The following is a 448,128-nucleotide window of genomic DNA, read 5'->3' as shown; positions in this document are numbered from 1 at the left end:
TTTATGCCACAGTGACAACGCCACGTTAAATGCCTGGCAAGTGCATGGAGCTTTGGTAAGCAGCCCGGTTGGGACCTGACCCGATGACTTGGGTGATCCAGGAGTGGCAGAAAGATGCAGCAGACATGAGAGACCTTGATGGCTGCCAGCTCAGGTAGCAAGTGCCACTAACAGAAAGAAGCCGTGTCTACCAGTCAAGCTTTGAGACCACTCCTTCCGCAGAAGTTATTTCCGGTAGTCTGGGGGACCCGACTCGGCCTGACAAAGCTCCGGGATCGGGCGCGCGAGGCGAGTCGCGAGGTGAGCGGCGAGGTGAGCTCAAGGTAAGTCCATGATCCCGCTATCGGCAGCACGCGTCGTTGCGTACAATCGAGGTCCTCCGTATTTGGCCACCCCACGCAGGTTTATCTTTCTTGAGATTTCCTTTCGACAGCACCATCATTGCCGCCTGTTTTTCCCTTCGAGAGAAACTGTTACTTTTCGTACTGCCTTCTCGCTCAATTAATCTCACCCAAGCATACTCCCCATTCCCTTTCGGTTGCTTATCGGCGAAGCAAACCCTCAAAATACCCCCGACCATGGTGCGCGCCCTCGTAGGGTGGCTACCCAATGATGCGCCCTGGAGTGAACTCAGCCAGGAAGTACTGCAGAAGCAATGCGCGATGCGCGACCTTACGACTACCGGCGATACTCTCGAACTATACCAGCGTCTGCTAACCTACAAGAACGACAACATATCCGACAGGAGACGCTCTTCCAGATGTCATGCGCTTTGTGCTCAACAGCCCCGATCCCTATTGTTGGCAAGACGCGTTCCTCTCCTCTGAACTGGAGTCCATCTATCGGCACAGCCACGCCGTGCAAACTCTCCTCACAACAGGCTGGTGAGATCCGAACGACTTGTGCATTCTTTGCTTTCGGGACCTTGGACACTCAATCGATACGTCGTCCGTCACATGCAGTCATTGCGGAAGAGCAATACACACCGCCTGCGTTGGCGCCGTCAAGCGAGTAAGAGAACCGATCCAAGACGGCCAGTGCTATGTCTGCGAGGATCAAGCTCAGTGGGGGATCGAAAAATACTGTAAGCAGAGTAAAGGTCGGTCAGCTGTTCCTGTCAGCACAGTCATTACTCCGGCAGTAACTCCACCAGCAAGGCTAGTTGACCAACCCTTCTTTGAGGATACCCTGAGAAATGACAGCCGGATATCCTTAACAAATGCAGACTTTATCAATGAGTAACTGGACATAATTGTCCGGGGTACCAGTAGTTCTTGAGTAAACCTACCCGCACCCCATGAAAACCTAGAGGCACCCCATGGGCTAAGTAGGGGGGTAAAAAACCGAAGTGTCCAAAATCCATGGGGTGCCTCTAGGTTTTCGTGGGGTGCGGGTAGGTTTACTCTTGTTCTTCCCCCGGTCGCTCTTTATTACCCCCCTTATCCGACCCTTCATATCCTCGCCAGCCCCTCAGAAAACAAGAAGCAGCCTCCATCTCTGATTATCGGCCGTCTGGATCTCAAAAAATACCTCCAAAGCGATCGGTAGACAACACCAGTCTGTCAATTCGGGGAGTTGGGCCCCTCCCTCTGTTCCGAAGCTCAGGGCATTTCTCCCTCGTCCCATTCCAAAACCCAGAGAGATTGAAACAAATGTTGCACAGAGTAACACGCCTGTTCCTCTTCCGGCTATAGCTTTTGCTTGGAAGGGACACAAGAAGAAAGAACAACAGCAACAACAACAACAGCAACAACAACAACAGCAACAACAACAACAGCAACAACAACAACAGCAACAACAACAACAGCAACAACAACAACAGCAACAACAACAACAGCAACAACAACAACAGCAACAAATTCCTATTCGGAAAGCCATTCCTGCTGCTTTTGATGCTGGTACTGCTGGCTCTCCTGCCTATCGAATGATTCCTGAGGCCGATACATCCTCTTCTTCAGTCAAAACCAGTCTTCAAATCCATGACTGCAAAGTGGCCAAGCTGGAGCGGAACTTTGGGCATCTGGTAAACGAGGTAAAGCGGGCATGACGGGAGTTGAAGGCTATCGAGAAGCAGCGCAAACAGGAGCTGAAGAAGATAAGGAAGAAGATAAGGAAAACCAAGAAAAAGGCAAACGAGAGCTTAAGAAGCTCAAAAGGAAGGGGGAAAAATTGAGGAAAGTTGAAGCGGAGGCGGGACATAGTGACGAGAATTTTGCTAATGATGGGCTGTGAGCCTGCGGGATTTGCAGAAGCTTCGAAAAGGGACTTTGAAAGCATGGCAAAAGTCGGGTCACATGAGACTATCTCTTCCTGCTAATCGTGCCTAAAGTTGTGGTTTACATGCACATCGACTGACCGATATTATGAGCTTTTGTTGCACTGGGAAAGAATCTCAATTTCATTGGTGTGACGAACCGTTACAAGCACAGGAGTATTATCGCTGGGATAGAACAATAGAGTGACGGAGTAGTAGCCGAAAGGTACTGGTAGATTGTGATAGCTATTGCTTGCTGAAGAGCCCAGTATTCAGAAGGCCTGGAAGGCCTTCTTTCTTTATATACCGGTCCTTCAGTATGCGCCGTTGCGCCGTTGCGCCGGTGATGCCAACGGTACCACGCCATCGCCTACCCTGGTCGTCCGTCGTACACGCGGATGAAGTCTACAAAACCCTTTGCGGCTCTGGCAATACCTCCCCAGGCACCGACGGCATTACGGTCCGCATGTTGAAAGCATCCTGGGAATCTATTAAAGACTCTGTCCTACGGCTCTATCAGGGCTGCGTCGCTACCGGCTACCACCCCCAAGTCTTCCGACAGGCGGAAGTGGTTATGATACCGAAACCTGGGAAAGACCAAACGACGGCCAAGGGATGGCGACCCATCTCACTCCTGTCCTGCCTTGGAAAAGGCATTGAACGCCTCATCGGTAGGCGGAGCGCTTGGACGGCTATTTCTAATGGGGTCTTAAATCCCCAGCAGGCGGGTGCCCTTCCACGACGTTCGACCGTGGACATTGTGGAAGCTCTGTTTCACGACATCGAAGCTGCACTCGACAAGGGACTCGTTGCTGCACTAGTAGCTATGGATGTCAAAGGCGCCTTTGATGCCGTCCTAGTGAATAGGCTGGTCTTACGTTTGCGGGAGCAAGGGTGGCCGGACTGCGTGGTCCGCTGGGTTGAGTCTTTTATGACGGACCGCATGGCCTGCGTGCAATACCCAGGGGTGACCACTCCTATGCGCCGTCTCAGATGCGGGCTCCCTCAGGGCTCACCTGCATTGCCAATCATCTACCTGCTCTACACAGAGCCGGTCCACCGCCTCGGGGAGAGCGAAGCGCAGCATTTTGTATATGCAGACGACTGTGCAGTCCTTGTCACTGGCTCCTCGAACGAAGAGGTTGCTGAGAAGGCTCAACGAGAGCTGGACACCATGGTCCGGTGGGGAGTAGACAACGCTGTTGAGTTCTCCCCGGACAAGACCGAAATTCAGTTTTTCTCCAGGAAGAGACAAACTGCGCCTTTCCCGACCATTACGCACAGAGGAGTCGAGGTGGCTGCACAGCCAGCAATGCGATGGCTGGGGATTTGGCTCCACACTGCCTCCTATTTAACCCAAGGCTACCACTGAGCTGCTCCTTACTGACGCTGCTTTACAGATGTCCTCCGCTGTGTCCTCAACTGCCCTGAGCCTCTCCGTTGGCAACGCTCCTTCCTCTCCCCCGAGCTCGAAGATATCTACCGCCACAGCTACGCCGCTAGCACCATGCTCCTCACTACCCATTGAAGAGGTCACGATCCTATCTGCGCTCTGTGCTTCAAGTTTGTTCCGTTCTTAGGAACTGCTTGCTCTACCTGCGGAAGACTGATGCACACCGAATGCGTGGATGTTGCAAGAAAAGTGAGAAGACCGGCCAAGGAAGAACAATGCTGGAGATGCGAAGACGAGACTGAATGGGGTATTGAGAAATATTGTGAGCCTGGACGAGTTCAGTATCCCTTGGTTACAACTCTCAAAAACGCTCTAGCTCTGGGTTCTGGTCCTGCTTCTGTAGAAGATACCGTTCCAGCCACCACCCACACCCAGGTCAACGACGACGACGACGACTCACCAAATCCTCTCAACAACAGCGCTCACACTACCAGCGCTGGTCCTGTCGCTAATGCCGATACCTCTTCGGCTTTTAGTGCAACTACCAATGTCGCTCTAGCTCCAGCTTCCGTCAAAGATACTCCCTCGACCACTATGAACCTTCAAGTTGACGACTCAGTCAAGCAGGGACGGGATCGCGCCCGTATTGCAAAGAAGTCAGCCGAGGTGCGAAAGCGGGCAAAGCGCGAATATAGGAAACTCAACAAGAAGCAGAAGAAGGAGCTGAAGAAGAAGCTCGAGAGGGATCTGAAGAAGCTCATGAGAGCACGCAAGAAGCTTGAGAAGAGGGTTAAAGGCTTGGGAGGAGGCAGGAAAGCGCGCGATAATGTTTGAGTATTGCGAAGAGTGCGGACTACCGCACGAGGTAACGCAATCTTTTGAGAAGTTGAGGCGGCCATTATTTCCTTGTTTGAGACAATACGAGCACAGATCAGGAGTTGTGCGCGTATTAATACCGAGGGCTCCACTGCTTGATGCTTCCAAGTGGGGTTGTTATACAATTGCTGATGTCGAAAGAGATTTGGAGGAGGACAACACATGGAATTGGCACATGGTTGAGATAGACTGTAAATTTCTGCGGTACAAGTTTTACTAGAGACGAGTTGGAATGTTCAGCAAGATGTTGAGTCTCCTCCCTATGGCTGAGGCATCCGAAAGCACGGAGCTGGAGGTTTGGCAAGGAGATGTATAGAGCGGAAAGCGCCTCACACAAGGAGACAATGAAGAAAACTCCCGCTCTGCTCGTAGATTCCAGTTCATCTGCAAGAGCACCCCGGCGCTAATGTGCTTGCCCAGTTCAAAGTTGCACCTTCTCATGGTTTTGTTAACATGTAGGTGCTGGCTTCCAAACGTCGCCCTTTCCCCGTCACCCTTCCACACTTCATCTCACATGTCACTCGGATCTACTCCCAACACCCTTCCGCATTGGTCCCTCTGCGACAGTAACTTTCTTTCCCTCGCTCTCTTTCAAGATGTTTGGTTGATTTCCTTTTGGATCCTTCAACAGAGTACATGCTTGAATGCCAACTTTATCTTTTCAAATTTATCGCATTCCCACTTACTACCCGCCTATATCTTCCAGAGCAGATCCCTATCGAATATCACACATCCTTCAATCATACCCAAAGCACGAATGCCGCCTCACAACCCTCTGGACCAAGCAGGAATGCCGCCTCACAACCCCGGGGCCAGGAAATGATGCAGTATAACAATCCACTAAACCAAGCAACGTTTCTGCCTTTCAACGTAACAGAAGCTCCGGGACCTCATCGCTCTATCACGGATCCTACCAGAAAGATTGTTTATTGCCCCCATGACACGCCGTGGAAAGAAATTCGAGATCTCAAAGCTCTCATAACCCAGTGCCGGATGCGCTCGCTCTCGGACGACGGGGACGTGTCAACGCTTCAGCAACGTCTGGAGGAATACCAAAAAGCACACAAACATGAGAACAAAGCTCGGGCTGGATTATGGCGACCTGTTCCTGATTATAACTGGAAGCTCGCGAATGAGACCATTACCAACTGTCAGTTAATCCAGGTCAGGGACACCAGCGATGTAAGCTCGCGATGGTTCGAGAAGCATTTCACCCTTCACCACAGCAAAAGCGCGGGTATCTTTACCGTTGTCATCTCCAAAGACCTCATCTGCGATTGCAAAACGAAGGTTAGCATTCCATTTCTTGACTCCTTGAGTTTAATCGCCGGGACCAAGTCTAAGACCTAACCAACCTCCCAGACCATTAGCGTCAACGGGAAATACACCTGCGAGCACATTCTCTACGTTCTCCGCTACATCCTTCGTTGCCCGGAGCCGCTACTGTACCAAACAGCGTTTCTGTCAGTGGAACTGGAATACATCTTCGCAGCGAACCCCTTCTTCTCGTACTTTCCCAATAAGACGCCCGTGAGACTACTCCAAGATTTCGTCGACCCATACCCAGCATGTGCCATCTGCTTCCGTTCGATCCCTATCTATTCCAACCAGAGCGCGCTACTGTCATGCGAGAGATGCGATCACTTCGCTCATAGCGGCTGTTTTGAGATCTTCCACAACATCAGGAGGCCGGGACCGTACCCCCTGTTCCTGTTTATCAGGACAAGCGGGTAGCGATGCTTTACTACGAGACGAGGGGGAAGAAGAAGACTTGATCATTGAAAGAAACACAGGATTGGCGAGACGAAGAAATTCCGAAAAGCTGCTCTGGAAACCAAGTCACAAAGAAAAACCGGGGGAGATATCGTAAAGAAAAACGAGAAACTCGTGAACATTGAGCAGAAATGACATGGAGTCACAGCGCAAAGTCATGCATTGACGAGGTGATGAAGTGGACTAAAGGGAATGGGATGGTAACAGAGCGAGCTGTTGGTTTGGACCGAAAGAATTATAAGGCTGTACGGATTGGCCGAGACTCTTCTCTAGCGTGTTGCTTGGATAGAGAGGACTGGAGCGGGGTTATTATGTCGATGGAGATGGCAAAAAGCAGTATATGTTGAAAGCATATGTTGAATCAACACAGCATGAGGGTTAAGATTATAAAGCTCGATGCTGGGACTAGATTCTGTATGGTTAGAAGCTTAGCCTCAAGGCGAGGGGATGTTGAAATGATAGCGGCAAGTGTTGTATCGGAAGGGGCCAGGAGCGCAGACTTACCAACTAGCATTGCTTGGAAAATACGTTTTTTCCGTTCTGAGAACTACTTTTCAGCATTTTGTCATGGCCTTGAGCAATATCTTGTCAACAGTCTAATGTCAAGCGCCAAGTCTGAGCCTCCTAAAGATCTGACATCGTAGACGGCGGTTGGATTCGTCGAACTTGGCCGGGCTCTCACTCGATCATACAGACCCGGAATCCAGCTTTTCGGGCAAATATCATGTCCTGGAAAGGAAAGTGCGAAGAGGAAGGTGGAAAGGAAATTATTCCATCTCGACACCTGATCCAATCCAATACATGCATTACGGTAAAGGCCCACCTGATGCGTCGCCCCTACACCTCAACTTTCGTCCCCCGCCCAAACCGCCCACTTTCTTCATGTAGCTTTTCCATCCTGCATCTTCATTCGAGTTCCAACCTACCAACCTTTTTCTTTTGTGCTTTGTGTTTTATCCAGTATCTTTACAACGAGCCCATTTCCATCTACTTCGCGCACAGCAATAAGACCCTTGTTGTCTCTGCACATCAAAACTATTTGTCGCTCGCCTGCTGGTTTGATCATCGCAATTATATCCATCACTCTATCGTCCCCTGTGTTGCTGAGGGTGCTCTACGCAGCTGTTTTTGAGAGGGTAGGTTGGAGCAGCAGTTCGATCTTGTTGGGACTCGCGGGCAGTGATACATGCTTAACGGGGTCTGACAATGTCACTGCAGGGAGGAATCCAATCTGCATTTGCGCTTTCAAGGTATGCGGTCTGGCCAATCTTCTCCGTCGACTTTTGGTATAGACTTGGCGAACGGAGATGCTAACATTTGTACTTTTATCTTGCAGAACACGAGAACAGAGAATGATTGCCTCGACTGGCCATGTCCGCACATCATCTACGTGCTGAAGTACCTCCTCAACTGCCGGAACCCTCTGCACTTCCATTTCAACTGGCCTTTGTTTTGACGAACTGGTCCCGACCCTCAAGCAAAGCACCGTCTCTAACTTATTCGACCGCTAGGACGTTTCTAGCCCTCGCCAGATACAGGAGCGCAGAGTGGATAGTCTTGATACATGTACGGAAGACGCTTGCGACAAAGACCCTTGGAAATAGCGTACCGAGCTTGAGTCTGATGATAGCTATAATTTCGAGAACGGCGAAGACTGCCAACCGGCTGTAGATGGCGTTAACGAGCAAGACGATAACATCGACCGAGTATTCACTTCTACTAGTGTTGCTACCGACAATGTCACCAGTGACGGACAGCGCGAGATGGTACCCGGCATCAAGCTCGGCCGAGGTGCCAAGGGCCAAGAGTAACTTGCTCGAGTGATCAAGTTTCTGGTGGCTTGCGAGAAGAAGTCTAGTGGCATCAGGATTAACCGGGAAGAAGATTGATGTCTAGTGGTATCGCAAATTTGGGATTGGTGATCAAACGACATTCCCCAATCCTTTCTCTTTTTGCTGTGACAAGGAACAGTACTTCTGCAGGTTTTAGTCGACACTACAATCTTCTCCGTAAATATCAGAACCACTGCTGCGTCTTGCTCAATTAGGTATGACATTTAACTGAAGCACATTTATTCCCACTATTCCGGGTCTCAGAATGTCTTATTCCGAGGGAAGTTCTCCGCGTCGAGGGTGACTGCGACGGCGGTCCTCACGGCGTCATTTGAGCAGGTTGACAGCCACTGAGAAATTCGGCTGGGTGTCGCATGCGCATAGCGTTTTGTCGGCGTTCTTGTCGGCGCAGAAGACTACGATTGGGTTGTTGCCTAGCAGCGTGGGGTTCAGGGTCTTAAAGGGCCTGTTGGTCGTGTTTGAGCTCGTTGGTCAGGTCGTGGTTGAGCTGGGTTGGGTCGGGCATCCATCGGCGGAGTGCCAAGACCGATTTTTGCTCCAACCGCATCTTCCTCGTTAAGGACACTCGGGTTTTTGAAGCCGAAGACCTCACTTGAACAAAACAAAGGCTTTTGATTTCTAACCTTGGGTCATTGGACCCTCCCCATTATGCTTTCTATTCCCAACAGTTAACGTGGTCGCAAAAATATTAGCGAGTTCCCTCCAACTATCAGAAGTTGGCGATGGAGTGCAGCCTGAGCATGTCATCAGCTGAGTACTTAATATCTTGGGATATGATTGTCTACGCAGAAAGTGAAGTAATAAATCTACTCCAAAAGGGTGTCAGTTGATTTTTTTTCTCGCACTATCGCTATAGTTCTTGTCGTATCTGATGGAAAGGAGTGTATCAGCATTTAAGCGGCCGCAAATTGCTATCATCGTAAATGAAGGCCATGATCCGGCAGACACATTCAACGATGGCTAACACAAGACAATAGTAACTGAATAAGATGCAAGGTCAATGAGTACCATAATAGGTTTACACGTTGTTGTCTCAGGTGTATTTAACTCTGCGTCAGAAATCATCCGAACATCGATCTCGCAAATGTCATTGCCCGGAGACCTTCCGGGCCGGCACCGGACACTCCTACTTTCCTGCTCCTCCCTATCTGACTGCCCATTGATTTCAAACTTACCCGACAGCTGGGCTCTGAAAGTTGTTGACGCGTTTGGTTTCGCACAATAGTTCCCGTCGTTTTTCAATTGTTGCCTGCTTGCGTGCCCTGTATCTCTTCTCCGTGCGTTTAGTTTGCCTTTTCTGCTTCTTTCCCTTGTCCTCGTCTGTCACACGGACATTCGACAATACCACTAATCTCCCCAAGAGCCGCACGGCTGAACCCCAAGCCTTGCCACACGGCTGGATGTCTCAAGCAACTATGCTACACTCACCTTCGGGAAGTCTGTTCCTCCAACGGCACGACTTACCCGGAATCCCCTCAGTACCCTTAGCGCCTTCGGCGTATTCCAGCCAACGACACAACTGCCGCCTGCACTGCCTCCACGCTAGGCCGCGCTAGCCAGGCCATGAAGGAAGAACACTGAAGGAAGCTATTTAGGAAGACCCACATGTAGGCACAATAGTGCACACTAGATAGATGCATTGTGGCTTTGCGGCCAGATTAGGCCGATAGGGAGATGTACGTACCTATTAGAAGGAAGGAAGGCTTTGGCATAAGAAGGCCAGGAAGTCCAGCCTGGATGAAAGGCTTGAGAGGATTCAACAAGGCCTTCGGGACCAAAGTAGTTTATCAGCGGAATTGAACTACTGTTCCAAGCCCAGAACACTGCCCTTGTCACATCGTCGCAATCCACGTCTGCCAGAATAAACGCGCTTTTGATAAACCGAAACTTACGAACGATAACTTCATCGCCTCGCGGCTCTTTACGCTCGCAACAAACAGTAATCTCACCGACGAATTTCCTCTCTCTCTTCAAGAACAAAAGCAAGCGCAGCCTTCACGCGTCAATCACCATAGCAAACCCTCTTTCCTTTCGCCGTCGTCATTTTCATCTTTCACCCCTCGCGCGTCTTTGCTCTTATCCTCCTCCAAAATATTTTACTTTACTAACTACTACCTCGCCTGCCTTCTCCCTACCTTCTTTACCCCGGCCGGCCTAACCTACCCTTGGAATGGCAAATTTGTCGCCGCTATCCCCCATTCGCACTTCTCGGTCGAGTATAACGTCCGTAGTTTTGATACTACCGGTACGAGGTTCGACCTGTTCGTCCGCCTCCGGGACCGTTTGGGCCTAGAGGTCCGCGCTGTGCCCTGGCGGCTCCAGGAGCCGGTCAATTACGCCGCGAAACTACCGCGAGGTCTTTACGGTCATTGAGGTCGTTGAGTTTAGTAGGCTTAAGAGGGGCCATAGAAAGACGACGGGAATGTTCACCGTCCTGGACCGTTTTGCGCGACCGTGGGAGATGTAGGTAGGCACGAAGGGAAACACATTTACTTGTTTCGACAAGGTAAGTATGTTCTAGGTCTCTCTGGCAACTTAGCGCGACTATACAATTATTCTTTCGTAGAACAATTGACTTACTTTTCTTTTCGTTTTTCTTGCAGCCGCTTGCTCGAACCGACGGCGTTGTTTTGACGTGTGAGCACTTGCTGTGTGAGTCCGGCCTGTCTTCAATCCCTTGTATCTGTGACGAACCGTTACAAGCACAGGAGTATTATCGCTGGGATAGAACAATAGAGTAACAGTGTAGTAGCCAAAAGGTACTGGTAGATTGTGATAGCTATTGCTTGCTGAAGAACCGGTAACAAGAGGCCGGGGAAGGCCTTCTTTTATACCGGTCTTCATGGACCCGATATACTGGACCCGTGGACCCGGGCTTAGAACCCGGGACTTCGGGTCCTCCCTTCGGGTCCGATCTGATTGGTCGGCTAGTCTAGTCTCCATGATTGGATCGTAACACGATGCCCCTCTCTGTGGCTTTGTCCTCAACGCCACAATGTAACCTAAATAATAATACTTATCCGCTTCCGTTGCTTGGGTGCCAACGAGTTTTTGTTAGTCGCTACCTTATTGCCTGCCGTGCCCCAGTTCTCTCCCTTCCCGACCATCGTTCTTCTTTAACAATCCTGTGTCACCCTGTCCCTTTTGTTCCTGGTAAGTTCTCCATTAACAACCTTCATTATGAATCCTTCTCGTGTCTCTCGTCCTCGCAGGTCCGCTCAAAAGGGGGCTACCACTAAAGCTTTGGCAGTTTTGATTGAGAGCGCTGGCGAACCATCCGGAATGCCGTGCAGCAGCTGTCATCGTCATGGCCGTACATGTGTTGTTGATCCTTTGAAGTTGAACTCGTGTAGCGAGTGTGTTCGTCGCAAAACTTCTTGTGACGGCCAGGACGTTACTCGTCGTTGTGAGTGTTGTCTTCCAGCTCTTGCTTTCATTGTATTGATTGTTTCAGTGTATCAATCCATGAAGGATGCGAAGCGTCTTGAGGAGGAGGAAGATAAGTTGTTGCGTAGCTCGGTGGAAATTCAGTCTCGGTTGTTGCGTGTGCGGGAGCAGAAACGTCATCTTCAGAAACGTCAGAAGGAAATGTTTGATCGCGGGATGGCTGATTTGGCGGAGGAGCTTGGTGACAATAATCCTCTGGGTGTCGGCAACCCTCTGGGGGAGCCTGCTAATTCTTCCGACGACCCTGTCCCCGTCGATTTGACCGGGGAGGGGTTGGATTTTGACCAGTGGGCTCGGGAGAATGGGTTGGAGATGCCTGAATTCGGGGCGGCGGTTGTGGCCGGTCAGGATTCTGGCGATGCCAATCCTCAATCTCTTTCTTAAAGTTGCGGAGGTATTCTGAGGGTTCCCATGTATTGCTTTCGTGTCCGTAACCTTCCCATTTGACAAGGTACTTGATATTACCGTCTTCGATCATGGAGTCCAATATGTCTTCTGCCATGAACTCGTCACCCTCGTTCCAGGTTTCGACCTTCTTGTCGAGTCTGGCGTTCTTGGGCGCTGGTTCCAGTAGTGAGATGTGGAAGGTAGGCCATTGTCGCATGCCTTTGGGTAGTTCAAGACGGTAGTTGCTAGTGCTGACTTTCTCGAGAACCTTGAAGGGTCCCAGTTTCTTGTAGTCAAGCTTGTCACTAGGTCGTTTTGTTTTGATATTACGACGAAGGAGGTAAACTTTGTCTCCCCTCTTGAAGATCGGCGCCGTCGATCTAGTGCGGTCGTAATATCTGCTCATTCTGTCGCGGACGAATGTGAGTTCGTCGCGCAGTGTTTCGTGCATTTCAATGAGCCTTTCTGCGCGGATGTGTGCTCTGGGCACGAGTGATTCTGAGTCCCATCCCCTACGGGAGCTCATTTCATAGCCGAAGTTGGCAAAGAAGGGTGTTACCTTCGTTGTCTCCGTCTTCGAGCTATTGTAGGACATTTGCGCTGTCGGAAGAAGTTCTGACCAGTTATCTTGTTCGTAGTTGACATATGCTCGCAGATATGCTTCCAAGACTTGGTTCATTCTTTCCGTCTGACCGTCGGTCCTTGCGTGGTACGCTGTTGACATCTTGTGTTTGACACCTAATTTGTTCATGAAGGCTTGCCAGAATCGTGATGAGAATAGTTTGTCTCGGTCAGTCACCAGTTCCTTTGGCCATCCGTGATTGGAGGTGATGTGTCGTATGAGGATGTGGCCAAGTTGTTCTGCGCCAGTGTCTTCTCTGAATGGTAGGAAGTAGGCGAACTTGGTAAAGCGGTCAACGACCACTAAGATGCTGTCGTATTCAATGCCGGTGGCTGGGTCTCTTGATACGGGCAGCTTTGTGATGAAATCCATAGTAACGCATTGCCAGGGTCCTTCGGAGACTGGCAGGGGTTCTAGCAGTCCATAGGGTTTGTGTCGGTTCGCTTTTGTCTTGTGACAAATCTCACATTCATGTAGGACTTCTGTGATGACGTCTTTCATGCCGGCGAATCCGAATGTCTCTTGTACCCTTGCGATTGTGTGTGCCATGCCAGCATGGCCGCCTTCTTCCGGAGACTCGTGGATGTCCTTTACGAGTTCTTTCTGAAGTGTTGGCGGGACCCATAGCTTTCCTTTGTGCAGCCATGGTTTGGATGATAGGTGCGTCCTGATTTCTTCGTCATCTACTTCGTGTTGTGCGTCTGTGATTCGTTGGATCCAGTCGTCAGGTTCTCCCTTTGAGATGTTGTAGACCTTAAGATCATCGTCGATGTCGTCTAGCTGTACCGGTTGATGTCGTAGCGACCCATCCTTGTTTGATTGGAATAGTGTAGCTGACATCGTGACTTCTTTGTTGAATTTGAGGTCCTCTCGTCGGCTTAGGGCGTCAGCCCTGGCGTTTTCGGAGCCTTTGCGGTAGTAGATGTTGAAGTTAAATTGGGACAGGAATTCTGACCATCGAGTCTGTCGTTGGTTGAGTTCCTTTGTCGAAGTGAAGTATGTCAAGTTCTTGTGATTGGAGTAGACCTTAACTGGTTCCTTGGTTCCGCTGAGCCACGGTCGCCATTCCTTGAAGGCCCACATGATGGACATGAGCTCTTTATCATGAATTGGGTAGTTGAGCTCTGGTCCTCGGAATGCCTTCGAGAAGAATGCGATTGGGTGAAGACGATTCTGACCATCTCGTTGTCCTAATTGTCCACCCATAGCCCAGTCGGAAGCGTCGGTTTCGACCTCGAATTCTTTATCAGGGTCTGGTAGCATGAGGATTGGGTCGTCCAGTATTATTTGCTTGAGCTTATTGAAGGCGTCATCGCATTCCTTGGTCCAGTTGAAGGCAGTGTCCTTCTTGGCCAGGTCATTTAATGGTTTAGCGATGCCTCCGAATCCCTTAATGAAGCGTCGGTAGAAGTTGACGAATCCCAGGAATCCTCGTACACCTGTGACGGTGGTTGGTTCTGGCCATTCAGCGATATCCTTGATCTTGGTTAGGTCCATGCGGATTTGACCCGGAGAGATGCGATAGCCCAGGAAGTCTACTTGTTCCTTGTGGAACTCGCTCTTCTTTGGGTTGACGGATAGTCCTGCCTTTTCGAGGGCAGCCAACACCTTGTGGACGTGTTTCCGATGTTGTTCTTCGTTTTCAGAGAACACGATGATATCGTCGATGTAGGCCATCACGAATTCTCCTGCAAACTGCTTGAGTACTGCGTCGATCTGCGCTTGGAACAATGCAGGTGCGTTCGTGAGACCTTACGGCATGATGCGATACTCGTAGTGTCCCAACGGGGTACGGAATGCCGTCTTGATTTCCTCGCCTTTCTTCATGCGAATCTGTGAGAAGGCTGAGGTTAGGTCGAACTTGGAAAATATGGTCGCTTTTCCGAGTCGATCTCTCATCTCTTGGATCAGCGGCAGTGGGTATCGATTCTTGATTGTGTCGCTGTTGAGATGTCGATAGTCGATGACGAGACGGAGTTCTCCATCTTTCTTAGGTACGAAAAGGATGGGGGAGCCCCAGGGAGATTGAGATTCCCTGATGTGGCCCAATTTGAGCCTCTCATCAATATACTCCTTGAGCGCCTTCATCTGTGCAGCGTTGAGCTGGTAGATCTTCTGGTATTTGGGTTTGGCGCCTTTTTTCAAGGGTATCTCATGATCCCATGGACCATGTGCTGGCAATGTGCATTCAGAAGACGACCGGAATATCTTATATCCTCGGTATTGCAGTGGGACGTCTTTGAGTCGCTCATCGGCAGTCTTGGGTGGTGGTTCAGGAGGTGGTCCCTCCTCGGGGTAATTGTTGATGAACATGACCATTCTTGATGGTTCTAATGGTGGCTTTGTCTCGTGTGACGAAGGATGCCAACCCTTTCTATCAGTGACTGAGACTTCTTTCTCCTCGATTGGGTTCTTGTCGACGGGGGGTTTGCGTTGTTTGATGGTCCCGTTGACCCAATCGATGTCCGGGTTATACTTTCTGAGCCAGGGTCTTCCCAAGATGGCATCGTGTTTGCCAATGGGTGTGATGTCGAAGACGATTTCTTGTTCGTCTCCGTTGATGGTGACTTTCAGAGGTACCGTTTCCCTTAGTACCTGTCCCTGCTCATAGCTCGGACTTTTTCCTTCGAATGTGTACACTCGGTAGGGTTTCTTCTTAAGTACCCATGGAATTTTCCAATCATTCACCGTCTGTGGTGTAATGAGGTTGATTGACGATCCTGAATCGATCATCGCCATTGCTTGTCCCTTGAATGGCTGTGTCCAAGCCATCTGGATTTCGTAAATCGAGTCCTCGTCTCGACTTACTTCGAGGATCTGGGGCGGTGCAGCTACTCGCGGTCCTCTCGCGAGGAGCTGACGCCATTTCCCTGTCTTCTGCGGCCACCACGGCGTTTCCTCTGGGACCCGGACTTTGACGGGGATCTACAGACCGTGCTGGTGCCTGAATATGATGCTGCTGCGGTTTCTTTTTCCTTCTGGGAACGTTGGAAATCCCTCTCTTCACGTAGTGCCTGACGTGCGTGCCACTGGCGTGCTTTATCTGCCATGTGAACTGCACAGTTGATTTTGCAGCACTCCTGATAGCGTGAATACGGGGATTCCATACATTCCCTGCTGTATCCGTCCTTGAGGGGAAGCTTTAGTAGCTTTCCTCCTCCTTCCCGGTTGCGCGATCGGCCAATGTCCCACATTCCGATAGAGTCTTTGTGATAGGTGCCTCGTACCGGGATGGGTACGCTGTTTTCCCATACTCGTTGAGGGAAGTGGTCCCGTTCCATTTTGTACGATAGATGCCAGGGGCATGCGTCGTAGAGGCAATGGATCCATGCGATTTTCTTGTGTGACGGGTGTCCTGGATGGACTTGAGGATGGTCACCTGCTTGGGGTGTCCAAGGGAGGTTACAAACGGTGTGGACGTTGGCTTCGTATGCTGAGACCCCAATGGTCTGCAGCATAGGCCTAGGTGGGTAGGTTTCGATGAAGGAGTCATCGTCGTTGATCGGACCAGCGTAGTACTCAGTGTTAAGTTGCCGGTCGTATTTTTCGTCCAAGTCGAAGGTCCTTTTCTTGCGTTCTTCTTGGGCGACCTTCTTCTTGAGTCCTTTGAGTGAAGACTGGATAAGAGAGATGAGTTCTTCGGGTCGTTTGGTTGACCTGACGAATGTATCCTCATATCGTTGACAGTCTTCCCGATGGAGTTGTCGGCGTGTGCGATTGTAGGCGAGTTGCTGGATCTTGAGTTCAGTGACTTTCGCCCGTTCAATGTCGACGAGCTGGTTGAGACGGTCCAATTCAGACTGGAGTTGTTCGTTGCGGTCCATTTGGTCGTCGGTATCCGTATCTGATTCTCTCATCGCATCGGACAAGTCTGTGTGGACTTCTGATTCGTTATGAACAATGGTGGCGAGTGGCCATTCGTCGCGTTCGTCAATGTCTGACAATGGCATGCGCGGCGCAGGCGGCACGGAGTGGCTGCGTGACCGGTTGGGAAGCGGGGTGTGGTCGTGAGGTTGTTCGTTTTCTTTGTCGAAGTCGGCATGATAGGCATTGCTCCTTCGGATGTATTCCTCGATGTCGCTCTCGTAATCGCCTGGCTCGAGCTGGGTTTGTTCGTGAAGGACACGGTCGTAGTCTTCGTACTGATCGTATTCTTCCATAGTTATGTAATCGTCGGTAGGTTCATTTTCGAAGTCGATTACACAGATGGTACGGGGTGGCTCATCATTGGTAAGGGCGGCTAGAGCGTTAGCGAAATCGTGGTCGATCTCGATGTTATCGACCTCTTTGCCTTTACCCTTGCCCTTGCTGACGGAGTTGGTTGAGTGAGTGGGGACTGGCTTCCAGCCTCCTCCTTGACGGCGATTGTTGTTGCCTCCGCTGCGGCACTCCCGAGCAAAGTGTCCTGGCTTGTCGCACTCGAAGCACTTCTTATCCTTGCTAGGACCTCCTTTGCGGTCACGGTTATCGCGGTTGTCAACGGCGTCAACGTCCATGGGACCAGGGTGAGTGCCATACGCGGTGCTACGTGATCTGTTGTTGTAGCTGTTGCCTCCACGCTGGTACTTGTACCCTGTGTTAGCGGGTGCGCGAGGGCGACTGTCTCCAGCGCCTTTCTCTCTCTTTCGCTCGAAAAGGCGGTTATCGATGACGATGGCCTCGTTCATATATTCGTCGAGGCTCTTGGTCTTGCGGTCAATTTTGATGAGCTCGTCCTTGACGTCACTCTTCAAGCCGCGGTAAAACTGGTACTTGAGGCCTTCGTCGTTCCAGTCAACGCGGAAGGCGAGCTGTCTGAACTCGGCGGAATAGGATGCGGCTGACTTGGTCTGGCGGAGCTCGTTCAGTTTGGTCTCGGCCTGGCGAACCTTGTCGGCGAGTCCAAAGACCTGGTTGATGGAACTCTCGAAGTACTCGAAGTCGGTGAATGTCTTCTGGGTCTCGATGTGCATCTCGTTCCAGGGGTTGTTGAGGTAGTCCGCTTGATTGGGTTGGAACCACTCGAGGGCTTTGCCGGTGAGGAATGAGGAGGCGTACAAGACCTGCTGGACAGAGTCCACGGTGTTGGTAAAGCGAGGGTTGGCGCGGACCTGGGTGAGGAAGCCTTGGAGGTCCTCTTCCTTAGTGCCGTCGAACTTGGGCGGGGCGTTGAGCTTGATGGTGCTCTTGGAAACGACCGTGGCCGTGGGAGTGATGGCCTCGAGGTCGTTGATCTTGTTGCGGAGCATGTTGATGATGTTGCGCAGTTCGACGTCGCCGGTGTCTTTGGTTATGGCAGGGACGAGGGTAGCCCTGCGGGTGTGAGCTTCTTCTCTGGCGAGAAGCTCGGCGGCTTTGACTTCATCGCCATTATCGTCCACAATGCCGGTCATGGCGTCAGTGCCAGGGCCAGGGTCTCTGGCCGCGGTACCCGGGGTGCCAGCCCCAACGGGTCCTCCAGCCTGCTTGCCAGTCGGGATTCCGGACATGATGATGGTGAATGGTCAAAGAGTCTGAGGAAACTTGATAATTTTGAGGAAACTTCGGGTGCAGCAGCAAATCCCAGAATACTGGTGTGCAAATTGATGAGCAAGCAACGTGTGACGAACCGTTACAGGCACAGGAGTATTATCGCTGGGATAGAACAATAGAGTAACAGAGTAGTAGCCGAAAGGTACTGGTAGATTGTGATAGCTATTGCTTGCTGAAGAACCCCTATAACGAAGGCCGGGAGGCCTTCTTATATACTGGTCTTCAGCCCCGTCCCGTAGTCTCGTTAACTCGGGACTCGGGACCGTCCCGTGGACCCGTAAATCCGGGACACCGGGTCCTACCTAATTGATCAATCTATCTAGGTTCGTTGATTGGATCGTAACAGAGGGAGAGATTGTCGAGGTTGAGCCGGGACAGAAAGTCAAGTCTGAGCCTGTGATGATAAGTTTACTCTGAAACGCGAGGGACAAGAAGTGTCGCAGGACTTGGTTGTCTTTTCAGTGACAGAGGGCAGTGGTGGTTTTCGTCGGTCGTGTCTCTGGTGTAGAATGTAGAGATGGGGGATGGGTAGGTAACTAAAGTATTGCCGTCGGGTTGCAGCGGAACAAAGTAGATAAAAAGGGGTATCATGTGACGACTCGGGAGGCTTTTGTGTGTATGTACAATATTGTTCAAGACTGAATCGACTCTTTCCGACATCCCATCGTTAATATGTGCAGTGCACGATGGTAACCGGTATCAGTGTAACCCCAGGAAAAGGGGTACCTTCTCTCTCATGCAATCCCACCACCACTTCCTCCGCTCAACCCCTCAACAAGCCAAGCAGCGCACCAGCACCGAAAGCCGCTCCAATGGTCAAGAAGCTCGACGTCGACAGGAGCGAGATACCGCTGATACCATGCCCAGAAGTGCATCCGCCCGCCATCCTCGAACCGATGATCATCAAGAAACCACCCAAGCCCGCCGCAACAGGCGAGACCGCAACCTCAGTAACCTGGCCAAGAGCAGGATACGCAACCGTCAACAGCTTCGCACCAAGGACTGCGCCGCTGACAAACAACAAGTTGTTATACCTCTGCGGCAGCGTCTTTCCCTTGAAGATTCCCCAGAACCAATCCCCGACCTCCTCAAAGCTCGTCGAAGTGCCCACCAAGTTCTTCCTCAACAACAAACTCAACAGCTGCGCACCAGCAATGCACAACCCACCCATCCAAGGGGCAATCCTGGCCTCCGGCCCAACACTGGTCCAAAGCGCAGTGCTCACCACCACGCTCGCACAAATAGCCTCAAAAGCCACCAAAACGCTGGACTTGGGCACGCCCAAGTTCTCGTAAACAGTCTTGGTAACTTCCCTATCTTCGCCGCGAGCCTTGGCCTCAGCCTTGGCGGCGGCGTTACGGCGCGCGATCCAAGGACCGAGAAAGCCCGTGAAGACGATTCCGCCGAGGATACCGCCTTCTAAAGCGTAGAAACCGGAGCGCACGCCGGCGCCGAGTTGGGCGAGGACGGTACCGGGGCAGGCGCCCGAGAGCATCATGCCTGTGCCGAGAAGCAGGCCGCCGAGGAGGTTGCCGTCGTAGCGCGAGAAGAGGGAGAGGGTGGAGAAGGAGCGGGGGGAAGGGGGGAAGGTTGTGGGAGAAAGGGTTTGGAGGAGGTGGACTAGGGCTCTGTTTTTTGTGGAAGGGGGTTGTTAGTCGTTGCTTATGTGGAAGTGGAATGATGGCTTGGTGGATGTGAAGCTTGGGGGAAATTGGGGGAGTTTGGGAGTGGGAGAGGGTGAGGCGAACTGCGCGAACAAAAACTCAGACTCCGGGAAGAAAGAACTTACGCAGAGCTGGCGGCAGCAGTAAGGAATGCTTGCATCATATGCCAGTTCTCAAACTTGAGTTGAGAGACGATGACGGAGGGCTGATAAACGCCCGAAGCCGTGAGGGCCGCGCCGAAAGCGGCGCCTGTGACGAGTGTGTTCATGTTTGTGTGTTGTGTTGTGTGTTTTGTCGTTTGTGTCGGTATGTGACACTCGAATGTGTGTATGGGTATTAGTGTAAGATGGTTAGTTGGTCGATTAGAGATTCACAACCTCTTTTTCGTTGGATAAGGATATGGCGAAGCAACACTGATGAATGAGCTTGACCAGAAACGAAACTGGGAAGGGGAAAAAGAAGAGCCCAGGCGACAGATATTATTATACAGTCCTGCAAAGTGGAATGAAAGGGCTCCGTATCGGCGTCCACGTAGCGCCATGCTAACAATGGAGGCGGCAAGCGGGAATGCGATGATCAGAAGTTCCACCTCTTTTGCTTCGCCGGGATATGCTCGGCGATGAGGGCATTGCGGGCACCACGGGCGCTACGGGCACTAAAACAGGGTGTGGATCTCCATGGTCTGTGAGTGCCGGCAATCGTTTTGCGTTCGTTTTTTTTTGGTCTGGGAGGCGGTTTTCCAGCGAGGTTCAGATTGTTTTTTTGTTCGATTTCGCTGCGAACGAATCGCTGGGCCACCGGGCGGGTTCAAGCCCGAGATGGGTCACAAGGGGTTTTGTGACATTTGGGACCAAAATTAGGCGATTTGACCCAGCACCGAGATCCAGCTAGACCGATCGGAGACTTACCGAGCACTAACGCAGACCCGGCAGCTCGGATCGTTCACTCTGTTAGCGCCTGTTAGTCCCCGAATCCCGACATCCGCCCTGGCCCGCCATCCCGCTACAAATGTAAGGTCGCCGGCCGTGCTCATCCCTTGTCACCTCACTCTGGACTGGCGAACGAAAAGCTTGTCCGAACGTTAGCGAACAGAGAACATTTCTCATTGTCTTGGAACACATTCCTTGAAGCGTCCTTTGGTTCCAGCGTGGCTGGCTTGGTGTCTTGGATGAGCACTTGAACATCCAACGCCATTTTCCACAATGTCTTGGATATGTGATAGAAGCCATGGAGATGCATGTCCAACGTGATGTGGTGATGCCAAGGTAAGCACGGTTTTTTGCTTCTTCTTGTCGTGGTGTCTCCCTCTGACGCTTCGCACACCTCCTTGCGTCAAAATGTCATGACCTTGATCTGTCGTTGATACCGAAACCGGCAAAGTGTGGCATTGCATCACCCGCACCTTTCACGCAAAGGGAGACACTGGAGGTGACCATGGGCACGAGGGCTGGAGGGCCAAGATGCTGTATGTCTCTGACAGCAACGTGCTTCGCACGCGAGACGCACGTGTGAGTGGTTGATGGTGATGGTGATTAGAGGAGACTCAGCCAATTGCCGGCGTCCTGGATTTTGAGAGGTTGGGGCTGAGACATTGGAATATTGGTCACGAACAGAAGGGTGAGAGAACATTGGAATGAGGCATCAATGGAACCACGGTCACACTTGTGGGCAGCAATGCGCTGAGTGGTAATGGGCGGCAATGATGGGAATGGCAGCGGCAAGCGTGAAATCCGCTGAAAGAAACGCGATCATAATGGTGGTCGGCGATCTCGTTTGGAGGTTGTTGTGTTGTTGAAATTTGAAACAGGACCCCGGAACCCCGACGTTGTCCGCAGTCCGCAATGCCCGGGTCGGCGTCCCGGTGGAGCCCCTGGAATTAGATTCGCTGAGAAATCAAAAATCCCCGGGAAATGTTCTGGACGGCGACCCCACTTTTTCCCGCGTGTCACCTTTCAATCCCCGTTCGCCGCCCGCTATCTTTCGGGAACCTCCACAACACAACTAACGACACCTCCTCGGCTTTCTTTCCAGAGCATCGCCTAAAAACCCCTTGTCCCCGGACCAACCCCAATATCGAAACGAAGTGAGGACGACCCCAAACCCACAACGCAACCAACAACAACCACCATACATCGTCGTTCTCCTCACGGCTCTCTCTGTCGGGCTGCACAAGAAGCTAGAAGAACCGTGCCGGAACAGTGCATCGGCGGCGCAATCACAAATCAGCCGCATGGACCACCTACCACTCCCTACACTATTGAATCAAACCCCCTTCCCCTCGCTTATTGGATCGTTCGGTATTCCCATCAGCCCATTATGACCTACGTGGTATCTGGCCAACCCTGATATCTACATACATAACCCTGAGGTCGCCGGAGCCATGGGTCGATTTCTACGCAATTGCTCACCAACACTCACAATTCTCACGAATCGGTTGAGTGTTGGTACGTATCGGGGATCTCGTTTGTTTGTTGGTGTTTACATGTGAAATTCGGGGACCTCGTCGACCTCAAAATGGGTGAGACGAGTGACGACAAGATGTCGGGCACCTCGTAGGGCTACGGGCATCTTACACCGCCCGCAATTGGTGACGGCGACCTCATTTTGATGCTATTCGGGGATTTGAGTCGGTACGGAGGTACTTCGAATCCTCTTCGGGCACCTCGTCTGTGGCGACGGCGACCTGTCGGCAATCTACTTGACGCTATTCGGGGATCTGGAGAAGGTACGAAGGTACTCTTCGGGGACCCCAGGGGACCTCAAGCTTACACATGGTGTCGACGTCGGGGACCTCGAATCGACTACACAACTCCAATGGTTTGATTTCACGATGCTTTTGAACTGCCCATTCTGTCGTCATCAAAAGCTTCATGAGGGGTTGAGGGAGTCGTTGGTGGCGCTGTGGTGAGAGATGAGAGGCACTTGGCACTTACTCAGAGGTTTGTTAGTCAGTCGCGACGAAGTCATTCACAGGAGGACGACGAGGAGCTGGCAGTGGGTTTGACAAGCGAAGGCAAGTGTGGTGACTGACTAAGTTCCCTAGACGATGTTTGAGCTCGGGCGCCCTGATGTGATGGACCGGGCACCAACTGCTGACCATAGCTTTGACAGGTTTGACAGGTCCGGGGAAGATCTACGCGGTTGCCGTACGTCAAGGAGGTCCCCGGTTCGCCTACGAGAACCCCGGACAGACGCATTCGAGCCTGGAAGAGGGCATCCGCACCAGGCATCAAATGAGCGATTGCTTGCCGTGACTTTGGACAGCTCCGGGGAAATCTCATGGCATCAACCTATCACAGGAGGATTTTTGGTCGCCGATGAGGTCGGCCATCAGCATGAACGGATTTATACAACCTCACAGGGTGTATCCTCGCGGAGTGACAGTCGGGGTCCATGCTAAAACTGCTCCCCGTAGCTACCCCGGCCTTGACAGTGTTGTCGAGCCGTCAATACAAACCTTCCACGGCGACCTGTTCAATCGGTGTTATGGAACCGTTTATTTTCCGTTGTGGACATCCACGTGTTGACCCCGATGGGCCGCTAGTGGAAGCCGGGTTTCAGATGAACACCGGCAAAGTCTTTTACCTTATGCGGTCAATTATTGATATGGTACAGTCGGCGACCACTTTCTGTGCTTTCTCCTTCCTCTCTTGTCCTTACGAGCTTGCCCATCACAAAGGAGACCCCGATAAGTATCTTGAAATCCGGCCAAGCACGCTGGTAGTGTACATCCTCGCCGAATGGCACTTACGGCTCATATGGACTGGTCCCTACCGCCCCTGCCAGGACAGCCTGGACGGCGACCTGTTAGGCGAAGTGTCACGCAAGATGGCCGTTCCAATAGGCACCCACATGAATATCCAGTCTGTTATTCCTCCAGAGGACCCCCGAGTTCCAGATGTACACCGGCACGTCTACTGCAGGGTACTCTAGATCTGGTTATCCTGATCTACCCTACTGCCTTATGCCGCCAATCATAGACAAGGTCTTGGTCAGCGACCACTTTGGATACGTACTCTTACCATGTCTCTTGTACCTGCCTCCATTAAGAAAAGAGGTCCCCGACTCGGCGATGAGTTCGGCGTTCAATATAAGGTAACTATGTACACAGGAACGCCGACAACGTGCATCCTCGCCGAGTGTCTTGCTCTGTGTACTTGCGGTCGATGCCATGCTGGAGTGGTCCCCGGCACTACCCCGTATTGGACGGCATAGGCAGCGTGAACGGCGACCTCTTTTCAACGGGTTTCAGAAACGTTATTTCTGTTGTGGATTCACACGTGCTGACCCAGCCTGTCACAACTGTCAGTCTAACGGGGAAGTCTCAGATGAACACCGAATGATCCATGTCATGGCCGATCCCCTTATGCCGTCTATTTATTGGCATGGTACAGGTCGGCGACCACTTTGTTGACATCCCTTACAGCGTCGTCCAATCACCGATGAGACCCCTTGCTGACCAAGGGAGCCTCAGCCAAGGGGCATTGGGGATCAGCATAAGGATGCCATGCCCGACGTATTTAACGAGGTTCCCGCCGGAGCAACGGTCTTAGCCCGACTTCCGGAAAGGGGGATGGTCGAGTGGCCGACTACCGACGACCATGCCTTCCGCTTCCGAACCCGAGTTCCGGGCCGGACCGCCATGCATGGAGTCTATCTAGCGATTGTGCCTGGACACGAGTTCGGTGATCTCGGCTCAGTGGACACAAGGTGTTTGTCCGATCTAAGTTTGACATCACACTTGGGATGAACCTCGTCTCAACTTGTTTTGTTCTCGAGTTTGGCATGAACATCCCTCCTTGGAATGCCTTCTGTGCGAACAGATCACCCAGTCGGCGACCATTTCTCCGCTATGGATTCGCCGTCAACAGGCTGACGTCGACGACTGAGGTTGAAGGACGAGTAATGCCCGGAAACTGATCTTCACAGCAAGGTCACCACCGCTACCGAGTGCTATAAAACATATGCCAAAGTTCCTTTCGATGCACTCCACCATCATCGACGCTCCAACACCAAACACTAGATTCAACCATGACACCACCAACACCATTACCACCAGCCAACATGTCTTCATCTCCCACAGAACCCATCATCCACCACAACTTCGACCCCCAAACCTCAACATTCACCTACCTCGTCGCCTGCCCTTCCACCCTCCACGCCATCGTAATCGACTCCGTCCTCGACTTCGACCCCTCAACCTCTCGCATCTCCACCACAACCGCCGACTCCCTCCTCTCCCTCATCCGCTCCAAGAACTACACCATCGTCAAAATCCTCGAGACCCACGTGCACGCCGACCACCTTACTGCTTCCCGATATCTGCAAACTCAACTCACCACTTCTACCTCTAGCAACGACGGGGAGGAGGTAAATGGCGGAATAAAGCCCGAGATTTGCATCGGCAAAAGAATCGTTGAAGTTCAACAAGTGTTTGCGGACAAATATGGCATCCCGAGGGAGGAATGGGAGGGAGCGTTTGATAAAGTTTTTGAAGACGAGGAGGAGTTTAGTGTTGGAAACCTAAAAGGGACGGTGAAACATTTACCGGGACATACGCCTGATCATGTTGGGTATTTGGTTGGTTGTAAGTTTTTTTGCCTTCTCTTTTTTTTTTCCCCTTCCTTTCCTGCCTGCCTGCCTGCCTGCCTGTTTGCCTGCTTGGGGTTTGCGAAGCCGGGACTGGAACAGCACATTCAATCGCATGCCCTTTGTGTTGTTTCAACGTCCATGACTGGAAGTGCTGACGGGATTTACGAAACAGCAAACATCTTCTGCGGCGATTCCCTCTTTGATCCCGAAGTTGGGTCCGCACGATGTGACTTTCCAGGCGGTGATGCGCACGCATTGTAAGTTTCTTCATTCCCCTCTTTTTCTCTGTCATTTGCCAATCTAACAACCTTATCTTCCCAGATACAACTCAGTCCAAACCCTCTTCTCTCTCCCCGCCCACTATAAGGTCTACACAGGCCACGACTACCCCTCGGCCGACTCCCGCTCTCCCCAGCCCTACACCACAGTCGCCGACCAGAAGCGGCTGAACAAGCACCTGAAGGACGGCACGACAAAGGAGCAGTTCGTCAACTGGAGACAGGAGCGCGACTCCGGACTGGCGGAGCCGAAACTCTTGCACCAGGCGTTGCAGGTTAACGTGCGGGCGGGGCGGATGCCGAGGGATGGGATGCTGAAGGTGCCTTTGAAGATGCCGGGAGAGTGGAAACTGTGAGACGCTGAAGCTCTTTGGTTTATTGCCCGCACTTCTGCGGCGTCACGGGAATGAGATCAAATTTGAGGGAGGCGGAAGTGCTTATTGCATCAGTTAACTTCCCCACACGTACCAAAAACTTTCAGGTATGCACCACTCTAAGCTAAATACACCGTTACACAACGCCAACGCCTCATTTTGAATGAAAGAAATTATAAATCCGCATCTTAAACCCGAGGCCTATATAGCGCATATTTGGTTTTCTTTTCAAAATGTTAATTTGGGAAGATGTAACGACTCACCCCCCGACGTCGCTATATTCACTTCTGTCAAATTCTTCCTCAATCAAAACCCCTTTTTTATCCAAAATGAAAGGTATAGGGAGACTCTGTACTTCCAAAAGCCTAGGGGTCCAAGTTAATAGCCTTGAAATCATAATGCAGCGTTTACTTGTTACGATCCAATAAGGGATCGCCTATGTAAGCAGTTAGATAGACCAATCAGAGCCGCGCCGGGCGCCGGCGCCGTAGACTAACGGCGCAACGGCGCATACTGAAGGACCAGTAAATAAGGAAGGAAGGCCTCCCAGGCCTTCTGAATACTGGGCTCTTCAGCAAGCAATAGCTATCACAATCTACCAGTACCTTTCGGCTACTACTCTGTTACTCTATGGTTCTATCCCAGCCATAATACTCCTGTGCTTGTAACGGTTCGTCACATTACTGTAGACGTTGGGTCGAAAATTTGGTGCGTACCTCTAAGTTTTTGGTGCGGGTGGGGAAGTTAACTCTATTGCATACCGGCGACGGCGTGCCTGGGGAGGTTTGCCGTCTTCGATCAGAAGCTGTTTACGCTAGTCAAGCGGTGACAGGAAATGAAAATGCCCAAAGACCAAAAGCCAATCCCATATCGATGATCGCTATCCCTATCCCTTTTCGCTGTTGTTGATGTTCCCAAACTATTCAATCAGTGTCCCACTACCTCTGTACATAATATTTCCCATCCTCCTGTACTTGATCCTTCCCAGTTTCGACTCGAGAGGCTCTTCCTTCATCTGCTCTTCGCATGACTGGTAGTCCCCTGACAGTGGCGGTGCACGCGAGCGTGTCCATGCCTCCCACTCCAGTTTATCTCTACACACGGCGCAATTCCTCGACTTAGGTCTAGGATGATGCAAAAGCACGATGTTGGACTTGATTGTAGGCATATCCTTTTGACAGCCGCTGGTGTGGACCAAGTTCCCACACCCATGGCAGGGCCGGGCGGAATGGCCGTAACATATGGACCGGAAGCAGTTGAGGCAGACCAGCAGTTCGTCTTCTTGGAGGAAATAGTAGATTGCTTCGACGCCGTCGTGTGGGATCCGATCTAGTACTTTGCGCCAGTCTTCGTTCGGAGATTTGGCGTTCTTGAGGGCCTGAGCTGGGTAAGAATGGGCGAAGACATCATGGTATTCCTGTAGATTGAAGGCATCGCGGAATGGAAGTTCTGGAGGACAGTTGAGAATGAAGCGTAAGACATCTGTACATCAAGACGTGTGAGTGCCAAGTTCTCGCACCAGACGGGGATTTCAGCCGGGGAAAGGCTCACAAAGAATATGTTTGCAGTATCCATGCATACGCTCGCCCTAGATATGGTTGGTTGACACTTCCGGTCAGAAGGCCTGTCACGGTTATCTAGGTAGGTAGTGAGGCAGGGAGATGGAAAGACATACCGAGAAATACTTGCAGAGGCAGTTACAGCCCTTCGGTCCAACACGCACCAGGTTTTCCTGTTTAGCTTGACGATGCTTGAGGTGGAAAATCGTGGTCAAGTTTAACGGATCGTGATCCCGATCACGTCTTTTTGGGTATCTTCCTGCCCTTACGAGATTGTAGCGGGATTTTTCTGCCTCGCTCAGGAACTCATTGTAAACCTTCTCGTCTTGCATATCGTGCACCGCACACGAACCCGCATCCCGGTTCGGCAGACCGTAGTGTTCCATCAAGCTGTTCAGGCACCCGACACCATCCATGGAGAAACCTTCATCATCGTCAACGCGAATACCGAGCTCCTCACATGCAATCCTCAGGCCGTCTTCGGTCTCGAACGGCCAGTGTTCAATGTCATCCAGAGGACGCCAACCTGGTGGGAACGAGCGCTCCTTGAACGGCATGACTGATTGTGTTCGCGTTGGGAACGGTACGATGTGTGAGAATAGCTGCTGGCTGGAGGACTCAAGGGATGATATAAGTCGGGATGTTGATGTTGGCGTCAAGAATGTTGGGAGAACGTGGTCGAGAGGAACGACTGGTTTTCGGGTAGCAAGGAAAATGTGAACAACTTTGCAGATGTTGGAGTGGTAGACCAAGAAATCGTGGAGAAGACAGCAAATGATGAGATCAGATGGAAGAAGACAGATGGTGAAAGCCGGTCATGATCAAGGAGAGTTCCATTCCTATTGAAAACCAAAGCCCGCTGCGTCATACTTGCCATGTTCCTCAATCGACAACATAAATACCAGTGCCTGGAAGGTTCGCACCAGCATCACAGGGGCACGGAATACATTGCATAGATACCCTCCTCTTCTTGCTTGACCACCATCCTTGCGGCTGGCCGGTAACGCACCTTCCCAGGACAAATACGAAGAAGAAGGGTGTCATCAAAATTGACCTCAGCTTGTTAAGGTCCCTGCCGAACCAGCCCAGGACGGGCACCTTCCCCTTCCACAAACATCAAATCTTGCATCCTCTCTCACCTTCAACCCCGCAAAGTGGCAAGGCTGCCCCAAAGACCAATCTCAAAAACACCGCAGTGCAGTGACCATCTGTCCCAACCCTTCTCGGGAACAAACCGATGCAAGCCTCCTCACCAACACAACCTGCAACCACCAGCTGCGCTTCCTGGACACTCACAATTTTCTCAATTATCAACTTTCCAAAATGCATCAAACTTGCCATTTCCACAATTCCACCTATTTCACCATCCAGTACACGTGCTTCCTCATTTTCATTCACTCACAATAACTCCAAACCCCATCCTCAAAAACCCCTCTCCAATATCTCCCGTCTCCATCCATGCATCCCACAACCACACCCCAACCCCAACATCTTCCCCATTTGCGCTCATAAGGCCTCAACCTGGCGCCGATTTCCAACAAAGATCAATACGGGCGTGTGGCTCAGTTGGTAGAGCGTTCGCTTAGCATACCTTACGGATATGCGAAAGGTCCTGGGTTCGATTCCCAGCTCGTCCACTTCTCATCTCCATTTCTCCTTAGGGCGTGTGGCTCAGTTGGTAGAGCGTTCGCTTAGCATGTTTCCGAGCATGCGAAAGGTCCTGGGTTCGATTCCCAGCTCGTCCAAAAGAAGCAGGCAGCTGTGGTGGTAAGATGGGATTCTCTTTTTGGCTTTTTCGATGTTAATCTCTTTTTGCTATGTTGCAGAGGATACCGTTCGGGAGTTCTCTTTTTGAACCACGGGTATCAAAATTGGATGGAAGATATCGCTCTCTTGGTATTCATTGCTCTACTGAGACTATCATCAGCTCTGGTCTACAGCAACACCACCTCCCATCATTTCTCCCCTTTCTCAAATGCAGACAGAGTTCACAACTTACTCTCCTTCCCCTCCTCCTTCCCATCAATCAAAACGACCAGCTTCCCAAACTGTCTCCCCTCTTTCATCTCTTCAAACAATTCATCAATCCCCTTCAAATTATCCAACCCCTTCACCACCTTACTAACCACCGGTCTGATCCCCTTCTCCCTTACAAACCTCACCATCTCCTCAAACTCCTTCCTGCTCCCCATCGTGCTCCCCTTCAACTCCACATTCTTCAGCACAGCCTGCATCAACCAATCCATCTTCGGGCTAACCGTCATTCCATAACTCGAAATGATCCCTCCGCTCTTCAACAGCTTGACGCTCCTAGCCACGACATCCCCACCGGCACCATCCACCACCGCATCCAAGAACGGCCTATCCTTCGGCAGCTGTTTCAAAAGCTGTTTATCCCAGTCCTTCTCCTTATAAATGACTCCCCCCCGCGCACCCATCTTCTTCGCCTTTTCAATTTTCTCGGCATTACCGGACGTAACAAAAACGTTACACCCCAAGGCAACAGCAAACTGCAACACCTGAAGCGCCACACCACCGCCGATCCCCGTCACCAAGATATTCTGCCCGGCTTTGGCCTGCGCCTTACTAACCAGCGCTCGCCACCCGGTCAATCCAACCAAAGGCAGTGCCGCGCCCTCAGCAGCGCTAAGGTGTTCCGGCGCCAGCACGGCCTCCGCTTCCGGCACCACAGTGTATTCTTGCGCTGTGCCAGCGGGAGTCAGCTGCGCAGAGCCGATTACCGTCCATGGCTGGTTCGGGTCGTCGGGCCCATCAGGGGACGATATCCAGCCGCGCGAGGGGGTGATAAGCACCGGTTTTCCGATCAGTTGGGCGGAAGCGGAGGAGACGGCAGGGCCGGCGGCTTCGACGACGCCATAGCCGTCGGCGAGAAAGGGGTGCTCGAAGGAGATGCCCGGGTACAAGTGTTGGCGGATGAAGAGGTCGCGGTGGTTGAGGGCGCAAGAGCGCAGGCGGACGAGGAGTTCGCCGGGCCCGGGAGTGGGCTTGGGGATGGTGTTTAGTTGGAGGCTGTGGAAGGGGTGTGGTTAGTGATATGTTGATGATGTGATAAGACAAAGTTTTGGGGGTATAAGGAGAAAGGGAGAAAGGGAGAAAGAAAGGAAGGTAAGATGAACATGAGGGGAAGGAGACAACAAAAAACTTACGGGTAGTAAACCTGGCCGGGTTTACCGTCGATTTTCTTGACGGTTAATTGGAGAGGCATCTTGGCGTAGTTGTCCAATTCAATGAATGAATGAATGTCGAGGATCAACAAGTGAAAGAGTGAGATAATCAAACGGACATAAGAAATATTAAATGAATCGTAACACCACAGACATTATTAATCGACGGACCCTAGGAAGCGGCTAACCGGGCGTTGTCACTTTGTCATTCATCATTGAGCCTCCCCGGCCCTGACATCGTCGCCCCCACTTTCCCCCGCATTCGTTGCCGGACCCAACCCGATGATGCAACTGCCTCGGCCCGCGTGTGATGGCACCCCTTGTTCGAATCCGCCGGGGTGGAGCAGCCAAAGTTGTGGTTGCGGATCTGCTCCGCATCGGGCTTATCGCCGATCGTTCAAAGTGTCAACCGGGTTTGTGAATTGTTGGGGACTTTGGAAACTTGACTTTGAGGGTTCGAATTATCCACAAATTTCAAGAGCCGACAACATTTCTCGACCAAGACATGAGTTTCCACTGGCAGGTGTTTTCCGACAACTGTCCTGGACAGAGAAAATCGAATAACGAAATGACAATCGCTAGGCAGGTGCTTTTCGATAACCAGAATTTGACAAATGCTTTGTGTGAATTAGCAACCAGATGATTACCCTTGGATCCCGAAGAAGCAGGGAAAATCCGAAAATCGTCTGCTGAAGTATGGGTATCATGGGATTCCAGGATCCTTTCTCTTTCTCATCTTCTCCACCTCCATCCCCGGTTCTTTTTAATCGCTTCCACCACCAGCTCATTCGCTGCTCTTCTCCGTCTTCCTCTTCTTCACCTTCTTGTCCCCCGCCTCCTCGGGCGGCACGTACTCCTTCTCCCTCTCGCGCTTCTTCTCCTCCTTCTTCGCCTTGGCCTTCTCGGCGCGCTCCTGTTCGGCGACGCGCTGCTTGGCCTCCTTGCCGAGGAAGTACTCGCCGGACTCGATCTGGAGATCCACCTTGCTCTTCTCGGGTGCGGGCGGGAAGGGTGTGTAGTTCTTCTTGGCCTTGTCGCTGACGACGTGGGGGACGCGACGCTTGGAGAGCGTGCGCTTCTTGAAGTTGGGGAGGTAGCGGGACCAGTCTTCGTGGGCGAGGGCGGGATCCTTTGCGAGTTCGCGCTTGATCCTATTTGAGACGTTTGTTAGTACGTGTTGGCTGTCGCAAGTGGGTATGGTATGCAGGCGCAAAACTTACATCAACTCCTTAATCATGTAAATAGGGTGAACGTTGTTCATGGTGTCCTCGACAACCCTCCTGACCTCCTTGAGACCCTTGAAAGGACCCATTACCGACACTGTGTTGCCGTGTACGAGAATGTATGTTTGTGTGAGAAGCTCGAGAGCTTTGAGTGTTGTGCCGTTCTGTCCGAGAATTCTTTGGCGTCTCTTGACGAATCGCTCCTTGTTCCGTACCATGCTGCGGATCTTGATGATGTCGCAGGCCATGCCGTCTTCGAGAATCTTGATCGCTTGGGGGGCTGGTACTGAACGGGCCAGCAACTTGATGAGATCGCGGGCGTTGAGGATGGCTGCGGGGTCGAATGTCTGGTGACATGAAGTTAGCAAAACGACCAGAGGCAAACGAGCGCATCATCATCACTGTACCTTTCTTGTTGTCTTTACTGTCATGGAACCCTCCACCAAATCGAGAACTGCGGTGATGCCTTGCTTGTCGAGGGCCTTGGTGATGAGAGGCCACGAGTCTCGTAGGTAACGCTCTCGGTACTTGGGGAAAAGGGTCATGAAAGAAGACTCCTCGAGGAAGGGGCCGGATGATTCATCCTTGGTGAAGGGGTCGACCTTCCACTTGTCGATATCGTCGGTATCCCACGGCTTGTCCTTGTTGTGTATGGACGGCATTTTGGGCGTTAAATGTGTCTTTTTCGGTCTTCTAGGATTGTCGATGTTCTGGAATAGTTCGAGGTTTCAGTCGATTGTGCAGCGACAGTTCACAATGTCGAGGCGAGTGCAGTTTGGTGGTGGTTGGATTTGATGGGTGGTTTGATGAATGGAATGGATGGCAAACATGGCCAGCCAGAATGGAATCGCGCTGCATGGATGGAAATTTTTGGAACGCAAGCCTGCCGCAGCTGGCAAGAGTGGGGCCCAGGGCTTCTTGCAGGTTGAGTTTCGGCTGCAGAAGCGCGACAGGATCAGCGGCCAGTTGGCAAATGCAGGGGCAGCTCCTTATCAGATAACGTTGTCTTGGTAACTTCACTTGCAAGTTGCGACTTTGAGGAAACTAGACTTTCCAGTTGGGTTAGACGACGATATCAAGGTTCAAAGAGCAAGACAGAAAACTGAGGAAAAAGATGAGACGGAAATTTTATTCTGCTAAGAGCATTCTTCCATTAACCAATCTGCGACTGCAACAAGCTCATGTTTTTTGCCATTTGCTTCTTTCAACTTTTTGTTGATGTTATCTTATCCGTACGCTATCTTATCATGACAGGGGACTGCAGTGCACTTCCCGTCTTCAAGCGCAATCCCCAGCACTCGCCAACAACACCACAGAAATCACATGTGTTAATGAAAAGTCTTGATAGAGGTAGGTATCGATAACTGGCGTCAAAAGCTTTTCGATATCATTGGGGCACAAGAAGACCTTCAGATCCCCAGCAAGACCATTGCGAAGACAGGGGTACAATAAACATCACCAGGAAATTGAAATTCATAGTACATGAGCTGAGGTAGTGGTGAAGAACCGAACACCGGGGCAAAGCTGAAGAAACGAACTCAATCCCGCCTTGATAAACATTGTAGTAAGGCTGGAGAGGCAACCACCAGATACAAACTGTAGAACCAGGAAATCATCGCACATTTGAAGAGTTATTGTCCAATTGAAAGCTAGCAAGGTTTGACGACCCTGGCGCGCTGTGGTCATCATAATCGGGCAAGTACAACCTGCACTGTGATACGCCACGGATTATGGTACGGCATTCCGTGCACGAAGTTTTGAAATCCTTCACTTTCAGCGTTCCGTCGGAAAGGGAAAGGGGTAGGTTCGGTTTTGTGTCGCCAAGGTGGAGGGCTCCTTCCTTGCAACTTTTTTAAACTTCTTTTCCTCTTTAACCCCGCGACGTTTTTCTCTCTTCACTTTCCCCTTCTCAGCCCTGTCTCAAACTCAAGATTTGAACTTCCAAGTGTCGGTACTCGGTACATCCAAACAAGCTCGGACATTGGCTTGCCTCGTTTCGAAACCTCGACCCGACGTAGTCAGTCAATTGTGTTCCTCACCTTTCGCGACGTTGCCGATATTTGTGATCTATCCTTGGGAAGGAGAGAAAAGGAAAAGGAACAAGTCGGACAATCACAAGCACGGACGTCATTTTCTTGGACGTTGACTATCGACTACACGGCCGCCCTTCACTCCGCCTTGCGCAGTCTCGATCCCGAAGTTGGCAATCCCGGTCACGGGCCCACGGTCTCTCTCGAATCCACCACGAGTGGGTCAATTGGCACCGACGCCGCCTTCAACCGCCGTCAAGCTGGCTTCCACTGCTTCGACTCGGTCTCCGGGTCTTCCCCTTATTCATCCGCAATACCCAACCTCAACCTCATATACACCGCGCACCGATTTGGAGCTGCCTCCGGTCCGAGCCGTTATGATGGAGGAACCCACGACGCAACAACAACAACAACAACAACAACAACAGCCCGCGGCGGCATCCCCATCTTTGCCAATGCCGACCACTCTTGAACCCGAACCCATATCCCGACCGAGCTCGACGTCGACCCAAGGCTCAGCCCCGGGGCCTCAACACATGTCGCAGATGTTGCCCGGTATCGCATCCATTGCCACCAGCAACAACAATACCCCAGCGGCTACAACATCACCACAGCCCAGGTCAGTTCCCAGTCAATTGGACTCACAGATGGAGAGGAAAAGGAAGCAGTGGTACAAGGCGCATTGCATTGGTGGCTCTGTTGCTCGTTTCCCCCTTCACCTTGACATCTACATATAATCGCGATGCGCCAACTTTACTGACATTGCAATTGGTAGACCCGTTACCATGGCTGCTCCTCCCATGATTCCTCCAGGCACCTCTCCAGCTGCTAGCTCGCACCCGGGTCCAGGAGGCAATCTGGTAAGTTTTCTGTTCTTGTTTTGTTGGTGGTGTTGGGGTGTCTACATCATGTCCTGTTCGGCTTCCCTCCCCCCTTATCGCGTATCGCATATCCCCAATCGCGTCTTGCGACACAATCGGGCGTTTGGCAATGGATCAACGTCACGAAAAGCCATGACCACCGGTTTGCTGAGAATGGCAACGATTCCCATTGGCCAAGACGCCAGGTTCTGGTGGAATCGCTTATCTAAGCCCCTCCAAAGCCCGACCGGGTTGTTATCGCAACAGCCCACTTTTTCGTCGCCCGCCTGCCCAGTGCAGCGCCCCAAATGCGCCCCGTCAAAAAATTTCCTTATCATTCCGTGCTTCGTTCTTATCATCATCCCTCCACCTCCACGTCTATCAATCATACTTCCCGCATTTATTTATCAAGGTTGCCTTATCGCCAGCATCTAATCTTCTATCTCTCCCTCGATTACATACCCTCTATCATTCCCATCTCTTATCCGTCGTTAGCCCAACATTCCCGTCGCGATAGCCTCTACTCGTACTACGCCGTAGCCACACTCGCTGCCCAGCGCAACACCAACACCAACAAACACTAAACATGGCGACAATGGCTAATCATGATCGCGAAACCACACAGCCCACCTGCCAGAACTGTGCGACCTCGACAACGCCATTATGGCGCCGCGACGAGATGGGCCAGGTCCTCTGCAATGCCTGTGGTCTGTTCCTCAAGCTGCACGGCCGTCCTCGCCCAATTTCCCTAAAGACCGATGTTATCAAGAGCCGTAACCGTGTCAAGACCATGCGTCCCGATTTGGCCAAGCAGAAGAAGGTGAGTCGTTTATATCCGACCTGACAAGCTTCATTCAGCAGCTAACTAAAATGTCTTTGCCCAGCAACAGCAACAGCAGCAGCAGAACCTCGCTGCCACCGCCGACATGAACGGAGGAGTGGGCATGATGGATCCCAACAACCCTGCCGCCCAAGCTGCCCGGAGAGCATCCCAGAAGTCCATCAATGGCCATCCCGTCGACGATAACTCGCCCGTTTCCCGCACCGGCACCCCCAACGTATACAACCCGCACATTCCCATTGATCACAACCTCGAGTACCAATTCCAAGCCCAACAGATTTCCGGATTTGGCGTCCCGACTGCATCCCCCGGCCGAGCCCCGTCACCCATGAACGGCGAGCATATGCCACAAACCCACGAGCAGCTCCTTGCTGCCAATGCCAGCCTGAAGACCCGAGTCAGCGAATTGGAGGTCATCCAAGAACTCTACCGCGGTCGTCTTCACCAACTCGAGACGGAGGAAAACATTCGACAAGCTTCAGAGCCCGGCAAGCTTGAAGCTCAACTTCGCGCCCAGATTGATGCTATGGGTGAAGCCCACCAGCAATTGCAGAAGGAACTGGAGGAAAGCCACAGGAGGGAGAACATGCTCAAAAGACGCCTCGATGAGCTCGAGGTTGAGCTCAAGGACGTCAAGGAAGCTCTCGAATCTCACGACAATGGACGCCACAAGAAGATTCGTCTGGACGAAAACGTTAAGAGCGAGCCCCATGCCGAAGTTGTTGATCAGCACCAACAGCAGCAGCAACAGCAGCCAGCACCTGTAGAGCAGCCGGCCCCTACTCCTATGGTCATCGACGAACCTGTGTCTGTCCCTGCGCCAGAACCCGAGACAGTACCTGAACAGGTTCCAGCTCCCGCGCCTGAACCTGTCCAAGAACAAGTCCAAGAACAAGCCCAAGAGCCCGAGGCTGGACCCGTTAGCGAACCGACTGAAGCTCCAGCCCCTGTGCCAGAAACCGAATCTGTTCCCGAGCCGACCCCCGCCGCCCCAGAGTCTGCTCCCGCCGAGGAGCCTGCCGCGCCAGAGGTTGTGCCCACAGAGGTGCCCACCGCTCCTGCCGCCACGGAAGAAGCACCCAAAGCGGAGGCATAGCGCTGTCACTGCCGCCAGTGCTTTGGCTCTTTTCCGGTGGACTGATGGACACTATTGCCCGAGATTTCCCTGTAACATATTTGGCTTGGATGGATGGGTGGGAAGCGTGTTGTGTTAATGATTTTTATACTGTCTGATCAGTCGACTGATAAATGGTTATGTGTTCGGTCAACAAAAAGGGGTACGGATGGTCGGAACAGGGTGACTTTGTTGGGATTGCGTTGATTGATTAATTACGCCAATGATCGCCACTTTGGTTGACTGGTTGGTCGGACGGGGTTAGGGAGCTATGGAGCTTTTGATTGAGCTTTTTCTTTTTCTGACGGTGGATGGATGGGCTTTACTCGAAATTTCTCCCTTTCCTGGTTCGAAATGTTTCTTATAATATACCTCTTGCTGGTCCATTTTGATGACCAGATGAGGTTGCCTTTTACGGTATCCCGACTTCTCTATATCCGTTTTCTGTGGTGTTTGTTTACCGTGGGTGGAGCTTCGAAAAGGGGTTAGGAACGAAAGATAAGAAGGCGTGTCTCAACCGATAAGAGGCACAGTTACAGTGGAGGGGAGGGAACCCGGAAATGTCGCTTCACTTCACTTTGAGTTTGCTTTTTCGGGTCTACGAAAGACAACAAAAGGAATGGAAAAGAGAGGGTGAATTGGAGTTCAAAAAAGCAGGGTTATTAAGGAAGGAAAACCAAAGATTACGAAAAAGATCAGCGGACAGTCAACGGGCAAAGACAAAGAAGCAACGGTATGATAGACAGTTTCAACCATGGTTTAGGTGCCATAGTTCGAAAATTTTCTTGTATCTAACATCCACGGGCAACATGACAACGACCATCATCTTCTCTCCTGCAGTTCCTATGTTTCTTTCGCCTTCGCTCCGGCTTTCCTCTCGCTACCTCTTCTCCTGTCACACGGGCATTTGCCCACAGTTCTGGGTTAGATGTTCCGAGGCTTAACAGAACCTCAACACTTTGCATTAGCCTTAACTGCCAATGGCGCTGAGCATCATCCTGAGGTTCCCCTTGCATCACGGGGCGAGAGGGCCCCGTTAGGGGCAGGGTGAGATATGCATTGTTATACAATGTGCATGAAAGACAGGTCAGCCCTTGCATGCGTACGTGCAGCTCCAGTGACTGCTGGGCCACAATGACGACCGGAAAGAGGCCGATGCTAGAGGAAAGAAGGAGAATGGGTGAAAAGCACTCAGGAAGATCCACATGAAGACCGCTAGATAGATACCTCGAGGCATTAGGCAACAAGGCTCGGTACGCACCTCAGTACGTACCACACCTATTTGGCATAAGAAGGCCTTGAAACCCAGCCTTTGGTTGAAGGTTGAAAGGATCAACAAGGCCTTCGAGACCAAAGTAGTTTATCAGCTGAATTGAACCCTTTGTTCCAAGCCCAGAACTCTGCCCTTGTCACATCTCCAACCACCCGACTCCATATAGCGCAACAAGATGGCGCAGGATATCTTACTGCCGACGGTCGATGGTAGGTTTATCCCGAATTCCCCGATGCTGCTGCTGCTGCTGCCTGGGAATGCCGTGACCTAGACTAGTCGCCGCTGAAGTTGTCTATGGGCAGGCAGAGGCAGACTGGACACCAGGGAGGGAGGTTGTAAAAGAAAAAGCCTGGTTAGGTACTCAAATGTGCGTGCTGGGAGAGGGGCAGAGGGGGTATCAACTCGGCTTTTTAACTTCTTGAAGAATCTACCCAGCGAGCCAGCTCACGGGGAAGTATGGGGGGCTTGTTATGTTTCCGACACGAATGGAACATGCTCGCATGCTCTGCAAGCCAACGCAGAAAGGGGCTTCTCTCCTTTTTTTTTTAGGGTTTTCCGAATGAGGGTCGGGTGTGTCGAGATGGACGCGTTAATCTGCCGTTGTTGTCGTTTGGTGGCTGATCAATACCCATTGTTATGTGGGAAACACCGAATCATTTCGTGGTTGTTCTGAAATCCGAATGCATCAACCAAGCCACATGGTGTTTATGTTCGTCCATGATTCAGTCAGACATTGGATGCTAAGGTACGTAGGTAAGGTAAGGTACCTCTTCTGGTGTAATGATGCTTGGTTGTACACAGCCTTTGGCGCCGACATTTTCCATTGGCGAGAGGACATTATGCTCTTCTCGGGTGACCATGTGGCCGTGTATGCCATGATGTAGCATAGTAGAGGCTGTGAGTAGTGCAAAATTCTTGGTTAGTAGGTTATTTTGATTATGTAGTGGTTGTTGATGAGAGAGAGCTCATATCTGCTACTGACCTCGCCCTTGAAGAAAGCGGCATGCATCTTGTACTCCGCGTCCAGTCCCCGTGGAGAAAACTTACCAGAAAGGTTCCCAGTCGAGGTGGTCATTGTTGTCTTCACGGTCGGTGTGGTCGGCCTTTCGATCGGATCTGCCGCGTCTCTTTTCGGCGGATGAGGATTTTGACTTCTTTGCCTTCTTGACAGCGGTACCGGTAGAGGGTAGAGGTAGGCTCTGCTTCTGCTTCTGCTTGAAGGTGACTCTGGAGAGTGCCGAAGTGATGGTATCGGCCAAATGGCGGAGTAGGGCAATTCTTGAAGGGCGCGGCATGGTTGCGATTTTCGATAAGAGATTTGATGATGTTTTTGAAGAAGAACCGAAGATGATGATGATCTGGATAGAGAAGGCCCAACTCGGCAGCCCAAGTGGGCGGGGAAGGTTGGATACCTATTTCTACCCTTGGGAACGAACCATTCCAAAAACCCATCGCAAATTCCCCAGGATGCATGCCGGAACAGGCCATTCTTCTGCCTGCATATGCACACATACCAGACATCAACGTGTACTTTCAAATCGGTCAATGATGTCTATGGTTTCAGCGACGGGCTGGAGTCTGGGAATCGAGAAAACCGTACCATTCTACCTTGTGCATGTGAAAAGAAACGTGTTCATGCGTGAGTCGGAGTTTGACAAACCAGACTCCCGTTCAAAGCTCCGGGCTCCTTGAGTGTCTGCCACTGTAACTACTGTCACCAAAATCCACATGCACAAAGAAAAGAAACCTGATCATAATAAGAACTGTCAAATCAAGTGCGGGCTTACGTCAACGGAAAAAGGAGAAAAAAAACCAACGACTCAAAGTACAAAGTCAAATCTCAGCGGGTACCTGTAAGGTACCTACCGTAGAAACTCGAGTAATCCGCCGAAGCCCCCCCATATTAATGGGCGGGCAGAGAGCAGACCTGTGCAAGTAGCTGGCAGGATTAGGCCGGTCTTGTATTTACAAATGTGTGCAAATTAACGTTGAGAGCAATTGCCCTCAATTTTCACTATCTGGACAGCGACATACGCTGGCATATGCGGACAGCAGCTGCCGGATTTCTGCCTCCTGGGGTTCGGCGGATTACTCAAGTTCCTACGGTACCTCTATGTACCTGGTAACCATTCCCACTTCCAGTGCCTAGGTTGCACGGGAACAACTTGCAGCTACGGAATCACAACAGACCAAGGACGAGAAGTGGCTTAGATCAAAGCCGGGGGTTTTCAAGATGGACGTATTAAGAAGATACCTATGTAGGAACGGCGCAGGCAAACTGACAAAGCATCACCAATGTTTCCCTTCTGTGCCTTCCTTCCCAGTTCTCATCAACGCCCAAAACTGTCCCCTCCGCCTTCCACCTTCCACTTGCATCAAATTTATCCTGAAATTGCCTAAATCGGCAATCATTCAAATGTCACGGGAATGACTGAGTTCCTCGTAATTCAAATTAATGAACGTGTATCAAGTATCTGCGTTTCGTTCGTTCTTGCAGTTGGGTGACCGGATAGTTCGAGGTAGGAACTCTGTATGTGTACTAGGAACAGAAAGCATTAAAAATAAAGAGAGCACGGACTTGCGTTGTAATTTAAGGGTAACAAGACCTCGCCTCCCAGTTTGTCCACTTCCAATTTTCAATTGTGATGCCTTGATTAGAGAGCAGTGACAGCCGTCGCCAGGAATGTACCTATCTATTCCAACTACCACGTCGCTTCTATCACCACGTATAGTGTTGTGGCTACTACCTATACCTAGGTAGATAGGTACTGTACACTACTGCTCTCACTTCTCCCTTTGCCTTTCCTATTTCCTTCACTTCCATGCCTTCACCTCGTACATCTCTTCCTGATTGCTAATTCCCGACTCTCTCTTTACCAGTTTCCCTTTCCAGGTTCTCGTTCTCCATCTCACAACACAAACAATATTCTATATCTCCCATCAAACGTTGCAACAGCTAGACCATACATACATGTACATGCCAACCAAACCTAAACCTGCCCGTTCAGAAAAAAAGTGGTTGTGCAACATGAAGAAGGTTCCATTGTTACAGTAGGAAGGGCATGAGCGTTGTATGCCTCGAATACCGGAGGCGTGTTTGTCGAGGTCGGGTATGTCGAAGCCGTGTATTTCGGAGTTCGAGAAAGTGATCGACGTCTTCTGGGGCGCTCGTGCACCTTCTTCAACGCCTCCCATGCTCCTCGTTTCTCCTCCTTGCACGTCTCCTTAAAGGCCGCAAGACATTCTTCGAGTGCGTGGGGAATGGGTGAGACGATGGCTCGGAGCTTGTTCCTGTGCTTGTGATCTTTGTGGTTGTTCTCGTGGTTGTCCTGTGCCCGCTCTTGGCTCGTCTACACCTTGCCTTCGAGCACGAAGATGATTCCCACGCTGGAAAGTGTGGGAATACGGGGTGTATGAACGAGCCGAACAGCTTTCGTTCTGCTTGTTGCAGGTGGAACAGGTATTGGACTTGGAAATACCACTGGTGACGTTGGAGATTGAAGGGTAGATGTTCTTTTTTGCGTCTGTGTCTCTGGTATAGACTGCCGCAATATGTGACAGGGTCTCAGTGTTGGAGTTTGTGGGTGTTGTGGGCTCTTGAGACTCAAGAGACATAGCGGTAACACAGCGTTCGAGTGGAAGCTCGCCGTTATCTGAGGCTTCTTCTACGGCGGCGTAGAAACGACGTGGATCATTCTCAGGCGTGTTCTGACAATCTTGTGTCAATAGTATTGTCCTAATATTTTTTGGAAGCTGCCACTGGTAAACTGGGATTGGTCGTACCTTCTTGTGTCTTACCTGTAGCTCTTCGTCCCTCCCCCATGTCTCCTTAAGGCTGGAGTTTTGACCCTTCCGAGAACGGGCTGCTTTGGTAGGTAAATCGCAAGGCATGACAAATGATTCGTGTGTAAAGTGGGTAGGTAGTAACGATCGGTGCGTGTAGGAGTTGTTGGATGAGTCTTGCTACCGGAAGTACCAGTGAAAACAGGTGTTTGGAGAAGTTGTTCGTTGAGACTTGCTATCGGATTGGAAGGAGAGTGTGGAAAAGTGGAAGAACAGGCAAGGACACTCAAGTTGCAATCATTTAATACCAACCCAAAAAGTCAAAAGGACAGTTGTCCGTGGGGACATTAAAGTCACGCATGCAGGAATCAAAGAAGGCATCATCGAGCTCTTTGATCGGAGAGGCAAAATGCCAGAAAAAAAAGTAATGCAGGTACGGACCTCGATAAAATACCAGGAATTCGGGACTTGCATAGCTTTATGCCGGCAGCACCACCACCACTGACACTGCGCTCACACAGGTGCATACCTCTACGGAATTAACCTAGGAAATGGTTTCGGAGACGAAAAAGTGGAATGGATTGACCAAGATTTTGGAGGGGGGTAGGTAACGTACCTACCGTAGAAACTCGCGAAACTTAGAAAAGGCCTTTCCTCTTTCAGCGCCGGCATATGGCAGAAATCTGCTAGAAACCTGCCAGAAACCTGCCCCGAGGGCACGCATACACCAGCACATGTACCTTTCCAGTTATTGAATTGAAAAGGGAGGGACATTATCCTCTAAACTAACTTGCACACATTCGAAGGCACAGTGACTAGCCTGATCCTGCCAGCTTCCTGTACATATGCCGGCGCTCAAAGAGGGAAGGCCTTTTCTAAGGTTCGCGAGTTTCTACGGTAGTCGTACCTCTGATACACAGCCCCGGAGAAGGTCTCCAACCGACTGGAAGTCAGAGGACACTCCAAGAATTCCGGCTACGCATCTTGACTTGGACAATGCAAAATAAGTTTACTTCTAGAACGCAAGATTGAGTGTCCAGGTGCTCGGTCAACTGGAAAAGTAAACGTCATATTGTTAAGTTCAACTTGGGCCATCCTGCATCGGATCACGTTCAATCTGCCGCCCACAACTGGCCTGCAACCTCCAGCACCCCCTTTCCCCCCTATCAATGCCTTTTGTTGTGGTGACTCCAACAGTCCACTTCTTCTAGAAACTATCAAATGCGTCGGAAACGTCAGCGTCTTTCGAGTTCGGGGGATAGGGGTCATAGTCGTCGTACTCATCGTAGTCATCATATCCGAGCATTTCCCGTTCCCTTGCCTCCATCTGGTCCTCTTCGTATTTCTCAAGCCATTCATCCATCGTCAACATCTTTTTGCCCGACTCTGACCCCCAAGGTCCGAACCTCTTATTCTCAGACTGGGGTTGGTACGCAGGGCCGCAAGCTTCGACCACGCGACGCGCGCTCTCATCCATTGCCTTTGCCAGCCATTCTTTACTGGTGCGCTTGGCATAGATGTTGTGGAGCGCAGGTAGGCAAAGAACATCGTTGACGCAGTACTGCATCGTTTTGGTGTCCAAAGGGCGGCAGGCGAAGACGTCGTTGTTGGTCATCAAAGCCCGCACCTCCCTCTTTGTTCTTATCCAGCGTTCCTTCTCCGTCCATTTCAGTACCAGATCGCTCTGAACACTTTTGTCGAGCCCGTGGAGGTATGTCTTATCCCCGACGCGGGATGCGTTTTCGAGGAGCTGGATGTCTGTGACGCCCGCGAGACGGACCTTGTGGTGCGCCCAAAGGGCGTCCGCGTCGTTGCGTACGTCCCAGAAGCACTTGGAAGTTTGAGGGTCCTCAAGAATGGCTTTGAGGGTTTTGCCGTCTGTGCCGGGAGTGGTGAACGCAGAGTCACCAAGGATTTGGACATCGATAACGCTTGCTGCTTTCGAGGGAAGGACGTGTACCGTCAAGAGGGTAAGCGTCCCGTTGCGGCTGAGACTTTTGCCCTCAAGATCCAGATAAAACGTGCTGGACGGGGGGATGGAGGAGAGGAAGACCTGAAGGTCTGGAAGGGATGAGATCAAGGTTGGGGTCGCCATTCTTGACTTGGGAAGGGTGCGTCTTGCGGATGGTTTAATAAGTCGAGGGGAGCCTGCTGCTGTCCCAGAACGCAACTTAGTGTGGAGTTGGTGTATCTTGATCTGTCTGACGGGCAAGTTTGTTGCCAAATTTTTATTCAGACAGAAATGCATGATGTAGAAATTGAACTGGTCTGGGTCATCTCATCTACTTATGGAAGTCAAGTGGAAGGCAGACAAGTACGAAGTCGGGCTCCTGGATAGGGCACATGTGGATACTCCGAGCCTGATTCTTAGAGCTGTGGTTGGATTGTCGCTTTCAACGCCGCCATCACCATGTCTCGCGTGCTGTGGGCCTCTGGCATAAAGCTCTTTCGGCCAATTGACTCATCTACAAACGAAGGTCTTAGGTGCTGGGCCAACAGTGTGTTGCAAGCCAACCACCATGTTTACACCGTATGTTCCCGAGCTCAAACGTCTTGACGAGTTCAGCTGCAACTTCCCGATTTGAGCTTCCCTTCCGACAACTTGGTGACAAACGGACCCCCGAGACGCTGACTATGTACGAACAAGACTTCGTCAGCCCGTATCTCTACCATATGAGCAGAAAGAAGAAAGCTGATTGTGGATTTGAAACCAGCGTACTTAACACTGTCATAAAGAAGTTCATCATATTAGTATAAAATGGTTCTTTTCAATTGTCGTCTGTGGTTTCGAAGGTCCGTTTGTCCAAAGTTGTGGTCAACTCGATTCGCGGGAAGTTACAGCGATCGTTAAGACGTTGCAAAGCGGAAGAGACTCAATTGCAAAACGAGCCATTGCAGCCACTTTGGTCACCAGGTGGACACTCGGCATTTTTTTCCCTAACTTGGACGGCGCAGGCTGAGCGGAATTCAGGAGACCGACTGGAACCAAACGCATAAATATTGAAGGGATCCGGTACATTCAACTTTCTCTTCAACGGTTGCCAGTCATGACGGATGTTGCAAAACATGCCGGCTCAACATCTTAGGAGCAGTGCTGCACACAAGGCAAGCCTCCTCAAGGCAAAGACGAGTCAATTCTAGCCAAGTCAAGGGAAGTCTGGAGGTTGGCTTGCCTTGTATGCCTTGTTAGGCTTATGAATTTATAACCTTAATTTTTATACTAAAAGATTGCTTTCCGGCGGACCGAGTATCGGTTTTGAGCTTCGTAACCTGGGGGATAATATACGTATGCAGCATATAGGTATACAAGCCAACAAGGCAAGTCAGAAGGCAAGTCAGAAGGCAAGTCAGAAGGCAAGTCAGAAGGCAAGTCAGAAGGCAATTCGTAAGGCAAGGCAAGTCTGACCCCCGACTTGCCTTGTGTGCAGCACTGGTGGCCGAGAATTCCTTAACCTGTGAGGAGATTGCCGAGTACAATTGGATCACCGGCGGTATGATAGATTTCGCCGGCAGCGATATTCGGCTACTTGGGGTCCTTGGAACTTGAAGTGAACACCCGACGCCAGGTCTACCTAGATGCAGATAACTGGCCGCCTTTGGAGGCCTTTGGAAGGATCACTGACTGAGTTGAGCCAAGGTACATACTTCGAGTCTGGTCTGTCTCCCTTTTAGGAAACTTTCATACAGTGTATGACCCTCAGCTGAATGCTCTTCACTCTTCAAATCATCTAACCCAAAACTAGGTACATACCCCAGATTCGATGATGGAGGTTGGCTCGTTTCGCATTCCATTGGCTGTTCAAACGGATCATTACCTTTTCTTGATAACAATGAGACACACCGTGGGTCTTGGATATGGTGGCATCTCTTTTGTTGCCCAGCCATTCGTAGCCGGATCCCCGCTTGCTGAAGTTGATGTTGAGGGATGTTTTCTGTTCTATTGTTACTTTCTTCTCTTCTTCTTCTCTCCCTAGAGGTATTAGCAGGGTTCACGGTGGAAAAAGTGCGGTTATGCTTGTTGTTAGTGCTGTTCGCGGGCGGTCCCCATTCATACAAGACTCCGCACGCGCTACACTACAAATCATAACGCACGGCCCCAAAACTGCACTTTTTCTCTCGCAAAATAATCGTTAGTGCTAACAGAGTGTTCTACATGGAATTTTAGTGCTTCCATTTGCACGACGTCCATTTCAGCATTAAGGACTTCACTTACCTTTATTCCCTTCCTTTCAGTTACGTTGGCGTGCACGTTTTCCTGCCCAAAGCAAGCGTGGTCCAGTCCAATGTGACCCCCGGAGATAGTATGAATCTAGATCACCATATTATGCCAATAGATCCAAATAGCCGCACCGGGAGCGCTAGCCGTTCTGGGCAGACGTGGCCACTCAAAACCTCAAAACGGCGACCGGTTCTCAGCTGAAGCGAGGGTTTTGGAGGCGAGGGTATCATCGACCGTTCAAGCTGAAAGCTGTCAAGCCCCGAAACACCAATCGGCCATATCGAGGCTGAAGGCCATGTGCCCCATTATGGCTGGCTGATGATCTGATATCTCGAGACATGGCTTAGGATGATCTCGAAGGGTCATGGTTTGGTCTTGCAGGCACAGGTTTTGTTGATATAATGGTGTAAGGACGCTGAGTCCAAGACTCAAGTTGCTGTGTTGGATCTGGATCTGGAGCACAACAACAGCCACCTCAGTGAAAAAAATAATCCAACGACGGTAAGCTGGCAAATCGAACTCACGTACCTCTACCTCAGCCAAGCGGTCGCTAGCCCATATCCAGGACTTCACCAACGAGTTCAATTGGACAAAAATGGCAGACAACATCAACACCAAGCAGACGGACGAAGTCAACAACATCAACAAAAAGATGGCCGAAACAACCATCATCGCCGACCTCCTCACCCACCTTGACGGTTCTGGAATCCCCACCTTCACGCCTTCGGGCCCCAACGCCGCCGGCATCAGGGAATACGAACGTTCCGTCGCGACCGCCAACCTGCTCTACCGCTTCACTCGCCCCGCCTGCGTCGTCCAGCCCGAGACCCGCGAGCAAGTCTCTCACGTCATCAAACTCGCAAAGAACCTCGACGTGTCCGCCACCATCAAATGCGGCGGCCACTCCTACGCCGGCTTCTCCACCACCAACGAAGGGATCCTGCTCGACCTGGTGCGGATGAACAGAGTCGATCTGGACGTAGAACAAAACCTCGTTACGCTGCAGGGCGGTGCGCTATGGGGCCATGCTTACAAGGCGTTGGTCAACGGCCGGCATAATGGTGTTATTATTAACGGTGGACGGTGTCCCACCGTTGGCGTCGGCGGGTTTTTGTTGGGGGGAGGATTGGGTCCGTTTACGAGGAGTTTTGGGATGGGGTGTGATACCCTGAGGGAGGTGACGCTTGTTACTGCCGACGGGCGGATCGTAACCGTTGGCGATAAAGACGAGCCAAGTTCGGACGAGGGCATGCTCTTCTGGGCGCTGCGTGGTGCCGGCGGAGGCAATTTTGGTGTGGTTGTTGAGTTCAAGATGGCCCTCTGCAAGCTGAAGAACGAAGAAGGGCTGGTGGTGGCGGGACGGTACACCTGGTTTCCTAAGCCGGAGGCAGAGGCGATGGATGAGTTCATGAGTACCATGGAGAGATTCTACACAACCGATTGGCCGGATAGTCTCACGATCGATAGCTCATGGCTTTGCGACCTCAAGCAGAGCGGCGGCAGCGAGCTCGGCGTGCGGTTTCTCGTCTACTACGACGGCAGCGAGAAGGAGTTCGACGCGCTTATTGATAACAAGATCAAGGAGACGAACCTCGCAAAGCAGCTCAAGCGCCGCACCCTGCAGGAAAAATCGACCCGTTTTCTGCATGAGACATTGGCGTCGCAGTGGTCCGAGGAAACCATCAAGGCGTTTCCCTCTGGTCCCGAGATCTCGTACAAGCTCTATACCTCATTCGTGTTCAGGATCAGGAAGGACGACGCCGACGACTCCCAAAAACTCATCAGCTGCGTGATCGCCATCATCAGACAAGAAATGGCCGCCTTCCGGCGCGAATTCAACGGCGAAGCAGGTCTGCTGCAAGTCACCTTCATCCACGCGGGCGGGGAGGCCAACGCAAAGAAGCGGTCGGAGACTGCATTCCGCTGGCGTGACTGCACGTACCACGCATACATCATGATTGAGTGGCAGGAGAAGTGGTTGGAGATGGACATGCGGGAATTCATGCAGAAGTTCAAGGAGAAGCTGAGACCATTCTCCGTGATGGGGTGTGCCGCCTTCATCAACTTCCCCGACGCTGCGGTCCAGTCGGATGCTAGTGAGAGGGTGTACTATGGCAACAACCGCCAGAGGTTGCGGCGCATCAAACAGATTTGGGATAAGGACAATTTCTTTAAGTGGAATCAGGGGATTCGCCTTCCAACTATCTCTTCTACACAGTCGGAAGGCAGGACTGCCACCAATTCTTCAAAGGCCAAGGCAGCCCCAAAATCTCATCCAGATGAAGGGGTGATTAAGGCATCTACTTTCCAGTTGATGTCGGAGTCTAATTCAGCATCGCCACCTTCTTTGCTTGCCGATGATGGCAGGTATCAGTTGTTGAGTGATGAGGGCGAGATCGTGGAGATCGAGGAGCAAAAGCTCACGGACGTATATGCGACAGAACAGTGGGACAGCTTTGATCACCCAGAGGCGAGCGGGGAGATCAACTACAGTGTGCTTGGCAAAGGTATCATTGACTTGAGCGCCTTGGGATTCTAGTCTGGTCTGACTAAAGAAGGATTAGTACTTGTGAACTTGAAGGGGCTGTGTGGGAGAAAGTATATGGAGATAAGCTAATAGCAATATACTGATTTTTCTTTTACCCCATCAGAGCACCTGTCGTGAAGCTTATTCGAGCAGCACACAATATCCGATATAGTTGACCAGTCCTCCATGGAAACACCGTGCTTGTCTGCTCTTTCCCGTGTGATCAACATATTGGAGATGAAGCCAGTCAGCGATTTCTGTTTGCGATGTCTCGGAGCAGCCTTTCCACCCTCCCCATATTCCCGTCACGGTCGCTTTGGCCCCCAAGGTCGCGTTGACCCTTAAGATCCTATTGGCTCTCAAGGTAACTTTGGCTGTGAACGTTTGGAGGGTCGTCCTCTGGAACTAAGCCTTGTCGCACGTTCTCGCAACGCAAAATAACCCTGAATCTCGAGGAAACCATCGACGGCGAAGCCGACCCTGGACCTGTTTCTTTTTAATTAAGACCCGAATCTCAGTCTCTTCCGAGGGACCTGGGACCACGTTCGAGTGTAGCCCCTCGATGTTATTGAAAAACCCGGGCGCAGGCCTAAGATGCTTGTTTTCAGATGGTACGATACTGCAAGTCAAGGCTATTCCGCTCCACTTGAGAATCAGAATGTAGCTTGCACATTCGAGCTCAATGGGTGGACTCTTTTCGACAACAGCCAGCCTGAAGATAAGAGCTTCACCCTCGTTCAGCACGTATTGTCTGTGTGTGTCGTCCCCATCACCATGGATGCCACGATATACATCCAAGGGTACTGGGAACTTGGTGCGGGCTGCCACTCCAAGAATATACCTCAACTTGGCGCCGCTGTTAATTTGTGCGCTCGCCCTTATAGCTGACATCCTCGCAACATAGGCTTCAGAGATTATGTAGTCGTAGTAATTTTGACGACCGCCCAAGCAAAACAAGCAAGGGTCCAACTCCATGTCTCCCAACGAGACAAGTATAAGTATTTGTATGGGTCTTGCCAAGCCACAGCTGGGACTAGACAAGTGTGATGACGGTCCTGCTACTTCATCCAGAACAAGAATGTCGTGGCGGCCCAAGCTGACCCAGACGTCGGGATTTACGCTCTGCCAGTCGAGGCATCGATAACCAATCTTTCTGAAAACGGCGGGAACAGACTTGCCATAAGCCCACTGGTCGGGAGTTCCAACTGAGTCGAAACGGACACCTCGCAGGAGGAGCACCTTTGGTATGGCTGCTGGGTGTGTCATGTGAGTTGGCGGCGCCTGTGCGCAATTCAATCGTATCAGATAGACCACCCCAGTATCTCTGGAGGATATCACTCTTTTGAATAACTCAGCATTGAGGCTGAGTCCCGCGTTCGTCATTTCAAAGCGGAATCGGGCGTCATGACGACAAGTTTGGAGCCCGGTTGATTCCGCAAAGCAATTTGGTGAAGGGGCTAAAACGGGAGCCTCGCTATCTTGCAGTACCGATGTCAGTTCCCAGCCTGCAAAAAAAAAGTGTCAGTCACACGTGTGTTGGATCATCAAGGAAGCTGGACCATATTTGTACCTGGGGTAAGAGTCAGGCGCCGCATGAGCCACGGCGTCCCGGCCAATCGGGCCAACTGTGTACTGCTCCCCAAAGATCGAAGCCCGGGGATCGTCTCTCGAGGCCGTATGGAGCCTTGTCGGGTGTTCCAAACGAAAATTGACTCGTCGTTATAAGTTCGTATGAGCTCGTGCTGAAGCCTAATTAACGCATGTTCCCCTTCACCGTATATCAGGGGCATATGAACACCCAGAAAGCCCAACAGACTGTAGGACTGATCCTCAATGCGAGTTGTTTGCCTGTTTGCAGCCCATGAGAGTTTGGTGGCTAAGCAACAGTGGCGAAAGCTGGTCAGATGCTCGCGTCAGATGTGTGTAGCTCTTTCAATCTCCACGTCCCATTCGTTCCGTGATCCGATATAACTCCAACCACCGTCGAAAAACTCCAGAAGATTTGGGGCCAAGAGCTCTTGAAGAGTCCATCCCCTGGTGAACCACCGGCTTTTTTCAAAGGCTTCTTCAAGCTTTCTCGGGTTCTGCCCTTTGGGAATTGACACATCGGCCAGATGGACATAGCAGATTATGGATGACTGGTACCAGCAGAACATCCCCGGATGAATGTCTCCAACTCGAAAGAAGTAGTGTTGAGGAGTCTCATCTCGACGTGCAATTTGGTACCGATTGGGAATCTGAGCCTTGGCTTATGGACGATGAAGGAATGAACCGCGAATGAGATTCGGAAATTTGAGCGAAGAACAGCTCGGCCTGGCCTGACGCGTTTTTGACTGCTCGCAGACGTGTCTTTTGCTGCTAGCAAGATTTTCAGAACTGTTTTCTGCAATGGTTGGACAGAAAAGCAACGGTTGAGGTGGCTGAAGCAGAAGACTTTGGTGAGTACTTACCAAATGAACCGCATTTGCGGCCTACCATCCCGACACATATGCATCTCAAGCGGTGCTTCAGCCACATCTGCGCCCAACGGTCAAGAAACAAGGTCATCACAAGGCAAAACCGAGGACATTAAGGGGAGGTATCTGGACGACTGGTTGTAGGCTTATTCCTGCTGCAGCCTCAAGAGGGTGCTGAGACGGACCATCTACAGACAGGCCGTGAGGTATGACCGATGAGACAGATGAAACACAACTGAAGTGAGTAGAGAAACCTGATGACTTGGTTTTCTGGTTGGAAAGGAACAAACTCAGAAGAAGTGAACCTGGGGTCCTGGACTTCCTGACAAACCCGCCTCAGATGTCCTAGAGAAAAACTGGGGTGGGCGGCGACTTCCCGATAACATGTTAGCAGATCGTGCGCCTAATTCGTCATCAACTGAACAGGAAGACGGGAGCAAACCAAAGAACTTCATTGAGCCAATACTAACCAGAAGGAAAGAAACATCCAGACAAGAACCGCTCGTCAGAATGATCATGCCGGAAAAAGCCACTCAGCAAAAAAGCCCGAGAAGATCAGAGGCATTGGACGTGAGCATCGAAGACACGAGCTCTCTTCCGAGCTTCACAAATTATTTATGCCGGATTCCAGGAGATAATTTGGTAGGCAGGCCATCTACGGGCATGTCACGAGGAGGTCTGAGAGGGATGAAAACTCATTGAGTTCATAGTTGATGAGCTGGTTGTTTGTTTAAAGAGAAATGAGAAGAAGTGACCTTGCAAATCCAACGTCAAATGTTCCCCAGAAGAAAACGCGCGGCGGGTAACGACTTCCAAATGGTAACAACCGGTTGTATACCTACCTACTGAGGACGACGCGAGTGAAATGCAATGGAGACGGGAGCTTGAGCCTATGCTTACTTCTAGTACCGCGAGGAAGGCAGGACCTGTTACCTAAACGTTAACTGTCAGAATTCTGTCGTCACGGAAAGTGCGGCCCAGTAGATCGATCGTGAAGAAACACACACTGCCGGTGGACAGGAGTGAAGATGCGAACGCAGTAGGCGTGACAGGCAGAACAAGACACGGTCATTTGAACAAAATCCAAAAACGCTTGAGCTTGCTATATTCAACCATCCATCCAACCACTTCCTTATACAACACTCCCAGCGAGTCATCTATTTATCCCAAACCTCCCTTGCCTTCGCCGCCTCTTCAGCAGCCACTATAACCGCGGGTGACTGAAGCGGTGATGGTGATGGCGATCGGGACCTGGACCGTGACCTTGATCTCTCCTTTTGTGTCGCTGTAGCCTCTTCTGTCGTCTTGGTGATCGTTAACGGTGCTAGAGCCGGTACTGGAACTGATGTGGCAGTCGCTTCCGTCTTATCATCCACTGAAGCTGCTGTTGTTACCGCTGTCGTTGCCGGTACTGGGGGATCCTCAAGTGAAACTTCTTCCATACCCTTATCATCCTGCTTCGTCGTCGTAGTCGTAGTCGTCGCCGTAGTCTTCATCGCCTCCGGGCTCGCCACATTCATCAAATTCACCGTCCCCGCTGGGCTCGCGACATTCATCAAATTCACGCTCCCTACCGTCCCAGCTGTACCAGGCCGTGATCCCGCTCCCGCACCACTACCAACCGGCTTCCTCGCAATCCCGCCCCTCACCCTCTCAGGACTTCCAAACTCACTCCCGCTAAACCCATCCTCACTCCCCGCCGCATCCAACATGCTCTCCCCACTCAACGCCCGTCTCCTAAACTGTCTCGACTGCCCACCGCCACCACCACCACCGCTACCACCAGTAACACTACTATTTCCCGTCCTAGTAGTTCTCGTCGACTCCGGACTACCCGTCGCTAGCGGTAGAGCCGCATAAGCCCCGTTGCGGGTAGGAGATTGGGGCATGAACGTTTCTCTTTCCTCCGATGAGCCCCCGCCACCGCCGCTGAGGAGGACCGAGGTGCGGTTCTTGAGGGCTTTGGACCAACCCCATCCTCCTTTCTTTTCCTGTTCTTTTTCCTTTTCTTGTGATTGTGATTGGGTTGATCCAGTCTGCGAAGCGGTGTCGGATGATGTCGTTTCTGTGGTGCCGGTAGTACCGGCGGTACCAGAGGAGGTAGAACGGATAGGCGTAGTCTCGGTAATCGGTGTCGTTGGCGCCGAGCGGCCCCATCCTTTCCTCTTCTCGCCTGCCCACGCAGTCCAGCTGCTCACAAAGGCGCCGGCTTTGCTGCCTACTGTTGACACGGCTGGCGCCAATCCTCCTTGTCCTTGTCCTTGTCCTTGGCCGTTGCCATTCCCGTTCTCACTGCCACCCTTTTCGCTACTACCCTGCTGTTGTTGTCCATTCCCATTCCCACCAGCTGCCAGATCAGCCTGCCGCTGCTTCTCCGCCTCCTCCGCCGCCCGTCGCCTCTGCTCCCTCAAAGCCTCCATGTCCGCATACAGCTTATTGAACATCGTGCTCGCCTTCTCCTTGCCCGCCTGCAAATTCCTTCCCAGCACCTCCTTCCCGACCGCAAACCTTTCGTCAAGATGCAAATCCTGCACCTGCTGCGCTATGCGCCTCTGCACATCATCGATCGTCAGCCCGCCGGCGCAGGGGTGTTTAGGCTCCACGATGTCGAACAGGTGGGAGTCCGTATGTCCGTCCCAGATCCGGTAATTCTCCGTGCGCTTCCAGGCCTCGATGAAGTCGGCGTTGAAGTCGAGCGAGGGGTCCCCTTCGATGTGCGGGAGTAGCATGCGCGGGTTTTGGGCGTGGATGGCGAGGTGGTTGTGGTATTTGACCGAGGAGATTAGTGAGAGCAGGTATTCTTCGAACTGCAAGCGGATGAACTCCTCGGAGCCGACGTAGCCCATTGTTTTCGGCATGCCAGGGTTGGCGTCGTCCCATGTGTCGTTGACGTTTTGCGTGATGAAGTCGATCCAGCGGCGGTCGGGGGTCGACAGGGCCAGGGCAGACTTGAGGCTGGTGGAAGTAATGTTAATCGAGTCTTCGTCGAGGTTGATCAGAATATCAGAATATCGGTCCTTTTGTTGTAAAAGCAGCGAGTTGGTGCTGCCGACGATGTAAGACTTCGTCCCAAAGTCCGCTAGGACATCAAGCTGCTGAAGGGGGGTATACGGCCCGAACAAGCTTCCCTTGCCGAAGATCTGAAGCGGCAAGCCCATGTACGCCAGCAGCGAGTTGCGATCACTAGTCCGCAAGCTCGTCGGCCGCTGCAGTTTTCTTTCGTAGTTATCCAGCTCCGGACCAGCCGAGTCTTGCAAGTTCCTCAACAGCCCCGGAATCAGGCTGATCAGCGAGAACTGCATCATGCAGAGCCTCTCGCACCGCGACCCGAAGAACAACATCTTGGGCTGGAGCAGACAGCACTTGAGCAGCACGAGCGTCTGCCACCGGAACTCGCGCACCAGCTCCCGCAGGCTCATGCCGAGATATAGATCCCTGTCCTCCTCCTTCTCGCCCAGCAGCGTACCGCGCGCCTTCTCGTCCGCCAGGCTCTCCTGGAAGCGCCGGAGGATCTCGACGTCGGTGAACTCGCGCTGGGCGAACCAGGCCTTTGTGACGACGCTCAGACGCTCGCGCAGCATGCCAAAGTACTGCGGCGAGTCGGCGATGATGACGACGGCTTTTTGCACGGTCGAGCGGGTGACTTCGGCGGGGCGGTTGAGCAGCTGGGAGGCGTCCATCTGGCGGGTGCACGAGATACCGAAGAGGGAGGTGGCTTCGGGGTCGGAGGCGGTGGCGGGGCGGAGAAGGGTGAAGTAGGAGAAGTCTTCTGTTGCGCTGTGTCGTTGTCCGATGTGTCAGTCGTCATGTCTGCCCTGAAGAGGAGAAAGGGAAATGGAAGAAACCTACGCGTGAGCACCATCGCTCAAAGCCATGAACGGCAACAGTCCCCAGTCATACTCGGCAGCTGGGTCGCTACCCTCGGGCACGCCGAACCACGTCTCGACTTCGGGGCCGCGCGCATGGTGGAAGTCGACGACGGCGACGAGCGGGGTGAAGCCCGGCTTTCTCTCTGTTGTCGGTGTAGGCGGGACAGACATTGTCTAGGCTGGGTATCCGGAATCCGGAATCCGGGGAGTTACGACGGGTATGTATGTATGGGATTGGGCTGCAGGATGGGGGCAGAAGAGGTGAATCCAATGCTTTCCACCAAAAGCTACCGCGCGCTTCGCTATGTGGCTCGAATCTGTCTCTCTCGTGGTCGCTAATTCAAGATATCTCCATGTGATAGGTGTATATAAGAGTGGCGACAAAGAGAATGGGGGAACTATTGTTGTTTAGTCGGGTTGTTATGATCTTGGATTGAGGTCAGAAATGGCGGCGTGATAGGTAGGCGGGCCAAGCAAATGCCAATGCCAATGCCTCGATGTCGTCGTTCACTGATCAGGGGGTATGTGTCGGGTGCATAAACAAATATCCTGACAATAATGTGCTGTTTCTATAAACATCGAAACATTTCCATACAGTCCTCGGCCTGGTCTTTCGAAGAACCAAGGAAGTTTGTGTTGAAGAGGATGGGAGGATTGGAGCTTCTCTCCGACAATTCGACGAGTTCGCGTTCGTGACAATGGGCTGGGCGGCTCGTGCTTCGTTCCCACCGCCTGGAGACGGGAACCCACAGCGCTGAACAACACCTCAAACCCTACGTGATGAGAGATCCTGCGGGGTGGCAGCCTCCAATTGGTTGACCTTCCATGGGTTTGCATCGCCGAGTCCAACAACACATCGTTTTAATCTATCCATCTATCTGTACAGTATCTCGATGCTGATGATGGAAACCAAAGTTCATGATGTTTCCTGCTTTATCCAGTCCTTGTCCCTTTTCTTTCCTCAAGTCAATGCTTCATGCAACTAAATACAAGGAGTCAACCGCAAGATGCGGGCGGCATAGTATGTGTGCATCGGAATAGGCATCCATCAAACCGCCTAACCGTGAGGCTTGGCGCTAACGAGAAAGACGGGATGTCGACGGCAACGGTGGTGATAATGAACACAAACACCCGAATTTCCCTTCCTATCCGCCGACCAGGGCTATGGGTTCTACACTAGGTCAACGGTCATCAAGGGCACAAATACATTTGCATCTCACCTATCCCTCCCCATCTGGCCCCGACTTCGACATCCCCGCGACCCCTTCACCCCCTCTTCACCCCCTTTTCACAGCCCCTGAGCTAAAACAGTGATCCTGGCGATCTCCGACTAAGAATGTATAATGCGAGCCCATTAATACTCCGAGGGGAGCTGCTGATACTGGAAAGTCTATTATGTACTCGAATTGCTGTAGAATTCCAACTCTATCCGGCCGCCTTCCCGGTCGACACAGCTACTTTCTCTCCATATCAATAGAGTCCGTTTGTCCAACATCAACTCCCGCGGAGAGATCGAAAAGCAGCCGTCTTCAAGTAACACATCCGTCCCTATCCCCAAACGCTATGCATGCCTAAGCTTTCCACCATTGGCAGAAATCGGTCGCGGTTCGACAGTCAACAAGCGCAAGCACCCTCTTTCGCATCCTGATTTCTTTCACTTCTTTGTCTTATTTGATCCTAACCCCAAATATCGCCTGTGCCTGTGTACGTGTATTCGCCATGCATGCGTCCCTCTCTCTAGGACATACTCAATTGCAATGCCCTTTCTTTGAAACCTCCCAAGTACCCGGGACCTGGATACAATGTTTTGATGTGTATCCGCTTCCCCGCTCTTCAAACATTGTAGACAAAAACAGACTCGGTAAACACCCAAAAAGTCGACCGAAGAAAAGCGGATTATGACGGTAAGAAAACATGTTGCATGATGTCGTGGTATCATGAAGCCAGGGGGACTTCTACCCCTGTATCGAACATTCGGGGTCATATTTCGACCCTGTCGTTGCCGTGTTTTATTGCACAATGTCCTCGGAGTACTCCATTTGCCCGGAGGCTTCGACATTGTGGTAGTCAAGGATCTCGGAGTACCTGTGGCTCGGTTAGTTGTTGGTTCTCAGCCCATAACATGAATAGGTGAACTCACATCATGATCTTCCATGTGTCCACCGGGAGATCGGCGTCGTTGAAACTCCAATCGAACTTCTCCTCGGAAACAGGCTCGTCGGTGGGATCGTGGTAGGGGGCAAGGTACTCGTGGGACAGGGCCTCGGTGGCAGTTATCCGCTTCTTGGGGTCAAAGACAAGCATGCGCTCGAGGAGGTCGACAGCTAAGACAAGTCAGTATGTTGTGTAGCCTACGATGGCCAGCGACCGAGACATACCTGAGGGATCGGCGTTCTTAAACTTATTCTTCAGGGGCTGACGCTCGCGCTTGGGGAGGGACTTGACGAATCTCAGGGTCTGATAGAGAGTTAGCAACGTTGTCGATGGGCCTTCGCTAGAGTGGGGGTACACACGTTTTCACTGGCGATGGTGTTGATGACATCGTCTGGTGGAGTGCCGAGAAGCTCGGTAATGATGGAGAACTGGTTGACGTGGTCCTTTCCGGGGAAGATGGGCTTGCCCTCGAGCATCTCGGCGAAAATGCAGCCGGCACTCCAGATATCGACCTCGACGTCGTACTTCTGCCAAGTGAGCATGATCTCGGGGGCGCGGTAGTAACGAGTAGAGACATAGCCAGTCATCTGAGGATCCTGGATGCGCGCGAGGCCGAAATCGCAAATCTTCAAGTCGCAGTTCTCGTTGACCAGGATGTTGCTGGGCTTCAAGTCACGATGAACAACACCTGCGGAGTGGACGTATTTGAGGCCGCGCTAAGCCTAAAGTTAGTGCTTCCGGTTATTATCGTGCGACACGTGGATGACATACCATGATCTGGTACAGGAAGTACTGAATGAATTGCTTCTCAAGAGGCCTAGAAGTGAGAAGTCTATGCAGATCAGTTCCGAGAAGCTCGGTAACGAAGTAGATATCCTCAAGAGGAGAGATGAAGATATCGCTCAGAGAGATGACCTGTGGCGCAGCAGGTTAGTCGCAAAGTTCCCTCAGCGTTTCTACGATCGATCACGGGGAACCAACGTTTTCATGCCTCAAGTGCTTGAGAAGCTTCAGCTCACGGTATGTACGCTTGGCGAGAACCGGTGTGCTGAAGGGCTTCATGATCTTCTTGATGGCGACATTCTGGTTGGTGAGCTGGTCTTTCGCGGAGCTGCGCGACAGATATCGTTAGCACGGTGTGTCTGGCGATATATCGAAATGGCGGGGCAAAACGTACCAGACGAGACCAAAAGCTCCCATACCAACGGGCTGGAGATCAGAGTACCTATCGCGGGATCAGACTATGAGCGCATAAAAGAGAATGGTTCGTCGCGGGAAGGCCAACCTCGAGGTGATCTCAAAGGTAGTTCCGAAGATCTGGGCGCGGATGAATTCGGCCATTGTGACGTGTGGTGTTTTATGACTTGGAGGTGTCGAGTTTGCGGATTACAGAACAAAGGATGGAGAGAGGATTGCCGGAAGACTAAGTAGCCCGGTGTCTGGTGGGAGCGCGGGGCAAGCTTGGCCGAGAGTCGAAAACGCAGGTCAAACGCGGTGTCTGATTCAGTGGCGACAATGAAGGGATCCGGTGATCGGGCGCTTCGTGTTTTGTGTAAGGAAGAAGAGACGAGACGTCGGCTGGTGGTCGGATGTTGGCTGCGTGGTGCGCACAACGAGGGAATCGGGCAAAGGCTGAGAATTCCTGAACGCGAACCCAAAACTGTGGTGTTGTCTTTGGAAAGAAAATAGAGTTTAGCTTGGGCACCGAGAGCAAAGTGGAAAGCTAAGTTGAAGGAGACCGAGAGCGAATGGGAGCCGAATGCAAGTGAGTGGGAAACAAGTGGACGCAATGGACAGAAAAAGGAATCCATCCCACTCCCACTTTCCCAGCGCGACCTGGGCAGCTCACTGGCAGCGGGCAATGTAGTGTGCGCCAGTCAGTTGCCAGGGCGGGGAAGTGCGGAGGGAATTGGCCTTTAGTGGTGGACCTTGTTCTGGTGGGGATCCGCCCGCTTACCTGCAGTAGTTCACTAACAGAACTGGGGCTTTTACCCAAAACTGAATTCGGATAGGAGGGGCAGCGACAAGTGGTTGGCAGGTGCGTTGCTTCGGCTCGGATCTCGATCGATGATTGGGATGCTGGCGCCGCAACAACTTGTTGTGTGCTACTCGATATGGAATGATTATCGCCGTGTCGTGTATGTTACGATTCTGGGTCGTCGGACGGTTGGTGAGATGTTGTTATTGTGTTGTTATAAAAAAAAGTCTTTTTGCTTTGCGATCGGAACGCAATTTGAAGTTAGAACCGATAGCCCCGCACTTTCCGATGATGGACTGCTTTTTCTGTAGTTGCACCTACCCGCACACTTGGCGAGTCTAAGTCAAGCTGAGGTCGAAGTCGGGACCCCTTTTAACCGAGGAATATTGTGATGAGGGTTTGGTTGGTGGGTTGAGGTTTATATAGGCCGACGACAACAACAACAGGTCCAAGACTGAGGGAGAACACGCAAAGCGAAGACGGTATCGCAAATGTGGCAGGAGCACAATGTAGGTTTGAAGAGGAGAGAAGCGGAGGAAGGACTTGCGAGGAAGAGGAGGAGCGAAAGCGCAGGTGATAAAGAGCGAGGAGGAAAAAAAAGAAGGATCTACGATCGGTATGGAAATACCTACCAAGTCAAGTCTCAGCTGCACCTGAACCTGAACCTGAACACCCGATGAGCCAGGCAAGGGTGGGTGGGTGAAGATGCAGCCAGCGAGGATTGAACGGGAGGCCGGGCTCACGGGCAAGGAAGTGGGAGAAACAGCTCGAAATGGTTAAGGCGCTACTTGCTTGTAGCAGCAGGGGCCGGCAACTTCCAATAGGGTTGAGTGAAAGATGAGCTGGCACCACCCTACCCTTACTCGAGACAAAGACCGGGAACACGACGCCGGGACTGGAGAACAGGATATGCTGAATTCGACCCGTCTTGTTCAAATTCCATGCTTTGGTTCATCCATTTTCCGCTTTTCTTTTTATCGTTGGTTGGGTACCTGTACCAGCCCCCTCCCCCTTGAGGTGCCCCCCTTCCACTTGAACTGCATAGGTACCCCTAGTGTGTCTCGTGTTTTGCATGTATATCACCATCCTCCATTTACTGCCGGTACTATATTCAACTGGATGCTTGGTCTGATATGTTGTTGTTGATTGTCTCTTTTTACTGCAGGGCCGTCTGAGAAGGCTGAGATGAGATAACCTCAATGGATGTCATGTTGATGTCTCTGTTTTGATATGCAGCTTTTATATGTAAGGTATGGATGTACAAGTCGAGCAATCATGCCTTCCATCTGCTTGCTTATTGCAAGGAGGTGTCTTTTCTTCTATGCACATACTGGATTCAGCTGTCTTTATAGCCCCGCAACTTGGACATAGGTAGCTTCTCGGTTTCCCATAATGTTGGGGTTTTGTCGTGTTACCATCAACCCTCAGTCAATGGGATACTTTTTAGAAAACACCCAACGGACCATATTCGGCCTCATCAACAGAAACTCATCTGATAGTGCATACATGTGGAAGCGACAGGAATGGTGTGTGCGGTAGGGTTTTGCTTTTGGTAGGGAAAACCGCAACGACACCTCATGGTGCCAAGACTGCTTGACTGGCCAGACGAGGGGAGCGAGGGGAGCAAGGGGAACGACGAGGGGGATGCCCGCTCTAACAAGGGGGTTATGACGTAGTTGAGAGGTGGGGCTCACCAGCATTAAAAGCAAGCGCTAACCACGACCCCTTGTCGCCGAGACATGCCAAAAGGCCCACTCCCGCTCGGCCTGGCAGGCAATCGCAAACCGCAAAGCCATCGCAAACTGGCAAAAGGGCCAATCCGGGGGGTTGCTTTGCTGAGCCCCTCCATTCCTCTGTTCCCTCCACATCGCGAATTTGGGCACAATCGGACTTTGATCGAGCTTTTCAGCCAATTGTCAATCTGGCGGTGACCCGTTCCTACTGTGGTACACCCATTCTCTCCCTTGTCTTGTGAGTGAACCGGCCGTTCCTCCGACTGCTGTCAACGAACCGAACATGGAACCGCAGTCACGCGCGGCTTTCCCCCTCCCGAAGTAGGTACCACTCGAACTTTGACTGACTTAATGAAAAAGAAAGCCATGATCATTGTCACATCGACAAGAAGGGCAATAAACAGGTTGTCAGGAAACGTGTCTGGAAGAAAAGCTCCGGCTTGTGGAACACGAAGGGGCTGGCGATTTACAATGCATACACCACATTTGCCATGAGGTTAGAGAGTATTCAACCGACAAGGTGAATGTCAACGGAGACACCTTGGATACTCTGGATTCAGGAAGCTATTTCTAACCAAGGAGACCAAGTCATTATCAAGCTCACTGCCAGTAGAAAACAAGATGAAACCGCTAACGACATGCCTTGCAGACGGTCCAAAGCTTGGACCACCCTCCACATATCGCACCAGCATGGCCTTTCCCCCAGCGCTTGGACTCAGCACTCAGGCACGCACGCAATTCTCATCCCCGGATGTCTTTTGACCATTTTTCAGCCTCCATGAGTCGGCTCGAAACATCAACCAGTGCACACAATGGCCACTCCACCATTTTACAATAGGCGCGTCATTGACCACGCTTCTCCTTCCTGGCAGTTGCCATACTCTCAATCTTGACATTCTTACTCTTGGGCTTTTCAAGTTGCCTCGTTTGGGTATCAACGCAAATGGCACGTATTATATGGTGCCGTCGTGGTTGTGTACAAGTAGAAGTCATTCAAACCACTACCAAAGAGACATGCACCTAGTACTCAACATGTTAGCCATCTCGATGATACCCCAAGACCCCCCAAGAGCCTCCAAAGATCCTAGTAGTTGGGTCTCAGACCACACACCACTCACAGCCTCCCAAGTCAAGTCTGACAAGGCCCCATATCAGAACCCCCCTCGGCGGCCCTCTCTTTTCCCATTCTGCCCCTCCATGATCGGAAATCGGGAATTTGCCTCTCAAGTCATTCCCAAGAAGAGACATCCGGTCATCACGCAACCTTCGACAACCCTCCTTGTCAGGGTCCTCGCCAAGACTCCCACTTTACACGCTTTAAGGGCCCCAACCTCCATCCATCCACTCATCCACATGAAGCCCATTACAATCAACTCAACTCACCTCTTTCCCCTCGATAGCATGTGTCGGCTGCCCTGGCGAATATTGGTTGATATTCACCTGCCACGCCTGCTTCCAGAGTAACACGTGTCGCACACAGTCTCACCGTTGTGTACCGTACAAGTTGCACGGATCACGGATTTCATTCCCGTGATCATCAGGGACCGAGACTGTCGGGGTGAGGTATACCGTCCGGTTCCTACCCACGGATACTGTTCTGGTTTTCCATCTCATCTTTCTTTTCGTTCCCATCGCTGTCCGACCTGTTGGGATCACGACCTTCAGATGATCTGCGTGCTACACCAAATCCCAGATCAAATCATGTTATCTTCACCCAGACCCCAAGTCAGACGACAGACCCCCATATCAGTCACCATACACACTCATTCTCTCTCACCTTCCCTCGCACGCCTCGGTGCTGAAGCTATAAACCTCAGCTTCCGCACATACAAAACCACCACCACCAACAATTGTAAACTACGTACCGAGAAAGTGCGGAATCAGAATGCCGTCATAACCAAGAGACCCCTGGTCCATTGTTCCGCTGTCCCTGCTGTCCCTGTTATCCCCAGCCGAGGGAAATTCAAGCAGAGAAAAAAAAAACCCTGTGCTGGACATCGACCGGTACCCTGCATGTTGAAACGGCGTTATTCATGAGCAGCCCCATCGCGAATACCACGCAACAATTCCGAATCTGTCCTAGCCTTGTCAATACCAGTGGGGTCAGGACGGGGAAGCTTCCAGGCCCATTTCATGCATGATGACGTCGTCAGGATATGGCGCAGCTAGTGTACAGTTAGCTACCCGCGAACTCGTTCAGGTCCAAGACGTCTTCCCTCCTTCCCGCTTGTCGAGAGTGTCCTTAACACTATTGGCGGTTTGACCCCCATGGGCCCCGTCGAAAACCCTGGATCAGTCACACGAGAGCTCAGAACCGGGAGGAGGATAGTCCCCTCAATTTATGATAGGGTCCACAACACGAGACTCTGCGAATGCTGCTAGGTGCTGCTAGTTTGCAGATGCGCAGGAAAAGCACGTTTTTCAAGGCAGAAAGCATGTCAAAATAATGACCACTATGCGTTGGCTTAGTTCAATCTTTTAATATCGACCAATGGTCAAGGACCTGCAAGTGTCTTGTCATCGATTTCACTCACTGCACTCACTGCCCATCCATAGTACACTATATCTCTGCATCGCAGCCAGGGTCCTTCATGCATAATGCAGCAGGCCCAGCAGCCGGAGATGCATACAACTCACATTTCCAACATGGGACAATTCCTCCCTGCCAGCCCATCGACAGCTGAACTTGGGTAGGGATAGAAGCGTCTAAATTCTTACGGAATGCATCTCGCATCCTGTATCTTGCAACGCTAACGGTGAGCTATGGGCTGTGAGCCATAGATACTTTAGCACAGAAATGATGCATATCGACGAGGTGACCCGTCAGAAAGAGAAAGTGAAGTTGTCAACACCCATGCTGCTGCCGGTAGTGTTACAACCCTGTGCTGACAGCTCCAGCTCATAGCTTCCGTCCTAGACGTCAACTCCAGGAGCTACACGACATACTGTATGCTGGATGTGGTCGATCACTTCCAGCTTCCCCCCAGGGCAGGGCCAGTACATATCCTCGGCTGGAACAGGAACCAACCAGCTGCTCAAGGCAAGTGTGGGATATGCAACTATTCCCACCCTTGTTGCCCCCTGACCTCCACGTCTGCCCCCTCGTTTCCCGTTTTGAGCCTCCACGCCTCCATCCCACCACTCCTTGTCTCTCTCCTTATCAATCACCGGTCTGTCCGGTCTAAACTAACGGCAGCAGGGATACCACGGGAAACAGATCATCCTTTCCTGCCATCGACTTTCCATACTGTATCCATCCCGTCCCCATCGGGGAGCCGGGCAAGCGACCACCAAGCCATGTCCATGCCCCTGGAGCAAGTCCCGTCCGTCCATGATCGCCATCAATCAACCAAAGACACACATTTGTGTGACAAATAGTTCCCTGCCAAGATGTTGTACGACTCGACATGCTTGACACAGATGGGGTGCAACTGTGCAACAAAGGAAATGTGAAGCTATCGTCGACTCCGAATGGCACCTCCCGGCACGCCGTCACTCTGACACGCTCGCTCACTACATGTAGCTAGCACGCTGGCTGGTGGATCGAATGGAGGCTCAAATGGGCAGGAGGCTCAGTGGCTGGCCAGTCAACGGGTTCTCGGCGATCCGCAACGGTGATCTGCAAACTTCAATCGAGACGTCTCTTGCTCAACAATATGGGATCGCCGGCTCGGGCCCCTCCGAGGACTGGACCCCTTTCGGGTGAGACCCCTTAATCCGGTTCGACAAGGTATCTGTTTCTGAAATCCCCATCATACTTACCTAACTTTCCGTGTCAGAGTGCTTACCGGATCCATTATCAATGCATCCACACACCCGGCACATCAGCTACCGACATAAGAACCAGACTGAAAAGAATATTCGATGAGGAGGCTCTACCCCAAGCTCTCAGAACCCTGCCGGCCCCGAGTGGCAAAAGCCCTACTGACACTGCACATACTAACCACATTCAAGTGACACAGCAGAAGTCAAGATGGCCTAGAAGGTCCCTTGTACTTCCATCTTTTACTCTCTCAGCTGTCACAGAGCTGTGGCCACCCATATCATCCTTCGCTCTCGGGTACCTCAATAGTAAATGGATACAGGAATACATTTACCCATAATGATGCTGCACAAGCTATGGGGTACAGTCCATGTGAGTCATGTGTTGAAGTTCTACGGCAAAGGTAACTGAGTGTTTATGGACACTTTGACGCCGTCAATCCCAGCATCAACCTGCGCACAAAAGAGTCCAGTCTTGAGCAACCGACGATCACCCAGGTCTAGAACATTCGCCAACTGGTCTCTCTACATACACCATAAAACCATTTATACCTCACCCATAGCTACCCAGCCAATCATGAGGGCCGGTATTACCTTTGTGACGCCTAGGACATCTCGTCCTCCCTTGCAATTCCTAGAACAGCAACAGTTCGATGACAAGTCACACAAACAGGCTTCTAGAAGCCATTTCCCCCGTTCCACGAGTTAGGCTAACTAAGCCTTATCGTTTCCGACAACCGACATGCTTCGAACGCCAAGGGGTGCGCGGGATTGTAGCAAAATAGCAGCGGGAGATATTCCGGGATCATGACACCGAAATCACAAGCTTGTATGGAACGAGCAGAAAATTTGTAACCCGCCGCTGGTGACCGATGCATAAGCCGTTAACGGGGATACCGATATTGAGTCCCGTGTGCTAAACCAGCTTGTTGCGTCGAGCTTATTGGTTGTATGAAATATGTGCGACATCAAGACACTATAGTTAGTAACCAACCCATATGAGAAGATGGTTTGAACCAAAAACAGTGCAGGCACTCCGCGACATTAGGAATTCACCCAAACAGAATGAGCATGATACAACAAAAGGCATATATATATACATAGAATATGATGAAACCAAAGAGAGCAACAGGAGTAGAAAAGAAAAAGAAAAGGAAAAGAAAAGCAAACCCCGTAAATGATATTTAAGAAGAAACTATCAAGACATGACAAGGCAACAAGGAAATCATCAAGGCTGTACTACATCACTGAAACGGCCTACAGCACTCACAACCCACACCCACGGTCACACTCGCTACAGGTACAGTTACACTAAGTAGTCCCTACAGAAAACAAAACATCCTATAGGTATTCTTCACATCTTGCTAGCACAGGCCCCATTCCATGCACCATACTATCTCTACCCAAGTACCTCTAAGGACTACCATAGAAGTTGACTCGACCAACCACAAAGAAGACATCGGTTGAATTGACCCACTGGTAGATCGGCATGTGCGCGGCACATGCGGGGGATGGACAACTCATGGAGATCTGACAGCATGTCGTCGCACCTGGAAAGGATAAATAATTGATCAACATTAGGTAGTAGAGAGCTAGGCAGAGTTAATTGGAACAAGAAAAGGGGGGAAGTGAACGAAAATGAAACAGCAAAAGGGCTTAAATAGACAGGCGGGGGGCAAGAATGTAGCAGTTGTTGAGCAGAGACTGAAGGTGACTGAAGGAGGCTGAAGGAGGCTGGGGAGAGTGAAGAGAGTGAAGAGAGTGAAGAGAGTGAAGAGAGTGAAGAGAGTGAAGAGAGTGAAGAGAGTGAAGAGAGTGAAGAGGGTGAAGAGATTAAAGAAACCAAAGGTGAGAGGTTAAGGAATTTTTGACTAGAGTGAGCAAAGTAAGGAGACATAATAGAGGAAAACACAACAGGACAATGTTGTTCGTATTTACTTACCTATACCATACTCCAGGCCAACCAAGTCATGAATCCAATATTCTCACCCATCGATCGCCAAGTGACGTTTGCCGGGATCCTAGATAGTTAATGAAACTGGCGCTGTTCGGACTTTGGAGCATGAACCCCATCGAAATTCCTTGTTCCTCCTGTTCTTGTTCTGACAATTCAGTCATGTCCTTCTGTGAAACGCGTCGTCGAAGGTCGGAAGTGTCTCGCACTCAGCTCCATTCTCACCAAACATGCAAAACAGCGAGTGATACGGACAACTGTAAAAGTCATAAAAAGTCTGTATTCAAATAGTGCCATTACTCATAGGTTCATGAATCGTAACGGCGTAATCAAGAAGGTAAGTCATCAACCCCATCCTCCCCGTTCCACTCTTCACTCAAAAGATTATCCAAGAATCTTATAGGTATCCTACTTCCCCCTTTTCATCTTCTGTCTCCCCTTTCCTGCTGGGGTTTCCGCCCCCTTATTTGTCCTTCACATTCAAAGGCTCAATGTTCCAGATACCCTCCGCATACTCATTGATACAACGGTCCGAGCTGAAGAAGCCCATTCTCGCCACACTCTCAATGCACTTGGTGACCCAGCCCTCCTGGTCGCGGTAGGCCTTGTCAACAAGCTCTTGCGTCTCAATGTAGCTGTGGAAGTCATCGGACACGAGGTAGAAGTCACCGTGGTCGCGGACAGCAGAAATCATGCCCATGAAGTCGTTGGGCTCGCCGAAGGTGCCCTTCTCGATAGCCTCAAACACCTTGGCAAGGTCGGGATCGACAGTGTGCGAGCCATAAGTGTGGTTGTGACGGATGTCCTCGACGTCCTCGGCGAGGTTGCCAAAGAGGAAGATGTTCTGTTCGCCGATTTCGCGGGTGATTTCAATCTGAGATAGGTTAGCAAAAGATCATATGGCATGGAGAGGGTTTTGCTTACGTTGGCACCATCGCATGTACCGATGATGAGACCACCGTTGAGGACGAACTTCATGTTACTGGTACCAGAGGCCCTGTTTCTAGTTAGCTTCTACTTGCTCCAACCTGTTCAATGGAAAACTTACTCGGTACCGGCAGTCGAGATGTGCTCGCTGATATCGGAAGCGGGAATGATCATCTCGGCCTTGCTGACGTTGTAGTCCTCGAGGAAGATGACCTTGAGCAGGTCACCAATATCCTTGTCGTTGTTGACTACGGCGCCGACAGCGTTGATCAAGTGAATAATCTGCTTGGCCATCCAGTAGCCAGGAGCAGCCTTTCCACCAAAGATGGAGACTCTGGGCTGGAACTTCTTCCTCTCCTCAGGTGAGGCTGCCTTAAGGGTAAGATAGCGGTGGATGACACCGAAGATGTTCATCTGTTGGCGCTTGTACTCATGGATACGCTTGACCTGGACGTCAAAGAGAGCAGAGGGGTTGACATCGACGCCGGTGGTCTTTTTGATATGCTTGGCCAGGCGGACCTTGTTGGCGTACTTGATCTCGGCCCACTCCTTGCGGAAGTCCTTGTCGTCCTTGTAGTGCTCAATCTTGGCCAGCTCATTCAGATACTTGAGGTAGTTCTCGCTGCCGGTCTTGCTAGCAATGAGCTCGGAGAGGCGAGGGTTGGCCTGGTGGAGCCATCTGCGAGGAGTGATACCGTTGGTGACGTTGGTGAACTTGTCGGGGCCAAAGACCTCGACAAAGTCCTTGAAGATGGTGGTCTTGATGAGATCGGAGTGCAACTCGGCAACACCGTTGACCTTGTGAGAACCAACAATAGCCAAGTGAGCCATGCGGACCATCTTGGGCTGGGACTCCTCGATGATGGAAACGCGGGCAAGCATGTCGCGATTCTTGGGGAACTTGCGCTCGACGGTCTGGAGGAAGAACAGGTTGATGTCGTAGATGAGCTGGAGGTGGCGGGGCAGGAGATGTTGGAACAAGGGGACGGACCATTTCTCGAGAGCCTCGGGAAGGACGGTGTGGTTGGTATAACCGAAAGTGCTGGTGACAATGTTCCATGCCTCCTCCCAGTCAAGGCCCTCGAGATCCACAAGGATACGCTGGAGCTCGACAACAGCCAGAGTCGGGTGGGTGTCGTTGAGCTGGATGGCGACCTGGTCGGGGAACTCCTTCCATGCGCGCTTGGACTTCTTGAAACGACGGACAATGTCGTAGAGGGAAGCGGCAACCCAGAAGTATTGCTGCTTGAGACGAAGTTCCTTTCCGCGGTCGAGGTTGTCGTTGGGGTAGAGCACGGCGCTGATGGTCTCGGCACGTTGCTGGTCAGCGACCGAGTTCTCGTAGTCGCCGCTATTGAACTTTTGGAAGTCGAACTCTCCGCTGGCAGCCTTGCTGGACCACAGTCTCAAGTTGTTGGTCGAAGGGGTGGCATAGCCGGGAATGGGGACATCGTATGCGACAGCCTTGACGATCTCGCCGCCCTCCCAGGTAGCGATGGTCTTGCCGTTGTCATCAGTGCGCTTGGTGACATGGCCATAGAACTGGATATCGACGGTGACATCGTGACGAGGGAACTCCCAGGGGTTGAAGTCGAGCCAGTAGTCTGGCACCTCGACCTGGTAGCCGTCGATGATTTCCTGCTTGAAGATACCGTAGCGGTACCTGAGGCCGTAACCCCAGGCCGAGTAGTTGAGGGAAGCCAGACTGTCGAGGAAGCAGGCAGCGAGACGGCCGAGACCGCCGTTTCCGAGAGCAGCATCGTGTTCCTGGTCGATGACATCCTCGATTCTGAAGCCGAGGTCGGCGAGACCGGCCTTGGCCACGTCCTTTTGTCCGATGTTGAGCATGGCATTGTCGAGGGCACGGCCCATGAGGAACTCTAGGGAGAGATAGTAGACACGCTTGCTGTCGGCGAAGGTCTGGCGCTGCTGAGTGCGGTTCCACTCGAGAATGAGACGGTCACGGAAGGCCAGACTGCAGGCAGAGTAGGCGGCCTGTTCGTCGCAGTTGTACAAGCTGCGGGCAAGGGTGGTCTCGACATGGCGAACAACCTCCTTTTCGAAGCCGTCCTTGTCCTTGAAGCCGCTGGTCTGGTGTTCAAGCCAAGCCTTGCGCTGGGGCTCGGGGATGGAAGCTGGTTGAAGGCAGATGTTAGAGGTGGTCTATACATCGTGGAAACACTTGGGGGCGTCCTGTCATCCATACCTTCGACGGTCTTGATATCTCCAGCACCGAAGCCGGTAAGGGTTCTCTTGTGCTTGGGGCGAGAGACACCGGCAGGGGCAACACCTCCCTGGATATCGACGAGGGGAGCGCCAACGGATGGCCTCCTTTCTCTGAGGGGCACACGCTGTGTGGTAGTGGAGGCCATTGTGGGCGATGGGATGGAGGGGGTTGCTGGATAGGAGGATCAGAACGTCAGGAAAGCGTTCGTAGATGGAGAGAAAGAGAAGGGAGACCCAGTCCCTTGGGGACCGGGAGGTGATATAGCTATCAGAGCCATGATTGACATGCCATGCCATGCCATGACATCCGAAACGTATGATCCTATTCCTGGTCTGGTCCCTTGTCCGAGGTTGGGCTGACAGTGGTTCCCTCCAGCGGAAACATGGTTGGAAACAGACGACCAAGTGGGGCAGCACCACGTACCTTGATGGGCTAGATGCGCTTAGCGGCACTACCAAGTAAATCGACCCCGCGCAAAGCTACTGGAGCTTCCCGTACCTCTGCAGCTCTGCTGGCCAGCTGTTGGGCCCAGTGGAATGCTGCACCGTGACTGGTGCAGACCTGTTAGAGGATACGCGGGTTGTGTGAGTTTTTGGGTCTAGAATCGAGATCCTTTGATTCCTTTGTTCTTGTTGGCAAGAGGGTAAAGAAGTGGGGCGGATGGGATGAGAATTGTTTTCTGGTATTGTAAAAGGTCATGTGATGGTGTGATGAGAAAAGAATACAATGGACGGGATGACCGGGGCCAACAAGATGAGAGAGGAGGAGTGGGAAAAGAGATGGAGATATGGGATGTGATATCACTTATAAGGAGGCAGACGCCTCGAGGAGAACGAGAAAGGATCCCGAAGTACTCTCGAGTCGGGAGCGGGGGATGCCAGATTCAGCAGCACTTGCTTCCGTGGATTACCTCAACCCCCTCACACCGCAATGCTGTGATCTGTCAGTGTCAAAGCTGCCCGAGCTCTCGAGATGGATGGGTTGTAATGGATTGTCAAGCTCAATGGGTGGTGAAGAAGGGCGATGGACGGCAACCACCACTGCCCTGATGAGCTGCCCCTCTTCTCTTGCTGCAGCTTTCGTCAGTCTTGCTCTACCAGGCAACCTTTCTCATTGCTCTTTCCCTCTTTTCTGTCAACTGGTGTTTTCCGAGTTCTCATTGGTCTCTCCATCTTTCTTCTTTTCACTCTCTGCATGCATTTCTTTCTCTCCGCGGATGGGGACACGCTTCAACCCAGATTCATGGACGTATCAAAGTCGAACCCGTTCCCGCTTCCGAGTTAGGTAGCCCTGGGAACTGGAGCCCAACCGTCCTACCTACAGAGAATTGACCTTCAAGCCAACAATATGTCTTGATTTTGGCGTACCATCTGTCTGTCGGAATGGTTACTGCCCAAACACTTGGACAGTGCAGCTTGTCATGGACTGTCTTGGACGTTGAGTGATTGTGATTCGAGGTGCCCCCCTCCGAGTTGTGACCTGGCACGGCACGGCAGAGGTCTACTACCTTAGTAATGAGTCCCATCCGGGTCGGCGTGGATGGAATTGTTTGGAGTCGTGGTTCTCTCTTTCGATATGCGACTCGAAGAAAGAACGAGAAAGCCCCCGCCACCGTGAATCGTGACAGCCTCAGCGGGAGCAGAGGAGCCGCCTTCACGATGGCTTCGTCGTTTTGTCAAGGTTCAGCTCACCCCTGTCTAGCGCCTTCCCCGAGAAACTCCAACACCGACCCCACTTTCCACAACTGATAGTGGGGCTCTAGCTTGCCAAAGGAGGGGTTCCTTGTCCAATAGCTGTTTACCCCAATGATTGACATCATCGCCTTTGCAGCTCCTCGCAGCTCCAACGGTGCTTTGTGAAACCTCACCTCAACAACCTGGAAGGGGCAGTGCAGGAACGTTCACTGGCGACCGTGAGCAGTCATCTGCCAACCCTTCCTGATTCTGCAAGTCATTTTGCTGGCCTGAAACGACAAGAGCACGCCATTGCCGAATACTTCCCTTATGCGGACGCGTCGGAAACAGCTTTCCTCAAAACACTCCGTCTTGCGCCCGTCACCAACCTCCCGCTTCTTCCACTTCGTACTTGTACTGCACTCGGCCCCGGACCCGACCGCAACATGGTGAGCTCATGTTCTCGGGTGAACACAATCGGCCTGCAACGGCGAGCGCTCTCCACGTGGCTTTTGCGGTCACCTGGTGTCATTAAGCCACTAAGCTCCTTCAACGTGGTTTCGGAATACTATCAATGCGAGCCTCTTCCATACCCTACCATCCACCCGCGACTACATTCCAAATATCAAGTCAACTTCCACCGTAACCCCAAGCGCCAACCAGCGTTGTCTACAAGATGCTGTGATTCCACAGCTCTGCCGTCCCTGAAGGAGGCCAGTCAGGGCCAGTTAGCCATCAAGGTTTCATCCAACAACCAGCGCAACTCCGAGTGGGGGTCACGACATGAGAAGATCAAGATCTTGGATATCATCCAGTTTCTTAGGTTCTCCCCAAGGTCACCAGCTTTTTTTCACGCCAGTGGCCGGCCACGTTGATGTCGTGGGGAATTTACTGACTACCATAGTTCACAGGTTTCTCAACTGCTTGCCTGCTCACCATCACGGCTGGGGCTTCTCCAAGAAACGAATCTGTCCATGATTGTCATTTCTCTGGTTAATCTACCCTCTCTGCAACGCACTAGTTTCCCCTGGCAGTTTGTCACAGGTTCTTTCAAACCCCTCTTCCCCGTTCTACCATTTGTGAATCTTCAGCTAGTATTCACCTCGTATCCTCCTTCAAAGCACCATTCAGGACAACGCTTCACCCACACGCCTCCGTCGCATCGGGATAATGGTTCAAGTACATCTAGGCAAGTTCAGGGTACGGTTCCTGGAGTCACATAACGGGGCTTACAAAATTACATCAGGGGATGAGTTGATGGTATTTCAGTATGGTAACGTACAGCCATGGCTCCAAGTGTCCCTTAGCTGTCGTTGCAGCCATCAGGGCGGTTAGACAGACACTGAGTGGTGCAGGTCCTGCCAATCAAGGTGTCATAAGACTTGCCTGACACCAGTCCATCACTTCCACCGCATGCCTCGAGGATAGCCTCCGCGCCACCACGGAGATGAAACCATTCGGCGTCCCATAAGTTGTCGGACCAGCTGTTGCAGCACTGCTTGCTACTAGTTTCGCGCTTGGGCCAGGCGCACACAGAGCGAGGGGACGTCGGGATCTTGCTGCCACTGACAAGCGCGCCGTCGAGCAAACCCATGCAGGAGGCAACACTCGCCAGGTGGTCACCCCAGCACTTGGTCCTGTTGGAACTGCAACGACGAGAAAGCCAGGGCGTCTCCAAGTCGGTAGTTGAGTTGGCTGTGCTGGCGGAGTCGGCATCACCGTACCTAGAGAGTTCATTTCTTAGAGACAGCCTTTTGGTTCAGCACAATCGAGTTAGACCCACCAGACCAACTGCATGCCGGCAGACTCAGTGATCTCAATGATCTTGAGTGCCCCAGGAATGTTAATCTCAGTGGCGCTGTAGCTGGAGGGAGCAGCGGGGGGGAGGGCGGCAAGGAAGGCCCCCGCGATGAGGGTCAGCTTGGCCAACATTTTGAGTTTGTTGTGTCCAAGGTAGGCGAGGTCAATATAAGAGAAGGAAGAAAAGATAAGGTAGGAGGAGGGATAAGGCCCTCCCTGCATGGAAACAAGAGTTGAGGACACATGTTTGGATTGATATGCAATGCAGGAATACTGTCCGCAAGGACTTGGGGGCGTTGATTTTTGGGATCCAAGGAAAGTGGGCATAATCTGCACACTTGAGGCGGCTTTGTACAAGAGCCCAAACCCTAATGCATCTGATACAGGATGTGGGCCATGTCTTGGATCGATCCTAAAAATCAATGCCCCAGGGCTTTGCGGTACAGTCAATGTTCAAGAGATGGACCGATGCTAACAATGCTTTGTTTTCAGAACACCTTGATGGGGATGCCTCTCGCCTCTGTATACTCTCCATCCCGCCACGGTCTTCCACTCGAGACTCCTTGCATAAATGCTGCTTCGGTCCTTCGGCTCACTAAGTCTTCCAACACCGGCCATGTTGAAATATCGCCAGTCTATAGTAATTGCACCTGGGTTGCGGCTTCTGTTGGCATCCAAGGTCCTATCCCGCGCCTTCCAAGTTCCTGACATGCAGGGAGCTTGACAATTGCCCCTGGTGTAGAACCTGGAGGAGTAAACAACTCCGAGGCGTCTCGGCCTTGTGCCTCTCCATACCTTCCTTTTCTCTCACCTCCCCCAGACTATGCCCTGCCTTTCTACCAACACGGCCATCACTAACATTTTCATCCGTAGTGTCCCCAGATCATCCGCCCGCCTCTCTTCCCGACTTCCCATCTCCGTTACCATTAACCTACGGACATTCCATACCTCCCAAAAACCCACAAACATAACCCCTCCAAACGGCGCCAATTTCCAACAACAACAAGATCAATTAATAAAGGGCGTGTGGCTCAGTTGGTAGAGCGTTCGCTTAGCATACCTCACGGATATGCGAAAGGTCCTGGGTTCGATTCCCAGCTCGTCCAAATTTTCTCGATCATCACCACCATCTTTGATGTTATCATTTCCACTTTTCTTTCTAGGGGCGTGTGGCTCAGTTGGTAGAGCGTTCGCTTAGCATACTTACCTACAGGTGTATGCGAAAGGTCCTGGGTTCGATTCCCAGCTCGTCCAAAACAAACTTTGGGAATGATGAGATGAGATGAGATAGTTCAGGATTCACTTTTTTTTGCTACCGTTTCCTTTTTGCTCGTTATGGGCTTTGGGGTTTTGTTTCGGCTTTTGCTATCGGTGATTCGGTGTCGGTGTCGGTCCGCCTAGTTCGGACGAGAAAAGCAAGCCACAAGGTAATGAAGTGGTCCGTGACATGTGTAAGTGGTGGGGGCGTTGAAGTTATTTTTGGCTATTAGAACCTCTATGCTTGTTTTGTCCGCGATACAGATGGGCTATATGTCGCGCTGGTGCATAACAGGATCGTTTCATGACTGATATTGATATGAATGCCCGTGTAGTGTATCAGCTTGCATATCTCTTGGATCTCCTCCACAAGTCAGCGCAGCTCTCCGAACTTTGCCAATCGCAACAAGCTAGGTAGCTTCGCGGTCCGTGGCGAGTCAGATAGTCAACTTGCTCCTTCCATGACCAGTTCCGTCAGGCGCCAGCGCTAGTGCTAGTGACAGGGCGGCAAAAGAATAAGGAAAAAGATGATAAAACGATGCAATATACGAAAGACGAAAAAAGAAGTAAGAACACATACGGAGAAGATTCAAACACGCACCGCAAAAAAAAAAAAAAAAAAAAAAAAAAAAAAAAAAAAAGACCTACAGCACCTGGGTGTAAGGGGTACAGCATAGTTGACCCAGATGCTGGCCAAAAGAATCGATAAGGTTCTACGAAGAGAGAAGGGGAGAAAAGGACACCCTCTGGGCAGTTTGGCCGGCTGTCCTAAAGAAGAGACGTGCGCGCGCATAGGCCAATGTTGCCTGCCGCGAGAGTAGAGCAACAAGACAAAAGAGCACAGTGGACATCCGGAAACAGATATCTCGCAGAGGGCGAGCAGGTATAAAGGGACTACGGGAGAACTCAGATTGTCAGATAGTTCGACAGTAGTCAATTGATCATTATCACCGAGACTAGTTGTTGTTGTTGTTGTTGTTGTTGTTGTTGTTGTTATTTTTAACGTCTACTTCCGCCTCCCGTAGGGCATGAGACGTGCCGCACCGGTGAGTCTAGCATACAAAATTAAGAGCAGTGCTTTAATTGTCCACCAAAACCATTAATCCGAGGGCAAACCGAGGCCTATTGCCAATGTAAATCATGTGTTGCCCATAGCGTAAACGCGGCCCAACACTTGTAATCGAATCGCCCAGTGGGCGACACCGAGACTAGTATCAACACGCGCATACTTGTTGTGAACTATTTAGCTTCACCGAACGTCTTTTGATAGTGTTTACCTTTAGCTATCCCACTTAGGCAGATCAGACTGCCGTTCGTCACACGTCACACTGAACAAGTTAAAGAATCCCAGAATACAGTAGCAAAACCTCTGTATTACAGTACTAGTCACACGTTAACAAGCCCAGTAGAAACTATTAGCGTGTGACTAGTACTGTGCTTTGTAACTGCCTTGTACTACCTTGTAGTATAGAAGGCTGATTGAACTATTCCTTCTATGAAATCAGTCCACTCAGCCTCCACAGAACGTACTAGAATACAGAGGTTTTGCCACTGTATTCTGGGATTCTCTAACTTCAGCATTTCTTCCTCGTCTAGGTGCTTATAGAACCATTCTTGTGCCAATATTGCTGCACGCCCCGTTCCAATTCACACATATCATCACCCACATCTGATAACCCCCCTCGTCTGTCGGGATGTCATGGAGTACGTTCATCCATCCTTTTTTTTTCTTTTTCGTTTTCTCACTATACCCCTACTCAAGCTGCTAGGTTGTGTGAATAATGGGAGTGACCATTTTTTATTTTTTATTTTTTGGTGGGTTCACTGCCTGTAAAAGTCGCTCCCACCTGGCTCCGTCCTTACGATCCTCTAGACTCCGTAGGACGCATCTGGCGTATAAGGTTAAATACAACGTCATATCTGTCCTATCTTGGTCATCCATCTCCTTTCTTCAGTTTATAGAGCTTGTTTCCCCACAGATTCTTCAACTACTCAGCTCCTCCGCGATCAGCACCATTACCACCAATTCATCCACCAACAAAATACCAATATCAGTCAAGATGTGCGACTACACTCAACGGGAATACTCGTGCGGCCACTTCTGCTGGATCGCGTCCCAGTGGTGCACAAAGTACAAGATCACCCACAAGCGCTGCCGACCCGACATCACCCACTTTGTGTACAGGCAGGGAGCTTTGGTCCCAGTCGGCGGTGTTGGGGCCGTGGATGATGATGGGGCCCAGCAGGCCCTCGCTGTACTGGATGGAGTAGTGAGAGTGGTACCAGCTGGACCCGTGCTGGGTCGCCTTCCACTTGTAGGTGTGGCAGTCTCCGGAGCGATGGGACACTCGGTCTGAGAGGTGGCGCCGTCGGCATAGTTGGTGTAGAACTGGCGGATGCCGTGCCAGTGGATGCTGGTGCCGTTGTCGGGAAGGTGGTTGCAGACTTTGACCTCGACGTCGTCACCCCAGTTGGCTTCGAGAAGGGGGCCTGGGTACTGGCCGTTGACGGTGATCAGCCGCTTCTCAACGCCGTCTGGAGCGAGAGTGGTGTATCCGACATCAAAAGTTATACTGCAGTTGGCTTGTGTCAGCATCAGACCTCGAGTAAGTACCTCTGAACCCTGAGATCGAACTTACATAACGAGTCACTCCGGTGTTGGGCCATTCGTAGGCGACATCGGTGTCGATGTCGTAGTTTCCCCAGCACTTTCGAGACTTGGGACTGTTCCCACAGTATCCCCTCTTCTCCGACGGCTGCTCGGAAGGTCCAGTAAAGGGGACGGCAGATACGAGGGAAGTCACACCGGCGAGGAGGACAGCGAGAGAGCCTGAAAGCCTCATCGTGTCGACTGTTGCAGACGATCAAGCAGAGCCTGGGGACGAAGAAGAACTATATGATCGACATAACCACCATCATTGCGATGACTTCAAGGCGGTGGTTCGTTGCCACCCTTCCAAGTCTGGGGACGGTCAAGCAACTTTCCGGGATGGCTGACACCCAAAATCCGCGGGACTTCCAGGCACACAGGCACGAACAACTTACTTGACCCAAACGATCCACGATCTTCTGATGGATTAGATCCCAGGATCGTCTCCAGCTTCCAGACACTCCCAGGGTTGGTTCAACTTCGTAACTTCCATGATCTGTGGCCCTGTGGTAGAGACGTGTGTTGTGGATATCTGCGTGGGTCGTTTGTCCCATCCCGAGGGGCGGTTCAGCCAATGGTGGAATAACGTTTCTGGATCCGCTCGCGCGAAACTTCTCCATGATCCATCAGGTTTGTACGCTTGGGGATAAGTCTGAATATCGGTTTCCAAGTTTCCCATCTTCTTCTATTCAGGAAATGCACACGCCGATGACGGGGTCAACCCAGCTTTTGTGCATTTGTCGGTTTTCCCGGTGCGAGCTGTGCCTGGCTAAGGATGATTGGAATACAAAGCGAAACGACATACACACCGAAGAATTTATTCATATTTGCATGTTTTGATGCTGTTGGTTGTTGATATTCAGGAGGCTCATCTATCTAAGTCTATGACGTAGTTTTCTCCAGATCTACAACGTTTTTTACACTAAATTTTCAGGTTGTGGGTAGATAACTCGGAGGTTATCTCCCTCGAGTCTTTGCTATTTCTGTCCGCTCACCTCTCCTGTCTTTCTCTTGTCGTTCAAAAACTTCCACACTTCCGCTCTGTCATTTGTCGTTGGGTTGTCTCCAAATTCCCATGTTTTCTCAGGGTCGCATTGCCACAGCCCCCAATCCCAAATTCACTGACAAAGTTGCATTCCCCCATCTTAGCCCAGTGCTCGTCTAGGGCTAGTGGTGACATCGTCACATCTCTAAATAAGACAAGTTCATAAACCCTGGCACACACCAATTCACGCCCTAAACCACTACCAACCAGGCAAGTGATTAGCAAAATGACGGGCATTTCGACCGAAAACTTCGAGAGACATGGAAAACGACTGCCAAAAAGAAAGAGGCGCTAAACCTTGTCTTTAATTCATCAGCTGATTGGTTCCGTTGTTGTCTGTTGTCTTGAGATTCTTGCAGCTCTATACCCCAGGTCATCCAACATCACCAACTTTGGTTCTCAAAAAGTCTTCGTTTTGGGATACCGTCAGACCACCGCTTTCTTGTTGTGGTATGGTGTTAAATGCAATGACAGTTGTCTACCTCTACTTACAGGTATCCACGAGCGTGGTTTATTAGGCTTCCATCCGATCTTTGAAGAATATCAAGTCCCAGATTTAAAAGCACATCATGAACAACATCAAGATTTTACGTTCATGACAACCTTTTAAAGGTCACGCCCAGCCAGTCCACTCAACCTACTATCCAATCCTCAGAAACGGACTTCGCTTCCAAGTTCCCGTTTAGTGCCCTCAGCCAACACTCACAGTTGTCAGTTGCAACCCACCGCCCATCATCATTGCCACGGTTACATACATATCTACCTACCACACTCCGTACAGTCCCATCCGGGGCCATCCATCCGCGGAGTAGCCGCCGACCCAAAAAGTTTGATCTTGAAATGGATGATCTTCTTATGAGGATCAGTTATATGATCGCCGACTAAGTTTAGTGCGGGACGCGGGCGGGTGAGGCGGGTGAGGCGGGTCGGGTCTTTTGTTCCGGGTTTGAAGGTTTACATGACCGTAACGATCCAAATAGGCCGAGCGGACGGGTGATGTTCGAACCGAACATACATCGACTGGGGACAATGATGTGAATGCCACAGATCGAATGCGTGACAGGGACATTCGTTGTTCGTGTCTTTATCTCTTGCGGGTCGGTGCATTGGGAGGCGTCTTGGTCATTTCTTGTAGGGGTTGACTCGAAGTGTCCTCTTCCTTGAGGCTAGGTGATTGACGCTTGAGATGATTTTGGCCCTGACGATCCGGTCTTGACTCTTGACTTGGTCCACTGATCGAGGTAGATTCGTCTTCTCAATTGTATCTCCGTTCCCGGTGTACATGCCCAGCGGCTGCCACTTGAGTGTCTGGGCCGCATGAATAGGTGCACACATCTTTAGCCACTCTCTATGAGCCGACTTGCAATCCATTCTCCCTCCCCAGTCACTTACGTCTAGCCAGTTCAAAATGACAGTTCAGCAACTGCAAGGAATCAATAGTGGATAGTTGAGCTATTACCATCTACTGCTACCCATTATTAGCAACACTCACCCAAGGAAAATCGTAGTAGCTGACGAGAATGCTAGGAACCTTAAACCTGTTTTCTGCCTCCACTTTCGAATTTATGCAACCCAAGAGTTGTGTTTTATGGACGGACATTCTTCACCTCGACCATCATGAGATATGTATGTGTTTGACCGACGCACTTGAAGAAAACCAACGTTAGTGCTTTTGTGGTTTCATGCTACCCCATTTCCCTTCAATTCGGTGTATGCCGGGCTAGCTATAGTGTTCAACTAGTCAGCGGTACTGCTCAGGCAGGTAGTAGGAAATCATCTTCCCTAGGTTATGATCCGTGTCAATAGACAAGATGCTGGACAGGTGCTGCGCTGCAACGGCCGGGTAGTAGCTTAAGTGGAGGGATAAATGGCTTGTAATGAAGGTGAACATGGAGAAGAGATAGATTGAAGAGAATCAGGTTTTGCTGAGAACATTGTGTGTAGAGGTGTGCAAATGCAGGTAGAAAGGGAGGTAGCAACTATGGGTAGAAGGGGAGGGGCAATTGAAAGTAGGAAGGGGAGGTGCGAGTGGAAGTAAAATGGGAGGTTCAAGTGCAAACAAAATTTACTCTGGAGGCGCAGTGTTAGTGCGCGGGCAGGTTTATATGGGAGTGGCCTGCGGAATGCGCTAACGCACTAACAGACTTCTTTGGTCCAAGTTCGTGAATGAGAAGTTGTGGTTCATCTTCCTCCTGCAACACAAAATCTTGGCGCCAAGTGTTAACGCTTTGTTTCCCGCAAAATACCTAACACCACCAAAATCGCTGTTTCCACGGTCGATATCTCAATAACCATAACGACAAAATGTCTACGCCTCCGCCCTCCGGGGCCCCCAAACCACCGCCGCCGGCCATAACACCGGTTACCCCCCTGCCGGACTCCATTTGCGTCCCGCCTCCGCCCTCCACGACGGCGCAGTCGGCCAAGAGAGCCTGGACTGCAAACGAGGAAGCCCGTCCTGCCCACGCCACCACCGCCACCCCTAATGCTTCTGGTTCCATTACGACCTTCGCTGAGACCCTCGTCTCTGAAGCTCTCGCTAAAGCGGAGATCTATCGCTCTTTCGCCGCCTACCTCGACACCGAACTCCCCCGTTTCTCCGCCGTCTCCCCAGCCCACGCCCGCGAAGCTGACCGCCTCGCACGAACCATCACCGCCGCCTTGCAGAAAAGCTCTGCTTCACCTCCTTCGCCTGCTCCGGACCACACTGCCCCAGCAAGCAAGAAGGCCTCCGCTTCCCCTACTAGCAAGGGAAAGGGGAGGCAATAGCCGCCGACAGAATGCCTGAAGGGTTGCGAATCAAATGAGGAAGGGGGACATTTCTTGCGGGATTCTGTTTCAGCTGGAAGTCGGGCTCACAGAAGAAAAGGGAGACCCAAGCCTCCGAACGACCTACCTAATCATTGACGTACCTTCAGCACCCATGTCGGTGGTACAAAGCCGCATGTTAAACCACGATCCCCCGCATCTAGCCTAGGGAGGACCATGTAGCTGTGACAACGCCACTACAAGTGTGTTGGCTCACCTAAGCACCATCAAAGAAGAGACTACTTATCCGGTCGAGGAGAATCGAGGCCTCTACCACTGTACCAAGCATAGTCAGGACTGGTATCACGGGGCGAGAGGGCAGCGTTGGGGGTGTGGTAAGATATGTGTTGTTGTGCGAAGGAGAGAAAAGGAGGATGTGCATGGAGGACTGGCTATATGGGCAAGAGCCCAGACAAGTCCAGTCCGTGTGCGCGGACGTGCAGTGCGACAATGTCAAAGGCTAACCTGGTGACAACTGGGCAGTCACGGGTTAATCCCGTAGCATCTGGACCGCACAGGCACCTGCAAAAGGAGAGTGAAAGGATGGAATAGCCTTGATTCTTCAAAATGAAGTACGTCATCTTGACAACAGCAGAAGATACCAGAATCTACAAAATTCCTATAAATTTACCTGTCATCCCAAACCCTTCTCGTGGCACGTTAGAAAAAGGAAATAAAGAGGAGGAAATTAAGAACGGCATGAAATACATTATATGTCTTGCAGGACGCTAATAAACCAAATTAGTCCCGATTCGCAAATGAAAGATATCATCTGCCCCTGGACATGACACCTATCCGGTCGGTAATTTGGTGGCAGCCAAAGTACGTTCTGGCCGTTGCAAGTAATCCAAGACCTATCCTCTCCCAAGCCATAACCATGGCTCTCTGGAATTTTTAGTACAACTTGGCTTTTGGTAGTTTCTGTAACTATGTTAATGCGTCCAATATTGGTAAGTAGGTAGCGACTGGTAGGGTCAAACGAGATATCGGTTATCAGAGTACTAGTAGAAATCGTTTGGAGGCAGCTTCCCGATGCCGGATCCCAGATCTTGATCGTGTTGTCATATGAACCGGACGCCAGCCGCTGGCCATCCGGCGAGAAGGCCATGGAGTTAACGGAGCGGTAATGGCCTTCTAGGGTCTGGAGGCAGCTCCCCGATGCCGGATCCCAGATCTTGATCGTGTTGTCCCCCGAACCGGACGCCAGCCGCTGGCCATCCGGCGAGAAGGCCACGGATCCAACGGAGCGGTAATGGCCTTCTAGGGTCTGGAGGCAGCTCCCCGATGCCAGATCCCAGATCTTGATCGTGTTGTCATATGAACCGGACGCCAGCCGCTGGCCATCCGGCGAGAAGGCCACGGATCCAACGTAGCCGTCATGGCCTTCTAGGGTCTGGAGGCAGCTCCCCGATGCCGGATCCCAGATCTTGATCGCGCTGTCCCCCGAACCGGACGCCAGCCGCTGGCCATCCGGCGAGAAGGCCACGGAGTTAACGGAGCCGTGATGGCCTTCTAGGGTCTGGAGGCAGCTCCCCGATGCCGGATCCCAGATCTTGATCGCGCTGTCCCCCGAACCGGACGCCAGCCGCTGGCCATCCGGCGAGAAGGCCACGGAGTTAACGGAGCCGTGATGGCCTTCTAGGGTCTGGAGGCAGCTCCCCGATGCCGGATCCCAGATCTTGATCGCGTTGTCCCCTGAACCGGACGCCAGCCGCTGGCCATCCGGCGAGAAGGCCACGGATCCAACGAAGTAGCCATGGCCTTCTAGGGTCTGGAGGCAGCTCCCCGATGCCGGATCCCAGATCTTGATCGCGTTGTCCCCCGAACCGGACGCCAGCCGCTGGCCATCCGGCGAGAAGGCCACGGATCCGACGGAGCCGTCATGGCCTTCTAGGGTCTGGAGGCAGCTCCCCGATGCCGGATCCCAGATCTTGATCGCGCTGTCCCCCGAACCGGACGCCAGCCGCTGGCCATCCGGCGAGAAGGCCACGGATTCAACGGAGCCGTGATGGCCTTCTAGGGTCTGGAGGCAGCTCCCCGATGCCGGATCCCAGATCTTGATCGCGTTGTCCCCCGAACCGGACGCCAGCCGCTGGCCATCCGGCGAGAAGGCCACGGAGGTAACGAAGTAGCCATGGCCTTCTAGGGTCTGGAGGCAGCTCCCCGATGCCGGATCCCAGATCTTGATCGTGTTGTCATATGAACCGGACGCCAGCCGCTGGCCATCCGGCGAGAAGGCCACGGATCCAACGTAGCCGTGATGGCCTTCTAGGGTCTGGAGGCAGCTCCCCGATGCCGGATCCCAGATCTTGATCGTGTTGTCCCATGAACCGGACGCCAGCCGCTGGCCATCCGGCGAGAAGGCCACGGAGGTAACGAAGTAGCCATGGCCTTCTAAGGTCTGGAGGCAGCTCCCCGATGCCGGATCCCAGATCTTGATCGCGTTGTCCCCCGAACCGGACGCCAGCCGCTGGCCATCCGGCGAGAAGGCCACGGAGGTAACGAAGTAGCCATGGCCTTCTAGGGTCTGGAGGCATGCATTCCAATCTACTTCCACAGCCGGCTTAGTTCCAATCCATTCAGGTTCTTCTGTCTTGAAATTCCTCTTTATCAAGCTACCGCTTGGAGCAAATACAAGCGCTGAGATGTATGCTTGAAGTGGAGCTTGCTCTATTATTGACTTATAAGATAGAGCAAACCGGTAAGCATCCCAAACAAGCTTTGATAACTGCGACTGATGATTACCTCCCTACATCTTTAGTTAGACCAAGTTCCTTGTGTGGAGTTAGACTTATACTTACTAGCAGGCCCTCGAGCTTTCTAATAGCAACAACCCCCGTAGACATAGATTGGAGTAGACTTAGAGCTTCCAGCCAGTAAAGGTACTTCATCTTGAGGAATGTATAGACAACCCCGTTGTGCTGTAAAATATCATTCCGGTATGTGTTCATGGTGGAAACTAAGTCGTACAGGTGATCAACCCAGTAGACGCACGAGTACCGCACCGTCGCTAGCGGGTCCGGATCCGGTACTTGGACCTTGTCGCTCTGAAATCCCGGTGCGCTTAAGTCGTATATATCGCGTCGCAATACTGTAGACATGGCTTCAAGTGACCTCGAGAAGATGGTATAACTCACATCTTCTTTCCCAGAAGGAAAAATCCACTTGAATGTCTTCAGAGACGCTTGGTTACCAGCTTTATCAGAAGCACTGCCCAATAGAAAGTCCTTGGCGGATTGGTGGACAAAATAAACAGTCTGGTCTCGAAGAGTTAAAAACGAGCCGCAAAGCCCTATAATCTCTTCCAAGGACTGCGGATCGTCTGAGATATCGTCTGATATTTCGATGAGAGTGGTCAGTTCTTGAAGACTGATGGGTCGACGAACAATAGAGGAGACGGCAAGAATTTGCCTGCACAGATCCACATAATCGGACTGAATAATCTGCTTCATCATCCGCGCATATAGGGAATCCAATCCAGTGGGGAATGCCCGTAACTTTGTTATTGTCTGCCACCTTCGAACGCTTGGGTCCGCAAGTACTTGGCAGACCAAGGCCACCCAGAGAAAAGTCCCATTCGCGTTAGAAGAGAGATAGTCATATACAGCCGCCTCCAATTTGCTGTCGTACCGTTTCAGCTGCGACAAGTGAAAAGTTTTGTAGCGGATATATGCACTGACGGCAGTGGTGACGGATTCGGCGTTTAGCTCGAGGCTGAGTCTGGACTGCTGCGCGACGATCGCCAACTGTTCTTCGATCTGCACCCAGTTGCGACTAGATACAAGCCACTTGACACGAGTAGACACAGATGATATCTGAACGATCAACTGAAGAAGCTGCGGTTGGTCTGTCACACATTCATCCAGAGCATCAATCACCAGATAGGTGACCTTCAAGTTCGGGTCTTCTAGCATCTCGCATAAAACCTTGGACAGGACGATCCATGCCATTGAGTCATCGGAGGGGTATGTATTCTCCGGTAGATGTGAGAGCAGGCGTGGTTGCCGGTGGGCAAGTAGGTAGATTAAGCCTCGTAGCACGGCAGTTGCGTTGTTGATGCGCGAGTCGGTAGCTTGGCAGAAGAAATACGCCAAGTTGCCGCCATCAGCGATAACACGCCGCTCTAGTTCGTCGATGATACCACATAGCAACATGGTCTTGCCTTTGCCTGGATCTCCCTTGATCCAGAGCAGGCGACTCTCCCGCAGCTGGCGCCATCGGTTGAAGTCGGGGTTATCGAAGACCCAGCGGTAAGCATCAGCCAGCAGACCACCCTTCGCCAACTCAATCCGCTTCTTTTCGACGTGCGGGTCACGCGGGTCTGTGGTCCACAATTTTGCCAGACATAGGTAATCCTCGTGAACCTTGTCCTGCAGCCGCTTCAATGCTTTCTGCCTTCCTTCGCCGTAGAGAACCGGCATGTGCACATCGAAGATGCCGAATAGAGAGTACACCTTGTCTTCCTCGTATTTTGTGTCACGCTTCTCGATCCATCGCATCCGTTCGGCGATACTGAAATCAGATAGAGGGACACCTTGGAAGGCTTTTCGCGGAATTCCGGTTATATCTTGGATTTCTTGTTCCAGAGACTCCTTATCCCCCAGTCGCTCGCCCTCTTTAGAGAAGAATTCGACAATCGGTGGGGCAATGAGTTCTTGGAGGGTCCATCCTCGGGAAAACCATCTGCTTTCTCGAAAGGTCGGTTGCCAACCGGGGCCTTTGCCGTGCTGATGGGTTGAGACGTCTGCTAGGTACACATAACATTTCACCGCGCTGCGGTACCAATGGAACATGGAGTTGAGAGCATGCTGAAGCTCGGCGCTATCAGACTTGTCGATGCAGCATGTGTCGACCCAGAAGAATTTCAATCCATCGCGCCAGGCTTGGTCTCCGCAAAAACGAATCTTAGCGTAGCTTGCTTTGTTCTTGCCTGTACCATCCGTCATGTCTCTGAAGAGGACCTCTTCAGGACCCCATGTGTGTGAAAGTATCGCATACGGTGGAATCTTATCGTTGGGTAGGTCCTCCGTCAGACCGACCCCGCCGGTATCGTCACGCTCCAGGAGTCGCATTGCAGAGTCCGCCAACCTCAGCTTCCTTGGCAGCTAATCATACAAATGTTCGATAGAGGAAAAAGCTCGCAGGCTTTGCGAGCGGATGGCTTATGTTGGCGGGACTGTAGGTATAGTAAATCAGCAGTTGAAACTAGGGAAATTGCTCGAAAGACGAGAAATACTTACTATAAGTCAATGACAAAATTTGTAGCGTATATCTCGGTGGGTTTGATTGGGAGCCTTGAAGGTGGTTGCTGTTATTGTCTTTGTTTAAAGGCGCTGCCTTTGCCTGGATCAACAATCCGGCAGGACTCAGACTTCCACTATGCCCGACGCGAGCTGAGTAGAGGTATCGGGCACAGCCTCTTTGGCACAACCTCTTCGACACAGCTGTCTTGCAAGCAAAAGACTCGTCAATATCGCGTTGGGTACATCGTTGGGCATAGATGATTGAGAGGCCCAGGGCGCCAAGCCCGGAAAGCAAAGGCATTGGTCAGCCTTTACTGTAATGGAAAACTGCTTTGAGTGGATGGGTAAAGAGGAGAAGGCATTAAATTGGGAAGATGATCTTGATTGGATGCTTGCTCGCTCTGATGCCCTCCACATCACATGATTGAAAGTCACGGTGAGCTTCAGGGAAGAAGGTACATTTAGGAACAGTGAGGTGAGGAAAGGAAGGTGTGAGTGCAGACGAACTTTTCAAATGTGAAGCCTCAAAACGAAATCCCAAGATTACCACAGTTGGTTAGGGTTACCGTTGAGCACTGAGAGGAAGTTTTGCCTAAGAATGTAGAAGGGCCGGGCGGCGCGTCATTCTATTAAGATAGTATCGATTGTAGCCGTGGCTAGAATTCCCAAAAGAGGCTCTCCATCGCATTTGATCCTCGCCATCTATTGCTAAAAGATTGAGCGTCTCTTAAGTATCTCAAAGACTGTCCAAAACGCGATTTTACTGTAAGCGGCATCAAGCGCGGCCGCGGCCGCCCACGCAAGATGCTGACAAGGAATAGAACAGTACGTCCTCTCGACGATGGGCCAATCACCAGCTGGGCCTACAGGTCCCGAAAGGAAACGAAAAGTAAGGCATCAACGCATTGTCCGCTTAAGAACACACCTTATCGCAGCGGCTCGGTTGTGGGACAGCACTGACAGCCTAGGTTCCCCTGTGATTTGCAGATTCCACTCGGATTTGCAGCCCTACCCGTGCCCCCCACCCCCCATAAGTGGTGCAAGCTACCAGGCCGCTGCTGTACACTATTGCCAACCCTGTAGACGCCCTGAAGCCTCCGGGTCCATGAATGCCCGGCCTCTCAAAAGAAACGTCCTTTGGGTAATTGGCGTGTAGTGGGAGTTTAATGGGAATTTGTGAACAGGGTGAACGACCCCGAACGAATCAATGATTTATGTATTGAGTTTTGTGAGGTCAGACTGTTAAAGTCTGGAGGTCTAAAAGTATAGCAAGGAGGACCCTGTGCGGAGATGCCCTTTTCTTTACAGACTGATTCGAACAAAGCATGGAAGGCATCTAGGCCTGTGCTGATGGGACGTTCTCGGATGACCTCTGACTGATGTTGATCCATTATGGCGATGGTGATAATATTCTTGAGGCGCGGCGGTGATGATGTTCTTGAGACGCGACTATAGAAGGGGGCGAAGGTCGCGTTTCGTGAAATGTCGGGTCTAGTCATCACGTGGTCAACTGTCAGGTTGACGGACGGTTGAGACGTTTGGAACAATAGGTTAGGAAAATAATTGATTGGCGGCTTGGTCGGAGAAAGTAACATGGAATGATAACTGCATTCGCCAAAAGTAGTTTGAAGGGGAGAAGAAGACAAGAGTGGGTCACAAACGAAAGAGTGGCTCGGGTGGCCAGGTAACGGCCCAGATTCAGAGGAGAGTGGGGCCCACATACGGATGAACCTATGGGTTGTGCGGATCACATTCCTATGTACCCTGGACGCCAGATTCGGACCAGCAGACTTGAAGACGGCCAGCCACTGTGTTGCCAACAGCCAGCTGAAAACCCTCCGCTTCTCTTGTTACGACGACGCCGTGTCGGCGCCGTGCCTTTGGTGTTTATCTTCCTCTCGCTATGACCTCACCGTCATTTCCGAGGCCCGATCTTTGATTCCGCTGCGTGGTTCCCCGACCGTGCTCCCGCTCTCCAGAATCAAAGATCAATCTGAATTCCCTAGTAGCTCTTCTGCTTCCTTCGCTTGTTCGATCTTCACTGCCAGCTTGTACTCCTGCAGCCGTCCCAGTCGCAAAGCCCAGCGAAGGATTCGTTTATAATTTGAAGAAGAAATTAAAGCAGCTTTACAAAATGGTTAGAGGAAGAGATTGTATTTCACATGGACATTTGCCCACAGTTCTAGGTTAGATGTTCCGAGGCTTAACAGAACCTCAACACTTTACATTAGTCTTGACTACCGATAGCGCTGAGCATTATCCTAAGGTTCCTCTTTCATCATGGGGCGAGAGGGCACCATTAGGGACATAGTGAGATATGCACTGTTATGCAATGTGCATGAAAGACAGGTCAGCCCGTGCATGCGTACGTGCAGCTTCAGTGACTGCTGGGCCACAATGACGACCAGACAGAGGCTGATGCTAGAGGAAAGAAGAAGAATGGGTGAAAAGCACTCAGGAAGATTCACATGAAGACCGCTAGATAGATACCTCGAGGCATTAGGCAACAAGGCTCGGTACTGTTACGAACTTAAGCGAGTTACACAGGCCAACCAAGCCACTGGGACACAACAGCCACAGAACGGTGCAACCATAGGAGCCAGTAGGGCGCAGAACCAAAAGGGCTCACACCCCATGAGGGCTCACACGGCGAGCCAGCTCACAAGGTGAGCCAACACCATCAGTGAGCCACCACTATCAGATAGACTTATGGGCTCAGAAGAGCATCAGAAAACAGATATCTCGCAGAGGGCGAGGAGGTATAAAGGGACGACTGGAGAACTCAGATTGTCAGATAGTTCGACAGTAGTCAATAGATCATTATCACCGAGACCAGTATTGCAGACATACTTGTTGTGAACTCTTTAGCTTCACCGAACAGCACTGATAGTCTTTACCTTCAACTATCACACTTAGGCAGATCAGACTGCCGTTCGTCACAGGTACGCACCTCAGTACGTACCACATCTCTTTGGCATAAGAAGGCTATTACGATCCAATTGTTGAGCCTCATGTATCTAGATAGAATTGACCAATCAGATAGAACCCAAGGTTCTGAGTTTACGGGACTACGGGACGGGACTAAAGGCTAGTATATAAGAAGGCCTTCCGGCCTTTGTTATTATGGTTCTTCAGCAAACAATAGCTTTTACAATCTATCAGTACCTTTTGGCTACTACTACCGTTGTCCTACATCCCAGCTATATACTCCTATATTTGTAACGGTTTGTCACAAAGTGTCACACGGACATCCAACAACATCACTAATCTTCCCAAGAGCCGCACGGCTGAACCCCAAGCCTTGCTACACGCCTGGATTCCTTGGGCAACCAAGCCACACTCACCTTCGGGAAGTCTATTCTCTCAACGGCATGACTTACCCGGAATCCTCTTAGCACCCTCAGCGCCTTTGGCGTATTCTAGCTAACAACACAACTGCCGCCTGCACTGCCTCCATGCTAGGCCGCGCTAGCCAAAGTAGGAAAGAAGAGCATTAGAGGAAACTATTTAGGAAGATTCATATGTAAGCACAATAGTGTGTACTAGATAGATGCCTTGTGGCCTTGCGGCCAGATTAGGCCGATAGGAAGATGTACGTACCTATCCAAAGGAAGGAAAGCTTTGGCATAAGAAGGCTAGGAAGCCCAGCCTGGATGAAAGACTTAAAAAGATTCAACAAGGCCTTCGAGACCAAAGTAGTTTAATAGCTGAATTGAACTACTGTTCCAAGCCCAGAACACTGCCCTTGTCATACAAAGGCCTTAAAACCCAGCCTTTGGTTGAAGCTTGAAAGAATCAACAAATCCTTCGAGACCAAAATAGTTTATTAGCCAAATTGAACTACTGTATCAGTGAGGCAGTAGTAGAAATCCGTCAGGCAATGGTAGTAATGTGGGCGTGACGGACTTCCTCGTCCGCAGTCTGGGCTCTTTTGGCCGACTGCGCCGTTGTGGAAGGCGGAGACGGGACGCAAAATATGTCCGGCAAAGGAGTAACCGGTATTATGGCCGGCGGCGGTAGTCTGGGGGCCCCAGAGGACGAAGGCGTAGACATTTCATCGCTGCGGTTGTTGAGATATCGACCGTAAAAACGGCGATTTAGGTAGTGTTAAGAATTCTGCTAGCAACTGGGCGTTAAGGCTAATACTTGGCGCCAAAACTTTTAGTTATAGGAGGATGGCGCAAAAGGAGGGGTTTCACAATATAGGGAGCAAATGCACAGACTACTTTAATGCCTTCTGACCACTGAGCGAAGGCAACTAGAGCGAAAAAGTGTACCACTAGACCCCTAGTATACGGGTATAAATGCCGCGCCTACCCAAATCAGACCCTTTCTTTTGCAAATCCGGCCTTAAGCGGTTGCAATTTGTAGAATATTTAGCAAAAGGGGCAGATTTTTGCAAAAGGAGGGGTTTGCAACTGCAGGGGTCTTTACTGTACATAGTAAGCGAAGTGTGCTGTAGGTTGCAGGTGATACTGTGCCTGAAAAAGCTTGTTCGGCACGGCCCGTATGCAACCAAAACGGCTGGCTCCGCGTTCTGCCCGCTGTCCCGCCCGCTGTCCCTGGTTCCACTTAACGGGGCCGAAGCAGCCACCGCCAAAACACAAATACCACCATCCTCCTACATCATCTGGACAGCGTGCCTTCCAGTCGAACGTCGGAGACCTAGGGTACATGTCCACTCGTTACACTTCCCGGGCCCGATGTCCCTGGACCCGTGGACCCCTTCTTGTTGGTCAAGTAGACTAGCTGACATGAGGATCTCTGATTGGATCATAACAGTGCAGGGTTGTAAAAGTATGGCCAGCGAGGCAAATAGAGCAGGAAGCGTGAGCGGTAGAAGAGCACCAGAAGCAAGAACCCATATACAAAGCCAAATCAAGGCACCAATGTAGAGCGCTTTGTCTTTATATTTTCTAGGACTTTTTGGTGAGGATAATTATATGATGTTCACTACGGCGAACTTTGGCAGGCACGAACATAACTCTATCATTGGCTATATCCAATCCACATAGTCGATTCACAACGCTACGCAGTCGATTTATCCGGCCCAGCCACCGCGTAAGCTAGCAGCTTCCACATATTCCCCAGTGCCTTTTTGGCCAGACACTGTGGTTATATCAAGTAGCCTAGTATCAATTTCTGAGCGGTAAAGGGCAGTTGATATCCGCTTTCATATTTGAACACTGTGTCACATTTGAACACTGTAATGAACCGAACCGGGTGCCTGTCATTTTGGCACAGGCAGAATTCTATAAATCAGACGGTTTTGGCACCCGAATCAGTTCTTGGCCGTTCCATCTTCTTCACCCGAACTTGAATTTTAGGTAGAAGATAAGATATCCAAGATTCGACCATGAGTTCTCCGGCAAAAAAGGCTCAGTCGCCAGCACCCCAATCACCCACGCCCGGTCCTGCATCTCCCGCTGCTGAAACGACTGGCCCTCTTCCTGGATCTCACTGGGCGGAACAGGTACGGCCCTCTCACGTTCCCCGTCGCCCGGTCACAAGCCCAGTCATAATTGGAATTGATCACTGACATACTTCTGCCTTACTTACGCACTATAGGGACTTCCGGAGGAGGAAAATGATAGGGATTCAACCATTGGAAGTGATATCGAGAGTTCGACTGCTTCGATTAGTTCGAGTATCCTCAACTACCGTACCATGAACGGCCGAACTTACCATAGCGATAGCGTAACGGATGGAGAGTATTGGTAAGTCTGTTTGGGATTACTCGTCAGGGCTCGAAGCGCCCAGTCTAGCCACCGCACTGGGTCTGTGAGGTGTCGTTTCTAGCCCAGAGTCCAGACGAATATGGATGAAAGAAGCTCTGCGCATGTAAGAGGAAACACCCAACGCTAACGAGCATTTTGAACTTTCATGCAGGGGCCCCAATGACGCTAAGCAGAATGAAATGCTGGATATTTTGTAAGTGAAACATGCTTCCCACCATTGGTTTGATCTCTCAAGGACCTATCATGGATACCTTTATCCGAGCCACTCAATCTGTCTCTCCGCCTCCAAGGCCCCATGAGGCTGCTAAACAGCTGTCAGGTTGCGCTACCATTGTTGTCGCCCTGTCATCGAATCTCATAGCATCCAGGATCGAAGTCTTCCCTTCGACCGTCTGGATTTGGGACGTAAAAGCTGCAGTAGCTCTCCTTTTTCACGGGAGCGTCAGCACCCTGTTGTGGCATCCCCATGTCCGCGAGACTTTGAGTTCTTGTAGCTAACCAAATATTGCCTACCTCTAGCCATCATGTGATGACCATTTGTCTGGATGGCAGGCTTTATGATGCCCCTCTTCCCAAAAATCTTGAGAATGCAATTGATCTTGGCACAGGCACAGGTACGCCGACTTTCTTCACTACCTTGTGGTTGTTCCTCGAATACTAACTCGACATTAGGGCTGTGGGCAATCGATTTTGCCGATAAATTCCCTAACTGCAACGTCATAGGTACTGACATCTCGCCCATCCAGCCCGGTTGGGTACCCCCCAATGTCCGTTTTGAAATCGACGACTACAATAAGGAGTGGACCTATAACTCTAATTTCTTCGACTTCGTCCACCTCCGGTGGCTTACCGGCACCGTTAAAGACTGGCCTGCTTTTTATAAGGAGGCTTACCGGTGCTGCAAGCCAGGCGGTTACATCGAGCATATGGATGGTTCCAGCGGTACTGTTTTCTCAGACGATGGTTCCGTGAAGACTGAGGTTCATGCCCTGGGCCAATGGGGCCCCCTGTGGGAGGAGGGTTGCAGGAAGATTGGGCAGCAACTACTCAGCAACGGCATGATGGAGAACGGAATGAAGGAGGCCGGTTTCGTGAACATAGTAGTGAAGGATTACAAGGTAAGTTTTCTGCTTCCAACGGCGTCTTTTTATTCCAGAGACTCTAACTACAGGATACTTGCAGATCCCTCTCTCCCCATGGTCTAAGGACAAGAAGTTGAACGAAGTTGGTCTGTACTTCTATGTCGCTATGAACCAGGACCTTGATGGTATGCTTCAGTTTATGTTTGGTAAGGTAATGGGATGGACCACGGAGGAGATCAACATCTACATCAAACATTTGCAGAAGGAGTTGAAGGACACTACTCTTCATCCGTACTTCAACTACCGCATGGTGTATGCCCAGAAGCCATTGGATGGTTAATGTACGGCTGGTCAACAACACCGACCGGGGCTGGTTACCTACCGTCACACGGACATTCACCGGCGACATTCATCAGTCAAACTGCCAACCGGAATTACCGACAGAATGCCACAGGGACTTTCGCCAGCAACATTCATCAATTAAACCACTGACCGGAATTACTGACGGGCAATTGGACGAAAGCTGGCATCCAGAAGATCTACTTGTAGGTAGATGAACTAGATGGACTCGCGCCGATGCCTGTTACACCGGGCTCGGTACGTACCAACCTTCTTTGGTATAAGAAGGCTTTAGGACCCAACCTTCTCATGAAGGTTGAAAGGATCAACAAGGCCTTCGAGACCAAAGAAGATTATTAACTAAATTGAACTATTGGTCCAAGCCCAGAACACTGCCCTTGTCACATCAGATCCCTATCCTAAGTTGTGTTGACGCTAATGCAACTTGTTCAGCCCAAAACGAGGTGATTAGTACCAATAATCTTGATAGAGGATGGCCAGAAGTGCCAGACTCTACCTTTTGAAATCTAACAGGTTGCGGAGGCAGCGAAGGAATGGCAAGGTTGATGCAGATCTTAAGGATGAGCATGGAGTGACAGCGCTGCATATGGCGGCAGAAAATGGGCATGAAGCGGTTGTTAAGCTGCTTCTCGATACTGGCAAGGTTGACGCAGATCCTAAGACCAGGGTTTATTACGCTCCAAAAGCCTCTTTTCTGTCTCTCTCCGTCTATTCTTGTGCCTCTATCTGCACCCCCTATCTTCTTCCTCCCTCTTCCTCCCTCTTCCTCCCTCTTCCTCTCTCTATCTTCCCTCATCTATTATCATAGCACCTCGTCAGCTAGCGGAAGGCGGAAGTAGACGTTAAAAATAACAACAACAACAACAACAACAACAACAACAACAACAACAACAATGTTACGATCCAATCAGAGAATCCTATGTAGGCTAGACTAGATGACCAATCAGGCAGGACCCGAAGGGAGGACCCGAAGTCCCGGGTCCAGTATATCGGGTCCAGGAAGGCCGGTATAAAAGAAGGCCTCCCCAGGCCTCTTGTTACCGGTTCTTCAGCAAGCAATAGCTATCACAATCTACCAGTACCTTTCGGCTACTACTCCGTTACTCTATTGTTTTATCCCAGCGAAATACTCCTGTGCTTGTAACGGTTCGTCACAGTTACTTACTTACTGATCCAAGCTTGTACAATCCAGAGTCAAGCACTAAACGCAACAATAAAACCGCCGAGTGATCCATTCAGTAGTGTTCCAATTGAGTTAAATCCAAGCATAATTAAATACACGCACAGCAACAACAACCCATCTGCTCATATACAGCATTCACCTACACAAGCCAAAAACCGAAAACTTCACACAAAGTTCATTACGGTAAGTCCATCTTTCCAGGTCACAGCCCATTAGAGTACACCGAAACCAGAAATCTCGACGAGTGATCAAGTATCTCAAGGGATGGACTCAGCTACATACCTATCTCGCAAGTACACAACCATCATGGGCACCCTCTACAGATCCAGGGAATATATGTCACTATTCTAAGCTAAACAGACACATACGACCATAGATGGTAGAAAAACTCGGGATCCCGTCCGCTCTCGCACGGATAAGCTACCAATCAGAAGATTATCACATCTCTCAATCAATCAATCAATTCTGTACGGTCAGTCTGACAGGAAGCATGTAAGAACACAGGATGGAGCGCCGAGTTCCAAGACATGCGCCACATTGTGGCTGAGCAGGGCGGTCCAAAGGGGAAAGATTGGGGGCTGACAACGTTTCGGAAACCGGATTTTTGAAGCCAAAGGCAAAGGAGGATCAACCTCGCGTGTACTGTCAATGCATGACGGGTCTGACAGTCCCGTGTACGCCGCCATCGGATCCAGAGTCGGTTTTCTGGGATTTCCTCATTTGGTAGATGCCAGCAAATTGCCAGCAAATGAAGGGAAGTCTTTTCGTTCCGTCTCGATGGTCAAATTCCACAACACTGGGGTCAGTTCAGTTTAAGCGACAGCGGCTGTCAAATAGTGTCTGGCTATAGAAGGTCCATTTGTACTGTAGTGTAGAGTTGTTCAGAGTGGCCTTTCCGTTTCTTTCCAACCAGGTCACCGTACGTCTGTAATGCACGGTCCAAGCGCCCACAGCAGAACTCCCGCTCCACCGTTTGACAACACCCGAGTCCCCGCATTTCCCCAGGTTATGGAGTTGCAATACTGTACATAGCGCGGCATTCCCCCGATTCCCTAGGTGCCCCAGGTGCCCCCGGTGCCTCCGCCTTTCCTCCGCATTGTTTTCCTTATTGCCTCCAACGCCATCCATGACCGAGTCGATATCGAAACGCGGACGGCAGGCTGAGCCCGATGCTTCCCAAGAAGGGCCCGCGCCCAAGAAACAGTCAACACGCAAACGGGCCCCCTTGGCTTGCGAAGAGTGCAGGACTCGCAAGAGACGCTGTGATGGGGCTGTTCCCATTTGCGGAGGTTGTACCAAGCGTTTGTCTACTTGTGTCTACCAGGCCGAAGTCCAGGAGAAGGCATGGCACGACAAGTAGGTTGCGGATTTCCGAGTTCGACTTCATGGCGTCTAGTAGACCTCAACTAACGGACCTACCCAGTATGATTCGGTCGTGGCGCGATCGGTTGAAAGAATTGGAACGGGAAGAGCAGCTGGCAGCTGCAAATGGAGATACCTCGGGCGCTGGCACTGTTAGAGAAGTTGATATCGAGGCCGTAGGGCAGCCTGCTCCAGTCACGGCTCCGGCCAGGGCTCCGGTTAGGGCTCCGACATTGTCTGGGCCTACCCGCCACGACCATGGACAGCGGGCTCCTTCGATTGTCGATGAACCTTCATTACTTCAGCACTCAGAAACGCCTCCGGAAGGGCCTTCGTCGAGCGGCCGCCCAAGCCCTGTTGTGGTTTCGAAGAAGGGGCATTTGGAACCGGCTGGTGTCGAGCGGCTGATGCGCCCCATTGATCAAGCCCTCACCCACAATCAGACACCGGTGTACCGGTATGCAAACACTACCTCCACGGCAGCCCCTTTTTGTTCGTGCGATGCTTTGCTCGCCAGTGGCCAGTGGTCTCTCCCACTCCGGCGCCAGGCCGATGAGTTGGTACGCGTGTATTTCACTCGCGTGCACCGCATGTACCCCATTCTTCACCAGCCGACGTTTGTCAAGCAGTACCAGCGACTCTGGGCTCCAGCCCACGAGAACCCAACCGTCTGCTCGGGCATCTGTAGGCAAAAAAGTCTACACAAGGCATTCCCGGCGCTGGTGAATGCCGTCTTTGCAATGGCTTCGCTGTTTGGGCCTCACGACGCCGAGAAGAATTCGGCACGCGCCACCACTTTCTTCAATCAAACGCAGAAGCTGGATCTTCTGGACATCATTGATGAAGAAGTCGGAATCGAACTGGTCCAGTTGCTTCTGCTTATGGGCTTCTACCTGCAAAGCACTGAAAAGTTTAGCAAGTGCTGGAACATCACTGGTCTAGCAATCCGCATGGCACAGAACATGGGCCTGCAACTAAGCGTCCAGGATGCCAAAACCAGAGGATTGTTGACGAGCCAACCCACACAGCTCGAGTGCGAAATGCGTCTCAGGGTCTGGTATGGCTGCGTCCTGCTAGACCGCGAGATTTCCATGTCCTTCGGGCGACCATTGATGATTACCAACGCCAGCAACGACAAACTGCAATTACCTCATGCGATTGATGACGAGTATCTCTCTGACAAACCTGGCGCCGAGAGGGGTACTCAACCGCCGGGTCAACAGAGCATGCTGGAGTCGTACATCCAGACAATCAAGCTCTACGACATTCTGGGGCAAGTCTTGGATAGGGAAGAGTGGAGGGACGGGTCGGCATTTGCTAGGGTGGCTCCCGCAGACTTGGGAAGTGTGCCGGATAACGTGGCTGCAAACACGCAGTCCATGCTTGACCTAGACACCCTGATCATGGAATGGATGGATTCACTTCCCGAGTACCTTCGCTATGAGCCTTCCCCAGAAAACGATCGCCGTCAAGACGGTGCTGGAGATCTGACTCCAGAAAACGAGATCCCCCCAACCGACTTCACCGCGCAAGCGAAGCGACTTCATGCAAGGTAAGCTCATGATGCCGATCCTGTTTGGTTTACTTTTTCTTTGCGAGAACCATTGAGATGTTGATAGGAGCATGTCTTAGATTCCATCATGTCCGCGTTCTCATACTACGTCCGGCGTTGGAGCAGCTTTTTTGCAAGCAGCGCCGTTCCCAACAGTCTCAGCAGCTTCCGAAGCCATCCAGGATAAAGGTTGCCGTTGTGCAAGACCTGATGCAGTCCGAGATTGCTGCCCAGTGCGTTCTATCGGCCGACAGTCTGGTTCGCTGCCTGGCCACTCACATTCACTCGCAGAGTCTAACGGCATGGTGGTATAACATTGGATGTAAGTCAAAATCTTGACTGTCAATATCATGACACCGCTTTTGAGGCTAACCAGCTACTTTAAACATCAAGACCTTCACACAGCTGGCAGCACACTTTTAATGGGACAACTTTGTTCCTTTGGCGGCTCTGCTGTCAGGCCTGATTCATTGTCTGCCAGCTGGAAGCTTTGTCTTGAATGCATATCACGCTACACTGGGGTTAGCAGCATCGCAAACAAGTCATACCATCTTTTGAAAGATAGTGCGAAACACTTGCTATCAGGGGACAACGTGAGTAGGCAGTATGGATCATTGACTGGGTATGCTAAAGCCCAACAGGATCAAGATTCGGACTCAACGTCACAAAACTACAGGCAGCCAACCCCGTCTCTGAGGCATTCCGTTTCCCTGGCTATGGATTGCTCCGCAGCCAGCACAGACAATCAGATGCCAATGGATGTCTTGGACCCCTCCGAGACATGCCTGGCTGCATGGGAACCCACGGGGGCGGCGGTCGGGAGCAATTTGCCCCAGAGCCTCAACAGTGACGCATGGACTGCAACCGACCCGTCAGGAAGCGCATATTGGCCATTTGTGCCATTTTTCTCTCAGCTCGAATCGTTGCCGTCGGATTTTGACCTTTCGGCTCTAGATACATGAGGCAAAGCTAAGATACAATGCGTTACTGCCCTCTCAAGCAAGAGTGATTGCTTCCAACCCAAGAGCATTCGCGACTTCATCCACACTAGCTTTTTGCAAGGCCTCATACACATCAATCTCGCTCAGAATCTCTCGACCCAGGACACCCACCAGCTCGGCTCGGCTACTGCACCCCGTCGCCTGGAGTTTCCTATCCGCAGTCCCGTTCGTGCCTGCCAAGTTGGACGCGAAGATGCCGGCCGCAGAGAAGGGCAAGAAGTCCTCGTAGGTGATGGGCTCACACTCAACGATGCCTGCTTGCAACAACGCCTCCATATCGGTTGGGAGAGGTTTCCGCCGCGATGCGACATCTTGTGATACCCGGTACCGAAAGTAGACCAGGCCTTGCTTCCGCAACTCCGTCCAGCCGTCAGGATACTCCTGAAAGGCATGAGCGAGCGACGGATCCCAGTTATCCTCGTTGGCAACAGCGGCAGCCAGCAGCCTGTCGTAAAGGTCTCGGCCCTTGCGTGTAACGGCAGCACCTCGCTGCTCGACCTCGCCGAATCGAGCCGTGTGCGTGCCACTGACGCCTGAGCCGGAGAATACGACTTGCTCCTCAAGGGCTTTGAAGCTGGTTTGGCGCAGCAAGATCTCGCACTTTCGGCCAGGGGGAGGCCCTTCAATGACCTCCTTGGCCGGCAGACCTTGGCGTATCATCTCAAGTTGGACAGCGTCAATGTCCAAGGTACGGGGTGTGAGGTGGTTGATGTGCGCGCTTGGAAAGCAGACGATGTCGGCAACCATTGGGTGTTCCTGTTTGAGACTGAGATAGGTTTCTAGGGGGACAGTCGACCGAGAATGCCATTTGAAGATCTTGAGCGCCTCGACAATCAGCTCGTCTGCGTCCTTTTGTGTCAGTGTTCCCGCATCTTGCTCGGCTTGGTCCATGAGCTCGCACAAGCGCGGCGAGAAAAGCTCCCGTCGGGACAAGATCTCGATCGCAGTCTCCCTCACTGTCGAAGAGACGATGAGATCTGGGCGCAGAACGGTGGTGAAGACTCGGAAGGGGTTTTGTCGCAGCGATTCCTCGCTCGTGGGCCGAAAGGCAGTGCCATGCAAGGGGAACCCGACCATCTCCAAGTCATAGTAGCCCACTGGGTGCATTCCCATTATAGCAAAGAGGCGGCTGATCTGGCGCATCTCATGGGTCGTTCCCAGCCGAATTGCACCATGGCGTTCGACCTGGTGGCGGATGGGGAGATCATCGACGCTCTGGCCCTTCTTCTCCAACACAGAGTTATCGACCGTACGGACAATATCGACCAGCTTTCCGTACAGTGGAACTTCTTCTCTGTACATGTCCGATAGCGCGTGGACGAAGACCGACCGGAGCTGGTCAGCATCCCATCTAGACGAGACGTCAGCACCATGACAACAAAAGCAAAGGCGAAAAAATGCTAGCTACATACGGCAACGGGTTTGAACCCTGTTTATTGGAGGTCATGGTGTCGTTCGGTAATGGATGGATACTTGACGAAGTGCTTGGCGTGGGTCCGACGTGGGAGACAGGTTTAGTGCCGTATTTTGATATGACTCTAAGTAGAGCACGAATGATTCTAGTTATGTTTCAACTTTAGGGATATGGACTGGTAATAATCCGCGTGAGATTCACCATTGACTTCCTGGCTTGCCTTTTGCCTGTGACAGCATCATCCCATAACGCTGCTGGCCCAGGTTCAATGGGTGCGGCTGGATTGAGGTACCGGTGGTACCGTTTTGGGAGAGTACCCAGACGCTCTAGCGGGCTTGATATCTGATGAGGCGGGATTGCCGCTTATTCTCCATGCCACATTATTGGTTGTTTTTGGTATCATCATGTCTGGGATACAGCATAACAAGAAGGTTGGGTAACGGGCTATGGTCTTGATTTGTGCATGTACATCTACACCCTAGGTCTAGCGACGCAAGCGGTCAAGAGCAAGCACTCAACGTATGAATGAATGAATGAATGAATGAATGATGAATTTTCGACCAAGTTCTACCAATACTAGATAAAGAGTCGTGCCCGCGACGGCGGCTGGGCATAGGTACATAAGTGCGGGGAAAAAGCATCGGTCAGCCAAGTCAGATCATGGCGTGGCTTTGCGTTAAAAACCCTAATTTCTGTGCGGTTTCGAAAAATCATTTGGACGACCCTTTTCCTAAGCTATCCCCGACATTGTGAGGGTTTGAAAAGTGTATATTATCCGAGGAGAATGCCGTCCTTTCCGATGTTGAATGAAAAGAGGTTGAGAAGAAAATTCCGATTAGAATGCGGCCCAGCCGTTTTGGGTCCAGCAAGCGGCGTTCTAAGGGGGAGGTTTCCAAAGAGTGGTTGTCGCTCGCCCCCCCCCCCCCCCCCCCCCCCCCCCCCCCCCGACGAGCTGTCGTCTCTCCAGCGCTCTTTCTTCTCAAAATGCTTTTGAAGAGCTCGGTTTCAAAGGCTATGGCTGGGGGCGAGACGGCGGTGAACTCTCCAAGCACTCAACGTATGGAAAGGAGAGTAATACTTCAAAAATTAGGCACTGACGACATAGTTACAGGGGATTTCATGTCTGTCTGTCCGGGTCTACACAGCAGCTAACCATTCCTTGAACCAACACACAGCAGCCCTCATCGACCTCTCCATGCCCTTTGTCTCGGCCTTATTTTCACGGTTGCCACGCACAGAAAATCCGTGGTGCAGCCCGGGGAAGAACTGGTAATCAAAGGGAACACCCAGTTTCGGAATCTCCGTAACAGCGTACGTCTTCAGTTCCTCGGTGAACTGAGGATCATGCTCCGGCGCGATGATTTGGACCGGGACTCCAACGCCCCGTATTTCCTCCTTCTCTAAGAACGTCGGATGCGCCGCAGAGATGCAGTCCACAAGGGGTTGACCGCCGGCCCTGGCAGCACCGAGCTGGAAGACAGCCCACCCGCCGTAGCAGTATCCGATGGCGCCAACCCGGCGGTGACGAGAACGGAGAAACTCGGCGAAGGCTTTGACCTCGGGCTTCCGAACGTCCTTAGAATTGCGCTGCATGAACTCGGGGAGATTCAGCTTTGCCCACTCAGCCGGGTTGTTGATAATGTCGGCCGGGAGAACCTCGCCGCCGAAGCTTGTGATGGGGAAGTTAGCTAGTTGACTCGACATGCCAGTGCGATACCATGAAAAAAAAGAAGAAAAAAAAGGGAAAAGAACTCACAAATCCGGGACATAGACGGTCGCGCCAACCTCCGCAGAAAAATGGTCAGCCAACAACCTGATGTTGGGGAACGTCCACCCATACAGGTCATGGATCACCAGGAGAGCGACATCTGAGTTGGAGCCGGTCACATAATAGCCCTGGTCGTTCAGCGTGGCCTCCTGGCCTTGGGGCTGACCGTCCCATTTGAAACCGCCGAGGCAGCACGAACTCATGGTGTCTTCAAAGTCGAATTGCAAGAAGGAGGTGGCAAAAGCCTTGTGAAGGTGTATTGCTTTGATGGCCACGCACCAGCTTTCAGGACTATGAAATAGTGGTAGTGTGTGCTATGGCTAAAGGTTATGTTCTTCGATTCTCGCCGGTGTTGGTGGTCGTCTCAATTACCTTTGAGTAGGTCGGAGAATACTACGAGTGCGATTGGCGCTGGCGGGTCCGTTTGACCGTTCGTCCCGAACTCAATGTTTACCATATTCAGGGGGTGTCAGTGGGTTTCCCCAAGACGGGAAGCCAAGAAGTACTTTGCGCGGGTATCAGCGCCTTATCTCCGCAGGCGCAAACCGCTACCTCTGGATGAGGACACCAAGGTATCCTGGCCTAGGTTCCGGGTTGTTGGAGAAATGCGACGCATCTGATCAAGTCTTTGACCCAGATACATCCCTTTTGTGGTTTCTTGTTACACTGTTTGCTCATTCTGAATTGCAGTTCCATTTGCTAGCCTTACTCGTCCATCAACTTTCACAATCATGTCGTCCATCCCCCAAACACAGAAGGCCGTGGTAGTGGAAGATGTTGGCGGCCCGGAGGTCCTCCAATACCGCACCGACTATACCGTCGCCCAGCCAGGAGAAGGCCAGGTCCTCGTCAAGAACGCAGTGGCAGGCATCAACTACATCGACACCTACTTCCGCACCGGTCTCTACCCCTCGGCAAAGCCCGAAGTTCTTGGCCGCGAGGCGGCCGGCACAGTGGTCGCATTGGGCCCCAACACAGAGCAGTACAACTTGCAAGTAGGCGACCGGGTGCTTTGGCTGGGAAATGCCGGATATGCCGAATACTCGGCCGTGCCGGCTGCCAAGACGGTCAAGCTCCCGGACTCGGTCTCGTACGAAACGGCCGTTGCGAGCTTCATGAGCGGCCTCACCGTGCTTGCCCTGACGCGGGAGACATATGAGGTCAAGCCGGGAGACTGGGTTCTCGTGCATGCGGCTGCTGGAGGCGCTGGGTTTCTGATGACCCAGGTTCTGAAGAAGCTCGGCGCAAAGGTCATCGGCACCGCTGGCGGTCCCGAGAAGGTTGAGCTGGTCAAGAGTCTCGGAGCCGACCATGTCATCGACTACCGAAGCGAGCAGGGCAAGGACTGGGTGTCGACAGTCATGTCTTTGACGGAAGGGAAGGGTGTCGATGTTGTCTATGACTCGGTTGGTAAGGATACGTGGGAGGGGTCTCTTGCTGTCGTCAAGAGAAAGGGCACCATTGTTTGGTTTGGTAATTCCAGCGGCCCAATTCCTCCTTTGCCACTAAAGTAAGTTCGAAGCATTGTTCACTGCCCTTACTCATTCCTTTTCGGTAGATTTGCTGCCGTTATCGCTGATCGCTAACTCCGTTTCTCACCACGCAGCAAACTCTCACCGAAGTGTGTCAAGGTTGCAAGGCCGACGCTGTTCGGTTACATTGCTACCCGCGAGGAGTTTGAGAGCTACTCTCGTGACCTTTTTGAGCTTCTCACGTCTGGTGCATTGAATGTCCACATTCACGGCTTTCACTCACTTGCTGAAGTTGCGCAAGCGCATCGGGTAGGTCGTCCGTCCCCAGTCATTGATGTGAGCAGAGAAAAGACATGGTATACTAACAGCGTTTCCGTGTGTGATAGGATTTGGAGGGCCGGAAGACATGCGGAAAACTACTTATCAGGTTGGATTGAATTTATGCGCTCGAATATTTGCCGGACATGCGTGTGTTGAGCGTACTTTAGGTATCTACTCATGTTTACAAATCAATTCTTGAAGCAGCGACAAGGTGGAAATGTGACTCTGGAGTGTACCTTTGGACACACGGCAGGCTTGGTTGCTTTGTAAGGGCATAATATGAGCTAGTGTTCAAGATAACGTGATGATTTCCCAAAAAGAAAATCTGGATTTCTGTTCCAAATTCTGTGTTTAGAGTTTCCTCCTGAGAACCTTCGCCTCCCAAATCTGGAATGACCCAGGCCAATGTACACGTGTTTCTCCATCCACAAGAGTCTGTTTGATTGATCGACATCGTCTTGGACAGGTAAGCTGGTTATCACACAAAACCTGAGATCCAGTCTGTTTTCGTGGCAGTGGCACTTTGGGGACCTCTAGGCTGACCACCACCACCACAGCCTTTGCGCGGTCCATTCATTGGAATCTTTCCCACTCACATTGCACACGGGGTCGCGGAGGTCCGCCGGTGGAGCTGATACCTCTACTGTGTGATGGCTAGGGGTAACCCCGCCCCCAGTGGTGGACATTGGGCGGAAGTGCGGAATATCGATACCACCGCCAAGCATGGGCGGGCTCAGCCATCGATGCGAACCGAGATTGTGGGATTCTTCAGTTAAACAGATCAACAAGTGCTTGAGCAGCATACGCACACGAAGGAAAGAGCCATAAAGCCATCGATTGCCTAGGTTCCCTCACCCTGGCTCATCAGTTTCGGAGACAACAATCACACCCATCTCATTGCCTGTGGATTCGTGATCAATATGGTTTCTACCTTTGAGCGCCTCGTCCGGTTCGAGGACGAAGCCGGTCAGTCTAGATACGGCGAGCCCATCATCTCTTCGGTCCATGACCTTGATGAAGTCGTCTCTCAAGGAACTATGGAGGCCACGGTCTGGGAAGGCAGCAATCTCTTTAGCTTGGCACCCACCACTCAAGTTGTCAAGGTGAAGAAGTTGTTGCCCCTTTTGACTGCCGAGGATGTCCCCATTGTCAAGTGTGTGGGTCTCAACTACATCAAGCACAGTAAGTAAATATTACATTGTCTACCTCTACCAAAAAGCCATGGAGACTAGTCTAACTATATGTACCAAAAAAAAGTCCAGGAAGGCGGCCGCAAGCCACCACCATATCCCTCCATCTTCATCAAGCCCCGCACCTCAGTGGCAGGCTTCAACGAAGACATCCCCATCCCCAAGCTTGCCCAAGATGACCAACTCGACTACGAAGGCGAGCTGTGCATCGTGATGGGCAAGACGGGCAAGGACATTCCCAAGAGCGAGGCGCTTGGGCACATTGCCGGCTTCGTGTGTTCCAACGACGTCTCGGCCCGCAAGTGGCAGCGCGACCCCAACTTTGCTGGCGGCGTGCCGCAGTGGTGCTTCAGCAAGGGCTTTGACAAGTTTGCGCCTCTGGGACCGGTGCTCGTGTCGCCTAAGGTGGTTGGCAATGCGGGCAGCTTGAGGCTGCAGACTTTTGTCAACGGGGAGCTGCGCCAGGATACCAACACCAGCGACTTGCTTTTCAACACCGAGGACATTGTTGCGTTTGTCAGTCAGGGAACGACGCTGGAGGCGGGAACGGTCATCATGACTGGTACGCCCGCTGGAGTTGCGATGGGTATGAAGGAGCCCAAGTGGTTGAAGGATGGGGATGTTGTTGAGGTTAGGATTGAGCAGTTGGGAAGTGTCAAGAACCGCATGTCCTTTCTGTAGGTAGGTAGTTGGCTAGAAACAGAGTAAAACATTTTGCATACAATGAAGGTATTGCGCATCATCATTCATGCTCCTGGCATGGTAGGGAAGCTCTTCACTTCCGGAGCCGCTACTACCTCCACTTTCCTGCTTGCAAAGAACTCGGCCTTGTAGGGAAACTTTTCTAGTCTGGCGTTTGTAAGAATGTCAGTTCATGTGTTTCAGCAACATATCTGGGCTCGGAGCTTGCTGACCCTTTGTCCAGTAGCGATGTTCGGACGATGTAAGTGTCGCCTCGGTGCTTCATGGGAACCGTCCACAAGGTACAGCCGCATCTGGAGCAGAAGACCTTGTGCTTTTCAAAGCCGCTCAGATTGTCTTGTAGCACCCATGTGCTCAAAAGGCTGCTTCCCTCCAGAACCTGGACATCCTTGCGTGGGAATTTGGCAGACTAGAGGTAGGTACCGTAGGCAGTTTCAAATTAGAAGCTGAAGATACTGGCAGGGGCGTGTGGTCTGTCTTACAATCTGTCCGACACTGCCGGCATTCTTGGAGCAGTGGGAGCAGTAACACATGAACACATTCTCTGGCACACCCTCGACGGTGAACTTGACCCCTTTGCAGAGACAGGCGCCGTTCGTCATGTCCCCCATAGTGAAAGGTGCCCGGGTAATTGATTTGGCGATCGATGGCTGGGTTTCAGATAGGTAGTTGCCGCGATGGCCTACAACTGCATCTTGAGGCCTGTCGTGTCTGCCATTTTTAGGAAAGCACGTCTGTAGCTATTCCCGCCCTTTCCGCCTTGTCTCCGCGCGCTTGACCACTGCCTTTAACTGCCCGCATGCCTCGGCTCCCCCGCACAGCCCCAGGACCACCGCACCGCACCGCACTCCAAACAGAGGAAGTGAATCCATCCCCGCTCCCATCAACAAACAGTTCGTCGTAATACCATGTGTCAAAGGTGCAGCACCGTATGCCCTCACCGTCTTGGCCAGCCGGAAGAGACATCGTCATCATCACACATGATTACCTTTTACAAGTGACCTAGAGCTAATGAAAGGTACCTTGAGACTCAAGTAGGTAGGTACCCCCAAATAACTCACCGAATGGGAATGCCTACCGTTTTGGTTGCCTTGAGTTGTAATAATCCCCAGGCCTGCCTTTTGTAAAGTCGTTTTGTTATCCCTTTTGATCTTGTACCATTTCGTTGTGATATACTCACTCTCGAAGTTCACCAACATCGATAACACCATACCGTACATCATCATCATGTTTTCACCAACAGAGACCCCGGTCGAGCACAGCAATGCTGCTGCTGGTTCACCCTCGGAACAGAGCCCCAATGAGCGTCAGTTCTACGCCAACATGTCCGCAACCAACGTCTCTCCTCTCTGGACCGTCTTGGACAAGATGGTGCCGCCCCGGCCCAACCCCAAGGCGGTCGTAGCCACTTGGCCATACGACACCATCCGGCCACTGCTCATGGAGTCTGGCAAGCTCATATCCGCCGAGGAAGCCGAGCGGCGCGTTCTCATGCTCAACAACCCCACCTTGGGCGCCCCCTACACAACCGACACTCTGTACGCCGGCCTCCAGCTCATCCTACCTGGCGAAACCGCCCCGGCACATCGCCACGTTGCCTTTGCCCTTCGTTTCATCGTCGAGGGATCGCGTGGCTTCACGGCGGTCCAAGGCCAGAAGCTCACCATGGAGCGTGGCGACGTCATCCTCACGCCGAGCTGGCACTGGCACGACCACGGCAGCGAAGGAGACGGCCCCATGGTGTGGCTGGACGGTCTTGATCTTCCCGTCTTCCGGTTCCTGCCGCTCAACTTTGCCCAAAACTACGCCGAGGCGCGCTACCCCAGCGTTCCGGCGGGCGAGGACAGCAACCTGAAGATCCCGTGGTCCAAGGTTGCTGCTGTTCTCGACGCCGCCAACAACAAGGAAAGCCCCGCACATGCCCGCTACGATTACACGTTGGGGGACGGCAACCATCTGTCCAAGACTGTGTCTGCTCAGGCGGAGCGCATCGCGCCGGGGGCGACCACGAAGCCCTTGCGGGAGACGGTCTCGTTGATTTACCATGTGTACGAAGGAGAGGGATACACGACTGTGATCACGCCGAACTCGGATGGGAAGGAGCAGAGGGTGCAGTGGAAGGCCCGGGACACGTTTGCTGTCCCTGCTTGGAGCCTTGTTTCTCATACTTGTACTTCGCAAAGCGGGCATGCCTACTTGTTTGCTATTAACGATAGGCCTATGGTGGAGCGTCTGGGTATGTACAGAAAGGAGGAATTTTAGATGTAGATTGTTGGTCCAGAAGAAAGGAAATGCTTGACCACCAATGCGAATGGGATCGTTTCCGTGAAACCAAGAGCTGGACTAGAGCTGTTATTTCATTGGATTGGAGCCCAAGGCCAAAACAACTTGCAGCACTTGTATCGATGAGGGCGGCTTGCAATTTTGAACCAGACATATAGGCAGTTATGAAGACGGGTATGAGGTAGACAGGGTGGTGGTACCTGTGAATCTATGTGGCCGAGAATAAAAAATGTGTAAAATCAGTCAATTCAAGATGCTATCGAAAAGTTGATCTACAATTTGCTATCAAATATGATCGGTTGTGCCAATCAACGGCTTTCCCGAACTCATGACTTCAATGAAAGTCTTGGGCGACTCCTTCTCAAAGAACATGACTTGACTCTGCAAGCTCCTCGTAATGACATCGATGGCAAAGGGAAACATCTCCTTCTCATAGGCCGCCACCGCCTTGTCCGTGACACCGAGCTCCTTGAGCTTGCCTGCCAATATGCAGGAATCACGCATTGCGCAGTTGACGCCGTCGCCAACAAAGGGCGTGGTAACATGAGCAGCATCTCCGATCAGCGTCACTCCAGACACCGGCTGCCAGTTCAGCCGATCCGTGGGGAAGTAGTACATGATCCATGGTCGGAAAGGCCCATCGCTGTTGGTGATGATGTCCTGCATCTCCTTCGAGTACGGCCCGAAAAAGTCGTCCTGCAAGAGATACTTCTTGAGTGCCTCCCAGTCAGCGACGTCGACGATCCCACTAGTGGCAAAGTTCTCGGGCCCGGGAATGCCGACATCGACACGGTAATGGCCGTCGCCCTGGCGCGAGTTGAACATGTGCACGCCGTTGCCCATGACAATCATGGAGCCCATCCGGCACAACTCCTTCATCTTGGGATAGAAAGGGTTCTCTGGCTGGATCTTGGTTGTGATGTAGAAAAAGCCAGAGTAAACCGGCTTCGCATCCGTGACCTGGAGGCTGTAATTTTAGGAAAAAGGAATTCATCAAACCGGGCAGTGTGGAAAATTCGGGGACATACCAGATGCCGGATCTTGCTAAAAGTGCCATCAGCGCCCACGACCAGTTTGAAGCCAGAAGCAGTTGAGCCGTCGGTAAAGGTCAAAACAATCTGGCCGCTCTCGTCCCTCTCCGCCTTCTGAACCGGTTTCCTCCAGTGAATCTTGCCTTTGGGGATTCCACTCAGCAAGACCTTGCGGATGGCCCAGCGATCAATCTCTGGGGCATCACGGCCTTCGCCAAAGTCAAAGAGGCTGTTGCCCTTGTGGTCGAACAGACGGTGAATGGTTGCGTCGCCGTACCTCGCATACTTTTTGAACTCGTCAAAAACTCCGGCCTCGCGCATGGCCCGCTGTCCGCTCCCGGGATGGAGGTCGAGGCAGCCTCCACGGGGAGGGACATGCTCGGCGCTGCTCTCGTAGACGACGTAGTCGAAACCGCCCTTCTTCTCCAACAGCGCCGCCAGAGCAAGGCCAGATGGCCCGCCACCCACAATGGCGATCTTGTTGGACTGTGAAGACATGATGAAGTGAGCGGGACAGGTATGGTGGTACAAACGAAGTGGGTAGCTGGTACCGTGGGAGAGGTAGTATGAGGGTGTCTAGACTCTACCCAGCAGCCCCGGCGGAACCGGGTAATCCCAGGATATAAGACAACAGTTGTCCCCCAGGCTTCCGCATCTCCATTGCTTGCTTGTTGGGCGGCCGGCGGCTCCGTCTCAGTTCCCCAGACTCGCAACTCGTCTCGTCGCTTATGAGGCTCGGGCTTAGAGCGGACAACATCTACTCATGGGGGCCCATCGGAAGATCTACATGCTGCAGGGGTTTCTTGAGAGTACACTTTGATCGCCTGTGCCGGAAAAGCGCTTCCTAAATCGGCTTTTACCCCACCCCACGAGACAGCAAGGTCACGAGGCTTCTTGATGGTGCGCTGAACAGCATGATGATGATCGACACTACCATAGGGAGCGCTAACAGGCTGAACGAAAAGTGTGGGGTAGTTCTAGAGATTGATCTGGGGCATGGAATCCCGTTCGGTTAGTTAGGTTATCTCCATGTCCGTCCAACGCTCTTCGTTGAAGACGAGGTGGGGAAGTGGAAATGCCGCACATTCTCCTCAACGAACCTCAAAAAGCTGCTTACTCAGCGGGCAGTGGCTGTGTCTTCCATTCGGTTGTCGGCATGGATGTCAAAACGCCAAGACAATGATGGGAAAAAAAGAAGCACCTTGGAATTGCATGCATTAGGGCAAAGAAACAACTGAACAGCTTGGACACGGCAGTGACAGCTCCGGGGCCACTCTTCATCTGTTTGTCTACCTCTACGGTACAGGTGCCTGTGTGCCCCCTACATAGTACATCTGGATAAGATACATACATTTTCACTTCTTCCTCACGCAACTTCTCATTGATCCCACTGCTCCTACAATCCCATACCACCTCCAGCCTTTACCACAACAACAACGCCCTTCCAGGGGGTCCATGTCATCAAGCTGTGCTCGCCGGGGGCTTCTGAAAGTAAATCGAGTTCTCGTATCTTGACAATCTCTGGCCGATCACAGGCCGCTTCTTCAAGATAGCCTCGTCCTCGCCACTGCGGACGCGCTTGAGCCAGTCTTCAATGTCGATATCCACGCCGATGGGGTTCTCGGCATACTCGGGCGTGACCATAAAGGCGAGAGCCTCTTCGGCCGTATCAAAGTTGTTGACCTGCATCTCAAACTCGTTGCCATCGGGGTCGGTGTAGTACATGCTGGTGCTCATGCCGTGGTTGACGGGCCAGTGGGGGAGGATTCCGCGGGCCTTCTTCTGCTCGTAGCTGGTAGCCAGGTCCGCCAGGCTGTTGAGCGTAAAGGCAAGGTGGTAGACGGTGGCGGCAGTGGCCCGGTTGGGAATCTGCTCGTGAGACGGATCCGAGACGATGACCATGCGATGGTGCTCGTCGTCCCAGGCGATGAAGACGGCATTCTTGTTCCGAAGCACGGCGCGGGCTCCAAAGAAGTTGAGATGCCAGTTGACCATGGCTTCGAACTTGTCAGGTGTCGTGCGGATGCCAAAGTGCCCTATAGAGGACGGGCTGATGAGATCATTGGTCTCTGTCTGGTTGGACGCCATGATGAAAACGAGAGATTGTGGATTGTTGGGTGTGAAACCGCTTATTGCTATGGTGGAACTGACTGGAGGCCTAAGGAGGTGCAAGGCAACAGCCAGCTCAAGTATGGATATAGATATGGTAATGTTTTCTACGGTAGTTTCCATTCCAAGATGCTCAGTCAATGCCGTCCACTCTGTAAGGTGGTGGGTGAACCTTCTTCGGTGATCAACACCCGCATATGAAGCGGGGCGGAGTTAAGGCGGGCACTGGCTAAAATGCTCCGCCAGCTGACATCTCTGGTCCCATGGTCATGGTGACCGTAACTAGCCACGAGAGCGGTTGTTGGAAACCAAGTTCCTAAAAGGAGATGAGTTTGCCCTTCCAACCTTTGTGCCCCTCCAACTCGTCTCTATAGACGCTCATTTGCAGATACACACGCCATCATGACCTCCTTGGAGCAGCCGTCCATCCTAAATCACCCAACGATCGGACCTATTCGCGGCATCCGAAAAGTTGACGGTGCCGCTCAGTTCCTAGGTGTACAGTATGCGGTTCTTCGGGATAGATTCGCCCGCGGAGAGCTCTTGAAATCCTACCCATCTGACCATCCACGCGTCCAAGAAGGCGTGTTTGATGCAACTTGTCTTGGGTAAGGGGTTCGGCCCGTGACTTGATACCTAGGGGTCAAGACTAACATGGCGTAGCCCGGTTCCCATCAGCCCTACCAATGGGTGCGAATGGGAACAGAAGCTAATCCAACACTCACTACCGGCGTCAGCATTGACGCAGTCAGACACGGAGTGTTTGACGGTCAACATTGCTATACCCGATATCAAGACTGACGGCCCGGCATGGCCCGTCCTGGCGCTGGTACACGGCGGAGCCTTTGCTACTGGAAGCAGCTCCTATCCACAATATGATTTAGGACACATTGTTCAAACAAGCGTGCAAATGGGCCAGCCCATGATCGCGGTCGGAATCAAGTACGTACCCGCCCTGAAGGACTGCGGACTATAACTGACATGTTCAAGCTACCGACTGGGAGTCGCCGGCTTTCTCCACTCGTCAGCAATGGCAGAGGCTGGATACAAGCCCAACAACGGCTTGGATGACCAAAGGCTTGGCCTCCTATGGATCAAGCATCATATTGCCGGTTTTCACGGGGACCCTGAACGCGTAACGTACATTGGAGAGAGCTCTGGAGCAGGTGCGCATACCTATTACTGCCCCCTTGAAACCCATTTCCAAAACTAACACAAAAGGGGCCATCAGCATCTGGGACTTTCCATCTGCACGGGACCCAACCGCTGTTCAGCCAGCTGATTGCCATGAGCGGCTCATCCATCGTCAAGGCCAAACCTATGGCGATGGGTGAAAGGTCATTTGCAACTGCTATCCAGTTGCTGGGCTGCAACGGTGATGTAGACGTCCTACTGAAGGCCTCGCCAGAGGACATCAGGGAGAAGATCGGGCGCAAGATGCCTATGGGGCCACTCATTGACGGCGAGAAGATTGCTGCCGCCACAACTTATGCTGCACTGGCGGACCCAGGCCGGGCAGCGGACCTGTTTCCTGGAATGCAGTGGTGCAAAAGAATCTTGGTGGGCGACTGCCAGATGGATGTAGGTGTTTGCAACTCCCAAGATAAATAAACCCGACAAAGTCCAATACTGACAGCCCCCCCTAGGGCAGTGCATATGCACCCCGTGTCGCAGCTCGAAGCGATGTGTTGCCTCACACGCTAGCAACCTATCTCGCAGAGGCTCTGGATCCCATCGATCCCAAGCTTACACCGGCTATTACTTCAGCGTATGGGCTGGACCAGAGCGCCACGGCCAACACGACCGAGTCGACCAAGGCTGTCTTGGATCTGGCGACTGACATCTGCTTTGCACTTGGTGCTCGGGCTTTTGCGAGGGCATGGTCCCAGAAGCCTGGCGCAGAAGCTTTCCTTTACCGGTTCAACGTTCCAAACCCATGGGATGGCCCTTGGAAAGGCCATGCCACGCACATTCTGGACATCGCGTTCGCGTTGCTGAACTACAGAGAACATTTGGGACCCGGTCAGCAGAAGTCGGGGGATAAATTCGCGAGAGATATTATCTCGTTTGTGAACGGCGGATCTCCCTGGGACCCATACAGGGTTGGGGCAGATCAAGGTGCAATGGTGTACTTTGCCGCGGAGAGCGGCGAAGATGACGAGTCTCGATACGTCCCGGCTGAAGATCCGCAGCAGACGGGGAGGAGAGTCATTCTCCAGGACTTGCTTGATGAAGCAGGACTCGACAAGGTCATGACCGCGTGGGAGATGTTCATGAGGGGACCGAAAGTATAAAGCATTAAGCGGGTTATAGAACTACCAGGGATGATGATGATTACTTGCTGAGTATATATTGGTGTTTAACCTTCGGTGCTGTACCTGCTGTCATGTATGTGATGGCTGGCCAATACCTACCTAGGCATGTTCGCCCGTGAATAGGTGAGCACTGCCAGGCCACAGGCTGCACCGCATATCATAAACCTTCTGGCTAATCTTGCCCTTTCTCTCCTTTCAATCAACAAGTGATCGATGGACTCTCCTCTTTGACACCACACATGCAACGATATCGAGCTTCCGAACTCAAAAAAAAAAAAAAAAAAAAGCAGTCTCAACTCTTTCCCCCTGTCTCATTGCAAGTCAGAAGACCAAGAAGTAAATCCGCCGACTGTCATTTCGGCAAATTTCAACCCTACAGCGTATTCCATGATGAGCAAGAGATCCCATGTCTACCTACCCGGCGGAGGTCTTTTATGTCAAGAGTGCAATCAACTGGACTTTGAAGAAATCTTCAGCGTCAAACCAAAACCTTTGACCCGGCGGAGGTTTTGGAAGATCACCCTGCAGCACCCCAAAACCTGCTCGCTCTGTGCATTCGTCGAGGCCTCCGCTCGAAGCTTGGAAATCTGTTCGTTTAAAGACGTCCTCAGAATAAGAACTGCATTGGTATCGGAGGCTTGCATGCTCGACAATTACCTCATAGCTAAAAGATTTCCCGGACGTATAACCTTTAATACAATAGCTCTTCATATAGACCGATCCAATAACCTGGCTAGGGATTTTACCTCCACTGATATAGAAGAAGGGATAATTGAAGGAGGAGGCTTCGATACTATCAGTCACATCAGCGCTCATCTCATCCTTCCGACTAAACCCAGCCCTAGAAACGACGTGGAGGGTGGAGATATATTTTCCTACAGCTACAACATTGTTTTGGGTAGATAATTTCCTGCGCAAAATATCGATTACAGCTTAATCAAGGAATGCCTTAAACTATATACATCTACACACACCAATTATATCGAAAGCGAGTGGGCACTTGCGTTCAAAAGCGTTCCGGGATTCCGTCTAATTAACTGCTTCACGAACACGATTGTCCCAGCTTCGGAGGCGACAGAGCGAGTGTATATTACCCTCAGCTATGTCTGGGGCTCACCGCAATGCCTCCGTCCGAACGATATGGATATGGGAGCTGGTGGTTCAGTTTTTTGACCTTGCCACGTGATTAAAAGACCCGTTTCCTGTCCTTCCCGCTCCCATAGATAAGAAGACGATTAGTGGCTTATCTATGGGAGAGCGGACGGGATCCCGAGTTTCCCACTATCTATGGCCGTATGTGCTTGTTGAACGTTAACATTGGCCTTGTATACCTAGGTCTAATGGAAGCTGGTTGTTCGGATTCTAAGGGCTGCTTGACAGCGTGAACTTTGAGGCTTGCGGTTTAGTGAGGTTTTAAGTTGTATTACCCTAGATCCTGACGAGTGAACCAGCATATGGAACTCATCAGGGTTGTGTACATGTAAACCGGAATTAGTGACATTAGTCGACGGTTGTGTATGGCCAGCATTTGATCCCAATTTTAACTTGTTTACTGTCCCTGGAATACCTTTCTTTTATATTTCCTTTATCAACCTTGACTTTCCATGCTTGCTGCTAAATTGTTAGGTTGAATCTGAGATATTTCATGTTGGCCTAGTCTCGGTGTGATGTGATGGTGATGGTGATGCAGGGCAGTGTTGATAGGTGTTATCTTGGAGTGTTCGGCGGAAACAAGGCGCCCAGGCGGTCTCAGCTCTCAGGGGGTACAAGACTTGCTCGGTCGTTCTACTCTTCATGTTCTTGGTGTTTACATTGTCCCTTGAGTAGGGTTACATCAACAGGCTAAATATGCGTGGACCGGAGCTATAAGAGTTGAAGACACTCCAATTTTGAGAAGGGACGATGGAAGAAAGAAGATTAGGAAGGAGTTAAGGGAAAAAGAAGGAGCCAGAAGTACCTAGAGTGTAATGACTTCGGAGTAGTACTAGAGAGAAAGAAAGAGGCGGACTTCAGACTGAATGCCAAAGCCCCATCGATTGGACTCTGCCCATCTCAACTCTCGGAACTTCAGGTTTTTTTTCATCATTGTCACCATTAGCGACAAGGACAACGGCCAACATCACCGGGTACGATTATGTTCCAACCAATATTTCATTCCTCCAAACACAAAGCCTGTCAGTCACAAATCAAGACCCACCTGAAACGATAGCGATAGCGACCACCTCCCTCTCCCCATATCGGACAGCAGTCATCTCTTCACCCTTGAGAACATGGCGGAGACGGCTTCATACATTTCAATCGCCAAACGACAAACACCATATCGTCTTGGATCGACCAGCTCCGTCAACTTGCGCAGCCAACGGGAGCATCACGACAGAGTAAGCCCGAGAGCCTGCAGATTCAGATGCAGGTGGATTCGTAATTGCCTCCTCCCGTCGAGAGTGTGGAGGTTAGGTCCCGCGGAGTCACGGACCGGTCATCACCACGGATGCGTTTGATGGAAGTATGGCCAACCGTAGATTTGGCAAGCCGCAGGTTTTCAAGATGTACCGAAGCCCTGCCACTGGCACCGGCGTCGTTCGTATCTGCCCAGGTAGGTTAAGTGTTCTCGTAGAGAGCGTCACTGTTGGTTTTGAACTCGTTTGTGTTGTTCGCGGCCCTGCGGTTTTCCACGTATGTCCGAGAAATATAAGCTGAGCGGGCCTATTGTTGCGTTCAATCCAAAGACCAGAACACACAGCCACGGTTAGGAACATGAGTTAAGACCGCATCACTGGTTTTGGCACTGCTTTAGACTGAGTGAGGAAGATCCTCGACGAATGACTGGACTTCAAAGGCATGTCAGCGATGAGGGTTAAGTAAGTAGAAATGATCGGGGTTGGCTAAGGCAAGGGTTAGATATGGTGCCAAGATACAATCTTGATTGGTGGATGGACTAACCTTTGTAAGTGATTCCTTTCCTCCTTACCTATACCATTTCTAAGGTAGGTTCAAATAGATCTGCCGATGATCTGAGGTTAAGTTGCCAGAAGCCTCGGCATGGCTGATGGTCAGCCACATCGAGAAGCACAAAACCACGAGACAACATGGCGGTCACAGGTGGCTGTCAGTTGAGGCTAAGCCACTGAGAGCCTGAGGTGAAAGCGTGACCACCCAGAGGGCAATGGAGGGTCAGAGGCTGATGACCCGGAGCACCCCAAATACGGGGGATCAACGTGATGGTAGTAAAGATGTTCTCGAGGTGTGGGTAATTTTGAGGTTTTCCCCTGACTAAAGCAGGTCCGGCCATGGTCATCACGGTGGTTGGTGTGGTGAAGAGACCTTGGAGAGATGGAGGCCGTCCAAGTATTGCCACCCGACCAACATTGTGACCAAGAACGGAATCCCTCCTCCACACCGAAACCGCGTTCGAATGCGGTTGAAGACGCTAAAAGTAAACAAACACGTCTTGGTTCTTTGCACGGATGTACGGAGCCATCGCGACATCGTTCCTTCCGTGTTTTTCAATGCCATGGTACCGCATATACAGATAAATAATGCACTTGATAGGAAAATGAATCCCGAGACAACCAAAATGTCGATATCGACGTCATAGGGCAAAAGGTTCCATCGCTTCGAGGTTGGGGAGAACTCGGGGATGACCCACCTGAGCCTGTCTGCTGGTCTTTTCTCCTCAGGCACAGGGCCCTGCTGAGGTAATCCAAAAGTTAGCTGCCCTTGCCAACTGGCGGGGAAAAGCTCCACTCGTTTGTTATGATCACCACCAGCTGGAAACAATCAAATTGGCATCAAGATCACAAGATCAAGTGCTTCCCTTGACGATAAAGCACCGCGGTGTTGTGTTTCCCCTTTCAATTTGGATACAATATCTGAAGTCGGCTGTGAAACTTCAGAAGCGGTCGGGGTTACAGCACTGCACTGCACTGCACTGCAGCCCTACTGGCTGTCTGTTAGTCAACATCTGCAAGCTGTTAGAGAGGGGAATTGCAATCGGCACGTCCTTGTGTTTACTGTCGGTGTTTGCGGTTGGCTGTCTCCAAATCACTCCCGTAACTTCCATGTTGTCTTATGTTTAGTAATTTGACTACCATATCCGGGCATTCGTCTGCTGAATACCATTCATCATCTCTTGTTCTTACCAGAACCAGACTCGGTTCAGTTGAGGTTGAGACCCGCGTGCTTATCACGAAGCTTATCGGACTGCCGGTTCCCGGGCGTTACCAGCCAGCGGCTAAAACAAAGTCAATCACACTTCCAAGTTTTGTTTCTTTCCAGAAGCAACAACTTGACCACCAGCAACTCTGGCTGTCTTGACAACCAAAAAGGACCATCACACCAATACGAGTCAACACAAAGAACGGTCGCGTCTTGTTCTTGCGTCTGTCAACACATCCTTCTACACTGCAGCTGCATCCGTCACGCTTCCACTTCGACAAACGGGAAGACGGGAGACTTGCTTACTGGTAGGTAAACACGCCCTGCTCTGCCTCCAGCTGCCCTGCTGCCTGCCCCGCATCCTGACCAGCCCATCCAAGCCCTGGCCAGTGACGCAGCCCTGAACTTCGACCACTTGCACAGCCTGGAACCACCCGTCAGCCTAACAAGTTCTTCTTCTCTTCCAGACAACAAACTCGACAGCACATTCGCTCGTTGATCGCGCCGAGATTTCACTCACCCGACAAGTCATTCGTGCCCGACACTCCCCATAGGCGAACACGCTACCTGCAGACCCCCCTTCTCTCCCTGCGCCAGAGAAACGCCATCAACTTGTCCAACACCACCCAGACATTGCCTTTCGTTAGCAAAGAAAACATTCCAAACGACTATAGGCCACCCTTGTTCGCTCCGCAACCGACCAACCTTCCCCCGCTTTCCATCGATTTTTGGATCACCTCTCTCTGCTGTTGGTTTCATCGCTCTGAATAGCCAGTCTTTACGACATATACGACACGATAAACCACCCTACGCCGTGGCATGCAAGGATTTTCTGTACCTTCGCTTAACATCACAATACCGTCAAGATGGTAGTTAAGCTGGATTACGACCGCGACTACTATGCGGACCTCGAGCTGTCTTCAACAGCGGACGCGGCTGAGGTGAAGAAGCAGTTCAAGAAGCTGGCCCTCAAATACCACCCGGATCGCAACCCAGGAAAAGAGGAGGAGGCCAAGGATCGGTTCATCCACATCCAAGCCGCTCATGAGGTCCTTACCGACCCGTCTATGAAGGCCAAGTACGATGCCTACCGCAAACGAGGACCGACTTCTACCACGAGCAGGTATCCAGGCGCTTCTGGCCACCGCGGCAACCCGTACTCCAACGTCTCGGCCGAAATGGCTGACAGATATGGCGCTCCTCCTTCGCGACGAACCCCTCATATGCCGTCTCGTGCCGATCCAGGTCCGTCGGCACACGCACGCTATTCCGCTTGGGGGACACCATCCTCTTCCTCTTCATCTTCGCGCCCAGTCCCACCAAAGACGGCATCTGCTGCCGACAACTTGCGCGCGTGGGATGCTATGCGATCAAGCACCAAGACAGGCCAGGCATCTTCGTCAACCCCCAAGTCGTCGGGTTATGCGTCGTCAGCACGAACGGAACGGCCCGAACGCACAGAAAGTGCCAGGAGGGAGCCGCCTCCAGTACCGCCACGGACCGCAGGGCAGGCTCGTCGTGCAGATGCTGCTTTTGGTACCACTAGACGGCCTGGCTATTCACCGGATTCCCCAGTGGGCGATGAACCATCAGTGTCGAGACATAACTACACTTCCAGCGCCCACCACACGGCTACGAACAGCATGTTTGAGGATACTGCCGCTAACATCAGGAAATCACGGCCACAATCGACTCCCACCCCGGTTGACCCTTTGAGCGAGAAGTTTAGCGAGACATACTTGGACAGAAGACAACGGACCCCCTATGCTTCCCACATCGGCGAAAAGTTCAACCCCTTCGAAGGAGCCAACGTCAACAGAGCAAAGTCCATGAAGGATCCCTCTCGGCCCAACCAGGAATCCGAGGAAGAGGTGCCCCATCCGCGCCCGTCGCGACAACGCAGCGCTAGTGTCGGTGAGTCCAACAGCTTCGGGAAGGCGGCCAACGGCGGGACCACATCCTCTGGAACCTCGAAAGCTGAGCCGCGAGCCAGCGCGCGATATTATGCCCAGGAAGCTGAACCCAGGTCAGCACCCAATACAGCAGCCAACCCGACGCCGCGTGCGTCCAGCTCGTCTATGAGGAGCAACCCGAATGGTATGTCAGCTCTGTCCGTTTCGTAAGACGCAGCGGCTAACGTTTACACAGCTCAACCCGGACATTCAGAATCAGCGCAGGATGGCCCCAAAGTGTACGCTCCTTCTCCTTTCTTTAAACCAGATGAATACTTCAAGTCAACCTCCTCTTTCGGTCAACCCAGCAAGATTCGACCGCCCCATGTCTTCAGTCATGCCGGCGCGGGAAGTTACCGCGGAAGAGCTCATGAAGATACGGCAAATAACCGGGAGTCGCATGGCAGGAAACCTCCGAGTGGAGATCAGTCGACCTCCGGGGACATATCTTCTTTTGAAAAGGATATGCACGACCAGCTGCAGCTTCTCCTGGGAAGGCGTAAGATGCATTCACGGAGACAGCATATCATAAAGCCGACCGACAACCCTCTCTCGCCCAGGAAGACCAACGTACACAACAGGGTCCAAAAGCAGCGAGCGACTAACAACGTTTACCCCAATAGTTTCACCGTCCCCGACGACGATGGATACACCCAGAAGCCCCAGGCGACAGCCGACTTTACCCGGAGTGGCGTTCATAATATCAGCGCCAGCTTCGTGGACCAGGAACAGGTTGGTGCAGGATTTCAGTTTAACGCCGGTGGATCGACCACCATTCCCGGAGCTGACGCCTTTTCGCGCGCAAAGCAACGAGCACGCTCGGTCCCTCGAGGCCGCCAATCGCCCCTCAAAAACACCTATACGTCTTCCAACGAATCAGTCAGCGGCGCAACTCGTCCGCCTAGCGAAGCAAATGATGCAGGTAAGAAGCCAAGTGCCTTTGATGCCGGCCAATGGCAAGCAGAATTCGGTCCGCATACCTTTGTCCCGCCCCCGACGGCGAAGAAATCATCGACTTCGCCTACGAGAAATGTGCGACCAATCCGGAAGCCCAGGCCGGTAAAGATGACTGCGGGCACTGCTGGCCTGGTTGATGAAGAAGAGACCAGCAGCAGCGATGGAAAGAGCAGGTCCAACTCGGCAGCTGGTGTCGATGAAAGTGGTATCAATGGAGCGCCTAGCCCTATGGCTATGGATATTGACGATCCTCCCCCGCCACCAACCCCGGCACACGCTGTTCCTCCTGCCGCCCCGCCCCCGACTCCCGCTCATGGCATTCCCACAATCATCAACATGAACGGGGGCGCGCGCAATGTCAACCTGGAGCCTTCCAAACCTGAATGGCGCTCCGGCAACCTCAACAATGGCGTCAAGACGTCCAACGGCACTAGCTCCCGCCGCAGCAGCAGCGCCGCCAACGCCTCACACCGACCTACCATCCCTGTTGCCAACGCTGGTTCAGAGGACAGTGACCTTCGCCCCATTTTCGGCAACTTCGACGTCGACAAACTCGTCAACCCCGGCACCGGCCTCAACTCTTTCTCGGCGGACCTCAAATCCAACCTTCCCTTCGAATCCAGGGCGTCGGCTAAGCTCCCGCCCTTCGAGCGCGAAAAGATTAAACCGAAGAACATCAACTTCCCCACACCACCCAAAGCACCCAGCCCACCAGCCGCGCTGGCGACCCCTAGTCAGATGACCTCCGCGCAGTGGGCGTCGTACGCTGAACAGTTCAAGATCTACATCCACCAGTTCAACGTCTTCAACGCGCGCGTCGTTGATCATTTTGCCGCTCGCAAGCTCAAGAACGAGCAAAAGGGTGCCAATTGGGTCACCCAGATGGGCGATAAGGAACTGTTGGAGTACTTGGCGTGGATGGAGGAGGACAAGACAGTCATGCAAAAGTGGGCTCAAGCCAGGGAGGCGCACGAGCTTAACGTGATGGAGTTCGCGAGGTGGAAAGAGAGGGTCAGGAACGGTGGCGGTGCCGCTTTTATGACGGCGGGAGATGGAACCGGTGGTGGGACGTGACTGTATGGCGGTGCCCGTTACAACCGCTTTAACAAGAGAAAAACTGGTTTGGGTACGAGTGGTCGGATGTCGAGCGAGGAGTGGGCTGAGGATTTTTGGAGTCAGGGGGTGAAAAAGGGGAGTTGGAGGGAGTGGAAGATGAGAGTTGAGATTGAGGTGCAGGTGTTTTGGGTGCAGTATGGGGAAAGGGCGAAGAAAGTCATGAGTCGGACTGTTGTTACGGCTATGATCTGGGAGGCTCTTCTTAGACTTGGACTGTTTAGTCAGATTGGCGAGACGGTCTTGAGTCTGATTATGGGAGCGGTTGTGGTGTTGATTTCGGGGTCTGCAGCGTGGTTTTTGTCTGAGTTTGCCGTGGACGACGATGACAATAAACCCGAAGCCAACCTTTTAGACGAGGAGGACGAAAAGCACGACCTCAAACATAGACAACAACGCCAGCAAAAACCAGGCATTGATGGATCAACACCTGGACTAAGTGACATCGACGAGGAAGATGCCGACGACGAAGATCAATCCGGACCCGATCCCGAGCCCGAATCATCATCATCATCATCATCATCATCATCATCCGAAGATGAAGATGAAGATGAACATGATCAAAAAATTCACTACGAAGGATCAGACTACGTCTACGAGTACGAATCCGATTACTCCGAATATCAACCGCGTCGCCGACGACGACGACCATCACAGAGCCGTAATCGATCACGGAGTCGGAGCCGATTACGCAGCCGGAATCGATTAAACAGTCGATTAGCCAGTCGCTCACGGAGCCGATTACGATTACGGAGACGAGGACGAAGCCAGAACCAGACCCAAAACCAAAGTCGGAGTCGTCAAGATCTGGACTTCGAGGTTGAATATCTTTCCAGTTTCTCACTTGGTTCAGGTGTAGGACATTCGTATGGAGGTGGTGATGGCGACGTTGGTGGTGGTGGAAGTGGTAATGGGCCGAGATACGGACAGGAGGGTGGAGAGGGGTATATCTCTAGTTGGTCGGGGAGGGGGTCAGATTAGGTGTTTGGCTTACTTCTTCGGCTACTACCCACTTTGCTGGTGGGCTTGGGATTCCTCACCTGAGATAGGAGATGAGAAATTGGAGGTGGATGAGACGAGGAGAACTTGAACCTCAGCGGGACAGGCATCGGAACTGAAGCATTGTGTATTTTTTCTTGATACCCGGATTGGAGGTTACGTTACGTTACGTTACGTTACGTATAGCTATGCATCCACCAGTGGTTGGACGTTGGGCGTTGTAACACTCTACTCACTACCTTGCTCTTTCTCTTTTCGTTTTCGGTTATGGCGAACGTATGAATGATTGGACGAACGAATGGCTATAGAGGACGCGGATGGATAGACATATGATATTTCACGATTATACACAAACAGGTGAATAGAATCCCCTGAGGAAGCTGAGGAAAATGTGAAAAATGAGGAAAATGGAGAGTTTAATGACGTGAACATAGCCAGTCTGGGATGTTGGTTGGAGGGAATAAACTTGATAACACTTCGAGGTAATCGGTCATCAAGACGAAATACTTGCGTGCCCATATACCTCGATCGGTATACGATGAAGATGTCTATCAAGTCGCCCATCCATCATCCACCAAACATAGGTACCTGTATCATTTTCTCTTCTGCCGTACTAGCAATCAAAACTCCCTCTGGTGCTATATTTGCACCATCAACCGGCCGGTACGCCATGACAACGGAATATTGACAGGATCTCCGACATCGCGCAGCTACATACATATGTAGTTGCCTCCCCAGCTAACCAATTTATCTGACTTGATCTTATATTTACGCCTAGTAGGTACCTTTGGTAGTCCAGATTAGCCGAGAAAGTAATGTAATGAATGACAACATTCAGATCGACACCGGGGGCATGATAAAAAAGATATAAAAAAACGGCCAGTGTAATATGATGTGATGTGATGTGAGGGGATGCTATCATATCGTAACCCCTAAACGGTGTCCGTCTGGTCCGTATATGTGTAAGGTTTTTACCACCTTCCTCTATAACCGTCTGTCCGTCCGTCTGTCTGTCTGTCTGTCTGTCTGTCTGTCTGTCTGTCCGTGTCCCGTCTTTTCCTTTTTTGGTAGTTTGCCTTTGGGTCTTCGAAATAGGAAGGAAGCCTGAAAAGTACCTCTAAGTTACTTACCGTTCCATCACTGACAGCCATACAGAATATTGCTCCCCATAGCATAGCAGATTAACCCCGGGCGGGGGGGGATTTACTTTGTACGCTTGCTGTATGGTAGAGATAGGGATTACAACGATCACCAGCCAGTGTGTTACCACCAGAGTCCAAGTATTGCCGGCTTACACCCCCCATCCCCCTCGCTTACTCCCTATCTAACAAGCTGCATGTTGTGTTCAAGTTTCTTCATTTCTGGTTCTGCGATTTTTTCACTTTTCAACATTCTGTTCTTCATTCTTTCTTGTAGCTCCCTTTTTTTTTTTTTTTTTTTTTTTTTTTTTTTTGGTTCACACAAACTTGTACTATCGTCAAGCAATAATGTGCGCTGTGAAATTTGCGTTGTGTCATGGCTGTGATGACCAGATTTCAAACCTTGACCATAACCATAACCATAACCACGACCTGGATGGAACCAAACACCCTGACTCTGACCATGCCTGCCCAACCTAATCGCCCTTTTCGTGACCTTGAGCTGACGTCTTTAAGCCCTCCCACTAGTCACTGTATGCAGACATTTCACGTAAAAAAATACCCGCTCTAGACTTTAGCTCAGCATCCACTTCCCGTCGTTCCCTTCTTTTCATGATCCGTCTTTCGTTTCCTTTCCCATTTCTGTTTTGTCCTGTTCTTTAGCCTTCATCATTCATTTCTCCTCTTTTTATTTCTTTTTATTTCACCCCCTGAACCCTTTATCGCCGCCAACAAATATGACAGCTACAAACACTCACAGGTTGGTATACATGCCAGTCTTTTCTTCGGTTTTCCGTTCTCTTTCCTTCTTCTACCTTCTTCCTCTTTCCTTCGGTTACCTCTCCTTCTTCTACCTTCCCCTCCCTGTTTTCCTCTCCTTCTGTCACCTCCCCATTCCTCTCCCCTTTCCCCTTCCCCTTCCCTTTTCCAACATTCACCCAACATGCCTCACCAAATTGTACCTAACAACACCCATCAACATCCATGCCGCCCTCACCACCATCCTCGCCCAGCGCAGCGACGCCGACACCCTCGTGTCCTTCGCCTTCGATCTTCTTGCCGCCTTCGTAAGTGATTCTCCTCCAACCTGTCAAAGGCTCGGAGGGGTCCTTGATCAGCTCCGTGGTGGGGAAGTAATGCTCGTTCTTCTTCATGGTGACGACCCAGGGGACGGAGTCGAAGGTCATGCATTTTAGGCGGAAGTCTATCATTCGGTGTTAGTAAACATGGATAAAGGGGAAAGGGAAGGACAGAAAAAAACTTACAAGTGTTATCAGGAATATCCACCACCGCCGCCAAGAAGCTCTTGAGATCAGGGGTGCGCTTGCCATTAACGTGCGTGACGAAATTCGTCGGCGCCAGACCATACTGATACGCGGGGCTACCTCTAGTCCTGGCGCTCACATACACTTCACTAAAAAGCTTGCTGATCTGCTGCCTGACAGCGAGATGGGGCCTGTGAAGGATAGCGCCGCAGAAGGAGATGGCATGGTCGGTCTCGGCGTCATCAGCCGCGACGGTAGGCAGCTTGAGGTGCAGCTCCTTGGTGTTGCGGACGAGGACGGCGTCGAGGTAGTCGTGGCTGTACATGATGTCGAGCTCGGAAATCTTGGTGATGAGCTGGTTGTTGAGGGTGAGGAGGATGTCACCTTCCTTGAGGGTGTCGCCTTCGGGTTCGTTGCGCTCGTAGGTGCGCTTGGTCACGAGGAAGAGCTGGTGGTGGGCCGTGTTGGCGAGGGAGACCTTCTGGATCCACTCCTCGGATACGCCCATAATACGAGCCTGGGACATCTGGATGGCGCGGAACTCGCAGCTCAACAGGCGCAGCTTGGGGGTGATGCCCTGCTGGAGTTGCGAGATGACGGGGAGCAAGGTGGGCGTGGCCAGACCGAGGTGATACTCCTCGTCGCGGTGGCTGCTGGGGTTACGCTCACCGAGGTAGGTGAGCCAGAGGGCCTGGACGGTGCCGTCTTGGGCGACGAGCACGCCGCTGCCGCACTGGCCCGAGAGGTTGGTGTCGACCGTGATGGCGTCAACGTTGACAGCGCGATATCTGGGCGCTCCGGAGTTGGCGGGAATGGTGACGGCGAACATCTCGGTGACGGTGGTGGCAGTGTGAACAATGCGGCCAATGCGGTTGTAACCAATAAAGTAGGTGGACGCGCCTTGGCTGATCATCTCGCTAGACAGCTTGGCCGAACGAACGGGTGCGTCGACAAGCTTGGGGTCGTACTGGATGACGGCGTAGTTCTGGAGCGGGTGCAGGAAAACAACCTTACCCTCGACGACGATGGAGTCGGCGATGGTGATAGTAATGTCGCACAGGTCGTAGGGAACAATGGCCCGAGAAATGATCACCAAACCCTTCTCCGCGTCAATAACCAAACCCATGCCCCATTTCCTGTTCTTAGGGAAACCATCTAGTTTAACGGGCATGGTGACGCTGACGTGGACGAAACTCTTGACGAGATCGGCGACGGCCGGATGAGAAGTGTTCTCAAGTTGGATGAAAGAAGCTTTCCTGGTTTCAGGAGCGACGGCAGGAAGGGCATCACCGAGATCAGAGAAGTCCCACAAACCGGTCTTGTCGTTTCTTACCGCCAGCTTCATCTTCTTAGCCCAGTGCCGGTCAATGTAGATAACGGTGGTGTGGAGCGTATGCATGTCCCGAAGATGCTTATACGTAATAACGACTCTAGCCTTGTCAGGAATGCCCTTCATCACCTCGATGAAAGTGTCCAGATCGGGAGTCTCCTTCTGGTCGATGGATTGGATGATCCAGCCGTTCTCGTTGTTGTCGAAGCGGAAAGATCCACCAGCCTCACAGACGTAGACACCCTTGCAAGCGACACCGTAAAGGCGGGCTTGCTGGTAGGAGAGGTTATGGAAGCTACCACCAGACACAGACACGAAGCGGTCAGGGGTGATCTGGTGCAAGTCGCCAACCTCGATCTCAACCTCGACCTCCTCGCCGCCGCGGAGAAGCATAAGCTTGACCGTCTGGCCGACGCTCGAGTCGAGAATATCCTCGAGAGGGATGAACTGGGTAAGGAGCTTGCCGTTGACTTTGATCAAAACATCACCCTCCTCAAGCTTCTTATGCGAGGGGCCCTCGGGGAGAATGATCTCGGCAACCAGCATGTTGGTCTCCTTGGGGAAAGCCTTGCGGACCTGAGCCTCCCACTCGGGGGTGAGACCCAGTCTGCGACACTCGTCGAAGGGCTTCAGCACAAACTGGCACTGAATATCACCACGGGTGATGGGCTTGCCCTCCTGGAGACACTTGAGCGCCCGAAGTGGCCTGTCAAGAGGAAGGAAGTAGTCGGTCGAGGCACCATCAGCTCTGCCACCAGCCTGCAGGGCCACGGCGAAACCATCCTTGTTGACGACAGGAGAGCCTGAAGAACCACCGCTGGCAGCGGCGCTGGCCTGGTAGTAGCATGTGTTGAAATCGCTATAGCCGTCTCCGTACTCGGGAGCATTGCGATCCAATCTACTGATGACACCAGACAAGATACTGAGCTTCTCTCCGGCATCGTTACCCACGACGCGAATCTCTATGCCGACACGGGCGAGGTCTGGTCGTAGCTGTAAGGCGGCGACGGGCATGTACTTGATGGCCTTGGGATCGAACTTGAGGATACCGAAGTCGTGGACAGGATCGCGGTAGACGGGGTAGGCATCGACCTCCTCGTGGTTGTCGAAGATGCAGTAACCCCAGAAGGGACCGGAACCGACGACGTGACGGTTGGTCAGGATGTAACTTTAGCAGGAACAAAAAGGTCAGCACAAGACAACAGTTTGAGCAGGGGAAGATGTATAGCTAACCCCCTTTCGGCATCTACAACGAAACCGGTGGCCTCACTTGTAAGAGCCGGGTCGGTATCGAAAGAGCAGGTCTGGCAGAATCGGATGGAAACAACATTTCTGACGACGTTCTCGATGGTAGCCTGCCATTCGGCCGTATCGGCGCCGGGAGCGAGGGGCAAGACATGGCGGGCGTCCTCCTCGTAGGAGCCATCAAAGTCTTCGGTAGGGGTATTTCCGTCGGCAGAAGACATGTCGATATCGCCGTTGGTTCGGTGGTGCTTAGCCAGGCGGCCGTCTGAGTACTGGGGAGGCTCCTTGCGCTTGGAGCGAGCCGCGGGGCTTGTGCCGTTCATATTTGCGGAATAGGAGGATTCGTCACCGTAGCTGGAGCTGTTTCCGGTTGTTTGGCTAAAGGCGCGTGTTGCGGTAGAGGTGAATCGTCTGACCGTTGAGGTGTCTTTTCTCGTTCGCGTGATCGAGGCGTGGAAGGGTAGTTGGTGAACACTGCAGGTAAAGACCGGAAGCGAGCGGCGCGAAGCAGATGTTTGTTGTTGTTGTTGTTGTTGCTGAAACGTATACGTGGACTGGAGACGCAATTGGTGGAAGCGTGACAAGGCAGATGGAGTATACAGCGTTGGTAATAGAGGTAGTGCTGTCGAAGCAGGTGTCGTCTTGGTTGTCAAAGATGGTGATGATGCTGAAGCTGAAGCTGAAGTTGGGATGCGCAGAAGGCGTGGTGGCACTCTGTGACGGGCAAACAACACTGGCCGCATTCAAAAGGCGTGGGGGAAAAGTCGACTGGTCTTCTTGTAATCGAAGGCCAGTCAGTCTTGTAGGGGCGAAAGAGCGGCTGTCTCTTGTCGTCGTTTATCGTGGGTGTGGTGGTGTTGATTAGACTACTTGCTAAAAAAGAGGAAAGAGAGGACGTGAAGTGGAAGCTTGGACTTGGAATTCTATCAAAGCCAAGAAACAGACCACGCTCGATTCGTTTCACGCCAAGATTTGTCCTGACCCGCGCTTGGCTGAGCTAATCAGGCACGTAACCGCGCCCCTGCCTGTATCGGAGACCCCTACTTTTGGCATATCCGTTTATGACTCTCTCGGCCATGTCAGCCTAATGCTTTATGATAACAACGTCGCAACCCGCTATTGATCCACTTGGCCTGTTGACTTTGACGACATCACCGGCATCACCACCTTCGCGTACCTATCTCACTATATCATAAAGTAGTTCCCGTCTCGCCTGCTTCCTTTCCGCATGTCAGCATTGTAATATCACTTTCGATGCATCCAACCGTTCGTCCACCCAACGCTATCAGGGAGATCTTGCAGCCTCCGTTACACAATCCTCTTTGAATGCCCTTTGAGTTCACGCCACAACTTGGGAATGCAGGGGCCCGGATTTCAAATAGTCAAGCAGGGGAAAGATGGCAGGACTGATAACTGTCTTTGTTTACATCATCTCTCCTAACAGAAACAACAACAACAACAACCCGAAACATGAGTAGCTTCTGACATCTCGGTAAGCTGGATTAGTTTTGTGAGACTTCCCGGTTTCTCCTTCCTCTTTCACCGTCCTCCTCCTCTATGTCATCAAGCGGCCCCGGCTCTCTCTCACTACGCAAAGGATCTGGTTCTGGACTTGTGCCCTCAATCTGTCCATCATGATCTTCCCGTGGGAGTGGCTCTTGACGGGAACTGGAACGGGTATACCTGTCAAGTGACTCGCACAAGCGATCCAATACCCACTCCGCTTCAGTGATATCCGCCAGCAGAGGAGAGTCTTCACTCAGCCAGTCCCATGCCATCGGTCCGTCGTGTTCGACCTCCTCTTCTGTTTGGGTAAACTGAATCAGCCTCGTGAAGAGCTCCCATTCTTCATACGAGTATCGCTTGCGGGGAGAAAAGCGAAGGTCATGCGCTATAGACTTGATGGTTTGATACAGGAGGTTTGGGAGGTCATCGTCCTGCTCACCAGTACCCTCGGGTGACCTGGCTAGGTCTTTTGGTTGTTCGGTATTGGCGTCAGCTTGAACTGCAGACTCTTCCCCGTCTGGCTTTTTACCAATGAATCTCTTCGCCCAGGGGTGTTTCTGGATGTACTTGTCCAGCACTCCACGTTTTGAGGTGGGCATGATGGTCCAGTCAGCTATCTTGAAGGCTCCACGGTTGACGGCACTGACGACAGTGGAAGACATCTCTTGGAAGAGGACGGTAATGATCGGTACAGCAATGAGAGACCAGACGATGAAGAACGGCTTGCCGATGTTCGACTTGGGAGTTATGTCGCCGTACCTATTCAGCCATCAGTCTTTGATCAGTTAAGGAGAGACAGAAAAAGGAACAAACCCAATGGTAAGCAGCCACACCCAGCAAAAGTACATTGAGTCGAAATACGACAGGTTGGAGATTCGCGCTTCGGTGAACATGAAGACGGCAGCACCAAATCCCCAAAGAACGGAGAAAGCCAACAAGGCCATAGCGAGGGCCCAGTATCTGTCAAACATGTCAACCACTGAGCCTAAGGGGACGGATACGGGAGCTGGTGAACTCACTGCTTCCACCGTTTTGTCTCGCCTTGGATCTGCCTCATGGCATCAAACCGATCCTTGTCCTCCTTCAAAAGCAATAGCTTCTGTCTTCTTTCTTTTCTCTTGTCTTGTTCGGACCTTTTCTTTCCGCCATCACCCACAGCAGCTGATTCGGGCCTCTTCCCCTTTTCATTCCCAAAGTCGAACTTGAGCATCTTCTGCCTAGCCTGCTCTTCTTTTGTCTCATTCTGCGTTTGTCCATCTCCCTCTCTGCCTTGAGTGACCCCGTCGCTTGTGGGGTCTTCACTTTCACCATCAGGCCCAGCCCGAGAATGCCGGCGAAAAGTGACCAACCTGCCCGCAACCTCCAACCGACCATACTGCGCCAACGACGACCTCCTCGCACTAAACGCCCTCCTCCCTTCACTTTCTCCTCTCGCATCACTCGCCTTCCTTTTTTGTGGCAACCCCAACTTTTCTCTCAGCTCGTTCTCATTTGTCACCGACATGCCCACCGTTGACTGTCTTGAGTGCTCTTGATGCCGCTTGATAACCTTGTCAGCTGAGATGTTGGCAACGAAGCGGGTGATGCTGGAGATGACAAGACCGAGAAAGAGAAGACCAAAGGTTTGGAATGGCACGAGGAATGCCCTGCCGGCCGTTGTGGCGGGTGCGAAGTCGCCGAAACCGATGGTTAGTATTGTCTTTTCAAAGTCAGCCTTTGACGGAACAGGGCCCAGAGGGACTGTTCGTTTGCTTCATCTAATAAGGGTGAAAGGCAACCAAAAGAGGGAAAAACAGAAATTCCGGGTGGTCAACGATACCCAACGGTCATGCATGACCCCTGAATGTATTCCCTCAAGTTCGGTCGCAGCTCGACCTCGTATGTCCAGGTTAAGCCATGTGTGGTGATCATATAGATCAAAAATGCGCCTGAGAAGAATGTCTTGTCCAAAGCTACCGGTACGGGTTTGAGGTGAGGGAAAAAAAAGCGAGGAGATCCAACAAAATGGTCGAGGCTCATGGGAGAAGGCTGGAAAGGACTTACAACATCACAATAATATAATCCATCACAGAAGCCCCCAGGCCAGTTTTCCAACCAGGCAAACACCGCGCCTCCGCCCGCCAACCACACGAAGAAAAGCATGGTCTGCAAGATCAGAGTTCTTTGGTCGTCGTCGAGAGCGAACTGCTGCGGGTAATACCCCCTCAGATATCCGAGCATGTTGATCGCCAACAGCACCGCTCCCAAGGCGTAGAAGAATGCCGAGAAGATGGCATGATAATACCCCTGGGAGTAAACCTCTGGCCAAATCGGCGGCGAGTGGATCTGCATCGCCAACAGGATCGCAACTAACTGTTCCTATTTGTCAGCCGCTTCCCCTCTCTTCTCACTGATCTCAAGAAAAGGGACAGCTCACGATCCCCGAACTAAACATCCAAGCACCCACTGCCGCAGGTATAGCAACAACGTACCTCACCCTCCCTGTGAAATTCAGCAACAGAAAGAAATTTCCCGCAAACCCACAAATCAGCGAAACGATGTTGGAATTGATCTCCCACTTTGGATCCGGGATGCCGATCCCGTTGTCGTCTTTGCCATCAGGAAGAATGCCGGAGTTGGGAAGAGTCACTTTCCATGTGGTAACTAGGGAGGCGATCGACAAAACGTGGGAGAGCGGACCAATGGTGGCGACAATAAGGGGGATAGCTGTCGAGGCGGCCCACCATTTTCTGGGAGGAGGTACAGGATATGTTAGCTGGCTGGTTGTGGAATGGAATAGGGTGAAAGAGTAGAAAGGAAGAGCGGATTACTGAGGCAGATTGTCATTACGACCACGGAGTTTGATGTGCCCGTTGAAGAGCGTCCGGATTTCCTCTTTTGGTGGTGGCTCTTGGGAGGAAGAGGTCGGCATGGGCCGTGGCCTTGATTGAACGGGGTCAGAGAAGGTGAAGATAGCTGTTGGGCGATCGGAGTTCAAACGGCCTTCTCTTCCGGCATTGGAGGAGGAAGATGGTTGTCCCACTTTGGACTCGGCCATGGCTGTGTGACGTCTCGGGACCAATGTGGGAGGGGATGTAGCGAAGACACTCGAATGCAAGAGCCACAGTCGAAGCAGATTGGGATACCGGGTGTCAGAGCGAGAAGATTAGAGAATCAGAAAGTGAAAGAGAACGACGGGAGATATACCTTCATGGTTATTCGCATTAGAATCGGGATGTTCGACAGGACAGGAGTGACCAAGCCGATGATGGCCAGTCTCAGCAAGTTGCCATGATCATCGCCAACACCAGCGCAATGGCGTGGAGCAGTACCAGAAGGTTTCAGTTTCGGACGACACTCGAAGTTTAAGACGCCCATTTGTGATGGTGTTGGGAAAACTTGTGATGCTACCGGGACTTTTGGCATGATCTTTGTGGGATGTTGCCCTCGATTTTGCCCTACCTTGGTTGAAGCTTCCATTTCACTCACTCTCAGGCACCATGTCTCCCCAAGGAAGCTCCTTCCCAAACAACCATGATCCGGTGCGACTGGACATTGGTCATTGAGATCTGAAACGAGCAAAATTTTCCGAATACATGTCTCTGATCGTTCCTTCCTCACTACCTCTTTCACCCTACCTCGGAGGTCCGCATATCTCCGTTGCGAACCGCGTTGACCAACACCTTCCGTCTTCTTTCATCAATCTAATTTCCCGTGCATACCTACTACTCACATGTTCCGGAATGTTTCATCTCACCCGCTTACGTTACCAATTACCTTAACAATAAGCATCCTTACAAAGTCTACCAGCTGCACACCTCAAAGATTCCAGCATTTTCCTTTGCCAAAAGCTCGAGAAATCAGCCACCAATCTTCAGTCTTGGATGGTAAAGAAGGCAGCGTGACTTATAAGACCATGATCCAATGCACTTTTGCGAGAATATGTGGAAAACATGTCATCGCCAGCAAAGGCACCAGCTGCCAACTGTCAACACTACATCGCTGCACACGAAGGCGGTCGAAACCAACGTCACACTACTATTTCCTGCATCTGCCAGCTGATTAAGAGGGAGACTAAAAGGATGTTAATTCAGCCAACCTGGTTCATTTTCGGTTTTGGGCCTCAACCTAATTGTCTTCCCCTCTCTCTCCTCCCACAAATCTCATCAAACGGCCCAATCCCATACCACAGCCGAACAATGGAGGCACACTCCCCCAAACGACAACTCGCAATGTCTTCACCACTCAACAAAGGCGGAGGGTTCTACTATGACATTAAAGGTCATATCCAACCCCGTCGCTGCTTTGACCACGCCGGCCGTCTCTTGCCGGGAAACACCAAGAACACATCATATTCTTCCATCCAATTGCCGTTCCGACTGAAAGCCTGGAACCCAAGGGCACAGCGTTGGGCGTCACTAGGCGGGAATGCACGACACCGTCGGAGACGTGCCGCCCGGCAGCAAGCATCTCGGTCAAGCCCTCTCTTTACTTCGTCCATGAAACCAGAGTTTCTTCTCGCACAATACGGGCGCAAGGAGCCTTCTCTGCGCTTGAAGTTGCTTCGAGAAAAGGCCAAAGAGGCATATGTCCATCTCCTCATCCTCGAATGGGCCTGGTTAGCACATCAACTAGACAAGATGAGGAGGGCTGGTACGGCAGCAGAGCATTCCGATCCCGGTTCCGATTCCGGTTCCGGTTCCGGTAGTATTTGTCGCACAACACCAGCACCCGGACGCGACCTGACGAGAAATAAACGAGGTGACCTGGAAACGCGCAGGTCGGATGTGATGGATCGGTTGGACGAATGCGACGCCCGACCATATAACTCAGAAGAGCAATCTGAACCGCCGAAGGACGAGGACGATCGACCTGCAAGTGACTCAGTCCTAGGCAGCACACGAAGGCGGTATCATGCCCGGGCGGCGTCCAGTCCCGCGGCGCAGAGGGCGCGAGACCGACAAGAGAGGATACGGAGATCATCGAGAGCAAGACAACCACCACCATCAGCACCAGCACCAGCACCAGCACGAGCACTACCGGGTTGGCTCTCAATCGCACGCGCTCGTTTCGATGCTCTTGACGAACCTGATCATCAACGTCATCATCATCGTCATCATCATCCGATGACTCAAGAAGAAAAAGACGAAGAAAAGAAATACTACAATTATGCCGAAAGATGCTTTTTCTCATCATGATCATCCCAAACCTCAGGGATACGAAGAATACAAGGAAGAAGACTACAAGGAAGAAGAAGTGGATCATTGGGCGGAAACCTACTGAGACCTACCGATAAGATCAAATCATGGAAAGATGAAGGTCGTTCGTTCGTTCGTTCGTTCGCTTTGCTTTGCAACTACACACCCGTTAGCACCCGCGCGAACTTCCATCCATCATCGGATCCCAGCGATTGTCGTCGTGTGGTGTGGTGCGGTGTGGTGACTACACTACTGTCAGCGACGGAAGTACACCACAGGAAGGGAAGAGCAGAAGAAGAGTGGATACTTGGGCCGAGGTTAAATGAGGATTTGGCATTTCTTTGGTTTGCGCATTATCATTATCATCATCATCATCATCATCATCGATTGTTTTGGTCACTTCGGTCAAGTTCACCATAAAGCTTTCGATCTGATGGGACGATGGAATGATTTGAAGTGGTGGGTCGTTGGAATTCATGGAATATGTCGCATGCTTGTAGGTGGTATTATTTGTTCTCAAGACTACTTCGATGCTAGATGCTAGTCTATATGGTGAGGTTAATGGCATATATTGTGTTGTTTACCCTGTACATTGATGGATGGCATTTTAAAGCCTCGAATTGACGAGGATGGGATAAATGGAGTGGTATCAAATCTTTTGTACTTTTTCATGATCATCTTTGACCTCTTAAACCTCTATAGGAACTCCTGCTTGCTCGCTTGCTTTGCTGACAGTGCTGCCATCACCCTTCTTAGTTCTATAGTCATACAAATGGTATACTCCATCGTCTTCCATCTCGCATCATACATAATCATATAACATCTTGCCCCATATCATTCATGATCTTTCAACATCACTGCGCTTTCTCCTTCTTGCTCTCGTCCACCGTCGGCGCACTCACCTTCACCGCCGCCCCAATCTCCCTATTCTTCTTCTCCACCGCCGTCTCAACCTGCCAAATTGCCCGTTCCAACTCCACCTCAAGTTCAGGCACGTCCAGCAACTTGACCATCTTCTTCGCGTTCTCCTGGCTCAGCAACATGACTTCGCCATTTTCCACTTCGCCTTCTTCTAGGACGTGACCCAAATTCACCCCACCCACAGTCTTTTCCGTCGTGCTGCTGGTGTTTTTGCCGTTCATCGCCTCGACGACCTTGGCCGGATCCGGGTGCTTAACTGTCTCGGCTTCGGGGCCCGTGGTCGGCTCGGGAGTGAACGGGAGCGGGAAGCGCTGGGTGGAGTATACTTCGTCGAGGATGGGCGAGGGCGTGTAGGATAGCAGGCGCGAGGGGTGTTGGAGCAGGTAGGAGAGGTGTTTGCCGCCGGAGAGGGCGCGGTGGTGGGACCAGGCGCGGTAGCAGAGGTAGAAGAAGGGGAGGTTTGGGACTCTGTTTTGTAAGAAGAGGTTAGTAACTGTTTGTTTGGGGTGTGAAAGGGGGGGACAAGGGGGAGCTCACAACGGTAAGATGCCAATAGGAATAGTAACCGGCATCCCCGCCAAACAATACCAGAACCACTTCTTATGATGCCCCTCCCTCTCCGTCGCCAACTTGTGCAATATCCTCGGCACTCGTTCCGCGGTAATCAGTCCACCGGGGTACACCACCTCTACCTTGCCCACATCCAGAACTTTCCCCCTCTTGCCTCCCTTCTCCGCTTCCGCTGATGATTCCTTCTCAAACCCTCCCTGCTCCTGCGCCTGTTCCTGCACGAACGCTTCAAGCTGTCGTTGTCGCGCCTTGGTCAAGGGTGGCACGCTCTTTAACGCCCATTCTTCGTAGGGAAGCTTCCTGAGCAGGTGGTTGCCGTAACCGACGACGGACTTTTGCCAGCCGGATTCCTTCTTCTCCCAGGACGCCCAGGTTAGGGCTGCTTTGGTCTGGATGTAGTCGCCCCATGATTGTTTTTGTTTTGTTGATGTTGGAGTAGACGGAGAAGAGCCGGTTATGGCAGAGGCCGCCGAGGCAGATGGCGGTTGGAGCTTTTGGCAGTAGAGGAGGGTGCGCCGGGTGGAAATTGGGAGGAGGTAGAGGCGCATTTTGAAGAGGGTGGTTGCGCGTTACGGCGCGCGAGGTGGTGGTGAGATGTGAGAGGTGCGGTGTTTGAGTTATCGGAGTTGGTGATGGTTCTGTTTCGGGTTCGGAATATGCACAAAAACGGCGGGTTTTGTGGTCTTGGGACCGTGATTCTATCGCCACCGCGTCGCAAGCGTTTGGGATCGTGAGGCCTCTCTTTCCGGGCGCAGCAGCTTCGAAGGCAAATTGAACAGCAGAGCTGACTGTGAACTGGGATCCAATGGCTGGGATATCGATGGGTGTAAAGAAGTGACTGCCTGGTCCCAACAAGAAGAAAAGATCGAGGGCGCTAATGGTGAAACTGCGAAAGCAAAGATGACGGACTACCGGAGAGGTTGGCTGGTGAGATTGTTGGTGAAAAGAAGTTGGCGGCCTGCAACAACAAAAGTCCTTATCGTCATGTTCCTGGATTGGGTTACACTGGATTTTGAAGCTATGATTTTTCGTTGGACGGTTTGTTGAAGCTAGCGCGGGAAAGAAACAGTGACGCAATGGAGGCCCGGCAGGCAGAATTCCAGGCCGCCGGGCACTCCTGCGCCGGCAGTTGGGTACCGCTCCAGATTGGGACGAGATTCCAGTTGGGAAGGCGGGATGGGCCTAGAACTCACCGGCCCGACAGCGAGAGGACGGGCCGTCCAAAGTGTCAGGAACGTGATTCAGCCCAATAACCTTATCGAAGCATTGACATTGTTTTGTTGTTTGGTTTCCTGTTTTGTCAGTTCCAAACGCGGGCTGCATCTTAAAATGAAGCTTCACTTGAATAAGCTTCCAGCAACAAAGTCTTGTTTGAGTAACACTCCTGTCATGTGTATCGCAATGTCCCTGTCCAAGACGGATCCCAGTCTCTTGGTCGAGTGTCATAAGAAAACGTTGAAAATCAGCTCCAGGTAACCACCACCCTTGGCTAAAGCTTCTCCAAGATAAGCTAGCGAAGCCAAGGTCACCTTGATATTTCATGCATGAGGGGATTTCCAGATGGATGCCCTGCTGCTGCACGACACTTCCCCCTCGGCAGGCACGTGTTAAGACATTGATTGATAACCGGGAAACCTGAATGGGAACCCCAGCTTTTGTCCCCTGAACCAGTGTCGTCATTTCTGTTCCTGAGCGGTTCGCTAGTGGGGCAGCAGGGAATAGCCGCTGCCTGCAGGACTTGCACTAACACTCGCACTAACAGATGCCCACAAAACCAAGCCAGTCCAGGCCGGTCGGTGGTTGTTAGGAGCGTTAAGGCCCCGTTAAGGCACTGGGCTCGTGCTTATCGCTACCATCGGCACCGGGGCGTCACCCCGTCACCTTCAGCAGCCGCCAGACCAGGGACAAGGGCAGCCCCTGGGAGGCAGGGAGATTGGATCAGCTTAACAAACCTGTAAAGAGACGACGATTCCCCAGCCATTTCCACCTTTTTCGGTCTTTCCATTTCTTCACTTCATCCGTGCTTTTCTCTTTCTGTGCCCTTTTCCCATCCCGTTGGGACCGATAAGGACGGGACCTCTCACCTCTCTGCGTGATCACATCACAATCGAGGTTGACGCCGCGACAAACACCCAACCCACGAGGACCTAGAATCGCCAACGACGGGACTTGTCCGAATGCCGACGCGTAGCCGACGCCTCTAGAGAACCCCCAGGAGATTGATCACTCAAAAATACCTAACATCAATCGCTAAACCACACCGCTATGCACTGTCACTGGCACTGCCGCCTTCATCCAACGCCAACACATCGTCCTCCAGCTCCTCATCGCCTGTTAGAGTCTCCGTTGCTCTCCAATAGCTGATAATAATCGATCCTCTGGTCATTCGAGCCGAATATCCATCTTTTTCGCCAATCCTCTGATGCGCGGCTGTTACTGCTGCTGCCGCTCCCCGACCACTCCGATCACCTGAGTGTCCGCCCTGCTTGTAGTGCAGTGACCCGACCCACTCCACTTCCTGTTTTGTGACCAACACCTCTACGGCCGATCCGGAGTGACCTCGACTGCACATCCCGAGCTACCGATTACAACGTCAAACACTAAAGACTTGTTTCAAGCCGCCATAAGCGCCGTCGGCTCGGCAAACAACAGAAACAAAGTGGTGTCTAGTGCCAGCATGACGGCCGCGGACCCGTCTCCTCCACGCTCGAACGAATCCACTCCTTCTCCTGAGAACAACGATGTTGATACATTAGCTCTTCCGCCCTTGCGTCCCAAGCCAAGGACCTTGCCTCGTATGATCCTCCGATAATAACTCCCAAATCCCATCTTTCCCATAGAAAAATTAGGCAAAAATGGGTCATCTGTTGTGCCGAATTCTAACTCGAGTCGTCTAGCATGGATCGATTCTTATGAAGAGAGATATGGACAGCCGCTGCCCGGCCAGGGGGGAATCTTGAACCGACCACCCCCACGTACAGTACCGGCACAACACAACAGCACACCTACCGAACCACGAAGGGTATCAAAGGATGGATTTGTGTACGAACCGGACGGGCTGGAGCGGAGGAAGGATTCCAAGATCAAGTTACGGCGGATTCTAAAACGCGGGGACGGCACCGAGCGAGGCCGGAAATGGGACCACCTCCGGACCGACGAACCCGTCATTCTCCACCGACATGCGCACTACACGTCCAACTCGCCTTGGTCCGACTTTATCCATTCATCACAATGGGGTCACATGCCAAATGAGCATTCGGAAGTCGTCGACTACCAAACACTCGAGAAGCTACAACCGAACTTTAATTCACCCGTCAATCTGCCCGTAACTGACGATGCCAACCACCGTCGTGGGGGGAGGAGGGCAGCTTTGTACAAGCGGCTATGGCAGCACGTCCTCCGGCACCCCTTGATCCCCTTGCTCTTCCGGTCGTTAGTCCTGGTCACCTCTATCTGCGCCCTTGCCCTCGCCATTCGCATCTTCCAGCTCGAAGGCCAACGGCGCTCCAGTCAGCAAGAGCTACAGAACCAGATCCTCAACAGCTTGCGAGCATTGCATTCAAGCCCCAGCTTTAGCTCCGAGCACGGCATCGACCAAGACGTTTCCCTAAAAGAGATTTCCCTAATAAAACAGATCTCGCGCGGGTCATCAGAACGGACCCAAGCGATAGTGGCGATTGTGGTCGACACCATAGCGATTCCGTACATCGGCTACATGCTCTGGGACGAATACACCGGTCGACCTCTCGGACTAAGGCCAGTTACGCAAAAGAGCGGGTTGGTGTTGATGGATGTCTTCTTCATCGTGTTCAAGGCGGCCAGCACGGCGTTGGCGTTCGAAGTGCTGGTCTATCATAACAGCCAAGACCGCTTTACGGACCATTATAGCCAGGCGCTGGCCGGGTTTCAGCTGGTCGGGTTGATTGGCTGGTTGACCAACTTTACGGTCAATGTGTTTAGGTTGGTGGTGAAGCTGGGAGGCGGAGATGATTTGGAAAATCAGAGGGGGAGGTGATGACGGTGGTCGTGGGATGTGAACCCCAGAAGGAAATCGTGATGGAGCAAAAATCTGGGGAGGTGAAAAACGACGAACATCTCAACACGCATGGTTGGCATATTCGCGGATTTTTATGGTTGGTCGAGACCTAAGCACATCTCTGTCTCTTTTTTTTTTGGTAGGATTTTTGAATTAGCATACTAGCATGGAGCGATACCAATTACTCTTTTAATCAGTTATCATTTGCTGGAAGTTGATATTGAAACAGGAATACCAATGTGAGAAACAGAGTTGCTAAGGTTTATTACTCGATCATGGATTTACAGGAGAACAAAAAAAGGGGTAGGGACAGGAAAATGTTTATTGAGAAGATCATCTTGCCTGCCGCGGAAATGTACATGGAAGTTAATCAAATGCTGAGCGTAAATGGTGTCATGGACACTACCACCAACGGTAACTTGGTTGTGAACGGCTTACTAGCAGCTCCATTGACACTGGCCTTCTTTGCCGTTCTCTAAATCTGTGAAGGACTGTTTTCAGTTCAGTTGTATATATACCGTGTATGCCATTCAGATAGTCACATACTTTCCATTACACTGTTCCTTTTACAAGTAGAGGACCATGGCATCTTAACATTTATTCTCCAAGTACCAGCACCAAATCTGTTAGTCCCCAATGTTAGTGACGGGATGTAGATGGTTTGTTGCCCGTCCCGCATCGTTTCCCCGCCACTTTGTGGTTTCCCCACAATTTTTGCGGTTCGCGGTGGTCCACTGGCGGGGGACACTGCTCTGGAGCCTAGCGCAGCCTGAGCCTGCCCGCCTGGTGTCTGCTGTCAGTGTGTCAATCGATGCCTGCCACGCTGCAGCCTGAAAACTGTCAACGACGGCATCGCTCTATCATCGACCACGGCAGCAGCTTCGGGGGCAACCTGGAACTGGAAACTTCACTCTTCCATTTCATTACCAGAACAGAAACCCGAACAACACCACCCGCCACCAACAACTGAACCACCAACGAGGCTGCGACCTCACACTCTCCGATCCTTCCTTCACCCGACCACGTTGGAGCGTGTATTTACAGTATCCGATTAACCCGCCTGCTCTGCTCACGGTCCCCGCCCCCCATTCACCCGTCCATCATCTTTCTCCCAGCAACAAATCCACCGACGCACCGGTGACCCATCCAACCTTCCAGACCGTTGCGCGCCCCATCGCTCGGGACTCGACGAGGGTCTACTCCTCCGGCTGCCACTCAGTCCATTCATCCTTCGTCACCGGTCGCGACCAACGCGCTTTCAACCAACCATAAAAGAACGATTTCCAGATCAAACTCGTCCTTGCCCCCCGACAGCTTCTGGACAGAACACACGCGACCTGACACGACCAGGTCAACTTTGGTTCTCTGACGGATTACGCCCCTGGTCCGTCGCTTGCCCAACCATATTATTTGCGACGTCAATAGTTGGACCGCCAATATCGTATTCTTTCTTCGATTCCCGGCGAACTATCGCTCTCTTCAAACGACACACAAAATAAACACACCGACATGGCTCCGGCAACCATGATGATGGGGATGTACGGGCAGCAGGCTTCTGGCAGTGATGGTATCGACAGCACGTATGTTTCCATCTTCTTGATGCCCCCCCAGCTTCCTCTGCCCCTCAAGCTTCGTACTGACCCTTTGCCATCAGTTGGCCATACTTGCAGTCCAGCATCAACAAGATCATGACCAACCTCCAAGAAGGTCTCGACATGACTAGTGTATGTTTCTTCCCCGGCCATCGTCTACCTTGACCCTCGCTAACACTCGCCTTTTGTAGTACATGGGAATCTACACGTTAGTGCGACCGATGCCGTATCTCTCTCTATATACCTTTCAACATGGAACTAACTACGGCATAGGGCGGTTCACAACTTCTGCACATCTCAGAAGGCTAGCGGCGGTATGAGCAGTCAGAGTAGTCACCTTCCAGGAATCGGGGCTCAGAGGGGCGGTATGTTGTCTTCACTGCGTTTGACGTAACAGGTGTGCAATAGGACTAACATGTACCAGCGCATCTGCTTGGCGAGGACCTCTACAAGAAGCTGGCGAATTACTTAACCGACCATCTCCAGGGCCTGGTCTCCGAAGCCGAGGCTCACAAGGACGAGGCCTTGTTGGCCTTCTACATTCGCGAATGGCAACGCTACACCAACGCGGCCAAGTACATCCACCATCTCTTCAAGTACCTAAACCGACACTGGGTTAAGCGCGAGATGGACGAAGGAAAGAAGAACATCTACGACGTCTACACCCTCCACCTTGTCCAATGGCGGGACGTGTTGTTCCAAGCTGTCTGCAAGAAAGTCATGGACGCCGTCCTCAAACTGGTGGAAAGGCAACGCCTCGGTGAAACCATCGAGTACACCCAGATCAAGCAGGTGGTCGATAGCTTCGTCTCGCTCGGCATGGATGAGGGCGACAATAGCAAGACTACGCTGGAAGTGTACCGATATCACTTCGAAAAGCCGTTCCTGGAAGCGACCAAGATCTTCTACCAAAACGAGAGCAAACAGTTTGTTGCTGAGAACAGCGTGGTCGAGTACATGAAGAAGGCCGAGGCTCGCCTGGCCGAGGAGGAGGAGCGCGTACGCATGTACCTCCACCCCGACATTGCGGTCCATCTGAAGAAGGCCTGTAACCAGGCCCTCATCGCCGAACACTCCAACATTTTGCGTGACGAGTTCCAGGTACTGTTGGATAACAACCGAGAGGATGACATGCGCCGCATGTATAGCCTTTTGTCTCGTATTCCCGACGGTCTTGAGCCTCTCAGGGCTCGGTTCGAGGCTCATGTTCGCAAGGCTGGTTTGGCGGCTGTCGCCAAGGTGGCTGCAGACGCCGACAAGCTAGAGCCCAAGGTTTACGTTGACGCTCTGCTGGAGATTCACACTCAGTACCAGGGGCTGGTTGAGCGCGCCTTCAACAAAGAGCCCGATTTCACAAGATCCTTGGACAATGCCTGCAAGGAATTCGTGAACAGGAACGAGGTCTGCAAATCGGGCTCCAACAAGTCACCGGAATTGCTTGCCAAGTACACCGATGTGCTTCTCCGCAAGAGCAGCACCGGCGTGGAGGAGGTGGAGCTCGAGAACACTTTGACACAGATTATGACCGTGTTCAAGTACATTCAGGACAAGGATGTGTTCCAGAAGTTCTACTCACGTATGCTGGCACGCCGCCTCGTACACAGCAACTCCAACTCGGACGACGCCGAGACGTCCATGATCTCCAAGCTCAAGGAAGCATGCGGCTTCGAGTACACGAACAAGTTGCAGCGCATGTTCCAGGACATGCAGATCAGCAAGGACCTGAACACAGGCTTCAAGGAACACGTCGCATCTCTTAATTTGGAAGAGAAGCCGCTTGACTCGTCATACGCCATCCTCGGAACCGGCTTCTGGCCGCTCACCGCTCCGAGCACCCCCTTTACTGCGCCTTCTGAGATCCAGGCCGACATCGAACGGTTCGCCCGCTTCTACAAGAACAAGCACGAGGGCCGCAAGCTCACGTGGCTTTGGCAGCTGTGCAAGGGCGACATCAAGGCCAACTATATGAAGGGTGCCAAGATGCCGTATATCTTGACAGTGTCGGCCTACCAGATGGCCATCCTGCTGCTCTTCAACGAGCAGGACAAGCACACGTACGAGGATATTCTGGAAATCACCAAGCTCAACGCGGACGTAGTAGATGGCGCCTTGGGCATCTTGGTCAAGGCCAAGTTGCTTACCGTTGAGGGTGGCGAGGGCGGAAAGCCTGGCCCAGGATCGACGCTTTCGCTCAATTACGACTTCAAGAACAAGAAGTATCGGATTAACCTGAACGTGGGCATGAAGAGCGAGACGAAGCAGGAGGAGGTGGAGACGAACAAGACGATTGAGGAGGATCGCAAGTTGTTGTTGCAGGTATGTCACTCCCTTTTTCACAGTAAATATGTTGAACAGGATGCTAACATTGGAATGAAATAGTCCGCCATCGTCCGTATTATGAAGGCCCGCAAGAAGATGAAGCACCAACAGCTGGTTTCAGAGACTATTAATCAGATTAGGGCCCGATTTATGCCTAAGATTGGCGACATCAAGAAGTGCATCGAAATCTTGCTCGATAAGGAGTACCTGGAGCGGTTGGAGGATGATGAGCTTGGGTATCTTGCTTAACTCTTGCTTAAGTCTTGGTTAAGTGTGGTCGAGGAAGAGGAAGGAGGAATGAGGACGGGAGGACGGGAGGAAGCTCTGGTACATAGCGCGAAGCATGAACCACATGAATGATAAAGTGGGAGTTGCTGCTTGCCCGGTTGGGTTGTTATGGACACATGGACATAAAAGAGGAACGCTTAAAAGCAAACAGATCAACCAGCGAAGAGCACGGACTAGTAGTCATGATGATAGAATCGATACCGGTATCAACAATAAACCAGCGTGCTTTGTTGCTTTTGCTTGTGTTTGCGCTGGTGCTGATGGGGTTGACACGAGCGAGTGAGGGCGGGTGCTGGCTCGGAAGCCGGAGGGTTAAAGGGAAGGAAAGGAACGCCGGAGGATATTCAGAAGATAGATTATGGATGGGACTAAAGGGAAGAGTTAATGAACAATACTATACATAAAACATACCTTTACTACAATCAACTCCCACGCCCCGAGTCTCTTACTGAAGCTTTGCTCTTGCTAGAGGTGATTCCTGTAAAGCTGTCAGAATAAAAGGCTACGTGATAGGATAAATATCCCCCAAATTGAACAGGTAGTGAGTCCATGTGTACTCTTCTCACTCACTCACCTCGCTTGGCTGCCTTATTCACCTCACAGGACTGTCCCACTTGTCCCATTGGATACTGCATTGAGTTATTTATCCCATCCCACATAGTGGTAGTGTCAACTTTTGTAATCTTTGTCTTCCCCTGGTACACCAGCCAGCCATGGATACGCTCAGATAGGTAGTCCATAGTTACAGAGGTAATAGTTTACTCAAGGTAATTAATTCTGAAGAGTCGTCTGGAATCTGGTCTGGATTGCTCCGGTGACACGCTTTAAAACACTCGGGATCCATGCGTAGAGGCATGTAAGTCCAAGACTAGAGGTAGGTAGTACTGATACCGGTATGTATATCAAGTAAAGTAAAGTAAGGTAGGTTTAAATCATGGCTCCTAGGTCCTGGCTGACTTACTCGCTGCTTTTGAGTCTTGGAACTTGACTTGTAACTAGGGAAGAGTTGGTCGTAAGTACTCTGAGCAAATCGTGTTAGTGTAGTGTATAAATAGACCATGACAAGACTTGTTACTCACTAGGTAGGAGTGCGGAGGTTATAACCGCATTGTTTTATTTTTTTTGGTCTTTGCTCCGACTCGGACTCAGCAAAAGTGTCCTGCTGTATACCTAGGTAAGTATGAGAGATCATCGTAGAGGTTGAGAGCTTTGCTTCTTTTGGAGAACGGACTGGAGCGAGCAGTGGCCTTATCCTAGAGTAGGCTTCCGCAGAATCTTTGATGTTGTACGCTTTTTGCTGCCCCGTACGATTTTTTTCCCTTCCGGAGGTGAGGCTTTCGGGTGCTTGTTCCCATGTTGACAGTTGTTGGCCCGATGGGTGGTTTATATGTTTGACCGTTGAAGCTTAGTTTTGTGAACCATTGGAAGCCGAAGCCTAATCAGACCCTTGAAATCCTGACCGTGAGGCTTGTGTATATGTGATGAGTATAGCTGTGATGCTGTTGCCTGAGACATATACCTAGAGGCAGTATTTATGTTTCCACTTTCCAACCCTTCCTTGACCTTTGTCTGGGCATCTTTAGGTATACGTAAACTTGAAGTCGGTAATAACCAATACAGTGTACCCTCAGTCATTTGGTGTCTTAGTGTCTCAATGTCATAGTGGTGACAAGTCTCGATAACGATCTACGATCATCAGACACTTTTTGGCCCTGGCAACCTGGGTACCAGGTAAGATTCGTTGGTGTCGGAGTAAGAGCTCGATTAGTAGTGGTAGGCGAGTCATTGTGCGTTTGGCAAAGTGTTTAGACTCGACAGTTGGTCTGTTGGTGGTTAGGTAGCTTAACCGTGTGTAGTTGGCTCGGTTTGGCTCGATAGCTTGGTAGCTCGGTCCACTGACGGATCCTGGGTCATGGGTTAGCGAAAAACTGTGAGTATCGCGGAGAAATGTTCTGTTAGGAGATTGAAGCTTCGTAGTATCTGGGTGAGTAGGTAGGTATGTGAGTGACCGAACGAGTGCCGATTACTGTGCTTTTTGTAATCTGTTGAGTTGCCAAAGATGAGTGTCCGATATGCTTGAATGTGATTATTCTCGAATCCACTCAGATCTTATTGTATTTTGTACCCGTTAGTTGGCGTCTGGCGAAGGATTACGGACAAATGCAGATTGTGTCACCCTTTTCAATACTTCGCTCATAATCCAGTCATCGTCTAGGGGGGGTGGCTGTTGTATCGGATTCCGGGCGTAAGCAGTCTGAGGCTAGGGAAAACATTCAAAGCAGTGAGATATCCATCCATGTCCACTACCAAGCAGTCGGGACAAGATTACTGATCACTCATCATCAACATCCACCTCTTTCCTATTCTGTCTTTCCCCAGACGTAATCAAGAAGTGACCATTCCAGCGAACAATAACCGGTGTGGGAACAATGACGATGTCGGTCAGCTTAAGCGTATCCAAGCGAAGGCTAGCTTCTTCTTGGTCTTGACCCTTTGTTGACTTTCAAGTCCTGGACTAGACTTGGGGAAGAGAAGTGCTGCTTAACCAAGATTTACGGACGTTGACTGCTGCAGACAGTACCGTGTTAACAGTGAAGACAGTGTTTGGTTGTGAGATACTCCTTATTTGGAAACCGTGAATTCCAGATTCGAACGTCAGTAAAAGGCCAGTCCTGTTAATGTTAGTAGTCCTGTTAGCTATCGCCTACGTGGCCATCGATAGGGTGGTGTCTAAACAGAGACCAAGGGTTTTAGCCAGTTTCGTACACCCAGCAATGACCATGCATTCCACAAAAACAGGACGGAATCGAACCGTTCGGAAGAGAAAGCGAGAGAAAGGGCTGAGTGGCGCCAACCGTCAACCGTGAGCCGTCCAGAACCGTTCAATGTTGCTCGCGTCTGTGTGGTTCGTGTGCCGCGTGTGTGTGTGACCACAAACGCCATCGGAAAACAATCCGAACGTACAGCAGTCACATCCTATCCAACCAATTGCAGGGAGGAAAGACGATCTGGACTGCCGTACGGTGTGTGGTGAACTTTTGTAAGTCCTGGCTGGGAAGGATCCTTTTTGATGCCGAACAGCTGTTGAAGAATTATCAGGGAGATCTTGAATCCGTTTCAACCAATATCTGAAAGAAAACGACCAAGTCTATCAATGACTTGAAACTGTTGAGAGTCTCCTCTCCGGTGGTCTGGAAGCGAGTCGCATTTTGCCTGGCAGGGCGCGGAAGAGCGGAAGGATATGTACCTGTGCAGTTAATCTCCTCGGATAGTCTGAATGCAGTTAGACAGGCCAAGCGAAGCAAGCAGGGTCTTGATGCCTCGCCTTCCCTGAGTTGGTGAAGAGACTCAGGGGGCAGATGCAAGATGCAAGGAACCAGAACCAGAACCAGAGATGTCGGGAACCACAAGCCGAAAATTGACAAGTGACCGATTTTTCCGATTTCATCTATACACTGTAGCGTGACCACTGATCAGTCTCGAATCCAGTCTAGCGTGTCTACCGAGCTGCTTTGTATTGTGTTGTTGATGGAGTGTATGATGTACTGTGACAGATGTACGGATAACGCATGATTGTTCATATGTTTGAAAGTAGTGTAGATACTGTAGACGCAGAGCAGCAGCATATCTTAAAACTGAACCGCTAAAAATGGGTTCCCACGTTCTTTGCCAACTTGGTAAAACCGACAGTTGGTGAGAAGTCCAGACCACTTTCCACAAAGGGTCATGTTTGTTGCAGATATAGATTGATAAGCCGCCTCCAGTCAGTACCATAACGTGGTAAACGCCGGGGAAAAGCACCTGGACGTTAACAATGGCATTATACAATCCGGGATCTCTGCGATGATATCACACTCGCCTTGTCAAGCTCGGGATTCAGCTTTGTGACATCCCAAAAGGTTCCCGTCGCCAGTCAAGGGAACGTACTGGCTGAAGAGTTATGTACCTGGTAGAGGACGGTGAGAGCTACCCACTAGGGTTCCATCCTAGGCCCCTGGCTCATTCATCAACATAGTGACCCCCTGTTGTTAATACCCAGGTTGTCCTAGCTCTTACACACCAAATGACGGAAAACGGGAAATGGGTTCCTCGGAAACACGTGGTGATATCTGAGCTGGGTCGGGGGTCCTGGGGTCGGGGATCTGGGAGACTTGGATGATGAATCTAGGGTTCCCATGAGTGATTGGTTGTGATGAATTGAGATGGATGTCAAGTTTCTGGATGTGATGGGTATGATGGGTAGTGGGTGTATTTGTCTCGATGGATGGAGATTCTGTCTAGAAAATGATGGCCATGATGAACTCCGAAGTTCAATGTCCGGTAACATCGTTGGTACTATTCTTGTCTGCATAAAGAGATGGGCAAGAGGGGTGTTTAAGATGCTGAGGAGCCAGTGTTTGGTCTCATCATGTGCCCCCTTTGTGTCTTGAAGAACATGTCTTAAACATTTGGAAACACGTGAAGTGAGAAGGCCAGTGCTGTAAAAGTCACTGTAATTGCAGGTCAGTGTGACAGTGACTTTTTGGGTGACCGAGTACTATGTTGCTTTACGCTTGTAAAACCAACGGCCTTTTGCCCAAAGAGAGGAAGTGACGGAAGAGAAGAGAATAGCTCGAGGTTACCGAATCCGAATGTTTCCTGTTTTGTAAAAGATAAAAAGGTTGAAATGCGACGTTGACCCGTACTCGGGACGCCTTGACGCCGCACACACGTGTGAAGGTGGTAGAAAGTGCTGAAAAATGTGAAGCCACCGAAGCGGGCGAAATGAATCTGGAGAAGATGTGAGAGGCAATCAGGGGATTCCCCAGACAGTGGAAATGAGCAAGGTGGGTATACCCGCCAAAGTAGTGGTAGCCGTCCGTCCGCACCGACGAGGAGTCGAGGTGAGGATTGAGGAGGAAATCCGCGGAGTACGGAAGAGCTCCTGGGAAGGAAAAGAGGAGTTTAGTAATCTCGAAAGGATCCACTTTCCTGGGCTGCCCAGCCAAACGTTCCCTTTCAGGAGCGGAGTGCACGAGCCATCTCAGATCATCTCAATGGACATCAGGGGAGCTTTGACGGCTTGGACAGCTTTGACGACATTTCATGACTGGTGTAAACACGGAAATCTTGACTCGGTTGAAGGGTGAAAGGTCTCAGAAAAGAACATTGTAGTAAGCGATGACTGATATGAGTTGACGACCGACGAGGTTCGGAAATGGTGGTTCGGGCACTTGGAGGAGAAAAGGAAGGGAACTGGGGGCTGTCCGGAAAGTGGATGACGGATGTTGCCCATCGGCTTCGTGACGAGCTGCACAAGGTCTTGGTGTCATCCAATTTTGGCCTCTGATCGGGCACTAAACGCAGATTTTTCACAAAGTTTGACAACCGTTGACAATCATTGCTTTGCCCGCAAACTGTCAGCCGCCAAGAGAATAAAAGTAGCCATGTGATAAACACCGCTTCTCTTTTGATCCTTGTATCCATCTGCTATGCCTTTGTAGAAAAGTGAGTTGAGACACGAATGTCGTCACGATCGATGTGTTGACAATGCCAACACAGCTCTTGACGGGTCTGAACTTGGGCTTGTCAAGGGACAAGGCTCGCCTGGCTGTCTGTTCTCTGACAAGTGCGGCGTAAGGGGCAAAAGTTCATGATAACCCGGCGCATTTGCGAGAGATAGACACCCCTTTACCTCGAGCCATCTTCCATGTAGCCTCGTGGCAGAGCTGAAAGGACCCCCAAACGGACCCCAACCCACAGCCCACAACCTATGATCCGGCAGGACTATAGTAGACGGGCACTCTTGCGTGACCCAAGCATTCGGGTATCGATCAGGAATCTGAACTATCGTCGGGTCGCAGTTGAATAATTGTCGCTGTCGTTGTCAGGGACCACCAGTCGTCGCTTGTCAGTGTCATGGTTCGCGCTAAGGATTAATAGCAGTGGAGTGAGATCGGCGTAGCAAAAAGCGAAAGACCCCGGAAGGCCATGAGGAGCGAAGACGGGACTGGTGGCTTTTATAACTGGTGGAGCTGACACCCGAAGATGTGGCCCTTGCGCTGCTCCTCGGTCGCTGAACGTCCACTTTAGCGGCTCCTTCCAGACATTGGCGCCTTTCCCCTCTTCAGAAAGGTTTCATCCAACGAGGAGGCGAGCACCAGTTGACAAGATTACCGCATTAGTACTAGCATAATCTTCGCTAGGCAGCTTCCCCCCACTGTGTCTTTGCGGCACCTTGCTGAATTACGTCCAATAAGAAGCTGCCGTTTACTCTCTACTTTCCCAACAGAGCTAGGATTTGGACAAAGGTCCCAAACAGTGCTGTTTCATTCAGTTAATTAGCCTTGTGCAGAATGGCATTTTAAGCTCCCGAAATGCTAGTGCAATTCTCACTAGGAGGACACATTGGTCAGGTCGGGTACATACCTAGTCACTGCCAGGAGCGAGGCTTGGCTTTCCGCAGTTTAGACCCGAGTAAAGAGTGGATCCGTTGTTCAACACCCGGGTGGAGCACCAAGCAATGCTTCCCATTGGCCCAGTAGCTCTTGGCCTCTTCGAGCCTTCCGCAGTTCCAACCAAATGAGCCTTCCGCAGTTCCAACCAACTGAGCCTTCCCAATCCAGTGTTGTCTGTCGCTCTCAGTAACTGCCTTGTCTGTCTCAGCTTGCAGTCCAGTGTTTCCCCTCTCCTCCATTTTCGCTGCATCATCTCACAATTTTCCACTTCGAGTTTGTTGTTCAGTTGCTGTCCAATTCTGCTCTGCCAACCAAACGTGTCTGCAATCTGAAGATTCAATCAATCCATTCTGCATCCACCTGCTTCGTCTGTACCCGCGCGGGGACTCCCACACATTCAAGCACTGCACTGCACGTCAACCAGAAGGCGTCAAAAAGGTACCTGGGGCCTCGTTCTCGCACTGGACACCACGAACGAACCTGGACGATTTCACACTGGCCGGGCAGCCTGGAACACTCGGGATACAGTGACCCCAGCACCCAAAAGGCAACCCCCGGTTTTTTGTCTCGAACCTGGGCATCCTGGGCCCCATCTCCCTCCCGCAAGATTAACAAAAGGCATTGCCTGCCTGCCTTTCACCTTTACCTTACCTCTTACTTCCCTCCCGTCAATCATTCCGACACCAACCAAACAACAACCCATCTCGCCCTTCAATCATTTTCGGTGCCTTTTTCTTTGTCGGCGACCCTTGCGAACCGTCGACCAACAAACGCACGTGTACGCCAACCGACGGTTGAATTCGACGACTGCCACCGAAAAAAGAGGCTGCCAACCAGAGAGGCGACGGGCAACGATTCACGATTCGCGCCGCATCCACTCAAGACGTCACAAACCAAACCCAACCACCCGTGGTCCCTGCTGTTCCGACCTGGAAAGCTTCCCATCAAAATCAAGTCGCCAAACTCACCATTCAACATCGCCCATCAATTGCGACCGTCGACCAAGTCACCCAAAACCCTCCGTTATTCTCGTCGCCCATCCTCGGTGATTCCAGCTACGGGCGATTGAGGGACGACGACGAAATCTGCCCCTGGTCGACGAGATTCAAGGCCTAGGAAAGGTTGCCAGAGCGACGAAGCTGAACTGCAAATCACATTAATACTCGCCAGAAAAAAATCGTCTTCATGGTTTTCTAGAATAAACCTGTGACCAGACGACCATCCACTTATCCGCCAAGTCCAAGTTCCGGACCATCGTCGACTGCCTCATCTAGCCACATTAGTCGGAAGGGATTCATGATCAAGATGGGCGCGTGCATGAGCACGAGTGATGAGGAGACGGAGCAGAAGAAGAGAAGTCAGAAAATCGATCGCGACCTAGAAGAGGACTCCAAGAAACTACGGAAAGAATGCAAGATTCTACTTCTCGGTCGGTATTCCCTTTGCTCTTTTTTCCCTTCGTTTTTCTATCTGTACTAACATGCGTGCGCGTACAGGCTCCGGCGAGAGCGGTAAATCGACCATTGTGAAGCAGATGAAGATCATACATCTCAAGGGCTATTCAGACGAGGAGCTCACAAACTACCGACCTACAGTCTACAAGAATCTGTTGGAATGCGCAAAGGCGGTGGTGAATGCTATGCACCAGTTCGATATTCAGCCAACAGATCCATCGCTACGGCCCTATGTCGAATTCTTGCAAGATTACAACATGGAGGGATGTCCACCAGGACAAGCCATTGATCCCAAAGTTGGCACAGCTATCCAGGCAATATGGAACGATCCAGCAAAAGACCTACTCATGGAGCGGCAAACAGAGTTCTACCTTATGGACTCGGCAGAATAGTGCGTGTCCATTCATTTTCCCAAAGAATTCACGTACGCTGACTTGTTACAGTTTCTTCATGGAGGTCATGAGGATTGTTGCTGAAGATTATCGACCGAATGAGATGGATGTACTTCGCGCCAGAACAAAGACCACGGGTATCTACGAAACGCGATTCAAGATGGGGCAGCTCAGTATCCAGTAAGTGCCTCATAAAGATCTGTTACACTCGTGCCCTGCCTGAGCTCACACAATGATCTAGCATGTTTGATGTGGGTGGGCAACGTAGCGAACGCAAGAAGTGGATTCACTGCTTCGAGAACGTCACATCCATCATCTTCTGTGTTGCCTTGAGCGAGTACGACCAAGTACTGCTCGAGGAGAGCAGTCAGGTATGTCCACCACGTCACCCCTGGTACAGACATGGTGCTAACTTGTAACAGAACCGCATGATGGAAAGTCTGCTGCTCTTTGATTCGGTCGTCAATTCGCGCTGGTTCATGAGGACGAGTATCATCCTGTTTCTCAACAAGGTTGACATCTTCAAGCAGAAATTGGGGCGGTCACCTCTAGGGAACTACTTTCCGGATTATTCTGGTGGTAACGACGTCAACAAGGCTGCCAAGTACCTACTATGGCGCTTTAACCAGGTTAACAGGGCTCACCTTAACCTGTATCCTCAGTATGTCATCTGTATCGTCCTGATTCATGAGCGGTTATGCTAACATTCGTCACAGCTTAACACAAGCCACCGATACTTCCAATATCCGTCTCGTGTTTGCCGCCGTCAAGGAAACCATTCTCAACAACGCTCTTAAAGACTCTGGTATTCTATGATGAAAGACCTTTTTCGCTCACGCATTTTCTTCCTTCCTCCATCTCTCTCTCTCTCTCTCTCGCAACAGCGTTCAGAATATTACCAAGTCTCTCTTCCTGCATGACTCGGCGTTAAGGGGTGGTTGGCTGTCTGGCTGGCCCGTTAGCAAAAGCACGGCGGTGACAGCTGGACGCGGCGGTTCTTGTCTCTGCTATCCTATTCCCAGGTTCACGCGCGTTTGGAACGTTGGCCAACCTGAGGTTTGATTTGCTTTCAATCAGTTTTTTCTTCTTGCCATCAGCATGCATTCACCTGAGCGACTGGGCAGCGCGCATTATTCACAACATCATGAACAACGTGATAGTGCGCACACATCATTCATCATATTATCTTATCACAACCATACTAACTCGGAACTTATTGTAATTTTGTTTACACACACACCGCTTTTTTTCGCGTCGAATGCAGAACAGCATCGGAGCAGAGCACCCTTTCACGACGGCTACTGGATCGACTGAGCAGTCCCTTGCTTTTTTGTACATTCCTTTTCAAACCGCATCGCAAGGAAAAGAAAATTGGGGAAGAGACATGTCTCAAGACGTCACTGTCACTGCCATGGGAGGAGCACGGAAAAAGGAAGAGATCATCAGAGATAGAAATCCGGGGGAAGGAGTCCGTGGTCTTGTCGCCTCCCAGTGAGGTTTCGATTTTACATTACAATACGGTCCGTTAGTCCGAGGTTCATCCAAATCAGACAGGGGAGATGGAAGAGGGAGGAAGAAGAAGAAGAAGAAGAAGAAGAAGAAGAAGAAGAAGAAGAAGAAGAAGCCATGATGTTCACGAATTCGTTCTGTTTCGTCTCCGGTAGCGAGCCGCCAGCCACCATTTGATGGATGGTTGGCAGGCTTGGAGTCTTTCTGGTCAGTCAGTCATAGGATATCTGATGATGAAGTAGGATTGAACAAACAAAACAGGTGCTTAGCTTACCTTATTGATGAGTTGATCAAGTGGATAACGACGACACCTGGCAGTTGGCAGTTGGCAGTTGGTAGAGAAAGACAGACGGGCAGACTAGAGACGGAAGACAAGATAAGACAAGACAGTGATACGATACGATGCGATTGTAGCGGTACCGAACAGATAATTACATATCTTGTGTACCCACCTACCTACCTACCTACCTGTGTACCTTGTACGTTGCTTTGGTGTCTACTGTGATGGCAATACATGCTTTATTGTTATGACCAGGTGGTTCGTGGTAGTCCGTTGATGTGCTTATCCTTAATGAGGAAAGGGGTGGTACATCATAGGAGACTAGGGAGGCCAACCTAACTACTGGAGAGCGTCACAAGGAGCCAACCCCAGCCACACCAACTAACAATACCCATTAGTATTCCAGATTAGGAACTGGAACCGACGGTCAACATATCATAGCCTTGGAATAATATCTGACCGACAAGCTTTTATTCTTCCATAGTGTTACTGCATACCATAGTCTCTTATTTCCAACCTCACCTCCAAGTTGCCGTCCACCACACCCTTGAAAGTTCACCTACGAATCTCCAGCCTGGCATTTTTACAAATTCAATCCATTGATCGTCATTGAACCGTATAACATTCGCTGCCTCCAGTCCAGGACAACACCACCATTTCTCGAGTACCTCCAGTCATCTACGTCGCTTCGCTCAGGACCTTCGTTCCCTAGTGGTAACAAAAAGCTACGATACCTCTACCTATACACTCGTTTACCATTGGTACCTACGGTACCTACCTAGCAGATACGCTCAAGCTAGCCACAGAGTAGAGGTAGGTATATAAACCAAAAGCATGCAAACACGGCAATGAATCTGGATCAACGATGGACACGGCAAAGAAAGTCCAGTCCTGCAGTGCATGCAGTGCACGATAGGTGGTGCAAGTTCTTAAAATAAAAAAAAGCATGCTCTGTCAAGAAAAGCCGCCCACGCGCTACTGGGAATTCTTCGGATTCTCCAGTCTTCAGTCTTCGAAGCGATCAAATTTTACCTCTACCCTCCAGGGGCGACATATGGTACGCGCCTCTTTATTCGGCGCGCAAAGCGCTTCAATTCACTACCTACCTACCTTACCACCGTCATCATCAATCATGACGCTAGGTAGGTAAGGTACCTACATGTACATGTCGGCAAGAGCAGGGCAGGAAGGTTTGAATCGCTGATGAAGGGTAGAGGTAGGTACCTTAGGTATCCTGCAAGACATTCTGCAAGACATCCAGCTTCTGGCGCGAACAATATGAAACCCAGTAGACCATTGCTGTTATCTGACAGGAAGATTTAATTTGATGCCTCACAATTTGGCCTGAGCTTCAATTCATGCACCTTGCGAGCCAAGTCTTGAGCATATCCACACATGGTCATGGTGGGATTCCAACTACCCGCAGTTGGGAAAAGGGCAGATCCAGTGACGTGAACATTCTCAATCCCGTGAGGACGATAAAGCTCATCCACGGAACCACCAATTTCCTTGGGTCCCATAAAGCAAGTGCTTGATTCGTGAACGACACCAGGGATTCGAATGGTGTCGACGGCTGGTTTCGTCTTGATCCAGCCATGACTTGTCTCATCCCACCATTCGATGTTCGACTCATGCTCATCGCCGCCCGCCATTTCTTTGATGGTATCGTAGGTTGCCATGTCCATCACGTCCCAGCAGGAATAATCCTCGTCGGTCAAGGTGTATTGCAGCGTGACGTTGCAAGTCGGGTCGGTGCCTTTGTTGAGAGTGACATGATTCTTGGGGTTCTTCTCGCTGATCTCGCCAAGAGCCGAGCAAACTAAAACAGTAAAGTGTGCTAGGTTAGCTTTCTAATCCTCTCCTAAATAGCTGCAAAGGGCGGGCGGCTTCTTCATGTACGTACCAAACACAACGTAGTCCTCAGAACCGCTAAGTTGATCAAGCGTCGCCGCAGCAGCATAGTCTGGACACTCGCGAGCCGCGTCCTCTTCATCGTCTTTCGGGTTGGGGGCATTCAGCGCCGTTACCGAGACGTGATACTGTAGGCCGCTCTTGGGATCCCTGCCAGCCACGTAGGCAGCAGCCATCTTGAGCGTGTCTTCCTTCTTCCAGCCCTTGATGTTCTTCACGGGGCATCTTGCTGAGATATGTGTCGCGAAGTGGCCGGTAAGCCTCTTGCCGACGGTGTCACGGCAGCTCTCGAAAGAGTTCAGCAACAGGGTGGCGTTGGGAATGGCTCCGGTGCAGAGGATGATCCTGGTCTTGTTGCCAGTCCACGACAAAGTGCCCTTGCTGGTGTCGATAACACGGACAAATTCATCGTCGTCGCCTTTAGCCATGCTTGTCGCCACACAGTCAACCATGATTTCCAAAGGCGCTCCCTGATTGATTTTGGCCAGCTGCCTCTGTCGTTCCAAGATGCCGAGAAGAGGCCCGGGGACAGAAAACTTGTTGAATCGCAGACGAGAAGTCGGGCTGCGTCGTCCGACAGCAAGGGGGGCCGACTCGGCATAGTCGGCAGTGGGAATCTTACAAACTGAGCGCTTGAGAATGCGATCAATGGCAGTCTGCAGGCTTCCAAAGACGCCATCGTCGATCTGAGCTGCCGGTGTGACATTCAAGAGTTCCTTGGCCTCTTTCCAGAATTGCTCGTGTGAAGCAGTCTCTTTCATGGACTCGGGAAAGTCGCGCATGAGGTCTAGACTCGGCCTCGGACTCCAGGCGGACCAGAATGTCGATCGGCCACCGAAAAATGGGCAAGACCCGTGGCAGAACTTGAGCTCCTCAGTCTCAAAGGTCTTGCGCGAGAGGGTCCAGGGGAATGTCTCGGAAGGTCCGCCCATAACCATTTTGAAAGGAATTGGCAGGTTCTGGAAGTGGGAAGGAAGCCAAAAGCCTGTAAACAAATTAAAGCATGCATGAGACGACGGCACTTACTACATAACGGTTCAAGGGGAAAGCAATAGAAAAGTACAGGTAGAGGTACTTACCTCCACGCTCCAAGCAAAGAATTTTGGCACACGGGTCGAGCTCGAGTGCCTTCTGAATGAATGCGAGAGCAGTAAAGCCCGAACCGATAACGATGTAATCAAAGTCTCCATGGGCCAGGATATTCCCCCAGGTCTGGTCACTAAGTAGAAATCAAGATCAGAACTGCAGTAAAATCTTGCACAAATCCAAGTATCATTATTGCCTGGCTTCATACCTCGCGAAGTAGTCAAGGGCCATGACCGACGTGGGAGTAGGTGCCTGCACGCCAGGCACAGGGTACCCGTAGGTGTTGGCTAGCTGAGGCTGGCGATCATTGTGTTTTTTCCCAACGCGGCAGTGAAAGCTAGGGATCGTTTTCCCTGGGATGGTCAGGTAGTCTGGGAGGCTTTCGGTGTTCATGATGGAAGTAAGGATCACACGTGGCCGTATATTGTACAAGTGAAGTAAAAGGTTTGGTTCGGTTTTATATCGTCTGTTTGGTATTTTTGTCGTTCGTTGTCAACTGGTCTGGAGCGTCCTATTTATGTTATCTCATGACATGTAGCACCTTTGTGAGCAGAAAGAAAAGGTACCTCCTAGACCACATGCATCCTGGAACGGCATAAGGAGGTAATGTACACATGTCACAGCGTTAGACCTCTGTGACTGACGTCCGTGATCGCGGCCATGGTCTTTGTCACCACCATGTACCATTCACATGCCTGTGCAGGCTGCAGTCTGATTGGCCAAGTCCTCCCAGACTCGCGCGGCTGGGACACTATTTAAAGGCCAGTCCTCTTCGCACAGCTTACGACTGTTCGCTTTCTTCTTTGTGCAATTACGCATATCTACCTACATCTACGATAGGTGTCATAAACACAAGTCTAAAGTCTCGTTTAACTTCAGTCTTTCATTTCTACTCCATATGGTCAATATGCCCCGTTGGAATCGTCAATTTCTACTCATTCGAACGGTCTTTTGGTTAGTTACGCACGTCAGTCATGGATTCGGAACTCGAATCCGAAGTTCAAAGTCTTTTTTTGATTTCTTTTATTTCCACTCCATATGGTCGATACATGGCGGATCCGTTTGCTCCGTTGGAATTGTTATTCTCTGCTTATTCTAAGAGTACTTCGTTTAGTCACGTACGTTTGTCGTGGAGCCCGGAGTTTGAATCCGAAGTCCAAAGTCTCCTTTGACTTTAGTCTTTCATTTCTACCCCTCATGGTTATTATACCCCGTTGGCATCGTCACTTTCCGCTTATCCGAACGATATCTTGGTTGGTTTGCCGCTTGTTGTGCCTATCTGCTAGCAAAGACTCTCTTGATTGAAGCTGTTATGGTGCTCAGAGCTGCAGAAAGTTGATGCTTCAATGACGTTACAAATATGTTGATAGTATGAAGAATCCACAACTCGCTCCCGGAGCTTCAGAAAATTGATGCTTCAATGACGTGACACACATTTTGATAGTATGAAGAATCCACAACTCCTTCAAGCAACCTCAAGTGGATTCGGACTCGCGATAGTTTGCCGGATTTGTCTCCGGAGCTCCGGGGCCGTCATGGTCTAGGTTTGCAGACACTTCCATGAAGATTGAGCTGCTCACCAGCTTCTCGAGCCCTATCCTTCCCTGTTGTGACCCCCGAGTTCCAAATGGTTGAGGACTCGGGGTGGGCCAATCTCTTAGGCATAACAAAGCCTTGAAACCCAGCCTCTGTTTGAAGGTTGAAAGGATCAACAAGGTCTTCAAGACCAAAGTAGCTTATCAGCTGAATTGAACTCTTTGTTTCCAAGCCCAGAACTCTGCCCTCTGTGACATGGCCTGGCACGCCCAACTTGCGCTGGTGGTGCTGGCTCTGGTCTGCCTAGCGACCGCCCGGTGTTCCGGCAGGTCAGACGCCTGCTCCTCTAACCCGGTCCCGTTGTGGCAATTCAACGCGCTCAACTTCCACGCCGATACGTGCAACCTCAAGTGGAATCGCGGCTGCACCGACCTGGACAGGCACGGCGCGCTGCAGCAGAAGCCGCCGCCGTACTCACTATGCAATTCGGGCAACCAGCCGGCCGGGCTGGTGCCCGTCGACGCCTACACGCTGGCGCTGCAGAACAACAACTTCGCCCCGGGCTCGGCCAAATGGTCGCTGCACGGTCTGTGGCCTGGATCGGCCGAGGGCACTGGCTCCAGAAACCAGCCCTACGGCTGCCTGCACGGCGAGGAGTTCGACGAGACAATCCTCACGACCTTTGGCGGCCTGCTCAACTACTTCTGGCCGACAAACGCAAGGTTCAACAACACGATGGAATGCTTCATCCTGTCCGAGTGGATGAAGCACGGCACCTGCGCAGTAATCCCCGGCGCTGACGGCACCGCGTTCCGGCTGTCGCAGGAGGACTATTTCCGCACCGCCTTTGTAATCACCAACGAGTTCAACCAAAACCCGGCGCTGCGCGACCGGCTGCTGGGAAATGTGAGGCTGGACGACGTGGAGCCGCTCATTAGCACCCGCTGCGTGCAGTGCGCATATCTGGCAACGGTGGGCTGGACAGGCACCGACGTGGCGAGCGTGCCGCGCATGTCGGGCGACTGCATTGACCAGTGCTTTGAGTGCGGTAACGACTGGGACACATGCCCGCCGGCCCAGCTGGATAGCACCGTGATGCTGGACCCGAACAACGCGCCGCGGGAGAATCAGAGCGACAGCAGCAGTAACAGCAATGATGGAACTACAAGCTTCCCGCTGCTGGAATTCGTCTCCCCCTGGGAGGGCACCTGGCGCTCGTTTGGCGCTGAGCAGGGCGGGTCCGGCAAGTTCGAGTTCGCGCAGACCTTCACTGACAAGGTCCTGAACGTCACCACCGACAGTCCATACCCCCAGACGTGCACCTACGAGCGGCGCGGCCCCAAGGAGCTGGTCCTGCGATGCGGTGGCGACCATCTGGAGGACTGCCTGGTGCAGCGGTTGCCGGATATTAGCGGGCTCGAGGCGGCCTTTCTGGCTTGCAACCACACCGGGGAGCCGGCGCCGGCGAGCTTCTACGCCGCCATGGACACAAAAGGGTGCGGCAACTTTCTCATGTTCCGCTGTAAGGCGTCGGCGGCAGGCTGTTCCTTTTCTCCGGATGCTATCTCGGCGTCTAAGCCCAAGGCCGAGACCAAGATTGAGCCCGAGTCCGATTCCGAGTCCGAGTCCAACTCCAGCCTTGTAAGCCACTTCCAGCCTGGCATTGTCGGAGCACACCCCGCGCTGCTAGGCTCGTGGCGCGCACTGCAAGTATCTAGCAACTATGCAAAGGGCCTTGCACAATGGAACTTCACTGCCGACGGCCAAGCATCGCTGCGGTGGCCAAACTACCCCAGCCGCGCCGTGCAGCGCTACTCAGTCTCGCACTCGGATGAGGACCCCAGCCTGGTGCGCCTTGCCAGCGCCAGCGGCACCATCACCACCTGTCGCTTCCAGTTCCAGTACCAGCCGGTGTACTCGTACGCCGTGCTCGACTGCGGAGCGGCAGTAGACAACGAGGAAAATACGCAAAATTCGAAATGGGCCATGGGCCGGTGCAACCCGTGCAGCGCCCACTGTCGCTACTCGTGCAGCCCCGAGAACGACTTCTGCGGCGCCGGCTCGTGCGCAGACCCGGCCGAGTCGGTGGAAGCGGCAGCATCCGTCGATGCCCTGCCCTTGCTGTACCACCATGACTGGTGCACGCCCGAAGACTCCGGCTGCTGGCCCACCAAGACGGCCATCCGCAAGCTGGAACAGGCGCTGGACCCAACGGTGCCCCGGCTCGGCGTCCGGTGGCGCAGCTACCCGGACCCGCAGCCGGCGCCGGTACCAATGGCCTCCGTTGATAACCAGTCCTTCTACGGTCTCGGTAACGCGCCCCAGGGCCTCAGGGCGCTATACTATTACCAGGACATCGCCGAGATGCAGCGCCCATGTTTCAACCCGGCCGACCGCCCTGCCGTGTGGAACAACGCGTCCGACATGTGCAAGGCGGCGGTGCACCAGAACGAGTACCGCAACTGGAACCCCTTCATCGTTGTCTTCCCGCTCAACGAGCGCCATGTCATCGCCGCCCTCGACTTTGCCGCGCGGCACCGCCTGTGTATCGCCACTGCCGGCACCGGCCACGAGTACAACAGCCGCAACTCGTGCCCGACTGGCGGCATCCTCATCCGCACAATCCTGCTCAAGGACAAGACCTTTGTGCCTACCTGGCGTGAGAATTCGACCCTGGCCCCTGCTGGCGCATTCCGCTTCGGCGCCGGCTCCACCTTCGCCGAGATGCACGCCTTCTCGAAAGACTACTCCCGCGTCATTGTATCGGGCTGGTGCTCCACTGTCGGCATGGTCGGCTTCCATCTCGGTGGCGGCCACGGGATCCTTGCGCCGTCCATGGGCCTCGGCGTCGATAACGTGCTTGAGATTGAAGTTCTGCAGGTCGGCCGCAACATCTCCGGCCAGCCCGTCGTCCACAAGAAGATCGCCAGTCGCAGCCGCAACCCGCAGCTCTTCTGGGCCATGCGCGGCGGCGGCGGCAGCGTTTGGGGCGTCGTTCTCTCCATGACCATCCGCGCCCACGCCGTGCCCGACGGAGGCCTCAGCCGCGTCTACATGTCCCAGACCGGCACCTTTTGCCCGGACTCGCGCAAGTTTGGCTACCAGTGGCTACGCGGCATGTGGGCTCGCTTCACCGCATGGCAGCTGAGCCTCAACCAAAAGGTCAGCACGCAGCCCGGCTTCTTTATCGACACCTCCCAGTACAACAAGACGCGTGACCTCTGTTCCGTCACTTGGGAGTTCAAATTTGAGTACTTTTACGCCGGCGGTCAGGCAGAGCGGGACTACATTCGGTTCCGCGACGGCCTCAAGGACGTGCTGCAGACGACGGAGACCGTGCAGGAGGACAACTACAAGTCAGCCTATGATTACCTGCTCTCCATGCCCGCCAACAAGTTTACGCTCGTGCCCGTGAACCCGCTGCCGGCGGCGCAGCACCACACGCCCTCGGACGCGGCCACGGGCTCTCAGAACTCGGTCCTTGTCTCGCGGCAGGCCCTGGAGACAAACTTCACCTCGACCATGATGGACGTGCTGGACATCTGCGTCGAGACGCTGGAGAATCCCGACAAGACGTCGCCGGACCCATCGGGCTATCGCTGCGGCTTCCACTACCTCTACACGTCGCTGACGGGCAACCTGGGGAGCGCGCAGCCTAACGACACGGCCATCTCGCCGGGCTTCCGCTCGGCGCTCATGCTGTGGAATGCGCGCACCTTGACGACGCAGCAGTCGCAGGACACGGTGTACAAGCTGGGGCCCAACAGCTACTTCTCCGAGAGCTCGTATGTGATGCACAACTGGACGGCGAGGTACTGGGGCGACAAGGCGTACGAGCAGTTGCTAAGCGTGAAGAAGGCGCACGACCCGGGGAATCATTTCTGGTGCCATCACTGTGTTGGGGATAATCCGGATGATGCGTTTGGGGAGCAGCCGGATGCTGCTGCGGCTCAGGCTGAGTGAGTTTGTCAAGCACTAGTTAGTGTCCGGAGAGGCAGCCGCGGCCCTGTCGCGGCGGCTTTGCCTTTGCCCTTCCGTAGAGTGTGCAAGGCTGGATCCTGGGTTGTGGCCTGTGTAATTGCTGGTCTTTAGGTCGTACCGTGATCTTCCCAAAGTATTGAAAGTGGTTGCGGTTAAAAGTTTTTCAAGATGGAGGTGCAAATGGAAGTGCAAATGGAAGTGCAAATGGAGGTGTAAATGGAAAGAAGCGCAAGGGTACTAACAGAACGAAATTTAAAATGTTAGTGGTAACAATTATTTACGTAGGTTGCGTAAGCAGGAAAGGCCGTACAATATCAATTTGTTAGTGCGTGCGGGGCTTTTATAGGTTCCCCCCACACCTCCCAGTTAGAAGTACCAAGTATATGGAGTCGGTATCAGGGGTAAATGGCAGGGGTAAGTACGTTATGTACAACCAAGATCATAGTGTGTACGGGCGGGATAAGATGCCAATCAAACAACTACCTCGTGATCATTCATGAATATACCTACCATTCATTACTCTTCACCAACCGGTTCGTCCACCAAACAATTCCAGTTTATTCCGTTCATCATTACTATTCATATACTTTTTGCTAACAGAGCTCGCCTGTTGCCATCTAGGGTTCCTCCCGGTTCCCCGGTTCCCCATCTCCCATCTATATTGAAACCATTCCACCCCCTCTCAAACCTTCCCCTCCTTCCCTCAGCCTCTTCATCCCATATCATGCCCCATTAATGAAACCCGCTACCATCCTTCCCATCTCTACTACTACTACTACTCTTGCTTTCATCCCCCCTTCCACTCACACTCCCGCTCCCACTAGCCAACCTAGCCGGCATCAACGGTGACAGCGGCCCTGGACCTAGACCAGCTTGTTCTAGATCCGCAGCCGATAATGCCTTCGAGGTTCGAACGGCCATACTTGCTTTTCGTGGGCGGGTGGGGCTGTTTCCGCTGCTGGGACCACTGCTGGGAGTAGCGTCTTCGAAGCCTCCTGATTGTTGTGGGGTGGGTTCGGAGTCCCGGGTTATTTCCGGTGAGTGTGCCGATGATGAAGATGCGGTGGGTGTGGGTATTTGTGGCGGCCCTTGTGATTCTTGTGATTGCGAAGAGGCAGACTGTCCGTTAAACCCGTCTTGTTCCACGTCCACGTCCACTAGCACTTCCTGTGTCCCTGTGCTGGTGCCTGTAGCTGATGCGTCAGGCTTGGGTCGGATAGTAAGGTTACTGCTTTCATCAAACTGCAATCCCAACCCCATTCCCTCTCCCTCATTATTTCCACCGCCCTGAGAATGAGAATGTCCCCCCTCAGCCTCCAGCGCCTCAGCATACTCCCTCGTCACCCTCAACCCTTCTCTCACAGCCTCATTCAGTCCCGCCAAAAGCTCGCTCGCCCCATTAAACCCTTGCACACCCCACTCGCTCGGCAGCAAAGAGTACATCCTCCTCGCATCCGCCAGACATTTCTGGGCTTGAAGATACTTGCCCATGCTCACCCACGCCTGCGCAGCCAAAACGCTCCACATCGCCGATTTCCGCCTCCTGCTTCCCCAGAGCTGAGACCCCGTTCCGCGCTTGGAAGCATAACAAACAGCCAACCGCTCCCTAAGCAAGGCGTCGCCAATGGGACCGAACAGCCGCATCTCCAAGAGACGGGTGCCCCACCGGACGGACTCGTCTATCCCTGTCCCGCCTCTTAACCTCAAGAGTTCCAGCGACAAAAGGGTAGACCGAACGGCCCCGTACAGCGAAGAGCAGCGCGTGTGGTAAGAATACAGAGCCTGTTCGACCATGGGGTTGATGATCTCGACTCTGTTTTTTGAAGACATATTCTGCGGCATGATAAGCAGAGACAAGGCGGCCATCTCGTTTGCTGAAGCGTGGTATTTCCATGCTTTGTCGTTTTGGAAATCTGTTCGCAGTAAGTCGTAGGTGGACATGGCGAGCTTCCAGTCACGAAGCATGAATGCGAAGTCGGCCAGGCGGCGCATGATGGCTTCGGGGGTGTCGGGGCGGTAGTAACCTAGGGTTTCGAAGCCGTTGGATGAATTACTACTGGAGGAGTTGCGGGAGGTGGATGAGGAGGAGGAGCTGGAGCCGAACATTGTAAAGCGTTTTGATAAAGACATGAAGCGCCCGGAGATGCCCCGGCGGCGGGAGGCGACTTGGTCGTTCCAGAGCGAAACGTTGCGCTCCATGGTCGGTATTATGCTCTGGATGACCATTTCGCGGATGAAAGTGCGGATGGCGGTGGCGTCGGATTCGAAGATGTAGCGGTTGAAGAGGTGCGGGTCGTCGTCGAACGAGTCTTGGAGTTGCTCGGACCGTTCGATGTCGGCGAGCTCTTCGGAAGCAGACATCCAGTCTGATCGGGGCAGGGGGATGCTATCGTCGTCGGTCTCGGCGGATTGGGAGGAGCGGATGCGGAGCAAGTGGCAGTGTAGCCCGAAGTGGCGCTTCATTTGGTCGAAGAGTTGCATGGACTTGGTGATGTCGCTGCGCTCTTCGTCGTGTACTAGCACGTAGTAGCGCAGGAAATCGCCGTCAACCCATGGTGGTATCCTTTGCTCCGCCGGTGTGGTTTCGCTGTAGAGTTGCCTGAGGGCTTCGATGGGCGCTGGGTGTCGGGAGCTGATGGCTATTACGCATGCTACCGGGTGGGAGAATGTTTCGTGTGACGCCATGGGAATGCCGGAGAGTAGTCGTCGGAGGTAAAGGGCATAATATGGTGACGTAGCGTCGGTGTCGAGACCTTGCCTGGTGGGCGTCGTAGGTGTTGCTGGCCCCATGCTTGCCTCCTCTGCAAAGCCCAAATGCTTCTCAACCACTTGTTCCACCTGCTGAACCAAGCTCGTCTTCTTCCTCGGCATGCTGTATTGTCCCGGTGGTTGTCCGTTAGGCGGAGGTCCCCTTAGTGATCGTGGATCTGGTAGCGTATCTGGATCTTCGATGGCTTCCCCGAACTTTGTGAAGCGGACTGAGAAGTCATCCCATGTTCGTGCTGCCCCGTTGCTATCCCTGATGGTAACCCTCCCCTGAACGCGCTCTCCGAACGGACGGAGCAGCTCGAACAGACCTCCTTTGAAGCCCTTCTCTTTAACCAAATGTTCAACATCTTCCGAGTCGTGGATGGCGATGTGAGGGACGAAGCTCTTGAGGATGAGGTTGAGAGGATCCCCGGGGTTCTCGGCGGCCGCGGTGTCGAGGAGAGATTGCTTAAATCCTCCGCTACCAAAGACGGAGCCGGTCAGGCTGCGGGCTGGGGAACCCATGGGTGCTGGTGACCCGGAGCGGGATCCCGGTGGTGTAAGTGTTGACCTGAAGAGGGAGGCAGCCGACGGGTTCGTTCGTCGTTCGCGAATAGGGGTGGTCGGCTGGGCTTCGGGTTGGGAGAGAGGACGGGAGTCGAGAATAAGCGGTTGTCCCCGTTGCTTGGAGGGTAGGGGCTTCATGGTGGGGTTGGCCATGGACAGCGACGCGAGAGGGTCGTTAGGGGGCGCATTGTCGGCGGACTGCATGAAGAAGTGCTGGGTATAATGAATCAGCTGTAGAGGAACTTCCGGTTGGTGTATCGATACGCGGTAGTGTTAATTGTTGGTGACGGTAATGTTACGGCGCAGATGCTGTGACGACAAGTTGAAGATGGGATGAGACAAAGCAATGGTGGTGCGTGTCGCTGTAAGCTAGTGGACAAATAGCGGGGTGCTAAGGTATCGGTGTCCGGCGTGGAGTACGGTACATGTATCGGCGCAAGCGAGACGGGATCACGGTGTTCGGAAACAAAAGGTGGACTGCTGACGGCGGCGGAAGATGCAAGATGGAAGCTGGAAACAGTGAGGTCAGCCGGTGCCGCGGCCCTGAAGCGACGTTAATCTTCGGGGCTCCGCATCCTCCGCCCGCTGACGTCCGGCGGTCTGTGCTTGCCGTTCTCTTATCCGCTTATGCCAAAACATCCCATCACGTAGGGTCAGTGATAACACCCAAGACTCATTTTGGACGTCTCCTCTTTCATCTTTCCCCTGAACAAAGTAAACAATGACCGCCCCACTCTCGACTGGCGTGTTGGCGTATGAGCAAGCTCAATCTTTTCGAGATACCCCCTCCATCACTCGACATGCTCTGGCCTTCCCCCCAATACTACTCTGAATCGCGCCCTATCTTTAAACCCGGCGTCGTGCTTCGGCCTCCAACATAGGCGCAAATATCCAGGATATTTTGCATAGCGGAAAAACTTCGGGCCTGGTTCGATCTTGTTACTTGACTTGATTAAACAACTTGGGTTTTCACTGTTGCCGGTCTTAACAACGCAAATTAGATTCACCAAGAAAATAGAACCATGATATCTACCGACCTCCGGTGAGCTGACGAACGTTCGCTCCGGCGTGTATCGCCAAGCCAAGTCAACCGAGAAACATCTACCGTCTGTTGACCTGAGTGCCGATTCGCAGGATACGGTGACGCCGTTGGAACATGCTTCCAGAAAATGGATTGTTCCAATGGCGACAGATGGACGGTTCACCATTAGCCATCTCGGCTGAATGTTCCGGTCTGCTATGGTGTCAGTGGCCCAGACCGGCAAGAGGTAACGTTAACTACCATCTTATAGAGGACGGCGTTTCTGCCACCAGTATGGTATGGACCATTGAAAAGGTCACTGGTCAAGTCCGACACAGCTCTTTGAGAAACCATCACTGTTTTTCTTTGCGGCTCTTCTCTTCGACCTCCTTCACGAGTAGGGCCTTACTCCTACAAGTAAACAATGTTACATTCAGGAGAGGCTCACTCCTCCCTGGTACCTGATCTGCCGCCAGCCCCCAACACCGCAAAGCTACCCCAGCTTCTTGGCAAATCGGATGTGCAATCCAAAATCATCTCAATATCGACCTCGCCAGCGTCCTTGAAGATGACTGCCGAGAAATTTCCCCACTTTAATAGATGAAAATGCCCTCTTCTCGCCTCACCACTCTTCCGTTCTGCTCTCGACCGCGCAGAATATGGATTAGATGCTACCCTCTTTCCGTCCGATATACTAGATCTTTACGTTTCTGGAGGCTAAACATCTCAACTCGGATTCCCTCACACATTTCCAGAATGCCGTTCCATTCGGGTGGTTCATGTATCTTTCCGCTCACCGGGCCTTGTATCGGACCTCATCCTTCACCACTCTTCTCTACGGTCTCATCAACGACCGGCCGAGCTAGAAAACGCGTTCCGGATCCAATGCGCTTTTCAGGCCGAGTGGCTTGAGATTCGGGTCGAATATGTCCTATTCCACTGCGCTATCGGTATCAGCAACGAACACAGCATCCAGGTCTCAAGTTGAGACAAGCAGGTCCACACGACAGAGAGCTTTCAGCTCATCTACTCTTGTTACATAGCATACACGAGCTTGCCAATTCCTGGTTAACCATGGGAAGTAGTACCACATCAACCACAGGCGGCAACGGCCAAGTCGGCACACTGCATCGTGGAATTTTATCCCTCCATACACTCCGCACTCCGATTTACCCAACCTCGGGTGTTGGCCCCGAGCTGCGTAATCTTCATCACTATCCCATATGGGTATTTTTCTCTTAAGCGATATCTCATACCACGATCACGGAAGCGATGGCAACTCAAGTTACACGCGCCCCAGTCGGAGCCGGTTGATGTTTGTTTAATCTATACCTGCATACTCGTTGGTTGGTTACCCCTGGCAAGTAATCGTCATGTTTTTCGGCCATCAGATCCGAGAACACATATAACTCACTACACGCAAGTCATGCCCTGTGTCGCCAGACTAAACTTCTGTGTCCCCATCTAGCACCGGTTTTCGGAGAATTGATTACCATGTTGCTTGGTCATCGTCTCGCAACCGTGGTGGCTGGTCTGTTGGCCGTCACCACGGTCAGCGCTGCTGCCTGCACGTCCGACCTCATCATCGACGACTTTGCCAAATGGGTTGAGGGAACGAACAATCTGAATTGGCCAAACGGAGGTCAGTCACTCACATACAGAACAAAAAAATGCAACTAACACACAAACAGACGATGGATCTATGTCATCTATCGCTGCCGCTGCGGGCAAGGTCCAGTTCATTCCCAAAGATGGCGGATCGTACTTTTACGAGTCTTTCTCATGCCAACAAGCCATCACCACCGGCTATGGCGGAATCCAGTTCACCCTTCAGGGACCAGCTGGAGGATCGGTTGCTCTCGAACTTCAGACATCTGCGAGTTGTAACGCCAGTGACACAGGCACTTACACGAGCTCCTACAATATCATCCGCAGCTTGACAGGAAGCCAGCAGACTATCGACTTGCCGTTATTGGGTTTCGACAACAACCCCAACTACGATGCTATCGTTGGACTCGTCTGGTCCGAGTTCTCTCAGACCAACTCTATCTGGTCCATCGGCAACATCAAGTTGACTTGCGGTGCTGTGGCTGTTCCAACTACCACAAGTGCCCCGGTTACTACACGTATTTACACCCCTATCTCTCCTTGACGATCATAACTAATGAATGTTAGCCACTTCCACTCGTTCCGTCATAACCACCACCCGCTCCGTAATCACAACGGCCACCCGGTCCACATCCGCGATTCCTTCAGCTACTGCCTGTTCGAACCTCCTGATCGACGACTGGGCGTCTCAATCCCGCCTGACCTTTTTGGGGTACAACGCCATGAACCAAGCCTCGAGCGATGACGGCACCATGTCCTCCATCGTAGTCAGTTCCAACCGCGTGCTGCTGACCCCCAAGAACCAACAGTCGTACTTCTACAGCCAGTTCGGCTGTCTGAACACTAACAACAAATACGGCGGCATCTCGTTCCGCATCCGCGCCGCCCGCGGCACCACCTTCGCCGTGCAAATGTCCTATTTCGCCACCTGCGGCTCCAGCACCGGCCGCAAGACCATCTCCATGACGACCGCCCAGCTTAAATGGACATTCGACGGCACTGAACGGCTCTACTGGTTCCCCTTTTCCGTCTTCACCGGCTTGGACACGACAAAGCTAGATATTATCTACTTTTCGTCCTTCAACGCCGCCGTGATCTTGGGCCCCATGTCTTTCTACTGCGGCAGCACCGCATCCGAATACATCCCTCCTGCCCTGCCCGCCCCTCCTTCTTCCAACACCGGTGCGTCCCCTACTACTGTCCCTGCTGCCCCTTCCTCCACCTCGACCGCCAAGCCGTTCGTCATCGACACTTTTGGGAACACCGAAACCAATAGTCTCGGCCAGTGGCACGGCGGCGACGACGGCATGACCGTCACCTTTGGCAAGAACGCCATCACCATCCGTACCAACGATTCTGACCTCGGGTGGAACACGCAGCTGGCAGCCAAATGCTTTGACCTGACGCCCTGGTCCACCGCTTACCTGCACGTTGCCTACAGCGGGAGCAACAAGTTTTCCATTGCGCTGCAACAACATAATTCCAAGTGCGACGACAGTATCAAACCGTACCCGGAAACGTGGGACTCCCTCGAAGCCGCGCGCTACTCGTTCAATGGCGGCTCAGACATTTATATTCCCATATCCCACTTCAACATCAACCTCACGCGCTCCATCGGCTTTAACCTGCGCGGCTTTTACAGTCCTTCGGAATCCACAATAATCTCCAAGCTCGAAATTATTTCTTCCATTCCCTCCTCAGTAAAAATCCCCACCAAACTCCCCTCCGGCAAACTCGTATTCGCATGCACCCGCCCCAACTCCTTCGCCTTCGCAATCGACGACGGCGACCCCGCCCTAGCAGCGCGCGTAATGTCCATCGTTTCTGCGGCTCAAATCCCCGTAACTTTTTTCACCGTCGGTTTACCTCTCCTCGACCCCACAACCAACCTCTCAAAGATATACCGCGACATGGCTTCAAAGGGCCATCAGATCGCTCTGCATAGCTATACCCATCCCAAAATGGAAGGTCTCTCTTCTACCGCAGAAATGGATTGGGAATATACCAATGACATTGGCTCCATGGCGCAAACCTTCCCCTCTTCTAAAATCAGTCCATATTTTAGACCACCCTTCGGGACAGAAGGTGCTAGGATGCGTCAGCGGCTGGTAGCAAACCTTAACAATGCCAACGCACATATCGTGGGGTGGAGTATCGACGTCGAGGACTGGCTGTGGGCTGAAAGTTCAACGCCAGAGAAACAGCTGGAAGCGTTTAAAAGGGATTTGAAAGCGGGAGGGAATCTGGTGGTTATGCATTATCTTTATGAGAGCACGGTGGGGTATTTGGAGGAGTTTATTAGACTTGCGAAGGCGAGTGGGAAGCAGTTGATGAGGGTTGATCAGTGTATGGAGGATCCGGGGGCGCCGCCGCTTACGTGAATGAGTGAGTGCGGAGGGGAGGGAGAGGGGGTCGGAAATTGGAAAAAAGGGTGGTGGATGGGAAAGGGAAGGAGGAGGAGGTTGGTGGTGGGTGTTAGTGAAAAGGGGTTGAGAAGTTTCTTTGTTTTCGTTGGATGTGATTGTTTTCCTACCTAGCTTACATACCTGGTAATGACGTAGTTTTGTTTTGGTTGATTGTATGGAAAGTTGAGGCCGGTCATGGCACGACTCCACGGGAATTGAATGCGATAAGAGAGCTTTCATTGCTCATACTCTAAACATTCTCCAGAGGTAACCATGAGCTAGCTAAACTCCTCTCTAGTCTTTGCCTGAACCTGTCCTGGTAAGAAACTACAAAAAACTGCGGAAAAAAAGAATTTAATAAAAATATATTTCATAAAAAAAAAGGCCACTAATCACCTTGACAGCCATGAATGCATGATACCCGGAGAGGAGATAGTAATGACATTGTTTGGTTGGTTGTTCTTTCCGATCAATGTCTGGCCATGAACTCCCATGTGAGTTGAAGGTGTAAGAGGTTCATTGACCATGCTCTAACCGTAAGCTAAACTCTTCTCCAGTTTTTCCTTGAACCTATCCTGGTAAAGTGTAATGAGCTTGATCTTTTGTTCATGAACACCACTCACTGCATGATACATATTTCTATCCCAGTTCTAACATGTATGCAAAGAGCCGTTATTGAACCCTCCATATTGAACATGAAATTGGAAGGGGCTTGGATAGAGGGGATGGAAGTGTCCAGCAAGATGATGTGTGTGTGGGTAGTGTGGACCTTGGTAAAAAGGGATTAAGTCCAACGTGATTATTTCCTAGAGTATCTTGCTTGTAGCCTTGTAGTAATGTGACATTGGTTGGTTGGTTGGTTGGTTGGTTGTATCAAAGTAGAAACAAGTTATGGAATCCATGCGAATGTGTAAGACGTTCATTGAACATGCTCTAACCATAGTCATAAGCTAAACTCCCGTTTTTCCTGAACCTGGTAAGAAAAAACCCAATGACCCTCATGGATACCACGATAAGAATCCCTAATCCTAACATCTATGCAAAGAGCCGTTAACCAACCCTCCGTAATGAACAGGGTGAGAACCAGCCTAAGGTAATCTCAGCGTAAAAAAAGATGATGTACCCTTCCTCCCTTTACCGCAGTCCATTCTCTTGGGACATACAATAATCCCTTGCTGGGATATAACCTGATCGAAACACCTGAGATAATGCTGTGCAAACAACCAAACAACCCATCTTACTCTCTCTCTCTCTCACACATACAAGCCCAGGCAAAAGTTATCCCAAAGTCCTCCCCAACCCCCAACTCCACCCCCCCTCCTTCCTCATCCTCTCCCTCGCCTCCCGATCCCTACAAACCTCCTCCTCCGTCAACCGATCCTGCCCCTCCCAATTCGCAGAACTCGTCCTGGCTCTGAACCGATGATGTCGACTCTTATCCTTGCTAAACACCTCCTCCATATTCAACGGAGCCGGGGGTCCAAAGATGACCATCGGATCGAGCTGTTCTTGCGCCAGCAGCTGCGCCTTAAGGTACGGACTATCTGTCCAGTTACCCCCGTTTAGGGAGGAGCGGAGGTTAGGGTTGGATGTGGACGGGCGGGGCGTGTCGACGCCGTCTTCGTCATCGGTTTGGATCTCAGGAAGCTCGATGGAGTCGCCGGCGGCGATGGCGGCGAGGCGGGGGGAGGTGCGGGATGGTTGATGTTTGCTGGCGGATGGGAGGGGTAGGGCGCGGCTGGCGGCAGTGGCACCCGGGCGAGCGGGGGTTTGGAGTGGGTGACGGGATGATCCGGCTTGAGTGGTGGAAGAAGGACCGGCGCCGTTGGCAAAGGGGATGTGGTTGCCCTTTTGGAATTGGGCGGTGTCGAGGGCGTGGCCAGTCTTGATCTGGTTTACAGTTGTCTTCTTGAAGAGGTCGACTGTCCGTGATGGAGGGGGCGGAGCGTGCGGGACGTTGTTGTAGTTGCTGGCGAAAATGGATTTGCTTGTGGTGGTTGTTGACATATCCTTCTTGAACCCAACTGAGGGTTGTCTAGCGGGTGCTGAAGGTCTAACCCCTGAAGGACGAACAGCAGAAGGCCGGACTGGCGCACCCCTGATGCTTCTCTGCTGCTGGGTGCTACCTTCAGCCATCTCAATATCCGCATCAAAGTCCTCCGACACACGTATCCGCTTCGAATCCTGATGTGCCTCTTGCACCTGCTGCATTTGCGTCAGGGGACGCTTCGAAGCCGCCTTCCCCAAAACAGCATTAACCGGCCGACTATCATGCAGAGTCGACCCCAGACGAGAATTAGGCCTGCTAGGCTGCCTGCTCTCCGCCAAGTGATCCGGAGGACCATTAGGCTGGGACCTCGGCGGCGGTGGCGGCGCACGGGTGCGCTTAGCTTGCTCAATCGCGGCCTTCTTAGCTGCCGCAGCTTGCTTGCGCTGCTCTTCCTCCTTCATCTCAGCCCTCTTCCGCTCGTTTGCCTCTTTCTGATCACGTCTGCGCTGGATCTCGCGCTCCTCTTGCTCCTTCTGCTTGGCCGCTAGCTCCAAGGCTTTGGGTCGCCCGACAGTCGAAGAATAAGACCCCTTAAGACTCTGAAGGGAAGGCTTCTTGGTGAGCGAAGACGTGCTGGCCTTGCTCACGAGTTGCTGCCTTCCGTGCGACTGACCTAGGCTCTCTTGGCTGGTGGTGCTGAGAACACTGTTGGTGGAAGTGTGGAATGCCCCTTGTTGGGAGCTGGTGGTGTTGACGCGGATGCGAGTCGGGGCGGGCTTGGCCCTCGTCAAGGCCTCCTTTGTGGGTCTGACAGGTCTCTTGATACCTGTGCCACGGGAAGCTTGAGCTGATGGGGGTCTGGTAATCGACTGAGGTGGCTTCGTGGATATTGTAACGTCTGCCATATCAACATCGACCTCCTCTTCGGCATCACCCTGCTTGGCTCCTCTGCGAAGACTAGTCCGAGTAGCTTTCTTGGGGCTCTTAGGTGCCGATTTTGAGGGTCCGGGTGTCTCGAACAACGGCTTGGACTGTGGTCGTGCCTTGGTAATCTTTTCCTGTTCCTTCTTTTGTTGTTCCTGCTCCCTCTGTTCAGCAGCACGTCTCTCCATCTCCACCTGTTTCTCTTGCTCTTGTTGGAAGATGCGGGCCTTTTCCGCTTCCTTCTCGCGCATCTTCTCAAACTTCTCGTTCTGCTTGGCATATTGCTTGGCCTCCTTCTCTTCCTTCTTCTTTTCCTTCTCCCTTTCCTCTGCCTCCTTCCTTTCCCTCTCGCTCAATGCTCGAGTCTTTCGCACGGGTCGGATGGGGGTGGCGGCTACGGGGGCCTCGGCATGTGCATGGTGAGATAGATCAGGATAGACGACATTATCGGCTGTCTTGAAGGAAGCTTCGGATAAACTGTGGTTCTCTTCCAGTCGAGCAGTCGAAGGGGTGGTGAACAGTGCGGTCAATTTCGCTTCCGCATTGGAAGGGCCACTGGTGGGGAGGAGTCCCTTGGAAGATTTCATAAGGGATGAAAACTTGTTCTTCACCCTCTCCAACGTGTTCTCGCGCAATGACTTGGAGGGAGACTTGAAGGGCGAAGCAGGTTCGTTCGATGGCATTTTGTGGAGGTTGGAAGTAGATGCAGATGCCTCCTTCTTGGGACTGGCGGTATGTGGCACGGAAAGCTCGTTCAAGTTCGGTAGCATTGGAACAGAAGCCAATTTGGTATGTGCTGAAGAAGTGACGGGTGGCTCCTGGATGACGGGCGCTTTACTTGGTGAGTCGTGCCTGTTCTCCATGAAGGATTCTCCAAGGGTCGGGGATGCCTCCCTTGCGAATAGGTTTATTCCTTCCATTGGCTGACTTAGCCGTGTGTCTTTGCGCGCGTTCCACACCATGGGGGTGGACATATCTGCTCCCTTGCTGGGAGGTCCAATCCAGTCATCATCGTCGTCCATCGGGAATGCTCCAGGTGTGGGAAATGCCCTTGGGGTAACCACAGGTGGCTTCTTGGGTGAGGATTTGGTGGGCTCCGGAACGGGCTGTGTCGTTGGTGCCTGTGAAGTCGATGCGGGTTGTTGTGCCGGCAAGAGGTGAGCTATCGATTTTGAGGGTCTCGGTCCTATTGACTGTCCTTTGCCCAACATGCTGATCTGATCCTGCAATCGCTGAGTGTACGATTTAGCAGTCCTAGGTTCCTGAGTGTGATCGTCATCAACATCCATCTCATCGTCGTCATCGTTGAAATCCTGTCTGGTCGTGTGGCCAAGACTCTTTCCTCCGGTTTGGCGATGGTAGAATGATGTTCGCGTTACGTCGACATGGCTAGTCCTCGACACCCTATTGCCGAGACTCTTCTTAGAGGTCATCGGCTCGCGTGCGGGAAGTGATGCAAAGTTCAGACTGCTCAGACGCTTAACCGGGCTAATAGGGCTAGAGGCTTCCATGGATGAGTTGGCGTCGTCGTCCACGTTGTCGCCCGCTTGGTTGTCCGCACTATCCTCTTCGGGCTGGGAATGGTGTACAAAGGGCGCCGGAGTCTTGGGTTGTTGCTGGATGACTGACGCCTTCTCCGGTGATTTCTTCTTGGGCGAAAGAACAAGAGGAGGCGCGATCTTTGTCGGAGAAGCCGCTTTTTCTGGAGAATCCCTATCCACAGGCGATTCCTCCTTTTCGAGCTCCACAGTGTTCTCAGGGAAGGAAACTTTTTCTGGTGAAGGAGCCTTCTGAGGGGAGGCCATCTTGATCCGGGAAAGTCTTTTCGCAGGGGAAAGATGGTTTTCTGGCGATGCGAGCTTTAGGGGGGATGAGGCTTTAACCGGCGAGGCAGGCTTCTTCGGGGAAGGCGCATGGATAGACCTGGTGGGCGACGGGATGAGCATATGGACTGGGCTACTAGACCTAGCAACATCAAGCTCGGGCGAGGGTAGTCGGGGGTATTTAACGGTAGGCTGGACAGGTTCTTCTGAAGGCTGTGTCTCTTCCGGTAGTTCGACTGTCTCCTGTGGTACGGAACTGGCGTGCTGCTCCGGTTCAATGGGGGCTGGTTCAAGTCCAAGATCCTGTGACTCGATCTCCTGCTCTGGTTCCTCCTGCGTCGGTTCCTGGCTACGCTCCTGTGATAGCCGTATTACATGATCTGTCTGCTCCTGTGTGGGCTCCTGCGATGGTCGTTGTGATAGCTCCTGTGTTGACTGCTGAGTAGGTTCCACCGTCGGCTCGTGTGCTGGTTCTCCCATATCGACATCGGCATCAACAACCTTCTCGACCTCGTCCACATCCATGATATCCAGATTCTGACTGCCATAGTATCCAGAGTCGGTGGCCTTGACGGGAGTAGGCGACTTGGAAAGAATGGGTAGAGGGGAGCCGTTGAGATGTTTGATGGGGCTTCTGACTTTGGACGGGGTGACAGCGACTGGCTTTGCTGGACTCGCGGGTGGTCGCATATGCGTGTCGTTGTTGTTCGGCTTGACTGGCCTCGGTTGTCGTGATGGCGCGACGACGCTCTTGACTGGGCTTGGCGACTTTGCAGCTGAGGCGGCAGCTGATTTTCGGGGGCTCACACGGCGCGTCGAGGGAGTCGTGGGATTCTTGGGAACATCGGCTTCGTCATCAGCTTCGACATCGGCTTCTGGCGTATCGGGTCTGATCTTGGGTGTCCATGACGAGTTGTTCGCGGGCGGGGCGAGGACGAAGGGATTTGGTGTTCCTTGGGGGGTAGCCGAGAAGATGCTGGCCAAGGGCTGCTGTGGGTTAGAACACATCAAAATCAATCTTTGTCGCTCGTCGCATAAAGGCGCTGCTGCTGTCTGGATGCTTACCACTCGGACTTCGGTATTGGGCGCTTTGCGAATGGTTCGCGGCGTCTTGCCTCGTTGTCGGCCTGGTGTTTTGAAGATCTCGGTGATGTTCCTGTTTCTTGGTCAGCTAGACAAGACAATAAGCGTCGTCGTCGTCGTCGTCGTCGTCGTCGTCGTCGTCGCGCGCAAAAGACACGCACATTTGGTTCTCGCCCGAGAAGATGTCGTCCATGTGCTCATTCAGCCAATCCATCTCATTGCGCGCTGCATACGAGAACTCTTCGACTTCCTCCTCTGCGACCTTGAGCGCAGATGCGCGCTCTTCTGCAACCCATGCTGCCGACCCGACGGGCAGACGTGGTGCCTTGCGCATCGCCATTTTGGTGTTTGTTTACTTTGCCGCCAAAAGTCAACAAACCGGTTTCGGAAAGGGAAGGGCGATGCGGAAAGCTAAAAACTCCAAAGCAATGATTGAGAAAAAAGGAATCGCAACAAGAATATTCAAAGCATTGGTATAATTGATCAAGGAAAGGAAGGTGGTGGTCGACGAGGTTGGCGATGTGGTGGTGGTGGTGGTTGTTGGAGGGATGACGGGAATTGACAAGAGTCAAAGCACTGCAAGTGAAATGCGAGGGATTGGAGATGGAGTTGCTGTGTTGCCTTGGTTGCCGGAGCAAGTTGTTGTCGAGGTCATGGGCTCCACCAATCCGCTTTGGTCTTTGTTTTGATTGATGCCCAAAGAGGAATGGTCTGGGCTGGGGAGTTGAGGTGGGGCACTGTTGAAAGTCCCCAGAGCGCTTGGAAAGTCCCAGAGCACCCGCTGCACGCCTTCCCGTCGCCAATTCACGTGCAGGCCCTGTCATTACAGTATCGTCTGAAAGATCAATACCGTCATCGAGATCAAAGGTCTGTGAGGGATGATCACAAAGAGATGCAAGATCAAAGGTGACAATGCGAATGCCTTAAATCATTAGGTTAAATTTTGATAAACTGTTTAGGATAGCGAGTTAATCCTATTTGAAGCAATTGCGAGTGTAGAAACACTGGTCACTCTTCCATCTCCGTCCAAGAACTGGGCATGAAGATGTAATTACAGTGTAATAGCAGGGCCTCCTCTCATTGACTTAAATTCTCCCACTCAAAGAAAGTCGCGAGCAGCGCATTCAACTTGCAGCCATCGCGTCTCGCATCTTCCTGTCTTTACCTACATTTGCCTCCAGGCAGAAGGCAGCCATCAACACCACTTACAAACCACTTGAATACCGATTATTTCAACATCAGCTCTGCTCTGCCATCGCTTCTACCTTATACCGTGCTCAGCGATTGAAGGCGACCACCATGGAAGTCTTCCGCGATGAAGCCATCAACGTCTCCGACTCGACCGACTGGCTGGGCACTCCCCTCGCATGCCTGATGCCCGTCGAACAGGCCTTCCGCTGTCACGTATGCAAGGACTTTTACGACGCTCCCATGATCACTTCCTGCTTCCACACCTTTTGCTCATTATGCATCCGAAGATGCCTGTCCGCCGACAGCAAATGCCCATTATGTCGAGCAACCGACCAGGAATCCAAACTCAGAGGCAACTGGGCTTTGCGCGAAGCCGTAGACGCGTTTAAGGGTTCCCGTAAAGCTCTTCTAGAGTTCGCCAAGGCACCACCGACAGTTGAAGTACCACCAACAAATCAGTCGGGCCCCAGTTCACCAACAAAACGAAAGGCGACTGAAATGGATGGCGCCAAAGAGGAGGACCAAGAAACCAAGAGGCCTAGAAGGTCGACCAGATCAACAAAGACCAAATCCGCCGAGTTAACAGCAGCCATACTACAAGAAGAGGAAGACACGACGCCCTCGGCCGATCCAGATTACGTTGACCAACCACCCGGTTCGTTTTCCTCCTGTCCTCTTCTTCTCCCCCTTCCATCGCCACCACTAACGCCCCCTACCAGACGACGGCCTAGTAGCCTGTCCCATCTGCCTCACCCGCATGAAAGAACAGCAAGTCGACCGCCACATTGACACCTCCTGTCCCGGTTCTCCCGAGGCAGCAGCAGCAGCAGCAGCCAAACGACAAGCGCAAACACCACAACAACCATCCTTCAACACCCGCCTGGGCCAACAAAACACCAGTCAAACCCAACCCCAAAAACCACCCGAACGCCTCCCAGCCCTAGCCTACTCCATGCTCCGCGACACCGCCCTGCGCAAGAAACTCTCCGAACTCGGTCTCTCCACGCACGGTTCTCGCCAACTTCTCGAAAAGCGACACAAGGAATGGATCACCCTCTGGAACGCCAACTGCGATTCCTCGCGACCTAAAAAGCGGTCCGAGTTGTTGCGGGATCTAGACGAATGGGAACGCACAGTAGGAAATCCCGGCGGAGGAGGTTCGAGGATCGGTGGTTTTGGTATGACAATAGGAGGAGGAGCGGGGCAGGGACCCATGGCTAGAGCGCAAGCTGCCGGCGCGGAGATCAAGGATAAAGAGTTTGATGGGAAAGCGTGGGCGAATCGGTATGGAGGGAGTTTTGGGGATTTGATCAAGCAGGCTAGGAGGGGGATTAAGAGGCAGACGTTGGGTGAGGGTGGGGAAGATAAGGGTGAGGGAGAAAAAGAGAAGGGGTTGGAGACGGAGACTAGCAAGGAGGATGCCCCAGCTGAACTTCCAGCCGGAGAGATGAGCGCGCCAACACCGATGGATATCGTCCCGCCGTCGAGTCCACCACGACATGAGCAGGGGGAGGATGGTACCGGTATGGACGAACAACAACAAGTAATACCAGGGACGCCAGAAAGGGCGCAGCAATGGGAGGCTTCACAGCAACAACCACCAATAGCTGGCGATGCTTAAAGGGGCTTCAAGGCTCAATAAATGAAACAATACTCGATGCTGAGAGCATCAATTATGGAAACCCAGTTCTTCATTTCCTTCACTGTGAACTTTTTGGAAAACGTTCTACATAGCGCGGGTTCTAGTACATATCGTTCGTTATACAGGCCTTCATAGATCGGCAATCTAGGTCCTTCTGGTTTTGCTCGCTCACTCACAATCAAACTCATAGCGCACGCACTACTTTGAGTTTCCAAAGTTCTGCGAGACTAAAAACGTCGCCGCTCTACTTATTATTCCATTTTGGGGGTATCTTTCAACTTTAATTTCAACTTTTTCACTTTCTTCTTTCTGTCCCAGCCTCGAATGCGTCTCTTCGTCAAATATGCCTCTTAACTCTCTTCACCCGCCCACTCAAGACCCTCAAAACTTTTACGTCTCATGCCCTACGGGAGGCGGAAGTAGACGTTAAAAATAACAACAATCAAGACCCTCAAAACGCTCAAACCCCTCAACCCCTCAAAACGCATGAATCCTCTCCGCAAACCCAATCCACTCCTCCACCCCCCTAACATACGCATCCCCACCAGCATCAGCCAAGCTCTCATGTCCCCAAACTACCACTTCCTCAAACTCTGCTTGGATTTGCATCTTTCCTCCTACTTCTGGCTGCTGTGACCCTTGCCCACTCTCTTCAGCTTCAAGATCGATGACTTCTGCTGGCTTGTTGTCGTTATCGTTGTCCATAACGAAGGACATCTGCTCTGACAATCTTGGTGGCTGGTTCTGGTTCTGGTTTTGGTTCTGCTGCTGCTGATTGACGGTTTTTGATGCTACCACGCCGCGGTAACCAGAGGGAAGAGGCAGAGTTTTGCCGTGCAACTTGCGGCCGCGGAAGTAAGAGGTTTTTAGACCATCTGGGATTTGTGTTAGTATTATCGTCCTGGAAGATGCGTCGAAAAGTTGGATGAAAAGAGAAGGGAGAATGGGGGCACATACCTTCTTCACGAGGATTCCAAAATGAGTCGGTAGGTTCTACGGACCCGTCGTGGTGGATGCGGCAGGGGAGGAGGTTGGGTGTTGTTTTTGGGGTGGTGGTTGAGGTGCTGGAGGAGGAGGAGGGGGTGAAAGCGAGGATTGGTTGGGACATTGTGTCGGTATGGTTTCTTCCTGAACTCTTTGGAGAAAAATTGACCGATTGTAAGCAGGATTGAATGGTGTTTTAGTTGAGTGAATGAGGTGGATGGTGATGATGATAAAGTCGAGTAGTGAGACGCGGATGTTTAAGTGGAAAACGCGTCGGAGGATCGCAAGTGGAAATGCAGGGCACGCACGGATCACTTGCTTGATTGCTTGCATTCAGTGGGTGCAGCGCTGGAGCTGCATGTTTCAGGGGACGTGCGGTTAACCCTAACCCCGACAGCCGGGATAAGGTCTGCGTTCGGGGGGTCGTCGGCGACGAGGATTGAGAGAAGACACTCGATCATTACATCTTCAAGAACGGTCTCATGAACTCTCAGTGCTTGCATCACATACCTCTGAAGACAAGCATTGTGAAACAAAGTCATGGCTATCACACTTCCCAGAAATAGCTATATACAAAGACCCAAAACCACCACCCCCAACCTCAAGACATTCTTCCCCACGACACCACCCAAAGGCAGCCTTCGCAGTGAAAAAAGGTGATAGTAGTCAAATCAGCCCATGACTCGAACTCAAATGAACTCAAATGAGCTCAAATAAGCAAAAAGAACCAAAAAATATGGCCGGATTTCCACCGAAACGGAGGTACATGACAAGCAAAAACAACCCTCTCGCAATGTGCAATGGTCATTGAGGTTGCCGCCGCCGCCATACTACACAGGGATCCTGAGCTCCCACGCAGTCAGCCTAGTACGTTTTGTGAAGAGGAAAAGACGAAAAGGGATGGAAAAGGTTGGGGGAGAGGGGAGGGGTTAAATAGACTTTTGGGCTGGGCTGGGATGCTGGGGATAGGTTTGGGACGGCAGTGATGATGGGTTGTGGACGGGTTGGGGACGAGAAATTGAGAAGGAGGAGGTGAGAGACAGGGAAAGATACGGGTTGAGGTTGTCGTGAGGACGGAAGGGAAGTGTGGGCGAGTTGTTGCTTCTCTTGGAGAGACTCTGGGAAAGCGGCCGGGTGTCAGGAGAGAGGCCGGGAAGTGTTGTGCAGTCAAGTGGTTGCTTTTCGTTTTCTTCGCCCAGTGGCTGTTTGACGGCAAGCTACACGTCGTCTTTTGACTTCTGTCCAGTTTCGGTCGAGACATTGAGCAAAAGCGTTACCTTAAGCGGATTGGCATGAAAGGAAGCGTAACCGCTGATACTTTGGGAAGGACGACTCTGTGGTTCCAGACTCGGAGTTTTTAATCCGGGGTTCGGAAGACAAGTCTGGTCACGGTCAGACCTCGATGGCCGGCTCTTCGACTGGAGGCAGGACACTCCTTGGAAGAACGACAAAGGAAGCATGAACAGACGATGTGGAAGGTATGGTGCCAAGCATGTCCTCCGCCTTTCAGTCGGGTGATGGTTCTTGATGAGTGTTTCGTTTGAGGTGCGGGATAGTATCGTCAGGTACCCAACTGAGGATCGTTCTTGCCGCTTCAACTTGCTCAGAAAGTCACCCCTCGGCTACAAAAGGCCTACCGCATTCGCACCTGCACCGACCGAAGTGGAAGTCAAGCGCACACGCTTCAAGTGTGCCTTCCTTATTCGCCCCGGTATTTCTCGGAGAAATGAGCTCAAGTCTAGAACTTGGAACCCCTCGCAGCAGAGACAGAACAACAAGACAGTCCTGTGCAGTGGGCCAGAGACTGCCGACGGAGTGCATCTTTGCCAGGCGCCACAAATATTGGATATTTCAGCAGCTCTATTTGAACACTTCACTTGACCATTTCTCATCCTATAGTACACCCTTGTCGATGCTCCTACGCTCGTCATTCTCGTCTACTGCCTCATCTTCGCGGGCCAACTCAACCCCTCCTATTGCCATTGGCCGCAACCTATTGTTGACCCGCCAACTGGACCTGGCACTCTTTCATCCCAACCTCACTGTTGACTCCCGTAACCTCACCGCCATCCTTTATGCTCAATGCCTGCGCAAGTTCACGCGTCAGATACAATAGCACATCTGCTATTCACTCGGCCCTGAAGCATTTGACCCCAGCCTTGTCTGGTGACTCAGATTTTCTCACAACGCTTCTTCCTCAATACAAATAGCTGCCAACTCCCGAACTCATCATGGCTCCTCAGAAAGCGGACCCCGAAGAGTAGGCACTTCTTATTTTCTTTCTCTCCCTTCTCCGCACTAACGACCACTAACATTTTTTCCAGATACGAGTGGAACCAACCCTACTCAGTCCACAAGCGTATTTATTATCAATTAGATCACTTCTCAAGAGTTATGGCGTCCAGGGGAATACACCCTAGGCAATTTCTTCCGAACATTCCCGAACGCCTCACCGCGCTGGTCTACTGCGGCACTGCGCACCTGCGACACAAGCTAGGCTCCCTAACATGGGGTCCGGCCGTCCAGTTTGCCAAGGCCATGGCCCAAACCACGTTCGCTTCCCTCGAAGTCGGCACATTCCTTCTCGTCGACCAAGTGTCAGCGGAGATTCATGTGTACGGCGACACACTCGGCGCTGGGCCTGGCGAGCTTGGCAACTTTGTCCTCTGTCGCCGCTATTCTGCCCAACCCATTCACGAGCGCAAGGCTACCGATCTTCCTGGTGTGGAGTTGGTTGTGCTGGACGATGCGTTCTGGGTGCGACTGCTTCTGTTCACAGACATGGGCTTCGCAGAGTCGTACATGTTAGGCGAGTTCGAGTGTGATGACCTGACGTGCTTCTTCCAGATGTTCATCTTGAACCGTGAACAGCTGAACAACGGCACGACTTGGTTCTCGGGATTATTCTCGCACCTCACTGGTCTAGCTCGCGTGGCAAACACCATGGATAACGCTCGCCTGAACATCGTTCGGCATTACGACATCAGCAACGATATGTTTGCTGCTTTTCTGTCGCCAGATATGATGTACTCGTGTCCGATTTGGAAGCACTTGACCGACAGTGACCCCCAACAGGAGGAGAGCCTGGAGGATGCTCAGATGAACAAGATCAACTATTTCATCGAAGCAGCCAAGATCAAGCCAACCGACCATGTCCTGGAAATTGGAACCGGCTGGGGCACCATGGCCATTGAAGCCGTGCGCAAGACAGGCTGCCGCGTCACGACTATAACGTTGTCACAGGAGCAGAAGATCTATGCCGAGAAGAGGATTCGGGAAGCCGGCTTCTCGGACAATATTGAAGTGCATCTGTTGGACTACCGACTTCTGCCTGATCGGAAGGTTCCCTACGACAAGATCATCTCTTGCGAAATGATCGAAGCCGTCGGCGAGAAGTTTTTGCCCACGTATTTCTCGCGCATTGACAAGCTGCTGAAGAAAGACGGAGGGATTGCCGTGTTCCAGAGCATCACGATGCCAGAGGGACGACACAAAGGCTATTCGAAGCGTGAAGAGTAAGTCGTCGGTGTCCTTGTATTGTAGGGTGTAACGTCTGCTAACGTCTGTCTGTAGCTTCATTAACCACTACATCTTCCCTGGAGGATACCTCCCATCCGTCACGCAGTTGATCAACCACATCACGAACGAGTCTAACGGCACGCTCATTGTCGAGAAGCTTGAGAACATCGGCTCACATTACGTCAAGACGTTGAGATTGTGGAGAGAGGCCTTTATGGACAAGTTTGACAGCGTCATCGCGCCGGCCTTGAAGCAGAAGCGTCCGCATATGACGGAGGAGGATGTTGAAGTGTTTCGGAGGATGTGGGAGGTGAGTTGGTTCTTTCGGTTGTTGGAGGTGACGAAGCTGACATTTGTCCAGTACTACTTTGCGTATAGTGAGGCCGGTTTCCTGACCAAGACTTTGGGAGATGTGATTATCACGGTTGGAAGGGAGGGCGCGCTTGAGATGATGGAGGGTATTCCGTTGTGATCGTTACTGAGGGTTGTAGTGCTGATGGTATCGCCCACATCTTCACGTAGGCGACAATATGGTCATCGTGACCGGAAAGGAAAGGACGACGGATGGTGGAATGATGAAAGACAAGGATTGGTAGAAGCCAGCACTTAGACCATGGCATGGCGTCTCAAGGGCTTTTGATGGTTGGCTTCCACTAATGAGGTGAAGACGTGAAAGAGCAAAAGGGTTATTAGAGGTTTTCTGTTGGCCGTTTAGTCAATGGATGAAACAACTGAATGTGGTACAAATGGGGTATACCTACAGGCAAAAGAATCGGGGGAGATGCAGACGAGATATCCAGCCTTTTGAACCAATACACCTATAGACACCTTTCTGCTTGTCCTCGCTTTTGCCGGACTCTTTCTCTCTCAAAGTGATTGTCAAACATGCTTTTAGCTGATCATGAGCAGATATCATGTCTGCGCTTTGTTTCTCTATCCTAGCAATGATATTCCCAATCGCTGGTGAACAAGTAACAGCAGATGCTATGTTACAGTCTGTATGGTGATACATATCATGGACCCCTAACCCCTGTAAGCCCCTTTTCCCGAACAAGTACCGTCCAAAACAAACACCAACGCCGTACTGATAATGGCAACCAACCCGCTCGCTACCCATGCAACTTTGTTTCTCATAACTTACAACAACAAAACCAGCCCACCCAAACATCCAGTCACCAGACCCAGACCCAGACCCAGACCCAAACAGAAACTACCATCCCCACGTCCGATTAAGTGCCGTGAAAACAGGTGGCTTCCACTGGATCCTCTCCGGGTCAATCAATCTCTTCTGCTTCGCCTTGCTCTTCTCCCTCTGCTTGATCAGCTTCTCCGGCACAACAATCTTATGTTCGCCCTTATGATACACCTGCATCTTCAAAGCCTGCAGGGTATGCTCCACATCCTGCGTCGTCATGGCCAGTGCCACAGCGATACTCTCAATCGTGCACGTTTCTTTCCGTTCGTTGTACCCGAGCAAAATATCGATGATGTTCTCCGACCAGTATTGTCTGTAACTCAACAGACCTAGATCGGAAAGCGGTTTCTCGGGGGAACCGAGTTTGCCTTCGATTTTGGAAAGTTCGTAGGAGAATTGGATTAGCAAGCGGCCGTAGCCTTTGCGTTGATATTGCGGAAGCGTCAAAATGCAGGCCACGTTGTATCCATCTGTTGACTCCTTTTCTTTGGAAAAATAGCCGACCAAGTGACACCCACGGTCGTCGCGCGTGGTCATTACGTAGAAGAGGAAAGGGTCGACGTCGTAGTAGAGGGTTTTGTGATCCAAAAACATTTTGGAGAGTAAACAGAGGTTGCGACACCATGTTCTTTGACGACGGCCGTCGATCTCAAAGAAGGAGACGTAGTCGTCGCGGTAAATCTCGTTGCCAGGCGGATGATGCAACGTGCACTTTTGTCGGTGGCGGACAAACGATTTTAATTCGCCGTAGTACGAAAGGCAGAATTCGCAGATGTAGATGCAGTCCTCCTGGTCGAACACTTTCGGGTAGGGCGAGAAGTACCATGGAAAGAGAACGTAGCGCCCGAATTCGACCTTGGAGATGTTGCGGATGCGAGAGATTTCCGTGGGATTTTGAGTCATGGAACCACTAGTTCGCAATTTCTCGATTTCTTGTTCCCTGGAAAAAGACGATTCGCGCTGCTGCTTCTTAGATGCGTCGGCGGGTATGTCGTCCTCGTCGACATCCATCTCGTCTGCTCGCCTCTTGACGCCCTTTTCGCCGCCGACTTCCAGACTGGCGGCGGTGCCGTTGGCGTCTGCTCCTCCATCTTCCCGTTGCTTGTTGTTGTTGTTTTTGCCATTCTGTTGGCCTTCGACAAACTCGGTCCATGGATGTGGTGTCTGCCCATCTGACGCCACTGACGCAACAGACTGTTCCCTCTTGCTGGCCTTCTTGTTGGTGTTCTTTTTCGACGTCTGCTGTTTCTTGGATACCGTCGAGTTCTTCTTGGTCTTGGTGTCCTTCTGCTTGTCCTTGTCCGGGTTGGGCCACTCGACGTCCTGCTCGAAATCGATCCTGGCGGCGGGAACCCATTCGTCGAGACGCTTGTTGAAGTTGTCGAAGTTGCAGTAGAATTGTCGGCCGGATTTGGTGTCTTTGATACTGAGGATCTCGGCTCGTCGGAGTTGCCCTTCTTTCATCACCATGGCTATGCAGCCCTGTCTGTTGTGGTTGTTAGTTGCTGGATTTTGTATATGACTGACAGTGATGGGAAACATACTTGATGGTGTCAGGCGTCGCTTTGCCCTTCTGTCGCTTCTCGTCGGAGCCAACAGCGGCATCGCCACCGGGGGGACTCATGATGGCGACAGTATCTGACCCAGATGTATGTAATGCGGTTGATGGAATGCGATGTTTTTGACAAGAAACGATGGATGATGAGGTGGACAATTGAATGCGACCGATTTAACGAGCGACGCGCGATGGTTTAGTTTGACGTGTTTTGGCGATGTTTAGTGATTGTTCAGCGGTCGGTTGGAGGGGTTGTTCAGTGGCGTATCCACGTGCTTGGGCCGGCATTTCAGTGGGGACCCCTGCATGTGTTTTTGTCTACCCTGTCAATCGGCCAGGAACCGATTTCCCCAGTTGAATTTTCAAGAACACCAAGTGGGGCCGTTGTTGACATCCACTTCACTTTCATACAAAACTTATCACCTTCACCACCTGGATTTCTTATCTCAATCTTTTGTTTATTTTTACAAAAAGGGAAATTACACCAGTTGAACTTCACCAAAGACCCTTGGCATTCAATTCCCAGAATCCCTAATCGGATATACCAAAGCGCCCCCTCATCGACAGTGACACTCACTTGTCCCCAGTCCTCACCATCGAGACTTCAACACCACCTCACCACCAAACCACCAACCAAGGCAGGCCATCATGGCCCCAGAACTGTCCTCAAACTGGAAGAAGTTGCAAGAAAAGCTCAAAGCCCCACCAAAGAAGACTGCCCCCCTCAGCCAAGAAGAACTTTTCAAGCAAGCAGCCTCCAAAAAGTCCATCTCCTCCGAGACCCTGAAGCGCAAAGCCGAGGAGAGGAAAGAGGCCGAACTATCCAAGCCTCCAAAGGCCAAGAAGCAGAAGACTCAGGCCCAGTTGGATTCCCAATCATCAAGGAAGATTGCCACGCCAAAGTCAACAACAGCCAGCACCACCAGCACTCCAGGAGAGAAGTCAGAGAAAATGGGAGGAAACGTCCAATCAAAGCCCATAACCTCTGATTCCAAGCACACCATCTCCCCCTCCCTCCACCTCTGGGCCGACGAAGAAGGTATCTCCGCCGAGTCCCTTGCCGAGGCCTACAACTTGGGCCTTCGTTCCTCCTCTTCCCACGTTCCCTTACTATCCACCCTTCCGCCCGCTGTCCCCAACGCCGGCCTCACCCTCTCCGGCGCCACCCCCACCATCAACGGCACCACCGGCGCTCTCAGCAACGGTCTCCCCTTGCCCGCCAACCTAACCCTCGCCAACGGCACCACCACAACCTCCGCCACAACCGCCGACCTGGCCCTGATCCTCAAAGCAACCAAAGACAACACCCTGGGGAAATACGTAGCAATAGACTGCGAAATGGTCGGCACCGGTCCCTCGGGTCTCACCAGTGTCCTCGCGCGGTGTTCCCTGGTTGATTTCCACGGTAACCAAATCTACGATTCCTACGTCAAGCCCACGGCCTTTGTCACCGATTGGCGCACACACGTCTCCGGCATCAGCAAGAAACACATGGCGTTCGCGCGCTCGTTTGTCTCGGTGCAAGCTACCGTCGCTGCGCTTTTGAAGGGGAGGATCCTAGTGGGTCATGACGTTAAGCATGATTTGGAGGTTTTGGGACTGGAGCATCCGCATCGGGATATTAGGGATACGGCGAAGTACTCCGGGTTCAGGAAGTATGGACATGGGCCGAAGCCGAGCTTGAAGGTGCTGGCGAAGGAGGTACTTGCGGTGGAGATTCAAAGTGGACAGCATAGTAGTGTGGAGGATGCGCGGGTGGCCATGTTGTTGTTCCGGAAGGAGAAGATGGGGTTTGATGTGGAGAATAGTAATCGGTATGAGGAGGCGGAGGGGCAGCAGGGGAATGGGAAGAATGGGAAGGGGGGTAAAGGTGGTGGGAAGAAGAAGGGGAAGAAATGATGTGAGAGAGGGAAGCTTGAGGAGTGTCGGGAAAAGCGAGGACGAGCAGACAGGAGTCAACTGTGTATAGGTTTATTGGTTGCGAGGCATCTTTGCCCTCGGCTGGATATTCCGTTCGCATTTTCCCGAATCTTTGCGTGTAGGTATACCCCGTCTGTACCACATTCAGTTTTTTTTCTACATTGACTGAAGTGAAAAACTATACCAACAAAATATCTCACTCTCATCATCAGCCATGTCTTTTCATAAATATTCAACAGACACTGACGATTTATTCCAAAGCAACGCTATTCAAATTTCACCCAACCAACTCTCGCATCCACTCCCTACTTAAAAGCCTTCAACCCCCCACCAACCTTCTTCACCCCCCCTTCCTCCTTCGCCTCCTCAACCATCCCCCTCACCACCCTCCCCAACCTCTCCACCCCCTCCACCAAATCCTCCTCCTCCTCCCAACTAAAACACGCCCTCAAGTGCTTCGGGAACCGAATCTTCGCCGTCTCTCCATCCCCACTAACCTCCGCATTTTCCCCGGGACTAACAACAAGCTTCTCCTCCTCCAGCGCTCGTTCCGCTACCTCTTTAGCAGTAAAGGGTACCGACTCGGGAAGTTCCAACCACAAAAAGTAGCCGCCGGATAAAGCCGGCTGGTCATCCTTACGCTCCGCGCCCGTGCGGTTATCTTCTAGTACCTTGATGCCTAAAGGACCGAGTTCGCGCTTGATGGTGCTGAGCATGAGGGCGTGACGCTTTTGCAGGCCAGGGCGGACGATTTCCGTGAGATGCTTTTCTAGAGCACCGGAGCTGAGGATTTCGTGGATTAAAGCTGCGCAGTATTGCGAGGGGGCGCCGCCTGAGCGGGTAGAGCCTGTCTGGGCGAGACCATAGGCAAAAGCGGGAGTGGAATGTGTCCATCCTGTTCGCAAGCCGGGGGATAAAAGCTTGGAGAAGGAGCCGTTGGAAACGGCGTGCCCGAAGTGCAGGTCTTGGATCGTGTGGTCAGGGTGGAGGGATTGCATGTCTTGTTGGTCATCTGCCATGTCGTTGTTATGCTGGCCGTTGGTGCCGTTGGGACGACCCTGAGGAGAGCGGGTGCGGGTGTAGTGCGCTGATAAGGCGAGGTCGTGGGCGGAAGGGCCGAGGGAGATGTCGATGTCGGAGAGACGGGGGAGGGGGGTTGTTAACGGAAGTGTCTTAGAGGCCTGAGAAGGCGAGGAGAGGACAGGCCATTGCAAAAAGTCGTAGACGTCGTCGGAGATTATGAGGGCGTCGTATTTACGGGCTAGTTGGACGAGGGCGTGGCGACGGGCGAGGGACATGGTGATGCCGGAGGGGTTGGCCGAGGTGGCGACTAGGTAGATGATGTGCTTGTAGCATTTGCGGTGGGGGCCGGGAGTTTTGTAGACCTGGCGGCTGTCAGTTATGGTTCAGTTGACTGTAGAAGGGGTGGTGATGAGGGGAGTGGGAATGGGTGTCGGCTGGGGAGTGTGAAAGTGGGAATGAGACCGGGACTGAAGTCATGAAGCTGAGACTGAGGAGGAGCAAGGTAAAGTACCAGAGTAAGGGTAACAAATCCGAAAAGAGGTTTTCTCGTCCCCTCTCCGAATGTCTTCTCCCATTTACTCCAAATCACCCCTCTGTTTCACCACCTAATCCTCGTCCACTCTTTCTTCCTCATTGTCGTTCCCCTTTCATGCCCCTTCCACCGCAACCACCACCCTCATCCCTCTTCACCCAACACCACCCATCGTCATCCCAAGGGAATAACTCACCGGCTTATTCGGCCACTCTTTACTCTCATCCACCTCCCTCAACCCCTTCTCTAACGCCTCCAAATCCACCCCTTCTCCCACCTCCCCATCTTGTCCCTTCTCCTCCGGCACATCCCTCAACCTCCCATTCGCCACACTAAACCCCGCATCCTCAAAAATCGGCACCGCCAAAAAATAACACGGACTAACCGCCCACACCGCCCTCGTGTAAGCCGGATCCGTGAACCCCAGCAAGATATTCGCCAGATTCTGGCTCGCGCCACCAGTTACACAAATCTGGTCTGCCGTGGTTAGGGTCGGAAAGCCATGCGGCGGGTAAGTTTCCTTTGTTTGGTAGTTGGTTGTCAGCCAGGACGCGAGAGAGTGGCGCAGGGGTTGGTAGCCTGGGTCTGGACCGTATTGGAGGGCTGGGACGTTGAAGTTGAATTTTTCTTCCCCGGTGCTGTTGATGGGGTTGGCGTTGGTGGGATCGGGTTGGTCGGAGGGTAGAGGGGAGGTTAGGAGGGTTTTAGATGCGGAGAGGAGGTTAGATGGAGGGAGGAGGTGTGGGGAGGGCCAGCCGCGGAGGAGGTTGATTTGTTTCTTTTCGCCGGGTTGAGCGAAAGGGGTTGGGACGTCGGGGTCAGAGAGGGCGGGGGGTGTTGAGGCGGTGGTGTTATCGGTTGAGGAAGACATGTTGGCAATGGTTGTTGATGTTGATGTTGACGTGGTAATGTTGACTTTGAGTGAGGATGTAGTTGGAATGTTGAGTTGTTGGTGAGATGAGTTGAATCTGGGTAAAATTGGGACCATAGCTTTACTATACAAAATGCGAGTTGTAAGTGTCATACAATGCCGTAGTGGAAACATCCGACTTATATTCAACCCCTTCGTCCGTCGTGATCGCCGTCGAAGACTCGTAGATGATGTCGTTTTGCGGAGACAAACCTTGGTTGTCAAGACGAGGGACCAGGGCCCGCCTTCTCCACCTGTGGGGCCGGCCGGCCGGAGATGTGGGTCTGGACGGGGTTGACGGAACACAAGCAATGGATGACGTCTGGGGATCTCACTTCCGAATGCGGCCCGGGAGAGAGACCCACTCGGGTCTCCGATGGTGCATCCGATATAACCATACAACTACCCTACACGCATATCACAAGATTCACATCTGCAAAAGCGGTCTGCAAGATCGAAGGAGTATCGATAGGCAGGGAATCGTCTAAAGCCAGGTCTTAAGGGTTCAATAGTTGAGTGGCGATCGACGCCTAGAACAGCCATACTTCAAACAGTAAAGTCGGTGGGCTTAAAGTCGAACTTTGACCAAGATCTGTCTGCCAAGTTAATGGTTGATCTCGAACATGTCTGAGCCATGTTTGATGATTTCTGCATTGGATTATACTACATGCGAGGGAACACCAAATTGCCCTGGCAAGTTTCGCAGCACCAAAGTATCAACTTGAAGCCTAGTTACAGACCCCTCAAAAACAAAGAATGCAATGAAATGGAACAGTAATCTAAGAAGAAAAAAAAGGCTATAAAAGCAAAAACCATGAAGCAACAGCCGCCAGTTCCCGTATCTTGTACTTGACACAGATCCTTAGACGTAAGGGGTAAAATGAGCAACTGAGAGCAATGAGACCAACCTTTTAATCCTTTTCCTTTTCCTTGATAACAAGCCCCTTACGACCATGAGTCCACGACCATGAGTCCATGCCGGGCATGCCGGGCATGTCATAATGTCCCCAGAACGCCAACACAAGACCTACAAGAAAAGTCGAACAACCGTTGGGGTAAAGAACGGACACAATTATGTACATATATCAGATTTACATGCTTCCAATTTTTGGTCGTACGCACACGCAATGTATGTGTGCATATGCACTACGCTAGCACCATGTAATGCAGTCTCAAGCCTTCTACATGAACGGACGAAAATAAGATGAAGTGGTTTCTCTTCATTTCCGTCGCTTCGTTCAGTTCTCTTCCTTTCACTTCGTTCTCAAACAAAAATCCCGTGTGAATTGTGAAAACCCATTTCATCGTAGCTCTTTTGTCGTCCCGTTCGTATCGTGTGATTGATTGATTGATTGTATTAAACTCTTGTCATGCGTTCTTCTCGCTGCTCTGCTCTGCTCTCTCCCTCGTGGTATGGTAGTTGTAAGACAGGTAGTGAAGTGGACTGCCCCTGGTGGAAGCCGCTTTTTGAAGCTCCGTTCACTCGCTGACTGCAGTGAAGCATAGATAACTCCTCACTTTCATCTTGCTATCCTTTGCGTCTCTGCCTCTCCATCTCAATGTCACCCTGTTTAGCTAGCTGTTGTAGCTCCTTTCACTTGTTCTCAAGCCGTGCTGACTTCTCCTCCTCCATTTTGTTCGTAACTCCCATGTTTACCAGTTTCTCCTCAGTGAAGCTTGTAACCTCCCATGTTTCGGGTGATCCCAAACTTCGATATGTAACCGATCCTGAGCGAAAGCCGAGTCCAGTTGGTAAATGCCATGCAGACCGAGAGATATGCGCTCACACCGTCGCCATTCTCAATTCCTTGCCCATTGGACGAGTCAGAGAAACAGACAATTGTCTCGCTAGTTCCAGGATATTATCCGCCAGAGAATTCCTCTCCTCCAGACAAGTATCCGAGCAGGCCTCCTAGTCCGTGACACTAGAACCACCTGCTGACTCTCAAGTTTTCTTCCTTGTAAGCAAACGGACCCCATTCTAGGAAGTCTGAATAGCAGTTGCCGCACTCCTCGACCAGGCACTATCCCTCCCCCTGTATCCACCTCTGCCCCTAGTCTGTTGGTGCGACCCGTTAGGTCCAGTAGGAGGACCGGTAGGTCCCTGGTCATTGGGTGATGAAGCGTCTCTACCGCTGCCGCGACCGCCAGGCATACCGCGTTGGCTGTGAGGCGCATTAGGAAGACGGCCGCCTCGCGGTGCACCACCGCCACGACGAGGGTTGCTGCGAGTCCTGCTGAACGGAATGGTCACAGCGGTGACGAAGGGCGGATGCCGGTCAGTCCCGGGGAAGGCAATGCGGATGACGCTGCCGATTCCGTTCGAGTTGGTGTCAATGCGGATGGGCTCGGCGCTGGTTGTTAGAGGGAAGAGTTTCCGGTGAAGCGGCTTGGGTGCTGGTGCGTGGGTAGGCGCCCAGGCCATCTCCGGAAGTTCAGTAGGGATCCGTACAGTAGGCAAGGAACCCATCTCCTGCTCCTCGAAGCAATCCTCATCCATGTCTTTCGTTGTAGGAGACGCTTCGGCGATCATAGCGGCGGTAAGCGACACCGTAACAGATGCCTCTGCGTGCTCATAGGCGGCGCGGCTCGTCGAGTCGACTCCCGGAGCTGGCTTCTGTGACGAGTGGCTAGGCTTGCGAGCGCCGAGAAGGCTGTCAATCCGAGCTTGCCAGGGGCTACCCGGGGTGGGTGCTGGTGCACGCTCCTCGCCCTTGTACGCAACCGTGTTAGCCCACGAGAAAGACGGGCCTTGCGGCTTGGGAGCCTCAGGAAGCTGTACCTTGGGTTCCTCTCTCACCTGGGAAGGAGGTGGCAGGCGAACCTGAGGCCTGGGTGTAGGAATGCAAACGTGAGGGTGCTTGACATCGCCGTCAAAGGCCGGATGTCCCGTTGTCTCGGTATCAGGGGGAGGAGGAGAAGGGGAATGAGGACGTTGGTATTCGGCGGCAGCGATGGTCTGTTGGCGGCTGGGGAAGAACCTAGACGAGGTACGTGGTGCCGGGCCGGCATTAGCGAGCAAAGCTGCATTCGCAGCCGGGGGTTGTGTCTGTTGAGTAGCTTGACCGGCAACCCAAGGGTTCTCCTTGCCGACCCGGACGGTTTGTCGGGGACCAGCCTCGACCCTCATACCGTTTTCATCAAGCTTGGTCGGGCGCCAGACATCCTTGACAGCAGGTTGGATGTCCTCTACCGTGAGCCCCTTCTCAGCCCGGCGACGATCCTGTTCAGCGAATCTGTCCTTGAGCATGGACTCGAAAGCCTGGTCGTTGAGACGCGCAGCGCTGACCCATTGGTTTGCCTTGGCTTGTCGTTCGTTTTCAGACAGAGGACCGGCTGGTGCGTTGGAATGAGTAGGTGGGGCAATGGGCGGCAGCCGAGCGGGAGGACCGTCGGGGAACAGATTGGTCTTGGGGCCCATGGTGTTCCGGCTTGGGGGTGCGATTGGTCCGGGTGGCTTGTTGGATACAGGAGGAGGTGATGTGCCCAGATCGGGGTTGAAGGTGCCGTTTCCTAGAGTGCGATTATTGGTGGGAGGACCCCAGACGTTCTTGGTTGAGGTCTGCGAACCCCACGTAGTTGGATATCGCCCTTGTTGCTTAGCGCTGCTAGACCAGAGGGGCTGTTGGGTGTTGCCTCCGTGAGGTTGGCGGTTGTCGAGGGGCTCAGAATCCGGTAGAATTTGTTGAGGGACTCCGTTTGGTTGCTGTTCAATTTTTTCGGGTTGAGCGGTAGTGGGGGTTTTGACCTCGACCTTCTCCGCAGGCTTTTGTTCGTCAGTTGCGCCTGCCTGGGGCGCGCCTTCCGTTGTTGAAGCAGCGGGATGCTCCTTCGCTGCAGCCTTCTTGGCACTGTTGGATTCTGGGGCAGGACCCAGCGCCTGCAACTTGAGCCGGATACGTTCCTCGCGAGCTGCCTTCTCGCGCTCTTCTTCTTCCATGCGCCGTTTCCTGGCAGCCTCGACCTTCTCCCGCATCAGCCTCTTCTGAAGCTCAATTTCTTGGTCCGTCACCAAAGGCACTTGTTCCTGAACAGGCGGCGGCCCAACTGGGGGCACTCCAACTATGTCGGGAACGTGATGATGCGGCACTGGTGAGGCGTGAACCATGGCTGGAGAAACCCGCGGTGGCCAGCCCTGATTGTGCGGGTGAGGGTGACGGGGACCGTGTTGCAAGCCAGAAGGCGAGAAGTTCCTTGGTGACCCAGGGCCATCACTACCGGCAGTCATCGATTCGCGCCTGACGTTGATGATCTCAGGGGGATGCAATGGTTGCTCAAAGCCCTTGGCACGGTTCAAGAAGCCGCTGCTAACACCACTGACGTTGGATGAGCCGCGCCTACGGCCGTAAGGGACATGCTGATCGCTAGTCCTGTGTGTTTGGAATGCGGCAGAGGGTTCGGCCGGGCCGTGGTGGTCGTTGTGGGCAGGGCGTTGCAAGACAGCAGGCTGTCTGCCGTACTGCTGCTGCTCTGGGCGCATCGATCCACGACGCTCCTGCACGGGTTCGTAGCGTCCGGAATGTGAATTATATAGCTCTCTGTTTCCACCACCACCAGACCCGTCTCTCCATGGTCCTCTGCTAAAATCATCCGCGGCGATTTCCTTCGGCCCCGGAGGTCCTGGAGGAGGAAAGCCGGAATAATGAGTCGGCCCATCTCTCGGGGGATATCTCGGTGCATGGTGACTCGGTGGCAGCGGTTCAGCGACCATGGGGGACACTTTTTCGACCTTTGGTATCGGTGCCCAGGGTGACTTGACAGGCGCTGGCGGCGCGGGAGGCTTTGCTACCAGGGTAGGCTTCTCGGCGGCGCCCTTGAGAATAAGACCCTTTCCAGACCCCAGAACTCCAGGCTTAATGACAGACGCGTGGCCTGGGGCAGGCGATTTCGGGTTCTCTGCAGTCACAGCTTCCTTGACAATTTCGACAGGTTTTGGAACGGGTTCCGGTTCGGGTGCTGGCGCGGGGGGTGCCGGAGGATGCTCTTCGGCATGGGGAATAGCAATCTTAGTACCATCCTTCCATGTGATCGTTTCTGGCGCCCAGTCTTCGTCGTCATCATCAATGTCGGCCCAATTCGCCTGACCCTTGGTATCTTCTGGTTGGAGACGGCTCGCCATGTGAATTCCGTATTTCTTTAGTTCCTCGTCGGTATACTTTTTCGGCTCAGGGGGTGGGACAGCTGCTTGCTTGTTAGCTTTCCAAAATTCCGTATCTTCTGGCATGGATATATGCTCACGTCTATTCTTGTTCCATACGGCGTTTGGATCTGGCGCACTACCCGTTTTGCCATTAGCGCCGATGGCAGATTTGACCGACCCGCTTCCCGTTTTTGCGATGAGCCTGGGCCGAGCCGTCAAACTTCCATGGGCAGAGCTGAGGGTCGCTGTCGCCGCAGGCTTCTCGGCGACCTTGGCAGGGGCGGCCGGCGCAGTGGCCTTTGTGGTGAGAAATTTTTGGTTGACATTGATGGCCTTGAAGGCAATGGGCTTCTTGACAGTCGATGAACTGCTGCGGGGCTTGTCGTCCTTGCTTTTCGCGGCTTCATTGTCGGATCCTCCGCTAACACTAACTTCGGCCGAGGTTACCGCTTCATTCGCGATGTCGGATATGTGCTTGTTCTCAATCTCTTCCGTAGGAGGGCTGGCAGTTTCGCCTTTTACTTGCGACTGGTCGAGGGGAGCATTTTGCGCGTCCGGAGCATCGATCTTGATAGCCTGCGGAGAGGGTGAGCGGGTCAGTGAACAGAACTGCTTGCTTTCGGAGAGCAGCGGGCTACTCACAGGCTCGGCCTCGAAAGGTACGTGTGTTGCATCATCAGATCGATCCTTTGCTACCTCAGCAGCCATCATACGCTGTAAGATTTCTGGTATATGTCGGTTCGACGAGGGGGGGCTGGAATCGCAAGGGCTCGCGTTGTGCGCCGGGGTATCTCGAGACTAAAGAAAGTCGTGGTGGTTTTGGTTTGTCGTGGGGTAAGTCGATGGTAGACTGCTTGGGTGAAGATTCCGTCAGTATTGCTGCTGAATATGTGCTTGATATTGCAGTGAGACAAAAGAGTGCGCGGCGAATATGCGATGCGACTTTTTGCGCACTGCAGACAAAAGATGCCTGACCGGACAGAGCTGAGACGAAGGTGGAAGAAGGGTGCGGGGGAGAGGAAGACGAGGGGGCAAAGAACAGGCAGGCACCAGAGGTCGAGGTCAAGTGCAAGAAGATGCCAGTAAACCTGGGGAACCCTGAAGCAGCGTGGAGGGAAGATACGAGGAGGGCGCAGGTTCGGGTAGAAGGTGGTGGTGAGCAACCAGACCAAGGTCTCGGGTTGCAGGCGTGGTGTAGAAGTAGGCAAGTACGTACCCCTCCCTGATGTCGTTTTTGGGGACAGAAAGCAAGTGTTTCTATTACAATGGGCTGAACCTTGGTTAGAGGCCAACTTACAATATGAATCCTCCTTGTTGTCGTGTCTTTGGAGAGGAAAAAGAAAGAAAAGGTAAGGAGAAGGGGGCGGGGTGAGGAAGGAAACGACAACGGACGTTGTGGTTGTCAAGGTGAGGTGTAGGGAAGGAGTGACGGGATGGGGGACTTGAAGGTGATGGAGGTGCAGCAAGATGGAAAATGGAAGTGGATCATGGAGACCCGGACTGAGGGACTGCCCGTGGAGCACCGAGAGGCAGCGAGGCCAGCGATCGGGTGCGGCTGGCTGGCTGGCTGGGCTGGCTGTCATTCCTCATCAGTCCGGGGCTCGGGCCCCCTCCTCCAGCTCCAACTGAGTGTCATCCTCTTTTTTTTTGAGGTGACTGGACTGCAGCAGGGGACTCGACCAAACAACACACTGACTGGCTGTTGTCACCTGTTTCTGACGGGAGTGAAGCAAGCAGCTTTTGGGGGATGACTCTGACTCTATCTCGTCAACAAACCAAAAAAAAGATTGCTTACCTTGATATTATCTCTCCGTTTGCTCTGCGCTTCCACACTCACAGATGTCAAATGAACTTGCGACTGAGGTTGACTGCCCAAGTGTCTCTGTCACAGTGGACGAAAGTCGAAAGGTCACTGCAGACGGGACTGACTGGAGAGGGCTTGTTGTTCAGGTGGCACCCATGCTTTGTTTCCGGCCTAGCGCAGACCCGGCCGGCCACCCCAGTGACCCGCACCAAAGGGAGCTTGGACCTCTTCTCCAGACTGATCCAATGGCAGTGCACGGACATCATCAAACGGCAAGGCTGCAAGCGAGAACCAGGGGTCCATTGCACATCAACAGATACAACAACAGCCACATGCCTCGTCTACGTCCATGCGTCATGGAAAGCTCGTGAGGATGACATATCGGTGAGACATCAAGTTGCCATTACGATTCTCAGTGGCGGTGGAATATCCTTTATGGTTCATGATGATTGTTAATTCCAGTCTTCGACCATTGAATGTTTCCTAACCCTCTTCTATGGGATCGAGCATTCTGTTGTCTTGAGCTGAACCAGCAGACTGAAACTGACAAGCCCAACACCCCATACAATTCCCGGATTTCTTTCATCTGGAACTACCAGATCGTGATCCAAAATGCAGTCTTGGCCTGCCTGATTCAAGCCTTCTCCAGCCTCCACGTGGTTAATCTCCCGCTTCCATCTTCATACTGGCGTCAGACCGACTCTTCATCCTTCACGTCAGTAGTTTCAACCTACAAGATTGAAAGTGGTTCGTTTCATACTACTCCCTGTTTAACATCACATCATGGACATCCGCCGTTTGGAGGTGCCTAGGGGAACCACTCCATCTATTGGATAGCACTTATATACACGGCTGATTTCTTTAATCGTTCATCATCGCCAAGTAGGGAAAAGGGATATCTCATGTTTATGTTCCGCCCAACGCTTAGTGAGCGTTGTTCTTGTGGTGGCCTTTTCGTCACATGTCAGCACATGTGTCCTCATTTCTCTAGTTCCTGGACTGTCCAAAAATTGACAGTCCAAGTTGGGTTGATCGGGAAAACTTACGGAGGTGGAAGTAGTAGTTCTGGGCATAACCGACGATCAGGAGACCGACAATGGCGTGAACGATGGCTGTTTTCCCCTATGTCAGCATTTCCCCCGCTCTGCTATATTTCCATCCAACATCATGCCCTCCTCATAGGGCTTCTGCTGGTATCTCGGGTTTCGGGGTGACGTACGCTTAGCGGTAGGGTTCTTGCCAAAGTGCTTGGCCTGGTACTTGCCCCAGAAGCCGGAAGCCTTGATCTCGGGAGCGGGACCGCGGGGGAGCTTCTCGTAGAAGGAGACGACGCGCTTCATGGCGACAGCATCGGGAGCACCGCCAAGGGCCTGGATTTTTGGGGAGTTGTCGAGTTAGCCACTGGACCTCCTGGTTGTGTATATCGCCAATCGCATCATCTGTAGTTCCTCCTGCGTTCCTCCTTCTCTTGTCCTGCTCTGGTTGCTGTTTTCGGTCGTGCTGCTGCGGATCTCCTCATTCCTCGTCCTCCGTATTATCCGGGTCGATGTCTTGGTGTGGCCGCATTGTTGTTGCAGTTGTGCATCGCCCATCGTCCATTACTCGTTCTTCCCGGTCTTCCTTGCTCTTTCTCCCATCATTCCTCCTCGCCGCAATTGTCGCAATTCGTAGCCCAGCCCATGCCGTATCTCGTCTATCGCATCATGTCTCGTCGGAATCGCAGTTGAATCAAAATCGAACGTACCTTGGGAGAGGCGACCTAGCACACAGTTTCTGTCAGCAATCGACGTCTCCAATTTACAACTTCCGGGAATATCAAAACTCACCTTGGGGGGAATGAGGGTAGAGAGCGCACGGCGGGTGACGAAGCTCATTTTGGCGGTCGGTGGGTGGTTCAGCACTTGCACAGAGGTGTTGATGTTGTCACGGATTTGAGCTGTTAAAACGCAAGGACCTTCTTTGGCGAACTTGAACCGGGCTACCGTCTCTGCGCGTGCAGCGGAGGGGTGTGCACGGGCCACTCATTCATTCCTCTCACTGAGATGCTGCTGTCGGCAAGAAAGGTTCTTGCGCGGTTGTTTCCGGCTAGCCAATTGGAGAGTACATGGTGGGGTTTTGGCTTGGCATTGACGGCTTCGAACTTTGAGAGCCTCAGCGCATTACAGCAAGCGTCAACGACAGCAACGAAGCCAAGGTGGTCAGTGCTTCTCCCCGACTTGCTTGTGCTGGGATATCGTCAGTTCGTCACAATCACCAATTGTGGCTCCTCTTTTCGCGGTGGGAATTGGACGACGACCAAGCTCCCCGAATATCCACCGTGTACTCCTCTTTCCGACTCCATCGATTACAGTCCCCATCCCGTCGACAGTATAATTGATAATTGAAACCCACGATATCGATTGCGACCACGATGTCTTCTGCACTACGAATTACCACCGCCTCGGCGGCGCGCATGTTGCGCACGAATGCGATGATCCCCAGAGCTTCGGTCATCGGTCGTCGAGCAGCCAGCAGCGACAACGGCTCTCCGATTCCCTCTATGGAAGGCGCCCGCGTGCCTGAGAAGCTCCCCAAGGAGGACTCGCCTCTGAACACGCCCAAGCGGAACTCGCCCGATTACGATGTTCCTATTGATATAGCCACTTCGTATGCGCCCCGATGAACCAACAACTACATACACAAATCATCACATAACTCCCTCCATAAACAATAAAAAGCCAATACAGTCATCATGTAACGTCCATTACGGGTTCAGAGAGCTGCAATGTTCTGACATATTGGCTTTTTCTTCAAACTGCAGCACCTGGACCCCAGTCCCCAAGCACATCCAAAATGGTTCCGAGGAGGGTATCCTCCCGGCCGCCGTCGTCTCCGGTGCTCCCATGGAACTTCAGGCTCGCACCGTCCGGTACGTTGTCTCCTCTCTCCCCCTTCCTTTTCCCCTTTTTACCTTCCCAACCTCTCACTAACACGACCACAGCATCTTCCTCCCCTCCAAACCCGCCACCCAATCCTCCAACTCCCGCGTCCTGTGGCGCATGGACTGGGACGTCCTCGAAAAGGGCCACCGGTGGGAGAACCAGCTGATGGGCTGGCAGTCGTCTGGCGACTTCGTGCAGGGCACCCACCTCAACTTCCGCACCAAGGAGGAGGCTATTGCTTTTGCGGAGAAGCAAGGGTACGAGTATTTCGTGCAGGAGCCGAACCAGCGCCACTTTACGCCCAAGGCGTATGCGAACAACTTTTTGTATAGCCCCAAGAAGTTGAAGATTGTTAGGACTAAGTAAGTGTCCTGGCAGGGGAAGGGGAAGGGTGGAGAGGGAAAGATGGGGAGAGGTGGGCAGGGCTACAAGCAGCTTGAAACGGGTTGCTTTGGTCCGGTGTCGGTGCTGATGCTATGGGGAGGAGGAAGAGAGGGATACGGGAAAAAAGAGGGATTACAGCAACCTCTAACGCCACAAAACGCTACAGCTACAGCTACAGGTACAAAAAAAGAGGGAAGAACGGAAACCTGTGAGACGGACAAGTAACAGGTACACACAGACAGACTGTTTTGTCCGTTCTGTAAATATGGGAAACAACAGAACCATAGAATGAACCCAACCAAACCAACCTAGAGCATTCGTTTTGCAAACATACCTACAGATTCCTTCGTACTCCTGCGGTGCAGTTTTCGTTGGGCCAGACAAATCCTCATTTCAGGCAAAACAAGATGCTAGCGGACATAATCGTTCACGGCCGAGTAAGGTCTAGAATATGGTGTTGGCGTGTGTTGGCTTTGCGCTTCCATTCGAGTGGGACAGGTTTCCCTGAAGAGATCAACGGTTGGCTATCATGACAGCAGGAGCAAGAATGGCCACTAAAGGGCAGCTGGTTGGAGCAGAACGAACACAGGTATTTAGAAGAGACGACCAACGTCTTTCAGCATGAGAGGCGAGAAAAAGAATAAAGAATGAGAGAAAGCTCAAGTGGTGAACAATACGATACGAGGGAAGCATGAGGTTCCAAGAAACGGAAGTGCTGGACTTGGATATCGTCGGGAAGTCTCTACACCATATTCGTGTTATAATCAACGGGACGGACATCACTGCAATTATGGGACAGCAATACGGCAATGAGACACTACAGCTGACACAGCAAGACACAACCACAACGCCAGAGCAGAAACGAATGTTGACCACCAAGATATTATGTATTGTATTGTGTCAATGGAGCACCGAGTCCTGAGACCTCGTCTTGTGATAATAATGTGGTAAACCAACCCGCTGGCAATACTTCATGCCTTAATAGCAACCCAAGGCGTCATGTTCAACCGCCTGTCCCAACAACGCCTTCCAACATGCTTGAAATCTCTCGAATCAAACCCATAAAAACGCCAGTCCGGTATAAGGACAAGAATCGAAAGATGAAAGCAAAAGGCAACCTCGTCCGTTTCCGGATGTTAGAAGCACTCCTCATTACGCTCAGGCCGAACACGCTTTACATGTTTACCCTTGCCGGACTCCTAACTCATGATCATAGGCTCATGCCCGTTGTCGTCCCCAGTGTTGAGGCCCAGCTCGATACGGTCAGGAAGATTTCTCTTCTTGGACCGGCAAGATGCCTCAGCCCAGGCACGCATGCGAACGAGTTGACGGATGGCAGCTTCACGCCGCTCCGTGTGTCGTTGCAGAACTACCTCGTTCACTTGAGCTGCCGTGTTACGGCGCAGGTCAGAGTGGAGGAGCGCGGCCAGGTCGGGCTGGAGCTTGTCGGGCGGGAAGATGAGCAAGGCCATCGTCTTCTCGAGCTCCTTCAAGAACTGCTCGTTACAGGCAGCGCGAGGGGCGAGCTTCTCCTGAGCAAAGTTGATGGCTGCTGTGGGATCATATCCTCTGGCATTGCGGATGAGCTCTATAAGCTGCAACCGTAGCAGGGAGAAGTGTAGGTGTGGATCACTATCCAGGATCTGAGCAACTTTGTTAGTCAATGTCCGACAAGAGTGGAATGCATGACAAAAAAGCTGATGTATGGTTGAGGAATCATAAAGAAGTGGTTGGTTCTCATCAAAGAGCCGGAAGGCTAGCCCGAGGGTCAACCCGAAGGCCAACCCAAAGGTTCGCCCGAAGGCTTATGCGTGGTGCATGATTGAAACTCGTGTTCTAATCATCTCAAGGGAGGGAAGAGGTGTAGAAGATAAGAGGGGTAAACCTACACCAGGGTCGAGCTCATTGAGGTCGGAGATGGCCTTCTGGATGTTGCCAATATGGATGGCATGCTGGATCTCCTGACGAGCATTGATGGTAGGGTCTTCCTGCTTGGGCTTCAAGTTTGCCTCTTTCTGGAACTTCTCGGCAGCCTTGGGATATCCCTCCATCATCAGGTAGTCGAGGATCAAAGCATTGATATCACTGTGATGCTGTTAGCTATTGTCCAGGACCAAAACAATGTGTGATGGTGGTTTCGATCAAAAGACAAAAGGGTACAGCAAAGTTCAGGGTTTTCGAGATTAGATGCAGAGTTTCTCCTCATGGATATCAGAGAGATTCCCATTAAGTGCAATCATCATGTTGCTGGGTGCGGTGTTGGGGGACGCAACTGAAGGGTAAAAGCTTACCTCTTTGGCGACTTGACGTCGGCCACAATCGTTTCGAAAGCATGTTTGGAAGGAGTTGCAGTCGAGGTAGAGGAAGTCTGTGATTGTATGCGGCGGTGAGGGTCCATTGTTGGTGGTTGCCGATGACGTTGGTTGTTGGTGGTGGTGCGAGATATCAAAAGAGGCGCAAACCGGCCGGTCCGTGGGAGCAGTGAAGCAGACGGGTATCGACGGCGGGGAGTGGTAGAGGCGCAAAGAGCGACGTGGAATTGGGAATAAGTAGTAAGCCGCCTCCTGGTGGATGATGAGCCAGAACGCTGCTTCTAGCCAAACTGCCGCATCGGTTTTCTTTCACGTGTGCCAGCACACTGATGAAGTCACCGAATGCCGCACGCGCGCGAGCGGGTGGAGGGGTGGGTGGACCGAAACCGGAAGCCCGGTTATGGTTGGAAGAGATAGAAATAGAAAGGAAGAAAATTTGGATGACGCAGAGTTTCGGGCGTAGAAATAGTTTTTTTTTGCGCAGATGGAGGGGGTCGAGAAGAGATTGCGGATATTGACGTGGAGTGGGAGCCAAGTGGAAGCAGACGGCAGAATTGAACCAACGGAAGAGGATCAAAAGACTCGGAAGCAAATGCGGCCCGTGCACGATTATTGGGTGGGTCCAAGCTTCCCCTGCTTCTTGGTATCCACTTTGGCGGGGCAGCACTGCCTGTCCCGCACACTTCTGGGGAAGGCACCAACAGAGTAAATAAACGGAGGGCATCACGACAAGAAGGAGCGCAAGTTTGTGGGAAAGCACACACCGTGAAAGCCAGACACAGACGGAAGGATGGCACCCAAAAATGGAAAGCTCGTAGCTAGTTGGAAGGCGGGTTGGGCACGAGGATCTGTGTAGGTATGCAACTCGGCCTCCCCAGGCCTCACAGTGAGAGCAACCCAGTCATCTCCTCTCCGCCAGACTTCACACATTCCTCTGCCCGGTCAATTGGTTACAGACCTTTCTTCGCTCACAGCTGGTGCTTCAACTCGTCGCCGCCATTTATGGTTCAAGTTCCGCCACACTGCAATCCAATGTGACGCATATGAACGGCTGAATCCCACTATCTCCAAATTCGTAGGCAGCCACAGCAAGATTCCATGTTGGTACAGTCCAAGATAGGTTTGTTTGTTAGCTCGAGAGCCCTGGTCAACCTTTCGAGGCCTTTACATATCTAGATAACTGATCCCTTTCTTTCTACAACAAAGGCGTGACCTTATCTTGTAAACGCCATCTCGATATGACGGGACCAAAGTCGTCGGGAACAGTTCAGCTCTGCGAACCATGCAGCCGAATTGACTTCAGATCCATCTTCACAAGTCACCGCCGTCCCGTTATTGAAAAATACCCCATGGAGCCCACCTACTACTACTACTACTACTACTACCGTCCTGTTGGCCAAGCTCAAGACCCGACATGCAACTGTTTTGACACACTCAATGCCCGGAGGAGGCATGGCTGGCCAGCCCTCGGCGATTTAACCGCGACAGCGTGTGCCTTTTGCGCTTTCTACCTCGAGTGTCAGATTCGCTCCAAGGACATGAAAGAACGGGGCGAAAAGGGCTTCGGCTTGGAGGGTTTCCATTCCCTGGAGGGCTTTCGACTGCGACATGCCGACGAAAATGAAAAGGAGAACGACTTTCCCTCAAGAGAATGTGTGCAGGATGTTACCGCTATGCAAATCCTCGGAGTGATGAGTACTGCAGGGCTCAACAGACAGTAAAGAGGACATGCTATTCTGCGTCTGATCGACCATGGCTATGACCACTTGTCTTCTTCGAGTTCAAGTCCGGGGTCGATGACGATGATGTTGACAAGAGCTAGAGAGACGGGTGGCGGGATACTGGCTAGGAAGCTCATTCCCGACAAGGTTAACCACCGTCTCATTGAAGAGTGGCTTCACCTTTGCCGGTCCGGACATGTATCATGCGATTCTCACGAGGGCGGCGCGGTTAGTGTGGGAACCGGCCAGATCCCCGGCTTCCAAGTCATCGACTGCACCACGGGAAACATTGTGTCTTTTGCCTCTCTTTCCAGCAGTACCTCCAGTGGAGAGCAATCGCAGACACCACCAGAATACGTCACCCTCAGCTATGTCTGGGGCCAAGGTGTTTTTGAAGGACCAGTCAAAAGGCAACAGCGACTATCCCTCCCAGGCTCCCTACCACTAACCATCAGCGATACCATCCAAGTCGTCCAGCGCCTCGGGTACAGATACCTCTGGATCGACCGGTACTGCATCCCGCAGGACGACCTGCCAGTTAAGCAGATCCAGATCGAGAACATGGGCCGCATCTACTCCCGTTCTGTATTAACCATCATTGCCGCCGCTGGCGAGGGGCCCGAGCATGGGCTGCCGGGAGTTAGCGAGCGTCGGAGGGTTGAACAGCTTACTGTTCAAGTTGATGCTCTTGCCGAAGGGAATGGAATCTCCCTGGCGTTATACGATAGGCCAAAACTCACCATCATGGACTCAAAGTGGTATACCCGCGGCTGGACGTACCAGGAGGGACTCTTGTCTAGGCGGAGGATCGTGTTTACGGATCAGATGGTGTATTTTCAGTGTAACGAGATGCATGGAGACGAGGTTTTGTCGTTGCCGATTCCTGATGGACCTAGCGGTCTAGATCCGCACTTTGACGAGATTCGCTCTCTCCCTTGACGACGAAGAGTCAAACTTCGGCTACATCTTCCCTCGTCAAATAACGGATTGGTCCAACCCCGATACCATCTGGGATCGAATCAATGAGTTTTCCATGAGGCAGCTTTCGTTTGATGCCGACACACTTGATGCCGTTGCTGGTATTTTTGGGATGTACACAGCGGAGAATTCGAACAAACCCAAAGGGGGCGGGACCTCATTCTTTTACGGCATGCCCATCGCTCCTTTCCAGCTGCGAGACAATGATGAGAGGCTGTGGGTTTGTGAGTTGCGGAGTTTATGGGAAACAGATGAGGATATCCCCAGGAAAAGAATTGGGGCGAGTTTCAAGACTAGTCTCACCTACCAACTAGTTAGCAGCCTCCTCTGGAGCGATTCCTGGTTCAACCTCCTTGAACCCGACAGCGGCGGCGATCCTTTTCAACAACAGCTGTCACATTTCCGGAGACCGGTATTCCCCAGCTGGACTTGGGCGGGCTGGAAGATGTGTATGGTCCGCCGCAATGGGTTGAATCCAACTGTTTTCGATAGCCGCACCAAGATATGTGTAGAGTACGAAGCTGAAGCTGCCTCCTCATCCTCGAGCGCAGGCCTCGCACAAGCACCAAAGGCAACACAATGGAGGCGACTAGACTGGGAGCGAGAGAACGAGGAGATCCTGAAGCTGGCAGGGAATGGGGCTTACAAGATCCCTGCACGTCTGATTATTAGGGGAACCGTGCTGGATGTGAGGCTCAAGTGGCGCAATGGCGAGAAGAACAACCCCGCGAGGAAGTTTGGGGAGTGGACGTTTACGTCGCCCGAGTTTGTGGAAGGGACAACCGACCGTATTCCGAGGGAGTTGTTGGAGAGAGTGGAACCTGGAGGCCGTAAGGGAGAAGGGATACAGGTCCTCGCCCTGATACTAGCAGTACGGACCCATGATGAGGGCAAACCCAACGCTCTGTTGGTGTTGATGTTGAGGCCCGTGACGAGAATTTTGAACGGACGGCCGGAAACGATGTTTGAACGCGTACACAAAGTAATGCTGAATGTAGAGGGGGAGTATAAGCCGGAGTGGACACCGCTGTCTAAGTTGTTGCGGGAGATGGAGGTGACGTTGAGTTGAGATACACTCAGGAAGGTTGGGGTTTGAGGGTTGAGACAGGTACGTGTAGGAAAGCGCAGGGTGTGCGGACAAGTTGTCCCTATTATATTCACGCTTGTTTTGTTCCTGCTGACTATATTTTCACGGATTTAGAATACTAGCCATGCGGGCACTTGACGCGAGTTCGAATACACGAAAGTCTCTTAAGGCACTGTTGAACACGCCCTTTAGTCCACCGGCTTGTTTGCCGATGTTTGAGGATTACTGAAAAGATACCTCTAAGCAAGTAAAATCGGGATGTTTCCACATCTACTAAGATTTGACTATCAAGTATGATTCTGACCGGAGTGTAGCTTCGTTCAATACCAACGCGGACACTTACACATTCAGTGTCTGGAGTTTAGCGAAAAGAACACAAGATACTCTGTGTGATGCAGGCTCCTTATATGGGATTGTGTGAGGTAAGAAGTATACGTATGGCACGGGTTTTACAATCTTATCTCTAGTAGCAAGACTGACCTCTTCCTTCCGGCGGCTGACCATGTCAACGTACTGGACGAGCCCGGCAGCTGGGCGTACCTGGCACGCGAGGTTGGGGGCACGATGAGCAGCACTTGGATGCTCAAGACGGAGAACGACCTTGAATTGTTTTCCATGCTGCAGGGGATCGGATCAGGTTGAATTCCTTAATGGATATTCATCGAAGAGTGTCTCTGCAATAGGCCTTGTTTATAGTGTAGTTGTGAATAGCGTCATTGTCATGTGGACGGAAGAGGTGCCAAGATATCAGGGGTACAAGACATTCCAACCCTAACCCCAAATGTGAAGGCTCAATTGTGTCCGAGCTTTCTTGCTTCTCACGGAAATATCCACTTGGCGGGCTTTGCTGGCGCATCATCAACATGATTGGTTCGATAAGCAGCAGCTGGACAAGCAGTGAGCTTCTTGGTTTGGGATGGTTCGGAGGGGTCACGGTTGCAGCAGAATCCAGAACGTTGTCTGGTCAGAAGGAAAAAAAAAAAATACATTTGCATTTCCAGTGTGTCGTGCGAGGGTCTTTGACTACATGTACCGTGAAAGTGGTCGCGTGCTTCGTCTTGCCGTGCCTGCGTTTGGTTTTCGTCCGGTCTATTAAATTGGAGCCGGGTACATGTTCTCCAAGATCTATGGTAGAAACGCCTCCTTCGTCAGTTCACCGAGGGTTTGCATTGGACTCGACTCGGTCACACTTCACTTTCTCCTCCAAACCATCAATCATCAACCTGCTGTTTTTCCATTTTGGACAACCCGCATTTTCTCATCAGGAATACATTCTTTCTCCTTTTCAGCCTTGCATCGAACCATTCCTCGAAATCGCCCAAGTGGAACTCGTTCCTCACAAGAACCCTGAACTCCCCAAGAGAAAGGCAACCAATAATGTTGATGCGGTGACCAGACACTAGAGACGATAACACAACACGTCGATCCAGCCCGCCCCTTGGGATATATAAAAACCTATTCTATACATTTTTATGCCGTATCTATACTCGGTACAATCTACATCCCACCATACCTCCTGTCTGCCAGTAGCTCAGTACCGAAATATCGATATTGCTGTGCATACAGTTACCGTACCGCATCGACCAACAACGGGACGGCCAATCTGCAACCAACCCACCCAAATCCCCTGAGGAAGGAAACACAACATACCCGTCTTCCAAGCAGCCTTGCCGTTCCCGAAATCTCGGGTTTCCCGTCTCCTCGGTACCTCTCTGCCGCTTCCCTTCACCATCTTTAACCAATCACACCCCTCACATCCACATTCACCATGCGCGGCACCGACGACATCCCCTCAACCCCCCAAACCCCCTCCACTCCCTCATCCTCAACCCTCATCTCCAGCCTCAAAGACATCAAGGGTCTTGACGTCCGCGTCGTCGAGAACCCGGACAGCACCATCGCCAAGCGCGCTCACTACGCCCCGCCCTGGGCCGACGTCAGCATCATCGGCATCGCGGGCAGCTCCGGGTCCGGAAAGTCGACGCTGTCGCAGGCGATTGTTAAGAAGCTGAACCTGCCGTGGGTGGTCATCTTGAGTATTGATTCTTTCTATAAGAGTCTGGATGAGGAGGCGAGCAGGAAGGCGTTTAGGAATGAGTATGATTTTGATTCACCTGAGGTACGTCGTCTCTCACCATTGGAGTGAATGGAGGAGGGATGTGAACTGGAGGAAGGCGAAATTGGGAATATTGAGGAACACTGGGCTGGGAGTTGGTGGGCAGACAAGGGCAAGCAAGGGGGCTAATATGATGATGTGGATGGACAGGCGTTGGACTTTGACGTCCTGGTTGAACGGTTGCAGGATTTGAAGGCTGGGTAAGTTTCACTCACCATCACCCAGTGAGCGGAAATGGGAGTACGAGATGAGATGCTTACTACCTTGTCTGCTGTGTAGCAAGCGGGCAGAGATCCCCGTTTACTCGTTTGAGAAACATGCCCGTCTCGACCGTACCACAGCCATTTACTCGCCACACGTCCTCATTCTCGAGGGTATCTTTGCTCTCTACGATCCTAGAGTTCTTGACCTGTTGGATATGAAGGTATGCCACCTACACCCGATATCCGTGAGGTGAACACATGCTAACTATGTGTACTTCAGATCTTCTGTGAGGCTGATGCCGACACTTGTCTTTCGCGAAGAAGTGAGTTTCCCTTTGGTGATTTTTGATCTTGGTGACCTGGTTGTTCATGTTCTAATCTCCTGCTACAGTATTGCGTGATGTGAGGGATCGTGGTCGTGATGTCGACGGTATCATCAAGCAGTGGTTTAACTTTGTCAAGCCCAACTTTGAAAAGTTCGTCGACCCCCAAAGAAAGGTCGCCGACATCATTGTCCCCCGCGGCGTCGAGAACCACGTAGCCATGAGTTTGTCCCCCCTCCCCCCACCCTCTCTCTCCAGCTCACTTTATTTTCAAGCCCCCTTTTACAGTAGCAGTACATCAAACACAATACTAACTTACCAAATAGCAATGGTAACACAATTCATCCAACAAAAACTCCTCGAGAAATCCCGACACCACCGCGCCGCCCTCACCCGGTTGGAATCCCAAGCCCGCAAAACCCCCTTATCCAAGAAAGTCGTCTTCCTCGACCAGACCCCGCAACTCCGCGGCATGAACACCATCATCCACGACATCGACACCTCCAACGCCGATTTCATCTTCTACTTCAACCGCTTTTGCACGCTCCTCATCGAGAAAGCCATGGATAACATCCCCTTCGCTTCAACCGTCATCACCACCCCGCTTAACCATTCCTACGCCGGCCTTAAACCCCGCGGTGAGGTATCAGCCGTCGTCGTGCTCCGCGGTGGCGCGGCGTTGGAAGCTGGTCTCAAGCGCGTACTGCCGGATTGCAAGACAGGCAGGGTACTAATTCAAAGTAACATGCGCACTGGAGAGCCGGAGCTGCATTACCTCGCGCTGCCAAAGGATATTGCGCAGCATGAGGCGGTACTGCTGTTGGATGCGCAGATGAGTAGTGGTGGCTCGGCGCTGATGGCCGTGCAGGTGCTTGTTGATCATGGAGTCAAGATGGACAGGATCGTGCTGGCTACGTATAGTGCTGGACGCTTGGGGCTGCATAGGCTGACGACGGTGTTTCCGGAGGTTACGGTTGTTGTGGGAAATGTGATTCAGGATGTGGAGGAGAGGTGGGTTGAGAAGAGGTATTTCCGGTGCTGAATGTGGTGTTGGGGGAGGGATGGATGGTTGTTTGCATAGTTGCTGTTGTTTTGCGTGGTTTATTAGGTGTTGGTGTTGTAGCATAGACCTGGCGTACATGGAATGGACCGGGAGTCTAAGTCTAGCAGGCTGTGAGATTCATAAGAGATATTTGGATCTGTCGTGAAACGGGCATGTCCAATGTGATGTGGAACATAATAAACGGACCATGAATGGACGTGTTCGCGTTACTTTTACGATCCAACCATTCGACAGGAATAAACGAAGAGGAGGAATAAAGACTACCTCTACTACCAAAGAGGATAAATGTTCCAATATGGGGAGAGTACCTACGGTAACTGAGACGCCGCTTCTAGTACAAGTGCCATGGACGATCAGAGCATGACCGCAAGAAGCACCATCAACAGAGTCATTGTACGCCAGCGAATAAAGACAATAGAAAATTAAGTTTATATCTAGCTCTGATCTTCTTTTGTTAAAACTACCTCCTCCCTCCTCCTACCTCCCACCTCTCAACTCCAATTCGCGTCTAGGGAAAACACAACAGACAACGCAAAGTACAACAAAACAACAAAAAGGGATCATGACTTCGTTATAGGTCAATAGCAGAGAAACGGAGACAGCTTCCAAGTGGCTCAAGTCAAGACGAAAGAAAGAGTATTCGCTCGCTCGCTCGCTCGCTTCCATCAGTTTTCCGCCCAACTTAACTCTTCGTTAAGCTTTCTTGCGTCATCGAGAGTCGTCATCTCATCTCGCGTCAACAGACATCGTTGTCCGGATAGCTTAGTAGCTCATTAAATCTGCAATCTTTGTCAGCAAACGTTCCCCGCCCCTCATATCAGGATTACAAGAAAACTTACCCCTCCCAAACAACGCCCGTTTAGCCCAATCCATCGCCATCAACACTCTAGTCCTCAGACTCACGCTCTGCGTAAAATAAATACTCCTCCACGCATACACCGCCCACAGTCCTCCCCCGAAATTCCATCCATCGCCCCAATCAAACACCGCGCTGTTACCAATATACGCGAGACTGCCAAGGTGTTTATACTCAAACGCCTTGTACACGGCAGCATCCAGATCTCCCTCGGTTATTTCGTTGGCTTTTAACCCGGGAGCCGCATGAGCGAGTTTGTTGAATTTGTGCGCTAGGTATTGGCCTTGTTGATGCGCGCGCTGCGCGGTGGCGGGGAGGGAGGTGAGTTTGTTGTCGATTTGCTTGAGGAGTTCGCGCAGCTCGCCAAAATCGAGAGTGCCGTTGTGGTCTTTGTCGTACTCGGCGAAGAGCTTGTCGAGACGTTTGAGGTGGGAAGCTGCTTGGGGGAAACGTTTCTTGACTTGCTGGGCGACGTTGCGCCAGTCTGAGAAGTGTAACTCCAAAGATTCCGGGTCTTTGCCGTGCTTCCAGGCTAGGTTGCGGACGAAAGTGATGATGTGGTCTGCTACGTTGTTTTGGACTGTGGAGCAGTCGCCGATGGCGTAGACGTCTCCCAAAGGAGTGCCGTTGAGGCGGAGGTGGGTGTCGGTTTCGAGGGCGTGGCGGTTGGTTTGTGCCGGGCCGAGTTTCTGTGAGAGATGCTTGCAGAAGGGGGTTTGGGAGACGCCCGTGGACCAGAGACAGAAGCCCATGGGCAGTTCTTTGGTTATGGTGATGGGTTTGCCGTCGGTACTTACGCCCTTCTCGGTGAAGAGGATGGACTCGGGACGGACTTCGGCTACACGGGAGTTGACGAGGACGTCAACTTGGTCTCGAGAGAAACGGTCTTCGGCGTACTTGGATACGGCTTCGTCGTAGGTGTTGAGAATGTGGTCGCGGGATTGGATCAAGTGGACGGAGATCTCGTTGCGCAGAAGACGAGGGAAGTGGAGGGTTAGGTCCTCGTTGAGCAAGTCGTAAAGCTCGGCAGCGAACTCGACACCGGTGGGACCGCCGCCGCAGACGACGAAAGACAATAAACGCTTGCGCTCTTCGTCAGAGGTGGTAGGCAAGCAAGAGAGCTCGAGGTTCTGGATGATCTTGTTGCGGATCTGGCGGGCGTCGCTGATGTCTTTGAGGAAGTGACAGTGCTCAAGACCCTTGACACCGTGAGGGTTCGTGGACGAGCCGACGGCAATGACCAGCTTGTCGTAGGGAACGTAGAATCTGACTTCGTTGCCGTTGGGGTCCTTTTGAGATACCTCGACCAGGCGGGAGGAGAAATCAACGTCTTCGGCGTTGGCACGGATAAAGTGGCCCTTGACTCTAGAAATAATATTGCGGATCGGCTCTACCAGGGACTTGAGCTCGAGTGTTCCCACGGTTGCCGAGGGCAGCATGGGTGTGAAGAGGAAGTAGTTGGTCGGAGAGATGACAGTGACATGATAGTTATCTGGATTGAGTTCCTTGAGGAGAGCAACACTACCCCAGCCACCACCTAGGACGACCAGCCTGGGCTTCTCCTTTTGTTTCTTTTTCTCTTCGCTGTCGTCGTCGTCGAGGAAGATTTCGAGGATGGGTAGGTTCTTGGGACCTCCTCGGCGAGGGTTTAGGGCGAGCGCGGAGATATCAATATCGCCCTGGTTTGTCGCGTGGGAGCTGTAGGTGGAGGCATCGTAGAGGAAGAAGGCGATGAAGCTGAGGCCGACGAATGCGATCGAGCTGCCGAACCAAGCAGCGGTGCGGTATCCAAAATTGAGGAGTTGGGACTGGGTTCGCGGTAGTGGTCTTCCCGACAATTGGCGAACTTGGTTGACGAGGGAGAGCTTCCCCGAGTGTCGCTCTAGGCTCTGTGTCTTGCTATTATTGGTGGGCTTCGCAGGGTGTTGTGGTGGTTTGGTAAACAACTGTCGCGTTCCTGTCGAGGTCAAAGTTCGACGAGTTGTAGTGCTTAGGCCTGAAGCCCGCGCAACTCGATATGTGCGCAGCATTGTTTCGCAATGTTGACGTGATATCTGCGGTGTTGCCGTCCGTTCCGCTTTGTTTACTTTTGCTGCTGCTGCTGCTGCTGCTGCTTTGTTATGACGTCAATGCCCAAGCTGCGATAAGATGCTTGGAGTGTGGATATCGCGATAGTTGGTGTTGGTGTTGCAGTGGTAAATGTTAGTGTAGCCAACAAAGGCGGAAGGCTTTGAGGAAGAAAAGGTCGAGGCAAGACGAAGTGAATCTCACAGAAATTGAAAGTCGGCCCGTTTGTATGTTGGGGATCCTTTCAACTGACGTCTTCCATCGTCGCACACTTTCCATTGCTGTCTCTGATCATGGTTGGTTGTCCCTTTCGATAACGTATTGATTATCTGATTGGGACCCAACCGACGCGGGATGTCCTGTCATGCCCTGTCAACTGCCCTGAAAAGTGCACCCTGCCTGCATACGCACTCGGGTGGATTCTGCCGAACCTGCTTTGGGTTCGTCCAATGTCAATGGGGTTAGGGTTGGATATGGAATATTCCAGATATCACCACCACAACACCTGCCGTCTCATCTTGCCGTCAGTTGGAGGTATCGTAAATCGCTCGTGCCGTCTTTCTCGTATTCTATGAGTAAAATCCAGAATTGTTCAGGAAAGAGACCGAATGGTCTAATCCCCAAGTGACTTTGGCCGATCTGTTTTCCAGTCGTTGTAATCCCTATCACTGTTTTGTATGGCCCTTGCCAGGCGTACTGGGCTGTGCATGTTCGATTTATTTTCACGACCACTTTGGATGGTCATGCACGAACTTGGCACGGTTACCGTCTTGATATCCGGATCCAGACAGGACATGATGCACAGAAAAGGGTCAAAGACAGACAGATCGTCGTCGAGTTACTGCTATTACTCGAACATACTAGGGCTTATTGTATTGTACATGCAGTTACCCTTTTATCCATTCATCTCGTCAGCCTGTCTGCCCAGGGACAACCTCCGACGTCATCATCTGTCTTGTCTACGGCATCTCATGCGTACTACCGTACCACCTTGCAGAGAGTCCATCAAGTCATTACCGATTATACTCTTCTGATGCATCCAACATCATAACAGTCATGAAAATCTTTTTGGAAAATTGAAATGGAAAGGAGTGAAAGAAGAGAAAAAGCTATCCGACGACGATGTGACTAACATGGCTCCCAACAAATGAAATCATAGCAGGTCATGCCAACCCAAATCTCCAAACCCCATATGGCCGGCGTACTAATACCTAGAGAGTGTGCCAAGATTGATCATAAGATGTGGAGTATGTCATAATCTAGAATCGGTCAGCTCATGCTCCTAGGACTACAAAGAAGAAATCTTACCCTTGTGATACTATCCATGGCTTCCCCAAGGAATGTCCAAGAGGTAGAAAAGACGCAACTCTATGCCAACAGAGCCATCAAGAAACCAAAGAGACCGAGGATACTGCTGGCCTCCATGACGGAAGCTCCAGCAGTGACGGTCTCAGACGCCATAGGGCTACCGTAGCCAGTAGTGGTAACGGCATCTGAGGCAGGACTGCTGGAGGAGAGGTAGGTGTAAGAAGACAAGAAGCTGGTGGCAGGTCCAACGGTGGTCGTGTTGGTGTACGTGGTTCTGGCCACAGTGGTAGCCGTGGAGTTGTAGCTGGGCAAGGGGAAGCCACTGCTGGGAATGGTAACGCTGAGGGTCTCGGAAGCGGTAGCCCAGATAGTGGAAGTGAGGGTGCCGCTCTTGATAGTGACGGTGACGTGAGAGGTGATCAAGTCAGTGCTAGTGCTAGCAATAACAGTCGAGGCCGGAACGACGACGGTGACGTCAGTGGTAGTGGAAGCTTCGCTGGTGGAAGTCTCACTGCTGGATGTGTCGATGGTGGCGGTCTCGGTGGCGTAAGACACACTGGTAGACGTCTCGGTAGTAGCAAAACCCTCAGAGCTGGCGGCGGATGAGTAGGTGCCTTCAACGGGGGAACCAGTCTCGGTCTTGGCATCAGCAGGGCTGAGAGTAGTCTCATAGGTGGTAGTCAGGCAAGAGGTGCTCGTCACCTCGGCGGCAGTCAACTGGACGGTCTGGGTAGTGGTGCCGTAGACGGTAGTGGTGAGAGACACGGTAGTCCAGACTCCATCGTCACGCTTATGAAGGGCGTTGACTTGATTCTCAGCGCAGGCAGCTCCATCCACAAGGGCGATGACAACTCCAACAAAAGCGGCCGCGGCCGTAGCGGTGGACTTGTTGAAGAACATGTTGGCTGTTGATACCAAAAGGTTATAGAGTCAAGAAAATGTAGGGAAGTGATGTATTGGCTGCTGCTGGTAAAACGAGTGTCAGCTTGGAGTGCCGTAAGAAGAGAAGGTCGAAAGAAGAAATGAAGGTGGAGGTGAGAGGCGTAGCAATCTCAGAAAGGGAAGAAAAGAAGGACTTGAAGCGACCATATGAGATGGTGGACCCATGACAGAACAGGAAATTGCAAGGTGAAATTCAGGAACACGGCAACGGGTGGTGGCAGCATGGCCAGGGGACAACCGGAGTGTTACGGCATCTCTCCCTTGGACTTGTTGGTACATGTCTAATATCAAAGGACTGCTCTGCGCAACACGGCTCAGGGTCGTGTCACCGTGGTGTTTGGGTGGTCCGGTGGGGGTGTTGTTTGCATCGTGAAACGACAAGGTGGTCGCCGCCAGATTGACGAGAGTTCGGGTATCGAAAGGTGGAAAAGCAATCGCGCGCCCCAAGGGAGAAGAAGCTGAAAAAAATAAAAAATAACAATAATAGCAACTTACAGGGAAATCGTACTCCAAAGCAGACTGCGCCGGTAAGAATGTTCGTGATGGTTTTTTTGGTGTATTTGAGGTGTTTGGGTTGGATTTGGTTTCGGGTTTATTGCGTGTTTGTGGAGGGGGAGGAGGGCAGGGCAAGGCCGAGGAAGCTCGCAAACTCGAGGGCGGGAAGGAAAGGGTGAAGGAAAAGTTTCGAAGGAACCTTGAGGACTGCGCTGCTCCTCAACCTGGAGTGGTGGAAGTTTTAAGGTTGAAAAGGAAGGAGCGCTCAAAGGTCCAGGTCGCTCCAGGCTTGTTTGTCTGACGGGAACGGCAGGTACGAACAAGATATACAGTTATTCATCATCGCCTGCCGCAACACCTCGACCTTGACCTCAGCGAACACATGGTGACAGCCTGTTCACAACCAGTGGCTCTGTGCAATCTTTCATCGGATGTCTGGGAAGATTTGAGATGTTGTCGGTCAAACTGGCGAACGATTAGGAGCACAAGAGTGGCCGGCCATGGTTACAATTCCCGACCTCGGTGGTGTGCAATCGTGGAATCCAAGGACACACACACACGGCTGCCCGTGAACCGTGGCTTTCTTAGTTCCTTCCGTCTCAACGTCACTGGCATGATTTCTTGCCGAGATGACGCTCCATCGGCCGCCTGTTCACATCACGATATGACCGACCGGGACCTGAAGAAGTCGATTCTGCACAAGTCAAACTTTTGCAATCAGTCATAACCAGATGGAAGCTTGAAACACCAACCTCCAAGCTGGAGATTTCTTGCTCCTCTTTAGTGTTACCAAAAGCTTACCTGTCTTAACGTACAAGCATTGTCTCCAGTCGCCAATGAACTGTGTTACCAGTTCCTGCTCCGCTCTGGCAGGCAACTGTGAGTTTCTGTGGCTTTTGAGAACCAAATACTGGAAAGCAAGCATGAGTACCTGTGCGATGATCTTTCTCACGAGGCAAATGGGTCTCTATCCAGAGGTAGCATGGTTAGAATGAGATCCCCATGGGGTAAGAAACTATGTTGATGTCTCAAGACAACACTGCCCAAACCCAGTCCGACAACAACCACGATGTTGGGTTAACCCCAGAAACGCGGTTCAGTTCCAAGACGCGTTTCGGAAGGATTGTCCTCTGGTCTTGAAATAAATTGCCGAGTGTCTTGAGCCCAAACTGTCGGTAGTAGATGACCTTTTTTTTGAAGATTTGACAAAAGAAGCACGCTGAGGTGCGAGGACTCAACAATCCCTTTTCCAGGTTCATGACCCGGTTCTTGAGAGGCCACATATCAATATGCTGCTTCACTTGTTTCCGTGGTGGTCCAAAGACCATGTCGTTCGTGGCTCGTTGCTCTCCATGCATGGGCATTTTTGGTCCTCGAACGGTCTTCAACTTCCATGTGCGTTTGAATAAGCGACACATCGAAGACAGGCTTCCTGATATTCGATCATCATTGACAACAACCATCGAGTCTCGAGGTCAGAGAATGTATTGGAGGCTTCTAATCGATTGCTCAATGGCAGGCGAATCTTCAACCTTTCCATCCCGAACCCTGACAGTGAAAACGAGGAATCGGCCGGCTTGATTGAATGATCAATGCCCCGATCGGTGGTTTTCAGGAGAAGATGATTAACACAACTCGGATGTCGGCTTGTTGTCTGGAAAGGATGATTCATGACCATGGTAGATTGCCAGTGTGGTTTGTAGGAGAGGAACTGTGACGGGACACTTGGTCGAAATTGAAATTGACATGGTGAGCCACTGCAGCAAGACAGTGCTGAAAGCCTGCCAGGCATGACTATAACCCTAACGAAGAACGTTTGTTCTTGAAGTGCTTCATGAAACTTCAACGGGGTCAAAGTCGATCTGCCATCTGCGAACCATCACCTCTTCTTTTCTGCAGATTTTAGGAAGGAGTGTCTTGCTGAAGAGAATAGTGATTTCGTGATTTTGGGAAGGAGAAAGCCAGGCTTGGCGGGATGCATCATGAACTCCACCATTCAAATGGTATGTGCGGGGTCTGCCGATCAACTGTGGATCTTACAATATCAGGTTAGACCAATGAGGGTTGTCGTTTCAGCTGCAAATGGGCCACCCAACCCACGACCTATCCCCGACCTCCCGAATTGGTGCCGTTCCGTCAGTTGTTGGTCGTCACAAAGTCAGAAAGAAAACATCACGGCAACCTCCAAGATCCTACGCCGCAGCGGATAGACCGGACGCTAGGTACGGACTCGGGCCGCAAGAGTTTTGTCTGTTGACATATTTGCCATTCGGTTCCCGGATTCCATTCCGGTCTCGGGACTTTTAGATCAAGCTTTGGATTGCCATGACTTCGTTGAAACATGTTACAACAGAAATACAGTTGACAGTCTTTACTATACATGCCTCTTCTCGGTGGTTAACACGTTCGACATCTCATCTGCAATCGTTGGTGATCTCCCCCATCCAGGGACATCCCAGATCTTGACTAGCCTTTTCCGAGTCTCAGCTTTGGCCAGACGCCATCATATCAGCTCACGGTCTGAATTCAGCATCGGGACATAGCTTTCGCCTCAACCGTCCTGTTCTGGCCCATTACACCGGAGACACTCGGGTAGCGGGATTATACACAACATCATACACTCTACGGAAATAAACAAAAGGAAGCGAGATCTCGTCACCATCCCGGGATTGTGAATGACCCCGACATTGAATAACATCAACATATGTCCAAATCTCCAAAGCAACCTCGCCGGTAATCGATATCCACCTCCACACTGCACTGCACTCCATTCAAACCGAACCTCCCGTTCTCGATCTCGACTTCTTCGACTCTCGTACCCGCTCGGACATCTCTCACCCGCACCGCATCCCGCAGCCCGCACCGACAATTACCCGCATCGCATTTGCATCGCTCGGTCAGGTACTCACTTGACTTGCATCTACATACATCCACTATCCACGGGCATTAAACTCTGGATAGCTCAGAATTATCGTTATCTCTCCGGTCTACACTACATATCCTTGGCCTTGCAACCTAGAACCCGGCCCATAGCCCTACCATCCAATCACTCACGAAGCGGTCACCGCTCATCGCATTAGTCGGGGTCCCGAATCGAGGCACACCCATCCATCGCTTTTTTACTTCTTTCATCCCCAATTTCCATCTTTGCTTTTCCCTCCTCTGATCCATTACACACGGAGAGAGAAGGAACGAGCGACTCTATCGACACACGGTTCCATTCAATCTGGTGTGCGCAATCAACCACCACCATCCACCCACTTCAATCCAGCGATCAATTTCCACTCAGGGACACAACGACCCGGACCCAAGCCCGGAGTTTACCAAGGCAACCGTTTCCGGACACCCATCAACCAGACACATACACGCAGTTCCCTTCGCCCTGACCTGGGACTTCCCGCAATCTGAGCAAGGACCGGAAGCGAAACCAACAATACATCACATTTGCAATCTACCTACAACAGTACCACTACTTTCAGATCACCACTAGTCTAGCACGACGTTCCTTTTGACGGACCCGCGCCTACAGCTGCATCGCAGAAGCAAGCCACCCTTTAATTTTGATCGAGTTTCCGGAGGCAGCGCTTCTACAAGTTCAATCCAGGGGTGGACGTGCCGTCTCCATTACAGCTCCAAACCTCAACCGCTAAGCAAACGAACAACGAAACCATCATTTTATATACCATCAACTGCATCGGATTGAGGCATCATTTCTCGGCAGACCTACATACGCTAAACATTCAATATGGCCGACGCAATCGATTCAAAAGATTTTGGCAAACGCCCAGAAGCCGACGACGATACCCTCCAACCAGAATCAGCTGCGACACCAGCGACAGGCGACGTAGCCCAGATAGAGCATGTCAACAACCAGCCAACAACAACACAGAATAAGGAAGCCGAAGAACCATCAATACCCACAGCCGCCGGCGCCAACAACAACATGCCCATCTCATTACAAGACGTCATGTCCGAAACAGACCCCGTCTCGCCAGCATCCCAAACCGACGGCGCACAGCCCGACCCCGACTCGATATCCCAAGCCTCCCATCAATCAGCATCAGGATCGCCCACCAGTACCGAAGCCCCAGTCTGCAACATCACCCTCCTTTTGCCGACTGGCGCCCGACACCCCTACAAGATCGACGAGAAGTACCTGTCCAAAAGGGGCGTCGAGATCCCTGAAACTGTTAGCGAAACGAGACAGCCGGATCCGTTCAGTATCTCGGTGTATAAGCTCAAGGAACTGATTCTGAGGGAGTGGAGGGAGGAGTGGGAGGGGAAGCCGGCTAGTCCTACTAGTATTCGGTTGATCCATTTTGGGAAGTTGTTGGATGATAAGGAGAGTTTGAAGAGTGAGTGCACCCATTTGCCCGATTTTGTCTTTTTCTTGGCGAGAGAGTGTGTGTGGGGGATTGAGATTGATGGAGAGGATGGAGGGAGTTGTGGCAGGCGGAGAATTGGGAGAATAGGGTCTGGAAGATAATTTGGAGAAAAAGGAGGAGGGAGAACGAAATGGGACCACCGGAGAGGCGAGGCGATGGCGGGAAGATGGGAGGAAAACAGATGGATCAGTTGCGGGGAGAAATGCGGGGGACTTTGAGAAATTGTTTTCATGGATGAAACGCTAACATGAGCAAAAACAGAATATCGCTTCTCCCCCGACACCCCCAACGTCGTCCACATGTCCGTCCGACCAGCCGAGATGATGGAAGAAGACGGCGAAGGCGCCAAAGGCGGCAAGAGCGGCGCAAGCGGGCGAGAAGGATCGAGGAGAGAAGGAGGAAGTGGGTGTTGTGTCATTCTATGAGGGATCATGTCGACCACAACACGCCCTTTTTCTCTATCCTTCCTCTTATGGGTGCTTCGCTGATTCAAAGCGCCTTTCAAAACCACGCTTGACAGGGCTATCAGAGAGGAGGCAGCGTTGATAGCGATGGCGATACCGATGCCGATGCAAGACGGACAAATCGATCAGAACAGCAAGCAAGCGGTGGATCGAAGCTCCAAATCGGCAAACAATGAACCTCTTATCCTATTTTTCACAATCCAAAGAAGGGATGATAGTCGGTAGCTGGTTAATCTGATCCAGCTCGATTCATCACTCAGCACCCACCCAGCGTACGCACAGATGGGACGGGATACATCATCCCACCCAAGAAGCACAGCGAATATTTTCTTGTTATTTGGTATTTTTTGCATTTATGAAAGAGGCCGGCGGCCGTTTTGTTTTGGGTTATATTCATGTACTTGGTTTACTTCATGTATCGGGCAAGTCGCTATGGTAGCCTAGGTGGCCACCTGTTCTCTTCTTTCCTTTCTTTCACTACGGTTACAGCTTCGTTGGATATGCTTTTCCAAATGGCGCTATTCTATTGTACTTTCTGTCATTTTCTATTTTACGCTCCTTGTTTTTGTTTGTTATCAGCCCCGCTGGGAGAGGGCGAGCGAAGTTCTGTGTTGGATTTGATAGCAGTACAGCAGCAGTGAGAAGTGGAAGGGGATAGTCGGGGGAGGAGCTTGCTTCGCGAGCAGTTACGAGGAGGATGACGTTGTGAATAGTCAGCTCAGGCAAACTCTCTAGGTCTAGAGCAGGATAGGGGTGCTCTGGAGTATAGAAAGCGAGAGACAGCGCGTGTGGATATGATGACTGACTGACCTCCGAGAGATGAGTACGGACGGTCATGTACATATTACGAGGTTTATCAGGCGTTGGGAAGTATTGAATTATGAGACATCTTCCTTTTGACGTTCGCTCTGTTATTCCTATGAAATGCTCCCTTGGGGCTGAGAAATTATGAACTTGGGGAGTAACTAAACCAACGAAGCCAGTCGGTACCCGTGTCCATCAATCTCTCCCGCGGACCAATACCAAGACCAAGAGGCATCAATCGTCGTCCAGAACCGTCCATCGCCTACTCTAGACCTGCAAAACGTGGAACGCATGGGAAGCTGATGTCTAATCCTGTCATATTCCGTTCTGTTCTCGGATTTGCCTTCCATCTCTAGAACTAGCATACCATGCCATGGTCGTAACCACTTAACCCATCCACCATCCATCACATCACAGCATATGAACTTAAGCCGAAATCCTCAACTTCCTCTCCATCTCCTCCTGCACGGACACCTCCACCCTCGAATCCTCACCACTATAGACATCCTCCCACGTAATATCCCCATCCCTACCCATCAGAATCTCCTCATGCACATTCCCCATACCGCCCATCACGCCCTGGCTGCCCCCCAAAGCCAACGGCTTCCATTCTCCGTCCCGGACAATCTTCAGCTCCATCTGCCGACGGATAGGCTCCGCCATGCCAAAGGTGCGACGGAGGGTTTCCATACGAAGCGCTTCGCGCGTGGCTTCCCATTGCTTGAGACGCGATTCCAAGGGGTGGGATGAGATGGGGAGGGATGAGGCTGAAGCAGAAGAAGAGGAGGACTTGGGGGCGACGGTGTCGAGGGGGTTGGGCGCGAGGCCGGAGCGGAGGGTGTCGTGCAGACCGGGCGCGGAGGGGGCGGCGATGGAGCGGAGGTGGGTGAATGTGCTGGTGTGAGAGTCGGCGGGGACGATGCGGAGGGACTGTTTTGGGGTTTTGTTAGCATGGCGGTTCATTGTAGGAGGGCTGGGTTCGAGGGGAGAAGTGGAAGCTGGAAATGGAGTGGACGTCGCTGGCTTGGGGGGTTGAGAGGTGAGGCCAGTGGTGAAGTTGTGATGATGCTGCTGTGGTGTTGATGGAGGGGCAGGTAGGTGTTGATAGAGGTAGCTTACCATCTTGACGGTTTGCTGCTGCTTAAGCTAGGCGGCGGTGTTGATTACGTATTGTTTGGTTTGTTTGGAGGTTATTATGAGGATTGGTTCGTTGCGCGACTGTGATACTATCTCGAACGCTTGATTTGTTTTGGGTATCGCAAGGATATATCGTTCGCACGTTGCTTTGGAGTTTGGTTGTTTGCCGTTGTTGGGTTGAGGCTGGAATGAGGAATGGAAGATGCAACAAGTGGAAGGGAAGCTCCAACAGGTCAACGTCAAGGCTCCAAGCAGCTTCCGCGTTCACTGCCCGCTGCCCGCTGCCCGCTGCTGTTGTCGCAGGCGGCGGCAGGGCGACAGGGCTGCTGTCACTGGGCGGCGGCGGCGGCAGGTACGTACCTACCTGTTGACCCCAGACTGTCTGCCAGGCTCCCCGGTGTCACTGTTATTACAGACTAATACCGTAATTCTGTAATTACCTCCGAAGCCGCTTGTTATTCCTGACCTCCATCTATCATCATCACCAGGTCACTCACTTAGTGTACACGTCTCTTTACTTCATTTGAGATGACTTGAGATGTCCGGCACATCCAAGCTTCACCTCTCCTTATAAATCTTCAATTTCACAGAAAATGCGTTTCCCACCACCCGGGACTGCCCGTCCCCCCATAATACGCATCACCAACGGCACCTTCTACCGTCACCAACCCTCCTCCCACCCCTCCCATCTTTCTCACAGTCATCCCAACCCACCACTCTTCAGTAACCTAACCCTCACCCTCCCCTCCCACCCTTCCTCCCCTCATAACTGGGCCATCCTCGGCCCCTCCCAATCCGGCAAAACCACCTTCTTACAACTTCTCCGCGGTTCATACCTCTGCTTCCCGCCCACCGCGCGCTCCTTTCCCTACCTCTCCACCGACGAAGTAGCCCCCAGGTTGAGAGGAAACCCCTCCAAAGCAATCCAATATGTCGGATTCGACGCCACTTCCACCTCGGGCGGCCTAGGCGCTGCTGCCTCAAGTTACATCTCCGCTCGCTACGAAAGTCACAGGGAACAAACGGATTTTTCGGTCAGGGATTGGTTACTTGGGAACACGGAGTTGAATCCTAGTCATATGCCTGGGGAGTACCAGGTCGACCCGGAATTATTCGAGAGGGTGGTTGTTGATCTCAGACTGGACACTTTGCTGGGCCTACCCGTGTCGTTCTTGTCGAACGGCCAGGGTCGAAGAGCGAGGATCGCTAGGGCACTGTTCACCGACCCCGAGGTGTTGTTGCTGGATGAACCCTTTATGGGACTGGATCCTGCTACTGTTGCGGGACTGAGTCCGTTGTTGGAAAGTTTGGCGGAGAAGAAGAGTCCCAGACTTATACTAGCTGCTAGACCGCAGGATCCGTTGCCGGAGTGGATCACGCATTTGGTTTATCTGAGGACAGATAGCCAGGTGGGCGCCATGGGTGAACGGGGGACGGTGTTAGATGGACTGAGGGCTTATGTAAGAGGAGTGTGGAAGGGCGGACTGACTGAAGATGAGACGATGCCAGTTCATGCTCTTATTGACATCGGTCGAACTCTTACCAATGACGGGATCAAGGGGGAGGGGTTAGCTGAAGAGTTGACGCGTTCGCCGACTAACCAAGCCCCTATCATTGATGCCTCTACCCCAGAGAAAGAAGGAGAACCCCTGGTCGAAATGTCAGGCGTCACAGTCCGCTACGGCACCAAGGCCGTCCTAGGTAACTGGCCTTCAGGCCTGCACTGGACCGTCCGCCGCGGATCCCGCTGGGGAGTCTTCGGCCCCAATGGATCCGGCAAGACGACCATCGTGTCCTTACTCTGCTCCGACCACCCGCAGACATATTCTCTCCCTATCAAACTATTCGGTCGGTCCCGCCTGCCAGAACCAGGGTCAGGTCAACGCCCCCTAACCTTCTGGGACATCCAATCCCGCGTCGGCCATTCCAGCCCAGAGATCCATCAGCATATGCCCCGCCGCTTGACGGTTAGGGCTGTGTTAGAGTCCGCTTGGGCAGATACTTTTTCTTCGGTGCCGAAAATCACGCATGAGGCGAGAGAAAAGGTGGAAGCGACGTTGAAGTGGTTTGCTCATGAACTTAATCCTTCTTTTGCGAAACGCAGCCAACATACACCTGATGAGTTGGCAGAGGTTGCCAAAGAGGAAGAGCGATTGAAGTGGGCAAAAGATTACCAATTCGGTGAATTACCCTTTTCTTCCCAGCGCTTGCTCCTCTTCCTGAGAGCAATCGTTAAGAACCCTGATATCGTTGTCCTGGATGAAGCCTTTAGCGGTATGGATGATGCGGTTAGGGATAAGTGCATGTTATTCCTTATTCACGGCGAGAGCAAGACTTTTGCCTCTGCTACTGCCGCTGCTACCGCTACTTGTGCCTCTGGTACCTCACCTGCTCCTTCGGGTAGTGGTAGTAAAGGGATTTCGGTCGCACCACTGGAGGTGGTAGACAGCGAGCAAGCCAGGACTGGAAAGGTCAAGGTGCATGGGTTGACGGACCAGCAAGCTCTGATTTGTATTTCGCATATCAAGGAGGAGGTGCCTGATTGTGTAAGGGAGTGGGTGTGTTTACCGGAGGCGAGCAGCGGGGAGGAGGCGAGGTTTGGGAGGCTGGATGGGCCGTTGAGAGTTAGTAAGAAAGGGTGGGATCGGATTTGGGGGGTTGATGGGCGTTAGATCTAGACTCTCGAGGAAGGGGATGTGGGAGAGGTATGGTAGAGGTGGAGAACTTAGACAGGCAGCAATAAAAGAAGGCTTGAAGAAGATCTCGCTGGGATATATGCTGACTCTGACTCCAGATTAACTTCAATGTTAAGGTGTCTTCTTTTCTACGTACACCATTATCAATGTAGCATGGACTCAACAAAGCAGAAAAGATGCAGTCTAATGTTCTACTCGCCTTGCCTCAAAGCACCTCAGACCATTGGTTAAGTTGATTTTTAATCCAATTGACGGCGGCGTTTCAAGCGTTGACGAGTATCTTTTCTTTCATCATAACAACAGGTATCTCAACTTTAGTCATTACATTATCCTCGAGTCTTGTCCAACCCATTCCGTATTTATATCCTTTTTGTTCCCATTATCATTATGTCTTTCTGTCCACATTTTCCTCTTCCTCTCTTCTCTTCATCTCTTCTCTTCCTCTTTTCTCTTCTTCTTGTCCCTTCCCCTTTCATAACCCTCCCATTCCCTTTTAGACCCTCAACACCACCCCCTACCCTAGACCCCTAAACATAAGTCCTCCTCGATCCCGCACCACCACCCTTCCCCTTCCTCCACCTAATCCATCCCACAATCAACAACACCGCCAAAACCGCAAACGCCAAAAACTGGAAGATCTCGTCCGCCAGCCCCTTCTTGCAGCTACTCTGCAGCCTGCTCCACAGCTCCTTTTCGCTCGGGTTGCCGTCCAAAATGCCGTAGTACCAATCCCCCTTGTACTTGCGCTTGCCCTGGTTGAGCAAGTTGTTGTCGAGGATTTTCTCGGCTTTGGAAATGTCGGTGCAGGAAGTGGAGCGGGTACCTATTGCCCAGGCCTGTTTTTTTGTTCGTCGGTGTCAGCACATGTCACACACCCTATCTACAAGAACACCGAAGGGAAGGAATAAGGAAGGAGAAGCATGGAATAAGGGGATAAAAGAAGAAAAAAAGAAAAAAACGTACGATTCCGCCTGCAAGAAGGACAAGGGCACCAACGGCATCTGCCCCCAACACGATAATATCCGGGATGAAACTGAGAAACAGCGCAGCGAGACCCAGAAACCCTTCGATAATGCCGTAGGCACCTGTGAAGACGGAGTATTTGGTGGTGGTTGCTGCGGAACCGATCTTTTGGGCGGTGATGAATTGTACGGAGAGACCGATGATTACGGCGCCGAAGACGATCTGTTTACATGTATCAAGAGTTAGGTGCTGGCTTTTTGGAGAAGAGGAAGAGGAAGAAAGGATGCGGTGGGTGGCGGGCGGGAAATGTGGTGAAGTGGACTTTGGGTGGATGAGGTAGAAGACGGGAGGGGTTGATGATGATGGCCCGGGGAACATGTACGTGGGACATGGTAAAAGTGGAGGGAAGCGATCATGGATGAAAGAGAACATAAAGCATGAGCTAAGTAGAGAAGGGGTTGATGTAATGGGCGTAGTTGATGAGTCCAACTTCAGGTTATAGGAATAAGTAAAACATACCTGAAGGCCTCTCAGGCCGATACTCAAGCCGGCGAGCATCTTGTCTAAGATAGTCTTATTTTTTCCCCTTTTATCTCACAACAACAAGACTATAGCTTGTAAGTGATGATGGAAAAGGTGAAGAGTTTCAAGAAGGAACAAATCCTTCCGGCACTTAACAAGTGTCTGGTGGGAGACCACCAGCTTTTTATATGAATCACATATTATGACACATACATGACAGGGTAGTATCATACGGCCGAGGCTACTATCTCATGGTAACAAGCCCCATGGTAACAAATCAGAACTAAACCACCTAGTCTAGTGTAAGCAGTACTCGCCCATGCCTGATGGCTGTGATATGCAAGTTGGTGACCATTGTCACCCTCCCTCATTCCCAAATTCGGGAAGTGGGCGAGCTGTAGACCGGATGTTGCCTAGTTTGCCTAGGTAGTTTTGACGTAATATTCCCTGACTCACCTGGCCTTAACCTTTTGGTTGCGGTATCCTTGGATCTTAACCCAAGGTAGAAAGGCTGTTCAAGAAAAAGAGGAACCCCAGGGGAAGAGAAAGCAACCCAGCAAAAAAAAAAAAAAGCCGAAAACCCCCATATCACTGTCTTTAAAATGACAGGAGTGACACTGACAAGGAAGACTCTCCGGCTTGGCGCTCTTGTTGGGCCTGCGAGGCCTTGCTAGTGTCAAAGAATCCTTGTGAACTTTCCGTCTTTTGTCTTTTACCCCTGAAGGCCTGAACCCTCCCTTTGTCTTTTTGCAATTCCACGGGTGTCAAAGGGAAGGAAGATATCGTCAAGTATCCTGTGAGTCTCGCTACTAGTCGTCGACTGTCGACTGTCAGAAGCCGGTTATGTCCAACCGAGTTCAATATTGCTACGTCTCTGCCGGTGTTGTTGACATCCATTGCCATGCGGCTGCCGTCGGTAGTCTCTCTTCACATGTTACTTTTCGTTCGGTAGCTTACTCGCTCGGTACTAGTTGGTGTAAGAAGGCTGAGCTCAGTACACGTTAGTGATTGACGGTGATCTTCACTTTCCCCGCGCCCTATACCATAAACCAAGTACATAGCCACACAGCCACATGACATACAGTCTTTCTCAATCAGAGACTTTCCGGAAAAACAGAAATGCTAAGCTCGGTTTCGGCAAGAAGCCTGGCAGAGAGAAAAAGAAAAAAAACGACGACACAACCTAGTAGAGCGCAGACCAGGTAGACAACCCCTGCAAGAACCGTACATACACTACATACTAGAGACATTCACAAGCGAAGGAAAGCCTCGGGCGAGACAGCCTGAATAAGATATGCCGTCATAGGTATCGTGACATGTTTCCCATTCCAGCCAACCCTGGAACAAAGCAAACTCTGCAAAGTACTAGCAAATCGCAAATCGCAAATGGATACTCCGTCGTTTTGGAAATAGCGGGGAATAGAAGAAACTCAAGGGCGAGTGACCGAAGTTTAACTGGGAAGACTGCCCGGGTCCAATGCAACCTCAATCTCCCAAACCGCCGTTGGTCGTCCGTTGGTCGTCCGTTGCTGCCTAGAGTTACGTAGTCAGTCTTGTTAGTGCAAAGTATGGGGTTTCGCAGGGTAGCACTAGCGAGGTTGTTGTTGAAGGGGTTGTTTAACTTGTTGTTACCCCTGAGCTTCCAGTTAGAATATGGTGTGTGATTGGTTGGTTGGTTTTGGTGAAGATGAACTTGGTTGTGCCAAGGAAAATGTATCATTCTGGGCCGTGTCCCCGACTGTGGGAGTCTCTTCGGCATTACTAGCATGACTCTTTTCGTGTTTTGGTTATGGCAAAGTAGTTCATCTCGAGAGGCATCCAACTGTCTGCAATGCAAATTTTCCTAGGATAGCAGATTCCCGGTGCAAACGAAACCGCAAATGGCGCGTGCTAGAGGCCATGGTATGTCGCTGTTAGACGAATGTTGCAATTTGATAACATTCTCGGTCTGTCGACAGCCTATCCTCTACACGAAGATAGGACCATGCCGAGGGGTCACAAGAAGGGGCGTTTCCCCGAAAGAGGGAGTTGCTCGGATAAACAGATCGCACCTAGCTAACCAAGCTGCCGGGGGTGAAACTGTACTTTTGAGGTGTTGTCAAGTTTGTCAGAACCTTGTTCCAAGTTCCCACCTGTCTCGCGTCTTCCCCGTTCCATCTTGCCTTCCTCGTCATACATATCCCCCGGGAGCCTTGTCGAGCAGGTCTTCGCCGATTTCAGGTATTCGCACTGCGTTGCATACGGAGCACGTAGGTATATCGGAGAAAGCTCCGGTGGTTTCAGCTCCTCATCGTCTGCAGTTGCTTCCATCTCCGAGTCCTCTCCGGTGCCGCCTAGGATCTGTCGCCGTGCTGCTTTATAGTACAGATGTTCGTGTCATTGTGTGTACATAATGCCCCTGGTTCAGAATGCGCTGCTTTAATCCGAAACGGGGTCGCATAATGTATCATCAATGGTCTTCCGTTCTAGAACCGTATCTGTCGCTGGTGATATGCGTATTTAGGACGTGTATAGTAAGAGTGAGGTTGACAAAGTCTCCGTTGTCATTGTCGACTAAACTCGATGCACCTATAACGACAATGCTGGAATAGCATGTTCCAGCGGTTCCCTGCGCACTTCCCAAGCAAGCCAGTCCGATCTCGTTGTCCTGTATTCACCAAGTTAGCAATCATCCCACCCAACCCTTTTCTTGACGGTCTTCCCAGGATAACTCACGGTAACAGCCCCATACTATTAATCTTCCACACACCCACCGCCAACGCCAACACCTGCATAAGCACATACGCCGCCTTCACCTGTAGAATAGACCCCCTGTTGCTGTCCGTCTCGAACCTCTCAAAGGCCTGGTTGGTGCCCAACAGACCCATGATGGGGTTCTTGAAGGCCATGAACACCATCATGATGCTGAAGATCTGAAGAGAGTTGCCGGACATGTACATCATGATGAGGGTCATGGGGAGGTTCTTGGCGGGGGCGAGGGCGACTTCCCAGGCCTTTTTGAGCTTGAGCGTGTCCATCTGTTCGGGCGAGGGTTGTTGGCGGCCGGCGGGGCGGGAGACATCTTTCTTCTGTTGGTCAATTGGTTAGCTGTGTACAAGGTGATGATGGTGCTTGGGGGTTATTATACCTTGGAAGGACCGGACACGGCTTGCGACGAGTAGCCTGGAGGATCGGGGATGCTAGCCGGCTTGGACTTGTGAGGCGGTGGGTTGGTGAGGTCGGTTACCCATCTCGGGGAGGGGTCGGCAACGGGTTTGAGGTCGGTCATGGTGGGCGGTATGGATGCGCTTAGCGATGTCGTGATATCGTCCATGTGGAAGTGTTGGTGAAGGAGGTTGAAGCTGGCGGGATCAGATGGAATGCGATGCGATGACGCCGGGAGGAGACACAACGTGTACGTGATGGAGTCCGTGCTTCTGTAGCTGTCCCTGAAAGAAGGGCCCCACTATTTGAGCCGCTTCCCCACGCTGGACGCTGAGTGGTGGGGACCGTGCGTCTGTTGATGATGCTACGGAGCTCCACTGAAGCGTGCCAGCCGCTCACTGGCAGAAGGGGCCATCCAGTGGGTGTTCAGTGTTGACGGCGCCAAAGCGGCAAGTCGCAGGGTTCGCGATCGCTGACTAGGAGGCGGGTGCCGTAATTAATTCGACGGTTCAGGGGACGCCCCAACCGGTGAACAGAGCATTATTTCCATTCAACACCCCCCGGCGAAGTCGGCAATTTGAACTAAACATCATCTTTTGTTATTGTCTGGACTTGGGAGTTTTGCGACAAGGAGGCTGTTTCATCCCATCAACAACGAACAGCAAGTGGAGGGTAGTTTGCGCCGCCGGACAGACACTACACCGAGCATACCGAGACACCGACGACAACGGCGACGACGAGCATCGCGATCCATCATCGACGACTACCTTGCCTCAACCGGACCTCCGAAACGGGCATCAAATATTTGACGACGCAACTTTAAGGCTGAAACAAAGAGGAGGACAAGCAAGAGGGTGCCTGTGACACCCCATCTCATCTGCTGTACATCGGTTGTCGAATTCGCGATATCGCAAACAATATCCTTGTGTGTTCACCAAGAGGGGGGGCTTTTTCTTGTCTACCACACCACCACACCTTGCGCCCGCGCCGAGCCCGTTTGCCATTCGTCCATTCCATCGGTTTTGTCGCATCGCAATCGCATCACCGGGTTCGAATCGACCAAAATAGGGATAGCAGAAAGTGAGGAGGTGGACGATAATAATACACACTACAACAAGCAGCCAACAACATGTCGACCACACAGGGAGGAGGAGACTCCAAGCTGTTCGCGAGGGTAAGATTGAATATTTGTTTGTTAGACGGGACTTCCCTTTTTCTTCGGGATATGCCGTTGCTTTGTCTACAACCCCCTCCCATCCAACTCAGCTCAGCTCCTGTATCTCCTCCCTTGCTTCCATTGCTGTTTCTCTTCAACATCGCGAACCTTGATGGCAAAAAACACACACATGAGCTACCCCTGACTTCCTCATGAACACCGCAACCATGTTTGTCGCATTCCCAGTCCCTCCGAACCTAGGCTTACCTCAAACTCGACAGGGCAAAGTAGCCGAGCTACGCCTCGAGCTGAACAGCGGCAGCAAGAAGGACAAGAACTTTACCCAAAAGAAGATTGCCCTGAAAAAGATTGTCGCCAACATGACCATGAGCAACAATGACATGGTTGGCTTGTTCCCCGATATTGTCGCCTGCATGGCCATTCAGTCCCTGGAAATCAAGAAGATGTGCTTCTTATATCTGGTCAACTATGCGAGGATGAGGCCTGATATTGCGGTAAAAGCAATCCCGGTTCTGGAGCATGTAAGTCATCACGTTTACCACTCTTTAACGATGTTGTCATTAACAAAAACCAGGACATGGAAGATCCAAACCCCCTTGTCCGCGCCCTCGCCCTACGGACCATGTCCTATATCCACGTGCGAGAGTTTGTGGAGGCTACCGTGCCACTAGTCAAGCACCTTCTTCGCGACATCGACCCCTATGTCCGCAAGACGGCTGCTTTTTGCGTTGCCAAGCTTTACGACCATGATAGACACATGGTTGAGGCTTCGGATCTCATCGACAGACTCAACAACCTCCTGAGGGACGACAACCCAACAGTGGTGGCCAGCGCTCTTGCAAGCTTGATGGATATTTGGGAGAGAAGTGATGCTATCAAACTCACTATCGACTACAGCAATGCCTCCAAGATGGTTGCCATTCTGGCCGACTGCTCTGAGTAGGTCCCCCCTTTGCCATGCAGGGTATAGTAACGGACACTGACAGCGAACAGATGGGGCCAAACCTACATCCTCGAGGCACTGATGTCCTACGTCCCTCAAGAATCCGGCGAAGCCCTTCTCCTAGCCGAGCGCATCGCCCCACGCCTTTCACACTCCAACTCCTCGGTAGTCCTCACCTGTATTCGCGTAATCCTTTACCTCATGAACTACATCTCCGACCAAAAGCAAATCTCCGCCCTCTGCCGAAAACTCTCTCCACCACTAGTCACCCTCCTAGCCAAGGGTCCAGAAGTGCAATACCTCGCCCTGCGCAACGCGCTCCTCATCCTCCAGCGCCGTCCCGAAGTGTTGCGGAACGACATCCGCGTCTTCTTCTGCAAGTACAACGACCCCATCTACGTCAAGGTCACCAAGCTGGAGCTTATCTTCATGCTCGCCAACGAGAAGAACATCGACGAAGTCCTGACCGAACTGCGCGAGTACGCCACGGAAATCGACGTCCACTTCGTCCGCAAGGCTGTCCGCGCCATCGGCAAGCTGGCCATTAAGATTGAGCCGGCCGCCAAACGGTGCATCAACCTGCTTTTGGAGTTAGTCTCCACGAAAGTCACTTACATTGTGCAAGAAGCCACGGTCGTCATCCGCAACATCTTCCGCAAGTACCCGAACCAATACGAGTCCATCATCGGCACCCTCTGCGAACATCTCGACTCCCTCGACGAGCCCGAAGCCAAAGCAGCCATGGTATGGGTAATAGGCCAATACGCCTCTCGCATCGAAAACAGCGACGCCCTCCTCGAAGACTTCCTGTACAGTTTCGCCGAGGAACCTGTCGAGGTACAACTCGCCCTGCTCACAGCAACAGTCAAACTCTTCATCCAGCGCCCTACCAAAGGCCAAGAACTCGTCCCCAAGGTCCTAAAATGGGCCACAGAAGAAACCGACAACCCGGACCTGCGCGACCGCGCCTACATGTACTGGCGCTTACTGTCCACAGACATGGAATCGGCCAAGCGGATCGTAATGGGCGAGAAACCCGCCATCACGGCCGAGAGCGAAAAACTTGACCCTGTTACCCTTGAAGAGATGTGTTTGAACGTGGGAACCCTAGCCACCGTTTACCTGAAGCCCGTGCATACGGTGTTCCGAAATGCCAGGCCGAGGAAGCTACACGATAGTCCGTGCTTGCAACGACCGGACTACCCTGAAGCTGTCCAACTACCCAACCCGAAGAGTCTTTCGCAGTTTAATCAGGGACAGCAACCTTCTGATTTCGATCCTCGCGTACCTGGCTCTCGTCCCGCTCCCCCCAACAGCAACACTACCAATACCCAAAGTCAAGGTAACCTAGCACAAGCAGTCCACGACGCAGACGCCTACTTCTCGCAGCAAGTAAGCCAGCAAGCATCCCAGCAAGCGGCGGTTAATGATGCGGACGAGTACTTTGCGCAGCAGATGAGGGGGATGCAGATACAGCAGCCTGGAGACAGTTTCGGTGGGGATGCGGGCCATGGATATGGTCAGGGGTATGTGGTTAGTCAGAGCTCGGCGTATCAGCCGGGTATGGGAGGCATGGGGGGGATGAATGGTATGGGTGGTGGTATGGGTAGTATGAATGGTGGCGGGATGAATGGTGGTGGGATGAATGGAGCGCAAGGGGATTTGTTGCTTTGAGTAAGGTTGGTGAGGTGTGGCGAGGGGTGAGAAGAAGAGGGGAGAGTATGGGAAGAATAAAGGAGGAAGAAGTTGCAGATGGTAATGTAATACATAGGAGTTGGTTGTAAGTGAAGTGAAGTGAGTAACAGGTTGGTGGGAGGGGAGACAGTGATTGTTGCTAAGGTATGGTTGGAAAAGATATATCCATTTATGTAGATAATGCAAACAAACAAAGTAATATCCGTCAGAACCTATCCACACAATGCACCGGTCCCTGTGCTATACCATAGATGGGCACATACACTTCCAAGACCCTCGAAGGCCCAAAATCTTTTCTACCACCACCAATGTTTTCCTCAAGCCAGAAACCTAAGTCTCTTTTTTTTTTTTTTTTTTTTTTTTTTTTTTTGAGTGATACCTCTTATGACATTAGAGCCTTTTTCTCATACTGTGCCTACTTCATCTATTCGCTTGTTGTTTTAACTATAGACAGCTGATTGGTGTCAGCCAGTTGCAGTTGCAAAAGCCGGGATGCTGCGAATGCAACCCACTGGATTAGGCCGAGAGTCAGAAAATCTCCTTGGAATGGTTCGGGCAATGGAATCAGTGTGCCGGAAGATTAAAAGAGGAAGAAGAGAAGCAACATGGGCCAAGGTTTTCCCCCATGTTAAAGAAAGGCCGGCCGTGTGTCTCTGCCTTCGAAGGGAGAGTGGTTTATATGCGGTGTGTATGGTTTTGCTGATGTTTTTTTTACAAGTCATGTCAACAGTTTCTTGGATCATCAAACATTTTGTGAATCACTTCCGTTTGATTGGGAAATTAGAACAAATGCGATTTAAAGAACCCCATATAAAAGTTTTATTGCACTCAAAAAGACCATCTTGAAGTAGGAGAACCGCAATAACGCCACTGTGTTTAAACATGTACTAAAAAACCGAAAAAGGGAATATTTTGCAAAAGAAAGAAACAATTACCAAACAAATCCGAATATGTGTCCGTATAAAAATGCCACCCCCAAACCCAGACGCTTACTGCAAAGTAAAATCCTTGAAAGTCCACTTCTCCGTAATCTGTTTCTTGGCCTGCTTCTTGTACGGGTTGTGTCTCCTCGCCTCCACCTTGCCTCTAAGCAGCAAATTCCTGTACCTGTCTTTGAGCAGGTTACCCTCGGGCTTGAGCAGCCTCAGCGAATCCTGCAGCTCGTCCGGCAGGACCAGCTCGAGGTCCTTCTCCGGCAACTTGAACTTGCCTAGTTGCCTGCGACGGAGCTCGACGTCGTCATCGTCCTCGAGACTGCCGTCGTCCTCTTCGCCATTTTCGGCTTTTTGGAGCGCAAGCTGCCTCTCCTTCTCGGCGAGTTCCTTGGCGATCTGCTTCACCCGCGCGGCCTCGGCCTCCTTCTTCTTGATGGCCGCCTCGTGCTTCAGACGCTGCTCCTCGGCCTTGCGGCGCTTGATCTTGTTGCGCTGCGCTTGCGTCTTGCGCTCCGGCCGCTTCTTCTTGGACGACAAACCCTCCGCGTCGCTCTCGGCGCCTTCCCAGGCGGAATCATCCTCCCACTCGGACAGCTCGGCTCTCTTCTCGGCGGCCTCGGCTTCGGCGCGCGACCTGGCGGCGGCTTCGGCCTTGAGACGCTCCTTCTCGAGTTCCTCCAGACGCTTCTTCTCGGCCTCCTCGGCCTTGCGCAGCTCCTCCTGGTAGCGCTCCGAGTAGTCGGTGAAAGCGGGGTTGTAGGACTTGTCGCCCTTGGGCTTGGGCACGGCAGGGAGCTGCTTGCCGGTGGCGGCGAGGGAGATGGGTTGTTGTGTGAGCGTCTTGGGGGCCTTGGTCTTCTCGACCTTGGGCAGGAAGTTGTACACCGTCTCCTCGACCTCCTTCTTCTTGGCTTCCTCCGGGTCGGCCCAGGCGTCGAAAGTGGCGTCGACGACCTCGACGGTAGTGGTGTGGTGGCCGTCGGCGACGCGCTTCAGGCGGGTGAGTTCCTTCTGGGTGACGTAGGTGGCACGGAGACGCTTGGAGGGTAAGACGCCGTCGGTGACCTTGCCGGAGGTTTCCGAAGCCGGGCGCTTCTTGAGAGAGACGGCGGGGACGGCAGAGCGCTGGGCGAGGATCTCGTCGGCCTTCAAGGGCTTCTTGAACTGCTTGGGGAGCTTCTTTGTGATTTCGGTATCGGGCTTGACGTCGATGGCGAAGAGTTCATCGGACTTCTTTTCGGCAATGACACCACTGTGATAATGCGATTCATGTTAACCAATTTGGTGTCATTGGGTGTTTGAGTGTGTAAGGGGCCATCGTTCGTACCCCTTGATGATCTGGGCGTTCAACTCATCGAGACCCTGCTCGACCTCTGTAACGTCGACATTCTTCCTCCATGCCTTCTTGCCCTTTCTCGACGGTTGCTTGAATTGCTTGGGGGCTTCGCCATCGCCCGACAGAGGTTTTAAAACGGGCATTTTGGATATATGTGTGGGTGGCGTGTGGTGTTGGGTTGTTGTTGTTGTTGTCAGGTTGAAATCAATGAGTCGGGAGAGGTTCGTTGCTGATAAGAAAATGGAAGTGTTGATACCTCGAAACCGCCTGAAATTCTGGGGTCTCCTCTGCAGTCAATTCGACTTTCCAGTGGGGTGTGCAACTCAAAATTTCAGCGGCGACAGGAGGGTACGATAAGATAAGAGACACTAACAACAAGCGCTTCCCCAGCCGTGCTCAGCTGGCAGTTGTGGTGGTAAACCAATCAGAATCTAGCATTGGACAAGCCCATGACGGCCGCCAAGCCTTTGGATCGTCTCTGTCTTTTTGGTCCGAGTGAAGTGTCGAACTGTCTGGGCGTAGAAAGGCGGCGGCCACTGCGGCGCACTTCCTCTTTCTTCCCCACTGATCGCTTGGCGCAGAGTGGTTCTTCTGCGGTGGTCCCCTTTCTCTCGCATGAGTCCGCTTCGGGGAAGTGAAAAAGAGGAAGTTGCAAAGAGAGGACGGTCTTGTTCGGAATTATTCATGTAAAGACACGTATAACTTGGGAACTCACGTGCATGTGACCTGTTGGTCAATGAATAAACCTACATCATATAATGTTGTTTTTTCGTTTGTAGATTTTATAAAAAGTCTTCCATATATCTCCTCGATCCGATTATCTATTTATTGTAGTTACCAAGATCCCAGCAACAATCAATCCATCAATCGACTCGGCAACGGGACCCCGACTGGATCCAAAAAGACCGACCTGATTCCAACCAAGCACTTGTCTCCAGCTCCATTGACACCCCCGGCCACGCCCCCGTCCGTCGCACCACTGAGAGACCACTCAACCGCTGCAACTGGTCTCCGGCAACTCTCCGCCGCCGTCCACTTCCACACTTCGATCCATATCCCTCGCTCGACAGACAACTCTAGACCACCTCAACTCCGACCGCCTTAAACTTTCTGCCACTTAACAACCACTTCCTCCAAAGTCCGAAAGCTTCATTCCTTGACCGTGTTTCCTTCGATTCCGAATCCCTTCAGCACCAGCTAGCTACCCCGCGAAATATCCGTTTAATCCGCAAACACATACCATACATCCATCACAATGGCGCAAGCAGGCGGGTCATACAACAACCCCTTGAAGAAGTTCAAGTAAGACAGCATACCCGACCGACACTCCGCTTCCATAGCCGGGCATGGCATTCGAGAGAAAAAAAAACAGAAAAAAAACAAGACAAGATGCTAACCACTACTCCTCATCAGGTTGGTCTTCTTGGGCGAGCAAAGCGGTATGCAACCACCATCTCTAAGAACGAGACACACCGATATACTAACCTAACCATTGCGCGCAAACAGTCGGCAAGACGTCTCTCATCACACGCTTCATGTACGACTCGTTCGATAACATGTACCAAGCCACCATTGGTATCGATTTCCTTTCCAAGGCATGTTCAACACCTCTTGACGTCTTGACCGCTTTCTGGCAACATGCGCCGCCGCAGCGAGCAGCACCCGAAGGACACAATGGAAGAAGATGTTGGCTAACTTTATGGAAAAGACCATGTATCTCGAAGACCGAACAGTCCGCCTACAGCTCTGGGATACAGCCGGCCAGGAGCGTTTCCGGTCTCTGATCCCTTCGTACATCCGCGACTCGTCGGTGGCTGTGGTGGTTTATGACATTTCTAGTATGTTCCCCATCTGCCACCTTTCCTACGTGCTTATATCCCCCGTCGGCTACGCTAGCTTTACCACTCACCGCCTTCCACCCCGCCATAACCCCCGGCCTCCCCAGTTTCTCCCATCTAACATTTACTAACACTTACCCCCAAAAACAGACGCCAAATCCTTCCAAAACACACGAAAATGGATCGACGACGTGCGCGCCGAGCGCGGCAACGACGTGATCATCGTGTTAGTCGGCAACAAGACGGATCTGAACGACAAGCGCGAAGTGACCACGGCCCAAGGCGAGGAAGAGGCCCGACGCAACAACCTCATGTTCGTCGAGACATCGGCGAAGCTGGGCCACAACGTCAAGACGCTGTTCAAGAGGATAGCCCAGGCGCTGCCGGGGATGGAGGGGACCGGTGGCGAGGGCGGTGCGGCTGGTGGACAAGGCGGTGGTGCGGCGACGAGGATTGACGTTAGTAGTAAGGAGACGGTGGCGCAGGAGGGGTGCGCTTGTTAAGTCTGTCTGTCTGTCTGGATGGTATGTGGTATGTCTGGGAGGAACCTGGAGGGACGGACAGGTTTGGGGGAAGACAAAGGGGTTGCTGGGCTGGGAAACTGTGACGGGGCTGGGTTGAGGAAGTCGAGGGGACATGAAGGAAACAATGGATGACGATGACCATGTTGACCAACGAGATGTTAACGAGGTTAACGAACGAAATGTAATGGGAAATATGATGATGGGTAGGAGGGATATAGAGGTGGGGCTCGCTCTACTAGACAACCTGACAACAAACGGAGAGCAAATAATGAAGAAGAACTTGGCTGGCTGTGTTTGTGCTTACGGTTTGGCGATCGGAGCATTAGCATGCATGCAAAGAAGAGGGGGGGTGGTCTGGTTTTTGGTTTTAACGTTTATATTAATATGATAAAACATGTAATTACCCGTATCTACTTGACTTGAAGTCCATCGCCTTTTCGCCGTTCAACGCAGTTGTGCTGTTGTCTCCTTTTTTCCAAGTGAAGATAAGATCACAGAGCAGAAGGCTGAATTGACCTTAACGTGTTTGGATAGCTTCGAATTCAAGAGTAAGAAGGTCTCGAGCTACGGTATGCATCAGTGTCACGGTTTCCGATGATGAAGACCTGCGATGCTAAGTCCGAACAAGTACTACGGAAAATTACTATAAACAAGGACAAGAGACAGACATGGCAGAAAGAAAAAACAAGAAGTAACTTCATATCTTGGGTCTCCCCTGTGTCTATTAAACGCCAAATTCGCCGATTCCAATAAAAAAGACCGAAAATATGCTTTGCTACTAAAGGTAGATTTGATGCCCCTGAAAACCATGGTTCCGAAAATGTATCTCCCAATAACCTGTGGCGACCAACCAAGGGGTATATGCCCGAAGCAGCCATTGCTCCGGATGCGGTCCAAAACCAACAGTGCTGTTCACAGTCAGAGTGTGGCTGTCCGTTCCTCCTTCTATCATTGTCGATTCTTTTTGCACCGGGTCTGTTTGTCGTAGTTGACTTGTATTGTTGACAAGTCAACTCAACAGGTCTCAGTGGCGAGGAAGGGCCGCCGTCTTATAGAAAAAACAGCAAACCCTTCCCCACATTGTGGTATCGACAGCCGCGTGGGAGGGAGTTCGTTCCAGAAAAGAAACAAACAGCGTTTTAGTGATCCCGACGCTTAGAAAAGAGGTGGCTGGTTCCGGTTGTGTTGGTGATGGAGGTGGTGGTGGTGTTGGTGGTGGTCGCGGTCGTGGTAGTAATAGTACTGATGCTGGTCGCTCAGTCGGTGTCCATCTCGTCATCGTCGTTAACGTCCTCGAAATCGTTCTCGTCGTCATTGTCATCATCCTCATCGACAACGTTTCCACCACCAACGCGCTCCGAGATCTCTTCCACGCCGCCGTCTGTCCTGACGCGGAGCCTCTTGACCTCGCCGCCGAACGCCTTGGTCTTCTTGCTGGCGGCCTTCTTGGCCAGCTCGTCGCGCTCGAGCTCCTCGACGTCCTGGCCCGTCTCCTTGGCGAGCTCGGCCAGTCTCCTCTTCTCGGAGCCGCGCAGGCGGGGGAGCAGGTGCTCGTTCTCGGCGACCAGCTTGCGGGCGGCGGCGACCTCGCGAGCGCGCTTGCCGGCCATGCGGCGCTTGTAGAAGATGCGCTCGCGGCGCTGGCGGATCTCCGAGATGCGCTCCATGGCCTTGACCGTCTTCTGGAAGAGCTCGCGGTCGTAGCGGACGGGCACGTTGCGGCGGGCGGCGAACTGCAGGGTGCTGTCGACCACCATCTCCTTGCCGGCGTTCTTGCGGTAGGCCTTGGTCCACTTGAGCTTGCGGGGGTTGCGCTTCATCTTGAAGTTCTTGTGGCATTTGGAGCGGCAGAAGCGGAAGGACTTGCCTGTAGGAGGAGTGTCTTGTTAGCATTGGATCTTTGACGGATGATTGACCATAGAATTAGGGATAGAGACTAACCATCGTTACGCATAAAGGTAATGCCCTTGGAGGGCCAGGCCGGACGGCCGCAAAAGAAACAGGGATCGACACGCATCTTGACGGGTTATGTGGGTGAGTGGTTATGGTTGAAGAAAGGAAGAAGAAGCAGCGAGCCGGGTGTGGGATGAGGCTCGTTGTCTTTTTCGGGGAATCGGGGGAAAGCAAGCAACAGAAAGTCAACAACAGCGGAACGGTCCAGGGCGCCGCTTCTGAAAATTTCTGGATGTCGGTGTTGGAAAAAGATGTGGGGCGGAGGGGACGCTTGCCTTATCTTAGCGCTATCGTGTTATCGGTTGATGAGAGTGGATGAGGTTCGGGTTAGGGTTGAACATGTGTTTCTGTGAACATGGCCCGCCGGCACCTTGCCTCTTTCCTTGGCCAAGAGAAAGGAAAACTTCGAAGCTATTCAAGGGTACCAACATAAACAGGTCATGTTTGGCCATTGATGGTTTCCGTTGATCAGTTCTTGTTGCAAACTGGATGACACTTTGTGGTTTTCGTTTTGAATGGTCTCTGGGCAGCAAAGTCCATTGTTCTGAAGTACATGGGCGTTTCTAGTCTCTTCAGACATCAGTTTGTTTTTCCTGTCAAAACACTGCAACCTTAGCTCACAATCTCTTCAACTTCTACTCAAGCACCATGTTCAATGCCAAGACGACATTGGTGTCTGTCAACTGGACCCCGGCGGACCCTGAATTCGTCAGCACCAGTCCCTTTTTCTGTCAATGAATTTTACCAATAATCCAGAGTCTGACATCCTTCACATTGCCCAACATCGTGCATCGTCTATCTCTCTATGAATGACCTCGCAAGTTTGCTGTGTCTGAAAAGCCGAAGAGAGTGGCAAAATTCTTCCCTGAAGGCCGTTGCGCATTCGGATTTGGACTTGTCTGTCATGTTGCACAATGACCAAGAAGTTCTCAATTGGAAACTCGGAAGTGGGCGAGGGCTGATGTGAGCCAGTCTCGGGCCAGTGGCCGTTGAAGGCTGCGATGAACAGGAACAATGGGCGTTCAACAGTGACAAAAACTCCACCAAAAGAGGTACTTCTTTGGAGATGTTGAAGCCACCTTCCGTCTCTTCAGATCCAAATACAGCAGTCCAGTCCTTCCTCATCACAGTGCTCCTTCCTCTTCACTCACAGTTGAGGTTGGCGTGGTGACCGAGAGCCCCATCGGATCCACAGCGCTAACTCAAATTGCGGGGGTGGAATCCGGGGAAAGCGTCAAAAGTGGAGACCAATTCCCCTGAGGCTCCACCAGACTAGCTCCTGCCCTGCGACGGTAAGGGTCCCCGAATTGTTCTTTCCTGTTTTAAACAACAGAGATTCAGATGTCGATATCGCTTTCCTCAATTACCAAAATGTGTTGGTTAATTTGGTGTCTCGCTGTGTCAGCGTCTGCAACGAATACTCACCATTATTTGTGCGACAAATCTCCCCACACTCACGAATGCAAACTTGTTGCTCCCCCAGCCACACCACACACGTGCACCAGACCACTCCTCGCTCCGTGGTGTCATTCGATATCAAAGAACCGGACGACGGAACTCACAGACGGGCTGCTGTGATACAAAAGTGACGTCCAGCCACAGGCCATGATTGGTGTTTGGATATTGACTGCCACTCTTACCCCGCTCAGTTCTGGGTTACACCATGCCTCAGCCAGACGGTTCCGTGTCTCGATATCCCGTTGAACGGAGGGAAGGGAGTGGAAAAACTGCAAGAGACGATATGCAGAGGTGGAAGGCGGCTTCCTGTCTGGACCGTCCACTTTCCTGCAAGGCAAACCGGGGAGGGGAAAGTGACACGACAGGAGGTCAAGGCTTGGGCATTTCCCCCCCCAAAGGTGGCGTCGAGTTAGGACACTGAGTGGAAAAGGGGGAGAAAACCACCGCCAGAGTTGCAGAAGACTAACAAGCAGTAACAATACCTGCTGCTTTCTGTTGTGGTTCCCATTTCTGCCACATAAAGGGGACTCCCGTCCCTCCCACTTAGATATATCTCTGCCTCTTCTCCTCTTCTTGTGCCACCGGCAGAGAACACTCTTCCTCCTTTCACGGATTTGTCCAGATACACGAGCACATTACAGCCTACAACACTCGAAGCGTGCAGCATCAACTGCTGGTCAGGCAAAGAACACTCAACCACAAGTAGAGGTACGTCTGTGATTCATTCCGTCTAGTCACTCGTCGAATATCATCTTTAGATGACAAGACTTCAGATGTGGTTGGGTCATCAACAGCCACTATCTCGTCAATTAATCAGCCACTGTATCACTTGATCATCACTTTGGATTTCCCCATCGACTGCATCTTCTTTCCATCATCACACGCAACATCACTCCTTCGTCTTCCCTCAAACACCAGATCCCACCATCCCTCAACTATAACCACAACCTACTAACCAAACCACAGCATTTCCACTCAAACAAACCAAACTCCCAAAACAAACCACCAAAATGCCCGTCCGCATCCCCGCCGCCGGCATGACCGAGTACATCTGCTTCGGCGCCGCCGGAGTCGGAACCCTCGCCCCTCTCGCCATGGGCATCCCAGGCGCCGAAGAGCGCGTGGCCCGCCAGACCTCCAAGTGGGCCCCCAGATGGCAGCGCAACATCAACTTCTTCAAGAACCCCGTCGAGCGCGGCGTGCAGCGCATCACGCCCTCGGTTGCTCGCACGGTCCAGCGCGTTGAGCACAAACTGCCCCTTGAGCGAGCGGCTGTTGCTACTGGCAACGGTGCGCGGAGGAGCATGAAGGGGTTGGAGAAGGTCAAGAAGAATTGGACTATGGAGTGAACACTCACACAGGACAACGTCTCATGGACAGGATTAGGCGAGGAAGAATAAGGATAGCATGGCATAGCTGGAGTTTGGAATGGACGCTCGTTTTTGGGCATGGAAAGGTTATCGGAAAGGTTATGGATCATGGGTTATGGACTGGGAACGGCGAATGATGTCTGATTTTATTGCACGGATAACGACAATAAGGGTTGATGTTGGCGGCCGGAGCACGTTACCCTTTGCGCTGAACGACAACAACAACCTCATATCGAAGGTAGCAGCAGTAGTGGCCCAATGAAGAACATTGAGTAAAACACCAACCTACATTTACTGTACACAGTCAAATTATGTTATCCTCGAGTTACTCCATGATTAAGAGTGGACCTCCGTCACTCTGGCCCGATAAAGCTACTGCCCAAGTGACCTTCCCGTCCCATATACTTCGGTATCATATCTCCATTCAAGGAACCCTTCACCCACCCGGCAAGTGTTGGAAGGGGAACATAGCCGAAGTTGTTACTAGTACTTCAGCAAGGATATGGACCTGCCCACCTTACCTTACCATGCCGAGCAACTGGGCGCGACAAAAACAACTTGGTAACCTGCAAGCTGTACAAGATACTGATTATACAGATAATTCCGGGTTCTCGATGGCGGATATGAGGTTATCAGGGCGGATTACGGTCAACGTACTATCTCATATCTTACAGAAGATCACGTTGTATCTCGAGTAAAATATGAAGCTGCGGTGACAGCATATATATCTTTTCCCTCCGTCCACCACCAACACCCCAGCGAGAGACAAAGCTATGTAGTGCCACGGGTATTACCCTGACGATATCCTTCTCGTCAAGCACTGTTGGGTGATATGCTAGTGTAGGTAGGTAGGTAGGTAGGTAGGTAGGTAGGTAGGTAGGTAGGTAGGTAGGTAGGTAGGTAGTGATGGTCGTTCCATCGGATAGGTGGCTCGGTGCTCGTAGTGAGGTTCTAGGTAGGGAGGGGAGCGTTGAGTAACCAATGTTAACTTTGCTGGCATTTATCTTGAGCTTCTGGTATTTCTGTCGATGTCTTTTGTGCTGCATTTGTGGAAGACGATGGCAGCGTCGTTAGGAGATGGCCCGATGACTGATCTGGGGAAGTTAAATAAAAGGCATATGAAAAAACATAAAAAAAGAACATGAAAGTGAAAGAGTAGGAGATGGCGCGATGACCGGTTTGGTGAAGTTTGAATAAAAAGACGTAAAAAAGAAACATCAAAAGTGAAAAGAGCCCGACATGGACAGAAGTTTGAAGACCATCAAAGTTATCCATCGCTCTTGGCTACATGACGAGAGGACGGATGACCATCGTACACTAATCAGATAGAACTGGATACGTACCAAAGCCGCCGAATACCGTGGCAGCGATGATCAACCAGACTCCAGTCGCAAAAACCTATAAAGCCCAGCTGCCACCCCCAAGAAGACATGGGCTCTGTCGTCTTTTCCCATCCCTCTCACGCCATCCCGAGTCCCGATAGCCTGTCGTCGCCTGTCGTCGCCTGTCGTCGCCTGTTGCCCACCAGGCCCATCAATCACCTTTCCCATGTAGACCAGCCAACGAGCCAAAGTATCTACCGGACAGTCTCTTCCCCACGCGTACCGGCCCCTCCTTCGATCACCCGGATGTCGTGAACAATCCCGACTTTCCCGGAGACTGCCGGCAACCAGACCGATAGGGTCGGGCGTGTCGGGGTACCGCCCAGCCGGTAAAGAAGTGGAGTACAACTTCTAACAAGTCTAACAAAGGCCGGACCGAGAGCCGCCGAGTGCCGGTCGGGAGTCCGGGGTTTGTACTTGGGGGCGGATGTACACTTGGTGTAGAGCAGTAACAGCGCTATCTACGCTAACGAAGACCTCCGTTTTGGGGAGTTTAGGGTTTTGAGATGTGACGATGTCTTGGCCTACCGCGCGCGCCTAGAGATGTTTTTGGGGAACCTACCACGCTTGCATATTGCGACATAAGACGCTATGTACAGTATAGTCATGAATGAATGATCAGCCTTGCAAAGATGCCGATGGACGTCTCCTTCGGTGATCGGTCGGATTCGGAAAGATTTGGGTTGGGGATGGAGATGGACATGGAGATGGGATCGCAGCAGAGCGTGATTCTCGGGCCGCTCCCAGAGAAAAATTCACTGTCAGTGCCGTGGCTTGACTGGATCCAGTTGCGGTCGTGGGTGTCATGCCCGACCTCCATAGGTGCCTTCGAAGGGTCTTTGAAGATTCTGTGTGTTCAATTCGTGAAATCCTTCGGTATCTTCTCCGAGCTGGTCTAGAGTTTGGACCGTTGTAAGACGTCGAATCAGGTATGTATGCCGCAACAGAATGACTCTACTCCATGACTGCCAGCTATGTCTAGCAACGCCGACAGAAGACACATACAGAGTCCGCGTACCCAACTATAAACACTTGTACATTACGGCGGCGTCAAGTTGATGTCCAACTTCAGTATCACCATCCTGATAGAGCATCGACAAGATCTCCTGGGAAGGGGCCAAAAGGGTTCTTCAGAAGTTCAGGGTCCGGATCCAATTCAGGGGGTAAACCGACATGGACTCCACCTTGTCTTTCCGCTGTCAAAGAGCGAAGACGGAATTGCCGTCCTTGGTTGTCCACTTCTAAGGAAGAACCAGACTTCAAAATTGTTGACTAGACATCATACTGAAGAATCGGTGATACCGTCAGTTGTTCGTCCATTCGCGGATTGTACCCAAAATGGTCAGTTTAGTTATGATGAGCATAACCACTCCCTTCCCGGCCCAAACACAGATTTTACCAGGGTCCAGGAGTACGCGGAGATTTCTCTTGTGGTCGTGTGTTCCGGTGCCCTGCGCTGGTGTGTCCAGGTTGGCACTGATCGGAGCCGGGATTCTGCTACTCGTTTCTGATCTAGCTAACAATCATACCGCTGGATTGTGTGGGAAGATGTTAGCCGCTAGAGGTGTCACTAACACCAACCTAACAGCCTCTGTGAACACCAACCCCGTTGATTGGGGAGTGTCTCTGCCCTGCCCGTCTCGCCACCAAAGACTTTTTGCGTCATAGGCCAGCGATCAAATAACCGAGTCGAGTCGAGCCTGGCAGGCCTGGCAAGCCTGGAAAGGCGGTTGGGCGGCTGGTTTGGACAGGGAGGACACGCGAGAAAGCGACTGCCTTGGAGTAAGCGAGAGGCAGCCCGATTTCAAGAAGATGGCATCATGTTGTTGAAGTTATACAGATGGTGATGAACTCATCCGCGGATTTTATGCGAATGCCAAGTAAACCGGTAATTGCGAACGACGATACCTTTCAGCGTCGTTGGACCTGGCTGGAAAGAAAAGGCTGGTGAGGGAGGCATAACAATGGGATAACAATAACTCCCTAGGGAGTCGCAAATTCGCATTCGTACGGTATGCCGATTGATCCGGGTCCTTCAATGCCCCCAGTCACCTTTAGTTGGCGCCGCCGCTTCGTTTGTTTCGCGCGAACGAGGTGTTGCAAGTCACAAGTCGCAACTGGCGTAAAAATCCCGGGCTCCGTCGCGAACCCGTCTCAGTCCGTCGGTCTGCGGTCTGGTGTTCACCAAAAAAAGATCGTTATTTGGGTGTTCCCGTCGTCATTGGTGGTCTCTGTGAAATTCCCACAACTGAATCTCCAATTCCGGTTGCCTGCCGTCGGACTCGTCCAACTACCCACTTTGCCAGCCCACAGCCCGCCCCGGCGCCCACTGCCACTGCAAACTGCACTGCACCTTTTGTTGGCTGCACAAGCACAAACACTTTGCCGCCATCACATTGGATTTGATCCGCTCTTTCAGCTGCTGCAACCTCACATCCGCCAGCCGCCGCAAATCAAGACCCCTTTTTTGCTTGTCTGTCGGCATCATCATCATCCATCGTCATCTTCAATTGCCCTTTCCTTTTTCCATTGTGGCTTTTCTTTGGTTTCGCGATATACACCACAACTAGAGTCTTTTAACGACTACACTCTCCGTACATACAAAATCAAATCAATAATCATGTCGCGAGGTCTACTACCACGACTTCGGTTTCCCCGGCCGAGGGTAAGTCTTTTCGCAATTCTCATTCCCAGAGCCTCCCTACACACTGCCTCTCGCAACAGCAACAGCATCACTAAACCCTACGTGACAACAGACCTTCTTCGGCTTCATGTCCCTCCAAACCGGCACCGAGCTAATCGCGCTCTCGCTCGTCTTCAACCGCATAACCGGCATCTACGGCATCCTAGCCATTTTCACAGGCTTCCCGCTTTCCTTCCTACAAATCAGTCTCTACCTGCTCTCGCTCCTAGTCGTCGGTCTCCTAGCCTACCTAATCCCGCACATCCGCCAACAGTCGCCCTTCCAATGTCTCGCCCTCGCCTTTTTGTATGCCATCGACACCCTCCTCAACTTCGCCTACGTCACTTTCTTCGCCACGACCTGGTACCTCAGCCAGTTCCACGACCCCCAGGGCCCCGCCAGCAAGGGCGATATCCCTGAGAGCGCGAGCCCGTCCAACGGTGAGGGGTACGAGCATGATGATGCGCAGAAGAATCAGATCAATAAGGCGGTGGGCGTGCAGGAGTCTGCGGCGAGCATGTGTCTTGTTATTGGATTCACGATTATCAGGATTTACTTTGCGTTGGTGGTTTGCGCGTATGCGAGGGCCGTGGTGCAGAGGTATGTGGATATGAATAGCGGGTGGGCTGGTGGACCGCTTGGTTCGGGCGAGGCGGATGATGATAATGGCAAGGAGGAGGGACATGCGCCGGATCCGTTTGTGGAGGGCGCGCCGCTGGGTGAGGGGTGGCAGGGCAAGATGGGTAGGGTGATGGTTAACTTTGGAAAGGGGTATTGGCTGGGTGGCAGGAAGGAGGATGAGGAGTGGGCGAGGGAGATTGGGGGGAGGTTGAGGGGTGGTGGTTCGAGGTATTCGAGGGTATGAGTGGCGCCCAGAAGTTGAAAAGGTTCTGTTTGGGACCTTGAGACGTTCACACACCGAAGACTCGCCGGCATAGCGAGCAATCATCCAGCATACGACACAGCATGCATGGCATAGACGAGGTGTTGGCCGCGAGAGCGAAGAGAACCATCCTCACGGCGCATTGCTTTTGAAGAGGAGGATATTTACTGCGGAAGGGCCTTTTCAAAGGGGGAGACTAATCTTCCCCTCGAGCGACTGGCTCCCTGTACATTGAGACGGACATTTTTTCTGGATTTTGACTGTACTTGCATCGCATCTGTACAACCACCTACTGTGGACGACTGGGGCACCATATCCGCGATCCTATCATCTACCTTTCATGGGGCTCCAAAGGGGATATAACGGCGCAAAGTCATTTGGGGGCCAGGGGGAACAAGTTGGTTATATCTAGACCATCAATCAGCACCAGGACCAGCGCGGAGAGAGATATTGGACGACGTAATGATAATAATGGAAGGGTTAGTCATTTGGAAGATCTATAACTGATAACATAGGCTCAGACACATATTGTACTGTACTTGATAAGACGAGAAGTGGAGAGCAGGGCAGTAATGACACCATAGGTCAAAATCCATATATCCATGTTTTGGTGAGTCTTCCTTTAAATATCCGCAGGGCTCAGCCTTGTAATTGCTGCCCCCATTCTTGGAGATGTCTTGGTCATGCCTTGTCTCGCTTACACCCTCCCACTCAACATGCCCACCTCCCCCATCTTGTTGACCCCGCGGGGTGTTCACACCCATTCCGTGAAACCGGACCACGGACGAGGTTGTCAAGGCGAAGAAACAGCAGGAGATGGAATAGTGGGGGATATCTACATAGCCTAGCGCCAGTGAAGAAATAGTTCGGGATGTTATAGGGTTAAACAAATAGACTCGGGGGATGTTCGGGAAGAGCCAAAGGATTCCTGTTGATATGTCATCCAACCCTTCAAACCATCTCAAAAATTGTTTCCGTGATGCCCATGCGTCTATCTGTCTGCCTCTACACCCCAGGAATAGAGTCATGCTGCACACTCCCTAGCTTCGTCCGATATTCGACTAGATCTGAGACCATGTGGATATCAAAGATAAGACGGGAAGCTGTTTACCCGGAACCCCTGGATCGTACGAACGAACTGACCAGACATCGGATGGAGAAGTTTGTCTCTTCTCAACGGTTTGGTTTCTCTTGGGTCTCTCTGCCTTCCCGAGTACCCCCGTGGCGAGGTCGGCAGCAGGACTTTGTTAGTGCGGTACCTCTGGATACCCTTCGGCGGCATGCGGATCGGAGGCCGGAGAGGTGTGACACTCTCTTTCTCACAAAGGCGAGTTGAAAATTCAGACCATCCCATTCGTCAGAGTCATTAGCAAGAGGCAACTTGGTAGACTTGGTGAGGGTAGATTTATACAAAGGACCGGCCAAAGTGGGTGCCCCTTCGACTTCGAATCAAGCTAGGCCGATCACGCAATCGCTCCAGCCTAGCAGCGCAGCCATTCATGTGCCGGCATCACCACAAGTGGACTGCGGGGCCGGGCGCCGATGTAGGCACTTCCGTTGCACCTACCTATCCACTGTAAAATGTGTAGGGGATTGTTTAGCTCAGGTAGCTGTTGCTAGGTTGTTAGTGAGTTATAGCAGCACCTCAGCACCCACGCATTACCAATTACATAAGTGTGCACCTCCACGTCCTGAGGTGAGGTGTGGTTGTCCCGCTTCCCGCCGCCCATTGCGACATCCAAACTTTTTGAGACGACTTTGTTCCCTCCGCCGCCGCTCGGTTCTTGATAAAGTTGGAGGGTTCTGCTCTTCTTGTCTTCTCGGAGCAAAAAAAAAGGAAAAAGGAACTGAAGAAGAGAGAGAGAGAAGTGTGAATCATCGATACATTCCATCCATTCATCCATATCCATCCCTCAGTCATACCACCACTTCTTCCTCTTTTCTCAGTTGTGGTTGCTTGTTTCCTCTTCTTTCTTCTTTTCTTTTCTTTTCTACCCATTGATACCTCCTTCCCTCCTCCCCCAGACTCCAGCCGTCACCAGACTCCACGATGGCTTCCACACAACAGATCAAGACGCCCCAAGAGGCTGGTGAGTGATCATTGCTTCCCTTGTCCCTCCTGTGTTCCCGTTCCCGAGTTCCTCCCCCAAGCAGAGATCCTGTCCCCTGCGATTTCCCCTCCAGCAGCTCCCAGTTCAGCGCTGTAATTCGGTCCAACCCCGGATTCAGAGCGCACACGGCGCAATGCTGTGTCTCAGCTGCCATTGCCCCGCTACATCCCCGTGCTTTCCAATTGCGCAATCGGCAAGGGAATGTCTCAACACCATGAACGATATCACGAGATTTGGAAACAAACATGGGGCGAAACTGGAAATAAAAAACAATGACTAATATGTGACGCAAAACACAGTCGCCAGAATCGCATACTTGGCCTCCGATGTCGTCGTCTCGGTGCAGCCCTCGCTTGCTACCGAGTCCGACTTCTCGGCCACTCTCAAGAGCCTCGCCTCTTCCAGGACACAAAGCCTCGTGTCCAAGGCCTCCGATGCCGTCACCGAGATCATCCCCGTCAGACACAACAACGACCCTCTTCTCTCAGTATTCACACCCATCCGCTCCGGCCGTCTGGTCTCGGTAACAACCACCTCCGAGATCCTCCTCCCCAGCATCGCCCACCTTTACAAGCTCGCCCAGCTACCAGTCGTCCTCCACGTTGCTCTGGGCCCCAAGAGCCTCCCAGACTACACCGCCATCACCTCGATAAGGAATTCCGGCTGGACGTTCCTCCAGTCCAACTCGCTCCAGGAGGCTCAGGATTTGGCCCTCACTGCTCACTCTCTCGCCGTCCACTCCGGCAAGGGTGTTATTCACTTCTTCGACCCCAGCTCCAGCGCTTCCGAGCAGCCCATTGCCACTGAGGATATCAGCCTTGTTCAGGAGATTCTCAACCTCGACAATGTCCGCCGCTTCCAGTCCGCCCACATCTCGGGCTCTTCCATCTACGCCAACGACGGCCGCGTAGCCGTTGCGCCTGAGCAGTCCGAGCCTGTGGCTCCCAGCCAGACCGTCCTTGACGCCCGCGAAGTCGAGGCCGCTACTGCTGCTGCCACCGATTCTCTTGCCCCCGCCCAGGACGGCGCCGATGAGTCCACCCAGACCAGCCAGCAGCAGAGCGAGGCCAGCGAGGCCAGCGCAACCCCCAGCGCTTCCGTCGCCACCACCATCGAGGCGCAAGCCCCTCTCGTCACCTCCGAGCACATCTACCAGTACGTCACCAAAATCTGGTCCAAGCTCAACGAGCTCGCTGGCAGGCAATACAACGCTTTCGAGTACTCCGGTCCTTCCAACGCCGAGAACGCCCTCTTCGTTTTCGGCTCCGGCTCCCCCCTCTTCGCCCAGGCCATTGCCCAGGCTCAGTCTGACGACAGCTTCACCAAGGCCGGTGTTCTGACTGCCCGTCTCTACCGCCCCTGGTTGGGCGCTAAGCTCCTCGAGGCCATTCCCAAGTCCGTTAAGCGCGTAGCCGTCCTTGAGCAGGTCTCGAGGAAAACTACCAAGTGGGGTCCTCTCCTGATCGATGTCCTTACCTCGGTCAAGAGCGGTCCTGGCGGTGTCGAAATCATTGTTGGCCACCAGCTTGGCTACATCTCTCAGGAGACCGTTGTCCAGGCTCTCCGCGGTATCTTCCAGAACCTCACCTCCGAGAAGCCCGTTCAGAACCTCGAGGTTGGTGAGCGCGAGGCTCCCAAGGAGGCTTCCGACTACGGTCTTGAGAAGCCCAAGCTTGAGACTGCCTACACCAAGATCCTCGACCAGCTTTTCGGTGAGCGTGCCTACATCGCCAACTCTATCGAGAAGGACAACGCCGGCGTTTCCAACACCATCTCCGCCACTCCCGAGTACGGTTTCGGTGCCCTCCTCGCCCGTAAGGAGCGCAAGCAGAAGTTCGTCTCTGAGGTCAAGGAGGCTGCCAGCAACGGCCAGTTCTCTTCTGATGCTCCCAAGCAGGCTCTCGCCAAGTGGGTTGCCAACGCTGAGGACTCCAAGAAGGTCGAGGAGGTTGCCTCCGAGGCTGTTTCCAAGCTCTCCGAGGATGGCTCTGACCTCTCCAAGTCTCTCCTCGAGTACAAGCAGTTCTTCCGCAAGCAGTCCCTCTGGCTCGTCGGCTCTGATGCCTGGTCCTACGATCTTGGCAACTCCGGTGTCCACCACGTCCTTGCTTCCGGCGAGAACGTCAACCTGCTCATCATTGACTCCACCCCCTACTCTGAGCGTGCCGCTGCCGATGCCAACCGCCGCAAGAAGGACATTGGCCTCTATGCCATGAACTTCGGTAACGCCTACGTTGCCTCCACCGCTGTCTACAGTTCCTACACTCAGGTCCTCCAGGCTATGGACGAGGCTGACAAGTTCAACGGTCCCTCCGTCATCCTTGCTTACCTCCCCTACTTCGGCGAACACGACTCTGCTCTTACTGTCCTCCAGGAGACCAAGAAGGCTGTTGATATCGGCTACTGGCCCCTTTACCGCTGGAACCCCGAGAACGAGAAGAAGGGCGAGTCCAACTTCTCTCTAGACTCCGAGCGCATCAAGAAGGAGCTCAAGGAGTTCCTCGACCGCGACAACCACCTTACCCAGCTTATGAAGAAGGAGCCTTCGTTCGGTGCTGTCCTTTCCGAGGACTTTGGCACTGAGATCCGTGCCCAGCAGAAGCGCAAGGCCAAGGATGCTTACAACCAGTTGCTGGAAGGCCTGTTTGGTGCTCCCCTTACCATCCTCTACGCTTCCGACAACGGCAACGCCATCTCCCTCTCCAAGCGCCTGGGTAACCGTGGCCGTGCCCGTGGTCTCAAGACCACTGTCATGTCTATGGAGGACTACCCCGTCGAGGACCTCGCCACCGAGGAGAACATTGTGTTCATCACCTCCACCGCCGGTCAGGGTGAGTTCCCCCAGAACGGTCTTTCGTTCTGGCATGCCGTCAAGGACAACACTTCCCTTGATCTCGCCAACGTCCGCTACTCGGTCTTCGGTCTCGGTGACAGCCACTACTGGCCCCGCAAGGAGGACAAGATCTATTACAACAAGCCCGCCAAGGACTTGGACCGCGTCCTTGCCAACTTTGGTGCTAAGCCTTTGGCTCCCATTGGTCTCGGTGATGACCAGGATCCTGATGGTTTCCAGACTGGTTACTCCGAGTGGGAGCCCAAGCTCTGGGAGGCTCTCGGCGTTGCCAACGTCGATGGCCTTCCTGAGGAGCCTGCCCCGAGGACCAACGAGGACATCAAGATCGAGTCCAACTACCTCCGTGGTACTATCGTGCAGGGCTTGAACGACACTTCCACTCTCGCCATCTCTGCCGACGACCAGCAGCTCACCAAGTTCCACGGTACTTACATGCAGGATGACCGTGATATCCGTGATGAGCGCAAGGCCCAGGGTCTCGAGCCCGCCTACTCCTTCATGATTCGTTGCAGACTGCCCGGTGGTGTCTCTACCGCCAAGCAGTGGGTCCAGATGGACGACATCGCCAACGAGCTCGGCAACGAGACCATGAAGCTCACCACCCGTCAGACTTTCCAGTTCCACGGTGTCGTCAAGAGCAAGCTCAAGCCCGCCATGCAGGCCATCAACCGCGCTCTCATGACCACCATTGCCGCTTGCGGTGATGTCAACCGTAACGTCATGTGCAGCCCTCTCCCCGCTCACTCCAAGTACCACCGCGAGGTCTTTGAGTGCTCCAAGCGCATCAGCGACCACTTGCTCCCCAACACCACCGCTTACCACGAGATCTGGTTGACCGATGATGATGGTGCCAAGACCCAGGTTGGCGGCAACGCCGTCCAGGACTTTGAGCCTCTCTATGGCCCTACCTACCTGCCCCGCAAGTTCAAGATCTCCATTGCCATTCCTCCCCACAACGATGTCGATGTCTACGCCCACGATATCGGTCTGATCGCTATCAAGAACGAGGACGGCAGCCTTGCTGGTTTCAACCTGCTCGCCGGTGGTGGTATGGGTGCCACTCACAACAACAAAAAGACCTACCCCCAGACTGGTCGCACCCTCGGCTTCGTCACCGCTGCCGATGTGCACATTGCCTGCGAGAAGGTCATGCTTGTCCAGCGCGACTTTGGTGACCGCAAGAACCGCAAGCACGCCCGTCTTAAGTACACCATTGACGACATGGGCGTCGAGGTGTTCAAGGGCAAGGTTGAGGAGTACTGGGGCCAGAAGTTCGAGGAGGCCCGTTCTTTCCACTTCGACTCCAACGTTGACACTTTCGGCTGGCAGAAGGACGAGACCGGTCTCAACCACTTCACCATGTTCATCGAGAACGGCCGTATCGAGGACACCGCCGAGTTCCAGATGAAGACTGGTCTCCGCGAGATCGCCAAGGTGCACAAGGGCGAGTTCCGTCTCACTCCTAACCAGCACTTGGTCCTCTCCAACGTCGCCGACGAAGACAAGCCCGAGCTTGAGAAGCTTCTTGCCCAGTACAAGCTCGACAACCTGCACTACTCTGCTCTGCGTCTCTCTTCCTCCGCCTGCGTCGCCTTCCCCACTTGCGGTCTCGCCATGGCTGAGTCCGAGCGTTACCTCCCCGTCCTCATCACCAAGCTCGAGGGCGTCCTCGAGGAGGTCGGTCTCAAGCAGGACAGCATCGTCATGCGCATGACCGGTTGCCCCAACGGTTGCGCGCGTCCCTGGTTGGCGGAAGTCGCTTTCGTCGGCAAGGCCTACGGTGCTTACAACATGTACCTTGGTGGTGGTTATCACGGCCAGCGCCTCAATAAGCTGTACAGGAGCAGCATTAAGGAGGAGGAGATTCTGACTATTATGAAGGGTCTCCTGAGGAGGTACGCTAAGGAGCGTGAGGAGGGCGAGAGGTTCGGTGATTGGACTATTCGTGCGGGTATCATTAAGGCGACTACGGATGGAATGAACTTCCATGAGGGGGTGAGTACACAATTATTTGAATGCTGACGCGATTTGTGGATAATTTACTGACTGATTCTGTATAATAGGTTGCTGAGGAAGAGGGTGATGAGGAGTAAACTGGCTCCGACCACGACGAAGATTTAACGGTCCCTGAAAGAGAAACAGATGCATATTGGGGCGTCGAAAATTACTTGGTACTTGGTGCATGCAGTTTTTGTTTATTGGTTTTTTATGTTGTCTCTGTATATACCTCTTGATATCTCGATGCATTGGTTTTGAAGTTTGTTGACATGGACTTGATGGTTGATTCGAGGTGAAGTTGGGGTGAGATGGGAGTTGCAACTGAATGTTTACTTTGACGTCACTCACGTTACTTGACCCTGGGAGATATGCCAGGGACCGAAAGACGGGGAGTTGCGATGGCACATAGCACATGGCATTGCTTGCTTGCTTGCTTGTGCTTGGTGCGTTGTACACGCGCGTGCGTTCGAGACCAGGCCAGGCACGGATGGAAGCACGCGCCAGAAGCACAGAAGTGATGAACTGTTCATTTAGAAACGGCGGGGAATCTGGGGATTCTCAGGAACTGCAAGGAACAGGAACTGCAAAACGCTGACGAAAGTGGAAGACCAACAAAACCGTTCGAAATGCCAAGCAAGCGTTCCTGAAGTTCCTGAACCGCAAGCCTGCAACTTCTATTCTGGTAACCAGCCAATAGGATGCTTGGAAGAGAGGGGCAGTGCCTTGTCGCCCTGTTTGGGGTTCCTGTGTTGTGGTTGGTTGCCCAGTGACCGACTGGTTGAGGACGAACGGCCCGGGACAGCAGTGATGGGATCGAGAACCTGAAATCGACAATATTTCTGAAGAGAGGGTGAAGAGTCTGAAGAATCTGAGTTCACGGTCGCAACAGAAATATTGTGGACGGCGATATCAACATACTCGACCAGCCTTCAAATCTTCAACTTTCAGAAAAACAACAAACACCCCAAGCTGAGGCTGCTGGGCACCCCTCTTCAACAGCTGTTACCCCTGCGCATCAACAAGCATCTGCAGTCTTCTTCTCCCCACTGGCAGAATCCATTGGTAGCCAATTGCTGGTCGCATTTATCCAGCCATTTCCACCATTTCCAGCCTACCAGTGGCTGTTGACAAGCATCCGCCTGCGCAACCCGACCTTCTGCTCTGGGGTCGGCAACTCAAGCGAAAGACCTCGATTGGATTGGCGCCGCCGCTTCTCCAACTTCACCACACGAGTGAGTGAGCCCAGCCACCAGAATTGTGGACAGTGGTTGCTTGCTCCCTCCGCGCCGTCTCTTTCTGGTTTCATGGGGGATTGCGCAACAACGGGGAACGACAGGAGTACGACAGACAGACCTGACTTTTTTTAATGTTTTCACCGCATTCAACTACAAGAAAAAAAGGAGGGTCCATCTTTCTTACGAACAAACGAATTGATACCCCTTGAACTTTGTAGTTCACCGCGTGTTAGCAGGTCAGTACCTAGCCGGAGCAGCAGCCAGCAGCAGCCCCACGATTGAACGACATGAACCCCCCGTTTCCACACTTTTCTCCATTCCATGTTCCTCAGTGGGTGACTAGGTGGAGGAGAGGGCCCTGACGGTCACGGTGGACGACTGGACCCGACAGCCGCGATCGATCTAGTGCTAACTGACGCGCAGTAGTCTGGTCGACATTTGACTTCCAAAGGCTTTCTATCCAAACGACACTTCATTGTCACTTCACCGCATTGCTTGCTTGCTTGCTGTTCAGTCACGTCACGTCAGTCTGTCAGCCTTGTCAGTCAGGTACCAGTGTCAATCGATCGTACTAGAACGACGGGAGAGGGGCCGCGTACCCTTACGATTTACACAAGTGACATAGTGGTTGTATACCTACACTCCGCTACTGCTACTCACAAGCCAGGTCCATCCATTGTATCCATCGGATCGAGATCCAGGACAGGACAAGTCAACAAGTCTCACCACCCGACACAATGGCCGGGTTTGGCCGCAACACCACCGGCGGCGGCTTCGGCGGCGGCAGTGGCAGCGGGAGCGGATCCGGTACCGGTAGCGACAGTCACTCCTCATCGTTGCTTCCACCACCAGACCCTCGATATATGCTTCCACAATACGACGAAGCCGACGACCCCGATGTCGATGCCGCACCCACTGGTCAGGGCGTCCGCCTGTTGATGAATCTAGACAACAGCTCGTACATATCTGTATCAGAGATCACCAGCCAGAGTTCACATAGAGATAATGTCAGACCGTATGTCATGCCCCTCTTCTCATTGCCGCCCCTCCATACCAGTACTTCTTCAACCCAGACACCTACCCGAACCCAAAGTCCTCCCTTCCATTCCAACACCAGTTCCCAAACAAAACAAAGTCAAGATCATGAGCAAGATGCCGTGGTCAACATCCCATCTTCCCCTCCCACTTCCATGTCCTGGTCAGTACCCAAAGAGGGACCAGAGAATCAAGAAGACGAAAAAAAGAGACCAGACCTGGAGACATCCGAGCATAAAGACCCCGAAAACGACTCCGACATGGGAAAGGTCGTCAAGTTTGCACCCGCGCCAGAGATTCTGGGAAGCGATGACCCTCAACACGTACCTCACTACCCTCCACCATACAGTCCCTTTCGACCCGAGGAACAAGAGCAATTCGTTTTGCGACAGCAGCAGCGGCAACAACAACAAGCAGGGACACAACAAGGAGAATCTCAGCTACGGGGAGGAGGAAAGTTGCAGAAGAGAATGTGGCTAGGTCAAGTGAAGCCTCTTAGACTATCTGCGCCTCCACCTGCTCTGGCCTTGCCGACAATTCCGGAGGGGACATCCCCGCGACGAGCGTCGCTCCGTGAGGCGCGCAAAAAGCAAGAAAACAAGCCCCGGGTGCTCAGTAACATTACCGAGGAAGCGGACTCGCAAAGATCACTTACACCACCACCCTCTGTTCACTTTGGATCACCGAAAAGACGAAACTCGGAGACAGCAGAACGCTCACATCTTAACAGCAGCCGGTTACGACGAGCTTATGAGCCCTCAATCGACGCCCGCACCTATGAACCATCACTAGATACCCGAACATACGAACCCTCGATTAGCGATCGACGACACATGTACGAACCCTCCATCGACGAACGATCATCGATCATGGACCCTCCACGCATTCCACCACCCGACGGCGGATCCTACGTTTCTTCCTACATGGGCACCGAGAGCATGGTTTCGGGACACGGCAGACCATGGAGTCCCGTATCGACAGCCGATTATCGAGTTCCGCCACAAGGACGGTACGAGCCTTCGGAGATTGATGGTCATCCCCGGCCAGGGACACCTTCGAGTTATGCAGGGAATGCCCGACGACCACTTCCGGCGGCACCAGCAGCGCCTTTACAGTATAACAGCCCCAGTCGCGCAACGAACCATCATCCACGGCACGGATTCCATGGAGGAGGAGGATATGCGGACGATGTGACAGTTAGCATGGGACCGGACGACGACCGCACAGATATATTTGGACCGGAAACCGATCTCAGTGAATCGCGGCACCTCAACGACGCGTACGGGTTCCGATCATCACAGATAACACTCAGCGAGGACCCCCATGGCACCCACGCCCGTTCCCGATACGACGACGAAGACGATGTCAGCACTACTTATTCTTCGAATACCGGCACCAGCGCATCAGGGGTTGACAAGTTCGAGCCCTACGGCCCCATCCCGGAAGAAGGCAAGCACGAGCGCCGCGGCGTTCGGCCCCCGCAGGTGTCGAGGAAGGAAGTCCAGCTCATCAATGGCGAGCTCGTCCTGGAGTGCAAGATCCCGACTATATTGTATTCGTTTCTGCCCCGGAGGGACGAGGTCGAGTTTACGCACATGCGATACACGGCTGTTACTTGCGACCCTGACGATTTTGTCTCGCGGGGGTACAAGTTGCGCCAGAATATCGGTCGGACAGCCAGGGAGACGGAGCTGTTCATCTGTGTGACGATGTACAACGAGGACGAGTACGGGTTTACGCGGACGATGCACGCAGTCATGAAGAACATCTCGCATTTCTGTTCGCGCAACAAGTCGCGAACGTGGGGCGCGGACGGGTGGCAGAAGATTGTGGTTTGCGTGGTTTCGGACGGCCGAGAGAAAATTCACCCCCGGACATTGGACGCTCTCGCGGCCATGGGCGTCTACCAACACGGAATCGCCAAGAACTTTGTCAACCAGAAGGCGGTGCAGGCGCACGTGTACGAGTACACCACGCAGGTGTCTCTGGATTCGGACCTCAAGTTCAAGGGAGCCGAGAAAGGGATAGTGCCCTGCCAGATGATTTTCTGCTTGAAGGAGAAGAACCAGAAGAAACTCAACTCGCACCGATGGTTCTTCAACGCGTTCGGCAAGGCCTTGAACCCCAACGTGTGTATCCTGTTGGATGTCGGCACACGCCCGGGAGGCACAAGTCTTTACCACCTCTGGAAAGCCTTCGACACGGATTCCAACGTCGCGGGAGCCTGCGGGGAGATCAAGGCGATGAAGGGACGGTTCGGCGGGAATTTGCTCAACCCTCTGGTGGCTAGTCAGAACTTTGAGTACAAGATGAGCAATATCCTGGATAAACCGCTCGAGTCGGTGTTTGGGTACATTACCGTGTTGCCCGGAGCGTTGTCGGCGTATCGGTATCATGCGCTGCAGAATGATGAGACGACGGGGCATGGACCGCTGAGTCAGTATTTCAAGGGCGAGACGTTACATGGGCAGCATGCGGATGTGTTTACGGCGAATATGTACTTGGCGGAAGACAGGATTTTGTGTTGGGAGTTGGTGGCGAAACGCGGGGAGAGGTGGGTGTTGAAGTATGTCAAGGGGTGTACGGGTGAGACGGACGTGCCTGGTGAGTTGCCCGTTGACCCCTTTTGTGACATAAGATGAGATGCTAACGAGTGTAGACACCGTCCCGGAGTTCGTCTCCCAACGTCGTCGCTGGCTCAACGGCGCCTTCTTCGCGGCCGTCTACTCGCTCGTGCACTTTCGACAAATCTGGAAAACCGACCACACCTTCCTGCGCAAAGCCTTGCTTCACGTCGAATTCCTCTACCAACTCCTACAACTCCTCTTCACCTATTTCTCTCTCGCCAACTTCTACCTCGCCTTTTACTTCATCGCCGGCGGTCTGACCGACCCGCACGTCGACCCCTTCAACTCCGACGGGCACGTAGCCCGCATCATCTTCAACATCCTCCGCTACGTCTGCGTCCTCCTAATCTGCACGCAATTCATCATGTCCCTCGGAAACCGTCCGCAGGGCGCCAAGAGGATGTACCTAGCCTCAATGATAATCTACGCCGTGATAATGGTCTACACCACATTCGCAACAATCTTCATCGTCGTTCGCCAAATCAAACCCAAAGACTCCGACAAAGACGACCCGGACCTTTACTTGGGAAACAACGTCTTCACCAACTTGATCGTCTCCGTGGCTAGTACCCTCGGTCTCTACTTCCTCATGTCCTTTCTCTACCTCGACCCGTGGCACATGTTCACCTCCGCCATCCAATACTTTGTTCTTTTGCCCTCCTACATCTGCACCCTCCAGATCTACGCCTTCTGCAACACCCACGACGTAACGTGGGGAACAAAGGGAGACAACGTCATGCGCACCGACCTAGGCGGCGCAATAGGCAAGGGTTCCACCGTCGAGCTGGAAATGCCCTCTGAACAACTCGATATCGATAGCGGCTACGACGAGTGCCTCCGCAATCTCCGCGATAGGGTCGTCGTCCCCGAAACTCCCGTGTCGGAAGAACAGCTACAGCAAGATTATTACAAATCTGTAAGGACGTACATGGTCGTCACATGGATGGTGGCAAACGCTACGCTGGCCATGGCTGTCAGCGAGGCGTATGCTGACAGTGATATTGGTGATAATTTCTATTTGAGATTTATTTTGTGGGCTGTGGCTGGCTTGGCGCTTTTTAGAGCCCTTGGGAGCACGACGTTTGCGGTTATTAATCTTGTGAGTGCACTGGTGGAGGGACGGGTCAGACTGAGCCTGAATATGAAGGGGTTTAGGTGGATTAAGGAGAAGTGGGGGGATGCGGACGTTAGAGGGCGGTTTGAGGGGATTGGGGAGAGGGTTGGGGGGTTGGGGAGAAGATAAATGTGTGTTGGTTGGGTTGAGTGAGTGAGTGAGTGGCGGTCTGAGGATCTGAGAATCTGAGGGTCTATCACTCACTCATTGTTTGGTTGTTGTTCGCGGTTTGGCTTCGATTCTGTTTTTATGATGTTTACGCCTGAACGATCTCTTGGGCTTCAGTTGGACTTGAGTGGCAAGCGAGCGAGCTGCTGTTTATTTCTTGTTTTTTTCTTCTTCTTTCTTACGACATCTCACGACGATAACGAGATCTACGGATTATTGGGAAACGTTGGCGGTTGACGGTTGGCTGGCGGCTTGATGATCTTTTAACCTCGAGTTTGGTGAACCCAGCTCGATGGGTTTGTTTAGTTGATGATACCACATATGGATTTGTTTGGGAACGGGATTTGGTCAAGGGATACCAAAGGCTTGGTTGATACAGGACAACTACAAATGTTTATGTTTTGTTTACTTTATAGAGCCCACAAATGATCGGGATTTGATCTGCGGTTCTGATCAGCTTCATTATCCGCACTACGTACAGCATGTAGACAGTTGACAGTGTTAAGAGTACTATATAGTTCGCTGAGTGGACACCTACATACCTTACTTAGAGAGAACACTTTTACATCAGGAATTAAATTTTCGCAGTTTGTTGCCGAGAGTCAATGTGATGATTAATGACTGGCCTGGTTCGAAGGATATCCACAAACTCAAACCGCAGCTTTAAACGCTGGACAGCAATACACGAGACGATGATTGACAGAGCTACTGCCATAGATAAATCAAGGACTCAAACACACTAAGGTGCTTGACACTGTATGTTCCTGTATTTTATTTACAGCCGAGCCGAAAATAAACAAAAACACCCCATAACACCCCTTAACGCCTTTCCATAAGCTCATGAATCTTCGAGACAAAAGTATCCAGGTTCTGAGTCCCGCCTGCCTGTCATCACTCTAATCACTTTTACGTAGTTGTCGTCTCTTCACCTTCAGATCTGGGCGCTATCACATGAAAACAGATCAACACGGGTCCATCTGGTCTATGACTGATAAGATAAGGAAAGAGCCCACTGTAACTCGATCACCACAGTGACGACAGCGCCAACCTCGAATTTGTTTTCTTCCCCGAATCTTTCTTTCTGCATTGCATCTCACTGCATCACCAACTGCCAGGTCAGGCTTCCCGCTTGCGCCCATCCAGTTCTTTGCGCTCTCACCGATCCGCGACGACACGCGCGCCAGCCAATGCAAGCCTGCCTGGTGGCGTACACTTATTGCTTCTTTGAGCTTTTGTTTTGGTCTTTTCGTCGGCGCAAACCACCAAGGTTCCCAGTTGTCGCATCGCAGATTATCGCGCTTCCCTCCCTTCTTCTTTTTGTCCTACCTTCGACTAGACTTAACTTTCGATTTCCCGCTCAACGATACAATACCCGAAACCGAGATACCCAACAAGCAACAATATGAGCAACCAACAATCCCTCGTCGACTACCTAGTCGAACACGAGCCTAGCTTCAGGAAGTTCGTCTTTGCCCACCCAACTGATGTCGTCTGCCCTCTCTTATGGTCCCAGCTAACCCTCCCTTCCCACTCAGAGCCCGTCTCCCAGCCCTCTACTCTGACTTCACGACCCTCCGCACTCTCAACCCCGATGGCTACCAGGCCAACATCTCCGCCTGGCGTTCCGCCCTTGCACACCTCGCCCGCTCCGGCCTTGCGCCCGCCCCGAAGGGTTCAACCCCGAACCTCCTCATCCTGAACTCCGATGAATCGCTCCTCCGCGCTCTAGAGTCCAAGAAATACGGCCGCCCACTAGCCCTAGGGACAGTAATTAGGGATGCGCTCTCCGCCAAAGACCTCATGCCACTGCACGACTTCCTCACCTCGCAAACAAGCATATACTACAAGCCCTGGCTGCCCTCACCCCTAGGAATTGCCGGTGGCGTAGCCGGCTGGGCCCTCAAACAACTCGGCGTCACAGACTGGCTCCAATCGCATAGCAGCTTACCCAAGGGCCAATTCGTGGTGATCGCCAACGTCGAAGAAGCCGGCAAGCAATTCGCCGCCACCACAGCTTCCGCCCTCACAGACTCGCGCTTCGCGCGCACCTGGTCCAAAGCGCACTTCTTGCAGACGTACAACGAACAAGTCCAGCTCGACCAAGGCAGCGAAGAAGCCCAAGCCAAACTTCTAACTGAAACCGACCTCGATGTCTTGTTAACGTTCCTCTCCCGCGACAAAGACGTGATTCTCTACGATGGACAGATTTTCAAGATCAAGGCTCCCTCTGATGACTCTTCTGCTCAACAACACGCCCAACAAATAACAAAAGAAGACACAACCATCGCCTCCATCAAAGAACTCATCTCCTCCCTCACGCACCAAACACACCTTCTAGCCGGGCGCATATCGGAACTAGACAGAACTGCCCGCAGCGCGGTCCAGAATAAAAACCGCATCGCTGCCTTGGCAGCTTTAAAGCAGAAGAAACTCGCCGAACAGACTTTGGAAGGACGATATGCTAGTCTGACGCAGTTAGAGGCAGTAGCGGCCAAGATCCAGGAAGCGAGCGATAGCGTGGCAATGGTGAAGATCATGGAGACTAGTACCAAGGTACTGGAGAGTCTGAATGAGCAAGTGGGAGGTGTGGATCGTGTTGAGAACTTGACGAACAAGCTGCGCGACCAAATGGCTGAGGTTGATGAGGTTAATACTATCCTTGCTGAGGCGGGTAGTAGTCAGGTGGGAGTGGATGAGGAGGAGATTGATGATGAACTGGAAGAGATGTTGGCTGAGGAGATGGGCAAGAAGGAGAAGGAGAGGGAAGAGAAGGAGGAGGAGAGGGAAAGGGAACGAGAGCAGGAACGGGAGGCGGAGGAGTTGAGGAGGAGGTTGGAGGCTATTGGGGGTGTGCCGGTTTCTGAACCGGGGAGGACACAGAATGCGAGAGAAAAGGAGATGGAGAGGTTGATGAAGGGTATGTCTATTGACGAGGAGTGATTTCTTCTATTGGGCGGGGTTTATAGAGAGAGGACATATACCTTTGTTTGTTAGCGAGTGCTAATACTTTTTTGTTTTTGGTAGATTACTAAATGCGAATTATACCAATATAACATACGGTCTTTACACCCTTCCCTCTCCACGGCTACGATAACGATTTCGACCACGACTGACGAATTACGATTGTTTACGATACGATACTGGATACCTCTGCGGTTTGAGGTTCGGACCATGATGAAAATTAAATTGTTGTTGCGACTTTGAGAAGGGGGAAGGGGGGGCATAAATGGGAACGAGCGAGGCAGGATCCTCGATCGATTCACGACCAGAGCATGATTTATGATTTTGTAGAAAAAGGCGTTCAAGGGGGCGTCAAGGGGCGCTTTTGCTTCAGTTGTAAAGAGAATACCTAGCAAGGTACCTAGTATCAAGCACGAAGCCATGTTCGATCGAGTCCTTGATTTTTCTACACCAACCAACCTAGGAACGTTCCAGGATATTAGCACCCACACCTCAAGATGAAGAGGCCACACAACATTAGGAATATGGTACCTCTAGATCACAACTGGCGGTTCTTTCAAGAGCCATCATTCATGGCCTCATCAAATTCCAGTAGGAGGTGGCGTTGAAAGAAAGGGCCATAGATAATGCAAGGGATGGTGCTTCCCCCTTTGTACATTTATCTAGCCACAAGAGTCTGTCTCAACGATCTATTGTATTCACAACACCATGATATCTTTCCCGTCCCAAGCAACAAAACTCCCAAACGCCAGCCAGCTAGCCCAACAATTTTCCAAATCCCACTTGAACAAATCCCATAAGCTTTTCACTTTTCTGTAACCACTCGCTTCTTAGAACTCCTCCACAGCGCAGTTAGGATGCAACACATAAACAATGTTGCCCTCTGCTCTCGCCGAGGTACCTTCTCCAGCGGTGCCTTCGTCGCCGACGATTCCTTGGCCGCGGATGGCCATTAGGATGTTGTCCTGTAACAATCAATGTCAGCCATCATCCACGCAAATCAAAACCAGTGTCGAACGAAGGAAGGGACAAAAAAACATACCTTGACCATCCTCTTCAAAACCTTCGTCACCAACCTCCTCTCCTCCAAATACTCCTCTTCCGTACCCATCTCCTCCTCCTTCTGCTCCAAATACCACTCAACCAGTTGCTCTCCCTCAATACCCTCTCCTGATCCTTGCGTCTCGTCTTCAGCGACCTTGGAGACGATCATGTTCACGATGGAAATATACTTGTCATACGAAATCGTCTGCCTCTCACGCGCTTGCGAGGCAGCAGCGGATGGTGCAGCAGAAGCTTGACGGGCATCATTACCACCAGCCATATCCACGTCACCGTCACCGTCCATATCAGCTTCCGGCACACGCGACGCAGCAGCGGCGGCCTGTTGAAGGGCGGCAGGGTCATCGGCGGGTGGTTCAGGGATGTCTTCCTCATCGTCAACTTCCACGTCGTCGTGCTCTACCGAAATGATAGATTGGCGAAGCAAGTGGAAGGCTTCATTGACAAACTCGGGCGTGATTTCCTCCACGCAGTTGGCCTTGGCGATGGCTTCCGACAAACGAATCATACTCTCCAGCTGACGGACGGTGATTCTGTAAGAATTCTTGCCGATGCCGCCCTGGGAATCATCGGCGCGGAGGTCCTTGTAGCGCTGCACGAGGATTTCTTTCGCTTCGTCGGTAAATTCCGGACGGAAGGTCCTTGCGAAGCGGATGTACCGCTGGAGCTGCTCGGTGGAGAATTCAGGCTCGATGGCTTGGTCGCGGTTCTGGTGGAGGCCGACGATGTGTTCTGCCAAATGACGGTCGACTTGCTCGTTGCATTCGTCTAGGATGACGAAGAACAAATCGAAACGGGACATGATGGGCGCCGACATGTTGATGTTGGCGCGCAGGGTGGTCTTGCGGTTGTAACGGCCACCGACGGGGTTGGCGGCGGCCAAAATCGACGTTCTGGCATTAAGCGTGGCCTGAATACCAGCCTTGGCGATGGAGATGGTCTGTTGTTCCATGGCTTCGTGGATGGCGACTTGGTCGGCGATGTCCATCTTGTCAAACTCATCGATACAGCAGATGCCGTTGTCGGCGAGCATGAGGGCACCGGCTTCGATGGTGAATTCACCGGTTTCTTCGTCCTTGACTACGGCGGCTGTGAGACCAGCGGCCGAAGAGGCCTTGCCGGAGGTGTAGACTGCTCGGGGAGCGAAGTTGACGACGTATTTGAGGAACTGGGATTTGGAGGTTGAGGGGTCGCCGACGATGCAGATGTTGATGTCGCCACGGAGGGCCATGCCTTCGGCGGTGGTTTTGCTGACACCGGACAAGAGCTGGAGAAGGAGACCCTTCTTGACGACTTCGTGGCCGTAGACTGTGGGTGCCAGAGACTGTACCAAGCGCGAGTAGATGTGGTCGCTGTGCACCATGGCACGGAGGTCTTCCATCTCAGCGGGTGTGTAGGAGCTTAGCAATGCTTCCTGGGCTTCCTTGATGGTCTCTGCTGTCTCTGCGGCCGCGCTGCTGTTGAGGGTCCCAACGATATCCATCAGCAGGGCATCGCCAGAAGCGCCAATCGCCGACACATCAGGCGTAACCATGCAAGCCAGGAACGCCAAACGGTATGTAAGATCGCGCACACCCAAGGCCTTGAGACCAGAAACACCGCTACCACCAGCATCCGCGCCCCGATCATCACGCACCGACACGTTCCTCACACCCGGCAGACCCAACTGACTGACATCGGGCACCACGATCAGCGCACCGGTAAAGATGCACTTCTCGCCAGCCTTTGCGCGATCCACCAGTTCACCACGCAGAATCACATCCATAGTTCTGGGCATGCTTCCCGTGGGAATCTCGCTACTGTTCTCTTGCACGCGCACCTTTTGCCAATCCACAAACGTGCTCTGCCTGATATCCAGCTGCCACGCCGTGCGGTTCTGGCACGTCAGGTTGGGACATTGCGTCGGTTCGGTATAACGGAAAGTCTGCTCGACATTGGGAACGACGGTGCGGCAGGCCTGGCAGACGAAAGTGGCCAGAGCCAGCTCGGGACGGACTTCCGAGGTACGGGTAACGGTGCCGCTAATCGCAAGAAGCTGGCCGACGTTTCGGGCGCGCATGGAGCGCACACGCGAGACGAGGGGCAGGTTGTAAAAGGCAATGGCGAAGAGCTTGTCGGTTTGTTGGTTGGGGTTCTTGATGCCAAAGTCGGACTGGCTGGCGTTGGCGCCTCGCGTGCTGGAAGCTGTCGTGGAGTGGGCGCTGGACGCGGTGGGCTGACGATGTTCGTTAAAGTATTGGGGTTCGTAGGCGGCGATTCGGCTGTGAAGGGCGGCTGTGAGGAAGGGAAGGAAGCGGTAGTACGAGTTTGTGATGGCCTCGGCGAGAGTACCGTCTTGCCACGAGGCGATGTGCTTGTAGTCGACATAGAAGGTGGATAACGAGTAGGTCTTCATGCCGTGGATCTGGGCGACGTAGTACTTGTCTGTCGTGACTGCGCTCGAGGTTGGTTGGCCGGACGATGTGGGTGTTTCGACGTAGCTGTGTCTGGGTTAGCGATCCCATACAACCAACTGGTCTCTGTAGTCATACCCGTCAATGAAGGCCTCAAAGGCTCTCTGGACCATAACACCAATTCTGTCTTGGACCTTGGGAATGTCGGCAATGTTCTGAGGTCTCGAGCGAACGGGGACCTGGTCGTCGGCGAAGCCTTCCTCTCCTTCATCTTCGCTGGCGGCTCCGAGACTTTCCGAGGGGGGCCCTCGTGGACGAGCTGAAGAGGAACTGGGTTGACCATTTCGCCCTCTGGGAGTAGCTCCTCCTTCCGACATGATGAAGCCAGCATCGCTGGAATGGGCCATTGGTGTTGCCATCTTGTGTATGTGTCTGTGGTCGTAATCTGGTGTTAAATTGGGCCACCTGGGTATCAAGGAAAAGTTGGTGGAGTTTGGAGGTTGCTGAGGTCAAGTATACTGGAAAGTATGGACAACCCAAGAGAACAAGGGATTCGTTAGTGGATGGAGGGGAAACGGTTCAGAGGGGAACTCCTCCCTGTCAAGAAAACACCTACGATAAAACGCGCCAGAAAAGCTGAAGCGCGCCAAGGCCAGGGAGCTGGCGCGTACCAGTGGGGCCATCTTTAATGGCTTCGTTAGTAGATTATTGTCTGCTTAGCTGCGTGTTATTTGCTATTACCATATTCTTTCACCTAACATGTCATAACATTTAAAGCAGCACTCATACCGTAATGAAGCATCACCATTCGTCACCACCTCAATGCACCTCACATCAGTCGTGTTCAAAGACAACCCGACTTGACATACGAAGGAAACTTGAACCTCTTTACAAACAATATTTACAACTCAAGCACGTTGTCATGATGCTCATGAGGCGCGGTACTTCCCCTATTGTTTTCGCTCGGAGGAAGTCCTCCAGCAAGCTGCTTCTTCCTTACCAGCCGTTGCAAGTCGGGAGATGCTCCTTCCCTCTCACGAACTACCTCCGCTGATTTTGCCAGCAGCAATGAAGAAATTTTCTTGCCAGTTTTATGACTCCTCTACCTTTTCACTTCAGTTTACAGTGTCAAGTCCCTCCCGTCATGCCCGTCCTCGTTCCCTCGCTCCATCTGTCACATTCAATCCAATTGATATCAATCTACCATCCAACTCTCGATCTCTCTTTTATTACCATCCAGTCTTGAATCCTTTGGCTGTTCAATTCATCGGCTCAGCACTGCCATGGTATCATGTCTTCCAGTCCGTCAACTGCCAGGCCCAATCCGTGGTCATCACCTATATCACTGGTGCTATGTCAGACAAGGCACAATACTAATCAATACAAGAAAGCGATGATATTGTGGTCGAACCAGTCAGAACCGGTCCCGATCATGCTTGGTCCCAAGCTCCAACATCCCCGGAGAATACAACCTGCAGTGCTACCACTATTTCATCTGGGCTGACAGGCTTTAGCCGAGAGAGTGCCAGCCATTTACTGTTGGGAGCCAGGAAGCTCCCCCGGATCTGTCAGCAGCCAAGAAGAGCATGTCCTTGTTCTGGATTTCTTGACGTGCCGGCCTTCTGCAATCTGTTATCCGTCTGCCCCCGATCAGATCTCTGGGAAGGAGCTAGAAACACCGTGTAGGTATGTGGGCACCTCAGCGTGGGAGCGAAACTTGATCTATCTTTGGCACTTAACCGCTTTTTCTAGCATCTCAGCTTCTACTACTATCGCTTCAGAAAGGACGGCAACGTCAGGTTGGTACAGTCCTTGACTTCAGAGATGAATCGACAACGGAACTATCATTGCTGACTCGGCTAAACAGAGCTATGTGTCAGGGAACCTCGGAACTGAGCCGCGCTATTTTCGGAATACGTCAGCTAAACGATCAAAATGGACAGCAACACGGATTTTACTCAACTATGGCATCGCCATTTGGCCAACCTCCGCCATGACTTCTCGACTGGGGCTCTGGACAACAACGGTGTACGAGCTGTACCTTCTGTCGACGAAAGAGGAGACAGTGAAGCTACGCCTAAAGGCGTTGATCATCATGAAAACCTCGTCGGCCACGAATGGGATGGAGACATGGACATGGTGGTTGATGCTTTGCAGGAGCTCGAGGTGTAAGTCTAGCCAACCTGATATTTAACAAGTGATCCATGACAAAAGGGCTAACAACGTCTACAACAGGCAAAGTCCTATCACCGCCACCGAAGCTCTCAGCCCCGATTCACCATGGTTCAGGGACACTCATGTTCGCCGCGACGTTGACGGTGATAGATATATGGAAACCGAGACCGTAGTGTCATCACCTCAGACTTCGAGCTGGTCAAGGACCGTTGGGCCTTCCAAATTACAGAGAGATCGCATGTCTCCGCAGTTACAACCACACCCGAAAAGTCCAGTCCACCTCTACACATCCCCGGCTGTCAAGGGGCTTGACACAGATGCGAGACAACGGGCCGAAAGAAGATATTCACATGACTGGTACAGAGATCACGCAACGCTCCTGTCACACTCTCAACAGCTATACGAAACTTACTCGGCTTATTCAGCATCATCAAGTCTAAACACCGCTCGACCTGATCCCGAGATCGAACCGCCAGAGCCCAGAACCAGATTCAGCTCCATCTTCTCTCCCTCTCCCCGCGGACGATACGCACAGCTAGCCGAAGAAGTCAACGTCTTGATTCTCAGCTGGGCCACAACAACACCAACAAACACAAAATTCAAGCAACAAGGGCCAGTCAGAAGTCGGCAAGGGATGAGTACCTCCACAGACCCCGTCCGTAACTGCTTCAAGCGGATGGGATACCGAGTTCAGTGCCGACTCATTCCCGAGGACTATCCTACCGCAGCTGTGGGGACCATCCTGGCCAAGTCTCTTGCGGACTCCGAGATCAACAAGGAGAAAAAGAAGTTGCTAATTGTTTATTATGCTGGGGGAGCGGGCATGGTTGGAGGGAGGATGGTGTTTGCGAATGCGTGCGGTATGAGTCACTTCTTCTGGGAGGACATTCGAGAATCCATCATGTCCAGTGAGGGTGACGTCCTGCTCATCTTTGACTGTCATCACAATGGGGGCACAGAGGAAGAAGATCAAATGCTGGTTGAGCCGGGCCTGGCATTTTCGCCCTCCATTAAGCAACTTTTAGGTGCCTGCGTTCCATTGACCGGAAGCGAAACCCCCAACAGCAGGACAGCAACACAAATGACCCAGGCCCTGTGCAGAATCCTGGACAGCTCCTATGTCAGAGGAGATGGCAAGGTCTCAGTGCAGAGGCTGTGCTCGTTCATGAAAGAGGAGTTACGACAAGACGGGACAGGCCTTGAGCAAAGCCTTTTCGTTACGCAGTTGGGAGGAAGACATCTGTTGGATATCGAACTACCTGTATTGTCTGTTGGCAGTGGCAATGACGTTAGCGGTGATATGTTACAGGGAATAAAGGTCCTCCAAGGTTAATAGCAAGGGGGTCAGATTCCAAGCTGAGCCTCAGTTGGGTAAGTTCAGTCCATTCGAAGGTTTCCCGATCCCTTGAGACTTTCCCGCTCAATAAATGAGCCTCCTACCTGCCTTTCTCGTTCCTATCACTGACTGTGGATATTGTTTCGTTGGCGTTTGTGCACTAGAACCACTAGCCCACGGCACAGCTGTGAGGCATCTCGAGAGCTGATTGAAGATCCAATTACATTCGATCGCAACCCCGCGCTTGAAGATGCCCAGCCCTTGCTAGCGTGTGTTTCATGTGTCTTGTTCCCGAAGCGGTAGACTGATCGAAGATATTAACATGGGTTTTTCGAACTAGACCGGTTCGGTCCAACTTCAGCCTCATTAAGCTCGCCAAGGAACCTTTTCATCACTTCTTCATCACATGTCTCCAGTGAGGAAAACATGTTTCCAGCGTGGCATGGGATTGCTTGCGTGGATCTTGGAAGATGCATCGAGATTAGGACATGTTCGATTTTGGACATTGCTTCATCGGGGAATGTGAATGGCTTGATCCCGAAGTGCACCACAGCTACGGAGCGAGCGGAGCTCCCAACCCACCCGCTCAGGGTATGTGATCGACGACTATGACAGGCATTGCCTCCGCCGAGCTCCATTAGATCAAGGGTCTTCAGCTGCCAAGGTCGAAACCTCCTTCCCTTTATCAGTGTCATCATGATAACTGACGACACTACAGGCTTGTGTTCGATCCGCACACGGAGCCTGCTGCAAATAATGTCGATGTAGTGGCTCAAGATAGCCCTCATGGATACCCTCAGTTCTGTTCTCGTGTGGGGTACTACAGAGCCGCTTCATTTGCTGTACGGTTGAAGGATGTCTCCGCCGAAAAGGGATGTACGGTGGGGAGGATGGTGAGCATCTAACATCCACGAGGGATTCGAGTTATTACATCTGCAGATGAGTAGGCCTTCATGGTCATATCAAGCCCTCTAACCTCAATTCCCCCCCTTCCTCTCTTTCATGGAAAACCGCAATCTTCAGCTCAGTAATGCTGTCCAACCATCAGCTTCGATTTCGGTATCGACTGATGTAAGATGGTGTACAGAACAATACACGAGGACAACGAGATAGGATGGACCCTTCGACCTCTTGGTTGTCTCATTCTATTGTCCGCATCCGCTGAAATCTGCGAGGCCGCAAAACTGGATATGTTAGCGGGGTTGGATCCATCACATGCCTCCCGATATCCGACACTGTGGACATTATCAAAGGGCACAGCCTTTGGACTATCACAAACACACATGGCACTATTGGGTGTTGGTGACCGTGATAAGGCTTACAACTCGAAGACCGAATCCGATGATGCCGAATAGCGAGCAACAAGGCAGGATGTCGACGAGATGTGAGAAAGGGCAGGTTATAAGACCGGCTATCTGTCTCTGTCATCAAGTGCTTCTTGACACCATCATCATTCTCTTCTAGCAGGATTCCATCCGAAACTGAACATGGCCCCTTCCATCCAAGAGCTTTATCACGACACCGTGGACAACGCCACACCCAACGTCAAGAGATCATCCTCCTCCTTTGACCCCAACGACATCTCCATCAATGCTCGTCCATGCGACCTTGGCCGTGTTTCCAGCCTCATCGACGACATTGCCTCATACAACTGGGGTCACATTGACTTTTCCACAGACCGCAATGCCCGTATATCCTTGCTGTCCAAGGCTCGATCTCTGATCGCCGCCCTTGAAACCCCAAGAGAGACTATGCTAAGGCATATCGGTGCCGAGGTATGGCCTATACACGTCCTAATCTAGCCAAAATTAACACTAACCGAACGTACAGACCTCCAACTTCTACACCATCGCTATTGGCATTGAAACCAACCTCTTCCACGAAATGGCCAAGGACAACGGCTCTCCCAAAACTGCCACCCGTCTCGCCGAGGCCATCTCTTTTGACCCGGACCTCCTCCGGCGCATCCTCCGTCACCTGGCTTCCATGAACCACATCATCCAAACAGGCGAAGACGAGTACCGACCCAACAACTTCTCCAAAGCCCTCACCAACTCTGCCCTCGCCGGCTCTTACCATTTCTGGCGAGATCTCTGCATCCCCGCCATGAGCAACCTACACAAGTGGCTCAAGACCAAGTCATATCAGTCCCCGACAACCGTCATCGACAACCCTTTTACCTTTGGACACCAGACTTCACAGACGCTCTTTGAGATGGTTGGCTCGACGGCAAAGAATACCGAACACTTCAACGCTAACATGGTCGCCTACTGCCAAGGCCAGCCAGCATGGTGTTGTGAAGACGTCTACCCAGCCGCCGACCGTCTTATCTCGGGTTTTGATTCCACTCCTCAGCCGGATGGCTCGGACCCAGTAATGCTGGTAGACATAGGCGGCAACGTCGGCCACGACCTCCAGACCTTTATCTCCCAACACCCCTCCCATCCCGGCCAGCTAGTGTTACAAGACCTGCCCTCCGTCATTGCCGTTGCTCCTCCCTCCCTCACTTCTCCTCTTCCCAATGGGAAGTATATCCAACTCCAAGAACACGACTTCTTTACTCCCCAACCCGTCGTCGGAGCAAGAGCGTATTACATGCATCACATCATGCACGACTGGCCCGACAACAAGTGTATTGATATCTTGACTCAGATCAAGAAGGCGATGAAGCCGGGGTATTCAAGGCTGTTGATTAACGACCAGGTTATTCCGGAGAAGAACGCAAGCTGGGAGGCGACGTATTTGGATTTATATATGATGGCTATATTTGGGGCCAGGGAAAGGACGGAAAAGGAGTGGAGGAGGTTGTTAGAGGATGGGGTTGGGTTGAAGATCTTGGATGTGTATGGGCCGGGAGGAGGGGTGGAGGGGGTTATTGAGTGTGAGGTTGCTTTGGAGGAGGAGGGTGAGGAGAGGGAGTAGAGGGAGTAGAAGGGGAATAGGGTTGGGATGTGTATGATGGATACCGAGTGGGTATTACCGAATGAAGGAAGAACACCTCAGGGTGGAGTGAGAAAGGGAAGGAGAGGAATGCAAAGGTTAGTGCGATATCATGAAGGCTGCGTTTTGGGTGAGGATATGTTAGCGATCCATCTGGGCTGGTCCGCTGGCTGCAATTTTCTACAAGAAAGGAACAGGAAGGACGTTCATGCCAGAAATGCCGGTTTAGGACGAGTTCTTGGGCTATAAACTGAGGCTTCCCCTATCCATTGTCTTTCCCATCATCAAGTAATCAGTTTATCATCGACCGTACCATCTGGCAGCCCTGACATCGTGCACTCCCGCTGTCTTTTCTTAAAAAATCAGAAATCCAGTGCGTGGCCATCACAATTGGAACTCTCCTTACTTCGTCGCCTTCTCCCAGATTTTGCCTCGCAAATTACCCGCACCACCATCATCACTCCCGAGCAGGTGGCGATGCTGGTTTCGGTATGGAGGACCCGAAAGCGGACAGGCACACATCTAGCCAGCGTGAACAGCCGTTCACGGTGGCACCGTGACGCCAAATTAGGCCTCGGTAACGGCCCGTTGGGAGACACGAGCATACAAACTCGAATTTGCCTTGTCCGATGTTGGGTGTGACATCACTCCCTCGTCTCGCCAGGGGCAGGTATGCTGTCCACAAGCAAACACCTGTGGAATATATGGTTCATGCCGTGTTGCCTGGATGAAACTGTTTCAGGAACAAAGAGATGGAGTAACGGTCCTTTGTTCAGACAATGGCACTGCAGGACTGCAGGTACGAGACAAAGAGGCGAACTGAAGATTTGCAATATCATCAACACTTACAACTCTGGGCTTCTAGTTGGAACAACAAACTTCCAGGGTAAGGCACTAGCAATGATGGAAACCAAATGTCTACACTTACAACGTGGACAAAGATTCCCTCACAGCCCCGGTAAGGTATGTTGGTCTTTCCCACTCCCTGCATCTCTACTCATCTCCCCTGACATCACACTAAATCTCCTACCCGTCAACTGTATCCCAATTTGGCACTACCAAAAGACGGGAAGCATTGTGCACTCCTCGACCTGGTCACCTCCTTTGTACGAAGACTTTACGAGCTTACAAAGTCACACCAATGGCCACAGTGGGACGTCTCGACGGTCCTGCGTAACGAGTCCATGTGATTAGGTGTTCCCAGGCTCCAGCCTGTAAACAGAGAACAAGACACCATTATGATGTCGAGGTTGGCAGTTGATCTCACCACATATGCGATACAAACGGTCAGTAGTGCTACCGTTGCCCGCTGCAGGGCCAACTAAGCCAGCTGGATGTGAAAGAACGGATGAGCAAGGCTGTCGGAAGGGGAAGTAGGACAAATTGGCTTTTACGAGGGTATATCAAGAGGATAAAGACTGATGCCGGGTGGTTTAAGGTCCGGCTTGCCCTCTACCTACCGGACGGACGTTTCCCTCCAGGTCTCTCGCTTCACCAGTCTCTCTGAGTCCAGTCCTGTCTTTAGCTGAACCCCAGACACTCGTTCATCCTCACTCACCGAGACATTCCACCTACCCAATCCATATCAGCTTATCACATCCGTACCCAATTACCAATGTTATCCCCCAACAACCACTTCACGACATGGCTCCTCTCCATGCTCGCTAGCACCCTCTTTGGGGTAGCAATAGCCGAAACCATCGTCATCAAAGCCGAAGGTCTCGTCTTCGGTCCGGAGATCATCACCGCCAACAAGGGCGATACCCTTGAGTTCCACTTTTTGCCTAGGAATCACTCGGTTGTCAAGGGATACTTTGGCCATCCGTGCCAGCCCGCGACGTCGGATATGGAGGGACGGTTCTTCTCGGGGTTTTTGCCGGCGAAGAGTAATGAGGAGAATGTACGTCTATCTTCACCTCTCCCCTTTTTATCCTCCTCGTCTCCCACCCTATATCCACTTCCCAAATCCTCACGAGTCCTACATCTTCTCACTTCCACCTCGTCTATATCTACTAACACAAAAACAGCCCTCAATCTTCCGCGTAACAGTCGGCTCAACCGCCCCCTTCCCCTTCTACTGCTCCACCCCCTCCCACTGCTCCAAAGGCATGATCGGCATCGTCAACGGCTCTCCCGACCAACTCGCCCAATACAAAGACCAAGCAGCCCGTGAAGCCGCCGTCCAACCCGGCGGTGACTTTGCTTTCGAGAAGATGAACCCCCCTGATCCTTCCAAGCCTTTTGGCGGGGAACTGGTCAAGAACCCTGATTATGCTGCTTGGTATGGTGGTGATTCTGGTACTTCTTCTACTGCTACCGGTGCGGGAGCAGAGGCAACGGGGGTTGGGGCTGGGGCTGGGGGAGATGGTTATGGACAGCATCCCCCCCCGCCGCCGCCTCCTCCGCCCCCGCCACCTCCGGCTGCTACGACTGCTACGGCACCTGGAAGTGGAAGTGGAAGTGGTGAGAGTACAACTGGAGCGGTGGGAGGTGTGACGGGTAGTGCTACTGGACCTTCGGTTTCTGGGACGGTGGTTACTAGTACAAGTACTGGGACGTTAACTTCTACTGTGACCAGTGGTGAGAATGGAGTGCCGGCGGAATCGAGTCAGCCGCCTGCTGCTAATGGGGCGGTTGACATGGGTATTAATACCGGTGGTGGTGGTGGGATGCTTGGGTTAGTAGCTGTAGGTTGGTTGATGGCTTTGTTGCTTTGAGGCTAGCCTGAAGATGAAAGGGGATGAGAGTAGCGTAAAGGGACGATGTAATATGGTGGTGGATTAATGTCGAAAAGTACAGTGAAGATGAAGATTAGAGACTTTTACAGCTGAGTGGAACTAGGAAACTATCATAATGGATAAACGTTGTGACCACTGACTGTACTGAATGAAGCTCTTAACCTTTAAAAAGTAATAAGAACATCCAGTCTGTACCCAATCTCAAAAGTCTGGTGTTGGAAAAAATCAACGAGTTGTTTTTCACCCAACTAACCTATCCAACTCCAATGCGAGAACCCCCCTCAAAAAACGAAAACTAAAAACAAAAAAAGATCAGATGCCATGACAGCATCTAAAGACAAATCCTCGATCCACCCAGGGGTCGAACCTGGAACCTCCTGATTCGTAGTCAGACGCTCTGCCATTGAGCCAGCGGACCTTTGAACTTTGTTAGAGAGATATGCTCGGACAAAGGCTTCAAGTTCTGGAAACCCGCGACTCTCGGACTTTGTGTTCAGATATTTCAGAGAAAAGAATTTGTATCCGGGAGTCCCTGTCGGACCGGCTCCAAAGTCCCACACGGACCCTGAAGATTTGTGGAGTCGAAAGTGGGTTCAGTGGCTTTTCACTTCTGGGACATCCCTACCATGACATCCCTGCCATGACATCCCGTCCCTCCCGTGATAAAAACTGCAGAAAATTTCTGAACCTCACAATCTGGAAGGGTCCATCTCCTCAAGCATTCTTGAAAGGAAGAACAGGACCAAAAAGATATCAAATAATACGGTCCGCTGGCTCAATGGCAGAGCGTCTGACTACGAATCAGGAGGTTCCAGGTTCGACCCCTGGGTGGATCGATCTTTTTTGCTATTTCCTTCTACCTACCTCGGAGGGTGATGAGGGTAAACTGCTGTTCATGATCTTTTTCTTTTTGCCCTTCGCAACCTTTGCTCAAGTTCAAGATCTTTTTTCTTCCCTTCCTTTCGTCCGCGAGACATGATATTGAAGGTAGACAGATACAAACGCCGTTGCCATTTATCATGAGCATTACCCAGGGAGTGAGTGGTCTAGCTCGATAAATCAATCCATGGAGATGTCAATTGATACCTACCTGAGAGAAGAAAAGAAGGAAACAAGGAAATGAAAGAAAAAGAAAAGGTTATACACCAGCTTACCTCAGACTCCATTGCCGACGTTCCTGGTGTCTACCAGCCCCAACATCAACATCAATACCTTACCTCCCCATTAGGCCAACATACCCCCGAGTGCACAAGCGCGACAGGTTGAGGTCCCCTTGTCACCTTCTTTTCCATCTCCTCCACCTCCATCCGCTCCATCTCCCTCCTAGTCAACGCCTCAGCAAAAATCTGCCCACTTATCTCCATTTGCTCCATGTCCCCCGCCGCCATGTCCAGATTCTTCTCCATCGCCTCCCTAACCTCCAAAAATCTGGCCAAAACCTCCTCAACAGCAGACACTTCAGTCACCCTCGCCCACCACCACGGAGTAAGTTCCTCATCGGCACATGGTGATAGCCCCAGCTTGTGATGGTCATCAACCGTCGCACGTCCCGCGGCCGAGATGGTTGATATACGCATCCTCCCTCCCCACCTACCGTATAGCCTGGTGGCATCAGCCGCGCGATATCTCAGCCATTCCGCATGGGGATCGACGGCTGCGCCGAGGGAGAGGAGGTGTTGAGTTAGGGATAGGAGGCTTTCTTCAGAAGCAGAAATATCTGCGGTGGTTTTACCTGTTCCTGTCCCACCAGAACGAGTGGCGACGGACCTACCGTTTTCTTCACCCTTACCTTCACCCCTGTCCTTGTCCTCGTCCTTCGATGACTGAGAACCACCCTGACTTTTTTCACAAAAATGTAAAAGAGAATCATCCCAAGGCGTAGCAAGTGCGTGCATAGGCGACCAGCCCTCTTTCGTAACCACTTGCGCCATGGCGGCGGGATTATTAGATATCCCCAGAAGACAGCGAGCGATTCGGTGCGCGACGGTTTGCGACTTGCCGTAGACGGGATGCAAGGCGCAGAGAAAGGGTGTCCATCCGTCGTCGGAGGCCTGGTTTGGGTCTAGACCCTGGTCAAGCAGAAAGCTTAGGACGGCTTCGTTCCCGCCTGCGGCAGCGTAATGAAGGGGAGATTCGCCGTAGGCGTTGAGGGTATGTATGGCCGTGTCGGCATCTTCGCAATGGAAGAGACACAGACGGAAGGCTTCGAGGGATCCTGTTGAAGCGAGGAGGTGGAGGGGAGTTTCGCCTTTGGTGTCTGCTCTGGTTGGAGAGGCGGAATGCTGGAAGAGGAGATGGAGAATTGCCAGGTTGGTTTCTTGGGTCTTTGACTTGGTGGGCCGGTTGCCGATGTAGGGAGGTGAGGATAACGGGTAGATGGATGAGAGGACGGAACGGTCAGTGAGGAAGAAGCGCCTTGGTCTTTGGTGATGGATACCTTGGGTCCTGCCAGTGCCGACTCCTCTTCCTCTGCCTCTGCCGATTCCTCTGCCTCGAACCATGCCCATGCCCCTGCCTCGGCCCCTATTCCCGCCTCTGCCGCTACTACCTCCGTCTGAAGAAGTAGTATCAGTAGAGCCATCTTGATCTGTGCCGATGACAACTCGATGTTCGAATCCCTTATACCTGCGCACTTCCAAGAACGGTTGGTCAAACAGTTCAGCGATCTTGTGCAAGACAGTACGACCATGCTCATCTGGCAAGTTAGGATCCGCCCCTTTCTCCAACTGAGCTCTCAAAAGATCGAACCGGTTATACGCATGGTGAATCGGCAGTGACGGCTGGCGGGAAAGCCGACCACGTACATCCAGATCCTGGATGACCCGGTTCGGATCCGCACCAGCTTCAATCAGCCTCTCCACCATCCTGATCTCGCCCTCCTCGTTCACCGGCCGTATCTCCGGTCCCTGAAACAGACTGTCAGGCCATATCGACCGCCGAGGCCCAAACGCGCGCTGCAGCGCCACCTGAACCACGTCCTGATCATACGAAATCCTCACCAGCAACAAACCTACCACTTCCCCTCGCCACATGGCCGCCGCATCATACAGCGCCATACACTTCTCCCTGTGCCACCACCCATCGTACCAATCGAGGAAATCGCCCACCAGCTCCACGTGTCCGTTCCTAGCGGCAATGACCAAACAACTCGGCATCAAGCCATGTCCGTAGTACGGTTGTCGCGTATTCGGGCCCTGGAAGGATTGGAAGCGCGCGTCAGGTCCGACGTGGTCCCATAGCATTCGGGCTATGGCGCGATGACCATACAGTGCAGCGGTTTGGAGGCAGGAGAAGGAGTCGTTGTTGAATGCGACTAGGTCCGTCTCGACGCCGGCGTCTAGGAGCATGCGCACGATGGGTTCGTTCTCTTGGGAAATGGCTGAGTAGAGCTGGTGGGAGAGGTGCTCGCTTAGGTAGTCGTTGGTCTTGCCGGTGCATGTCCAGCGGTGGATCTTTTCCTCGAGCGATCCTTCGGGGTCGTTGTATTGGTAGAATGGATCGCGGTGGTCGAATGTTTCTGACATTGTGGATGGGGAGTCGGTGATGGTACGCTGGGGTATTGTTGGAGTGCATATGTTTGGAGAACAAAGAGTGCTGGTGTATGTCAGCCTTTGTTTTTGATACACTGCTGCCTGCTGAGGTGAGGGGGTGACTAACCCGTCTGGACGGCGAGATGCCTCGGCATTGCTACCCTGGATGCCTGACACTAGGCTGTTAGGTTGCTATCACCAAGTGCAGGTATCAAGGTGAGGGACTGTTAAGAGTCAGAAACTGTTATCAGCCAGCTAATTCTCTATCTTGGGAGAGGCAAAAATGGCAGCGCAATAGATAGAGCACCATCTAAGTGACGGCTGTGGATACACCTCCGCTCAACAGATGTCGTCCTCTTGACATCAACGCCTCAACACATCACCACTTTTCCAGTTCTAGACTTTGGCGATCTCACCACCCTCGCTTGCCGACTGCCGAAAAAGCACTCTCGGAACCAGACTCTCGCCGGTGCCTGCCAAGACAAGGACATCAGCCGCCATCGACCAACCTGCTCCTTGGTGGCATTCTCTCCCGTACCGCAATATGTACCCCGGATTCCCTTCCGAACCGGCAGATCAAGGCGAACGTCATCACAATATGGCCAGACCATCGCGCAAAGTATAAACGGCCGCTGTTATAGACGCGCGAACCAACAGCGGCCTCGATGCCATGCCCCGCTGGCTAAACATCGCTGTCCGGGTTACAAAGGATGGATCCGCCAACCGGGTGATATAACAAGATGACAACCGGCCTTGACAAGCAATATACAACACTCTCCCGCCTCACTCGATCCATCTTTTCACCGCTGGGCTAATTCTCGTGACTGCTTCTTGGCACCAGATGTCACCACGGAGGACGCGTCGCCTGCCCGGAATCCGGAGTCAACGTAACAGCACGCAACCGAATGCTGCCTTTGGAGATGCGACGATACAACGACGACGGATGAGAACAGGCCTCGATAGGATGACGGGGCTTATATAAGGATGAAGGACTGGGCAGTCTAGAAGCTTGTTTACACGTCAGTCCGCAACCACTTCCGTCCGCCCAACATGAAGTCCTCGTACCTGTTGGCCAGCCTTGCCTTGGGGTCTACCACCCTCGCAAGGCTGATTCCCCGTGCGGAGGTCGATAGCAGACAATGGACGTGTCGTTGGACTGGTCACTGCATTGGTATGTTTTGATCCCAAGAGTCTCTACAAATTCTTGTACTGACACCAACAGGCGACGAGTGCGAGACAAACCGAGACTGTGATGGTGACCTCGTCTGCAAGAACTACGAGTGTGCAAACCCCGGGAGCCCAGTCAAGCCGACGACCACCACGCGCAAGACCACCACGACTGTCAAGACCACAGCTCGTCCTACCAACACGGTACCTCCCGGCTGCGTCTGGCCAGGACACTGCTTGGGTATGCCACCTGTTGCCCCCTCCATGAGCTTCCCTTCTTCCAAGTGCTAACACTTCTTCTTCAGGTGACCCCTGTAGCACCGAAAACGACTGCGACACCAATTGGGTCTGCCTGGCAGGCAAGTGTGCTACACCGGGACCGACCGTTCCCATTCCAATCACGACCACTCGCCGAACCACGACTAGTACTGTCCGTCCTCCTGTGCCGCCTACTACGACTACTCGCTTTGTCCCTCCCCCGATCACCACTACGAGGACTACGAGCAAGCCGGCGGTGCCTACTACCACGAGCAAACCGCCTACGAACCCGGGAAATCCTAGCTGTGGTGATAACCCCTTGGCTTGCATTGGTATGTCGAAATTGTTGTGGTTCGCTTTGAAGAAGAGTAGCTAACCAAGAGTGTTAAACAGGCTCCCCTTGCTCGACTGATGCCGACTGCAAGTTTGACTTGATCATTTGCCAGAATGGTGTTTGCGGACTCTAAAACGTGGTATCATATGGTCGCTGGAAGAGCGGAAACGAATGTCTATCTTGCTTTTGAACCCAATCATGCTTTTGCCCAAAATCCCAAAACACATCTCTACCACCTCCTTGCCGTCGACACGTCCTGTCTATCCTCTGTCACCGTAACCTCATGTGTAACAATAATCCCATTTTGCTTCCCCCTTTTCCCGCTCCCTCCCGAGTTCTGCGGCTGAATCAAGCCCGCCCCTCTTTCCGCAGACGTCGTCCTTCTATGTCCTCCTCCACTGCCCTGCGGCATCACACCCATCGTAGCAATATCCTTGCTGCTCGCCGTCGAGCTTCCACTTCCTCCCACCGTCTTTCCATCATCCGAGGTGACGATATTCTCCTCGCTTCCCCATATCGTATCGTTCCCCACAGTCAACGGGTGTCTGCTGGCCTTGCTAATCACAACCCTGCTCCTCGGCCCTCCCTTCCCTATGTGACTACCGGGATTGCTACCCAGCGGAAATCCATGTTGTCCCGATACACCAGCCTTGTGATTCCCTGACGTCCCTCCGCTCAGCGAAATGATGCTCTTCTCCAAAAACCTCCTAACCAACGGATAAACCATAGGCATATTCGTCAACACAAAACTGACAAAACTCTCCCTAACAGACCAATACCCGCTCTGCGCCGGATCCGTATCGCCCAACGTCAAAATACACACGCACCTCAGAATCCCAAACGCCATCTCGATGAACCCGCCCGAAAACATCAGCAGCAAAAAGAACTTTTTCCTCCACGTCAAATTACTCTTCCACACCATCGGCAACGGAATCGCCAGCAGGTAAAAGTCGGTAATGGTATTCATCACCATCACAAACACCGTCTGCACCACGCTCACCGCCGGCGTGCAATTATTTCCAGGATCCGGATATATCTGCCACTGCTTCTCGAAGGGGACGCACTTGAACACGGCCACGCACACGCACGCCATGTAAGTCGCTGGCATCATGATGTAAGCGCCGATAATCCAGTTGCGCATGTTGTGGACGCCCACGGTTAGACGGGCGTAGTAGACGGACCAACACGCTTTCAAGAGCCAGAGGAGCGTGGTATACAGCAGGAGACCGGCAACGTGCGCTTTGGAACCGATGATGCGCAGGCGGTATTCTTCGCTTTGGGGGTCCAGGAGGATGCGTTCTTGTTCTGTCATGGCGTTGTTGGCGAGACCGTGCCAGGTTGTTACGAGGAAGTGGGCGAGGGTCGTTTCGGCTGTGTAGGAGAGCTGTGCGTGGGTGTTAGACGGATAACAAACTGGAAGATGAAAAGAGGAGGGAAAGAAAGACCCACCAAAGCGCCAAACATAAAAAAGTCATCCAGAGCTAGCTTTCGCCAGCCTAATTGCCGGATTCTGCTAAAGTATCGGAGGATCACAACGATGTAGGCTGCGCCTTGCAAACCCCATGCTTCGCGGACGAACCGAGCCGCTTCGGCTTTTACTTCGTCGGGTGTTCTGGAGACGATGTCCATGGTTGCGGCCGTTGTGTATAGAACCTGCTGACAGGATCCGTGTGGAGGAAAGGAGTGGATGGGGTGACGCCTCAACACCAGCACATTGATGAGACCGAATACTGGAAAGGTAGGTAGTTGGTTGATGGCCCACAAAGAGTGACGGGAGCGAGAAGGTCTGACAACCTCAAAAGGAGTGACTGATCCACCAACAGAACGAGTCGGGAAAAAGAGCGGAAACGAACAAAAATGTTCTTGTTTGATGTTCCGTTCTGGAAAGAAACGACCGGAAGGAAGGGAAGAAAGAATAGGTGCTCAAGCTCTGATCTATTGACCCAACGGACCCAACAGACCCAACAGACTGGATCCTATCTGCCCTAAGTACACTATCCAGGGGGGCGAGAAGCACGACAGGTTCGAACTTGGGAGATCTCCTACCTACTTCAAATGTCTGTCATCTCCTTTCTTCGCCGGTTCATATGGTGAATCTGGGATTCTGGGTACATTTCCCTTCAATGCCCTGCCTGAGACCCTGCTTAATGCAACCTACTAAGAAGTTGCCTCTTCAGCAACCTAATAACCCGAAGCTGAATTCCAGATGGACTAGAGGCAGTGGTGTTTAAAACTAAGAAAAAGGAGAAGAGAAAGAGCAAGTGGCCATAGCATCGGTATCCCGGCTGCCCCAGGCTAGGCACTCTACACCTCTGCCGGGGTAAAAAAAGGTTAATTTTGTACTTCCAGCCTACAGAAAACCAGGGCTCGACGCCAGAGCACGCGGGTCTATTCTGTAGAACGCTGACTTTTGCCATCGATCCACACCAATGGCGAATTCACAAGATTTAACATTTCCCCCCTCCCCCCGGCAGAGGTGTACTGCCCAAGGAAGCAAGGACATGGAAGATGACAAGAGAACTACGACAGAAAGAAGCGACATGAACGGGTTCGTACCCTTGAACCCTTGAACCCAGCCCTTGAGAATTAGACTCAGGGGGAATCAGGAACAATATGAACGGCATGAACAAGGAGTTGGAGAAGTACCGGCGTGCCGCGTGCCGCGGCGCCCAGCTCGGGTAGTATGGTTATAACCTGGGACTGGAATCGGGACCTGGTAATGGAACCGTGATCTTGGGATTTCAGCGTGGTTGGATGCAAGTTCTAGGTGAGGTGAAATGCTTTCCTTTTTCGTCCACGACAGTTGGGGTTCATTCATTGAAGATACTTCTACTTCTGCTCGTACTGTCAGTATGAGGACAGCGGAAACCCCTTGACTGAGGGGTCATCTACCTCTAGACAAAGTCTCTGGTTCTTCAAGAAATCTTTTGAGACGGAGAAGTAGAGGTAAGGTAGATTCCTCTATGCAACAGAAGAGGTTGGGAAGGATTCCGGAAGAGTTGGAACTTAACAGAAAGACACTTCATCCATGTCAGCCCTCCCTCCCGGCTGGCATCCAACCCTACCATCATCTCAGCTTGCCCAGCCTACAATGGCCCTGGACCTGGCACATACCGCGGCCAAACAACCGAGCGGGTTAACTGGACGGACTGGACGGACACTGGGTCGGTTTAATGTCGATCTTCTTCAACCTTAAACTGCATCTGACACAGTGGAACTGGGAAAGACACTGGGGAGCTGGGGCACTGGGGAAGCAGGGGCAGGGGCAGGGCGGAATAGTAGGCGAAGGCCAAGGGCTGATGTGGATATCTGACTGCATCCTCGTCCTCGGATCACATTGTTTGGTTCGTGTTGGCACTGGTTGGCTTCCAGCTGTGGAGGTTGAAAAGAAAAGAAACGAGGTGTTCATCTCCGATGTATGGAGTACACTGAACAAATCTTTGGTTCAGGCGATGAACATGAAGACGGGAGGTGGCAAAAGACTTTGTCCTAAACGAGCTGAAAAGTTGGTTATACAGAAAGGGAAAGAAAGCGGAGGCTAAGTGGATGCCATTGTAATCCTGACGGTCGGTTCTGGCCAATGGTGGTGTGGGTGTATGAGACAAAGATGAGAGGTAGCGGACGCTGAGAGGGAGAAGGGCATAAACGAGGAGAGAAAAAGGAAGGAAGGAAGGAAGGAAGAAAGAAAGAAAGAAAGAAAGAAAGAAAGAAAGAAAGAAAGAAAGAAAAAAAGAAAGAAAGAAAGAAAGAAAGAAAAATGGCTGGACCTTTCTGTGAATGGGAGGGACATCACGATAAATCGCTATTTCAGCAACGGCTGGAGGCTGGAACAAGACGTGGAGGAAAAATGGACAATCGACCGTTGTCCAGCATACCGCTCTCAGTCTTGCGGCCTTGGGGTCTTGTCAGGGTCTGAGACATTCATTGGAAGTAAAATCTGACTGACCCTCGAGATCTCAGGGATCCCAGGGGAAATATGCACAATGGCGCAGGTGGCTGAATCAACGGTGAACCGATCGAACAGCCGAACCGTCGGGCGGGCGTTCACGATTCTGCAGGTCCCGTCTCGTATCTGGCGTTCGCAACAGTGTTTGCTAGACTTTCTTTCCTTTTTTGTTTCTTTTCGGAGGGGTTTGTTCATGTTGCAGTATCTGCTCTGTCGGACAATCGGGAGGAAAAGCAAAGAGAGTCATGACTGTTGCATCCAGAAGCGTGTTCATCTCGCTCGCTCGCATGGGAAAGGAGGCTCTTTTGGTCGATGTCTCAGCTTCAACATCTTTTCTTCTGCCAAGGGAGAAATTGAAGACATCTTTCCAAAACTCGTGAAGGAGATATCGTCTGTGCTGCCACCATGGTTCAGGGTAGTAATGTAGTGTATATGTCGACTACAAATCTCCCCCCTCCATATCCGCCAAACTCCTTTTTTTTTTTTTTTTTTTTTTTTTTTTTTTTTCAGGCTTTCAGCAACCATAACGCCAGCATTAAAGGACAGGGCAAAAAGAGGGAATCTCCAGTCGGTCTCCAGTAGGCGACGGTCGAAGCCAGGCACGAAAGGCAAGCAACGGAGTTCTCTTCCGTCTGGTCCTCCTCTTTCTTTTTTTGTATCCCTTCTTTATCATTGGGTCCCCCTGAGCCCTGAGAACCACACAGTCCAGCCCGTACCATACCATTCAAACCTTGATACTTTTATGCCACTAATGCACTAATGCACCACGGGGACGATTCCGCTGCAGAAACGAAGAGACCCCGTTTTTTTCTTTGGTCCGAATGGCTTGGTTACACAAATGACCTTGCCGAGTGCGATGGGATCGACGTGGTGGTCCCCAGCCAACGGTTACGAGCCAACGACAACGACCACCTCATGACTTGAAGAACCAACCACGCTGAAAAAATGCCGAGGAAAGCTACTGTAACAAGCATGCAAGCAGGCAAGCTAGCAAGCCTAGCCTAGCAAGCCTAGCCAATGCCCTGTAACGTTAGATCCACGCCCGCTGGAGAACTGATCAGTCATTTCCTTTTCTCCTCTAGGAAAGGCTCCGTATGGGGTAGCATAAGCCATAAGGGGCACACTGGAACGACTGGCCACTGGCCACAGAGAGGGGGCGATGAATGGAGTCTTTTTTCTAGCGGATATCTTTCTTCGTGCGATGCGGAAACGACGGGCAGGATGGAGAATGACAGCTCTATCCACAGTCAACGTCTTCGTATCTGGGGAAGTGGAGAGTCTGTCACATGTACGGGGTTTAAGACAACGACAATTGAAGATGGCAGAGGGCCAGAAATCATGGGAAGGAAGGCAAAAAGAGCGGTCTGATTCTGGTCAAACTTTGAGACAAAGAAGAGGCCCATATCTGATCAAAAACTTTACGAAGCGAAAAACCGAAAAAGAAAAGGCCACTCGGCCATTTTCTAGAATATCCACGGTAGTGGCTTGTTGGTTGTACAGACAGTACAGTGCAGCCGAAAATGGACTGACCCTGGTGGTCAAAAAATGCTATGGCGACGACGTGCCGCCCGCCAATCGATATCAACACTGTCACATCAGTGGTACGATACTGCCGTTCGCTAAACGACAGTACTATCAAATCGTAGCAGGCCTGCAAACTAAACTGGCAGTTGGTACAGTGCAGCTTCCCCAGCGTGTAGTACTTTGCCCACTGGACACCACAGCCATCAAATTTGCCAGGACATCGTCGCTGGACGAACAACTAGACGATCATGACTTACGACCGCCGTCAAAATGCTCGCAGGATATGGGAAACGGACCCAGAAAAGAGAGGCGTACGCAGTAACTGGCCCAGAAAAGATGGAGTGCCGGTGAATCCAGCCCTCCAGCCCTCCCCGCAGCCTTCAAGTTATTCACCCTGACGGTCATCATCTTTTGCAGGCTTTCCGCGAGTGGCTGTCCATTGGCGGTGATGCCTCTCAGTTACCCATTCTGGTTTGGCTTGAGGAGAAAGGAGCTGCACTCGCTGCAGAAGTATCGTTCAGGAGAGGGCCCGACTTGCAGCATTGATTCCCAGCCAGAAATTCGAGGTAGGCCGGCTATCAAAAGTTGCCCTACTAACTGACTATCAGCAGTCTGGGGTTGCCTTGTCTAGTCTCCAATCTGCTGATGGCTCCCCCATTTGGGGGTTTCTCCTGATGTGGAAATGTGGAAATTTGTGGACATCACCGACTGTCGTTCTGGAACATGGATCCCCTCGTTGTTGTGGATGGGGATCAACCACTTCAGTCTGGTCTTCTTGATGACTATCAGGATGTCGACTTAAAGAGCCCGTCACTGGCCTTTCCCAGCTCGAGTCTTGCCTTCTCCCCAAGCTCTCTTCTTCTCTTCATCATATTACGATCGTTCTTAATCTTAATACCCGGTAGTCATGTCTTCCGTTACCACAAACGACCATGCCAATGGCACCAATGGCACCAATGGCATCAGCAAGCCCAAAGAGTCCAACGTCGATGTGTAAGACCACCACCACCACCTCCTCCTAGAGTTCAACAGACTAACACCTCCCAGACTCATCGTCGGTGCCGGCCCAGCAGGTCTCATGGCCGCGGCCTGGATGGCCCACTGCGGCATCAACGCTCGCATCGTCGACAAGCGCAACGCCAAGATCTTCACCGGCCAAGCCGACGGCATCACCTGCCGCACCATCGAAATCTTCGACAGCCTGGGTTTCGCCGACCGCGTGTGGAAGGAAGCGCTGCACCTGCAGGAGATCTCCATGTGGAATCCCAATGCCGAGGGCGTCATCCACCGCTCGGACCGCATCCCCGACACCGTCATCGGCGTTTCGCGGTTCCAGCAGTGCGTGCTCAACCAGGGCCGCATCGAGCGCTGGTTCATCGACAACATCAAGAAGTATTCAAATGACACCATTTCGGTCGAGCGCGGCGTGCTGCCTGAAAGCTTGGTAATTGACGAGTCCAAGGTCGAGGACGACGACGCATACCCCGTCACTGTCACCTTGCGCACCCTGACTGAAGAGGAGGCCACGCCCGTGCAAGCCGCTACCGCCTCCAAGTCTGTCGTGTCAGACGGTCTCTTCCGCAGCAACTTGATGCAAGAAGATGATGAGGCCGACCTTCTTCGCAAGACCCAGACCCGACCGGGAACCGAAGAGATCGTGCACGCCAAGTACGTCATCGGATGCGACGGTGCCCGCTCATGGACGCGCCGCGCGCTGGGTCTGGAGCTGGAGGGTGAAGCGACCGATTACATCTGGGGCGTGATGGACATCATCCCCATCACCGACTTCCCCGACATCCGCAACCGGTGCGCCGTGCATTCTGCCGAGAACGGCTCGCTGATGGTCATCCCGCGCGAAAACCGCATGGTGCGGCTGTACATCCAGCTAAAGGAAGTCGTTCCCGACGCCTCCGGACGCGCCGACCGGTCCAAGATCACACCTGACCTGATTTTCCGCGCCGCGCAAAAGATTATCGCTCCCTATAAGCTCGACTACGAGTACTGTGACTGGTGGACGGCGTATCAGATCGGCCAGCGCATCGGCAACAGCTTCGACGTGCACAACCGCGTGTTCCTGGCGGGCGACGCCGTGCACACGCACTCGCCCAAGGCCGGGCAGGGCATGAACGTCTCGATGCAGGATACCTTCAACCTCGGGTGGAAGGTGGCTCTCGTCACCAAGGGCATTTGCAAACGCGATATTTTGGCGACGTACCAGAGCGAGCGCCGCCGGATCGCCCAAGATCTGATCGAGTTCGACCACAAGTTCTCCCGCCTGTTTTCTGGTCGGCCCGCCAAGGACATGATGGACGCCGAGGGCATCGACATGGAGGAGTTCAAGCGCGCCTTTATGCGCGGCAACATGTTTGCCTCGGGCATGCAGGTCGACTACGGGCCGAGCAACCTGGTCGTCAAGGCGGGTGACTGGTGCGAGCAGGGCGATCGCAGCGAGAAGAGCGCTAAGCTTTTGACGGAAGCCAAGATCAGCGATGAGAAGTTCTCCAAGAAGCAGGCTCTTGCCACGGAGATCCCCGTCGGCAAGCGTCTTGCTTCCTTCAAGGTCCTCAGCCAAGCGGATGCCAGGCCGTGGCACATCCAGGAGCGACTAAAGGCCGATGGCCGCTTCCGCATCGTGCTCTTTGCTGGTAACATCCTCTCTGCGCAGCAAAAGGCGCGGGTGGATAAATTCTGCGCTAAACTGGATGCTCCGGAGAGTTTTCTGCAGAGGATCACGCCTGCGGACAAAGCGATTGACAGTGTCATTGATATCTTGACGATCCACTCCAGCCCGAGAAGGGATACGGAGCTGTTGAGGGACTTCCCGGATATCTTGCATCCGTTTGATCACCATCTGGGTTGGGATTACACAAAGGTGTATGCGGACGATGTCAGTTACCATGAAGGGTTTGGAGATGCTTACAAAAACTATGGCGTGGATAAGGAGAGGGGATGCGTGGTGGTGGTCAGGCCGGATCAGTATGTCGCTTACGTGGGCGATATTGATGACTTTGAGGATTTGGAGAACTACTTCGAAGGGTGCTTGAGGTTACCGGCTGTGGGTGTTGCCCAAGATATCAGCATTGTGACTGAGACGGTCAGCAGTGTGACCAGCAAGGTGGCTGGTGAGGTGAAGCTGGCTGTGAGGTTAGTGGTGGAGTAGGGAGGTCACTGTGAAGGACGATGTGATGCAGAAAGAGCATACCCATATTAGAGTTATATCAATAGAGAAGAACCAAGACTTACCTGCATCATCCATAGCCTTGGACATCTCTTAACGGGAGACCAAAGGTATGTGTCCGGTGCCTTCACATCGGCAATAAAGTCTTGATCCCGATGATGTCATTTCGTAGTTCCAATCGGGGGCAAGCGGCGGTGACCCAAGCGTGCGGTTCGTCAAGCAGGCCGACCAGGATGAGGCTTCAACGAGATCAGATGAGACGAGGCGAGAACTCTCGGACCTCCGATATATCGTCAAGATGACAGCATCGAAGAAACCGAACAAATACAGACACACAATCGCATGAAGCTTGTCCGCCCTGGTTGTCGTGTCTGCGTTGCCGTTCGGTCTTTTGTCCTTTTCTTCAAAACACACACTACTCCTTACCAACACTGGTCACGATGCCAACGTACCATCCCTATCAAACACAACCAGCAGAAGCTCGACGTTTTATCCAAGAATGCTGGGGTCTTCAGGGTGCAGCTTACCTGGTGATTGTGGTCCGATATTATAGCAGGATACGACAGTTGGGTTGGCACAAACTGGCACTGGACGACAGCCTGATGCTTTTGGCTTTGGTAAGTTCCTTTGATCCGTTACCCGGGTGCTTGTAGTAGACACAAAGCTCACCCTTCTGTCTTCCGGCATCCAGTTCGTATACACAGCCGAGAGCGTCATGGCTCACCTCGTTGTTGCCTGGTGGCATGGGTTAGCAAATAACGAAATGACAGAAGAACAACGAGCGACGATAAAGCCAGGCTCTGAAGAGTACAGATTACGGGTCAACGGATCAAAGGCACACGTCGTCGGTCTTCTTCTGTATATGACCCTTCTCTGGCTTCTCAAAGCCTGTTGGTCAGTGTACTATGCACGCTTAACGTGAGTGTCAGCTTCTGGGCATGGATTTGAACGAGGCAAGAAACGAAGATGGGAAGCATAAAGATCAACTGCTGACTTCCGGTGGACAGAGCTGGTATCTGCCACATGCGCCGCTGGATCATCGGTGCATACATCCTCCTCCCTCTGACCTACCTTGCCTGTCTCTGCGTTGCCTTTACGAAATGCATCCCTTTCTCCAAACAGTGGCAGATCAACCCCGACCCAGGCAACAACTGCAAACCGGCAGTATCAGTTCTGCAGACGGTTTTCGTCATGATCATGAACACCGCCACCGACTTTTACCTCATGGGAATCCCGTTGCCTATGATCTGGAAATCGAACCTGCCTTGGTCCAATAAGTTGGTGCTGTTGGTCATGTTCAGTGGTGGATTCATCGAAATGGCGTTTGGGATCTTGCGCTGTGTTAGCATTTTGACTGTGAGTCCGTCCCTCGGTTTGGTCAGATCACCTCCCAAGACAACACACTGACTTCTTCAAGGTGGGAAACACAGACCCCGCCCAATCAGGCTACTGGTCCGTCCGCGAATCCTTCGTCTCCTTTGTCCTGACCAACCTGCCCATGATATACCCGCTTTTCAAGCGCCTTGTCGATCACGTCGTCTACTCCCTCACCGACTGGTCGCGCAAGGACGACACCGCTACCGACAACCACAACACGAACAATACGAGCTTCAAGTCCAACGGATTCATGCTCAACCCGCAAGAGTATCCATATCCTATCGATAGCCCAATGTTTAACCCAATTCGGTCTGGTGCGTCTCGCGGAACTAACGGTAGACCTGGTGCCATGCCTGATCCCATCTTCTCGATACACGACGGTGATCTGGGGGATTTTTGGGGAAGCACGACGAGCGAGGATAATACTATCGGCACCAGCACTGGACAGGGTAGTGACCCTGATGATGTCTCCAGGCAGACTTTGCATGCAACGGTTGGGAGTCAAAGCGGAACGAAGAGTTATCGGTCGAACTGCAACAGTCCTACTCAAAGTAGGAACGATTGTGGGCGGAAAATGACGACGCAGACACCACACTTTAAAATGGTAACGTCTGTGGAGAGTTCGGGGATGATTGCGGATCAGCCACATCGCGGTCTTTGTTCAGGGGATAGTAGTAGTAGTACGGGCAACGGTACGGCGCAAAGTGCAAAGGGGATTGTGGTGACCAGAGAGGTTACTGTGATGGAGGAGGGAGTGTGTTGGCCAGATACACCTGGATTGAGTCCTGGGTTACCGCCAACTGAATTGTGGGAATGGGGAGACTTCCACATGGGATATTGATCATGCCTGAAACAGGAACAGATGAGCTGGGTTGTACTCGTGCGTGTTGTTCTGTGTTTAGGCGGGATGGAATGGGGATAGGAATATGAACGTTGAACTTACCAAAGATGCTGCCTATTGCCCGGATTCTGAGCTGTGGAGAAATGAACAGCGCCATGTGCGGTGGTAGGAAGACTGATGTGTCGAGATCCGAACACCTGCCCTTGAATGCCTGTTGTCTTCTCGTCCAACCAAAGTATGTTCTGTTCTCCGGCCCCTTCTAGAACAGAACAAGGCCGACCCGAGCACCTTTTCCGTGAACGCCCATTGTCTTCCTCGACCAACCGGGCCACAATCCGTCTTCAGGTGTTCTTCTCGAATGCTGAACAAGGCGTATTGTCCTTCAACCACAGCCCCAAGGAAATTGCAAGACCAATAGGATGCATCCCTGACAGTGTTCTCAAAGCCGGGTACAAGTCCATTGTCCCGGAAGGCTGTTCCCGATGGGAGCCCTTGTCCCATTGTGTTCTCCCGAGTTTCGACGGAGGGTAATCGAGAGCCTGTCAATCTTGGTGTCCTCCAAGGTCTCCTTTGTTCCGCTGTTCTGTGAGTGATATTTGATATTCGGAATGGGGGCATCTTGACGAGTGTCGAAAAGGTATAAGTATCGATGTCGGGATCATCCAAGTTCGATTTTGTTTGCTGTCATCAGCATCAGCAAGAACATCGACAGCAAGCAAACACTTACCAACAAGACTTCAAGAATACTCAAAGTCCAACAAGCCTTCATCAACCAACAACAATTTCCAACAACCAACCAACCAACCAACCGTTCGAATACTTCTCCCGAACCACCAACCGTACGTATCACCATGTGTTTCACTCCCACTACCGCCATGTGCAAAAGCACCAAGCGCACCTTCTCCTCCATCTCCGACGAAGACTCTTCTTCCCAGGGAGCTACCAAACGCACCTGCCTTCCAACTGACAACGCCAGCCATCTTGGTCCTCTCGCTCTCAACTCCCCTCCCAAGTTTGCTCCCATGCGTCCCCTCCCCTCCATCTGGCCTTGGAACTTGGACACTGACAACGACGCAGACGCTCCGCTCCCTCCTCCTCCTTCTATCACCAGCCGCATCCCGCCGTTCCACACCCACAGCTCTTCGCACTGTGGAAACCATGCCCGCGAGCATTCCTTCCCGTCTGTGTCTTCGTCAGGCAAGAAGCTCAACAAGAGCACAAGAGTAGGTACTCTTTGCTCCTTCTGCTTTGGTCCGTACAAGCAGGGTGATCTCCACCAGCTTCCTTGCGGACACTTCACTTGTTTGTCTTGTCTCGAGGAGAGGGTTAGACAGATCCCGAGCTACATGGCCGTTAACGCTCAGCAGATCAACGAGACTGTAGCCAAGCTGCGCGATATCATGGAGTATCTCGGTACCGTTACCGAGACTGATCCTCTGGCTGATACGGTCAGACAATACTGGGTCGATGAGTTCGGCACCCTCCGCCAAGATCTGGCGATGCTGACGAATTTGTCTTGCCAGTATTGTCTGGTGCATATCCAGCCGTCGCGGTCCATGACTTGTCTGTCGCCCGAGATGTCCAAGGTGTTGTGGTTGACCGAGGAGTGGTTAGTTGATGAAGATAGGATGGTCTGTGGATGGCCGGATTGTAGGGGGTACATCCCTAGTTGGTGTACCTACCTCTTTGTTGGGGAGAAGGAGGTAAGTGACCCGGAGGTTGCGGACGGGAGGCGGTGGTGGTGCCCGAACTGCAAGGGCAACTCGTTTGAGGCTGAGGAGGGGATGAACCCGGGGAGGTAAGTTGGTCAAGGGTATTCGGAGTGTACGAGGATTGTCGAGTTTTTGTTTGCTTGGTGCGTGTGCGCTTTGATTATGGCTTCCTATAGTGTGTCGAGTTCGTTAGTTGGATAATACAGTGATTTGAATAATTGAAAGATATTTTCTACAAACTGATGCGGTGATTGTGATCAATGGACCTGCGGCGGCGTGTTGATTCCACTGTGAATGAGATGTGATTATATCTTTGTGTGCTCTGACATTGGGCCAATGCTGTTAGTGACATACCAGTGGCCGCCCAGCCGACTGGAGTAACGTCGTATTCTGGGTTGCAGGCGCAATCGATTGATGATGAAGCCCGGCGAGGGCGGAGTGACTGTGGGAGATTGAACAAGGCATCCCGCACATTTCAGAAAGATGTAAAAGGCGCGATCGAGAAGAGTTTCTTTGGTTGCTACTTGTCTTGCGAAAGAAGAAGGAAAGCAAAAGGAAAGGAAGGAGAATGGAAGACGCTGTGTCGGAGAGAGACCCAAGCGCCACCACATTTCTGCCGCGGCAGTCACTGCCATCAAGAGCTCCATTTCACTTCCTTCTTTTGACATCCATTGCTTTCTTGGCCCTCAAAGCAAAATGAAAGGCAGTGAAGTTAGGTACCCAACAGTCCCGAAAACGCCGTATTGTATCCCAGACGGAGTCTCAGACAAGCAGTCCAACAACCAACAAAGCCCAAACTCCCACTCCAAGCAGTGTGGTTGTCCTACTACCACCGACAGAAATCCTTGAACCTGCCCCCGAGTCCGAGTGGTGGAACTTTACATTTACTTGGTGACTATGCACAAATGCATCATCTTGGATGTCACCTTTATCCTTGACGCAGGACCTCATCATTTCTCCCACGGCCGCCGTGTCCGTCGTCACGAGGTTGCCGTTCAGCTTGGAGTTGGAAATGATCGAGTCTGGGATCAAGCACCACAAGACGCAATCTTTGAATATGCCCTCACCATAGATATGGACCTTGTTGGGCGCGCAGCATTCGTTCATACCCGTCAAGGACTCGTTCCAGTTCGGGAGGGCGAAGAAGGTGCTGTGCAGGGGCATGCCCAAGTTTCCGGGGAGGGAATTGCGTGGGCAGATGGTGCCGTTGGGTAACAGATAATCTATGGTAGGGTTTGATGGAGTTTGCTTTTAGCCTCATGGAAGTCAGCGGATCGTGATAGTTGTCGAGGTTGAATAAAGCAAGTTTGACTCAGAGTACAAAGAACTTCGGTGAGCCACATGGAAGTCACAATGCAATCACATACTCTTCAGTGAATCAAAGACATCACCGATTCCTGAATTTCCGCCGTGTTTTAAGTGCGGGCGATGCATTTTCTTCTTCTTTGGTGGCTGTACCTCACAGGGCAGCAGCTGGATTGATCAAGGATAATGTGAAAGAGGTGAAAGAGAGAAAACCACCTTGGGTACAGATTGATGGGCTGGTTAGGAAGAGGACAAATAGTAAAACGCCAAAGGGAACGCCCACCCTAAATACCCAAGGGCAGCCCGAAGAATGGAAACTTTTGGTGTGCTGTGCAAAATATGTGGCCATCTGTCTTGACCAAGTTTATCTTACTTATGTATTCGAACCAAGCGGACATTATCATGTTTGTGCAGTGAAGCTGCATCTTACAAGCCTTCCATTCATGTGCAGCATCGATTATGGTAGGTACCAACATACCGTTACCTCATGTACTGAATCTTGTTTATGTGATAAAATGAAAACCTGGACACTGCCCTGCAGCAACAGTATTGCTCGTGATCAAAATAGACTTCCCTTTTGGTCGACTCCGGCAGGTATTTCAGCACCGGCCGTTACTCCACTATCTCAGTAAGCGCTATGCTTGCAGTACTACAGATAATGCACCATCTAAGTTGAGCATCTGCACCGGGGCCCCTCTTTCCTGATTTGTCACCCGCCCAGGTCGTCACTCAAGTGATAAGACCACAAGCAGAAGCACGAGCACAACCTTAAGCACACAAAACCGCCGTCCAAGAACAAGATATTGCTACGAAAAACGTTCACAGTCAACCCATCAGCTCCAGTAATGATAACTATTCTTGCCCACAGCCGACGACGGAGCAGGTGGGGGAGGGGTGTTTTCGCCCCCGTCCACAGACCACAGCGTTGTTTTTCTGATAGAAGAACACACAGCAGCGAGAGATGTTCATCTGGTCCAATAGCATTATCATTACTGTGCGCATAAAAGCGCTACTAAATTCAGAGAAGGCAACCTGGGACTTTATCGCTGTTTGAGATTACCCTCAATACTGTTGAACATCTAAAAGCAAATCCCCCGATCCAAAAAGAACAACGCTGACCTATTCCACGTTTCGTCTTTCCGCTCGCTTCCCCGTGCGCTCAGGAATGTCAATCAACCCAGGCCAGAGGTCTGAGAGGATGGTCTAGTTCGCGTGATAGTGCGGGTAACTTTTACCTATACATCACTCGACTTCACGCGTGTCTCTTCCTCTTCGGACTTCCTTTTATCTTCCAGCTCCCGAATCTCGAGCTGTGTCTTCCTCGCAATTTCCGGCCCCACCACCTTCAACATCTGAGCATTATACTGGTCATACCGTTGACGACGACTTACCTCGTCGTCGTGACACCAAACCATCTCCGTGCCAACGATACCAAAGTAGGGAAGAATCATGGCGTCAGCCACGAGACGGTCCTCCTGGAGGAAGAGCCACTGAATGGCCCACTCCTCTGGCATGGGATTGTTCAACCCCAATGCCGCAGTGTCCCTCAACACCTGGATATCCTCGTGCACCGGGCGCTTCCAGGACAGGCAGTCCATGTCGTCAGGCGATTCGGGGCCTCCGTTGTAAAAGTGGACAAGGGTGGTCGCGGTGGATTTGTCGAAGAAGGACTGCAAGAGTTCGTCGTGGGTAGCGTCATGGTTGCAGTCCAGAATTCCGTAAGGGGTCTGGCTATAGGCTGGAAGGAGGTGATATGGCTGGTAAGGCTTGCTGGGGCCGCAAAGGGGGATCTGGGTCGTGTTTGGTTGAGTCATGTTCTCGGAAAGACCAGACGAGATGTGCGAAGTGGTGTGATTCCTCCCTTGCCAGAGGTCCAGAAGGCACCAGGCGTTCATAATAATGCGTAAGAAAAGAAGAAAACGGTCAATTTTCTGTTCTCTACGCCTGTTTGTACCTCTGGTATCCTCTCGTGGGTCGGCATGGGTTTCGGCGACGGCATGGGATTCAAGGACGGCAGCCGGGGCGGCGGATGGCAGAAACTCGTTAGACAGGAGAATTTCGTCATCGTCATCGCCGCCGGCATATTCAGACCCAGAGACAGGAGTAGTTACGATCGAGTACGCATCATCCGAATCGCCGGAATGTTCGATATTTGGCATCTCGTATTTGTCGAGGTCGATGGGGGAAGCCATCGGGGGCTTATGGGGTTGATGGGGATGTAAATTCATAGCGAACGTTGTCGGGTTTCTGTGGATATCTTTGTGTTGGCTTGTTGAGAGCTGGAAAGGGGGTATGCAAGTAAAGGGTACGGACGGCAGCATGCTTACGGATCGGGGACTGGAGATGTAGAATATCACTGTTTGGGTTGTGATGGCATGTATGTGGTACTGTCAGAGTAATGTGATGACTGGAGAAAGAAGATGAATAGGTTGGGAGAAAGGTAGAAGCAAGAAGGGAATGGGTAGCCACCTGGAAGAGATATTTATTCTAAACAAATTGGAAAAGTCTGTCTGAATAAATCCCCAGGCAGAGAATAGAAGTTCGTGCAGAAACATACAGTCGTCGATGCAGTCCGCAGCAAGCCCGACACCTGCACCATTTTGTGGTCGGCAGTCCGGATCAAGAGAGCGTAGATGGACACTGAATCCATGTGCAACTGCAGAGGACAGAGAGGCGCCGTCCACACATGACTTGACAAGATCGCGGTGGAAGCAACAGGCGAAAGGTCCAACAACGTCTTTTGACCGGACGGGAGAATTGGATTGAGCAGCGAACAGGTTGGATACGAACATGTCTGGGGAAGAATGTCCAATCCCGAGAGGTGGAAGTCACCGTGAAACTTGGTTCCAACGCATCCTCGCAACCCTGTCTCCTTCCGAACATCGCTCCTTCCAAACTCGTGGAGAAAACTCTGCTCCAGACGTAAGTAATTTCGATATGGGCGAACTGCCATGACCGAGAAATTGAAGATGCATAATCTCCATACCTACTGTCCTTGGGTTCGCGGCGTTGCGATGCATCGCATCTATGAGGTGCGGAATCAGCGATATGCAGGCAAAAGAAACATCAGGAAAAGGACCATTGCAGCAAGATTATGCCCTGGGAAATGAGACCAATTGGCCCGTTCTAATTACGCGCAGCGCACCGGTTGTTTCAGCAAGCCTTCCATTTTTGGGTAAGTACACTGGCATCTTATGAATCCCATCTAAGCCATCGCGTCTGAAGATTGCCAGACTATCTTCAACGCCTGACAAGAGACATGGACATTCCAAGATGGGGGCCAGATATCCAGAGAATGAGGTCCAAACAGATCAATCATCGAACCCTCCTGGGTCCGGCACCCACTAGCACCGGCTCCCATCATACTCTCAACATCTCCTGCTGCTGCTCTTCACACCTCTTCTCACCCCTTCTCGCTCCAAATCCCTACCACCTCGCCCATACCCCCTCCCTCCTTCCTACCACCACCCTTCAACCAAACGTCGTGACACCACCAACACACGTTTAACCTGCTCCAAGTCCCAAGTCCCTCCTCTCTTCTAACTCCCAGGCTCCTCCTAAGCCTCCTTCTCCGCTTTCTCACTGTATTTCGTAGTTCGACGCGTCGTCGTGTTCACGGTACATCTCATTGCAAATCCTATAACAGCGTACGTGGCATCACAGTATACCTGCGGGCAGTACTTCTACTAATGCTCGGAGCTGGAGGGGTGGTACGGGTCGCAACGGGAGTGGGAGTGGAACGGGGGTCGAGGCTTGCGTTTGGGATCAATGGGATGATGGGTGCTGGTGGCAGTATTAATGTTGATGTTGATAGTTTGATCATAGTGCCGTAGATAAAAAATAGGATGAAGAGGAGGATAGAGTGAAGGACTAGGAGGCAGATTATTTGAGGGGGAGTCAGGTCAAAGGGGGTGTTCCAGGGCCAGGGGGAACGAAGGTTGGAATAATGTTTGGTGGGGGGGGGGGGGGGGGGGGGGGGGGGGGGGGGGGGGGGGGGGGAAGCTGTTGACTTGGTGTCTTGTTTCTTGCCTGTGGGAGTAACGGTATTGTTCTGGTGTTGCGGCTTGGGTGTGGTGTTTGTCTCCATGTTGTCGTGCGAAGGAGCTCGTAGTTGCAAAGGCCGGTTGTTTTGACAATGACGACAGACGAGAGTGTGTAGATCGACTACTTTCTTACGGTTCGCACGTAGATACTGACGAGTAACGAATTCTTGTCTCTCATACCAAAACAGGTCTTTACAATGCGTGCAGGAGTGACGACAGTAGCCGCAGTGACGGGCTCCCTTACCCAGAGGGGGACATTCGTATGTTCCTGACATGTTGTTGGGCAACTATGCGGGATCAAAAGGAATCAGACTAGCCTAAGGGGCGTTCGGGTGCTCGTGTGTTTATACCACATCGTGGGCCTGGTACCAGTTGAGGTGAAACAGAGAGACTGAAGAGCGTAGGCAATGCCAGAAACGCCAGGCAAGGACATGAGTGACCTGCTCATCAGCAAGCAAAGCAAATTTCGTTGATTGATAACACTGATAATGAGCTCCGACAATGGATATTCTGGTTGTTATGTTGAAAGACTCAAACAAAGAAGAAGAAGACGGTATGTACATACATCACATAACCCATAGAGTGCCCTTTCCCCCTTTCCTTCACGCCTAATCCGACGCGCTTTCTGAACCGATTGTACGCTAATCAATCGTACAATGACACCATGACCCCTACTCAGCTGATGCTACTAGAAAGGATCATCATCATCCAAGCCCTGTCCCCATTTCTTTGCTCCTAGCCTTCTGATCCTCTTCTTCTTGGTCGGGCTTCCTGCTGTCATCCCATTCACACCACCTCCTCCGCCCCCCATTGCCTCGCCAAACCCATGATCCATGGCCATATCCTCTTCCTTGTCCCTGTTCTGATCCCTCTTCAACTCCTGGAAGAAATCATCGTCATCATCCGCATAGTTGAGCTGAGCCTTCTTTCTCCGACTGCGACTTGGTGACCTCCGACTGGGCGACTTGTTCTTGTTAGTTGTAGGCTTGGCGGGATTGCTACAAGCCGCCAAAGCCTGTTTTAGCGCTTCGTTCTCCATTTGTAGCCGCTCGTTTTCTTCGCTGAGGGTTTCCATCTGCCGTCGAACCTCCCTGCTCTCCGTTGTCCTCGTTTCCACCAGCGTTGTGTCCCCATGCTCTTTCCTGGGGCTGTCAACGTCCATATCCATGTCGACATCTCCATCAGCCTCCACCATCCGCTCAAAGACCCCCCATTTCCCCCTCCAAAACTCTTCGCCCCTTTCTCTTTCCCCGTCGACAATTGTCTTCCATCTGTTCACCTCCAATTCTAACCTCTTTTCGAACTCCTCTGCGCAATCTTCACGGATCGCCTGCTCCAGTTCGACCATCTTGTCTTCCATGCTCAACAGATGCGCTTCTGCTTGTTCCCGTAGGCTGCGTTCAGAGTCGAGGGCGTGCCGAAGGTAGGTGAGGTCTTCTTGTAAACGAGAGATCTCAAGGGCGGCGGATTCGAGAGTTTGTTGGAAGGAGAGATACTGGTGATTAGGGCTGCCGATGGGTGGCAAAGAGCTGGAAAAGGAGTTGGAGGGCGGGAATGTGGGCGGCTGACGAGGAACCGTAACCTCTTTCGCTAGAGCAGAGTAGCGAAGGATTTGCGAAGTGGCGTTAAAGTCACCGTGAGGGTCGGCGGTGACTATCATTATCCCTTTCTGGGGGTTTCGATGCTGTTGTTGGTTGTTGGCGTTGGGAAACGAGTTGGTGAAGAGCAACTCGGTCAATTTGCACCGGCGGATTAGACCTAGATTTGCCTGTGTGTTGTTAGTATCTCCTTTCATCAAGCTCTTTGGACGAGGGCATACCTTTTCTTTCCCACCTGCCACCTGCATCTGCAAGCACTGCCCCAGATACATCAAGCTCTCGTTGATCTTGCCCGCCTCCGCCAACGTGTGTCCGACTGTCTTTGCGTCTCTGGCCCTCTCGCTGCCCGCAAGATCTACGATCGTCAACGAATTACCCGCCCATCCTGCGCCTCCATACCATCCAGTGTGCTGCCCACCAAGCGAAAACCTCTTTTTCACTTCCACCACGAAGAACCCGTGACTCCGTGAACTCTGCGTATTACTCTCCGTCCCCGCCACCCTTCTCTCTTGCAAACCCGCTTCCAAGACCATCAACGCCTGGTCGAGGCTGCCGCAAGCCACCTTTCGTAGTCCGGCCACCACTTTTCGGTCCGGCGAAAGTTCGGTAGGTTTGAACGGCAACGGTCGACGGCGGTATTCTTTGGTGGCGGCAGATTTCACAGGTGGAGAGAGGAGATCAAAGATGCGGTCGTTATAGACTTCGTACATGGATATGACGATGGCGTACTCGGCCGAGTTGTCGCATGGGACGTTTAGATGGGTGATATCCGGGTTTTGTGGAAGGGCGGAAGGGCGAAAGCGGCGTGGAGTAGACGAATCGTTCTGTTGAAGGTTAGAAGGTCTGGTTGCGAAACGTAAGGAAGAGGTAGCTGTGAAATGAGGAAGAGTTGCAGAAGAGACAGCAGGGCGAAGGTGCTGCTGCTTAGTAGGAGAAGCGCCAACCCGCTGGGGTTGGTAGGCTGGAAGTCGACTACCTCGTTGAGGAGATGGGGAGTCGCCGGGCTTGTGACCAAATCCACTCGGACTTGGGCACGGAAGCCTGCTTGTGGTTGTCTGCGTGGGAGTTACGGTTCCAGCCCGACTAGGAGGCGTGAAGAACACCGTTGACTCGTCTTGTTCTTGTTCTGGTTCCTCGGGAACGATTAATCGGATACTGGCCGACCGCTGGGCTTGTTGAAAAGGTCCAGCAGGTGTTCTTGCACCAAACTGGTGCGCGATAGAAGAAGTAGAAGAGGTCCGACAAATGGGCTTGTCTGTTGGAAATCGAGAAGAGACAGAAGCGAAAGGTCGTACTTGTAAAGGTGTTGATCGGCCATTGCCACTTCCACGCAGGAAGGATGTTGTCGGATCTGTGCTATAGACCGACTCGAGGTAGGCAGTGGCCGGGAGTATGGTGGCTTCTGACGGATCGGATGCGCTGAGGGACTGTTCGAGGTTTGGGTATATAGAGGGATCAAGGACGCGGTGGCCGAGGGAACGGTAGATGAGGTCGAGAGACATTTGGGTTAAGCCACGCTGGGTTCGTGTTCCAAGCATGGTGTGTGTCTGCGGGTGTTCTATTGTCAGCATATGTCGTCATCTGTCGGCTCGGTGTGGTGGACAAACCTTTCCAGACCCCGTCACTCCCAGCGTCGCCAACAAAGCATCCGTTCCATCGCCATAGGGAGCAAGGACACCCTCGACAAGGCTGGCAACCCCAGTACAGTGAAAGACATCAAGCTGTGTGGCATCTTCTTCAAAGACCTGGGTGAAAGCGAACTTTTCGCTTGCTCGACGTCTATCGGCTGGCGGGTTTAATGTGATATGCTTGGGTGCACTCTCGCCTGGTCCTGGGGGATCAACATCTAGGAATCGATCGCCAGAGGTCGCTACAGTGTTGGCTGGGCGCAGTCGAAGGTACACCTCGAACAGGCTGTGTGACGTTTGTTGGGTGTCCATGCTGTCCGCGTTGGAATGTGCGGGTTTAGGTTGTGTAAGGGAAAGGGATGTTGCGCCGCATTCGAAGACAACGGATGCGTGGTGGAGGGGTTGTTGACTTTCACGGTCCGTAGTACTGTACTTCAAGATGGTACACGTGGTCGCGATTGTTTGTCGCGTTCTGGTGGCTTGTCGTGACTGATATTCGCTGATTGACAAGGGCGTAGTCCACAGATTGGCAAAGTCAACTGCAAGTCATCATCCTGGACACGGCAAAGCAAATTGTCGGACCAACCAGCTAGGTTTGGGAAAAGTGTTTACGGGGGGAATTGGAAGAAGCAAGGCACACAATGAACCCAGTTCCCGTAGCAACCACGATAAGATAAGAATGGTTAGGCTGGGTTGTTTGCCTGCCGGTTGCAACCTGCAAGTCATTTTGTTACGTACGGGGTCATGAATGTGGGGTAAGAAACCCACCATTGAGCGCACAGACCACATCGTCTCCTCTCGCTTGCATTGACCGATCTTCTTTTCCATCTTTCTCATGAACCAGCGCCAACCGGAACCGGAAGGAGAACAAGAACACCGTGACTGAGAACAGAGTTCTGGCCATAACAACAAAAGCACAAACGACGAAAGGCGATGATGGATGGATCCGCTCCATTGCAGAATATCAAATCCACTCCTCAAAACGGTCCAATCGACTGGTATCACCAGGATCGATCACTGCGGGCAACGAACAGGGTCAACGTCACGGTGGAGACTCAACCATGGCACAAACTGGGTCCCTAGGTAGTGTAGGTCTGGCGCAAAAAGCCTGCAGTCAGACGTGCAGCAGAGAGACGATATCAGAAGCGAAGGGAGGCGCCCTGACGAGTACCAGCAAGGTCAGCGAACAACGTTGAATCGTTCAGTTATCAAAAGAGCTTGCGACACAGGATGATGACATTCCCAATTTCCAAAGTCTGCCTATGTAGGCAGTGCGAAGGGAAGTGCTGGTCGGTTTGCGCATGGCATCATCCCCGATCACGAGTCCCATCTTGAATGCCGGGCCGTCAAGGTTCGTGCAGCTTTTTGAGAGAAAAAGACAGGTCGGAGGTCTTTTCATGCATCCGGAGCAGAGCACCATGGTTGTGACCCAAGTGTGTGATGCCGTTCCAGACCCAAGGCCATGGGATTTTTAAGATTCTGACTCTGCCAGATACCTTTGAAGGAAGTCAAAGGCGATATCAAACTCGTGGGGTTCTTCATGGAACGGCCGGGCCTCCGTCTGCCATCTGGACCCTCAAATGCAGTGGACCAGAAAATCTGCGCTGGCGTCTCATGCATGCACTTCAAGTCTCCCTGGGCTCCTGCCGTACGACGCCTGCCTCTGTTTGCCGTAGCGCTGTACAAGCCGGGGCCGAAAAATACCCAGCGGATTTCGAGTCATGACGACGAGGAAACGCAAGCTTTCAACAAATGGAGCCAGCCTCGGTCTGTTTGATATCAAGGCCTCGAGCGTCGTCGAGATGCCGACGTCCGCCATGGTAAAGACGAGAGGCCATCTCCATGAATAATTATGAAAATGAAAATTGGCATCACCAATCACCGTTCAGGAGGGTGAGATTTTGTGTCCCCCTTCCACGTTTGAGTAACTACGGGAGGCCATGGTATTGGCTGAAACAGACGATCGTGGGAAGGACAAGTCTCGATGACTCCTTCGGTGAAGGACTGCAAAACATAACAGGTATTGAACAACATGGCCAAATGATAGGCCCGCCGCTTGTGATATCTGGAAGGCGGAACATCAACAGAAGCAAAGAAGGGAAAGCTTTTCAAGGTTGAAACTTCATTTTTTGCCTCGATGTCACGGAGTACTCCGATGTCCTTCTTCGAGCTGTACAAGTACCACGCCAGCTGGCAGCCGACAGAAGATGTAAGAAGCAGGCAACCTTTTTGCAAACGGAGAATGAGGGGCAGCAACAACCTTTTCAACTCTCATGTTCAGCCATGATTGTCATTCACCATGTGCCTAATGCTACAGAAACACCATGCGACGACGACATGATTCACTCGGGTCGTCATTCGATTCATTCGAGAATAACAAGCTGTGCAGGTCTGCCATCGCTTGCACCGCAATTTGAGCACGTAGCAACGCAGTGATGATGGTAGCGAAGGAGAACATCTTGGATGCGGGGAACCTTGACTTTTTGAGTTCGAGGGTGTGTCGCAATTCGCGGATCGCGGAGCCTCAAATTCCCCCTCGGCTCCCCTGTTGAGAATAGCGCTGGTCGGCTGCGGCGACAATAATATCGTTTGTTGTCTCGGGAAGCGACGGTCCCCTTTTTTTGAAGAAATGTGTCGAGTGTCACAACTCCCGTCTGGTGTCAGATATCCAAAGAGTAAAATCGCATTTGAGAGAGGCTGATATGTGCTCTTGCCCTCCTGCCATCCCGTCCCTACCACCCAGTTGTTCTTCCCGTCCCGAGACTTTGCAACCTGGCAGCCAACCCAAAAGAGCGGTGACAAGTCTCCGTATTCATGGAAGTTCGATACATAGATAAGACTCTCGACGGTACAACTCAACACGTGCATTCTCCCCATCACCCATTTGCAACGAAAACAAGAGGTGAGGTCGGAAAGAGGAGATGACAGCGTGGGGTCTGCTTGCTTGTCACGTACCTTCCGTGAAATTTTAGCTTGTTCCACTTGATGCACTTGCCTGATTCCTGATGCGCTCTAGCCTGGTTTAGCGTCTCTGCTGCCATTTGATTCCGCCTGAGCAGCTGCCAGATGGTGAATTGGCGTCGTTATTAGCGTGCAAAGGTCCGACCAACCGGGCCGCGACAAGTGCCAAATTGAGGGAGAACGGTACGTACCTTTTTGAGAATGGAACGCACGACATTGAATTCACTGAAGCTGCCCCACGATCTTGGTCTGGTGGAACCAACGGCACCCAATTGAACCAATCAGAAGCCCAAAATAGAGAGTCAAAACTAATCAGTACGGTTCGTTACCTGCCGTTACAGCAGTTGAGAGTGAATGGTTACGAGGGAACAGCGGGAAGCAAAAAAAGTTTCCCTTGCGCTTTTGCAGCAGTGGCTGACGACGGACGGGCTCCCCTCCTCTCTCGCCTCCTCTTTTCCCTTTTTTTTCCCTTTTCAACACATCCCAACCACAACAACCACAACCACCAATCCCCAACCAAGCAAAAAAGACAACGAAGTCGCCCTCACAACCCCACCAGCATACATAAACTAGCTTCAGTCGAGATTTTTCAAGATGCCTTCGGCCGTCGTTGAGCTCTAAGCGCCCACTGCGGGTGCCATCCACAGCGCCCGCAGTCCAGCAGCCTCAACGAGAGAGTCCAGATCTCCCCACTATCCCTGCCCTCCCTACCCATACCACTCGACTATCAGAAGCTATCCAGGCTTTTTCTCAACCTCGAAAAAGGCCTCTTCCCTGCACAGCATCTGCAAATACCGCGACAGGGCATAGGACAGGCAGTGTCCCAGTGCAGGATTTGGGAAGAAGTGGCTAATACCACCTAGCAAAAATCAACTACTACAACACATCATCATATTGCAAAGACAACATCAGATCAACACTACCAAAAAGACAAAAGGACACAAATATAGTCCAGAACTCCAGACGACCCCGAAGAGAGGAGCATACCCCGTCTTCTCCACTGGCCCACCTGACGATTCCATACTGCCACCCGCCGATTTCTACCGTCACAAAGTCACTCCATCCCCACCTCAAATCCGACCCCGTCTCTTGTCTCGCTGCTCTCTGCTGTTCTTGGGATCCTCGACAGACCACCAACCAAAAAGACCCTCGACAGCTCCAACTGACAGCGTCCAAGTATACCTACACGGATTTAAGAAGGACTCGATTGGGCAACCCGAGACCAAAGAAGATCATCTCGGATCTTAGCTCCGCGCACGGTTCACCGCCGCTTGCATCATACCAACCACCACCCACAACCACCTAAACAGACCCCCGGTCATCCAGTCCCCCACCATGTCTCGGACGACCATCAAACTAAAAAACCCGCGTATGCCTCTCAAGGCTACCAAGCGTCGGGTTTCCGTCTCCTCCGACTCTTCTTCCTCCCTCGACCTGTCCGACGATGAAGGCTACTCGGCCGTCGAGGACCTCAGCGAGAGCGAAGATGACGAGGACAATGTCATGGCGGCCGAGGAGGAGCACCTCTTGACGCGAGCTTCCCGCAAGCGTCCATTGGACAACACCCCTCGGCCGCAAGTCATTGCTCAGGAGGAAGACCAAGATGCCGACGAGGAAGACGAAGAGGAGGAGGACCAATATGAACAGAACGAAGACGGTGACGACGAAGATGAGGACGACGACGAGCCCGAGGACGACGACGACAATAATCCTACTGACGAGAACGAGAGTTGGGGCGGTCTGTCGGAACCGGAAGAGGCCACGTTAATCGAACAAGTCCCCGAACCCTCAATCGAGACCGAGGTCAGTGTCAAACGTCACGTTCGCTTTGCCGGCATTCCTGACGACGAGAGCGACTCGGACTCGACAACTACCGAGACCGAGTCCAATGCCGACTTGTTTCCCGATATCTTTGTTGACCGCAACGAGCTGGATCCCGGCTTCCGTTGCGAGATCGAACGTGGCAATGAGTCATCCTCGGCTGAATCTTTCTGGGATTACGACGGCAATCCGCAAGAGTTCTTTATGGATTCGGAGGACGAGGTCCAGATCCCGCAAAACATGCTGCTGGGTGCCTCTCTTTTGCCTAACCTGACCGTACCCATTCCGACCATTACGCCAGAACTGCCCGACTCTGCTCTCTCCAAAGCTCAAGAGATGGAGCTTGACGGATATGAGAGTGAGTCGATCCAGTCCTTTCGAACTTTGTGCGGAACTAACTCGTCACAGCGGACGGCGAAACAACAGAAGAAGAGGATCCCGAGCCCATCATTCGGAAGAAGCAGGCAGTACGTGTTGAGTCCGCGCCTGTGTCTTCAGAGTCCGAGGCTGATAGGCCATCGCGGTCGCAACGGGGCAAACCTCGCGTGGGCCGTTTCCACCTGGACGGATCCGAGAACAAGCCGATCGCTGTCTTCAACCCCAATTCTCGCAAGATCATGATCTTTAAGAAGGACGAAAAGGCTGCGGATGCGGACTTGGCCGCTGAGGCCATCAATGACATCCCAGCAGCTACTATCGACTACTTGACTCCCCTCCTGACCAACCCCGGTTACCTCATGATGGGCGCCATGGCCTCTTCCAATCCCTTTGGCGACTTTATGAACACACAGCCTTGGGGTCCTGCCGAGGCCTTCTTTCCCATGGACGGCGACTTTTACGCCGAAGTCGATAGTGACGACTCGGAGCTGGGCATGGACCCAGAAGTGGACGAGGGGGAGGCGAAGCTGGACATTGATGATTTCCTGAGATTCGATAACACAGATTCAGAAGACGATGAAGTGCTTGACTTTGACCCGGAGAGCGCCGCCAACTCGCCCACCAAGAAAGACAGCGACAAACAGGAGATGCACCCGTTGCTCAACCACCTGACCAACAACGCGGACGCCGTCGGAGCTTTCCGGCGCAACCAGATCAACCAGCAACTGATTCTCAGCGACCGGGCCACCCAGGAATCGCTTTCGTTCTCGGGACCTTACTACCACGGCACACTGAGAGGTATCAAGACCGGCAGTATGGAGACGGTCACAACACCCATCACCCCCGCCCGCAGGAGGAAAGACAGCTCCATGGTAGGACCCACTCATCTCTTTTTACCCCCTTCTTTTCCTCTTCATCCCTCCTACTTTAATGTCACCCCATCCCCGTGGCGTAAACCCCTGCTGGATTCCTCGCTCAACCAAGTCATTGCACAGAAAAGGAAGGCTCCCACCATCGATCCCAACGGTTCATTCATTGACGACCCGACCACCATGCCTGTGCATAAACGACACCGGAGTAATCTCAGCACTGTCTCGGAGCTTTCGATGGACTCGTTGCCCTTTGCGTAAGGAATCGGCGGGATATGGAATACGGATCTCGGATATGGCTTACGGACTTGACGTGGACCCCGGAACGATACCCAGTGCGACGGATGAGGATATAGCAGCAAGTGTACGGTACTACACATACCCACGATCTCTCTTCCACCGGGAATGACATCGTGTGGGCCTGATTTTCAGGCTACGTACGTGGAAGGACGGCATGGCCCGACGAGTGTTGTGTGTCTGTTTGGACTATGTTATCCGAAAGGCTCAACAATGTCAAGGACGGACAGCAACATCTCGCATGTTGGGACCATCCCTGGCCTCCAGTTGAACGCAGCGCATTCGCAAGGCGTTTATCTGTACGACAGTACTACGACGAATGGTTTTTTTTACGAACGACGACTCGACATAGATCGACTCGATACTACACAGAAGACAACACGGTTTTCCTTTTTGTTACATAGCAAAGTCTTTGCGAGAATACACATTTCCTGAGTGATGATGATTATGGTAGCTGGGTGGTGGTTTCCTTGTTGTTTCGGAAACAAAAGCGATGTTTGGTTTTGCTTTATGATGTTATGATCAAGTATTGACCTTTTCTGCATTCTTTTTGGGAAGATGTTTTGTAGGACATGTGGTTTCAGCTCTGTCATTATGTTTCTGCGGTAAACAAAAGGGACAAAAGTCTGCGGTAGACAAAATTTCTATTGTCAAGACCAAAGAGGGTGGTACTCGTACACAAAAGATACACAAAAGGCCATGGCTAGAGGGATGCGGATGGCATTATGTATTCCCTTTTCTTATGTTTTTCTCTGTCTCCAAGATACCAACTGCTGTTCTGGCTTCGTCTCATTGTCCCTGTTATACATGAAGAGGGATTGGCGAAAGGGCATGGTAGACTTCGCCGGTCCGAACGGATGGACGGACGGATCGATGAGTGATGAGATCGGATAGCGATCGTATACTGTAGTAGAGTTTTGAATGACGATATGGATTTCCTGTTACTATCCACCTTCCGTTCTTCGTATCCTTCTTGTAATATCATAGCCGTTTGTGCCGTCGAAAAGAGGATCTGTTCGTGGTGTCAGCGCAATGGAGAAGAAGGCGGAACCGGTAACGCTGGTGATCACTTACATCAAACACATACACAATCCTTCATAGACACTCAAAAGGCTTCTCGTTCCAGGTGTACCAATCGTATCCTACACCCGACAGAGCGAAAGTTGTGGACTTGAAGGGGGCGCGGATGACCTGGGGGAAGGTTGGGTCGGGACGGGTTTGGTAGCGTTTGGCGTCCATTTTGGCTGTGATATCAGGTAGGTAGCTTTGGATATAGGTTGGATATGCTTTGATGGACACTGACAGCGACAGTCTTTGCGTCGTAGGGGAGGAAAAGAGGGACTCAGCTACTAAATCAGTTGCAGGCGAGGCCCGGCTTCTTGTATGACGGCCGATTACCCCTCAAGGATCAATGTCAAAGGGCCAGGCCCATAAGGGCACATGATTGCCCAACACAGATAACCGGAGAGATGAAAGACAATTGCAAGAACGCCAAACGCCTAGAAGACCTCCCTAATAGTTCTTGAACATTCGATGCAAACCGTTTGGGTAGGGAATCATGGGGGATGATATTTTGTGGCATAATTTATGGTCAGGGAGGTGCGGGAAAGAACAATGTTTGCACACGGGCTGGGACAATGTGAAGCCATTCGCAGGATGAGATTCCATGAGGACGGGCCATGGAGCAGAAACAAGCCACGTGCATTCCTTACTTCAGGTTGATTGTCTGCATTCCTTACTTCAGGTTGATTGTCCGCATTCCAGTGTCCGGCTTCTCGAACCAGGATTGAAACTGGTTGGTTCATAAGCCTGGAAATGAAAAGATGATATCTACACAGCGAGCGGGTTTCTTCATCGCTTCATCAACACGTGTATCGAAGACCAAGTCCCCCTTTCCACCCAGACAAACATTCAATCGCCCATCCTCTGCCATTCACAATGGCTCGCATACTAAGAACTTTCTTCTGCCCTCTTCTTTTCATGCCTCTATGGCATTTACGAACTCAGTTACTGTGGAAGTTGGTTCGGTTCTTGCTTCCGCTTCGAAGTTCCATGTCCTTGGCGGGTTGGCGATGCATCGGCTCCAGCTCGGGATGCTTCGAGGGGTCGCTGGCCACTCTACGATAACTCCGCAGCCACGACAGCTACAGCCCTATTAACCCAGAAACCAATGGAGCAGATCATGACCAGCCTTCCGGACAGATTTTTGAAGGTCTAATTTGGAAACGTAGGAGAAGCCGACATCCCAAAAACCACCTCATCGCCCCCTTTTCCCCATAGCCAACCCTACCTTAACTACAAGAACCACTGAAAGAAGTGGACACGCCCAGCCCAGCACCGCCCAAAACTACGTCATCAGGGGACCGCCAACCGCTGGAGCCAAGGTCGCTTAGCGCTTATCTTATCGCAGCTTACAATGCACTGCCGGGACACTGCCGCAGTGCCGCAGCCGCTGTGCCGAGTCCCGTCGGCGATTTGGTGACCGACCCCTCGCCAGCTCATCCGGATGTCAACAATCACGACAGCTTGAATCCACTTTCATCTCCTGTTAAGGCTGAGCGAGGTCCCTTTTTCTTCTTCCTTTTCTGGCTCCAGTTCTTAAGACTGAGCTTCACGACTACCGACTTCGATCCCATAATTAACATCAACCATCAAGACGCCGGCTTCAACCCCGCCATAACCGGATCTCGACCTCGATCACAGCAACAGCTTCAACCCTAAGCTCAACCTAACCACAATACCGACTTCACCACGCCAACCTCACCACCACAACATCTCAGCACCCAAGCAATCCTCGTCCGCAAAATGTCCAAACGCGGTCTAACCTTCCCTGTCTCCTCCCCCGACCCTCCCTTCCTCTTCTCCAAGCCCGGCTCCCTAGTCTCCTGGCTCTACAACTGGTCCCCGCGCCTCACCCCCGGTACCGGCCCTGGCTGCTCTCTCCACTTCGTCCCGATGCAATGGAACCACGTCTACATCGACGAGCTCCCGGGCCATCTAAACGCCTGCTACCCCGATCCAGATCCAGAATGTAACGGCCAGCCCACAATCCTTGGTTTCAACGAGCCCGAACTACCTGATCAATCAAACATGGACGTTGCGCTAGCAGCCGCCGAATGGCTTCGTGTAATCGAGCCATTGCGTAGACAGGGCGTGCGCGCTGGATCACCAGGTATCAGCTCCGCGCCGCAGGGCGTAACTTGGCTGAGGGAATTTATGGAGGCTATTCGGTCCCAAGGCTCAGACGTGGATTTTTATTGTCTGCATTGGTACGGCGGCGCGAACCTGGGGGGGTTTTATGATTACATCTGGAGCACGCACCACCAGCTGGGACCGGACAAGCCGGTGTGGATCACCGAGTTTGCTTGCACGAATTGGAATCAGGAAGATCCGATTCCGAAGGAGGAGGTGGAGAACTTTTGCAGGGAGAGCTGCAAGTATTTGGATACGCTGGATTGGGTGGAGAGGTATGCGTGGTTTGGGGCCATGAGGCCGGAGACAATTGGGAATGTGGGAAGGTGGGCGGCGTTTTTGGGGGATGAAGGGGAACTGACGGAGTTGGGGGCTTGGTATAGGGATTGTGCTGAGTAGGTTGTGGGAGGAGGGATATGGAAGAGGGTGATGATGGAGGAGGAGAGAGGGTGATGGAGGCGGGCTGGATGACACCGGAGAGGACCGGGCCACATACGGAGCGTGAGCGTTGAACAGATGCGCTGAATTATCCAAAGCCGAATTACCCAAAGACCCGCTATACCAAGAACAAAGAGACGACGACCAAAAGAACAATCAACCCGCCGGGCCGCAATGTTCCCACCCCATTCTCATCCCCTTCACACGGCTTGTCCTTTGTGCACCTTTCATTATCCCCCTTGTAGTCATCGCTAGGTAATGCCTGTCGTCCTGTCGCGTTTCCACCAAGATACCAGCTCCCAATATCTGTCAACTTTCCATATGGGTCCAAGAAAGCCTGGTTGGGCCCGACGTTGGACACAATACTTCGAAAGGCGCCGAACCAGGCATATCGCTTGACACTCTCCTTGCTGTCAAGGTAGGGAATGGATTGGTTGTAGAATTCCTGCGTGTTCTCGAGGGTCTCGGAGGGGAAGCCGAATTCGGTGATCCAGATGTCGAGGCCGGGGAAGCTATGGACATTTTGTTAATGGTGAGATTAGAAGAGTGGCATAGCGGACGGAGATGGAACGGGGTTGAGGGAAGCGGACGTCGAAGGAAAGAAAACAGGACTCACGCATTCTCAAACATCCCCACCCTCTCCTTCAACATCTCAAGGCTTCCAAACGAATAAACCGACACAAAGTCGAATCCACACGTCTTCTCTTCTGCGTCCTCCAACTTATCCAGAAGCCCAGAGCAGTTGGCAAAGAACATGTCCAGCCATGATTTCTCCCCATCGTCTCGTTTCTTCCCTCCCGTGTGCGGCTTGTCAACAAGTGGCAGGCCGACCTTGACTCCCAATCGACGAAGGGGTATGATGTTCTTGATCCATGCCTTGGCTGCTACTCGGGGCGCCATTTCGCTACCCCCGACGTTAAAGGGTTGGTCGGGTTTGTTGAAGGTCATGACGTGGGTGATGTCGCGCTTTTCGACGGCTCTTTTGGTTTTGTCCTTTCCTTTGCCGTCGCCTTTCCTGTTGCCTTTGTCGTCATCTTTGTCTTCTTTGCTGAGATCGACCCCCATCAGGGCGGTCACATTTCCCAGGAAGTCGGTGTCATTCTCGTTTCCTCCCCACATTGTCGGCACGAATTGGATCTGCTTCTGGGAAAGGGAGGCATAGTCTGACTCGGGAGACGGAAGCGATTGATAGTTGTGGTACCAGGTCAGATTGTTGGGGCCCGTGAGCCAGATCAGGTCATCTTTGGGCCAGTTGCTATTGGGAGTGAAGATGAGGCCGCGTTTGGGGGATGTCGTGGCCGTGGCTAGGGCAGGAAGAAACGGGAGGAGGAGTGTTGACCGCATTTTTGTGGTTCAGTTTGGTGAGCGAGTGGCTCGATACGATGTTGAAGACAAATGCTGGATTATCTCGATATATCCATTTCAGATGCCGGCGAGGAGGTCCAAGTCCAAGTTTGCTCAAAATTTTCACGGGAACGAAGGCCACGAGTAAAAGGAAAAAGGAACTGCCAGTCTCAGACTGCCGTCGGGAGTCGGGAGCTCGCATCCCCTTATCAGCTTCCCGTCCGTTGTCGTCAGGAGTAATTGCCAATGAAGCCAACGGAGCCAACGATGTGGCAGGAGAGCGCCCCGCGGGGATGTCGTGTCACCAGAAACAATACGAGGATCTGCAGCAATCACAATCAGCAGCATGCGCCAAACGAAAATAATGGGATAGTATCAGGTAAGAAGGAATGATTCTATAAGTAATCTAACAACGACGAACTAATTCCCCCCCGTGCGCTTTGTGCGCTTCTACAACCTGGATTCTGTTGGGGGTGTGATATCCACCATGGTGTTACGGCCTTTGCACCTTTGCTGAAAACGAATAAATGAGTACCTACTAGGTACCTTCCCCAGTCAACGAAGCAATTCTATGAGGTTCCAATCTGAGTCCGAAAATTCTCCCCCAATTCCACAATTCCCTTCCTGTTCCAATCCCTTTGACAATCTCATTCCAACATAATCGTACAATACCACCAAACAACTCCTGAAGGAAAAGACATCATCCCTTATCATCAAGACATCCCGCATCAAATGACACGCTCAACCCACTTCCCCTCCTTCATCAACCCCTCAAAAACTTCCATCGCCTCCTCCGGCAAACTAATCTGCACCAGCACCTCTTTCTTCTGGTCCTTCCTCGCCGGCAACCACAATCCTCCGCTAACACCATACCGAGCCTGCACCCTCCGGACAGCATCGGGCTTGGTAACATTGAAGACCTCACGATGACTATAAGATTCCGAGGCAGACTCAGAGAAGGTGTTGGTAGGCACCATGGGGCTGGAGGGGGGCGTCAAAGATGGAAGAGGAGGGAATCGCCATTCGGTGTCGGCACCAAAGTTCTTCCAGCTATTCATTTGCCATTCGGAGGGTTGGCGGGGGTCAAACGAGAGGCCTATGCGGCGGATGTCGTCACCCGGGGAAGTCTGAGAGAGAGACTGGAAAAGGTTGGTGCGGGTGGTGATGAACTCGGGCATATCCTCCGCCATATCGCTGCTGGATTTGTTGATGGCTGACACAATCTCTGCCAGGGCAGCGAAGTCCATGTCTCCTCCCTTCGCGGCGGCGTTGGTTAGGAGAGAAGCGGAAGGCAAGCAGGTGCTGATCCAAGTGATCTTGTTACCCATATACTCCTTCGTGTCCTTGGCGATCTGCTCCTTGAACGCCACCACCTCGGGGTCGGTCGACTTCAAAGCAGCGACACGAGCGATCCAGTCTGTGGGCGTGGAAAAGACGGGTTGCTCCTCAGCGAAATGGTCATGGAGGAACTTCTCGAATGACGAAGGGTCGATGGAAGAAGCCCTGACACGAGAGACGTACGTCAAAGTCCACAAGAGACCGGACAGACACTCGTAGATACCGGATTTCACGCCCTGAGCCGCGACTTCCTTCTGGAGCTCGACAATTTTGGCGAAGGTGAAGACGAAGATCTTGGAGGAACCAGTCGACGACTCGCCTTCGTGGCCGGGAAGGCTAGGACAGATGGGGTGGGTAGGACCGTTTCGTTCATGATCCTCCCACTCTTTGTACTCGGGACACTTGGCCAACAGCTCCTCGCACGGCTCCTCCATCTTCGGAAGCGCAAGAGCGAGGTCATGACTCCCCGGGACCCCCTCCCATGTGGGACTCAAACTCCGCGTATGTTCCGCCAAAACATTCAAGATCTGGGTAAAACTTTCTCCATCAAACAAGGAATGATGTCCCAGAATGTTCAGTATGAACCCGCCTCTGAGAAGTAGCACCCTAACCTGAAGAGCAGGCAATGCTTCCCCTCCCTCGCGCAGCGTCCTCAAATCGTGTAACAAGGGATTAATGAACGGCCCAACAGGGAACTCGGCCCTTCTCAAATTTTCGTAATCCATGTACTCCTTGTGCCAACCCTCGACTTCGGTAGGCGCAAACCGTGCTTCAAGGTCCGAGTACATTGCTCTCATCAGTCCGTCGTTCGCTGGGTACTGAGCTGTCAAGGGGATCTCGTAGTCTGGCGAGGTTTGGAGGTAGACGTGCCAGGGGTTGTACTTCCCATCCATCTTTTTGAGAGAGCGCTTTTCGTCGGCTGAGAGGTTGATGCCGAGTTGCAACTTGCCGGCGAAGGAAGGGCGGGTTTTGATGATGCGTAGGAGTTGGATGCGGAGGAACCAGAGGAGGGTGGAGGCTGCGGTTAGAGGAGATAGACGAGCGGAGGGCGAGAAGGGGAAGCAGAGGGCGCGGGGGGTGTAAGTGCGGGGGGCGATGTTGTTCCAGAGGCCGAGGGGGTGGGTTGTGACGGCGGCACTTGGGATGGGGGTTGAGGCGGTGGTGGAAACGTTAGAGGTCATTTTGGACATGTCGGCGGCCTTGTTGAACTTGTCGGTCTTCTTGGACATGCTGGAGGTCTCGCTCGACTTGCCAGAGGTTTTGCTGGACTTAATGTGGTCGGAGATCTCTTTGGACTCGTTGGAGGATTTGTTAACGGACCTGTTTGCGAGTCTTGTCGAGGACCTGGTTGATCTGAGCGTTTGCTCGTGGTTGTTGGTGTTGGTGTTGTTCATTTTGTCGATGATGTTGCAAGAAGGGAAATCGGGTTCCAGATCTTCCAGGGAAGGATGATTTAAATATCCGTTGGACCATGATTTTTCGAACGCGCAATGTGTGTTCGAATACCAGTGAATTGCTTGTCCGTTCAGGTCCTATCAAGGTCGAGTCAAGGTTTGTGGTGTTGCTAGATGAACAGAGCCCCTGTTTCGGACACGGCAGGTTGGTGGTGAACGGGTGCCGTATTGGGTGTTGGTGGCACAATAAACCTTTTAACGGCACGGGGTTCCGGGTGAAGTTCCCCGTTCCCCGGGTCATTGTAGGCAAACATTCCATTGTTCTTTGAGTCTCGTGCTACGCTATCTGTGATGCTGTCTGTGATGCTATTCCGTGAAATGCCTTTCTGATCTTTTGTATTGAAACCTCCTATCAAGATGCACATGCTGGTATCATCCAGTCCTGAACGCCTTCTGATGGATGTGCGATTCATCCTTACAGGGACAGAATGAGTCCCATTTACCTCCATGATTGGAGTGTCCTCTACCTCCTTCGTCAATGCCATTATCTGTCTCCATGATAGCCCTGTCAGTGTTCCAACGTCGCCGAAACCTATTATCCCCTTACGGCAAGAACCAAGCCTCAATCATCACCTCACCACCTCAACCAATAACCCCCTCCACATACCTCCCAAAAACCTCATCCCCCTCCAACGCCCTCATCGCCCCCTCCGGTAAACTAACCTGACACTCCCACTCTCTCGGCCTCGCTCTTTTTGCCGGCAATATCAACCCTCCACTACCACCCACCTCCTTCTGCACCCTTCTCTGCGCATCCGCTAGCGTCCATGTCCCTTTTCCTTCTGTAGAGGTATCAGGACTCCTCGCAACACCAGGCAAAGACCAATGGATATCAGCCCCGAAATCCGCCCAGCTATTCATCCCCCACTCTGCTGGCATACGGCTATCCCATGGTAATCCGAGCATGCGCATGTCGGGGGCTTTAGCGAAGAGGGCTTCGCGGTTGAAGAGGTGGAAGGGGGAGATTTGGGAAATGGAGTGGCTGATGGAGCTGGCGACGAGGGCTAGGGAGGGTTTGGAACCTGATGCTATGTCGTGCAAAAGACAGGTGGAGGGGGGAAGAGTGGTAATGGCCCAGGTTACTGTGTTGCCGAAGTAGGACTCAGTAAAAGGGGCGAGGGAGGAGGGGTATGTCTGGAGAAGCTTGGTGCTGGACCAGTCAACTGGGGTTGAGAAGAAGGGCGGGTGGGAGAGGAAATGGGTGTGCAGGGCGGCTTCGCTTTGTTCGGAGGTTTTCCTGAGGAAGGATTCGCGCGCGACGAGGGTGTGTGCCCAGAGGAGGGCGCAGAGGGTTGTATAGGCCGATGGCTTTGCAGTAGATTTATCGGGAAGGAGTTGCGCAAGCTCGACGCTGAGGGTCTTGAGCTTGGAGAAATTGAAGATGAAGATCTTGCTGTCATTTTTGAAGGACTTTGGTCTCTCGCTGTTGGGGATATAGGGCTGGATGGGCTGCGTTGGACCTTTGAGGGCGTTATTTGGCCAGGTCTGGAAATCGGAACATAAAGGAAGGATGTCCTCGAAGTTCTTCCCGGCGAGGGACCGGTCCTGTTCGTAGGGAAGCTTGATCATGGGACTAGTGGGGAACTGGGGAACTTTCTGTCCGCGAGTGCAGGCCGCGAACCATTCCAGGAACTTGTGATACGCCTTGCCGTCAAAGTATGTGTGGTGGATGAGGAGGTTGAAGAAGAAACCGCCGTTGAGGAAGATGACTTCGACTTCCACAACGGGTATGGGCGCCTTTCCTTCCTCGAGCATCAGGTCGGTGGTCAAGTCCTCGTTGATGAAGGGTTTGACGGGGAATTTGGAGCGCTTCAAGGTGTCGTAGTCGATAAAGTTCTTGTCAAAATTGATCCCCTTTGCCTTGACATCCTCGGTGCCGTTTCTGGCAGTGACCTTTCTGTAAAGGGACTCGAGCTCCTTCGGGTACTTGGGCCGCAGATAGATCCTGTAGTTGGATGATGTGAGGAGGTAGACGTATCCGTCCTTGTATTTGGCTACGCTTTGTTTCTCGACGGGTGTCAGGTTCGCTCCGAGATGGAGTTTTCCGGCAAAGTCAGGTCGCTGTTTGACAAGGACGTCGAGACTATTGCGAAGTGAGTTCAGGAGAGCCTGGGCGCTCTCTGACTGGTTCTTGCGGGCTTCGTCGTCAAATGGGAAGCAGATCACCCGACCAGTGTAGGTGCGAGGAGCGACGTTGTCCCAAGTCGAAAGATTGTGGATTTTGTCAGTCATTTTGCTGGTATTTCAGTCGGTTGCTGTTATTTTTCCACTAGAAGTTGTCCAAAGGTGCCTCTCGGAGAGGCTTTATGGGGTTCGGGCACCATGACCGGTGATGCGATTCCCCGGTCATCGAGGCTCTGCGTGAGTTCTGTGATTCAGTGTTGTTGGTGTTGTGAACGTCCAACTTGAACAGGTGAGGGAATGGTCAGTTCAGATGAGAAGCCGGTGAACTGGTCCAGTCGGCGTGTTGTTGGGTGGGCGTCGATACGCTGCCTCCGCCGGACGGGAGACACTGCGAGTTCAAATGAAAGGGTCGAGGCAAACAAGGCTCAAACTCTGTGCTGCATACGAACTGGATTTGGGCGCTTTGTTTACGCTTTCGTGTAACCGTATACAGCCGGAAATGGACAAACAACGGCGAATCCCTTCATTGTCCTCGGGAGCTGAATGGCGATGGCATCAAGCCGTTTTCAGGGGCAAGTGCTGCTTGGGGTTAGGGCTCAGTGTGAGACATGCCAAGGACGGTCTGCAACATGATAGCGATAAGGCCTTGGCAGTACACTGTAATCTAAACCGTTATCATGCACAAAGACACACGGAGCCATCAAGGTTCTGTCGGGGGTCGGGCGGAAAAAGAGCCGGCAGCGGAAAGTAAACAAGAAGTCCGGTCCGTCAGCAACCGCAATCGATAATTCCGGTCCGTCGCCAAACACGCACGACAGAACAACACTACCATCGGTGAACAACAACAGACACCGCCATATCCGTCCTGGTTCGTGCGAGAGTCTATTTTCATCTTTATTATACCGAGGCCACGGACTATGCGAGACAAGCCAACTGACGAAAAAGCGCTAACTGCTGTGGTGACCGGTGACGAACAACTCGGACTCCTTTTGTTACAGTGGGATGGTTGCCTTGTTTGGATAGCACAGCACCACTCGACACCACACCTGGAGGTGGCCGGTCGCATCCGTCGACGTTGATGTTCTCAACTGACCCAACGTAAACGACAACCTGGGATAATGACCTTGCTTTGATGCCCTCACGACACCACCACGACCGGCCAACAAGTCCCGTGGATCTAGGTTAATACCGCCGGTGGTACCTGAGATCCGGTATCCCAACCAACCGGTCGAATTGATAATGGAGGGTTGTTGTAACGTAGCCAGGCTGCCTTATCATTCTTCCATCTTCGTCAAGCACGGAAATTTACAGCCTCGACCGGACTTTTGCACGTTTCCATGTCCCTTGGTGTTCCATGATGAATCCATGCAGCGCCCAGAAATGCCCTACGGGAACGCTACGGAGGGCATTGAACCCGTCGTTTCAGCGCATTTCTCCCTACCAGCGACCAATGACCGCTGCAGTCAAAAGCCGCGAACTATCGGCGGACACTTGGTGACAGTCCCGCCTTGCCGTCCCCTTGGCCTTGATCATCCTTGTCACGGTCGCGGGTGCTTAGGTAACGAAAAACGGCAAGAATTCGGGATGAGCGGGATGATGGCATAGCTGAAAGGAGAGGGGAACTTTTGTGGCGGACGGGAAATATCGAAATACAACAAGTCGATTGTAGAGGAAAACACAAAATCACAAAATCGATTGCGCCGAGGTTCAGGTCTTATCGGTACTTATTACAGGGGTTCATCCCACCGTCTGTCATCTCCTGGTGAGTGGTGACATTGGCCACTTTTTCCACCTTTCCACATTCCCCCCCCCCCCTGGACCACCTCATTCAAGACGGGAATGGCTTCGATCGATTGCGACAGTCTCAAGAAAAGGGGTCCAAAACATTACCTAACGAGGTGAATTCTCCGATGGAAACATTGTCGGACCCAAGAGCAATGCGCAATGACCGCTTTCCACTTGTACTTCGGAGACAAGCGAGGCCGGGTGGATTACCGATCAACTCATCGACTGCTACGACAGGCTGCAATGACACGCAACGAAACCAGTTCAACCATCAAAGTGGAGGACCTGCCAAGAGGATCCTTGACAGCGAGCGAACGAGAGGCCTTTGAAAGGAGGTTCTCTGACTGGACAAGGATTGACCTGTCGCAATGCGTTTCAACGTCATGATCGTTGTCCATCGTCCGGATCTCCCTGGTGATGGATGGTCTCCGTATAAAGGCTTTGTTCCATCCTCCCACCCTCCAAACTGCATCTTGAAGAGAGGTCAGTCAGTATCACACAACACCCACCTACAGCATCACTTCATAGCCTCCTTTCTGTTTCACCGAGGCTCAACAGACGGTGTACAATACTCCGACCCCCAAGACACCTCACAGCTCACCGCACGCATTTTAGAGCCGGTCCGGGCCCAGAATTTCACTTTCTTCTCCACCACGCCGAGAGCCGCCATCGACCAAATACGACACCTTCTTTCTTTGTTCGCTGTCTCACTTAGTCCACGAAAACGGCCCCATAGTTCCGTCAATCCTTAATTGTGTACTTAACATCCGGGATCCCCCCTTTGCACCAGGCGTGTAATCACTCTTCAACACATCACATCTTCATCATGTCTTCAGACGAAACAAAACCGGAAACAGTCCCCATCCCTGGTCCGCCCGGGCTGCCCCTGGTGGGCAACGCCTTTGACATTGACACCGAGTTCCCGCTTGGGTCCATGATCAACTTTGCCAATCAATATGGTGAGTACCACAATCACCATATCTTAATCATGACACCCCGCTAACATCAACAGGCGAAATCTTTCGTCTCAACTTTCCCGGCCGCAATGTAGTCTTTGTGGTAGGTCTCATTACTCCCCACAACGTCTTCGTACACATCTAACGTCAACAGACCTCCCAAGCTCTCATCCACGAGCTGTGTGACGAAAAGAGGTTCCAAAAGACCGTCAGCTCCGCCCTGCAGGAAGTCCGTCACGGCGTCCACGATGGTCTCTTCACCGCCCGCAATGAGGAGCCCAATTGGGGCATCGCCCACAGAATCCTCATGCCCGCCTTCGGTCCCATGGCCATCCAAAACATGTTCCCTGAGATGCACGAGATCGCCAGCCAGCTCGCCCTCAAGTGGGCCCGCCACGGCTCCAGCGAAGCCATCAAGGTCACCGACGACTTCACCCGCCTGACCCTCGACACCATCGCCCTGTGCTCCATGGACTACCGTTTCAACTCGTATTACCACGACGAGATGCACCCCTTTGTCGACGCCATGGGCAACTTCCTTGTCGAGTCCGGCACCCGTTCCAGACGCCCGCCCCTTCCCGGGTTCATGTACACCAAGGTCGACCGCAAGTTCCACGAGGACATCAAGGTTCTCCGCGAAACAGCCGAGGGCGTGCTCAAGTCCCGCAAGGAACACCCCTCAGAGCGCAAGGATTTGTTGACGGCCATGTTGGACGGCGTCGACCCCAAGACGGGCCAGAAGCTGAGCGACGACAGCATCATCGACAACCTCATCACTTTCCTCATCGCCGGCCACGAGACCACCTCGGGTCTTCTCAGCTTCGCCTTCTACCAGATGCTCAAGAACCCCGAGACCTACCGCCGCGCCCAAAAGGAAGTCGACGACGTGTGCGGCAAGGGCCCCATCAAGCTCGAGCACATGAACAAGCTGCCCTACATCGCTGCCGTCTTGCGTGAGACCCTCCGTCTCTCTCCGACCATCCCCATGATCGGCGTCGAGTCCAAGGAGGACACCATCATCGGCGGCAAGTACGAGATTCCCAAGGGGCAGCCCTTTGCTCTCTTGTTTGCCAAGTCCCACATGGACCCGGCTGTCTACGGCGACACAGCCAACGACTTCATGCCCGAGCGCATGCTGGACGACAACTTTGAGCGCTTGAACAAGGAGTTCCCCGATTTCTGGAAGCCATTTGGCAACGGCATGCGCGCCTGCATCGGTCGTCCGTTCGCCTGGCAGGAGGCCTTGCTGGTCATGGCTGTCTGCTTGCAGAACTTCAACTTTATGCCCGAGGACCCCAACTATACCCTCCAGTACAAGCAGACGCTTACCACCAAGCCCAAGGGCTTCTACATGCGCGCCATGCTCCGTGATGGAATGTCTGCCCTGGACTTGGAGCGTCGTCTGTCGGGTGAGCTCATTGCTCCCAAGCCTGCTCAGACTCAATCCTCTGGACAGCCCAAGAAGAGCGGAGAGGGCAAGCCTATCAGCATCTACTATGGTTCCAATACTGGTACTTGCGAGACCTTTGCTCAGCGCCTGGCTTCCGACGCTGAGGCGCACGGTTTCACGGCTACTGTCCTCGACTCGTTGGATGCCGCCAACCAGAACTTGCCCAAGGATAGACCGGTCATCTTCATCACTGCCTCCTACGAGGGTCAGCCCCCTGATAACGCTGCTTTGTTCGTTGGCTGGCTCGAGAGCTTGGCTGGTAACGAGTTGGAGGGTGTCCAATATGCTGTCTTTGGCTGCGGTCACCACGACTGGGCGCAGACCTTCCATCGCATTCCCAAGCTTGTCGATAACACCGTTGCTGACCGCGGTGGTGACCGTATCTGCTCTATGGGTCTTGCCGACGCCGCCAAGGGCGAGATGTTTACCGATTTCGAGCAATGGGAGGACGAAGTGTTCTGGCCTGCCATGGAAGAGAAGTACGAGGTCAGCAAGAAGGAGGATGATCCCTCCGAGGCTTTGTTCCAGTCTGGCATCACTGTCAACTTCTCCAAGCCCCGCTCTTCCACTTTGCGTCAAGATGTTCAGGAGGCTGTGGTCGTCGATGCCAAGACCATCACCGCCCCTGGTGCTCCTCCCAAGCGCCACATCGAGATCCAGCTCTCGTCCGAATCCGGTGCTTACCGCACTGGCGATTACCTGGCCGTCCTGCCCATCAACCCCAAGGAGACGGTGAACCGCGTCATGCGCCGCTTCCAGTTGGCCTGGGATACCAACATCACCATCGCAGCTTCCCGCCAGACCACCCTGCCCACCGGTGTGCCCGTTGCTGTTGTTGACGTCTTGGGAGCCTACGTCGAGCTCTCCCAGCCGGCCACCAAGAAGAACATCCTCGCTCTGGCCGAAGCCTGCACCGATGAAGATGCCGAGACCAAGGCCACCCTCCGCTCGTTGGCAGGACCCGAATACACTGAGAAGATCACCTCTCGCCGCGTTTCCATCCTCGACCTTCTCGAGCGATACCCCTCCATCCCCCTCCCCTTTTCCTCCTTCCTCTCTTTGTTGCCGCCTATGCGTGTCCGCCAATACTCCATCTCCTCTTCTCCCCTCTGGAACCCCTCCCACGTAACACTCACCTACTCCGTCCTCGAGACCCCCTCCCTCTCCAACCCCGACAAGAAGCACGTCGGCGTAGCCACCTCCTACCTCGCCTCCCTCGAAGCCGGCGACAAGCTGAACGTCTCCGTCCGCCCCTCGCACAAGGCCTTCCACCTCCCCGTCGACGCCGACAAGACGCCCCTGATCATGGTAGCCGCCGGCTCGGGCCTCGCTCCCTTCCGCGGCTTCGTGCAAGAGCGCGCCGCGCAAATCGGTGCCGGCCGCAACCTCGCTCCCGCCGTTTTGTTTTATGGCTGCCGCCACCCGCAGCAAGACGATTTGTATCGCGAGGAATTCAACAAGTGGGAAGCCATGGGCGCGGTATCCGTGCGTCGCGCCTTTTCGCGGGATGTCGACAACGAAGAGACGAAGGGATGCAAGTACGTCGGGGATCGCATCTGGGAGGATCGCGAGGAATTGTTGGGATTGTGGGATCGCGGAGCGAAGGTGTATGTTTGTGGATCAAGGGAGGTGGGGGAGAGTGTCAAGAATACGATTATCAAGATTGCGGTGGAGAGACAGAAGAGGATTGTTGAGGCGAGGGAGAAGGGAGAGCTGGATGGGTTGGAGGGACTGGTGGAGGGGTTGAAGTTGCAGGGGCTGAAGGTGGAGGAGGTGGAGGTTAGTGAGGAGAGGGCGCTGAAGTGGTTTGAGGGTGTCAGGAATGAGAGGTATGCTACTGATGTTTTTGATTGAGCGTTGTCTACCTAAGGAAAGGGCGGGTTGGAATTGGTAAGGATTCGATAGAAAGCAGGCATTGGATAGACCTTTTTGAATTTCACTTGTTCTTGATCAAAACTGGTCCTCGAGTACGCATGCAAACGTCGGCTGCTCGTTGGGTGTTGGATCGATGAATCTTGCTTCGAAATCCGCCGTTGCTTTGGACTGGATTTTCAGCTACCATCTTCGGTCTGGATTCGAAAACTGTCCTTGTGAATTTGGAGTGCGTGGCAAATCCTTCCTCAGGGCAAGGAAACCTAAGGTAGTCAACTGCAGTCGAAATGACATTGCAGTGCCGTCCACCATTCCTGCGAAATGCCAGTCGTACAGACAGCTAGCTCCCCACGATGTGGCTTCCGCGGTTGGAAAATTGGCGATAAGGCAGTAGGCACTGCAGTACGGTCTGCAGACGCATGCGAGACTCCCACGTAGAGACTGGACTTTTTGCAAGGCAAGTAGCAACCGCATGTAGGTATGCAACTATGCATGAGAAACAGAAGCTGGAAGAGCTGAGCTTGGAAAGTGCTTGTTTCTTGACGGTCAAATTAAGGGAAGAAGCGATGGTTTGAGGAGTGTCTTGGTCATCTACTGCAGTTGTCGACACCACCAAGGGGAGGCCCGCTCACTGCAGTGGTCTTGAAAACGGAAGTCTCTTGATCACAGCACGAACAATTCACATGATGCTTGAGCGGCATTCTACGGTATCTTCCATTTTCCTACGGATTTGCCCCTGCTGTAATGTTTATGCTTCCTGTTTACCAAACAAGATTACATGCTGCACATGGGCAGATGCAGCTTCGAGGCCCGATCCACGGTATCGGTATTTCACCAAAACTTACTTGCACGGATTTGGTCCCGTCATGACATCCACAGATGGCCACATGTACCCTACGTAGAATTGCACGGGCACCAAAGTTTCTCATTCTTTGGGAGGGGGGTATTAAGCTGGGTCTTTTGCCCTTCTTGATCTTCTCCTCCACAAACTCACCCATCAATCCATCGATCTTCATCCAAGCTAGATTCATTTTTTCACCTCTCTAATCCAGTGAACACTCCAAACTTCCATCCTTGACTGCTTCACCGGCACTCGAGACAGCCCACGAATCACTACCTTTGTCCTTCAACCAAGAAGGGCCTGTAAGTACATCAGGCCCAACCTTCCTCCCACCAAGCGTCCAGACTAACAACCCCAACAACCCAGCTCAAAATCAAAATGTCCCACCGCACCTGCAAACACGATGCCATGCCCGAGCCCATCCCCGGTGCCCCCCTAGACCGCAGCCACTTCTACATTCCCTACTGGAACCAGTCCCTGGTGGGCATGAAGCAATGCTGCAGCCCCAACGAGGTCCACATCGCCGGCAAGGGCGACTACGAGGGGTGTGTCTTGTGGTGCTTGATCCCCGATCACATCCTCGGAAAGGATGGGAACTCTGGTGCTGTGAATAAACGTGAGAACCACAACAAGGAGGAGCAGGAGGACGACGACGACGACGACGACGACGACATGTATGAGAATGCTGTCAGGAGTGCCATGGGGTACTGTGTTTGGGAGAAGGGGGAGTTTGCCAATAAGAATCCGGGGGTGTATATTGCGGGCGCGCATGTGGTGAGGGATAACGCGGCGGCGAGTTCAAAGGCGGCGGGATCAAAGGGACCAACTTTGTTGGCGGTGGGGGTTTGGGCTTTATTGGTTTTTGGACTGCTCGCTTGAGGTTCAGTCCTGATACATAAGGAAAATACTGGATATTGAAGGAAGAAAGGAACAAAAGAGAATTGGTGTTAAAGTAGACGGCAAGGAGCTTTCGTGTTCGGCTGCCCAGATTGTACACGCACACCCCTTTGCCAACCCTTAAGACCACAAATTTTCATAGAATCCCAAAGCTTAATTAGCCGAATGTTGGTGTGATGTCCAACAAACCGTACAACAACATGAAGCCCAGGCGGGAATTTAATCAAACCGCCATGTCGGTCAAAACTTCTTGAGCCGTCTCATGAAGCATCGTAGGCGGCAGGGATAGAGGATTTTGCTCAATCCAATGCTCAGCATACTGACGTCCCTTCCAGACACAAAAGTTGGGGATCAACTCTTTAAGGGCCTTTGTTGTCATGGCCAGACCCTGCCGAGGATATTGATCAAGAAGATAGGGGTCGAGAGGACGGATACGGTGAAAAGCAGCCCAGAAAATTAGCTGAGAGTACCGGGAAAGGATGCCGGGGGCCAACGCTTGACAACGAGTCATCGCTAGCTGGCAATTGTCATCATCCAGGGACATATCGGCAAGGAGACGCTCAGCCTGAGGAAGCGCGGCCTTGAACGTGGCCACCATGCGTGCGTATTCGGAGATGTCCACTAACACTGCCTCTTTGTCAGGAGACAAATTGGTGATACCCCCTTTGACCGCATGGTCTTTCAACCAGGCAGGGTAGCCGAGCTGCATCGCTGGCTCGTGAGACAGCAGGAGGACGTCGCAAGCCCACATGACGAGGTTGAGCCAAACTTGACCCAGGACAGGCTTGACTAGACCACTAGCCGAGGGGTTCTTTGTGCTGCACATCAACTGGTAGACAACAGCATTCTGGGACACGTCGCGCCAAATGCGGATGCGTACAAGCCCATGGTTGACCAAATATTCGTCTTGACCCTGAGCCTCGAGCTTGTTCCAGGCCTTGCCGGCCGGGGCATGGTCTCTAGACAGAACGATATGGAAGAAGCCATAAACGCCTGGGTGGCTCTGGCTGGCTTTGGGTCTCAGCTCGCGCCACGTAGCCTCATCAGGCACAAAAAAGGCACCGTCGCACTCTCGGATCTTTGTCCGGAGGAAGGCTGCATACTCGGGCGAAACATTTGCAGAAGGAGCGGGGCGCGGGAAGTTGTGCACGAACTGGCTCGCCTGGTGGTTAACTGCGCGATGCGTGGCGGGTTAGTAAATGACATGGGTAGCAAGTATACAACATGAACTTACCAAACCATTTGACAAGACGAAGGTCAATCGCCCAATTGCGGACATTGGGACAGACGGATCCGTACTCGTTTTTCCAGAGCTCCTCGTGTACCTGAAGGGTAAAAACATCCTCGATCATGCGACGAATCAAAGACTCGTCAAGATGCGCATATTTCTCGACTTCTTTGATGACTTCGATGATACAGGCGCGACGTATACGAGCGTCCAGTGGCGTGCTAGGCGCATCCATTGTGATGCCGCTCTCGAGATTGCTGTTGCCGTTGTTGTTGTTGTTGTTGTCGCGTGGAGGTAGGTAAGCGGGGTAGGTGTTGTGGGCTGGGCTGGGAAAAGACGATAACGAAGAGGAAGAGGAGGAGGAAGAAAAACAAGGCAGCACAAATATACGGAAGGGACGGGAGTGCCGCCGTGGTGAATGGGTAAGACCAGTGAATTGGTGGTAGAGGCAACAAACAGACGGGACTTCCAACACGTTCCATTGGTTGCCCAGCTCAGAGATCCATCCCAGAAGGAAGAAAGGAAGGGAGCCAAGGTACTGATCTTGGAGGTACCTTAGAGGGGGCGCACCTTCCACTTCTATCACTAGGTAGGCAGTCGCGGAAGCTGTGGTGAGGTTCGGGACCGGGTACAAAACCCACCACCAGGCCAGAGCGCTGCAGCTCCCGCCCCTTCTGTAGACAACAACTTTCTACTCGACATCTCGTACCAACCTCGCCTGTTTGTACCCGGGCAATATTGCATTTGAACCCGCTACGAAGGACCGGGTGGAAACGATGAACTATCGCTGCTCCCCCAGGGCTGAAACCCATCGATGACTTCGCGTCTCTCGAACGTTACCTGTGCCAACTATCGATCCCTGCCGGCGCCGGAATACCTACGTCTGCCTCTACACTTACAACCTACGGCCCGCGTATTGTTTTCCCGGGGAGCTGGGTAGATTCAAATAACATTCTTACACAATAGAAGCGTATTATAAACAACGGCTAACACTAGATACCTTGTTCAAGGCTGAGACCCACGGGCAAATTGGCCATCGATCAACGCGACACATCTACATCTCCCACGAAGCGAAACCCCGAAATCTTCCACGTCCGACATGGAGTCAAAAAGGCCCAGGCTACGGACAATCGAAGTAACGCGACAATACACAAACACGATAGGTCCATACTCGAAGGCGAATCGGGCAGGATACCTTTATTACAACCAGTTTGGGGCATCGAAGGCTACGGCATGATGGGTCCCTTGTCAATGGCGAACCACACAAATCTTTGGCACGAGGTATTACGTCTCGAAGGCTACGGATCATCAGTGTGTCCGCATACCACACAGCCAATGTCACAGAGTTCACGTTCACATCGGTCATCACTGGGGGGACAGAGACTACTACCAAGTAGTAGCAAGAGAATCAATAGAGCTTGCACAATCCGTACACATTTACTCGACATTTTCCATACATACACTCGATCATGGAGCTCGTAGGCGTCCCTGCTTGCGTTTTTGACGCAATCGTATGCCAGTGTCCCTTGAATCAAGGAGTCGCGCAGGCCAGAGGGGATCGCATTGACGAGCACAGCGTATTGGTTCTTACCATCTTCCACATCATCGGCCAGCGAGGCCGGGGTGCTCTGCAACACCACTCTCCTGTCTTTGACGCTGAGGTCCATAACAGCAGAAAGAGTCAGGGCGAGGCCAAAGTTGGACGAATACCGTCCTGTCAGCGCCTGGATCATGAGCTTTTGCTCTGGCCCGACGAGAGGTCGCTGTAGGATGGGTTCCACTGAAAGCGCGCACTCCGAATGACCCAACGTATTCTCCATGCTGATGCGGATTGCAGGTGCGCAGATGTGTTGGTGTGGTAGTGTGGCTTGTGAGATCGCAAAGAAGAGAGGAGGAGAGAGAGGTGGAAGGTCTGGGTCTAGACGAACGGTGGGCAAGCCAGGGCACGAGTGGGGCAGGCAGTGGAGGTGAATGGCAGGTGCGGCAGGTGCCTGGCTCCCGTCTGCCAAGAGGTACGCATTGTTGGCCGTGTGCTACCGTTCGTCCTGACGTAGACGGGAGGAAATGTGTAAGTGATAGTGCATCCCACTATATTCTGCCATTGTGGGCCACAAGCACTAACATGGCGCCATTAAACTCCAAGGTTGGTCGTCATGACCGATCTTGGCGCACACTCCGGACAACAGCCATACAGGCTGAAAGAGGCGGCCCATTAAGAACAGAACGAAAAGCCTCGGGCCGTTTTGGTCTACTAGTATCTCGTTACATCGAAATAAAGGGAAGGTAGATAGGATACCCAAAGTCGTTTGACTCATCTGACGTTATGGCGAGAGTTTAGTGGGTGGTTGCCAGCTGTCAATCCGGCAAACCAACCTGAACCGCCGTGTCTGTCGATGCTGTTCAAACTGCAGCGGCTTCCTCTGCTGCCCCAGTTGGCCCAGTTGCTACAGATATCTCAGCTGTGTCAAAGGCCGATGGTGAGCCGCACGATAACTCACAGCCTCAATGCGCCCCTTCTTGACTTCAAAACTGAGCGCCTTTCGACGAAGTGGGAGGATAACAATGTCTAGTCGAGACTAGCGTTTAGTAGGCAATCAATCTAATGTGATGCTGACCTGTTGTAATGTTCGGATGCCCGTGATTCCAGTGATGTTGACTTTGTGTCGCCAAACATGTGTTGATGTTAGTGTCGACTTTGCTCCAATGTGTATACAATTCTTTATAGCCGCTTTGCGCGTGAGGATAGAAGTTGAGTAACAATAGAAGGAATGAAGATTAAAAAAGGAATTGATTGGGTGAAAGAAAGAAGAAACGTAGCAGTCTGAATGTGTGTACATGTCACTTTTACAAATCGAGCACGACCTACGAATTTTTCTAATTGAAGGCGTGTACGCAACTCCGTGCACGTTAAAGTATAGTACTTCGAGTACGTACTTTAGAAATCAATAGCACTTAAAGTCGTGCATACAATTCCGTGTACACTAAAGTATTGTATATACATGCAGGTACGGAGATTCGTGGACGCTAAAATAAAGTACGTATTTTCCCGCTTAGAAGCGAGTACAAAAATGCGTGCACCCTTCCCACACCTTAATCTCGACCTTCTCCCTCTCGTGCACAATCTACGTATTTTTCCAGTCAAAAGCGAGCACAGAAATGCGTGTGCGCCCAGTCACACCAAAATCACAACCTTCCCGCACGCTACTACACTAACAACCTTCCCGCACGCTACTACACTAGCAACCCAACGGTACTTTTTTCGCCCACTGGGCGATTCGATTTTAAGTGTTGGGCCGCGTTTACGCTATGGGCAACACATGATATATACTGGCAATAGGCCTCGGTTTGCCCTCGGATCAATGGTTTTGGTGGACAGTTAGGGCATTGCTCTTAATATTGTATGCTAGACTCACCGGTGCGGCACGTCTCATGCCCTACGGGAGGCGGAAGTAGACGTTAAAAATAACAACAACAACAACAACTAGCAACCCAACGGCCAACAACGCCCCAACGCCCACCCCAAGCAACGTCGTCTTTGCTACCTTGGAACTCTCCGCCGCGTTATCCTTTGCCTGCCCACCTCTGATATAGCTCGAATCCTAGCCACCCTTGTTCTGCACACAATTGCCCATATCGGAAAGAACATCATCCTCCTCGCCCGTCTTTCCGTCTTTGTCTTTAAGAATCGAGTCCGGAATCAAACACCACAAAACGCACCCTTCGAATCCGTCCGCGCCACTGACATGCACCTCGTTGGGAGAGCAGCACTTGGTCATTCCTACGAAGGATTCGTTCCAGTTGGGGATGACCCAGACGCTGCAATCCATGGGTAGACCGGGGATGTTGCTGAGGTTGGGAGGGCATCGCGGTTGCAGGTGCGGTTGACGGACATTTTGGGTGGTGATGACCAATCTTTGAAGATCTGGTCTTGGTGTTAGTCTCGATTGCATTGCAGAATCACAGTTTTGTCAACATATCTGTCCGTGGCTTGGAATTGAATGAGAGATGGCAGTCTTTCCTCGAGCTGAGGATTCGTGATGGCAGAAGGCGGAGGTTGCTAATTGTACCTTGAATGCAAATGAAAGGATTAAATGGGTTGTGGTTGATCCCGGGACGTCCAGCCCATAAAATACAGCACTATAATCGTCCAGCAGCCGCTGGGCCGTGTTTGTTGGCGGGAAACAACCTCAAGCCCCTGGCTGAACCACATGACCTCCGGGAGCAACTGGGGAGTAGAAGCGTGGCACGTGTATTATCTAGGGACAAGTAAACAAAGAACGGCACAGCCGCCCGTTTCTGCGAAGTATTCGGCCGCAGGGTATACGAACTAATGGGGCCAAAAGATGAGTTGCATCTGCTTCACCAGGATTGAGCCCTCTCCGCTCACATGCGATTGACAACGACAGAACAGTCATGCGATGTCTATCGGTGGTTACTGGATACTGACAAACTGCATCTTCTTCCTACCGGTTAAAGTCCAATACGCTCGCAGGGCTGGGTTCCTTGGCTGGGGTAATGGATAGGGCATATAGGCTAGATGCAGTGCTTGATGTCACAGCCCCAAGACTGATGATCGAAGGTCTTGTAACACACTTTCCGTGTGTTAGTGATGAGGTCCAAGATATGTTCGTGCCCGTGCTATCCTCCAGTAGTGTCCATGCCTGGGTAGCATCGCACTGCCAGTTACATTCGGGTCTATGCTGGAGGGAAGCCAACTATACTCGAAGACTTTCCTACACATCCCCTTTAATTCACGGCATGCAGCCCAGCTACGCTTTCCCATTTTGGGCCTTATCCTCTTCGAAGGTGTCTTCTAATGTAAGGACTTGGCCATTGGAACTAATAGACAGTGATCTTAATGTAGAGGTGCGTCGGTAACAACCCCAGAGGGAGGAGTGAGTCCTGTTTGGAGGAAAGGCGCTTTAGCGCCTACCCTAGATCAACGATATTACTTCGGTGACAGGAGATTTGGGTAATGAATAATCAGGAAAGACCTCAAAATGTACGTGTAGGAAGCCGTAGGGCACGGGCATGTAGTAGAGGCTGATCTTCGGTACAATGCATGTGTCGTTAAGTTTTATACTATTCTTGGTCATGGTCCAGTCTGTGAGTTCAACAGAGCTTTGATGCCAACTTCAAAGCCTTGTCGAGGCACGAGTGAAGTTGTCCCTCGCTTGGAACCTCAGAGGCTCACGAGAAGGTGGACGTAACACCGGATGTAGGATCGTAGTCTTTGCGGACCCAGAGTTTGCCCCAGGAGGAATACGGGAGATGTTGTATGACATCGTCAACCGAGTTCATGATGATAACAAAAGTATAAAGACCCTTCACCAGACCGCCATGACGACTATCCTCCTCATCCAGTCTTCAAAGCATCAGACAACAGAATATCACTTCACCGACAAACTTCACTCATAATCGCCACCAAGAACAACATGAGGCTCCTTCCACTTGCCCTAGCCGCTATTCTTCTTGCCGCCTCATCCCCTTTAGGTGGCCGACACGTCATCAACAACCTGACCGAGACCGTCAATATTGACATCCAAGTCAACAAAGCCACCTCGGAAGCCACCATCGAAGTCTGGGACCAAGACCGCAGCCAAGTCCTTGCTCAGTCTTGCTCCTTTACTTCTCCCGGAAGCATGTACCTCAACCATGGCTACTTTTCGAAGAGACCCATCACCGTCAAGTCCAGATCAGCAATGACGGCTGGGGCAACATCACCATTGGCGACAAGACGTTCAAGATTCACAGCAACCCTGAGATCTCCGGTGGCATCAAATGCAACAGCATCATCAGCGAAGACGAGACCATTGTCAGCTGCCTGGCCCCCATTTTGGGCGAGATTGTTGGGGTTGAGCAAAGCCGGTCGTCTGGCGATGCAGGATTGCTTCCCCAACGGTGCCTTGAAGCTCACAAAAGTCATGCGAGCCGCTGAGGGAAACCACAAGGTGACGCCATATGTCGAGACTCTGCGCGAGATGAACATAGCCGCGAAGATGATCGCTGGCAGCAATACCTTTACGAACATGAACGACACCATCACCCAACGCCAGTACAACCCGTGTTCCATCTGGTCCTCAAACACGAAATTGGAGGGCGATGGAGACCCTCATCAGACACCCATGCATATCCAGCTCAGTGTAAGCTTCCTTCTTCTTCTTCTCCGCCCAACACAGTTTGGCTGACCACTTGTCCAGGACCCAATTGACTGTTGTCTCCATAAGCATTGGCTTCAGCGTGGGAAGCGAATTGACCAGCTGGATAAGCGGTGGGTTCTCTGTCGAGCAATTATCCCAGAGGGCGAGTGACTTTTGGGTGGGCTAGGCCAATGTGATTGTCGTTCTGAAATTCTCATTCCAGCGCTCAACTGCCCTGAAACTGAGGATTTTTATTGGTAGATTTCCAGGACCTTGGCGAGGTACAAAAGAAACTCTGGTCCACACGCCAAGGAGCGGCCTGACCATCTTGGCTGCTTCTGATAAACTCAAAATGGGAAAGCGTCCCAAACTGTGGAGTGAACGTGCCATACCTGGGATGAAGGAAGCTCATTCCGTAAAAGATGATACCCAAAGGATAACGAATGGGTTGCAGTCTGGAAGGTTGTCATACGGCCAGGGGTGGCTCAGAACTTTTCCAAACCATAAATCACCTCTCCAAGGTTTAAACCAAGCTCACTCAGATTCGGATGCCACCGTCACCATGTACGTGCCATATGCGTCGTCTTCAGACTAATAACCATTGCAAAGATGAGAGAAAGAGACCAAGAGAAACGGCTTTGACCCTGTACGACGCCAAGGCCTCCTCTTGGTCGGCGAGGTCGGGTTTGCAGCCTCCCATTCCAGACACCGCTCCATCCTCTTCAGCCATGGCAAACAAAGCCACCGGGCGTTGGCTGCCGGAAGTGAAGGAGCCTCTACGTGTACTTCTCATCCACCAAAGTCAGCAACCAGTTGAGGACAGATATCGAGCGGGCATGTCTACCCAATCTATACAAAGGTACCGGCGGTCACATTCTGAATTTGAGCGTAACTCGCGCTGAGCCTGGCGCGGGTCCTAGCGAGGACATAGTTGAGCAACGTGTGCAGCAAACGATTGAAGAAGTGGTCGCGCCGGCATACACCAAGGATGGCTCTCCCCGGAGTCCGGCGCAAGTAATAACCCATTCCGGTACGTTATCTACGCTTCCACTTACATCACCATTTCCCCTCGGCCACTAGCACACGTCCGTCATTAGAGGACTCCGAGGAACCCCAGCTGCGTCGTCACAAGCGGCTTTCCTCGATTTCCGCGCCATCCGAAAGGGCTATGGCCCCAGTCTGGTGGACGTCCGCTGGGTTCCCGGCCACAAGGGCATCACAGGCAACGAGATTGCTGACGAGCTCGCTAAGGCGGGCGCCGAAGGAGGAGAGGTAGTCAATGAAGGCTTGGCTACCCTTGCGCACTCAAGGCGGCTTGCTAAGAGGGAGGCGCGTACGGATTTCAAGGCATGGTGGGCCGCGAACAAGCCAGAGTCATATGCAGACTACCGGTTGGGGGTCTCTATCAAGCCTAACGACGAACTAAAAGAGCTGGACAGACGCTCTTTACACCACCTCCTCGCGGCCAGGCCTGGCCACGGGGATTTCAAGGACTACCACAAGCGCTTCGAGCACGAGGACGCCCTGCTAACATGCTTCTGTGGAAGCTGGAAGAATCCCTTCCATCCCTTTTTCTGCAGGAAGGCATATGCAGTTTCCCCCGTCACGGGCGAAACGGCTACGCGGGAAAATCTCTCCCTTGCTATTGGAATATACTGGCAGCGCTTCATCGCTAGAATCCAGACCTCGCACTTCTTTTCATGGACTTGCACGAGAAAGGCATGGCGCCAGACAGTCTGGCAACAGCACACTGACGGCGGTGGCGTCGCTGACAACCTTACGGGGTTTTTACGGAGTAGAGGGGTGGAGGTTGGCCATGGCCACAACATTGAGAGGGTTACGGTGGACTTGGACAGGCTAGTTCACCGTGCAAGGAGACGGGAGGAGGCCTTGCGGGAGGAGGAGAGCGAGAGCGAGAGCGGAGAGGAGTGATTCTGTCATTTCTTTTATCTTTTCCTTTGTGCTACAGGTTCCGTCATATACTGGCGGCTCGCCCACTGGGCGATTCGATTATAAGTGTTGGGCCGCGTTTACGCTATGGGCAACACATGATTTATACTGGCAATAGGCCTCGATTTGCCCTCGGATTAATGGTTTCGGTGGACAATTAGGGCATTGCTCTTAATTTTGTATGCTAGACTCACCGGTGCGGCACGTCTCATGCCCTACGGGAGGCGGAAGTAGACGTTAAAAATAACAACAACAACAACAACCACTGCTCTCGACTTTTGGGAAATCCACACCAACCCTTCAAAGGTCATCGAAGAGGCCTTCAGCCGCGATACGGCCCTTAGAAACATCACCAAAAGCTCCTCGCCCATACTGCAGCCCTTGAAGTGCGGCTTAAACATAGCTTCAAGCTGGAGGACTGGGTCAGGACGGAAGTCGGAGAGCAAGTCGACCGTGAGGTAGCCCATCAGCTTGACGCGCTGCACCGAAGGACGGGTAGGAAGTGGGAGGAAAACATCAGGGACGAAGTGCGGGACAGGATCACCGAGGACGTGAAGGAGCAACTCCATGGTGACGCAACAAACAGCGCGTTGCAGAAGATGGGGGAGTTCTTGGTTCAAGCGGTAGACAAGAGTGGGTGGCTTCTCCCTGGAAGCACTGAATGTGGAAATCTTTTGTCTCGCTCCATCGTGCCTGGCGAAAACGCTCTTTACGCCGCCGTAGCCGATGTGCAAAAGAGATATGATGGGAAAATGAGTGAGGAGGAGATGGCTAGGGTGATGAATCGTTTTCGAACGGACACGATGAGTGCTATCACGTACAACGCTTGTGGGGAGAACATGAAGGACCATTATGTTGGGAAGTGGAAAACGGTTAAGACGTCGGATTGGGACGAGTGGAGGGGAGGGATAGGTTACTGAACGACACTCTCCACCCCTAATGATTAACGACCTTTTTTTCTCTTCTCCAGATTGATGACCTGACCGACCCTGTCGTGTGTTGTATGGTGTACGGTAATCCACGGAGTTCCTTGTTTCTGCATGACCTAACACTCCAGTAAAGTGCGCCATGCTACTACCTAGGTGCGACATTCGACATCAAGTATCCCTTCCACACACACACACACTCTCTCTCTCTCTCTCCGCGTAGTGTCTTGTTTAAGAAATTGTTCCCCCGCTCCAAGACAAAGGGGATTATGTATGTGATTCTAGGACGTGATGGCCTCAGATTATGTTTTCAAGGTTCCATAGCATAATAAAACACATACCAGTATACAAACAAAACACAGTCAGGGGCTCCGAACAGCTTCCCCAAAACATAAATCACCTCTTCAGAGTTCAGGTTTAAACCAACAACCCCCAAACCCCAAACCCCAACCCCAAGCAAAGACGTAGCGCTACCCATCCCAATCCCAATCATAGAACTAGCCGCCGCCGCCGCGTCCCCCCTCACCCGCCAACTCGAAATATATTCCCTAGAGGTCCCATTCGCAAAGCCGCCCTTTTCCTCAACACAGTCCTTGACAGCATCAAGAACCTCGTCCTCTTCCCCCAAGTTTGTCCATCCGGCTTGAGGATCGCGTTCGGAATCACACACAACAAGATGCAATTCTTCGAATTCGTCCTCGCCGCTGACCTGCAGCTTGTTGGGCTTGCAGCATTCTGTCATGCCCGCGAAGGATTCTGGGAAACTGGGTTAGGGTTAGCGAAGAAGTTACGGCCCGAGTCGGAGCCGCGGTCAAATGTTCCGGGGAGGGTGTTGTTTATGCAAGTGCGGCCGGCCATTTTTGGGGAGATATTTTGTGATTCGGTCAAATCTGGACGGGTTGTTAGTTTCGATTGAAAGGCTAGACGCCGGCCACTAATTGTCGTACGTTTGGTATGGGAGATATATGTTGCTGCGGATTGGACTGGATAAAGATGGTACTCTCTGATGATGGAGACTGGAACACCCTGTGACTGTAGACGAAACCCCGTTGCAAGTTGGTATGGGGCAGCCAAACATATGAAGGTGTATCTAGCCGTGGTCTAAGCCAAGAAGGGCATTCTTACCTTACATATAGTGGCACGGGTAACGTTTGCGGCGTGATTGACAGCTTGACAAGTGCGGCTGAAACTAGGGCGAGGCACAGGAAATACCCTTGAGCAATGGGCGGTGACTGGTTCTTTGTTCCTATATCCAACACAGCCCCCGCTATCTGCACGGGTCTGGGTAGTAACAACAACGACCTAACGGCTTGGAGCCAAGTACTAGGATCGACACCGTTGACGCCAAACACGCTTTTGGCTGGATGCTTTGCGAGTACTACGTCCGGAGCGATATCACCTCAAGTCAGGTGACCAAACAACGGACACAGCAGGCGGATGAAGGATTTCTGTGATGGTAAAGATCATGATGGGAATTGGAAAGGCACAAATGGAACGCGAGCGACAGATCTCGACGAAAGGGTATCATTTACTGAGTGCACTCACACATACCTCCCTCTACACCATATCCCGACCATACATCATGGCCCTCAGCTTATCATCCCCCATGTACATCATGTCCATCTGTTCGATAGTTCTGGGCTCGGCAGCAATGTCCCCTTCGTAGTCCTCTTCGTACTTTTCATCCACTGTTGGTAGGGTCGGCCGTTTCAGCATGGAAAATGTATCAGAGGATTCGGACGGGGATCGGATTGGCCAGGTTCTTCGTTTCTCGGACTGATTGGTGGGACTGACGAGCTTATGCCACTTGGGGTGTTGGAACCTATAGCGTTCCAAGATGTTGACTGGAGACATCCATATTAGCTGCGAACCCAAACCAGATGGCAGATACCACACAGTAAAACTCACCTAAGCATATGGCAAAGAACTGTACAAACAGCGGCATCATGGCAACCAAGGCCAAGATCTGTCCAAAACCCCACTCATTCTCGGAATACGAATCTCCGGCCAGTTCAGCGGTGCGCGTCCGAAGATGGAGAAAATAGAAAAGCGCAGTACACATCACGCCAAAACTTGCCGTGACGAGCAAGGCCCCCAGTGTATGGATGACCGAAGCAACCTTGTAGTCGTTCAGTATGTGCGAGTCCCGTTCCCGTAGTACGTGGATGAACCATATGACAATGCCCCAGAAGACAGTTATTGCTGCTACAACCCAAGGGGTAACCTTGAGAAGATGTTCGATCTGGTGGGTAGACCGACAATACTTCCTCAGGCAGAACTCCTCAAAATAAGATAGCTCATCTTCCAAAGTGAAGAAGGTGAAGCTGGTAATCGCCATAAAGATGAAGAGAATAAAGATGCTCACAAAGGTGAGAACTGGGTACTTTCGCCGGCCGGGGAACCAGGGGTAAAGGCAGATGAGGGCCGCAACGGAGATCAATACACCCAAGAAGCTAAAGTAACCCGAGTAAACGGAACCCGGCCCCTTGTTGACAACATTTAGAGACAAAGAGGCGATATCCAGGGCGAACGTGAAGATGTACGTCGATATCCAAAAGGCTTCAAGGCACTGGTCGACCGCTTTGCGAATGGTGGATGGAGGTGGCTTGCCAGCCCTTTCGGGATGTCGTCGCGAATAGAGTCGATCTTGGATGTAAAAGACAATGTGGGCGATGAGGAAAATGGCTGTGACGGCTATCTGAAGGATATAGACGATGTAGACCTGTGACGATAGAGGTAAGTGTGAGTCCGGGGGGAAAGGGAGGCGTGCACACTTACACCGATGCCTGACAGATCAGGATTACCTTCCCATTGCAGGTTGTTGCAAAAGTCGATATGACACTCTGTCGAGTTCCTCAAGTCTTCCAGTAACGACAAGGTGCCATTCGGATCTGACGTATGTTGATAAACGAACCAGTTGATTGCTTGGCCATATGTGAAGTTCGAGACATCCACTGCTGTCGGGGCGCAGTCCTGTAGGAGCGAGAAGACGTCCATGAATGGCAAGGCGGGGAGATACCCATGCACAGATGCGTTGGATATGGCATGTTGGTTACCAGCGAGCACCCGTGAAGCTGTTGGGCAGCTATTTTCGACGTTGAGATGGCTTAGTGTAAGATTTCGGAGGACGGCCGGGAGCCCGCGGGCGCTGGGGCCGGCGAGAAGATCGGCCAAGCCCAGGGACGACATGGTGTTTTGGATGGGTCTCTGTTGATGACTGGTCAAGACTTGAAGCGAACATGGAAAGCCCGCGAATGTCGCTGTCGAAGATATACATACCTCGTAGGGCTGGCACGTTAGGCAAACAGCACCATATTCCCCCACCCCTCATTTCAACTTGGTGCAATCGTGCATGCAAACCTCTCGTGTCTGCCAAGTTCCCCTCCGCAAAATCGACGGGCTGAGCGGCCTTTGTGCATTTTGGACCATGTTAGGGCCGTGTCGACGGAAACGCCTGGTGAGAGTTGAACGGTGATGGACGGTGTCCCACGTGGTGTGGCACCCGGGGCACAGCAAACCGCGACGTTGACCAGGTTGTCATGAACCAACTGGCCCCCAATCTTGCCAGAACGGGAGAGGGGCGAGCCTTGCCTATCATGTGCCGTCGTGGCGCAGAACACTGCATTAAGCTATCAATAGTCCGTATGTAGTGAGCCGGCGGGATGGAATCCAATCCAGGCTTTTGAGAGGTCGCCTTGTCTGTCTCGGTCCACGACCTGGGGGAGTTTGGGAGAGAGTCGGAGGGCGTCGGAGCGGGGTGGTGTAACGTGGTGCCCACACGATGATAAAAGTGAACATTGAACGTCGCTAATAACCGTCGGGTTGTCGAGGACGTGGCGATTTCTGTTGGTTTAAGGCTCGCGCCGTTGTCGGGAGAGACACAAATTGGTGCGTTTGATCGTGATGTTGGCGAGGGGAATCTGTGGTGGGAGCAACGTCAGTAAACCCCACGGGAGAGGAATGCAGAGAAGATGGCGAACTGGTTGATCGAGCAAGAAAATTGTAAAAGATTGTAATGGAATGCCCAGCGGCAACGTGGAAGACGTTTTGCCTTCGAGTCGGGGGACGATTGGTGTCATGGCGGCCTCAATTCATCGTCATGCAGGAACGACCAGAAAGCACGGCGCTACTTGTACTTAGGCACAACGAATCAAATAAACAGCTGAAATAAAAATGAAATGCGCTGCATTATTCATCAAACACTACCGTATTCGCAGGTCGTACACTCATTACCAAACCTCTGGACTACCCACCGCTCATTCCTTGCTGTCCTTGGAATCCTCCTTGCACCTCATTCCCTACCCCGTCACTGGCGCCTTGTCATGCTCAATACCAGCACCTCCCTGCTTCTCAAGCTCATCCAATTCCCTTTGGATAGCCTCTCCCACCTCCTTATCAACCCTGCTGAACATCTCGACGGTTTTCTTCTGCACCTCGGGCAATGCCTTACCCACATGCGCCGCCACGTTTTTGGCAAACCGCTTGTCCTCCCCGGTCTCCTTGAAGATCTTCCACAGCTCTCTGGGTTGCTCAAATCGAGGTCTGTGACTTCTGAGGAGAACAAGGCGACCTTACCGGCCCATTCGTCGTGAGCGACATCAGGAGGGCCAAGGCGCATGGGGCCAAGGCGCATGGAGCGGAAGGAGGACCAAACGTAATCCGGGTCGCCGCCGTAGTTACCGTCTACCCGCATGGGTCCGTCACGCTGGTACGGGGAGTACACGTGCAAGGCGCGGTTGCAGGGGAGTTGCTGATAGTTGGGACCGACACGGTAGTGGGCGGCATCGGGGTAGGAGAACATTCTAGCCTGGAGCATGGGGTCTGCGCTAGGGCCAATGCCAGGAACCATAGTGGAAGGGGAAAAGGCAGCTTGCTCGACATCCTGGAAGTGGTTCTCCGGGTTCTTGTTAAGCGTGAGTTTGCCGATGGGTCGGAGAGGGTAATCCCGCTGCGGCCAAGTCTGCGTGATGTCAAAGATGTTGTACCGGTAGGTTTCGGCATCCTTGGGATCCATGACCTGGAAGTACATGGTCCAGACAGGGTAGTCGCCAAGCTCGATGGTGTTGTACATGTCCTTGATGTGGTAATCAGGTTCTTCGCCGGCCAGGCGGAGGGCTTCGTCGGACTCGAGATTCTTAATGCCGTCTTGGGGCTTAAAGTGAATCTTGACGTACTTGAAGGTGCCGTCCTCAGACTTGCCGAACTTGTAGGTGTGGTTGCCAAAGCCGTTGACGTTGCGGAGAGAGACGGGAATGCCGTGGCCGCCAAAGAGCTGCATCAAGCAGTGAACACCTTCTTGGTTGTTGTTGTGGAAATCCCAGAACATGGTCGAGTCGGGCACGTTGGTCTGGGGATGACGCTTGTGGGATCGGTTGAGACTGGGGAACTTGACGGGGTCGCGGATGAAGAAGACGGGCAGGTCATTGCCGACAAAATCCCAGTTGCCCTCCTCGGTGAAGAACTTGAGGGCGAAACCGCGGATATCGCGAACCGTATCCGAAGAGCCCTTCTAGCCTGCTACCGTCGAAATGCGGACAAGGCCTTGGTCTTCTTTCCGACCTTGTTGAGGAAGTTGACGGACGTAAAGTCGGAGACATCTTCGGTGCACTCAAACTCTCCCCAAGCACCGGCTGCCTTGGCGTGGACGACACGTTCCGGGATGCGTTCTCGGGGGAAGTGTGCGAGGGTTTCGATCAACCGGGTGTCTTCGAGTAGAGAGGGGGCTCTTCCGCGAGGCTTGGAACCTCTGAGGACAGTGGCAGCCGAAGGGTCCTGGACGGGGCATCCCTCGGCGAGTGTGTAAACTGGTGCGTCGTTTTGTAATGCGTAGAGCTAAGTATGGGCGGATTTTGGACGGGGAAAAGAGGAAAAGCTTACTGAAGACATGGTTGTGATGATGGTAGAATCTGGTGTAGGATGAGATGGAGATTGAGACAACAACCATGCCTCCTCGATCACGACTGCTGTCTCTTATATCGGTTTCGTTGTTGATATCATCATGCTAGTGTCGATGGTGGTGACCGGTGGGTCTCCGCGATTGCACTCCTTGACATCACCACTTTGCGAAATCCAACTTTTACACACCCAAAGCTCAATTAGAGAACATAGACGCGACATTCATCGTCTCCGTCTAAGGCAATTGGAGGAGCGAGCCATGATTGCGGCCGTGGTCTCTAAGCGCTAAATGTTGTCCATGATGCTGTTGATTCCAGATCGAGTGGGATCTCTACTGTTGTTAGCAAATGCAGACCCAGGAAAGTATTCGCATCGCTGGTCCATGCATAAAGTTAGGGCCCTGTTTATCATCAAGTCGAGATCCATTGGTGACGGTTGAGAGCCACGTGGATGTGCAACACTGTGGTCAAAAGATGAAAGCTCTTTGAGCCGAATGGTTGTTGATCGTCTCCGATCGCCAATATTACCGTGAAGAGACCGCCCTCAGATACCGTGTATCACCACCGCAATGGAGCGCGGTGCTACACATCACTTGAGTGTAGCCGGACTCGAGGCATGTTGTTGATGCTCGTGTTCAGGTGCAACCACTCGGCTGGCGTCCATCCAGAGTGACCAGACCCAAGTTGTCCGGTGCCAGAGAGGAGCGACAACGCATTTGGAATGTTTGAATGGAATTAAAAGCCAAGCATCCAAAGTCGCACGTCGTATAAATCGCAATCTTTGATGTTGCGCCCGCTTCCAATCGGCTCTTCTGGATTGTCGAGACAATGTTCGCGACCGTTGGAAATATTTCTCCTCGGCCGGTAGCGAGAAGAGAAAGGTGGGTCCTCGGAAATCGCATCCGACCGAACCACATCACCGACGTGGTCAAGACGGGAGGATGGGGGAGTCCGAGATGCCAAGGGATCAGGTTTAAATAGCGTCGCTGGGCATTGGAAGACAAGACTTGAGGCTCTTGATTAACACGACAACACAGCCAGTGTCAATGTGAAGCTGTGTGATGGTGAAGGACTGAAGGCAGATTGCAAACGGCCAAGTCACTAGACGGCGAATATGGTGGACCGCCTAGCGGACACACTTTGCGCGGCGTCCATTCGGGGATTGGCATTGTGGAATTTTATCGTCGACAATGTTGCCGTCGGTGAAGGATGCGATATTTTTCATGAGAAAGGATGCGCTGGCAAACACATGGTCTGAGGATATATCAGAAGCCAGACATGTTGAAGTCGTTATCATTGCCCATGCAGAATTCATTTCCGAAGTGCATCCAGTCGAGACATAAGCGATCGGATGAGACCGAGACATGGAAAAAAGACGAACTTTATCCTTCTGAATGACGACGCATGGCCAGTGCCACCGGCACGACCAGCCGCCATTGTCCAATCACAGCCCCAAGAAAACTTTTTGTCACTTTGGAAAAAGATGGGGGTGGCTGCCGTCCACACGTGAAGACAGGCCCCTCGAATTGCGTGATTGAACCCCCGGAGGCCCTAAAATCTTTTGGTTGGCGGGGGAAAAGACATCAAGACCAGAAGCTTTTCTGGGGTTTTCTGAACTTTCAGACACTGCAACAGACAACGACGGCACTCCCGCATTCCGCCGTAGCCCGTCCGTCAGGCGATAGACCAGGACCGACATGAACCGTAAAAGACTGTCAACGACTGTCAACGACTGCCAAGTGTGGCCGGGGGCTCAAGCTGTCAAGGCAATCTCTGAACACGGGCTGCAACCCAACAGCGTGTGCGCTCAGACGTCTCGAGTGACATGAAGTGCCATCAACGGCACGCAACGAGACGAACTCAACCACATCAAACCAGGGGCACCACCACCACCTACATACCAATATGATTTAATCAACACATGTTCTCGACTTTGGCCCAATTTCCAGGATTCTACTTTTGTTGGTTCGGTTGGCCTCTCGTCTATGCATCGAATATGCTGAAATCTTCCGATGTGTGGCCACTGAGCCGTGCCCCGTCGCATTGCTTTCCTGTCTCTCTCTCAACCTTCTACTTTCTCGATAGACCTGGACAAGAGACGCCATCGCCAATCCCATTCGAGCACATAGTGAAACCGTAATGTCGGTCGCTGTTCCCACTACGGAAGCTCCAACTTTTTGACCTCGATCAGACTCCGTAACTCCGGCCCCAAGTCCACCATTCAGATGGCCTCGTCTGCCGATAACAACTCCCCCCTCGGGCTCCACCTGGTATCACGCTTTTGTCCAGTCCCGTCTTGCCTCTCCAGTCACATCCTCCGACACAGGCAAGACAAGGCTCTGACCAGGGTCCGAGTAGACAACTGAGTCAATACCCCCAGACCCCAATGACCCCCTCTGATCCCCATTATCTTTTTTGCTGATCTCATACCTCTCAGACTTTCGGCACTAGAAACACTTGCTCGATTCCACTTTCTCCTGCACAGTCTCTGCGCCGGTCGAAACCTTAAAGACGCAGTTGGTATAGAAGGGTCCAACTCCAGTCGCCTGGTGCTCCTTCTGTTGTCTCTCAGCTTCGTCACAACTCCAGACCGAAGCCTCCCTCTCGTCCGATCTTCGGCTCCATCTTTTTTTCGTCCGAACACAAGGGAGAGAAGCACGCAAAAGACCAACAACCAACCACCGCCGCCGCACCGCCCGACGGCCTCCGAACCCTTCGGCCCTGCGATTTGAGACATATTATACACAAATAGAGAAACATGGCGGCGCGAGAAAGTACGCCCCCGGCGGCACCAGCGAGTCCCTCATCCGGCTCCTCCAGTGTCGGAACGCCACCCGGAAGCGCAACCAAGAAGGAGTGTGTCAAGGAACAGTCCGCCGTCGATGACGATGCACCGTCCTTTGCCGAGCAGAACGCCGGCCCCGAGCTGAAGCGCAGGCTCAAGTCTCGCCATTTGCAGATGATTGCCATTGGTAGGTGACCCCGGGATGCAGAGAAGCCTTCAGAGCACTGACAGAAAGCACACAGGTGGTACTATTGGTACTGGTCTCTTCATCGGTTCCGGCAGCGCTCTCGCCAAGTCGGGCCCCGCTGGTGTCCTCATCGCCTACTGCTTCATCGCCACCATCGTTTACAGCATCATGATGTCCCTCGGCGAAATGGCTACCTACATCCCCGTTGCCGGCGGTTTCACCACGTACGCGGCTCGCTTCGTTGACGGCTCTCTCGGTTTCTCCATGTCGTGGATCTACTGGTTCTCCTGGGCCATCACCTTTGCGCTCGAGCTGGTCGCTACCGGTCTGATCATCCAATACTGGAACGACTCGCTGTCTATCGGTATCTTCATCGCCATCTTCTGGGTCGTCATCTTTGTCATCAACTTGTTCCCCGTCTCCTGGTACGGTGAGGCCGAGTTTTGGTTGTCCTCGGTCAAGGTCATTACCGTCATCGGCTTCCTCATCTTCGGCATCTGCATCAACGCCGGCGCCGGTCAGGAGGGCTACATTGGCTTCAAGTACTGGCACGAGCCGGGTGCTTTTGCTCCCTGGATTCTCGACCCTAGCCGTCCTGTCGCCAAGTTTGTTGGTTTCTGGGGTGTCATGATCCAGGCCGGCTTCTCCTTCCAGGGAACCGAGCTTGTCGGTATCGCTGCTGGTGAGACCGAGGATCCGCGCCGCAACGTCCCCCGTGCCATCCGCATGACCTTCTACCGTATCTTCCTCTTCTTTATCATGACCGTCTTCTTCATCGGCATCCTGATCCCCTACGACAACAAGGATCTGACTAACGGCGGCTACACTGCGGCTGCCTCTCCCTTTGTCATTGCTGCCAAGCTCGCCGGTGTCAAGGTCCTGCCCGACATCATCAATGCCGTCTTGCTCACTGTCGTTCTCTCTGCCGCCAACTCCAACGTCTACTCGGGTTCTCGTGTCCTCGTCTCCCTCGCCAACGACGGCATGGCCCCCAAGTGGTTCAAGATCACCACCAAGTCCGGTGTCCCCTGGGTTGCCGTCATTGCCACCTCGGTCATTGGCTTCCTCGGCTTCCTCAATCTCTCGGAGAACGGTGGCCAGGCCTTCGACTGGCTTCTCAACATTTCGGGTGTCGCTGGCTTCATCGCTTGGTCCGGCATTCTCATTGCCCATCTCCGCTTTATGAAGGGTCTCGAGGCGCACAACATCCCCCGCGCCAAGCTGCCCTACCGCGCATCTCTCGCCCCTTACTACACCTACTATGCCCTGTTCTTCTGCGTCCTTATCACTCTCACTCAAGGCTTCGACTCGTTTATGCCCTGGAGCACCGAGAACTTTTTCGTGGCCTACATCTCGCTCATCCTCTTCGCCGTCTTGTACTTCGGCCACAAGCTCTTCACGCTCATTTTCCGGGGCGCCGCGGCGTGTAAGTTTGTCGTCGCCAAGGACATGGACGTAACCACTGGATCTTTGGATCTGGACGCCGAGATCCCCGATGAGGTTGAGGAGCCTACGAGTATCTGGAAGAAGATTGGAACGGGTATCATGGGTTAAGAAGAGATGTGTGATGATGTGATGGCGTGATATGGATATAATGGAAGGGAAGGATTGATGTACGCTTACGGATCATGAACGATGGATGAGTGTGAGTGGGATGGGATATGATGGGTAAAAAGGGAATGATGGAATGGGTTGGGAAGGGGCGGGCATATGCGACTATGTCTTGTAATTTCTTTTTACACACACAAGCGTTTTACGTTGGATTTTTTTTTTTTTTCGTTTTTGGATGGATATGTATACCTAGCTAATTGCTCAAAAAGAAAGCGGCGGTTGTAGATTGATACCCCACCCCCGGTGCAGCTCAATGCTGTTTAGACAAAAAAGATATTTTACTCCATGCTTTCGGGGGAATCTCGTGTGAATGGTTATATTGGTGTTGATAAGGTATGGAAGGGGCATGCCATGCATGTCTCAATGACAAGGTGTCTCGGTTCACATGAAACAGGCACCGCATGGCATCGGACCACGACATGAGTCTGGATCCTAGGCCCAGCCGTTTACTGCGCCTTCCTCCTCTCCCTCTCCTCCATAGCCTCATCAGCAACCTTGATCCTCCCCAGGATCCTCCTGGCCATATCAACAGCCATAATGCTGGCTGTCTCTTGTTAGCATCTCTCACCTTTTCAACGGTGTTTCACAGGAAAAGAAAAGGCTGTACTCACGAACCAAAAACCAAGGTCCAAAAAACTGCAAAACCATCGTCCTCCTCACCTTCACCGAGTGAACCTCCGGATCCCAATACCCGACATCATAGATACACACCAACGTAGTCAACGCCGTTTCCAAAGCATACACAAGGAAAAGTAGCTCATCGCCGCCCGTCGTGCCCCTTCTTTTGGACAAAGCCAGCTTGAAGAATCCGTAGAGTACCACTGGTAAAGAGAAGCCGAACTCGAGGTACATGAACAGACCGATCCAGGAGTCGTGAGAGCCCAGAACGGCGGTGGATGGGGACCATTGCACTATCGGGTCGTTGTATTGCGAGATGTAGTCTTGGCGGATTAGGTGGAAGATGTGCAGGGGCGAGGAGGGGGACGAGGACCAGGATGAAGGGTAGTGCGGGAGGGCGTCGATTACTGGGGGTGGTTAGTGACATGACAATTGGGGGCTTGGTATATGGAGGAAATGGAGGAGCATATGGTTCCTGATCCGGTTGTCTTGGGGGTTCGGGGTTTGGGGGTGCTGAGGGGCAGGAACGTACAGAGAATGATGGGGATCGACAGCCCGAACCACGCCAGCCAGAGGTAGTTAAGGCGGGATTCGTTGTAGACGGCCATGTTGTTTGTTGATCGGTACCAGACGTCCTTTGGTGTCTTGACGAATGGATGGAGGTGGTTGTCAAGAGACAGAAAGTGATGCGCGTCAGAAAGATTGTTGACCCCAGATTTCCCAAATTGGAGGGCCGGGGAAAGCTGACAGTGACGCCCAATCGGCTGGCGTCAATGGGTTAGCTACCCTTGACCCCCGCAGTCTTATCACCGAAGGGCATTTGCAATTCCACACCGAGGTGTGCGCCAGCAGACCAACAGGCCGTACAATTTCGAATTCATGCTGTAGACTGCTTGACCCGCAGGCCCGTCAGGTATCAAGAGCAAGAAACATTACATTATCGTATCAACATCTACCAAATTAATCCGCCCTCTTTGAAGGCTGATACCCCCAACCATTACCCACGCCCACGCCGTAACCTAAAGGCGTCGCTCCTCCCAAGCTTCTTCCCTTCAACCTCTTGGGCAACACGCTTCCAAAGAACCAGACACTGGTCACACACACGCCCGCACCAAACGACACCAGGGCGTAGAACACGGTGCTAGCGTAGATATGTCCTCCCATGCCCTGCCACTCCACCTTTCCTTCCACCCTCGGAAGCTCAGGCGTCGGGAACCATCTCACAGAAAACTGCAGCGGTAGAGGGTCTCCAATCACCAATCTCCTTGTCGAGGAACCCTCCATGTGCGTCAGGGGGCTTGTAGAGTAAGCCGTAGCGCTGTCCAACACCCCCGAATCCTTTTTATGCAAATGATGTTTCGGCGTGGAATGCAACAGCACGTTCATGTGCGTCGAGATGTGCATATGTGACAGCTGCAGGGTTCCAGCAAGCGCAAAGACCAGCGGGACGTATTCGGTGACATGCGGCTTCTCGCCTACGATCTCGACTTGTGGAGGAGGGCGCGCGGGCAGGCGGCAGGCTAGAGGAGCGTCGGAGTGGATGTAGAATTCGAGGAGGTGGAAGAAGGGGTCGTCGATCATGGGGATGGTGCAGTTCTGTTCGGTCTCGATGCCGTAGTTGAACTCGAGGGGGGCTTTGGTTTCTTCGCAGATGGGGAAGGGGATCCATTGGATTTCGTGGGAGGGGGTTTCAATGTGTTCGCCGGTTTCTCTGGGTGTCACGGGGTGGTTAGCAAGCTATTTGGAATGCAGAAATGGGTTGCGAGAGGGGATACGAGCTGAAAGGAAAAGGTATGCGATCGAAAGGAACCGCGGCTGGGATGACATCAGGAAAGGACAAAAGGGGCGCGATGCTTACGAGCTGCGGTTCATGCACTCAACGCGAATGGGAGCGCCATAATGGTAGGAGGGTAGCTCATGAGGAACAATATCAGCTGCGGCGACATTGGTTGCTAGGGAGGTGGTGATGGCGGCAAACGGGAGAAGCCATTGACAACGGCGCGACGACCGCGATTTGGGGGTCGAGAACAACATTGTTATGGGGAAATCGGATTACAGTCATACACTAGACTTGGAAGGGATCATAGTATGGTGCGCCAGGCAATTGGTAAATGGCAAAAAAGATTGGGAAGCCGGTGTTTGGGCGACCCTGCGCTCCGGTCTGTCCGTTGAGAATCGTGATCGCGGTTTGGATGCTCTTCGGTGTTGCACTGCCAGGAGTTCGGGACCTCAAGGTGCCGCCATGCACTGGTGGACGCCGGTGAACTTTTAGCATATCCGTTTAGCAGCCGCTCGGACTACATAGGCGGTAAAAGTATAGGACAGTGATGGCAAAACCCGATAAGGCTGATAAATACAAGATAAGATCAGAACCACCAGTTCGTTCGATTCATTTTCCAATTCCGGTCCCAGCCAACGGTGTTCCTGTTCCACTTCCCTTCATGCTTCCACAACTAATTACAACTGAACGCCCAGAATGCCCAACGTCCGTCATCCGTCGGCATCGGCGATTTCATCAGCTTTCCGCTTCGACGCCACAAAGTCCCGAATGCCAATCGCTTGACTACTACCGAATCAGGCCATGGATCGCTGTCAATGACAACAACCAACACTGTCGATGATGCCGTCTTCAGGTCACCACATTCTGTCATTATCTCGCTGTCCAGCTTGTCGGAATCATGCCGGCGGTGTTTGCTCCGCTACTGGGAAAGCATGTGAAAGCTGAAACCCCTTCCCAGTGTCCGCTATTTTCTCACCCGATTTCCTTCGGCACGCGAGCTGGATGGAGCACGGCGGACCCTGTTGGTCCTGGAAGAACCTGACAAGCGTCGGGTTGATGCCGACACATCACGATGCCAGTGCAAAGACGGTGGGCCAGGTGGGGGGCCGCGGGCGGTCTTGATGGCATCGCGGGTCTGCTCGGAGCCATGACCGGATCCACTGCCGGTAAGAACAGAGCCTCTGTTTGTTAGTCTTCTCACCCACTCTCCCCTGGCACAATAACACCTCGGCACCTCTCCGATAACACTTGGTGATGCCGAGATCAACGGACCAAGAAATTACCCAACTGCCCACGCACCGGGGTCACCCAATGGTATTATATATACCATAGGGCTGTCAGCTACAAGTGTATTTGACTTCTGCTTCCTCTCGTCAGCTTATGTTGCTTATTACTCATTGATGGTGTTTTGTTCATATATCCTTGTTTACGGCAATGTCCACATTCTCACGATAACTCACCAATCCAAAGCTTCACCAGTAGGTAACAAACACCAAAATGGCCGAGCCAAGTGCCCCGGCACCCCGGGTCGCCACATCACATCCTCAAAATGAAGTCCCTTCGAGTACCACAGCATCTTCCGAAATCGACATCCAGAGTGCCGCCACAGCTCATGACCAGACCGGCCTCCACTCGTTCATGGGAGGAGCCGATACCGAGGAACTCCATAAAATTGCAACCACGCTTTCCCGTCATCGATCAGTAACCCATCCCGCGGCTCAGAACCACCTGGACCCCGTGCTCGACCCCGAAAGTGACCGTTTCGACCTCTCCAAGTGGGTAAGGGACTTTATCACCCACCTTCAACCCGAGGACCACGCCAAAGATGCCCACCCGAGTGTATCCTTCAGCAACCTCAGCGTCTTCGGTACCGGCTCCGAGCTTCAGTTGCAGGCTTCCGTCAGCGATGTCTTCATGTCACTCTTCCGTCCTGGCGAGATCTTTTCTTTCGGCAAGACCAAGCCCAAGCAGATCCTCCACGACTTCAACGGCCTTCTCAAGAGTGGTGAACTCCTCGTTGTCCTTGGCCGTCCCGGTTCCGGATGCAGCACCTTTCTGAAGAGCATTTGCGGAGAGCTTCACGGTCTTCATCTCGACGAAAAGGCTTCCGTCCGCTACAATGGCATTCCCCAGCACCAAATGGTCAAGGAGTTCAAGGGCGAGCTCGTCTACAACCAGGAGGTCGACAAGCATTTCCCCCATCTGACCGTCGGCCAGACCCTCGAGTTCGCAGCAACCGTGCGCACCCCTGCCACCCGCATCGAAAACATGTCCAGGGCCGACTACTGTCGATACATGGCCAAGGTCGTTATGGCCATCTTTGGTCTCAGTCACACCTACCACACCAAGGTCGGCGATGACTTTATTCGGGGTGTCTCTGGCGGTGAACGCAAGCGTGTCAGTATCGCCGAGATGTTCCTTGCCGGCAGTCCTATCTGTGCCTGGGACAACAGCACTCGCGGTCTCGACTCGTCCAGCGCTCTCAAGTTTGTTCAAGCCCTGCGCATGTCGTCCAGCATGGGCAATCACGCACACGCCGTCGCCATCTACCAAGCCAGTCAAGCCATCTACGACGAATTCGACAAGGCCACCGTGCTGTACGAAGGTCGACAGATCTACTTTGGTCCGGCATCCATGGCCAAGTCCTTCTTTGAGCGTCAGGGTTGGCACTGCCCCGCTCGTCAGACCACTGGTGACTTCTTGACGGCTGTCACCAACCCTCACGAAAGACAGCCCCGTCATGGCATGGAACTCAAGGTCCCTCGTACTGTCGAAGAGTTTGAGCGTTACTGGCGGGAATCTCCCGAGTACAAGGCATTGCAGGAAGAGATTGAGCACTATGAGCAACAGTTCTGTGGTGAGCGCAAGACGGAGGCTATTGCCCAGCTTCGTGAGCAAAAGGAGCGTCGACAGGCTAAGCATGTCAGGCCCAAGTCGCCATATACCATCTCGTACGTCCAATCCATAACCCTACTGCCCATCATCCACTAACCGCATCTTCACAGCATTGCCATGCAAATCAAAGCATGCACCATCCGCGCCTACCAGCGAATCTGGGGCGACCGCACCGCGACCTTTACAATGATGTTCGCCAATCTCGTCCTCGCTCTGATCATCGGATCCATCTTCTACGGAAACCCCGACGCTACGGCCGGTTTTGCAGGCAAGGGGTCCGTCCTCTTCATGGCTATCCTACTCAACGCCCTGACCGCCATCACCGAGATCAACTCTTTATACGCTCAACGACCCATGGTGGAGAAGCATGCCTCTTTTGCCTTCTATCACCCCGCTTGCGAGGCTGCCGCCGGAATCGTTGCAGACATCCCGATCAAGTTCGCAACGGCCACCATCTTCAACATTCTGGTCTACTTCCTTGCCGGTCTGCGCCGCGAACCCGGTCAATTCTTCCTGTACTTCATCGTCTCCTACCTGTCGACGTTTATCATGAGCGCCTTCTTCCGGACCATCGCCGCCAGTACAAAGACCGTCTCTCAAGCCTTGGCCCTTGCCGGTGTTCTAGTCCTCGCTCTGATCATCTACACGGGCTACATCGTACCTGTGCCCGAGATGAAACCCTGGTTTGGCTGGATTCGGTGGATCAACCCCATCTTCTACGGCTTCGAGATCCTCATCGCCAACGAGTTCCACGGACGAGAGTTCACTTGCTCGAGTATTGTCCCGCCTTACCCGAACCGCGTCGGCAAGTCCTGGATCTGTGCGAGTACCGGTGCTGTGGCAGGACGGGAGACTGTCTCTGGTGACATGTACATGAAGGTCACCTACGGATACACCTATGCTCACGTCTGGCGCAACTTTGGCATCCTCTGGGCTTTCCTGGTCGGCTTCATGTTTATCTACTTCCTGGCCACCGAACTCAACTCGTCCAACACCAGCACCGCCGAGGCCTTGGTTTTCAGAAGGGGTCATGTCCCCGCTCGCTTGCAGCAAAAGGCCCAGGATGCTGAAAAGTCTGGTGATGCCGCCCTGAAAGGTCAACTGGAGCAGGAGGCACCGCTGGATCCGAAGAGCTTGGTCGACCCCCAAACGGATATCTTCACCTGGAAGGATGTGGTGTACGACATTGACTACCAGGGCGGTCAAAGACGGTTGTTGGATCATGTCAACGGATGGGTCAAGCCCGGCACCTTGACGGCGCTGATGGGTGCTAGTGGCGCGGGAAAGACGACCCTTCTGAACGTGCTGGCTCAGCGGACAACGATGGGTGTGGTCACTGGTGATATGTTGGTTAATGGGACGCCATTTGGAGCGGATTTCCAGAGACAGACGGGTTATGTGCAGCAGCAGGGTAGGCCGTCCCCTTGACCCCAAGCCCCCTTGATCCCAAGTGCTTTGAACCATGCTAACGAAAACAGATCTCCACCTCGAGACCGCAACGGTCAGAGAAAGTCTTCGTTTCAGCGCCATGCTCCGTCGTCCCAAGACCGTCAGCAAACAGGAAAAGTACGACTACGTCGAAAAGGTCATTAAGATGCTCGGCATGGAAGACTACGCCGATGCCGTCGTCGGTGTTCCCGGTGAGGGTCTCAACGTTGAACAGCGCAAGCTGCTTACGATTGGCGTTGAGCTCGTAGCTAAGCCTAAGCTCCTTCTCTTCCTTGACGAACCCACCTCTGGTCTGGACTCCCAATCTGCCTGGACGATCTGCGTCTTGCTCCGCAAGCTCGCCAACGCCGGTCAAGCCATCCTCTGCACCATCCACCAACCGAACGCCATCCTCTTTCAGCAATTTGACCGTCTCCTGTTCCTGGCTCCCGGCGGCAAGACCGTCTACTTTGGCCAGATCGGACAAAACTCCAAGACCCTCCTTGACTACTTTGAGTCCAACGGCGCTCGCCCCTGCGGTGACCAAGAGAACCCAGCCGAGTACATGCTTGAGATTGTGGCCGATGGTACGAACAATAAGGGAGAGGAATGGCCGACTGTCTGGAAGGCCAGCTCGGAGTACCAGAGTGTCCTGGCTGAACTCGACAACATCCACTCCGCCACCGCCGGCAAACCACCCGCTCAAACCACCGACCCGGGCTACGTCGCCTCTGAATTCGCCATGCCCTTCACTTCGCAACTCTGGGTTGTTACCGAACGTATCTTCCAGCAATACTGGCGTATGCCTGCCTATGTCATTGCCAAGCTCTTGTTGGGTGTCATGTCCGGTCTTTTTGTCGGCTTTACCTTCTTCAAGCCCCACGGAACGCAAGCCGGCATGCGCAACGTCGTCTTTTCCGTCTTCATGATTACCACGTTGTTCACCACCCTGGTGCAACAGATTCAGCCTCTCTTCATCACCCAGCGATCGCTCTACGAAGTCCGCGAACGTCCCTCCAAGACGTACTCCTGGAAAGCCTTCCTTTTTGCCAACATGTTCGTCGAGATGCCTTACCAGGTTTTGTGTGGCATCTTAACCTATGCGTGCTTCTACTACCCTGTCGTTGGCGTGCAAGATTCGGACCGCCAGGGTTTGGTCTTGCTGTACATGATCCAACTCTTCGTCTACTCCTCCGCCTTTGCGCACATGACCATTGCCATCCTCCCCGACGCCCAGGCCGCATCCGGTATCGTCATTTTGTTGACCATGATGTCCACCATCTTCTCGGGCGTCTTGCAGACCCGAATTGCTCTCCCCGGATTCTGGCAGTTCATGTATCGGGTATCGCCCTTCACCTACTGGATCGGTGGCATTGTTTCCACCATGCTGCACGGCCGCTCCGTCACTTGCTCTGCCGAGGAGACTTTGACCTTCAACCCGCCACAGGGTATGTCGTGCTCTCAGTATCTGGGTCCGATGATGCAGCAGGCGCAAGGTGTGTTGCAGAACCCGAACGCGACTGAGTCGTGTAGGTACTGTGCTTTTAGTGTGGCGGATCAGTATTTGGTGAACGTCGATATCTTTTGGAGTGAGAGGTGGAGGAATTGGGGCATTGTTTGGGCTTATGTCGTTTTCGATATTGCGGTGGCGGTGTTGTTGTATTATGTGTTTAGAGTGAAGGGAGTTGGGAGGAAGTAGGGACGTGGAAGGAGGAAGAACGGAACAGCGTGTCTCTATCTGGGAATTTGATAATGGTAATGGTAATGGTAATGTTTGCTTGGATATAGACGATAGATGATAGATGGAAGGATAGAATACAGATACCTTGGACAAGTCAATTCGAGGACAGTTTGCTGATAGGACTGTGGTCACTGGCTGAAATTCCATCCAGTGTTCCTCCCGAACAGAGCGGCTTGATGCGGCACAGACTTCCGTCCGATGACCAATGATGGCACGGGATTGAGCCCGATTTGGACCATTGCGGCTCGGGACGGTTGTACCCGACTGCACTACCCCTCCGTGATCGGCTCTCCGCATTGATCTTCGTATGTAATCAATCTCCATGCAGTCTCCGGATGACTCCATCACCAAAACAACCACCCTAATCCACAAGTGCCCAATTCTAATCAGGGATCAACCTTGGTCTTCTCTACCCAGACGCTATCAAAACACAACTACCACAACCCACATCATTCGCAATGGGCAAATTCCACACCACCCTTCCCCAATCTCACATCCCCTGGATCCTCTCCCAACCCGTCTTCTTCGTCTCCACCGCCCCCCTCTCTCCCCAAGGACATATCAATGTCTCACCAAAAGGCACCTTTCCCAACATCAACTCCTTCGGCTACATCCCCTCTCATGACTCCGATCCACGCAAACCGGCACAATTCTGGTACCTGGACCTCTCTGGCTCCGGATCCGAAACCATTTCCCATCTTTACGAACCGGGCAATGGACGGATTACGGTCATGTTCTGTGAATTCCGGAAAGCAGCACCGAGGATTGTCCGGCTTTTTGGAAGGGGCAAAGTGTTGGAGAATGGCACGAAAGAGTTTGAGGAGTGGACGAAGAAGGAAGGGGTGGAAGTCATTCCTGGAGCCAGAAGCGTGGTGGTTGTGGAGGTTGAGCTTGTGGGCGATAGTTGTGGGTTTGCGGTTCCTGTGATGGAGTTTCGGGAGAGGAGGGAGGTGTTGAATGAGGTTTTTCGCAAGAGGGTGGAGAGGGCTGAGAAGGGGGTGAGTGAGGAGAGTATGCAACGGTGAGTCAACCTTTAGGGAAAGGGTGGTGAGATGTAGATGGTGATGTGCTAATGGGATGCATACAGATACTGGGCGTACAAGAATGCTTGGAGCTTGGATGGATTACCGAGTATGGAAGTGGCCAGGAAGACGGGGGAGAAGGAGGGGATTGTACCGATTGAAAAGATGGTTGGGCCTATGGCGGGTAATTTGCCATATGCCCGAGGAAAGAAGTGGTCAGGCTCTTCTGGGATTTGGACAGTGATATTGCAGGTTCTGTTGACGGCCATTGTGGTTTTGGCAGGGGAGAGACTGTTGGGATTCAGATGATGGGGTCTATTGGTTTCTCATGGCGAGCACGAGCAGCGTCCTGTCATTCATCGTTCAACACATGCCAATGCCAGGTGGAATGCAATTCTTCATGCTTTTCTACCATCATCCCCCCATCTACCAAGACCACTGATCCCCGGAATACTGATAAAACTTGCCAGTATCCTCCTCCTTCAGTCCCTGCAACACCTTCAATTGCCCACTCACACTCTCCTCCGGGCTTAACATTGCGCTCTCACCACCCATATCCGTCTTCACCCACCCCGGGCACATCATGATGACCACGGCACCCTTCAACACCTTTCTGAGATCCGCCGCCAAATGCACGCTCAACATGTTCAACGCCGCCTTGCTGATCGAATACCCCGCGCACTGTCTCTCCTCGCTATCCGCCGTCCTCTTGATGGAACCCAATCCAGAGCTCGTATTCTGCACCCTCACGTTGTCGCTGAGCACGCCCTGCTCGAGCAAGAACTCGACCACCTTCGCGGGACCGATGACGTTGGTCTTGATGGTCTCGAGCAAGTCATCAGGGGCCAACTGTAAAGACGAGTTTTGGCTGGAGAGGTTGATGCCGGCGTTGTTGATGACGTAGTCGATCTTGTTGTCTCCGAGAGTGGAGCGGGCGGTCTTGGCAAAATCGCGGATGGAAGCCAGAGAGGAGGTGTCGCATTCGAAGATGTGAGTCTTTTCGTTGGCGAGGGCCTTGAGATCCGAATGGCCCTTGGACAGGTTGCGGACGAGGGCGAGGACGGTGTTATCTGGGGATTGAGTGAGTTGGCGGACGAACTCGAGGCCGATGCCGCGGTTGGAGCCGGTGATGACGTAGGTGGGCATTTTGGTTTTTGGTTTTCTGGACTGAAGGCTGTTGTTGACAAAGAGACCAAGAAGTGAAAGACAAAAGGAGAAACGGAGGCTCGGACCTTCTTATACGTGTACTTCGCTCCTCGGCGGCTTAGAAATACAAAACAATGACCCCACGTCCGGAGACGGCAAGATGGGCCGGATCTTCGGAGGGGTAGGTAGGTAGCCTACGTGGAGACCCCGGGCCCACCCGGCAGGCCGCTAGTGCGCTGTGCGGTTGTGCGCTGTACTCACTCTGTCATTGTGTAAGACGCTGGACTATTGCTGTCCTGTGATACCAGGCTGATTAATGCTTGTCGATGTCTAGAATGATCCATTGTTTGGCTTCTAGATGTTCGAGTTGTTGTTGTATTTACAGAGAAAAGTGATTAAAGAGTGTACTTGTTCCCCCACGCGCCTCCATGCAGTTGTTTGTTGGTGTTGGTGTTAGTGCCAGTGCCAGTGCCCCCGTTCGCCCTATCGCCGAACCGTCCCCAAACTCCTTCCCCTCCTGCTCCTCCTTCCCAACCCCTACCCGAACTCCCACTCCCACTCCCCTTTCCCAACTCCAGTTGCCCCGTATCCCCTTATCACCGTCCTATTCCTTCTTCTCCACAACATCTCGGGACACCCCGCGCACTTCTCCCCTTCCTGGCACTGCTCCTCAACACCGAACTCCAGTCTGTTCCTGTTAGCCCGTATCCTTTACACTTCTTTGTCCAGGATCATGCACTCACCAAAGACTTAGTACTTCCAGGGGCAGGTGACCTTGTAGGCCTTGATGCCACCCTCGGGGCTCCAGCAGCCACCAGTGCCGCTGACGATGCCGCTGTCGGAGCAGTTGTACGAGTTGTAGACGGTAAGCTGGCACTTAGGGTCGAAGAACTCGAGGTCGATGGACTGGTAGACGGCGCCGGCGTAAAAGGTGCGGCAGTGGTTGCTCTCGGAGCCGGCGGGGAACTCAATGGCCGGGAACTTGATCTGGTCGATGGGGCACTGGCGATCCAGAGAGAAGGTGACCTTGCCCATAACCTCAGAGTACTGGTTGGCAGTAGGGGCGGCGGATACGGAGGAAACGGCCGCGGCGGCGAGGAGAGAGATGGTGGCGAAGAACTGCATTTTGGTGGTGGTTGTTTTGGTAAAAGGAGTGTGGTAAAGTTGGTTTGGCTTTGTTGTTGTTGTTGTTGTTTGTTGTGATGATGAGGAGAAAAAGATGGACAGAAACAGAGGAAGGATGAAGGATCTTATAGATCTTTGTGATCACCCGGTTCACGATGCATCTTCAACACCCCTTTCCCCCTAACCACCACTCACATCTCGTATCTCAACGGGCCATTCCGCTTACACTGTCGATCGTCCTTGAGGCTCAAAACGATTGTGTCTATTTTCTGCCCTTGGCAAGCATCGGGAGGATCTGGTGATATGAAGTGTGGGGATGATGCTTGTTTCGCTTGGCTAGTGATAGGCATGAGCTAGAATCGCTAGAAGGTAAAGCGAAGAACAAGCTCCAATGCACTGACCACTTGCTGCTGTGATGGATATAGCTTCTCGGAGTATCTCGTGGTGGTGTAATTACCTCCTTCGTACACCGCGTTCACCGCCAGCTAGAAACGGTGAAGTGGGGGAAAGGGGAGCAAAAGGGGTGTCAACAAACGCCAAGACACCAATCACAAATGGGGACGAGATGCAAATTGGCAATCCGGTAAGACAAGAGATCGACAAACGAGAATGACATGAACGCTACATGGCTAAATGACAAGCAAATGACAAAAGAAACAAAATGAAAGCTTTCTGGTATCTCAAAATGGTATCAATAGATCTTGGTAATGGAAAATCGTGGCCGCTGATTTTCCGTTCCCCGTTTTGGGCTCAATGTAGCTGTTGTCCTTATCATCGTCTTCCCCGGTGTTGTCCTGGTGTCTGTCGAAGGTGTGCCCGGACCCGAAGTGGTCGACGCATTCGAATCTTTCCTCCCCACCACATTCCCTCTCAACACATCCCCCAACCTGGCGAATTCCTTGGCTTCTACCGCGTCCACCCATTGTTCGATTCTCTTGAGATAGAAGCCCTGCGCGCACTTTGATACCGCGCTCAGAAAGTCGACCTTGAGAGCTGCCTCTTCGACTTCACCATCCCACCCGTTACCCATCAGCTGGTTCATTCGTGAGCTGTACACCCTCCTCAGCTGCGTCTGCTCGTATTCCATCAGGTGTATCCAATACAGCTCCGTCTTGCCTTCATTGTCCGGTGTATCTTCCACCCCATCACCCTGTTCGTCCTCCGAGGCGTCCTCATCGCTGAAGACATCCGCATACCGGCTTCGATGGGGTTCGTCTTCACGCTCAACCTCGCCCCGCATGAATTCCGGGAATTGTGTAGATACCCACCGCGGCATGGTCGACACGCATTCCCAGTCCACAACACCCGTGATGCACCCGTTTTCGTCGACGAGTAGGTTATCGAGTGATAGGGAATCGCCCTGCCAGAGGACTGTGCGCTCAGGCGGGTGGACAAGCTGCGGGAAGATCTTGTGCAGGAGGCGGGTGAGCTTGCGGGCGACGCGAGTGACTCCCTCGGCCAATTCCCTCTTTTCGTGGTCCGTGTTATCATCGTCGGGGGTTCGGGGCTGTGGTTGAGACAGAGCGGCGCTGTGCTCCTTGATAATGATGTTGAGGTAGGATCGAAGCCAGTCGTGGCTTGATTGGAATGGCCCTCTCGATACCGGATAATGCCAGCGCTCTCCCGTAAAGAAGACCGGCGAGACCATGGGCCCCGGCTCTGGCATCATCAGGTCCACATAATCGCTCTCTCCCCTGGAAGTAGCTCCCAGCGTGCCTATTCCTCTGAACCCAGACTCGGTCATGTTTCCGCACCTTGATAGCTGTGCTTGGAACTCGGCCATCCTTCCCACCAACCTCTCCTTCTGCCGCATGTTCATCTTTCTCCATCGCAGGTGTGCCGGCTTGCCTTCCAACAGCTCCATCAATATCCACTCGAACCCAATCTCGTTGTCACTCGTATCGTCATAGGCCACCACAACGGGAACGGGGATGTCGGTCTTGCGCCGTACAAGCTGGAGGGTGGCAACCTCGCCGCGGGTCTTGTTGTGGGGATCGACGGGAAGGATGACGCGCATGAGGTACCGGCCATGAACTGGGGAGTGAACATGGTAGAACTTGTTGTAGGTTCCGGAGGAATGGAAGGTGACGATGCATTTTGACGGGGTGGTTATTCCGAGGTGCCGACGGACGACTTGGGCGATGGCGTCGATGTCGGGCTGCCGGGCCCAGCGGGGTTCGACGTCGAGGCCGGTGGAATCCCAGAAGAGACCAGAGCGGCTTGTGTCTCGGATTGACGAAGGCGTTGATGTGGCGGTGGCGGTAGCCTCTTTGATGGTGGGTTTCGGATCTCTCGCATTTGAAGCTGTGGACGTCGCACTCGAAGCATTGGAGACGACGGACGACTTTGCGCTTCCTGTCCGCAGGGTTATGAATTGCGGCTGCACCATCTGTGGCGGCATCATTCCGAACTGATACCAGCCGTATCCGTAGTCGGCATCAGTGTAGGTGGTGGTCGCGGTGCAGGTGTAGGTTCGGGCCTCACATCCTGATGATGACTGATGTGTTGTCGAAGAGGTCGGCAGAGCAAGACGACGAACTTGGTAGCGCATTCGCCCAGCCATCCTGGCGCCGGGGTACTGTATCTCGGAGCCTGAAATTCACGGTTGGACGGGCGCTTTCGGGGGACAATGCAGCGAATGGCGACAGGGTCACTGCAGAATCAGCGTGGGATTGGCGTGTAAGAGATGGAAGCTGATTGGTGGTTGGCGCTAATCTGCAGGTATCGTCTCCCGGTCGTTGCGAGGAAACTTCAGACTTGAGTCAACTTTGAATTGTCATTGTGGTGATGATGTCTTCAATGTTCGTTGACTTTTCAGAAACGGCGCTCGTCTTCATATATCGTGTCGGTCTTCACCCTGACTCGGAATGAAGAGGTTGGGGATAATCCCGGGGCAGATCAATTTGCACATGAGGCGTGGAGCATGTCCATCATTCGGCGCTCTCTCCGTCACCAAATGGGGACTTGTCGATAGCTTCCTGCACGTCAAGGACTCGCCAGCCTGCCACGTCGAGAGCAGTGAGGGATAAAGCGGGCAGTCAGACCACTGGAGGTCTATAAAAGGAAGTATTAAGGCCATCGTGATGAGATAGGCAGAGAGACATCCAATGGCAGCAAGGGGCCACCAGGAATGTAAACAAGAAAGTAAACAAATCCCATCGTTCAGCTGAAGACAGCCATCCCATGTTATCATGTCGTGGAATCTAGGTTCGGCCCGCAACGGCTGGGATGGGGGGTTGGGACGTGCGACGAATGTCTTGCAACCTCGGTGATCTAATGGACTGTCTCGAAAGTCTTTGAATTTTCAGATTGAGATGACGGAACAAAAAGAGAAGTTCATCTTGTTGACCTTTAATGACGTCAATGTATAACTGCAAATGTTCTCCGCCCGACGGCTTTAGCACCAGGTGCATGTGCAGCGCATTCTACAGCGGGGGTCTTCTATAAATGCCCCTCCAGGCCCCGCTCCGAGAACCTCTACGGCTGAACGACTCCTCTCCTTCTTCCCCTCTCGTGCAACTCGTCAACTCCGGCAGCTCCAATCATCACCAAAAATCACAAAATGTCCAATCAATTTGTCTTCAACTCGCCGCCAGGCCCTCAATCACCCAGAGCTCCCGTAAATTCCACGTCCCAGAACAACACCCGAACCCTCCCTTCCGTGGGCCCGCGTATCCCCACCGTCGGCCCCCGTGCTCGCGACCTCCACTATTCCATCCGTGACTTCCTCTCCGTTCACCCACTCCTCGAGCTCGGCGGCCAAGAACATTTTACCGTCGAGCGCCGACGCCATCAAGAGGTGTTTGGACTTCATGCCCTACCCAAAAACAAAATCCATCCGATTGACCATGTTGAGTTTACCGCCATCCGAGGGCCCCACGGGACGATCCCTATCAGGGTGCTGTATCCCAAAAGTGGGAAGGACAGTAAAAACAAGGGAAGAGCTGGGGCCTTGATTTACTTCCATGGAGGCGGGTATACGGTGGGGAGTGTGGATGAGTTCGAAAACGGACTTCGCTTGGTCGCCGAAGAGTCAGGTTGTCAGGTCTACGCTGTCGAGTACAGGCTGGCTCCGGAGTTCAAGTACCCCACACAACTGGACGAGTATTCGGCGGTGATTGACTGGGTTCAAGGAGAGGGAGGCAAGACGAGGGGAGTACATCCTGATAAAGTGCTGGGTGGAGGGGATTCCGCGGGAGGAAACATGACGGCGGCGATTTGCTTGAGGAGGATGGACGAGGGCCGCAAGCCACTGGCCGGACAGGTGTTGCTCTACCCGGAGGCCAGACTACCATTTGATACGCCGGCAGCAATGGAGAACAACTCCAGTCTATACCTGGAATGCAACGGTATATTCAGCTTTGCGAGCAACTATCTGCCGCGGTCTGAAGGTACGTTGTCTGTCTCCTCTTCTGCCACCCCTCTAACATATCGTTCTGGCAGACATCTCCCCTCAAGACCGTTACATCTCCCCCGGTATGCAATCCGTTGAAGACCTCCGTGGCCAACCGCCCGCTGCCGTGTTCACCTCCGGCTACGATCCTCTCCGAGACGTCGGCTGCGAATATGCAAACAAGCTGTCAAAAGCTGGAGTACAGACTCGTTGGCATCACTATGACAACCTTACACATGGCTGGCTTCAGATGACGGCGTGGTCGGAAGCTGCAGAGCAGGCTGTCAAGGATGTTGGCCAGGAGGTCAAGAGGCTGGCTGTTGCTGATACACCGACACCCAGATTGTCCCAGACGTGGAACAGTGGTGATATCAAGTTTGCTGGCTCGAGATGATTGGGTTAATTCTTTCGGGTCTTCTTTTTCTACCTCTCCTTTTGTCTCGCACGATAGCGCTATCGTCTTGTCTTGGGAGGCCATGTTCAGCGTAGCATTGGATTTGTTAGTGCGTGGTACCGTCCTTGACAGGCCTTGGCAGGCTAATGACCACCGACGGGAAGATCCCGTATTCCAACGACAGCTGCGCCTCACCAAAAAGCATCAAGACTTTCCATTGATCAATCGTTCCTGTAAGTGTCATAGCGCGTTCAATCGGGTTCGGATCCCCGCGTCGTTCCACGTCAGCTTCGAGTTTCATCCGGGCAACCGTTTATCATCGCGAGCCGACCACTCAGAAATCGCTGTATCTTCAGGGGCTACCAAACAAACACGCTTCCCCGCAATCCCCAACCTCTTTCCCGTCAGATCTTAAAAGGAACCTCACCTCGTCTTCTGCTCGACAACAATCTTTACCTCTTTCACCTGCACGGCCGAACGTCAAGATGGAACCCAACATGGACCACTCTCATCCTCCCGGCCACGGCCATCCATCCCCTCCTCACCACTCGGAAAAGACCACCGCCAAGTTCTTCAACCACGCCTCGGCCCGGCGCATCGACACCCAATGCGTCATCGCCACCACTCTCAAGCGACAATACCGCAACCTCGAACTCACCATCGCACCCCTCTACTCCAGTAACCTCCTCGGTTTCGCCGCCGCCGGCCACGCAACCGTCACCCCGCTGACCGAAGACTTCGGCTCCGACAACAAGTACCCCAACACCCTGTCCACCACAAACTACGTTCCTCCCGCCCGCCGTATCGACAACTCCCCGGGGTTCCTGGTCAAAGACATCATCTTCGCCAAGTACATGCTCAAGTGGCAAAACAAGGAATTCATCCTCTACATCGCCGACGGACGTGATGGCGCCGCTGCCTACCCCCAGCTGAAGAACAACTACATCTTGTCACCATCTTTACATCTCTCCGAGTCACTGTTGCTGGCAGCCGGCAAATGGTCCGACTCGCTGCTGGACGAGATCTGGGTATTTGACGGCGGGTGGTGGCAGAAGAGCCGAGAGCTGTGGGAGAGCATCCAGTCAGCAAGCTGGGGGAACGTAATTCTGGACGAGGGCATGAAGAAGACGATTATCGAGGACCACCTGAACTTCTTTAACAGCAGGGAGACGTATGGACGACTGAAGGTGCCGTGGAAGAGGGGTGTGATCTACTGGGGACCGCCGGGGAACGGCAAGACGATTAGTATCAAGGCCATGATGAAGACGTTGTTGGATAGGGAGGATAGCGTGCCGAGTTTGTATGTTAGGAGCTTGGTATCGGTGAGTCCCGTCCCTCTTCCCCTATCCCTTGCCCGAAAGATGATCGAGATGCTAACAAACGCAACGCAGTACGCCGGCCCCGAATACGCCCTTTCCTCCATCTTCTCCAAAGCCCGCCAAATGGCCCCCTGCTACCTCATCTTCGAAGACCTCGACTCCCTGGTCTCCGACAACGTGCGCTCCTACTTCCTCAACGAGGTCGATGGTCTCAAATCCAACGACGGCATCTTCATGATCGGTTCCACCAACCACTTGGAACGTCTCGACCCGGGCATCAGCAAGCGTCCTTCGCGGTTCGACCGCAAGTACCTGTTTCCCAACCCGGACCTCAAGCAGAGAGTCATGTACTGCGAGTTCTGGCAGAATAAGCTCAAGAGCAGCGAGGCGATCGAGTTCCCGGATGTATTGACTAAGAAGATTGCCATGATCACGAATGATTTCAGCTTTGCCTACATCCAGGAAGCGTTTGTGGCGAGTTTGTTGGCTATTGCGAGGGATTCCAAGGAGAAGGAGGATGTCCTGGCCAGGAGTGGGATCGAGGATGATTGGGAGAGGCTGACGCTGGAGGATTCGGATGGCAGTGACGATGGAAGTGATGACGGGGATGATGAGGATTTGGACAAGTACGTCCTTTGGGTGGAGATTAAGAAGCAGGTGGCTATTCTGAGGGAGGGGATTGAGCATGAGGACTAAGTTTCGGATTCGTCGGGCTGTGGACATAGCGTTAAGCGGGCATATCTGCTGGTTCGTACACTTTATGAATTCCTAGTTTGCAGGCAGAAAACATACGTATTTAATTATCCGTTACCTCTATCCACAGATGGGCGTTTTGAAAATCGAGCATGAGGAATCCACTAGAGCCTATTGATCCTTACTCGCATCATCATTGCACAGGCTTTCATCTTGACCCCCTCCAAGAGACACACCCGGCATATCTTCGATTTCCCACAAAAAGTTGACTAAGTTAGACCCGGTTGTGAAGCTAGTAGACTCCGCCACGGCACCCAGGAATAGATCCAGTTCCGGTAGTCCTCCGACACCCGATAACAAATTGATGCCATCATCAACCGAATCGGCTTCCAACTCATATGTGCCCAGGACGAACTCGAGAGCGTTATTGGCAAACTCATTAGGGTCAAAAGCTATGACCGGCTCCGGTATGGCTGGCTCTGGTATTATTGGGGCTGGAATGGCTGGGGGTGACATCGTTGGCTCTGGTACCGTTGCTGGTGTCAGGGTTGCGGTAGAATGTGTCGCTGTACCCGATCCGCTACTACTTGCATCTTGCCTGTTGAGTGACTGGCGATACAGGTCAAACACCCGCGATAGCACCCCAGGTACCATCCGTACAAGTGACCGCCGTAAACGGTTCACATCCCGAACCTCTTCATCAGGGAGAGCCTCGAGTTCTCTTTCCAAGAGTGCGGGCGCTTCTCGAAGAACAAAGGCAGAGCAGTTCTCAACATAAACGGCTTCATCATAATCTTTGAAGGAGATAGGGTCAGCATGGTCATGATACTAACGTAGTAGGTAGGTAGTGTGGTAGATCAACATCTGAAACACTCACATGGGGACGGAATGATGTCTCTGTCGTCACCAGGGAACAAAATCATCCATATCTCCCGCCACTTCTCCTCTTCGGTGTCTGTCCTTGTACGTTTGCGAAGCAATATCTCCTGCTCATTGCTGATTCCTTCAACTGGGTTGGTATTTTCTCTGGATTGGCATACCTCGGGGGCTTTTAAATGCGTGGTAAGCAACGCTTGTGTATTGTAGGTTTCCCAACACCGAGGGCACTGAATCGGGAGAGCGTGGCGTCTGTACAGATGTGTCCTAATCAAGCTTTAGCTGAGAGCCGGGGAAGGAAGAGCTTGTCCAAATGCTGGGAGGGCTTACTTTACCCGGTGAACCTCATCCCAGCCAGGTCCAGGACATGATGTCCATCTCGAATACTTGTGAGGGTTCTTTTTGAAGTAGGGACAGGCAAACTTGCGCCCGTTACAATGTTCAGGCTTTGTGGTATTGCCGGGCTGTTGCTTCTGTCTCTTTCGCCTGCCATCATGGTCGCTGTCGTCCGAGCCACCGCGCTTCTTGGATCCGTTGTTCCTATTACCTCGGTTGTCGGAATGTGTCGTAGCCTGGGCACAAGTGGCGATCGAAGTCTTAGTGTTGCCGTACGCTCCTTGGACCATACCCCATTCGTGGTGTAGGCTGCCGTGTTCTAATGGCTTGACCCGGTCATTCGGAGAGGGGCGACCGATGGCTTGACGGAAAATCAACAGCTCGACAGGCACATCACCCTCAGAAAGCTTAGACGATTGGTTGAGTGAGTTCAGCTCGCTCTCAAACTGACTTGAATGCGGATGACGCTGCAAATAAGAATTCGATATCGCCGAGGAGGTTTGACGGTTACGAGTTACCGCAATTTTGCTGTTAAGACGTTGGCGAAAGTATTGCATAATGTGGTCGACAGTTTTTCTCCGATCGTCGAGAGAAAGGGCGTTCATACTGATGGTGACGGTCTCCAACACGGGACCACCCGTGTTATGACCAGCGGATTTGCCTGTGGCGCTTTGGGTCTGTTCGGGTTGTTGGACTTCAGAGATATAAAAATCTGCGCGTCTATCCGAATCGTAAAAAGGATCGTATTCGTCTGAGAGGGACATGTCTACCGTCAGGGATCTTGCAGGCGTAACAGCAGTGAAAAGAAAAGTATGATGATGCTACCACGGATGATTCTCGTCTTTGGGCGTAGAAACGTGGGATCAAGAAACGAGTTATGTAAGTTCGAGGATGACGCCGCTTATATGCGCTCAAATTGGACTTTGATGAATTAATTTACCTTCCACTGCTTGGGTGCTGAGATGGGCACTGAGTAAAGATACTTTGCCCAATTGTGCAAAGTGATCTTGGTTTGTTGGACAGCCCTTGCCAAGTCACCATGTATTTACTCGGGAGACAGCCCGACGGCATGCCCTCGATGTGAAACTCCTTCCGCCATTGGCCCCGAAGCTGAACGGAAAAGGTTGTGGCGTGCCTTAGCGAGCGTCAAAATCATCAGAGACCAATGAACAACCACATCAGTTCTTGAGATGGGTATCCGACTGTACTAGAAGGGTGCATGATGAATCTTGAAGAAAAAAGGGTTGGGCTAACGCGAGGGAATTGGGCGCACCAGGATATGATCGCGAATATAACTCACCAGAACTCAAACCGTCCCGTATCCTCCCCCTTGATCTTTTGCCGGCAGCAGCTTCAGGTATTCGCGTTGATACGTCTTTCTTGCTTGCCACGAGCGTGCCAACCGTAGGGTGAATACGGCAAAGAGCAACAGACACCCGAGAAGGGATTTGGTCGAGGCGACGTATCCAAAGCTGTCATCCCAGACGTGCTTGAATCGCCCATTCGACTTGAAAAAGACCTCCTCTTGGTTACCCATCTTGATACGGTAGACGCGGTCCTGCTTTCTAGGCTTGGTGGGCAGCTGTGCATGATACTTCTTCCAGATGGAGCTCTCGAACTCCGGGCCGCCGCTGTGCGTGATCGAACGGTGTCCTCGAGGAATCAGAGATTCGATCATCATGATCCAGTAAGGATGATCAGGTCTCGCACCAGTGATGCCGTGGCCGCGGCCCATGACCCACGAGGGTAAGTAGAGGAGGGGCTTGAGGTCTCGGGAACACGTGTATTCGAGATCCATATAGATGCCACCGCAATGGCGCATCAGGAAGTAGCGAAGAGTATTGAGCCGTTGGGTATGACATGGATATGAGTCGTAAGTCTGAAGGAACCATTCGTAGTGTGTCTCGATAAACTGGCGGGAGGAATTGGCTGTCCATAGACGGTACTCGAAGTCGGGATTTGTTGTGGTGCAGCTTTGACGCGTGGCATCGAAGTCGTCGGGAGCGGTCTCGTTACTTGGGTCATCCCAGTTGTGGTAGATTTGGTGGATGATCTTGGGGATGAACTGGTCTTGGCCTCTGGTCGACGCAATATCGGCTTGTGTCAGCGACGGGCCGGAAAAGAAATGGCCGATGTGGATCATGGCTCGAGTATTGGGGATGTTGAGGAGGATGACGGCTGACAGGGCGGCGAGGCCGAGAAACCTGACGGTGATAGCGGGCATGTTGGGCACTGTAAGACTTGAGATACAGGTCAGTATAGGGATTCCAAATGCCATCTTGACAAGGGATGGAAGAATTGAAGACGGGACCTGTGGTTATTTGCCCGGCGATGTCGAAAGTGGTCCGAGATCGAAAGTTGATTGTCGAGTCTGTCGAAGGGATGACAGGCGGTTTGTGCCATGGGCGAGAGAAAGTGGAAGTTCGTCGTGTCGAAGAAGGCGGGCCGGCCCTCGTTCAATACCCTCTTCCTTCCAGAACCAGACCATCCGCCGAACACAACAACGAAAAGGGAATCTAGCGTGCGTAGGGTATTGCTGCGAGAGGATATGTCACATCCGAGAATTACGTTGAGTGACGAATCTCAAGCCTTGCATTGGCCTTGAGAGACCGGCGAGAAGTGGGTGGTTGATGTTAAGGGAAAGATGAAGTCAAGATGAACAACTGCGGGGAGAAGTGCCCAAATGCGGGGTGGATCGTCCGGCCGCTAACAGCCCCGCCGCGGGCCGCTATAATACGCTAACAATGAAGCTTGTCCCCCATAACAAGGCACGGCCCTGCGTCACGACCCGCCGGGCATCCGAAGACAATTTCATCCGTCGCCTTTCCTTTCCCGCCTTCACTCTCTTTTTCTCCCACCATCACGACCCAACCCGACAAAGCCTTCCATTCTGACTCTTTAACCCATCTCGACTGTCAACCGCCCATGCCTCGCTCCCTACAGTTGCCGGCGCCCAAAAGACCCCCAGCGGATCCCACTCCCTCTTGACATCTACCAGCTTCGCATAGTTGCTCCCCCAAAACGCATGCTGCCAGTCCGGCTCCTCGAGATCCGCCTCGTTCAAATAAGATCCTCCACCCGGCGTCGCCTCCCGAATTGCGTTCATGTACTCTTGCAACAGCTTCTGTGCCGCCGCCACTTCCTCCGCCGTCGACGTTGCGAAAATCGTCGTACGCATCAAGTTCGCGTGCATCACCGTCTCGCGCCACACAGGGTTTACAGCCGAGGGATAAGAATACTCACCCATGCGCACGGTGGGGGAGAGGTTGAGGCCATGGAAGAAGAAGCCGGCTTCGATGGCTATCCGGATGGCAGACATGGTGGAAGGGAAGAGGGTGCTGTTGAAGGACGAACGGGGGAAGAGACGGGACGCGAAGCGCATATTCGATGGAGGGCCTTCGGCTTCGAAACGGGGAGCGCCATACACCATCGTCGTGATGGTGGCCGATGATACCGGGATCCCGAGGGACTGAAGCTTTGCAAACAAAGGTTGTGCGAATTTCATCGTCTCGGCTATCGTCCTGCCTGGCATTTGCACCTTGACCTGCATCACAAAGCTTCCGTTGCCCGTGGAGATGGCCTGGGTCCAGAGGTAGCCGCCTGCGTCGACGGTGGGGATTCCAAAGGCGTAGACGGCATTAAAGCCGCGCCAGAAGGCTTCGGTGTCGTTGATCGTTACGATCGGTCCGGTAGATGGTGTCGAGTTTTGAACGGCAAACGAAAAGTCGGCGATGGTCAGATTGATGGCCGGATGTGCCTTGACGACCACGGAGGTTACCACGCCATAAGTACCTGCTCGTCGTCAACATTCACCCAGCCTAACAATATTCCAGGACGATACTTACTGCCCCCTCCTCCTCTTAACGCCCAAAACAGCTCCCTTTCCCTCCCTTCTGACTCTGCGCTAACAACCCTGTACCGTCCATCCGCAGTGATCACTCCCATCTCCAGCGCCTGATCCACGCCGAGTCCATACATCGAGCTCAACTCCGAATGCCCTCCTCCTGCCAGCCACCCCCCGAACGAACCGACCGTTGCACAACTCCCACCCACAAGCGTGATGTTATACTTTTCGGAGTAGGCCCTACCATCCTTGATCTGTATTCCGGCTCCCACTCGCACAGCTGGGCCCGAGTACGGGGGGTTGTGTCCGCGTTGAACATACTCGGGGAGAAATTCGAAAGACTTGAGGTGGTGCGTCCATATAGAGAGGGCGCCGGCACCGGTGTTGCGGCCTACGAAGTCGTGGCCCGAGTTTCTGTTTTCTGTCAGTGCCACTCCACACCCGACGGAGGACACCTACTTGATCACCAGCCTGATGTTCTTGTTTCGAGCAAAGTTCACCGCCGCCTGGACATGCCTAACGCTAGTTGCATTTACGACATACACCGGAAACCCGCCCTGTGTGCAGGTCAAGGTCAAATTCCAGTTCCCCGTTGAATTCAGGTTCCAAGCCGGCAAACAAGTGTTTCCGGTCGTCCATTGCTGGGCAGGACTGACTGGATCGTCGAGATAGTACGCCTTGGTGAAGAGGGTAGAGCAGGCAGAAGGGTTGTATTTCGGTGACGAAGGGTAACAGACGGATGCAGGTGGAAGAGGTTTGAGCAGGGCTCCGTTGAGCGTTCTGTTCAGACGATCCCACTCGGCATCGCTGGGCCAGTCTGGGTCTCCTGGGAGTGATTTGCACCGAGGTGCAGTTGTGTTGGCACGTCTGTATCGGGATTCAAAGACGATGGATGGGAAGTCGGAGATGTCCCTGATGGTCAGTTGGCTGTCATGAGAGGCGAAGGGGGAGGCTGATGCCAAGGGTATCACAGCGAGAAAGAGATGGGAACGCATCTTTCTAGATGTAGGCAAGTCGTGTGGAAGAGGTTCTATCATACCTTCAAGGAGCTTGAGCATCTCGTTTCCCTTTTATATTCCCGTCCGTTGTCTCCCCCTTCCACAAGGGCAGCCCTTCGCAACCCAAGCTTCCAAGATGGAGATTTAGTACCACGCATCATGCAGGTTGTGACCGATATTGCTTCCTTGGGTTACAAGCTGATGTTGTGACTCCCTCGGTGACACGATCGAGCTGTCGAGTCCGCGTTGGGGAATATTAGCTTTTCAATACTGACCGCATATGCGACCTTTACCGTGGCTGTCTTCCCTTGATGGTCATGTTGCTGGAACGATGACCGGGACGATTAGGTTGTGGCACCATACACCTCGCTGACATGCCTGTGAGCTGAAGATCGGGGGTTTATCAATGGCCGGGTGGTCCAAGGAACGAACGTCCATACCTCAACAACACCATCACAACATCGCAAATTCCAACGAGATGAAACGAAACCTCAGAAGAACTTCATCCTACAAGATCGTGCGCCTGAGGAGCATCCAAACAAACGTCAATCATACACCCTATGCCTGGCTGTTATTCCAAGCCCAAACGCGAAAAGCCCCTTTACCCGTCGGCTATTCCGATCAGCAACCCGGAGGTAGTCTTTGAAGCGAGACATCACCGTGCTATGGGTCAATGCAACGCTATCTCTAACATGATGCGTGGCCACTTTGTCTTTTTGATTGTCGCACGAAGCGTTCAAGATGCCATTCCATTGACAACCTCTGCCTCCAACGAAGGTAACTACCCGTCAACATGGTCTTCTCCAGCAACGCGGTCCGTTTGACATGGACGTCGTTTGTCGCTTCGCTACTCTTCTTGACCACCGCAACCAGCACAGCAAACGTTACGAGAATCACCCATCCTCTATTGCGATGCCCAAACCACAACCTCTTCCAACGCCATGTGGCATCAAAACATACAGGATCTTGTCCCGTTCCAGATCTACTAGGCATCTCCTCCGATCTCAATTCTGACATATACCACCTCAACCTGCCCTGGTCCTTTCCGCCGAAATGCATGGCCTTTTCTACCTCGTTATCGTCCTCTTCCTCCTCATCTTCTTCCCCGCCGTCTTCTTCTCCTTCATCTACTGGACTGGATATCTCTTCAAACTCATCCTTCTCATCTGCATCTTCTGCCTCAACCTCCCACCCTCGATCTTCGCCCTCCTCGCCGCCTTTGCCTGGGCCAGCGACTGGTGAAGACAACATACCCGGATCCAGCACGCCCGAGAAAGTCTACTGCCTCTTCACCTCCCGGGAGTTTCGCAACGGGCAGGGAGTAAGCTTAATCGTCTCACCCATCACAGCCGCAAACCTACTAGGCATGGGGGTCTTTGATGATGCTCCGGCTCCTCGGAAGTGGACTGGTGCCGGTGGTCGGAAGACCATGGACAAGCCGTACCGAATAACGGACGTAAAAGGGAAAGGACAAGGTGTCGTGGCTACAAAGCCTATAAAACAAGGGGACATCATCATGGTGGATGTTCCAGTCTTGTTGGTCAGTCAAGAGTTCCTGAGGAAGACCGGGAAAGAGGGTAAGGGACACCTGAGAAGACGAATGGTGAAGAGGGGGTTAGAGCAACTACCGGAGAGCATGAGACGGAAGGTAATGGGTTTGCAAAAGGGACCCGGGATGTATGAGGTTGATGCACTATTGGGGATCAATGTGAAAGGGTTGGGAGGCGTTGGGAGCTCGGCATTGGGACTGCTGGAGGACGAGGAGTGGTTCAAGGGTGAGGAGCGGACAGGGCTGTTCACTGAGGTTGCGGTATGTTTACCCTGTAGGTTTCTGGGTCGAGAAGGCTGACTGGGTGATAGCGGATTAACCACTCTTGCCGACCAAAGTGAGTCCATTACCACGACAAAGTCCTGTCTCACCCGATGGTGTCGAAGGAAGCTAACAGCTTGCAGTGCACGCCTCTGCTTCTCTGAGAAGCAACTCACCATGGAAGTCGTTTCTTACCGCCCCATCTCTTCAGGGGAAGAGATTCTCATCAGCTGTGCGCGCTCTTCCTTTCCCAAGTCTCCATCCAGATCCAAAGCTGACACACTCAGACACCCCCCTTACCCTTCCGCCATCCGACCGCCACCGTCACCTCCAGCAAAACTACCACTTCACATGTCACTGCCCCCTTTGTACTTCCCTGTCCGATGACCCGTCAGCCAATACTCCTGCTGCCGAATCCCACTCCCGTCTCCAGCACCTGGCCGAGCTCTACAACACAATGCTCCACGCCAGGTCCGAAGGCTTCTACCAAGATGCAGTCAACATTCTGAAGGACTGGCTCGATTTCGCGGAACTGGAAGGGCTGATGCCGCTGATGGGTGAATATCATGGGATCATGGCGGATTTGTATCTTCTGCTGGCGGAAAGAGGGAGTGCTGATGGTAGGAAGGTGGATAGAGAAGGAGCGCTGAGGGAAGCGCTGAAGGAGGCGAGGATGGCGGTTGATACGTGGGTGAAGTTGGGAAGTGTGAATGATGTGAAGGCTGAGGGAGCGAGGGTGATGCTTGAGAAGGGGTTTAAGTTGAAGGAAAGAAGGGGAAAGTGAGGAATGTCCACGGCGAAGACAGGGACGGATGCGGTGTGCCAAGCAGGTCTGGACATGGCAAGATGGGTCAGGTCACCTTGACAACGGACAACGGTCCTTGTCTGGACCTCAAACCATTCTTTTCTCCTCCGTCCTATCCAGGAACACATCGACTTCCCTTTGCCTGCAAAGGCTCACTGGCATCCATAATCTTTCCCAATTCAATGCAGGGGCCGTCGATAATATCAATGGATAAGATCACTGTTCCTCTGCAGATGGTCAGCACGTGTCAGCGACCAACCAATCACATTGATCAATTGCACCACGCATTGTAACCAAGACACTTGGTTGCCATCATCCCACGCTACAAGGGTTCTCTCAACACCATTGGCTCCAATGATACGGAAGCTGGAGAGCAACGAAAACCCCACGTGCCGGGGATACGCCGGATACTGGCTGCTTTGTCGATCACCGCCAGCTTCGGTGTTGGTGATAGTTGGAACGATTGCACTTGGTACTGTAACAGCAGCATGGGCCTGAACGTGGAGTTTGCTGATCCGGTGAAAGGTAGTCGCGGTGATGATGTCGGGGTATAAACGGCGGGCATCCCATCGTAGCCCCATCCTTGGTTCGTCACCTCATTCTCGCCCTTCTCTTCACCGCCGGCACGATGCCCTCCACCCTCTCCCTCTGCTGGCTAGCCCTCGCAGCACCAGCCCTCGCCCTTCCCAGCCATGGCGGACCAGGTAAGGACCAGACCGGTATCAAGCCCATCAAAAAGATCCAACTCGGCCCCCGTCCATACTGGTTGGTCGACCAAATGGAGGACTCACCCCTCAAGACGAAGCTCCAATCCTGTTCTGAGAAGGAAATGCGCCCAAGTCGCTGGAGCATCGGCCACCGCGGCGGCGGCACTTTGCAGTTTCCCGAGGAGACGGAGGCGAGTATCATCGCTGGTGTAGGTCTCTTCCTGTCTTGAACTGGTGGCAAGAGGGTGGTAATGCTGAACGAAAGGAACAGACAAGAATGGGCGCAGGAATCAACGAATGCGACGTAACCTTCACCTCGGACCAACAGCTCATCTGCCGGCACTCGCAATGCGACTTGCACACGACCACCAACATCCTGACGATCCCTTCGCTGGCCGCCAAGTGTACCGTCCCTTTCACTCCCTACAATGCCACGACCAAGAAATCGGCAACAGCCAAGTGCTGCACCTCGGACTTCACCCTCGAGGAACTGACCCAGACCAAGGGGTTGTGCGCAAAGATGGACTCTTCTGATTCAAAGGCTACGACACCGGAGGCATACAAAGGTGGCGTAGCCAGCTACCGCACCACGCTCTACTCTGGCCCAGGCACTTGCCACAAGCTGTTAACGGTGAAGGAGTACATCGCAATCGTCGATGCGCTGGGATTGGACTTTACCCCGGAGCTGAAGACCCCAGAGGTCAAGATGCCTTTCGGTTCGGCCAACTATACGCAGGAGGCCTTTGCCCAGCAGTTGATCGACGAGTTCAAGCTGGCCAAGATCAACCCCAAGCGTGTGTGGCCGCAAAGCTTTCTGTATGACGACGTGTTGTACTGGCTGCGCGCTGAGCCCAAGTTCGGGAAGCAGGCTGTGTTGCTCGACGAGTCGGGTGATGCGCCGAGCACCATCTCTACTGCCACCGCTTCTTTGACAAAGTACGCCAAGGACGGTGTCAAGATCGTGGCTCCTCCCCTCCAGTATCTGGTGTCGACTGTCACCGGCAAGGACGGCACGGTCAAGGTTGTTGCGAGCGAGTACGCCAAGCAGGCAAAAAAGCTTGGGTTGAAGGTCATCAGCTGGAGCTTGGAGCGGTCGGGGTGGCTGGCGGATAGCACCAAGGGCGGGTATTATTACTCGACGATCGCGAATGCCACAGCGGCGAGGGGAGAGGGTGTCGTGTTTGAGTTGCTGGATGTGCTCGCGAGCAGAGAGGTCGGCGCGATTGGTGTCTTCAGTGACTGGAGCGCAACGGTTAGTTACTATGCGAACTGCTTTGGGCTGTTTCCTTGATTGGGGGATGGTGTGGCGTTGATCGTGGAGGGGGAAGCTTGACTCTGTGTATATCTCCATATTTCCAGGGCATATGGCATGATTTTCTCGGGTGATACACGGAAACGAGTTTTGGATCGACGGCTGGCCCGCTCGGAGGTCACTGACTAGTCTCTGACTTGATCAATGTGTTGATGTCTTATGGCCCATGACAAATCATTTGTGTCGCCGTCTATGACGCCCAACGATGTCTGTCGACGTTGTCTCGTCTCGTCCTTGCCGTCCGAACGTTTGAAGTCCGGTGCGTTTCGTATGGTTCGAGATGTGGTATGTCGCGTCGGTACGTTCCTAAAAGCCGGGCCTGGGCAAACAACGCAGTGTTAGGCGTGGTCTCCAGAGACTTTGCAAGTGCAAGAAAGATCGTGTGAGTGCACTACAATGCCACTTGAGCGCTACTCGGATTACCAACAGCAACAAACCGGGCCGTTTTGTTGCCGGGATAATATTATCGACTGAAACTCATCGGTCTAGATGGCGACGTACGATCCCCTGGTTTGAACCATTCGGCTGCGCGGGAAACAAGGGGGAAAACGGCATGGGCAGCCTCAATGGGATAGACTGGAAACAAGTGCTCAGCTCCGTGAAGAAACGGGACGACATCGTGCTGCTTGGTGTCGCAGGCAGACGCATTCGGGTTCGTGGGGTAGCAATGATCGATCGCGGCGGTGATCATGGATTGATATTCGAAAGGCCGAGTACTGAGGACGGCAGGGGTTTCTGTCTGGCCGAGGAAGTCAAAGGACAGGAGATACAGACAGCGCTCTGACCAGCCACCGCAAGCTGTGAAATCAGATTGAACGCCGCCCGGTGGCCGAAAAACCGAATGAGGAAAGAGGGGTGGTGGAGCAGGAGGTGGATCAAATGATGAACTGTTAGTGCAAGCGCACTGTAGCAAGGTATATAGTAGCCCGTACTATCACTTACACATCTCCCTATACCTCCCATCCAAGCCAGGGGGTAGGCGGACGCTCGGCGGCTCACGTACTGCGGTTCCGTACCTGCATTGCATAGGAGTGGAAGGTGCAACTCCTGTAATTGTGGCCTTTTTTTTTATTCGACCAGTCATCGAAGCGGTTCTTCTTTGCTTCTACCTCCATTTAGTTCCATTTCTGCCACGGTCGCCTTACAGGTTATAATTCCCGGAGGCACAAGCCCGGCCACGCATCACGATATGCCTTGATAACACGTCCGTCATTAGAGGACTCCGAGGAACCCCAGCTGCGTCGTCACAAGCGGCTTTCCTCGATTTCCGCGCCATCCGAAAGGGCTATGGCCCCAGTCTGGTGGACGTCCGCTGGGTTCCCGGCTACAAGGGCATCACGGGCAACGAGATTGCTGACGAGCTCGCTAAGGCGGGCGCCGAAGGAGGAGAGGTAGTCAATGAAGGCTTGGCTACCCTTGCGCACTCAAGGCAGCTTGCTAAGAGGGAGGCGCGTACGGATTTCAAGTCATGGTGGGCCGCGAACAAGCCAGAGTCATATGCAGACTACCGGTTGGGGGTCTCTATCAAGCCTAACGACGAACTAAAAGAGCTGGATAGACGCTCTTTACACCACCTCCTCGCGGCCAGGTCTGGCCACGGGGATTTCAAGGACTACCACGAGCGCTTCGAGCACGAGGACGCCCTGCTGACATGCTTCTGTGGAAGCTGGAAGAATCCCTTCCACCCCTTTTTCTGCAGAAAGGCATATGCAGTTTCCCCCGTCGCGGGCGAAGCGGTTACGCGGGAGAATCTCTCCCTTGCTATTGGAATTTACTGGCAGCGCTTCATCGCTAGGATCCAGACCTCGCACTTCTTTTCGTGGACTTGCACGAGAAAGGCATGGCGCCAGACATTCTGGCAACAGCACATCAACGACGGAGGCACGGCTGACAACCTTACGGGGTTTCTACAGAATGAGGGGGTGGAGATTGGCCATGGCCACGACATTGAGAGGGTTACGGTGGACTTGGACAGGCTAGTTCACCGTGCAAGGAGACGGGAGGAGGCCTTGCGGGAGAAGGAGAGCGAGAGCGAGAGCGAGAGGAGCGGAGAGGAGTGATTTTGTCATTTCTTTTATCTTTTCCTTTGTGCTACGGGTTCCGTCATATACTGGCGGCTCGCCCACTGGGCGATTCGGTTATAAGTGTTGGGCCGCGTTTACGCTATGGGCAACACATGATTTACATTGGCAATAGGCCTCGGTTTGCCCTCGGATTAATGGTTTTGGTGGACAGTTAGGGCATTGCTCTTAATTTTGTATGCTAGACTCACCGGTGCGGCACGTCTCATACCCTACGGGAGGCGGAAGTAGACGTTAAAAATAACAACAACAAAAAAAAAAGCCAAGGTTGCATGATCTCAGCACAGCATTTGCAGCACCTTTTGCCTGGGTGGCAAAGGTTAAAATAAAAGCGCAAATATTTGTGCTGGGTATTAGGAAAATACAATGCGGACTCAAAAGAAAAGAAGCCAACAAGTGTGTTTTATGAAAGAGATTAGGAAAAAAAGAAAAAAAAAAGACATACAACACCAGGGATTCGCTGGTCGTCACCGACCCAACTACTAGTCTGGCCCTCACTGGCTTATCTATGGGAGAGCGGACGGGATCCCGAGTTTTCCAGTGGGTATGGTCGTATGTGATCATCATGAGCTGTCGGAGGCTTTAAGTAGGTATTTCCACTGCCGCTGCAGATGCCGGGTGAAGGAAGAACACTTTTGCGGTCCCCCCTGATTTGTCTTTCTCAAGTCCATGGCCTTTTATTTCTTTTCAAATGACATTGTGGACCTTCGGCATTTATTTGTAGAAAACGGGACGGAAAAGGCTAAACAGTGTCGAAACTATGTTAGTTCTGCGTTACGTACATGATCGGGGTTTTTTTTTTGTTGTTGTTGTTGTTATTTTTAACGTCTACTTCCGCCTCCCGTAGGGCATGAGACGTGCCACATCAGTGAATCTTGCGTACAAAGATAAGAGCAGTGCTCTAAATGTCCACCAAAAGACTATTAACCCGAGGGCAACCCGAGGCCTGTTGCCAGTATAAATCATGTGTTGCCCGTTCTCGCTCACTGGGCGATTCGATTGGAGGTGTTGGGCCGCGTTTACGCTACGGACAACACATGATATGCATTGGCAATAGGCCTCGGGTTGCCCTCGGATTAATGGTTTTGGTGGCCAATTTTTGTACGCTAGATTCACCAATGTGGCACGTCTCATGCCCTACGGGAGGCGGAAGTAGACGTTAAAAATAACAAAACTAACAACAACAACAACAACAACAACAACAACAACAACAACAACAACAACAACAACAACAACAACAACAACAACAACCATTGCGGATTGGTCTGCCCTCTATAAAGAGGCGTATAAATTTACGGCACCCAGTGGCTGGATCGAACATCTCGATGCCAATAGTACATGGTACTGTATGAGACTGATCACGAATGATGGGAATGATGTCGATTGAGGGATCCAGCTAACTGAGGCTGGAAGGGATCGCCAGCTATATAGAGCTGGCGATACGAAGAGGAAGTAGGTCTGCAAACGAGGGGATTCTGAAAAGTGCCAGGACCGCTTTCAAAGAGGGTGCCTGTAGGGCAAAGGACTAGCAGTCTGGGCAGCAAACGCCCAGAATCTTCTCACATACTGCCTTGATGGAACGATGCCTGAAGATTCCGCCATGGGCCAATGGGGTCCGATTTGGAGGAAGCTTGGAAAGCACATCGGGACTGAGTTCGATATCGTTTCTTCGGACGTCATGGTGGAAGGATTGAAGGAAGCTGGAACGTTACCACTGAGGTAATTATGTAAGACTTTCCGCCGTCCGCAAGCGCCTAGCCTGAGACTAGATGAGCTTAAGCTAACCCCCGAGGATCTAGGTTCCCCTCTCGCCCTAGTCTGATGACCCGAAGATGAAGCAGGTAGGCCTCTACCTGTCTGCAACGGTAACACACGACATCGATGGCTTCCTTACCTACCTCTTGCACAACTACGAGAACTGGACCCCGCAGGAGATCCATAACTACGCCTCCATTATGCGCAAGGAGTTCAGAGAATGCAAGATCCATTCTAACTCCAAGTGGCGCGTGGTGAGAGGACAAAAGCCGCTGGACGCTTAAGGGTAGACAATCGACGCAACATTAAAGGCCAGTTTGATGTTGCAGATTTGGATGCACATATTTTAGTTATCATTGCGGCCAGTCTCAAGTCTCTCATGTAAATAATGAACCGAATATCACTTGTTCTTATCATAATTCCTATGTCGTCATTGGGAACTGTCTTTGAACTATGGATCCCCTTGCATTCTGTCTCCTTGACCCCGCTTCATGAACAGGGCTCATCGCTGTTACTTTCGCCTTATCCGTGCCACGTTGTACTTAGGTGCTATGTGTCCCCGGGTCCCCGGACCCGGTATCGGGTTCGGGTTAATCTGCATGCTTTCGGCAAGGTCCCTTCAGCAATTGATTCTCTGTAGACGTACTCTAAAGGCATCCTCCTGCCGGTGTCACATCATTCCCACGCTTGCTTTGTCGACAACTAAGGTACCTAAGATTACGGTACATTTGCCGTTACTTGTTCATGACCGGCCACCTCATCCGCGTCAATTCATAGGTGTGCACGTACGTGAACGCAGTTATGTACAAGGATGGTCCGAGACGCTACGAGCATTTCCGTATCGCGGAGCAACGGGGTGGAGGCCGGGTAGGGCTGAATGCACACGCCCGGTCTGAGGTCAACTCTGTCAAACATTGCGACCGTCATCCGAAATGTCAGCTCCATACATTGTGGACTATTTACAGAAAAAGAAAGAGAGACTCGTTATCATATATTTGGCCTTTAAACGTGAGAGATCGACCAGCCCCAGTCGGTGTTATTGCCCAGCCGTGCACTAAGCATCCAATGGCTTCTGGCCGTACACCACACGGAAGACGAAGTACGGATGAAGGTCCATGTTCCTCAACTCACTCGTAAAATGCTGGGCATAGCTTCTGATCATCTCTGGAGTCCACCCCATCATCTTACCCCACATAAACTGGAGAGATCCTTCAAGATCCTGACAAATGGCGGCACGGAGGAAGAGACCAAGCTCCTTCAACTTGGGGTCCGTGGACCAGGGGGAAAGAGGGACCTGCACGTGCCCTGTTGTTAGAGTGTCTGGCGTAAACAGACGTTGGGAAGTGGAAGACTTACCTTATAATCCTTTACTACTGTGTTTACAAAACCAGCCTCCTTCATCCCATTCTCTATGAAGTTGTTGCTGAGCATATCAACTTCATACCCAACCTTCCTTCCAGCCGCGTGCCACATGGGCCCCCATTGGTGCACAGCACGAACAGCGCCATCTAGGGAACTATCGTCGCATTCGGTCACTCCGTTGAGATCCATATGTTCAATGTAACCGCCCGGCTTACAAACGCGGTAAGCCTCCCTATAAAAGGCAGGCCAATCCTTGCCGGTACAGGCTAGCCAACGGAGGTGGACGTAGTCGAAAAAACCGGACTTGTAGGTCCATTCCTTGTTGTAATCGTCAATTTCGAAACGGATATTGGGAGGGACCCAACCGGGTTGAATAGGTGAGATATCGGTACCCATAACGGTACAGTTAGGGAATTTATCGGCAAAATCGATGGCCCACAGTCCTGAATGTCGACGGGAGTTAGTATTTGAGGAAACAGTCGCCAAGACAGTGCAGAGAGTTGGCGTACCTGTGCCTGTGCCAAGATCAATGGCATTCTCAATCTTTTCTGGAAGAGGGGCATTATAAAGTGTGCCATCCAGACAAACAGTCATTGCATGATGGCTAGGCGGATTACACTTGGTCAGCTGTGAAATCGTTTATTGTGCGAAGGAAATTTCACTCACAAGATATCCAGCCCTTCATTCTGCTTATCGTCGTTAGGGCCCCTGCACGCAAGTTCGAAGAGCTCGTTAGCGTTGGCTGTTTCCTCTCACATGTGCGCTGCTTCCTCGTGTTTGCTCTTAATGGCGGCGTTGGGTCTGCGAAGGGCTTGTCATAGCGGGCCATCTCCTCAGCGGCGGGGTCCTCGGCGCAGGTCTGGAAAAAAGACACTCGACCGTGATGAAGCAACCGCCAAGGGTGCCGGAATCGACGCATAGGTTGGGCTTGGGCCGCTCGAGGAGCAGGATCCACCATAACGATGGGGGAAGAAAGAGAAATCTTACCAATACTCTCCATCGGTTACGCTATCGCTATGATATGTTCGGCCATTCAAGGTCCGGTAATGGAGGATACTCGAACTAATCGAGGCAGTTGAGCTCGCGGCATCACTTCCGATGGTTGAGTCCCCGTCATCTTCGTCATCTTGCAGAGGCCCCTGTGTTGCAAAGGAAGTAATGCGCATCTATGTCAGCAATCACTTCCAAATATGATTCTGACCAAGTGACTGGAAATGTGATAGGACCGTACCTGTTCAGCCCAGTAAACTCCAGAAAGAGGATCAGCCACTCCAGCACCAGGAGATGCAGGACCAGGAGTGGGTGACTTCGGTGCGGGCGTCTGGGCCTTCTTCGCCGGAGAACCCATGGTGGAATCGTGGATACCTTACGAGGTATGTTTTTCCTGAAGTCGAGGTTGGGTAGGTAAAGAGATGAATGGCCGAGAACATGAAGCATTGTGGAGATGCCAGAGTCGTCCGATTTATAGGATGAGGTACCCGTGCTGTCAAATGTGAGACGAAACCACCAACTTACCCCTTACCACTCAACTTCAATAGTGTAGTACTTGAAAAAGGAAGGACGCGTCCTGCACAGTGTGTGATATAACGGCGGCGGCTAACCAAAATGAGGATAATGGGGCCGATATGTGACTTCGCCGGCTAAATGGACTGTGTGGACTGAAGTTGACCAATGATGGAAACAATCGTGTCCGCGACTGCCAAATTTCGCCGTAATGAACATTGTGCAAAATCCTCCAGAAACCGCTCTCATATCCTGCTCTCTGTTTTGGCCAGAGAGACACTTTCAAACATCCTTGAGCTTATTCACGTTCAATGGAATCTTGGCAGGGCCGGGTAAGGCTGAAGGCATCCCCATGGTCTGGGATCTGCCCTGCTATACAACTGCGAGGGTCCCCCGAGGATTCAACCACCACGCATGTTGACATGGCGGTGCCAGACAGATCTCATCCACGTCCAGCTATCTATCCCACAAGTTTCTGAATAGAAAGATGCCATTTATTTCATCCGAAGCGCATGATGAATCATGTTCCATTCCAACAGCCCATTTTTGAAGAACAACTAGCTCCGGTTGGTCATCTTGCTCAGCCGGAGCTCAAAGCTCAAGCATCGTACGGCTTCTGCGCGTACACCATGCGGTACGGGAAGTACCCATGTATCTTCAGGTTCTTGATCTCGGCCTTGAGGTGAGCGTGACGAACCGTTACAAGCACAAGAGTATTATCGCTGGGATAGAACAATAGAGTAACGGAGTAGTAGCCGAAAGCTATTGCTTGCTGAAGATCCGGTAACAAGAGGCCTGGGGAGGCCTTCTTTTATATCGGCCTTCCTGGACCCGATATACTGGACCCGTGGACCCGGGACTTGGGGTCCTCCCTTCGGGTCCTCCCTTTGGGTCCTACCTAATTGGCCATCCAGTATAGCTTACATAGGATTCTCTGATTGGATCGTAACAGTGAGAACAGTAGGAGGAAATCTCCTCCTTAGTCCAACTCAAAACATTGCCGAAGATGAACTGGGTGGCGCCCTCGAGATCTTGATTCAAGACAGCGTAAAAGTAGAGACCGACATCTCTCAACTTCTTGTCTTTAGGCGATGGCGACAGAGGAACCTGGGTATTTTTTTTTGTTTGATCAGTCTTATGCCACATCTTTAAATGCATGTTCAAGCGGGTGACAGTAGGTGCCTGTTTTGCTGAATCTGTAATGGAACGGAACACTCACCGGGTAGGTCTTTTTCGAAATATTCACGAAGCCGGCCTCCTTCAAACCCTCTTCCTGAATATTCTGGTCGAAAGGTCGATCACTAGCACTTTTCAAGCCTTGTCTCACTCACAAGATATCCAGCAACTCGTTCTGCTTCTGATCATTGGGGTCCCTGGATCACATCGGTCGTTGGTTTTCAATGTCTTCTTCAAATTTCTAAGGTATCACTCACCAGTACGATGTATCGGTCACGGAATCACTGTAGTAAGTTCGGCCGTTGATGGTGCGATACTCGAGGATACTCGAGCTAATCGAAGCAGTCGAGTTCGCGGCATCGTTTCCCAATGTCGAATCCCAGTCGTTGTCCGCGTCATCCTCTTCTGGTAGATTCTGTAAGAGCAGATAAAATCTTGTGCATTAGCAACTCTGGCGCGACACTTGACTGGGAGGTGCAGCAAAGTCTCTTGGAACATCAAGTTGACCAACGATTCAGATACCAAGGCAGGCACGACGCACGAAAGGGCTCAAGGTGTTGATCATTTGCTGTGCCAATCAAATGTCCACCATCTGGCAGATACGTGCTTTTGACACATCTGCGTCGTGCCTGCCTACCTAAATAGATACCTGACATACTTTTTGGCACCCCGCATGCCTGCCTACCGGAAGGGATCCAATCTCAAACAGATGCTATGAAGAAAGACTTACCTGACCAGCTCAGTGGGTGCCAGGGAGGAGGCCAGTCGCGTCAGGCGCATTCTGGCCCAGGGCGCAGGTGTGGGTGATCTTGGTGCAGCCAATGATTGCCTCACAGCAGCGGTTGAGGAAGAAGGACCAGGGCCAGGGGTGGGTGATTTGGGTGCCACCGATGACCCTCTCACAGTAGCAGGGGAAGCAGAACCAGGCGTGGGTGATGTCTCTGCTCTCGTTGGCGAAGAAGCTGCCTCGGATTCCGGCGGCGACCTAGCACTGTCCGTCGGAGAACTCATGGTTGAATACCGTTTGCGAAGGCTTTTCTCTTACGGGAGCCAAGTCTGGGCAAAAAGGATGGAAAGTCCAATATATGATTCGGGTGGCAGAGTTGTCCAATTTATGTCAACTGCTCCCGAAAGACGTTACTACTGATTCGTCAGCGTTTATTTCCATCCCGGTAAGGAGGCTTTAGCTACGTAGTACCCGACTGGAGTCGCTTCCATCACATGTGTGGCACCTGCGGATCCAGTTGGTGTAACATCAACATCCCGAGTTTCATTGTCAGTTAGGAGGGGAGGAAGGTCTCAGCGATGAAAAGAAAAAAAGGGTTTCAACAAGACCACGTATATTAGCCTATGACAGGGAAAAGGGTTGAAGCTTGCTCCGACATGAATCCAACCGCACCTCAATCTTAACCATCCAACGGCTTCTGTGAGTACACCGAGCGGAAGGTCATATACCCATGATTGCTCGGATCCTTCAGTTCGGACTTCAAATGAGCAATATAGGTGGAAATCTCCTCCTTCTCCCAGCCCATTACATTACTGAACATGAACTGGCTCAAGCCCTCAAGATCTGTCGTCCAAGTTGCGTGGAAGTAAAGACCAACTTCCTTCATCTTCTTGTCACTGGACCAAGATGAGACCGGGATCTGGAAGAATAACTGGTCAGCTTTCATGTTTCCGGACCCAGTTTGGAAGAGTCTTGTAATAGGGATTGGCAAAACTTACGGGCAACTCCTTCTTCGTAATATTTACGAAACCAGCCTCCTTCATCCCGTTTTCCTGCAAATTAGCTGGAATAAGGTCGACCGGGTTTCCCATACGCCTTCCAGCTTCTTGCCAAATTTTACCCCACTGGTTTATGGCACTGTCATCGGTAACGGAATTGTCTTCGGAAAAGATGTCGCCAGAAGAGTCAACGTGTTCAATCCAGCCACCTGGTTTCAGGCACCGATAAGCCTCCTTATACACCGCAGTCCAGTCTTTAACAGAACCAGAAAGCCAGCGAATATGGACGAAATCGAAACGGTTGTCCTTATAGGTCCATTCCTTAGAAGCGTCATCAATTTCGAAGCGGAGGTTAGGAGGCACCCAGCTGGGTTGAATAGGTGAAATGTCTGTACCAGTTACACTGCAGTTGGGAAACTTGTCGGCCATGTCAATGGCCCACAATCCTATACTCGAATTAGCATCATACATCCACTAGAAAATATTGCTGGAAGATTATAGCAACTATGAGCGTATCTGTTCTGGCATTGGTGTCTGTGCAGTAACAGAACCCTTTTTGGGGTGGCAGAAAATAAAAGCTTTAGGTCGGGGATGGGGGAGCTTCGCTCTGCATTACTGCCGGAACGAACATGGCCTACATCAAGGGAACTTACCGGTGCCTGTGCCGATATCGAGGATGTTCTTTGGGTCTTCCGTAATAGGAGCCGAGTAAAGCTCGCCGTCCAAGAGAAGGGTGATCATGTGATGGCTGACGATGAAGCAGAAGCATGAGTACATCTATACAATGTGCGGTGTTTAATAATGGCGGGAATCATGGTGAACTCACAAGATATCCAATGTCTCATTTGCCTTCTCATCGTTGGGAGCCCTGCATGACAAGAGGCGCATTAACTCCATGAAATTTCAATGTGGCGGGAGCTTGGTTTTTATCAACATGTTCTCAGCAAGACTCACCAATACTCTCCGTCTGTCACACTGTCACTGTGATAGGTACGGCCATTAATCATCCGATACTTCAGGATGCTCGAACTGATCGATGCGGTAGAACTCTCGACATCGCTCCCCAGAGTTGAGTCCCAATCATTCTCTGGATTCTCCTCCGGAAGTCCCTGTAAGACGTAGGACAATTGCGTTAGGAAAACGTTGAAACAACTTGACTATCGACCCCTGGACCGGTCAAGATACGTACCACATCAGCCCAATGGGCTCCAGACAGAAGGCCAGGCACTGCAGTACCTGGAGACGCGGGACCAGGTGTAGGGGATTTTGCCGTGACCGGAGATGCAGGACCAGGCGTACATGACTGGGCCTTTTTCTTTAGCGAAACTGCCTCAGGTGCTGGCGACTGAGGCTTTTGCGGTGGGGAACTCATGGTCAAATTCGCGATGTCCTCAATCTGGAAGTTGAGAATGGGTCAGGAAGGTCGAACGGTTAACCTGCAATTCGGGTGCCAAAACCGTCCGCTTTATGGAAAGCTACAACTGCCAGATCAGTCGGCTCGTGACGGACAGTTCAACCCTAGCTTGTCTGTTAGCGTGGCAGGATCCCGGAACTCTCACTGGGCCAAACTACCGGAAACCACCAGGGTGACGAACAATACCCGGCTCAGACCGTTGCTAGTGTTCCACAAAAAAAACTAGAACTTCTGAACGGAATGCTGCCGTGTCAATGTGACAGCGGGTGCATGCTACCCCTCATGGAGCGGTCAACCGCTTCAATAGTCTCTAGGGCGGACGTTACTGCCAATCCGTCCATATGAGACGATAGGAAGCAATGATGGGGAAAATGCATGATTGGTGGCTGGAAGAAAACAAAGGCACATGTTGCCAATCCAGGTCCACTAGACATGGAGATTCAAGTTGGACTCGGGGCGCTCTTTCCACGTCACAAGCTCCCAAAAACCACAGGAGCGATGATTGAGAAACGATTGATTGGCGACTTGGTTGACAAGGAGGAACGGCGGGCTAGATCAGTATCAAATACCTTGCCTAGGTACTCGAGGATGGAAAGCCAGGGTGGGGTCTCTTTCCAGTGGGCTCCAGCGACCGGCCTGGGTCTTGCAGCTGGGTTGGCTCCGAAATTTGAAACTTGTCAACCCGAGTCTCAAGTGGAAAGCCCTACCCTCCTCTACCTGCCTTCCTTTCTTTCCTAGACATTGCACTTCCCTTTTTGTCCACAGAAAGAACCAGCTACTCCACTCCCTCCAGACTCCCGAAAAACAGCCAAGTGCCCTGGCTTAGTGAAAAAGCGTTTCTTGAGGTACTCGTCTGAGCTAGAAACGCCGCTTAAATCAAACACTGGTCACCAACAGGGGATGAAATGCTCGCCATCGAAGAGAAGGGTCGCCAAACGGTGACTGTTGAGAGGAGGAGTAAGCGGACGTTTTATACAATGGAAGAATATATAGTCAGCTTACAAGATGTCCAATATTTCATTAGCCTTGTCGTCGTTAGGTGCCCATTATTCTTCATCTGTTACGCTATCGTTGTGGTAGGTCCGACCCTTAATGGTGCGGTATTTGAGAATACTCGAACTAATCGAGGCAGTCGAGCTTTCGACATCGCTCCCTAGGGTTGAATCTGTGTCGTTATCGGGAAGTTGCTACCACAGGGAGAGTACGTGTGTTAGCAACCAGCTCATTGAATTGACCGAAAGTCACAAGATAAGTTATAAAGCAGAACGAACTTGATGACCCCAGTGAGCTCCAGGCAGAAGACCCTCCGTCTGAGGTGTCGAGGACGCAGGGCCAGGAGTAGGTGAGTTTCCTTCCCCCGTTGGAGAACTCATGGTCGGATACGCGGTGTCCTCTTCGGAAAGTGTCTGAGTAAGAAGATGAAGCAATGCAACTGAGTGGCACATCAGGTGCAAGAGCCGCACAATGTAAGGGAGTTGTCATACATACTGACCACTGAACCAAGCCGCCAAACGCCCAAACATTGAAGCTCCATCAAGGTGACAGAACAGATGACAGCTTTGTCCCCCCTATAGTTGACAGAAGAGCGACTGTACCACCCCCCTTCTTGCCTTAGGGGCAGTCCATTTATCCCTGAGCCATTTATTATTATCCTTCTCGCTATGTGCAAGGGTTTTGTGCCCTTTCGGAATTATCTCGACTCACTAAAGGCCGGCCACCTACACCAAAATCCACTCAGCGTGCATAAGATGCCAGCAGGGTCGCAGCACTATGCTGAGACCCGGCGCCATCTGACCAGTGAGAAGCAAAACCATTTGAACCCAATTGTCTGCCCATCATGAACTTCGCGAAATGCATGCTTTTGATGGCCAGTTGTTCATCGCTTGCCAACAGTGACCAGATTGGTTGCGGTAGCCGGAACCCAGCACAGGGCCGCGGTGCATACTGCATGAAAGAACGCCGACTACCCCTGCGATGCGGTTGACCCCGCTCGGGGCTTTACAGCACACTGGGAAAGTGTTCCGCAACACCCCCTGAAAGCCAGTTCTGACAACGGTTCCGACACGGGCAGTTGGCTGCACTAGCAACGCACCATTTCTTGTCTTCGTAGCCTCGGAGTCTTTTATTCTTATGCCTTTCACAGCCATGCTCGCAAGCATGAGATCCGTCTACGCTCTCTCCATGTCTATTCTCCAGCTTCGTAAAGTTGTCGATCATCATCAGAAAGCTGCCTGGGAGGTTGGCAAGGAACTGGCTATCACATGTTGCCACTTGGTCAACATGATAGTGCCGCGACGCACTGCAAACGGGTTGAAACGGTTCAAAGAATGTGAAAAGTCACACAGTTAAAAACTCTGACTTATGGAAGACGGAAGCTGGAACATCGTCCACTTTGTATCCTGAGAGGCCTGGCACAGGACAAAAATGGCATTACACTGGAGTCCATGCTATTTGGCCCATGTGCGGACAGGAGTGTAAAGAGCGTAGAGGGAGTGCCCGGGAATACCAAAGCGGCCTTCGTGGAACCACGCTCGTGGCTCTTGGATCATAATCACGTCCGCTCCAGCCTCAGGGCCGAGTGGCTTGAAATATTGTCTGTCCTACATATACTACCGTGGTTGGAAGAAGAAGAATGGGAGGGATTGGACTTGCAAGAGGCGGCATGGTGGGATCTTGGACAAAACGCTTTCATCATCAGCCTGAGCGACAGAATGCGACATCAAACTAGGTGTTCCTGATTGCGGGAATCTTTGGATCTCCAACGAGGTCAGCACTCTCTTTTATGCTCTTTCTTTGGTGGATGGATCGCCGTGCCCGACGATCTCGGAGGGTCGAGTACCTCTATGGTTGAAAGAAAACTTATCGGTCGACTACTCAACCGCAGATTTGTTGTTGTTGTTGTTATTTTTAACGTCTACTTCCGCCTCCCGTAGGGCATGAGACGTGCCGCACCGGTGAGTCTAGCATATAAAATTAAGAGCAATGCCCTAACTGTCCACCAAAACCATTAATCCGAGGGCAAACCGAGGCCTATTGCCAGTATAAATCATGTGTTGCCCATAGCGTAAACGCGGCCCAACACTTAAAATCGAATCGCCCAGTGGGCGAGCCGCCAGTATATGACGGAACCTGTAGCACAAAGGAAAAGGTAAAAGAAATGACGAAATCACTCCTCTCCGCTCTCGCTCTCGCTCTCCTCCTCCCACAAGGCCTCCTCCCGTCTCCTTGTACGGTGAACTAGCCTGTCCAAGTCCACCGTAATCCTCTCAATGTCGTGGCCATGGCCAACTTCCACCCCTCTACTCCATAAAAACCCCGTAAGGTTGTCAGCGGCGCCACCGCCGTCAGTGTGCTGTTGCCAGAGTGTCTGGCGCCATGCCTTTCTCGTGCAAGTCCACGAAAAGAAGTGCGAGGTCTGGATCCTAGCGATGAAGCGCTGCCAGTAAACTCCAATAGCAAGGGAGAGGTTCTCCCGCGTAGCCGCTTCGCCCGTGACCGGGGAAACTGCATATGCCTTTCTGCAGAAAAAGGGATGGAAGGGATTCTTCCAGCTTCCACAGAAGCATGTCAGCAGGGCATCCTCGTGCTCGAAGCGCTCGTGGTAGTCCTTGAGAACCGCCTCTGGGTCTGTCGTCGCTGTGACGAGAAGTTCGCTATCGATACTATCTACTCTGTCGAAGCCACGAGTTCAGCAAGTGCTCATCTCGAGAAAAAGCACAAGATCGTCGCCCTGAGCAAGCAAGTCGACAGCTCAGAGTCGGAACCGCTATACCGTCCGTCGAAAAGGCCGCGATATGCGCAGGTGCCACAAGTCCGGGAGATCCAGGAGCTTCTCATCGGCCACATCGTGAATGCCAGTCAGCCCTTTGGAATCTATACCGAGAGATATATCGCCGAGGTCTTCCGCCACTTCGATACTTCCCTTGCCTCCCAGATCCCCTGGTCTTGTTGAAGTCAGCGTCGCCAGCTGGAGACCATATACGAACAGAAGAGAGATGCTGTCAAGGCATCATTGAAGGCCGCTGCCTCGAGGATCCATCTTGCCTTTGATCTTTGGACGTCATCCAACAACTATGCGATCATGGCAGTGCCCAGCCACTTCCTCGACAGCAAAGGGATCCAGCAGCAACGTCTCCTTGCTCTGACGCGGCAGAGCGGCGCCCATTCTGGCGATAACCTCGCGACTACGCTGCTCCGGGTTGTGAAGGAGTGGGAGATCCAAGACCGTATTGGGACGCTTGTTTCCGATAACGCCTCGAGCAACGACACCTGCACTACTGCCTTCTTCCGCCAGATCAACCCCGTCTTTACTAAGACCGATATGATAGAGCGGCGTATGCGTTGCTACGGCCACATCCTTAATCTAGTGGGCAAGGCCTTCCTTCACGGCGAGGACTACGAGACATTTGAGGAGGAATCTCAACGGCAGAACTCCTCTGATACTCTCCCGGCTGATCTGCGATTATGGAGGCAGCAAGGCCCTGTTAGCAAACTCCGGAAGATCATCAAGTTCATCAGATCATCGCCCCAGCGCAGCGAATCTTTCAAGATCCTAGCCCAGGAAACTGACAATCAAGACGACTGGCTGCTCCATGAAGAATCAACAGCCGAGTTACAGCTCACTCTCAGCAACGACACGCGATGGAACTCCACGTACCTTATGATCGACAGAGCTATCAAGAAGAAGAATCACATCCAGTCTTTCCTTGTACAGTTCCAACTCTCTGAAGGCGAGGGATACGGGATTTCTGCCCAAGACTTTCTTACTGCCGAGGACTGGCGACTGCTTGCTGAGCTGAAGGCGGTAATCGAGCCTCTTTACTTCCAGACCATGAGATGCCAAGGCTGGGGCGAGAAGGGCTCTTTCGGCTATCTCTGGGAGGCCCTTTCTGGGATGGAGTTTCTCCTGGAAAAGTTAGAGGACTGGAAGCTCTTCTTCGATGAGCCAGGAGACGATGCTACTACCCAGAGCCAGGTTCATCTACCTTGTCGAGCTCTACGCAATGGACGCATACGAGGAAATCAGTCCGCTCGTGTACGATCTCCCGAGTTGAATACGCAGGCCTTGCCTCTCCACGTTCAAGAAGAATTCTCCCTCGGCCCTCCAAGCGTAGCGGCGCGCCTGAACGTTCTCTCTAGCGATTCGCGAGGCTACCTTCGTCTCTCTATCACAAACGCGTGGCAGAAGCTCAACGAGTACTACACGAAGCTTGGAGAGTCTCCCCTCTTTGCAGCAGCAATCATTTTACATCCAGGGCGCAGTCTGCGTTGGCTTGAGACTCGCTGGAATACGGGCGATCAGCTTGCGTGGCTTCGAGATGCCAAGGAAGGTCTCGAGGGATACTGGACAGCGTGGTATCGCGATCAAGCGAACAACCAGTCTCCTCCTCGTTCGGAGAGCCGCCCACAAAAGCTACGAGCTGAGCGGGAAGATAGCGAATATGGCCAGTGGCTCGGCACCGATCTTATACGCCTGCGAAATGGAGCCTCGGATGCGACAGAACTGGAGCGGTATCTACGCCTGGAGCTGCCTATCGAAATCGATAATCCCATAACGTGGTGGATGGATCGCCGGCAGCAGTTCCCGACCTTGAGTACGCTGGCGCTAGACCTCTTCTCGATCCCGGCAATGGCGGCAGACTGCGAGAGAGCCTTCAGCCTGGCGAAGCTAACTCTTACTACCCAGAGACTCGCAATGAATCCAGAGACCCTCGAGATGGTTCAATGTTTGAAGAACTGGCTTCGCCGTGATGCAATTAACCTTGGAGGCATTTATTTCACGCCAGTAACGTCTGCCGATGACGGCGCCGATCTCTAACGTCTGTCAGCGAGAGTGACATAACAGGCGCCAGTTACAGAGAGATAACACGCGGTAGAGCTGCTAGCAGGCCTCAAAATCGTCTCAAGTATGTCAATCAAGTCAATTAATTCAATCAATTCAATCATCGTCTTCAGTATATTCAAATAACTCAAGTTTCACTGTGAAAATTGCCTTGATTGAATTGTGGTGAGCGCTGGCCGCCAGCGGTGGTTGGGGGGCCCCAGAGGGCGAAGGCGTAGACATTTTGATGTTGTGATGTTTGGATATCGACCGTGAAAACGGCGATTTAGGTGGTGTTAGTGATTTTGAACCTTTTTGGGTAGGGCTGATGACAACGAAGTATTGATATTATAATGGGGTCCGCCCTTGTTGCTTCGCAGATGTATAGTAGTATTAGATATTCATAATGACGAGAAAGCGTGTGACCAGAAGGGACGGCGGCCGTCCTCAACCTGAAGAAGGTATAGTGCTTACTGCTCCATTCCTAACACGCCCTTCAGCGCGGCTGTGCCACCTCTTGGCTGCGATATATGCCAGGGGTTCTTACGCAACTCCTCACTCGCGACTTAGGTTATATATCGCAACCTCTTCACGGGCGGTAGGACTGCCTATCATCATCAACTTCTGGGCTCTGCAAAAGTTCAGCAGCAACACCCCACAAAAACGACCAAAATGGAAGGCGACGCAATCATCACCGTCCCCTTACTCCAGCAGAAAGCCGCAGAGGAAGAAGAACAGCAGACCATCACCACCAAGAAACCGGAGCCACAACCCCGAATTACGAAAGTCAACACCCCGGATGACCTCTACGCCGCCCTCCCCCTTCCACCAACAAACCCACGCTGCATCCGCGTCCTCGACCTCGACCCTCTTCCTCAACCACAATCTCAAGTAATAGATACCGATGGGATCCCGCCCAAATTAACCAGTCGTTTGAGGGTAGTTAACCTCTCCGACTCGCCTCCGCCAGTCTTTACAGCGCTTTCTTATGTCTGGGGCGCTTCTTCGCCTTCCTCTCCTTCACCATACCGCATTGGCATCAGTCTTGACACCACTACCTCATCTACATCTCCCTCTCCCTCTCCCGCCACCACTACCACCTCTACCACCTCTACCACCTCTACCACCTCTACCACCTCTACCACCTCTACCACCTCTACCACCTCTACCACCACCACCGATCCCATTGCCTGCCCTCAACCTCAACCTCAATCGCAACCTTAGTCACAACCTCATCAATGTTGGAAACAAGTCTATGAACTAGACCTAACGCCAAACTGCCACTCCGCCCTCTCCCACTTACTCCTCTCTCAATTCTGTCCTTCCCCTTCCCCCTCCCCTCTCACAGGTACCCAGGGGTTAACAATCTGGGTAGACGCCCTCTGCATCAACCAATCCCCCTCCCCCCTCAACAACGAGAAATCCATTCAGATCCCGCTGATGGAAGAGATTTACATGCTGGCCTCTTGTGTCTACGTCTGGTTGGGTGAGGGAGATGATGAATCTGACAAAATAATGAGATACATAAAAATGAGGGCGTGTTTGTTTAGACGGTTGCCGTTGGGGGTTGCGGCTGCTGTGAGGGGGGAGGAAAGGGAAAAGAGGGAGGGGGAGTTGGTGAGGAGGTGTTGGAAAGACTTTGATCGTGGGTAACAAGGATTGGTAAACGTGTGAGAGATTGGATAAAATGCTAATAGGGGTTGTGAAAACAGATAGGATACGAGTGCGCCGACCTAGATTGGGAGGGTTACGGGTGCATACCGTTGCGTTGCAAGTTTTTGGTTCGTGGATGAGACGGTATCCCACCTCTAGGGTTGGAAACTTCCTGGCGTGGCAAAAGGCGAGATCGAGTACGGAGGTTGCAAGTTTTGATGCCGTGCTTGGTCGGGGGTGGATTGGAAGGGCGTGGACGTTCCAGGAGATTATCCTGGCTAGCAACCCGGTTATTGTGTGCGGGAATCACTCACTGACGTGGGATGAGCTGGTGTCGACTATTTACACGCATCGGGATTATGAGCACACGGCGCCGAACTCGGAGACTTCGCCTGCGCTGTTGGAGCACTGGCTTTCGATTGTTGAGCTGTGGTTGAGTCTCCCGAGACCTTATCATGCGTATAATATGCCAGTGGAGAGGAAGAAGGGGAAGAATGTACCGGAGAAAGAGGAAGCTGTTGAACTATTACAACACAAACAACAGCTTGCTCCCTCGTTCCGCGAACACCTCGATCATCTTCGGAAGACCAAAAACTACTCCCCCTGGCAACTGCGTGTCCTTCACGCCCTTTTCACGCTGGCACTCATCATTCTCATCTTTGCTCCCTATGGCTACTTGACCTACTTATCTGGAACCAGCATCGCCCCCCGTATCAGCGCCGTCCTCCCAGGTAACCATTGGCGCGCAGTTCTCGGGAAAGTCTTCATCTGGATCTCGTACGTGTTAGCCTGGCTCCTCGTCAGCTGGGGCACCTACAGTCTGTTTGGCAACTTCTTTAACCTCCTCGACATCACCTTCTTTGGCCGCGGTGCCCTGCGCGAGTTCCCCAATATCCGGTTTCCGCAGCTGAACCCGGGAAACCCGCAAGAGCTCCTATGGCGTGGTATGCTAATTGCGCTGCGCGAACGGAAATGTTATGATCCGCATGATAAGGCATTTTCTCTCTTTGGCGTGCTGAAAGTGTGCGGCGCCCAGCTGTCGATGCCAGGAGGGGTGCCGGATTACAAGCTCCCGGTTGACGAGACGTATCGGATCCTGTGGAAGGATTTCTTTACGTGGCAGCCGAGGGGATTGGGAGTGCTGATCTTTGCTGGGACAAAGTTTCCTTGGTATCATGGCCAGCCGGAAGGTGCTCCGACGGTGGGAGCGTCGTGGGCTCTACCTTGGGGGTTTGACATGAATCAGGGGCCGCAGTGGCTGGTTAACAGGTGCGGATATGCATTTGATGCGTATTATGATCGGTATGTGGAGGCTGGGCCGCTGGGTGTCGAGCTACTGGGACCGAGCCATACGAGACTCAAACTCAAGGGTCAGCGGATTGGAACTGTTATTTTTGGAACTCAGTTCAGGTGGATGGAGCCTCTCGATAACTTACGGCTGGAGACCCTGGCACAGGGCGGTGACATGTCCCGTCTTGTGAAGCTCTGGAAGTGGCGACGCGTTCTGCGAGAGATGAACGTTGACCAGGAAGAGGCTTGGGCGAGCTTGTTGAGCGACCTGCTTGCCCGTCGGTTCAAGTTCAGGGAGTTTCGGGAGCTGTGTGAAATTTTGGATCAATACCAAGATCTGATGCCACCGTCTTCGTTGAACTCCGAATCGGTGGTGTCATCTGGACAGGATGGCGAAGGAGGAACAACCGCAGAGGGACAGGACAATGAGGAAAGCTGGACCGAGTTGCTGCACGATGTCAAGGCGTACCTCGACCCTTGCCTGCAGATGCTGCTGAATGAAGACAGAGGGGTCTTTATCGCTTCAACAGAGGCAAATGGTGGCAAACCTACCTCGACAAGTGATTCGGAAGGAGTCACTACACCCATATCAAGCGGCACGGCAGGTACAGGACCCGTCGATATTCGGATTGGAGACGTCGTCTTTGTTCTCGCTGGTGTTCCAGTGCCGATTGTGTTGCGCCCTGTGCCCTTACCTGGCAGTGCGCAAACTGGAGAACAGGAGGAAGTTGTTTATCGAATCGTCGGCCAAGCAATAATCCCTCGTATTGTGTCCGGTGGTCCAAAGGCACTGATGGACGGTAATACTGATCAAATTCTGGTCCCATTGCCGGGAGAAGGCGAGGTCTTCGAAGGGGAAAATCTTGAGGATGTGATGATCGTTTGAGTTTGAGAGCAAGCTTTGTTCAAGAAAGAGGCAAGAGCAAGAGAGGGACGCATTATGATGGAAAAATTCGGCAGTTTGCGGGAAGGTGGATTGGAGGTTGTAGTTCCTTCCCTTTCTGTCCATTGTTTCTGAGGTAGAGAAGCCCAGGAAGGTTCGAAGATGTCGTGCCTGCCTCTCCTATCTCTTCCGCTTCAGACACATTTGATTCAACAAAGCCAAGGATCGGAATCATCGGATATGTCTTGTTTCTTCCTCCTCTTCATCTTTTTGCTTCGTATCTCCATTGTCTTTCCGCATCATCATCAAAGACCAGACACTCAGCCTATCACGCAAAATGACAGATCTTCCAAAGAAGCCACGCCCCACCTATACCGGCCAAAGGCGGCTGACAATGGAAGAAAGAATCAAACAGATGTCGAAGGAGGAAATTGCGGAGCACTTCAAGGACATCGACGAGATCATTGAGGAGTCAGAGAAGTTTGCTGCCGCGCCCAAAGAAGTACGTGTTCTCCTGTCGCTCAACTACAAAAATGCCCCAACCACTTTCGCCTCTTCACCTTTCGATTGTCAACTGACCGAGGCTTCCGTACTTTAAGAAGAATGACGGTGCCGGTGCTGGTTCATCTTCCGGCTTCAATCCCAACAAGGTGACGAAACCTAGGGCTAAAAAGCCACGGAGGATGTCACACGGACATTTGCCCATAGTTCTGGGTTAGGGTTGCCGAGGCTTAGCAGAGTCTCAATGCCTGACATCAGCCTCATGAATGCCCGGTGGCCGCAGGCCGCGAGGCTCAACCTCGCTTTGGCCAGACTCTCAGCTACCAGCATCGCTCACCCAAGCCCCTCTCGACGCCTTCAGGCTAGCGAGCCAACCATCGAACTGCCGACGACGCTAGTAAGCGAGATGAGGCAATCCCCAGTCATCACAGAAGCGATCACAGCAACCAAGCAAGGATTAGAGCGACCGAACGAGGATCGGCGCCAGAAGAAGGAAGTAGAATGGTTGAAGGCACTCAGGAAGATCCACATGTATGAAGATCGCTAGATAGATACCCTGAGGCCTCAAGCAACAAGGCTTGGTACGTACCTTAGTACGCACCAAACCTCTTTGGCATAAGAAGGCCTTGAAGCCCGGCCTGGATGAAAAGGCTTCAGAGGATTCAACAAGGCCTTCGGGACTAAAGTAGTTTATCAGCGGAATTGAACTACTGTTCCAAGCCCAGAACACTGCCCTTGTCACATTAGGCAACAAGGCTCGGTACGCACCTCAGTACGTACCACGCCTCTTTGGCATAAGAAGACCTTGAAACCCAACTTTTGGTTGAAGGTTGAAAGGATCAACAAGGCCTTCGAGACCAAAGTAGTTTATTAGCTAAATTGAACTACTATTCCAAGCCCAGAACACTGCCCTTTTCACACCGTGTGACATATGATCTTAGCACAGCATCTGCAGCACCTTTTGCATGGGCGGCAAAGGTTAAAGTGAACGCGCAAATATTTGTGCTGGGTGTTAGGAAAATACAATGCGGACTCATAAGAAATGAAACCAACAAGTGTGTTTTAGAAAGAGATCAGGAAAAAAAGAAGAAAAAAGACATACAACACCAGGGATTCGCTGGTCGTCACCGACCCAACTACTAGTCTGGCCCTCATTGGCTTGTCTATAGGAGAGCGGACGGGATCCCGAGTTTTCCAGTGGGTATGGTCGTATGTAATTATCATGAGCTGTCGGAGGCATTAAGTAGGTATTTCCACGGCCGCTGCAGATGCTGAGTGAAGGAAGGACTCGGTAGGTACCTTTTTTTTGTTGTTGTTATTTTTAACGTCTACTTCCGCCTCCCGTAGGATATGAGACGTGCCGCACCAGTGAGTCTAGCATATAAAATTAAGAGCAATGCCCTAACTGTCCACCAAAACGATTAATCCTAGGGCAAACCGAGGCCTATTGCCAGTATAAATCATGTGTTGCCCATAGCGTAAACGCGGCCCAACACTTATAACAAGACGTCAAGGTGTTGGACCGCGTTGAACCGTGTAGCCACGCGATCCAACGACGTTTCCATGGACGTTTCTCTGAAGGCCCTCGCCCTCTCAAACGTTACACTATGTCGTAGAGTGGGGAACAGACCGCAATTTGGCCACCAAACAATGGGTATGTGAAAAGGGCAGTGTTCTGGGCTTGGAACAGTAGTTCAATTCCGCTGATAAACTACTTTGGTCTCGAAGGCCTTGTTGAATCCTTTCAAGCCTTTCATCCAGGCTGGACTTCCTGGCCTTCTTATGCCAAAGCCTTCCTTCCTTCTAATAGGTACGTACATCTCCCTATCGGCCTAATCTGGCCGCAAAGCTACAATGCATCTATCTAGTATGCACTATTGTGCTTACACACTCAGCTCATCTTCCTCCTGCAACAAAAACCCTTGGCGCCAAGTGTTAGTGCTAACTCTTGGTTGCCCGCAAAATCACTAACACCACCTAAATCGCCGTTTTCACGGTCGATATCCAAACATTCACAACATCAAAATGTCTACGCCTTCGCCCTCTGGGGCCCCCCAACCACCGCTGCCGGCTATAATACCGGTTACACCTCTGCCGGACTCCATTTTCGTCCTGCCCCCGCCCTCCACGACGGCGCAGTCGGCCAAGAGAGCCCGAACTGCGGATGAGGAAGCCCGTCCTGCCCACGCCACCACCGCCACCTCTGCTGCTTCCGGCCCCATCACGTCTTTCGCTGAGACCCTCATCTCTGAAGCTCTCGCCAAAGCGGAGGTCTATCGCTCCTTCGCCGCCTTTCTTGACACCGAACTCGCCCGCTTCTCCGCCGTCTCGCCCGCTCACGCACGTGAAGCTGACCATCTCGCACGGACCATCACCGCCGCTCTACAGAAAAACTCTGCCTCACCTCCCTCGCCCACCCCGGTTACGTCTGCCCCAGCCGCCAAAAAGGCCTCCACTCCCTCTGCCAGCAAGGGAAAGGGACCAATCTCCTACGCAGAAGCTGCCGCCCGTGGCACAGATTCCACCTCCGCCTCCCGCTCCGCTTTGAACTCCCAATCCAGCCTCACCCGTAAGGCTGCCGTACCCCAAAGTGACGGCCCCGTCTTTCTTCGACTTGATAGGGACTCCCCTTACGTCAACACAGATGCCTTTGCTATTCGCAAAGAAGTGCAAACATCCCTCCGCCTCGCCCCCGCCGACATCCCTGGCTGCCACAAGGTCCCTACTGGTTTTGCCCTCGTGCCCAAGGATGACGCTGTCCGACAGACCCTCATGGCCCATAAGGACGAGATTAGTGCCCATTTTGGTTGCGTCCAAGTCGAAGTGCCCAAGAAATGGGTCACCTATGCCGTCCCGAATGTGCCTATGACCATGCGATTCGGTATGGTCCCCGTCGACACCACCACCGCTATCAAGGACGAGGTTCTCGTCCAAACCGGCCAAGAGCCTGTCGCCCTCCGTCCCTCCCAGTCTTATCACCCTGGCGAGGCCTATGCTACCTGGCTTATCTCCTTTGAAAGGCCTGTCTCTCCCTTCCGCCTCTTCGACGTTAGCAACGTCAGCCGCCTCGTCCAGAAACGCCGCCCACTGGACCAATGCACCGAATGCTTTGGGTGGCATGGACGTAGAGGGTGCGCTCGCGCTGCTAAATGCCCACAATGCGGACGTACTGCTCACGGAGAATGTGACCGTCACACTCAATGCGCCAACTGCTGTGGTCCTTTTGAGTCCACCCACGTCGAGTGTCCTATGCGCCCGAGACGCCAAAGAGACACCATCATCCGCCCAACACCTCATCAGCAGCGAGAGATTCGCCAGAAAGGTGGCACTCTCTTCACCGAGAAATACAACCGCGCCGCCCCCCCCCAACAACCAGGAAAATACCCCCACGTCTCCCGACGAGCTGTCCAAATCCAACAGCTCTGACCAAAGCCAGCCCCCAGCTGATGAGGACATGATAGTAGTCCAGTTGAGCGAGTACGCCTCCTCGGATAACGCAGTCCGTCGTTCTAGCCGCCACAAAACGCCCTCCAAGAGGGCCGACGGCCAATGAGTAGACACTCAACCCCCTCTCGTGATAGCCTGAACAATTCCAGACTGCGTGTCCTTCAGGCTAATGTAGCACGAGCACGCGACACGCACGAAATTGCCCTCCAAGCTGCTAGTTGTTACGATCCAATAAGGGATCACTTATGTAATTAGCTACATAAACCAATAAGGAGGGCGCCGCCGGAGCGGCGCAGCGGCGCACCATAGAGGACCCTTATATAAAGAAGTCTCCCAGACCTCTTATATAGGGCTCCTCAGCAAGCAATAGCTATCACAACTTACCAGTACCTTTTGGCTACTACTCCGTTACTCTATTGTTCTATTCCAGCGATAATACTCCTGTGCTTGTAACGGTTCGTCACACTAGTGAGGCTGGAGCGGACGTGATTATGATCCAAGAGCCACGAGTGTGGTTCCACGAGGGCCGCTTTGGTATTCCCGGGCACTCCCTCTACGCTCTTTACACACCTGTCCGCACATGGACAAGTGAGACTACTACCCACCCACGCGTCGCCACGTACGTTCGTAGGGAAATGGCAGCAGGAGGGTTCACTCTCGGCCATACCAGAGATCTGCTATGGGTAGAGACGCAGGGTGTCACTTTCGTTAACATTTACCGCCGGTCAAACGATACTTCGGCCCTCGAGCTACTGCAAAATTGGCAACCAACGACAAGGACACTCCTCGCTGGCGACTTCAATGCCAAACACCACTCCTGGCAACCTGGCGCGGAAACATCAGAGAGTGCCACGCGAATTGTGGACTACGTTACAGAGCATGGCCTGGATTTGCTGACGGCCCCTGGTGTTCCTACCCACAACTGCGGTAATACTATCGACCTTACCTTCTCGAACATACCACTCTGCTCAACAAGAATTGCCCCAGAGGCGGACTGCGGCTCTGACCACCAAGTCTGCATTACGGACATTCCTATCCAACCGGTAGAGCCTCCTCGCCGTCGACTGGTCCTTCGTGAAGACCCAGAGGCTATTAAACTATTTGCCGAAAACGTCTCGTTTCTCATGGGTCTGGTCCCGCTCCTCCCTCCAGGCGAGAACTCCCCGGAAAGGCTCGACGAGCTCGCCGAGGCCCTCTGCAACGTCCTTACAGAGGCCCTCCAAATCTCTTGCAGGCCATCAAGACCTGAGAAAAACGCAAAGTGGTGGAATAAAACGTGCGCGCAGGCCTCCAGAATGTTCCGCAACTATCGGCACAACAATCCGAATCCCATCCCCCAGCGGATAGAAGCTCTTCGGCAGGAGTTTAAGAGGATAGTCAGAGAAGCAAAGCAGCTGTTCTTCGATGACCTTATCACGAAAGCGCGAGACGACAAGGACATTTTTCGGATCGTGGCGTGGCACAAACCCCGCGACCGGATGGAGGCCCCCCCACTAGTCATCAATGGGCAGACCGTGATCGAGCCAGAAGCCAAGGCGGAGGCGCTCCGCACGGCCCTTCTAGAAAGGAACAGCGAAGAGGAAGACCTCGAAACTGGCTGGGTACCCACGGTACCACGCCGTCGCCTACCCTGGTCGTCCGTCGTACACGCGGATGAAGTCTACAAAACACTTTGCGGTTCTGGCAACACGTCCCCAGGCACCGACGGTATTACCGTCCGTATGTTGAAAGCGTCCTGGGAAGCGATCAAGACCCTGTCCTGCGGCTCTATCAGGGCTGCGTCGCTACCGGCTACCATCCCCACGTCTTCCGACAGGCGGAAGTGGTTATGATACCGAAACCTGGGAAAGACCAAACGACGGCCAAAGGATGGCGGCCCATCTCACTCCTGTCCTGCCTTGGAAAAGGCATCGAACGCCTTATTGGCAGGCGGATTGCTTGGACGGCCATTTCTAACGGGGTCTTGAATCCCCAGCAGGCTGGCGCCCTTCCAAGGCGTTCGGCCGTTGACATTGTGGAAGCTCTGTTTCACGATATCGAAGCTGCACTCGACAAGGGACTCGTTGCTGCACTTGTAGCCATGGATGTCAAAGGCGCCTTTGATGCTGTCCTAGTGAATAGGCTGGTCTTACGTTTGCGGGAGCAAGGGTGGCCGGACTGCGTGGTTCGCTGGGTTGAGTCTTTTATGACGGACCGCATGGCCTGCGTGCGATACCCAGGGGTGACCACTCCTATGCGCCGTCTCAGATGCGGGCTCCCTCAGGGCTCCCCTGCCTCGCCCATCATCTACTTGCTCTACACAGAGCCGGTCCATCGCCTTGGAGAGAGCGAAGCACAACATTTTGGATATGCAGACGACTGTGCAGTTCTTGTTACTGGCACTTCGAACGAAGAGGTCGCAGAGAAGGCCCAACGAGAGCTGGACGCCATGGTCCAATGGGGAGTAGACAACGCTGTTGACTTCTCGCCGGACAAGACCGAAATTCAGGTTTTCTCCAGGAAAAGACAAACTGCGCCTTTCCCAACCATTACGCACGGAGGAGTCGAGGTGGCTGCACAGCCGGCAATGCGCTGGCTGGGGATTTGGCTCCACAGCAAGCTGAACTGGAAGCACCACATTGAGCACAGGCTCGCCTCCGCCAAGCAGGTAGTCCGCCACATACGCGGTCTCAACAGAGTCTACCACGGCGCCCCTCCAGGCTCCATGGTGAAGGCTATGAAGGCTGTCGTCCTGCCAAAGGCCCTATTTGGCTCTGAAATCTGGTGGCCAGGCCATAAGAAGCACGCCCTTCATCGTAAACAAGGGGAGTTTCCGCTTGTTAGCAATGGACTGGCGGACCTCGTCCATAAAGCCCAGACTGCGGTTAACATTGCCATCCGCGCCAGCTTACCAGTGTGGAGAACGACGCGCCTTGCCATTCTCTACCGCGAAGCTAGCCTGCCTCCCGTCCCCCTTCTTCTAGAAGCGGCCCGGCGGCGGCACGCTGTGCGCCTCCTCACCTTAGATCCTGCCCACCCGCTCGTCCCGCGTCTCTCGGAACCCCGAATGACGCCGCGCGGCCTGCCTCGCCGCCCTACAACTCTACAGACGGCTGCACAGCTCGCCTTGCCTTTCCCGCGGCCTGTTCTACAGCCGCCCGTCTATAACGGAGACACTCACAAAGATCCAGCGCCCACGTCTAAGGACAGGGCTGCCAAGGATTTCAAAGAATGGCTTCTCCAACGAGATCCCTCGGAGATTGTCGTTTACACCGACGGCTCTATGATAGCTAAGCAGATGGGCCCCCCAGCGCACGCGGAGGACCCCGACGCCGAAGAAAGACCAGAGGGCGAGTGCGTAGGCTTTGGCTACGTAATCTTTCAAGGACAAACAGAACTCGGCCGCGGATGCGGTCAGCTAGAACAAGCGGAAGTTTTCGATGCGGAGGCCGAAGGCGCGCGGCATGGTCTCAAGGCCGCTGTGGCGCTCTTTCCGGAGGCACAGGCCCGACCACGCATTACGATATGCCTTGATAACACGTCCGTCATTAGAGGACTCCGAGGAACCCCAGCTGCGTCGTCACAAGCGGCTTTCCTCGATTTCCGCGCCATCCGAAAGGGCTACGGCCCCAGTTTGGTGGATGTCCGCTGGGTACCCGGCCACAAGGGCATCACGGGCAACGAGATTGCTGACGAGCTCGCTAAGGCGGGCGCCGAAGGAGGAGAGGTAGTCAATGAAGGCTTGGCTACCCTTGCGCACTCAAGGCGGCTTGCTAAGAGGGAGGCGCATACGGATTTCAAGGCATGGTGGGCCGCGAACAAGCCAGAGTCTTATGCAGACTACCGGTTGGGGGTCTCTATCCAGCCTAACGACGAACTAAAAGAGCTGGACAGACGCTCTTTACACCACCTCCTCGCGGCCAGGTCTGGCCACGGGGATTTCAAGGACTACCACGAGCGCTTCGAGCACGAGGACGCCCTGCTGACATGCTTCTGTGGAAGCTGGAAGAATCCCTTCCACCCCTTTTTCTGCAGAAAGGCATATGCAGTTTCCCCGGTCACGGGCGAAGCGGCTACGCGGGAGAATCTCTCCCTTGATATTGGAGTTTACTGGCAGCGCTTTATCGCTAGGATCCAGACCTCGCACTTCTTTTCGTGGACTTGCACGAGAAAGGCCTGGCGCCAGACCCTCTGGCAACAGCACTCTGACGGCGGTGGCGCCGCTGACAACCTTACGGGGTTTTTACGGAGTAGAGGGGTGGAGGTTGGCCATGGCCACGATACTGAGAGGGTTACGGTGGACTTGGACAGGCTGGTTCATCGTGCAAGGAGACGGGAGGAGGCCTTGCGGGAGGAGGAGAGCGGGAGTGAGAGTGGAGAGGAGTGATTTTGTCATTTCTTTTATATTTTTCTTTGTGCTACAGGTTCCGTCATATACTGGCGGCTCGCCCACTGGGCGATTCGATTATAAGTGTTGGGCCGCGTTTACGCTATGGGCAACACATGATTTACATTGGCAGTAGGCCTCGGTTTGCCCTCGGATTAATGGTTTTGGTGGACAATTAGGGCACTGCTCTAAATTTTGTATGCTAGACTCACCGGTGCGGCACGTCTCATGCCCTACGGGAGGCGGAAGTAGACGTTAAAAATAACAACAACAACAACAACAACAACAACAACAACAACAACAACAACAACAACAACAAAAAAAAAAAAAAACCCCGATCATGTACGTAACGCAGAACTAACATGGTTTCGACACTGTTTAGCGTTTTCCGTCCCGTTTTCTACAAATAAATGCCAAAGGTCCACAATGTCATTTGAAAAGAAATAAAAGGCCATGGACTTGAGAACGACAAATCAGGGGGGACCGCAAAAGTGTTCTTCCTTCACCCGGCATCTGCAGCGGCCGTGGAAATACCTACTTAAAGCCTCCGACAGGTCATGGTAATCACATACGACCATACCCACTGGAAAACTCGGGATCCCGTCCGCTCTCCCATAGATAAGCCAGTGAGGGCTAGACTAGTAGTTGGGTCGGTGACGACCAGCGAATCCCTGGTGTTGTATGTCTTTTTTTCTTCTTTTTTCCCGATCTCTTTCATAAAACACACTTGTTGGTTTCTTTCCTTTTGAGTCCGTATTGTATTTCCGAAGCTGGCAATTCGGTCGCTCAAGCGGTTTTATGTAGTTGTGATAGCAGTCCAGAGGCACAACTGTAAGGCTGCCATCACACGGCCTGGGAACTCAGCCCTTGTCTTGAGGGTTGAAAGGATCAACAAGGCCTTCGAGACCAAAGTTAATTATCAGCTGAATTGAGCCACTGTTCCAAGCCCATATTCTGCCCTTGTCACAGCTACCTACCGAGTCCTTCCTTCACCCGGCATCTGCAGCGGCCGTGGAAATGCCTACTTAAGGCCTCCGACAGGTCATGGTAATCACATACGACCATACCCACTGGAAAGCTCGGGATCCCGTCCGCTCTCCCATAGATAAGCCAGTGAGGGCCAGACTAGTAGTTGGGTCGGTGACGACCAGCGAATCCCTGGTGTTGTATGTCTTTTTTTCTTGCTTTTTTCCCGATTTCTTTCATAAAACACACTTGTTGGTTTCTTTTCTTCTGAGTCCGCGTTGTATTTTCCTAATACCCAGCACAAATATTTGCGCTCTTATTTTAACCTTTGCCGCCCAGGCAAAAGGTGCTGCAGATGCTGTGCTGAGATCATGCGACCTTAGCGCCTGCTGTGGAGAACTTTGGGCCTCTCGTAGTACTCCCCTTCCTCCTTCAATTCACTTCCCTTCTTAAAACCACCTGCTCTGAAATTTCCATTTCTCCCTTCTTCTGCGTCCGGTTGTATTGGGGTGTTCTTTTTTTCATTCGTCTTCGCTGCCAGAATTCGAAGTAGAAGTGTTGGAAGTCCGTGCCCTGACCTTGCCCATTCACCGGCACCCTCCCGGTATTTAGGAGTCTGCCCTGGTTTCCGTTTTTCGTCTTCCATTTTCTTCCTTAACCAACCCTTCCTCCGTTTGTCGCCTTTCCCTATCTCAGCAGGAAGTAAAAGGGGAGGATTTCGGCCTGCGTCAACCGCCAAGCTGCGTTGCAACATCACCTCCAGCTGAGCTACTCCACGGCATCACCACGACCGGCGCCCCCAACCCTCGACCCATCGTCACTGGGCCCAAACGACCGGTAGACCATGCCACCCAAAATGGCGTCCAACTCCGAGCTCTCGGAAATGAGGCTACTTCTTCAATCCCTTGCCCCAGGACTCAAAGCCGCCAAGTCCGATGTAGCAGAGCTCAAGAAGAGCCAATTGCAAAGCCAACAGAGCAACTCAACCTGCGCCAATGCGCAAACGCCGGCCCTGTATTATCTACCGTTGAGAAGGCGCTCAGCGACACCGAGACTAAGCTGCTGGCCAGGATACGCGATACCGAGACTGCGGTCCTGCAGCTTGTTGAGGAGGAGAAGGTCTTGATCCATGCTGAGGTTGTGCAGCTCAGTCGCACAGTGAAGTCTGCGCTGGAGGATGCAAAGGGAAAGATGATGGAGAAGGTTGCTGAGGTGGTGGATGCAAATGACCCTAAGCGCAGCAGGTCCACGGCTGATCTCGACGGGGATGACGACGAGGATGTCCCGAGGAAGCGGGTTAAGCAAGAGGAGGAGAGTGATAAATATTCCGATAATGACCATTCTGACAACGACGACAGGTGGGAAAAGCAAAGACGGAACTGCACCGCTCTTGACCAGGCCGTGATGGACATTTCGAATACAGCATATGAGTCCATCGACTGCGAGGAAGTTCTGCCGGAGTGGATTCTTCCGGCACTGATCAAATTCTACTCAAGTGCAACCGACGAGAGGATCGAACGCTGGGTCCTCTTTCAAAAGGAGGGAGAAGTTGGCTTCAATTTCTGCTTGTACGGCATCTTCTACTATGGGCATAAGCATGCAGAAGTTGCAAGAGGAGGGTGCTTCTGTAGGGCCCACGTCCCGTCTGGCTTGAGACAGAGAGCTACCAAGTGTATCCGGGTTCAGCGAAGCGTTGAAGGTTCTGAGAAGGTGCTGTTTTCTTGGGGACAAGATATTGGATCTGCTTCTGTTCTTGGTCGCTTTGAGTGGGGTAGTGTGATGAACCGTTACAAGCACAGGAGTATTATCGCTGGGATAGAACAATAGAGTAACGGAGTAGTAGCCAAAAGGTACTGGTAGATTGTGATAGCTATTGCTTGCTGAAGAGCCTTATAAACGAAGGCCTGGAGGCTTTCTTTTATACTGCTCTTCCTTGGACCTGGTGTACTGGACTCGAGGACCCGGGGTCCCGAAGCCTTCAGGCCTTCGGATCCGACCTGATTGATCTATTTATCTAGCTGGCTTACATAACCTTGGTTGGATCGTAATAATGGTCCCTGTCGACACTACCACTGCCATCAAGGACGAGGTCTTCGTCCAAACCGGCCAAGAGCCTGTTACCCTCCGTCCCTCCCAGTACTACCATCCTGGCGAGGCGTACGTGTGATGGGAGCCTTGCAGTTGTGCCTCTCGACTGCCATCGCAACTATATAAGACCACTTGAGCGACCGAATTGCCAGCTTCGGTTACTTGTATCCTTTTGGAAGATAGCCTAGTGATGTAGTGGTCCGCCAGCGCCGTGACAGTACGCAACCTGGCTTATCTCCTTTGAAAGGCCTGTCTCTCCTTTCCATCTTTTTGACGTCAGCAACATTAGTCGCCAAGTCCAGAAACGCCGCCCACTAGACCAATGTACAAAATGCTTTGAGTGGCATGGCCGTAGAGGGTGCGTTCGCCCTGCTAAATGACCGGCGGCATTGTTTTGGATGCCCCAAGGGGCGAAGGCGTAGACATTTTGTAGTTGTGATTGTTGGGATATCGACCGTGAAAACGGCGATTTGGATGGTGTTAAGGGGTTTGCGGGAAACCAAGCGTTAATACTAACACTTGGCGCCAAAACTTTTGGTTGTAGGAGGAAGATGGATTGGACATCGCAACGTTGATTAAGCGCAAGATGCGTTCTTAGACGAGAAAGGAGTGAGCAGAGGGTGCACCCCAATGTATATTAGCCATCAAAACCAGGCCTCACGACTTGCCATCGTGAAGTGCCCAATACGCAGTCGCAGCCCAACTCCATGATGTGCTGCCGCACGTTTTCCCTGAAACGGGATTTAACCCCGCGCTGTGCCGCCAATTATAGCTTGAGAAGGGCTGTCAGACGAACGCCTCAACATGGTTAGCTCAACTATAAAACCACGTAACTGGCCAGTACACTTGCATGAGAATGAGCCATACATGGAGACCGACTGATTCTCTCATGCCCTACGGGAGGCGGAAGTAGACGTTAAAATAACAACAATCTCACTCTCCTCCCTCCGCAAAGTCTCTTCCCATCTCCTTACACGGTGAACTATCCTGTCCAAGTCCACCGTAACCCTCTTGGAGACCGACTGATTCACAACGACGTTCATTCCATTGGTGAATATTCTAACATTATCCTATGAAAGAGAAGGCAGTCACAGCAGCCCATGGATGCATCATCAAGTCAACCGCCTCAGAGCCTCACCCGTCCCAACGCGCGCAGCGACTTCGAAGTTGCGATAATATGCGCGCTCCGTCTCGAATTCGACGCCGTATGCCTCCTTATCGATCAACTATGGGACGAAGACGGCGATCAGTATGGCAAAGTTGATGGAGACCCAAACGTATACACGACAGGCCGGATGGGGAAGTGTAATGTGGTCCTTGTCCTTCTGCCCAACATGGGAAAGGCAAGCGCCGCCAGCGCAGCTGCAAGTCTTCGATCGAGCTATCCGCGGGTATCGCTGGCCTTTTTGGTCGGCATTTGTGGGGCGGTCCCATTTGCAGGATCGGAAAGGGACCCTGTTGTTCTCGGTGTCACACGGACATATGCCACACTGTCAAACGAGCATATGCCACACTGTCAAACAGGCATATGCCACACTGTCAAACGAGCATATGCCACACTGTTAAACGGGCATACACCACACTCCTGGTGTCATACGAGAAAGACCTACATGTATGCAGATTGCTAGATGCCTTGGAGCCTTAGGTGACAAAGACCCGTACATACTAGATAGGTACCGTTTCCCTTTGGCATAAGAAGGCCTTAAAGCCCAACCTTCCTCTAGAGGTTGAAAGGACCAACAAGGCCTTCGAGACCAAAGTAGTTTATCAGCTGAATTGAACTACTGTTCCAAGCCCAGAATACTGCCCTTGTCACAGGTGGCATAGTACGTTGTGTTCGTAGATGTTGAAGGTGCAATTGAACAGGAATGAAAGAGATCTGGGGGAAGTTGTTAGAATCGGGTGGCATAATCTCTGGCAACCCGGCACAGAGACTAGGACCAGGAACGATGCATGTGTAGGCGGGTATTGTGCAGTAGCGAAAGCTTAGTGGGAAATGTGACAGGGGTACCTTGAGCTCCTGCCTACTTGAGCCACCCCTCTTGAGCTTATTGTTAGGTACCTACTTATATCCCATGCACCTGCTCCCTTTCCCTCCTTGTGCTTTTCCATTTGCAATCTCTTTCCGCGCCAGCTACCAACTTCCTGTCCCTCGGGTTCCAATGGAAACTTCCACAGAGGCAACTCCCCAACCAAGCGAGTCGTACAAAGAGCTTGAAAGCCCGTACTTGCCGCCCCATGTTAGCCTCTCTCCAGAAGTTGATCGACTGGTTTGGGAGTTCAAAGGCACGTTTCCCTCGGCAATTTCCGTCATTTCCAACGACAGCAGTGCCGAAGGACACCTGGAACCATTCTTCAAACCGGCAGATGCAACCGACGACCAAAACCCCGAAAACACCAGCACCGGCACCTACCACCCCATTGCCCTCCTCCCCATGACCGACCCACCCGCGTCCTTGATGACCGTAGCCTCCGTAGACCTCGACAACTGGGAACGGGACTGGGTGGAGTCGCACGAATGGCACAGCGAAGTACACGGCGAATTTGTGACCTACGGCGATCTCGACGACGACGACATCCGGCCGTGGCTAGATGACCCAAAGGAGGAGGATCCTTATAACTGGGAAGCAGATTCTGACACGGAGTTTCTGATCAAGTGCTGCGGGGAGGATCGCCCGGTGCGCACGTGGGGAAGGAGGTTGAAGGTTACGCCAAGAGGTGCAGGGGGATTTGTCACAATTGGGGATTATGTTTGTGGTGAGTTTTTTGTGTTTGCCTTTTGCTTCTTGGCCGTTCAATCACCTCCCTGTCATGTCCTGGATCTTTGCTAACGATGCGTCACCTCAGCTGTCCATACTTGGCTTATGAGTATGCGCGACGACGTTTTGAAAGCCAGGGGCGTCAGACAGTACGATCAATGCGACGCATCGCATCCGGAATTCGAGTGGATGGTAACTTTTTACGACGATGAGCCAGCACATTGGTTGGTAGAGAAGACGGAATGGGTCCGCAACCATTGCCCGCTCAGTCAAGGTAGCATTGATGCGGCTAACGCGATGCTGCGTTCATTGGGAAGTAGTGGTGATGTGGTGAATGTGGTGAACGTGCCCGTTGGAGGGATGGGTATTCGTATTAACCCTGGAGGCGAGGGACAGGAGGAGACAACCGAAGGACAAGAGGAACGGGAAACTGAGTTAGAGGGAAAGGGGAAGAAAATCGAAGGATAAGTGGAAGTGGAAGACGAGGACAAGGACACGGAAAAAGGACAAAGGAAAATGGTATTGACCGAGGAGGAGCCTGAATGTCAAGGGCAATAAGAAATGAGTAGGGGGCACTAGGAGGTGTGTGATATCGATGCAGCTAATGGCAGGAGAAGGTGGTAAAACCCATATAGCAGAATTTCAAATCTTGTCTTCCACAGGAAGGTAGTTCGCAGATTGGAGTAGAAGTACATGAGATCCTTTGCATTCACAATGTCCAGAAATGGGATATCACACAATGTTCCTGATCCTCCACATCACACCACTACCTTTCCGCTACCCAACTACCACGGTGACTTCTCTTCCTTTAAATAGCGGTTGCAGACGCACAATATGAACTTCCGTACGCAATTACACTCGAAGCAACTGCCGTCCCACATGCGCCATTTGAACAATCTCTCAGGCCGTATCCAAAGTTGGCATTCTTGCACAAACAAGACGGCGCGGGACTAGCGCAACCAAGAGCAGAATACTGAGCCACCATGTTGTTGAAGCATATCTGACCGCAAGAGGGCAGAGCAGCCAAGCCGGTGGTAGTGGCAGTGTGGGTAGCAAAAGCTGTAGAACAATATGCGCTTCCGAAAGAGATTACCGTGCTGCCAACAGCAGTTCCACAGGCTCCGTTTGAGCAATCGCGAATGCCGTTCTGGAAGTTGACGTTGTTGCAGAGACAGTAGCTGTCTAGAGCGGCACATCCCAGCGCGGAATATTGGGCAAGCATGTTCTTGAAGCACGTTTGGCCACACGAAGGCAAAGCGGTCAGGCCGGGGATTGTAGTGCTGGGAGGTTTTGTGGTAGTTGTAGTTGCCGCAGTGCTTGATTTGGATGGTGTGGTTGAGCTTCCTGTTTTGGTAGCGGAACTAGAGGTTGTGGTCTTCAAGCTGCTTGTGGATAATGACTTGGTCGTAGTACTAGTTGTGGCGGTTGATGTTGAAGCTTTTGAGGTTGAGGCGGTTACGGGATTGCTCGTTTTAACGGTGGCTGTGGAAGATGAGGTTGTGGAAGAGGTTGGTTGGCGGTCACAGTTCCCCAACTGGCATTTGCCGTATGCGCAAAAGTCAGGGCCAGTTCCGCATCTCCCAGCTGCATTGCAACAATCTCCCCATATACCCGTACAGGACCTAAAGCCGTGGTCTCGGCCACATGTACCGTCTGTGCTATAGACAGCATCGCCTACACATGCACCTTCGTAGCATGTTCCCTCTGCACAGTCTTCTCTGATGTTAGGAGATAGCGTTAGATTATACTTTATCAGATGGAGGTAAGTAAAGGTAGTGTTTATGATTGACAAGGACTTACGCAGAGTCGCCGCATCTCCAAGTTAGTGCATTGCAACATTGACGCCCAGTGCCGAGACAAGTAGCATTTTTGTGAGGAGGACCGCAGAGACCGTCATAAGCTCTGATGGGTTCGATAACTACGGTATGCAAGCGGAGGTCATTAGTCTGTAGATGAAACGGCAATCCCAAGTTTGTGTCTTTCACTTACACCCTCGAACGCAATACTCGGTATCGGCTTCAATGTTGCCGCAGTCACGATCCAGCCCTGGATTCAACCCGAATAATGTGTCGACACTGATCCTATTTCTCGCAGCAAGTGCGGTGCACGTGTAGTAGTTGATCTCCATGCCCTCTGTGCTGTCGGTATCTCGACAGTTGATCTCACCCGGCTGGGGGTCTTCGTTGATGAGGGGGCTGATGGTGACTGGCACCAGCGCGGCGGAGGAAGAAGTTGCCGTCGCGGGTAGGGAGCTGGAAATACTGGCACTTGCAGTGGTTGTAGAATTGAGAGCAGCATTGGTGTCGGACAGGTCTCGTTTCTCAAATTGACCCGGTTCCCAGTATATAGGCTGACACTCGCTTTCCTTTGCACAAACTGTGCTTGTAAGATAGAAGAGCGCAACGAGATAGAAAGCAAGGCGCTGGGGCCATGCGCTTCTGTGGGGTAGCTGCATGTTGGAGGTACCTCTAGGTAGAGGTAGGTAGGCAAGAGTCTGGTTTTTTGGTGGATGAGATGTCGGGTGGGAAGTGGAAGGTTTGAGCGAGGGCGACATGGACAACCAGCTCCAAGAATGGGCGGCGACGACAAGGCAGTTATTGTTTGGAAGGAGATTATTGGCCTGTCCACTGGCATGAATACACCGAGCGAGAAGGCTTCCTCTCCGGTGCCGTGCCTTCCATCTCGAGAATTTGATGTTTTCCCGTAGTGGAACAGAACGCGTACCTACCTGTGTTATCTCGGGCAAGTCCATTGTGTTCATCCCGTCCGTTGTTCCCTCAATCATTTCCGGGCAATGTGACATCCTGCTTCAATTTTTATGTGATAGGATTCGAAAACGTCCCCGCTAGCTTCGCGAGTGCGACTTCCAACCAACAGAGCGGCAAAAATCGTGATGCGGCTTACAAGCTCAAATAGGCAGGAGCTATGTATGAAGGGTCAGTTAGCCTTGTCGAGTCGGCCGGATTTGCCGAACGTTAAGCTTCTGACATATGCACTTTCCCGGGCGGTCCGCATCTCCGTGAGTCCGTGCCGCCCGCGGCATCGCGTAGTGGGGCAAGTGGGGACCTGACTGGATTGTTGTGCGACGCACAAGGCAACGAAAATGAAGCAGTTGATGGTTGTATTTTTGTTGCTAGAAGGAGAAAGAATCTGTGGAGAGGTCTGGAGGGCTAAAATGCCAGGAAGAGAGGCCGTGCGTGGCGTGGTGTGCGTGAATGGCACCCGTGCACGTGCCTCCAACACACCCCCCATAGACCGAAAGACCCTAATGGCCGTGATGTCTAAGATACATTGTTTACTATATGATACATGATGTGGTGTTGTAAGCTTTCAAGCCCAAGGCACCTTCTTCTGATGAAGACCAATTAATTTGACAAACTTTGCATGCTTGTCTGCCTTAAGAGGCTTGGTTAGACCGTCTGCAGGCATCTCTTCTCCGGAGATATGGATAACCTCAATGGCCTTGCGTTCCACTTGCTCAATGAGCCATTTATACCGAATGTCGATATAGCGGTTACGAGCGGGGATGTTCTTGTTCAGGGCTCTGTCCCTGGCATTCGAGCTGTCGGTGTACAGGATCCTTCTGGTGTTGTCTGTGACATCAACAATGCCCAGATCATTGAGCATACTGCCAGTCCATTCCAGGGATTTTGCAGTTGGCACGAGGTTGACGAACTCGGCCTCTGTAGTGCTGGTGGTGACAAGATCCTGCTTCTTTGACTTCCACAGGATGGGTCCCGATGTAAAGAACACAGCATGCCCAGCGGTACTGCGCCTTGTCGGTATGTCATCTGCATACGAGGCATCTGCATATGCCCTGAATTGCAGATCTGTTGTCGGCGAGAACTTTCCTCCCAACATTATTCCCAAGTCGGGAAGACCAGTCAGGTATCGCCATAGATGTTTCATGACGGTGATATGCTTGTCTGTCGGTTTGGCATTGCCTTCGGCTAGCTTGCCGACGGTGTAGGTGATGTCTGGTCGTGTGCCCAGTGATACCCAGTTCAAAGAACCGGTGCGCTTGATATATGGCTTTGGCTCGCCTGGAATTGGTTCACCCCCATGGATCTTGAAGTCCGGGGGCCAGGGAGTCTTGACCGGGTGTAGAGGTTTATTGGAGGGATTGAACTTGGCGATAATTGATCGGGTGTAGCGTTCTTGGGATATGAACACGGTGTGCTCGTCTCTGTTTCTGACAATGTCAAGGCCCAGGAAGGTGCGCACCAATCCCATATGCTTGATCGTGAAGTGTTCTTGTAGTTGAAGGTGGATGTCGTTGATGATCTTCTTACTGGGTGCTGCAATGAGGAAGTCGTCAACGTAAAGGATGAGCAAGGCGCTCAATCCTTTGTTAATCAGCAGACACGTGTCTCCACCGATGGGGAAGAAGCCCAGTTTCTTGAATATGGGTAATACTGTCTCAAACCAATAAAGAGGACTACGGCGAAGGCCGTAAAGAGCCCTGATCAGCAAGCAGACCAGCTTGTTGCGGGGTCCCTTCTCAAGTCCAGTCGGTTGTTCGACATAGTATTTGCAATCGTTGGGAATGAGGGCGTTCAAGAACGCGGTGCTGACATCAAATTGTTCACAGTCCAGGTCGTGGGTGGCCATAATGGCCAGGAATAGTCGCACCCTGACCATATTGGCTACGGCGGCATAGATGTCTTGTACTGCCCAGTTGTCGTTGTTCTCGTAGTTACCACACACTACCCATCTGGCTCGTGCAAGGTACTCTTTGTTGTCGATTTTATATTTCTGGCATAGACCCATTTTCCGGGTAAGACTTCCATGTCTGGGATTCTTTCAACCAAGCGATAAACACCTTGGTCTTCAAGTGCTTTGACCTGCTTCTCCATTGCTGGGAACCAGTAAGTCTTGTAGTTATGGAGTTTCATTGCCTGCCAGTAGTTCTTGGGGATAGAACGATTGTTGGCATCAGCTTGAAGATCATGGATAGCCTTCATAGCAGTGAGACAGTATTGGGGTGGTCGTGTGACGTGTCTGGCCTCAGCCGTGCCGTGGAATAACTTAACATTACGTTCAACGACGTTGTTGTTGCTGTCAACAACGGACTGTCTACCATATTTGAAATTAGGTGGTTTAACCGCGGCGGATCTACGAGGTCTGCCTTCACGTACCTCTGAGGTTGCTGACGAGTCTGCTTCCTCAGAAGGTTGGCTTTCCTCTGTAGTCTGCTGGGTTTGTGGTTGTTGCCTTATTGCTGGGGTCGGAGAGTCCAGAGTTAGACTCGAGATATCTGGTTCTGATACCCTTGGCGTGCCAGTGACCTGTCGGTTGATCTTGAAAGGTATGGCTGTTGCCGGGGAGTTGGGTGGCCGTGGTGGGGGTTTGGGTGTGACTGAAAACTGTATGGCCGGTGGCGGTTGGGGAGGAGGTAGATCGCTGACTTCAGTTGTCGGACTGTTGGGTGTCGTCGTCATCTCCTCAGCTTCCTGGTCTGGAAACTTATGGGGTGGAATGGGAGCCTCCTCATCAAGATCCTCCAGGTCGACCAGATCACCATGTTGGGTTTCCTCCTCTTGCTCTATTGATCGCATCGGCTCGTCCTGGTGTTGAGTCGGTTCGAGGGGAACGGTGTCTATCGGTGGAGGTGATGATGAGGGTGGGGAAGGAGTCGGTGACCTTGGAGTATTCTCAGGAGCTGGTGTGGCTTCCGGAGTCGGGTAGTTGGGGTTGGGGTAAAAAGGTGTAAAGGACACCTTCTTCTGCTGATCTTTGTCATTATTAGCAGTCTGATTAGGGTTTTGTTGATTCAGGAACTCAGCTGGGGATCGCTGGTATGGAACAGTTGCAGTGACCCAGACGGTCACGCCGCTGTCTACCACTTCTTTGATTTCTTCAATCGACTGATCTGAGAAGAATACTCCATGAGGAATGGCCTCAATCGCTGGATCTTTTGGTTTGTCGTCGTCCTCAATGAACTTGACTGCGCTGGCACGAATGATTGCACCAGTTTCTGGATCCCAGATCCAGCAGATCTTGCCGTAGTTGTCATCATATCCCAAGAACTTGCCACGACGAGCTCGTTCCTGAAATTTGTCTCCCTTGGTTCGTCTCTCTGGCTTGATGAAGTAATATGCTGTGCAAAAGAAGGACCGGAGATGATCAAGGCGGGGTTTAATTTGATCCGCTGGAAATCCAGGGATGGCCCGTGTGAATATCTCATGGGGAGTCTTGTTGTCAGGGTTAGACTTTGTTGGTGTAATATTGAGCACCATTACAACCGCCTGGACCACGAGTGGCCAGAGGTGTTCTGGTATACCCAAGTCGAGCATTAATGCCCTAGCTCTTGTCATGATGGTATGGCCAGCTCGTTCTGTCTTGCCGTTCATCCATGGTGTGTGTGCTGGAGTTTTGTAGAGTTGAACTCCCTCAGTGCGAGCCCACTCCACCAGCTTACTCTTCTGGAACTCTATTGTATTGAAGCCAAATTCAGGGCCCCCATCGAGGCTAATGATCTTGATCTTGAGTCCAGTCTGGAGTTCAATCCATTTCTTGAATTGAGTTACGATAACATAGGCATCTCCCTTGTTGGCACAGAACTTTACCCAGTGATATCCAGAGACATCGCAAATGAAATGTACCGCATAGCGGGCTCCCATATGTCCTGGTTTGTTGTGTGAGATCACGTCGACTCGTATGAACTGTAGCGGGGTCGTCGTGACTGGGTGAGTGCCCTTGGGAATGTAGTCGGTTGCTTTGGCGCGTAAGCACGCTTCACAGGTGTGGTCGTTGACGTTGCTGAGTTTAATGCCCGCTTGTTCACAGGTTTTGAGAACCTGATCTCTGCCTGCGTGCATCATCCTCTTGTGCATTGTTATGTAGTTGATAGAGGCAAGCATCATATGCCGTGGCGTGATGATTGTCTGATCGAAGTTGTCTGGTTGAAAGACCGGTAGCGCCACCAGATCGTTGATGAAGCTACATTGAATGTGTGCCTTCCCACCAGATAATGATATCTGGTTTGTCTTCATGTTCCACTCCATAGCGTTCTTGAGGAATGCCTGAGTCGACAAAAGGTTGGCTGGTGTGGATGGATCAAAGATAACATCAGGGATTCGAATCCTGATATTAACGTTCGTTGTTGTTGGCATCGTTAGTTCGACAGTGCCAATGTGGTAGGCGTAGGTGGTAGTGCCGTTGCCAATGGTGTGTTCTGATGGGTGAGCCAGTGGGTATAGCTCTGTGAACCATTTCTGGTGGTTGAAAATACAAGAACCACAACCAGAGTCGTAGATAACTAGATTCTTGATTGTGTTGTCTGTGCTTTGTAATGCCTTGAGAGCCTGTTGGTCTTTAGTGAAATCACGGTTCGAGTACTGCAGTTGATACGAGTTTAGGTAATTTGAATGATTCGATTCAACGCTAGAGGTAACTTTACGGATGGATTTCGCTACGGGCTCTAGTGAAAACCCAGATTGCCACCAAGGGAAGCAAGGTTGAAGTTACCGTCACCAAAGTTGGCGCCGTTAAATAGCAAAGCCGAGCTAGAGGTAGCGGGGTTGGCCAAGGTAGTGTTGGTGTTGCCCAACGCGGCAGTGGTGCCAGTGTTGTGCTTACGAGCTTCTGCCTTGTTGGGCCATGTGTCGGGTGCTTTGTCCGGTTCACACCACCAACAGGTAGTGATCTTGGTCGAGCGGTGACGGCCACAAACGCAGTGGATGTAGTCCTTCTGGATGTTGTTGTTGCAGACAGAGCAGATGAGCTTCCCCTTGCCCTTACCTTTGCTAGAAGTGCTAGTGTCGTTGTTGTTACCGGTGTTGGTGCCGGATTTGTTGCTGTCAGTCTTGTTGTCTGTCTTGGTGCTAGTGGTCTTGACTTGGATAGTCAGGTTAGTCTGGCGAGACTCAGTGTTGCTAAGGGTAGACAATTGAGCCAACAGCTTGTTGGTAGTGAGGGTGTTCTTGGTCATGTCGTTGGCCCACAACTTGGCATCAGTGGGATATTCGCGCTTGACCATGTTGTAGAGGTTGAGACACTCAACAGTGTTGTCGATGACCAGGCCACTGTCAGCAACTCGTCTACGGGCGAGTTCATACTGGTTGAGAAAGTTCGCCATGGTGTCAAAGCCAGAGCGACGAAGTCCTTGGTACTGCTCAAGGATTTCGCTACGTGCCTCGTTGGTCACTTTACCAATCGTGGTCTTGATGAGGTCAAAAAGATACTTGGGGTCCCTGTTGGTCTGGTCCCAACCGTTGATGCGAAGGGTAGTCAAGACCTTGTCATCCTTGAGGGTAGTGTTGATGATCTTGAGCGCGTGAACGCGACCAATCTTCCAGGCCTTGTGCTCAACGGGTTTGGCGTCTTTGTCGGGTTCAATGATGGTCTTGTAGACGTAGTCGTCGACGTCAGCGAACTCGAGTTCGATACGCAAAGCACGTTCCCAGTTGTCGATGTTGTTCTCGCCGCGAAGCACGACAAGCGAGCCAGTGTCGACGGTTGGTGCCATCTTGTTGGTTGAGACAAAGAGTAGAGGGGTGAAGGTATTGTCGGAAGGATTGGAAGGTCCTCGAATGATCCGCATGGATCAAAGAGTTGCTTGTGATGGGTTGACGACTCGAAGGTCGGTTGACGACTCGAAGGTCGGTTGACGACTCGAAGGTCGGTTGACGACTCGAAGGTCGGTTGACGACTCGAAGGTCGGTTGACGACTCGACGGTCGACTTGAAGATCGCGTACGACACGAAGATCGTTTGCGAGTAAGTGACGAGGAGGTTGACTCCCGGGGATAACCCAGTAGGCCTCTACGACGTTGGATTGATTGATTGCGATAGCTTCAGAGGGCTCATAACCTGTGCGACGCACAAGGCAACGAAAATGAAGCAGTTGATGGTTGTATTTTTGTTGCTAGAAGGAGAAAGAATCTGTGGAGAGGTCTGGAGGGCTAAAATGCCAGGAAGAGAGGCCGTGCGTGGCGTGGTGTGCGTGAATGGCACCCGTGCACGTGCCTCCAACAATTGTACCGGTCTTGACCGCTGTACCATAGGGGGTTAAAAGCTTGGTCGGCGCCTCTTTTTTCTTAGCTTGCAACCTCCAGGGATTAATTTCTTCTGCAACCTCACGTTCTAGACCTAGGGACGGAATCTGAATAACATGATCGCTTCCCATTTTTTTCTTCATTCATAATAGCAAGCACCCGCAGCTGCACTCCATTCTCATCCTGGATCTCAATTTCCTTCTGCAGCGCACACAGTACACAATGCTGAAAGTCTACATAGGGGTCCGTTTCCCGCGTAAAGTCATTTGAAAAGTTGCATCCAGTCCCCATCACCACCAACATGAACCTTTCCATCCTTGCCATCATGAATATTTGCATGGCCATCTCCCAAGGTAGGTACCAAAGTACCATATCTTTTAATCTTAAGCTTCAGTTATCTCTAGGCTATGCAACACTCTCCATTCTACACATGGACGAATCGAATAACAACATTGACGGCGAACCACGAGTCCAAGACAAAGAGCAACGGCAACACAATTAGATACTATTCAAAAACAACAGCCCTAGAAGTGCAGTGGTGGTGGACTTCGCCAATGCCCATCCACCGTACTCCTTATCCCATATGTTTCCATGCGCTTCTCTTTCAGAGACGACCCATGTGGGACGTTGACCGGCACGGCCGCGGCTGCTCGGTGGAAGAACGTGCTTCAGATGGGGAACAGTGGTATTGTTTAATCTTACCTAGGCACCCGTCGCAAGTACAGCGGTGGCGAGTAACTACTGTACTTACCTTTCGCAGAGTTCACATGGTTGACAAGCATCTAGGATACTTACCTACATCTCGTCTTGTTCTCGGCCAGTGCTCAAAATGTGGTCGAGTCCGGCGGATGTTACAGTCATTCGCAGCAAGAACAATCCAGACTCTCGCCAGTCCTCAGGCTAATGACGCTTGTCCGGGCTCATGGGGTGATTAACATGAGAAGCGGAAAATGGAACCGAAATCTTCATTCCAAGGGTCGCAAACTCCGCGAGTGTTCCCCGAGTCATACCTCACCGAGTGGTGCTGAACACACCTTCCTCATACAGCCCAGGCCGCTTTCTCTCCCATACGAGATGTTTGGTCAATCTGTCTCTACCTAGCCAAGCTGAAGAGCATTGGTGGATCTAGTGATTAGTAAAGACACACTCAGAAACCTAGAGGTAGTTTTGGTACATGTCGAGTTGCTCAAGTATAATCCATGCCTACCTCTAGGTGCTGTTACCTGAGAAGTTCAAGCTTTGTTTATGCCAGTTCTTTTATCTTGTTGTTACAGATTGGGCCACACTCAGGAGATGGCCGTCTTGCAGCTTCTCGCGCTTTTTGCGCAGATTTTTTGTATATTCTCTCCCCAAGTGGCAGTGGCTCAGTACCTCCAAGACTACACTCCGGATACCACCAAGCCTGGACATTATTTTTAGTCAGTTAACCCCTTCACCTCTATTTTTTTCAGACTTGTCCAGATTGCGAACTTCAACGAAGCAAGGCTCCTCGGATTCTCATGCTCTGGCGGCTGATTTATGTGTTGGATGTTTGCCATTGCTAACCTCATGGTTACTTGCACAGCCGGCCGATTTTAAGGGTACCATTTTTCGATGTTGTTAACACTCAACCCTACACGGTGGTCCTGATCTACAACTGTCACTACATGGTGGAGATATGCAAGAATGCCGAAAACTTTGCGGCCACACCACGAGGGCAAAACCTACATCCCGTCAGCGGTCTTCCAAATGATGTGTACGGCTTCGATTTTGATACAGGTCAATGGGAGAAGGGGCCTCAACAGCCGTCATCTCACCAGGATGCTCGCCGCGACCAGTCATGTCCCAGGTCTTGGAAAGATACTCATTCCTGTCCGGAAACTGATCAAAAGAAGCCTTGGCGAAATGATGGCGAGTGGTTCACAACTGCAAAAGAGCCAAACACAGTTAAGAACGAACTCGCAAACAAGAAAGATGCAAACGGAAATGTGATCTCTTACAGCAAAATTAAATATAGTTGTGATGAGTTTCCACCGGCTACATGGTATGTACAACTTCCTCCTGCTCTTCAAGACCAGTGATTCTGACACTTTCCTATAGGGTTGAGGGTGGCAGTGGCGCCTCGTACAACAACCCTGCCGAAACCCGGTGTGCCGCGATTTCATGTAATGGGAACCAAGGTGTGAAGCAAATCATTAAAGCGGAACAAGATTGTAAGACCTATTTCTACCTTTTCGCTTATTCACCTCAAAACTTTCCTACCACATACCTCTAGAATACTTCAACCTGTTGCTGACATCCCCGATTGGTAGGGCAGGCAACGGCTCACGGACTACTTCGAAATGAGTTCAAACGTTTAGCCACAGCCTTGCAGCTTGCTGCCTATGAGAACAACGTGAAGAGAGCAATCTTCCTGTTTAAATTCCGACCCGAAAATGGAGGAGCTGATGGAATAGCTGCCCGCATCTTCACTTACAAGGATTATGGCACGCCTACTCAGACTCAAACCTATACCAGGTTGGTGAATCAGGCGAAACGCTCACTAGAAGCCAACCACACCTCTCTTTTTCGCCGATCCTTCACGCCTGCCGAGCGTGACGAGCACCTCCAGGCGGGCATGGCGTACGAATATGTGGTGCGGGCCAATCTGAGTCATGTAGAGGTAAGTTGACCGGCGACACGATCCATGTCCACTTGATTCAGCCGTCAACACGAGTCAACTGACTGTTAATACCTCTAGGTTGCCGAATCTGATCTGTTAGGTCAAACGATGCCTGGCATGTCGAGTGTGAAAAGCTTCACAAGCTGGGGCCAAGAGCCTGCAGTGACCAGAGAACAAGCAACACGGGATCAAAACGTGACGCTTCCCAGGACGCTACCACAAAAAATCGCTCCTCGGCGTCGGAATGTTCCTGAGCATCACGTTACACCACTGCTCAAACGATCGACAGCCAAAGAGCTTCAGGTTGCGCGAAATATTGTGAAAAAGGCGCTTGCCGACTCGGCGAGACTGAACAAGGCACGTGTGGCTCATCCGCTCCGCAACAACTATGGCTTGAAGCCCGGAACTGTTGTGGGTGGAGGTCACGGTCCAGGTGAGCAAAGGATTGCATCCATCAAACAGGATGTAGAGGTACCGCCGCTTTTGGATATCACGGATGAGATTGCGGCAGCCGCAGCCCTTGTGGCTGAGGCCGATTCGGTGGGTGGATGGAAGAATGTCACGAAGCGTGCGGCTACAGCAAGCACCGGGACATATTGGATGCAAGGGTATGTCTTTCTTTCTGATGGAACCGTAGTACCATCAACTCCATTCAAGGATGCAGAAAACGGATTTACTAACATCCGTCTCAACCTCGCAGTCTCGATCGCAAAGGCACAGTACCTTGGGGAGATGAACCCACTTACGTGAGTTGTCCATGCACTCCAGATTGACCGTCCGGATCTCCAACGTAGTTCATTCCCTAACCAAGAAGTGCAGGCTATCTTCAGAAATGTGCTCAATTATGGAGCTGTGGGAGACGGTATTACGGTAGGTTCGACGCGCTGAAAGGGCAGTCCATCGCGTCCCACATACCTCTACACACATCCGCCACCCCTCACCTCGCCTTGTTGTGTTCCTTTACTGTCCGCTGGTTCGTTTGCATGTAATAATACCTACTGACTCATAACTCCCGTAACTAGGATGACACAAAAGCCATTAACAGGGCTATGGGAACAAACAGCACCCGATGTGGCAAAGGATGCAATGGGTCGACCACCAAGAACGCCATCGTATATTTCCCCCCTGGCACCTACCTTGTATCCTCAACCATACCCCTGCCCTTTGGAACACAGGTTATCGGTGATGCTAACAACAGGCCAACCATTGTCGCTGCTCCGAGCTTTGTTGGTCTGGGTGTCTTGTCCACGGATGAGTATACTGGGGAAGAAGGGAAAGGCATTGATGGCGGTGACCCTCAGTATGTTGACATCCCTTTTTCTTTCTTACCTCCAGGTTGCACATGCAGAAGAGCCTACTTTATGCTTCCTTCCCTCTCACTCTTCATAACCACCCCTATTCCGTGTTTCCAATTCGAGCACATGCACATGAGTGACTGACTCTAGCTGCACCATTCAGATACTATGTCAACACCGCCAATTTCTACCGTCAAATTCGAAACATAGTGATAGACATCCAAAAGGTCACTTCAGGAACCTTGGTTACCTGTCTCCACTACCAAGTCGCGCAAGCCACAAGTCTTCAGAACGTCGAGTTGAGAGCAGCACCTGGCTCGTCCCAGATAGGGCTTTACGCGGAAAATGGCAGCGGTGGAGGCATTTCCGATGTCACTTTTACCGGAGGTGGAATAGGTCTCAAAGGCGGCGAGCAGCAGTTCACGGCGCAACGCCTCAAGTTCAATGGATGCACAGTGGGAATCCAAGTCATCTGGGACTGGGGATGGGTATGGAAGTCCATTACCATGAATAATGTGAAGACGGGATTCAAGCTCGTCGGAGATGGTGGCGTCGGCAATAGTGAGTGTCCCCTTCTTATCCCCTGGCCTCATCATGCTAATTCCCGGCATTTTGCTTGTAGTCGGCTCTGTCTCGATCATGGACTCGTCATTTACCAATGTCGAGACTGTTGTCATCGTCAATCCCATAACAGCAATTCCGGGAAAGGGAAGCACTGGGATCGCACTTGAAAACATTGCTCTCTCAGGTGTCTCTGTTGCTGTTGCTGACACGACTGGAGCCACGCTCCTTGCCCCTTCGCCTGTGATTGACCAATGGGTCGTTGGACCTGTCTATGAAGGATCGACGACTGCTCGTTCTTTCTCCATGGGCGGGAAAGTTGGAAACTATCGAAGGCACTCGACACTTTTGGATCCCCAAGGCAACTACTTTGAACGCCCCAAGCCTCAGTACGAGGACCAAGCAACTTCCATGTTCATGCATACAAAGGACCTCGGGTGTAAAGGTGATGGCTCTACCGACGACACATTGGCATTCCAGGCGGCGCTCTACGCAAGTTTGGGCAAGATCCTTTTCGTCGACGCCGGATCATACATTCTCACCTCGACTATCACTATCCCTCCTGGAGCCAAGATCGTGGGTGAAGCATGGTCGCAGTTAGTTGCGTCGGGCTCATATTTCTCCGATGCCAGGTACGTTAAAGCTTCGACCCTCTCTCATCTTTCGTCACTGATCCATATCTGTCGCAACTCTAGCAATCCCAAGGTCTTGATCAAGGTTGGAAATGCTGGAGACATTGGCAACGTGGAAATGCAAGACCTCTTATTTACGACACGGGGTGCAACAGCCGGTCTTATTGTCATCCAATGGAACATCCAAGCTGCTACACAGGGTTCCGCCGGGCTCTGGGACTGCCACGTCCGCATCGGAGGTGCGACCGGGACGAAGTTGACACCCGCAGAGTGTCCTCCCATCACTAGCGGCGTAAATGCAGGCTGCTCGGCCGCTAGTCTGATGATGCACCTTACGTCCTCGGCGTCAGGTTACTTCGAAAACATGTGGCTTTGGGTAGCTGACCACATGATTGAGTAAGTTGCACTCCAATGTTCCCCAGGCAGGAATAAGTGTACAGGTCTGGTACCACCTCTTGTTACCGATGGACTAACAATTGCCTGTCTGATTCTCCTAGTGACCCGGATCTTGTCAGCACAAACAATAGCATGGTGCAAACATCCATCTATGTTGCCCGTGGCTTTTTGATTGAGAGTACAAAGCCCACCTGGTATGGAAGCTTTCCCATCTTCTTGTCTCATCACATCCAGGAAAACTGACTTCTTACTGGACTGTAGGCTTTATAGTACTGCGTCAGAGCACGCAGTGTTCTATCAGTATAATTTCCATTCGGCAGCGAACATATTCGCTGGTATGGTGCAGACCGAATCACCGTACTTCCAACCGACTCCTCCACCACCATCACCTTTCGCTGCTGTTGTTGGCCTTTTGCCAGGGGACCCGGATTATACATGTGCGGCCGGAAATGAGTTAAATGGTTGTGATCAATCTTGGTCCGTGGTCATGACAGGTTCGGAAAACATTTTTGTTGCTGGTGCAGGCATCTACACCGTAAGTGTCGTGGTTACCTATAACCCAGGGACAGTGGCAAACCATCTTCTCTTTTGCACAATTGCTCCTTGCTTCTACATTTTTCACTAACGACCGCTGAAAACAACAGTGGTTCTCGACCTATGCGCAGACCTGCATCGATCTGCAGCTATGTCAAAAAGCACTTGTGCTTCTTAAAGACAATTTGGCCAACGTTCGCTTCCAGAATCTTGTCACCATCGGCGCAAAGTACATGGCGGTCATGGACGGCAAAGGCATTCCAGCCATTGACAACCTCAACGTTGACACGCACCCCAGTTGGTCCCAAGTTAGCATTCTCGACGTTGGCAGTAACGGCACCACCAGATTTGATGAAGCTCTTTGGATCGACCCCGCGATCTGGGACATGGATGAGCCAAAATTCACTTGCTCTCCTCCGTGCAATGTCAAGTTGCCACCATGGAAAGGTGCAACCAGCACTGTCCACTATCCGCTGATTACCGTCAGCCAAGGAACCTGGACGAGCACCATCACCCAGGCGCCCTTGACCATTACGGAATGGGTGCTTGAGCCGGTAACAATAACTCGGGATGCCGGTGCCGTCAACAACAACAACAACAACAAGCGTGATGCTGGCGTGGAGATATGGCCCGTTCCGGCAACAACACCTTTCTGGCCTGCTGTTCTTTACAGGGGTGACGACGGGGAGATATCCACAACATCTGCCACTGGTACCTTTCCCAAGCCTGCGGCAACGCCACTTTCCGGAAGCTGGCCCAAAAAAGCTGTCCGAGCAGTTTGGGGTTGGCCCGAATACCCAACGGTGGATGAATGTGATTTCCTAGACTTCAACTGTGTCCCCAAGCCATGGTTCGGGGATACTGTAGGAGATCCAGGCGGCGATGACTTCTACAACGAGAATGCCGCGGAACTGCGAACCCTCTGTCCCGAACAAAAGTCCACATCTTCCACTCCTCCCAAGCCAACAACCACCAAGATCAGTCCGACGGTAGCCGTGCCTATTCCCGCCCCTGTCTACCAGACAGGCGACCCGCGGTTGAACTCGAAAAAATGCCTCAAGGGTGAACAGACTGAGGGGGCTCGGATGCGCAACGCCACGTCCAGATTCTGCGACGACATTGCCCGCATGGACCTTATAACGGGATTCAACTTCGAGAAAGAGTATCCTTTTGAGTATAACGGTGGCATTGGCTACGTTGCTATCGCCGTGTCGCTGAGGATAAAAGACAAGTGCAAGTTCAACTACTCCAAAAGCTTATGCCAAAGGTACTTGGCAGTGCCAACGGATAGTTGTGACTGTAATGGAGTCAATGGGAAGCAAGGAGGTTTAGTGGAGAATAATTGTTATAAGTGGAGGGTTGACCCTAACCGTCGGTTCTGTGGGCTAAATGACAAGAATGTTGTATGCCAAGGGTAAAACTAAATGTATTAGCACATCCCTCCAAATCTACATAGCAACAGACCTTGTACTCCATAGACATTTAACATCAGCCTTTCGTCGTCTGGTATAATAAAACGCCATTTTCTCACGTTATTCATCCCGGGCAAGTTGGACAAGTGTTGCGTGTTGAAGTGGAAGGATGGAATGAAGACGAAAAATGGGGTCGTCGTCACAAATAACAGTGCCAAAAGTAGTTGTGCTGGCTGAGTGAGTGGTTTGAGGCCTAGGTGTTGAAGGACGACGAATCGCCGAGGAAGTTGCGCTCAATAATTGTAGAAAGCGCAGTGTTCCCAAGCAGGCAAATCCACCGAGGCGGTAACTTGGTAGAGGTATCGATCGCTCATTCGCGTGGAATACTAGAAGATACATGAATCCATTTCGGTTGCGAACCAACAGAACCAACAGACTGGACACCCATGCGGTTTGCAACCTCAAGTAGGCAGGAGCTTGGCGCTAGCACATCAAAGCTTGTTCTGATGTCGGTGGCCTGTCGGAAGTCGGAGCCCGGGGCCGGAACTGACTTAACCCACGGCATAACAGGCATCATAGCTTCTCGACGACAAATCCCCAGCGGACTCTCACAATTCCCATGTCCATACCCGGCAACTTCTTGTTGAGGGTTTGGAGACATGTGATGTTGGCATGTTCCAGTCGAAGGCCACCATGTAACACATCTTGGCGGTCGACGATAGGAGGAAGCAGAGAAAAAAGCATGGGGATGGAAACACAAAAGAAGAAAAGTGGTTCGTCCCAATCATACCAAATCATCAACACATCCATATTCATAATCATAACATATGTACCTTATCAACCAGTACCGCAGTGCATCCATCTTCCTCCTGCAACAAAAAATCTTGGCGCCAAGTGTTAGTACTAACGCTTGGTTGCCCGCAAGATACCTAACACCACCAAAATCGCCGTTTCTACGGTCGATATCTCAACAACCATAACGACAAAATGTCTGCGCCTTCGCCCTCCGGGGCCCCCAAACCACCGCCGCCGGTCATAATACCGGTTGCTCCTTTGCCGGACATCTTTTGCGTCCCGGCCCCGCCCCCCACGACGGCGCAGTCGGCCAAAAGAGCCCGGACTGCGGACGAGGAAGTCCGTCATGCCCACACCACCACCACGGACATCACCACTGGACCCATCTCGTCCATCGCCGAGACCCTCATCTCCGAAGCTCTCGCAAAAGCGGAAGTCTACCGCTCCTTTGCCACTCTCCTCGACGCTGAGCTCGCCCGCTTCTCGGTCATCTCACCTGCCCACGCCCACGAGGCCAAACACCTCGCACGAACCATGACCGCCGCCCTGCAGAAAAGCTCTGCATCTCCAACCCTGTCTACCCCAGACACCTCCACCGCCCCAAAAGGGCCCGCCACTTTCGCACAAATAGCCGCCAAGGGCGCAAACTCCGCCTCGGCCTCCCGCTCCACTCCCCGCTCCAGCCCAATCCGCAAGGCTGCCCCGCCTCCTACACCCCAGAGTGACGGCCGTGTCTTCCTTCGACTGGATAAAGACTCTCCCTTCGCCAATGCAGATACCTTCGCTATCCGCAAAGAGGTTCAGACACTCATCCGCCTCGCCCCCACCGACATCCCGGGTTGTCACAAGGTCCCGACGGGTTTTGCCCTCGTGCCCAAGGACGACGCTGCCCGCCAGACCCTCCTAGCCCACAAAGATGAGATTGGCGCCCGTTTCGGCTGCGTCCAAGTCAAAGTGCCCAAGAAATGGGTCACCTACGCCGTCCAGAATGTGCCCATGACGATGCGGATCGGTATGGTTCCTGTCAACACTACCACCGCCATTAAGGACGAGGTCCTCGTCCAAACCGGCCAAGAGCCTGTCGCCCTCCGTCCCTCCCAGTACTACCACCCTGGCGAGGCCTATGCAACCTGGCTTATCTCCTTTGAAAAGCCTGTCTCTCCTTTCCGTCTTTTTGACGTTAGCAATATTAGCCGTCTCGTCCGGAAACGCCGCCCGCTGGACCAATGCACGGAATGCTTTAAGTGGCATGGTGTGACAAGGGCAGTATTCTGGGCTTGGAACAGTAGTTCAATTCAGCTGATAAACTACTTTGGTCTCGAAGGCCTTGTTGAATCCTTTCAAGCCTTTCCATCCAGGCTGGGGTTCCCGACCTTCTTATGCCAAAGCCTTCCTTCCTTCTGCTGGCCTGATCTGGGTCATGAGGCCATAAGGCATCTATCTAGCGGTGTGCACCGCTGTGCTTACATATGATCCTTCCCGAGTATCTTCCTCCAATATCCTTCCTTCCTATGACGCCGGTGTCGTCACGGGTACCGCCCTATCGCCGCCGGAGTGCCTTGGTTGGTTAGGGATCGTTCTTGTGATAGCAGGGTTTCCCTTCTTGGCCTGGCTAGCACAGCCCGATATGAGGGGCAGTGCAGCCGGCGTGCGTATTGTTGGCTGGAATACGCCAGGGATTATTGAGGGGATTCGGGTAGGTTGTGCTATCGGTCGAATAGACTCTCCGACCGAGTTGGCCTGGTTGCCTGAAGCATTTTGAAGGGTTCGAGAGGCTCAGCCGTGCGGCTCTGCGAGCCTCGTGCTGCTGAGTTAGGGTCGAGGTCGAATGTCCGTGTGACACATGGCCGCAGAGGGTGCGCTCGCGCTGCAAAATGCCCACAATGCGGACATACCGCCCACGGGGAATGTGACCGTCACATTCAATGCGCCAACTGCCATGGCCCTTTTGAGTCCACCCACGCCGAGTGTCCTATGCGTCCAAGACGCCAAAGAGATACCGTCATCCGCCCGACCCCTCTACAACAGAAGCAGATTCGACGTGAAGGCGGCATGCTTTTCACTAGGAAATATGACCGCGACGCCTCTCCCGGCAGCCAGGAAAGTACCACCACGTCTTCCAACGAGCTGCCCAGTCTTAGTTCCGCACCTTCTAGTCCCGAGAACTCCGACAGCTCTGACCAGGGCCAGCTCTCAGTTGATGAGGACACAATAATGGTTCAGTTGAGCGAGCACACGTCCTCCCCCGACGCAGTCCGCCGCTCTAGCCGCCACAAAACGCCCTCCAAGAGGGCCACTGGCTTATGAGGTGGAAGTTGCCCACGGCCACGATATTGAGAGGTGTACGGTGGACTTGGACGAGCTAGTTCACTGAGTAAGGAGACGCGGGGAGGCTTTGTGGGAGGAGGAGGAGAGGGAGAGAGAGAACGGGGAGGAGTGATTTTGCCCTTTCTTATGTCTTTTCCTTTGTTATACAGGTCTCGCCATGGACTGGCGGCTCGCTCATCGGGCGATTAGACTGGAAGTGTTGGGCCGCGTTTACGCAATGGGCAACACATGACTTACACTGGCAATAGGCCTCGGTTTGCCCTCGGGTTAATGGTTCTGGTGGACAATTAAGGGACTGCTCCTACTTTTTGTACGCTAGACTCACCGATGTGGCACGTCTCATGCCCTACGGGAGGCGGAAGTAGACGTTAAAAATAACAACAACAACAACAACAACAGTACCGCAGTGCACATCTTCAGCCATGCGCACCAACCCCTCTCCTTCCCATCCCTTCTCCCACGAAGCCCCAACCCGCAGAACTCAAACCCGCATGCCATAACCAAAAACCACAACAAAAATCATCGCTAACATCATACCAACACTTCCAGCCCTCATTCCCTATCTGAAGAACCAAGCTGGTCATATCACCTCCCACCCTCCTCCTCTTTAGCAGCCTTACAAACCACACAACCCCCGCCCCCATGAGTGGTGCAAGCTACCAGGTCGCTGTTGGTACACTATTGTCACACGGACATTGCCCACACTCCTGGGTTTGAAGTTCAATAGAGCCTCAATGCTTGACATCAACCCAACCTCGCCATACAATGCCAGCCTTGCCTCAGCCAGACTATTCGGCCAACAGGCACGGCTGTCACACGGACATTTGCCGGTGACATTCATCAGTCAAACTGCCGACCAGAATTACCGACAGAATGCCACACGGACATCCGCCGGCGACTTTCATCAATTAAACCACCGACCGGAATTACCGACGGGCAACTGGACGAAGGCTGGCATTCAGAAGATCTACTTGTAGGCAGATGAACTAGATAGACTCGCGCCGATGCCTGGCACACAGGGCTCGGTACGTACCAACCTTCTTTGGTATAAGAAGGCCTTAAGGCCTGACCTTCTCATGGAGGTTGAAAGGATCAACAAGGCCTTCGGGACCAAAGTAGTTCATCAGCTGAATTGAACTACTGTTCCAAGCCCAGAATACTGCCCTTGTCACACAAACCCAGAACTGTGGGTAAATGTCCGTGTGACATCAGCTCTGTCACGGCGTAATCAGAGGGCACGTTGTGTACGATTTGATTATCTTGGACTAAGAATAAGAAGCTGAAGAGGGAAGAAATCCCAAAAGGGAACGCTCGATGCCAGAGCTGGGTTTTATACCTAGACCACAGGCGACAACCAGTGACAGCCAACCCCGTGAATGGGATGACCCGATTGAACAGCACCCTTGTGAATGGGAGCCTTGATGGTAGGCATGTGACAGCCCAGATGGTGCCAGCCGTCACAAGCTCCCCCTTCTCCAAGGCTAGCCCCGAGCCGAACATGCGTCAGCTTTCGACGATAGGATTCCGTGGAAGGGTTAGTTCTTTGGGACGTTAGGGTCTCGTGGTTTGTCTGGACTTTGGGCGTGGTGTGACGAACCGTTACAAGCACAGGAGTATTATCGCTGGGATAGAAGAATAGAGTAACGGAGTAGTAGCCGAAAGGTACTGGTAGGTTGTGATAGCTATTGTTTGCTGAAGAACCCTAATAACGAAGGCCGGGAGGCCTTCTTATATACTGGTCTTCAGTCTTGTCCTGGGTCCTATCTAATTGGTCAATCTATTCAAGTTCGCTGATTGGATCGTAACATCCAGGTCCTTGTAGCGCAATCCCGAAGCAATGTGGCTGTTTCGGTAACCAATTATCGCTGATGGCGTTTTGTCTAAGATCCTACTATGCCGTCTCTTGTAAGTCCGATTCCTTCTATTCTTTATCTTCCATCTACGGTAGTATATGTAGGACAGACAATATTTCAAGCCACTCAGCCGCTGTTCACAGTGCCCCGCGCTTGCGTTGCCTTCATCCGAGTGGTCGTTGAAAAAGTCCCTGCTTATAGGTAACAATGATCCCAACTTTGGGCCCTCCAATGTCCATGTATGGCGCAGATGCTGACCGTGGTAACATAACGCGGGAGTTTCGTTTTATGCCAATTTTTTTGAGTTGAGCGGGAGCCTTACACCAACTCGTGATCAGTCCACTAAGACTGTGCAATAAAGGCTTCCCTGTCCGCTTATTGCATGCTTGACAAACTCAGGCCAACCATTCCATCAACAAGACCATGATTCTCGTTCCACGGAAGCTTCGATGCCCTCTGTAGTCCCACAAAGGGAGGCCTGTAACTGTCACACGGACATATGCCACACTGTTAAACGGGCATACACCACTGTGACAAGGGCAGTATTCTGGGCTTGGAACAGTAGTTCAATTCAGCTGATAAACTACTTTGGTCTCGAAGGCCTTGTTGGTCCTTTCAACCTCTAGAGGAAGGTTGGGCTTTAAGGCCTTCTTATGCCAAAGGGAAACGGTACCTATCTAGTATGTACGGGTCCTTGTCACCTAAGGCTCCAAGGCATCTAGCAATCTGCATACATGTAGGTCTTTCTCGTATGACACCAGGAGTGTGGTGTATGCCCGTTTAAGAGTGTGGCATATGCTCGTTTGACAGTGTGGCATATGCCCGTTTGACAGTGTGGCATATGCCCGTTTGACAGTGTGGCATATGCCTGTTTGACAGTGTGGCATATGCTCGTTTGACAGTGTGGCATATGTCCGTGTGACACCAGCTCCCCCTTCTCCAAGGCTCGCCTCGAGCCGAACATGCGTTAGCTTTTGACGGTAGGATTCCGTAGAAGGGTTAGTTCGTTGGGACGTTAGGGTCTCAGGGTTTGTCTGAGTGCCTGGTGTGAAAGACAATGACTTCTGCTTTCTGCTTCATCAGTGAAGAGGTGCTCCTATGGTTCCCATGTCAAGTTCTTGGTTCCTTCTATCCTTGCCACTTCGTTCGATACTTAACCTTGCCTTCGAATTTCAAGGAGTCCAGCACCTCTTCCACTTCATAGTCTTCTGACTCAGCCGGGGCTACCTCCCGCAGGACCTGGTCAGGGTCAGGGGCTACCTGATTGCCAGCGTGGTAAGGGTTCGACGAGCGAGACATAGAGAGATTCTAACTCAGCCGGGGCTGCCTTCCCGCAGGACCTGGTCAGGGTCAGGGGCTACCTGATTGCCAGCGCGGTAAGGGTCCGACGAGCGAAATGTGGAGGGAGTCATGGATACGCCAGGTCTTGGGCAAGGTAAGCCGGACAGTGGTGGGATCTTGTGGAGGAGTTAGTTTGTCGGGACATTGGGGTCTCGAGGTTTCTCTGGGTGCCGCGCGTGGAAGGCGATGACCTGATTCTTCGCTCCGTCAGTGTAGAAGTGCTCCCATGGCTCCCATGTGAGATCACTGGCTTTGTTCCATCCTTCCCACTTGACTCGGTATAACACCTTGGATTCAGCCCTCATGGAATCCACGATCTTCTCGACTTCGTAGTCTTCTGATACCGCTGGGGCTGCCTCTCGCAAGACCTGGTCAGGATCGGGGATCTCCCGATTGCCAGCGCGATAGGGTTCCAGGAGCGAGACGTGGAAGGAGTCGTGGATTCGCCATGTCTTGGGCAGGGTTAACCGGACAGCGGTAGGGGAGATCACCTGTGAAATCCTGAAGGGGCCATGAAGCTTCTTGTCGAGCTTCTTTGAGGGGCGCTTGGTTTTGATGTGCTTACCGTTCAGCATGACCAACTGTCCCACCTCGTAGACCGGTGCATCCGTTCGTTTCTTATCCGCCCACTCCTTCATCCTCTGACGGGCGCGGTCGAGATGTTTCTGAGCGTGCTCGTAAACCTGGGTCATCCAATGGGCGTAAAGGCGACTCCCAGGGTTGCGAGGGGCGCCGTCAGGGGGGTTGTGTGAAGCAGGGTGATAGCCGTAGTTGGCGTAGAACGGGGAGATACCAGTCGACGACGAGATGGTATTGTTGTATGCGAACTCGGCAGTGGCTAGCAAATCTTCCCAATTGCTCATTTCGTAGTTGACGAAGGCACGAAGGTACATTTCGAGGATCTGGTTGAGCCGTTCGGTTTGGCCATCGGTCTGAGGGTGGAAAGCTGTACTCATTCGACTCTTGATGCCGACGAGCTTCAGGAAATCCTTCCAGAGATGGGCCGTAAATCAGGAGTCACGGTCAGAAATGATGTCCAATGGTACCCCGTGCAATCGCCAGTATGAGCGGGCGAAAATCTTGATGAGGTCTTCTGTTGTCTTTTCTCCCACCTTAAGAGGGATGAAGTGGGCCATCTTTGTGAAGGGATCCACCATAACCCAAATGGAATCACAGCCGTTGGAAAGGGGCAGATCCGTAATGAAATCCATTGCAACGGACTTCCATGGGGCGTAATGGAGTTCCATGGGTTGGAGCAAACCATGCGGGGAGTGCCGAGGAGGCTTGTTCTGTTGGCATTCATGGCAGCCGCGGACGTATTCCCTGACTGATTCCTCCATCTTGGGCCACCAGAAGTTCCTGGTGATGAGCTCCATGGTTTTATCCATACCAATGTGACCGGCGAACTTAGTGTCGTGTTCTGAGTTGATGACCTCGTTCTGAAGGCTGGTGGGGATCCAAAGGCGGTTCTTTCGGTAGAGGAGATCGTCGAACTTCTCGAAGTCCTTGTCTGCGTCCTTCTGGAACTGTTCCATATATACCGGGTCGTTGACTCTTGCTTCCTTGAGCTGCCTGATAAACTCATCATTCCATCGAGGGGTAGAGAGACTGCAAAGCCTATCTTTTGACAAGAGAAAACTGCTTCCTTCCGAGTATGAGAAGTGTTTTTCTTGCAGGACCGTCGTGATCGGCTGGTCCTCACCTCCCCCTTTCTCAGGTTTGAAGCTTTCTTGACGGGATAGGGCGTCAGCTTTGCCGTTCAAATGGCCGGGTCGGTAGTTGATGATGAACCAGAAGTTGGCCAGTTGGATTGCCCATCGGGCTTGGCGGCGGTTGAGGACTTTGGCGTGGGTAAAGTAGGCCAAATTCTGGTGGTCGGAGAAGACTTCGCTCCTGTGCTTTGCCCCCTCGAGGTAGATCCTCCATCGTTCGAAGCTGTCGACGATGGCCAGGAGCTCTTTGTCGTGGATCTCGTAGTTCATCTCGGCTGGCGACATCTTTCGCGAATGGAACGCGACTGGGTGAATCTTGCCATCCTCTTTCCTTTGGGAGAGTACTGCTCCAATCCCAAAGTCCGAAGCGTCGGTTTCCATGATTGCTGGCTCGGCGGGGTCGAAATGTGCCAGAACGGGCGCGGATACGAAGGCTCTCTTGAGGTCGTTGAACGCGTTGGTCATTGCTTCGGTCCATTTCCAAAGCTTTCGATCCAGGGCGTTACCTTTTGAGATGGCTTGGGCTAGCGTTGAGAACCCTTTGATGAACCTTCTGTAGAAGTTGGCGAAGCCCAGGAAGGATTGTGATTCCTTCAAGGTTTTGGGAAGCTCCCAGGCCAAAATTGTTCTCACTTTGTCATCAGCCATACCAATGCCTTCTGGGGAAATGATGTAGCCTAGGAATTCAACCTTCTGTGCCCTCCATTTGCACTTCTGGGGTGCGACAGCCAGGTGGTTTTCTGACAGCCGCTTCATGACTTCCAAAACCAAGCGGTCATGTTCTTCTTCCGTGTCTGCGTATATCAGGATGTCGTCGAGGTAGACGAGGACGCCGGCGTCGATGAGGTCCATGAAGAGGTGATTCATCATGGCTTGGAAGGTTGAAGGCGCGTTGATCAATCCCATGGGCATGACTACGTACTCGAAGAGCCCGTATTTGCACCGGAACGCTGTCTTCCATTCATGTCCTTTGGCCATTCTCACCAGGAAGAACCCTGATTTGAGATCGATCTTGGTGTAGAACTTGGCCGTTCTGAGGGCATGCTGAAGCTCTGTGATGAGCGGTATGGGGTGCCGGACGGGGACCGTCATTCTGTTGAGGGCTCGGTAGTCGACTACCGGTCTGAGAGGATCGTCGGGATCCTTTTTATCGACGAACATGAGGGGGCGCCACATGAGGCGGTGGACTTTCTGATTCTTCCTGATTTTAGCATTTTGTCAAGCCAGGGTTTGAGGGCGTCGAGCTCTCGCCCGCTCATAGCGAAGACAGGGCCCCAAGGCGGCGTTTGGTCGTCGATGATATCGATCTTGTGATCCCAGGGCTGGTGGTCTGGCATTCGCATGGCGGCTTCCTCGCTCATTATGGGGAGGAAGGCTCGAAATTCTTTGGGGACTGCTGCAATGGCGGCGTCAATCTTGGTTTGGATGCTGGCAATGGCGATGGTGGGGGGAAGCCCAAGGACGATCGAGCTGGTGCAATTTCGTCATCCATTGTTGAGAGCTCGAAATTGAGGCGGGTGTAGTGATCTTCTTGGTGCCGTAATACGACTGCCTCGGTATAGTATCGTCCTCCCATCGTGTCGACCGCCGCGTTGAAGCCCATAAGGGTGCGGATGTTGGCTCGTTTGATTAAGGGAAGCTTCCAGACGCGTGCTTGGTGAAATGACATGACTGGGATCGAGCTTCCTGGGTCCAAAAGGACGCGAACAGGATGTTCCACGTCGTTATAGAGCAGGGTCATTCGTACGATTGGTCGTGAGCCGGAGTGAGGCTCAGGGCAGGGTTTCTTTCGGAGTTGTTCTGTCTCGTCGTCGTTAAAGCTCAGCCTTTTCAGAGTGCAAACGACGGGGTTGACACCAGAGTGAGGCCGAGGTGATCCATGTGGTGCTTCATGGTGGCCATTCAAAAATCAGAGTCAGAGTCTTGGTCCATATCCATGGTCTGTATGGCTCTGGTGATCGCGGCCGTTTTGGCCTTCTTGAACTGGGCTTCGTCATCGAGGGCCTCAGCTCCCTCTTCTTCACGGTCGGCGTTCTTGCGTTTGGTTGAGACGGCGGCCGTACGTGGCTGTTGTTCTTTTAGCTGGGGCGTCACGAAGGTGGTAAACGGCTTTCTGGCGTTCTTCGTCCTTCTCGCCGTATTGAGCGATGGCAGTCCACACCTCTGAGGCGAAGCGGGAGCTAGCCTGCTGGACTTGTTGCTCCAAGCGGGCGATCTGGGCTTGAGAGGCCTCGATACCAGCGTCGAAGAGGGTGGTGACAGTGGCGTAGTTCTTCCTCAGGATGTCGTATTGTTCCTTGAGGGCCGTGAGGTCTCTGGTGTGTTCGTGCCCTACGGAGAGGGTCATCTCGCGCACCTGGGCGTGAGCCGCCGCGAATTGGTCATGGAGAGTGATGAGCCAGGGAGGGGGGTTGGTAACCTGGACCAAACTTCTGGGGATAGCATCATCGCTGTTGGTCATAACAGTATCGAAGTCGCCTGGGTGATAGAGGACCAGGGAGGAGTTTTCGACCGAGGGGACGGGCTGATCTTGAGGTGAAGCCATTGTGATGGTGATGTGTTGAAGAGTTGGGTAAGGATGGTTCGAGAGGGAAGTAGTTTATCTGTGACAAGGGCAGTATTCTGGGCTTGGAACAGTAGTTCAATTCAGCTGATAAACTACTTTGGTCTCGAAGGCCTTGTTGGTCCTTTCAACCTCTAGAGGAAGGTTGGGCTTTAAGGCCTTCTTATGCCAAAGGGAAACGGTACCTATCTAGTATGTACGGGTCCTTGTCACCTAAGGCTCCAAGGCATCTAGCAATCTGCATACATGTAGGTCTTTCTCGTATGACACCAGGAGTGTGGTGTATGCCCGTTTAAGAGTGTGGCATATGCTCGTTTGACAGTGTGGCATATGCCCGTTTGACAGTGTGGCATATGCCTGTTTGACAGTGTGGCATATGCTCGTTTGACAGTGTGGCATATGTCCGTGTGACATGAGGACAGGGAGAAAAGAAAAAGCGGATAAGCATGACGAAAAGCAAAAAAAAAAATTAGAAACAGAAACAAGACATGACCAAATCTAAAGAAGCCGAATTGAACAACATGTGAAGCTACCCCGTGAAACGTCACGAGCCACCTTCTCGTCTCCTCATCCAGGATACCTGTTACGATCCAATCAGCGGACTTAGATAGATTGACCAATTGGATAGGACCCGGGGTCCCGAGTTTACGGGACTACGGGACGGTCCCGGGTCACGGGTTCACGGGACCACGGGATAAGGCTGAAGACCAGTATATAAGAAGGCCTCCCAGCCGTCGTTGTAAGGGTTCTTCAGCAAGCAATAGCTATCACAATCTACCAGTACCTTTCGGCTACTACTCCGTTACTCTATTGTTCTATCCTAGCGATAATACTCCTGTGCTTGTAACGGTTCTTCACACATCACTATTAAAAGCACGCAATCAGGAATTGTAACAAGATGCGAGCAGCGGCTGCATCTGATCCGAAAGCGGATGTCAACTGTTACTTGGAAAGTGAGCGAAAGAAAGATACAAGGAAGTAATATACCTCGCATCGCATCCCTCTATCCTCCGTGTTCCTATTACCTCGCTCGTCCTTTCTCCTTAAAGTTCCAACAACCCGCTCTCCAGGTCTGATCACCGTCAACCACCTGTCACATCGCCATCAACTTGAGTTACAGTCATAGCATTACAACCACTATGTCTATTCAACTCTCCGACCTCGTCCTCTCAACCTTCTCCAAGGGTCTCAACGCCCTCGCTCACATCCTCGATGTCGCCGAGCAATATGCCTCTTCCCAAAGCCTCTCCGCAGACGCCGAGTATCCCAACGCCCGCCTCATTGATGACATGAAGCCGTTCACCTTCCAGATCCAGAACGCCACCACAAACATCAAGCGCACGCTTGCCCGTCTCCAGGGACAGGAGTTCCAGCCGTGGGAGGACAAGGAGACCACCATCGCGGATTTGAGGGAGAGGATTGCCAGGGCGCAGAAGCTCGTGGAGGAGGCGGACGCCAAGGTTCTTGATAGTGTTGCTGAGAAGCCCATCGATTTGTGAGTGTCCCCAGACGGGAGGCTTGTAATGAAGACATGCTAACGTGAAGATGACATCAAACAGGTGTGACGAACCGTTACAAGCACAGGAGTATTATCGCTGGGATAGAACAATAGAGTAACGGAGTAGTAGCCGAAAGGTACTGGTAGATTGTGATAGCTATTGCTTGCTGAGGAGCCCTATATAAGAGGTCTGGGAGACTTCTTTATATAAGGGTCCTCTATGGTGCGCCGCTGCGCCGCTGCCGCGGCGCCGGTACTGCGGCGCCCTCCTTATTGGTCTATGTAGCTAATTACATAAGTGATCCCTTATTGGATCGTAACAACAGGCTCATCGGTCCTACGACCCTCAAGAGCACCGGCAAGGGATCTGTCCTCGGACACAGCATCCCCAACTTCTTCTTCCATGTGCAGACTGCGTATGCGATTCTCAGGAGCAAGGGCGTGCCCATTGGAAAGAAGGATTACATCCAGAGCTTCCTGGCTGGCAACATCGTTGCCTGAGTGGGAGGATGATACGGGATGTAGACGGATAGATAGCAAAGGAGAAATGTCATGCAACGATCATCATCATTGTGCTGCTTCAAAGACGTGTGAACCTGGTAACGAGATTTGCCCATATATCCGGCCGGCATAATGGCCTGGGATGGGACATTATGGTCGTCAGAGTAGATTGCAATAGATTGCTTCAAGTTGACATTCCCGTTCTGCCTAAACACCACACCATTGCATGTTTCGAGATTTCGAGCCTGTGGCAGATTGCCGCCCCCATAGTCTTGGCAGGCACCCTGCTTGCGACATATAAGCTAACATGTCCTCATCCTCGCGATGGTCGTTTCGGAGCATGATCAGTGCCCACTAGCACAACATTCGTCATCATCAAGCATCACATCATCGATCAACATCATGATACCCCACGCTTTCTTCCTCGCGTTTCCCATTCTCGTCGCAGCAGTGCCCACCTCCTCATCACCTCATGCGCTATCACCAAGAGCAGAACCACCTTGCGAACCCTGGTCTGACGAATGCCGCGAAGTCATAACTGCCAACGCGTGCTTCGCTGCCTATGTCCCCGCGGGAGACATCCCGACTGTCTTGAAATGCGTGGATGTTGACGATTCAGCTGTTGCTGAGAGAAAGGTCAGTGCTGGGCAACCATCTCTCCGTGAACTTGACTAACTCATGGCCGTGGCAGCTGTGCAACTGCTACGGATGTGCGGAGACGACTGTGCAAGACTTTGCGACAGACATACTAGGGTGCAAGGCATAGGCACGACATGGGAACATCATGGGCAAACGCAGGGCGAGGGATAGGATAGAGCATGGAGAAAAGCATTGTATTGAGCCGCTATGAAAATGAGAGGCAAAAGGTCGATGACAAACGTTCCAAGCCACCGTCCCTTGCCAGGTTATATCACCACACAGCCTTCTACGCGGGAATGCTGGGAGCCAATTGCTTCCAGAAGGCGCACCTCTGACCTCTTCCTCCCTCCCATGTGTTAGCGTCCACGACGGCAATTGCATTCTTCAATCCAGGACCCTTGGATTGCGTCACATTGTACCCGAACTGCGTCGGCTCTTGATACTGCACACCACCCGTCTCATTCAGGTTCACCAACTTGGGAGCACTCTCACCCCAAGCCGGCCAAGTCGCGATAGGATGGACGCTCGCATTCCCCGTTGACTGCCCATTGGCAAGCTGGCTGGCGATAGACGGGTTACCGGTCATAACAAAGTTGCCCCAGATGCGGCGGAAGGCAAGCACAAAATCGTTAGACTGGTTCTCAGTTTGGGGACCAAAGTAGCCGGCCATGTCGGTGCCGTGGGTGGCAAAAGGGACCGAGTACTGATATACGTATGCCTTCTTGGTGCTGGAACCGGTAAATGCAGAGGCAAACCAATAGGCTGGGCAGACAAAGGTGGCTTCGGCGTAGATATTGTAGCCGCGCTGTTGTTGGCCGTTGGCACCTCCGGACATGTTAAGCGCGTTGGGGCCGGAAAGGCCGTTGGTTTCGAAGAAGGGGCCTGCGCGGTTGGTGGGGCTGCTGTTGGGGTTGGCAGCGAGGATGGAGTTGATCTGGGTCGCGGAGAGGTTAGGGAACTCAATCTTGAGCCAGTCGACAAGCTGTGACTCGGTGTCGATGTTGTTCTGGACAAACAGAGGACCTTCATTGGCGTTGAAGCCGACAAGAAGCTTCTGGCCGCTAACTTGCTTGGCGGCAAGCTGCTGGCTGGCGAGACTCATGATGTAAGCGTGGTCGGTGACGGGCCAGAAAGCCCAGTAGCCATAGGGTGCTTGGTTGGTGACAACGGCGTTGGCTTGTTGCAGCGTGGCTGAGTCCTTGCTCTGGAGGCAGGCGAACACGTTCCCACTGCTGGGGCAGCCGGCAGCCTGAGAGAAGGCATAGTACCTCGAGGTAGGGATGGCATCGTTGTAGTTGTACTGGAAGGGGAGGTAAGGCGAATTGGCGATGGACTTGTCAAACAGCAGGGGTCCCAGAGCACCGTTGACGGCAAGGTTGTGATACATGACAGAGCCGGCGCCGGCGGATTCGCCCGAGATGGTGACTGCTAGGGGGTTACCACCAAACTTGCAGATGAACAGCTTGACCCATGCGAGAGCAAAGGCCTGGTCGAGGATACCAGCATTGACGACACCCTTGTTCTTGACTTCTTGCGAGGCGAGGAAGCCAAAGGCGCCAAGGCGGTACTGGATGGAGACGACAATGAAGCCCTTGTTGTTCGCGTTGATGATCTCGGTCATGTCCTGGACGCTGTTTCCTAAACCGTATCCGCCACCGTGAATCCAAACAAGGACAGGGAGGTTTTGCGCCTTGGAAGGGGCATAGACGTTGAGGAAGAGGCAGTCCTCATCACCTGGAATGGGAGGTAGACCACCGACAGATGGGTAAACACCCGGGCACTGGACACTCTGTTCTGTCGCTTGGATAACCGTGCCATTGGGTTGGAGAGGTGGGAGACGCGGCGGTTGCCATCTTGCAGCAGTTGCATACCGAATTCTGATCATGCACTGTCAGTAAAAGGTCTGATTACAGATCACACAAGTGTCCATTCTTACCCTTTCCAAACGTTGACGCCGGTACCCGCGTTCTGTTGGCCTTGGTACTTGACATAGCCTAGATCGACCGTCAGAGACGAGGACTGGCTGCAAACGAGACCGCGCTTCTCTGTTTCCTGCTGCTCTTGGTGAATAGTGGTGACGTTTTGTGTGAGCTCGGAAACGAAGCCGGTCGCGATGTCGGCGTCACGGGCAACGTGGCTGAATGGGCTTGCCAGTACGGCTCCGGTGACAGCCAAGCCTGCCGCCAGATGGGCTGTAAGATGTCGAAGAATGACCATGATGCTCCTGGACTGTCGGGGTACAGAGGGCTGAGGAGATGGCCAGACACAACATGTTCGAGGGCGTCAACGACGTTATTATCACCAGCTGGTTTCTAGCCCCACGGTTTCGGCGACGGAAAGCCGGGAAAAGCCAAGGGTGACTGCTTGGAACGTTGACTGGATCGCTAAACATTGGCAAGAAGCTAGTGCAATAGCCGCAAGCGAACAGTTGAGGATGCCAGCCACGTAGGGCAGTGCGTTGCTTTGGACATGGGCCAAAAGGTAACCATCTGAGCCGCTACTTGAAGACTAACATGATGGCCAAGCAAATTATCACCGCTCAGATATCCAATATCGGTTGCGCAGGTGCTGTAAAAGTGGCGGGACATAGGGCCCAGCGCAGTGTAGGAAGCCGGCTATTGTGTCGTTGTTCATGATGTTTTGGCTGGAACGTCCATGTGGTGCGACTAACGAGCGGTGCCGCAGGGGTGCAGACTGGGATCGGAGATCTTGTCGAGAGAATGGAGATTTGCAAATGCCCGTCATGGCTCGCTTTCATATCGAAGAGGCTTGTCGTACGCCATGTCGTTCTGATCCTGATGTGTCGGTTCACATCTTGCTCTCGTCTTTCGATTTCATGGCATCGGTCCTACGGCGCTGTTTTCCACAAGGTCAGCTAGAGAAGGGACGACAAGATATCCATCTAGGGATTCTGCAATCCGGGGGAAAACGTGGGCGAGCATAGAGTGCGGGGCGAGGCGAGATTACGATGGAAGCTTGGCAGGGGCAGTGGAAGCGATTGCGGAAGAGTGGACGGGCGGATAAACAGAGATGGAGGGTTGTATCGAGGACAAAGCATTCGGATATCTTACCCAAACAGAGGGAAGTCTACCTATGTGCACGGCCTCGGCCTCGACCGTTGAAGAGGGATTGTAGGCAATATGGGCATCGTAGTCGTCGCTGTGTAAGCCCTAGCAGACCGAGCTAGTGTTCTTGGTGTTGTTCGACCGTGTACCTATGTGGCGGCTTCGACGAGGATCTTGGATACTTGGGGGTCGCAAGTTGCTTCGAATGGTCGTACTCGGTGCCTCCGAGGGCGTGAGGTCACGAGGCCTTTTTTCATGGCCATGTGTATCGGCATGTCGAGTTTCGCCGTAATGTGGAAAAGACCAAGACGGGAAGCGAAAGATGAGAATGCGGGCAAGAAGTTCAATTTGCCCACTGAAACATCCGGCAAGTCCCCGGCAGGCAACCGAACCCCACCTGAGGTGTCGGGTCATTGTGACGCGAGCTCCTTCCCGTCGTAAATGTCAACTCCCCGAATGGAAGATTCCCTCCGTCATCAATCATCTCCAGCAGGCCTTCTCTGCTACGGTTACAAGCTTTATAGTTTTTTTATTCTTCGCGTCAACAAGTCGATCCCTTATCGCTCGTTCGCGATGAAGCCGTTGCGTTCCTTTCCAGGAACGAGTGCCCCGGCATTTACTGGACAACAGGCATCACTGTAGCGCCTCAAAAGTGCCTGGCAAAAGGCCTGCCAACCGACTCCTGACTAATGGTGCCGTCGCCTACAACTCAATCAGCGGGACACGCCGCCGAGAATGCTAGGACATAATCCTTACGACATCATTGTATTCTTACCTCGACATGTCAAAATAATGGTTCTTTGGCCCTGGTTTCAGACAATGCAATGGCTGGAGTTCTTGCCCACGATACGGAGGACGCTTCAGGAGGAACGTAAACAACGACGTCGACACATGATTTACCCTCATGGTCCTGCAACAACACCACCTCTCCGTGAGACTTTTGAGACGAGATATGAAGCTGTCAGACTGTAACGCAAACTTACCCACAGGTTTACCAAGTTTATCAATAACCTGTAAAATTTGTGCCAGCCTCGATCAATGTAAGCTGGCGATGAATAAGGTGCCAAATGGCCAGGTCTGAGTTGGGGGCCACAAGTTGCACTTTCAGGCAGCTCCTCGCAAGAATGTTGACTATAGAAACGGACCCTTCTCACGCCAAAGTCTTCTTTTCTTTTGATAGGTACGTACATCTTCCTATCAGCCTAATCTGGCCGCAAGGCCACAAAGCATCCATCTAGTGTACACTATTGTGATAAGGGCAGTGTTCTGGGCTTGGAACAGTAGTTCAATTCTGCTGATAAACTACTTTGGTCTCGAAGGCCTTGTTGATTCTCTCAACCTTTAGGGGAAAGCTGGGCTTCAAAGCCTTCTTACACCAAAGGGAAATAGTACGTACTGGGGTACGTACCAGTTCTTGTCGCCTGAGGCTTCAAGGTGTTTATCTAGTAACCGGTATATATGTGGATCTTGCTAAATGCCTTCATCCATTCCTCTTCTTTCTTTCGGCGCCAGCTTTTGCCCAAGCGTTCTACTTCTGCTTGGTTGGCGTGATTGCTCCTGTGATGATGAGGTGGCTTTGTGATAATGTTTAGCGCCGTCAGCAGTTCCGGGGTTAGCTCGCTTAGCCTAGTGACGTTACAAGGGTTTGGGTAAGCTGTGCATGTTAGCCGAATAGTCTAGGTGAGGCAAGGCCAGCATTGTATGGCGAGGTTGGATTGATGTCAAGCATTGAAGCTCTATTGAACTTCAAACACAGGAGTGTAGCCAATGTCCGTGTGACAACTATTGTGCTTACATGTGGATCTTTCTTTCTAGTGTGACTAGCGCGGCCTAGCGTAGAGGCAGTGCAGGCGGCAGTTGTGTCATTGGCTGAAATACGCTGAAGACGCTAAGGGTGCTGAGGGGATTCCGGGTAAGTTTTGCCGTTGGAGGAATAGAGTTCCCAAAGGTAAGTATAGCTTGGTTGCCTGGTGTGACAGCGCTGGCAGCTGGCAACCCACATGTGGGTCCCGCTGTCGCTGATGTGACCAGAGTATTTATTTGAATTTGCAAGCTTGTATTTAATTCTCTTCCCTTTTTCTTCTTATTTGAAATCTTCCATTATAGATGAAATCTCAGCTTTGCTTTCAACTTTTTTATACTGTACCTTTGCATTTTTTAGATCAGCCCAAAAACCACCTGAAAAGATTGAATCCCACCCGAGATCTACCATAAGAACTTAAGGCATCAAGTATTTACAACAACACAACGGCACCCCGCTTAACATGCAACAGAATTAGTAGCCAAGAGACGACCACGCCAATCACAAACTGCGATAATTGTTACGCAGAAGCTCTCAACGACGATCAAGACGAGACCTTCTTTAATCAAGAGGGCAGAGATGGCGACGGAAAAGAGGGTTAGGGTTAGGGTTAGGGTTAGGGTTAGGGTTAGGGTTAGGGTTAGGGTTAGGGTTAGGGTTAGGGTTAGGGTTAGGGTTAGGGTTAGGGTTAGGGTTAGGGTTAGGGTTAGGGTTAGGGTTAGGGTTAGGGTTAGGGTTAGGGTTAG

General features: G+C 52.3%; 136 protein-coding genes and 6 non-coding genes across 142 annotated transcripts; 71 read left to right on the top strand and 71 right to left on the bottom strand.

Annotated features, from left to right (window-relative positions):
- Positions 1 to 11,822: 11,822 nt before the first annotated feature.
- SMAC4_13436 (uncharacterized protein) lies at positions 11,823 to 14,282 on the bottom strand (the record flags this gene model as incomplete). Its single annotated transcript, XM_066091411.1, has 1 exon — positions 11,823 to 14,282. The coding sequence occupies one exon, from the start codon at positions 14,280 to 14,282 to the stop codon at positions 11,823 to 11,825; it is 2,460 nt and encodes an 819-aa protein (XP_065946373.1).
- Positions 14,283 to 15,436: 1,154 nt separating this feature from the next.
- SMAC4_13435 (uncharacterized protein) lies at positions 15,437 to 16,555 on the bottom strand (the record flags this gene model as incomplete). The annotated part of the gene is made up of 1 exon (XM_066091410.1): positions 15,437 to 16,555. The coding sequence occupies one exon, from the start codon at positions 16,553 to 16,555 to the stop codon at positions 15,437 to 15,439; it is 1,119 nt and encodes a 372-aa protein (XP_065946372.1).
- Positions 16,556 to 18,294: 1,739 nt separating this feature from the next.
- SMAC4_09138 (uncharacterized protein) lies at positions 18,295 to 20,806 on the bottom strand. Its single transcript, XM_003343961.2, has 2 exons — positions 19,906 to 20,806; positions 18,295 to 19,744 (listed from the first exon to the last, which is right to left on the bottom strand). The coding sequence occupies exons 1-2, from the start codon at positions 20,046 to 20,048 to the stop codon at positions 18,880 to 18,882; spliced, it is 1,008 nt and encodes a 335-aa protein (XP_003344009.2). The 5' UTR covers positions 20,049 to 20,806; the 3' UTR covers positions 18,295 to 18,879.
- Positions 20,807 to 24,241: 3,435 nt separating this feature from the next.
- SMAC4_09137 (uncharacterized protein) lies at positions 24,242 to 26,451 on the top strand. Its single transcript, XM_003343960.3, has 3 exons — positions 24,242 to 25,367; positions 25,545 to 25,629; positions 25,694 to 26,451. The coding sequence occupies exons 1-3, from the start codon at positions 24,812 to 24,814 to the stop codon at positions 26,004 to 26,006; spliced, it is 954 nt and encodes a 317-aa protein (XP_003344008.2). The 5' UTR covers positions 24,242 to 24,811; the 3' UTR covers positions 26,007 to 26,451.
- Positions 26,452 to 26,756: 305 nt separating this feature from the next.
- Positions 26,757 to 28,402, bottom strand: SMAC4_09136 (uncharacterized protein). Its single transcript, XM_066090898.1, has 3 exons — positions 27,700 to 28,402; positions 27,576 to 27,612; positions 26,757 to 27,506 (listed from the first exon to the last, which is right to left on the bottom strand). Exons 1-3 carry the CDS (start codon positions 28,138 to 28,140, stop codon positions 26,944 to 26,946), a joined length of 1,041 nt encoding a protein of 346 aa, XP_065946371.1. The 5' UTR covers positions 28,141 to 28,402; the 3' UTR covers positions 26,757 to 26,943.
- Positions 28,403 to 29,134: 732 nt separating this feature from the next.
- Positions 29,135 to 29,220, top strand: SMAC4_13434. Its single transcript is given in 2 exon segments — positions 29,135 to 29,171; positions 29,185 to 29,220. It is a non-coding gene; the product is annotated as a tRNA-Ala (tRNA).
- Positions 29,221 to 29,243: 23 nt separating this feature from the next.
- SMAC4_13433 lies at positions 29,244 to 29,328 on the top strand. The gene is given in 2 exon segments: positions 29,244 to 29,280; positions 29,293 to 29,328. It is a non-coding gene; the product is annotated as a tRNA-Ala (tRNA).
- A 91-nt stretch (positions 29,329 to 29,419) lies between these two features.
- On the bottom strand, positions 29,420 to 31,207 carry SMAC4_09135 (uncharacterized protein). The gene is made up of 2 exons (XM_003343958.2): positions 30,751 to 31,207; positions 29,420 to 30,613 (listed from the first exon to the last, which is right to left on the bottom strand). Exons 1-2 carry the CDS (start codon positions 30,807 to 30,809, stop codon positions 29,572 to 29,574), a joined length of 1,101 nt encoding a protein of 366 aa, XP_003344006.1. The 5' UTR covers positions 30,810 to 31,207; the 3' UTR covers positions 29,420 to 29,571.
- A 56-nt stretch (positions 31,208 to 31,263) lies between these two features.
- SMAC4_09134 (90S preribosome/SSU processome component KRR1) lies at positions 31,264 to 32,827 on the bottom strand. Its single transcript, XM_003343957.2, has 3 exons — positions 32,399 to 32,827; positions 31,989 to 32,338; positions 31,264 to 31,919 (listed from the first exon to the last, which is right to left on the bottom strand). The coding sequence occupies exons 1-3, from the start codon at positions 32,651 to 32,653 to the stop codon at positions 31,553 to 31,555; spliced, it is 972 nt and encodes a 323-aa protein (XP_003344005.1). The 5' UTR covers positions 32,654 to 32,827; the 3' UTR covers positions 31,264 to 31,552.
- A 933-nt stretch (positions 32,828 to 33,760) lies between these two features.
- SMAC4_09133 (uncharacterized protein) lies at positions 33,761 to 37,735 on the top strand. Its single transcript, XM_024655993.2, has 4 exons — positions 33,761 to 34,640; positions 34,797 to 34,881; positions 35,507 to 35,701; positions 35,766 to 37,735. The coding sequence occupies exons 1-4, from the start codon at positions 34,399 to 34,401 to the stop codon at positions 36,816 to 36,818; spliced, it is 1,575 nt and encodes a 524-aa protein (XP_024511773.2). The 5' UTR covers positions 33,761 to 34,398; the 3' UTR covers positions 36,819 to 37,735.
- Positions 37,736 to 38,946: 1,211 nt separating this feature from the next.
- On the bottom strand, positions 38,947 to 39,446 carry SMAC4_09132 (uncharacterized protein). The gene is made up of 2 exons (XM_066090897.1): positions 39,092 to 39,446; positions 38,947 to 39,004 (listed from the first exon to the last, which is right to left on the bottom strand). Exon 1 carries the CDS (start codon positions 39,402 to 39,404, stop codon positions 39,153 to 39,155), a length of 252 nt encoding a protein of 83 aa, XP_065946370.1. The 5' UTR covers positions 39,405 to 39,446; the 3' UTR covers positions 38,947 to 39,004; positions 39,092 to 39,152.
- A 3,539-nt stretch (positions 39,447 to 42,985) lies between these two features.
- SMAC4_09131 (uncharacterized protein) lies at positions 42,986 to 44,023 on the bottom strand. The gene is made up of 2 exons (XM_024655992.2): positions 43,173 to 44,023; positions 42,986 to 43,106 (listed from the first exon to the last, which is right to left on the bottom strand). The coding sequence occupies exons 1-2, from the start codon at positions 43,985 to 43,987 to the stop codon at positions 43,100 to 43,102; spliced, it is 822 nt and encodes a 273-aa protein (XP_024511772.1). The 5' UTR covers positions 43,988 to 44,023; the 3' UTR covers positions 42,986 to 43,099.
- A 2,683-nt stretch (positions 44,024 to 46,706) lies between these two features.
- SMAC4_09130 (uncharacterized protein) lies at positions 46,707 to 48,650 on the top strand (the record flags this gene model as incomplete). Its single annotated transcript, XM_003343953.2, has 1 exon — positions 46,707 to 48,650. One exon carries the CDS (start codon positions 46,707 to 46,709, stop codon positions 48,648 to 48,650), a length of 1,944 nt encoding a protein of 647 aa, XP_003344001.2.
- A 3,547-nt stretch (positions 48,651 to 52,197) lies between these two features.
- SMAC4_09128 (uncharacterized protein) lies at positions 52,198 to 55,517 on the bottom strand. Its single transcript, XM_003343951.2, has 2 exons — positions 54,944 to 55,517; positions 52,198 to 54,871 (listed from the first exon to the last, which is right to left on the bottom strand). Exons 1-2 carry the CDS (start codon positions 55,132 to 55,134, stop codon positions 52,252 to 52,254), a joined length of 2,811 nt encoding a protein of 936 aa, XP_003343999.1. The 5' UTR covers positions 55,135 to 55,517; the 3' UTR covers positions 52,198 to 52,251.
- A 761-nt stretch (positions 55,518 to 56,278) lies between these two features.
- Positions 56,279 to 59,747, bottom strand: SMAC4_09127 (uncharacterized protein). The gene is made up of 10 exons (XM_066090896.1): positions 59,417 to 59,747; positions 59,075 to 59,330; positions 58,403 to 58,789; positions 58,295 to 58,342; positions 58,099 to 58,228; positions 57,889 to 58,032; positions 57,477 to 57,833; positions 57,342 to 57,420; positions 57,104 to 57,287; positions 56,279 to 57,048 (listed from the first exon to the last, which is right to left on the bottom strand). The coding sequence occupies exons 3-10, from the start codon at positions 58,456 to 58,458 to the stop codon at positions 56,973 to 56,975; spliced, it is 1,074 nt and encodes a 357-aa protein (XP_065946369.1). The 5' UTR covers positions 58,459 to 58,789; positions 59,075 to 59,330; positions 59,417 to 59,747; the 3' UTR covers positions 56,279 to 56,972.
- A 7,055-nt stretch (positions 59,748 to 66,802) lies between these two features.
- Positions 66,803 to 70,489, bottom strand: SMAC4_09126 (uncharacterized protein). Its single transcript, XM_003343949.2, has 5 exons — positions 70,122 to 70,489; positions 69,678 to 69,869; positions 67,593 to 69,606; positions 67,469 to 67,541; positions 66,803 to 67,418 (listed from the first exon to the last, which is right to left on the bottom strand). Exons 2-5 carry the CDS (start codon positions 69,841 to 69,843, stop codon positions 67,008 to 67,010), a joined length of 2,664 nt encoding a protein of 887 aa, XP_003343997.1. The 5' UTR covers positions 69,844 to 69,869; positions 70,122 to 70,489; the 3' UTR covers positions 66,803 to 67,007.
- A 2,185-nt stretch (positions 70,490 to 72,674) lies between these two features.
- On the bottom strand, positions 72,675 to 73,498 carry SMAC4_09125 (uncharacterized protein; the record flags this gene model as incomplete). Its single annotated transcript, XM_003343948.2, has 2 exons — positions 72,675 to 73,095; positions 73,155 to 73,498. 2 exons carry the CDS (start codon positions 73,496 to 73,498, stop codon positions 72,675 to 72,677), a joined length of 765 nt encoding a protein of 254 aa, XP_003343996.2.
- A 693-nt stretch (positions 73,499 to 74,191) lies between these two features.
- SMAC4_13432 lies at positions 74,192 to 74,277 on the top strand. The gene is given in 2 exon segments: positions 74,192 to 74,228; positions 74,242 to 74,277. It is a non-coding gene; the product is annotated as a tRNA-Ala (tRNA).
- Positions 74,278 to 74,334: 57 nt separating this feature from the next.
- On the top strand, positions 74,335 to 74,425 carry SMAC4_13431. The gene is given in 2 exon segments: positions 74,335 to 74,371; positions 74,390 to 74,425. It is a non-coding gene; the product is annotated as a tRNA-Ala (tRNA).
- A 1,839-nt stretch (positions 74,426 to 76,264) lies between these two features.
- Positions 76,265 to 77,302, bottom strand: SMAC4_09721 (uncharacterized protein). The gene is made up of 2 exons (XM_003342972.2): positions 77,073 to 77,302; positions 76,265 to 76,963 (listed from the first exon to the last, which is right to left on the bottom strand). The coding sequence occupies exons 1-2, from the start codon at positions 77,269 to 77,271 to the stop codon at positions 76,503 to 76,505; spliced, it is 660 nt and encodes a 219-aa protein (XP_003343020.1). The 5' UTR covers positions 77,272 to 77,302; the 3' UTR covers positions 76,265 to 76,502.
- Positions 77,303 to 80,404: 3,102 nt separating this feature from the next.
- Positions 80,405 to 80,923, top strand: SMAC4_09722 (uncharacterized protein). The gene has a single exon (XM_003342973.2). It carries the CDS (start codon positions 80,428 to 80,430, stop codon positions 80,890 to 80,892), a length of 465 nt encoding a protein of 154 aa, XP_003343021.2. The 5' UTR covers positions 80,405 to 80,427; the 3' UTR covers positions 80,893 to 80,923.
- Positions 80,924 to 81,640: 717 nt separating this feature from the next.
- Positions 81,641 to 84,881, bottom strand: SMAC4_13430 (uncharacterized protein; the record flags this gene model as incomplete). Its single annotated transcript, XM_066091409.1, has 2 exons — positions 81,641 to 83,680; positions 83,733 to 84,881. 2 exons carry the CDS (start codon positions 84,879 to 84,881, stop codon positions 81,641 to 81,643), a joined length of 3,189 nt encoding a protein of 1,062 aa, XP_065946368.1.
- Positions 84,882 to 91,405: 6,524 nt separating this feature from the next.
- SMAC4_12882 (uncharacterized protein) lies at positions 91,406 to 93,770 on the top strand. Its single transcript, XM_066091131.1, has 6 exons — positions 91,406 to 91,647; positions 91,743 to 91,891; positions 92,064 to 92,105; positions 92,432 to 92,526; positions 92,585 to 93,030; positions 93,095 to 93,770. Exons 2-6 carry the CDS (start codon positions 91,842 to 91,844, stop codon positions 93,332 to 93,334), a joined length of 873 nt encoding a protein of 290 aa, XP_065946367.1. The 5' UTR covers positions 91,406 to 91,647; positions 91,743 to 91,841; the 3' UTR covers positions 93,335 to 93,770.
- Positions 93,771 to 95,260: 1,490 nt separating this feature from the next.
- Positions 95,261 to 98,424, top strand: SMAC4_09695 (uncharacterized protein). Its single transcript, XM_066091003.1, has 4 exons — positions 95,261 to 95,893; positions 95,961 to 97,451; positions 97,532 to 97,773; positions 97,845 to 98,424. The coding sequence occupies exons 1-4, from the start codon at positions 95,664 to 95,666 to the stop codon at positions 98,411 to 98,413; spliced, it is 2,532 nt and encodes an 843-aa protein (XP_065946366.1). The 5' UTR covers positions 95,261 to 95,663; the 3' UTR covers positions 98,414 to 98,424.
- A 22-nt stretch (positions 98,425 to 98,446) lies between these two features.
- Positions 98,447 to 99,899, bottom strand: SMAC4_09696 (uncharacterized protein; the record flags this gene model as incomplete). The annotated part of the gene is made up of 2 exons (XM_003342899.1): positions 98,447 to 99,803; positions 99,865 to 99,899. The coding sequence occupies 2 exons, from the start codon at positions 99,897 to 99,899 to the stop codon at positions 98,447 to 98,449; spliced, it is 1,392 nt and encodes a 463-aa protein (XP_003342947.1).
- A 1,104-nt stretch (positions 99,900 to 101,003) lies between these two features.
- Positions 101,004 to 101,837, bottom strand: SMAC4_07210 (uncharacterized protein; the record flags this gene model as incomplete). Its single annotated transcript, XM_003347306.1, has 2 exons — positions 101,004 to 101,535; positions 101,623 to 101,837. The coding sequence occupies 2 exons, from the start codon at positions 101,835 to 101,837 to the stop codon at positions 101,004 to 101,006; spliced, it is 747 nt and encodes a 248-aa protein (XP_003347354.1).
- A 338-nt stretch (positions 101,838 to 102,175) lies between these two features.
- On the top strand, positions 102,176 to 104,021 carry SMAC4_07209 (uncharacterized protein). The gene has a single exon (XM_066090587.1). It carries the CDS (start codon positions 102,366 to 102,368, stop codon positions 103,146 to 103,148), a length of 783 nt encoding a protein of 260 aa, XP_065946365.1. The 5' UTR covers positions 102,176 to 102,365; the 3' UTR covers positions 103,149 to 104,021.
- Positions 104,022 to 104,347: 326 nt separating this feature from the next.
- On the top strand, positions 104,348 to 105,298 carry SMAC4_07208 (uncharacterized protein; the record flags this gene model as incomplete). The annotated part of the gene is made up of 2 exons (XM_003347304.1): positions 104,348 to 104,609; positions 104,685 to 105,298. 2 exons carry the CDS (start codon positions 104,348 to 104,350, stop codon positions 105,296 to 105,298), a joined length of 876 nt encoding a protein of 291 aa, XP_003347352.1.
- A 157-nt stretch (positions 105,299 to 105,455) lies between these two features.
- Positions 105,456 to 105,930, bottom strand: SMAC4_07207 (uncharacterized protein; the record flags this gene model as incomplete). Its single annotated transcript, XM_066090586.1, has 2 exons — positions 105,456 to 105,728; positions 105,802 to 105,930. 2 exons carry the CDS (start codon positions 105,928 to 105,930, stop codon positions 105,462 to 105,464), a joined length of 396 nt encoding a protein of 131 aa, XP_065946364.1. The 3' UTR covers positions 105,456 to 105,461.
- A 616-nt stretch (positions 105,931 to 106,546) lies between these two features.
- SMAC4_07206 (uncharacterized protein) lies at positions 106,547 to 107,581 on the top strand (the record flags this gene model as incomplete). Its single annotated transcript, XM_003347302.1, has 1 exon — positions 106,547 to 107,581. The coding sequence occupies one exon, from the start codon at positions 106,547 to 106,549 to the stop codon at positions 107,579 to 107,581; it is 1,035 nt and encodes a 344-aa protein (XP_003347350.1).
- Positions 107,582 to 107,887: 306 nt separating this feature from the next.
- On the bottom strand, positions 107,888 to 109,131 carry SMAC4_07205 (uncharacterized protein; the record flags this gene model as incomplete). Its single annotated transcript, XM_003347301.1, has 2 exons — positions 107,888 to 108,562; positions 108,631 to 109,131. The coding sequence occupies 2 exons, from the start codon at positions 109,129 to 109,131 to the stop codon at positions 107,888 to 107,890; spliced, it is 1,176 nt and encodes a 391-aa protein (XP_003347349.1).
- A 963-nt stretch (positions 109,132 to 110,094) lies between these two features.
- On the bottom strand, positions 110,095 to 110,865 carry SMAC4_07204 (uncharacterized protein; the record flags this gene model as incomplete). The annotated part of the gene is made up of 1 exon (XM_003347300.2): positions 110,095 to 110,865. The coding sequence occupies one exon, from the start codon at positions 110,863 to 110,865 to the stop codon at positions 110,095 to 110,097; it is 771 nt and encodes a 256-aa protein (XP_003347348.2).
- Positions 110,866 to 111,144: 279 nt separating this feature from the next.
- On the top strand, positions 111,145 to 113,036 carry SMAC4_07203 (uncharacterized protein; the record flags this gene model as incomplete). Its single annotated transcript, XM_003347299.1, has 6 exons — positions 111,145 to 111,350; positions 111,406 to 111,684; positions 111,733 to 111,908; positions 111,974 to 112,323; positions 112,389 to 112,726; positions 112,844 to 113,036. The coding sequence occupies 6 exons, from the start codon at positions 111,145 to 111,147 to the stop codon at positions 113,034 to 113,036; spliced, it is 1,542 nt and encodes a 513-aa protein (XP_003347347.1).
- A 4,292-nt stretch (positions 113,037 to 117,328) lies between these two features.
- Positions 117,329 to 122,629, top strand: SMAC4_07202 (uncharacterized protein). Its single transcript, XM_066090585.1, has 4 exons — positions 117,329 to 119,309; positions 119,361 to 119,403; positions 119,788 to 119,896; positions 119,972 to 122,629. The coding sequence occupies exons 1-4, from the start codon at positions 118,079 to 118,081 to the stop codon at positions 121,193 to 121,195; spliced, it is 2,607 nt and encodes an 868-aa protein (XP_065946363.1). The 5' UTR covers positions 117,329 to 118,078; the 3' UTR covers positions 121,196 to 122,629.
- Positions 122,630 to 123,683: 1,054 nt separating this feature from the next.
- On the bottom strand, positions 123,684 to 128,093 carry SMAC4_12614 (uncharacterized protein). The gene is made up of 3 exons (XM_003347296.2): positions 127,201 to 128,093; positions 124,638 to 127,135; positions 123,684 to 124,576 (listed from the first exon to the last, which is right to left on the bottom strand). The coding sequence occupies exons 1-3, from the start codon at positions 127,953 to 127,955 to the stop codon at positions 124,335 to 124,337; spliced, it is 3,495 nt and encodes a 1,164-aa protein (XP_003347344.2). The 5' UTR covers positions 127,956 to 128,093; the 3' UTR covers positions 123,684 to 124,334.
- Positions 128,094 to 132,929: 4,836 nt separating this feature from the next.
- On the top strand, positions 132,930 to 133,827 carry SMAC4_07199 (uncharacterized protein; the record flags this gene model as incomplete). The annotated part of the gene is made up of 2 exons (XM_003347294.1): positions 132,930 to 133,575; positions 133,631 to 133,827. The coding sequence occupies 2 exons, from the start codon at positions 132,930 to 132,932 to the stop codon at positions 133,825 to 133,827; spliced, it is 843 nt and encodes a 280-aa protein (XP_003347342.1).
- A 658-nt stretch (positions 133,828 to 134,485) lies between these two features.
- On the bottom strand, positions 134,486 to 136,234 carry SMAC4_07198 (uncharacterized protein). Its single transcript, XM_003347293.2, has 2 exons — positions 135,354 to 136,234; positions 134,486 to 135,284 (listed from the first exon to the last, which is right to left on the bottom strand). The coding sequence occupies exons 1-2, from the start codon at positions 135,932 to 135,934 to the stop codon at positions 134,750 to 134,752; spliced, it is 1,116 nt and encodes a 371-aa protein (XP_003347341.1). The 5' UTR covers positions 135,935 to 136,234; the 3' UTR covers positions 134,486 to 134,749.
- Positions 136,235 to 137,044: 810 nt separating this feature from the next.
- SMAC4_07197 (uncharacterized protein) lies at positions 137,045 to 140,010 on the top strand. Its single transcript, XM_003347292.2, has 2 exons — positions 137,045 to 138,181; positions 138,284 to 140,010. Exons 1-2 carry the CDS (start codon positions 138,064 to 138,066, stop codon positions 139,399 to 139,401), a joined length of 1,236 nt encoding a protein of 411 aa, XP_003347340.1. The 5' UTR covers positions 137,045 to 138,063; the 3' UTR covers positions 139,402 to 140,010.
- A 292-nt stretch (positions 140,011 to 140,302) lies between these two features.
- On the top strand, positions 140,303 to 144,007 carry SMAC4_07196 (uncharacterized protein). The gene is made up of 6 exons (XM_003347291.2): positions 140,303 to 141,002; positions 141,077 to 141,146; positions 141,206 to 141,222; positions 141,288 to 141,379; positions 141,439 to 143,330; positions 143,394 to 144,007. Exons 1-6 carry the CDS (start codon positions 140,932 to 140,934, stop codon positions 143,580 to 143,582), a joined length of 2,331 nt encoding a protein of 776 aa, XP_003347339.1. The 5' UTR covers positions 140,303 to 140,931; the 3' UTR covers positions 143,583 to 144,007.
- Positions 144,008 to 149,969: 5,962 nt separating this feature from the next.
- SMAC4_07195 (uncharacterized protein) lies at positions 149,970 to 153,910 on the top strand. The gene is made up of 6 exons (XM_003347290.3): positions 149,970 to 151,487; positions 151,555 to 151,903; positions 151,956 to 152,084; positions 152,146 to 152,275; positions 152,327 to 152,565; positions 152,621 to 153,910. The coding sequence occupies exons 1-6, from the start codon at positions 151,355 to 151,357 to the stop codon at positions 152,718 to 152,720; spliced, it is 1,080 nt and encodes a 359-aa protein (XP_003347338.3). The 5' UTR covers positions 149,970 to 151,354; the 3' UTR covers positions 152,721 to 153,910.
- Positions 153,911 to 154,731: 821 nt separating this feature from the next.
- Positions 154,732 to 157,083, bottom strand: SMAC4_07194 (uncharacterized protein; the record flags this gene model as incomplete). The annotated part of the gene is made up of 4 exons (XM_066090584.1): positions 154,732 to 155,512; positions 155,597 to 156,589; positions 156,684 to 156,823; positions 156,899 to 157,083. 4 exons carry the CDS (start codon positions 157,081 to 157,083, stop codon positions 155,013 to 155,015), a joined length of 1,818 nt encoding a protein of 605 aa, XP_065946362.1. The 3' UTR covers positions 154,732 to 155,012.
- A 1,398-nt stretch (positions 157,084 to 158,481) lies between these two features.
- SMAC4_07193 (uncharacterized protein) lies at positions 158,482 to 162,189 on the top strand (the record flags this gene model as incomplete). Its single annotated transcript, XM_066090583.1, has 1 exon — positions 158,482 to 162,189. The coding sequence occupies one exon, from the start codon at positions 158,482 to 158,484 to the stop codon at positions 162,187 to 162,189; it is 3,708 nt and encodes a 1,235-aa protein (XP_065946361.1).
- Positions 162,190 to 162,747: 558 nt separating this feature from the next.
- On the bottom strand, positions 162,748 to 165,918 carry SMAC4_07192 (uncharacterized protein). Its single transcript, XM_003347287.2, has one exon. The coding sequence runs from the start codon at positions 165,724 to 165,726 to the stop codon at positions 162,940 to 162,942; it is 2,787 nt and encodes a 928-aa protein (XP_003347335.1). The 5' UTR covers positions 165,727 to 165,918; the 3' UTR covers positions 162,748 to 162,939.
- Positions 165,919 to 168,037: 2,119 nt separating this feature from the next.
- On the top strand, positions 168,038 to 170,921 carry SMAC4_07191 (uncharacterized protein; the record flags this gene model as incomplete). Its single annotated transcript, XM_003347286.2, has 3 exons — positions 168,038 to 168,185; positions 168,235 to 168,669; positions 168,719 to 170,921. The coding sequence occupies 3 exons, from the start codon at positions 168,038 to 168,040 to the stop codon at positions 170,530 to 170,532; spliced, it is 2,397 nt and encodes a 798-aa protein (XP_003347334.2). The 3' UTR covers positions 170,533 to 170,921.
- Positions 170,922 to 171,463: 542 nt separating this feature from the next.
- SMAC4_07189 (uncharacterized protein) lies at positions 171,464 to 176,974 on the bottom strand. The gene is made up of 3 exons (XM_024655871.2): positions 176,538 to 176,974; positions 176,359 to 176,449; positions 171,464 to 176,280 (listed from the first exon to the last, which is right to left on the bottom strand). Exons 1-3 carry the CDS (start codon positions 176,714 to 176,716, stop codon positions 171,835 to 171,837), a joined length of 4,716 nt encoding a protein of 1,571 aa, XP_024511693.2. The 5' UTR covers positions 176,717 to 176,974; the 3' UTR covers positions 171,464 to 171,834.
- Positions 176,975 to 177,385: 411 nt separating this feature from the next.
- Positions 177,386 to 179,368, top strand: SMAC4_07188 (uncharacterized protein). Its single transcript, XM_003347283.2, has 2 exons — positions 177,386 to 178,222; positions 178,287 to 179,368. The coding sequence occupies exons 1-2, from the start codon at positions 177,676 to 177,678 to the stop codon at positions 179,186 to 179,188; spliced, it is 1,449 nt and encodes a 482-aa protein (XP_003347331.1). The 5' UTR covers positions 177,386 to 177,675; the 3' UTR covers positions 179,189 to 179,368.
- An 18-nt stretch (positions 179,369 to 179,386) lies between these two features.
- SMAC4_07187 (uncharacterized protein) lies at positions 179,387 to 180,548 on the bottom strand. The gene is made up of 2 exons (XM_003347282.2): positions 180,167 to 180,548; positions 179,387 to 180,084 (listed from the first exon to the last, which is right to left on the bottom strand). Exons 1-2 carry the CDS (start codon positions 180,315 to 180,317, stop codon positions 179,687 to 179,689), a joined length of 549 nt encoding a protein of 182 aa, XP_003347330.1. The 5' UTR covers positions 180,318 to 180,548; the 3' UTR covers positions 179,387 to 179,686.
- Positions 180,549 to 181,554: 1,006 nt separating this feature from the next.
- SMAC4_07186 (uncharacterized protein) lies at positions 181,555 to 184,557 on the top strand. The gene is made up of 4 exons (XM_003347281.2): positions 181,555 to 182,453; positions 182,518 to 183,708; positions 183,767 to 184,022; positions 184,074 to 184,557. The coding sequence occupies exons 1-4, from the start codon at positions 182,425 to 182,427 to the stop codon at positions 184,182 to 184,184; spliced, it is 1,587 nt and encodes a 528-aa protein (XP_003347329.1). The 5' UTR covers positions 181,555 to 182,424; the 3' UTR covers positions 184,185 to 184,557.
- Positions 184,558 to 184,603: 46 nt separating this feature from the next.
- On the bottom strand, positions 184,604 to 186,846 carry SMAC4_07185 (uncharacterized protein). The gene is made up of 2 exons (XM_003347280.2): positions 186,452 to 186,846; positions 184,604 to 186,393 (listed from the first exon to the last, which is right to left on the bottom strand). Exons 1-2 carry the CDS (start codon positions 186,529 to 186,531, stop codon positions 184,923 to 184,925), a joined length of 1,551 nt encoding a protein of 516 aa, XP_003347328.1. The 5' UTR covers positions 186,532 to 186,846; the 3' UTR covers positions 184,604 to 184,922.
- A 264-nt stretch (positions 186,847 to 187,110) lies between these two features.
- SMAC4_07184 (uncharacterized protein) lies at positions 187,111 to 188,361 on the top strand (the record flags this gene model as incomplete). Its single annotated transcript, XM_003347279.1, has 1 exon — positions 187,111 to 188,361. One exon carries the CDS (start codon positions 187,111 to 187,113, stop codon positions 188,359 to 188,361), a length of 1,251 nt encoding a protein of 416 aa, XP_003347327.1.
- Positions 188,362 to 188,687: 326 nt separating this feature from the next.
- Positions 188,688 to 190,808, bottom strand: SMAC4_07183 (uncharacterized protein; the record flags this gene model as incomplete). Its single annotated transcript, XM_003347278.2, has 2 exons — positions 188,688 to 189,767; positions 190,134 to 190,808. 2 exons carry the CDS (start codon positions 190,806 to 190,808, stop codon positions 188,688 to 188,690), a joined length of 1,755 nt encoding a protein of 584 aa, XP_003347326.2.
- A 666-nt stretch (positions 190,809 to 191,474) lies between these two features.
- SMAC4_07182 (uncharacterized protein) lies at positions 191,475 to 198,144 on the bottom strand. Its single transcript, XM_066090582.1, has 4 exons — positions 197,783 to 198,144; positions 196,630 to 197,257; positions 196,086 to 196,563; positions 191,475 to 196,028 (listed from the first exon to the last, which is right to left on the bottom strand). Exons 2-4 carry the CDS (start codon positions 196,696 to 196,698, stop codon positions 192,829 to 192,831), a joined length of 3,747 nt encoding a protein of 1,248 aa, XP_065946360.1. The 5' UTR covers positions 196,699 to 197,257; positions 197,783 to 198,144; the 3' UTR covers positions 191,475 to 192,828.
- Positions 198,145 to 198,603: 459 nt separating this feature from the next.
- SMAC4_07181 (uncharacterized protein) lies at positions 198,604 to 199,726 on the bottom strand. Its single transcript, XM_024655869.2, has 4 exons — positions 199,618 to 199,726; positions 199,536 to 199,550; positions 199,011 to 199,161; positions 198,604 to 198,903 (listed from the first exon to the last, which is right to left on the bottom strand). Exons 1-4 carry the CDS (start codon positions 199,663 to 199,665, stop codon positions 198,779 to 198,781), a joined length of 339 nt encoding a protein of 112 aa, XP_024511691.1. The 5' UTR covers positions 199,666 to 199,726; the 3' UTR covers positions 198,604 to 198,778.
- Positions 199,727 to 200,000: 274 nt separating this feature from the next.
- Positions 200,001 to 201,267, top strand: SMAC4_07180 (uncharacterized protein). The gene is made up of 3 exons (XM_003347275.2): positions 200,001 to 200,437; positions 200,592 to 200,699; positions 200,772 to 201,267. The coding sequence occupies exons 1-3, from the start codon at positions 200,202 to 200,204 to the stop codon at positions 201,076 to 201,078; spliced, it is 651 nt and encodes a 216-aa protein (XP_003347323.1). The 5' UTR covers positions 200,001 to 200,201; the 3' UTR covers positions 201,079 to 201,267.
- A 458-nt stretch (positions 201,268 to 201,725) lies between these two features.
- On the bottom strand, positions 201,726 to 203,942 carry SMAC4_07179 (uncharacterized protein). Its single transcript, XM_003347274.2, has 3 exons — positions 203,388 to 203,942; positions 202,986 to 203,181; positions 201,726 to 202,739 (listed from the first exon to the last, which is right to left on the bottom strand). The coding sequence occupies exons 1-3, from the start codon at positions 203,492 to 203,494 to the stop codon at positions 202,296 to 202,298; spliced, it is 747 nt and encodes a 248-aa protein (XP_003347322.1). The 5' UTR covers positions 203,495 to 203,942; the 3' UTR covers positions 201,726 to 202,295.
- An 815-nt stretch (positions 203,943 to 204,757) lies between these two features.
- On the top strand, positions 204,758 to 207,181 carry SMAC4_07178 (uncharacterized protein; the record flags this gene model as incomplete). The annotated part of the gene is made up of 3 exons (XM_003347273.2): positions 204,758 to 205,125; positions 205,231 to 205,957; positions 206,034 to 207,181. 3 exons carry the CDS (start codon positions 204,758 to 204,760, stop codon positions 207,174 to 207,176), a joined length of 2,238 nt encoding a protein of 745 aa, XP_003347321.1. The 3' UTR covers positions 207,177 to 207,181.
- Positions 207,182 to 208,962: 1,781 nt separating this feature from the next.
- SMAC4_07177 (uncharacterized protein) lies at positions 208,963 to 211,304 on the top strand (the record flags this gene model as incomplete). Its single annotated transcript, XM_003347272.2, has 6 exons — positions 208,963 to 209,313; positions 209,461 to 209,510; positions 209,590 to 209,734; positions 209,794 to 209,836; positions 209,905 to 210,060; positions 210,163 to 211,304. The coding sequence occupies 6 exons, from the start codon at positions 208,963 to 208,965 to the stop codon at positions 210,876 to 210,878; spliced, it is 1,461 nt and encodes a 486-aa protein (XP_003347320.1). The 3' UTR covers positions 210,879 to 211,304.
- Position 211,305: 1 nt separating this feature from the next.
- SMAC4_07176 (uncharacterized protein) lies at positions 211,306 to 214,232 on the bottom strand. Its single transcript, XM_003347271.2, has 2 exons — positions 211,739 to 214,232; positions 211,306 to 211,678 (listed from the first exon to the last, which is right to left on the bottom strand). Exons 1-2 carry the CDS (start codon positions 213,783 to 213,785, stop codon positions 211,662 to 211,664), a joined length of 2,064 nt encoding a protein of 687 aa, XP_003347319.1. The 5' UTR covers positions 213,786 to 214,232; the 3' UTR covers positions 211,306 to 211,661.
- Positions 214,233 to 214,581: 349 nt separating this feature from the next.
- On the bottom strand, positions 214,582 to 216,852 carry SMAC4_07175 (uncharacterized protein). The gene is made up of 3 exons (XM_003347270.2): positions 216,568 to 216,852; positions 215,131 to 216,096; positions 214,582 to 215,081 (listed from the first exon to the last, which is right to left on the bottom strand). The coding sequence occupies exon 2, from the start codon at positions 216,028 to 216,030 to the stop codon at positions 215,191 to 215,193; it is 840 nt and encodes a 279-aa protein (XP_003347318.1). The 5' UTR covers positions 216,031 to 216,096; positions 216,568 to 216,852; the 3' UTR covers positions 214,582 to 215,081; positions 215,131 to 215,190.
- A 1,897-nt stretch (positions 216,853 to 218,749) lies between these two features.
- SMAC4_07174 (uncharacterized protein) lies at positions 218,750 to 221,652 on the top strand. The gene is made up of 2 exons (XM_003347269.2): positions 218,750 to 220,922; positions 221,214 to 221,652. Exons 1-2 carry the CDS (start codon positions 220,313 to 220,315, stop codon positions 221,375 to 221,377), a joined length of 774 nt encoding a protein of 257 aa, XP_003347317.1. The 5' UTR covers positions 218,750 to 220,312; the 3' UTR covers positions 221,378 to 221,652.
- Positions 221,653 to 222,428: 776 nt separating this feature from the next.
- Positions 222,429 to 223,535, bottom strand: SMAC4_07173 (uncharacterized protein). Its single transcript, XM_066090581.1, has 2 exons — positions 223,340 to 223,535; positions 222,429 to 223,150 (listed from the first exon to the last, which is right to left on the bottom strand). Exons 1-2 carry the CDS (start codon positions 223,340 to 223,342, stop codon positions 222,647 to 222,649), a joined length of 507 nt encoding a protein of 168 aa, XP_065946359.1. The 5' UTR covers positions 223,343 to 223,535; the 3' UTR covers positions 222,429 to 222,646.
- Positions 223,536 to 223,950: 415 nt separating this feature from the next.
- SMAC4_07172 (uncharacterized protein) lies at positions 223,951 to 226,029 on the top strand (the record flags this gene model as incomplete). Its single annotated transcript, XM_003347267.1, has 1 exon — positions 223,951 to 226,029. The coding sequence occupies one exon, from the start codon at positions 223,951 to 223,953 to the stop codon at positions 226,027 to 226,029; it is 2,079 nt and encodes a 692-aa protein (XP_003347315.1).
- A 205-nt stretch (positions 226,030 to 226,234) lies between these two features.
- SMAC4_07171 (uncharacterized protein) lies at positions 226,235 to 227,731 on the bottom strand. The gene is made up of 3 exons (XM_003347266.2): positions 227,536 to 227,731; positions 227,017 to 227,238; positions 226,235 to 226,889 (listed from the first exon to the last, which is right to left on the bottom strand). The coding sequence occupies exons 1-3, from the start codon at positions 227,572 to 227,574 to the stop codon at positions 226,581 to 226,583; spliced, it is 570 nt and encodes a 189-aa protein (XP_003347314.1). The 5' UTR covers positions 227,575 to 227,731; the 3' UTR covers positions 226,235 to 226,580.
- Positions 227,732 to 228,246: 515 nt separating this feature from the next.
- SMAC4_07170 (uncharacterized protein) lies at positions 228,247 to 230,904 on the bottom strand. The gene is made up of 3 exons (XM_024655868.2): positions 230,666 to 230,904; positions 230,254 to 230,606; positions 228,247 to 230,185 (listed from the first exon to the last, which is right to left on the bottom strand). Exons 1-3 carry the CDS (start codon positions 230,849 to 230,851, stop codon positions 230,107 to 230,109), a joined length of 618 nt encoding a protein of 205 aa, XP_024511690.1. The 5' UTR covers positions 230,852 to 230,904; the 3' UTR covers positions 228,247 to 230,106.
- A 973-nt stretch (positions 230,905 to 231,877) lies between these two features.
- On the top strand, positions 231,878 to 234,733 carry SMAC4_07169 (uncharacterized protein). Its single transcript, XM_066090580.1, has 3 exons — positions 231,878 to 232,380; positions 232,434 to 232,798; positions 232,853 to 234,733. Exons 1-3 carry the CDS (start codon positions 232,051 to 232,053, stop codon positions 234,474 to 234,476), a joined length of 2,319 nt encoding a protein of 772 aa, XP_065946358.1. The 5' UTR covers positions 231,878 to 232,050; the 3' UTR covers positions 234,477 to 234,733.
- A 445-nt stretch (positions 234,734 to 235,178) lies between these two features.
- Positions 235,179 to 237,439, bottom strand: SMAC4_07168 (60S ribosome subunit biogenesis protein NOP53). The gene is made up of 2 exons (XM_003347263.2): positions 236,760 to 237,439; positions 235,179 to 236,684 (listed from the first exon to the last, which is right to left on the bottom strand). Exons 1-2 carry the CDS (start codon positions 236,909 to 236,911, stop codon positions 235,487 to 235,489), a joined length of 1,350 nt encoding a protein of 449 aa, XP_003347311.1. The 5' UTR covers positions 236,912 to 237,439; the 3' UTR covers positions 235,179 to 235,486.
- A 127-nt stretch (positions 237,440 to 237,566) lies between these two features.
- SMAC4_07167 (uncharacterized protein) lies at positions 237,567 to 239,557 on the top strand. Its single transcript, XM_066090579.1, has 5 exons — positions 237,567 to 238,070; positions 238,182 to 238,207; positions 238,275 to 238,363; positions 238,477 to 238,606; positions 238,757 to 239,557. Exons 1-5 carry the CDS (start codon positions 238,024 to 238,026, stop codon positions 239,107 to 239,109), a joined length of 645 nt encoding a protein of 214 aa, XP_065946357.1. The 5' UTR covers positions 237,567 to 238,023; the 3' UTR covers positions 239,110 to 239,557.
- Positions 239,558 to 239,782: 225 nt separating this feature from the next.
- On the bottom strand, positions 239,783 to 241,531 carry SMAC4_07166 (ribosome biogenesis protein RLP24). The gene is made up of 2 exons (XM_003347261.2): positions 241,072 to 241,531; positions 239,783 to 240,997 (listed from the first exon to the last, which is right to left on the bottom strand). Exons 1-2 carry the CDS (start codon positions 241,145 to 241,147, stop codon positions 240,387 to 240,389), a joined length of 687 nt encoding a protein of 228 aa, XP_003347309.1. The 5' UTR covers positions 241,148 to 241,531; the 3' UTR covers positions 239,783 to 240,386.
- A 2,020-nt stretch (positions 241,532 to 243,551) lies between these two features.
- SMAC4_07165 (uncharacterized protein) lies at positions 243,552 to 243,890 on the top strand (the record flags this gene model as incomplete). The annotated part of the gene is made up of 1 exon (XM_003347260.1): positions 243,552 to 243,890. The coding sequence occupies one exon, from the start codon at positions 243,552 to 243,554 to the stop codon at positions 243,888 to 243,890; it is 339 nt and encodes a 112-aa protein (XP_003347308.1).
- Positions 243,891 to 247,331: 3,441 nt separating this feature from the next.
- SMAC4_07164 (uncharacterized protein) lies at positions 247,332 to 249,777 on the top strand (the record flags this gene model as incomplete). The annotated part of the gene is made up of 2 exons (XM_003347259.2): positions 247,332 to 247,958; positions 248,050 to 249,777. The coding sequence occupies 2 exons, from the start codon at positions 247,332 to 247,334 to the stop codon at positions 248,839 to 248,841; spliced, it is 1,419 nt and encodes a 472-aa protein (XP_003347307.2). The 3' UTR covers positions 248,842 to 249,777.
- An 882-nt stretch (positions 249,778 to 250,659) lies between these two features.
- SMAC4_07163 (uncharacterized protein) lies at positions 250,660 to 256,077 on the top strand. The gene is made up of 3 exons (XM_024655867.2): positions 250,660 to 250,949; positions 251,270 to 255,819; positions 255,888 to 256,077. Exons 1-3 carry the CDS (start codon positions 250,910 to 250,912, stop codon positions 255,915 to 255,917), a joined length of 4,620 nt encoding a protein of 1,539 aa, XP_024511689.1. The 5' UTR covers positions 250,660 to 250,909; the 3' UTR covers positions 255,918 to 256,077.
- A 782-nt stretch (positions 256,078 to 256,859) lies between these two features.
- SMAC4_07162 (uncharacterized protein) lies at positions 256,860 to 262,588 on the top strand. The gene is made up of 3 exons (XM_066090578.1): positions 256,860 to 257,293; positions 257,481 to 258,072; positions 258,823 to 262,588. The coding sequence occupies exons 2-3, from the start codon at positions 257,795 to 257,797 to the stop codon at positions 260,732 to 260,734; spliced, it is 2,190 nt and encodes a 729-aa protein (XP_065946356.1). The 5' UTR covers positions 256,860 to 257,293; positions 257,481 to 257,794; the 3' UTR covers positions 260,735 to 262,588.
- A 131-nt stretch (positions 262,589 to 262,719) lies between these two features.
- Positions 262,720 to 265,365, top strand: SMAC4_07161 (uncharacterized protein). The gene is made up of 2 exons (XM_003347256.2): positions 262,720 to 263,462; positions 263,537 to 265,365. The coding sequence occupies exons 1-2, from the start codon at positions 263,404 to 263,406 to the stop codon at positions 264,939 to 264,941; spliced, it is 1,464 nt and encodes a 487-aa protein (XP_003347304.1). The 5' UTR covers positions 262,720 to 263,403; the 3' UTR covers positions 264,942 to 265,365.
- Positions 265,366 to 265,373: 8 nt separating this feature from the next.
- SMAC4_07160 (uncharacterized protein) lies at positions 265,374 to 269,015 on the bottom strand. Its single transcript, XM_003347255.2, has 3 exons — positions 268,556 to 269,015; positions 266,005 to 268,504; positions 265,374 to 265,927 (listed from the first exon to the last, which is right to left on the bottom strand). Exons 1-3 carry the CDS (start codon positions 268,834 to 268,836, stop codon positions 265,793 to 265,795), a joined length of 2,916 nt encoding a protein of 971 aa, XP_003347303.1. The 5' UTR covers positions 268,837 to 269,015; the 3' UTR covers positions 265,374 to 265,792.
- Positions 269,016 to 269,034: 19 nt separating this feature from the next.
- On the top strand, positions 269,035 to 271,925 carry SMAC4_07159 (uncharacterized protein; the record flags this gene model as incomplete). Its single annotated transcript, XM_003347254.2, has 3 exons — positions 269,035 to 270,216; positions 270,285 to 270,585; positions 270,653 to 271,925. The coding sequence occupies exons 2-3, from the start codon at positions 270,353 to 270,355 to the stop codon at positions 271,923 to 271,925; spliced, it is 1,506 nt and encodes a 501-aa protein (XP_003347302.1). The 5' UTR covers positions 269,035 to 270,216; positions 270,285 to 270,352.
- A 1,490-nt stretch (positions 271,926 to 273,415) lies between these two features.
- Positions 273,416 to 275,319, top strand: SMAC4_07158 (uncharacterized protein; the record flags this gene model as incomplete). Its single annotated transcript, XM_003347253.2, has 2 exons — positions 273,416 to 273,703; positions 273,759 to 275,319. The coding sequence occupies 2 exons, from the start codon at positions 273,416 to 273,418 to the stop codon at positions 274,848 to 274,850; spliced, it is 1,380 nt and encodes a 459-aa protein (XP_003347301.2). The 3' UTR covers positions 274,851 to 275,319.
- Positions 275,320 to 276,408: 1,089 nt separating this feature from the next.
- On the top strand, positions 276,409 to 277,749 carry SMAC4_07157 (uncharacterized protein). The gene is made up of 2 exons (XM_003347252.2): positions 276,409 to 276,768; positions 276,896 to 277,749. The coding sequence occupies exons 1-2, from the start codon at positions 276,484 to 276,486 to the stop codon at positions 277,583 to 277,585; spliced, it is 975 nt and encodes a 324-aa protein (XP_003347300.1). The 5' UTR covers positions 276,409 to 276,483; the 3' UTR covers positions 277,586 to 277,749.
- Positions 277,750 to 277,952: 203 nt separating this feature from the next.
- On the bottom strand, positions 277,953 to 278,024 carry SMAC4_13429. Its single transcript has one exon. It is a non-coding gene; the product is annotated as a tRNA-Arg (tRNA).
- A 346-nt stretch (positions 278,025 to 278,370) lies between these two features.
- SMAC4_13428 lies at positions 278,371 to 278,442 on the top strand. Its single transcript has one exon. It is a non-coding gene; the product is annotated as a tRNA-Arg (tRNA).
- Positions 278,443 to 278,473: 31 nt separating this feature from the next.
- On the bottom strand, positions 278,474 to 281,209 carry SMAC4_07156 (uncharacterized protein). Its single transcript, XM_003347251.2, has one exon. The coding sequence runs from the start codon at positions 281,128 to 281,130 to the stop codon at positions 278,812 to 278,814; it is 2,319 nt and encodes a 772-aa protein (XP_003347299.1). The 5' UTR covers positions 281,131 to 281,209; the 3' UTR covers positions 278,474 to 278,811.
- A 977-nt stretch (positions 281,210 to 282,186) lies between these two features.
- Positions 282,187 to 283,028, top strand: SMAC4_13427 (uncharacterized protein; the record flags this gene model as incomplete). The annotated part of the gene is made up of 4 exons (XM_066091408.1): positions 282,187 to 282,307; positions 282,359 to 282,544; positions 282,609 to 282,893; positions 282,955 to 283,028. The coding sequence occupies 4 exons, from the start codon at positions 282,187 to 282,189 to the stop codon at positions 283,026 to 283,028; spliced, it is 666 nt and encodes a 221-aa protein (XP_065946355.1).
- Positions 283,029 to 283,124: 96 nt separating this feature from the next.
- SMAC4_07154 (uncharacterized protein) lies at positions 283,125 to 285,547 on the bottom strand (the record flags this gene model as incomplete). Its single annotated transcript, XM_003347250.2, has 2 exons — positions 284,345 to 285,547; positions 283,125 to 284,279 (listed from the first exon to the last, which is right to left on the bottom strand). The coding sequence occupies exons 1-2, from the start codon at positions 284,522 to 284,524 to the stop codon at positions 283,125 to 283,127; spliced, it is 1,335 nt and encodes a 444-aa protein (XP_003347298.1). The 5' UTR covers positions 284,525 to 285,547.
- A 3,117-nt stretch (positions 285,548 to 288,664) lies between these two features.
- On the top strand, positions 288,665 to 291,695 carry SMAC4_12916 (uncharacterized protein). The gene is made up of 2 exons (XM_066091155.1): positions 288,665 to 289,358; positions 289,413 to 291,695. Exons 1-2 carry the CDS (start codon positions 289,273 to 289,275, stop codon positions 291,523 to 291,525), a joined length of 2,199 nt encoding a protein of 732 aa, XP_065946354.1. The 5' UTR covers positions 288,665 to 289,272; the 3' UTR covers positions 291,526 to 291,695.
- A 288-nt stretch (positions 291,696 to 291,983) lies between these two features.
- SMAC4_07153 (uncharacterized protein) lies at positions 291,984 to 293,761 on the top strand (the record flags this gene model as incomplete). Its single annotated transcript, XM_066090577.1, has 4 exons — positions 291,984 to 292,160; positions 292,235 to 292,461; positions 292,551 to 292,899; positions 292,961 to 293,761. The coding sequence occupies 4 exons, from the start codon at positions 291,984 to 291,986 to the stop codon at positions 293,759 to 293,761; spliced, it is 1,554 nt and encodes a 517-aa protein (XP_065946353.1).
- An 851-nt stretch (positions 293,762 to 294,612) lies between these two features.
- On the top strand, positions 294,613 to 295,730 carry SMAC4_07152 (uncharacterized protein; the record flags this gene model as incomplete). Its single annotated transcript, XM_003347248.2, has 1 exon — positions 294,613 to 295,730. One exon carries the CDS (start codon positions 294,613 to 294,615, stop codon positions 295,561 to 295,563), a length of 951 nt encoding a protein of 316 aa, XP_003347296.1. The 3' UTR covers positions 295,564 to 295,730.
- A 505-nt stretch (positions 295,731 to 296,235) lies between these two features.
- On the bottom strand, positions 296,236 to 296,637 carry SMAC4_13426 (uncharacterized protein; the record flags this gene model as incomplete). The annotated part of the gene is made up of 1 exon (XM_066091407.1): positions 296,236 to 296,637. One exon carries the CDS (start codon positions 296,635 to 296,637, stop codon positions 296,236 to 296,238), a length of 402 nt encoding a protein of 133 aa, XP_065946352.1.
- Positions 296,638 to 298,013: 1,376 nt separating this feature from the next.
- On the bottom strand, positions 298,014 to 299,251 carry SMAC4_07151 (uncharacterized protein; the record flags this gene model as incomplete). Its single annotated transcript, XM_003347247.3, has 1 exon — positions 298,014 to 299,251. Exon 1 carries the CDS (start codon positions 299,097 to 299,099, stop codon positions 298,014 to 298,016), a length of 1,086 nt encoding a protein of 361 aa, XP_003347295.2. The 5' UTR covers positions 299,100 to 299,251.
- A 2,054-nt stretch (positions 299,252 to 301,305) lies between these two features.
- On the bottom strand, positions 301,306 to 306,158 carry SMAC4_07150 (uncharacterized protein). Its single transcript, XM_003347246.2, has 3 exons — positions 304,027 to 306,158; positions 302,641 to 303,966; positions 301,306 to 302,589 (listed from the first exon to the last, which is right to left on the bottom strand). The coding sequence occupies exons 1-3, from the start codon at positions 304,357 to 304,359 to the stop codon at positions 301,510 to 301,512; spliced, it is 2,739 nt and encodes a 912-aa protein (XP_003347294.1). The 5' UTR covers positions 304,360 to 306,158; the 3' UTR covers positions 301,306 to 301,509.
- Positions 306,159 to 307,492: 1,334 nt separating this feature from the next.
- SMAC4_07149 (uncharacterized protein) lies at positions 307,493 to 311,314 on the top strand. Its single transcript, XM_003347245.2, has 2 exons — positions 307,493 to 309,187; positions 309,238 to 311,314. Exons 1-2 carry the CDS (start codon positions 308,344 to 308,346, stop codon positions 310,335 to 310,337), a joined length of 1,944 nt encoding a protein of 647 aa, XP_003347293.1. The 5' UTR covers positions 307,493 to 308,343; the 3' UTR covers positions 310,338 to 311,314.
- A 1,616-nt stretch (positions 311,315 to 312,930) lies between these two features.
- Positions 312,931 to 313,964, top strand: SMAC4_07148 (uncharacterized protein; the record flags this gene model as incomplete). The annotated part of the gene is made up of 1 exon (XM_003347244.2): positions 312,931 to 313,964. Exon 1 carries the CDS (start codon positions 313,179 to 313,181, stop codon positions 313,962 to 313,964), a length of 786 nt encoding a protein of 261 aa, XP_003347292.2. The 5' UTR covers positions 312,931 to 313,178.
- A 157-nt stretch (positions 313,965 to 314,121) lies between these two features.
- Positions 314,122 to 315,347, bottom strand: SMAC4_07147 (uncharacterized protein; the record flags this gene model as incomplete). Its single annotated transcript, XM_003347243.1, has 2 exons — positions 314,122 to 314,515; positions 314,620 to 315,347. 2 exons carry the CDS (start codon positions 315,345 to 315,347, stop codon positions 314,122 to 314,124), a joined length of 1,122 nt encoding a protein of 373 aa, XP_003347291.1.
- A 737-nt stretch (positions 315,348 to 316,084) lies between these two features.
- SMAC4_13425 (uncharacterized protein) lies at positions 316,085 to 317,866 on the top strand. The gene is made up of 2 exons (XM_066091406.1): positions 316,085 to 316,495; positions 316,580 to 317,866. Exons 1-2 carry the CDS (start codon positions 316,274 to 316,276, stop codon positions 316,622 to 316,624), a joined length of 267 nt encoding a protein of 88 aa, XP_065946351.1. The 5' UTR covers positions 316,085 to 316,273; the 3' UTR covers positions 316,625 to 317,866.
- Positions 317,867 to 318,721: 855 nt separating this feature from the next.
- On the bottom strand, positions 318,722 to 320,371 carry SMAC4_07145 (uncharacterized protein; the record flags this gene model as incomplete). Its single annotated transcript, XM_003347241.1, has 1 exon — positions 318,722 to 320,371. One exon carries the CDS (start codon positions 320,369 to 320,371, stop codon positions 318,722 to 318,724), a length of 1,650 nt encoding a protein of 549 aa, XP_003347289.1.
- A 1,929-nt stretch (positions 320,372 to 322,300) lies between these two features.
- On the top strand, positions 322,301 to 326,422 carry SMAC4_07143 (uncharacterized protein). Its single transcript, XM_003347240.2, has 3 exons — positions 322,301 to 323,007; positions 323,061 to 323,107; positions 323,159 to 326,422. Exons 1-3 carry the CDS (start codon positions 322,875 to 322,877, stop codon positions 326,306 to 326,308), a joined length of 3,330 nt encoding a protein of 1,109 aa, XP_003347288.2. The 5' UTR covers positions 322,301 to 322,874; the 3' UTR covers positions 326,309 to 326,422.
- Positions 326,423 to 327,545: 1,123 nt separating this feature from the next.
- Positions 327,546 to 328,046, top strand: SMAC4_07142 (uncharacterized protein; the record flags this gene model as incomplete). Its single annotated transcript, XM_003347238.2, has 1 exon — positions 327,546 to 328,046. One exon carries the CDS (start codon positions 327,546 to 327,548, stop codon positions 328,044 to 328,046), a length of 501 nt encoding a protein of 166 aa, XP_003347286.2.
- A 241-nt stretch (positions 328,047 to 328,287) lies between these two features.
- On the bottom strand, positions 328,288 to 329,774 carry SMAC4_07141 (uncharacterized protein; the record flags this gene model as incomplete). The annotated part of the gene is made up of 3 exons (XM_066090576.1): positions 328,288 to 329,237; positions 329,299 to 329,618; positions 329,683 to 329,774. 3 exons carry the CDS (start codon positions 329,772 to 329,774, stop codon positions 328,288 to 328,290), a joined length of 1,362 nt encoding a protein of 453 aa, XP_065946350.1.
- An 816-nt stretch (positions 329,775 to 330,590) lies between these two features.
- On the bottom strand, positions 330,591 to 331,025 carry SMAC4_13424 (uncharacterized protein; the record flags this gene model as incomplete). Its single annotated transcript, XM_066091405.1, has 1 exon — positions 330,591 to 331,025. One exon carries the CDS (start codon positions 331,023 to 331,025, stop codon positions 330,591 to 330,593), a length of 435 nt encoding a protein of 144 aa, XP_065946349.1.
- A 1,535-nt stretch (positions 331,026 to 332,560) lies between these two features.
- Positions 332,561 to 333,242, bottom strand: SMAC4_07140 (uncharacterized protein; the record flags this gene model as incomplete). The annotated part of the gene is made up of 1 exon (XM_003347236.2): positions 332,561 to 333,242. One exon carries the CDS (start codon positions 333,240 to 333,242, stop codon positions 332,892 to 332,894), a length of 351 nt encoding a protein of 116 aa, XP_003347284.1. The 3' UTR covers positions 332,561 to 332,891.
- Positions 333,243 to 334,479: 1,237 nt separating this feature from the next.
- On the top strand, positions 334,480 to 335,480 carry SMAC4_07139 (uncharacterized protein; the record flags this gene model as incomplete). Its single annotated transcript, XM_003347235.2, has 1 exon — positions 334,480 to 335,480. The coding sequence occupies exon 1, from the start codon at positions 334,728 to 334,730 to the stop codon at positions 335,478 to 335,480; it is 753 nt and encodes a 250-aa protein (XP_003347283.1). The 5' UTR covers positions 334,480 to 334,727.
- Positions 335,481 to 338,618: 3,138 nt separating this feature from the next.
- On the bottom strand, positions 338,619 to 339,050 carry SMAC4_13423 (uncharacterized protein; the record flags this gene model as incomplete). Its single annotated transcript, XM_066091404.1, has 1 exon — positions 338,619 to 339,050. One exon carries the CDS (start codon positions 339,048 to 339,050, stop codon positions 338,619 to 338,621), a length of 432 nt encoding a protein of 143 aa, XP_065946348.1.
- An 815-nt stretch (positions 339,051 to 339,865) lies between these two features.
- On the bottom strand, positions 339,866 to 341,497 carry SMAC4_07887 (uncharacterized protein; the record flags this gene model as incomplete). The annotated part of the gene is made up of 3 exons (XM_003345163.1): positions 339,866 to 340,152; positions 340,217 to 341,030; positions 341,087 to 341,497. The coding sequence occupies 3 exons, from the start codon at positions 341,495 to 341,497 to the stop codon at positions 339,866 to 339,868; spliced, it is 1,512 nt and encodes a 503-aa protein (XP_003345211.1).
- Positions 341,498 to 342,606: 1,109 nt separating this feature from the next.
- SMAC4_07888 (uncharacterized protein) lies at positions 342,607 to 344,145 on the bottom strand (the record flags this gene model as incomplete). The annotated part of the gene is made up of 3 exons (XM_003345164.2): positions 343,868 to 344,145; positions 342,884 to 343,817; positions 342,607 to 342,827 (listed from the first exon to the last, which is right to left on the bottom strand). The coding sequence occupies exons 2-3, from the start codon at positions 343,632 to 343,634 to the stop codon at positions 342,607 to 342,609; spliced, it is 972 nt and encodes a 323-aa protein (XP_003345212.2). The 5' UTR covers positions 343,635 to 343,817; positions 343,868 to 344,145.
- A 2,479-nt stretch (positions 344,146 to 346,624) lies between these two features.
- SMAC4_07889 (uncharacterized protein) lies at positions 346,625 to 348,892 on the top strand. Its single transcript, XM_003345165.2, has 2 exons — positions 346,625 to 347,174; positions 347,230 to 348,892. Exons 1-2 carry the CDS (start codon positions 346,961 to 346,963, stop codon positions 348,726 to 348,728), a joined length of 1,713 nt encoding a protein of 570 aa, XP_003345213.1. The 5' UTR covers positions 346,625 to 346,960; the 3' UTR covers positions 348,729 to 348,892.
- A 187-nt stretch (positions 348,893 to 349,079) lies between these two features.
- On the bottom strand, positions 349,080 to 350,102 carry SMAC4_07890 (uncharacterized protein). The gene is made up of 3 exons (XM_003345166.2): positions 349,936 to 350,102; positions 349,397 to 349,810; positions 349,080 to 349,329 (listed from the first exon to the last, which is right to left on the bottom strand). The coding sequence occupies exons 1-3, from the start codon at positions 350,009 to 350,011 to the stop codon at positions 349,232 to 349,234; spliced, it is 588 nt and encodes a 195-aa protein (XP_003345214.1). The 5' UTR covers positions 350,012 to 350,102; the 3' UTR covers positions 349,080 to 349,231.
- A 227-nt stretch (positions 350,103 to 350,329) lies between these two features.
- On the bottom strand, positions 350,330 to 351,614 carry SMAC4_07891 (uncharacterized protein). The gene is made up of 2 exons (XM_003345167.2): positions 351,262 to 351,614; positions 350,330 to 351,114 (listed from the first exon to the last, which is right to left on the bottom strand). The coding sequence occupies exons 1-2, from the start codon at positions 351,435 to 351,437 to the stop codon at positions 350,364 to 350,366; spliced, it is 927 nt and encodes a 308-aa protein (XP_003345215.1). The 5' UTR covers positions 351,438 to 351,614; the 3' UTR covers positions 350,330 to 350,363.
- Positions 351,615 to 352,680: 1,066 nt separating this feature from the next.
- On the top strand, positions 352,681 to 357,205 carry SMAC4_07892 (uncharacterized protein; the record flags this gene model as incomplete). The annotated part of the gene is made up of 3 exons (XM_003345168.2): positions 352,681 to 354,134; positions 354,189 to 355,489; positions 355,557 to 357,205. 3 exons carry the CDS (start codon positions 352,681 to 352,683, stop codon positions 357,203 to 357,205), a joined length of 4,404 nt encoding a protein of 1,467 aa, XP_003345216.2.
- A 432-nt stretch (positions 357,206 to 357,637) lies between these two features.
- SMAC4_12938 (uncharacterized protein) lies at positions 357,638 to 358,578 on the top strand (the record flags this gene model as incomplete). Its single annotated transcript, XM_066091172.1, has 2 exons — positions 357,638 to 358,268; positions 358,335 to 358,578. Exons 1-2 carry the CDS (start codon positions 357,706 to 357,708, stop codon positions 358,576 to 358,578), a joined length of 807 nt encoding a protein of 268 aa, XP_065946347.1. The 5' UTR covers positions 357,638 to 357,705.
- A 32-nt stretch (positions 358,579 to 358,610) lies between these two features.
- On the bottom strand, positions 358,611 to 359,415 carry SMAC4_07893 (uncharacterized protein; the record flags this gene model as incomplete). The annotated part of the gene is made up of 1 exon (XM_003345169.2): positions 358,611 to 359,415. One exon carries the CDS (start codon positions 359,413 to 359,415, stop codon positions 358,696 to 358,698), a length of 720 nt encoding a protein of 239 aa, XP_003345217.1. The 3' UTR covers positions 358,611 to 358,695.
- A 750-nt stretch (positions 359,416 to 360,165) lies between these two features.
- On the bottom strand, positions 360,166 to 360,540 carry SMAC4_07894 (uncharacterized protein; the record flags this gene model as incomplete). The annotated part of the gene is made up of 1 exon (XM_003345170.1): positions 360,166 to 360,540. One exon carries the CDS (start codon positions 360,538 to 360,540, stop codon positions 360,166 to 360,168), a length of 375 nt encoding a protein of 124 aa, XP_003345218.1.
- Positions 360,541 to 361,140: 600 nt separating this feature from the next.
- SMAC4_07895 (uncharacterized protein) lies at positions 361,141 to 363,103 on the bottom strand (the record flags this gene model as incomplete). The annotated part of the gene is made up of 1 exon (XM_003345171.2): positions 361,141 to 363,103. One exon carries the CDS (start codon positions 363,101 to 363,103, stop codon positions 361,232 to 361,234), a length of 1,872 nt encoding a protein of 623 aa, XP_003345219.1. The 3' UTR covers positions 361,141 to 361,231.
- A 999-nt stretch (positions 363,104 to 364,102) lies between these two features.
- Positions 364,103 to 365,423, top strand: SMAC4_07896 (uncharacterized protein; the record flags this gene model as incomplete). The annotated part of the gene is made up of 2 exons (XM_003345172.2): positions 364,103 to 364,931; positions 364,984 to 365,423. The coding sequence occupies 2 exons, from the start codon at positions 364,103 to 364,105 to the stop codon at positions 365,325 to 365,327; spliced, it is 1,173 nt and encodes a 390-aa protein (XP_003345220.1). The 3' UTR covers positions 365,328 to 365,423.
- Positions 365,424 to 365,793: 370 nt separating this feature from the next.
- On the top strand, positions 365,794 to 367,427 carry SMAC4_07897 (uncharacterized protein). The gene is made up of 2 exons (XM_003345173.2): positions 365,794 to 366,649; positions 366,719 to 367,427. Exons 1-2 carry the CDS (start codon positions 365,813 to 365,815, stop codon positions 367,340 to 367,342), a joined length of 1,461 nt encoding a protein of 486 aa, XP_003345221.1. The 5' UTR covers positions 365,794 to 365,812; the 3' UTR covers positions 367,343 to 367,427.
- A 14-nt stretch (positions 367,428 to 367,441) lies between these two features.
- On the bottom strand, positions 367,442 to 369,315 carry SMAC4_07898 (uncharacterized protein; the record flags this gene model as incomplete). Its single annotated transcript, XM_024655924.2, has 3 exons — positions 367,442 to 368,133; positions 368,217 to 368,482; positions 368,546 to 369,315. 3 exons carry the CDS (start codon positions 369,313 to 369,315, stop codon positions 367,511 to 367,513), a joined length of 1,659 nt encoding a protein of 552 aa, XP_024510937.1. The 3' UTR covers positions 367,442 to 367,510.
- A 542-nt stretch (positions 369,316 to 369,857) lies between these two features.
- On the bottom strand, positions 369,858 to 370,829 carry SMAC4_12617 (uncharacterized protein; the record flags this gene model as incomplete). The annotated part of the gene is made up of 1 exon (XM_003345175.1): positions 369,858 to 370,829. The coding sequence occupies one exon, from the start codon at positions 370,827 to 370,829 to the stop codon at positions 369,858 to 369,860; it is 972 nt and encodes a 323-aa protein (XP_003345223.1).
- A 363-nt stretch (positions 370,830 to 371,192) lies between these two features.
- SMAC4_12939 (uncharacterized protein) lies at positions 371,193 to 372,168 on the bottom strand. Its single transcript, XM_066091173.1, has one exon. The coding sequence runs from the start codon at positions 372,099 to 372,101 to the stop codon at positions 371,412 to 371,414; it is 690 nt and encodes a 229-aa protein (XP_065946346.1). The 5' UTR covers positions 372,102 to 372,168; the 3' UTR covers positions 371,193 to 371,411.
- A 21-nt stretch (positions 372,169 to 372,189) lies between these two features.
- On the bottom strand, positions 372,190 to 373,488 carry SMAC4_07899 (uncharacterized protein; the record flags this gene model as incomplete). The annotated part of the gene is made up of 3 exons (XM_003345176.3): positions 372,939 to 373,488; positions 372,393 to 372,809; positions 372,190 to 372,343 (listed from the first exon to the last, which is right to left on the bottom strand). Exons 1-3 carry the CDS (start codon positions 373,451 to 373,453, stop codon positions 372,190 to 372,192), a joined length of 1,086 nt encoding a protein of 361 aa, XP_003345224.3. The 5' UTR covers positions 373,454 to 373,488.
- Positions 373,489 to 374,186: 698 nt separating this feature from the next.
- SMAC4_07900 (uncharacterized protein) lies at positions 374,187 to 375,987 on the top strand (the record flags this gene model as incomplete). Its single annotated transcript, XM_066090709.1, has 4 exons — positions 374,187 to 375,203; positions 375,254 to 375,279; positions 375,347 to 375,435; positions 375,491 to 375,987. 4 exons carry the CDS (start codon positions 374,187 to 374,189, stop codon positions 375,985 to 375,987), a joined length of 1,629 nt encoding a protein of 542 aa, XP_065946345.1.
- A 638-nt stretch (positions 375,988 to 376,625) lies between these two features.
- SMAC4_07901 (uncharacterized protein) lies at positions 376,626 to 378,006 on the top strand (the record flags this gene model as incomplete). Its single annotated transcript, XM_003345178.2, has 2 exons — positions 376,626 to 376,924; positions 376,987 to 378,006. The coding sequence occupies exons 1-2, from the start codon at positions 376,637 to 376,639 to the stop codon at positions 378,004 to 378,006; spliced, it is 1,308 nt and encodes a 435-aa protein (XP_003345226.1). The 5' UTR covers positions 376,626 to 376,636.
- Positions 378,007 to 382,475: 4,469 nt separating this feature from the next.
- SMAC4_09840 (uncharacterized protein) lies at positions 382,476 to 384,647 on the bottom strand. Its single transcript, XM_066091020.1, has 6 exons — positions 384,457 to 384,647; positions 384,213 to 384,364; positions 383,892 to 383,933; positions 383,220 to 383,829; positions 382,649 to 383,157; positions 382,476 to 382,574 (listed from the first exon to the last, which is right to left on the bottom strand). Exons 1-5 carry the CDS (start codon positions 384,571 to 384,573, stop codon positions 382,918 to 382,920), a joined length of 1,161 nt encoding a protein of 386 aa, XP_065946344.1. The 5' UTR covers positions 384,574 to 384,647; the 3' UTR covers positions 382,476 to 382,574; positions 382,649 to 382,917.
- Positions 384,648 to 386,177: 1,530 nt separating this feature from the next.
- Positions 386,178 to 386,684, bottom strand: SMAC4_13422 (uncharacterized protein; the record flags this gene model as incomplete). Its single annotated transcript, XM_066091403.1, has 2 exons — positions 386,178 to 386,319; positions 386,635 to 386,684. The coding sequence occupies 2 exons, from the start codon at positions 386,682 to 386,684 to the stop codon at positions 386,178 to 386,180; spliced, it is 192 nt and encodes a 63-aa protein (XP_065946343.1).
- Positions 386,685 to 387,253: 569 nt separating this feature from the next.
- On the bottom strand, positions 387,254 to 389,057 carry SMAC4_09998 (uncharacterized protein). The gene is made up of 6 exons (XM_066091033.1): positions 388,819 to 389,057; positions 388,584 to 388,738; positions 388,456 to 388,497; positions 388,283 to 388,377; positions 387,630 to 388,075; positions 387,254 to 387,550 (listed from the first exon to the last, which is right to left on the bottom strand). Exons 1-6 carry the CDS (start codon positions 388,999 to 389,001, stop codon positions 387,311 to 387,313), a joined length of 1,161 nt encoding a protein of 386 aa, XP_065946342.1. The 5' UTR covers positions 389,002 to 389,057; the 3' UTR covers positions 387,254 to 387,310.
- A 1,032-nt stretch (positions 389,058 to 390,089) lies between these two features.
- Positions 390,090 to 390,416, bottom strand: SMAC4_13421 (uncharacterized protein; the record flags this gene model as incomplete). The annotated part of the gene is made up of 2 exons (XM_066091402.1): positions 390,090 to 390,230; positions 390,315 to 390,416. 2 exons carry the CDS (start codon positions 390,414 to 390,416, stop codon positions 390,090 to 390,092), a joined length of 243 nt encoding a protein of 80 aa, XP_065946341.1.
- A 2,159-nt stretch (positions 390,417 to 392,575) lies between these two features.
- On the top strand, positions 392,576 to 394,895 carry SMAC4_09680 (uncharacterized protein). The gene has a single exon (XM_066090998.1). The coding sequence runs from the start codon at positions 393,125 to 393,127 to the stop codon at positions 394,859 to 394,861; it is 1,737 nt and encodes a 578-aa protein (XP_065946340.1). The 5' UTR covers positions 392,576 to 393,124; the 3' UTR covers positions 394,862 to 394,895.
- Positions 394,896 to 395,472: 577 nt separating this feature from the next.
- SMAC4_09679 (uncharacterized protein) lies at positions 395,473 to 396,088 on the top strand (the record flags this gene model as incomplete). The annotated part of the gene is made up of 1 exon (XM_003342535.2): positions 395,473 to 396,088. The coding sequence occupies exon 1, from the start codon at positions 395,537 to 395,539 to the stop codon at positions 396,086 to 396,088; it is 552 nt and encodes a 183-aa protein (XP_003342583.1). The 5' UTR covers positions 395,473 to 395,536.
- Positions 396,089 to 396,394: 306 nt separating this feature from the next.
- SMAC4_09678 (uncharacterized protein) lies at positions 396,395 to 398,799 on the top strand. The gene is made up of 2 exons (XM_003342534.2): positions 396,395 to 396,481; positions 396,577 to 398,799. The coding sequence occupies exon 2, from the start codon at positions 396,654 to 396,656 to the stop codon at positions 398,691 to 398,693; it is 2,040 nt and encodes a 679-aa protein (XP_003342582.2). The 5' UTR covers positions 396,395 to 396,481; positions 396,577 to 396,653; the 3' UTR covers positions 398,694 to 398,799.
- A 2,417-nt stretch (positions 398,800 to 401,216) lies between these two features.
- On the top strand, positions 401,217 to 402,617 carry SMAC4_13420 (uncharacterized protein; the record flags this gene model as incomplete). Its single annotated transcript, XM_066091401.1, has 1 exon — positions 401,217 to 402,617. The coding sequence occupies one exon, from the start codon at positions 401,217 to 401,219 to the stop codon at positions 402,615 to 402,617; it is 1,401 nt and encodes a 466-aa protein (XP_065946339.1).
- A 1,316-nt stretch (positions 402,618 to 403,933) lies between these two features.
- SMAC4_13419 (uncharacterized protein) lies at positions 403,934 to 404,470 on the top strand (the record flags this gene model as incomplete). The annotated part of the gene is made up of 1 exon (XM_066091400.1): positions 403,934 to 404,470. One exon carries the CDS (start codon positions 403,934 to 403,936, stop codon positions 404,468 to 404,470), a length of 537 nt encoding a protein of 178 aa, XP_065946338.1.
- A 1,174-nt stretch (positions 404,471 to 405,644) lies between these two features.
- On the top strand, positions 405,645 to 407,004 carry SMAC4_13418 (uncharacterized protein; the record flags this gene model as incomplete). Its single annotated transcript, XM_066091399.1, has 1 exon — positions 405,645 to 407,004. The coding sequence occupies exon 1, from the start codon at positions 405,685 to 405,687 to the stop codon at positions 407,002 to 407,004; it is 1,320 nt and encodes a 439-aa protein (XP_065946337.1). The 5' UTR covers positions 405,645 to 405,684.
- A 1,822-nt stretch (positions 407,005 to 408,826) lies between these two features.
- On the top strand, positions 408,827 to 409,096 carry SMAC4_13417 (uncharacterized protein; the record flags this gene model as incomplete). Its single annotated transcript, XM_066091398.1, has 1 exon — positions 408,827 to 409,096. The coding sequence occupies one exon, from the start codon at positions 408,827 to 408,829 to the stop codon at positions 409,094 to 409,096; it is 270 nt and encodes an 89-aa protein (XP_065946336.1).
- Positions 409,097 to 409,374: 278 nt separating this feature from the next.
- On the top strand, positions 409,375 to 409,797 carry SMAC4_13416 (uncharacterized protein; the record flags this gene model as incomplete). The annotated part of the gene is made up of 1 exon (XM_066091397.1): positions 409,375 to 409,797. One exon carries the CDS (start codon positions 409,375 to 409,377, stop codon positions 409,795 to 409,797), a length of 423 nt encoding a protein of 140 aa, XP_065946335.1.
- Positions 409,798 to 411,158: 1,361 nt separating this feature from the next.
- SMAC4_13415 (uncharacterized protein) lies at positions 411,159 to 411,686 on the top strand (the record flags this gene model as incomplete). Its single annotated transcript, XM_066091396.1, has 1 exon — positions 411,159 to 411,686. One exon carries the CDS (start codon positions 411,159 to 411,161, stop codon positions 411,684 to 411,686), a length of 528 nt encoding a protein of 175 aa, XP_065946334.1.
- A 434-nt stretch (positions 411,687 to 412,120) lies between these two features.
- SMAC4_13414 (uncharacterized protein) lies at positions 412,121 to 413,485 on the top strand. Its single transcript, XM_066091395.1, has 2 exons — positions 412,121 to 412,815; positions 412,906 to 413,485. The coding sequence occupies exons 1-2, from the start codon at positions 412,221 to 412,223 to the stop codon at positions 413,283 to 413,285; spliced, it is 975 nt and encodes a 324-aa protein (XP_065946333.1). The 5' UTR covers positions 412,121 to 412,220; the 3' UTR covers positions 413,286 to 413,485.
- A 40-nt stretch (positions 413,486 to 413,525) lies between these two features.
- SMAC4_09606 (uncharacterized protein) lies at positions 413,526 to 415,571 on the bottom strand. Its single transcript, XM_066090986.1, has 3 exons — positions 414,807 to 415,571; positions 414,618 to 414,735; positions 413,526 to 414,535 (listed from the first exon to the last, which is right to left on the bottom strand). The coding sequence occupies exons 1-3, from the start codon at positions 415,369 to 415,371 to the stop codon at positions 413,626 to 413,628; spliced, it is 1,593 nt and encodes a 530-aa protein (XP_065946332.1). The 5' UTR covers positions 415,372 to 415,571; the 3' UTR covers positions 413,526 to 413,625.
- Positions 415,572 to 416,147: 576 nt separating this feature from the next.
- On the bottom strand, positions 416,148 to 417,428 carry SMAC4_13413 (uncharacterized protein; the record flags this gene model as incomplete). Its single annotated transcript, XM_066091394.1, has 1 exon — positions 416,148 to 417,428. The coding sequence occupies one exon, from the start codon at positions 417,426 to 417,428 to the stop codon at positions 416,148 to 416,150; it is 1,281 nt and encodes a 426-aa protein (XP_065946331.1).
- Positions 417,429 to 417,523: 95 nt separating this feature from the next.
- Positions 417,524 to 419,641, bottom strand: SMAC4_13412 (uncharacterized protein; the record flags this gene model as incomplete). Its single annotated transcript, XM_066091393.1, has 1 exon — positions 417,524 to 419,641. One exon carries the CDS (start codon positions 419,639 to 419,641, stop codon positions 417,524 to 417,526), a length of 2,118 nt encoding a protein of 705 aa, XP_065946330.1.
- A 599-nt stretch (positions 419,642 to 420,240) lies between these two features.
- SMAC4_13411 (uncharacterized protein) lies at positions 420,241 to 420,750 on the bottom strand (the record flags this gene model as incomplete). Its single annotated transcript, XM_066091392.1, has 1 exon — positions 420,241 to 420,750. One exon carries the CDS (start codon positions 420,748 to 420,750, stop codon positions 420,241 to 420,243), a length of 510 nt encoding a protein of 169 aa, XP_065946329.1.
- A 2,310-nt stretch (positions 420,751 to 423,060) lies between these two features.
- Positions 423,061 to 429,292, top strand: SMAC4_09605 (uncharacterized protein; the record flags this gene model as incomplete). Its single annotated transcript, XM_066090985.1, has 14 exons — positions 423,061 to 423,233; positions 423,380 to 423,838; positions 423,895 to 424,007; positions 424,107 to 424,456; positions 424,535 to 425,064; positions 425,157 to 425,175; positions 425,225 to 425,326; positions 425,479 to 425,756; positions 425,915 to 426,312; positions 426,374 to 426,944; positions 427,008 to 427,340; positions 427,442 to 427,534; positions 427,611 to 427,875; positions 427,985 to 429,292. 14 exons carry the CDS (start codon positions 423,061 to 423,063, stop codon positions 429,290 to 429,292), a joined length of 4,992 nt encoding a protein of 1,663 aa, XP_065946328.1.
- Positions 429,293 to 430,150: 858 nt separating this feature from the next.
- On the top strand, positions 430,151 to 431,629 carry SMAC4_13410 (uncharacterized protein). The gene has a single exon (XM_066091391.1). The coding sequence runs from the start codon at positions 430,274 to 430,276 to the stop codon at positions 431,552 to 431,554; it is 1,281 nt and encodes a 426-aa protein (XP_065946327.1). The 5' UTR covers positions 430,151 to 430,273; the 3' UTR covers positions 431,555 to 431,629.
- A 426-nt stretch (positions 431,630 to 432,055) lies between these two features.
- SMAC4_13409 (uncharacterized protein) lies at positions 432,056 to 432,388 on the top strand (the record flags this gene model as incomplete). Its single annotated transcript, XM_066091390.1, has 1 exon — positions 432,056 to 432,388. One exon carries the CDS (start codon positions 432,056 to 432,058, stop codon positions 432,386 to 432,388), a length of 333 nt encoding a protein of 110 aa, XP_065946326.1.
- Positions 432,389 to 436,613: 4,225 nt separating this feature from the next.
- On the bottom strand, positions 436,614 to 438,491 carry SMAC4_13408 (uncharacterized protein; the record flags this gene model as incomplete). The annotated part of the gene is made up of 1 exon (XM_066091389.1): positions 436,614 to 438,491. One exon carries the CDS (start codon positions 438,489 to 438,491, stop codon positions 436,614 to 436,616), a length of 1,878 nt encoding a protein of 625 aa, XP_065946325.1.
- Positions 438,492 to 441,017: 2,526 nt separating this feature from the next.
- SMAC4_13407 (uncharacterized protein) lies at positions 441,018 to 441,877 on the top strand (the record flags this gene model as incomplete). Its single annotated transcript, XM_066091388.1, has 2 exons — positions 441,018 to 441,373; positions 441,438 to 441,877. 2 exons carry the CDS (start codon positions 441,018 to 441,020, stop codon positions 441,493 to 441,495), a joined length of 414 nt encoding a protein of 137 aa, XP_065946324.1. The 3' UTR covers positions 441,496 to 441,877.
- An 868-nt stretch (positions 441,878 to 442,745) lies between these two features.
- Positions 442,746 to 444,733, bottom strand: SMAC4_13406 (uncharacterized protein; the record flags this gene model as incomplete). The annotated part of the gene is made up of 2 exons (XM_003345232.2): positions 442,746 to 444,393; positions 444,453 to 444,733. The coding sequence occupies 2 exons, from the start codon at positions 444,731 to 444,733 to the stop codon at positions 442,803 to 442,805; spliced, it is 1,872 nt and encodes a 623-aa protein (XP_003345280.1). The 3' UTR covers positions 442,746 to 442,802.
- Between the last annotated feature and the right edge of the window lie 3,395 nt (positions 444,734 to 448,128).

This window comes from Sordaria macrospora, chromosome 3, assembly GCF_033870435.1.
Source record: "Sordaria macrospora chromosome 3, complete sequence".
Taxonomy (NCBI): Eukaryota; Fungi; Ascomycota; class Sordariomycetes; order Sordariales; family Sordariaceae; genus Sordaria; species Sordaria macrospora.
The sequence above is the reverse complement of the archived record's forward strand: the minus strand, read 5'-3'. Positions and strand labels throughout refer to the sequence as shown.

Excerpts from the sequence above, each read along its gene's own strand:
- SMAC4_07187 (XM_003347282.2), bottom strand. The coding sequence starts at position 180,317 with ATGTCCCAACCAATCCTCGCTTTCACCCCCTCCTCCTCCTCCAGCACC. Across the intron at positions 180,085-180,166 it reads TTGGAATCCTCGTGAAGAAG|ATGGTCTAAAAACCTCTTAC; the intron begins GTATGTGCCCCC and ends CACAAATCCCAG.
- SMAC4_09678 (XM_003342534.2), top strand. The coding sequence starts at position 396,654 with ATGAGACGGTATCCCACCTCTAGGGTTGGAAACTTCCTGGCGTGGCAA.
- SMAC4_07198 (XM_003347293.2), bottom strand. The coding sequence starts at position 135,934 with ATGCGCCTCTACCTCCTCCCAATTTCCACCCGGCGCACCCTCCTCTAC. Across the intron at positions 135,285-135,353 it reads CCTATTGGCATCTTACCGTT|AGTCCCAAACCTCCCCTTCT; the intron begins GTGAGCTCCCCC and ends CTTACAAAACAG.
- SMAC4_07176 (XM_003347271.2), bottom strand. The coding sequence starts at position 213,785 with ATGCTGCGCACATATCGAGTTGCGCGGGCTTCAGGCCTAAGCACTACA.
- SMAC4_07150 (XM_003347246.2), bottom strand. The coding sequence starts at position 304,359 with ATGGACACCCAACAAACGTCACACAGCCTGTTCGAGGTGTACCTTCGA. Across the intron at positions 303,967-304,026 it reads GAGTGACGGGGTCTGGAAAG|ACACACACCATGCTTGGAAC; the intron begins GTTTGTCCACCA and ends GAACACCCGCAG. Across the intron at positions 302,590-302,640 it reads TGGCAGGTGGGAAAGAAAAG|GCAAATCTAGGTCTAATCCG; the intron begins GTATGCCCTCGT and ends AACAACACACAG.
- SMAC4_09134 (XM_003343957.2), bottom strand. The coding sequence starts at position 32,653 with ATGCCGTCCATACACAACAAGGACAAGCCGTGGGATACCGACGATATC. Across the intron at positions 32,339-32,398 it reads CAGTAAAGACAACAAGAAAG|ACATTCGACCCCGCAGCCAT; the intron begins GTACAGTGATGA and ends TCATGTCACCAG. Across the intron at positions 31,920-31,988 it reads TACATGATTAAGGAGTTGAT|GATCAAGCGCGAACTCGCAA; the intron begins GTAAGTTTTGCG and ends CGTCTCAAATAG.
- SMAC4_09840 (XM_066091020.1), bottom strand. The coding sequence starts at position 384,573 with ATGGGTTCTCCGGCGAAGAAGGCCCAGACGCCCGCACCGAAGTCACCC. Across the intron at positions 384,365-384,456 it reads GAGTTTACTGGGCTGAACAG|GGGCCTCTGCAAGATGACGA; the intron begins GTACGGTCCTAT and ends TTTGCAACACAG. Across the intron at positions 383,158-383,219 it reads CAGTAGTAAAGGATTATAAG|GTCCCTCTTTCCCCCTGGTC; the intron begins GTAAGTCTTCCA and ends GGGCACGTGCAG.
- SMAC4_09606 (XM_066090986.1), bottom strand. The coding sequence starts at position 415,371 with ATGTCGCCCTCGCTCAAACCTTCCACTTCCCACCCGACATCTCATCCA. Across the intron at positions 414,736-414,806 it reads CGAGTATTGCGTTCGAGGGT|TTATCGAACCCATCAGAGCT; the intron begins GTAAGTGAAAGA and ends TGCATACCGTAG. Across the intron at positions 414,536-414,617 it reads TGGAGATGCGGCGACTCTGC|AGAAGACTGTGCAGAGGGAA; the intron begins GTAAGTCCTTGT and ends TCCTAACATCAG.
- SMAC4_07180 (XM_003347275.2), top strand. The coding sequence starts at position 200,202 with ATGTCTTCTGCACTACGAATTACCACCGCCTCGGCGGCGCGCATGTTG. Across the intron at positions 200,438-200,591 it reads CCTATTGATATAGCCACTTC|CACCTGGACCCCAGTCCCCA; the intron begins GTATGCGCCCCG and ends TTCAAACTGCAG. Across the intron at positions 200,700-200,771 it reads CTTCAGGCTCGCACCGTCCG|CATCTTCCTCCCCTCCAAAC; the intron begins GTACGTTGTCTC and ends ACACGACCACAG.
- SMAC4_07897 (XM_003345173.2), top strand. The coding sequence starts at position 365,813 with ATGGAACCCAACATGGACCACTCTCATCCTCCCGGCCACGGCCATCCA. Across the intron at positions 366,650-366,718 it reads ATGTTAGGAGCTTGGTATCG|TACGCCGGCCCCGAATACGC; the intron begins GTGAGTCCCGTC and ends AACGCAACGCAG.
- SMAC4_09680 (XM_066090998.1), top strand. The coding sequence starts at position 393,125 with ATGGCAGTGCCCAGCCACTTCCTCGACAGCAAAGGGATCCAGCAGCAA.
- SMAC4_13425 (XM_066091406.1), top strand. The coding sequence starts at position 316,274 with ATGACTATAAGATTCCGAGGCAGACTCAGAGAAGGTGTTGGTAGGCAC. Across the intron at positions 316,496-316,579 it reads TGAGAGAGAGACTGGAAAAG|GGCAGCGAAGTCCATGTCTC; the intron begins GTTGGTGCGGGT and ends AATCTCTGCCAG.
- SMAC4_07197 (XM_003347292.2), top strand. The coding sequence starts at position 138,064 with ATGACGGCCGCGGACCCGTCTCCTCCACGCTCGAACGAATCCACTCCT. Across the intron at positions 138,182-138,283 it reads CAAGCCAAGGACCTTGCCTC|CATGGATCGATTCTTATGAA; the intron begins GTATGATCCTCC and ends CGAGTCGTCTAG.
- SMAC4_07192 (XM_003347287.2), bottom strand. The coding sequence starts at position 165,726 with ATGCAGTCCGCCGACAATGCGCCCCCTAACGACCCTCTCGCGTCGCTG.
- SMAC4_07195 (XM_003347290.3), top strand. The coding sequence starts at position 151,355 with ATGATCAAGATGGGCGCGTGCATGAGCACGAGTGATGAGGAGACGGAG. Across the intron at positions 151,488-151,554 it reads ATGCAAGATTCTACTTCTCG|GCTCCGGCGAGAGCGGTAAA; the intron begins GTCGGTATTCCC and ends GTGCGCGTACAG. Across the intron at positions 151,904-151,955 it reads CTTATGGACTCGGCAGAATA|TTTCTTCATGGAGGTCATGA; the intron begins GTGCGTGTCCAT and ends GACTTGTTACAG.
- SMAC4_13414 (XM_066091395.1), top strand. The coding sequence starts at position 412,221 with ATGGAAACTTCCACAGAGGCAACTCCCCAACCAAGCGAGTCGTACAAA. Across the intron at positions 412,816-412,905 it reads AATTGGGGATTATGTTTGTG|CTGTCCATACTTGGCTTATG; the intron begins GTGAGTTTTTTG and ends GCGTCACCTCAG.
- SMAC4_09126 (XM_003343949.2), bottom strand. The coding sequence starts at position 69,843 with ATGGCCTCCACTACCACACAGCGTGTGCCCCTCAGAGAAAGGAGGCCA. Across the intron at positions 67,542-67,592 it reads ATCTCGACTGCCGGTACCGA|GGCCTCTGGTACCAGTAACA; the intron begins GTAAGTTTTCCA and ends AACTAGAAACAG. Across the intron at positions 67,419-67,468 it reads GTACATGCGATGGTGCCAAC|ATTGAAATCACCCGCGAAAT; the intron begins GTAAGCAAAACC and ends AACCTATCTCAG.
- SMAC4_09128 (XM_003343951.2), bottom strand. The coding sequence starts at position 55,134 with ATGTCTGTCCCGCCTACACCGACAACAGAGAGAAAGCCGGGCTTCACC. Across the intron at positions 54,872-54,943 it reads TTGAGCGATGGTGCTCACGC|CGCAACAGAAGACTTCTCCT; the intron begins GTAGGTTTCTTC and ends ACAACGACACAG.
- SMAC4_07196 (XM_003347291.2), top strand. The coding sequence starts at position 140,932 with ATGGCTCCGGCAACCATGATGATGGGGATGTACGGGCAGCAGGCTTCT. Across the intron at positions 141,003-141,076 it reads AGTGATGGTATCGACAGCAC|TTGGCCATACTTGCAGTCCA; the intron begins GTATGTTTCCAT and ends CTTTGCCATCAG. Across the intron at positions 143,331-143,393 it reads ATCGCAAGTTGTTGTTGCAG|TCCGCCATCGTCCGTATTAT; the intron begins GTATGTCACTCC and ends GGAATGAAATAG.
- SMAC4_07161 (XM_003347256.2), top strand. The coding sequence starts at position 263,404 with ATGAGCAACCAACAATCCCTCGTCGACTACCTAGTCGAACACGAGCCT. Across the intron at positions 263,463-263,536 it reads CACGAGCCTAGCTTCAGGAA|AGCCCGTCTCCCAGCCCTCT; the intron begins GTTCGTCTTTGC and ends CTTCCCACTCAG.
- SMAC4_07169 (XM_066090580.1), top strand. The coding sequence starts at position 232,051 with ATGAACACCGCAACCATGTTTGTCGCATTCCCAGTCCCTCCGAACCTA. Across the intron at positions 232,381-232,433 it reads CAATCCCGGTTCTGGAGCAT|GACATGGAAGATCCAAACCC; the intron begins GTAAGTCATCAC and ends AACAAAAACCAG. Across the intron at positions 232,799-232,852 it reads ATTCTGGCCGACTGCTCTGA|ATGGGGCCAAACCTACATCC; the intron begins GTAGGTCCCCCC and ends GACAGCGAACAG.
- SMAC4_07181 (XM_024655869.2), bottom strand. The coding sequence starts at position 199,665 with ATGAGCTTCGTCACCCGCCGTGCGCTCTCTACCCTCATTCCCCCCAAG. Across the intron at positions 198,904-199,010 it reads CAAGAACCCTACCGCTAAGC|CCATCGTTCACGCCATTGTC; the intron begins GTACGTCACCCC and ends AGGGGAAAACAG.
- SMAC4_07143 (XM_003347240.2), top strand. The coding sequence starts at position 322,875 with ATGTCTTCAGACGAAACAAAACCGGAAACAGTCCCCATCCCTGGTCCG. Across the intron at positions 323,008-323,060 it reads CAACTTTGCCAATCAATATG|GCGAAATCTTTCGTCTCAAC; the intron begins GTGAGTACCACA and ends TAACATCAACAG. Across the intron at positions 323,108-323,158 it reads GCCGCAATGTAGTCTTTGTG|ACCTCCCAAGCTCTCATCCA; the intron begins GTAGGTCTCATT and ends TAACGTCAACAG.
- SMAC4_07171 (XM_003347266.2), bottom strand. The coding sequence starts at position 227,574 with ATGCTCGCCGGCTTGAGTATCGGCCTGAGAGGCCTTCAG. Across the intron at positions 227,239-227,535 it reads TCGGCCTGAGAGGCCTTCAG|ATCGTCTTCGGCGCCGTAAT; the intron begins GTATGTTTTACT and ends ACATGTAAACAG. Across the intron at positions 226,890-227,016 it reads TCCTTCTTGCAGGCGGAATC|GCCTGGGCAATAGGTACCCG; the intron begins GTACGTTTTTTT and ends ACAAAAAAACAG.
- SMAC4_07167 (XM_066090579.1), top strand. The coding sequence starts at position 238,024 with ATGGCGCAAGCAGGCGGGTCATACAACAACCCCTTGAAGAAGTTCAA. Across the intron at positions 238,071-238,181 it reads AACCCCTTGAAGAAGTTCAA|GTTGGTCTTCTTGGGCGAGC; the intron begins GTAAGACAGCAT and ends ACTCCTCATCAG. Across the intron at positions 238,208-238,274 it reads CTTCTTGGGCGAGCAAAGCG|TCGGCAAGACGTCTCTCATC; the intron begins GTATGCAACCAC and ends GCGCGCAAACAG.
- SMAC4_07209 (XM_066090587.1), top strand. The coding sequence starts at position 102,366 with ATGTCGTCCATCCCCCAAACACAGAAGGCCGTGGTAGTGGAAGATGTT.
- SMAC4_07889 (XM_003345165.2), top strand. The coding sequence starts at position 346,961 with ATGGCGGCGCGAGAAAGTACGCCCCCGGCGGCACCAGCGAGTCCCTCA. Across the intron at positions 347,175-347,229 it reads TTTGCAGATGATTGCCATTG|GTGGTACTATTGGTACTGGT; the intron begins GTAGGTGACCCC and ends GAAAGCACACAG.
- SMAC4_07166 (XM_003347261.2), bottom strand. The coding sequence starts at position 241,147 with ATGCGTGTCGATCCCTGTTTCTTTTGCGGCCGTCCGGCCTGGCCCTCC. Across the intron at positions 240,998-241,071 it reads TACCTTTATGCGTAACGATG|GCAAGTCCTTCCGCTTCTGC; the intron begins GTTAGTCTCTAT and ends CTCCTCCTACAG.
- SMAC4_07188 (XM_003347283.2), top strand. The coding sequence starts at position 177,676 with ATGGAAGTCTTCCGCGATGAAGCCATCAACGTCTCCGACTCGACCGAC. Across the intron at positions 178,223-178,286 it reads TTACGTTGACCAACCACCCG|ACGACGGCCTAGTAGCCTGT; the intron begins GTTCGTTTTCCT and ends GCCCCCTACCAG.
- SMAC4_07174 (XM_003347269.2), top strand. The coding sequence starts at position 220,313 with ATGGCCGACGCAATCGATTCAAAAGATTTTGGCAAACGCCCAGAAGCC. Across the intron at positions 220,923-221,213 it reads TGATAAGGAGAGTTTGAAGA|AATATCGCTTCTCCCCCGAC; the intron begins GTGAGTGCACCC and ends GAGCAAAAACAG.
- SMAC4_07890 (XM_003345166.2), bottom strand. The coding sequence starts at position 350,011 with ATGGCCGTCTACAACGAATCCCGCCTTAACTACCTCTGGCTGGCGTGG. Across the intron at positions 349,811-349,935 it reads GTCGATCCCCATCATTCTCT|TAATCGACGCCCTCCCGCAC; the intron begins GTACGTTCCTGC and ends AACCACCCCCAG. Across the intron at positions 349,330-349,396 it reads TGGACCTTGGTTTTTGGTTC|CCAGCATTATGGCTGTTGAT; the intron begins GTGAGTACAGCC and ends AACAAGAGACAG.
- SMAC4_07156 (XM_003347251.2), bottom strand. The coding sequence starts at position 281,130 with ATGTCAGAAACATTCGACCACCGCGATCCATTCTACCAATACAACGAC.
- SMAC4_09998 (XM_066091033.1), bottom strand. The coding sequence starts at position 389,001 with ATGAGTTCCCCACCGCAAAAGCCTCAGTCGCCAGCACCTGAGGCAGTT. Across the intron at positions 388,498-388,583 it reads GTGACAGACGGAGAGTATTG|GGCTCCCAACGATGAGAAGG; the intron begins GTGAGTCTTGCT and ends CTTGTCATGCAG. Across the intron at positions 388,076-388,282 it reads CGATATCGGCACAGGCACCG|GATTGTGGGCCATTGACATG; the intron begins GTAAGTTCCCTT and ends ATTCGAGTATAG.
- SMAC4_07175 (XM_003347270.2), bottom strand. The coding sequence starts at position 216,030 with ATGTTCTTCAACAAGTCCACCGCTACGGCCGCGGCCGCTTTTGTTGGA.
- SMAC4_07149 (XM_003347245.2), top strand. The coding sequence starts at position 308,344 with ATGTCTCGGACGACCATCAAACTAAAAAACCCGCGTATGCCTCTCAAG. Across the intron at positions 309,188-309,237 it reads GGAGCTTGACGGATATGAGA|CGGACGGCGAAACAACAGAA; the intron begins GTGAGTCGATCC and ends AACTCGTCACAG.
- SMAC4_07162 (XM_066090578.1), top strand. The coding sequence starts at position 257,795 with ATGGCCGGGTTTGGCCGCAACACCACCGGCGGCGGCTTCGGCGGCGGC. Across the intron at positions 258,073-258,822 it reads CATAGAGATAATGTCAGACC|CAGCCGGTTACGACGAGCTT; the intron begins GTATGTCATGCC and ends ACATCTTAACAG.
- SMAC4_13410 (XM_066091391.1), top strand. The coding sequence starts at position 430,274 with ATGTCTGCGCCTTCGCCCTCCGGGGCCCCCAAACCACCGCCGCCGGTC.
- SMAC4_09133 (XM_024655993.2), top strand. The coding sequence starts at position 34,399 with ATGATGGAGGAACCCACGACGCAACAACAACAACAACAACAACAACAA. Across the intron at positions 34,641-34,796 it reads ACAACATCACCACAGCCCAG|ACCCGTTACCATGGCTGCTC; the intron begins GTCAGTTCCCAG and ends TGCAATTGGTAG. Across the intron at positions 35,702-35,765 it reads ATTTGGCCAAGCAGAAGAAG|CAACAGCAACAGCAGCAGCA; the intron begins GTGAGTCGTTTA and ends GTCTTTGCCCAG.
- SMAC4_07170 (XM_024655868.2), bottom strand. The coding sequence starts at position 230,851 with ATGGACGATATCACGACATCGCTAAGCGCATCCATACCGCCCACCATG. Across the intron at positions 230,607-230,665 it reads CCGTGTCCGGTCCTTCCAAG|AAGAAAGATGTCTCCCGCCC; the intron begins GTATAATAACCC and ends ATTGACCAACAG. Across the intron at positions 230,186-230,253 it reads AATAGTATGGGGCTGTTACC|GACAACGAGATCGGACTGGC; the intron begins GTGAGTTATCCT and ends TGGTGAATACAG.
- SMAC4_07891 (XM_003345167.2), bottom strand. The coding sequence starts at position 351,437 with ATGTTGTTCTCGACCCCCAAATCGCGGTCGTCGCGCCGTTGTCAATGG. Across the intron at positions 351,115-351,261 it reads GAGTGCATGAACCGCAGCTC|AGAAACCGGCGAACACATTG; the intron begins GTAAGCATCGCG and ends CGTGACACCCAG.
- SMAC4_12614 (XM_003347296.2), bottom strand. The coding sequence starts at position 127,955 with ATGCGGCCAGTGTTGTTTGCCCGTCACAGAGTGCCACCACGCCTTCTG. Across the intron at positions 127,136-127,200 it reads GTTGTAGATGCCGAAAGGGG|TTACATCCTGACCAACCGTC; the intron begins GTTAGCTATACA and ends TTCCTGCTAAAG. Across the intron at positions 124,577-124,637 it reads GGATATTCCTGATAACACTT|ACTTCCGCCTAAAATGCATG; the intron begins GTAAGTTTTTTT and ends ACCGAATGATAG.
- SMAC4_07202 (XM_066090585.1), top strand. The coding sequence starts at position 118,079 with ATGGTAGTTAAGCTGGATTACGACCGCGACTACTATGCGGACCTCGAG. Across the intron at positions 119,310-119,360 it reads TATGAGGAGCAACCCGAATG|CTCAACCCGGACATTCAGAA; the intron begins GTATGTCAGCTC and ends ACGTTTACACAG. Across the intron at positions 119,404-119,787 it reads GCGCAGGATGGCCCCAAAGT|TTTCACCGTCCCCGACGACG; the intron begins GTACGCTCCTTC and ends TTACCCCAATAG.
- SMAC4_12939 (XM_066091173.1), bottom strand. The coding sequence starts at position 372,101 with ATGCAGGTCAAGGTGCAAATGCCAGGCAGGACGATAGCCGAGACGATG.
- SMAC4_07185 (XM_003347280.2), bottom strand. The coding sequence starts at position 186,531 with ATGAGTCCCCCCGGTGGCGATGCCGCTGTTGGCTCCGACGAGAAGCGA. Across the intron at positions 186,394-186,451 it reads GCGACGCCTGACACCATCAA|ACAGGGCTGCATAGCCATGG; the intron begins GTATGTTTCCCA and ends CAACCACAACAG.
- SMAC4_07168 (XM_003347263.2), bottom strand. The coding sequence starts at position 236,911 with ATGCCCGTTTTAAAACCTCTGTCGGGCGATGGCGAAGCCCCCAAGCAA. Across the intron at positions 236,685-236,759 it reads AACGCCCAGATCATCAAGGG|TGGTGTCATTGCCGAAAAGA; the intron begins GTACGAACGATG and ends GCATTATCACAG.
- SMAC4_09127 (XM_066090896.1), bottom strand. The coding sequence starts at position 58,458 with ATGGCCGAATTCATCCGCGCCCAGATCTTCGGAACTACCTTTGAGATC. Across the intron at positions 58,229-58,294 it reads GGAGCTTTTGGTCTCGTCTG|CTCCGCGAAAGACCAGCTCA; the intron begins GTACGTTTTGCC and ends TCTGTCGCGCAG. Across the intron at positions 57,834-57,888 it reads ACTTCCTGTACCAGATCATG|CGCGGCCTCAAATACGTCCA; the intron begins GTATGTCATCCA and ends CTTTAGGCTTAG.
- SMAC4_09722 (XM_003342973.2), top strand. The coding sequence starts at position 80,428 with ATGTCTACGCCTCCGCCCTCCGGGGCCCCCAAACCACCGCCGCCGGCC.
- SMAC4_12916 (XM_066091155.1), top strand. The coding sequence starts at position 289,273 with ATGTCTTCCGTTACCACAAACGACCATGCCAATGGCACCAATGGCACC. Across the intron at positions 289,359-289,412 it reads AAAGAGTCCAACGTCGATGT|ACTCATCGTCGGTGCCGGCC; the intron begins GTAAGACCACCA and ends AACACCTCCCAG.
- SMAC4_07163 (XM_024655867.2), top strand. The coding sequence starts at position 250,910 with ATGGCTTCCACACAACAGATCAAGACGCCCCAAGAGGCTG. Across the intron at positions 250,950-251,269 it reads CAAGACGCCCCAAGAGGCTG|TCGCCAGAATCGCATACTTG; the intron begins GTGAGTGATCAT and ends CGCAAAACACAG. Across the intron at positions 255,820-255,887 it reads GAATGAACTTCCATGAGGGG|GTTGCTGAGGAAGAGGGTGA; the intron begins GTGAGTACACAA and ends TCTGTATAATAG.
- SMAC4_07186 (XM_003347281.2), top strand. The coding sequence starts at position 182,425 with ATGGCTCCTCAGAAAGCGGACCCCGAAGA. Across the intron at positions 182,454-182,517 it reads CAGAAAGCGGACCCCGAAGA|ATACGAGTGGAACCAACCCT; the intron begins GTAGGCACTTCT and ends CATTTTTTCCAG. Across the intron at positions 183,709-183,766 it reads GGCTATTCGAAGCGTGAAGA|CTTCATTAACCACTACATCT; the intron begins GTAAGTCGTCGG and ends GTCTGTCTGTAG.
- SMAC4_07160 (XM_003347255.2), bottom strand. The coding sequence starts at position 268,836 with ATGGCAACACCAATGGCCCATTCCAGCGATGCTGGCTTCATCATGTCG. Across the intron at positions 268,505-268,555 it reads TTTGAGGCCTTCATTGACGG|CTACGTCGAAACACCCACAT; the intron begins GTATGACTACAG and ends ACCCAGACACAG. Across the intron at positions 265,928-266,004 it reads TTTTGAAGAGGATGGTCAAG|GACAACATCCTAATGGCCAT; the intron begins GTATGTTTTTTT and ends TGATTGTTACAG.
- SMAC4_07189 (XM_024655871.2), bottom strand. The coding sequence starts at position 176,716 with ATGGCGATGCGCAAGGCACCACGTCTGCCCGTCGGGTCGGCAGCATGG. Across the intron at positions 176,450-176,537 it reads TTCTCGGGCGAGAACCAAAT|GAACATCACCGAGATCTTCA; the intron begins GTGCGTGTCTTT and ends ACCAAGAAACAG. Across the intron at positions 176,281-176,358 it reads CCAATACCGAAGTCCGAGTG|CCCTTGGCCAGCATCTTCTC; the intron begins GTAAGCATCCAG and ends AACCCACAGCAG.
- SMAC4_07157 (XM_003347252.2), top strand. The coding sequence starts at position 276,484 with ATGTTATCCCCCAACAACCACTTCACGACATGGCTCCTCTCCATGCTC. Across the intron at positions 276,769-276,895 it reads CGAAGAGTAATGAGGAGAAT|CCCTCAATCTTCCGCGTAAC; the intron begins GTACGTCTATCT and ends ACACAAAAACAG.
- SMAC4_09136 (XM_066090898.1), bottom strand. The coding sequence starts at position 28,140 with ATGCCGTTCAAGGAGCGCTCGTTCCCACCAGGTTGGCGTCCTCTGGAT. Across the intron at positions 27,613-27,699 it reads GCCTCTGCAAGTATTTCTCG|GGCGAGCGTATGCATGGATA; the intron begins GTATGTCTTTCC and ends AACCATATCTAG. Across the intron at positions 27,507-27,575 it reads ATACTGCAAACATATTCTTT|ATGTCTTACGCTTCATTCTC; the intron begins GTGAGCCTTTCC and ends CTTGATGTACAG.
- SMAC4_07179 (XM_003347274.2), bottom strand. The coding sequence starts at position 203,494 with ATGGACCCTCACCGCCGCATACAATCACAGACTTCCTCTACCTCGACT. Across the intron at positions 203,182-203,387 it reads GACGTCAAGTCGCCAAAGAG|TGATATCAATGCTTTGATCC; the intron begins GTAAGCTTTTAC and ends ACAGCATCACAG. Across the intron at positions 202,740-202,985 it reads TCAATGAGCTCGACCCTGGT|ATCCTGGATAGTGATCCACA; the intron begins GTAGGTTTACCC and ends AAAGTTGCTCAG.
- SMAC4_09137 (XM_003343960.3), top strand. The coding sequence starts at position 24,812 with ATGACACCACCAACACCATTACCACCAGCCAACATGTCTTCATCTCCC. Across the intron at positions 25,368-25,544 it reads TGTTGGGTATTTGGTTGGTT|CAAACATCTTCTGCGGCGAT; the intron begins GTAAGTTTTTTT and ends TTTACGAAACAG. Across the intron at positions 25,630-25,693 it reads GGCGGTGATGCGCACGCATT|ATACAACTCAGTCCAAACCC; the intron begins GTAAGTTTCTTC and ends TTATCTTCCCAG.
- SMAC4_09132 (XM_066090897.1), bottom strand. The coding sequence starts at position 39,404 with ATGCCGCGCCCTTCAAGAATTGCCCTACTCCGCCATTTGGCCGATACC.
- SMAC4_09695 (XM_066091003.1), top strand. The coding sequence starts at position 95,664 with ATGACCGAGTCGATATCGAAACGCGGACGGCAGGCTGAGCCCGATGCT. Across the intron at positions 97,452-97,531 it reads GCGAAGCGACTTCATGCAAG|ATTCCATCATGTCCGCGTTC; the intron begins GTAAGCTCATGA and ends AGCATGTCTTAG. Across the intron at positions 97,774-97,844 it reads ATGGTGGTATAACATTGGAT|ACCTTCACACAGCTGGCAGC; the intron begins GTAAGTCAAAAT and ends TTAAACATCAAG.
- SMAC4_12882 (XM_066091131.1), top strand. The coding sequence starts at position 91,842 with ATGAACGGCCGAACTTACCATAGCGATAGCGTAACGGATGGAGAGTAT. Across the intron at positions 92,527-92,584 it reads TGATCTTGGCACAGGCACAG|GGCTGTGGGCAATCGATTTT; the intron begins GTACGCCGACTT and ends ACTCGACATTAG. Across the intron at positions 93,031-93,094 it reads TAGTAGTGAAGGATTACAAG|ATCCCTCTCTCCCCATGGTC; the intron begins GTAAGTTTTCTG and ends GGATACTTGCAG.
- SMAC4_09135 (XM_003343958.2), bottom strand. The coding sequence starts at position 30,809 with ATGCCTCTCCAATTAACCGTCAAGAAAATCGACGGTAAACCCGGCCAG. Across the intron at positions 30,614-30,750 it reads CCCGGCCAGGTTTACTACCC|CCTCCAACTAAACACCATCC; the intron begins GTAAGTTTTTTG and ends CCCCTTCCACAG.
- SMAC4_07182 (XM_066090582.1), bottom strand. The coding sequence starts at position 196,698 with ATGATGGCTGCTGAGGTAGCAAAGGATCGATCTGATGATGCAACACAC. Across the intron at positions 196,564-196,629 it reads TACCTTTCGAGGCCGAGCCT|GCTATCAAGATCGATGCTCC; the intron begins GTGAGTAGCCCG and ends CCCTCTCCGCAG. Across the intron at positions 196,029-196,085 it reads CGTATGGAACAAGAATAGAC|CTGTCCCACCCCCTGAGCCG; the intron begins GTGAGCATATAT and ends ACAAGCAAGCAG.
- SMAC4_09131 (XM_024655992.2), bottom strand. The coding sequence starts at position 43,987 with ATGGCGACCCCAACCTTGATCTCATCCCTTCCAGACCTTCAGGTCTTC.
- SMAC4_09721 (XM_003342972.2), bottom strand. The coding sequence starts at position 77,271 with ATGAGGCTTTCAGGCTCTCTCGCTGTCCTCCTCGCCGGTGTGACTTCC. Across the intron at positions 76,964-77,072 it reads GCCCAACACCGGAGTGACTC|ACGGCGTTGAGAAGCGGCTG; the intron begins GTTATGTAAGTT and ends CTCTCGCTCCAG.
- SMAC4_09138 (XM_003343961.2), bottom strand. The coding sequence starts at position 20,048 with ATGAACACACTCGTCACAGGCGCCGCTTTCGGCGCGGCCCTCACGGCT. Across the intron at positions 19,745-19,905 it reads ACTGCTGCCGCCAGCTCTGC|AGCCCTAGTCCACCTCCTCC; the intron begins GTAAGTTCTTTC and ends CACAAAAAACAG.